This window comes from Marmota monax, unplaced genomic scaffold (assembly GCF_021218885.2).
Source record: "Marmota monax isolate L192 unplaced genomic scaffold, Marmota_monax_Labrador192_F-V1.1 WCK01_AAM20220418_F8-fsc00023, whole genome shotgun sequence".
In the NCBI taxonomy this organism is placed as follows: domain Eukaryota; kingdom Metazoa; phylum Chordata; class Mammalia; order Rodentia; family Sciuridae; genus Marmota; species Marmota monax.
In genome coordinates, this window is record NW_026692907.1 from 9809876 (window position 1) to 10386591 (window position 576716).

Below are 576716 nucleotides of genomic sequence, written 5' to 3' on the forward strand. Positions count from 1 at the left end.
GAAGACCTGATAGGTTGGCAGAAATGGAGAACCCTGTGCAATAACTAGGCTTGAGTACAGCCATGTGAGTCAGGGACCAATTGGCAGGGATCAATCCATTGGTCCAGTGTTGGTCAGTTTCACATGAGAGCACAGAACACTGTGCTCAGAGTGGCTGCGGAAGAGCGTTAATATGTTACACAGCTTAGGCCAGGTTTGATCTGTTCTAAGTTAATATCTGACACCAATCAGCTCAAGGTATTTGAAAAATGAGATGCCTGCAAATAATTTCCACATTTGAAAAAGAAAATGAAAAGTACATACACATCTATATAACTATTTTAAACAAATGCCTCTTCTGTGATTGAAGCAGACACTGGTTCAGCTATGATCACATGCCCTGATTTCTCACATTTGGGCAGGGAGGGGCCTTGCAGGTCCTGGTAGCTTCCTGACTTTCTTTAGAATAAAGCCACTTTTCCTGCTTCTCTGTGGGGAGCCAAACCCATTGCCAGCCTTGAGTCCTCATTCCCACTCTCCCAGACCTTGTTCCATCAATTTTCCTGAGTGTCCCCTCCTAAAATCTCAACCACCCTCTTAGCTCATGAGAATGGTTGTCTTTTACATCTACATGTAAACTCTTCCTTTCCTTTGTATTTTCCCACTAATTATCATCTCCTTTTTCTCTTCTTCATATACGAACTTCTTTAACAGTATGCTATTTTTGATGTTTCCATTATCATTAACCAATCAACTCATTACAGTTTATCTCCTTTTTCCATCAAGAAACAGAAACTCCCTAACAAGAAAAGAAAGCATTTAATTTTCAATGTACTGAATAGCACCCATTCTCCCCTCCTTGAAGATTCTAGAAAGTCAGACTTTTGTTGCAAAGTTTCTATATGCAAATTAGGTTCTGATAACTAAGGCATTCGCATATTTTTTTACATAACATCTTTATTTTGTTTATTTATTTTATGTGGTGCTGAGGATCAAACCCAGTGCCTTACATGTGCAAGGCAAGCGCTCTGCCACTGAGCCACAACCCCAGCTCATTTCACACAAATTTTGGAAGACAAATGGAATAGAGGCTTTGTTCTCTAGCTCTCTTGCTAACAGGCAAGCTCACAAACACATGAGCATCAGAAAGCGCTGTGGGGCAATGATGACCAAACTCAGTGCCTAGTTAACACCTTTATGAATGTCAAGAAAATTTCACTGGTGATAGAAAAAATGACTTTCTAACCCCAACCACCTTATCTCTATTTTATTTTATTTATTTATTTATTTATTTATTTATTTATTTATTTATTTGGCACTGGGACTTGAACCACTGAGCTACATCCCCAGCCCTCCTTATTTTTATTTTTTTATTTTGAGACAAGATCTCAATAAGTTGTCAAGAGCCTCACTAAATTGTTGAGACTGGCCTTGAATTTATGATCCTCTTGTCTTAGTCTCCTGAATCACTGGGATTACAGGTGTGTGCTACCATGCCTGGCTCAACCACCTTATCTCTACATATCATCTATTATGATGAGTATCAAACTTAATAGTTCCAGTCATGATCTCCTGAATCATATTGCCCTAACATTCACAATCATTTTTTTAAAACATCTCATTTCTTGTGTAAGATCCTTTCATGATTAATATATTGTGTTAGTCATGATTAATATATTGTGTTTTCATTTGTATGACCAAGATACTTGACACGAATGACTTCAGGGAGGACAGTTTTATTTTGGCTCACAGTTTCAGAGGTTTCTGTACATGATTGACTGACCTCATTGCTGTGGGCCTGAGTTAAGGCAGAACATCGCGGTGGAAAGATATGGCAAGAGAAAGTTCCATATCTCATGACAACCAGAAGGCACAGAGAGAAGCAGGAAAGAATGAGCCAGAGACAAGATACAGTCCCCAAAGGAACATCCCTAAGGACTTACTCCCCTTACTAGGTCCCACCTCCTATTGTTTCTATCACCTCCAAGTAATCCAATCAAACTATAAATCCTTCAATGGATTAATACCCTGATAAGATCAGAGCCCTCATGATCCAATCACCCCCCAAAACCTCATCTCTGCTGAATTTGGCAACATTGGGGACCAAGCCTTCAGGAAACGAGCCTTTGGGAGACATTTATAACAAAAATATAGGCTTTTTTCTTTCTCCTATTCTGAGCCCTAATACAGGTTGTGAGACTGCAAGAACAGATTCTCAACACTAGAAATTTTAGGAATAGATACCTGATTCAGTGTATTTAAAGGCAAGAATGATTCAGTTCCCACTGAAAAACAGAAAACTGGCAGTCCAAGGTACAGTTGCAAATAGACTTACTTAAATTATCACTTATTTGGTAGGCTTCAATGAAGTGCCTAGTGAAGGCAAGACTTTTGGTTTCTACTGATTTTGGCCAAATCAGTAGAAACATGGTAAATGAGGACTAAGGGGCAGGCAGCTGAACATTTCTGAAGTTCTGGTGAGCTTAAGGAAAGAAATGTAAGCTTTTTAAATGTCCTTAAATGCCAAGCTCTAGGTCAAATTAGTGGATTGAAGAGTGTTTTAGTCAGCTTTATCTCTGCTGTGACTAAAAGATCTGACAAGAACAATTTTAGAGGAGGACAAGCTTATTTGAGGGTTCACAGTTTCAGAGGTCTCAGTGCATAGACAGCTGGCTCCGTTCCTCGGGGCTCGAGGTATGGCAGGACATCACTGCAGAAGGTCATGGTGGAGGAAAGTGGCTCACGTGATGCTCAAGAAGCAGAAAGAGACTCCACTTGCCAGATGCAAAATAAAGCCCAAAAGGCATTCCCTAAATGACCCACCTCCTCTGGCCACACTGTACCCATCTTCAGCTACCACTCAGATAATCCCATCAACGGGGGTGTTGGTTCATTGATTGAATTAAGGCTCTCATGACCCAATCATTTCACCTCTAAGCCCTCTTGCATTCTCTCACACATGAGCTTTTGGAGGATACTTCATATCCAAACCATATCAAAGAGTTCCTTTAACTTCCATCAAACATTCTCTAATCTTTTAAAGCAAATGGAATAAAAGTAGGATGACAAGGCAGATCACAGTTTTGAATTACAAATTAATTTGAATTTTCTGCCTAACTTGGTCTTCCATATTTAAGTTAGATTTTTGGTTAGGAAACAGTGGATGCCTAAAAACTGAGATGAGAACAATTTAAATAAATTTAGATAAATACAAATCCCTGGAACTCCCAGTATTCATAAACCTCCCTGACCAATAAAAACAGTCTTTCCTCTCCAAACAATAAAGCTAGTTATGGCTTGTGTGGGGACCTTGCAATGACCATCCTTCCAGAGGATGCCAAGCATCCTCACGTTCCACCAGAGTAATTTTCATTGTAACTTATAAAAAGTCACACTCCATCATGTATCAAGGTTAATAGTAAAGACAGTTTACTATTCAAATATTTGCAATGTTTTGGTTATTTATATTAATAGAAGCCTGGAAAAAATGTGTGATAATGGATTCATGCATGGGAAAGGTAAACCAAAAAGAAGAAATTATCAATATAGATGTATTGGCTAGACATTTTGAATTCAATAATCTAATTAAAGAGCATGCATCTGTTTATTCAATTGATCAACTGAAATCTGGTCTCAAAAGAAGCCTACCATTCTAAATGAGATAGAAATGTCAAAAAAAATCTTGAACATAGTGGAGAAGGGGAAACAATCTGAAGACATATGTAATGAAGAATGTGGAAATGCTCATTCACTGTCAAACTGCACTTGACAGGAGGACCCAAAAAATACACCCTTCACTGAGAAACAGAGAAATACATGTGTAGTTCAAGCACCAGTCCCACTTAAACACGAGTGGTTCTCTCATGTGGGAGATACTGTTATCATAATAGGCTCCCTGAGTTCAGTAGTGATGTCAGGATTCTGGAGTGGCACTGTCCCAAATATGAATTGTAAACTTCTTCCTTGTCTCCTTAAAGAAACCAAAGCTATATGCCAGGGTAACTGTGCATTGGAATCTGAGGAATATCTGCCGCAGTCTGGCTGGGCACAAATCATGAGCCACTGAAGCAGGAACAAACTTTATTTCTGAACTCCACCAGCACACTCCACACACACTCCCCGGGAACTCTCCCGAACGCCACGCGGTCCCTCCTAGAACCACCAACCGGAAATCCCGCCTCCGGCACTTCCCCAACCAATGGGAACTCTCTGGGAATCCCCGGGAGAACTCCAAAGTAGCAGGCCGAGGCAGACAGCAGGGGTCTAATATACACAGCTTAACATAACGATTATCATCTCAATGGCTTGCTGGCGTCACCTCTCAACCACTCCTTTCTGGCAAAAATGCCATGCGTCATTCGGACTCAGCTATGGCTCTCAGCAAATATCCACACATTGGGGATATAACAAGATCTTGATTCTTGGCTAGCACTAATTCTTAGGGATGAAAGGGCAACTGTGATCAACTATTAAGAGTAATGACTTGGATACTATATATTGTTGGCACCAGTTGCTGTTACCATTTGTTTTACCCTATTCTGTGAGGTGCTGGGAACATACAGGGACACTGCAAGTTCACAGGGTAGAGGCCCTGCTGCTGAGCTAAACTCAACCAAAGACAGTGCACCTTGCACACAAATAAATAACACTCAATCTTCAGCTATACTTTGATAAAAAGAATAGAAGAAACAAAAACTCAAGCTCATGACCAGGTTCCGAGTAGAAACAAACACGGGTAGGCCCCCAGGTTCCACCTACAGACAAACACTGGTACCACACACACACACATCTCAATCTAGATTACTCTAGGACACTAGTAAGTGAAGAGAGTGTCCTAAGGTGCACTCATAAGAGCAAAAGAGAAATCCCTCCCAAGAGATGCATAAAACCTAACACAGGAATGCAAGAAATATAAAATAATAAGATAACAAAACACCTCCTAATATTCATAATTCACCAGCAAATGACCCCAAAGATATTGAAGTAGATGAAATATCAGATAAATAATTCAAAAGAATAAATATGAAAATTATCATTGAACTCCAAGAGAACACAGAAAAACAATTTAATTAATTAAGGAAGACAGTACAGGATATGAATGAAAAAAATTAATAAGGAGATTGAAAAAAGAATAAAATAAAAATTTTGGAAATAAAAGACATTAAAAAAGAATCAATTGTAAGTCTCTCCACTAGAGTAGACCATGCTGAAGACATAATCTCAAACTTGGAAGACAAAGTGGCCAGCCTTGAAAATTAAGAAATTAAGACAGCATTAAAGAAAAGAAAATAAGTAACAATGACAAGAATACACAAAAGCTATGGGACAACATGAGACCAAATTTAAGAATCACTGGAATTGAGGAGGGTTGTAAGATGTAGGCTAATGGAGTTGATAACCCCTTCAGGAGAAATAATAACAGAAAATTTTCCAAACCTTGAAAATAAGATGGACATTCAGATACAGGAGACATTCAGAACCCCAAATAGACAGATTAAAAAAAAATTCCATAACACATCATAATTGAAGTGCCTAACATACAGAACAAGGACGGAATTTTAAAAGCCTCAAGAGAAAAACATCAGGTAACATTTAGAGGAAAGCCTATCAGAATCACTTCTGTTTTCTCAGAACAAACTCTAAAAGCCAGAAGGGTTTAAAATTGTGTGTTCCAAATTCTGAAAGAAGATAACTGTCAACCAAGGTTTATCCAGCAAATTTATCCTTCAAAATCAAAGACAAAATAAAAGCCAAGATTAGCAGAAACTAAAATAATTCATGACTACTAAACAGGCACTATAGAACTTACTTGGAGTAACACTTCACAGAGAAGAAATCAAAAACAAACCCTAGCACTCACAAATAAATAAATCTCACTTGAAGAGTAGCTAATCAAAGGAGAAACATTAAACATTAGAAATAAATAAACAAAAGTGGCAAGAACTAATAAATATCTTTCTATAATAACATTGATTATAAATGGTTTCAATTCTCCAATTAAAAGACATAGGCTGTCAGCATGGATTAAAAAACAATATCCAACTATTTGTTTTTTGCAGGAGATGCACCTTACAGACAAAGACAGCACAGGCTGAAAGTGAAAGAACGGATATTGATATACCATGTGAATGGAGCCTCAGGGGGGAAAAAAACAGTAGTAGCTATTCTCATATTTGACAAAACAGACTTCAAAACAAAATTAATCATAAGGGGCAAAGAAAGTCACTTCCCACCAGTAAAGGAAACAATCCAACACAAAGATATAATAATAATAAATATTTATGTCCCAAAAGTGGGTGCAATTAATTACATAAAAGAGACACTACTCAGGGGGCAGGTGTTGTGGCTCAATGGTAGAGCACTTGCCTAGCAAACCCATAGGCACTGGGTTTGAGTCTCAGTACCACATATAAATAAATAAAATAAATGTCCATCAACAAAAATAAAAATATTTTAAAAAGAGACACTACTCAAACTGAAACCTCAGATAGACCCCAGTACAATAACACTGAGTGATTTCAACAAATTTCAACACATCTCTCACTATTACATAGGCCATCCACACATAAATTCAGTAAAGCTCTTTAAGCCTGAAAAATGTTATAAATTAAATGAACTTAACAGTTATAGAATATTTAATCTAACAAGAGCCGAATACACTCTCTTCTCAGCAGCTCATGGAATCTTCTCCAGAATGGACCATATTTTAGGCCACAATAAAATGCATGGCAAATATAAAACAAGAGAGAGAAAGATATAATTTCTTGCATCTTATCATAATGAAATGAAATTATAAATCAACATGACAAAGCCCTACAGAAATTTTATAAACATGGCGATCAAACAATACATTTTTGAATGATGAATAGATAATAAAAGAAATAAAGGGAGAAATTTTAAAATTCTTAAACTCAAATGAGAATCATGGTACAATAAACCAGAACATCTGGGACAATATGAATGCAGTTCTAAGAGAAAAGTTTACAGATATGAGTGCCTACGTAAGAAAATCAGAAAGATCCAAAATAAACAACCAAATGATGCACATCAAGGCTTTAGAAAAAGAAGAACAAATCAATTCCCAAACCAACTGAAGGAAGTAAATAATTAAGATCAGAGCCAAAATCAATGAAACTGAGAATAAAAACAATACCAAGGATTGATGAAACCAAGAGTTAGTTCTTTGAAAAGATAAACCACATTGATAAGCCCTTAGCCAAACTAACCAAAAGAAAAAGGGATAAAACCCAAATTTAAAAAAATTAGAGATGTAAAAGGAGAAATTACCACAGACATCAAGAAATCCACTGCATCATTAGGGACAATTTTGCAAACTGATACTCCAATAAATTGGAAAACCAAGAAGAAATGAATGCATTTCTAGATAAATAGTGTCTGCCAAAACTGAATCAAGAAGATGTAGAAAACCTAAACAGACCAATAACTTGTAATGAAATAAAAGCAGGAATAAAAAGCCCTCCAACAAAGAAAAGCCCAGGACCAGATAAATTCACAGCTGAATTCTACCAAATCTTTAAAGAAGAACTACTACCAATATTCCTCCAATTATTCCATGAAATAGAAAGGGATGGAACACTTCCAAATTCATTCTATGAAGCCAGTATCACACTCATATCAGAACTAGATAAGGCCATATCAAGGAAAGAAAACTTCAGATCAATATCCCTGAACTTGGATGCAAAAATACTTCATAAAATATTATCAAATCATGTTCAACAACATATTCAGAAGATTTTACACCAAAGCTGGGTTGGTTTTATTCCAGAGATGCAAGGATGGTTTAATATACATAATAAATAAATGTAAATCATCATAAATAGAATTAAGGACAAAAATCACTTAGTCATCTCAATAGATGCAGAGAAGGCTTTGATAAAATTCAGTACCCATTCACAATAGAAACATCAAAGAAATTAAGGATAGGAAGAACCCCTCAATATCATAAAGGTTATATCTGAAAAACCCAAAGCCAAGCTCATAGTAAATGGGGAAAACTGAAAGCATTTCTTTTAAAATCTGGGACAAGACAAGGATTCCACTCTCACCATTCCTATTTAATACAGTGCTAGAAATTCTAGCCCAAGCGACTAGGCAAGAGAAGGAAATAAAAGGGATAAATTAGGACAGAAAGAAGTAAAATTACCACTATTTGCAGATGATATGATCCTATACCTAGAAGATTTAAAAAAATACTCCACAAAAGATTGATAGAGCTAATAAACAAATTTGGTAAAGAGACATGTTATAAAATCAACTTACAAAAATCAATACCTTTCCTACATACCAACAATGGATTTGCTGGGAAAGAAATCAAGAAAGTAATCACATTCTCATAGCCTCGAACAAATAAAAATCTAGGAATAAGTCTAACTAAGGAAGTGAAAGACCTTCTAGGAATAAGTCTAACTAAGGAAGTGAAAGACCTCTACAATGAAAACTGCAGAACACTGAAGAAAAATTGAAGACCTCAAGAAGATTGAATGACCCCCCATATTCATGAATAGGCAGAATTAATATTGTTAAAATATTACCAAAAACAATATATAGATTTAGTGCAATCTTCATCAAAGTACCAATAACATTCTTCACTAAACTAGAAAAAAAAACAGTACTGAAAATTCAGTTGGAAGAAAAAATGACCAGAACCACCAAAGCAATTCTAAGCCAAAAAACCAGAGCTGGAAGCATCACAATACCAGACTTCAAGTTATAATTCAGAGCTGTAATTAACAAAAGCTTCATAGTACTGGCATAAAAATAGACATCTGATCCTTGACAAAGGTCCCAAAAACATACATTGGAGAAACAATAATCTTTTAAACAAATGGTGCTGGGAAAACTGGTTATTCATATGTAGAAAAACTAGTCCCTTATCTCTTACCCTCCACAAAAAATCAACTCAATGGGCTGGGGTTGTGGCTCAGTGGTACAGCACTTGCCTAGCATGTATGAGGCACTGGGTTTGATTCTCAGCACCGCATATAAATAAATGAATAAAATAAAAGTCCATCAACATCTTAAAAAATATTTTTTAAAAATCAACTCAAAATGGATCAAAAACCTAGGAATTAAATGACCAGAAACTATGCAACTTCAAAAAGAAAACTTAGGGTTAACATTCCAACATATAAGCACAGGCAACAACTTTCTCAATAGGACTCCTAAAGCTCAGGAAATAATATCAAGAGTTAATAAATGGAATGGCATCAAATTAAAAATCTTCTGCACAGCAAAGGAAACAATTAGAAATATGAAGAGAGAATCTACAGAATGGGAGAAAATTTTTACTACCTACTCTTCTGAGAGATGTTTAATATCTAGAATATATAAAAAATTCTAAAAACTTAACATCAAAAAATCAAATACCCAATTAATAAATGGGCAAATTAATTAAACAGACACTTCCCCCCAAAAAATACAAATGGCCAACAAATACATAAAAATTTTTCAACATCACTAGCAATTAGGGAAATGCAAATCAAAACTACACTGAGATTTCATCTTACACCAAGCAGAATTGCAGTTATCAAGAATAACAAATACTGGAGAGGATGTGGAGAAAAAGGAACACTTTTACACTGTTGATGGGATTGTTAATTAGTACAACCACTATGGAAATCAGTATGGAGTTTCCTCAAAAGACTAGGCATGGACGAGTGTTCTCTCTGATATGCGGATGCTAACACAGCATAAGTACAGGGAGGGAATAATAGAAGTTTATTGGATTGGACAAAGAGGAGTGAAAGGAAGGAGGGAGATGGGAATAGGAAAGACAGTAGAATGAATTAGTCATAACTTTCCTATGTTCATATACGAATACACAACTAGTATAAGTCCACATCATGCATAACCACAAGAATGGGAATTTATATTCCGTGTATGTATGACATGTCACAATACACTCTATTATCATGTATATCTAAAAAGAACAAATTTTTTAAAGAAAGAATGGTGCCATTGAAAGGAAGCCTTGAAAATAATTCTTTTTAATATTTAATAAATAGGCATTGATTTATTTAATAAACAAGAGTTCAATTTAAAAAAAAAAAAAAGACAAGGCCATATGACCCAGCTATACCACTCCTTGGTATTTATTCTGAAGAATTAAATTCACAATACTACAGTGATACAGCCATACCCATGTTTATAGAAGCACAACTCACAATAGCCAAACTATGGAACCAGCCTAGATGTTCATCAATGAATGAATAGATACAGAAAATGTGGTATATATACACAATGGAGTTTTATTCAGCCATAAAAAACAATGAAATTATGTCACTTGAAGGAAAATGGATAGAACTACATATGTTAAGCAAAATAAATCAAACTCAGAAGATCAAGGGATGTTTGTTTTCTCTCATAGGTGGAAGCTAGAGAGGGAAAAGGAAAATAAAGATGAGGGCACATCTCATGGAAATCCAAGGAAGACCAGTAGAGCAGAAGGGACCAAGATTAGGAGGTGGGGAATGAAGGAGAAAAGTGCTGAAGAGCGATATTGGCCAAACTATATTGTTATATTGCATGCTTGTATGAGTATATAATAATAAATCTCATCATTGTGTAAAACAATAATGCACAAATTTTTAAAATGTGGGGGAAAAAAAGTAAGGACTGGGAAGGTCATGTGATACATACAATTTGGGCCAGAATCCATCCTGCAGTAAGTCAAGATAATTCATGAGCTCCATTCTGTGGTTATCTTCCCATTTCAGAACATAAAGTTGGACTACAAGGTAGCAGAATCTATACATTGATTCCCTTATCATGAAGAGAAAGAATGAGTTTGCTGAACAAAACATTGAATCAAAAATAGTATCACACAGGATTGGACAGGGCAAATTGCAGGGGAAAAGAGGGGATAGGAATGGGAAAGACAGTAGAATGAATCAGACATAACTTTCCAATGTTCGTATATGAATACACAACCAGTGTAACTTCACATCATGTACAGCCACAAAAATGGGAAGTTATACTCCATGTATGTATGATATGTCCAAATACATTCTACTTTCATGTATAATTTTTAAAAATTAAAATTTAAAAAAAAACCAGTATCACATCCCTGGTTGAGTACATATTAATACCGTGATCAAAGATCTAGATTTGCTGAAACTTCCCACAAGTCCTACTGAAAGATTGATATAAGACCAGTGATTCAGGAGACTAAGGAAGGGGGGATCACAAGTTTGAGGCTAGAATCAGCAACTTAGTGAGGCTCTCTAAGAAATTTAGCAAGAACCTGTCTCAAAATAAAAATAAAAATAAAAAGATCATGGGATGTGGCTAAGTGGTAAAGCATCCCTGGGTCCAATCCCCAGTGCCAAAAAAAAAAATTGATGTAAAACCAAATATAATCAATATTTACAACAAAACTAAGTGCTAATATATCCCCACAATCCCCAAGTACAAATGGGTGAGGGAAAAATGCCAATAATAACAAGGTCTACATGTTATTAGCATCTACCTTGGGGAAATCAGAGAAAGCAATAATGAATGATGGGCTGAAAACTCCCCCCAAAAGCAAAAGATCCTGACTGAAAGTACAACTGGTCAATTTGGGAATAGAGGCAGAAACTCTACCAGTGGTTGAGTGCTTAGGGGCCAAGAGTGAGACCTGTAAGTCCAAGCCTTCTGAGATCTTGAAACAGACCCAACAGAGCTCCCTTTCAGAACCAAACCCCACAGAAGAAACTGCTGGGAGTGGAAGAGGACAGGAGCAGGATAAGAGCAACAGAGATAAATGAAAAGGAAGGTCCAGATCACAGTGGAGAGGGAAACAGGGCCAGGAAATCTCAGAAAGCAAGCCATCATATTTGTTAACACTGGGGCTGGGGGTAAGGGTGAACAGGAAAGGAAACTCTGTAAAGTTGGAAATCTATCTGGAACAAGTGTCATTTTAAAAGTTCAATAAAACTAAATTTATATTAAAATGAGTAGCCAACAAAAAAAGTATCAAGATCAAATCCCAAACCAGACATGGTGGCACATGCCAATAATCCCAGCTACTTGAGTGGCTGAGGCTGGAGGATCACCAGTTCAAGCCCACTTTGGGCAACATAGCAAGACTCTGCCTCAAAAAGAAAAAAAAAATTAAAGCCCATACCAGGTTATTATTAGGAGGAAGAAGAGGAAAATGAGAAGGAGGAGATGAGACAAAGAATATCCTTCCAGACATTGAAAGCATATCTGAAACATATGCTCAAGATCACATCAGCACTGCAACATACTATTTCAAAATTAGCTGAAAGGTACTAAGAAAATAATATGACATTAATAAAACAACAGAATGCAGAATCAGAAAAACTCAGAAATGACATGACAGAACTCAAGGAAAAAATTACCAATGAAAGAAAAAAATTTTAAATGAAGATTATAGTAGGAGAAACAGAAAAACAAATACAACAAGTAATTGCCTTCAAAATTGAGGGTTTAAAAGAGGAAAAAAATTACATTAAAAAATAAGGAAACATGAGGGTTGGGGTTGTGGCTCAGTGGCAGAGCTCTTGCCTCACATATGTGAGGCACTGGATTCCATCACCAGCACCCAAAATAAATAAACAACAACAACAAAAAGACATTGTGTTCATGCATAACTAAAAATATATATTTAAAAAAATAAGGAAATATGAAAAGAAATAAAGAGAAAGTGACAAATATTGAAGATGGGCAAATGCAATCCAAGCTACAGATAATAGGAGTCCCTGAAGAGCCCCCAAGGAACAGGCCAAGTATAAAATATTTCTTGAAATAAAAAATAACAGTCTTTGAAACTAAATGTCAAAAGAGCACACTCTGTGCCTGAAGAAAGATCTATGATCATCATGACATCTAATAAGTTATTGTTTCTTTTATAATAAATGTTCTCTGTTCTAATTATTGCTGTGGTTTCTGCCTCCTGTGTGGACACTGACTGATACAGATTGTATAAGCAGTGATCTTAGGAAACAGATCCTTAAAGATTGAATATAGAGATTGATGGGATCATGTCCATGGACAGGAACAAAGTGGTGAACTCTGCCCCAAAAAAGGTGGGGGAATCCTAGGTAATCCATGGCATGCAGCAGTATCCGTAATTAATAAAATTATAATTTGCAGTTGATTGTGAGAAAGTGTTTACCAAAGCATTTAGACATATTCTAGTAAAAAACTGAGTTTTAAAGAAAAAGAAAAAATCTTCCAGGCCTTCAGACAAATAGTACATATGATTATAAGGGTAAATTTATAATGTCACAAAATTTATGTCATATTATTAAGAATAATATGACATAAACAATATGACATAAATAAAACAACAGAATTAGGGGGTATTCTAGTTCAATCACATCCTTAAGAATTCAGAACTTCAGGGGCTGGGGTTGTGGCTCAGCAATAGAGCGCTCACCTAGTGCATGTAAGGCCCTGGGTTCGATCCTCAGCACCACATAAAAATAAATAAATAAAGATATTGTGTCCAACTACAACTAAAAAATAAATATTAAAAAAAAGAGGGGCTAGGGTTGTGGCTCAGTTGGTAGAGCACTTGCCTTGCATGTGTGAGGCACTGGATTCAATTCTCAGCACCACATATAAGTAAACAAATAAAGGTCAATCAACAACTAAAAAAATTTTTTTAAAAAATAATGCAGAACTTCAATATGTAAAAAAGATGATAAGATGTATTATAGAAGAAGTTAAGAGAAAAAAAAATGTAGCCTGAATATAAATTAGAAATATCGGTATGAACTAGAAACTATGACCAACCCTGTAAAAATGAGCATCCCTAAGGCCCAGATTGTGGTTTCAAAATATCATTTCCCATTAAAGGAAACCAGGGATTTCTGAAGAAATGACTGATTCCAAGTCTGTGATACGATATGTACAAGATGTGCCTGAAACATATTGACATACCAGATAGCAAGGAAGCTATCAAAGATCATTGGGGATATGTCCAAGAGATTCAGGAGCCAACTTGGAAAGGCTACTATTTGCCAAAGATGGGAGTAGTAATTTTATCACAGCCCCATTTAGTTTACCACTATCGCCTCTGCTAAAGATGTATGAGTTTTGAAAAATGATTGAATTCTCTGAAATTTAGTTACACAGCAGCACTTTAATTTCAACTCCAATAAAAACTTCAACAGATTGAAACTCACCAAATATGTTAAAGTCCATGAGTTTATAATATTACAATTAAAAACAATTAATTGGCCACCTTCTAAGGATAAAAAAGGAACCAAATTCATTTTCTTCAGAACTGGCTAAATTAAAGGAAAGAAGCATTCACCTTGCCTTTTCTAAGTGAACTGTCTAACAAAACTGTAGAAAAGGAGAAGTGTTTCCTTATAAAATTATTCTAGCTAATATGAAAATAAAAATGTGAGTGTATTATGATTTTGAAGTCCCCAGTAAATGAATGTGTGTAAGCCTTGAACTAGATGCTAAAATTGTGAAAAGCGCAAAAGTTAGATAGATTACAGGCCTTCTGATGAAAGAGCACATCACCTACAGTATTGTCAAAGTATTGAACTGAATCTGAGTCCAATCACACCTCTGAAAACAGCTGCCAATGCAAAGGAAATCAGAGGACAGAGAAACACATTGAATTGTTTCTTGAGTATATGATAAAATTCCAGAGGTTGGGGATGTAGCTCAGTGGTAGAAGCCATGGGTTCACTCTCTAGCACACACACAAAACAAACACAGACATATAAATTTCGAACTTTGCATAATTAGACTATAACATTAAAGACATGCACTTGGGGGATAACAGCTCAAAATGTAAAGAAATGATCATGACGGTAAAGTTAGGATAGTTGTTTTTGAAAGGAGAGGGGTATTACTGGATTGATGCACCCATAGTGCTTCTTCAGATGGTTTGTAAATTTGTCCTTGACCCATGAGTTGCTCACAGGGATGTTCACTTTAATATTATTCACTAAGCTATTAAAAAATAAGATTTGAAAGATGCCAGAGTAGTAATTTTATCACAGCTCCATTTAGTTCACCACTATGGCCTCTGCTAAAGATGTATGAGTTTTGAAAAATAACTGAATTCTCTGAAACTTAGTTATACAGCAGCACTTTAATTGCAATTACATTTTAAAATATGATCTCTTTACTAGAGCAAATCAGCTCAGAGGCTAGCACTTAGAATGCAGGTATCAGTCTAATGAATGCTTTGTTCTCTATCCCAACAAGCAGAAAATACCAGAAGAGTTTGCTTTCATCTGGCAAGAAATGAAAGTTCACCTGTGCTGTCTTATCTCAGGACTACAGCAACTCTAGTTGTCTATCAAAATTTAGTCAACAGGACATCAACTGGCTCACCATCCCATGGAACATCATGGTAATTCCGTACATTGATGATATTGTATTGTTAAGACATTGTAAATAAGCAGCAGCTTGAGAAAACATTTGTGCATGAAAGGGTGTAAGATAAACCTCCCCAAAATCCAAAGCTCTGCCACCTCAGTACAGAAATCCATAGAGGACCTCTTAAGATTTTGGAGGCAACTCATACCACATCTGGATAAGCTGCTGGACCCACTTAACAAGTTACAGCTAAGGTTGTCAGCTTCACGAGGTCCCAGAACAAATGACAGTTCTCTAGTTGGTCCAGAATGGGGAGCATGTAATACAATTCAGCATTCAACTTGTGTATGGTGGTAAGGATACTGGATAGATAGCACCAATAGAAGAATCAGAATATAAGCCATAGGGTTTGGAGCAAAACCAAAGAAAAATTATGACCAATTATATCAGAATTTCAGCCACTCTTCCACAAATACATAGTGTTTCACTGTTTAAGACACATCTCCTAGCTAGCAAAGGCTGAATGGCCATGGGACACACAAAAAAAATGGACCATGTTGCCTGAGCTGCCCATTATTGATGCATATTATCTAATCCATCAAGCCATAAAACCAACTGTGCATAGTGACTCTCCAAAATCAAGTGAAAGTGTTGAATGGGAGAGTGAGTGCACGAAGGCAGACTGGAGAGTGTATCTACTCTTCAAGTACTGCCACCTAGTCTTGCAACTCACTCTAATAGCCTTGTGGGAAGCCGCCTATGAAAAGTAACCCAAGAAAGTGAAAAAATCTGCAGGAACATGAAGCAACAAAAAGTGGACTGCAGGAGTATTATGTCCATTGTGACCCAAAAGGACAAAAGGGAAAGATAATTCTTGCAGTAGACAGAACCTGAAGAATCTGCCTGGAAGGAAACAAAAAGTGGGAAAGACCTATTGCAATTTGTGGGTAGTGCTGAGTAATTTAGCTAGATAGCCAAAGATGTGGGAAGAACAAGATTGGAGGGTTGGTAAAAAGGATGACTTGAATTCTAGATCTCACAGAATGGCCTCAGAGTGCAAGAATATTTGTATTCTGTGTGAGTGTTCATCAAAGGTGCCCACAAGGTCTTGGTGACATTAGAAAAAGAACTGATCTGTATCAGTGAACAAAGATGGCTATCACTTAAGGATTCGATAAAATAGAAAGATTTCTTCCCTGTTGTGTTGGAATCTGGTTAACAACCATGCTGAAAGCTCACTCTTCCAAGAGCAGACACCCAAGTTCAGCCTCCAACAGGATACCATGTTCTGGGGAAAGCAGCCAGTCACCTGGTGGCAGATTAATTGGACCATTTCCATAGCAAAGGGACAACTGGTCCTTAGTACTGTAGAAATTTGTTCTAGGCATGGATTTGCCTTCCCTGCCAGCAGGAGGACTCATCACCATCCATTTGTGTAATTTTGTTGAGCAACGCATGTCCGGACTTGTCCATAAGAATAGTGTAAATATATATGTATAAGTTCACTTGTTGCAAAATATGTTATTACTCAGTGTTTTAAGTTGTCAATGTGGACTGTGTCTTAAGTAAATTTATATAGGAATTAGCTTTTGAAAAGATGAAATGTGCACTATGAAAATAACACAATAACAACCAACAAAGGAAATTCAATATAACCTGTGTCATAAAGAGAACATTAGGGGGCTGGGGATGTGGCTCAGCGGTAGAGCACTCGTCTTGCAAGTGCAAGACCCTGGGTTCCATCCTCAAAGCCACATTAAAAAAATAAAATAAATGAATGAAATAAAGGTATTGAAAAAAAAAGAGAATATTAGTATATCAATATTTCCCCTTATGCCCAATAATATGTGAAATATACAGGTCTAATTTCATTGACTAAAAAAAAAAATAGAAGATTCAGATATATAGAGGAAAGATCAGAGGTAGGAAAATTGAGCACAACTAAAATAACAATAATAATAATAACCCAAAGCTACCTGAAGTCAGTCTATGTCTACCAGATGCTACCATCATCCCTGTAATTCCTCACTGTTGTGCTTCTTCTTATCATTATAATCAAAATTCCCCAGAGTAGAGGCAGTGTCTTGGCTGCTCACCATTGTATCTCCAGGACCTAGGACTCTCCCTGGGACACAGAAGATATATACATATGTTTGTTAAAGGTTTATTCAATGTCTATACATTTTAATATTTATTAGAATCCTTTAAAAAATAACTTGGTATTGGTAGGTGCTTATCAAACACTTATAAGTAAAATAAAATTATGACCAACTACCTCAGGAATCAACTAAGGATAGCCTGTGGACCAAATCTGACCTTTCACTGCTTTTATAGATTTACATTTTTAAATCTTTGAAAAACATTTTAAAAGAAAACTTCTTAACATGTGAAAATTATATGAAACTTAAATTTCAATGTCCATGAATTTTTATTGAAACATAGTCACACTTATTTGCTTATCTGTTACCTAGAGTGCTTTTTTGTATTTCAACAGCAGAGTTGAGTCATGACAGAGATCATACAGCCTGCAAAGCTGAAAATATCTACTCTCTGGAGCTTTATAGAGAAAGTTTGCTAACCTATGAGTCTGATCTCCTAAAGCATAGAACACAATTTTTAAGAAGATAGTTGAGCCAGGAATAGTGGCGCACACCTATAATCTCAGCAGCTGGGGAGGCTGAGGCAGGAGGCTTGCAAGTTCAAAGCCAGCCTCAGCAACATAGCGAGGCACTAAGCAACTCAGTGAGACCCTGTCTCTAAATAAAATATGAAATAGGACTGGGGATGTGGCTCAGTGGTCGAGTGCCCCTGAGGTCAATCCCCAGTACCCCCCTCTCCAAAATAAAGAAGATAGTTGATAGAGTCTGCTCTCTTCTCCAGAGCACAGCTACTTCCATTTCTTCTAAGTTCATGGCTTTGGGGGTGTGGTTTACTCCAAAACTTGTCAGCACCCTCAGGCTCCAAGTCTGCCGCAGTTGGGACAAGATACACAGTAGCCAAGATAGTTAAATACACACAAAAGTACATATGGAGAGCAATAGAGAACATCAGAAGAAGCAAGGGAACACCACGTTTCGGCACACTAAATCCATAGGGAAATTTTCCTTCAGCGTCAATCCAAAATTATGTAATGTGGCCTTTTCCGGTGCTTGGTACTATTTTTCTGACAATACAATGTTATTGTGGTCACTGAGACAATTGTCTTATAACTGCTATTTACTATGGTAGGATTCAACCTGTATTTAGAGAGGCTATTTTAAAATAATACACTGAAAAAAAATAATATACTAAGGTTCATGAAGGAAACATCAACTCTTTCCAAAGAAAGAAATTAAAAAGTTTCTTTTCTTGAATAATTATTTTATTAAATTAGAAAAAATGGGCATATTTTTGCTACTTCACTTCATCAACCTCTTTATTTTTTTTTAATTTTTAGTTGTAGATGGCACAATACCCTTATTTTATCTATTTTATTTTTAGTTACTGGGGATTGAACCCAGGGGCACTCACCCACTGAGCCACATCCCCAGCCCTATTTCATATTTTATTTAGAGACAGGGTCTCACTGAGTTGCTTAGTGCCTTGCTATGTTGCTGAGGCTGGCTTTGAACTCAAAATCCTCCTGCCTCAGCCTCCCAAGCTAATGGGATTACAGGCCTGGCCACTACACCTGGCTTATTTATTTACTTTTATATGGCATCAAGGATCAAACCTAGTGCCTCACACATGCTCAGCAAGCACCCTACCCTAAGCTACAATCCCAACCCCATCAATATCTTTAAATGGATCATCCTGCTTATCTACTGTTCATATGGAGTGACAACATGCTAGTAGCTGGCTTCCCTTGATTTTTCTGTACTCTTCAGAAATTCTTTATCATTTAATTTATTATAGGCAAGCAGACCCGGTCTGTATTAAATTGACAAGGACTATTTCCTTAATTACTGTGTATACATAATAGCATTTATTCTGGCAGTTCCAATGCTATTCAGTCAGCCAGATTCACTACAATAAAAAAAAAAGAAAGAAAGAAAGAAAAAAAAGCTAATTTACATGAGAGATTAGCCTAAGCATCTACAGTCACATTCTATTTTTCGAAGTTTACATCCCTCAGGGAGAACTTCTTGATGAAAGTTCTATTTAAAATTACAGTGGGATTATGATATTTCTACCTGAGAGAGAAAAACAAGAAAGGCAAGTGGGTCATTTTAGAAATCATAACTTTTAAGCTAATTGCAATCTTGCAAGTAAACCTTCTGGTGCTTCAGAGAGCAAGGAGAATGTCTCCACATTCTCCTTGGCAGCACTGTGACTTCAAGCTGCTAAACCCGTTGCACATTCCTTGTCTTCTGTGTGGGTCTGCATACCTTCATCAAGGATCTTGCTCATTCCTGGGTTTTGTGCTGTGGTGCTCATGATTGATGAATTATTGTTAGAGACAAAGTAATTCTCTTGCTTTTTACCAAAACAAGTTCTTATGGAGTGCAAAAAAAAATTTAAGAGAGAAATGCAGATTTAGCATTATGTATTTTTGTTAACAGGTTAGACAGGACAAAGGGTGGATGAAATGAGAGGAAACCTAGGAAAGCAACTACAAGTAGACAACTTGAATTAAGGGTCGACATGTACAAATTTTCCTGGCCCCAAAGCTGACTTCTGAGGATAATGCCAACGTCACTGATTATTTTTCAGAAATTAAAATGGCAAATACCCAATTGTTTTGCCCTTTACTGGACTCCAGAGAAAGAAATACTTCTATCCCAACCCAAAATGTCACTTCCAAAAAAATTACATACATATGCCCATAATGACCAAAAAGTATGAAAACCTTGTTTTGTTATCCCTTCTGAATTGTTAAGGCAGTTTCTTGTCCTCTTTCCTTGTTTGTCCAACAATCCTCCTCTATAGATCCTTAAAATATCTTCTGTGAGGGGCTGGGGTTGTGGCTCAACGGTACAGCGCTTGCCTAGTGTGTGTGAGGGACTGGTTTGAGATCCTCAGCACCACATATAAATAAATAAATAAATAAATAAATGTATTGTGTCCAACTACAACTAAAAAAAATCTTTTTAAAAAATCTCTTCTACGATATAAACCAGAGATTCTCACTGAGTCCATTTCAAAACCTGACAAGATGTAAAACTTACAGGTACTTCTCTGAAATAAAATGTACATTCATTTGATTCAAGTGTGTGTAAGTGTCTCAGGACTTAACTTACAAATCTCAAAAATACTGTAGTACAACTTTGGCACTAAGAAGTAGGAGAAAGGATACATGAAAAGAAAAAAATTTTTTGATGGAACTAGTGGGGAAAAAAATCTATGCAATTATTTTTTAATTCTGAGTAGTGGGTACAAAAATGTTGGTCATTTCTGGTTTTCCTGTATTTGGAAAGCTTCATATGTTTGGAAAGGTTTTTCTCAGAAACAAAAAAAAAAAGCTAAAGAAGTTATCAGGTGCACAAATTCTAAATGAAGAAATGAGAAGGAAGGGGAGAAACTGCACTGCATTTTTTCTTTTTCAGGGGCAGTAAGTTGAAGAAAACTCTAACTGCAGTTGCATTGAAGGGACAATGATCGAGGGGGTCCATGGGAGTAATATTCCTGTTCCACTGAAGGAGGTGAGCCAAGATACTTATAAGCTCTAGAGAACCTTTAACACAGGAAGCTATTTATCATAACAAGCTTGGTTGATACTGTTCCCATACTGAACCAATTAGGTTCGCCTATTTCGTCATACTTCATAACTTGGGATGATAGGTTTCCAAGTATGGTACAGTGTAGTAATTGAATTTTGATCAAACACACATGGCCCATAACCCAGTATGTGAAATTTTCAGAACAGTTCACAGCTTTTAAATATCCAGTCAACATGTTGCCAAAAGTACAGGATGTACTTGATGCAAGGGGGAGAGGAGGGGAGGGCTGAATCTTGGTAGAGCTGTAAAACAAATATTTTTGTTCTTGTTCTCTTCTTATTTTTCAAATAGCAGTGGAGAAAGGCCGCAGGATATCATATCATAAGTCAAGTCTTCTTTGCTTGCTCCATGTGGATAAACATCTTTGAGTCTCGTTTCAAATTAGACCCCCACTTTTTTTCTTTCTTTCTTTTTTTTTTTTTTCATGACACTATTTTCATGTCATGGGCCTATTACACATGACTTGCTAGCATGTCTCATCTAGCAGTATCCAAAAAGTATTTCTTGAAGCCTGTTGCATGTTAGGCATAACAGGTAAACTCTTTTGAGCAAGAGACATGATCCTGCTTTCAGGTGATCTACTGTGGATAGAGAGAAAGACACAAAATAAATCAAAACAATAATTTTATGATTGCAACCTGTGGTAAGCACATGAAGGAAAACTAAAGCATCAAAAGTGACAGTAATGGTGATCTGATTTATCCAGAAGGATGGAATGCAGAAGAGAAGCTTATGATGCATTTCTAAGAAAGTGCTGTTTCAAGAGTGAACGCTGAGAGAAAGGGTATTTCTGGGAGAAGCAATAGGTTTGAAGTGGGCAAGAGTTTGGCAAGTTCAAAGACCTGAAGGATATATATTCAGAGAGAGAGAAGCTAAAATGATGGGGGTGGAAAGCAGACCACACAAGACCATGCAAGGGATTATGCAAAGCATAGTCATTGAAGGGTGGTAAGCCAGGGAGTGACCTGATGGGAGGCAAGACTAGAAGCAGAAAGACTAGAAGGCTTTGGCATTTGTCCAAGTAGGAAGTGATAATGGCTTGGAACACAGCAGGGATGGAGAGCAGTGGACAAATCTCAGAATATCTTGAGGAATTGACATGACTTGGTAACAACTAGATATGGAAAGAGGAGAGGGAGGTTCCAAGGACATTTCCAGTTTCTAGCTTGAGTAACTTAATGAATCAAGTCTAATGAGTAACAACTTGTCAGTCTAACTCTTAAGAGGACACTAAAGTGGTATAAGTGTCACATGGCTCTCACAAGCTCCCATGTCTGGAGTGGTACTCTACTCTCACTGGATTCTGTATGAAGCAATGCATAATCAGGTACCAGGGATACAGAAATTTTCCACCTAAATGTTCATCAAACTTTTTCTTTTTAACTATAAGCCAGAAGAATGTCTCTGAAAAAAAAAAAAAAAACATTTGAACATAAACTTTAAAAGTTTCTTCCCAGCTCTATAGACTTGGTAATAGATATCTGACAGTTAAACTAGGAGAACCTAAAAGAAACAAATTTCCCCTTCGAAACAAACAAACAAACAAACAAAAAATGTCTCTTTATCATTCAACAGATTTTACTGAATGCGAGGGGTATAAAGTAATTAAGACATGTTCCTTGTCTGGGCAAAGAGAATATTCTATAAGAAAAGAAAATTATTTAAAAAAAAAGATATGCATGGTGCAGTATGGTACAGACTTACATTTAAGATGACAGGATTATTAATTCTACAGAGCGGCTGGGGCACAGACATGGCTATGGAAAACTTCAGAGAGTTCGAAGTTGAGACAAGGCTCAAAAGAAAACTAAGTGTGCCAAGTGGAGAAGAGTACAGCAAGAAATTTCAAGAGAGGAAAAACAATACCAGCAAAGGCAAGGAGGTCCTGAAGAGTGCTGAGTATTCAGGGCCAAAGCCCTGAGACACAGTAGTAAGGACGGTGATTCCAGATTAGAAATCAGATTTTTACTCCAGATTTTATTCTGAAATCTGAAAAGCACTGCCAGCCCAGTATATACTATGGCTTGAGCCACATGGAGAACTCTAATTTGAGTGGTCTCAACCCCCACACAAATGGTGGCTCTCTTCCTGCACCCCAGCCTGAATATTGACTATCTTCTTGTGGACTTGGGTTTATGGCAGGTCCTCTCATCCAAGAATCATAAGCAGGCCCAAGGCAACAGGACCCAGTTTTCTAGGGTACCTAGAAAGTGTGACAGTAGCCCCAAGGTAACACTCATGTGGGCTGGGAAACCAAGACAACAGAATGGCTGTGACATCCAATCTCAGTCTGCAAATTGGCACAGATGCCCTTGTGCAACCAGCAGGCATGGTAAGTGACTGCCACCAAAAACGAACAAAAAAGTGTGTCTGTGTGTCTCTCTGTGTTTGTGTCTGTGTGTGTGCATGTTTTAAATTTTAATAGCTACTCAGACAGTCCTTGGAGAGAGGGAATTGGCAGGTTCAGATCCAAGGCTACTCCCCCACCTGACTCCAGGCACTGCAAACACAGCTGTGTAAGAAGGAGACCCTCAAAGCATCCAAAGAAAGAAACGATGCAGTAGGGGCGTCCGGGTGGGGCTAGGAGAGCCTTTCCCACAAACCCACTTGGGATAGGGCCTGTCTAGCAACTGCATAACTAAGAAAGGGGGACGCAGGTTCTTTATACGACTTAATATTAAGAAAAATCATTCAAGACCCAACTCGAGAGTTACTTTAAAAAAACTTTTTTTTTTTTTTTTTTAAGGTGAGAGAGCACACAATTCAAACCAAAGTAAATGCGTTTCTGGCAAAGTCCACGTTCAGGTTTTTCTCTTAGTATCAAGATGAAAGGTAAAGAGGATTTATGCACTGTCATAGAACTTGTAGTTCCTCTCACAAAACACAGAACTTCCTGGTAAAGTGCCTAGAAACTTCTTTATCTGTATTTCCCCAGGCTGAAAAGTGCATACTTTTTTTAAGTTGGATTCTTTTTTTAAAAGTCGGCGGAGGCAAGATTTCAACCACCACAGATCCAAATGTTAGCAATTCTGGAGCGGTCAGGGGTTTGCCGCTCCCAAGAGCAAGGGCGCAATTAGAAGAGGGGAAGAAGTCGTTTAAGAAGATGAAAACCAAAGCAAGGAGGTATTTTTGGTATCATTTTAATCACAAAATAGCACGAATGCGGTCTGTGCCTGCGTGCTACCCAAACGTCGATTTGAATACCACTGAACGCTAGTTTGAAAATTTCCATTTTTGTAATTTGCTTTCCTTTGTTAAGCCAAGACTTGAGAGAAACCTGGCAGCCATCTCCAAGTCTGGCACGATTTCACCTCAGACGCACTCGGCTGGTTTGGAGGCTGGGGAGACCGCACAAGAGAGCCGGAAGAGCGCGGCGCAGGGAGCGGGCGGCCGTGGGGGCGCGGGGCGCAGGGCGCAGCCCGCCTCCCCGCCAGGGCGTTTGGCGCCACCTACAGGATGCCAGGGGTGGAGACTCAGACGCCGCTTCCCCAGGAACGTGGGTGGGTGAGCTGAGTGACAATCGCCCTGAGAGTTTCCCAGGGAATAGGCCTGGAGGGGAGAGCGGTAAGGATGCAGAGCGCGGATTTCATCACCAGATCAAGGGAGTCCTAGCGTATTCACTACAGAAATTCACGTCTGGAAGAGAAAAGATATCATGCTGCCTCCAGCGACCCAGAAATTGATCTGTTTAAATGAAAAACTGCCTTTGAGAGCCAAGAGTACCTTGTCCCAGGACAAGCCCAGAGCATAGTGTGTGACTCAGCTAATAACCGTTGAGTGAATGAACGAATGAATGAATGAAAAAAGGAATAAACTTAGCCTACGGAATAATAACAATAATAACAGACCTAATGTGTTTTTTAAAAAAAGAAAAAAGAAACATCCCTTTCCCTACACTTGTTCCCTGCACCCAGGTATACTTATGTGTTGTCAGGCATTTTGTTAATGGCTAGTAATTGCTACAAAAATCCTGTACCACGTAGGCTGATCCACTGTTCCGTCTCCAACGTATGTAGCCATTAATTGATAATGGCCAATTTCACCCCACGCCCTCATTTTGCAGATGAGTAAAAAGAGGCTTCAGGAGGTTAAAGACTTTTTCCCAGCTCAGTTTTCCTGACCTCTTTGGTATTTATTTTGTAAGGCAAGAGAATTATTTTGCCTTATTGTAGCTTGGCCTGCACGGATATGCTTAGCTGATGAGCTCTCTCAGCTGATGGCTTCTCCTCCTCTACCTGATGTCCAGTGGAGCTTCTGTCACAGCTTCTGCTCTGGGTCAAGTCGACTGCTCATGCAGCTTGACTCCAAACACCAAGTGCTGCCTGGAGCTGATACCAACAGCCTAAAGGACAGAATCCTTGAGCTTATGTATTAGTAAGCTACGAATAGGCAGGTGTGTAGTTTTAGCAAAACAGGAATCATGTATCTGGTATCTATTACATCTACTTTACCCAAAGTGCTTAATCAGCAGTTATTGAACTTCCCAATCATGGTATCTGCCAATTGAGAAAGAATTTTTGCTGTAGGCTGTTAACCCTCAGTTTCCAAATAAAAAATGAGCACCTGTCTGGTAAATGAGACTCCATTTGCATTATGTCATATGAATATGATCCAATGAAAACTGAGGATCAGAAGATACAAGTTCTAACTACAACCCATGTATAAACCAGAAATAACATTGTCATGATATATGAAAGGATGGAAATAAATCAACATTATTAATCATGCTAGTAATCATAGTTTCAAACTAATATTAAGTGCTTACTCTATTCCAGGCTCTCTGTTAACCACTTTATATGTATTACCTAATTTACCCAAGTATGTTATCATTATTATCCCCATTTTATAGAATGAGAGAACTTAAGTTCAGAGAGCTTAAGATACTATGGTGACATTTTACAGTGGTTAAGCCACTATTGGAACGCCTGACTCCAGGCTCCTAAACATTATCTAACATGGTAAATCACTGATTCTGTTGCTGGTAGCATTCAAATTTCAATCTCTAGTCCTGAGTTTCCAAAGAAACTTTATATTTCTGTTTCCAATGTCTGAAAGAATATCATTAACTATGTATCCCACAATTCTCCCAAACTTGAAAGGGCCTAAGCCAAACTCTTTTCTTCCTTTCATGAGCATTTATTGAGAGCCATTCATGTTCACACCCCCATAGTTTAGCCTAGGGCAGTGGCTCTCAACTGGGGGTGGGTTCACCCTTCAGGGGACATTTGGCAATGTCTGAAGACATTTTTAGAGGTTGCAGCAGAGGTTGGTGCTGCTACTGGCATCTGGTAACCAGAGGTAAGAATCGCTGCCAAACATCCTCTGATGTACAAGGTAGCCCACTGCAAAAGAAAGGATTCTCTATCCCCAAATGTCAACATCTCTGAGTTAAGCAGCTCTGGTTTAGAAATGTGCAAATGAATCGGATAGATATCATCATCAATCTCCTGCTATAGGAGATACGTATATTTTATATATATATATATATATATATTGTACCAGGGATTGAACTCAAGGGCACTTGGCCACTGAGCCACATCCCCAGCCCTTTTTTGTATTTATATAAACTTTAAGCATAGGTTTTACACAGATACCTGTGTGATGACAAAGGATGAGGGCCTCAAGGTGTAGCAAGAGTTATGGGGTTTATTACAGGTTGGGAGAGATTTGGTGGAGGAGGTAGCACTTGAGCCAGGCATCAAAGAAGAGATAAGATCTGGATTCCAGATAAAGGGACAGGCAGTCCCTGGAATGTGGGCATGTGTGAGGAATGCTAGCTGATTTTAACTGGAGCAGAGGAGGTGTGAAGAACAGTGGTGAAGAAAAGGGGGTAATAATTTGTTGGGGCCAGATCAAAGGGCCTGAAGACAAGAAGGTCTTTGGACTTCATTTGTGAGTAATAAGAAGCCATCTGACATTCTTACATAGGGGAGTAATATGATCAAAACGCTTGGGGGAGAATGAAAAATGGATAGCTGTGAATAAGAAGCTAAGGACAGGAAGACAGGTTACGACACCGCAGCCATATATTTTGCTCTTAAAACACTTAACTATTTTTGTTATTATGAGTAGCAAACAATAGTAGAGTAATGATTGTGATTCAGGGTCCAAGCTAAACACAATATATGCAATCCTACTTAATATTCCCCAGTATTCTAAGAACTCCCCCATTTTGTAGATAAGAGAACAGAGTCCCAGAGTAGACAAGAAGTGGCAGAGTAAACACTGAAGTCAACTCTGGCTACCTTGTGTGCTGGGTACATAGGATTCTCGACCTCTTGACCAAACCAAACTGTTCTCATTTCTAAGGTGGGCAATCAAAGCACACAGCCCAGGTCCCCAGTGTGAATGGGACAGTCTAGGACAAACAGTCTTAGGAAATCTGCCTCTCCTTGGCAGGTTAGAGCTGACTACAGGCAGGGAGTGTTTTGCCAGGCTAATTTTGGTGGCACAGGGAGCACAGGTATACATATACCTATTTCTAATTCACACACCCAAGCTCCCCTAAATCTCTTTAAGTTGGTTCCTCCCAGAAGAATAAAAAACCGAAACGAGACACAGTCCAGAACATCTGAATCAGAGCTTGGGGTTCTTGTGTCAGGCCTCTCCTACCTGTTGAGGTATCAGGCAGAAAATATGAAGTGGGGACTAGAAAGGCTCGGACTCCGAAGTTCCTTGTTTACCTGGCTCCTGGGTAGATTGCCAACCAGATTCAGGTGTGTGCCCTATTTTGTTTTAGGGACTTTGGGACAGTCAAGAAGGACACAGGAAGTGTCAATCATATCTGTAGATAGAGTAAGTGGCAGCAGTGGAATTGCGAAGCTGACAGGTTTGGCCATGCACCAGCAACAGTGGCAGGTTTTCAGTGGACCTGCGGATAGTGTCGTTGGTGAGGCAGGGCACCAGCTTTTACCGTGAAAGAAGACTCATTGCAGGGAGCTAGAGAAGGAAAGCCCAAATGGTGGCTACCACCCAGTAGCCAGGGACCAATAGATGAAGTTCACATGAGAACATCATTGAGTATTTTTAGAACTGTCCATGAGGAATCGAGATGGTGGACATTCTCCCAGAGCAGGCAGGGTGGAGCAGAGACACTGTTTGATGAGATCTCCACTGTTGCATCCGACACTTTGCAATGTAGAATGATCTTTCAACTATTTCAGAAAGTTTGTGATTTATAATTTAAAAGTCAAAGGTTGTAGGATTGCAAGATTCCAAAGCTGCTTCCTAAAAAATCCCACAGCTTTAAAGAAACATAGAATTCTTGCCATAACCTCTAAATTTTGACATTGCAATAACTGGACTATTTTAAAAATCTGGTTGTGATCTTCCTCTCTAGACTTGAGCTCCTGAAGGTTAAGGGTTGACTCTGCAGCACTGAGCTCAGGTGCTAAGAAATGTCAGCTGAGTTTTAACACAGCACAATGTTCATCCAGACCATCAAGAGAATTCATTAAGTGCATTAATATAGCTCCTTCACTTAATTACAAAGTTAAAACACTAACCTTATGCATCAATATGCCTGTTTTCACAAAGCCTTTGCCCACAGTCTGTAAGTTGTCCTAATAGTGAGACCAAATGCCAAAAAGCAAGTGGTTTTTTGTTCCCTTGAGAAAATCTGGAAGAGGCAATTATACTAAAACACGCTACTCAAAAAGATCTGTTTCACTGTTTTTACTTGTGTATGTAGCATAATTAGACCTCTTCAAACCAAACAGTGTCCTGAGCAAAGAATGGAAATCAGAAATTCAAAGTTCTCGTTCCTGTGGTCTCTCCATTCTGTTGCCCTGCATGGGATATTCCTTCTGGAAAATGAGGCTGAAGACTAAAAGCATCAAGACGTTAGGACCTTCAGACAACTGGAAATATTCCTAATCACTCCATACACACCCCACCCTCCAAAATATCCTCTCTGATGGGTAATAGTTAACATTGAAGCATCAAGTTGGCTTCTAGCCTTTATTGAGTACCTATCATGCATTCAGAGAAGAGTGAAGTTATAAAGTCAAATTAGACCCTGGCCCCAAAGTTTGGCTTATGAACTAGTTGGGGAGACTATAGCAAATGTAGAACAATGGAAGACAATATTCACTTCTCATCTACTGGCTTAGTGCCTACTTTGAGCCAGGCCCTGTGCTATAGACAATAGGACTACCAAAGCTAAATTGGTTCCATTTTGTTCAGTTCAACATTTATTATTCATTTGGCATGTGTTTATTAAATGTGTTTGTATGAGACCACTGCTTTTCAAATGTTAATGTATATGTAAATCACCTGGAGATCCTGATTCAGTCAGTCCAGGATAGGTCCTGTGATTCTGCATTTCTAGCATGATCATAGGGACACTGCTTCTGCTGGTCCACAAACCACACTTTGAGTAGTAAGGGACTATACAATATCCTAGTACTTGGGTGCACAGACATAAATAAGCAAGCCCTATAGCCTTTGCTCTCTTAAATCTTATATTCTAACAATGTACATAACTATGAAGCAAGGAATTATAATAACGTGCAATGTTAGGAGAAGTTCAAATTCACTTCGAGAGCATTGTGTGAGGGAACCTAACTTAATCTGGGTGTCAAAAAGGCTTTCCAGGCTGGGGTTGAGGCTCAGTGGCAGAGTGCTTGCCTTGAATGTGTGAAGCACTGGCTTTGCTTCTCAGCACCACATATAAATAGAAAAATAAAGGTCCATCAACAATTAAAAATAAGTAAATAAAAAATTTTTAAAAAGTTTTTCCTAAGGAAGTGATGTTTACATTAATAGGAATTTGCAAATAATAAATAAAGAATGTTTCAGACAGAGAAACAACATGTTGCAAAGTTTGGAAGTGAAGAAAAAAGTTTAATTTACAAATATTTACTGAGTTTTTCCATTGCCAGGCTCTGTATTGGATATAAGACTGTGACCTGAAGACTACACTGAGGGAACAGATATGAGAGAGGATAAGTTGAAAATACTGTGGTAAGAGTTCTAACACAGAGTGTCAGAGGAATTGTAGAGGACTACCTAACCCAGCCTCTAAAGAAAAAGGGTATTTGAGCTGGGAGTGAAGTGGGCACTAACTTGAGTGTTACCAACTCCAATTACCCTAGGAGTTCAGAACACAAAGAGCTCTAAAAAGGTGAGAATGTGAGCTGAGCTTGAAGAAAGGGTAGAATCTGTGGGATTCATCCATCCAGAGAAGGGAAAACTACCAGGGACATTGCTAGGAGTGAAAGGTGAAGAAAACAGGAAACGAACACAAAATAGAGTTTCTTAACCCAGGTCCATAGGGTCCATGGGGTGTCTATGATGCTCTAGAGATTATATACAAAGTCCTAAGAGTATAAATAAGGGCTGTTTTTCTGGGGCAAGGATGAGAACCTTCATCATATGGCCAAGGGAATCCAGTGACCCTAAATAGTTTAAGACACCGGGGGAAGGACAGGAAGCCTATTCTCCATGGCCAACAAATTACTTAGCGATGACAAATAATGATGCCAATGGAATCCCAGCACAGTAAACCCTGGGTCCAAGTGAGTTGGAATGGTTTCTGCCTTTAAGTGGCATTTTAGCATTTCCTTGCTGCTGTCTATCAATCCAGACCTGTCCCTCCTGTCAGGGTATCCTTAGCTGCTGATCGAGAGACCTCCTTCCAGAAGCAATTTATATGCACCAAAATCTTTTCTCCTAATGAATCTCTAGTGAGGACAATGCCTCTTGTTAGAATGTCAATTGTTTACGTTTCTCTGTTCTTTTCTTGGAGCTTCCGTTGAGCAGCAGTTGCAGCAGCCACCTGAGCATCAAATGGGCAATTAATTTGAACAGATTTAATAAATGTACGGTAGAAGGAAGCTGTGTGTTTATGGACCACAGTGCTTTCATGGTCATGCATAATGGACCAGGCACTTTTGCGCCCACCTGCTTATGCTACCACAGTGAACACAAAATTTACATACCTGGAAGAAAACAATATTTTCTGAAACATTAATAATAATGCAGAAACTTTGTTATGGGTAAAACATCTCCATGGCTTTGCACCATTCTGTTCTTGGTTAAAAACATCTTCAGTGTTTCCCCTTATCATCTTCTAAAATACAGTGGTGGTAATTGAAATGGCTCTTCTTAATCAAGTATCAGGATTTTGTGAAATAGCATAATATCCCTGTTTGAGGGCATAGGGAATGTTTAAACTTCTTAGAATTAGACAACTTTAGGATAGAAACCTTAGCAACCAGGCTGTACTAACAGAAATATCATATTCAGAAGAAGGGGGGCAATAGCCCCTATCATAAGACCCTCAGCATAAGCAGTTCGTATATTTTCAATTAATCTTGATAGAGATGATTGATAATCATGACAATGAAATTATTGCCATTATATGTGTAAGCATGAGTGTGTGTGTGTGTGTGTGTGTGTGTGTGTGTGTGTGTATCAGTCTTGTTGAACGGATAGAGTACACACACTATGAAAGCAGTGACCACATTAACTAGGCATACCTACTTCCCAGACTGAGCACAGAATAGGGCATAGATAGGTCTTTCTCACATCTTTTGTTAAATAAAATAAGTAATTTTGTAATAATTTTCAAAATGCCTCAAAAACCAATTTACCCATCATGTTATTGGAAGTGTGGGAGGAAGGAGCACTCTGAAGTAATTAATTGTGAGGTCACTTTAGAGGATATGGGCAACAATTATCAAAATATGAAATGTGTGAACTCCTTGACCCATAGTTACACATCTAGGCATCTATACAATCTGTTCTACAAATACACTAATACACATATATAAAGATATATTAACATATCTACTTATCTTTATATAGATACACACAGACATATATACATACACACAAACATACATATATATTCACACAAAGATTTATGAAGATATACACACATATATAACACACACACACAAAGTTTTGTTTTATTATAGTTCTGATTGTGTTAGCAAAACAGAATGGAAAGAAACTAAATGTCCACCAATAGGGGAATGGTTAAAATACTGTTTGACCATACAATGCAATACCATATAGCCATTAATATATTCAAATGGATGTGTTAGGTTAACTTTAAACTTTTTTTTTAATCTACAAACCCCCAAGCTCCCTATTTCTCTACTGGCACAGGCAAGAAGAACAATGAAAAATTAGCCTTAATTATTCAGGCAAAGAAACCCTGATGATTATGAGGACAAGGTAAAAAGCAGAACCTTTCTTGGATTATCTCAGCCAATTGCCTGAAATTTTCCTGCTTACTTTTCCTGTTTAAACCTGGCTTTTCAGATAAATGTGAGGTGATCTGTTTTTTAGTGATTGAGAACCTCACTGAACTTGGTGGGGAAAGAAATACAAAGAAAGGAAGAAAATGAAAGGGGGATGTGAAGGAGTGAAAGAAGATGGGCAGAACTTGAGAAGCCTTCATAAAGTCATATAACACACCCCATACCCTCTGGGGACAAAGGGACAAAGCTGATAGCACAGAACAGATGTTCTCCTTCCCAAACCATGAAAGCACAACACCACACCCAGAACAACTCCTCCTGCACAGAGTGGCTGATACCTCTGCCAGAATATACAACAAAGGATTTTTTGTTCTGTTTCTTTAGATGTTTGTAATAAAGGACAAGTTGCTATTTCCAGGTACTGTCAAGTGTGGGTTGTCCCAGTTTTGAGTTTCTCTTGATTCTTATTTCTCTAAATTAGCATTATTAAGGTATAGTTTGCATACAATAAAATTCACCCATTTTAACTGTAGATGTGCATGCGTTTTGACAACCACCACCATACTCAAGATCCAGAACATGCTCTTCATCCTAGACATTCCCCTGTGCCAGTCAATTCATATCCTCAGCCCCTGGCAATCACTGGCTCTGCTTTCTGTCACTATAGATCAGACTTTTCTTTTCTAACACTTTATATAACTAGAATCAAACAGTATGTCCTCTTTTGTGAGTGGTTTCTTTCACTTAGCATAATTGTCAAGACGCACCCATGTTTCTATGGGCATTGATGACATGTTCCTTTTCATTGCTGAATATTTCATCCATGGTTAAACTGTGACCACAGTTTACCCATTCACCAATTGCTGGACAATTGGTTGCTTCTAATCTTTGCCTATTATAAATAAAGCTACTACAAGAATTAGTTTGGGGACTGGGATTGTGGCTCAATGGTACAGTGCTTGCCTGGTATGTTTGAGGCCCTAGGTTTGACTCTTAGCATCACATATAAATAAATTAAATAAAGGTCCATCAACAACTTAAAAAAATCCTTTAAAAAATAATTAGTTTGACTTCATATTTAAAGAGAGATTCACATCTGTCCATCTGGTTGGGGCATCGATATGGGAGATAAAATTAATATTTTTAAGCAGCTACTAAGTGTATATCAGTATTCACAGATTATCTCTTAAATCTTCACAAGAACCCTCAACTGTAAAATAGATTATTATTAGTCTTAATTTATCAATAAGGAAATAGAGGCACCAAGCTAATATGTAGCAAAACCAGGAATTTGAACATAGGCTCCTGTTTGACATTCTGTAACCCTGTTTTTAATTGCTGCCTTTCTGGTGGAAGGCTTGGTAAAGAGAGTCAAAGGCAGGATTTTGATTAGAGGTATTGTGTTGACATAGCGCAGGGAAGGTGGAAAGGGAAGAGGGCAGTGACTGGGGAAAGACAGAAAAAAGAAAGGAAATCAGAAAACAAGGTAAAAGAAAGGGAAGAGGGGAGCAGTCTTCCTACCCATAAAGAAAGCATGCAAAGCAATGAAGGATTCTAAAATCCAGCAAGGAGCTAGACTCCTTGGAAATGCCTAAGGCCTGAAATTCTGCTCACAATTGAAACTTTCTGCAGCCAAGGCACTCCTTCTCCTTATCAGGGGCTAGCTCCTGACCAAGAAGCCTACAGAATGCACCTTCCCAACTGGCTGGCCTTCCTTGCTGTTTTTCATGGAGAACGATGCTCCTTACATTTGAGTTTAAAAATCAAGAAAAAAGGCCTGCTTAGAATTAGAGCAATTGAAAGAAATAAGATGACTCATGTCAACAGTCTGAAAACTACAGAAAGGTCGACTCTTTAGCTCAAACATTAATTGAATGCCTAGAAAGAGAAAAAAAGGAGCAAAAATGAAACAAGAAAATGAAGAAAATCTATTGCCCTCGATATGTGTCAACAGTGAGTTGTGCGTTTTACCTGTAACACTTGAATTGATTTTTATAACTCTGTGAGGCAAGTACTGTTTTTACCCCTATTTTACATATGAGGAAATAGTGTCTCAATGAGGCTGAATAACTTGCCCAGGGTCACACTGAGTAGAGCAGAGTCAGGCTTCCAACTCACTAAACACTCTATCCCCTTCCTGGGGACTATGAACCAGTGACCTGGTAGGGTAAGAAAAGCATCTAAAACATGGCCCCAGCCTTTGGAGAATTCAGGGGTAAACAGTGGACAATAATTTTACTTTGGCAAAGTGACCTAATATTTCTGATTAAAAAAGGAATTAATAATCCTTTAATGCCCTCCTTAAAATATTCATTTATTTTTTTACATACATTCTGGTTAAACATGTGCCAGGCAGAGTGCTCAAAGTCCCTTGTGGAGTTTACATTCTAGAAAGAAGAAAAGGCAATAATGAAGTAAAAAAAAATGATATATAAATAAGTGGAGGGGGAGAAGGGGAGGGAGAAAGAAAGAAAGGAAGTTTTCTCCTGCTGCCTAGCAAATTCACCAACTCAGCCTTTTATAACAAGGAAGGAAGGAGGGAGGGAGGGGGAGATATTTTGGGCCAGTAAGAAATGCTGAGAGGGCTGGGGTTGTGGCTCACTGGTGGAGCGCTTGCCTAGCATGCACAAGGCACTGAGTTCAATTCTTTGCATCACATGTAAATAAATAAAAAGTCCACCAACAACTAAAAGAATTTTTTTAATTAAAAAAAATGTTGAGAAAAAGCATGTGGCATGTGGACTAACAGGGTAAAGGGTGATTTTAGGTGTAGAGGTATTGTTACTTTATAAAAGTTAGGCAAGAATGTTCTCTGTACAGAGATGGCACTGCATCAAGACCTGAATAATGAAAAGTAGCCAGCCACATGCAGGTCCAGAGACAATGAGTTCCAGGTGAAAAGCAAGTACAAAGACTGAGGTAGGTGGGACTGTGTTATACTTGAGGGGCACAAGGAAGCCTGCATGGTCAGAACATGATGAACTGGGTGGGGAGTGCTAGGAGCTAGAATCAGAGGTAAGCAAGGCCAGACCACAAAGGAATCAGGATTTGGGATTTTACTGTAATTACAATGAGAAACCATGGGAAGATTTTGAGAAAGGAAGTGGTATGACCTTGTTTCCATTTTTTACAGACCACTCTGGCTGGTGTGTAGAGAGCAGATTTAGGGAGGACCAGCAGGGAATCAGGGAGAGCAGTAAGGAGGTCATTACAGCGTAAGAAAAGGACTGGGTAAGAGATGATAGTACCTTGCTGAATGGCGGTGACTATGAAGTGGAAACTAGTTATTAGAGTCAAAATTTATTTTTGGAGGTATGACCAGTAGGACTTGATGATAAATTGAAGACTCAAGGGAACTTTCAGGATTTGGGTTTGAACAACTCTTTGAATGGTGTGATCCTTAGCAAAGAATAGGAGGAGCACATGTGTGGTTAATTTTAGAATGGAAGAACATTCACAGACCTCAAAGATTCTCCAGAAGCATACTAATGCTAAAAAAGAAGCCACCAGGAATCCTACACCTGCAAGGAACTGAATTCTAAACTCTCCTGAATGATCTTAAAAGTAGAATCTTCCTTCCCCAATCAAGTCCCCAAATAGAATGCAGCCCTAGCTAACACCTAGAAGTCTGAGCAGGGGAATTAGCTAATCTACTTGTGTCCCCCAGACATGAAACCATGAGTTAATAAATGTGTGTTTAAAGCCACAAAGTTAGTGATAATTTGTTAGGGAACAGTAGAAAACTAACACTGGTAGGGAGTAAATTATTAAGTAACAGAAAGTCCTGGAGTACTACTGATACAAATCTAAAGGACAGGGACCACTTCAGTCCTAGCTGGTTCTAATCACACTCCTCATCCCTGATGGACCACGAGCAGAATCTCCTTTATGGAAAGCTTATTTGATGATTTTGTGATCCCATTAATCTTTGTCATTCTCTCTTGCTAGCCCACCACCATTCCCAAATGCTGAGTTAATCTATTCTTTGCTTAATCACCACATTTGGTTTTGCTGAACTTGCGGAAATTTATTAAGAAAAGCTGCATATATAAGGCTGTCATCTCTTCTACTAGAGGGATAAGAAACAGACCCTTCAAAATGAGACTACAATTCCCACCTGCTCCTCGAAATCTTTCCACAGGACCTCAGGATGGGAATGTTGATGATGCTCACATAGATAATTCTCCCAGCAGATGTCTGCATATTCCACAGCTTCTCTGCCATGGCCTCTTGAGTGAACGCCTCCAAGGAAGAATGGTGGAGAGAGATATACCTGATTCTAAATTATGACTCAGTTTCCCACTACCTGTGGATTATAGGAAAATTCCTTCATGTTCTGGAGCCTCAGTTTCCTCATCTGTAAATTGGGGATAGTAAGTAACAGCTTTATTTGTTTGAATTGACCTTATATGAAGCATAGACCCTTGCTTCTCCCTCTGTCTCCCTCTAGTGATGAAAAACTTTAGCCCAGTCCATTATCTCCCTTCTCTGATTTCTTTAATTTCTTATTCTCTTTAACAACCATTTTTGACTCCTAGTTATATGCTATGTTTCATTGTTCTTCACTTACTTTGTATGCATAGGTCATGACCTCCCAAAGAGGCTGAGGATAATCCACCACATTTTATATTTCTTGGGGTCCCACAAAGGATTTAGGTCAATCTAGGGCATGCAGAAAATATACAATAAAACTGTAAAACCTGCCAAATTAAATTAATGATCCATCATCATCAGAGTAACTTAAAACTGTCCATACTCTATGAACTGTCATTTAATTGGAATTTCTCGTAAAAGGGCCCCCTTTCTATAATATCCATTTTAGAGTTAAAAAAAAAATACTGAGTGCAGAGTCCTTTGCTTTTAAAAAGAAATCTTTTATGCACCTCACGTTTGCATTTGAAACATGATTTCACAAACCAAAACAAAAAAAAAGTGGGGGGGATTGAATAATCATAAATTGTACAATTCAGGTGTTGTTCCCTAACCCTAAGACACAGAATGCTGAGCCCTAGATTTGCCCCTTTCCTTTCTTGCTTGCCTACCCATTCGTGTATTGAAGGGTTAAGATTTTAAAAGATTGGTTTTAAAAAGAAATGAATCCCAAATCTACATATGAACTGTAAGGTTCTCACTTCAAGTGAATACAGGTTAGAATATGTTTTACCATAAAAGCAGTAAGGCTGGGGTAAAGTGCCATGAGGAATCTATTGAAAGAAATGGGATCAGATAGATGTGGTGCACTCCTCTTAAGTGCATATCACTTAACTGCATAATCAGCTTGTGCTCCCAAGAATTATGCAGTCTCTGTCTGGCCCCCATTAGATTGAATGTGTTGCTACTCCGGTTAATTGCATATCAGCAAATTGCATAATTCAACTGTATGCACCCTGAACTGAGTTCCAAATGCCCATCCAGTACAATGTAATCAAAGTAGGGAAGTGAAGAGCTGGAATACTTATGAGATTCTGCCCATTTGTCACATTTAGTTTGAATTGTCTGTGCTGTAAGAAGGTAGCCCATTGGTCATAGGCCTGAGAGCTTTGGATTCCTGTATACCCACCCCCACCCCTGAAACAATAGCACCTCAGGTAGTCCCCACTCCAGAATTAATTAAAATGGACCCAAAAGAAATCAGGATGTCAGCATGTGAAAACCTGATTAAAAAGTGAAAACTCATCTTAACTATGGTGTTTTCTTTCCTAGAACTGTTATTAGTTGAAAAGCAGGGCAGAAAAAGCACAGACTAGTCTGGGTTTGGCCACTAACTTGCTGGGCAAGACTATTCCTCTCCCTAAGTTCACTTTGCCTACCTTGCTAAGCTGTTATGAGGGTTCAATGCAACACTGTTTGGCAACCTGCACGTTAACAGAACTCTCTGACTAGATGCAGCAATGTGAGGATGATGTGCTCTGTATTAAGGAATACACAGAGACACTTCAGTGAGTATCCTGGTGGCAGAATGGTAAATAGAAATGAAAAGAAGGAAATGTCACTGACTCTGTGGCAAATCCATCACAGGTTGGATACTGTCCTTGCTTTGGTTCATTTTTTTTTCAGTATTTATTTTTTATTTTTAGGTGGACACAATATCTTTATTTTATTTTTATGTGGTGCTGAGGATCGAACTCAGTGCCTCACACATGCCAGGTGAGCGCGCTACTACTTGAGCCATATCCCCAGCCCCGCTTTGGTTCATTTCTTATTTTGTCACGACTCAGTGCTTTTTCTCATGTACAGATGCACACATGCCATGCAATGAGATGCTCACTACATTGCTTGTTTGGCAGAAATGGCAGCATATCCACATCACCCAGCAACAAGTTTAGGGACTGTTCTGAAGGCAGAAAGTACCCTTCACACAATACTCAAAGCTATCCAAATATCCACAAGAGGGGTGTGACATGCAGGTGCACGCACCTTGGAATTGAGGAAATGCTCAGGTGCTGATTTGTATCCTTGGAGTGCAGTGGAAAGATTTCAGAGGTCTCCTTTTGCTCTTTGCAGATTTCTTTCCACAGATGTTTTATCCTCAACTTGTATCTTTAAGACCATGAGTGATATCTTTCAGACACCTTTTCTGCCTATAAAATATGCCCCCTGAATCACTTGAAGGAGTCTCTAAGTCACTAGTTTCCCAACTATAGAGTGGTTGACTGCTCATTTATTGGGCTGTGGAGTGGGTAAGATTCGATTTCTAGTTCATGTTTCCTAATCATTACATAATCCTGGAAATGTTGCTTAATCTCATAAAGTATTGCTTTCCTTTACCTTTAAAGCCAATAAAAGTACCTAGCTTCTGGGGCTTTGGCAAGGGTTAAACACAGCACTTGTGCAATGCCTGAGACACAACAATCACAGGTGTTACAATGTACTAGCACAGAGTTCACGTGCTTACCCAAGTTACACTCATACAAATCATACATCAACATTTTTATGAAGTAAGATTTGTTTCAACAAAAATTTGGGGTTCCAGGCAATATAATCTGTACATTGTTTGGCTCCCTTAAGTGCTTTTGCTTTGGAATGAGGACATCAGTGTATAAAATAAATGTGGACACAAATCACTTGAGAAAATTGGCAGAGAAAGAAGTGACTCAGTATTTCTACTCCACCCAATGTTATCAGATGAAGCCACATTAAACTGTTTGAGAAGGCAATAATAGTGTGCCTGGAGGAGCTTGTATTTGAAGGCACTTCAACATTAGCTGAGTTGAATTTAGAGTCCATTGAGTTGAATTAATGGAGAAATGCAATTGACCAGTTGTTCCAAATGGAAGAGCCAACTATTTATCTATAGATGTACCTAAAACTGAGCAAATATTTTAATCTGATGTTCAAAGTCTTTCAAAATTGAGCTCTTATATTTAGCACTATATAGCTCTACCATCTAATTCAGTGCCTGGCAGTACTATGTGCTTAATAAATAATGGTTGACTAAGTTAATAATGACTCCCATCTTTGTTTTCAACCTTATCTTCCAGCATAAGCCCTTCATTACACCAGGCTGATTTACTCAGGTTTTCTTAAACATCTAGCTTCCTCACCCCTATCTCCAAGACTTTTTTTGCTCACTGAGACTTGCTAACATGCTGCGTTCACTACTATTTCGCAAATTTATCAAGCTTTTTAAGGTGTGATGATTTTGAACTGTATCAAGTTGGCCAAGCAGGAACCACACTTCCCCAAATCTCTTCCTGTATAATTACAGGTTCGGGTTGACCACAAGCGAAATGTGTGAGTGTTCTGGAAGAATAAAGTCTTGATTAGATGTGTTGATTGACAGAAATAAGAACAAACTCTTGCTTGCTCTTTCCTGTTCCTGAGACCAGCTTTTATTCCCAACTCTTGGTACTGATGACCGTCAGCTTCCCCAGCCCATCACCATATGTCAAGCAAACAACCTTCTAGAGGCTTCTTCATCAGTTCCTCTTAAAGGGTCCACTCTAACAGCTAGGTATATGTGGCTTTCTGGACTTCCCTAGCAAGCTCCTACTCACCCACCAGTGCTGGAGTTTCAGGGTGGATGCTTGCCAGGGATTTTATTTCTTATACTCCAGCTCCCCTTTCTGGGCCTTCCATCCCCAGATCTCCTTACAATTAGGTGATGTCTAGTTGCTTTAATGAATCCCTTCTTACATGACTCACAGTGGTTCTGCTTTCTTATCCAACTTTAATACAGTTCATGTGACAACTGTTCTTTGATGCTTCTCTGTCTATCCAGAGCGATTTCTCTATATTTCTTTGGCACAATGTATTTGTGGTACTCCTCCAGTATTGGTCACATAGTGGCTTATTTTGCATTTCTATGAATATATATATGCCTTCATGGTGCTAAGTAAATGGTTGGTATTAGGGAAGAGCTTAATGAGCAAATGAAAGTTTACATGGCCTATGTGTCGCCATTGTCCCCTCGGAGTTATAGCAGACATTATTTATTGATCCCACCATTCATTCCCATCACGCTTCAGCTCAGCCTCGCAATCCTTTTTGACACAGTGCTATAGACAGGCAATTGGAGCTAGCACAAAAGAGGAAACCTGCTTTCCATATTGAAGCCCTCTGAGCATAATGACTTAAATTCTTCCACAAATTAAATAAGCATAAAATGTCCCACAACGTGCACATACTAAAGCTCAGTAGATGTTACTTCCCTTCTCTACCTCCTTCCTTGCTGCATCTGTTTCACACAGTAGGTACCCAGGAAATTTTGTTGAATGAGAGAATATCAATGTACCCTTCACAAAATGAACTATGTGATCTCTACAAACTAAAGTGACTCACAAAGGTCCCACCCTTGAAAATAATGAATAAACAAAAGGGCAGCTGACCTGCTCTTCTTGCATTTTAAGAAGTCCATTCCAGCTATTAATGGTCCTTTCTAAGCTGAAGAAAGCATAGTGTAAACAAAAAGCAAAGTATATACAAAGCCCAGGACTCTACCAAAAGAAAAAAAAGTGCCCCCTTGCCAAGTACTTGGGAAGAGGGAAAACCCTTATAGCTTCTGTCCACCACATGACGTTAGCCCACATCTTGGCAGTCATACAAGAAGAAAACTTCGGAGACTATGCTCTTATAACTATGTCAAAATGGATTCTATATCGCGTACAACTAAAAAGAACCAATAAAAAATTCATCCCCCCACCCTCACCCCCCCCCAAAAAAAGAGAGAAAGAAAACAAGTATGAGGGGAAAGGATAAGTTTAAAGGAGTCAGGTAGAGTTATTAAATCGGAAACATGGGATCAAAAGAAGGGATTTTTGTTTCTTTCTGAGAATGGAACAGGAATAAAGATGGGATTAATTGGACTCTTAAAAATATTATCTTTGACTTCTTCTCCTTTCCTGAGCATTGCCTTGCTAACCAAAGCCCATACCGCTTAAGAATTCTAGAAGGTGATTCCCATTCCTGTGCTCATTCTTTCATTTCCTACTCCTATGAATAGAGAATAATGGTACCTATGATTATCCTGGAAATTGATAATTGAAAGTATACATGTCAGAAAAAGATAAAGACAAAAATAAATCTGTGAGTCAATTCTAAGGGGTAGAAGTGAACTTACTCTATTGGGCAGATGATGCCAAAAGTAAATTATTCTTCCTAATCCTTTAATACACACATACAACTATCATGCTAACCAGAAAATAAAAGACAATATTGTCCTTCCACTTTCTCTTTTTTACTTGAAATCTGTGTGTCTTGTTTCTGTTGGCTTCTCATTGGAAGAGAAATTTTGAGAATATCTCGACTTCGACAAGAATTCATACACCCAAGTCTAGAATACACAGGACAAAACAAGTACAACACTGTACCTTCTGTTTCCCACCAAAAAAAAAAAAAAAAAAAAAAAAAAAGCACTAAGCTCAAGTAATTTAAATATGAGATATTCCCATTTCCCCTCCACATTTTGGGAACTGCTAGCATAAGATACCTCCACTGACAACACAGCCCAATCAATAAAAGGGCTAAGGAACTGAACAGACACTTCACAGAAGAAGAAAGACAACTGATCAAGAAATATATGAAAAAGTGCTCAACATCTCTAGCAATTAGAGAATTTCAAATCAAAACTACTCTAAGATTTCATCTCACCCCTGTCAGAATGGCAATCATCAAGAATACAGGCAACAATAAATGTTGGTAAGGATGTCGGGGAAAAGGTACACTCATACATTGCTGGTGAGACTACAACTTGATGAAACCACTATGGAAGGCAGTATGGAGATGCCTCAGAAAACTGGGAATGGAATCACCATTTGACCTAGCTATCCCACTCCTTGGTTTATACCCAAAGGACTTAAAATCAGCATATTGCAGTGACGCAGCCACATCAGTGTTTATAGCAGCTCAATTCACAATAACTACACTATGAAACCAACCTAGGTGTCCCTCAACAGATGAATGGAAAAAGAAAATGTGGTATATATACTCAATGGAATATTACTCAGCTTTACAGAAGAGTGGAATTATGGCATTTGCCAGTAAATAAATGGTTGAAGTTGGAGAATATCGTGCTAAGTGAAATAAGCCAATCCCATAAAACCAAAGGCCAGATATTTTCTCTAATATGAGGATGCTAATTCACAATAAGATGTGGAGAGGGGGGGAAGGCACTAGGGAAGAATAGCGTTACCTTAGATTAGGTAGAGGGAAGTGATGGGAGGGAAGTAGAGGGGATGTGGGGATAGGAAAGATAGAATGAAACAGACATTATTACTATATGTATATATGTGACTACATGGCCAATATGATTCTGAAACATGTACACTCAGAAAAATGAAATTATATCCCATCTATGTATGATATACTGTCATGTTTAACTAACTAAAATAAATTTTTTAAAAAAATTAAAAAGCTTCTCCATAAGTCTGAAAGCAACATGAGGGCCAGATATTATTTTTGTGTGTGTTTAGAGCCCCAGTGTCTAAAGCAGACCCAACACAGAGTGACAAAGAATGCTTGTTGAGATGAATGGATAAAGAAAATGTGGCACATATACACAATGGAATATTACTGAGCCATAAAGAAGAATAAAATTATGGCATTTGCCCGTAAATAGATGGAACTGGAGATTATCATGCTAAGCAAAATAAGCCAATCCCCAAAAACCAAAGGCCGAATGTTTTCTCTGATATAAGGATGCTGACTCTCAGTGGGGGAAGGGGGTGTTCACAGGACTGGACATGAAGGAGTGAGGGGAAGGGAGAGTGAGGGGAAGGGAGGGTGATGGGAATGGGAAAGATAGTAGAATGATATAAATACACGACCAGTGTAACTCCACATCATGTACAACCACAAAACTGGGAAGTTATACTCCATGTATATATGATATGTCAAGATACATTTTACTGTCATTTATAACTAAAAAGAAAAACTAAAAAAGTAAAAAAAAAAAAAAAAGAATGCTTGTTGATTGAACAAATGACTCTTACCATAAAAGTATTGTAAACAGGGGGCTGGGTTTGTGGCTCAGTGGTAGAGCACTCTACCAGAAAGTGTGAGGCACTGTGTTCAATCCTCAGTACCACATAAAAATAAATAAATAAATATAAAGGTATTGTATCCAACCACACTATATATATTTAAAGTACTGTAAACAGAATACCTGCACCCCCACCAAATATGTCCACACCTAATTTCTAGGACCTTTGAATATATTATGTTATAATCCACGTGTGGTGATGCACATTTGTGATCCTGGCAAATTGGGAGTCTGAAGATCCTGTTTTGAAATAGAAAATGAAAACGGCTGGAGAAGTGGCTTAGTGGAAAGTACCTCTGGGTTCAATCCCCAGTACCAAAAAAAATTGTGTGTGTGTGTGTGTGTGTGTGTGTGAGAGAGAGAGAGAGAGAGAGAGAGAGAGAGAGAGAGAGATGTTACAGTGAGAGAGACTTTGCAAATGTGATTAAGTTAAGACTCCTGAGATGGGAGATTATTCTGGATTATCTGGGTGGGCTCAAGATAATAAGGTTTTATAAGTGAAAGAGGAGGCAGGAAGGTCAGCATCATCAAAGGAAACAGAATAACAGAAGCAAGAGGTGGGGGTGATGCAGGGATATAACCCAAGGAATATGGGCAACACTTTCAAAGCTGAAAAAGGCAGGGGCACAGGTTCTCCCCCATGGTCTCCAGAAGGACACAGCCCAGACACTTTTATTTTAGCCTGTAAAACTCAGTCTAGACTTTGACCCCAAGATCTATAAGATAATAAATTTGTAGTGTTTTAAGTAAGGGAACTTTGCAGTAATTTGTTACAACAGCAACAGGAAATTAATACAATTAACCCTAACATTAGTCAAGCCATATATCATGCCACTGTTAATACGTAATAATCAGAACATTAGCTAGCATTTATTGAGCACTTAGGAAAGTGCAGCACAAGATGCTTTACAGATGCATCTCATTAATTCAAATTCTCAGAACTGTACCATCAGGTAGGTAACATTATTATTACTCTCGATTTATAGCTGAGGAAACCAAGGTCTAAGAAAGTTCAGTTACTTGATCAAGATCACACAGTTAGCCAGTGGCAGAAGGATTTCAACTCAGGCAGACTGACTCCGTGTCACACTTTGTCCCACTACACTCTCTGTCAGCTAGTGCTGGGAAATGTGGAAAATGAGAGACAACTGAAAGACAATCCTGGCCTTCAAGGAACAAAGAGCACGGGAAAGACGCCTCTAGCATTAATGCCATTTCAGAGCGTACATCACAGATGGTAAATGATGTCTGACCTTCCTCTAATGAAGAAAAGAGGAGAAGGCAGGAATACTTGGAATACTGGGTCCCTCTGCAGCTGGACCTTGAAGGGTTCTTGTGCTATGGAGTCCCAGGCCTAGTGGAGCCCCCTTTCTAGGCTGTGGAAAGGAAGGGGCAAAGGAACAGTTGGTGTGAATGAGCATAAAAACAGGGAAAGAAAATAATCAACAGGGGCTGCAAAGGGAAAAGTCAGAGAAAGAAAAACAGGAAAATAAAACACCTAATTATTTTGATGGGAATGGTAATATTTATTGAATACCCATTCCACCACAAAAGGCACATTCACATTTGTTGCTTTATTTAATCTTCACAAAAATGCCACCAAATAAGGATTATTAGTCTAATTTTTACAAAAGAGGATATTAAACATCCAAAGATTAAATAATTGCTAAAAGGCACATATTCAGTAATTTTGATTCTAAAATTCATGTTCTTTCCTTTGTTTCTTTTTGCCCTACAGGAACCTCAGCCCTTCTCTGAGAAGGAGCACAGTTCTGCCCAATTAAGAAGGTCAGGTGGAGCTGTCTGAACAATGTGGAAGGAACTAGAATGGAAGGTGACACAGTAAAGGCTAGTTTCATTACAGCTGTGTTCAACAAGCATTTATTGACAAGCCCTGCACTGAGCATAGAGAAATCACAATGAATAGACACATGTTGTCCCCTCTCCTCTTGAGGTGCCAGCTGTTTAATGAGAAAAGCAAATGAGTAAAAAGACTTTTGCACAGTGACTTCAGATTGGTGTTTACCTTTAGGGGGAAAAAAAGTAAAAAAATAGATAAAGGTTTTGGAGGGGTGGAGCTTCAGTTATGTTTACAAACTCTTATTTCTTAAGAGGCATAAGAACAGCCTGAAACATAAAGAACTCAAAACACTTAACACCAAAAAATAAAAAATAAAATTAAAAAACCAAATGCCCCAATCAATAAATTGGCTAAGGAACTGAACAGACACTTCACAGAAGATGAAATACAATCAATCAACAAATATATGAAAAAATGTTCAACATCTCTAGCAATTCGAGAATTGCAAATCAAAACTACTCTAAGATTTCATCTCACTCCAGTCAGAATGGCAATTATCAAGAATAAAAACAACAATAAATGTTGGCAAGGATGTAGTAGAAAAGGTACACTCATACATTGCTGGTGAGACTACAAATTGGTGCAACCACTCTGGAAAGCAGTATGGAGATTCCTCAGAAAACTGGGAATGGAATCACAATTATCCAGTTATCCCACTCCTAGGTTTATACCCCAAAGACTTAAAATCAGCATACTACAGTGACATAGCCACATCAATGTTTATAGCAGCTCAATTCACAATAGCTAAACTGTGGAACCAAACTAGATGCCCTTCAACAGATGAATGGATAAAGAAATTGTGATATATATACACAATGGAATATTACTCAGCCTTAATGAAGAATGAAATTATGGCATTTTCTGGTAAATAGATGGAACTGGAGAATACCATGCTAAGTGAAATAAGCCAACCACAAAGAACCAGAGGCCGAATGTTTTCTCTGATGTGTGGATGCTAATTCACAATGGTGGAGGATGTAGAGGTATTTTGTATGAGAGGAGTGAAGGGAGGGGAATGAATATGGAGGTAGGAATGACAGTATAATAAATTGGACATTATTACCCTCTGTGCATATATGATTACATGAACAGTGTAACGCTACATCATATACAACCAGAAGAATGAGCAGTTATACTCCATTTATGTATGATGTGTCAAAATGCATTCTATTGTCATGTATAACTAATTAGAACAAACAAAAAATAAAATTAAAAAAAGAAAAGCCTGAAGCAAATATGTCAAATAACTGACAGGTATTTTATCTCAATGCTGAGTACACAGGTGTCTTTTACACTCCTCTCCTTCATTTTAATTTGTTTGTAATTGCTGTTGTCTGGATGAATGTTCTCCCAAAGGTTCATGTGTTAAAGGCTTCCTTGTTGGACTGTGGTACATTAGGAAGTAGTGGGACTTTTAAGAGGTGAGGCCTAGTGAGAAGGAGTTAGGTCACTGGAGGTGTTCCTTTGAAGGGGACACTGGGGCCATGCCTTTTTTCTCTTTTGCTTCTGCATTGCTGTGAGGTGAGCAACCTTCTCTGTCACATGCTCCCACCATGAAGTACTGACTCACCACAGGCCCAAAAGCAACAGGCCAACTAACCACAGACTGAAAACATGAGCCAAAATAAACCTTTCCTCATTTTAAGCTGCTTATCACAGGTATTTGTCACAGTGATGGAAAGCTGATTAACACAGCAATATGTCTCAATAAGGCTGCAATCACCAAATTGAAGAAGTGTTGTTATGGCTTTTGAAAGAGATTATCACAATAATATATAAGTGGGACCATACTGCAGGGAAGACAGGGTGTTAAAGAAGGACAAGGAAGAGCCACTAACTCAATTTAAATCAAATCTGGAAAAAGTCAAGAAAGAGATTCTCCCCTGCAGACTTCAGAGGATGCAGCCCTCCTGACACTTTCTTTCAGCCCTTGTGAAACATAATTTGAACTTTTTTTTTTTGTACCTTTTTTTGGAGATTTAACTTTTTTGTGTACATTTTTTGGAGACTGAACCCAGGGGCACTTATCTACTGAGCCATATCCCCAGCCCTTTTTATTTGTTTTATTTTGAGACTGAGTCTTGCTAAATTGCTTAGGAACTTTCTAAGTTGCTGAGGCTGGCCTCAAACTTGCAATCCTCCTGCCTCAGCCTCACAAATCACTGAGATCATAGGTGTATAACACCACACTTGACTTCAATTTGAACTTTTGGCTTCTGATCATATCTTCAAAAACCTGTAGGAGACACCTAAAGGGGGTTGAGCAGAGTGCTTCAGAGCAAGGAGGAGCAGGAAGCAAAGGTCTCAGACTCGAAAAGATCAGGACATACTCTAATAACACAAAAAGCCAGTTTACCAAGTAATGACAGTGAGGAGAGGACAGGGTAGCTGGGACTCAATCAGGAAAAACCTTTTAAGCCTGAAAAGGGGAAATGGATCTTTATCTTAAATAAAATTGGTAGTTTACGGAGGGTTTTAAGTAGAAATTAGAGATGATCATCTGGTAGGAATAGAAAGGATAAACCAGAGGAAGGTGGGACTCTTGCCAAGTAGACAGGTAGGTGTTTATAGCAGGATCACAGATGAGAGGTATTCGGGGGCCTGAATGAAGGAATGACTTCAGAGAATTTATGAAGTGGAACTTAAAAGTTTGGAAATTAATTGAATATATGAAAGAACTTGCATCAAGTGGGATTTCTTTCTTGGTGGACATGCTGCTGTTTCCCTGAAATAAGGAATGAAGGAAAAACAAGTTTAAAAAATAAGATTTGAGCCTGGCTCTACAGCACACACCTGTTATGACTTTGCAGGCTGAGGCAGTAGGATGGCAAGTTCAAGGCTAGCCTCAGCAAGTTAGTAAGATCCTTAGCAAGTTAGCAAGACATCTCAAAATAAAAAATAAAAAGGGCTGGGGATGTAATAAAGTAGTAGCAAATAAATAAATAAAAATTAAGATGAATTGTCCACAAATGGTACTAGAACAACTAGATATCCATGTTTAAAAAAAAAAACACAAAAAACCCTAGATGCAGACTTTACAACCTTCACAAAAATTAACTCAAGTGAATCACAGACCTGAGTGTAAAACACAAACCTTTAAAACTCTCAGAAGATAATATAGGAGAAAATCTACAGGATCTTGGGTTTGGCAATGACTTTTTAGATACTAATCCAAAGGCATGATTCATGAAAAAAAAATTATAACGATGCTCATTTTATAATTAAAATTTCCTGCTCTGCAAAGGACACTGTGAAGAGAATGAAAAGGCAAACCCCATTCTGGGAGAAAATATTTGCAGGAGGCATATCTGATAAAGAAGTTATCCAAAATACCCAAAGAACTCTTCAAACTCATCAAACGTTGTACATGGTGGTATATGCCTATAATCCCAGCTACTCAGAAGACTGAGGCAGGAGGACTGCAGGTTCAAGGTCAACTTCAGCATTTGGGGAGATCCATCTCAAAGGGATTTTAAAAAAAGAGAAAAAGCTCAAGAAAAGAAAACAAAAAATAAAATTGATCCTTTATCTAGTAATCTTATTAAGAAGAGGAGGAGAAGGAGGAAGAGGAGGAGGAGGAGGAGGAGGAGGAGGGGGAGGGGGAGGGAGAGGAGAAAAAAACCCTGATACTAAAATAGACCCAGTGGTGCATACCTGTAACCCTGGCTATTCAAAGAGGCTGATGTAGGTAGATTGTAAATTCAAGGCCAGCCCAGGCAATGTATGAGACCCTGTTTTAAAGTTTTAAAAAAGGGGTAGGGATATAGCTCAAGTGGTAGAACTCGTGACAAGCATTCATTGACCTTGGGGTCAATCCCCAGTACCACAAGCAAAATAAAACAAACAAACAAATAAACGATGATGAGATATTTTGAGCTGGGGATGTAGCTCAATGGTAGAGTATTGTCTAGCACATGCAAGTCCTGAGTTTAATAGCTAGCACCGCAGGGGGAAAAAGGAAGGGCAGCAGAAATGGGCCAAAGACCATAACAAATACCTTACCAAAAAAGATATATAGACGGCAAATAAGCAATGAAAATGATCTACACATCATATGTCATCGAGGAAATGCTAATTAAAACAACAGTGAAATACCACTAACACCTTCTAGAATGGCCAAAATCCGGAATAACAGCAAATACTGGCAAGGATGTGGAGCAACAAGAAATCTCATTCATTGCTAGTGGGAATGCAAAATGATGCAGCCACTTTGGAACACAGTTTGGCAGTTTCTTACAAAACTAAACATATTCTTACCATATGATCCAGCAATCGTACTCCTTGGTATTTACCCAAAGGAGTTGAAAACTTATGTCCACATAAGAACCTGCACATGGATGTTTATAGTATCTTGGCTCCTAATTACCAAAACTTGAAGCAATCAAGATGTCCTTCTGTAGATAAATGGATAAATAAATTGTGGTACATCCAGAATAATGGAATATTATTTGGCATGAAAAAGAAATGATCAAGCCATGAAAAGACATGGAGGAAACTTAAATGCATATAACTAAGTGAAAGGAGCCAATCTGAAAAGGCTAAAGTTGTATGATTCCAACTATGTGACATCCTGGAAAAGGCAAAATTATGGAGACAGTAAAAATATCAGCAGTTGTCAGGTTGGAAGCATAGAGGGGAGGGATGACTAAGTAGAACACAGGAGATTTTCCATACACAGAAACTACTCTTAAGATACTATACCAGTAGATACATGTTGTTATACATTTGTCCAACCCCATAGAATGTACATCACTGAGAGTGAACTCTATGTAAACAATAGACTTGGGGTAATTATGATGTCATTTAGGTTCATCAATTGTAATAAATGCATCCATGTGGTGGGAGATGTTGATAATAGGGGAAGCTATACATGAAATCTCAGTACTTACTGCTCAATTTTGTTGTGAATCAAAAACCACCTTTTAAAAAAGCTTATTATTTTTTTAAAAAGAACAATTTTTAAAATGTTGCATATCAGTCCTGAGATATATAAGTAGAAATGTTTTAGTAGGTTGTTTTGTATTAGTATTTCATATTTAATTTATAGATGGGGAAATTGAGGCAAAGAGACATGAAGCACCTGGCCTAAGGTCACACAGCACATTAAGTGGCAGAGAGTTGAATTTGAACCCAGGAAATGTGACTCCCTTGCCCAGAGAGGGAGACACATGTGAAATAAGGTTTTAAGCCTTATATTTGTTTCCTGTTGCTGCAAAGCCAAATTACCAAAAATTTAGTGTCTTAAAATAATACAGATTGATTATCTCTGGTTCTGGAGGCACAGAAGTTCAAAATGAGTCTCAATGAGCAAAAATGGAAGTGGGAGCAGGGCTGTATCACAGAAGCTCAGAAAAGAATCTATTTCCATACTTTCCAGGCTCCTTCTAGAGGCTGTCTGCATTCCTTGGCTCATGGCCCCCTTCCATCATCAAATCAGTAATCACATCACTCTGACCTCTGTTTCCACAGTCACATCTCCTTCTCTGACCAAGATAAATCATAATCAAGCTTCTGAAAACTAAATATTAAAAAAAAAAATCTTAAAAAGCCGTCAGAGGGATATTTGCCTAGCATGCCTAACATCTCAGCACTAGGGAAAAAAAGGGGGTGGAGGGATGGGACCTTTTGCCTATAGAGTTCTGAACACGCATTTATATGAGGATGAAAGTTTATCTCAAACCAAGATGGAAAGAAATAGCAAAATACTCTTCAAGTGGTGATAGAAAAGATCTTCCCATTCGTGTGGTGACACTAACCTTCAGAAAAGCAAGGGAAATAAAAATGAAGATATTCTCAGATGAAGGAAAACATAGGATCTGCTGCCAGGAAACTCACCCTTAAAGAATGACTAAAGTCAAATTTCAAGCAGAAAAGCAAAGCAAACAAAAAGAATAACAAAATAAGACTGGGAACTTTAGGAGTTAAAGAATAACTCTCTGTATGTAGAGGAAATACTTCAGACAAGCATATTTTCGAAGTGGGGAGGATCAAGAGATCTAAAGAGAGCTGAAGAGAAGCAAGCTTTCAACCTTTACTCAAAGTAGTAGCACGATAAGCATTTATGCTGGAATGTTTAGAGTAACTACAAAATAAAAAATTATGCAGGGTGAAATGTTCAAAAACATTATAAATTAAAGAAAATTAGTATAATGAAAAATGTTTAAGTAATACCCAGAAGACAAAAAGAAGAATGGGAAACAGAGGAGGGAAAAAACAAATAATAAAATGGCAGATTTAAGCCCTAATGTATCAGATGCTAAAGGTGTAGCTCAGCAATACAGCACTTGCCTGACATACATAAGATCTGGTTCCATCCCCAGAACCACTAATGAAAATAAAATAATTCCCCTATACAGATAATTAATTTTAATGCCAATAGTCTTAAGTAAACCAGTTAAAAGACAGAGATTAGCAGAATATAGGGGAAATGCAACAATATTCTGTCTGTTAAAAAATACTCGCTTTGAATATAACTACTTGTTTCCTACTGCCCTGGTAACAATTTACCATAAATTCACCTGGTTAAAACCATCCATATCTTATCTTACTGTTCTAAACTAAAATGAAGGTATCAACAGAGCTGTGTCCCTCTGGAGACTCTAGGGGAAAATTCGTTTCCTTCCTTTTCCAGCTTCTAGAGACCATCTACAATCCTTGGCACATGACTCCTTCCTCCATCTTTAAAGCCACAGTACAGTGCCATTAACTCTCTCTCCTCTCTGACCTCTGCTTCAGTCCTCTTTCTCTGACACTCATGCCAATCTTTTCCTTATAAGTCTCTAGTGATAGTATTGGGCACACCTGAATAATCCAGGATACTCTCCCTTGTCAAGATACTCAACTTAATCACATCTTCGAAACCCCTATTGCCATGTAAGCTAACGTTATTTCCAGGTTCTAAGGATTAGTGTGGCAGCATCATTGGGGAACAATTATTCTGCTTAATACAATACTGTAGGCAGAAAGGTAGACAGATCAAGGATTCTTTCCCAAAAGTCTCAATAACTAAACTGCAGTCTGATGTTATCAGACATTCATGGAGCTAAATCCTCTCTAAAGCCTGGTGTTCCATGGAGATATAAATAATGGACATTTCCAGGTACCACTGACTCCTAGAATGAAGCTGCTAATGTCTTGTCTGCTTTATAATGGCCCAGGGCTTGGTTGGGACTGGACCTACCAATGGCAGATTTGATTACAGGCAGCAGAAGTAGTCAGGGATACTTCTAAATATGGGGGAAATCTGGAAGAGATATTTATCAAATATTCTTACACTGTTTGGAAAAGCCCAGTATAGGGAAGAGGGCCATACTAATTTTAATTTAAGCAACAACAAAATAACAATAAAAGTAAAACTGTGTGTGTGTGAACTCATGCGTGTGAGAAAGAGAGAGAGAATTTATACAACCCAGAGCATGAAATAACTCATAACTCACTTTAAGAAACCAAAACCTAATCTTTCCACAAGGTGCTAATCTGGAAATCAGATAGGCAAAGCCACTCACTCCAACATTTCTGAGGGAATTCTTGGCATTGTTTATATAGAACAAAGTGATACTTTTTTATGATTAGTGGTGGAAATTATGAAAAGAGCACAGGATTAGGCATCAATAACTTCTATGTAATGAGGAAAAAGGCTAACTTAGACATTTATTCCAGCTCAATAATTTTGCAGGTCCAATCTTTGAGTTAAAGTAGTATTATATTTGGAAGGACCCACAAAAATTTTATAAACCAAACTACCTTGATAAATGTTAATTTTTTTTAATTGAGAGGCCATTAGGCAGACATAGCTCCAGCACTTTACATTCCTACATAAGCAAACTGAAACCCTATGTAAACAGTAAAATGAAACTAGAAACTTTACCAATCAGAATTTGTCAACTAACCTTGAACTAGGTTCTTTCCACTCTAACCAATCAAATGTATTTTTTTTTTTTTTTGCTTTTTTCTTTTTTCCCAGTATTGGGATTAGCCCACTGGTGTTCTATCACTGAGCTATATCCTCCTCAGCCCTTTTTATTTTTTGAGACAGGATGTCACTAAGTTGCCCAGGTTGGCCTTGAACTTGAGATCCTCCTGCCTCAGCCTCCCAAGTCACTGGGATTACACAGATACACCAATACACCTGGCCCAAATGTTTGTTTGCTTGTTTGTTTGTAAATGTTGTATTTTTGCACTCAGCCTGCTGCCTACCACGCTGCTACAGTAGAACTCTCCCAACTTCTGTTGGTTCTGAAAGCTGCTCAATTCATGAACCCTTAAACACTCAAATAAGGTCTGTTAAATTTACTTTAAAGTTTTCTTTTAATACAGGGATACTCTCTAAACTGATGTGACAAATGGACCTTCAGTCTGTGCTTAAGGCCTCTAGGTGGCGGAGCAAGAATCTATTCTATTTTATGAACAATCTCGAGGTAAGAGAGACATCCTATGCTGAGCTGAAATTGTTCTCCAATTTCTACCACTTGGTCTGGTTTTCCTCTTTAAGCCACACTAATAGCTACAATCCATCTTCTTTTAAAAATAGAAGCCATGGGGCTGAGGTTGTGGCTCAGCAGTAGAGCACTCGCCTAGCATGTGCAAGGCCCTGGGTTTGACCTTCGAACCACATAAAAATAGATAAATAAAATAAAGATATTGTGTCCAATTATAACTAAAAAAAAAATTTAAAAAAATAGAAGCCAGTTGGGCATGATGACACATGCCTGTAATCCCAGCAACTCAAGAAGCTGAGGAAAGAAGATTCCAAGATCAAGGTCATCTTGGGAAAATTAGCAAGACACTATCTCAAAATACAAAGGGCTGGGGAGGATATACTTCTTCAATGGTAAAGCATCCCTGGGTTTGATTCCCAGTACCAGGGGAGAAAAGAAAATAAAAAATTGGAATACAGCTAATTTAAAAAGACACAAATACAAGTGTTGGTGAGGATGTAGAACAACTAGAATTCTAACATTTTGGGCTGAGGATATAGATCTTGAATTCCAACCCTAGCACCCTAAACACAAACAAAAGGAATTCTCACATTTGGCTGATGGGACCATCAAGTATTATAACCACTTCGTAAAACTGTTAAATATTGTCTACTAAAGCTAAACATGTGCCTACAGTATGATCAAAAAATTCCACTTCTGCATATATACTATATATATATATATATATGCAAAAAAAAGTTTGTTATGTCTAACAAAACACATATACAAAGAGGTCCATAGGAGCCCCCAAATAGACACAAATTAAGTGTCTGACAATAGTAGAATGGGTAAATATGTTTGGCATATTCATACAGTGGAATACTACAACATAATAATGATGCACCAAAGAAGCCAAACACAAAATGGAGCAAACCACCTGATTCCATTCATATGGAATTCATATTGGCAAAACCAATCTATGGTGATAGAATCACTGAAGAGTAATTATCTATGGGGGATGTGTACTGCAGGAAAAGAGTACAGGGAATCTTCTGGAGTGCCCCAATTGTCCTTAACTTAAACTAGGTGATGATAAAATTGGTGTATTGTCATACAAAAAGTCATCAAGCTTTACCTGGGCATGGTGGCACACACCTGAAATCCTAGCAACTTGGGAGGCCGAGGCAGGAGATCAGAAGTCCAAGGCCAGCCCTAGCAACTTAGTGAGAACCTCAGCAACTTTGCAAGACCCTGTTTCAAAATAAAAAATTAAAATAAAATAAAGAAAGATTTGGGGATATATGGCTCAATGGTAAAGCATCCCTAGGTTCAATTCTTAGTAAAAAAAAAAAAAAAAGCAAAAACAAAAACCACGAAAGTTTGTCAAGCCTTCTACTTAAGATTTGGGCATTTTAGATATACTTCAATATAATTTTTTAGCCATTAAGGCTTTGTAATTTCTCTTTCCTTTTTGATAAAAACTCCAGTAGGGAAGTTATAAAAAATGGAGATAAATGCCAGTTGTCCATCCAGAGAGGACTTAATGGAAAGGTAACAGTGTAATATCTAGGAGAATGGACTTAAGAATGTCTGACCTGATTTCAAGTTTTGAACAAATCACTTGTTAGCTGCAAAACCTTAGATATTTGATATCTCAAACCCTAAATTTCATTATGTATAAAACAGGGAAACACAAAATGGAATAATGACCTCATAGGAGTGTTCAAACTACTATATAAGAAATGTAAAACTCTTAATTATTTATCATTTATTAAATACACACTATGTGCTACACACACTGTAAAGTATATTACCTTACCTAACCCTACAAAAACTGTATGAGCAAGATATTAAAATGTCTACTTTAAGAATAAAGAAACTAAGTATTAAAGGGCTTTCTTATTATAACTGGCAGGTGATTTTGATCTTAAAATCCCTGAATATAAGCATTACCCTCTACAGACATTGATATACTTGGATGAAGAGATGGGTTGTTACTGAAAAATAAAATCAGTAACTAGCCTAAGTCCTGCAGAGGAGCACCATATTTAACTAAAGCTTTCTGTTAACACCTGAAGGACTAGCAATTCATCTGTAGCATAAATATCCTTGATCACTGTAAGGAAACAAAATGTCTCACAAAGTGATTGTGTGAATTTAATGAGATAAATTAAAACCTTTCTTTCAGGTCACAAAAGAATGTGACAAGTAACAGGTGGTCCAGTAACTCCGTCCATACTGTTTCTAATAATCTACTTGGTCTTTTTTTCATACAAGGTAAAAATTCAATTTTTATACAATTCTTAGCCTATACCAGGCACTGTCCTAAGCACTGGGACCATTAAGGATTTGAATGGATCACCAAAGGTTCATTTCCTCACCCACTCCCTCTAAATAAGAATTAGGGTTGGATTCATGTTTGGATGCCAAATTCCTAAACTAAATTATCCAAAGCAGGTTGTTTAATCTCAAATCAATTTATATTCCTATTAACCCATTTCAGTGTTCCCATCCAATAAAAAAATGTTTTTGAACAAGTATATTCAAGGAACTGTTCTAAGCAAAGATAATTCAAAGTCCCTACCCTCATCAAGCTAAAAATTCTAGTAAAGGAGACAAAGAGAAAATAAACACACATTTCAGGGAGCAAGAAGCACTGTGGAGAGAAATAAAGCAGTAGGGATTCAGAAAGTGGAGGACTGGGGCAGTATATTACAAAGAATAATCAGGAATAATACTTAGGCAGTAACCTGAATGACTGAGGAAACAAATTGCCAAAACCCTGGGAAAGACTACTCTAGGCAAAGGAAAGAGCAAGTATAAAAATCTTGAGGGAGGAACCAATTTGGCATGTTTGGAGCATGACAGGAAGCCACTGGAGAATTGGCAGAAAAATGACAATGTTCTCAGTTTTATCACTTTAGCTGGTGTGTGGAGAATATAGGAGGGCAATAACAGAAGAGTTGCATTGTAGATTAGTAAGTAGTTAAGAATTAACAATTCATTTCTTTTTAAGCCACTTTAAAGAATATCTTCATAGAAATAAATTTGTGTCATGTCTCAGACTATTTACTCCAACCATTTGCCTCAATCACAGATCAGAAAGGTGTGCCGTTCTTTCTAAGGTTTCTATGTTGCAGTAATAAATGAAGTTCATAATCCATTTATATACTTAGTCAAATCTTGGGTTTTTCTGAAAATAAAAGGTAGGAACTTGAGCCTTCTTAATCATACCCTCTTAAACATAAAATACACTTTTTTTTTAAATTTTTTATTGTTGGCTGTTCAAAACATTACATAGTTCTTGATATATCATATTTCACAATTTGATTCAAGTGGGTTATGAGCTCCCATTTTTACCCCATATACAGATTGCAGAATCACTAAAATACACTTTTTAAAGGGTTCTGGTAAAATGTTCTTTCCTTGGTGAATGCAGTTCAAATAGCTCTAGCCTTAATCACTTTTCAAGTTTTAATCTCCACATGCTTGGCATATTCTGATAACACTGACAGGTTAAAAGCAACACTGTGTTGTATGCATAGTGATTGCTTGCAATTAGCCATAATTTAAGCTGAAAGTAGACTGATCAGCTGCCTCACAGCAACATTTCTAAATTTATTAGATAAATATCTCTGGAGAACTTCAGATTAAAAAGCAGCAACAAGCTCTGCAAAATTTCAGCTTTCCTTTACCTAAACAGAGTATTAAAAGAGTGAAGGTGCTGATAAAACAAATTCTTGAGAAAAAGAGACATTTGGGGCCCTTATTACACCAAGTAGCTGCAGATAAGGACAACGGATGATGGAGATAAGAAAAGAGAGATAAGGAAAACAATGTTCCAAGAAGGCTCTTTACCTTCCTTCTGTAAAAGGTACTTTGCAGCCTACTGATATTCAAAGCATAACCACACTACAGCAGATGTATGGAATCTCTTGCACATTCTGAATGGACCTCACCAGCATCTGATGTTATCATTCCATCCCTTTAAACTGTGCTCAACAAATGACAACTATTATGTATGACATTTAATCTCTCAATGTTACCTGACTGATGTCATTAACCCTACCTATATGAAAACAAGAATTCAGAACGATGATGTGCTCAGTCACGAAACAAATTAGTGAAAGAGACAAGATGCAAACTCAGGTCTGTTTGATATCAAGGCTTGGGCTATTCCCATTCTGCTTAGATGCCAAATTTTTATCTCATCTACAGGATCAAGGCAAAAATCAGGGCGAGGAGGAAATGAGAGACTAGCCTAAGACTGTTTAGTATTCTTTGTTCTAGTTTATTCATTATTATTTATTGTATCAAATAAATGCATGTAAATGAGGAGTCTTAACATTAGAAAATTAAAGATAAACTAAAAAGAACAATCTGCAATCCCATCACCTGCAGATAGCTCTAGCTTTGATCTACCTTGGCAAGACTAAGCAGAGCCTAACAATATGGTCCTGCCCACTTCTAATCCTCTTGTCATACAAACATAATCCCCAAAGCTAATTTGGCCAGTTTTGGTCCAGAAAGTGTTGCAAATGTCAGGTGAAGCAACAGAAAAATCTTTGGGTTTTTGGCAAAAATTACTGCTCTTAGTTTCATTTGGATAGTCATAAAATATTTTAGCATACGATATGATAAAGTTGAGAAATTTGAATAAGATTTTTAAAAAACAGCAAAATTATCTGTTAAGCAAAAAGGCTCAGTTTAGGCATATAATTCCATTTTTACCAAAAATATTAAACAATGTATTTTTTAGAATCTTGGGCTGCAGGTACTTAAGGACTTAAGTTCAATTTGGGGCGAGGGGGACGTAACTGAAACTATTCTTCATATTTAATTGGTAATTTCCCCCATTTTCCAAATTTACCCAACCTCCCTTTCCCTCTCTGCTGAAGGGAATAATGAATAAGCTTCTTATTCCTCAAAATTCTCCTACTCCCTTGACTCAAAGCTTTCTGGAGGACAATTTGATAAGTCAACATTGCCAAACAGATTCGCTCCTGGCCTCCAATATTCATAACACCATTTCTTCAGCCCTGTTCTGGTCTCAAAGTCTTGATTTTTTCCTGCGGTCCCTAGAATGTAAGGAACAGCAATCAGCACTAATAAGTAGTGGCATCATTACAGAGCAAGGGATTGACTCAGGAACTTGAGTTTGGGCTATTTAACTTCATTCCTTTTCTGTTACCCTAGTTAACTGAGAATGTACATATGTATTTAAAAAAAAAAAAAACCTACTATATGATTACTCTTTGACTATGAATGACAAATCTAGAGGGGAAAAAAATCAGAAAAGTTGATTGCTTGCTGGAATAACAAATTCCAAACAATAAGGGATTGCATAAATAAGTTGGCATAGAGATGGAAAACACTGTAGTCATTAAAAAGAATTTTGCAAAGAGTTATTTATTGAAATAGAAAAATCTTTACAATGTGAAGAAACAGGCTACAAAATAGTACACATAATATATAATTTTTATGAAGAAAATATACTTAATATGCATGAAAAATTGCCTTTAGGACATACATAAAAATACTTTTATCTGTGAACTGTGGAAGATGCTTTATTTTCTTTGCACTTTTTGGTGTTTTCCCAACATTCTGAATCAAGCTTGTATCAATTTTGTAAAGAGGAAAAAAACGCACAAGAGATGCTGATTTAAGGAGAGAAGGGAAAAGGAAAGCAGCCAGAACCCTAGGGAAAACCTACATGTTTGAAAGAGAAGAGGAGCCAACATCTTAGACTTGTTCTTTTTCAAAACCAATTTTGTTCCTTGCCAGCTTCTTGCTCTTAGATCTATTTTAGCTTCTTAGATACCTATCAATATTATACTAATTAACTTAGCCTTATGTATCTAGGTTAAAGTAAGTGAAAACGACATAAAACTGTTTTGTAAAATAAAACATACCCCGAATTAGTATTTCTTATAGTTTTAGTGGCCCCATGAACAAAACCTGGCTATACGCAAAAAGACTTTTTGATATCTGTATTGGAAATGTAATCCTCAAATCCCTATAATGATAGTATTTAAATGAGGGGCCTCTGGGGTTCAAGTAGGGTTACATGAGATCATGAGGGTGGGGTTCCAATGACAGGATTATCAATAAATGGGATGGATTCAAACTACAAAGCTTCTTCTTAGCAAAAGAAAACAATCATGTGAAGAGAGAGCCTACAGACTGGGAGAAAATCTTTACATATATATCTCAGATAAAGCATTAATCTCCAGGATATATGAAGAACTCAAAAAACTTAACACCAAAAATAATAATAATAACCCAATCAATAAATGGGCTAATAAACTGAACAGATACTTCACAGAAGAATACAATCAATCAACAAAAATATGAAAAAATGTTCAACATCTCTAGCAATTAGAGAAATGCAAATCAAAACTACTCTTTAAGATTTCATCTTACTGCAGTCATAATGGCAATTATCAAGAATCCAAGCAACAATAATGTTGGTGAGGGGGAAAAGGTACACTCATACATTGCTGGTGGGAATGCAAATTGATGCAAACATTATGGAAAGCAGTATGGAGATTCCTCAGAAAACTTGGAATGGAACCACCATTTGACTCAGCTATCCCACACCTCATTTTATACCCAAAGGACTTAAAATCAACATATAACAGTGACATGACCACATCAATGTTTATAGTAGCTCAATTCAAAACAGCTAAACTATGGAACCAATCTAGGTGCCCTTCAACAGATTAATGGATAAAGAAATTGTGATATGTATATATATACACTCATATATATGGAATATTGCTCAACTTTACAAAAGAATGAAATTATGGAACTGGAGAATACCATGCTAAGCAAAATAAGCCAATCCCCAAAAACCCAAGGCTGAATGTTTTCTGATATGTGGATACCAATTCACCATGGGGGGGTGGGGAATTGAGATACTGGCATGCGCCACTGTGCCCATCCTGAGCTCACATTCTTATTCTCCTTGCCATATCATGCAGCAAGAAGGCCCTCCTCACCAGCTAGGCATGGTAGCACACACCTGTAATCCCAGCAACTCAGGAGGATGAGGCAGGAGATGTGGGCAACAAGCTATTGAATTTCCTACTGTTAAACTATTAAAAAAAAAAAAAAAATCTACCTCTGTTCTTTATAAATTACCCAGTTTCAAGTAACTCTGTTACAGAAGCAGAAAATAGGATTAAGACATACAGCATAGATAAGAAATCTACCTGGGTAAAGAGGTACTTCTGGAAATTCTATCAGTCCTTTCAGGTTGAAGTAGTACCTTTTATAAATTACTGCTACTGGGTATTAAATGTTCCTGTAAGACTGAAAGAATCAACTCCATTCATCCTAGACAGTTTGGGAGCAGCCTATTTAATGACTGAGCTAATCCATCTCACAATTCTCAAAAAAGCAGGGTTATCAAAAAAATATCTGATAGAAAGGCCTTAACATAGAATTCAGATTCAGTTGCGCTAATGAAACAGTACAGTGCTCATGAAAGGGGAAAAAAAAATGAAAAACTTATATGGAATTTAAATGCACTACCAGGCCCAGTGGTGCATGTCTGTAACACCCAAACACATAAGGCTGAGGCAGGAGGATTGCAAGACCAAGGCCAGCCTCAACAACTCAGTGAGACTCTGACTCAAAATTTTTTAAAAGGGCTGGGGATGAAGTACAGTTGTAAAGTACCCCTGGGGGATGACGGGGGAGCACTCCAGTAATGTATACACACACACACTCACACACACGCATTCATGGGGACTTATATGTTTATTATATCATTACCTATATCAAGCATCAGAGAATTAGACAAATTGGAAGTGATCTTGTCATGTAAACTTAGGAAACTCTGGTGAAAGTCTAAAGGTATGTTTTGTTGTTGTTTTTGTTTTCTGGGGGTACCAGGGATTGAATTCAGGGGCACTCGACCACTGGGCCACATCCCTAGCCCTATTTTGTATTTAATTTACAGATATGGTCTCACTGAGTTGCTTAGCAAGCAACTCACAGTTGGTGAGGCTGGCTTTGAACTCACAATCCTCCTGTCTCGGCCATACAATGTATTTTGAAGGAACTTTTTTTCTAGATTTTATCAACAACTCATCTGGAGTACAGCTTATATGAATAGACACTTTGAGAAGGATATGCTAAGTTACCAACTTTAACAACAATGGAGAATCAGAAATTTCTTATTTAACTGAACATATGTGACTAAAGAGATGAGGCTTTTAAAATCTGGGCTTTTATGCTCCTGAAGGAAACTTCAAAGAATTATGTGCAATCTAAAATAACCAGGGAGGACTAGAACATGGGCTTAACTCTGAGCAAAAACATTGTCACTGTGAAAAGTGGATCACAAGAGATCACAAACTCCCAAAGCTAGGGATTTTTGTGTCTAGTTCACTGCCTTTTAAAAAAGGGCTGAGGATGAAGCACAGTTGTGAAGTGCCCCTTTACAAAATAAAATACAAATAGGGAGTTTTGTGTCTAGTTCATCCCCACTTAGAATAGTGCTTTCCACCTTGCAGACATTTAGTATTTAATGAATGAATCAAAGAAGTGCTCCTGGTGCATGGTAGAAGTCAACTGAAATTCACTTCATATAACAATATTTAATAATCTCACGCCAACTGGAGAAGCTATTACTGAATGGCTAATATGTTACAAAGCTAATTATACCATACTGTACACTTTTTAAGGGAAATTATGGTTTTAACTTTAAAGAAGCTGGACCTAGTAATTTTGAAATTGATATTATCTGCTACTAAGGAAAGAGTGGAGTAGTATTATGGGCACACGGCATTCCATGCATTTTCTTCTTCTTAAAGCCCTCTGCACACAGAAAGAGAACATACAGGTGCTGCTTCCTTCAGACCCTGGCACATCACTTGAGGCTCCTATGCTAGCATCTGCCTAGCAGTGCTCACAGATGGAAGCCATTAGTCACCTGTTTAGTGTTCCCACCTTGTCCATCCACCTTCAAATGTAACTGCAGTGAGCTGAAGGAGTCAGCATCTAGTCTTCCACAGCTAGTGCATCACTCCTCAAGCAAAAAAGGGAAAAGTTTACACTTCAGAGGATGGAAGTATCCATGCTGCTTCAAGGTTTCACAGACTTCTTAATGATCATTAGTTCCAACAATACCAAGACAAAGACAGCTAAAAGCTGCAGAATCACAGGTGGGCTGTCACATAGGAGACTACAGGCTTGAGCACTATAAATGATATTTGTTCACACCAGATTAATTGCTTAGAAGGATCAAAATGCAGTTGACAGCTACATATTGATTTTCTTAAAAATAAAGCACAAAAAAATGTGAATAAATTATACTTTTATTTTTCACAAGCAAAAAAAGATAAATGGCAACTTGCCTTTGTAAAAGACATTAAAGAATATCAGAGTAATAAGCTACCCATCTCATAGAGACAGTAGCCTCAGAAAGCCTATTATACAGCTTTTAAAGAAAGTCTTATTAAATAAATCTAAGAATAATATACTTTTAACTAAATGAACAAATCAAAAATGACCACACACACATACCACACATACCACACAAACAAAATCATATAGAACCCACAAAGTGGTAATGTTTAGAAGGAAAAAGGAAAAACTGGAAGTTCTTTATTAAATTCAAGGAGGCTCAAATCCTAAAACAGAAAAAAAAAAGAAATATATTAAAACACAATATTTTAAAGAGTATATTATAGTTTGTTTCTTTCTCTTTCGTGGTCTCCAGTCTCAGATATACATTTTAATGCTTAATTTACTCAAGATATTTTTTTCTTACTCTTGAAGCAATTTTATATACCATAAAGAGATCACAAGACTGACAATGTAGGTATCTGCCTTCTTAATGGGCTCTTCAAGTTTTATATTTCAAATCTGATTCTCGAATCCTAATTAAATGTTTATATAATAGGCTTCTGAAAATGGAATTAGATTTTAAATTGCATTTGCTTAATTTTTACACATTATAGTTTATAAACACCATCTTCATACTTTTGAAAGAGACACAATTTATGGTATGAATAAGGCACATGAAAATACATAACCCTTCCCATAAAGTATGAAGATGCCCAATACAAAATGATATGGTTGGTGGGGAGTAGGTAGAGTGGGAGGTAAAAAACCACCATGTTACAGCATATTACAGAAGGCCTAGAGTCTAGATTCTGTTCTTCACTAGCTATGTCTCAACTTCCTTAGGTTTTCTTTCTGATAAGAAAAAGCAGATGCATCTCTCAGAATTGGAAAACCTTTTCTGGGCAGTTGAGTAAATGTCTCAAATTTTGCAAAGCCCATCACTATTCAATCAGATGGCAATAAAAAAACATTCCATAATCTCACTACAAGAAAAAAATCTACCTAACATTCAAAATTATACTTCATATCTGATTTATACATTATGACATAAAAAACAAATGTCTGTTTCCTTCCTGGCCTCCAGAGCATTCTCTGAGATAAGAGACCACTGAGAACTATAGTGCTATGATGATGGATAAGACTCTAACCTGCTTTTCTTTTGGTTTACCTGTCTCTCTAAAAGCACCTATTAGAGAGTCAACTATTACATAACAAATTCCCTGTACCCTATATATTATATAAAACTTCTTCATTATAGAGAATGATTCTACCAGGAAATTTTTCCTGACATTCTACCAAAATCTTGCTGAAAAAAATCTTGCATTGTTGGAAAACTATTTATTAGAATAAACTGATGCAAGGCAACTGAAAAAAAACTTTGTAGTAGCAGAGTCCTAAAGAACAAAAAAAGAGTTGAATCCCTAGGACTCACAGTATCTCTCACTTATAAAGGTCTAATAGCTACTTAAACCTTAAGTTAATTAATAATTCTCATGGGCCAGTTCAAACATTGAGTTAGAATAAGTGCTTTCAGGTAGTTGAGGGTTTGGATTATATCAACTTTCAAGTTTAGGGAAGAAAAAGAAAAAAAAATAGGTTAAAGATCATATTGAGGGCTGGGGTTGTGGCTCAGTGGTAGAGTGTTTGCCTAGTACATGTGAGGTACTGAGTTTTCAGCACCGCATATAAATAAATGAAAAAAATAAAGGTTCAGCAACATCTAAAAAAATTTTTTTAAAAAAGATCATATTGACCCTCAGATGGACAGCAGAAAACATCTGCCACATTGAACTAGCCACAGCACATATTTTCATCATAACATCATATAATGAGTATTTCCTTGGTTTAATTTTATTTCCTTATGAATTTTTCCCTTTTTTTTTATATTTATTTTTCAGTTTTCGGCGGACACAACATCTTTCTTTGTATGTGGTGCTGAGGATCGAACCCGGGCCGCACGCATGCCAGGCGAGCACGCTACCGCTTGAGCCACATCCCCAGCCTGAATTTTTCCCTTTTGCCACATTCACTACAAAGAATTTGAACTAGAAAATGTAAGAGCAATGAACATATATAAAAATACTTTTCAAAGGATCAGAGACATTCAGACATATGTAGTTTTCTAAGAAGCAAAATTAGAGGTTTACAACACTAGATCATCTCTTGAAATTTCCTATGGGTCTATAATTCTCACAAATTTATATTAATAATATACTATAATGAAGATTAGATATGCATATCACTTACTGTTTCTCTTTAAATATTTATGGATATAACTGTGTTTTTCTAAATGTTTCATTAGTAATACTAAGTCTTGTAAGTCTGGTTCCATAATAATCTATAATGTAACTACTTCCATCTGAAGGTCCAACAATCTAGAAGAGATAAATTTTCAAAAATTAGCTCATTTTGAAAAATACATTTCATAATGCTTTGAATTTACTCAGTAATTAATAAAATTGTTTCAATTGCCATAAAATTTCAACTCTAAGCAAAATAAAAAAGTTAACTGAGTGGCTCATGTAACTCACAGATTCAAAAGAAGAGCTACAAAGTCTTCAAGAACCAAGGCGTTAAGGACTGAATTCTGTGTCCCACAAAGCCCCTGGGTTTGGCCTCCCTGCCTGTTTCCTTTGCTCCGCTTGTCTTCATTCTGCAGGCAGGCATTCTCAACTGATAGTTACAAGCTAGAGATTCACATACTCCCACATTAGCAGCTCCTCAAAAAAAGTAAAATATTCTTCCCCAGTGTTTATATACCAAATCCAGAGAAAGACTTTCATTTATCTGCCTGTTTTTTATTATCTATTACTAGACAAATTACTATATCCAAGGAAATAGAATTAATAAGATTATTGTTAATCAGATTCCCTGTAGGAGATGATGCAATGTGATTCAAAGTCCTGCCAGAACCACCTGGAATGGAAAAGGAAGAGAGAGAAAAAAAAACAACACATGTTCACTACAATCATCTTGTCCATTTAACCATATTTGTGATAATTCAATTAACATAATGTCTGTAAATTATCCGTTAAGGTAGCAATCTTCAAAGCGAGCCTTAAGGGTAGATAAGGAGCTACCATGGTGTATATAGACCCAGTGAGTTCTACTGGTATCCATTTTGAGATACTTGATTACGAACAGATCTGCCTGACATTATGCTATAGTGGAATATTTAGCTAGTTTTCTTTCCCACTTCTCCTCTCTCTATGATCCTCTTTCCAGCTTGGTCAGAGTAAAGCATCCTGCCATCAGAGCTCACCTGAGTCTCACGATAGCACACTGCTCTGATGTGCAAAACCTCTAAAGGGCCAAATCAAGGGGTAATTCAAAATACCAGACTTAGGAAAATTTCCTCTAATTAGAGATCCAAACATATGTTCTGCTACATTTTGTTCCAAAATTGCATTCCCAATAACATTTAGCTCTTTCTTCTTAAAAATAATCTGTTGAATTTGTAACACGTTAATGCTGTTTTCAACCATAACAATTATAATAACTCAATCCAGATAGCTCAGAAAAACTTTTAATTTAATTTTAATAAATAAGATGATTAACAGAAAGTTTTTAAGCATAAAAATACATAAGTTAAATTTTGTGCAAGAAGGAAAATAGAAATCAAATTCAAAGAGAAAAAAAGCAATGTGAAATTATAATGATTTGTGAAGGGTTCATTCATGTCTTTTTTAAGAGGATGATATTTTAAATCCTATGGCATTTATAGTCTGTTGGATACATTTAAAAATTGATGTAACAGTTTTATTTAAATATGTCAATATTTGAAATGACATTCTTTGCAACTATTTAAATTTATGATAAACTTAAATGTCAATTTAAAAATACGTAGAGGGCACAGACTTAAAAAAATTTCTTCTAGGGGTTATTCAACTAGAGTTTAAAGAAAACAACTATAAAGCACTCCCCAGCAGGGCACGGAGGCTGAGGCAGGAGGATCCTGAGTTCAAAGCCAGCCTCAGCAACTTAGCAAGACCCTGTCTCAAAATAAAACATAAAAAGGGCTGGGAATGTGGCTCAGTGGTTAAGCACTCCTGGTTTCAACCCACGGTAACAAAAAAAAAAAAAAAAGAAGAAGAAGTGTATGTATTGGGGGAGGACTTTTTTGTCTCTGAAAGTGACAACATAAGGAAATGATGCTAACCAAAAAATATGATGATAGCAAAGAAGATAGGAAAGAGGGAGGGAAGAAGATGAAATAGAAGGGGGAAAACTGAATGGAATCCATACTATATCATTTTGCTCTGAATTAAGAAATCTCAGAATTGTCTAACCTCCAGATTGTTGTATGATACAATAAACTCTAATGTTACTTGTACAGTCAACAATCCTAATAATGCACTTGTCTTCAATGTCTCCTACAGATAACTGCCAGATACCCAAAGCACAACACTAGTGGTATTTATGCTAAAACAGTTTAAAAAACTGCTCAACCAAATTAAGTCAGTGTGTAAAGCATTGGTCCAAAAGAAAAATTTTGACAAAGCTTACAGCTAACTAGCTTTAGGATCAAATAATTTAATCCTCTCTGGTTCTCAGTTTTTCTTATCCATATACAGGAAAACTTGAAGAACAGATCAAGCTGATCTGTACAGCACTTTTTAAGTTCTAATGTCTTCCAAGACTACAACATTTAAGTACAAACATCTCAGTTTAGGCATCTAAAAGCTATCATTAATATGCTTTTCTATGAACCAGCCCATTTAAGAAGAAATCACCAGGCGCAGTGGTGTTCACCAGTAATCCCAGAGACTGAGGCAGCAAAAGATAGCAAGTTCAAGGCCAGCCTCAGCAATTTGGCAAGATCCTGTCTCAAAATAAATAAATAAATAAATAAATAAATAAGGTCTGGGGATGTAGCTAAGTGGTAGAACACCCCTGGGTTCAATCCCCAGCACTAAAAGGGGGAAAAATATGATTCTTCTCCCCTTACTTAATTATAAAGAAAACTATCTGCTGTAAAGGTTCCAACTATTCAAATCCATATTCCCTTACCAAAATTTAAAAAAATACTTAATAAATGTTTCAATTATAAAACCTCTTATTATGAAGTTGGTATTACATTGCTAATTATAAAACTACAAATCTTTAAAAATATTCCATACTGGGAAATTTTTTACTTAGTAAATATAACCTATTAGTACATTGATAAGAGAATATGAAAACTAAAATTATTAATTTAGATTTTAATTATACCCCCAGCCCCAGTTTCCTGTGGCTGGGGGTATAATTCGGTAGTACAGTGCTTAGCATAATCAAGGTCCTGAGTTCAATCTCCATCACCAAACAACCCAGCCTGAAGCCAAAGTTCCATAGTATGCAGTATTTCCAATCAATATTCCTCTCTTCCAGCAGAGACAGACTTTTGAAATCTATAGGGTGAATAAATACCACCTCCATGCTTCATTGCAGTTAATGAGCCAAGAAGTTGCTATAGAGGTTTTCGTCTTAATAAAAGGGGGAAAGAAGAGGGCCACTACACTATGAGGGGCAATTTTCCAAAATATGTATCAATGTCTCTCCATAAGAAGCCCTATTACCACAAGTAAGCAACTGCACGTCCCTCTGCACGTTTCCTTAAAAATTACCACAATGTTGTGAACTAACACAGTGGACATGAACAGTTCTGGAGGTCAGAAGATCTAAATCAACATAACTGTTATGTCCTACAGAGACTCTAGGGAAGAATCTTTTAGGATTCTAAGCTTCCACTGATAACTGGCATTCTTTGGAATACCTTTGTTTGTAGCCAATTATCAGTTTAATCACATTTGAAATTGGACTTAGGGTCTACCAAAGTAATCCAAGATTATCTCTTTATCTCAAGATCCTTAACTTTTTCTTTCTCTTTCTTTCTTTCTTTGGAAGTTGGGGGTGATACTGGAGCTTTCCCCAGGGCCTTGCACATGCTAGGCAAGCAATCTACGACTAAGTCTGTGATCCTTAAATTAATCACATCAGCAAATACCTTTTTTTCCTAAATAAAAGAACATTTGCAGGTTCCAAGGTTTGATATGAACATGTTTTAGCTTATCACATCCTCCTTCTATGAGATGTTGTGGTAGTTTAGAGAGATTAAGTAAAACTACCTCTTTTGTGTTATTTCTGATTTTCAACAAGAAATTTTACTGGCATAGTAAATGTTAAAAAAAAAAAACCCTCATTGTTTATATAAAAGGATAGGCTTTTCTATAGGTGCAAAGTCTATAGCAAGAAAAGTAAATTTAAAAAAATTTAAAGAACATATTAAAATCGAGACTATTATGAAGTGGTCACCAAATTTCCTATTTTTCTGTTCTTTATCCTTTTTTTTTTTTTGTGTGTGTGTATACGTGGTGCTAGAGATTAAACCCAGGGCCTTGTGCATGCAAGGCAAGCACTCTACCAACTGAGCTATATCCCCAGCCCTATTCTTTATCCTTGATGCCCAATGTCATTCTCAATAACTTCCTCCGAACTACTCATAGGCAGCTACACAAACAATGGGAATTTCATTAATTTGGCATTTGACTTGGATATACTCTTATGCTTAAAAATGTGATGTCCTTTGAAAAGTACACTTAACTTATCTGAATAGTTTAAAACTATGCTCTGATTTTAAGACATTTCCATGTAACTGTCAGGTACATCTAGGTAAGTACTGCTATGATTATTCTAATGTTACAGAGAATGTGTCCATTCTCCTATTGGTGAACCCATCCAGATTGATTCCAACTTCTTGCTACTACAAAGAATGCTACAATAAACATCATTATACATGTCCAAATGTGAACAGGAAGAAACTTTTTTGGATAAATACTAAGAAGTATCTCTTGATTTACTTATTAATTATGTGGTTATCCTTTGCTATGAATTGCCTAATTATTTATTATGTTCATTTAACTATGAGGCTCCCTATCATTTTATTGATTTGCAGAAATTACTTGAATATTATGGACAAGAAAATGGACAGCAATTCTTCTTGCTAGTATGTTTTTACTTAATCTGTGAACTTAACTTGGTCTAAGGACTGGAGATAAAGCTCAATGGTACAGTGCACAAAAGGCCCTGGGTTCAATCCCCAGTCCCACAGGAAAAAGAAAAAAAAAAAAAAAAACTTAACCTGGCCTATTGCCTTTAAAAACAGAATTGCTTAATTCAAATTTGATTTTGAGTAGTCAAATTAATTGATTCCTGCCCCCCCTTCATGTTTTATGTTTTGGGGATCTTGTTTCAGACTCAACCCATTCAAGACCATAAACTCTCTTCACTTAGTTTAATATAAAATTTAACTACAAAGCTCAGTGTCTATACCAAACCCAAATCTGCTGGCATTTTGATCTTAGGCTTCCTGGGCTCTAGATTTCTAAGCAATGAATTTCTGTTGCTTATAAATTTACCTATCTAAAGGTATTTTGTCATAGCAGTCCAATGCTCTAAGACGGTCCTAAAGGAAAGCATTCACTTTTTTTTAAAAGTACCATTTTTAGCTTTTCATATTGCTAGTACTTGGCACAAAACCCACACTTTTTCACAGATAGATTGTATTCATTTAAATCAGCAAAAAAAAAAAAAAAAATTTCAGGGCATATATGTTTAGCATACTACTAAAGAAATTTTCCTCAAGAAATTAATGTGTGAAAAGTCAAACCTGGTGTTTAAAAGCTCAGAAGAGTAATAATACAAAGCAGTATATAAGCCAGTGCTAAATGAGTGGCATATAGTAAGTGCCAAAACAATAAGATACATTTTTCAAATCTGATAAATTTATTTACAAAATTCATAAATGTCTCGGAAAGTATGTGAATTACTACTCCTTATCCAGTTGAGCCCTTTAAAAAAATACAATGAGTAACATTAATAGGAATAAAAATGAAAATAATTTCTTCCACGATACACAAAATTTTTAAAAACTGAAATAAACAAAAAAACAACATACTTTCTTCTAACTACTTTCTACATCCCAACACATATTTTCATTTTCCCCCTTATGCATATTTATCTTCCTGATTTGTGGTTATCTTCCCTCTACTTAACAAAACTTTGATAGAGTAGACATCAGTGATCATATAATTTAAAATGTTAGACTATGTGAGTGAAAAAGGAGGTTTAAGCATAAATAAAATATTCCATTTTTTATAATAAAAAAGCTTATACCATCTAATCTATTCTTTATGGTGCATATATATATATATATATATATATATATATATATATATGCATCACTTAATAATGACATGTTCCCAGAAAAGCATAAGCAGGCCATTGTATCATTTTGCAAACTTCAGAGTGTAGTTACACAAATCTAGGTATATACCAGTCACCTGACCTAGCCTATTGATGCAGTAAACATAAGATGAGGCAGATGCTAAAATAATACAGCATGCTATTTCACAGTAAACTTTTTTAAATAAGTGGACGTATACTCTAAAATAATGATAATACTATAATAAACACTTAAATGACGAGTAATGAAGTCATTTATTATCACACATTATATATTGCATATAACTGTGCTATATTTTTATATAACTGCCACTAAAAACAGGTTCGTTTCCATGAGCATCAGCAAACATGTCAATAATACATCACACTACAATGTCAGGGACAATTATGATGTCACTAGGTGATAGGAATTTTTCAGCTCTACTACAATCTTATGGGACCTCCATGATATATGTGGTTTATTTCAGTTGGCCAAAATGTCTTTATACAGGACATAATTATATGCAAAAATCCATAGATACAACAGAATGACTGTTTTTAAATCTACAAACCTACCTTAAGAATAACTACATATAATTTATATATAATTACTTACAGCTGAAAAATTGTACACTCTAGGTATCACTGATTTACATTTTTGTTGACTGCATTCTATTTACTATTTCATCTTGTTCATGATTTATATTGTTTCCTTATAATACAAATATAAAAATATAAAAACTTCCAAATTTTATTAACAGATAAAGGCTATGTGAGCTAGACATGCTGGTACAGGCCTACAATCCTAGAGACTCAGGAGGCTGAGGCAGAAGGATTGAAAGTTTGAGGCCAGCCTCAGCAACCTAGCAAGATGCTATTTCAAATGAAAACTAAAAAAGGCTGGGGATGTGACCCAGCCATTAAGCACTCCTGGGTTTAATCCTTGGTACCAAGAAGAAGAAGAAAAAAAAAGTATTTTCAGTGAACATAGCGACATATAAACCTTCTTTACTGTAGCAATATTTTATTTTCTTATTTTATTGGTACTAGGGATTGAACTCAGGGGCACTTTACCACTGAGTCATATCCCTAGCCCTTTTTATTTTTTTTTATTCAAGACAGGGTCTCATTAAGTTGCTGAAGGCCTTAATAAGTTGCTGAGGCTGGCCTCAAACTTGGAATCCTCCTGCTTCAGCCTCCCAAGTCACTGGGATTACATGTGTGTAACACTGCAACCAGCTGTGCATTATACTTTATGTTGTTTTGGTTCTAACATGAAATAACTGTATTCCTATATTTTTGTAATAAAGATTGTGAAACAATGTTTTTATAGGTCCAAATCCACGTATATATTTCTGAGATCATAGTCCAATAGAAAAACACTCCTATTCACTGGGAAATAATATTTAATGGCAAAAGAAAAAGAAGTTAAAAAAAAAACAGGCATGGAGAAAGAAGAATAAACGAAAGGTCTATTAAGAAATTTAAAAATATAATCAGGACATAAATATTATAGTTGATGATATTTAAAGTAAAAATTATTTGATTTGCTGAAAAAAACTCTAATAAAACTGATGTAGTCATCATTGCTTTGAGTATATTAAATGACAGATAAATAGGCTACACATCTTACTTGGTTATGTTTGAAAATTGATTTTATTACCCCAATCTGAAACAGTTTAAAGTGGCCAAATGTATTAAAACATTTTATTCAGAGAAATTAACTGCAGAAATTCAAACACTAATTCTATTTCAATAATTTCTTAGCTCAGCATGGTGGCCCATGCATGTAATCCCAGTGACTCAGGAGGCTGAAGCAGGAGGATCTCAAGTTCAAGGCCAGCCTCAGCACGTGAGACCCTGCCTCAAAATGAAAAATAAAGGGCTAGGGATGTAGTGGTAGAGCACCAGTGGGTTCAATCCTCAGCAAACCCTTCCACCATCTGCCAAAAAAGGAAGCTCAATGTTGTAGAGTCCTAGACCCAGAAGTTCTTTAAAAAAATAGCCTACCTATTGTGAAAAGTTCAGGTATATATATGTAAATCAGAAAACAGTAGCTGATCAAATCAGCTGTAGAATTTGATATAACTAAAGCTGCAAAGCAAAGATAATATCACCAAAGAAAGAACCTAGCCTGGTTGGGATACAATTCACTTTGAATTCTGGATATCTTAACTTGAAGAATCCCAATAATTTATTTTTGCTTTATTAACAAATAAACATTAGTACCATCAGTTGGTAGAGTGCTTGCCTCGCATGCACAATGCCCTGGGTTCAGTCCCCAGAACCACCAAAAAAAAAAAAAAAAAAAGAATACCAATAATCATTCAATTCCTCGGATCCTCATTTAAAACGAGAAACCCATTTCTAAGCATATGTGTACAAGTACTTTAGCCTCTTCATGCCTGCTTGCCTGTCCCACAGTTAAAGAAGGCAGGATATTTGGTTAGGCATATGTTTATGAGCAAAGGCAGGAAAATTCCAACTTTAAAACCAAATATTTTCCTTGTTTAATTCTGGTATCTTATTGGTCCATATGCTGCCTCCTCCTCACAGTATGGTACCAAAATCTCTTAGATCTTGACTTTCTTTTAGCATGTAATGGTAACATCAAGCAGACAGAATTGAAGAATAGAAATACTGGAAGAGAAAGCAGAGCAAAACAGATGATGAACTAAATGTATACTGATACCCCTGCTAAAGACATTAGGTATTCCATAAATGCTTGTTGAAGATAAATTCATCTTTTTCCCTTAATTTAAGAATTCTTGAGTTAATTATAACTCCTTTTTTGTGTATGTGTACGAAGGACTGGACCCAGGACTTTGTATGCTGAGCTATATCCCATGAAGCTGACAGATCCAGTCATCTTGTCAATTAACATAACAGGACATTGATGAGACTCTGATATATATATATATATATATATATATATATATACACACACACACACACATACACACACACAAACATTATGAAAGCAGAAATAAAATTGTCTTTTGCACTAGACAAGTGTTCTATACTAATATTCTGCTCATTGTGTGTTATAAAAGCTGCAACTAACTGGCCTATGCCTCGCCCTACCCCCCCAAAAGGATTGTATGAGTGCTCCATAAAATGTCTAGGAGGGGGACCTGGGGTTGTGGCTCAGCAGTAGAGCGCTCACCTAGTATGAGTGAGGCCCTGGGTTCGATCCCCAGCACCACATAAAAATAAATAAATATATTGTGCTCAACTACAACTAAAAAATAAATAAATAAATATTTTTAAAATGTCTAGGAGCGGGGCTAGCTTCAAGAAGACCAAGTCCATGCAAACAAATGATATATTTCAAACTCTACTGATATTCATCTCTGTTTCTCTGTATTGGCCTCACTTTCTCCTGCTTCAATTAGGGAGGGAAGCAGGCAGTTTGTGAGATGCTATTCTTTAAGCACTTAAAAGATATTTTTTATGCCCAAATGTCCAGAAATGGTGGCACCTGCTTGTAATCCCAGCTACTCTGGAAGTTGAGGCAGGAGAATTGTAAGCTTGAGGCCAGCCTCAACAACTCAGTGAGACCCTATTTCAAAATAAAAAAGAAAAAGGGTTGGAAATGTTGCTCAGAGTATCCCTGGGCTCCATCCCCATTACTGAAAATGAAAATAAAAAGTAAGTTTGAGAAATAACCACAATACCCTCCCTCTAAAAGACTCAATTTGTATTATAAACATTCTGAAAAGTTATTCAATAAAGAAAACTATTTAACAGTTGAACTCACATCTACAAATCACATTTGAATATGGAATCCTTTTTTAAGAATATCTTATATCTTTAGAACCACAGTTTGGAAAACAATAAGTTGAAAAATGATGACAATCCAGTATTTGATGAAAAACTGAAACAAACATTCTATCTGCTTACTTTTAAATTTAAAATATACCAGAAGACCACCAAATTCAATTTTGTATATAAAAAAGCTTACATTCCAGATTAAAATGAACTTACCTGCATCGAAATAAGAATGAAATCAATTAGGCTCCCAATTCCACAAAATCCTACAGTGCAAAATTTTAACAAACCTACAAAAGAAGATAGTCATTTACAATCTAAAAAGTCTTACAAATATTAGTGAACTTTTCCATTTTTCTAATAAGCCCTTGACTATAAGCTCTTTGTAGTATTATAATAAAATCAATATTTTTAAAAAATCACATCTAAAAATATTTAATGGATTCTCATATACAGAAAAGTCACAAAATAATTTATTTTTGCTTTATTAACAAATAAACATTAGTAAGAAAAACTCAATGTAATCTTGCAAAACTTCTCAAGGGAAAATACCTAAGGAAATAAATTTTTAAATCTTTTAGTCCTAAAATCCTCACTGACTTACTTAGACTTAACACATCAGTGATCCAAATTTTGCTATACATTTAGAATAGAAAGTTCAAATATATAGCGATTGGGGACTTATCTCAATGGCAGAGTACTTGCAAAGCATGCACAAGACCATAGGTTCTATCCTCAATACAAAAAAAAAAAAAAAAAAGTGAGGAAAGAAAGTTCAAATATATAAATTGTCATATATCTCTCTCATAAACACACACACACACACAAACACACACAAAAATCAGAAAGCAACACTAATCATTTAAAATTGCACAATTTTATTAGTACCCAATTACCTCTAATTTATCCTATACTTTTTTCCCTAAGCATTTTCTGTTTACTAGTACTAGTCAAAATCAATAGTCCCACACTAAGTACTTTATATATACCATTGGTCCTTGGTCCTAATCCAAGAATTAGGATACTAAAATAGGTGATAAAAGAGCATTGACTAACTGTAGGATATATATGGGGATATAACCCCAAAACATGATGGTTACTAGGAGATAAGTGATCCTTCTTCAGTATTTGAATTTCTTACAAGGCATCACAGTTGAGATTTTAAAATGGCATGAAAAAACAACTCTTTGTGAAAAGGAAGTTGCAAATATCAACTAAAAATAGGTAACAGCTAAAACTAAGTGTAAAAAAAGATCAACCCTCGCATACAACCTGGAAACACACACACACAAAAAAAGATTGAAATGCATAGGTACATGAGTTGATTTTCCCATCTTCTTAGTATAAGACACACTGTAGCATAATGTTATAAGTACTGGCTAACAAGTTACAAATAATTTAACAACTATTAAAAATATTATAGAAGCTGGGCTCAGTGGCGCACACCTGTAATTCCAGCAGCTGGGAAGGCTGAGGCAGGAAAATCACAAGTTCAAAGCCAGCCTCAGCAAAAAGTAAGGCACTAAGCAACTCAGTGAGACCCTGTCTTTAAATACAATACAAAATAGGGCTGGGAATGAGGCTTGGTGTCAAGTGCCCCTGAGTTCAAACCCCCATACCAATAAATAAACAAACAAATAAATAAATAAATATTATAGAAAATTTCACTTTGTTTTCTTCAAAACATTTATTATATACACAACATTTTGAGTTATCTTTTTATTTTGAGATATGGGCTTGCCAGATTGCCAGACTGGCCTCTATATTGCGATCTTCCTGCCTTAGCTTTCCAAGCCAGACTATAGGTATGTGCTGCTGCTATATCAGGCTACAAGTATACTTAGTTTATATCTAACTATGCTTTTAGTTATACATAAATATAGTTTTATTTATAACTTAAGTTATGTATTTTAAAAACACAAATTTGGACATATCCCTTATTACTCCATTCATTTTATTTATTTATTTTAAGGCAGGTTCTCACTAAATTGCCTTGGCTGGCCCTGAATCTGCAATCCTCCTGCCTCAGCCTCCTGAGCTGCTGGGATTAAAGGTGGGTGCAGCACACATATACTGTATCCAGCAGTATATGTTGCTCCATTAATATGTACAGTTGTTATTTTTTAATGTACCAGAGAAGAAATAAATTTTTAAAAAATGTTATTTTGAAACATTCGAAAAGTAATTACTACATTATCTATTTAAGGATTATAAAGTTAATTTTTTATAACATTAAATAAATAAAAATTTAAAATTAAAATAAAAATGGAAATTTAGTAATAAGATTTATTTAGGTATAAAGTAAAAAGATAAGATAGCTGGGGATACAGCTCAGTAGTATAGCATTTGCTTAATGATATAAGGCCCTGGGTTCAATCCCCAGAACTTCCAGAAATTAACTTGATATTCACAAAAAAATCTGTGATAATTTTTTGCTTTAGAAGTTGGGTCTTGCAAATACTATTCTGTCTGCAACAGTTTTGTTTTTCTTTTATTATTATTATTTCTTTTTTTTTTTCTTCTTTTTTTTTAATGTTTACAGTACTAGGGATGACACCCAAGGGCACTTTACCACTGAGCTACATTTCCAGTCTTTCAGGCTTGAAAAAAGGTCTTGTTAAATTGCCAAGACTGGCCTCCAAATCACAATCCTGCTTCAGCTTCCTGAGTAGCTGGGATTAGAGGCTTGAGTCATCATGCCTGGCTCGCTCGCTCTCTCTGTGACTGTTTTAAAAATGCAGATTATTTCACATTGAGGTTGGAGACTATCAAATCACAAGTGTTTTACAATGATTTGATAACTAGGTATTCTTATCCTTTTTGTGTATACATCTATAAAAGAGAGCTTTCAAATCTTAGAATAAAAGTTTAACCCATAAATCATTTTATTTGTCCTAGTTATCAGTGGTTATTACATACCAGTTCAAACTTGTAGTTTCAAAATTAACCCATTAAGTCCCAAGTTTTTAATTCTGTAAATATTTCTGTAAAACTGACACAGGAGGGGCTGAGGTTGTAGCTCAGTGGTAGAGCATTTGCCTTGTGAGGCACTGGGTTCAATCCTCAGCACAAGAAAGAAAGGAAAGAAAGAAAGAAAAAATTGTGTCCATCTACAACTAAAAAATATATACTTTTTTTTTTTTTAAAAACTGAAGCAGGAATAATAGCCAAAGATGTTTAAGATTTGAGTTTTAAAACACACCTTGTTATTTTCATAATAAAAAAATACTTACATTTTAAATTCAATATCTCTATGAAGAGTCTTTTCTTTTATTGCTTCCAAAACACCTATTAAGAATCCATAATCTTTTAATGTTGCAGATGGGCAAAATATGCCAGTTACTGCATATTTTTTAAAAACCACAGATGTTAACATAGAGTTAAAAACACAAATAATACTATTAGAAAAATAAGGCTTCATGGTGAAAAAAGGCTTCCAGCTAAAGCAAATACTGAGGAATAAATCAATTAAAGGAAATAAAGCTCTACATAAAGTCACAGAAAAGAACCAAACTACAGCCCTAAATATTTTTTTTTAATTTTCTTAAATAAATTTTTATATCTTGCAAGAAAGTTCATCTTCCACAAGTTCTTCATTTAATTCTGATACATCACACTTAAAACTAAATTACTTAGGAAATTTCACACTATCATGATTTACAGTATTTATTCTAATAAAATTCTAGTCATTCATTAATGGACATTATTATGAATAATGATATAAAAAACACGGGAATGCAAATATCTTATCAAGTCACTGATTTCATTTCCTTTGAACACAAACCCAGAAATGGGATTGCTGGATCATATGGTGGTCCTATTTTTAATTTTGGAAGGTTTTTTCATATTGTCTTAAATAATGGGTATATCAATTTACATTCCCCAACACTATACAAGGATTCCCTTTTCTCCACATCCTTACTAACATTTGTTATCATTTCTTTTTAATAGATGATCTAAGAAGTGTAAGAATAATGATTAGTGATGCTCAACACCTTATCATATACCTATGGGACATCTGTTTGTCTTCTTTGGCAAGATATCAATTCAAGTCGGTGGCCCATTTTTAAATCAGGTTATTTGTTTTTCTGCTATTGAGTTGTAGAAGTTCTTTATATGGTCCCTTCTCAGACATATGGTTTATAAATATTTCAGAATACATATACAGTGGACTCAACCTTTCAAAAGGAGGAAATCTTTCCATCTGTAATTATGAAGATGAACTTGGAGGACTTTATGCTAAGTGACACAAGATAGCCACATAAAAACAAATATTTGATGAGAATACTTAATGTAGTATCTAAAATAGATGAACTTAGAGAAACAGGGCAGAATGATGGTTGACAAGGTTGTGGAGTGGGAATAGAGAGATGCTGGCCAGGAAGAATCAACTTTCAACTACAAGATGTACTGCCCACGTCCCGCAGGTGATAGAGTCAGGGTCACTCAGCATGAATTGGGCTGGCAACAAAAAGACTACACAAACACAGAAATATCTTTTGTGGGGATCAGGGACAGCTCTGAGATCTCAGTTCCCACGTTGGAGGGCAAGAGGAACAAGGGAGGCAAGAGAGAAAGAAAGTACCCCAAACCCCTGTATTTATTAGAGGAAAGACACTGATAGAATATTCCACCAAATAAGTCAAGGGATTGTGTTACAACAAAAGGGGGTGTAGCCCAGTCCCATGGGTGATGCCCAATCCTAGCGCTGCACTTCCTTGCCAAGCGAAGGTAAGATCTACTTGCTTTGCACTGCATGAAATGCCAGTTCAATATCCCCATTACTCAAGGCTGAGGAGGCGTGCTCAGCTCCAACTCAGGTGCCCCCCCACAAAGATGGATGAACTTCTAAGTATCTATAATACTATATGCTAAATACAGTTAATAAAAATGTAATATATACCTAAAATTTGCTATGGGAGATTAAATTTTTTGATACAAAGAAAGTATATATATTTACGCATTACCATGTGACATTTCTTTATCTATATACATCATGTAAGGGGAAAGATTTTGTATACTCAGTACACAAACTGAAAAAAGAGCAGGGTAGGGTAGGGGGAGGCTGGAGTTGTAGCTCAGTGGTAGAGAACTTGCCTAGCACACTTGAGGCCCTGGGTTCAATCCCCAGCACCACAAAAAAGAACTACATAAGGCATACTTATACAAATATATTGTTGGGGCTGGGAGTATACCTCAGTTGAACATCACTTGTCTAGCATGTACAAGGCCCTGAGTTTGATCCCTAGCACTGCTAAAACAAATCCTTGCCAGTGCAGTGGCACATGCCTGTAACACCATCAATTCAAGAGGTTGAGGCAGGATGATTACAATTTCGAGGCCAGATTAAGCAGCTTAGCAAGTGTCTGTTCCAAATAAATAATAAAAAGGTCAAGGGATACAGCTCAGTGGTAAAGAACCCCTGGTTTCAATTCCCCGTAGCACAAAAAGTTTTTTTAAAAAAGAAAACAAATCCTTATTGTCACCTTAAATATACACAATTTTTAATTGTTAATCATACCTCAAGGGCTGGGATTGTGGCTCAGCAGTAGAGCGCTCACTTGCCTAGTATGGGCGAGGCCCTGGGTTCAATCCTCAGCACCACATAAAAATAAATAAATAAAGTTGTGTCCAACTAAAAAATAAATGCTTTTTAAAAGTCACACCTCAAAAATAATCTAAAATAAAATTTCAATGACCATAAACAGTATTAAGGAAGTATTTTTAAAAGCTTTATATAAATAAAGTCAATGCTTTTTATAACCATGAAGAAAGACTAAACAAGACAATTTGAAGGGCTTGGGATATAGCTCAGGGTAGAGTATGTGCATAATATGTGCAAGGTCCTAGGTTTGATCCCCAGGATTGCAAAAACAAAATAGCCAACACTGTATTACCCAGTTAAGAATGTTTTCTATCCTGGTATAGAAGGCATACCTGGAGTCCTAGCACTCAATAGGCTGAGGAGGGAGAATCACTTAAGGCTAAGAGTTTGAGATCAGACTGGGGAACACAGAGAGACCACAACTCAAATAGGAGGGGAGAGGGGGAGAATGTTTTTAATGACAACAATCATTTTAACTCAAATTAGTGTAGCTTAGTGGTAGAGTGCTTGTTTAGCATGTATGAGGTTCTGGTTTCAATCCCCAGGACCACACACAAAAAGAAAACACTAAAATTCCTTCACCTTAGATTTGTAATAAAAATTAAAATTTCAGCCAGGTGTAGAGGTACAGGTCTGCAATCTGAATTAGTTGGGAAGCTGAGGCAGGAGGATTGAAAGTTGGAGACCAGCTCATCACCTCAGCAAAACCCTGACTCAACATAAAAGGATAAAAAGGGCTGGGGTGTAGCTGAGTGGTAGAATGCTTGCCTTGCATGAGCTCAATTCAAGCATTAAAAATAAAATAAAATTTAAAACATTTAAAATTTTTATATTAACACTAATTTTTACATATTAGATTTGATCAGCTGATACAACATACCAAGACCCTTAGTATTAAGATACCTCTTAAATCCAGGTTAATTCAGTAACACGTGCCTGTAATCCCAGCTACTTGGGAGGAAGACTTAGGGGATTCTGTCCACTAAAGGTGGTCTCAAACTCTTAGGCTTAAGTGATTCTCCCTCCTCAGCCTACTGAGTGCTAGGACTACAGGTATGCCTTCTATACCAGATGAGGGATGTAGTTCAGTAATAGAGCATTCCTGGGTTCAATCAGCTAGTACTGCAAAGAAAAAAAGAAGCTTAAATGCAAGTAAGATAGGGATACACACACACACACACACAATATATATGTGTGTGTGTGTGAATTTGAATGCTTAAAGAGATAAGAAGATTTTCAGTTAAAGATAATAAATTTGACATACTCACTTACTCTTCTCATTCCAAGATCCTACTAAGAATGGAAAGATTAAAAAACAAAACAAAACACAAAGCCAATGGAAAATAGGACAATAGCAACAAGCTATGAAGCAGATGAGAGATTGTTTCCTTTCTCAAGTTAGCACTCAAAATATTTGGTGAATTAAACAACATCCAAATGTTATTGATATAGTTATGTTATTCAGAGTTTTAAAAAACATTCACACTGAAGTTTAAAGTTAATGTAAAAAAGTAAATCTGTGTTAGGTGTGGGTTACACACGCCTGTAATCCCAGTGACTGGGAAAGGTGAGGCAGGAGGATTGCATAAGGTCAGCCTCAGCAACTTAGCGAGATTCTGCCTCAAAAAAAAAAAAAAGGACTGGGGACTTAGCTCAGTGGTAAAGCGCCTCTGGGTTCAATCCTCAGTACCAAAAATAAATAAATAAATAAATTTGCAAATTTATGAAACATCAGCCTCAAAATCAAAGGTTCTCTTTGGCTTATATTGATAATAGACTAGAAGTGACAATTGCCACAGAAAAACAGCTCCTGCTAAAAAAACTAGTAACCACTAACCAGAGCCACTATATGTATACAGAGTTTTATTTTGCAAGAAAAAAAAAATATTCACTGCACTGTCTAAAACATTAACTTACACTGTATGTCCAACAGCCCATCTGACATAACAAAAAGCTAAAACAAGTCACTCGTTAAGCCAAATATTTTAAATATATTTATTATTTCGTATCATCATTTCAGAGTAGGATGGGGGTATAGCTCCATGGTAAGAGTACCTGGTTAGCACACACAAGGCCCTGGGTTTGATTCCCAGCACATGAAAGGAAAAAGAAATAGAAAAGTATAACCTCATCACAGAATAAACTGTTCTAAAGAATACTGTTTCTTTTTCCCTCACAACCTTTCATGAACATTTTAAAAGTTAGAAATCCTTCCAAAAACTATATATGGTCTAGTCTTCTTAAAGAGGACAGAGGAAAATGCAAGAACTATTAGAAGTCAGTAGCAGTAGTGCACAGCTATAATCTCAGCTACTAGTGAGGCCTAAGGCCACAGGATCATGGATTCAAGCCCAGCTTGGCTAACAAAGCAAGACCCCATCTCAAAACAGAAAATACTTGGACACGCTGCAACTACCAGATCATATCATTTTCTCTTTATGAACTTAGTTTCTCCATCCCTCTCATCTAAAAATAGTTAGACTAAATGATTTTATTTGGCAAATCAGAGGCTTTCCTGTATACTATATGGTTTCAGCTGTGTTACTAAAAGGTATTGTTGCTCTAAGGAATGGACAAAGTATAATTACACTATCATTCAAGCCAAGACTATTCCATCAACCTTTTTTTTTAGCTTGTTCTGCTATATAAGCCTTTCCCCAATCAAGCCATACCTCACAATTCCTCCAATATTAATCTTTTTGAAAGGTAACTATGACCATGACACTTTTATGTAAAAACCTTTATTACTTTTGATGTCTAAAAGGTAAAGTCCAAGTTCCAAAGGAAGACACTCAAAGCCTTTTTATGATCTGACTACAGGCTACCTCTACAGTCAATTTCATATTCTGTGAGCATTTTTCCTACATCCCAGGCTAAATTATCCCCCTTTTTCTCAAGGCACATTCATATACTTCAATACCCTGTGACTTTGCAAATGCCATTCTCTACAATGCCTAAATCTCTTTAATCTCTTCATCCTTAAAACCTAGATCAAATGTCATCTCCTCTAACAGATTTTTATTTATGCCCATGGCCTCCTGAACCAATCCCTTTTCTGTGCTCTCACAGCACCTTGCTTTGGCTCTATCACAATCTAACATCATAAACTGACCTACCAACATATTAATTTTATTTCACATTTATTTTCTTTAACCAATATACTCTGGGATCTTTATCATTATTTATATAATATGTACATAATTACTTTCTTAAATGTTGAAGAAATGGGTAACTGAATAAATTATTGTACACAGTACTTTAAGTTCTGACTTTTCTTTATGAACATAAAACACTAAGTTTTAGATATAGCTATATGAAACATACCTCTGTTGTTGGGTAGCAACACGGAAGGAATAAGGTGAGTTTTGCAAGCTGGAAAGCAGAGCATTCAAAAATTTTTGTGCCCACAAGATTAATACCTGGAATCCCAGCTATCTGAGAGATTGAGGCACAAGAATAGAAAGTTTAAAGCCAAGCCAGATGTGGTGGCACCCACCTATTATCCTAGAAACTCAAGATACTAACAAGAGGATCACAAGTTGGAGGCCAGCCCCAGCAACTAATAAGACTGCCTCAAAACTTGAAAAAAAAAAAAAAAGTGGGTAGGGGAGTTGGGGATGTAGCTCAGTAGTAGAGCAGTCCTGGGTTCAATCTCAAGTATTGCAGGGGAAAAAAAAAAAAAAGAAACCTACAAAAAAAAAAAAAAAAAAACTTTATTTGCTCAATGATGGGCTAATACAGAAGTAGCATACTACAGTAAATAAAGCATGATCATTAGAACAAGAGAATTTGGTTTCAAATTAAGGTCACCAGTTGAATGTCCTTGGTAAATCTCTTAATCTCATGACAATTTCCCTACCTATAAAGATGATAATAAAAGTCACCAACTAAGGTAAGGTCTCAAATTCAGTAATCCCTTAACTCTCTGGTGAGTTTCCCTACCTGTTAAAGAGGATTTAAAGAGGAGGATAAACTCAGAGCTATAAGGTTTAAGTAAGGGTAAAACATGAAAGAATTGTTTACTAAAAGCTGTGGTCAAAGGTAAACAATTTTCTTTTTGGAAGGGGTGGTAGTAGAGACTGAACCCAGGGGTGTTCTACTTGTTCTACCACAAAGCTACATCATTAGCCTTTTCTATTTTTTTATTTTGAGACAGGGCCTCATTTACTTGCCAACACTGGCCTCAAACTTGCAATCCCTCTGCCTTAGCTTCTTCAATCACTGGGATTTACAGGTGTGATTTATACTACCATGTCCAGATACAAACTGTTTTCATAAGCATTAGTAATTATGGAAAATGTGAATACCGCAGGCAGAAGGAAGGTATGGAGAAGGATGCTAACAGGTAATAAATCAGCCTCCCTCTAGGCACAGTAGCACACATGATGAGCTACTGGGAAGGCTGAGGCAGAAGGACTACAACTTGCCAGTCTAGGCAACTTAGCAAAACCCATCTCAAATTTTTTTTTAACTTTTTTTGAGAGTGGAAATAGACACAATATCCTTATTTTATTTTTATTTATTTATTTTTTATGTGATGCTGAGGATAGAACCCAGAACCTCCTCATATGTGCTAGGCAAGTGCTCTACCACTGAGCTACAAGCCCAGCCACCGTCTCAAAATTTTTTTAAAAGGGCTGGGACATAACTCAGTGGTAGGTACTTGCTTAGCATGTGCAAGACCCAGGTTCATTCCCTAGTACAAAGAATTAAAAAAAAATCTGGTTCCCTCCAGCTCATGCTGATCATCAAAATTCCAAAATCAACTTATTCTGAAAAAAGTAGTTTCTATTCCCAGGGTAACAGTGAAAAAATTTCAAGCAAAAAAAATGTGTGTCCAGCACTGGCACTCAGAGTTCCAAGTATTACTGTCGTTAAGTAAATCCCTACACTAACTGGAGTACGTGTTTTCCTAAGGTAAATACACAGGAAAAGTCAGCATTTCTTACTTAAACTGAATTGTAGAGATAGCTCTATACTCACAGGAGAATGTTAACTATTCAACTCCAATTACATGGAACTTGTAATATTAACAGTATGCAGAGATTTAATCTAAGAATATACTTACCAATTTAAAAAAAAAATACTCTTGACTAGAATACAAAATCATGAGAATTTGTTTTTTCTTTTAATGAAACATACTTACCCAAGGCAGGGTATCCAAGGTAAAATCGATCTGCTCCCAACCATCCAAGAAAAAGAGATAATGCAACTGCCACTTTGTATGAATAGCCATTTCTGTACAGAATTAAAACTTGAGCGTCATATTCATGTTTCCAACATGTGAAAATTTTTAAAAACCAAGCTGTAAATTACTAATTATTTTTAAATGGCTCATTCATTCATTCCATTAATGCTTTTTGAGGTGCCTTTGGTATGCTAAGCACTACTTTAAGCTACTAAGATACATTAATGAATAAAAGCAACAAAGATCCCTGTTTCTGAGGAGCTTCCATTTTAGTTGCAGAAAGCAAAAAGCAAATATATTTTAAAAGAAATCATATAGTTCATTAGAAAGTCATAAATATTATGGAAAAAAAAAGTAGTAGTAATAGTAGTAGAACAGCATGGTTAGGGAATCCAGAATGCCAGAGGCCACTTAAATGGGGTAAATAGGGTCATAAGGTAAGCCTCACTGAGAAGGTAATGTCTTTGCAAGACCTGAGGGAAGTAAATGAATTAAGCCATGCTAGGCCTCTGAGAGAAGAGTGACTGAAGCGAAAGAAACAGCTGGTACAAAGACAGCACACCTTGTAGGTTTGAGGCCAGTACAATAGGAGCAGAATGAGAAAAGCACACACTATTACAAGATGAGGTCAGAGCGATAATGGGGAGTAAAGGAAACCCATCATGCCCTGTACACCACTTACAAATACTCTTTGAGTTTTACTCTGGTGGAAATTAGGAAGCTACTACAGGATTTTAAGTAAAGGTGTAACATGATCTGATTTAAATTTTTATTAAAATAATCACTCTGGCTGCTATGTTGAAAACAGACTGGATGAGAATATTCATCAACTAATACCATGGTAATGTCATATATCAAACCACTCCAAAGCTCAGTGGCTTGTAACAAGCTTTTATTCTCATAGATTAAAGAGAGGTTCAAGAGACGTAGGGTAGCTAAACTGAGATTTTCTGCTTCAGGCTGCAGTTTGGTTGAGCTTGGATCCAAAGAGTAGATTCAGTTGAAATCAGTTTCACTTAACAAGGACCCAACCTGATCCTGTAGCAGCTACTTCAGGCAACTTCTTCTCATGACATATCAAAGAACAAAAGGAAAGCTAATGCCCACAAGCACATAAACTTTTGTTTGTTTCACACCTACTAACATTATATAGACCAAATTAAGTAACATGGCAAATTCAAAAGAGTTTGAAAGATATTTTAATAATTCAAGTGAGAATTAATAATGGTTGGATCCAAAGTAATAGCAAAAGCAGCAGTGAAAAGTAATCAGATTCTGAATATATTCTGAAATACCACCAATTAGATTTCCTGATGTATTAAATTAGGGTATGAAAAAAGAAATAATTAAGAATAGCACTGACGATTTTATCCTAAACAACTCAGATAAAGCTAGCATTAATGAGTTGGGAAGGCTGAGGATGGATAAATATTGGAAAGAAAATTAGAATCTCAGTTTCAGATGTGAGTTTGAGGTATGTATCAGACATTCAAGTGGAGTTGCCCAAAAGACAACTGGATTTAGAAATTTGGAGTTATGGAATGACGTCTAAGCTAGAGATAAAAATTAAAAAGTTACAAACATATAAGAAGCATTTAGAGCCATAAGATTGCTGAATATAGACAGACAAAAGAAGAGATCTGAAAACTGAGCCTGAGGGACTCCAAGAAGAAGGAACCAGAAAAGAGACTAAGGAGGTGAAGAAAAAATAGAACTGAATGAGAATGGTATCCTGGAAGTCAAGTAAAAAATGTGGCTAGTATACCATGTGAGATAATAACTGAGAATTTACTACTTAAACTTAACTAAAAGGAAATTATCAGTGATCTCACAAGAGCAATTTTGGTGATATGATGAAGGCAAAAGACTGAAAAGAAGGAGACTGAGAAAAAGTGGAAAGAGAAAAACTGAAGTATTAAGACGACTCTTCTAAGGAATTTTACTGCAAAGGGGAATAAAGAGAGAGGTATCCAGAACCAAAGTCAAATCTGATCAAGTCAGAACCTTATAAATAATCCTGTGGGGTTTTGTTTTTTTCTTTTTGCACTGCACTCACAATTACAACATTTTCTTGGAAAGTTGGGAGGAGATGGTAAATGGCCCAAAGATCCTCCTGCTCATGTGTTTAATACTACAATAATATCCAATTTTATGCACAGGGCAGTGGTGCCCCATCCACATTGTAATGAGGTACCATACTAGAAGTAGAAAAATAAGTTAGGATGCTTTCCAAAAACTCAGGTAGTAGCAGCAGCACAAAGAAGTAAACAAAACTGTTAAATACTGGGCCAGGAATGTAGTTCAATGGGAGAATGCTTGCCTAGCAAGCACAAGTCCCTGGTATGTCCCCAGTATGACAAAAAAGAAAAAGGAAAAGGAAAAGAAACCTCCCTCCCGCCACACACACACACACACACACACACACACACACACACACACAGGTAAATATTAAGAAAGCAGAAGTAACAGACTAAATATGAGGAATAAGGGGGAAAGAAATGAAAAGAGCTGGGCCCCTGAATGGCTTCATGCAAAATGAAAACCGTCGACCTGTTCATACCCTCTTCCTCAGACTTCTAAGCCAACCTAAATTGGATCATGGTATGAATGAGAAATAACTTTTATTGTACTAAACTACTGAAATGTTAAAGACATTTATTACAGCAGTTAGCCTGTTTCAACTAATATAAGTGGCCACTATAAACAGGTGAATTGCTTGCTAATCAATCAGACATGGTTACCAGTTTTCATTTTCTGGGGAATACTATAATATGGTTGTATCTGCAATACTAAGATGGAATTTTAATCAAGTATTCATGTAATATATAATTTGAAAAATAATATGCTAACAGGAGCAAAAAATATGTAAACCAGAAGAGGGACTCCCAGTAAATAGGAATTTGTCAGTAAGTCTATTCATAGCTGAATAGCAGCTGCCCTTTGGCTATGCATGTATTAAATATCCTGAAAAAGAAAAATGATACATCAGGCCATCTTAGTTTTATAACTCTTACCACTAACTTCCATCGTTCAGATTCAATACTCATCAAGCAAATTTTATTTTAGATTTGTAGATTTTACTATGGGAGGGGAATAAATTGGTAGTAGACTTGGAGTATCTGGTTTTCCTGATGGTGATATGCCTTATCATAACAGACATCAATGTCTTGTGAACATTATTAGTGCAGCTCAGCTGCATTGAGCCTACTCTACTCTGAAGACACTGAAGGAAAAATCAGCACTCATTTCAAAACTACATAACACATCTTACAGTGTTACTATTACATGTAATGAATTTGTAAGGTTCAAATTGAGTAGGTAGCTATACTCAACAGATGATTTTCTTAGTTGTATTTTAACCTAGATATCTTGGACTAACACTTAATACACTGTTATTTGTAGTGTTTTAGGCAGAAATATTTATCTGTAGTTTAAACACTGACTACACCATACTTAAGTACATTGAAAGTAATTCCTTTAAACGATTTTAACTTTGCTAATGAGAAATTCTGAAACCCAAGAAGATTAAGTGATCGGCTTAGGATTACACAGCAGGACAGAATCAAAACCTCACTAACTCAATGAACTAGGGTCAAAAGAGAAAAGAAAAAAGGATTCTAAGCTCAAAGGATTCTGAAAGAAGTTGTAGAAAGAGCAAAACAGTGGTTACTTCTTGATACAATTATAAACAGGTGCCATCAAATAAAATGCAACCATATACAGTTATAAGGTAAAAATAAATTCTGATTTTAGTACAAAGCAAGAATAAAAGAATAGGATGTAAGTTTTACTGTAATCAATATAAAACTCAAGCATAAAAGTCCTTTAAACAGAGAACATTAAATCCATTTGTCTTATTATTCCAAAATGAAAACTTTGAATTGTTTCATTATTATTCAATATCCATATCCAATTCAAAGAATTAGTCAAGTTCAAACTGCTCTTAATGTGAAAATGAGTAATAACCATTTGTGTTTTTCTGATATAATAGGCATACAATACCTATCTGTATTCTAGAAATCTCCCAAATTTTGAAAACAGTATTTTTTATAATTCATTTCATAGTTCATTTGATAAACTTATTGCCCCTACTCAACAAGGCATGAGACCATTTATTGTCTTATTCCACACAGTGAATTTAGCTCTTTCTTCATTGGTGAATTACATTTATAAAAACATATGTATACTTAAAAAAAACAGAGACTCTGAGACAAGCAAAAACATAAACATTACATCTGCAGGATTTCCCCATAAATTAACTCTTCATTCTATGATATCAATATATTACATAGGCAAATAATCTAAAATTTTAGGTATCAGTAATGGTACTTACACATTTCGGCAAGATATAGGCTTGTGAAAACCAACTTCATTTCCAGTAAAATGTGTTTCATTGCCACTGAAATCCTTACAAGTTATATTGGGTGCTGGAAAACATGAAACTAAAGGCAGAAAAAAAAAATCAAAAAAATATTACTTCTTTTTATGCAGTAAAGGTATGTAATATTTCCCCCTAATATTGGCAAAGCACACAAGAAAATTCAACAAACTACCTTCCTATGTAACGTCTGACAGAAGAGTTTAATTTAGATAGGAAAAGCTACTAAAAAAAGAAAGAAAGAAAGAAAGAAAAAAAATATATATATGTATATATAAAATAAATAAAATGATAGAGTGGTCTCAACACAAATATGAAAACTGCCACTGTGTTATACAAGGTCCATCCAAGTCCAATCTCTTGCCTCTGACAAAGATGACAAAGGAAGAATTGCACAGTATTATTTGTTTTACTTCATCTCTAGGATAAAGAATATTTCTTAAAGTTTTGTTGGTAATTCATTTTAACATAATCTGGGTTTGAATATTCAGTTTATTTTAACTATTATAGGCATTGGCTGCCATAAATTAAAACTCTTTATTCTATGTATTGTACTATTTCAGCATTTAGCAATTTAATCTATATACATAACCTACATGACATGAGAATTAACACAGTGTCTGCCAGGCACAACTTGACACTATCAATTGTTCAAGTTGCCATATTTTGAAAATTTTAGTTTTTAAAGTTATTTAATCATTCCTATTGGCTACTTTACATTGATATGAGAAAAAAAAATGAAAGAAAAATGGCTAACAATCCAGGCTTAGAACCTCAGAAAAGGTGGTAAGAAGTATAAGAATGAAGAGAAAACCAAATTGCTACAATGATTCTACAGCAGTTTTTGTCAGAAGTATGAGCTACTTATTTCAAGGGATGAAAACTCTACACACTGGGCATATTAACTGTTGAGCATTCAGATTTTTCTAATGTACAGTTAATGTTTTTGTGGGCAGACTCATTAAGATCATGCAGCTGCTATAATCCTAGTTACTTGGGAGGTTGAGGTAGGAGGACTACAAGTTGGAAGGCAGCCTGGACTTAGTGATACCCCATCTAAAACTAAAAAGGACTGGGGATGTAGCTCATTGGTAGAGCTTTTACCTAGCATGCATGAGAACCTGGATTCAATCCCTAGTACTGGGGAAAAAACTTGCAAACAGCCTATTCTTCATCAAAAATTTTCCCTACAGACTGGGCATAGTGGCGCATACCTGTAATCCCAGAAGCTTGGGAGGCTGAGACAGAAGAAGCATGAGTTCAAAGCCAGCCTCAGCAATGGGGAAGTTCTAAGCAACTCAGTGAGACTTTGTCTCTAAATAAAATACAACATAGGGCTGGGGAGGGCTGGGGTTGTGGCTCAAGTGGTAGATGCTTGCCTAGCATGTGTGAGGCACTGGGTTTGATCCTCACCACCATATAAAAATAAAATAAAGATATTGTATCCACCTGAAACTAAAACATAAATATTTTTTTTAAAAAATGGGATGTTCACTCAATCATTGAGTGCCCCTGAGTTCAATGTCCAGATTAAAAAAAAAAAAAAAATCCCCTACATTCACCATCTATTGATGATTCTAATCCCAACTGTTCTTTATTATGATAATAGCAAAATAGTGGCTTTTCCAACTTAAGCATTCCTCAAGGAGAACTGTGTTTCAATGCTGGAAATATGGAGATGTTTTGGCTCTTGTCACCTTTATCTCTAGCTTTTGTTTTGACATGAATTTTAGATTGGCACATTTCTTTATAGCTGGTCATTATACAGTATAACTTGTTATAGAAATCACATCCAGTAGCTGGGTGTAGTGGTGCAAATCTTTAATTCCAGCGGCTTGGAAGGCTGAGACAGGAGGATCACACGTTCAAAGCCAGCCTCAGCAATTCAGCAAGGCCCTATCAACTTAGTGAGACCCCATTTCAAAATAAAACATAAAAAGGGCTGGTAATATGGCTGGTATTTAAGCGTTTCTGGGTTCAATCCTCAGTACCCCCCCCCCCAAAAAAAAAGAAAGAAAGAAATCATATCCAGTCTGACTTTTTTAAAGATACTGTTGGACTGGGGTGCACAATATGTTGAAAATTCACTCACATGTTAAAATGCCAATGAAATCCAGCTGCAAAATAAACCCTGCATTGCAACTAAATTACAACACTGAGTTATTAAACTCCAGAAGACCAATGGAAAATCACAATGTAAATGCTGTGACAGATCAGTGCCCAGCACCACTTCTATTCCTACAATAGCTGTGGGCACTACGGCACCTCAGAGCAGAAGTCAGAGGATGCAAAGGCAGCACTGCTTGGCCTAAAGTCTGAGGACCAGAAACATGCCTTTATCCAAGCCATGATGCAGGAAAGGGACTCTCACATTCTACCACAGGGAAACAGGCTTCCAGGGTGATTTGACATCCTCTCTGATCAGGATTTAGATCAGATTTACCATGGCTACCCCACTACCTTTTATGTTTGAAAAAGGACAATTAGGGAAAAGAAAAGAAAAACAAAACAAAACTCTTGTGGATTGGCACAGACTCAAGCATCAGACTGGGTTGGAAGAACCTACCCCAGCTCTTGGTTCAACACCTTTGTACCATGCATAAATTACACATTAATATGAAGAAGCCTCATGATTCACATTTGTCTCAAAACTTTTGTTTTCTTTTTAAAATCATGGTAATGATTTAAAGTTCTTTATTAATGGGGTGGGGAGATTACTGGGGATTGACCTAGGGGTAGTTTACCACTGAACCCCACCCCCAGCCCTTTTTATTTTGAGACAGGGTCTGACTGAGTTGCTGAGGTTGGCCTCTAATTTGCAATCCTCCTGCCTCAGCCTCCTGAGTCACTGGGATTACATGTGTGCACCTTCCACTGCACATGGCTAAAGTCCTTTATTAATCTTTAAAGTCATTTATTTTTAAATCTAGAACATTTTATATGTTTCCAGATTTAGTTAGGCAAACAGACTTTTACACGTTTTATTCTCTTCAAATTTTATTTGAAAAGCATTTCTTTTATTTTCCTGCACCTCTCCCCTTTCATCCTATAAGCACTTCCTGATACCATGACTAATTCCATAATACCTTGAATTTTTTCTAGCAACTTGATTTGCATATGGTTATAACTTTACTTATCAATAATCCTTAAGAGAATTCAAACTTATTTAATCCAAAATAGACACCTAACTGGAGAGCAGAGCTCTTTTCAGGCAGAAACTATTCTTTATAGTTGTATATTTTCCTTTAAAATCTCTATACAAAAAATCCCAAATGCTAGAAGAAACTTTTCTGAGAGTGTCTGCCAGTTACATATTTGTCACAATAGTATGCATAGATTTCCAACATCTTTCATATGAATGATTATAAATAACTATATTTGAGAGCTTTCTCTTCTTTATGCATGTTAACTCTATACTACATTCTAAAACCGATAACATTAAAGACTTCTAACTGTAAACAGGCAAATCACAGCATACTTACAGGCTAACCAAAGAGGGATAAATTACAATATTCTTTTAAATTGATGTATACATAATAAGCAATATCTACTATGAAAATCATATATTTATATGTATACATACATCTATTATCCTATGACTGTTTATATAATAAAATCTCACTATTTCAGCATAGTAGCAAAAAGTCAATAATAAAGGTTTAACACAACTTACCTTATATTTTTTTTGGTACTGGATTGAACCCAGGGTACTTAATCTACGTCCTGGAACTTTTTATTTTTTGAGACAGGTTCTCGCTAAGTTGCTTAGTGCCTCGCTAAGTTGCTGAAGCTGGTCTCAAACTTGTAATTCTCCTGCCTCAGCCTCCCAAGTTGCTGAGATTACAGGCAAGCTCCACAGCTACCACTTACTTTCAAGTATCTCTTCTAACTAGAATTGGGCTAATAATGTGACAAAATATAAAGACATAAAAATCTTTAGAAGGAAAGACTTAACAGGGAGTAAACTATTATATTTTATCAGGCATTGTACATAATTTAGAATAGAAGCTACCCAAAATCATTAGACTGAAAGTCTAATAATTTTTTTTGACCCATTATCAAAACACCCCTCTGAGAAAATATTAATGCATACTGTTAGGATATATCTAAGTACATGCAGAAACATATATAATGTAGGTGACATAGTTTGTCACTATATTTTACAAAACCAACAGTCTCATTTCACTTTTTTTGAGTAATTAAAAACTCTAACCAAAGAAGTATCTTTGCACACATCTCTTAAGAAATAAAAGGCTATAATTGCTTAAGGAAATACATGTTTACCCTGATTTAAATATTACACAATGTATACATATATTAAAACATAACATGATACCCCATAAATATATACAAATTTTATGTTTTTATATATCAATTAAAAATAAACTTAAATAAGAAGAAAATGAGGGAGCTATATAAACTGATGCAAAAATTTTAAATATATAATGAAAATACAAAACTTACAATTTATATAATTAAGGAAATAAGATTCTTTTTTAATTTAAATATTGGGGCTGGGAGTATAGCTTAGTGGTAGAACACATGCTTAGCATATGTGAGGTCCTGTGTTCAATCTCCAGCATCAAAATAAATAATTAATCAATTAATTAAATCTTGACAACACCTAGCCAGTTCTTCAAATTTAAATTCTTCTGAAAACTGAATAAAATGTATAGCTTAAGAAAAAAATATATTTATTAATTAAATTTAGTGGTCACATACGGTCTATGAAATAGTGTTTTAAAAATTATTTTTAAAGACATAATTCTTGAAGTCTTACCATGAGCTGTGTAGTTTGTACAGTTAACTGGTTCTTGCGTAGCATCATTTATTTTGGGATCTTTACAAATATATGTTAAAAAAAAAAAAGTTAAGGAAATAAGAACTATCTAACATAACACCACATGTAAAAAAGAAGCTGCTGGTTTATCCAAGTCAACAAGCACAGATATAAACATTCTTCTAGTATAATACCTAAATAATACCTGAATGTTAACTTATTATAAGCAAAGTATATAAATTAAATGTATGTATTTAAAGCTCTAGAGAGGGCTGGGGTTGTGGCTCAGTGGCAGAGTACCTGCCTAGCATGTGTGAGGCACTGGGTTCGATTCTCAGCACCACATATAAATAAATAAATAAAAATTCATCCACAATTAACAAAAAAAAAAGCTCTAGCAGAGAATTTCATCATTAAAGAACATCAATCAGGATATAAACACAAAGCAAAAATTAAAATAAACATTTTACTAAGTTATTATTAAGTAGGCTTCAGGTTAACAAATCAGTTTCCAAAGATTTGTACTGAACTAATTTGCAGAGCCCTAGAATTACCATACACTGAATTTCATTTAACACAAACCTGTGAGGTAGATGCTATTAGCCCCACATCACAGAAGCAAAAACTGAAGTTCAAAGTTTGAATGGCTAATGCAGCCATATAAATGATAGGTGATAAATCAGGTTTCCTTATTTAAATTCCATCAGATTGCAGAAAGATGGGTGTATTCTATATGGACACTCTAGCAGGATTTTAAGTTTTTGAAAAGAGCATAAGAACCAAAAATGTCCAAAAGAGAAACTGGAAGTTTTATCTCCTAAATGTTTTATTACTGACACTATAATAGGGGTAAGTGTGGTATTCACAAAATGTCTCTAGAGTCCATTTAAGATTTTTGAATCTCTATTGGAAACTTCATACTAGGAATAAAAGTGATTATCCAGTTGTCATCACCTCACAGTTCTACAGGCTCATTCTTTCCAGGGTTCAACTTTGATACTGCCCAATTATTTTAGAATCACTCCCATATTTCTTCCAAGAATAAAATTCAACTTATTAGGTCCATGATTCTCAAAGTCAAAACATAATGATATTCAACAAATTAGAGCTATTCTGTGAAAACCTTTAATAGTAATAGTGTCGCTCCTCAAAGCACACAAAATCACTAGAATTTTCTTCATATCAAGAGTTCCTCTTACAGAATCTTTCTTACACAGGTTGAGGATCCCTTGCTTGAAGTGTCACGTCGGTGCTCAAAAAATTTTGGATTTTGGAGCACTTAGTAATTTTGGTTTTTTGGTTTAGAGATAGTCAACCTATATTTCTAGCTTCCATTATTAGTTTTCCTGTTCCAAAGTAGCTATTTTAAGCACAACTCATCCCTTACCCCTGATTTGGCCTGTTTCCTCGCCTGTAAATAAATAGCTAACACATACATTGCCTACTATACCAGGCACTGTTCACACCTGTACTAATTAAATATCACAACAGCCCCTTAAATTGGCACACTTGTCATTCACATTTTTACATGAGAAAATGTAATGTTCAAATAATTTGCCCAAGGATACAAAGTGGAGCAGGAATTCATCTGGCAGTTTAGCATCTCAGGATAACACGAAGTATTATATGTAAAATTAATTGTACACTTTGATTGGAGGAAGCACTAGTAATTACTTGTCTCCCTCGACGTTGGCAAACTTTTCCAGGGTAGAGTCTGTCAATATTTATATTTCTAAGTGCCTAGAACAGGGCCTGGTATACCTTAGGATCTATGTTTAATAAGCACACCGGTTACAAAAAGAAATGGATGAGGTTAAGAAGCACCAACCATTAGTTAAATCCTACGGAAAGCACACGGGCTGGCCTCTGCCCCTCCGATCCCCAAATCCCCCCTCGTCCCCCGGCGTCCTTAGAGGTCACGGGTCGTTGTTCCTTCAGTAGACCTAGCCAGTACTGAGAACCGCGACCCGGAATCTACCTCGCCATAGAGGATATTGCCCCACTTTGAGGTCCTCGCACTTAAGCGTCTCGTCGCCCCCGGCGGCAGCGGTAGCGACAGCCCCCCAAGGTCCCGTGGTGGCTGCCACGAGCCACAAGACTGCAAGAAGGTGGGCGGCCACGGCCTCCGGAGAAACAGGACCGGAGGGCCAGGCGGCCGCCATGTTGGGGACCGGCTCTTCCCCCACACTTCCGGTTCCGCCCGCGACGGGCGGCAGAGGGCGGAGTCAGGGCTAGAGGCTCTTAAAGGGACCGCGCAGAGGTTGGAGAATCCCTTGTCACCTTCTCTTATTCTAGGACTCCGCAGGATCACCCGAGAGAGTGTTTTTTAAAGTGAAGCCCAGAGTTCTTCTTTCGGACAGAGTCCGTCTTCTCCCGCTCCGACCCGAACCCTGGGATGAAGGGAGAGGTTCACGAGGGCGGGGGCGGAGGCGGGGGTGGGAGTTGGGGGGGTCTTAGGCAAGCTCCTCCTTCGAATTCATCCTGCTCTGGCACTTCAGTGCCCCCAAACTGCGAGTTTGCGTCTTCAGGAGTCCTAATAAGATTTAGATTTACCAATAAAGAGCTAAGCTCGAAGACGCTGAAAGCTCGTTTACCTTAGTTACTTAATTACTGAGTTGGACGGGGGGGGGGGGGGGGGGCGTTGAAGTTTGCAGGATTTCAGAGTCTATGCTCTTACTTATAAGTTATCATGGGCTGCCTGTAACCTTAGAGAAAGATTTGTGGAAGCCTGCCAAGGACTCTGTGTCACAAGAGAGTTATTACAGGTTTGTTTCTGTTTTCTTTCTTTTTTTTTTTGTGGGGGGAGGGGGTACCCGGGATTGAACTCAGGGGCACTTCACCACTGAGCTACATCCCCAGCCCTTTTTTTTTTTTTTTAATTTAGAGATGGGGCCTCCCTGAGTTGTTTAGTGCCTGGATAAATTGCTGAGGCTGGCTTTGAACTTGCGATTCTTCTGTCTCAGCCTCCCAAGCCACTGGGATTACGGGCTTGTGCCACCCCAACAGCTAGGCTTTTTTAATAATGGGAAATAAAGGGAAATTTTAAGAGGGTAGAGACCCATAACAAAAGGAGAACAAGACATTTAAGACTAAATCAAGTAGAAAGTGGAATGGTTTTTCCCTTCATCTCTTCTAAGTTTCTTTTTCTAAAATTCTGTATTGGGGAAATTTCATAATAAAAAATTTATTTTAGTGAAAATTTAATCCTTCTTGTCTAAACATCTAAGAATATTTGCTTTTGAGTGGTGCTTCTTCATCCACATCAGCAAGTTTGGAAGAAAAACTGTGCACTGGTTCTCCAACTTTAGCCTCAGAAGATGAACCCTGCCTACAGTTTCTGATCCAAAAGTTCTAGGGCGGGGTTTTGCATTGCTAAGGAGTTCCCAAGGGATGCTGATATAGCTGTCCCAGGGACTAAACTTTGAAAACACTGGTAGAATGTATTTATGAGAAGTATCGTTTTGGATTATGGGCTGGAAGACATGAAACAATATCAAGTAATAGTATTGTAAACACATTTTTCTCAGTAAACAAGTTTGTTAGCTTTAATGGCCTGCTTTTAATTTAAAACATTCATGCATAATTAACTTATGAATAATTAACCTATGCTTTTTTAAGCCCAGTGCAGTGGAGCAAGCCTGTAATCCCAGCAACTATGGAGGCTGAAACAAGACGATTGCAAGCTTGAAGCCAGCCCCAAATTTAAGGAGCCCCTAAGCAACCTAGCAAGACCCTGTCTCAAAATAAAAAATATAAAGGGCTGTGGATGTGGCTCAGGGTAAAGCATCAGTATGTTCAATCCCATGTTTAAAAAAAAATCAGGTTTAAATGATAAGAAATTTGAAATTTACTATTCTAGTTCAGTTTTAAGCTTCCTATTTAAGTGAACTTTTTCTCTTTCCTTCACTTTTTCTCTCTTTCCTTCACTTTTTCTTTCCCCTTTCTTTCTATTTCTACCCAAAAAATAAAATGTTTACTAATCATTTCCTATATACTAAATCAAGTAGAAAGTGGCTAAGCTAGCCCCTAGCAACTCTAAAAAGCACTTATGTGTAGTAGGAAAATGATAACCAAAATACTGTTTGAGGGCTGGGATTGGGGCTCAGTGGTAGAGCACTTGTCTAGGATATGTAAGGCACTGGGTTCACTTCTCAGCGTTACATATAAATAAGTAAAATATAGGTCCATTGACAACTAAAAAAATGTTTCAACCTCAGCAAAAAAGTAAGGTGCTAAACAACTCAGTGAGATCCTGTCTCTAAATAAAATACAAAATTATGCTAAGTGTCTCTAAATTCAATCCCTGATACCAAAAATTTTAAATACTGTTTGTAAATGTTACAGTAGAAACACCTGAATGGGCACAGTGGCACATGCCTATAATCCCTGTAATCCCGGGTAGTCAAAAGTTTTAGGCAGGAGGATCACCAGTTCAAACCCAGTTAGGACAAAAGAGCAAGACCCCATGTCAAAATAAAATGAAAAGGAATAGGGATATAGCTCAGTGGGATAATGCTTGTCAACATGCAGGAGGCCTTGGGTTTAATCCTTAGTACTATAAGGAGACAAACAGATGAGGATGATAGGAACAGGAGGGATTATCACCCAGAGTACTAATGGGCTTGCCCCCTACTTCAGATTGAGAAGCTTGATATGAAATCCTGGTCCTGTGAGTATGAGGACCCAAAAGGACAAAGAGAACATGTAAGACAAATTTTAAAGGCAAATGTCCTCCCTTAAGTTAAATAGTTATCAGAAAGTTAGTATCCTTTATTCTGAGTGAGACCCAGTTCTCTCTACCCTGAAAGTTTATTAAGTGATGGTAGACTCAGCACAGACAGAGCAGGATTTATTATAGAAGTCATTTAAGGGCTTCACAGTCTCCCAGAGTAACAAGTCACCCAGTAAGAGTAGATAGTCCAGAGGCTTGCACCCTTTTCATGACCACCCATGAAGAAGGAGAGAAGTTATGACTATGCTGGTAAGGTTAAGTCCAGGGGTTATGGAAGGAGAGGTGGGAACTGCTGGCCTCTAGAAGGTACAGAATGGGGAGATGTCCCCTAGCCAAAGGGGACATCTGTTCTTTATTCTGGGATTCTGCAAAGTTCCTCCCTAATGCTAAAGAACAGGAGAGACAGGGGATCTGGAAAGTCAGGCTAGACCAGGTCCTGGACCCTTTAGGCACCCTTAAGAGGTATGCATTCTGCCTTAGACAATACATTGCCCCAGGATGCAGGGATCACCTCCACAATAAGGGGATGCACTAAGGGAGTTTGATGGACCAAGGAAGTAGGGAGATGCCCTGCTTCCTGGGGTATTTTTAATTCTCTACAGTTGGGCACAAGGAAGGAAAATGGAGAGATCCCATAATACAAGTCTTCTTTACCTTAAGATCCTTTGCCTGAGGAATGTGACATAGCCTATCCATATAGGCCAGGCAAGGCTGCCTGTGAATTTCCTCTTGGAAAAGAAAGCAGGTGGGGGTCAGCACAGTGGGTCCATTGTATAGAATTACTCTCTTAACCTTGTATTCCCACCATCCTCATCTGTCTGCCCCAACAGTACCACATGTATACAAAATAAATAAAAATAAAAAACACCTCCTAATTATGGTAACATAGAGGGTTTTTTTGTTGTTGTTTTGAGACAGAGTCTCACTTGTTTCCCAGGCTGGCCTTGAACTCCTGAGCTCATGCAATCCTCTTGCCTCAACCTCCCTGTAGCTGGGACTACAGGCATAGTGCAAGTGCCTGCTCTATCACCAAGCTACACCCTCAGCCTTAGGACATGGGGCTTGATTAAGATATTAAAAAACAAACAACAACAACAACAAAAAAAACAGTATTTGAAAGCTGAGGTTGTAGCTCAGTGGTAGAGTGCTTGTTTAGCATGCTTGAGGTCCTGGGTCTGAACCCCCAGCACCAAGGAAAATCCAGAAAAACTTCAAATACCATATTTTGTCATTAGAATTATTCCAATTTTAGTATATGCTGCCAAAGGTATATAAGTGATGCCAAAGGAAGCACAGTCATTCACCTCAGAATAATTAAAAGTCCAGACCAAACTGAATTATCAGAGATGTATCTTTTTTTTTTTTTTTTTAATACTGGCTATTGAATCCAAGGGTGCTTAACCACTGAGCTACACCCTAGTCCTTTTATTTTTTTATTTTGAGACAGGATCTCGGTAAGTTGCTTTGGATCTCCTATATTGCTGAGGCTGGTCTCAAACTTGTGATCCTCCCACCCCAGACTCCCTAGTCCCTGAGATTACAGGTGTGCATCATAGAACTCAGACAGAGATGTATCTTCACACAATTAATGACCACCTGAAAATGTACAGCCTAGAAAACTAATCATGAACTGTAAGTTAAAAAAAAAAAAAAAAAGCCAGGCACAGTGGCGCATGCCTGTAATCCCAGCAGCTCAGGAGGCCAAGGCAGGAAGATTGCAAGTTTAAAGCCAGCCTCAGCAAAAGCAAGGCACTAAGCAACTCAGTGAGACCTTGTCTCTAAATAAAATACAAAATAGGGCTGGGGATGATGGCTCAGTGGTTGAGTGCCCCTGAGTTCAATCCCCAGTACCTCCCCCTAAAACACACACACACACAAAAGCCCCCAGTAATGTGTGTATTATACAGCTCAATACCATCCCACAACCTCATCCTGAGATAAAAGTTAGGGAAGGAATAGTGGTTGAGGATTAAATCAAACTCAAGAATAAAGATCAGAATAGGTTACCATATATCATAAGTCATGTAATATCTATTACAGCAACTTTGCATTTTGATTACTATTTTGACTCTTTTGGCATAGTCTGGTTTGATTTTTAAAATACAGCCTAAAGAAGATCAAGAGTTTAAAGAAAGCAAGTATATGCTTTCAGTTTATTGAAATTATGATAAAATTAGATGTTTCCCTACTGACTGCAAGAATATTGCTGATCTTTGTATTTGTGTCAATTTTTTCATAGATTTTGAACAATTAACTTTGAAAATGCTTATGCTTTGCTGATTAATCCCATTACAAAATCTATTTTTATGGTCTTAGTGATTATTTTCTTCTACAAGATATAAATTAAATACAATGAGAAGATTTCCTGTGAAAATAAAGAAATGCAAAATTTTTGACTCTTGAACTGATGCTGTATTAAAAAATTATTTCATATTGCCCCTTAATCCGTTGTCTCATGACTCAGTAAAATATACTTACTCTGTTTCTTTACAAGCAGTTTCAGATCCCATAATTACTAACATTGTTTAAATTTAGTAAGAACTTAATGGTAAATTTTATTTTCACACAAAGCACTACAGAAAGTCTATAGAATTCTGTAAAAAGTGAAGACTGAATAAAGCAACTCACAATGGAAACTGTACAGAAACATGAGGAAAGAGGATTACCAGTGAAGGCAGAAGCAAGGCTTCCTCTGGACTCAGAGGCTCTGCTGGTTGGACTTTTCATTTCATGCACAACTAATTACACTAGCAGATGGTTCTGCCCATAGCAAAGCTTTCTGAGGAAACTGATCTAACTCCTGTTGCCATGGGTAAGACAGAAATAAAAGATTGTCACTCTGAAACTTCCTTTTTATTTGACTACCATGGGCATCCCACCCCAGGCCCTGTGACAAATTCATAACACCAGGCCTCTGCCAGATCTTCATTACACACCTCTACACAACATTTAGAATTCTATAACCATACTGTTGGCCCCCAACTATTTCTGATCATGTACTCTTTGGTGCACTGATATAACTGCCAGCATGCTCTCTGACTAAATTAACTTTGAATCACCACTTAATAAGGTCCACTCTTATATGCCAAATATATTTTATCTTGAATGTCAAATAGAAGATCTAAAATGGATTTTATCAGAATTCTGCCTGTCATAAAAAAATAAATAAATAAATTGAATTTTCTCAAATTTATGACCAATACCTCTTTTTTTTTTTTTTTTTTTGTACCAAGGGCACTTAACCACTGAGCCACATCCCCAGCCGCACATCTATCGATCAATCGATCTATCTATCTATCCACATATACAAAATATGTATACATATATAATTTTTTTTTTCGTTTAGAGACAAGGTCTTGCTAAGTTTCTGAGGCTGGCCTTCAACTTGTGATCTTCCTGCCTCAGCCTCCCAAGCTTCTGAGATTATAGACATGCACCACCACACCCAGCTCCTCAATCCATTTTTTGTACATTGCTTCAAACAAATCTCTCATGTAACATAAGAAGTCTATATAATATTCAAAATCCTATTCAAAACAATTTCAGCACTAGAAAGAGAGATGTTATAAAATAGTGGGAAAGAGAGGAGTGAGGGAAATTAATAAATTAATAAACATTAAACAAAATTTCAGAGCTGGGCATGGTGGTGCATGTCTGAAATCTCAACAATTTGGAAGCCTGAAGCAAAAGGACCGCAAGTCTGAGGCCAGCCTGTGCAACTTAGCAAGACCCTGTCTCAAAATAAAAAACAAGAAGGGATGGGGATGTGGTCAGTGGCAGAGCACCCCCGGGTTCAAATTTCAGTATAAAAAAAAGAGAGAGAGAAAAGAAAACACAAAAAAATTTCAGTAGTTCTTTGATTTCTTAGAAGTGAAAGGAAATTCTTATAACCTAAAGTTCTCTGTGTTAGTCTCAGGTCCTCCATCACCTGCTGTGACGTCAGTTTATTTACTGCTACTCGAGGCTTTCCCCTTGCCTTCACCAGTTTCTGCCATGGCACTCCCATCTATGTGCTGCTTCATTTATTGAATATGTTCTATGTGCCAGGTATATGCAATATACATATACATTCATTTAGCCCTCAAAACCACCATATGGAGCTAACACTGTTACCAGTTTCACTAATGATAATTAGAAGGGCTGACTTGAAGAGAGCACATGTGTAATTTTTAAGAGCATGAGCTCTAAAGTCAGATATCCAGGATTCAAGCTTATATCTGACTTTAGAGCTCATGCTCTTAAAAATTAAATCCATCTTCATCATTCTATGAATAAGACACTCTTGAGGATTCCCAGAAGTAAACATCTTCTGACACAGCGTAAGCTCCTTTAAAAATATATTGAGTAAATTAAAAAAAAAAACCTTTAATTCCAAGTAAAAATCAAAGGAAACCTTCCATTAAATGAACAACACAAAAATATGGAGAGAATTAGGTTAAATTTGATGGAGATGGACACTTGCTGGGGTGGTCAGAGAGGGAATTTCCCTTACGACTCAAGCCTAAGCCCTGAAGGAAGGGTATCGAGGCAGGGGAACGAGGATGAGTAATCAATGGGAAAGCCACGGAGTGGTGATTCCATTGGTATAGAGTAGAACATTTGGCCAGGGTACAATAAAGGAGAGGTGAAATACAAGATTAGGTTGAAGAATGAGTAAGGAGAGGAGAGTTTGGAGGGACTTGAATATTGAGAAAGATAATTTGAACTTGATTTTATGGTCAATTCAAATATGCATTTTTTTTTTTTTGAGAAAGGAGGAATAATGTTCCTAACATCAAAATTTAAAGTGGAAAGACACCCATGAGCTGGAATGTAGATCAGTGGTAGAGAACCTTCCTAGACTGTGCCAGATGTTGGGTTCAATCTCCCAGCACCTCAAGAAAAGAAACAAAAAACAACCCAACATTTGTTAAGATGATGCTTAGAAATAATTGGTCCCCATCTTTCTTTATGACACCCCCTGATTTGGGAAGTATTGTCTTCTTCATTTATCTAAGTAAATCCTGCTTTAGTCAGCTTTTTCATCTCTGTTCAAACTACTCAATGAGAACAACATAAAGGAGGAAAAGTTTATTTGGGGATCATGGTTTCAGAGATCACAGTCTGTAGATGGTCAACTCCATTGCTCTGGGCCCAAGGTAAGGCAGCACATCATGAGGGAAGGGCCCAGCAGAGGAAAGCTGCTCAGCACATGGCGGACTCAGGAAGCAGTGTGAGGAAGGGGTTTTATGGAAGATGTACCCTTCCAGGGCACACCACCAGTGGCCCATCCACTCCAGCCATGCCCTACCTATTTACAGTTACCACCCAGCCATTCCAATCAGGGTGCATTGATTAGGTTACATTTCTCACAATCCAGTAATTTCAACTCTGAATGTTCCTGTATGAACACAGGAGCTTTGGGGAGAACACATCTTATTCAAACCATAACATTATACCCCTGGCCCCCAAAAGCTCATGTTTGTCTCATAATGCAAAATTCATTTAGCCCATCTACAGGAGACCCATAATCTTAACAGTTTCAGCATTACCCAAAAGTCCAAGTTCAAATTTTCCTCTGAGAATCAAAGCAAACTCTTGATGTTGAGCCCCTGTACAAATCAAAAGCAAATTACATATATCCAATATACAATGGCACAGAGTAAACATTCCCATTTTAAAAGAGAGGAATAGGGCATAGAAAGAAGGAATGGAGTCAAAGCAAAACTGAAAAACGGCAGGGCAAACAGGTTCAATAATTCTGTGTACAGCATCTAGGACATATGGTGGTAAGATGACACCTCCAAAGGGCTTGGGAATCCCTGCCCTTTGCAGTTTGCAATGAACATGGGCTCTTTTTTAGCCTGGTTCTCCCTACAGCCAGCAGCTTTTCTCAACACGATCCACATTACTGGTACCCCTTAATTCCTAGGGTCTCCATTCCAGCTTTGAATTCACCTGTACAATGTCATACATTGCCCTCTTGGGAGCAAACAACAGGGATACGAACCCTGCTCCAATTTGCCTGGCCTCCCAGGCCTTCCTTTAAAATCTCAGTAAAAACTTTCATAATCTCTTAACTTTAGCATCCTGAATTTCTGTAGAACCAGTACCATGTGAACGATGCCAAGATCCGCTGCCAGTTCATGTAATACTTGGGCCCCCTAGGATCATAGTTGCAGTGTTGACCAAATGCCTGCATGGCTGGATAAGATGAAGCAACTTCTTAGCCCACCCCCCTGTTGAAGTGGGGCACCCCAGGATCTCTTCTCAAAGGAATTTTTCCCTTCTACATCCTTGAGTTTGCAATGGGTATGATCTTGCAAATTCCTGAGATGCCCTCCACACAACTTTCCCATTGTTTTTGTGCAAAGTACTTGTATCTCTTTCGGAGCTGTAATCTCTTCAACAACCACACCTTTTTTCACCCCAGCTTTACATGCATTTTTCTGGTCAAGCTGTAAGTTTTTAAAATCTTTAACTCTGTTTTCTGCCCCAAATTCTCACAGTAGACCTGGCAAAGCTGCCAGCAATATCCATGCCACTGACTGAATGAAGTGCTACCTTGAAAATTTCTCTACCAGACAAATTAGTCCATAACTTTTAAAATTCAACTTCATAAAAGTCTGAGGATATAGGACATTCTTTGTTAGAACATGACACCAAAAGCTTCTATTTTGATTCCCAACAGATTCTTCATTTCCTTCTGAAACTTCAAGAGCACAGTTCACATCACTATTGATATTCTCATCTTCTGACTTTCCACCAGAATCACACATTAAGCGCTGCTTAAAATATTCTAAAGCTTTCCAGCTTACATTTCTAAACTTTTCAAAATCCCTCCTGAAAAGCAGCTCCAAAGTCTTCTGAATCCAATGGTCAGGTTAATCACAGCAACATCAGTTTCACATCTCAGTACCAATTTCTGTTTTATTTAGCTTTTTCATCACTGTGACAAAAATACTCAACAAGAGGAAAAGTTTAATTGCTCATGAGTTCAGAGGTCTCAGCCCATTGATGACCAACTCCATTGATCTGGGTCCATCCTCCATGATGAGGCAGTACATCATGAGGGAAGGGTCTAGTGTAGAAAAATTGCTCTGTGTATACCATGATCAGGAAGTGGGGGAAGGGGTGGTGGTGGTGGGAAGAGGCCATAAGGAAAGTGCACCCTGCAAGTGCATGCCCCAGTTACCTACCTACTCCAGTCTTGTCCCTCCTGTCTATACTTGGCACACAGTCATTCAAACTAGGATGTACTGACTAGCTCTCGCATTATCCAGATTTAATGCAATTCCAATCAAAATTCCAATGATGTCCTCATAGAAATAGAAAAAAGCAGTCATAAAATTCATCTGGAAAAATAAGAGACCCAGAATAGCCAAAGCAATCCTTAGGAAGAAGAGTGTAGCAGGTGGCATCACTATACCAGACCTTACACTATACTACAGAGCAATAGAAACAAAAACAGCATGGTATTGGCACCAAAATAGACATGTAGACCAATGGTACAGAATAGAGTACACAGAGACAAACCCATACAAATACAGTTTTCTCATATTAGACAAAGATGCCAAAAACATATATTGGAGAAAGGATAGTCTTTTCAACAAATGGTGCTGGAAAAACTGGAAATCCATATGCAATGAAATGAAATTAAGCCCCTATGTCTCACCATGCACAAAACTCAAAGTGGATCAAGGACATGGGGATTAAACCAGAGATCCTGCACCTAATAGAAGAAAAAGTAGGCCCAAATTTTCATCATGTTGGATTAGGCCCTGATTTCCTTAATAAGACTCCTGTACTGCAAGAAATAAAATCAAGAATCAATATATGGGATGGATTCAAACTAAAAAGTTTTTTCTCAGCAAAAGAAACAATCAGTGTGGTGAAAATAGAGCCTACAGAATGGGAGCAAATTTTTAACACAGGTACATCAGATAGAGCAATTATCTCAGGGATATATAAAGAACTCAAAAATCTTAACACCAAAAAACAAATAACCCAATTAATAAATGGGCCAAGGAACTGAACAGACACTTCTCAGAAGATGATATACAATCAATCAACAAATACATGAAAAAATGTTCAATATATCTAGCAATTAGAGAAATGTAAATGTATTTTAGTACCTGTTATTCACCCTCCTTCTGTCCCTTCCTCCCCACTGTCTTCTGTCCTATGAAGTCAACTTTCATAGCTTCAATATGAATGAGACATAGCATTTGTCTTTATGTGTCTGGCTTATTTCTTTTAACATAAGGTCTTCCAGTTTCATCTATGTTACTGCAAATGACAGGATTTCATTCCTCTTAAAGGCTGAATAATATTTCTTTTTTTTTTAAAGAGAGAGAGAGAGAGGAGAGAGAAAATTTTTAATATTTATTTTTTAGCTTTCGGCAGACACAACATCTTGTTTGTATGTGGTGCTGAGGATCGAACCCGGGCCGCACGCATGCCAGGCGAGTGCGCTACCACTTGAGCCACATCCCCAGTCCCTGAATAATATTTCATCATGCGTATATACACCACATTTTCTTTATCCATTCATCTCCTGGTAGACATCTTAGCTGATTCCATAGCTTCATTATCCTCAAAAGTGCTGCAATAAACACATGAGTGCCAGGGTTCCTTTGTTTTATTTTTGTGTGCTGTGAATTTGAACCCAAGGGTGGTCTGTTACTGAGTTACATCCCCAGTCCTTTTCCTTTTTTGAGAGAGGGTCTTGTTACATTGCTTAAGCTGGTCTCAAACTTGAGATCCTCCTGTCTCAACCTCCTGAGTGGCTGGGATTCCAAGCATGAACCACCACACCTAGTGCAGCTCCCTTTTGGTGAGTTGGTTTCATTTCCTTTGGATATACATCCAGTAGATAGCTAGATCATATGGAAGTTCTCTATTTATAGTTTTTGAGGAAACTCTGTACTGTTTTCCATAATCCTAAACTAATTTATATTCTCAGCAACAGTGTATAGGAGTTCCATTTTCTCCACATCTCCTCCAGCATTTGACATTTTTTGTCTTTTTGATTATAATCATTCTAACTAGCGTTGAATGATTGAATGATGATATCTCCTGGTGGTGTGTGTGTGTGTGTGTGTGTGTGTGTGTATGCATGACAGAAATTTAGCTGGGCCTAGTGATACATGCCTATAAAACTCAGAGACCCCAGGGGCTGAGGCAGGAGGATCAGAAATTCAAGGCCAACATTGATAACTTTGAGGGAGACTCTCAACAATTTAATGAAACCCTGTCTCAAAAAAAAAAAAAAAAAAAAAAAGAACTATAGATATAGCTCAGTGGTCAAGAAGATACAACTTACACCTCCTGGGTCCAACACCCAGTGTGAGTTTCGTAAGCCAGCCATTGATATGGGAGGGAAAGTAAAGAGTGGTGGAGTGATAATTTATAGAGAGGAAAGCAGACATATTCATCAAAGAGAACCCATAGGTCATAGAACATAGAACTGGGGATAATAGAGAACTTCATCAGGGCAGCTGTAATACTGTCCTGGAAAGAAGGAACTAAACCATAACACTCTGCTCCAGAGATATTCAAAGTCAAATTGGTGAGAAAGTAGATTTTATTCAAAGCCATTTTGGGAGAATATGGGGAAAAATTGATTGTTTCAAAAGTTCCATCTCCAAAAGCTCTGGGTGGAAGAGGACTTTTAGAAGGAGTAAGGGATGTGTTGGACAAGAGATGAAATTTTATAGGTTTCAAAGAGGTTTTCACTTGGGTTTTAACTCCTGACTTACCATGTCAAAGGGAACAAAATTTCTGCATCTATACTTTTCAGTTTCAGAGAGGAAGGTTTTCTAATCTTCACTCTTGGTCTAGGGTTGTTGCTCAGTGGTAAAGTGCTCACCTAGCATGAACAAGGCTCTGGTTTTGATACTCAGCAACACATAAAAATAAATAAATGAATGAATAAATAAATTAAATAAAGGTATGTGTCCAACTATAACTAACAATTAAAAAAAAAATCTTCACTCTGTACAGTCCATGTGGACCTCTCTGAAGTAATCGATTTAATCCTTCCTGAATGTCCATATTTTCCATCTTTCTAATAAACTCCTCACTGTTCCTATGTGTGATTAACTTGAAACTCTTCCTGTGAGAATGCAAGAACTAGTGGCTGAGAATCCCCTCTTGGCAACTTTGGCTCCACGGGTGGGGCCACTCTGCAGCACCCAATACCAATATGAACAAATTTATTTCCTTGAAGTTCCAGATGTTGTCACTGGGATTTTTTATTTACACATCTTGCCTTTTATTGCTCTTTACACTTTAGAGAAGCAGTTCTTTTAAAAAATTTTTTATTTGTTATGATTATTATACATGACAGTAGAATGCACTTTGACACATCATACATAAATGGAATATAACTTCTCATTCTTCTGGTTGTACATGATGCAGAATCACACAATTCATGTAGTCATATATGTACAAAGGGTAATAATATCCAATTCATTCTACTATTCTTACTATCCCCAAGTTCCCTCCCCTCCCTTCACTTTCCTCTGGCTAATCCAAAGTACCTCTAGTTTTTCCCAGCCATCCCCCTTATTGTGAATTAGCATCCACATATCAGAAGAAAACATTCAGGCTTTGGTTTTTTGAGTTTGTCTTATTTCACGTAGCTTGATATTCTCTACCTCCATCCATTTACCTGCAAATGCCATCATTTCATTCTTCTTTAAGGCTGAGTGATATTCCATGTATATACCACATTTTCTTTATCCATTCATCTGTTGAAGGGCATCTAGGTTGTTCCATGGTTTAGCTATTGTCAATACAGCTGCTATAAATATTGATGTGGTTGCATCACTGTAGTATGCTGATTTTAAGTCCTTTGGTTATAAACTGAGGAGTGGAATAACTGGGTCAAATGGTGGTTCCATTCCAAATTTTCTGAGGAAATTCCATATTCCTTTCCAGAGTGGTTACACCAATTGCAAATTGGTCCCACCAGCAATGTATGAGTATACCTTTTTCCCCACATCCTTGCCAACACTTATTATTGTTTATATTCCTGATAATTGTCATTCTGACTAAAGTGAGATGAAATCTTAGAGATGATGAACATTTTTTCATATGTTTGTTGATCAGTTGTATATCTTTTTCTGTGAAGTGTTTGTTTAATTCCTTAGCCCATATATTGATCAGGTTATTTGTTCTTTCGATGTTGAGTTTTTTGAGTTCTTTATATATCCTGGAGGTTAATGCTCTATCTCAAGTGTATGTGGTAAAGATTTTCTCCCATTCTATAGGCTCTCTCTTCATGTAATTGATTGTTTCCTTTCCTGAGAAGAAGCTTTTTTTGTTGTTGTTGTTGTTTGAATCCATCCCATTTATTGATTCTTGATTTTAATTCTTGCGCTTTAGGAGTCTTGTTAAGGAAGTCAGTCCCTAAGCTGACATGGTGAAGACTTGGGCCTATTTTTCTTCTATTAGGCACAGGGTCTGCATTCTAGTGCCTAAGTCATTGATTCACTTTGAGTTGAGTTTTGTGCAGGGTGAGAGATAGTGGTTTAATTTCATTTGGTTTACATATGAATTTCCGGTGTTCCCAGTGCCATTTGTTGAAGAGGCTATCTTTTCTTTAATGAATGTTTTTGGTGCCTTTGTCTAGTATGAGATATTTAGTTCTATAGTTTCTTCATTTAGTTTTTGTTTGGAAGATCTATCCAGTAGTGAGAGAGGTGTGTTAAAGTCACCCAGTATTATTGTGTTGTGGTCTGTTGATTCTTCAAATTGCGGAGAGTTTGTTTGACGTATATAGATGCTCCATCGTTTGGGGCATAAATATTTATTATTATATGTCCTGTTGATATATAGTTCCCTTAAGCAGTATGAAATGTCCTTCTTTGTCCTTTCTGACTAACTTTGACTTGAAGTCCACTTTATCTAATATGAGAATGGAAACCTCTGTATGTTTACACAGTCCATGTGAGTTTTATGCATTTTTTTCCCATCCTTTCAGTTTCAGTCTGTGGATGTCTTTGCCTATGAGGTGAGTCTCTTGAAGACAACATATTGTTGGGTCTTGTTTTTTAATCCAATCTGCCAGTCTATGTCAGTTTTTTTAATCTTTATCACATGCACCAACACATTTTGTATAACTTTTTTTATTTAGTTTTTCTGTGGTGCTAAGGATTGAACCCTGTTCCTCACATGTGTGAGGCAAGTGCCCTACCACTGTGCTACAACCACAGCCCCAGTCTATGTCTTTTGATTGTTAGGTCATTAACTTTCCAGCGTTATTGTTGAGATATGATTTGTATTCCTGTTCATTTTGGTTTATCTCTGGTTTTTAATTTGACTTAGTTTCCTCTTTGATTGCCTTTTCCTTTAGTGTAGTTCCTCCCTTTGCTGGTTTTCATTTTCTTTTTCTCCTCATGGAATATTTTTCTGAGAATGTTCTGTAGTGCAGGCTTTCTAGTTGTGAATTCCTTTAACTTTGTTTATCATGGAAGGCTTTTATTTCATTTTCAAATATGAAGCTTAAGTTTTCTGGATATAGGATTCTTCTTTGGCATCCACTTTCTTTCAGAGCTTGGTATAGGTTTTTCCAGGACCTTCTAGCTTTGAGGGTCTGGGTTGAGAAATAAGCTGAGATCCAAATTGGTTTCCCCCTATATGTAATCTGATACTTTTGTGACCTTTAAAATTCTATCCTTGTTCTGTATGTTAGGCATTTTTATTATAATGTGCCTTCAAGTGGATCTGTTGTAATTTTGTATATTTGGGGTCCTGTAAGCCTTGTGTTTGGATTTTCAACTTAATTCTTCAGGTTTAAGAAATTTTAGGATACTATTTCATTGAAAAGATTGTGCATTCCTTTGATTTGTATCTCCACATCTTCCTCTATCCTGATAAATCTTAAATTTGCTCTTTTCATGTTATTCTGTAGTTCTTGGAAGTTCTATTCATTGTTTATTTGTATAAAATTCTTGTTTTCAGGGGGGTACCAGGGCTTGAACTCAGGGGCACTTTGCCACTAAGACACATCCCCAACCCTATTTTGTATTTTATTTGGAGACAGAGTCTCACTAAGTTTCTTAGTGTCTTGCTTTTGCTGAGGCTGGCTTTGAACTTGAGATTGTCCTGTTTCAGCTTCTCCAGCTGCTGGGATTACAGGCGTGAGCCATCGTACCCAGCTTTGTTTATTGTTTTTTTATATCTTTCTGTGGTCAACTTTATTTTTTTTTATTTATTTTTTATTGGTTATTCAAAACATTACAAAACTCTTGACATATCATATTTCATACATTCGATTCAAGTGGGTTATGAACTCCCATTTTTATGTGGTCAACTTTATTTTCAAGATTATGTATTTTGTCTTCAATGCCTGAAGTTCTGTCTTGCAAGTGGTCTGCACTGTTGGTGATACGTCCCATTGAATTTTTAATTTGGTTTATTGATTCCTTTATTTCAAGGATTTCTGCTTGATTTCTTTTCATAATCCCCGTCTTAATGGAAATGATCTTTTACCTCCTGAAATTTATCTCTGATTTGACTCCTTACATCATCCTTTAAGTTGTGAATCAGTTTAACTTATGTACATTCTGAACACTTGCTCTGACATTTCTTGTACTGCGTTGTCAATGGATTCTATTATAGAGCATCTTGTTTTGTTTGGGGTGCTTTGTTCCCTAGTTTTTTCATGTTATTCTTGTGTTTTCCCATCTAGCAGTGTAGATCTAAGGCAGTACAGTTTCTACCCTGTAGAAATATATAATGTTCCTGAAGGTTTTCAATTCCTTGCCTTTATGGGGGAGATCCATATTAACAGCACCCAATGCAAACAATATACAGCTTTAAACCAAATAGCTCCCTGGGGCTGTAGCTCAGTGGCAGAGTGCTTGCTTTGCACATGTGAGGCACTGGGTTTGATCCTCAGCTCCACATAAAAATAAGTAAACAAAATAAAGATATTGTGTCCACATAAAACTAAAAAAAAAAAAAAGAAGATGTCAGGCTGTCAGGCATTTCTCTCCCAGGTGGTCCTGAAGGCTGAGTGCTTGGACCTGTGCACCTGTCGTGGAGAGTGGTTCTCTATTGGGTGGATCAGGACCAGGCTTTGAGAGGTACAGGCCTGCCATGTAGCTGTGAGCACTGGAGTGGGCTGGTGGCTAGGGAAGGACTGGCAGATTGGGAATTGGGGATGGTCCTGTCGAGTGCTGGACTGATGAAGGAACTGGTGAGACCAGGATATCAGTGGATACTCAACTGGGGAGGGATTTGGGGTCCAGGCTTGTACCAGGGCCCAGCAAGTGCCAGCCCAAGTGGGCTCTGGGGAACCAGTGCGTGCCAGACTGGCTGGCTTGGTGAACTGACAGCAAGATAACCTCACACTCTCTTCCAACCTTCCCACCTACTATAGCCACACTCAACTATCCCTGAGCACTTCAGGACTCAAGGAGCTGGGGAGAGTCTGCCTCCCTCCTGCCTCTGCTCCAAGTTGGTGGCCAACAGCACATCAGCAAGAAGACTTCAGGTTGCCACCAAACCCACAGGCACCTCAACAATGTACCTCCAGGCCCTGGCTGGTGTTCCTAAATGGTGGCTTCCTTGTCCTGAGATGGTGGCGGCTGTGGCAAACCTGCAGGCACCTTGATATTGGGCTTCCAGGTCCTGGCTGGTGTCCCAAGATCAAGGCTGCCAAGTCTTAAGATGGTGATGGCAGTGGCAGTGTTCAAAGATGGAGGTGGCTGTGTTCAGAGATGAGTCAGTGGTGGCAGGCCGTGCGGAGGTGGAGGGCCTTGTGGTGGCCCATCATTGGGATTTTGATTTGCATTTCCCTGATGATTATGAATACTGAGCATTTAAAAAATATATTTTTTGGCTGTTAGTGTATGCTTTTGTGAGAAATGTCTTTCAAATCCTTTGTGCATCTTTATTTTGCTTTGTTTTTCTGTTGAGTTTTTGAGTTCCTTGAATATTCTGTATTTTTTTCCCAATACTAGGGATCTAACCCAAGGGGGTGCTTTACTACTAAACAACATTTCTAACCCTTTTAAAATTTAAGTTTTTTTTTTAATGGATCTATAACTTTTTTTTTTTTTTAAATTTTGAAACAGGGTTCCACTAAGTTGCTGAAGCTGGCTGGAATTTTGATCCTACTGCCTCAGTTTCCTAAGTAGCTGGGATTGCAAATTTGTTCCAACATGCCCAGCTATATTCTGACTATAATTATTTGGTGGATGAATAATTTATGAGTACTTTCTCCCATACTGAAGTTTGTATCTACATCCTATTAATTATTTAATTTGCTATGCAAAAGTTTCTTAGTTTGACATGATCCCATTTGTCTATTTTTGGTTTTATTGCCTGTGCTTTTGGGGTTTTATCCAAAGAAACTATTGCCTGTGCCAATATTCTGAAATGTTTCTCCTATGCTTTCTTCTAGTAGTTTTAGGTCCTTTATTTAGTTCTTTGATCCATTTTAAGTCAATTTTTGTCTATGGTGAGAGATAGGGATCTAGTTTCATTCTTTTGCATATGAATATACAGTTTTCATAGTACCATGCATTGAAGAGACAGTATATTTTTCCAATTCATTTTTGGCATCTTTATTGAAGACCTTTTGACTATAAGTATGTAGATTTATTCCTGGGTTTTCTCTGTGTTCCATTGGTTCATGTCTTGATTTTTATGCCTGTACCATGATGTTTTGGTTACTTTGGTTTTGTAGTATGTTTTGAAATCAGGTATTGTGATACCTCTGGCTTTCTTCTTCTTTTTTTTTTTTATGAGTGCACTGTTATACATAATAGTTGGGTTTGTGTTGACAAAATCATACATGCATGGAATTTTTTTTTAAAGAGAGAGAGAGGGAGAATTTCAATATTTATTTTTTAGTTTTCGGTGGGTACAACATCTTTGTTTGTATGTGGTGCTGAGGATCGAACCCGGGCCGCACGCATGCCAGGCGAGCGTGCTACCACTTGAGCCACATCCCCAGCCCCATGCATGGAATTTGATTTATTCTATTTCAGTTCCTCAACCTCTACCCCCTACCCTTCCCTCCTCTGCTCCCTCTATTCTTCTGTCTCTTCTTTACTGGTCCTCCTTTTACTCATTCATTTATTTATTTTTGATTGGTGCTTTATAGATATACATAAAGGTGGAATTCACACAGGCACATAGTATCATTTTATCAAATTCATTTCCCATTTTGTCCCCTTTCCCATCCTTCCTCCCTCTCTCTTGATCTCCTTCTTTTATTCCACTGATCTTCCCTATACCTTTATGATATTAGACCTCTCCCCCTTTTTCCCTAATTTTGTTCTAGCTTTTGCATATGAGAGAAAACTTTTTTGAGCTTTGATTCTCTGAGTCTAGCTTATTTCACTTAGCATCATGTTCTCTACTTCCATCCATTTACCTGGAAATTCCATGATTTCATTCTTCTTTATGCTGAGTAAAACTTTATTGTGTATATATACTTCATTTTTTTTATCAATTCATCTATTGACATGCATTTGGACTGGTTCATAATTTGGCTATGGTGACATGCCCTGCTATAAACATTGATATGGCTATTATCACTGTAGTATGCTGATTTTAGTTCTTTTGGGCAAATACTGGGGAATGGGATAGGTGCATCATATGTGTCTTAGTTTTTTGAGGAGTCTTCAGACTGCTTTCCAGAGTAGGTATACTGATTTGCACTTTCACCAACAGTGGATGTGCAATATCACCCATATCCTTGTCACCATTTATTACTATTTATATTATTGATAATTGCCATTCTGACTGGAGATAAAATGTTAGTGTAGTTTTAATTTGCATTTCCCTGTTGGGTCCTGGACCGATGAGGGATATGGTGAGACCAGGGTATCAGTAGATGCTAGAAATATTGAACATTTTTTTATATATTTTTTGGTCATTTTGAGAAATGTCTGTCTAGTTTTTCTTTCCATTTATTGATTGAATTGTGTGTGGCTTTGTGTGTGTAAGTTTTATGAGTTCTTTATGTATTCTGGATTTTAATCTCCTGTCTGAGGAGTAGGTGGCAACGATATTCTCCCATTCTGTAAATTCTCTCTTCATTCTCTTAATCATTTCCTTTGCAGTACAGAATCTTCTTCATTTGATAGCATCCCACTTATTGATTCTTGGTTTTATTTCTTGAGCAATAGGGGTCTTGTAAGGAAGTCTGCCTATACCGATATGTTGGTATTGAGTCTATGTTTTCTTCTGACAGATGCAAAGTTTCTGGTTTAAGTTGCTGAACCACTTGATTTGACTTTTGTGCAGGGTGAGAGATAGGGATCTAGTTTCATTCTTCCACATATGGATACACAGTTTTGCCAGCTATCTTTTTTTCAACATCATTATCAGATGACCATAAGTATGTATGATGGTCTGTGTGTCTTCTATTCCATTGGTCTTCATGTCTATTTTGATGCCAATACTATGCTTTTTTTTTTTTTAATTATAGCTCTATAGCATAATTTGAGGACAGGTATCATGATGCCTCCTGCATTGGTCTTCTTGCTCAGAATTGCCTTGGCAATTCTGCCTCCATCTTTAATTTTCTTTTTTGCTTTAGATTGCTTTGGGTACTCTTTTTTTTTGTTTCATATTAATATGAGGATTTTTTCCTATTTCTGTAAAGATTACCATTGACATTTTGATAAAAATTTCATTTAACTTATATACTACCTTTAGGTAGTGTGGACATTTTAACAACATTACTTCTTCAAATTCATGTACATGGGTTGTCTTTCCTTTTGCATATTAGTGTTGTGTTCTTTTCAATTTCTTTCATCAGTATTTTTTTTTCAGAGATAATTCACTTCGATGCTTAGAATTATCCCTAGGTGTTTTAAAGTATTTTTAACTACTGTGAGTGGGATTCATTTCTTAATTTTTTCTTGCTGAGTTTATTATTTGGTATAAAATACTACTGATTATTATTATTGGTGGCATGACTCAGATGCAAACTGAGGTTGCTAGTGGTAAAACACATAGTACTAGCCACTATATGATGATAGTTGCTACAGATTTCTGTATTCAGCAACTTTACTAGTTTATTAGGACTAAAAGTTGTTTTTGTGTGAAGTCTTCATGTTTTCCTATATATAAAGTCAAATATCTGCAAACAGGGATGATTTGACATCTCCTTTCCTTGTTGGCTGCCCTTTATTTCTTTCTCTTGCCTTATTGCTCTGGCTAAGGCTTCCAATAATATATGGAATAAGATTAATGATGTAGGGCATAGGCCTTCTATGAAGCTGAGGCATCCACAGAGGCCCCCCCTATAACCCAATTTTTGAAATCATGCCCCCCAAATTTGAGACATTTTGCTCAGAGTTGCAGGCTTGAAGGGCTTATTGAAAGACTAGGAAAGGGAAAAGGGATCATTCTTTAAGTAGAGAGTGGGTACTCTCAGAGAAAAGAAGGACAGCATGTCCCTCTACCTCCAGTTCTATTGGGGGGCCCCAGGGAAGTTTTCAAAGAGTCCTGCTCAGGTCTACCTCTTGACTTTTAACTGACAGCAAGATAACATCAGACTTTTAAGCTACCACTGTGCATGAGAGCTTTAGATTACTTTGGCCCAATCTGACTGGTTTTAACTGGAACCTGTTTTTACAGATTTTATGGTGAGGGGGAAAAGTCTGGGAGATAGGTCTGTGTAAGGGTCACAAGGAAGTACCCTCCAACCCCCTTAAGAGTAATTTGTGCTTTTATTAGCATGTGGGCCTGTAGGCCTCCAGTAGATAACAGGTTGTTTGCTGAGGAATGTAACATATCCTGTTGATTCAAGCTAGGCAAGGCTGCAGGTAATTTGCTTTTTTTTTTTTTTTTAAGGAAAGTATATGGAGGTCAGCACAGTGGGTCCTTTTTTTGTGATGAGGGGGGTTGAACCCAAGGACTTATGCATGCAAGGCAAGCACTCTACCAACTGAGCTATATCCCCAGCTCACAGTGGATCCCTTTTATAGACATTCCTTTAGCCTCATGTTCCTACTGCTAGGGCTTTGTATTCCCTATAATTGAAAGTGAACATCCTTATCTTGTTCCAGATCTTGGAAGAAAACGGTCTATCTTCCTACCAGACCTAGAGAGACTCTGTCTCAAAAACAAAGAAAAACAAAAACCCACAAAGGCAAAACAAAACAAGGGAAATGTTAAAATGTATTGTAAAATCAATACAGTATTTAGAGTCGAAAGACTTTGGCTGGTACTAAATTTGAGGTACTAAATCTACCAGGTGCCTAGTGTTTTTCAATAAATGCGATAATATTTAAGTTAGCATCTTGCATATATAGCTAGCCAATACAGCTCGATTAGTTTTTGTAAAATTAAATAAAAAAAATAAAACTCCTACAATTTATTCTTCTCTGCCTGAAGAAGGCTACGGATTGACACTTAAGAAATTTTATGTTGTGTCATCAGATATAGAAAACACAAGGTGGGATAAGAAAATGGGGGAAAGAAAAGGACCAAAGGACAAAGTGCAAAGTGGATTTGACTCCGTGGTTTCATCAATATCCACCTTCGATTTCCTTGGTTTGGGGTCTCGCTCTCAGCCCACCCCTCTAACCCCACCTGTCCGGCATCTTCCTACCCGGTCAGCGCCAGGTGCCCTCACCACGAGGAGTTTCATCTGACCTCTTGGTCCCCACATTCCACCCCTCGGGCTCTTTAACATCTTTTGCCAGTGGAACCACACCTGGACAAAACAGTGAAGCCAGCTGGCCTCCCCAGTCCCAGACTCTCTCGCCCGCCGCCCCGCCCCGGTCGGGGAGGGTCCGATTAGGGGAGGGACTGCAGGTGAGGCGCCCTCACCCTGGGCCTCTCACTTCCGCCCAGGTGAGAGAGAGCGGCCGCCGAGCCCTCCACGGGCTCCCACCCGCGCCTCCGCAGGACCAGGTAAAGCGTGGGGTCCCAGCACTGTGGGCGCGCTCTGCACCCCGGGGATCCCGGTTCCCCGAGGCCGGCGGGGACAGCGCTTCGCCCGCTTCCCGAACCTGCCTTCCCGGCTCCCAGCGCGCCTGCCCGGAGGTGGGAGGGCCCGAGGCTGCAGACACCGCGGGGCGCTCGGAGGGGTCGCGGCGGGTGCGGGTACCCGCTGGGGTCCCGCTGTCCTCTTGCGTTGGTCCGGCGTGACCCCACCGCGGACCCCGCCCCGCCGCGCAGGCTCGCGGCAGGGCCGGGGCAAGGGAGCCGCCCAGTCTCCGCAGGCCTCCCCGGCCTCAATTCCGGCCGGCTGCGCTCCGGGACGCAGGGGTTGGATTGTGCACCCAGATCGGTGCCTTCCGCTGCGCCCACAGAGCTGGGCGGAGTCTTTTCCTCCACGAGTGACTGTGGAGGGGGTGCACAAGTAGTGCCCCGGCTCGGGAGCCCGAGAAGAAGCGGGGCCCAGCTGCGGGCCGACTGGGCGACTTGGCTCCGGCCAGGTCTCGGCCAGGATCTGCCAGCCCCACTGCGCAGATCCGCAGGACCGGGCGGAAAGGGCTCTGGCCTTTGGGAAAATTACAGGATTCCTGCTTCAAGTCAAGCTCAGGAAAACATTCCCAACAGAGCCTTCCCACCCTTCAAAGCACCAGCCCTCGGGGTACACGCGGCGGGCCAAATTAATCTCCCCCTGGTGTGTTCAATTGGCACTTTAATCTCTCCCTAGAAGGCCCTTATCACTTCGGATTCGAATTTCTAGTTCACTGGTTTGTCTCTGTGATTGAGGTGCGCTTTACACGGCTTGATTTCTCTAGGTTGCTTCTCACCTGCGTTTGGGGTCTGCTCATTGGTAGATGCGCAACCCCTCAGTCTTTTCCTGAATGAAGAAGCCTTCTGGAGGCCTAGAAGGGAAATCTCAGTTCCACTGGGAGTGGTAGACCACATTGAAGGCGGACGAACCCCCTATTGGCTGCCGGTTCTTTTGCATGCGTCTGGTTTAAAGGAAAGCTTTAATAGAGGAGGGAGTTAAAAACAAATGTGGTTATTTTGCAGAATCAGAAAATGTCAAGTGAGGTGGTGACCTGTAGTTAAAATGAGATTTATGTTTCCAGTACCCTAATGGCCTTTATAAGGATCATAAAAAATTTAAAGTAATTAGAAAGTTAATAAATATGGACACGAAAGGTAATTAATGGGTAGAATTTATAAAATGAGTTCCAAAGAGATTTATCCTGTCTAGATGCTTTTAGCGGTCACAGAAAATGGGGCTTATCACCAGAAAAATAGTTTTGTTTAAAATTGAGAAGCAGTTGTATTGAGCTCTTGTCTGTGTTTAACAATGCCTTAATGAGGCATTGTTATGTATTTAAAATCACGTTATGTATTTATCATTAGTCTTTTTATGATGATTGTACTAGGAATTAAACCCTGTGCCTCGTGGATGCCGAGCAAGTGGTCTACCACTGAACTGCAACCCCAGACCCTTAATATTTTTGTAACTATGAAGTTAGCATATTCATCGTAGGAAAATTGTAGAGAATTGTCAGAAGAGCAACTACAGGCACCCAGAAGCCCACTCACTATTGAAAGAAAATCACTAATAACATTTTTCCATTTGTATTTTGAAGTTAGAAATATCTGTGTATTGTCTTGTAGTCAATTCACTTTTAAATACACTTGAGACTTTGAGAGAGTGGCTCAGAATTTCCTAGTCCTTAAAATTGTGTTTAAGCATTTAGTAATTATTTTTTTTACATAAAGGAGTTCAGTTTGTTTACTTAATATTTGCTCACTTTGATAGTAGAGGAAGTTTTTTTAAGAAAATAGGATTATTCTGCTCTGATATTGAGATTGTAAGACTAGGGCTACGTCTTTCTGTCTTTTCTTCTTCTATTTTACTTAGAGATTTTTGTTTAGATTTAGATGACTTTTTAAAAGCTCCCATTTTAGGTTCTGTGAAAATGGAGAGAAATTTAGTGCCTCTCAGTTCCCTTTCTTTTATTTTCATCTATTTTTGTGGTGCTAGGGATCAAACCCAGTGCATGGGCATGCTAGGTATATCTACCACTGAGCTATAACCCCAACCAATATCATTTCTTTTAGTAGGTGGGATGTATCAATGCTGAAGAGATAGAGCCCACGTTTTGTTGTTGTTGTTGTTGTTTATACAGCTGTGAAACCTGAATAGTTTGAAGACATGGCATTAGGTCTACTTACCATATGAGTTTTGGTAAGTTGTTTGATTCTGGTCCTCCATTTTCCCATTTGTAGTTGATCTTCTGAGATTTGGGGTAGTTAGAAAGAAAATGTTGTGCCTTGTAAATTGGTAAGCTATTATTCTCCCACTTTTTGCTCCTCCATTCTGAGGTTTAATTCTGATAGAATTATGGAGATGCAATCTTTTTATGCATAAAGCTCAATTCTGTTCTCCCAGTTGCTTTGACCATATGACCTGACAAACAAAAGTCTTTTCTGAAAACACTGTGCAGGGATTTTTGTGAAAAGGTCTAGGTTAATACTCCTGTCAACACAGTAAACCACTCGCACATGTGACTACTGGGCTCTTGAAATGGGACTATTTGGTTTTAGAGTGTAAATGTAAAATACACACTAGATTTTGAAGAGATTTAGTATAGAAACAATTTAAAATACCTTCACAAATTTTTATATTATTTAATATTGAAATGATTATCTGTACTGGGTTAAATGAAGTGTATTTGAAGTTAAATTTTACCTGTTTCTTTTTACCTTTTTCATGAGTCTACTAGAAAACTTAAATGTGTGTGTCACATTACATTTTTGTTGAGTAACACTGGGTGAGAATTCAGTATGTTTTTGTCCTTAAAAATCTTTAAGATGGTTTAGTTTACTGAAGCACTTACCCTCTTACCCTTTGTTAATTTAACAAAGCTCATAGATTACATATAAACTGATTTTTTAACTCTAACTTATAGGATGTCTCTGTATAATCTCCTCTCTTGTATTCATTGCAACGGTGAAAAATTTTATTGTTCAGTCTTCTCAGAAATGACTGTTATTAATTACACAGCAAAACCTCAGCTACAATTTATTAGCTTCCTCGAGGCCCCCAAAATATCTTATATCATTTTGATTGAAAAGAGCTGTTCATTTGTTGAATGTGTACCAGTTGAATATTCTGCTGTATCTCATTTAGCCCTTTTTACTACAAATGTATTAATTTCTATTAACTTTTTAAAAACTAAATAATTTTTATTGATTCTGTGTTATGAGAGGAAGTTGAAATAAGTGGATATTGAGCGTCAGGTTGACAACCCTCCCCCCCATGTTAATTCCCTTCAGTTGCAAATTTTTTACTATTTATTTTTGAAATGGTATCTTCTGTGTTGCCCAGGATGACCTCAAACTCCTGGGCTTAGTTGATCCTCCTGCCTCAACCACTTTTGAGTGCTGGGGTTATAGATGTGAATGATCATGCCTGGTTGTACTTTTTTTTTTTTTTTTTTAATTTAACAAAGCTCATAGATTACAGAACCTCCATAGTTCAAGAATTAGTTATCAAAATAGATATTTAGTTCTTTCTTTCTTTTTTTTTTTCTTTTTGTGCCAGGGATTGAACTCTGGGGCACTTAACCACTGAGCTACATTCCTAGCCCATTTTTAATATATATATTTTATTTAGAGAGAGGGTCTCACTGAGTTGCTTAGGGCCTAAGTTGCTGAGACTCAGCCTCCCAAGCCACTGGTTTTTACACCGGCTGGATAGTTAGTGCTAATCCTGTTTTTGTGTTAGTGACCAACAGGAAACAATCTAAAAATGCTTTTTAATAGATTGGGTGTGTATTCCTATGGTGGAATGTTATTTAGTTGTTACAGTGACTAAGGAAGAACTGCATTTATCATCATGAATACATTTTAAAGATAGGAAATTGCCAAAGAATAAATACATAGCAAGCCATTTATAAAGTTTTAAAAACCTGACAATATTATTGCAAATAGAGATAATATTTTAAGAATTTCAGATTTAAAACCTGTGAATATTAAGTGCATGTATTTGGGAAACTCTCTTTAAGGTTAAAAGAAGTTAGTAAGTTTTCTGTGAATAAGCACTCTTTAATGTAGGTCTTGCCCTTATAAGTCTTGCCATTCACTTTGATGCTTCTTGTCTGGTTTTGTAGATACTTTTGGTCCATAGCCTTTCAGGGATAGGTCAGTTTTTATTTCCCTTAATGCACACGGCTTTGATGATAGGAACTGCGGAGGACTTCTGGCCTATGCTACTATAGAGTAATTTTCTGAAACTTCTTATGAAGATCCAAGACAGAGTGTGGTAGGAGAAGGAGGTGAGATAAGTGAATGGTGAGGGACAATGTTGTTGACAAATGTTCCTGCTATTTATAATTCGAACAGTCTCTCCCCGCCCCTTTTGGTACTAGGGGTGCTTTACCATTGAGCGTATCTCCAGCCTTTTTTTTTTTGTAGTTGTAGATGGGGTCTTGCTGAGTTGCTTAGGGCCTCATTTAGTTGCTGAGGCTGGTTGTGAATCCATGATCTTCCTGCCTCAGCCACTAGAGCTGCTGGAGTTACAAGGCATTCGCCACTACTTCTCATGCTGCCTCTTCTCACCTTTAATGTAGCTGTTTGTTGAAAAAGGTCATTAACACTGGATACTGAACCCTGCCCCCCAACTTAACACCCCCCATTGTCCTCTATGTTTCCTCTATTTTAACTTTTTTTCATAGCATTTCCCTCTTTTTTTTTTAATTGTAAGGAGTTTTCTGTATTTACAAATGGAAATGATAATACATTGTTAAGAATGTAAATGGGATAATTTTATACAGAGTGACATTGTATTGTATTGTACATAGTAGGTATTAAAAAATTAATGCAGGAGAATGATTTTGGGGGGAAGGCAGGAGAAAAACGGAGGGTGAAGGCCGGTGGGTAGGACATCCACAACCTAGAGTGGCCTATTCCATAGTTTGCTAGGATTATTTTGAATAGTACAAACATTCCAAAAACTGTATGACCAGAATTTCTGGAGAAAAGTTAGGGCACACATCTGTAGTATGCTTGAAATGGAACAGAATTTTTGGAAACAAATCATTAATCACTGACCATTAGTGAAGAGTCTGAATGCCCAAGGTCCTTTTGTGGGGAACTGGCTGCATCATTAGAGAACCATAAGTGTTGAAATTTGCCCAGGTTTTTTTTATTGTTGCTTGTGGGAGAAAACTGTCACCAAGAGGAATGTGGAAGTATACCATAGAGCAATTTAACTTTATTCAGAATTGGCCAAGTTACAGGGAGTGTATGGGTTGAATAGATTCATAAAATTAGTATCTGGCTAACTGAATATTCTGAAGAACTGACTCAATTTTTAGTTCTGAGTTTGAATTAACATGATGTCTTTCAATTTTGATTCCAACATTTCCTGAATGTTCAGTGTCAAATGAACTTCAGCATTGCATATGGCTTAAGCATTTAGCCCCAAATGTCAGTTTCATTCTGGAATTTATATCTGTTTCCAAAATTCTAGGGATATAGTGTTTTGACAATGTTAAAAAAAAACAAAAAAAATTATTTTTGTATCTAAAGGGTTTAGAAAGACCTTGATCATTTGGTAGGAAGCCAAGGCGAGAACACCTGAATCTGTGTGTGTATGGCAGCAGATTGTATTTATTTGGAGTCTTGGTGGGGAAACACATTGCTGTTTGGCTAGGAGTTCTTTTTCCATTTAATCAGTACCTCATAAATGCTGAACTTTGAGGACAGGGAATGACAATTAGACGAATCCTGAGCTTCACTTTCCAAGGGAAGTGATAGAAACTTAAAGCTGTTCATGGACTTCAATTTTTGAGTGACTTCTGAAATCATGAATTTATACTTAATGGCTCATCGATTCTTTGAACTGCCTAATTCATTGAGCTCTGGGAAATTTCCATTTAGGAGTCATGTGTAGTCTAATTGTGATGTGTCCAATTCACACATACAGTTAGAGACTAATTACCTGTATTTTCCCCAAGAAAGTAGCCAGGATCTTTTTCTCCTAAAATTTCAAGATAGCAAATCAGATGTCTTGTTAAATCAGTGGGGAGTTACATTCTTGTGAGTAACTGGGGGTCAGAAAAGTGTTTCTTGGGGTCCTTAATTTGCCTAAATTTTTTTTTTAAATTTTTTAATATTTATTCTTTAGTTTTTGGCAGATACAACATCTTTATTTGTATGTGGTGCTGAGGATCGAACCCGGGCCACACGCATGCCAGGCGAGCGCGCTACCGCTTGAGCCACATCCCCAGCCCTTGCCTAAATTCTTGATCTAAGGAGATTAATAAATCTTTCCAAAGAGTTTTCAAGCAGAAATTTAAATTAAATTTCTATCTCTGTCAGCTTCCCCCCGCCCCCCAATTATTTCATTTAATTGGTATTGGCTAAAAACATGGATTTTTCAAAAGCCACAATATTATAAGAATTTCCTTCAATCAAATCCTTCGGTGAATCAGGTATGAAAAATTCATGGCCTGAACTCTCTTGATCAATGATGGAGTGGAAACTGCTGAGCATGATAAACTTCTCATTCTTTTAAGGCTGTTATGACTATGGGGACAGTGGTACGCTGTGGCATTTTAATGTCTAACTCCTGCCAATTGTAGGTAACTGATGACTGCTGGACTCTCCTTTATAATGTTTAAACAAACTTTAAATTCCCTTCCATAAGCCCTGCTAGTTTCTTATTAAAAACATTAAATTTGGCCAAAGATTTTCTATGATAATACCACAAGGGAGAAACAGGATCCATTTAACCCAAGTGCTACCTTCTGGGTGTTTAGCTGTGAAGATTACTTGCATTTCTTTCATATATTCTTAGAGCTTTAGTCCTCTCCTCTAGTTGTTACCTAAAACCATGGAATTATAGTAGTTTTCCAGGCGTGTGTGTGTGTGTGTGTATGTATATATGTGTGTGTGTATATATATAAAATAATATACACCCCCCCCCCCCCTTTCTGGAGATGAAACCAGCACTTTGTGCATGCTAGACAAGCACTTTGTCACTGAGCTATATACACTTTTAGCCCAGCATGTTTTCAATGTTCTGGAAATGTGTGTTTAAAAAAGTTAGAAGACTACACTGATCAATACTATTATCAGAATTACTTTTTAAAAATAGAAATCTGAACTGAATACTTCCTTACTTAAAAGCCTTTAATTACTTCCTGTTGCCTCCAGGATAAAGACCAGTCGGCTTAGCATTATTTAGAAGGACTCTTTCAAAGCTGTCCATCTAAATCAGTGCTTCTCAAACTATCAGTGGTGAAAGGTCATGATCTCTTCTTCTCAATCTTTCAAAGACTGATTTTTAAGAAGAAATCATTTTAAAAATGAAATATAAAAATATACACAAAATACAATGCCATTTTTAAAAAATTACTAAATATAATAGACATCTTTTACTGTGCCATTTTGCAGGAAGGTTTCTAAATGCTTATTTACAATTTTGGTACTTATTTGTGGGCCAAGCATCAATTTGCAGTTTGTATTTGCAACGCTGGTCTTAATTACTTTTTCCGGGCTTTCTGCTACATCTAGAGACTTTACACTGGGTTATTTTATAGCCATATATGTGAATGTCTGTATATACATACATCACTGAAATTTGTAAAGTAATATATTTTGGTATAGTTGTTATCACCTGCTGACCAAACATGACCCGTTATCACTTGACTGGCTTTTTAAAGAAATCTGATGGATTAGTTGGGGGGGATTTGTCTCCTTCCAACCAATTATTCTTTTATTTTTGATTTTGGATCACCCAGAGACATCTTTTTTGCGGGGTGGGATTAACAAACAAGTTCTGAGCCATCTGTACAGAAATATTTTTTCCTAAGAAGCCTTTTCTGTCTTGGGACTCTAATTCTATACTTCTTTAGTTACACAAATAGAAAATATTTGAGTAACCCATTTCCCAGCCAGCCATGCCCCATAAATCCATAAATTCTCAGATTATTTACAAAAAGCAGATATAGCCTGACATTTTAAAATAAGGGACTTTGTTATCTATCAGCAACCTTAAGTGTTGTTGGGAGGTCTGTTTTGAGGGGAATCCCTCAAGTTGAAAGAGTGGGCCAAAGGCAGGCTGTAAATGTTTCCTCTTCACTCCCTTTTGGTATACTTAGATCTACTCTATTATTGTAATGACTGAGAGTTTAAATTTTTCAAAAGTTTTGCTGTTAACAATGCAGGGGCTGGGGTTGTAGCTCAGTGGTAGAGTGCTCGCCTCTCATGTGGGGGGCACTGGGTTTGATCCTCAGCAACACACACACACACACACACACACACACACAAATAAAGGTAGTGTGTCCATCTACAACTAAAAAAATATTAAAAACAAAAGCAAACAAACAAAAAAAATCCTTAAACCAAAAAAACCCAGTGCAGTAGCTGGTGCCACATGCCTGTCATCACAGCAACTCTGGAGGCTAAGGCAGGAGAACACCAAGTTCAAGGCCTGCCTGGGCAATTTAGACCCTGTCTCAAAAAAGGACTGGGAATGTAGCTCAGGGATAAAGCTCCCGGGTTCCATCCATAGTTTAAAAAAAAAAGTAAACATGCTTGCCATACAGAGTGTCTGTTTGCAATTATTTCTTTAGGAGAGACACTCAGAAGTAGAAATTCTGGGTAAAAGAAATGAAAATTAAATATATGTTAATACATTTATTGACATTGCTAAATCTTTCTCCTAAAAGATTATGCTTATTTATACTCCAATCTCTTTTTCCATGATATCTGGAGCATAGGGTATTGTTGATCTTTAATAAATTAATAAATGTCAAGTTTATGGCATCTTAACTGTTTTATGTTTTAGCTTTCTTTCTTTGCCTTAGAGAGGTTGATATGTTAATTACCACCAAGCTGCTCTTGTCAGTGTTTTGGGGCTGTATACTGTTATAGAAAAAGATAGTGCCATCCTGGCTGCCTCTGTTATTCAGTCACCTATCAATGGGTAGTAGTAAGGGTTGCCGGAGTGAGTCAGAGAGCACATCAGAAGTAACTTGAGATGCCCTGTTCAGCATTTCTTTTGGGGGTTCCCATTGAATCCACTGAGCATTTGGATGGACTGCTTGGACCTTTTTATCAATGCTGATGACATCCCTTATGTTTTTTTTTTTAATATTTTTTTAGTTGTAGATGGACACAATACTTTTTATTTATTTTGTTTGTTTATTTTTATGTTGTGCCAGGGATCAAACCCAGTGCTTCATGCCTGCTAGGCAAGCACTCTACCACTGAGCCACAACCCTGGCCCCCCTTATGGTTTTTAGTATGATTTCTTGCTTAACGAGCTTGATTTAGAAGATAAGATCTCATTCAACCATTGTATCTAGGTTGATATAAGAAAATTTTGATTGTATAATACTCATATTTCTTTGGTTCATTTCAGCAGTGTATCACTAATAAAAAGGATTAGCGACAAAATGTCATTTTGGTTATAGCAAAGGGAATTGTTAGCCTTTTGAGCCTTGATTACATTACATTTTAGGCTAATTTGAGCAAATGACTGGAATTAAAAATCATCATCCATAAAGTGCTGTTTTGGGTGGCTTCCTTCTGGAAATTCTGATGACTAGTAAGAGTCTAGGATACTACTTGAGATTTTTCTTTTTTTAATCTCTAAAATTTTACACTTTATTATTATTGTACTGGATTTATTTATTGTTGTTTTTATTATTATGTATTAGGGATTGAACCTAGTGGTGCTTAATCACTAAGCCACATCCCTCATCCTTTTTATTTTTTATTTTGAGACAGGGTCTTACTAAGTTGCTCAGGGCTTCACTAACTTGCGGAGCTGGCCTCAAACTTGTGATCCTCCCACCTCAGCCTCCCAAGTCACTGGGATTACAGGTGTGTACCATCATACCCAGCTGATACTGGGAATTGAACCCAAGACCTTGCACATGCTACTTTTTTTTTGGTATTGGGAATTGAACCCAAGGGCACTCAATCACCAAGCCACATCCCCAGCCCTATTTTGTATTTTGTGTAGAGACAGGGTCTCACTGAGTTGCTTAGCGTTTCGCTGTTGCTGAGGCTGGCTTTGAATTTGAAATCTTCCTGCCTCAGCCTCCTGAGCCTCTGGGTTTACAAGCATGTGCCACTGTGCCTGGCAAGTGGTCTACTATTGAGCTACATCCCCAGCAGGTTTTTTTTTTTTTTTAATTTTAAATTTTTAAAATTTTGGGACAACATGTTGCCAAATTACTTAGGATGGCTTTGAACTTGTGATCATACTGACTTAGCCTCCTGTGTAGCTGGATTGCAGATGTGTGCCACTGTGCCTTATTTCAAATGTTCTTTTCCAGCTCAGCTTCCTTTAAAAAAAAAAAGTAAAATTTACATACAATAATGTATACCCTTTAATGAATTTTTATAAATATATACATCTGTATAAAAAGTATCCCAATCAAACCATAGAGCATTTCCTTTATACCTAAAACCTCCCTTGAATCCCATCCCAATGTAGGGGAGGAAAAATATCTTTCCTTCTACTCTTCTATATTCTCAGGTGGGGCCGCTGTAATAATGAATTAGAAATAAAACAGGTGTGGTGCACAGCTATAGTCCCAGCTACTTGGGAGTCTGAGGCAGATCCCTTAAGCCCAGGATCAACCTGGGCAACAGAGACCTCGTCCCCCGACCCCAGTACCTCTTTTCAGCAGCACATATATTGCAGTTAGAACAATACAGAGTGGATTGGCATGGCCCCTGTGCAAAGATGACACAAATTTGTGAAGTGTTCCATATAAAAAAACAATAAAAAAATCACATTTGTTTAATATAAGTTTTATGTGAAACAGGAGTCTTCATAAGGAAATGAAACCCAAAGAAGCAGTTAAACCTCAACATTTTAATACTAGTTTTGATGAAGAGTAGAGTTGTAGAAAAATATATAATAAGTTTGAATCCCAAAAATAGTATGCTGGGGACTTAGGATTATAGCTGTGTGGCCGGCACATGCTTGGCATGCACAAGGGCCTGGGTCCTATTCCCAGCCCTGTAGCGGGAGGGAAGAAAACTGACGAAAACCAGACAATCTGTAATGACTCCCTTCATGAGAAGCTGGATAACTCACAGACTAACCATAACTATAGATTTGTTTACTGGAGCAGTGTGGAAGAGTGTTGACTAGTAATGGGGTTCAGAACATGCTACCCCTACATACCATGCTTTGGTGTGTTGATGATCATCAGCTGAAGCAATGTGAGAAATAACAGATGCAGGAAAGACTTCCTCGGAAGCAGGTCAAAAGCTCCTCACCTGAAAGGTGGTGTCCTTCCTCTGCCCAGAGGACAAAAGCATCTTTATCTCCAAAGATGGGCACATCGAGAAGGCTCAATACACAGGCCTAAGTCTTCCCTAGTTTCCTCTGAGCTCAGACCCCTGTTGCCCTATCACATTTTTCTGTAATTCTCTTTATCAAAACTAGTATTAAAATGCTCAGGTTTAACTGCTTCTTTGGGTTTTTGTTTCCTTATGAAGACTCCTGTTTTCTATTTTTCCTTTTTGTTTCTGAATTATTTATATACTCTTATTTATTTATCCATTTGTTATTAGAAATTTGGGTATTCTAGTTTTGGGCCTTTATAAATAAAATTGCTATGAACTTTGATGTACAAGTCTTTTTGTGGACATATATTTTATTTGGGTAGATATTTATGAATGGGAGTGCCAGTGTATTTTTAACTTTATAAGAAATTATTTTTCTGTACATTTAAAGAAAAAAACTACCAAATAATTTTCCAAAGTGATTATGCCATTTTACATCCCTTAATTAGCAAAATATGATAATTTTAGTTGCTTTGCAGTTTTGTCAACACTTGGTATTGTCTCTTTTTTTGGTTTTTAAAATTAAGCCATTTGAGTGGACAGGTAGTGGTACCTCACTATGGTTTTAATTTAAATTTCACAGGGACTTTTGATGAATGTTTTTAAAGTTTTCTTTATTTTTTCTGCAGGACTATAGACATATTTACTAATGGAATTCATCTTTGTATTTAATTTTTTTTTTTTTAGGTTTCTTTAAAGGTGATTGAAACAATTAATCCAAAATGCCTGAAAATCCTGCCACAGGTATACTAGATATATAGTTTTGTTATGAAATTAATGACTGATTCATAAATGGAATATGAGATTGTATTTAACCTCTCTTCTGGCTATTCTTCTTCAACCAAGATAAACTGCAGGTCCTGCAGGTCCTTGATCGCCTGAAAATGAAATTGCAGGATAAGGGTGACACTTCACAGAACGAGAAACTGAGTATGTTTTATGAGACACTAAGGAGTCCTCTCTTCAACCAGATACTCACACTGCAGCAGTCCATCAAGCAACTGAAGGGGCAAGTAAGTTAGCATGGAAGAGCTCTGTGTTGATGTGTAAAACAAGTGAGAAAAGACAGGAGGAGACGATCAAGGACAAGCTGTCTGTGACAATCTTGTCTCAGCAAAGACCAGACATGGGCCTGCAGCCTGTGGGTAGCATTAGCATAGTTAGTTTTAAAATGTTGATAATCAAGCGGGTGTGGTGGCTCATGGCCTGTAATCCCAGCATCCCTGGAGGCTGAGGCAGGAAAATCGCAAGTTCAAAGCCAGTCTCAGCAACTTAGCAAGACCCATCTCAAAAATATAAAAGGGTTGGGAATATGCTTAGTTATCAAGTGCCCCTGGGTTTAATCCTCAGTACCAATCAATCAATAAATAAGATAAAAACTAAAAACAGTGTTGATAATTAATTTTATGTTGAGCTTTGGAATATGGGTTTTCTAAACATCTAAAGGTTAGAATTAGAGAATTCTGAACATTTTCTTCAAAATTATAAAATGGTGGTTAACTTAATTTTTTTTCTTTTTTGGAGTTGGTGATTGAACCCAGGACCTTGCAAATGCTAAGCTTGTGCTCTACCACTGAGCTATATATCCCAAGCTTCTTGACATTTCTTCTTTTTTTTTTCTATTTAGTCATGGGGATGAACCCAGGGGCAATTTACCAATGAGCTATATCCCCAGTCCTTTGAATTTTTTATTTTAAGGCAGAGTCTCATCGAGTTGCTAAGGCTGGCCTTGAACTTGGCACCTTCTTGCCTCAGCTTCTTGAGTAGCTGGGATTATAGGGGTGCACCACTGCTCTGGGCTTGACATTTGTTTTTAAAGTTAACTTTATTCCATTATGTTGAGCTGTATCAGCCAGTGATATTTTAAAAATCCTGTTTTTTTGTCTTTATAGGATTCTTTTCTATTAATGTTTAAGTGGCTCTGTACTCACTCGCTATTAATCTTGTGTCAGTTTCTTAACCCCTGAGTGCCTCATTTTTCATGTTCATGAAAATGAGATAATGATATTTCATAGAACTATTGTCAGGATTAAATGAGGTTATAACATGCTAGAGTCTCAATACAATACTTAGCCCTTAGTAAGTATTCAGGAAGTACTGTTGTTATTGATGTATACTATCTATGGATTTTTTTTTTTGTGGCTTTGCATGTGGAAATGTACAGATAAATGCCATAGGGCTTAGTGTCTTGCGCTTATATGACAGGTTGCATCTGTGTGTGTGAAGGGTAATGAGACGTTAGTGTACATTCTATGAACTTGGGGTAGTCACAGAAGGCAGGAAACAAGAACAGATTTTAAGGTATTTGACATTTTTGTGTAATATTAAATTTAGAAATTTTAGCCTTATGGGCACACAGATTCGTTTTTATGCACCTTATTTCTTTCATACATGTTTTTTAACATACAATTTATACCCATAATGAGCAAAAGAGAATATGTAATAAATAGAAATGATTTCTTTTTTGAAGGTTTCTGTTGATGGTTCTCTTGTTTTTCTCTCCACCAGCTCAGCCATATACCCTCGGATTGTTCAGCCAACTTTGATTTTTCTAGAAAAGGTTTGTTAGTGTTCACGGATAGTTCTATTACAAGTGGGAATGCCCACAGGCCCTGTAATAATTTAACTGCATCTGGGTTGTTTCCATGGACCGAAAAGTTGGGAAATGAAGACTTTAACTCAATCATTCAACAGATGGCTCAGGTAAAGTTATACCTTGTCATGGGAATATTTAGCTTTATCTTTCCTGCTTCAGGTTTAAAAAGAAACCCATTCTTTGTCTTAACATGTGTTATGTATTTGCTTTTGTTTTTATGTTGAAAGGAGGAATTGGCACCCTTTTCTAACCTGTGTTTTGGAATTTTATTATCTTAAAATCACACAAGAAAATGTCCATGTGTGAGGTGAGGAGAACTTTTAGGAAAAGACTTCAATTGAACACATCTCTATTCTTATAAGGAAAGAGACTTATTTATTTGTTGATACTGGGGATTAAACCCAGGGGTGCTTTTACTACTGAGCTCCATCCCCAGCCCTTTTTACTTTTATATTGAGACAGTGTCTTGCAAAGTGGCCCATGTTGGCCTTGAGCTTGTGATCCTCCTGTCTCTGCCTTCTGAGTCTCTGGTATTATAGGCATGTGCCACCGTATCCAGCAGGAAGAAGATTCTTACTGGTTTTGATCACAAGATGAAACATTGAAACAGTTTTAAATTTTATATCAAAACAGAATTAGTGGGAGTTGGAACAAATACAATTTAGAAAATTGGGGGAAAAAATTGACAGTTGTAGCTTCTGCTACCTTAAAAATTAAATAATAGTCGAACTTTTGAATATGTTTTGTGTTTGTTCAGCAGTCTTTAAAAATGAAACTTTTGTTTGAAAATTAAAAAGAATCTGTTTAAGATGTGATATTTAACTAGTGTTCTGGACTACTTTTTTTGCTTAATAGTTCTGGTCCCTTCATGTGATGATCTTGTTAGTTGATTACATTTATAAAGTTCACATAAAAGCAATTATTAACTAAAGTAATCAAATTCCTACATGTCACAGGTAGAACCAATTTGAATGGTGGCCTTTCCACAGTCTTTTGAATTGATTGAATAAATGGAATAGTAATTCATCACTATAGAATTAAAAACAGAACCCTAAAGAGTTGCTGGTTCTGTGTAGGCTTAATACTAGTGTATTTTTGATATATCCAATATACTTTTCCTCATTAAAAATTGAATTTTGCATCAAGAGAATTTAGGGAAATTCAATATAAAAAAGTAATTTAGAATTTACTGTGGGAAAGAGCATTTTTCTTAGGCATTCTCATCCAGCTTGGGATTCATCGAGAAATGTGAATGAAGTGTGAAAATACCTCTTCAATTCCCTAAGGTTACAGTGCTGCACACTCTCTTTTGTGTTCTACTGAAAATAATCAAGTTAGAGAGTTCCTGGAATAATGTATTAGTGAAATGCTGAGTTATTTTGAGTTTATTTGGTTTTGTAGAAATGTCTTAGAGAAGCTATTTTTCTGCTAAGCAATTTCAGTTCTGTGGAAAGGGTGCATTGATTAAATGTAGATTCATTGACATTTATATTTTTCTTTTATCCCCCTTCATTAGGGCCGGGAAATTGAATATATAGATATAGAACGGCCTTCAACTGGAGGCCTTGGATTCAGCGTGGTGGCCCTTAAAAGTCAAAATCAGGGAGAAGTTGATATCTTTGTGAAGGAAGTACACCCAGGGAGTGTAGCAGACAGGTAAGGATGGTGTTCATTTTATACTCTGCTAGTTTTTTTCTGATGATTCTGAAAGCATTATTATACAAGAGTATAAGAAACTAGTGCTAAAAGCAGTAACAATAGCAGCTAACAATTCCTTTAGCACTTCCTATTCGTTCATCAGGCCTTTTATAGATGTTCTTTCATTCACTTGTGGCTACAGTCCAGCAGTGTAGGTGTTACTACTCCATTTTATAGATGAGACAGCTGAGGTTCAGAGAGGGTCAGTGGTTTTCCTGTAGTCACAGAGCTATTAATGCTGGGACCATGATGTGATTCTTACAGTAACTGCAAAGCAGCTAGTGCTCTTTCCACTATATCACTCTCTCACCCAATTGGTGATCACTAGGATGGTAATTTTTTTCTTTTTTTGTATTGGGGATTGAACTGAGGGGTGCTTAAGCACCCCAGCCCTTTTAAATGTTTTTATTTAGAGCCAGGGTCTCACTTAAGTTGCTTAGGGCCTTGCTAAGTTGCTGAGACCGGCTTTGAACTTGTGATCCTCCTGCCTTGGCCTCCTGAGCTGCTGGGATTATGGGTGTGCATCATTCAATGGATGGGAATCATTCTCATTCTGCATATTACATTGTTTATTAAATTGATAGTTATAACACATTATTGATTATTATGCTTATTGTTAAGAGGCCCCTTAATCTATGTTATCCTTTATGGATTGCACTTCTTTAGGTTTTTAAGAGTGATATGCTGGCCTTATATTTTATCTCTATTTGATTTCCAGTCTTTGGTTTATTATTCATTTAATAAATAATATTCACACGTGCCTGTTAAATAAAAGCAATGTCACAGTGTATGATTATAAAAATTCTCAGCCAATAATATAATTTTGAACTCACATTCTCTGTATATGGTGATTACTTCTAGTTTCCCCAATTAAAATTGGATATAATGGATTTCATGATTTTCCATCTTTATTCTGCCATCTAATGTTGCATTTCAAATGTTTTGTGGGTCCATAGCTGTGGTCAGATATATTTTAGAAACTCTATCCTATCTGTTCTTCAATACTGGGTGTACATAGTTAGGGTGATCTTATGATTTATTGTTCAAGTTAGGATGGTTTTGGGTTGAAGTGGTATGTTGTTAATAATGAAACAGATAGTAGGTATAAACTTGAACTCTTCTTAGGCAATACAGAATATATCTAGACTTATAATTGCTTAACATTAAGCTCATTTAATATTGATTAGCCAACTTTTTTTTTTAATTCCAGTTTTTTTCCTTTTAAATATTAGGATATAATTAACATAAACTTAATTTTAAAGTGTAGAAGGTCATGGGTGTTGTTATATTCACAATGTTCTGCAGCCATTCCCACTCTTTAATTCCGGTACATTTCAACCACCCAAAAAGGACTTTTTAATATACCTAGTTCCTTCCTCCCTCCATCCCCTGGCAAGCACCAATCTACTTTTTCTTTTATTATCTTTATTTTTTATTTGTTTTTTATGTGGTGCTGAGGATCGAACGTGCTAGGCAAACGCTCTACTAGTGAGCTATAGCCACAGCCCCACCAATCTACTTTCTTTAAACAACATGTATTAAGTTCTTTGTAACACCTTGGAAAGTACTGATCTAATGTATTTATTGTCCTTCCTGACTGTGTTATTATATACTTGGTGTTTAGATGCATGAATGCTCTTGATGAAACGTTGAGCAGCATTCCATGGCATGGGGGTTGAGTCTTCACTACAAATTAACCTTCCAGTACCATAATCTTCAGGCATGTCTGTCAGTGATCCATACAGTTGTCCTGTTTTTCAGCATCGGCATCTCTATTCCTTTATAAGATAATTGTAAGAAGCTGTCTTAGTCTGTTTTGTGCAGTGATAACAGAATACCTAGGACTACACAAATTTATAAATAACACATTTATTGGCTCATAGTTCTGGTGGCTGAGAAGTGCATTGTCAAGGTGTTCACATCTGGTGAAGGTCTTTTTGCTGTATAATTATGTGGTGGAAGCCAGAGGGAGGAGAGGAGACAGAAGGAAGGGACAAACTGGCTTGTGCTTTTGTAAAGAATCAGTCCCACCATGAGGGTGAATCCTTAATGGCCTGATTGCCTCTTAAAGGTCCCACCTGTTAATCCTATTACCATGGTAGCTGAATTTCAACATAAGTTTTAGAGGGGACAGACATTCAAACAGCAGCAAGCTTGTCAAATACCTTATTGACATGTTACTATCCAATATCCCTATCATATTTCCCTGATCTACCACATAGGAAATTGAATACATGTAGCCTTTGATCCTGAGTGCTCAGAAATAGAACCAGTATCTATGAGGCAAGGTTATTTATGGTAGATAATCTTTCATTAGAAAAGGATAACTTAGCCAATGCACACTTTGGCACATGCCTCTCATCTTAGCAACTTGGGAGACTAAGGTAGGAGATTTGTAAGTTCAAGTCCAGTCTGGGCAACTTGGGGAAATCCTGACTCAAAATGAAAAATAAAAAGAACTGGAGATGTGTCGCGACCCCTTGCCCGCAAGGAAGACGCAACTCAGGAATCTTCTTTCAGCAGTTTATTCAGGCCCTTGATATTTCTTCTTCTCTCTCTCTGATGCCCCTCCCAGCCTTAATAAAGCATCCCAAGCCCCAATGCAAAGCTGCCGCGTGGAGCTTTCTCACAGGGTGGTGAAAAATCATGTGCCAACTTTCCCAGATAAGAAATTGTTTGTCACAGACCACAGCGGAGCCAGCGCCATCTTGTAATGGCGACCATAATCTGCAGAAACGGCAGAAGCGGCTCACCACAGTTCCCCCTTTTCTATTTTATTAAAACAATACAGGCGAGAGTAGAGGTCCTATCCCACTGTGCAGAAGTGGCTGCATAGTATGGCTCAGTCCCAAGGAGGGCCCTTCCCCAGATCTGAGGCCATATCAGCCGACGCCTTTTTTCGTGGGGCGGGGCGTGAACGCGTCTAACCCGCATGCAATAGGACATGCTCTCCTTGAGGTCCTCTTCAAGGATCACTCAAGTGCAGTGCCTTGCCTCGCATCCTGTATCGTGACGATGGTGGACGAAGGGGGATAGCTGAGGCTGAACTGTGGCTGTTTATAACGACAAACAAGTTGACAGCACCCTGAAAGAAAGGCACGAACTTCAAGGCGATAGAAAAGTACTAGTGTGGAAACCCATCTGCGTGCAATGGCAGTAAGACCGGCAGAGTGCAAGGGCTTTCCAACACTAAGAGAATAACAAGGAAAGTCATGTCGATCCCAGTGCAATGTTATAATAACTTGGGGTGTAACGACCATGACAAAGGTTTACTGCTTAAGATGCGCAAGCCAGACTTGAGGCGAGTTGCCATTTTCTAAAGCTGCAAGAGCTTGTATGATCATAGCCTTTTCTTGTGCATGGCAAGTTTTAAGGCGACAGAGAAGCCACAAACAAAGTACAACACCGAAGCAACACATTGCACCAAAAATGCCTACTCCCACCCACTCTTTGAAGAAGGAAAAAGCAGAAGATATCCAATCGGTGAATTGACCCAAAGTCACTCGTTCGACACGGGTACTATTCAAAACAGCAATCTGAGTTAGTTGAGACTGGATCAAGTTTTCTGCTTCCATGGACCAGGTTCCGGATGGATACTCCCCGATGATGTGGGAGGCATTTCTGGAATCATAAAATCTGACAGAGGTTATACATAAATGTGCACGTTGATCAACACAACCCAAATGTACTAGGTCAGACAATTCCTCAACTTGAGCTTGAAGCAGATCTATCCTTTGATTAGCAGCCAGAATCCCAGATAAAATGTGTTGATTAATTCTACTTTGAGATTCAAGTATGGTGGATGTTTGTTGAATAACCTGATTAATAGTGGCAGCAGTTTGTACCTGGCTGGCCATGGCTACTCCAGCTATAACTGCTGCAGCAGCAGATACCGCCACAGCTGTCACTATGGCTGCCGTAATTTCAAAATCTCTACGGGCTCTAATCAGTTCAACAATAGGAAATGACTCTGGATCCGCAGTAACCGGGATCGGGACAAAAGTTGGAATTTTTATAATCACTGCCATAGGCCAGGATCCATTCCAACACTCAGACAAATAACAGGTAATATTAGAGCAATTAAGCATCCCCTGTAATGTAACATTAGCCAAAAGAAACAGGAACGGAGATTGGAGACGGACTGCTGCGGAGGGTAATGTAGCATTAGATAATTGTGAATTATTTGCAGAAATTTTAAGCCTCCTACCTCGCTCCGAGTCTTGGGTACTTCCAGAAACATTAAACAGCCAACTTTGGACTCCTAATATTTCCCTGGGGAAACACAAGCGCGGACTAGACTAGCCCAATCTGAGGGAGTCATGCAAAATCTAGTAAGTCCCTCCACCTGAGTGAGAGTGAAAGCGGCATCTATGCCATAAGTGCGGACAGATTCTGCCAAGGTTTTAATTATCTTAAAGTCTAAAGGCTCATGATATCTTCCCCTGTTATTGTCCTGAAATACAGGGTATGCAAGTCCCATATCTGTATTAACTGTCCTCCAAACTTGTGCATGAAAAGATCTCCCGGAACCTTGGCTCCCCCCCACATACGGAGGTGGGGCAATCGGCACCATATCTTCTTCTAGATATTCTACCTCCTCCTCCTCAGAGTTTTGTTGACCAATGTTAACTCCCTTCCCCTTCTTACAGTAGGCCTGTGTGCCCTGTGTCTCCTTTTTCTTCTTTTTCATTTTTATCTTATGTAGTTGTTGTAACAATATATCAAGGTCCTCAGAACTCTCTGAGTCGCTTGTGTTCTCAGGCGTTTTTAATTCGGTCAAGTCTGGGTAGAGCCTTCTCCTATTTTTATCTTCAGGCTCTTTTGCCTTCTCACTACTGTTACTTTTAATACTCTCTGCCACTTCACTACATGATCCTTCAGATTTTTCCTCATGCAATTGCTCAAGAATAGCTTGACCCTCTCTCACAGCTTCCTGGCATTTACCATCTGTAAGGCAACCACGGACCATTTTCCAAAGGGGTATCACCCCACCCTCTAATATGCCCTGCTCAGAAGCAAAGTCAAGATCTTTGCCTAATTTATCCCAACTAGGCACAGTAAGGCTGCCCGAAAATGCAAACCACGGTGCAGCGATATCTATCTTCTGTAAAAATCTCTGTATAGTACTATGTTTCACTTCCAGTCCCTTGGAACGTAACAGGCCATCTAGGGCCAGGAGAAGCGGACTTGAAGATGCGGCACCCATGACGCAACAACAAAGAAAGCACAAAAAAAGAAAGCGAAAGTAGGAGCGAAAGTACACAGTGCAGCTGCAATAAAATGTAAGGCTCTCTCTTTCATTACAGAGGAGCTGTCCCGCTTTGGTCGCGGATCCCACTTACTAGGGACTAACCCCGCTTTGATCGCGGATCCCACTTACCTGGGACTAACCGGTGCACCACCCCTGACTGCTGAAAGTTCTGGTTCCCGGGTTTCGGCACCACTTGTCGCGACCCCTTGCCCGCAAGGAAGACGCAACTCAGGAATCTTCTTTCAGCAGTTTATTCAGGCCCTTGATATTTCTTCTTCTCTCTCTCTGATGCCCCTCCCAGCCTTAATAAAGCATCCCAAGCCCCAATGCAAAGCTGCCGCGTGGAGCTTTCTCACAGGGTGGTGAAAAATCATGTGCCAACTTTCCCAGATAAGAAATTGTTTGTCACAGACCACAGCGGAGCCAGCGCCATCTTGTAATGGCGACCATAATCTGCAGAAACGGCAGAAGCGGCTCACCACAGAGATGTAGCTCAATATTAAAGTAACTCTGAGTTTAATACTGGCTTTCAGTATTGTTTTTTTTTTTTTTTTAAAGGTACTTATAGTTTCATTAGGCAAAGAAGTCTTGTAGTATTAGTCTGAATGTTATAGTTTCATTAGGCAAAGAAGTCTTGTAGTATTAGTCTGAATGTTGGTTTTCTATCTAGCTGTGTGACCTTGGTCAAGTTACTTATTTTGCTAAAAATTTTAGTAGTTGTGTTTTTTTTTGGGGGGGGGAGGGGGAGGAGGGGTAACTGCAGATTGAACCCAAGGGTGTTTAACCACTGAGTCATATCCCCAGGCCTTTTTATTATTTTATCTTGAGACAGTCTTGCTAAGTTGCTGGGGCTAGCCTCAGACTTGAGATCCTCCTGCCTCTGCCTCTTAAGGCTTTTGGATCACAGGCGTGTGACACTATGCCCAGCTTAAAATTTTGTTTCTTTGATGTGTAAAATGGCAATGTTATGTTAAGATACAGATGAAATAATATTAATAAAGCTAATTGAGTAGTGCTCAATACATAGTAAGGGCTTCTGTATTCACATATTCCTTATTCATGGATCTAATCAACCATGATTGAAAATCATGTTTGTACTGAATGGGTACAGACTTTTTTTTTGTCATTTTCCCGTAAACAATACAATATAACAATTTTTTTTAATTTTTTTTTTTTAAAGAGAGAGGAGAGAGAGAGAGAGAGAATTTTTTTTTAATATTTATTTTTTAGTTATTGGCGGACATAACATCTTTGTATGTGGTGCTGAGGATCGAACCCGGGCCGCACGCATGCCAGGCGAGCGTGCTACCGCTTGAGCCACATCCCCAGCCCCACAACATAACAATTTTTTAATATACCATTTATATTGTATTAGGTATTATAAACAATTTAGTGATGACTTAAAGTATATGGGAGAGTATGCATAGGTTATTTGCAAATACTGTGTCATTTTATATAAGAGACTTAAGGATCATGGGCTTTTTGGTATGAAGTAGTCCTAGAACCCATCACCCCCATGGATTTTAAGGGATGAATAATAGTATTTGTTCCTCTTATGGCAACATACAAAGTAGCATGATTTACTTCATACAGTTTTTTTCTTTCCTCATATTGGGATTGAATGCAGGGGTGTTGTACTGCTGTACTACATCCCCAGTCCTTTTTAAAAATTTTATTTTGAGACAGTGTCTCACCAGGTTCCTGAGACTGGCCTTGAAGTTGCAGTCCTTCTGCCTTGACCTCCTGAGCACCACTGCCTGGCTTAATAAGTCTTTAAGACACTATATACATCTTCCTATTTTCCTCCCAGTAATAGGGTACTGATTCACTGTGGGATGCCTGATGATTTATATATATCATTATTTCCGTAACTCCCAACATACTAAATAGCATATAAGTTGCTTAGTATCTATTTGTTTAACGAATGATAAGTAAGTGAACTATCATTTATTTGTGTTATTGGGATTTTGAATAATCAAAGAACAAAGTTTGTGTGCCTGTATGTTTGAACTTTTGCTTTCACTACATTAATAGAGGAAAAAAAAAACAAAACAAATAGTAATGCAGTAGGCTAATAACCTGAGAAAATACTGTAGATGGTGATTTTAGTATTCTTTGCCAAAATACATTAAAAATATATAAAACAAATTGAATAACAAATGATATGGCTAGTGTGGACCACAGATGAGAGGGAAGATATGAAAATGTGTAATGTATAGGAATACAGAAAACATTTACAAAGAACTTCTCAAATTTTTACCAACTCATCTTGCTGACTAGAAGATAATGAGGAAAGAACTGGTGTTTAATGCTTTAAAATGAAAGCCTAGCAGCATGGTGGTGCATACCTCTAATCCCAGCGACTTGAGAGGTTGAGGCAGGAGGATTGTAAGTTTGAGGCCAGCCTTAGCAACTTATTGAGACCCTGTCTCAAAACAAAACAAAACCAAAAACAAAACAAAAAAGAAGGCTGAGGATGTGGCTCTGTGGTTATGTACCCCAGGTTCAATCCAAATAAATAAATAAATAAAATTTTCTAAATAAATATAGAAAATTTTCCAGTGGAAACAAATTTTCGCCATATTTTTGTTCAGTGGATAAAGAAAAATCCCAGACATATATTTATTTTTTTCCATGATAAATTAAAGTAACTTATAAAAATGGTTTATCAAATTTAAGAAAAACAAATATTTTAAGTATGTTATTTTGCTGCTGCTTTAGTAACTACTTTTTGTTTTACACTCCATAGTACTTTCCCCGCAAGCTGTTTTTTTCTTTTTTGTTGCTCAGTTTTGAACCCAAGGCCTTGCGTGTGCTGGATATGCTCTCTGTCATTGAGTCACACTTCCAGACCTCCCCTAAGCTTTATTTTCTTTTTCTTTTTTCTTTTGGTACCAGGGATTGAATTCAGGGGCACTCAACTACTGAGCCACATCCCCAGCCCTATTTTGTATTTTATTTAGATATAGGGTCTCACTGAGTTGCTTAGCGTCTTGCTGTTGCTAAGGCTAGCTTTGAACTTGTGATCCTCCTGCCTCAGCCTCCCGAGCCACTGGGATTATAGGTGTGCACCACTGCACCTGGCTCATCTAAGCTTTCTTGAAGAAACAAAATGGAAGCTTTTCTGTGAGGGAGCAGTTTGTATTTTTAATAGACATTGTTCCATATGGCACTGTTACACACACCTGCTGGAAAAAGTTGGGAATTAGAAGTAGTAATAAGAGGTGGCAGTGAGACATGAGCAAAATAGAGAGGTGCCGGGAAGCTTTCCCTGCACAGGGGAGGTATATCTTCATCCGCCTATTCATTATTTAACTTTTTAAAATTTTTGCTCAGGATGGTCTTGAACTTGTGGGCTCTTGTGATCCTTTTCCTTCAGCCTGCAGAGTATCCTCAACTGTAGGTGCCATCATGCCTGGCTTTTAACAGATATTGAATTTTGATTGTATGCTATGTTTTGGGTATAAAATGTTAAACAAAAGAGACATTATTCCAACCTGCTTGTAGTCAATTATTATGTCTCAGTACTTTTTAGTAATAGGTCTGTGATTACAAATTGAATGTTTCCAAAAAGAGGAAGTTGATGATTTGAGTGGATAAGAACCTAGACCAATGGCAAGGAGTAAGGTGGCTTCTCAGAGGCAATGGGAGACTTGGAGAGACAGCAGGGTCTGAAGAGAACAGAATGTATTGGGGAATGGAATAGCTCATTACCCTCATGAAGAGATGGAAATGGAACACAGGTCCTATGCTTGGAGTGTGACTGCTATTTATTTGGAGGAGAATAATACAAGATGATGCAGAAGGGGCAGAGGGAGAGGTAGGTGCCAGCCATACAGGACCTTCTAGATATGCTAAAGGGTCTTCATGATCTTGATCAGTACTTCCTTTCTTCTGAGGACTTTCCACACAGATACTTGCCTAACCTGCTGGCTGTCAAAGTCATGGAAATCCACTATTTCTGAATGTTGTGATGGAGACACAAGAACTTGTTTCCTCTTGAATGGAAAGTGTGAATTCAATATGTGTGTGTATATAAAAATTAGTATGAGGGAGCTAAATTGCATATATGTTTATATGGTATAATTATGTATAATTATATAAACTACAAATTAGTGTGGGGAATTTAATTGTATATATAGTATAATTATATACTAAAATATAAGTTTAAATAATTGCATGGAGGAATTAAGTAGAATGTGTCAAAAAAAATCCAAATTTTCCTCTGTAGCTTATTTATCCTGGATTGAGTTTATATTCCCTGAGCAGATTTTATCTTGGAAAGAATGGATTTTAACTCGGAGAGAAAGGAAGTGTCCTTGAAGTCTATTGGGTAGGGGAAAAGGTAGATTAAAATAGATTGATTTTTAGAAAATAGAAAATCCAGGGGTGAATTAAGGACTTATGAAAAATGAGTTAGATCAGGGCTAAAAAGATTTAAATGTATCTCACTCATTTAGGATTAATTAAGAGAGTCCCTGGATGAACATGCTGTGAATAGAAATTTAGTTGAAGAAGTTAGAGAAAGGGGGATATGGAGATGGAAGAATGGAAATGATTCCTGTATATTGTCCTGTAGTATTTACATTTAAGAAGAAATGTTTCTTTAATACCGGGGAGATGCTTCACAAGCAGCATTCTCAAAAAATATTCTAAAATTTTGAAAATCTGTTATGCATATAATAAAAAACTATAAAGTATGGAAATATAGTAAGTAAAAATAAAAGTCTCAAGATACTTGAAACTTTCTTTTGAAATGTGCTGAGATTGAACCCAGGGCCTTGTGCATACTAAATATGTGCTGTACAACAGCTTATACCCTAATGCTGAAATATTTGAATTTTGAGCATCCTGATACAACTGAGAAATATGCTTTCTTTTCTTTTTTCCCAATATTGGGGATCAAACCCAGTATTCTCACATACATTGTGAGAATACTGGGTTTGATCTACTGCACTATACCCCTCAGTCCATAATGTTTTCTTTTTTGTAAAGACAAGGTCATAGAATATATACACTTTTACATCTTGTTCTCACCTTATTATGTCATTCCTAATAATACTGAAAAGATTTTTAAACAACATTTTTAATGCTACATGATTTATTGTGAGAGACTATTTTAATATCAAAAATTGGAATATTAACTGGGCATAGGGGTACCTACCCGTAATTCCAGGTACTTGGGAGGGCTGAGACAGGATTGAAAGTTCAAGTCCAACCTTGGCAACTTGATTCTATCTCAAAATTTAACAAAAGGACTAGGGATGTAGCTCAGTTGTAGAGTGCCAGTGTGTTCAATCCCCACTACTGTCCAAAAATAAATAAATAAATAAATTGAGATATTGAACTTGCTCTTTCCAAGGAAGACTCCAAAACATGAGTACCTGTCTCCAGGAAACTTAAAATCCAATAGGGAAGGACTTAGCTAACTCTGTAGGCAGCATGCTTAACCTACCTGAGTATTTAGTGAGTGAACGAGTGGTTCAGAACATTGTGGACTCAACTGAATGGTGACAGGTGGAATTGAATTTGGCTGAGTAGAGTAGAAAGGTATTAGATGTGGAGGGAACAGTTTATACCAGAGCAGGAAATGCCACACACATTTGAGAGAGAAGTCATAAGTCAGAGTAGTTGAAGAAATAGTTTGTGTGGACAGAATCCAAGTAGGAAGAGTACTTAGGGGCAGAACATTGAGGCCTTCAAGACCAGCCAAGTTTACCCTCTGTCCTAGAGGTCAGTATTCTTGATATTCTGGTCCATGACAAGGTTTTCCTGACCTGTTATGAAATGAGAGAAAAAAGGAGGCGGGGGCAATATAATGGGCTCTTCATAATTCAAAATTGTATTTGTGAAAAGGATTATTCTATTCTGAAATAAATCCCTTCCTGTATTTTAAGAGGTAAAAATGTTCCTTTATGAAACAGTCATGACAGGAGTTTGTTTTCATTTCTTTGCTGCTTTCTTTATTGGTTAGCAATAGCTGAATATTACACATTTTTGAACTGGAAAAGATATCAGCATGCAGAGAGCCTAGAAATGTAAATCTGATGGAATCTTGCGAATTAGATTTTAGATGTTAGGTGAGGATTCCAACTGGAGAGTAGGAATGGAAAGGAGGAGCTGGGTGGATCCAAAAGAGACAAAGAAGGACAAGGAAGTGTTAGGGTACTGTTGCTCGGCCAGCAGGAATAGTATTTCAGTGGTGCTTGGAAGATAATAGTCAAATGCAGTAAACCAGGACAGTAAATTGTAGACTATCCTTGGAATGCATGTTACCATAGCAGGTGATGACTATGCTTCAGAGTCAGACTCTTCAGATAAGGTGTTAAGGTAGTCTGAGCTTTAAGTTTTTGTACATAAAACTTAACTACTTTAAAGGTGATTGTGAGGATTACACGAGATAATAATGCACGTAAAGCGCTTAACACAGTACCTGACTCCTAAGGGCTCAGTCAATTTTAATTATAGTAGTGCTTTTTTTTTTCTTTAGAGATTGTTATTTTATTTATTTATTTATTTTTTTAGTTGTCCTTTTAACCTTTGTTAGCAGTTGGGAGATTGGTTTGGGAGAAAAGGGATTAGATATAGGTTTGGAAGTAATCGCCATGGGTTTTCAAGGAGTATTTGGCCTCTACTGACAAGTAAGTGATAAAGAAGTAAAGAAAATGGAGATGGGGTGAACCTGCTAGCGAGGAGGCTCTTGGTGAAGTTCAGAAAATGGTTATCCTAGTATAGTATGGATAGAAATCAGATTGGAAAGCTTCCAACAGTACAGGGTTCATGCAGTATTCACACTTGCTAACCCTTGGCAGTAGGGCCTTCTAAAGTGTTTTGGTTTATTTTTCTAACCAACTGACTTTTAAAATGTGTGTGTGTAAGTGTGTATATAGGGATGCACTAGCTAATTAGTACATTAGTTATTAAGTGTTATGAAAAGGCACTCTGAGCTCTGTTATGTATCTACATAATTATTCAGGTAAATGTATTGAGTGAAATAGTACCATAAGCAATAAATTGCTGAACTTAAATAACAGATATTTAAAAGTCAAGTTATTAGATCACTTTAAACATAACCTTCTTTTCTTATATGATTAAGGGATCAAAGATTAAAGGAAAATGACCAGATTTTGGCCATTAATTACACACCACTGGATCACAATATTTCTCACCAGCAAGCAATTGCATTATTACAACAAACGGGTGGATCTTTGCATCTGGTTGTAGCCAGGGAACCAGTCCACACAAAAAGCAGGACTTCTACCAGCTCAGCTGATACAACTCTGCCTGAAACAGTGAGTTGCAAACTTGGGAAAATAATTTTGAATTATGCTATTGGTGATAAGAAGTATATATTCAGGTGTCATTTACTTGTCATGGGTCAAGAGGGATGATCATATCTCCAAGTGCATCATATTTAAACAAGATGTTTCATGAAGGGCTATTTATTTAGTCTTTTCAATGTCCTGTGGGACTTTTAATTTAAGATTATTATTTAATATAGGGGTCAAATTGAGTGTTAGGTGTAGTTTATTTGGTGGTGGTGTCTTATGTTCCTTTATAGAAAGTTAACTTTATAGAAAGTTAACATTTCAAAAACATTACTTTTATGAATTATAATGGGAGTTTATGGGTAGGTTATTGATGCTACAAAATTATAGTAGGTTTTTTTTTTTTCATGTAAGGATATATACTTCACAGTTTGGAAGAAGAAAAGTATGTCTGTTTTAGGAATTCTTAAAGCTGCTTTGTAACATTTACCAGATTTTGGCCAGCGTCTTCAGAATGCCTGCTAATAAATCTTATTTTCTTATAACACTAAGTGCTAGCTGATTTATATAATTTTCATTCCTCGGGACAAAAGAAAAAAAACTGTCTGGTACATTACAAGGTCACAACACAAATTAAAGTATAGGCATTTTTCCTGTTACACTCTGTAATATTTATACAGCACAATTTACATAATAACTACAATGGACAAAGTGGGACATTGTCTAGCATATAAAGAATAAGGGTGTTGGAGTCATGCATTGGTGAGTTCAAGTCCATTTCTTCCTCTCCTAGTTGTGTGACACCAGCAGGTCCTTGACTTCTCCACACCTCAGTCTCTCTGTTACTTAAAACTAGTAATAGTTGTAAAGATTGAAAGAGGTGTGTGAAGAGCCAAGCGTAGGTCTGGTGCCAGTTAACACTCTGTGAGCAGTAGCTGCTGTCATTGATTCAGGCTTCTTTTTTGGGGGGTGGAGGAGCACCAGGGATTGAACAGGGGTGCTTAACCACTGAACCACACCCCCAGCCCTTTTTGTATTTTATTTAGAGACAGGGTCTCACTGAGTTGCTTAGGGCCTCACTAAATTGCTAAGGCTGGCTTTGAACTCATGATCCTCCTGCCTCAGCCTCCAGAGCCGCTGGGATTACAGGTGGGTGCCACTGTGCCTAGCAAGGTTTCTTCTACTTTTTTTTTTTTTTTTTTAATTCTTTTAGTTGGTGATGGACCTTTATTTTATCCATTTATTTATAGGTGGTGCTGAGAATTGAACCCGGTGCCTCACACATGTGAGGCAAGCACTCTACCACTGAACCACAACCCTAGCCCCCAGCCAGGGTTCTGATTTTAACAAACATGCTTCCTAGTTACTAGGCATTGTTCCAGACATGAGCTTATTAAATATTCCCTATATTCCTGTTTATTTTAACATTGCATAGTAGTTTTCCAATTTTATGTAATAGAAGAACTAAATAATGATTATGCCCTCATGATCTTGAGAGGGAGACATTGTTCTGCTGTTGGATTATATGAATTTAATGCACATTTCTCATGGAAACCTGCTAGTCAGAGGAAAAGTGCTTATTTCTTCTTGTCTGATTTGTATGATTCTATTAACAATATCTTCAGTTGGGTCTGCCTTTCTTTTCCCTCATTAATGCCTCCTAAATTTGTCTCTTTACCTCATCATGTTCTTACCATTTCATTCTTTACATTGCTGCCAGATTAATTTTCACAAGCCACTGCCTTCTCCTTGTCATTCCATTTTCTAAAACCTTGAATTCCCATTTGTCTTCCCAGTTAACTCAATCTATTGACTGTATCTTTGACCCATTCTACTACCTGGTCCAAATTTGTTCTTGTCTTCCTTCTTTGTAGTGCAGTTTATGTTTTTTTTTTTTAATATTTATTTTTCAGTTGTAGGTGGACACAATACCTTTATTTTATGTGGTGCTGAGGATCGAACACAGTGCCTTACACATGCTAGAACGCTCTACCACTGAGCCACACCCCAGCCATTTCTTATGACTCTTCTCTCCCCCAAACCTCTGAAGTCTTCCTAACATTTTGTGACTTCCAATTCAAGTTAAGGGTTTTTTTTTTTCTTCCCTGATGCTCTTTGTGCCTGCTAGGTGAACACACTACTACCAATACACTTCTATGGAGCCAAATCCCCAGCCCTGTGACTTTCAATTGAAGCAATCACATATTTATTGGTTCCTATACAAGCCAGGCCTTCTGCTAGATTTGGTCATAGACTGGGGAATGTTTCTTGTCCTCTTAGAGCTACAATGTTTTGTCTAATATTCTGCCTTGCATTTTAATTGTGTTTTAGCTTTTTCTCTCCTGGGTATAAGATCCTTATCAGGGCCTATAAAGTTTAGCCTCTGGATTGCTGCCTTAATTAAGTGTATGAATATTCATTTTCTTGTAAATCTATCATTTTAGTAGTGACTGTATTGGAAAGTGAAGATCTGTGTGTTGTACCAGTATTGTGGTTCTTACTTGCCTTTAATTCATAGGTTTGTTGGGGCCATATTGAGGATGTTGAACTCATTAACGATGGCTCTGGATTAGGATTTGGAATAGTTGGAGGAAAGTCATGTGGCGTAGTTGTGAGGACCATAGTTCCTGGAGGATTAGCTGATCGAGTAAGTTGATTTCCTTTTATCATTTTGGTTTTATAAAATTTAAATTGTATGACTTGAGTTGTAATTTTATCACATGAGTTACTAGGACATATGACTCAATAAGTAGAGTTTAACTACAGCTTAAAAATGGCTTATTCCATAAATACTAACGTGTATTCTGCTTTATTTTACATGGACAACATTTTTTTGGTGGGTGGGGGGAACAATCTTCTTAAATTTATCAAAGGATAATATTTCTTGTTGAAAATAGTTGTTAGTACATTTTGAACATCTGTATTATTCTCCTCCAGAGTATAATTCAAGGGCATAATGATAAAATCAGAAGGTCTGATGATTATAATAAACATTTCTCCTAATATTGTACATGTAAGATGTCACTTGAATTAAAATTTTCTGCTATTATAAATCAAATCTCTGTCCTTCATTATTTAGCAGTGGTTAAACTGAAAGTGGACCATTTAAAAATTTAGCCACTGTTTTTACTTAATTTTAGAGGAAAGAAAATGTTAAATATCACATTTTAAGGGTTTTTTTTTTTTTTTTTTGGCTTGTTTTTTTGCTACTCCTAAGCTACACACTCAGCCCTTTTAAGTTTTTATTTGGGACAAGGTCTCACTAAGTTGCTGAGGTGGGCCTCCAACTTGCAATCTTCCTGTCTCAGCCTCCCAAGGTGCTGGCTTTATAGGCATGGGTTACCACACTTAGCCTTATCAGTTTTTAGAAATTTGATTGTAAATCCACTGTATAAAGAGCTCATATTATGTAGAACATCCATGATAAATCTTAAATAACTGTAATTATTTCCATAATCCAAATAATACATAAAATTTCACTGATAATTGTCCAGGTAGATATAAACTTATCTCTTCTAATAGACATATAAGTGAAAATAAACTTGACAGGGCTCTGGGTATAGCTTGGTGGTAAATTGCTTGCCTAGTATGCAGGAGGCTCTTGGTTTCAACAGCTGCAACACCACATAAAATGAAAAAACAACAAAACTCAGAAACTTTTTTTTTTTTTTAATTCTTTTTGTATTTCTTTTTTTTTTTTTTTTTTTTTTTTTAAGTTGTCAATAGACCTTTATTTATATGCAGTGCTGAGATTTGAACCCAGGACCCCCAAGTGCTCTATCACTGAGCCACAACCTCAGCCCCTAAAACTCAGAAACTTGCTGTGCAAATGCAGCTTTGAGATAAGTTCCTTAGCCCCTTGTTTCTGATCAAAATTACTTTTACTATATACAAACTGTGGAATTGTTGATGTTTCCATTGTCCTTCCAGCACCTGAGAGTGTTTATTTAAAGCAGTAGTTCTGATTGGTTGGCCTCTGGGGGTCTTTGAGACTTGCAGGGGGTCTATGAAATCAAAACTATTTGTATAGTAATACTAAGATGTTATTATCTTACTGTGTTATTATAAAATATTATTATCCCCTTTTATACCATTGACATTTGTACTGATGATTCAGAAATAGTGTTTGACAAGAATTGCTGATGTTGTAGTGCAAAACAAGGCGGTGGCCTCAATCTTTACTGACTGTCACTGCATTCTTTCTGGCCATGCTCTTGCAACAAGAAAGTAAAAAATTCCAGGTCCATGTATGGTTCTTTATGATGCAGTAGAAACAATAAAATTTAGTAAAAAAATTTGACCTTTTGGTACATGTCTATTTACGATTGAAGGACAAAATGGGAGGTATGCATACACTCCTGTGTACCAAAGCATGGTCATCTTGAGAAAAAGCATTTGTGAAGTAAAGAAGCCATTTTTTAAAAACATCCAAATGGGATTTATTTTGAAATTTTTATAAAAGGATAATATATATAATAAAAATTTCTATAAAGATGATAAAAATGGGCACATAGTAGACTCTCTACAAATAAGTAACAGTATCATTATGCATAGCAACGTTCACTTTGTAATAATCAAATGATATTTTTCTTTTTAAGAAGCCATTTTTCATATGTAACAGCATTTTTTATTTTTGAACTAATAATTGACAGAAAAATTGTGGTTATTCAGACTTAGGTATTTGATGGATATTTCCTTGACAATTAATGAAGTGAACCTATTTTAGGAGAAACTCTTGGCGGTGTTGGCAGTGACAAATTTTTTTTTGTACTGGGGATTGAACTCGAGGGCACTAAGCCACACCCCTAGCCATTTTAAAAATATTTTTATTTAGAAACAGGTTCTTGCTGAGTTGCTTATCGCATTACTAAGTTGCTGAGGCTGGCTTTGAAGTCATGATCCTCCTGCCTCAGCCTCCTAAGTTGCTGGGATTACAGGCATGTGCCACCGTACTGACGGCAATGACAAAATTTCAGCTTTCGAGAAAAATTAAAGTTTTGAAAAATTTTGTTCATGAGCTTAAACTTGCCAGTATTTAAAGAGTTTTTTTGAGTATGTTATTCATGATAGTCACTAATGTGATTTTTTTATATGTATAATGAAATATGTCAGTATTTTGGAAGATCTGTATACTCTATGAATCAATATTTTTTGAAGATCAATATGTGATATGACAAAGTAATTTATGTGTAAAAGATCAAAGGGTTTAATGAAACAGTGTCTAAAAGTTTTTTGATGTGGCTTTAGATTCCACATTACAGCTGATCTTAAGAAATCACAACTTGTCAGGTTTGGGTGTGTTATCAAAGAAGAATTGGCTGAAAGGACTATTAAAATACAACTCCCTTTTCCAAGTGTATATCTGATTGAGGCCAGATTCTCTTCATATATTTCAACCCAAAAATCTCACAACATATTGAATACTGAATGAGATAAGAGAATCTAGTTGTCTTCTTTTAAGAGTTTTGCACAAATGTGAAAAGTAACACTCTTCTCACTATTATTTTTTGTTTGGGAAAATAAAACTCTTTTTAAAATTAAAAATATATACACTAATTATTTTAATACATGTTACTATATTATTATATATTTAAAAAAATTCTTGGAGCTAATTTCTAATTCAGTAGATATTGACAGATAATTCATAAATGAAAACACTGAAATTTTCAGTGTTATATTTTAGAGCTTTACTAATGTAAAACTGACATACAATAAATTGCACCTATATAAAGCCTGCAATTTAATAACTTTTGACATAGGTATATACTTGTGAATTCATTTTTGTCAGAGTTTTTCAGAGAAATAGAACCAATAGGATATATGTATGTAGTAAGAGATTATTTTAAGGATTAGCTCATAGCATTGTAAGACTTGAAATTTATAGGGCAGGCCAGCAGGCTAGAAACTCAGGAATTAATGTAGTTCTGAGTTTGAAATCTCTAAGGTAAACTGGCAAGATATTTAGGAGACCAGGGCAGGATGCTGTCCAGCTGTGAGATGTTACCAGGCATGAGACAGTTTCGTTTCTTCTTTAGGAAACCTCAGTTTTTGTTCTTAAAGTTGTAAACTGATTGGATGAGGTTCATTCATATTATCAGTGGTTATTACCCTGAAATCATCTGAGCTATCAGAGACTCAGACCCCAGGGTTTTATTGGTTGTTGATCACATAGCACACACTAGGCACAAACAAGTCACATCTAGTTTGTAGATGAGACTCACATTTACAAAATACCTTTGTAGCAATATCTAGGCTAGCATTTTGCCAAGCAGCTCTATGCTGCACTCTAACCAAGTGACATGTAAAATTTTAACTGTCATGCTGTCCATCACCACTAAGATAATGAACACATCTGTCACTCCAATAGTTTCTTGTGCCATTTCATAATCCTCATCTTTGTGGCCTCAACAATTTTAAACAATGTAAAAGGATCTGATAACAAAATATTCATTTTATGGGTCTTTAAAACACATCTGTGGCACAAAACATAATATTCTTACAGGGGTGTGTGTGTATGTATGTATATATGTGCTGGGAATTGAACCCAGGCTTCTTGCATGTTAACCATGTACTCTACCACTGAGCTACAACTCAGCCCTGAGGGTTTTTTTTGAAAGGTTTTTTTTGTAACTAGCAAAGGGATGAAACATTTTGGAGTATTTCGATTCCCACCCACCCCACCAGAAATTTTAATAGGCTTGTTTGCTGGAGTAGTGTTTTTCAAAGTGCAAAGTAGAGTAGTTATTTTGAAAAACAAAGGGTCAAATAAATTTAATAAAATCAAATATTTTTTTAATATAAGAATTTTCTGGCTTTTAAATATACTAATGTGCATTATGAATTTCACAAGGACAATGTGATGTGCAGAGTTTCCCAGATTAATTCTATTGACACAGTATTGGGAAAAGCCCAAGTCTGATTTTTGCCCTTTACTGGAAGGGATCGTCACTATTTCAGATCATCAAGGAGGGGGTAGGGTTATGCCCATCACAGAGTTGTAATGGAGAAGCAAATGCTTATGGCAGATGTTGTCATCTGCCTAATATACATTATTCTAATGTAGTCCTCAGAGCAGTCTTTTTTTTTTTTTTTTTTTTTTTTTAATATTTATTTATTTATTTTTTAGTTTTTGGCAGACACAACATCTTTGTTTGTATGTGGTGCTGAGGATCGAACCCGGGCCGCACGCATGCCAGACGAGCACGCTACCGCTTGAGCCACATCTCCAGCCCCTCAGAGCAGTCTTATGAGTTTTATTTCCAAGTTATTGACATGGGGGAACTGTTAAGAAATTGCCCAAGGTTGCATGGCTGGGAAGTGACAAAGTCAAGATAGAGCCCATATCTGTTCAACTATGCTTTGCTGTTTAAGTCTATTTATCAAAAGTTGATCCTAATGCTTTCCTTTTCTTGATGAACACTGTGCAGTCTTGGTCAAATCTATCAACAGAGAATAGCCAGCTCTAAGAAGACCAGAACTTTTGACTTTTTCTAGAGGGAATAAGGTGAGGTATACACATGAGGACAGTTTTGTGTTTGCTTCTTTATTTCATCTCAGCTGATGGCAGGTAAAATTCCTTCAACCTTATGGCTATAACCCATTTATTTCATGCCTGGCCTCAATTTTTTTTTTTTTTTTTTTTTCTGTTCAGTGTTAGGCTTCTTATAACTCATGAACTCATTTTGGCTGTAGTCCTTTAATACACCAGTCTGTGGCACAAGATGTGGTTTATACACTTTCTGTTAGCTTCCTCTGGGCAGATTCTTCTCAACTGATCTACATCTTGAGTAAGCATCTCTGAAAGGAAAGAGCATAGCATCATAGCATGGGAGCATTAGATTCAGATAAAGGCTTGAGTCGTGGGTTCACCACTAGCTCTCGTCAAATTACTTCTTAGTGTAATTTCATGATTCTGAAATAGTCTCCCAGACTACCTCCTGGGATTTGCTAGGAGGACACATAGGACTCAACATACAATTGGATTCTTGGCTGTGATCTGTTATAATGACAGAATACAAAGCCAAAACAATAGCAGAAAAGGGGCATGAGCCGGGCATGGTGGCGCATGTTTGTAATCCCAGTGTCTTAGGAATCTGAGACAAGAAGATCGTGAGTTCAAAGCCAGCCTCAGCAATGATGAGGTGCTAAGCAACTCAGACCCTGTCCCTAAATAAAATACAAATAGGGGTGGGGATGTAGCTCAGTGTTTGAGTGCCCTTGAGTTCAATCCCTGGTATGGGGGCGTGGTGGTACATGAAGTGAAGTATCAGAAATGTCTGGGTGGAAGCCATCGAAGACTCAGAGCGCAGGGTTTATTAGGTGCTGGTCACATAGGCACACACTGTCCAGGACATACCAAAGTCCCAGACTTGTAGACAAAAGCTGGTATTCAGGAGAAAGCATGTTGAACAAATCATTCAAGCACAGTGAGCCATTCTTAACAATGTAGTGGGAATGTCCATAGAATCTGAGCTCCCAGATGTCAGGCAGTGCCATCCTTATAAGATAGCCTTTCCAAGGTTAGCAGTTTTAGGCCTGTGGTGATTTCCCTAGTAGGGGAATATGGCTGTCTTAGGTGAAGGCATGATCAAGGTTACTTGTGATCATAGAGTGATCCTTTTAAAGGCGTTAACTAATACTGCTTTTTCAAAGAATGTTGTTGTGTTATGAAATTAGTAAAGAAGTTCAGTATTTCTTCTTTAAAGAGGTTTAATAAAATAGCTCTTTGAGTTGAGAAGGTGTGACAACATTGAGATCACTGCAGCTTAAAGAATCATCAGAAATGGGTGCATTTGGTGACTTGATATGAACAAGGCACTAGGCTAGACATTTTACATGTACTGTTGAATTTAATGCCCACACTCTTATGAGAAAGGAATTTATTCATATATTGCTTAAGGTTTAGATTAGGATAAGTAACTGACCTTTGACTATACAGCTTGGCCAAAGTAGCTAGCTTTTGAATTTGGGTGTGTCTGACTCCAAAGCTCTTCTTGTCTTTCCCTGTGTATTACCCCGAATGTTAGGAAGTTAGGTAGAAAATAGGCTTCATTGTTGTTTTTTGGTACCAGGGATTGAACTTGGGGTGCCTAACCTCTGAGCCACATCCCACCCCCCCCTTTTAATGTTATGTTTAGAGATAGGGTCCTGCCGTATTGCTCAGTGCCTCACTAAGTTGCCGAAGCTGGCTTTGAACTCACAATCCTTCTGCCTCAGCCTCGTGAGCTGCTGAAATTACAGGCATATGCCACCGTGCCTGGCATGCAGTTTAAAGTTGATGTATACGAAGCTTTTTGAAAGCATTTGTTGAGATCTAGTTAGTTATAATGACTGGTCAGTTAATATAATTAGGGCCAATTTTGGGTAGGAAAATACATGATATTGTGCAAGGGGAACTGAAAGGCCTTTCTATTACTAATCCTCAGATACTTTCAGATACTGGAGAGTATTTGAGTATCCATAGTGCTTGAGAGACATGTCTTAGAGCACTCTATCCCATTATGACAAAAGTATAAAAATTTTTCAGAAACTAGTTTTCAATTTTGTTTTGAAATTGATAACAGGTGGTGTAAAACTTCTTTGTTTTGTAGAAACCTCTTTCACATGGTCTGGAGGAATTCTGGGGAAGTAAGATCCATTGGTCATCCCATTGTGTTCAGAAGGTGACTGTGATAACATAGCCTATTTAAAAGTTGTCATAAATCATTGACATCTTGGCATGAGACATTTGTAGTATGAATCATAGCAATTATCCAGTAACCTTTACTATTAAGAAGGAATGGAACCAAGGAAGGGTTGGACAGGGGTGTGGACTATGGAGGACTTTAGTCAAGAGTAAGCAAGGTTTAGCCACTAAACTGGTGGTTTTCCCCAAGCAGTTTTGTTTTGAGTGATTCTGTAGACAGATATTTTCCTTATCTTTAAAAACCAGTTGATGCGTGCTCTGGGGATTTGAGTAGGATAGGATATGAAGACTTGGGTTTAGTACTTTAATCTGTTGATAGAAAGAGTGTGTATTTTATAAAGTCACTGTTTTCTGTTAATGACATGTTGCCTTTTGACCCATAATAGAACCGGCCTGTAAGCAAAGATAATAATGATTTCATTTTCTGAGTTATGGAAATATTTGGTCCCTTTTTAAGTTTTTGGAGTAATAAATTTGATCTCTTGACTGTTTTTGTAGCTCAGCTCTGAATTTCTATAGTCTTTCAAATAATTTTTATTTTTAACTTGAATTTTTTTGATACCAGGGATGGAACCCAGAGGTGTGAAACAGTAAGCCACATCTCTAGCTCATTTTCTTTTTTAAATTTTGAGGTCTCCCTGAGTTGCTTACAGCCTCGCAAAGTTGCTGAGGTTGGCTTTGAACTTGAGATTCTCCTGCCTCAGCCTCTTGAGCTGCTGGAATTACAGGCATGAGCTGCTGTGCCTGTTTTAAATAATTTTTAATTGAAATTATCTACAGCAATGTATCAGAGAACTTAACATAGAATTTTTTTTTTTTTTTTTTTTTTAGCAAAAAGACGTTAACTTGGACTGAAGAATTTTTTCTTTTTAGGTTATAAGTGATATTATTAGTATTTTTACTATGATTGTGTGATATCCTGTTGCATCAAACGTTTTAATTTTTTGCCTTTCACATTATCTTTGGCAATATGCATCATTTTTCCTTTTAGAAGAATCTTTGGATTAAAATAAACTTATAATTGAATATTTGATTAGCATCCTATGCTTGAATGTTGGCATAGCTGTTTATTAGCTTTAATTAATTCATGATTTCTGTTAAAGAACAAGATATAATTTATTATGCATCTTGGTTCCCTCACTCAGTCTACAGGTTATGGAAGGAGAATGTTGATCAGAATATATCAATAAAGTGCAGTGCTTGGGGCTGCTGGACTTAGACAAGGTAGCTGTCATTTTGGTGTCTTTCCTATCAATCTAATGACTATTTTTGCACTTATGAATTCCTCCAGAACACCTGTTTTTCTGTAAGAAGAAAATGTTTGACTTTTAGTGACAGATGCAAATGATCTACATCATTTTAAAGTAAGAGATGAGGTAAAATAGGAAAAAAGAGTGCCTATGAAGTGACTAAATATATACTTTTTTTGTGAAATGCCCCTCTTTTACCAAGTCAAGTATGAAAACATTTATTAGCTATTCTTTACTCTTTTAGTCAGCTCATAATTCTGTTCAAGAGTAGTTTGATTCACAGGACACTGACTCTCTTGAGCAGTTGTTTATTTTACTTCAACTTTCTTGAATGAGTGAGAACAGAATATCAAATTATCATTATTAAAGTATGATTTTTTATTAGGGAAAATGGAATAAGGCAATTCTTAATTCCTTTTTCTCTAATAATTTCTCCTTGCATCTGTTTCCTTTCTCAGATCTTTCCAAATGTGTCTGAATTCAACTGTATATGTGCAAACTTGCTTATCGTCACTTGCAGTTACTTCTAGCACCTTCTGCAGTATTTATACTAAAGCCCAGAGTTTTGTACTCATTATTTTGATCTGAAGACCTCCTTCATTCAGGATCCTGCAAAATTGGAGAAAAGGAAGGATGGTGAATGGACTTCAGTTTAAGGCTTTTAAAAACTTCTTCCTTCAGAATTTCATCTGTAGCTTATAGAAGGTGCCACCTGGAAGCAGGATTATGAAGCTTAAAAATCAAATTAACCCAACAGTCATGCTCTATTCTAAGCTGTCTTGCTCTCCCAGTTGCAAAATAACTTTTTCATCTTCATTCCATTTGAACTTTTTGGCAGTTACAATTTCTTGAGAAACAGTAAATATTCTGTCTAATAATAGCCTTCATGTGTGAGAGATCACCTTGCTACAATAACGTTACTCTGGAGATATCAAAATACAGGGCAAATATAAGTAAATGAGGAGAAACATCAGTGGTCTATTGGATTGAATTTTGGTTCTTCCACTTAGCTGCTTCATGAGCTTGGTCAAGTCAGTCACCCTTTTTGAATCTCAATTTCTGATTGTTCTCTGAAGGAGATAATATGAGAAAGTGATTTTTAACCTGCATAATTTTTTTTGAAAACAACTATGTTGACATTTTGTTACCTTTCATATACTGTAAAAATGGTAATTCAAGAGAAATCAAAATTTCAGATGAAACAAATTGGTAAAACTGCAGATGAATCGGCTATTTCACAAACTCCACAAACAAATTATAAATATTTTGAACTGACATACATTTTCATAAGCTGTATCAAATTTTTCTATGACATACATACACATAAAAGAATAAATACAATGTCTGTGCATATTAATGTCATAATCACAATAATAACCACCAATGTACTTATCATCCAGCTTAAGAAAGAGAGCACGTTGTTGAGCCTGGTGGCTCACACCTCTAATCCTAGTGATTCAGGAGCCTGAAGCAGGTGGATTGCAAGTTTGAGGCTAGCCTCAACAATTTAGTAAGGCCCTAAGCAACTTAGCAAGGCCCTGTCTCAAAAATATAAAGAGTCTGAGGGATGTAACTCAGTGGTTAAATGCCCCTGGGTTCAATCCCCACTACCAACCAACAAACAAACAAACAAAAAACAAAACAAAAACAGAAAAAACCTGGAAAAGTCTGTGATCAGGACTCTAAATGTCTCCTATGTGCTTTGACTCCCAAATTCAAATGTGCAGTTTGGATTTCTCCCCTGAACTGCAGCCCTGTAAATCCAGCTGTATAATTTATAATTCCACCTGGATGTCTGATGGGCATTCAGGCTGCGTAACTCTGGCTTGGAACTCCAGACTCGTTCCCATTCATCTGTTCCTCTGTAGTTTTATCTCATTTCACAGCAATTCTATCTTTTCTAGTTACTCAGGCTTACATCTTGGGGTTCTGATTCCTTTTTCTCTTTTCATACCCCATGTAGAAACTATCAGCAGATCTGGTTGACAGTTCATTAAAAATAAATCTAGAATCTGCCATTTCAACACTTCAACTACTAACCAAGTCCAAGATGTGACCTCTTCCTAGAGTTTTGCTAAAGCTTCCCAACTGGTATCTTTGCTTTGATTGTTTCTCCTATAATCTATTTTAAGCACAGAATCTTGGTGGATCTTGTAAAAAGTCAATCAGATAATGTCATTCCTCCATTTAAAACACTCCGATGACTACCGGTCCCAGTCACACTGAGAATATGCCCATCATGAGAGAAATACCTGCTGTTAAGTAGTTCATCTCTTCATCTACTCTCCTCTTTCCTCATTCTCTTCTGCTCACACTGGCAACTTCCTGTTGCAGATGTGGGCTGAGCTAGTTGTTCTTTCCTGTTCCTTAGCTTTGTGTTAGAGGCTTCTGTTCTGACCCTCCTCCCTTGAGGTCAAGGCTTTCTGATCTCTTCCTTGAATACATTGTCATTAACACCCTGGCTCTAGTTTTGCCAAGTCAGCCATTCATTAAAAATACTGTGTTTTGCTCAACATTTTAGATCTTCTTTTTGTCAGAATTGAAAGTCTGGTGAATTGTTATCAATTAGTGAATTAGATTGATTTCTCTGAATAATTTTGTTTTTCTTATATTAAAGGATGGAAGACTTCAGACAGGGGACCACATCTTGAAGATTGGTGGCACGAATGTGCAGGGAATGACAAGTGAGCAAGTTGCCCAAGTGCTGAGGAACTGTGGGAATTCAGTCAGGATGCTTGTGGCTAGAGACCCATTTGGCGAAATTTCAGAAACGCCTCCTACTCCTGTGGCTTTGCCGGTTGCCCTGCCTGCTGCTGTTGCCAACACTAGCCCTTCCTCTGTGAGTGCTCTAATACTTCTTAAATCAGGCATGAGGTATGAGACAATGAAAGATAAGAAATCCTTTCTACTCACAGTGCCACATGGGCACGAGTAGCAGCATCTCATTGTTCAGAGTGAAGCAGAGGAGACCCCAATTTGGAGACAACCATATATACCTGATTTTCTTTTTTGCTGTTTTTAGGATTAAGTCGTTTAGTTTCCTTGAGCCTCAGCTACTGATTTGTAAATTGGAAAATTTTAAATTTTCCAAATTTCGATTTTATTAGATTGGTGGGTAGACATCTAGATGATGGAAGGGAAGCTATAAATACTGATCATTGTATGTATGAGAAGTATCACTAATAGAAACACACTGGCCACAGGGAATTAGATACTAATAATAATGTTTATTATATTTGTTAACAAGTAGTTTTTATAGTTATAAAATAATAATGATAGTTATTAGTCAATGTCTAGGTGCTTCATGATGAAATCTTCACAGTACTTCTACAAGTTAGGTCTTATCCATTAATAGATGAGAAAACTAAAGAACTTATTGAAGGCATTATAGAGAGTAAATCTACAAAAGCTGGAATTATTTGAATATAGATCCTTTTATTTCATTCCAAGGTTTTCCTTACTCTATCTCACAGACTCTGAATGAATAAGGCAAAAGCAAAGAAATAACTTTAAAAAGGAGGTGCGAGGAGGAGGAGGAGAGAAAAGAGAAGTGACTCTGAGGGTGGAAGGCCACTGTGAGATGTCACTCAGGGTCTTCTGGGAAGTTGTTTGTCTTTTTCTACTTGGAACCATAGGAATGAAACTTTTAAAATCTATAATATTAGAGCTTTAATTTAAAAAAAAAATTTCTCCAAATTGTGGTTATAACCATGACTTTTCTCTCCATTACTCTAGCTACCTAGTCTTTTTCTTTAGTGAAGGACCAGTGAAGTTGTGTGATAAATGAGAATTCGAGCCAATCAATTATTTACTCCCCCTCCTTTTCTGGTGGTGGGACTTGAACCCAGGACCTCACATGTGTTAGGCAGGCAGTCTACCACTAAATTATATCTCCAGCCCTCAGTACTTGACTTTCTAATATTCCTATTTTGAATTGAAAGCAAAGTGTTATATGTTTAGATACCTTCTTTACAGAAATGTTTTTATTAATGAGAAGTATTAAAAGCAAATTTGCTGGTGACACATGCCTGTAATCCCAGTCGCACAGGAAGCTGAGGCAGGCGAATCAAAAGTTCAAAGCCAGCCTCAGCAACTTAGTGAGGCCTTAATCAAGTTGGTGAGACACTGTCTCAGAATTTAAAAAATAAAGTAAAAAGTCCTGGATATGTGGCTTAGTGGTTAAGTGCCCCTGGGTTCAATTCCTGCTTCCCCTACCTCCCCACAAAAATGTTTAGGGTCAGTATTTTCAATATTACTGAGGTTTTTCTAAGTGAATGTTAGTTTTCTAGTGTATAACAGATTACTACACATTTAGCAGCTTAAAACATTACCCTTCGTTTGTTCACATTTCTGTAGGTCAGAATTCAGGGTGGGCTTGGCTAGGCTGTCTGCTTATATTCTTTTCTTACAAGGCCAAGATCAAGGTGTTGACCTGGCTGGGCTCTTTCCTGGACATCCTTGGAACAATCCACTTTTAAGTGCATTCAGATTATTGGCAGAATACAGCTCCGTGCAGCTGGGGGACTGAGGTCTCCTTTTCTTAGGTAGCTATCAGCCAGAACATCTTTCAGCTCCTTAAGCTTCCCACCCCCAGTTCCTTCTTATATGACCCCTTCCATCTTCAAACCACGAGTTGAGTTCTTATGTTTCAAATCTTTTTTTTAATATATTTATTTTTTAGTTTTCAGTGGACACAACATTTTATTTTATTTTTACGTGGTGCTGAGGATCTAACCCAGCGCCCCACGCATGCCAGGTGAGCACCCTACCGCTTGAGCCATATCCCCAGACCTCAAATCTTTTTCTCTTTCTGCTACCAGTGGAAGAAAGCACTTCTTTTAAAGGGCTTTTGTGATTAGATTAGGCCCACTTGGTAATCTCCCTTTTGCCATGTAATGTAACATAAACATGGGGGTAACTCCAGGGACTGAATGTCACAGGAACCATCTTACAAAGCAGCTTGTCACAGAAAAAACTTGGCAAATCTTGCACAAATTGAGTGTGTCCACACAGTCATATACTAAACATATATAATTTATTTCCTCTTAGGACAATTCTTCTCTTTTTGAAACTTACAATGTTGAACTCATTAAAAAAGATGGACAGAGTCTTGGTATTAGAATTGTTGGCTATGTTGGAACATCACATACAGGTAAATGAATCATTTCTATTTTATATTTGGAAATAATTGTGAAGGAAGTAAAGGTTTCCAGACACTAAAATTAAGTGCCTGCACGTCTTAATTTAAACCTTGAACAATAAAACCATGAATCTGTAATAGCAGGCAGTTACTTTTCAGTGATCAGAGAATCACATTTTTATCTTAGTAGTTTAATAACTGGTTTGATAGTCATTAACAAAGAATTTAATTGTCCAATTCAGTATATAGCAGGTGAAGTGAACCTCCTTGTGTTCTAAAATAGATATATTTTAAATATTATAATATTTAACAATATCTTAAGGTATTATGTCTGATAAATACTGCATATATTGCATATTGTGAAAAATATTACTTATGTTTAATTGCTAAAGAAACACAAAAGAAGTATTTCGTTAGAATTATTTTCCTTTTACGTAAAGGAAATACATTTATGCATTGTGAGGATAAATACATGGCTCAAGTATCTCTGAATAATGACGTTCTCTTAACTTTGATCTATAAAGTTAACTTTGGTAATTTTAACTAAGAGTTTTTCTTTTATTACAAGAGAATTATTAAAGTAAGAAAAAAGTAAATATTTCGAAAATATCGATGGGTTACATGAGAATTTAGTTCAAATTTTTTTTGTTTTTCTGAAAAAATAGCAAGATTAGAGTGGTAATTTCTTTTAAAAAAAATTGTTATTTTGCATACTTACAGCAGGTGAGAAAGATTAAGTGTGCTAATATATTCAAAGTCCTGAATGAAATTCATGTCAGACCACCTTGTGCTATTTCAGCCTAATGAAATGCCTTTTTTTCAAACCTTTAGATTTTTCTAACTGCCACCTTTTTAGATTCAGAATTTAAATAAGTTCCAAAAGAGCTAAGTCTGGGTTTTATAATAATGTTGCAAGAATACCGTATTGAATAGTTGTCAATATGATAAGCCTGGTTAAGAAATCATAGTTTAGTTTCTAAACTTATGGCTTAGATTGTAAATAAAAGTGAGTGACTGATAGAAATTGAGGAAATTTGATGTTTATGTTATTGAATAAGGAAAATAATCATTTTACTACTTTACCATCAAAAGAAGTTTTTGAAATTGTATGTTTTGGGGAAGGTGGGCAGGTGAATCAAAAGAACTAGACCATTTAAAATTCATCATGCTTTTCATGCAGGTAATCTTAAAAAATAAGTTTTACTGTGTTCTATTTATTGGACTTTTTAGGCAACCCTTGTTTAGTTCTATAGGGTAGTCCTGAAGTCCCAGCCACTTCAGAGGTGAAAGCAGTGAGATCACTTGACCAGGAGTTTGAGAACAACCTAGACAAGGTAGTGAGACTCTGTCTCAAATAAAAAAATAAAATAAAACTTTAAATGTTTGAGGATAACTGAAATGTATGTTTTAGTAGAGATATGAGCAAATTGTCATGGTATAGCAGATGAAAGATTCAGTTTGATGAAGGGAAATGGAGAATTCAAAAAGAAAGAGGTATTTGAGCTAGGAGTTAAAAAGGAAGATTTTGACGAAAGGGATGAGGTTGACAGGATGGAAAAATTAAATGAGAGAAAATATAAAATTATGACAGAACTTAGTTTTTGATGGAATGTCAGAATCTGGTGTGTGTAGACATTTTTTTTTAAAGGGATATAGTAGAGATGACATCAAAAAATAAGTTTATCAGGAGGTCCTTGAATGTAATTCTGTGAAATTCATATATTAGTAGGCAGTGGGAATCTGTTAGAGTCTGTAAACAAGTCTGAATGGCGCCTGGCATTTTGCCAGAGGGAGTGGTTTGTGAAGTAATGCCAGCGAGCCATTAAGTGTGGAGATTCCTTATTGGTTGACTGCTGTATCGAGTTTATTTAATTAAGATAAGCTGTTTGGAATGTATAAATACCTCTGTTGTCCTACAATAAATGGCTCCCACTCCTGCTGTATCAATGTACACAAGTTGTTCGTCACCCCCTGGTTATTTTGCTGCAGCCGGACTGCGGCAGGAATCCACAGATGTGTATTTTTCTTCAATAAGCAATGTTTTGAGTTCATCTGAAAATTAATAAATAAATACAAAATTAGTCCAAGCCATGTTTTTTTTTTTTCCTAGTTTCGCTTCTTTTTATCTAGCCTTTGTTTTATTTTATGGTATAAGGATTATTTCATGTTCTGAGCTCATTCTGGTTTGGTTTCGTAAAGAGCATGAGTACTTTTCTTCTGTGTTTGGATAGCTTACATGAGCAATGAACCAACTAAGCATAGGCAGGAAGACCTGTTAGGAGACCATTGTCACAGTGTTGGTGAAAAATGACAATGCCTCATGCCAAGTCAGCAGTGAGAATGGAGATGGACCAAGACTTACCCTGGGCTCTCCTGAATTCCAGCTTAGACTCAAGCGCATTTCATTAACCATTACTGATTATTTTTCCAGAAGAGTAGTCATCAGTCAAATCATTTTGAATTCGGGTCACTTGTGATGGTGACAGTTTGAAATAATCCATCAATTTCTCTGCTTGTGTTCAAAATAGTATTTATCAAACCTCCAGTCAGCCTCTTCAGCTAATTAACCTCTTGATGTGAATTTTGCAATCAAGGCCTAATTAGAGCTTTCTTCTTTTTCCATATGGCTGTGTACCTTCAGGGGAAGCTTCAGGGATTTATGTGAAAAGTATAATACCTGGCAGTGCTGCATACTACAATGGCCAAATCCAAGAGAATGACAAAATAGTTGCTGTAAGTAACTGACCTCTTATTTAGATTCGAATCAAGTTGAAAAAAATGTTGATCTTTATATCTTTGAGAGAATGACTTAATCTAGTTTCCTAAGGTTTTGAAAAAATGAAGTTTACTAGTACAGTGAAGTCTTATTAACTTGACCTCTTATGGCCTTAAATTTAACTTTTTTTCTCGCAGCCAGTAAAAACACAATTCACTAACCATATTGATAGGGGAGAATCACACAAATGTTTGGATGTATGCTTGTGAGTAGTCAGAATATTTGAAAGATGTTTTAGCATTATCCTAGGAAATGCTTTTCAAGTATTTCTGTGTTTTTAAAAATTACTCATTTTATATACAATTAATAGGCCACTAGCCAGCTCTTTTCATCTTTTTGTGAAACTAGTTTTGCTACTAACAGTAATTTTGAGTACACCCAAAATTAAAATTTTTATATATTTGAGAATATAACCTTTTACTAAAATTTCTTTCTCCATTTAATAGGAAATAAATTGCCAATATATATTTTTTGTATTTGTACACATACACACACTGGCACACACACACAGTGATTTACATGGAAACAAATGCTGGAAGGTATGATTTGAATTTTTGTCTTCAGTCCATCTAAGGAAGCACCTTTTCTGGCTCTTGGCTTTTACATTAATGGGCTTTGGAAGTGTCTTGGTGATTTCCAGAGTCTGGAGGCCGGCAGTAGCAGATGCTTTGAGAAAATACGAGGATAAATAAGTAAAGGTTTGGCCAAGGTGCAGAACATTGAAAGAGAAGGCCTCATGGTCCTGATGAACTTCAGAATTGTGGAGTTGGGCTTGACTTTGATGAAGAATACCATTTTTGCATATACATTTTCAGAATATTAGAAGACCTAATGGAGGGACATCAGTGTGTTTCTTTGGGAAATATTACAGTGATAACGTAGAAAGATGAAGTATTAGATAATGTCTTTGATTTTGATAATAATGACTTTTATTAACACATCTTGAGCTATGTGTAACAACTGACCATCCTTTATGGAATTTTGAATTTTGAATAATGTCAGAGAATAAAACCCTCTACCTCTCAGGCTATTAGTTAAAATGTGTGATTTAGGAGTACAAATTTGAATTTGCTTTTTAGTGTGTGTAAAAGTTTGTCAGCCTGTTTTACTTCTTTATTCAAAAGTACTTTTAAGGTTTAGTATAAATTAGGATAACATTAATTGCTTTGTATTATTCAACTTTGCCAGGATTAAAAATAGCAGCTAATTTGAAACCTCTGTTTAATTAGTCCATTAATGTTTTAGGTTGATGGTGTAAATATTCAGGGTTTTGCAAATCATGACGTTGTTGAAGTGTTACGAAATGCAGGGCAGTTGGTACACCTAACCCTAGTTCGCAGGAAAGCGCCATCATCTTCTTCTCTCCTGGAACGGCCTACAGACAGAGGTAAATAATGTTGGCATCCCTCATTCCTCATGGAGTCTAGGTTTGAAGAATAGCAAAGTTATGGAAATTTTTCTGTGAGTTCGAGTAGGAAAAATTGTCCACTTTGAGTAATGCAGTGATGGAGAAATGAATCAGCTTGTTTGTACCTTGAAGAAGTGGTTTATGTGCTTATTATAATGTGTCAATCCAAATATTAGGACACAAATCTTGATATGCGCTAAGCTCTTTGAGCTTCTTTAAAATAGAGATGGGAATCCAAAGAGCTTCTAAATTTCATTTACTGTTTGTATTTGAAAAATAAAGCTTTGACACTCTTTATCAAAATTAAACAGGGAGCCACTCAACTTGTCTAATACTTTGACATTTTACAAACTTCAGGTTTTTTTATTATTTTTATTTTTCCTTTTTTCTCCTCCTCCTCCTGCTTTTCCTCCCTCCCTCTCTTCCTTCCTTCCTTCCTTCCTTTCCTTTTTCCTTTCCTCTTTTTTCCCTTCCTCCCCACCCCCATTACTGGGAATTGAACCCAAGGGGACTTTAACCACTGAGTCACATCTCCAGCCCTTTTTATTTTTTATTTTGAGTCCAGGTTTTGCTGAATTACTCAGGCTGCCCTAGAATTCCTGATCCTCCTGACAGCCTCTGAGTCCCTGGGGTTATAAGCATGTGTTACTGTGCCTGGTCACCACTGTTTTCCTCTAAATTGCTATGCTTCATATACCTTCAATATGCATTCCTGTACCTATTTGTTTACTCCTAGAGGCATACATACTACTTTGTATTGTAAAATTTGGTGGTGTATAACACTTTTCCCCAGCTATACTAGCAGCTCTGATTGGCATTTTTTAAGAAAAATTGTGGTAACAAACACTTAACATTAAATTCACCCTCCGAACAAATTTTTAAGTATACAGGACAGTATTGTTAACTCTATTGCACATTGTGTGCAGGAGATCTTCAGAACTTTTCTGTCACATAATCAAAACTGCATACCCATTAAATAAATCCCTGTTTCTCCCTCTTCAGTCCTTGGCAACCACCATTCTGTTTTCCATTTCTATAACTTTGCTTAGCTACCTCACATAAGCAAGAAGAATCCTGTGGCATTTGTTCTTCTACCATGGGCTCATTTCACCATTTCACTTTGTGTAATGTCATCAAGTTTCACCATTGCTATATACAGCATGTGACAGAATTTCTTTCTTTTTTTTTTTTTTTTCCAAATTTTTTTGTAGTTGTAGATGGACAGAATGCCTTTATTTTATTTGTGGTGCTGAGCATCAAATCCAATGCCTCACACATGCTAGGCGAGCACTCTGCCACTGAGCTACAGCCCCAGCCCAATTACATTTTTAAGACTGAATAATGTTCCACCGTTTGTACTACATTTTTAAATGTATGTATTCTTTTTTTAAATAGTCATTTAAATTTTTTTTTCTAATTTGTTATATATGACAGCAGAATGCATTACAATTCATATAACACATATAGAGCACAATTTTTCATACCTATGTATTTATTTTTAATGTACACTTATGTGATTTATACCTGGTGGTTACTGTGAATAATGTTGCAATGAATGGTTGGCATTTTTTTTTTTTGTACCAGGAATTGAACCCAGGGGCACTCAACAACTGAGTCACATCCCCAACCCTTTTTTGTATTTAATTGAGAGACAGGGTCTCCCTGAGTTGCTTAGGGCCTTGCTAAATTGCTAGGCAGGCTTTGAACTCCTTCCCGGCCTCCAGAGCCACTGGGATTATGGGCGTGTGCCACCGTACCCGGCTGGCATTTCTTATTCTAGTAGTTGGCTGTGCATTTGTGGATATGAATGGATTCATTATCTAAAAAATAAAATATAGTGCTTAAAGTTTCATGTTAAGATCATAGAAACTTTTTTTTAAGCGGAGAGAGAGAGAGAGAGAAAGAGATTTTTAATATTTTTCAGTTTTCAGTGGACACATCATTATTTTTATGTGGTGCTGAGGATCGAACCCAGCGCCTTGACGCATGCCAGGCAAGCGTGCTACCGCTTGAGCCACATCCCCAGCCCCTCATAGGAACTTTTAACTGGCTATATTTTTTAACTTTTTATTGTTAAAAAAATTTTAAACAAACAGAAAAAGAATAATATAATGAGTTTCAAAGAACACACTATTTAGATCCTTGGTTACTGTTTTGTCGTATTTCTTTATCTAGTTACCTTTTTTACGCTGAACCATATCAGTGTGAGTTGTAGACATGATGACACTTTATAAACTTTAGTCTATCTTATAAAAATAAGGACATTTTCTTATATATTTTTATCACACCAAAGGAAATTAATAGTAATTCCTAATATCAAATACTCAAAATGTGCTTGAAGTTCCAAATTTCCCAAAACTGTCTTTAACACTTTCATTTTCTACTCCTTCCCAACTCCAGTTTCCCAAAAAACTGCCACAAACCAAGGCCCAGTCGTGCATTGTATTCATTGCATTTGTCATTTTTTTTTTTGGGGGGGGGGTCATTAATCTAGAAGAATTCACCTCCACCCCCATAGCCTAACCTTTTATTAAAATTAAAAAAAAATAGTGCATTAGTTATGCATAATAGTGGGGTTTGTTTTGACATATTTAGAAATGCATATAATAGTTTTCTCCATTTCAGTCTCCAGTACTATTTCCTTCCCTCCCCTCTTCTCTGGCATAGACCTGTTGAAGGGATTAGTCCACATGTCACTAGAAAGCCACATTCTGAATTTTTTTCCTTGTGGTGTTATTTAATTTGTTCTACCTATGTTTCCTTTGAGTTAGGAGTTACATAGTTAAGGAACTACGACTCCAGTTAGAATGGCAAGCCATCAAGATTACAAACAATAATAAGGGCTGGAAAGGATGTGGGAGGGAAAAAACACTCTTTTTTAACTCTTGGTGGGATTTATAAATTACTATAACCACTATGGAAAATCATCATGGTGGCTTCTCAAAAGATTAAGCATGGAACCACACATGACCTAGCTATACCACTCCTTGGTATTTATCCTGAAGAATTGTAGAGATACATGCATACCCAAGCTAATATCGCAATTCACAATAGCCAAAGCATGAACTAGTCCATCAGTGGGTGAATGGATGAAGAAAATGTGATATCTAAACACATGGAATTTTATTAGCCACAAAGAAGAATAAATTTATATCATTTGAAGGAAAATGGAACTTGAGACTGTTATGTTAAATGAAATAAGCTAAGCTCAGAAAGTCAAGGGTTGTATTTTCTCTCATGGAAGTTAGAGAAAATGAAAAAAAAATGGAGTGGGGGTGATTCTCATGAAAATAGAAGGGAGACCACCAGTAGAGGAGAGGAGAGAGACCAGGGGAAGGAAAAGGGGAGATACTAGGGACTATATTGACCAAATTATATTTTATATTGTTTTATTTATAAATATGTAATAATAAATCTGTTACGTATAATTTTATTATACCAGTAAAATACTTGGAAGAAAAAAAGAGCTAGCTTTGTGCAGTAGCAATATCATAGCCAATGAGATTTACCCTCAGCAAGATTATTGCAAATTGAAATCAAAACTACTCTGAGATTGCCTCTCACTCCAGTTATAATGGCAAGCCATCAAGATTACAAACAATAGTAAGTGCTAGAGAAGATGTGGGAGAAAAAAACCACTTTTTTACTCTTGGTGGGATTTGTAAATTAGTACAACCACTATGGAAAAAAAATATATTTTTCCCAATATCCCACCATGACAATTTGAAATATAGTCAGCATTGGCAATTTTTGACAGCTCTATGGAACAAATGAAGAAGAAGTTAGGTCAGAATGATATTCAGGCTAAACATTTTAATAAGAATACTTTATAAATAATGTACAGTTCTTTTCAAAATAAACTATTATGAAACTTGTTCAACTTTTCTTATATTTGAGAGACATAGTGACTTTCTGATGACTTTGGATTGCTCCTAGTACTTTACTTAGCTGAGTGAAGAGAGAGGAATGGTCTGCACCCAGGGGAATTCCCTCCCAGTCCCTTGCAGTTAATAAATCTGTTATACATATGGTGGTTACATGCTAGAACCTAGTGGAGCCCAGAGTAATTGGTTTAGCTTATTATGCATATCTTTTTTCCTACCCACCACAACAGCAAGAGCATCAAGCCTTGACATTTCTCCTGTTCTAAAGCTGTATTGAAGATCATCTGCCCTTGCTTTGTCATGGACTTCACCTTTCTTTTCTTTTACATTGCTTCATTCCTTTTTCTTTTAATACTATCAACAAGTTTACTTTTGGAATCTCTTGATTATTACACATGGCATTTTAGGTTAAAGAAATTAAAGGTATAAGTTACCTGAGATGGCCTTAATGAAGTTTTGAAAAGGGAGAATAGGAGTGACCTATGTTTACTTAAATACGCATCTCAGCTACTGGCGATTCAAGTCTCTGTTCTTGTTTTAGGAACTGTTGTAGAACCACCCAAATCACCAGCTCTCTTTATAACTGGAGCAGTGGAAACAGAAACTAATTTGGATGCAGAAGATGAGGAAATTGAAGAAAGAATGGATAATCAAAAAAAGGACAGTATACAAGCCTTAGAAAAATTGGGTAGGCCCAAAGCATTTATTTCAGAGCACTTTGACTTTTTTCATTTGTTAACCACTTCCTCTCTTTATAGTTCATCTGAGTAATCATAGACATTTTGAAGATTTAAAATGGGGTATTCATAATATCAAAATCTTAATGTTTGCGGCAGTAGGGGACCAAGCATGTTCTTGTTTAATCTGTTAATTCCATTAATTTTGAGTGCGTATTTGTTAGTATGTAATGACTGTTTTTTATCTTGTTCTTAGCATTTTTAATTATTGCGTACTTTAGCTTGTATATTAGCATTGATGAATATTCCTAGATTATAGCTATCTATACATGTAGCAGTGTTTCCCTTTCACCATAAAAATTAATAATGTGTAAATGTATATATATTTTAATATTTTTTTAGTTGTCAGTGGAACTGTATTTTATTTATTTATATGCAGTGCTGAGAATCGAACCCAGTGCCTCACATGTGCTAGGCAAGTCCTCTACCATTGAGCCACAATCCAAGTCAATAATGTATATATTTTTATATTGCATCAAAGTTCCAGGATGCTATATATTTACTTGTTGATTTTCCTTTTAATTGCTCTGCACTTCTTCCTTTGGCTTTGTACTTTGATACGTCAGCTATGACAATCGACAATATTCTGCATAGATATGGAGTCACAGCTTCATCCAGTTTCCCACACACAGATGCTCAGGAAAAGCCTTGTCAACTGAGTGAAGCACCTTGGAACACTTATCACTATCCATTTTCCAGAGACATTTTAGCTTTGTCTTGCCTCATGAAAGAATGGCCTCAAGGAGGGAGTTAGCCCCTAATTTAAGTTAAAAAAAAAAGTTCCTGATTTGAAAACCTACCTTTCTTATTTTTGACCTAGGTAAATAGTAGTTAATCCTTGCTATTTTAATTCAGTTGAGCTCAGATTATTTTTAGTGAGATGTCAGGTGAAAGTAAAATACATTCTGAAGTTAGAAATAAATAAACAAATAAACAAACAGATTTACATATTTGGTATTGGGCCTGAACCCAGGGATGCTTTACCATTAAGTTATACTCATAGTTCATTTTATATTCTATTTTAAGACAGGGTCTCATTAAATTGCTGAGGCTGGCCTTGAACTTGTGATCATTCTACCTCAGCCTCCTGAGTCTCTTGAATTTCCAGCTTAGGCCATCACACTGGCTAGATGTATTTTATATGTGCTTTTTTTTTTTTTTTTTGGTTTGGTACTAGGGATTGAACTCAGGGTGTGGGTGCTTAACCACTGAACCACATCACCAACCCTATTTAGTTTTTAGTTTTTTTTTTTTTTTTTTTTTTTTGAGACAGTCTTGCTAAGTTGCTTAAGGCCTCTCTAAGTTGCTGAGGCTGGCTTTGAATTTGCGATTTTCCTACTTTGACCTTTTAAGTTGCTAGAATTACAGGTGTGAACCACTGTTCTAGGCTATTCATGCTTTTTGGATCAACTTCACTACATTTTTTTCTTCATGCATATGAACAATTTTAACTCGGTAGTAAAACTCAGATCTTCTATTATAAAGTTAATTTTCTTTTTTGCTTTTGGAATAATTGTTTAAGATAGTCATGTTAATCATTTGTTTGATCATTTTGTGTAGCCTAGAATTTATTCAGCTCCTGAAAGTAAATTAATCTCTTTCCTCTGACATGTAGTCCTTCATGCTGTGCCTTATAAAGCATAACTGTGTTTTTATTATATAATTGAAAGGTGGAAAGTCAAAAAAATTATTGGTAAAATATCAACATTATTTTATATATGTGTATGAACTGTCATCTAACTATCATGTTTTTAGGCTTAGAATTCAGACAGTACATTGCAGATTTTTATTCAGATTCATTTACACATAAGAAATTAATGCCTGGAACGTAACTTATCAGGCAAGATGCTAGAACTCTCTTAAAAATTTCTAAAGAACTCCTAGAATTTCTTAAGGAAATGTTAACAGGCACACACAGACACAAATGTGCAAAGCCCAAGTGAATTTGATATCTTGTTTTTAATAGGATCTTTGGTTATTGCCTAAATGTAATCTAGCATATCAGTCAGTTAATTTAGTTATTTCATGGATGTTCTTTTGTATGTCTGTTAATTCAAGTTCTCTAGTGTTCATTAGTCTTAGACCCTGGTTTCTGAGGTTAGCCTGTTTTACTTAATGATTTGTGTTATGTGATCAAGCATCACATGCACCTGAGATGAGCTGTCTGTGCTGAAGACTGAAAGAGCTGATGCTGCATATGACGTCTGATTTTAGGCAGATGGTCATGTCAGTTGTGATAAGTGTTCTGTAACTGGTCCAAGCTTATGACCAAATTGAGAGTTTAACTTAAAGAAAGAAGGTGGAAGTTTTTTCGTTATTTGTTATTAATGTGAATATAAGTTAAAATTGTAGTTTTTGCACATGGGCTTTTTTTCTGGTCGATGTTATTCAGACTACAAACTGCTCTGAGCATCTGGCTAAGACCACATGGAGGACAGGCAAGACACTTAAAATCTGTCTTAGCACTTTCAAATGATCTTACCGAGGCAAGAAAGGCAATATTACATCAAGCAAATCATAAAGATACACAGATCCTAATAACAGGGACAGAAGACTGGTGTCAGACCAAAGGTTGTGTTCTTTAAAACTCATACAGCTTGGAGTCAGACCAGACAGGCCTGTGTATCCATCTGCAGAGGTGGGCGCCTGCTCGTATTGTGTTGGTACACTGGATTGTAAAGATGTCTCAATGAGCTTTTATTTTTCCAGTGGGTAGGAGGAATGGCACTATTTTGGAACGATAAACCTTTAAATTAAATCCTTGTATGCCATAAACAAATAAAACAAAGCCGGATGCATTTTACTGTTAAACTATAGAATGTTTACATATAAACTCTGTATAATTCAAATTTCACTTATAACTCATCATTTCCTCTTTCCTTCAAGATATTCCTTAACAACAAAAGCCCCGTCACAATTTTGTCATAGCTGGTCTTTACATTAACATTAGTCTTATAAGTTACCTCTGATTTACTTTTCCTAGTGGACCTAAGTTAATGCATTTTCCTTTTTATTCATTTCCCCTTTACTTACTGAAACTGTGCTTTTGTTGAAGAATTTAGTAGTTAAGTGTGTTTGGCTCACAGTAGCTTTAACGTTCTTTTTTTTTTTTTTTTTTAATGTCCAGAAAGAGTCCCAAACACTCCAGAAAATGAGCTGAAATCCAGATGGGAAAACCTACTGGGCCCTGATTATGAAGTAATGGTATGTTAAAATCCTCTAATAAAAAACATTCAACGTCTCATTTCATGTCAAGCTCCTAACACTACAATTGAAAAAAATGGGAGAGCCAAATAATAACTAGCCTGCCTTAATTTTTTTTTTTATCCTGCCTTGTACTCTATTGGATCAATTGATTTTTTTTTCCCCTTTCCTTCTTTTTTAATTTTATCATTTTAAGCTATATAAAATAGTTAAGGACTGTACATAAGCTTCAGTTACGATTAGTAGACACTTAGTTCATGTTGAAATCATTTAAGTTGACAATAGGCAGAAAAATATTAGGAGAGAGAGGGCTCGCCTTTAAATACCTGGATCAGCTGCTTAAAATTGTTGGCATTTTTATGATTGCTTTTATGATCTGTTTGTTTTATTGTACACCGAAAGGGACTGTGGATATTAGTCCTATGTTTCACAAAGAATCTTACAGTTTTATGAGAAAAATGAAAGAATAATTATCAAATGTATTTAGAAGAACAGGAAGTAATTTAGGTGAGGTATAAGTTTATAGTGCCAGTGGTCCATTAGGCTTCCTTTCACCTGTTATTAGGTTCATCCAGTAAGGGATTGGTTACATTTCCCCATATGAATCCAGATGAAAGCAGAAAGTGGTGTTAGAAAAGCCCAGGCAAGGTTTACAAATGCGGTAGTAATCAAATATTATTTTAAATTTCTATTGTCATTCACATTTTCTTACATATGTTTATCATTAATACTTCCTGGAGACTCTTTTTCTCTTGGTTTTGAATATCCAGTTGCTATTGTCAGGAAATTTCCAGTGTCATTAAGATGAGTCCAAATGGTTCACACTTAAACTGCCTTTGCTAATTTTGTGCTTGTTTGTCAGTTCTCATAACTGTTGCTTCTCTACTCCACAGACTGAGAATCCTGTCATTAGCCTACCACCTAGCAAATGGCCTTTTACCCCCTATCCTTAGTAGTTTGTTATTCAAAAGAATGTGGTTTACCAGGATTCACCAATGGCCAATATTGTGATAGGCTTTTGTTTGTTAAAATTTTATCCTCCTCATAACTACCTTCCAGATTTTATTGATTCTATGGTGAAGTCATAACCGAGGGATTAAAAAGAGGAGACGGAAATTAAAGTTGGAACTTTAAAGTGACAGCTTATTCACTTGTTGGCTTCTTGTTCTGAGAAATGAGGGGCAAAAAGGGGAAGCCAGGCAAGATGGATGAATGAATGCACATAGTCTACTATTTCTTATTTTCTTCAAGGGTCTACTTATCTGAAATGTACTTTTAGAAGCTTTAGTTGGATCATTGTTTAACTTATCCCCTCCCTCCAGATGCAGCATATTTTATTAACAACTTACAGATGCAAATCATCTATGAAGTACTTCTGCTTGCAAGGAATTTGCTTCTTTGGATGTCCACCACTGAAACTCAGAACAATAGTTTTAGGCCAGGATTTAAAGCTTTAAGTATTCCCCACATTTCCCACAAGGGACCAGATCTTTCTGTTTGTGCCTTTGCCAGCTATTTCTCCTGGGGAAGTGACCTGAGCTTGTTATAAAAAGTCAGACTCTCTATTTTACCAAATTTGCCTGACTTTACTGACCTTGCAAATTTTAAGAACCAACTTTGAAAGTAAAAATAGCCATGCTCTTACTTTTGTCAAAAGAGTATAATTTTTATGGATTCAATATAATGAAGGATTATATTAACATTTTAGGGATCGAGGATTTTTAAAAATGGTAGAGTCAGCTCTCTGTATCTGTTGATTACATGTTTGTAGATTCCACATTCTTTTCAACCAATTGTGGATCAAAAATATTGAAAACAATTTGCATCTGTACTTTGTTTTCTTGTCATTTCCTAAACACATAAGAACCATTTATACAACAGTTACATTATATTATGTATTACGATTAATCTAGAGATGACTTAAAGGGTGTATGTGAGTATATTCCTAAGATTATATGCAAATACTATACCATTTTATGTAAGGGACTTTGGATTTTGGTATTCTTGGAAGTCCTGGAACTAATCCCCAGCAGATAAGTGAGAGACAATTATATATATTTGCCTCTACCCTTCCTTTAACTTTTGGGTAATTTAGGAAAAAAGATTAATATTGAACAAAAATATAACAATTTTATATTAAGTTCTATACATATGTGATTTCGGAAATACAGGACAGAGGTTTTCAGATGGAGTGGTCAACATATTATAGGTTTTGCAGATGTTTTCAGAAAACCTATGAAGAAATAAATTTGTGCTTTGACAAATATGGAAATATTTTTCTTTGAAATTTAGGTTGCTACTTTGGACACACAGATTGCTGATGATGCTGAGTTACAGAAGTATTCAAAGGTAAGCACTATATTTTTGAATGTTACCAGTCTCTTATAGTCGTGAAGAACCTTCTCTAAATTCTTGCTGAAGAAACTGTGTGACCTGCAGTTTCCAAAACTTAGTCATAGATGTTTTCTGGAATTGTCATGGGTTCTCATTGCTATGAAAGGTGATGGTTGGATATGCCTGGGAGAGTGAGATCCCTCAGCCACTTTTAGAAGCCATACACCCAGGTGTGACTCTCTGGCCCACCTGAGAGGTAGTACAAGTAACAGAGAATGTCAGCTTTTCAAGTATCATAAGAAGTCGTTTGAATAATGTTTCATGAAAATCAAGTCCAGGAACATAGACTTTAAAAAAGCCTCAGGTCCAGATGTTCATCTTCTGAGTACAGGCAGTGGTTGTTCTTGAACTCAAAAACATTTTTTGTTATCTTTATTTTTAATGGCAAAATGTGGGAAGGTAACTTTGACAGATTTTTTTTTGACTTTTTTTTTTTTTAGTATTCTCTCACTTTATATAAATCAATTTTATAGTTTCAGATGTAGATAGTCAAGAGCCAGGGCAATTAAACCTGGAGAAAACTTCCTGGTGGCTTTCTCAGCAAATGATATGCAAGGCAAGATTTTCCTGCCAGAATAGTTTCAAAAAACATTTTGTAATTCCACATGAGAGATAAAAGGTGAGCCCACCTTAAACTCTGCAGTCAGATGCAGTACTCAGCATGGATTTTTCAGGGCCCCATCTGGGTTTTCAAAGAAGTGGAGTATCTCTTTAGATAGTTCTACTGTTTCTGCCTTTGTATATTTGTGATGAATATTTTTCTTTCATAATTTTGTTACATGTGCTCTTATCTCTTTGGTTTGTATTTTCAAGGCTGACACTGGAGATTATTTCTTTCCTTCTAAGTTTTCCTATGTTTTGAGCCACTTGTTATGACTGTTTTGACCAACTGACCAAACTTTCCTTAGATGCACAATGTAAAAGCAACATGGCTCACGTTGTAATTAGTTTTAAATTATTTGCCAAGTCATCTTTATATTAGATCAGTCATTGATTAAATAATTCCATCTAAAGATTTTCAGGGAGATTTAATTCAAAATAACAGGAAGAAATTGAATACCTCTTCAAACTGCAATTGCTCTTAATTACTATAATATGGTTGAACATTTACTTGAGTCTTGAAACCAAACTGCCTGAGTTCAAATCCTAGTCACCCAGAGTTTGATAGCTAGGTGATTTTGGAAAATTATTTAAATTCTGTATCTCAGTTGTGCATGTAAAATAGGACTATCAATAGGTTATTAATGTTATTAGTTGCTTTATGATTTGCATAAGAATGCATCTAGAATATTTGTAAGCACATAGTAGGCTGTTATTTATTTTTATGACTCTGGGGATCAAACCCAGGGCCATGTGCACACTGCAATGTTTTACCACTTTCCCCTTGTTTGTTTTATTTTTATTCTTGTCTTTACCATAGAAATCAATTGATGTTTAGCCCTAAAATTAGTTTTTAATTTATACTAAATTCAGATATTAGAAAGTTTCTATATAACTGTCTTCTGGTTTACTGGGTTTCCTGTGCCTATTCTACTTGTAAACACCCATCTACAGAATGCTTAATTTTAGTTATTTTTCTATTTTGGATTTTCCATTTTAGAGTAAAATTTTGAAGTGAAATTCTCAATGTGAAAACAACAGCAACTATATTTGCCATCTTCTAGTTCTTGAACATATTAATCATAGATTCTAAGGACTTTAATTCAAATATCCAGGTGAATTTTTGATCTGTTTTCTACTGTTTGGTGTTTTCTCTTGTTATTGGTTTTTGGTTGTCTTTCTCATCATGCCATAATTTGAATGTCCAACATTATGAATGACAACTACAGAGGGGTTCAGGGCTTCTGCTGATGTTAGAGTGAGACATCTCTGGACAGAGAAAGCTATCTGTAGATAAATGGGGGGTTATTTATGCTGGTGGGCCACCCTCTCAGTGAGGAGGCAGGGGCAGTTCTGGGAGGGTTCAGACTCTTTCTGTTTTCCCTCATTTTTAGGATATTGCCTTCCAGGAATTCCAGGTCAGTGCAGGGAGTGTTACTGGTCCCCTCAACCCAGTAGGACCACCTTTCCAATCCCATCTCTTCAGCACTGTGGGGCTGCTGGAAACTTTATATTGCTTTTCAGAGGTTTCCAGATTTGCTTTTCAACCTCCTGTGCCATATGGCTGTAGACTTTTGGGAGTTGTCCTTGGCCAGAAAACGTGTCCTGGATTAGGCTCAGTTCATCATACGGTACAGGTTTTGTTATCTGTTCTTTTATGCATGTTCAAAGCCATGGTGACCAATATCATCATATTTCATGATATGTGAGAAAGGACAATAAGCACACTGACTTGGTGTTCACTTCTCAAGAACGTGATTCTCTCTCTGTTCCGGCAGGAGGTATTCTTCTGTCTTGTCTTCCCTCATTGCCTGCTGCTAGCCTTACTCACTGTGTCTTCTTTCCTGAGCAGCCTCTATGCAGTATACAGATTTGTATTCAGTAGTGCTGGTGTATAGGGTGGGGAGGAGATGAACAGAGCTTCAGAACCCCCTTGTGAAGTGTTCCAGTACATTCAGCTGTTCATTCATTCATTCATTCACCCACTCATCAAATAGTCTACTCTGTGTCAAGTCTTCTTCTGCGCATTTGGGATTCCAGAAGAGAACAAAGCAAGGGGGGTGGTAGGGGGGAATCTCTGCTTTGTGGAATTTATTTCATTGGGGGAGACCGAAAATAAATAAGTTGCTTAGTGTTGGTGACATGTGTCGTAGAGACAGGGAATTCAGGAGTGGGGTAAGTTTGCAAGGCCTCATTAAGATGACATTTGAGGAAACACTAGGTGAAATCTTGCCTAATTTTTCTTTTAAATAGTATGAATAATAATACCTGTGTTGCAGAAGATTAAATATAAATACATGTAATAATCCAAAGTACACATATGAAGACACAAATTGGTGTGAATATACTTAGTATACAACCAGAGATATGAAAAATTGTGCTCTATATGTGTAATAAGAATTGTAATGCATTCTGCTGTCATGTATAAATTTAAAAAGTTAATTAAAAAATCAAAAATAAATAAACACATGTGATATGTGCCTTAGTTAATATAGGGCAGAGATAGCACATCAGAAATGGCCAATAAATGGAGATTTTGTTTCCTAGAGTTATATCTCTAGTCCTTTTTAGACTTTTCAAAGCCCCTTTTTTTTCTTTGATTCTTTCTTTATAAATATTTATTTACTTGTAGTTGAACACACAGTATCTTTATTTCTTTTTATGTGGTGCTGAGGATTGAACCCAGTGCCTCACACATGCAAGGCAAACACTTTACCACTGAGCTATAGCCTCAGCTCCCGCCCCCGCTTCTTTTAATGTGCTATTTTAAAACATCTAATTATTGAATTGAAATTTTGTTTTGGCAAAAGCTTCTCCCCCACACACGGGAAGAGAATCACCCATATTTTATTTTCTTCCTTTCATATTTCATTATTACTTGTATATATGTTTGTAGCCAGTATACTCTTCCTTTGTTTAACAGGCATATGAGAGAGAAGGGGTATATAATGTTTTCATACATTTTCCTACATTAATTTCTCAACTGAAAATGTCCGTAGAATAATTCTTCATTTTGGTAAGTCATACATATACACACACACACACACACACACACACACACATTTAATTTGGTGGCGCTAGGGCTTGAACTCAGGGCCTTCCGCATGCTAGGCAGTTTGTCTACCACTAAGCTACATCCTCAGCCCTATAATTTTTCAAATCCCCTTGTAATTGGAAGTTTAGGTCATAAGTCAGTAACTTCTTATTTTCTCCCTAAGTGTAGCCAATCACAACCATTTCACAGAAGAGAATGCTAAAAGTTGCACAGGTTGAATGACTAGCCCCAAATTATACAACTGTATAGCAGCAGAGAGTGGACTATTAGTGTTTTCATTTACTTCTGAAATAGTTACTGAGCTCCTACTATTTGCCAAACATTGTGCTGAGGAGTGAAACATAGTAAGACCTTGCTTGGATTCTGGGTTTGGGTAGAGACACAGTAATAGACAATTGAAAGATAACTGCATAATAAACTTATTAATGCCTTGAGATGTTCTACAAATGAATTAACAGGGTGAACAGAACATAACTGGAGAAGACCACTTTATTATTATTATTATTTTGTTTTTCAAAAATTTATTCTAATTTTAATTCAATTTTCTCCATGGAACAAATATTGTAAGACATGATGAACAGTGGGGATGAGGAACATTGAAAATAGGTCTTATAATTCTCTGTAATTTTTGTTTTACTTTTTGCATGTATGATGTTTATTCATTTTTATTACTGAATAGTATTTTTATATTTAATTTTTAATTGACATTTGTGCTTATTTATAGTGCACAGTATTAAAACTTGATAAGTGTACATAATATGTAATGATCAAATCAGAATACTCAGTATTTCCATCTCAAATATTATCATTTCTATGAATTGGGACCATTTAAACTCTTCTCTGTTTATTTGAAATGTGTAATAAACTGTAGGTATCCTATTGTGTAATAGTACATTGGACCTACTTCTATCCCTCTAACTGTACCCATTATCCACCCTGTCACTGTCCTCTCCCCTTCCATGCCTCTAGTGACCTCTATCCTACCTTCTCCCATGTAGTTATCTTTTTTAGGGGAGGATACTTTGGAGAGGGAGTCAGGGAAAGCTGCTTGGAAAATAAGAAAACCTTGTCTATGAAGGCAAGCCCATCACACATGAAGATGCTCCTTGAATCTTTAAGAGTGGAGGCTGCAGGGTGGCAATGATCTAAAGATAACCACCTTCAGCAGCACCAGCTACAGCCATGAAACATGAACCTCCTCACAGGGGAGTGGCAGCATAGGCTTGAAAGGTCAGAATGTGAAAAGCTGGGGACAGGTGAGCATCAGGTGCAGCCGCCCTGTTGTGGGGAAGGGCTGGCATGTGGGAGGAATGAAAGTTGTTAGCTTCAGAGTGTTTGGGCCTGACTCAGGACACTCTGTGGTTAAATGAGGCTGGTGGGGAAGACCAGGTGCCACAGGGCCCTGAGAGCCATGGTGATCTGTACCAGGTAACAGCAGTGGATGTTTTGATGTGGTGTCATGGCATGATCTTATGCCAAGGATCTGCCTCTGCCACTCCTTTGTGAGGAGGTTCATGTTTCATGGTGCTGCTGAGGGTCTGGTTGTCTTTAGATCATTGCCACCCTGCAGCCTCCACTCTTAAAGATTCAAGAAGCATCTTCATGTGTGATGGGCTTGCCTTCATAGATAAGGTTTTCTTGTGGGTGGAGTTGTGGGAAAAAAGGAAGCAAAAGCCATTTGCAGTGGCTTGAGCATTAGCTGTTCGGTTTCTAGGAAGCTGTTAATCATGACACAAGAACAGTTTTCCCGCATCTGGGGAGACTTGCACTTTTAGGGATGCTTTCTTGGCAAGTGTTTACTATTAAGATAATCACAGTGCTATGAGAGAAGAGCATTAAGCTCATTCTGTGACCTTTCTGCTGGCCATCAATTGTAATACAAATGAGCATTAGTAATATGCACAGTATGGGAAGCAGAAATAGCAGGCAGGTCTGTCCTCTGGTTTTGACAGAACAAATTGACAGATTTCACTTCATTTCTCCCCTGAATTATGTTCCCTGAGCCAGAGAACTTTAAAATGTGATTTTCCCTTTCCTTCTGTAATGAGAAAATGAAATTTTAAGGTTGTGGGATGTGCAGGACTCTCCAGGGGCTGCAGTAGTGTTGCCATTACACCATCACCAGGGCTTGGTCTTTGCTCTAAATATATGTTCTTCATTTTTCACGATGATTCTGTTGGTCTGCAGCATTTCCTCCTTCGTATTTTTCATATGAGAAAATTAAGCATCAAGCAGGTAAAATAACTTGCCCCAAATCAGATGCAACTTGTAAGTGGAAGAATTGGATAAGAAATCAAGGATTATACAACTTCTAGACCTGCACTCTTTTTCCCTCCCCACTCTTGTTAATTTTTAATCGATAATGTGTGGACAAGAAAAAAATTCATAAGATACAGGTGCAGAAAATTAGGTTTCTCTCCCATCCCAGTTGCTGCTTTCTCTTCCCTAGAGGCAACCACTGTGAACCAGTTCTCAAGCACTTAATTTTATACTCTGCTGCTCTCTTTTAAGTAGAGAACAACACACAGAGTCAAAAGTGGCAGTAGCAGCAGTTGCCCACTTGGGCAAGGTCTCTATCAGGAGCATCAAAGGCGCTTTTTCAAAGTGCACATTCATTTTGCTCTTGTGGTTTTGGGTAAGACCCCCTAAGGGAATTTCTGTCTCTTCCTTGTCCCATTGCATTGAGAGTACTGTGCCTGTATTGCTAAAATGCATAATGCACTTTCACGGACATAGACACTACTTCTTTAAGACAGATGAAGGAGGCATATTGGGAGGATGGCATTTGAACTATACTCAAGAAGGGATTTGGAGAAACAAGTGCAGTGATATTCCAGGTGGAAGAAATACTATGAGCAGAGGTGGGAGAGTGTCAAGTACAGTATTAGACCAGGTGTCAAAAACTCCCATATCATGTGGGCCAAGAAGATAACATAAACAATATCTAAAATGATAACTGCCAACTGACCTGTGACCTTGGGTTTAGAATTCTGAGAGAACTCTCATTATCCTGTACCACAGAGTACATACTACATATTTTTTGAACATTCAGAATTAACATTTTAGAAGGAGTGAGGAAAAACAAATACTGTATAAATGAAGCTCTAATGGCTTAGTTGATTGTCTTGAATAACCTCTGAGTGAGCACAATTAGCTTTGTGGCCATTATGCTTGTGGCTCATCATTACTTTAAACATTTAGCTTCATTCTTGGGAAGTTGCTTTTTGTTTATGGTAAATTTAGTAACCACCTAGTCTTTAAACATTAGTTACTCCCTAATCATTAAACACAATGGCTATTTAATATTTTCACTCTGGGAGTATATGTGTGGCAAGAACCCGCCATGGGGTGTGTTCTTATTTTGAGTTCAACTTTTTTGGAAGTCCTCCCCCATCCAACTGACACATCTTTGGAGCATTTCTTTCCAGAAGTTTTTCCTCCCCCTGAAGCCATAGCACTTATATTCCCACATGAGCATTTTGATATCTTATTTTAGGATCCTAAAAGCAGAGCTTTTAGAGAAATGCATGGGATGCATTTGTTTCATGACAGGTCTTTCTACTCCTGGGTTGAAGACCTCTAGCTTTCTTGATCTCGGTTGACCTTCCTCATCTTAACAGTGACAGTAAATCACACAATGGTCACACTTTTTGGATGCATTTCCTTCTATCCTTTACCTGTCATATCAGGATCATGAAAATCCTGCTGCTCATTAGCTTTGTCAGTTTCCATAGGACCCCTCATGAAGTGCATCGAATAAACATCAAGAAGCATGACATGGGTGTGTGTGAAGGTATCAATCATCTGTTGCACCCACTCCTGTCATTTCAGCACTTTCCCCTCTCAAAGAACTCAGAATACCAAAGGGGTGGACAACTGAAAGAGATGAAATGGTTGATTTGTTTAGTTGCTAAGTGCAGCTGGGACAGGTAATTAAACAGTCCCGCTCCCGCGGAGAAGCCTGCAGCAATGTAACATGATGTCTCAGAAAGCCAGCTGCACTCAAATTTAGATTCAGAACTAATATTAGGTAGGCCTCCTTCAGATTGACAGATCTCATAAACATCATTTCTGGTTTATTTGTTCAGCATGGTTGAAGATGAAGCTTTTGTGTTTTGTTTGTGGTTTAAGTTTTCTAGGGAGCATGTGGTGTTCACAGATATCTGCAGGAGTAGCCTAGAAGGGCACAGCCCCATATCCAGAGGGTAAGGGATGCCAGAAGTGAGCCTCTGCCAGTCCTCAGTGCCCTAGCTCGTTCCTGACTTCATGTGTTCCATTGGAGGTGGGGATGGGGTTAGCCATATGACTAGATGAGGATGGGTTGGAGGGGTGGGTTGGGTGGGGAAGCCTGGAAGGGGAGACTGGAACCACTTTCCTTCTTATCTTTTTTAATTTCGATGTAGCATATTGTTCTGTAGTAGCCAAGGTGTCTCTATAACTACAGCATGTCTTTGTCGTAATTTGGGCACTTATTTCCATGGAGAGATTGTCACCACCATCTGCTCATTTATTCACATAAAAAATTTAGTAATTATCTTTTTCACTCACCTCCTATAAGCAGTCTCCCAGAAGGCTTTTTGTAGGGCAGACTCATTTTATCCTTTTGAGTCTCACCTCAAATGTCTCTTTCTTTTTAGAGCCTATACTGGCCACCTTTCCAGACTGACCTTCAGTGTTGTGTCCTTATGCCATGACCCTCAGTGGTTATGTCAATGAGGTGCTGGTAAATGTCTAGCTCTCAAGAAAAGAAGGGCAGCCCCAGTTGTAGCACTTACCAATATCTGTGGTGTGAGTGCCCTGACATGGCCAATTTCCAGCTATCAGGTGACATCATTTATTGCTGAGTTGGGAAGCCATGCACAGTAGCACTTCATTGTTAGGCTCTTCTGCAGAAGCAGGACTATTTAATTACCTGCATTTAGCAACTACACAAATCAACTATTTCTAATGTGTTTTTCAGTTGTGCACGGCTTCGGTATCTCTGATGTCTTAGAGAATATGTCTACCATATGGATATAAATCACTTTGAGAAAATAGTGGGAAAACATAGAAATAATGAATTGATGGATTTTGAGTTCTTATTTTATTTATTTTAGTATTAATTATAATTTTATACAACTTAATTTTAAATAATGGCCAGGTTTAATAACCTGGCTCACAACTTTGCTAGAAATTGAATGATCTGCTTTCACATGCCAGTGTGAGCCAGCTCCAGCACCCCACTGGAGGGGATCTCTGGGTGGACACTGACAACTCTCTGCCCTGCAGTGTTTGGCTTATAAACAAAGGAAGGAAGACAGTTGGCAGAGATGGGTGGATTTCTCTGAGAGTTCTTACTTCCATTAAATATACTATCAAAGAAAATGGCATGAGTGTCTCCTATCTTGATATATGTGACTTGGGTCAGTGACTGGACAAGAGAATGAGGTGGCAGCAGTGAGAAATAATGAAATCACAGAGAGGGAATAGCAGTGGAAATAACTTTAACCTTCCACTTAGGGTAGTAGAACATCTTATTGCCAGAGTTGGTTTTACATCCCAGAGTGCTTGGTGGTCAAGGGCACTTCATTTTCAGAAAATTAGCCCAGGGCCAGAAGTCCCTCATGCCTATTTTAAGTCACTCAGGTCGTAGTCAGCTAGACCACTTGCCACTTCACATTTGTCTGCATGTCTGTTGTGGGATGTAAATGAGTCCTCAGATGGTGTCTGAACCAAGCCGGTGGAACACTGGGGACTCAGAGCAGATGACTGAGGGGAGGTGACAACTCAGGGGTGAGGAATCTGATTGTAGGGAGAATGAGGGAAGAAGCCACACTGGAGATGGGTAGATAGAGGTAGCCCTGCTAGTTTAGATAAATAGGTGATTGATCTAGAAAATATATTAGTAGTATTTACCATTTTTTAGTATATATAGCCACAATGAGAAATCATGAGCTCCATCTTTCAAATTTTGGGGATATGGTGAATGTCTTGTCCTTTGCAACCAACAAAGATGAGAGCAACAAAGGTAGTCAGCTCTTTTCTCTGACATTGGCTAGAGTTTCTAGATCCTTCACTCATATCGTAGTCCACACAAATCCTTATAAATCAACAGAATCAATCCTAGAATGGTTAATGTCGTCCCCAAATCAGAAATGGTATCACTTAAATTAGCAAGATGGAAAAGGACATCTTTTACAGATTAGGTCAAATAACCTTCAGTGTGCCCATATTCAGTGCCTGAAACTGTTCTAGGCCCCAGGCTATAGGGATTAAAGGTACAGACTTGACATTCAAGTGTGAAGGGGAGAAACAAAGAAAATAGAATTCTAAGCAGTACTTGTGAGTCATGATAGAAATGTGCACAGAATGGTCTCGAACTCCTGATGGAGGCAGGTTAACTAAGAGCTTCCTGAAAATGACATTGCTTTTATATTGAAGTGTGAATGGAAGTTATTTATGAAACAGGGGAGTTAGAGATATTCTGGGGCTGGTGAGCCCTGTAAAAAAAGAGAAACACAGTGTACATACTAGGAACTGTAGAAATCGTGGGGGTACCTGGAGCTTAAAATTGAAGACAGAACTTTGTAAGTCTGTCTCTTCATTTCCAGGGAATCTGTAAGGAAAATAGGAGTAAAGACAAGAACTTCAAGAACAAGAACTTCATAATTTTACTTGAGGCTGCTTTTCCCATTATTGTCTTCTTTTGGGAGTTTGGTGATCTGATTCAGGTGGTGGTGTTTTCATCTCAACATTGGTACTTGTTGGAGGATTGACACTCATCTGTGTCCTCTCATGTGTAATATGTCACTCTGTGTCTTGCTATAGCTGCTGCCTATCCATACTCTGAGGCTTGGTGTGGAAGTGGATTCCTTTGATGGGCACCATTACATTTCTTCAATTGTTCCCGGTGGTCCTGTTGATATGCTGAACCTTCTACAGCTAGAGGATGAGCTTCTTGAGGTAAAGTTTATGGGGGAAGAAAGATACCAAGCACAAAATTTTAAAATTCTAGGCAAATGTGTCCACTGAGTTGCAGTGTCACCAATGCCAATGTAATGTGAACCTCTTAGATTGGAAAACAGAGTAAATTGGATGACAAAAGGAAACCAGTTTCACTCCATCAGTTCATTTTTGCCATATGCTAAGGCTCCTCAGAGGTCCTTTTTAAAAAAAAATAATTTTTAAAAATTCTTTTTAGTTATACATGATAGTAGAATGTATTTTGATATTATACATTATATATGGAGTACAGCTTCCCATTCTTGTGGTTATACATGATGTAGAGTTACACTGGTCATGTATTTATAAATGAATGCAGGAAAGTTATGTCCATTTTATTCTACTGTCTCTCCCATCCCCCTTTGCTTCCCCCCATTTCCCTCTGTTCCAATCTGGTGAACCTCCACTTATCTCTCCCCTCCACCTATTTTTGAGTCAGCATCCACATATCAGAACATTCGTCCCTTTTTTGGGGGGATTGGTTTATTTCACTTAGCCTGATAGCCTTCAGTTCCATCCATTTACTGGTAAATGCCATAATTTCATTCTTCTTTATGGGAGTGTAGTCCATTGTGTATATGTACTACATTTTCTTTATCCATTCACTGAGATATCCTTTTTAATGTGTATCAAAATGATGTACTAAGAAAGGAGTTTGACAGCATAATTTGTCTTTTTCTAAGCAAAATGTTAAGAATCCAATCCCTGACCCTAGGTGTTTGCAACACGTAGTCACATTTATACATTGATAATTTCTAATAAGGATTAGAGCTGAACAACTTCAGGCACATGTACAGTTGACTTACATGTAGATGCTTTTGGGATAGTCTGCTTAAAACTCCCTATCCACAGGGTGGCCTCCAGTGGGCTTGCTCAGGCTCCCGAGCCTCTCCTCAAAGAAGTTCTATAGTAGCTTTGAAATGATTTTCTCTAGAGATTTAAATAATTGGAAAATTCAGTGTTAACAAACAAAATAATCACGAAACCCCATCTTTTACAGATAAGAAAACAAGATGCTAACTCCCCAACTTTATACACAAAATTAGTGGTAGAATGTTAACTTTAGCTCGTGTTTCCTAACCCCTATTTCATTGTTGTTGTTTTTTTTTTCAAATACAACATACTATCTCCTGAGCTTCTGAAAGAGATATAGGAACAGCCAAGCAAGAAGACTACAGAGAAGAGGGTTATTTCAAGAGTTAGGATTTACAACAGCCAGGCACTGTGGTACACTCCTATAATCCTAGCAGCTTAGGAAGCTGAGGCAGGAGGATGGCGAGTTCAAAGACCAGCTTCAGCAACTTAGTGAAACCCTGTCTCAAAACAAAACATAAAAAGGGGTTGGGATATGGCTCAGTGGTTAAGCGCCGCAGGTTCAATCCCTTGTTTAAAACAAAAAACAAAAAAAACCAAAATCAACCTAATAGCCTTAGCCAAGATCAGACTCTCATGGACCCTGACTTCTATTTAAAATTTATGTTTGCTCAAAGCGAATGACAAAGATGGTACATAGTTTTCATGTTGGGTGCAATTACAGTTTGTTTGTAGTGTACACCCACCTAAGGGAGTATATTGAGAATTCTTGGTTGAATTTCAAGGTCAAAGGGAAGAGTGCTTTGACTGGTTATCAACTTCTGACATAGTGTTGGAGGACAGGGTGTTGGAGTCCTTTTTTTTAAGATGTGGAAAGTTGCTTATTTTTTGAATTTAAATTTTTTATTGATACAAAACATTAAAATTTTACACGTGGGGTGGGCATGGTGGTACACATCTGTAATCTCAGTGGTTTGGGAGGCTGAATCAGGAGGATCTCATGTTCAAAGCCAGCCTCAGCAATTTGCAAGACCTTGTCTCAAAAAAAAAAAAAAAAAAAAAAAAAGTTAATGGGGCAACAAGTGATGTTTTGTTAGATGTATACATTGTATAATGTTTGTCAGGTTCAACATATTTATCTCCTCAAGAGTTAGTTATCTTAGAGGTGTTGACAAGTGATCTTGGGCTACTTATTATAGATTCATGCCCTCAATTTTACTAGATGATTTAGCTTTCTTTCTGATGCTGGGATTGGGTCTTCCTCTGCTAGTTGGCAGGATATGGGCAGTGAGGATTCCACAATCTGTGGATTGAAGGCTATTGCTATTATATGTAGTTGTTGGGTGGTGAGAAATGAGATATGTTTGGGAGGTGTGAGGCATGAGTTAAACCAACTTAGTTCATTTTATTATTTTAGGTAATAAAGTTTATGTAACAGAAAATTTACTATTTTAACTTTTTAAGTGTAAAATTTAGTGGCACAAAGTATTAATCACTACTAGTAAGTGATTTGTGCTAAAGAAACGTTGGCTGGATTGGGATTGAGCAGGTATAGGTGATCCCAGCCATCAACTGAAGGTTCCATGCTTCAGCTGAGATTAGAATGCATGGGCCTTCCACCCCAAAATAAAATGTTGTGTTTTGAATTCTGAAATGCAGATTTCCCATGAAGGAACTTAGGGTAGGGAAGGAAACCCAGGTTTGAAAGTCAGAAGAGCTCCTTTGGGTTCTGAATTTGCCACAACTTGCCCTGTGTCTCTTGGCATGTAAGTTAACTTTTTTAAAAAATCTATTTTTTAGCTGTTGATGGACCTTTATTTAATTTATTATTTATATGCAGTAGTGATAATAGGACCCAGTGCCTCCCACATGCTAGGCAAGTGCTGTACCCCTGAGCCACGACCCCAGCCCATCACTTAACATTTTGAGGAGTCCATTTCTTCATTAAATGCCATTTCACTATGTGTTTGTGATGATCTAACAAAATGCCATCCGTGTACGCTACACAGCCTAACCTTACTGAGAAGAGCTGGCCTCAGTATCCCCATGACGAAGTCATGTTAACAAGCTTGGGGGCTGAGATGAGGATTCAAGGTGGTAGTATAGGGTGACAGCACTTGGGCAAAATTCTGTGTTCTGGAAGTGTGTATACACATGTGCATTTTCTGATGAAAAGAGTTGGATAATTGAGACTTTACAGCTTTTAAGAAGGTCTCAAGTTGAGGGACCTTGAGAAATATTGTGAATTTTAAAATAATAATTGGCTGCTTCTGAGTAACTGAATATAGACATAGAAGGCCTCTGTAAAATTAGCCAAATAAAGTCCTTGACACGTGTGTGTGTGTGTGTGTGTGTGTGTGTGTAATGTACTCCTTAGAGCTTAAAACCAGAAACACAAATATGCTTTGGGGTTAGAACACTGTGCCAAGTCTCAGCCCAGAGCAGCCGTTTACAATAGCCATAAATCCCCTTAGATAGGAGTTGGTAATGGGAAATGTGACCAATCCCTTTAGTAAGAGAAAGTAGTGAGGAGGACTACCAGGCACTGCTGTAATAATTGGAGACAATTCAAATTAATAAATAATGAGCTAAATAAATATTTAAAGGTACTCCAAGATAAAAACCCGAGAAGTGACTTTCTAATTTGTTGAAGTGAAACACAAAATAATACTTGTGTATGGGTAGAATTCCTGCTTTGATCATATCTACTTGCTATTTTTAATATGGGTTGCTACCCATTTAAGTGACTTTCGGTCTTTTTGTGCTTATATCATCAATTGGTACTATGGATATGGTGTGACCAGTGATGGGTACCTTTTAGCCCTTTCTTGCATAAAGGTTGACTTACAGTTCTTCCAAGGAAAAACCTTTTGTCTGCTGACAAACCTGCTGTCCCCTGGACCCCTTCATTGTCGTAAAAACTGGGGAGGTGATATTTATTTTTCCAGTAGAGACAGCTCCCTAAAGTGCATGTGGGTCCCTCTACCGTGTGGTGCTTTCTTTGTAAATAATTAAGTGGCAGGGAAATGTCTGGCCTGATGGCTAAGTGCTGGGTAGGTTACAGGCTTGAGAGTGGTTCCCAGGGATGATGTCTCTAGACTCCTCCCGCTGCTGATGAGATGCTTCCAGCAACCCAATGTACTTAAATTCTCTGGTGCAATGACAGGTCTGTGGAAAGGCTGTTCCCAGTAAAGTTGGCCCAGTCAGTTATCTGAACATTAGCACTATACCTGTCAGAAATTAATGCCAGCTAGAAATTTCATTAAAACTAATAATGTTGCTAAACCCTCCCAGGAAGGTAGGAGTCAGATATGAAAAGATTATTGTGCCTGAATTTTGTCCATGCCTCAGCTTTTGGGGAGGAACAGACAGGTTAGCTTTTAGTGACCAGTAGTCAGAAGTGAGAGAACTCTTTAAAGTCATAAATGTAATCTTTCTAAAATCATCTTTGGTGCAAAGTATTATTAAATGATATGGAATGTGGATAATTTTTCACGAGGAAGATTAATCATTAGTAGGGAATAGTTCTCTTTTTTAAACATGAAACACTTGAATGAAATAACTTGAAATTGACACTTCCTACATAACTTGATGGCTGCATCAGCAAAACTTTACAAGAATGGAACTGGAGCAAGTTATGCATATTCCTTTTCTATAGAAGCGATTTTTCTAGGATGGTATTAAGAGTGAAAGGATGTTGAACCGATGTTAAATTTTGATAGCCATGCATCTAAGATTTTATCACCTACACATTGTAAGGTGAGCAGTTTTTAACAGTCTTAAGTTTAGGGTTAACATCTATAGTGATATTATTATTCCTGTGAAAGGAAATGGTCTTGATAAGGCTGTAAGTGATATTTAGTGCATTTTAGGAGAGGTAGGTAGAAGTAGATGAGAGAACACAATACTGGCGCACCCGTAGGAGAAGCTGTGGAGCTGTGAAGAATCAGATCACTCATCTAGTAACTGTTGTACTCTGCACACGTTTTACAGTTCATTCATTCAAGTTCAGTAAAGATTCAGTCTTAATTTTGATAAATAGGATTTCTAACATTTTTAGGGACTATTGAGATAATATGACTAGGTCCTTTGGGATATCATTTATGCTGTCTTTAAACATTCAAATTCTGGTAGATTGATAACAAGAGATTTTTTGTCTCTTCATTTGGGGCCTCTTCAATGATCACTTACCCCTTGTCCTTCTAGGTCAATGGTGTGCAGCTTTATGGAAAATCTCGCCGAGAAGCAGTTTCCTTTCTTAAAGAAGTGCCACCCCCTTTTACCTTGGTTTGCTGTCGGCGGCTATTTGACGATGAAGCCTCTGTAGATGAACCAATGACTACTGAAACCCCTCTTCCTGAGATGGAGGTACTGAATGCATATATTATACTTCCCATAGGCATGCACATTCAGTAAGGATACCCCAAAGAAGGTACTACAGGGTTAAGAGAGGAGGACCAACCCTGCTCTACTCCTTTATATTTGACTGAGGCAAACAGTGCATCACTTTTCAGGTTATTATTTTCACTTACCATCCTAAAACTCTTTTCCTCAAAGTGTTGGTGACATTGATGTGCATGCATTTTGATTTTAGTAATTGACTGCACTCATTGCTTTTGGCTCCTGGTTCAACTCAATTCATCTTAATAAGGTTAAGATTTTGGTGGATGTTGAATATCTAATGATCTTTTCTTTCTCAGAGCCTTAAAAATAAGAAGATGTGTGATCAGTTTTGAAGTGAGTCTAAAAGTTGCCATAAAAACTTTTAGAAGACCAGAGAATGAAATAACTTTATCTGCTGTTGGAACTCTTTCTAAGAGCATTGTAATTTCAAAAAGAGTTTTGAGCACATATTTTGCCATCATGAGCCCTTGGTAATTGCATGTTTGTGCCACTTCTCATGTTTCCAGACGCTTAGGTTATAATTCCATTCATACCAGTTTAGATGCACGGGCTTCCTTTCTACCTGCCTTTGGTCAGGATTTCAAATTACATGAACTCTAATCCTGCCTTTAGCACTTAATATTCATGAATCTTGGGAAAATAACCTTGTTTTCTCTTCATATTCTTCTGAAAAATGGTGCCCTGATTAGAACTTACACATCTCATGCATTTATGTAAGAAGCAATAAATGTGCAAAATAAATAATATGTGCAAAGACCTTCCTGTGATGGCTTGAGTGTGGAAAGTACGCCACAAAAGTTAGTGATCACTTTTTTTGACTGCTGCAGTCCACCAATCTTTGTTTTCTGATTTTCTAAAGTACATTGGAATCTAGTACTAACTTACAGTCACAGATCCGTCAGTATATATCCATCTTGTTTTTCCAAGAAGACTGTCAGTTCCTCGTGGTCAGAGGCCAACTCTTAAAATTATTATTATTTTTTATTATCTCATAATGCTTTTATTCTGTACTGGGCAAATAAAAAGGAAATTTTTTGATAATTGATTGACAATCTTTTTTTTTTTAATGTTTATCTTTTGCAAAAAGAAAAAAAAAATCAAGTATGGAACTCAAATGCCAAACTTTTGTGACTTGCTCTCCTTAATGAAATGAAATATGGGTGGTGGCTTCCCTTTGAGGGCTGATAAAAATGCCTTTAATCTAATCCTATAGGGTGTGTAAATCACCAACCCAGCTTGCTGACTCTGTGCTCCCATCTGTCATGCTTTACCACAATGGGTGAACAACAGCTTGAATTATGCCAAATGTCAACCTGGCTGCCCATTAGTTGATTGCTTTCCATTTTGTAAATATAAGAATTATGCAAAATTGATTATATCAAAGTGATATATTTCCAGTTGTTGCATGATATCTTATGTACCTGGGATGCCTTGAAATTTCTACAAACTTGTGTTAATTGTATGTGGTTTCCTAAAGTCCTGACTTTCTTTTCCCATCTATCTCTTTTTTCACTTATACTGATACCATCTTATTTTATTAAACTATCTGGTTAGGTGGCTCAGCCAAAATTCAAACACTCATTAATCAGTGAGGGTATTAAGTTCCCAGTAAGACATCAATCATATTGTATTAGCCATTGGAACTGTGCATTTTATTGGAAGATATGAGTGTTTTCTTTTTAACTATATCACTTCATCATATCAGGATGAAATATGCAGAGGTTATTGATCTAGAACGTTTCTACTTATTTCAGGTTATATAATCTAAGAACAAGGAAATTGTTCCTACGTTCAGATTCCATCTTCCATGGACTGGGTGTTGATCTTCCATGTCCTACAAGCAACTTGCATCTGGACCAGTCCTAATTTTGGGGGGTTGGAAACTGGGGATTAATTCAGGGGTTCTTTACCACTGAGTCACATCTTCAGTCCTTTTTATTTTTTGAGACAGGGTCTTACTAAGTTGATGAGGTTGGCCTTGAACTTGTAATTCTCCTGCCCTTCTGCCTCAACCTCCTTAGTCACTGGTATTATAGGCATAGGCTGCCAGGCCCTGCATAAGAATGTTTTTGTACTAACTGTGGTGCCTTCCTCTTTAAATTATAGACTCTGCCTCCCTTCCTTTGATTCAATTAAATGAGTTTTCTTATATGGGTCACTCAAAATTATATTAGTAGAAATGATACATTTTCATTTTATATTCTGAGAACAAACCCAAAATTTCAAGAAATCTGCTTTTAAAACTTGTTATTTAGTATATAACTTTACCAAGAAGGAGTTTTAAGAGAAACACACTCAAAAGTAGATGATTAATTAATGCATTGGACAGATATTTATCCAGTGCAGGCAGGCAGTAGGAGTCAAGTGGCAGTCTGCAGGAGCCCTTGCAGAGCCTCCATTCTAGTCCAGGAGCCAGGCTTTTTGTTAGTTGTGAGGGCCATAAAGCAAAAGGAGGTATTTCTTGAGTGTTACGCAAAAGGTCAGAGTTATGTTGGGGAAGATAAACTGGATGACAACAATATAATGCTATAAATAAAAACACAAGGGTTATGAAGTAGGCATTGTCCCCCTGCATAGTGGACTCATTGATCTTTTTGTTTAGCTTCCTGGAATTCCACATAGCTGTGGCTATTCTTCCTGCAAGGACAGGAAGTCTGGAATAAAAGACTTTGGGTTGTCAAGTCAAGAAAAGTATGGTAGGCACTTGGGCTGGCCTTTCCTCTAAGATCAGATTTTCATTATTTCAACTCAGTGATTGTGATAGCTTTCAGTCACTGTGTCAAAATACCTAAGCAGAAGAGGTTAAAGGAAGAAAACTTTATTTTGGTTCACAGTTTCAGAGGTTTCAATTCAAGGTCTGCCAGCTCCATTGTTTTGAGCCTGTGGTGAGGCAGAACATCATGGAAGAAGGGCATTGGAGAAAAGCTGTTCAGTTTATGATGGCCAGGAAGCAGAGAGATAGCAAGCAAGGGGCCAGGGGCAAGATACACCCCTGAAGGGCATGCCCCCAGTGGCCTACTGCCTCTAACTTGGCCCTACCTCTTACATTCTCCACCACCTCTAATAATGCCATTAAATTATGGAGCTAGTGGTGGATTAATTCACTGATGAGGTCAGAGCCCTTGGAATTCAGTCACTTCCCCTAAGCCCCACGTCTGACCATTGCTGCATTGGGGACCAAGCCTTCAACATCTGAACCTTTGGGACATTGCAGATCTAAATGATAATGTTGATTTTTACATATTTTTAGAATCACACAATGCTTAAGGACTTGGATTTCTTTTTTCTAACTTTTCTAGTGAAATCCCCCTGTGAATTGTAAAACTGTGACATTTATTAGCTAGCGAAGTTTTTATTGAAAGGACTCAACAGGAGTGATTTCTCTGTGTCCTGCGCTGGCTTCTCTCTGTGTTGACATTGTTTTCTGTCTTTCATTATAATTATGAATCTAGATATTGCTTTTTAAATATCTTGTATGTTTCTAGTTTATGTGATGTTTTTGTTTTTACTTAAATTGCATATTTTTCCTTTTATGCTTCTAATGGGATGACAGAACTCATTGAAGTATAAGAGGTTAGTGTTAATACTTTCAATGAAAAATATATTTTACATTAAAAAAAACATTGTATGGACAATCTGCATTTTTAAATGCTTGAATTTTTAAGACCATCTGTCTCATCCTAAATTGTGTGTGCCTGGTGCATGCCCTTTTTTAAAAGAACAAGAAGGAAAACTCATGTCAAAGAGAATTCCCAATTTGAAAATAAGCTGTGAGATTCCTAATATTTTCATTCTTTTCAGGAAAGAAAGGACTGTTTGGAAGCAATTATCTTCTTTGGTTTTTCAGGTTGAAAACAGGATAGATGTCAGTCCTGAAGATGAGGATGATGGGGAATTAGCTTTGTGGGCTCCTGAAGTCAAGATTGTTGAGCTAGTGAAAGACCATAAAGGCTTGGGGTTCAGCATTCTGGATTACCAGGTAAAAGAGCCTGTATAGAGGTTGATTTGATTTGCTGGTGGTTGTTTCTGTTTCTGTTTTGGTTTGGTTTATATTATGTGAAGTAGCAATTGTTTAAGGTACCTATTTTGACTTAAGCAAAACTGAATCCCAAAGAAGGGATATGATACTTCCAATCATTACCTTTAAAATCAGTTGCTCTCATAGTGCTCACCTATTAATCTCAATGAATAAGTAGAAATATTCTTGGCGAGATTACATGTTTTTATTAATATATATATAACACCTATGCATTTACATACTTACAATCACTCTGGTTCCAACTAAAGTTACTGCCTCCCTTTTGGAAGGGAGGTGAAAGATCATGTTATACAGTTTACCAGTTACTGCTGTGTTTTTAGACTTCTGATTGGGAGAATTAAAACTGTTAGCAAAAAGCCTTTTACCTCTTTAGATGCATATTTTAATACTTTAGTGCTTCCTAAAACAGTGTGGTTTGATAAAGCAAAATGTCCTCTGTTGAGATACATAGAATGCCAGTGTTGTAAAAATCAATTTTTTTTAAATACAATAAGGCAATTGGGAACAAATTAAAAGAAAAATACTTTGAGCATTATGTCAGAACATTAAATTCTTTTTTTGTAAGTGTGATTTAAAGGTGCTGAAATAGATTATATGTATTTCATTTTTGCTAGCATATTTCTGTGCCAGATAACCCTCTATGTTGTTAGAATTACTTTTTGGAGTATTATTGGAGTATTATTGAATTGTGAGTTGGTGATTCCAAATGAATATTTTGGAAAATATTTTTATCAAGAAATATCAATATGGTAGAATTCTGGAAGTTTACATATTGGTTAATACTAGGGCACATAAAGCAAGTAGCAGGGGCTGTCTCTTTTCTCCCCTTCCCATTGTAGCCCTATTATCTACCATCTAGTAAGTGGTTTATAAATATTTGTTCAATAATAAAGTTTAGATTAGCCAAAATTAATTGAATTTGGATGCACAAATTGAATGGGCATTTGTTAACCATTCTGATAACTAGGATTTAACTTAGAAAGCATCTTTCAGATATGGTCTCAGATGTTCAGCTACTTTTCCATTATCATAGGATTCTATGTATTTGCATTCTTTTATACAGTAAGTATTTACATCCTAATGGTTGCTTTTACTTTCTCATGGACATTTTCTGCAAGTTTTATAGTTTGAATATCATAGATATTAAAAGAAATGTTTCAAAATTTAAAAAATAAAACTTCAATGAAGGATGAAAAAACAAAAATCCCTTGATAGTGCTTATTACTTTAATCCCTAGTTGACAGGAATATCCCTTTATCAGCTCTGTGCTTTATACTTTAAAAAAAAAGTGGAATTTTTTTTTCTTCACTGCATCTGTATAGGTATGCATTCTAACTTCTATTGCTTTATTTATAAAGTTTTAGGTTTGTTTTTTCTCCTCAGATTCCTCATAATCATTGGCACACATACATTTATTTATATCTACACAAATTATATGAAATAATTTCCATGCAAAATAGTATTAAATATTCTGCTTGCCTTTGTGTTTCTTGGAAAACTGATAGAAAAAAATACATAATCTCTTAAATCTCTCTCTGTGTGTGTGTGTGTGTGTGTGTGTGTGTGTGTGTGTTGCTGAGGACTAGAACCGGGTTTCTTGGATACTAGCTGAGTATTCTACCACTGAGCTGAGCTACAACGCCTTATCCCCTGAATGTTATTTTGATTTAAGTGAAAGGGTTCACCTTATTTATTTCTGAAGCTAAACCTTGGAAGAAAGAACAGTCAGTTTTAAATTTTAAATTGAATGTTTTTCTTAAGTTTAATCTTAAGTATACTCACAGATGGGCTTAGCACCTTTTCACCATTTGTCAGTGGTACGTAAAATTGTTATCCGTTATGACATTCAGATGACAGGTAAACACAATTTAAAATTTGGTTTTGTGCAAGTTAATTAATCGATTATGCCATCTCTTGTTGTAATTAGGTAATAAATTCCAAAGTTCAAGAATATTTTTTGCAAGGCCAGACAGAGGTTTGGCAGAAGCCATGAAAGGCCGCGTTCCCTGCTATTACTGTATTCAATGTGTCCTGAATGAATTTATTAGGTTGCAGATTCCTGCTTAGCATATTTAGCGTAAGAAGTAAGGTAGGAAAATTTTAGTCACAAGGAGAAAGTATTAGCGTGGTAGAGCATCCAGGTTGTTCATTCTCAGCAGTGAAGAGATTGTACTTTTATCTTGGAATATTAATTTCAGTTAACCACTTTCCTTACTATGGGTTTTTCTCAAGAATAACAACTTACTGAAGAGCCTGGCAAAATTATGTACATCTGTTCCATTGATGCTTATGTAGTTTCTTATCTATAAAATGGGGATTATAACGTCTAGCTAGAAGAATTGTGTAGATTAAGTGAATTAATGTGTGAGAAGTAGAAAATGTTATATTATTGTGGAAATGTATTATTTACCATCATCTGATTTAGAAAATGAACACAAAGTTTTAAACACTATCCTCAAAGATTATGCCATAAAACAATGTTTGAACTTTATCCGTTTTTAACTACCTAGTTATTTTAAGAAAAAAGGCTTTGTTTAGTGGAGTCTAAATTTAATTGTAAAATTGCATTCTAAAATGCAGCCAACTCTTGATGAGCCATATGTGAATTACCCAGTTGTGGATTATTGGGCAGAAGCATGCTTTTTACATAAATGAGAAGAACTTTAGGAAAATATGAGTGAGCAAGATAAAGGATCTTGAATCTGTCCATGGAATGATGGGGTGGCTGACTGCACAGGTCAGTGATTCAGAATATTGATAGAAGTTGCATAGCTGATCAAAGAAAAAAAGCATGCCTTTGTTTTAGTAGCTTTTTCCATTGCTGGAACCGAAAGACCTGACAAGAACAATTAGAAGACAAAAATTTATTTTGGTGCTCTTTGTTTCAGAGGTTTTAGGCAATAGTGGCTGACTCCATTTCTTGGGGCCTGAGGTGAGGCAGAACATCTTGGTGGAAGAGTGTGGTGAAGGAAAGAGGCTCAGGACATAACACTAGGAAGTAGATAAAGAGTTCTCTTCACACCAAGGATAAAATATAAACTCCAAAGGCAGGATCCAAAGACCCACCTCCTCCATTTACACCCTACTTGCCTCCAGTTACCACCTCATTAATTCCTATCAGATGATTAATTCACTGGTTAATTTAAGGCTCTCATAACCCAGTCATTTCACCTCTAACCTTTTTTTGCATTGTCTCACTCATGAACTTTTGGGGGACAATTCACATTCCAAACCATAGCAGTTTTTCTACCTGAAATGAAGAAGCTGAGTTCTACAAGTCAGTGCTATGGCCAAAGAGCAATGTGGAAATTCTTCTCCATGAAAGGCATTTTAAATTAGATTGGGGCAAAGGGAAAAGAGAAAATAACAGGGATGACAATAAATATGCACATTGTAAATTTTTCCTTAGATTTTAGTGTAGTAGCCTTTGTGGCTTTGATTTGAATAGAGGTAGAGTATTCATTAGTCTCAAATATACCTAGGCATTACCCTGTGTAGTAATTCATTAAAATCCTGCCTGGTATGTGTACCATACTGGAAAATTCACTGGTTCCTGTGTAACTAACTTCATGCCTTATAGGATTAGGTCATGGAAAACAATGAAGCATGTAATCTGTCAAGAGCATTAATATTATGGCGTGACTACTCTGTTTTTGCACAACTTAACTCATCAGAACTTGGTTTTAAGTTTTTATAGCTTAATTCTCACCAGGTTTTAGATGAGATTTCTACATCATACCTTAGTTATATTTTGGTTTTCAGTTTCCTAGTGTGATATTATGTGTGATGTTTTTATTCCTCAGAATATTGTCTTCATGAAATATTAATATATTAATACTAACATTAATATAAATATAATAATAATAGGTAACATTTATTGAGTGTTATGTGCTAGTAAACCCTAATAGGCCCTGTTCTAATTGCCTTATATTTATTAGCTCCTGCATTCCTCATAAGAACAATATGAAGTAGGTAGAATTATGACCCTAATTTTAGAAGTGAGGAAACAGGCACAGAGAGGTCAAGTTACTAGTCCAAGATCACACTACTAGTATATGGTAAAATGGAATTTGAATTCAAGCAGTCAGGCCCCAGATCTTTTTTTTTTTTTTTTTTAGAGAGAGAGAGAATTTTTTTAATATTCATTGTTTAGTTTTCAGTGGACACAACATCTTTACTTTTTATGTGGTGCTGAGGATCGAACCCAGCGCCCTGCGCATGCCAGGTGAGAGTGCTGCTGCTTGAGCCACATCCCCAGCCCAAGCCCCAGATCTTACTCCTTTTAATCATAATGCCCTGTTATTTCTTTCTTTGTGAATCGTATTTTCATATGCCTTTTATTATAGGGCATCACTATAGTCAACTTACTACAGCAGATCTTCCTGTTTTTCCAGCTTTTAAAAAATTTCATATTTTAAAGACTAAGCTACTAAATCGTATTCTCATTTTTAGTGTTTATATGAAAGTTTAGTAAGTATTAAAAATTAATTAATGTAATGTGCTCATATGCATTGTGTAAGAGGTAGTATTTATTGTTTCAGAAAAAAATTGCAAATTTAAGACTCCTAAATTAGTGCAAGTAATTTGTTGTGGGTTAATGTTCAATAATGAAGCAATTATTAGGTAGTCTGAGAGTGTAATTTTTAATTTCTACCAAAAAGCTTGAAAAAAATGTGAAGCTATATGGATTTTACCTTCAGTTGACCTTATAAATTAAACATGGCAAGTGGATATTTTCTAGTGTTTTGATTTATGCTGAACTTTGAATAACCCCTTATGATTATAATTCACTGGAAATGTTTGACATTAGCCAATTTTTGAACATTAGCCATGATATTGCCATCCTTGGTACTTTTGAATTTCAGTGATTTAGAAGGTAAAATTTATTAACTAATAATTCTCCTCCCTCCTACATCCTGTTCTTCTTATCTCTCCTCTCCTGACTGACTCAGTTTTTACCTAAGCAGATATTTTTGAAAGACTTTGGGTTTGTCTCAGACATTGGAAGAGATAAAAATATAAAGCATCATACATAGTACAGCAATTTAGAGGTGATTCATATTTAAATACTGTTAGTAATGCTTTAAAGATTTGTTTGAAAGTCCAAAGACAAATGATGACTCGTTAAGAATAACAGTGAAAATCTCCCTTTCTATAAAAATTAAGTTATCAATTTTTCTTAACAGAAGAAGTGGGTTATAAAACCAAAATAGTATGAAGGTAAAATATTGGAGTATTGCTAAGTCTTTTTTTTTTTTTTTTAAACCAGGCTTGAACCCACTGAGCCACATCCCCAGCCCTTTTTATTTTCATTTTGAAACAGGGTCTCACTAAGTTGTTTAGGGCCTCACTAAGTTTCTGAGGTTAGCTTTGATCCTCCTGCCTTGGCCTCCTGAGCCTGTAGGATTACAGGCTTGTGCCATCAGGCCCGGTTCCCTAGAAATTTCTTTACAAAAGATTTTTGAAAGTTGCATGCAGGGATCATGTAAATTCCACAAATGTGTCTTAAAGTTGGCTTTATTTGTGTAACACACTGACTTTCTGAGCACACTAAATGTTCTGTCCAACATGGGTATGACTAAATTAAAATATGTATTCATGTGGGAAGGAAAATGTAAAATATGAAAACATTCATGTTATTGTGATGTGATTAATGAATCTTTACTTTTTCAATAAAGTAATTTCCCTTTTCTCTTTTCTAAACATTTAAAAAATAAATTCAAATTTACAGAAAAAAAAACAGGTAATACATGCACAAAGATTCAAAGGTACATAGAGATTCTGTGACAAATAAATCTTCCTTTGACTATAAACCTTCACTTCTGTTCCAGGTAAAAATGACTGTTTTTTACGTCTGTCCTTGCACAAATATTTTATATGTATATGGTTATAGAAGTAATAGTTTTGTTATTGCTTTGTAATGGTTTTTATTTTTTGACACAAATGGATCCTTTGCTTTTTTTCTCAGTTATATCTTCTTTCATTTTGGTGTTTATGGAGCTACCTAATTACTTTAAATGACTGCATAGTATTTTAGTGTTGATATACAATAATTTATTTAACCAGTCTTGATATACAATAATTTATTTAACCAGTCTTCTATGCCCAATTGGTGTTTTGTTTTGTTGTGGTACTGGAGGTTGAACCTGAACACTTTAATCACTGAGCTACATCCCCAGTCCTCTTTCATATTTGTTTGAGACAGGGTTTCACCCTGAGTTGCTAAAGCTGGCCTGGGACTTGTGATTCTTCTGGCTTGGCCTCCAGATTTGCTGGGATTACAGGCCTGTGGCACCTTGTCTATCTTAGTTTGTATTTTAAAAGAGGCTGAGGTAGATATCTTTGTCATTCTCTTTTGTTAAAAAAGTGACAGTGTCTTATGGTAAAGTCCCAAAAGTAGAATTACTCATCAAAGGAACATATATCTTTTAAATTTTGGTACAAATTATTTGAACATAACTATGAGACATATATCTTCAGATCACTTAAAATTGATACTTCTTATGTAGAATCATTTCTTTCTTTAACTAACTCTCTTGGAAAATAGTATGAGCAGGTATGTAAGTCATGAATTTGCTAATGGTTTTCTATAATATGGACAGATTAAGTGATAGCAATATATAGCTATCAATTTTGTTTCAGCTTTATATATAGTGGTAATTAATTTATTTGCCTTTGTAGCTAGGAAGCTATAAAGTATTTATATTCACACCATGATATTAGTGCCTCAAAGTCTATTCCTGTTTCCTCCAACTTTAACTTTGTTTATCAGAAATTTGAGTTTTAAAATGTTGTGGGGGAATTAGGACTTTTAATTTTTGCCAAGAGACTTGAGGTTTTGAAGGAGTCTTGGTGTTGGCTGGTAGCATTCGGTAGCTTGTGGAAGCCCAATCTTTATGATCATCTTAGATGATTAGCATACAGAATCCAGGGTATGGAATTAGAGATACTGACATAATTTTAACATACAGCAGAACACAAAATAGTGCCATTGAAAAGTCTGATAAGAAGTGATACTTTCTTCAGAATCTAAATATAGAGGATAGTCATGTGCTGCAAGTCAGACAGTTTCACTTCAGTGCTCAAGTGGTCTTGTAATGTGGTCACTGGCGTCTGGTTTGTGGGTTTTGTTTGTTTTTGTCCCACCCACCCCTAGATTTCTTTGGCTTCATTTCACTCTTGTGAGAGATTGGTATAAGCAAAATGCGGTCAATCTGCTACCAATGGCAGCATTCATATTCTTACATATATATTATATAGCATGGTGTTGAAAAATCACACAGCTGAGTTTAAAGGTCACTTTTTGCTTAACAGAACTTAGGGGAACTGATAAAGGCTACTTTTTACCCATCCCTGATTCCTGTCCACATTTATTTTTATTAACATCAAAGTACTGTAAGCTCCAGTGCCAACTGGGCTGAAGATTTCTTTTCACACAGGATTTGCTTCCTTTCCCTCTATGGGAAAGTTCTGTATCCTTTAAATCATTTTAAGCTGCTTCATTTGAAAAATAATTCTTCGTAGTGTGTTCATGGAGTGGATTGATTGTGGCTACTGGGGAAATTCTCTCATGGCTTAAATATTGCTTTTCAAGCCTGCGAAGTGGGTGAATGAAGGGAGTCCACTCCTGGTGTGTGGAGTTTGTAGTGTGCTCAGGATGACGACTGACTTCCAAAACCCTCAGTGCAGCAAGACTAAAGGCATCAGGAGACCAGAAGCCACTTAATAAGAGATCAAAGAGGCTGTGTGTATATCAGCTTGAAATCCAGATAGTACAGATCAAAAGCTTGCCTTAGTGAGGCAGCTGCAGGGGGATGAAATTAGCAGGAGGCCTCAAAGATCTTAAGTCAGGCCTGATGTTGAACTTTGCGGGAATTTCATGGCTCTGGAATACAAATTTGGGAAAAAATCTCATTGTGTGTAATGGGAGTGAAAGAGAATAACGGGCAAGCAGCAAAATGCCTGTCAGCTGGATGGTGCGTGCTCATAGGGTAGCTTTCCATTTAACAAATGTGCCTCCACAATCGTTTCTGCTTCACCCTAGAAGGCACTGCTGAGGAGAGAAGCCTGAACGTGATATATTGGCTGTATTACCTTTAGTGAGTATTTCAGAAGTGGACAACTATAAATATTAGTGTTGATGAAATGACCGCGGAGAGCCAAAACATGGGCATAAAAATGCTCAGATTTACTGTAATACCTGGTAATCACAACTCTCCTATGAAGTGCTCAAGATATTCCAGGAAGTTAGTGGATATGTCTTGCAATGCATCTGTGTCTCCCATGTAATAAAACAAAAACAAAAACAGAACAGCTATTAAAAAAAAAAGAGTGGATCTAAAGGAGAAACTTGGTCTCCAGAGGTGTCTCATCGCCATCCTTCTCCTGCCTCCAAACATGGCTTTATTTTGGAAGTTCCCACTTGATTTTTATGTCAGTGTTGAGGCCCACAGTAGATGAAAGCCAGCCTTTCCTAGACTGTGGCTGAATGATTGAAGCAAATCAACAAGCAGGTACTGGGAATCTCTTTTTTCCAAGGCAGGATGGTCAGTACTGATCTTTTTGCTTGTGTATGTCATTTGGATCCAGGTGGTGATCTAGGAAGGCTAAGCTTTCCAAGTGAGACCAGGAAGTGCTGCTACCTCCTCCTAGTACCAGCGGTTCACTCTGTTAATGATTCATGAGAGGGGATTGGCTGTTTGATTCCTACATGCCATTTCTAGGGCTCAAGTTCACCTTTCAGCCCTAATCAGGTACTACACTTAGCACTATACCATGGTGAACATGTAGTATATTAAGAGCACTGGCTTCCCAGTCAGGAACGACCCAGAGGCCCTGGTTTGCGCTCTGGCTATCACATACTCCTAGGACTTTGGACAAGCTTATAAGTCTTTTCTTATTCTCAGTGTACTAAAACAATAATCTCCAAAATAAAACAATATTTTCTTTATGAAGTTATAAGAACTAAATAAAGGAGCACTTATAAATACCCATATTTTTCTCTGAGCAAAATGACAACACTTTGGTAAATGTTACCATTTACTAAAAAACAATGGTGATGATGGTGGTGGTGATGATGAAGATTTTAAAATATAAACTTAGCACAGAACTGCTTTGCCTGTCATTCATTCTTAGTTTTCAAAGAAATCGTTGTTTTCATAATGCAAGCTGGTATGGAGGATATATAGATGGAAAAAGCATGCTCCCTTTAAATATCTTATGTACAAATGTTTATTGAGCATCTCCAATGCATCGGGGAGCAAGCAGTGAAAAAATTCTGTCTTCATGGAGTTGGAATTCAGTTAGGAGAAGGAGGTAGACAAATAGCCACATGTCACACTGTAATAAAGGAAACAGTCTTAGGTGCCATTCTGTAGGATACACTATGGTTTTAGCAATGATGGAAGTAAAATCTGATTCTGAGGATTATTTCTTAGCAGCCAAAGTGGCTTCAGAAGGCATTGAGGCTGGCTGTGTAGATATTCCAGGCACAGAGAATGACTGGAATTGATGTTAGTCCTGATTTCATGTCTTTGTTTTCTTTGGTATCTGTGAAGTGCTTAAGTCTTTCAAATTTTATTCTGTTTAATGAAAAATCCTCTGAGAAACTTTATGTCCTAATTTTTTACTTGGAAAACATGACCATATGATGATAATGGCAACAATTATGTACTGCTTTCTCTGTCCAGCGATGTTTACAGCACTTTATATATATTAGCTAATTTAACCTTTTCTACAGCCCCAGGAGGTAGGCCCTGCAATTATCCTCGTGTGATGGACGAGGAAACACACTGAGAAGTCAAGGAATTTGCTCAGGGCCACCTGAGTAGGAAGTGGTGGAGCTGAGCTCCTGAGTCTGTGGTATGGAATCATGAAAGTATGGTCCTCAGGCCAGAAACCACATCGATTCTTCCTAATGATGACTAAACTGAAAAATGGTAGAGATTTCCATTTTATTTTTCTGCAGAGACAAAACAGTTCTGAAAGCTTTGTTTCACATTATCCTTGAAGTTTATGATACCTTTCCTTTACTCCTCCCACCTGGGGCAAAGCTCTGCAGAGATTTGATGATTTTTGCTGCCAGAGTATAAACTGTGTGTGCTTTGAGTTTCCCTGTAGGACTCCTTGGCCTTTTTCCTATATAGTTTCAAAGTTAGCAAAGTATTCTATGCATTGTGTGCCATATATCACAGAGTATCGGTTGACCTTTCAATGATTAAAAAAAAAAAAAAAACCACACTATAGAATCTTTCTAAGAATGAAGGGCATCCTATGTCCTTGATGTGGCAGCTGTGGTTGTCAGCCTCCCAGCCTGAAGATGGCTCCTGTCCTTCACTTCTGCTAAAGGAGAATGAGGACTGAGGGTGCCTTGCTGTTGTGAGCCACTTTTTTAGTACAATCTGGAAGTTAGAGGTCACAAATCTGGAGAATATAGGTTCAGCTCTGTATTAACATATATTATGTATGTTATAATATATGTTATATATATTATATCATAAATTAACATTTAAGTGTGACATCACAAATGATAGTACTGTTGGTCTCAGTCATGCATGTTCAGTTGAATTTAGCATGCAATAAATGAGATGGAAACTGATAACTCCTCAAACCCATATATCCTGCTAACTTTTTTTTTTTTCTCCCTGCGTTCTGTTCCTCCTGCCTCAGCCTCCTGAGTTGGTGTGCACCATCCTGCCTGGCTTACTAGCTTCTTTTCTATCCTTCACAGTGATAATAATAGCAGTGTTTATGAATTGATTACTGTGGACTTACTAGAAACTTTGCATGCTTTATCTAATTTAATACCTTTAACAACTCTAAAATCTATGCTATTATTTCCATTTACAGATGAGAAAGTCAAGTCTCATCTAATCAACAACTTGACCAATATCACTCAATGAGTATTTGTTTAGGTGAAGTTGAGTGATTTGTGTAGAAAATTAAAATAAATTCCAAAATTAATATTTGAAAAATTTTAAGTTTCACATGTCTATAATTTCCCTGAATCTTAATAACTTTCTTTTTTCTACATTTTGTTGGTGCATTATAGTTGGGATGGGATTTTTTTGTTATGTATTCATACATGAACACAAATAGCCATATAATTTGGCCAGTACCGTGCCCCAGCACTCTCCCCCTCCCCTGTTTCATAACAAATTTCAATCGATTTTTTTCCCTCTGAATATGCACAGCTATTTTTAATATATCAGTTCATTTTCTACATTTAAAAATATTGTGGTTAAATGTATATAACTTAAAACCTACCATTTTAATCACTTTTAAATACAGATCAGTAATGTTAAGTATATTCACATTTCAACTAATGTCATTTTGATTATACTACTGTTAACTGTCTGCTTGGTGGTACCTCAGGCATTTCAGCCAGATGATAGGGCTTTCAAATGAAAGGTACTTCTGACTTGTTTTGTTTCATTTTGTTTTCCATAGAACCAAGCAAAAGTCCTGTACCAGGAGTAACTGATACAGACAAACTATTACAGTATAGTGTAAAATTTTCAAGAAATGAAACACTCAAAGAACATATCTAATGACCAAGGAAAATATCTAATGGGAGTATAGAAGGGGATAAGAGAAATAACCCCTTCAAGAAGTAATTTCTTTGGTACATCTGCTGAAACCAATTTAATTATTATGTTGAAAATAGATTTTTGAAGTCCCAAGTTATACAGAATAAAATGAGGTACAGCTTATGTGATTTTTGTTTCCTCCTTAGGATATATTTTGATCTGCAAGTTTCTCTGCCCACTTGTCTTCCATTGTACTTTAATTGCCTTATATGCTGTGCTTACTGTGCTGCTCAGGGACCATTTAGTTCTATGTATGATGCGTGAAAAAAATCTATCCTTAATGTCTAATAGTGTTTAGGAAGCAATAATACACAAGAAGCCAGAAACCATATCTGTTTAATCTGTCTTGAGTGGACTGAATGTATTTTGTGGGCACACACTTTGAACATGATGGTGTTGTGGTAATTGGTATGATTAGTTTAATACTTTGCTATATTGTAGAATAGTTAAGAGTACAGTTGGAGTCTAGATTAAGATAGCTTGCCCATTATTTAGTACAATCATTTAGTTATTACCTTACTTCACTATAAATACAGAAGAAGCTTTTTGAAATAATTAATTACATCCCACTCTCTTAAATCAGAACTATTCTAGTAATTTTCATTTCAACTAATGGTCCCTGACATGTTTTTTGTTGCTATCTTAAAATAGCAAGCAGGGAAAAATGTTTTTTACGTTTTGTCTAATAGAAAAGGAGGGTACATGTTATCATAGATATTTTGTTGTTTGCTTGTTTTGTTTTGATGGACAATACCCAGGAAGTTAGTCTTATAGTTATGGTCTTTTTATGAATTCCTAAACATTGGCATTAACTAAAATTATACCATATTTGTTACCATAGTGTTAATGTATTGTCAATGCAGTGTTTTGAATTAACATCTTTATCTACTTTTTTCTTCTTCTTTTCTTTGAGCCAGGACTTCTCTATGTTGCTCAGGCTGGCTTTGAACTCTTGGGCCCAAATGATCCTCCTCCAAATGATCCTTCAGCCTCTTTTTATTTTTATTTTTTATTTTTGGTGGTAATGGGGATTGAACCCAGGGCCTTGTGCATGTAAGGCAAGCACTCTACCAACTGAGCTACATCCCCAGCCCCTCTACTTCAGCCTCTTGAGTAGGTAGAAATATGTGTATACAACACAGTACCTGCCCAGTATCCCTAGTTTTATTTTGTTTTTCCAGTAGTTTTGTGACTGTTTGGTAGAAATTAAGGACAAAATTGACTCAAGATACACTGTTAAATTTAGTTAATAGGATCATAGAGCTGGGGGAAGGATCATAACTCTTGTATCCACCTTCCTCATTTTATACTTGGAGCAACAGACTTAGAGAAATGAAGACACTTCTGAAACTGTATACAGCCTGTTGGGGACAATCCTGCAGCTTAAAACTTGTTCCCCACCACCTTCCTTCTTTTTTCTTTTGTGGTGCTAGGGATTAAACCCAGGACCTTGTGTATGCTAGGCAAATGCTCTACCACTGAGCCACATTCCCCAGTCCTTAGAACTTGTCTCTTGAATTCAGTCCACCTTCATCCTGTAACTCATAGGTTGAATATCTGTGTTCTTTGTCTTTTTCTCTCATTTTTCTCCTTTTTAAAAATCTCTTAGTTCCTGTTTTCTGACTGGTGTTGCTCACAGTGGAAATTTTAATTCATGTCAGCTGTGCACCAGAGCCTTTCCAGAAGACTCTTACTTCTTAAGATGTACGTATTTCTGTGTGAAAAAACGTTGCCTTCGCTGCTGCTCTTACTCCATTCCTTCTTTTGCCTCCCTCCAGAATGAGAGTTAGCTCCTTCCTTTTAATCTGTAATCTCCATTTTAGCAACTTCCATGAGATATTATTTTGAAAATTTATTTAGCTATTAATTGTCTTATATCATAGCTTAATACTACTTAGCTCAGGTGATCACGGCCACACTTGCCTCCTAAAGAAACTCATACCTGATTGCTGGCTGTTTCATAGATTCTTCTCAGTTGACTATTGCTTATTTGGAATACTCTTTCAATCTAATATTACATAGCCAAATATTCATTGTCCAGAAACTATGTAGATCCTTTAGAATTATGTCTGAAACATAACTTCCTCACAAACACATACTTGTGACAGGAAGCTTAAAGCCTACTTCTGCAATAGTGTGTACCCATCCTGACTTCCCTGGTTGGGAGGAGGTTTCTTTTGTAGAGCTAGCTGATGTTTCAGAGCTAGCTGATGTTTTTCTGGTCCTTCCCTGGAATTGTTTCATTCTTGGTGAGGGACTCTGAAATACACCTGCAGAGCAGGTGTTTGGTACAATGAGCTGCTCTACAGCACAGTATAGAATTTTGATGACATACCAGTAAGGCCTTGGGAATGAACCATATTACCCCTCTTGAGTTTATATTTTAATATACTCAGTTGACAGTGTCAAAATTATCAAAAATAAACAAATTTGTAGCCAAATTTTTGTCTGAAATAATCTAAGGTCCAGCTCTTGGCTATCTTGCTATATGGTCTCTGAATCCCTGTCCTTTACTTAATATCTTAAGTTTGGGTGTTAAATGCAGAGTAGATTTAAAATTTAAAAAAACCCTGAAAATTATTCTTTATTTTGATTGTGATTAAATCATTGTTACACCTTGATTTTTTAAAAAAATTTTCTTCATTGGGACAGTACTGCAAAGCATAGAGATGTTAAATGTTAGAACAGGCCTCTGTGTGTATGTCACATTTCTCTTATTTTAGAAAATCTATCTTAATTATACTTTTGCCAGTTTGTTAAAAATGGAGAAAGTGTAACTACTTTTCTTGTTCGTTCCTGTGTGCCCTCTTTATATGGAGTCCCCTACTTCATGCTTTTCCAGGGAGTATGTCTGAGCTGCTTTCTTATATTTGTAGCTAGGTTGCGGAGAACTTCGCAACTACAGCCCTCCACATCTTCCAGGCGCTATTTGTCTTGACAGCCCACATTTCAGTGGAACCTCTCCCCACCCCAGGTGACGCCCCTGCACTCTGCTTTAGTTTATGTGAGATCTGGTCCCTTTGATCTCTGGGAGTGTACACAAATATTCACATAATACATTTTATAGACACTTCAGAAACTTCGACTCCCATCCGTTTGGGCATAATGATTGTCACATGTTTGCCTTCACCCGGGAAAAGGTGTTCTTATGCTCCCCAAATGAGTAGCTTCTCAAGAAAGTAAACAAATTAAACTTAAGGAAGTGCGTGACTTACCTGGATGTGTAGCATGTTGTGCATTCTTCGCTTTCCTCTGCTACGTAATGAAATATAAACCTCTATTGGCCAAGTGTGATATTTGAAGGACTCAGTTTTACACACTTGGAAAGGATGATAAATGTTCTTTCCTAACATGTTTGTCTTCTTTCAGTCTTCATTTAGCAGAAACTAACTTTCAGGTAGAGAAGCTGCATTGCTTAGTGGCTAAAAGCATAAAGACTGGGATTTAATCAGCTGGTTTGAATTCTGGATCTTCCATTTACTACCATGTGCTTTGGTTAAATCATTTAATTTCTCTCTTTCTTTGTTTCCTTGAGTAGCAGTGGTTGAAGGAGAGCATTCCTAGCAGAAGCAATGGCTTGCACCATGTCAGAGCGGAAACCAAAGCGTGTCACAGTTCCCAAGTTTCAGTACTACTGTATTGTTGGGACAGGGTGTGGGGTGCATGGGAGCAGGCAGTGGTACACGAGGGGAGAGTGAGCAGAGATGGGACAGAAATGTAGATCTGAAGGAACTCTTTCCATAAAGGATAAAGAAGTTAGGACATAGTGGGTGTCACTAAACTATTTTAAGTATTTTAATTTCTACCTTAAGGAGAAGTTCTGCTCACTTGTTTTAAAAAAGAGGATTCCATTATCTCTAAGGAAAGTGGACTGATGGTCAGATTAATGATGGTAGACCAATCAGCAAACCATAACATTTGCCCAGGCAAGGAATAACGAGAAGCTGAACCAAGGTAGCGATGCTGGAAATGGAGAGTAAAGGTCAGATAGAAAAGGGAGAAGATCCAATGGATCCGGCTCTGCGAGCATCTCAGCGGAAAAGGAGGGAAAGTGAGTGCTTGGGTACGCTGATGCCACTTGGAAATGATGGAGATGAGGAGTCTGTCAATTCCCTGAATACTGAAGCACCCTATGTTTATAATAAATATCAAACGTTAGCATCCCTTCGAGACACCGAGAAAAAGCCCTGTTGTGCAGGTTTCTTGAGGTAGGTGTGGTGGTTTCATTCACATGTGAGACAAAGCAGTAAGGTGGTCCTCAAATTTCCTTGTGGAGTGGAAAGGTGTCGAATGCAGGTCTGTTCTCTTCTCCTGTCCCCTGGTGCTATATTCTGATGAAACTTTGTTATTCTTAACTGGGTAAAGGAGTTTCGTAACATTTTTAAGAGCTATCAGGAGCAACTTTCATAAATGGTTGAGTCGAAGCAAACATATGGGACACTGTTAAGAGCATGTGTAATAATATAAAGCTTTTGAATAAAGAGAAAAACCTCCTCTGGAAGAGAATAGCTTGCATACTATGATTGGTCTTTAGTGCCCTCTATTGGCTATTTAGTCTAAAGCAACATCTTGATTCTTGAACACAAGTGTTTCTTGCCAAAAAAGAAAAATTAGAGATTTAAAAATTAGGACAAAATATGCTGAAATCTGATGGTGGCTTTAAAATATGTTTGAAGGGCCTTGGGATTGGGTAGGGGTCTTGAGAAATGTCTTTATGACACTTTCTTTGCTATAGCGTGCCTGTGACAGCCTGGACTGTATTTTCAGGAAATGGACGTTTCTGAAGAGCAGCAGCCTGAGTCAGGCTGGTGTTCCAGCACTTTTCACGCAGCAAAGCCTCAAGAATAGCATCCGCCCTGTAGGCAGTGACAGCTGCTGTTTTTCCAGAGGGTGGCTGCTACATGTGATGGCCATGAAAGGAGATGACTGTTCCTCATTAAAGGATTCTATTCAGCTCTGTGGTTACATGGTCAGAAAAGTCACCCCAGAAAATGCAGCAGTGATTGCACAAAGTGGAGCATCTTCAGAGGTGGTAGTTCCTCTTTTTTTGTTTTTCACTCCCTTCCCTCCCAGGGACAAAGAAGCTGTCTTTGGGTTCAGTGGGAGTGGGGGTAGTTTAGACCCAGTGTTTAGACTGACTAGCCGTCTAACCTGAATAAACTTTAGTAAGTCCACCTGGCTCTGGTTTAGGGTTTGAAGAAGACTGCTGTGTGTAAATGGGTGATCGCCTGCCCTTGCTACATTAAATGAAGTCGATTACTCTTTCTAGAGTACTCTTTCCAGCATGTCCTGGTGAATCTTCCTAATTATACAATTCTAATCTTTCTAATTATTTCAGCCTGTAGTATTTTGAAAATGTATTCATTCACCTATTCAGGTTAAAAATAGTCCTTTTTGATTCAGCACTATATGTAACTACAGAGATTGCTTGAAGCCAATTTAGGGAAAATCATTTATTTACTTTTGGTCTATGTTACTGTTGCAATTTTCTCTAAGAAAGTTTACTCATTATATGAAGTATTGCTAGCTGCTTTCTGTGTTTCATGAGAGGAATAAGCTATTATGTAGTTTCCCTTCCCCCCCAATAAAAAAGCCTTTCATCAAAAACTGACATCCTAAATGAAGGACATAATTGTACAGCTTATTTATTAGTGTGTCAAACTTAAAATGTAATGGTTTCATATTTCAGAATGAAAAGTGTGTTGTGATTCATGGTTGCTGGTGACAAAATAGACAGCTCTTTTTATATTACTGTACTGATTGCTTGCTGATATGCCACCACGCTCTTTTTTCCTTCTGTTCTCTTCCTGTGCAATAGCTCCCTCTGCTTGAAAATATTGGTGTAATTATAGTTTAACACTGTATACTTTATTAGTGCATTCCCTTGACTATTTTTTTACTTTTAATTCTGTTCATAAATTGTGGCACTAAATATTAGAGCGTGTAGAAAATTACCAAGGGTCTCTTAGCTGGGGGTGGAAAGGCAAGGTTAGTTGAGAAAAGCAAAATAAACTGAAGACATTATTTTTTTCCCCAAGGAGTTAGCTCTGTAGTCTTTGTTGATTTAAATATGGTAGATTTGTTTAAAATTCAGTGCAGTGCATTAGAAATGAACCTTATATGTCTAAAACATAGAGGTATAGAAAACTAGATCAGAAAAGTTCAAAAAAGTCACCAGCCCCTTCAAAAAGAGCCGGGAATGTGACAGATCTTCACTTTGTTAATTCCAAAATCTTATAATTCTACATAAAACCTGGCAGTTTTCCTCTAGTCACTCAGGAAGTATGTAACAAAAGCTGGCAGAAGTAGAGTCTCTTCCCTATATGGGACAATACGTGCATGCAGAGACAATAGAGACAGACCAAAGCAAACCAGAGCAAATGTTTTGTATCTATTTGTTGGATAAAGTAAACATTAAAGGAGTTACTGAATTGTTTTTTTTAAATTAACCAAATGTATTGATAACATCAGTGGTTTTTTTCAGTGCTTAATGAAAAGAAATATGGGATTCTCTCACTGGATGAAAAAGATCCATACATTGGTTTTGTTCATGAGTTCATTTCTGTGTATTAGAAAAGTTCTGATGCAGGGCCAGATAACCATGTCATAACTTTGCATGTTATTTTTCAGTATACTTCGTGTTTGTATGTTGCTGGGGATTTAATGCAGGGCTTTTTGTTCATGCTAGGCAAGTACTCTATAATTGACCTACAACCCTAACCCTAAATAAATAAATATTTTTATTTTTGTTTTATATATATATATGTGTGTGTGTGTGTGTGTGTATTTTTTTTTTTTTTTTGGTACTGGGGAATAATCCAGGGATACTTACCACTGAGCCACATCCCTGCCCTATTTTGTATTTTATTTAGAGACAGGGTCTCACTGACTTGCTTAGCACCTCATTTTTGCTGAGGCTGGCTTTGGACTCATGATCTTCCTGCCCAAGCCTTCCGAGCCACTGGGATTGCAGGCATTCACCACCATGCCTGACATAAATATATATATATATATATATATATATATATATATATATATATATATATATATATATATTAATACAGTGAAGTATGCTATTGTTTCCATGCCTTTTCTGAATTTAAGTGGTTTCATGAGAGGATGCTCTACTGATAACTATTTAAGAATGGAGTGCCATTTCCCATAATGCTTCTCTTAGAGCCTACTTATGGCCTAAGAGGAGTCATAGTTGGAAGTCATAGATGGGTTTGTCTTTGATCCACAGTGTGACAGTGCTTGAGAATATCAGATAGTCTTGCCCAACTCTTTGCTGACCTCTCATGGTCCAACAAAATGTCAGTCACCAAAAGTTTTAAAAAGACTTTGATATGTGACTGAGCATGCAGAAATTAAATTGAAACTGTTTAGGTATATCTTTACTTTGATATAAGCTAATATTTTTATGGATGTATAGAGAGATTTAAAAAAATGTTACCAGAATAAATATATGGAATAAATATATGAGATTCACTAAACATACACTGTCTTAAGTCCTGTTTTAGTCAGCTCTTTCACTGCTATGACCAAAAGATTTGACAAGAACAATTTTAGAGGAGGAAAGTTTATTTTGGGGCTCATGGTTTCAGAGGTCTTAGTCGAAAGACAGGCAGCTCCATTCCTCAGGGCCTGAGATGAGGCAGAATATCATGGCGAAAAGGTGTGGCAGAGAAAAGCAGTTGGGAACATGGCACTAGGAAGCAGAGAGACTCCACTCATCAGATACAAAGACATGCCTCCAATGACCCACCTCCTCCAGTCATACTCCACCTGCCTATAGTTACCACTCAGTTAACTCCTGTTAGGGGGTTAATTCACTGATTGGGTTAAGACTGTCATAACCCAGTTATTTCGCCTCTAAGCTTTCTTGCATTGTCTCACACATGAACTTTTGAGGGACATCTTACATCTAAACCATAGCAAACCTGCATATTTGTTTACAGGGAATCGGCTCATTGTTCTTTGCTTGACTCACAGGACCCTTTAGATCCCACAAGATCAGTGATTGTGATCCGCTCCCTGGTAGCAGATGGTGTAGCAGAAAGAAGTGGAGAACTTTTACCTGGAGACCGCCTGGTCTCAGTCAATGAATACTCTTTGGACAATACCACACTTGCTGAAGCTGTGGAGGTACTGAAGGCCGTGCCTCCAGGCACTGTACACCTTGGTATCTGTAAGCCTTTGGTGGTAAGTGTCGAATTTTGTTAATATAAGAAGAAATGATAATGTAATAGTTCTGGACTTTGGAGATAAATATGTCTGGCCTCTAAGTGTTGAAATTTGTTAACATAGGAAATAGTATTGTAACAGTTAAGAACATGGACTTTGGGGGCAAATACACCTGACCTTTAATTCCTGTTCCACTGCTTAATGCATCTTTGATCATAGTCAAGTTTTTTAATGTCCTTGACTTATCGCATCAGAAAAAATAATGTCTATCTCATACGGTTTGAGGGTTTAAAGAATATTATATTCAGTATGTGCTTACTGAGCACATTACTATATATCTGCTAGCTGTTAGCATTTCTAGTCTTACTAGTACCACTTTTACTATTTTCATCTTCATGTTTTGCACACAGAATCTAAGTTTCTATCATATTCCTTAATGCAAATTAAAGTAAGTATGTTTACATATTAACTTTCATTAGGGAATTATGTTAAGATAGTACAATAAGTTGAAGTCAGTCAACCACATCATTTAACATTATGACAATGAGACATTAATGCTTTTCCAGCTGTCATCAGAGTACCCGATGACTCCTAGCACCCAGAACTTCTATATGATCAAACCGTCTTATTGCTTAATGTACTATGTCAGGTCAGTCTTCCTGACAGAAGGGTACCTCAGTTATGGTGCTGTTAAGTTCCCCTGTACAATAATAATAATAATAATAATAATAATAATAATAATAATAATAATAATAATAATTTCAGTCGATGTTAAAATATTAAAGAGTGCTTACTAATGACAATATTTTAAGTCTACTACATGTAGAAGCCACATGTAGTAGTAGCTGAAGCAACTGTAAAGGTCACCCTTTTGTACTCACATTACAAATGAGTCAGTGGAGGCACAAGAGAGTCGAGTAGCTGACCCAAGGTCATATGCTAGCAGGAAGCAGAGCTGGTATATGAACTTGGCCAGGCTGCTTCAGACCCTGTGTTCCTGGCTGCAGGAACATAGGAACATGTGCTGCTGTTTGATTGTATTGTTCCTTTTTTTAATTTGTAGGTAGCATGTCTGAAACAGCTTGGTTGTGATAGGTTGTTGGACTGGATTTTAGGAAACATGAACTCTGTTTCTAGCTTTGCTCAGAGTTATAATGCCCAGTGGGTTTCAAACTCAAAAATATGTAATTTTACATAAAAATTACCTGGGAGATGTTTAAAATGCAATTTTCTGAGTCTTGCCCTCAAGAGATTCTGATTGAGAAATTTTGATGTACTATTCACAAGTCTCCCTCTTCAGTGGGTCACCTCTGTAATTTGATCAACACGTATACTACTTTTTTTCTAGTAACCTAAGTTTTTCATTTCTTAGAAGAATGAACAAGTCTAGAGAACTTCTAAGGTCTTTCTGAACTCTAAATTCTTTAATCTATGAAATATTTCAATATATTGCCCAAATAACATAAGTACTCTGCTAGCTAGCTAGTTATATTTATATATAGATAAAGGTTGATGCATTACACCTATTTTTTCTCCAAGAAACCTCAGTGTATTACTTTTTAAAATTTTTGCTGCTGAGGACTGAATCCAAGGCCTTACTCCTGCTAAGTACATGTTCTACCACTGAGCTACTCCCATAGCCCCAGTAAGTTTTTTTTATTTTTCATGTAGTACACATAAAAAGGCCTGTATATTACACTTAACAGAAACTTTAAATGTTTCAAAATATAATCTAACACATAGCTAAATCAGGTTCTTGACTTTTTGTGTATTTGGTGTATTAACCCATAAGTAATACACCATGAAGTGCTTGGTTTGATTTTTTGGACAAATTAAGGAAGGGAAAACCAAGAATATTTTCATGGGACCTCATCTCCTTGTTATTTTAGGTGGTAGAAGGAACTTTTTCTAGATTACCTAGGTGATTATTTGTTAGAATTTTGTCACCGCATGGGAAAAATCCCAAGATAGTTAGTCCTATAGGACTTAAGCAGCCCAGCCTATACCATTAAGCAGTTTTAGGAATTCTGAAGCAGTGTCAATAATGGGACTTAGTACCAAAAGAGTGTGGATTCTTGGGTGATTTCTGGCAGTCAGAGCTGCAGAAACCTCAGACTCCAGGGCCTTGCTCTAAGAGTGTTTTGGAACATAATAATTGTGGAGTGGAACTTTGCTTAGGACTCCCTTAGTGGATCCAAGGCTGCCAGCAGACTTAGGAGTGGGAGGCCAATAAAGGGATGGAGAGAAAGGTCAATTTCAAGACTTTTTTCTTTTTTAAACTATTAAGTAATTCCTTCTTTAGCATCTGGGTTCTTTTAGCAAAACTACTCAGGAGCTGTAGATTCTAGAAACCAGAAACGGATCTCCTCTGAGGTCTATGTCCCTGTCCCTTTCTTATTGTACATGGTGGCTGCGTAGCTAATGTTAACTGAGGATTTACTCAATCCATAGAAGAAACAGAGAATGAGAATGTAAATAAGAAGATCCTAAGTCAGGTTGTGGCCAAGAGAATGTGTACATATAATAGTTATGAGAACAAAATTATTTTTATTAAGGTATATATGTAATACTTAGACCTGTATAGTTTCAGTTATACATTTTCATCTTAACCATAAATGTGATTTGTCTCCTCTTTTCTGCAAACTTACCTTGAATATACCAGATCCAAAAAAACAAAAGGAAAAAAAATGAATAAGCTGACTTTAAAAATTGCATCATTCTCAGAATGAAGAGGACAGAACAGGCAATGGAACTCTGAGATAGATAGCTGTGGGCTTTGCTCAGTTCTCTGTGGTTTGCAAGGCCCTGTGTTCTTGGGCCAATCATTTTGTCTCACTAGCCCCCATCTTGCTCATCTGTAAGTTGGAGACTGCATGGTGACTGGGAGCACAAAGCTCAGTGACAGGCAGCTTGAGTTTGCTTTCTGGATATGTAACTGACCAGCTGTGGGATATGGGGCAAATGGCTGTACTTCCTTCTCCACATCAGTAAAATAGAGTTAGTATGAGCTCCCACTTTTTAGAGCATGTATTAATACATTAATTAGTGTGTTAAGTATGTTTAAAGTACTTAAACATATACCTGGTGGATAGCTATATATATAAATCACCAAGTAATTTTTCTTTAAGGGATACTTAAAGTTGAGAAGCCCTGACCTAAGTATATCTTTCCTTTTTTTATTTTTTAAATTAATTTTTTATTTGTAGTTTGACACAATACCTTTATTTTATTTATTTATTTTTATGTGGTGCTGAGGATCGAACCCAGGGCCTTACACATGCTGGGCAAGCGCTCTGCCACTGAGCCACAACCCCAGCCCATCTTTCTTTTTAATTATGAAAGTAAATTTGTTCTAATGATACAATTTGCATAAATTTTGTTGTGTCCTTGTACAATATGAGAATTAATCTGAAGAAAGTTTGAAGCTAAACTCATGAAAGTGGTTTATATTTTCAGGAAGATGAGAAAGAAGAAAGTTGTTACATTTTACATTCAAACAGTAATGAAGACAAGACTGAACCTCCAGGAACAATTCTTGATATGAATTCATCTTTAATACTTGAAGCACCCAAGGTATGTAGTGAATTTCCCATCTGAATGATTTGCTGTGCTAAGGTTTTTCTAAAGAAGACAAAGCTTGTCCCACTCCCTTGGTTAAGTAGATACAAATTAAAGAATCCCCATTCACTTGTTACTATTATTATTTTTAAAGTGAAATCTTTTCCTTCCTGTATTACTTTGATTCTTTAAAATGATACAAGGAATATGTACGGCATTTCCAAAGAATGAACATTTTATTTTGTATCACTAATATAATCCTCAAATTTGGGGAGGAGAACATATTGTTGAAAATAGACGTGTATTTTAAATGCTGTAGAAAATGGAACTATACAAAAAAATTTCATTTTGAATACTTTCTTTAGTCAAACCCCACTTTAGGCTATAATTGTAGAAAGTGATTTTGGAAGTTTTCCTCTTGATTTTTAAAATAAATTGTGTTTTATTCTTTGCAATTAAAGTATGGCTTGCTTTGCTTGATAACTCATGTCTGGTGACATTCTTGGCAACTGTGTTGACAGTGTCTCACACTGATGGGTGTTCCTGTAATGTCCATTACATTTTATTTTAAAAGACTAGACTTTTCTGGTTAAAATTTCCTATCTATGTGATATGTTCAAATATACCCTCTAATTAAAGTTTATTTTTTCACATAACCAGGTTGCATTATTTGATATTAAATTTATATTAATTTAAAAGCTTCACCGCGATGATGTTGAGCTGTGTGAAGAAAGCAGTGGGAAAGAGTAGAATTATCCCAGGCATTTATATCCCGTAATACTTAGGATAGGAATTATCATTGATGTCTTAGAAGGAATTGGGCCTCACTGGACTCTGCACTGACAGGTTCCCCAGGGTTAAGTCAGGGGCTCTGCAAATCCCAGTTCCATATATACATTAGGCATTAGCCAGAAACTCAATAAAATTTCTGCACATGTAGAACTATTTACTTTCAGTGGTATGTACTGGCTTCTAATTAGTGAAATTATAAGTTAATTGAAAAGCATATTGTATTCATTTCTTTTTCTTATGCATTTGCAGCATAGATGAAAAATATATTTATATGATACAAATGAATCATACTTAAAAGTAGTGGAAATATACTGCCCATTTATTTTATAATTTTTTTGTTTGTTTTATGTAGTTACACATGACAGTACAATGATCTTGACATATCATACATTTGAATCAGATGGGATATAATTTCTCATTTTTCTGAGTTGCAGAATCACACTGGTCATGCATTCACATACATATACATAGTAATAATAATGTCTATTTCATTCTACTATCCTTCCTATTTTTTGAACATTGAATAGCTGTGATTTCTTTTAAGTTACTTAAGCTTGATGATCCTGATTTTTTAGTCTTTGCTTTCTTAAGTATTAGTTTTTGTATTTATGTACTACTTTTTATATTGAGTACATGGATCAAATGTTTAGTGTGGCAGTTGACAAAGTTCCCAGTTCCAGTGGAGAATTTTCAGGTGGTTAATGTATAATGAACCTTTTAGAGTAGTCATTCACCTTGCCAAGGGCAGATTTCTACCTCTTATTTTACTGTTTTTCCTTTTTCTGGGTTGCGGGTTGTTTGGAAGTGAGCTTCTGTTTCTTCTTTTTGATGGAGAAATATAGCTCCTGATCATGTCCGCCATGCAGTGCTTATGAGGTGGTGCACTGCAGCTATGGCACCATTTTAATGTTCCAGTTAAGGTACATGCTGAGCTCTAAGACGGGTGCAGTTTAACATTTTTTGCAACTTTTCCTTACAGGGATTTAGAGATGAACCCTATTTTAAAGAAGAACTTGTGGACGAGCCATTTCTAGATTTGGGAAATTCTTACCAATCTCAACAAAAAGAAGTAGACAGCAGCCAAGAAGCCTGGGAAATGCACGAATTTCTGACTCCTCAGTTGCAGGAAATGGGTGGAGAAAGAGAAATGCTTGTTGATGAAGAATATGAACTATATCAAAATCAATTTCAGTCTATGGAGTTATATACCTCTTCTAATGTTCAAGAGGCCACTCCTGTGCCCTCCAGGCAGGAACTCCACTTTGGTACACAGTGGTTACATGATAGCCACTCAGCTGGTGAACCACCGGAGGCTCAGAATGCAGGACCCATGATGAGCATGTACTCCCAGGGGACACAGCAGTACAGCTACAGCCCTGACCACACGGTGAGGCATTGTGACTTTGCTTCCACATCCTCCCCTCTGCACCCCCCGCCTATCCCTAACTCTCATAGCTGTTAAAAAAAAAAAAAGCAAAACATCAGCGGATCTTTTTATGATGGATGATTGCTCTAAGATGTACCACATTGTGTGTGGCCATGAGCATAAGTGTCTCTTGGGAATCTGTAAGCTTCACTTGCTTTGGTGTCACAGTGGGTTTCTTTCTGCTTTGCTTTTTAGTGATGTTTTTCTCTTGGTTTCTTGTTTCAAAGAAGAATTCTTTTAACATTTGTGATTTTCTTTTAAATTCCAATTATGGGAGAAAGTGGCTGTGTGTTTCTTACATGGTATATTTGTCAGGGAAAATCAAGGCAAAATTAATGAAAAACACATTGTATCTTTTTTTAAGGGGGATTGAATGTCTTTATTAAATAAATGAGTAAACAGCAGCACAAATCAGCAGCAGTAATTTTGGAAGGAGTGGGAACAAGGTGTAGGGGCAGAATGTCATTATTTATTTCATGGTCTTAAGGTAGCTTTAGAATTGTGCCTGAGGCCCACTGATTAGTGGTATCCTGTATTGCAAATGAGGAGGAGGCAAGACTAAATACTCAGGACCAAACCTTATGCCTTTCAGAAGGCTAAATCAGAACCTTACAAATTATTTTATTAGCAAGGTTTTTTCTTAAGATTTGAAATCTGATTTTCCTAAGCTAGAATTATCATCCCACAATTAGAGGCAAAGTTGTAAGTGAATAAGCTGAAGAACATCCTTTTGGACTATGGAGGCTGAAAAAAGGATCACAAGTTCAAGTCCAGCATGGACAACTTAGACCCTATCTCAAAATTAAAAAAATAAAATAAAATGGGCCAGGATATAGTTCAGTTGTAGAACACCCCTGAGTTGAATCCTCAATACTGTAGAAAACAAAGAACACTTTTTGGAAGGAAAAAGTTTCAACTATTTTGAAATGATTTAGTGCTTTCCCATATTTGCATTTTTTATAATGTATTATTTCCTCTTGTTTTATACCTTTGCCCCCAATTTCTCTGGGAAAAATAATGTATTATAAGAAGGAACAGAATTAAAAAAGAAGATAATCACCTTAGCATTTTGTAAACCATTCTGTTGTGGCAAATCATCTTAAAAATTAGAAGGTTTTCATTAACTCTGGGAAAAATACTTAATTTACTGGTAACCATAGAAAACTACAAAGGTTTGAGCAATCTTTTTCTTTTGTGTGGTGCTAGGAATCAAACCCAAGTTCTCACATGTGCCAAGCAAGTGCTTTACCCTCTGATTTGAGCAATCTTTGAAGCTGATTAAAACTGGAATCAAAACTGTCTTCCATTTTGTACTCCTTTATTACTCCCTGATGCCTCCACAAAGCCTGTTTTCTGGGGTTAATAATCCAGGGGGTGGGTATGGGATTTCTATGATCCAGTACTTGATTGCTTGAACCCTTTACTTTAGTTTAAGGGCTTTTGAAAGAAATGGAGTAGATAGATAAATAAATAAATAAAAATCAACTGGCAGATTCATCAGCACCACCACACAATAGAGGCTAGAGAATATGATTAATTTGGGAAAGGAATGAGAAGGAAGGGGTTTGAAAGAGAAGACAATAAGGGCAAGGTGGTGGGAGAGATAAGTCTTGGCCTTAGAGCAAATTCAATTCCAAGAAGTGGATGCTGGCAACGGGAGCTCTCCAGAAGTTGAAGGTTCTATACTCTAGGAGGGTACCACCTCCTGGGTTTTTCTCTTGCTCTGCTCCTATTGCTTGCCCAGTCATTTTGCCATTGCTGCTGTCCTTGATCTTGTAGGTGCATATATCTGACAGCCCCAGGCCTTCCAGCTCCAACAGATCCAGTTCTAATATAGGCATCCTCCAGAAAAGAAAGGAGCTGTACTGGCTACTCACAAGATCCCTCATTCTTTTCTGTTATCAATGAATTACTAGAATGTTCCAAAGACAGAGGGAGGGCCTCAGGGGCTCCTGGGTCAAGATGTCCACAACTCCTGTATACCTGGAAGGAGCAGCAGCCTTTCGGGGCTGCTGAGGCCCCTCTCATATTTCTCTAAATTGCAGTGCCTCAGCGGTCCTTGGGGAACCTATGTGCTCAGCTTGGAGCCGGCCAGGTTTCATCTACATTTTCTGTATCTTGGCCATTCAGTGTTCTCTGTGTTCTATGTGACTCAAAAGCAGTGTACACTAGAAAATCATCTTTGCGTTTGAGATACTGTCTATGTATAACCTGTCAGGAGAGTATTACATTTTAATAGGTTTTCCCTTGCTATTAAGTCACCAGTGAACTTTATTTTTTATAAAATTATATTTAACCAGACTCAAGTTGAAATCTTTTATTAGGGACTTTTATTAATGTTTTATGTTTATTTCCCACCCTGAATTAATTTTTAGGAAAATGAAAAGAAAGTTACTGAACAGGGATGCATTTAGAAAACCAGCTTAGCAGTGCACTCAGATGCAGTGGGCTGTGCTGCCTGCAGAGGCTGGCATCTTTCCCAAGGCCATGTGCAGACGGGCCTTTCTTTTCTCTCCCACAGGGCCAATGGAGGTGGTTTCTTCCCCTCTTGCCCTCTTTTCTCCTCCTGCTAATCTTTTGGGTCTGTCTTCTGGGCAAGATTGTTTGCTAGCTGCATCTATGGGACTCCTGAAGTAGAGGGCCCTGGGCACTCTACCAGGGAACAGATGTTTTTGGAATTTGTGTTGGTCCTGGAGAGGGAAGAGGTGATGCACAATGGACCAGTGTGTGCCGTTGACCCTGCTTGCCGCCTTTCGTCTTCGCCAGCTCCTCTCCTACATCCTAAGTGCTCAGCCCCAGATGAATTATGCAGTTATATTAGCAAGTTAGAATTAGAGATCACTGAAAATTCATAAATATCTACTTGTTATGGCTGTTTTTTCCTCTGTAAAAGAAAATTTTCTTTTCATTTAAATAAAAGGCAACTTGAAATATCAGTGCTTTTTAACATATAAACTTTTAAGGTTATAGATGAAATAGTTGAATATATATTCATAATATTTACTTAATAAGTTTAGTTAAACATTTGTATTTTAAAACATGTTAATTTGTTTTCTTATTCTCACACTTAATATTATTTTATTCAAATTCTTTCAATACATATTCAATGTCATACATTTACTACAATCACGTTTTTGATAATTTAACACAGTTTTACAAATATATCATCTTTCTTTCTAGGTATTTGAGACACAGCATTTTTGAATACATACTGTCACTCAAAATTTTATCCTTATCTAAAGTACTCATTTGCATAACATTACTATTTTATAAAAAATCCTTATCAGGTAATATAAATGCTTTTCCCAATGTAACCACTTACTGCATTGTTTGTGTTCTTTAAAACCTTATTCAACAGTTAGCACTTGCAATTTGAAGGTCTTGCATCCTAATTACTAAATCTGTGTTAAACTTCGTTTGCCCCCTTTACCAGTTCAGCCATATTTGCTTGTTAGAGCTGTTTTCTTCTACAAAAAGGAAATTTTCTATTTCCCCAAATAAGAGGCAATCTGAAACATGAGTCCCACTTAATATATAAACTTTTATAGATAAAATGTGTAGTGATAATTTTTTTATGTTTAAATGTATAGCCATATTTTTTATGTTTAAACATTCATATTTTTAAATCTGTAAAATGTTCATTTCTTGGCCTATTTTTAATTAATGATATTATTTAAGGTTATAGAACATTGATTATTTCAGCCCTAATGTGTCCTGAGCAGTTTTATTTTCTTTAAATAATTCTGGATTCTTGCTTGGGGTACTGATTCTTTTCCTCCCTTCCATAGTGATGACAGTTTATATCCACATTATCAGGGTGGGCTTGGGTTTTCATTTGTCCACCTTTCATTATTGATGAACCCTGTAATGATAATTTAATCTAATTTATCATTGGGTACAGGTTGAACATCCAAAATGCTTGACACTAGAAGTGTTTTGGATTTCAGAATATTTGGATATAGATATGGATATGTTGGGGATGAAACACAAGTCCAAATCAAATCCATTTATATTTTGGGTACTGGGGATTGAACCCAGGAATGCTTGTTTACCACTGAGCTACCTCCCCACTTCTTTTTATTTATTTAAAAAATTTTAATACAGAGTCTTGCTAAGTTGCCGAGGGCCAAAAGGTAATTTTGCCTATTATTTTTAGTATGCCTGCATTTTGATTGAGACTGTCATATGAGGTCAGATGTGGGTTTTTCCACTTGTTGTACCATATTCATGCTTAAAATTTTTCAAATTTTGGAGCATTTCGGATTTCAGGTTCTCAGATTAGGGATACAACACCTGTTACATTATGTAATTTTGCAAGCCCTGAGAGATTTTTAGAAATACATTCAAGTGTCTGATAAAATATGTGATTTTTAGTATCTACTTAGAGGGTGCCCTCCAAAAGAGTAGATTAAATATTATCATTTCTATGTTGGTTGTAATGTCCATTTTAGACTATAGATATTAGCAGTATTTGTACCTAACTGCTTTGGAGTTCCTCTTTCTCCATCACTCTCATACTTCAACTTAGTTGAAGGGTAAATCATGAAGTTTATAGATCTGGTTTTTTTTGTTTTGTTTTTAATCATTGGTAAGATACACAGAACACAATTGAATGTTTTAATCATTTTTAGGTATAACATTCAGTGGCCTTAAATATACTTAGATTATTCTTAGCCACCACTTCCCCTATCTCTAGAACTTTTTAATCTTCCCACTCTGAAGCACTTTACCTACTGAACAATAACTGGTATTTATCCCCTCTCTCATCCCATCACACCAACCACCATTCTGTTTTCTGCTTAAGAATTTGACTGCTTCATACAAGTGGAATGATATAATATTTATCATTATGCATCTGACTTTTTCATTTAGCACAATATCTTCAAGGTTCATCCATGTCATGCAGGTGTCAGAACTTCTTTCTTGGGGCTGAATCATGTTCCCTTTATGTATACGTCAAGGAGAAAAAAAATTTTCCTCTATGCTAGTGATTAAGACTTACGAGCATTAACAAGAGAAAAAGAAAGAGTTTCTATGGGGGTAACAAAGGGGTTTGCTTAGGAAGGGCAAATGTGGTGTTAGAACAAAAAAGAAATAAGGAGGTTAGTGAGCATGTTGATTTCTGCGGGTGTGAGTCCTGGGGTAGGCCCAGTCCAAGGGAGTTGATGACAGCCTTCTATTCCAGAAGTTACTACTTTAAATCCTGTTAGGGAAACTGTAAGAAGCCTTGTTTTGCTTTTTTCCTGCATCTGCCAAATTACAAATGTCTTTAGCTTAAAATAATCTTTTTTAAAAAATATTTTTAGTTGTAGATGGACACAATACCTTTATTTTATTTATTTAGTTTTTTTATGTGGTGCTGGGGACTGAACCCAGTGCCTCACATGTGCTAGGTAAGTGCTCTACCATTGAGCCACAACCTCAAGCCCAGCTTAAAATAATCTTTATATCCAAGAAGTTCCCCACGTATATACCACGTTTTGTTCTTTCTTTGATCTGTTGATGGATGTTGGGTTGTTTCCATCTTTGTTCCTTGTGAATAATGCTGCTTTGGACATTGGGGAATAAATATCTGTTCAAGTTCCTGCTGCTCTTCTGGGTTGTCAAACCAAATGATCAGAGTGCCTCTCCAAAGAACAGTGTTATTTATTTGGGAATGACAGAGCATTGCAATGGGAATACATTTGTCCTAGTAAACTGTTAGTGAGTGCAAGGAGTTTGAGGCAAGGGGAAGCTATTAAAAAGGGAGAAATTGCTTGGCACACACCTGTAATCCCAGCAGCTTGGGAGGCTGAAGCAGGAGGATCACAAGTTCAAAGCCAGCCTCGGCAACAGGGAGGCACTAAGCAACTCGGTGAAACCCTGTCTCTAAATAAAATACAAAATACGACTGGGGATGTGGCTCAGTGGTCAAGTTTCCCCTTAGCTCGATCCCTAATACTTCCCCCTGCCCCTCTACCCCCCGAAAAGGGGGGACAAATTGACACAATCTACTTGAATGCAAAGTTCACTGACTGGTCTTGGAGACCCAAGGCAGGAGTTGGTCAGCTCAGTAGTGGAGATGCCCATTGATAGAGGCAAACATTCTGTTAACAGCATGTTATCTAAATTGTTGCGGTCTTAAAGAATGTTCAAGATAAACTCTGTAACTGAAATTCGTGTCTCCTTGTAAGGTATGTAAAGCATGGGGTGCACTTAGAATGAAGGGGAAATATCTTTGGGGTTTTTAGAAAGTCTTTGAAAAAGCCCTTCTCTCAGACTGGGAAGAGCCCTCCTCCTTCTTAACTTCTCAGCTCCACATTGTCTGAGTCTGACAAGAATGCTTTGGTCTTGGTGTTGGACGTTCACCAGTATACAGGAGGGGTGGAATTGTGCAATCGAATGATGATCCCATATTTGTTTTGAAGAAACACCATTCTGTCTTTCATATTCCCACCAGCAGTGCAGTTTTCTGATTTCCCACATCTTGGCCAATACTTGTCTGCTAGGTGTGTGTGTGTGTGTGTGTGTGTGTGAAATACCATCTCATTGTGGTTTGGGTTTGTATTTCTCTAACTATTAATGATGTTGAAAATCTTTCATGTATTTAGAGGCCATTTTTATTTAATCTTTGGAAAAATATTTATTATAGTCCTTTGCCAATTTTAAAATATCTGGTTCTCATTTTCTGTGTATCTGAGTAATAACTCATAATGTAATTTTCATCTAAAAATATCTTTTTAGCCTCAGGATTATTTACTTGAGAGAATAATTGTTATTTTTGTCGTGATTTAGAAGGAAAATACTGAATTTGTTTACTTAAAGATTGAACCTTTCAAATGTACCATATTGAAACCTAGGTTTGGGTATCAATCATTTATTTATCAGTTACATTGCTATTAATTTTATTTTATTTATTTCTTTTGTACTAGGGATTGAACTCGGGGATGTTTTACCCCTGAGCTACACATCTAGTTCTTTTCATTTTTAATTTTGAGACAGGATCTCACCAAGTTGGCTGAGGCTGGCCTTGAATTTGAGGTCCTCCTTTCTCAGCCTCCTAAGTTCCTGGGCATGCACCATAACTATGCCTGGACTGCCATTAATTTTTCAAAAAAAAAAAAAAAAAAGCCGGTTTTGATACAAGCCCCGATTCTTTACTTAGGCCTGCAGGTGCCCAGTGGGTAGCTGAAAGCAGGATGAAGCTTGGCATATCTGCCTCCATCTTGAATCTGTTTCCTTCTTTACTTTAAAATTTGGATCAGGTCCCTGTTCAGCTCTGCACATAGGCTTGTTAATCATTTAATGGGTATTCACCTAAACAGCAGGCTACAGGGTTTATTAGCTCTAACTTTACCTAACCTATCTCATTCCCTTTCAAGGTCGAGGCAGGATTTGCTGCATCCTGTTTTACACCCCTGGAGTGGCACATGGAAGACTTCATTCCTTGTCCTACCCCTTCCAGAAAATCACCCCATCATCCTATGATGATATGCAGCCCCCCCCCAAACAGGAGTGATCAAATCATTGGAACCAAATTGCCCCTCCCCCATGCAGGGTCCTAGGTCCCAAAGATCAGCATCCCAAGCAACAAGTGGAAGCTTCAGGGCTTCTCTGGAGCCACGTCCCAGAACCAAAACCAAAACCTCGATCCACCAGACCACCATTTGACCAAGACTGCTTGACCCTTGTCCCCTGCCCCAATTCTTCTCTGTTTAAACCTGAAGCTCCTGTCAGCACCTCAAGACAGGGCCAAGATGTTGGCTCTTTCTTTGCCTTCCCAGCATGGCCATGTTGACTGAAGTTTTTTACTGCTTTTCACCATTACTTTTTCTGTTTGTTTTTTTGGGGGCAAGTGGGTCCCCCAGAGTCAGGCCTTTGGCCTAGGTCTCTGCTAATAGCTTATTCTTATTTATTTTATTCAAGACAACTAAGTAGTTAATCTCCTTTCTTACCCCTACATAATATTTGGGTTGAATTCTATGTTCTTTAGGCTCCTTTGGGTATCTGAAGTGATTATGTCCATATTTATATTCAAAATTTATTTGAAAAAAGCCTGTAGTATTTAGTATACCATTTCACAAGAAAACCTTCTCTTACCATTGAAGAGAAAGAAGGTTCAGTGAAGTCTGGTTATGATTTTATAAAAAAAAAATTTAGAAAGGACCATTGTAAAAAATGTAATTCATATTTTTGTTTTGCATAAGCAAGATTTCTAACAATGAAGAAGTATTATTTGGCCAGAAGTAGTGGTGCATGCCCTATAATCCTAGTGGTTCAGGAGGCTAAGGCAGGAGGATCATAAGTTCAAAGTCAGCCTCAGCAACTTAGTAAAGCCTTAAATTCCTTAGCAAGACCCTGTCTCTAAAGATCCAAAAAAGGACTGGGGATGTGGCTCAGTGGTTAAGCGCCCCTGGGTTCAATTCCTCCTAATCCCCCCCACCCAAAAAATAAATAAATGAATAAATAATAGTGTTATTCATCTTAAGTGAATTAAGATAGATCTCTATGGTGACCATAGAGTTTAAATTCATGCTTACAAATTTTTAAAAATATATAATAAAGTATGTATGAAAATTTTATGTTCTATATCTTAGTCTGTGTGTACTGCTATAACAAAATACCATTAATTACCTGTGTAACTTACAAATAACAGAAATTTGTTTTTTCACACACTTCTGGAGACTGTAAAGTACAACATCAAGGGGCTGGAAGATTCTGTATTTGGGAGGGCCTGATTTCTGGTTCATAAATGCCATTTTCTAACTGCTTCATAACATGATGGAAGGGGCGAGGGCCCTCCCTCTGAAGTCTCTTTTATGAGGGCACTGATCTCCTTCATGAAACTTCCACCTTCATGACCTAGTCACCTCACCAAAGGCCCCGCCTTGTGACACCTTTACCTTGAGGCTACAGGGGCAGAAAACCTCCATTATCATCCTAGCAGGGTCATAGAATTAAATCAACATAGGCTAGGTTAACAGAAGGAATGAAAGCAAATTTATTTCACAAATTTCATGTGGCACAGGAGCCCTCATAAAGAAATGAAGACTCAAAGAAGCAGTTAGAATCTATTATTTGTGTCCTGGATTGGTAAAGGGTAATAAACTGTGAAAATGTGACCAGATCATGGGAGGAGGCTTAAAACATAAGTTCTTCTAATGAGGTCTGTAAGGGATTCTGTCTCAGTGTCTCATCTTTGAAGATACAGATGTTGACTTTCCTTCTAGTTTAGGGAGAATGGCATCTTTCACACTGAAATATCTGTTTTTGTCTTCTGTGGCCACGAAACAGCATGAAGGACACAGTGATCTTCTGTGTTTCAACTCCTTTTGATTTAAATAGTCAATGTATGAGAAGAGCATATTTTAATCCCTTCCTAAGTTAGGACTTCAATGTATGAGTTTTAGGGGGTCACAAACAGTTTTAGCTTTCTGGCAGATTGTAACTTCAGAGAACCAAGAAAGCGTTCGTATATAAAAGGAAAGTGCTGTGAGTTAGGTTTATATCCAGGTTTTAGGTTTTGGTAACTAGATGTTCACTAGGCAGATAAGAATGCTAGGGGAGGCAGAGCACAGGCTTAGAAATATGAAAATTTGCAATTGTCTTTTGGCATCAACAGTGAAGCTATTTAAGTTGTGGGCATCTGAGCAGCATGATCAGGAGATTGTGTGCTTCCATAGGATTGATCGTGCTTGTGATGGTAGATGGATTTTTTATTCCTCCATCTTGGTATATGTTTATTTAAACCTACTTATTAATGTTTCCAAAACAAAATTTTTGTTGGAAATCTAGTGTTTGGAAAAAATAAGTTTTACTAGCCTTACAGACACTGAGTAACCAGGATTTGTCACTGCTTAGCACAGCATACAGTATCCTACGAGCAAAACTGTTTTTAGGTCCAGTTCTCCACTTTTATTATCTGGTTTGAATAGCATTATGATGTTCCGGATTTATTCATAAAGTACTAATGCATTTCTACTTTTCTTCCTCTCAAGATGAAAGAACATTTTGGCATTGATTCCCTCCCATCCATATCCTCAACTGATGGAGATTGTCAACATAGCAGATTTGATGACATGGAAAATCTTAGTTCATTAGCAAAAAGCAGTCTGGATTTAGGTATGTGAGTTTCGCTTCTTATAAGCACAAATTATATTATTTGCAATCTTTATTTTGTATACAAAATGGATTTCACAGTCATACTTTGATTCATTATGATGTTTTAAACTTAAATCTGTTTATTAATCTGCTTCAGAATATGCAAAAGAATAACCATGACTCAGATTTCCACTTAGAATTTTCAGATTCAGTTTTCTGAGAGGGCTACATTTTCTGAACCTCATTTTTCTTTTTATTAGAAGTATGGATTAAAACTAAAACTAGTTCCTTACACTGAAATAAGTTTCTAATATATGTTAAAATCTCTAATGCTATTAAGTGGTATTGTTAGATCACTGAATGGGGTGGTTAAATATTAATAAAGAGAGGCATATTTTAAACATTTATGATACATTTTATAGCCATATATTACAGTCAATTTTAGTACATTAATAACTTAGTTTCCATTAAAGATTTCTAAAAGTATTGTGTCTCTCCTTGCCTCTCTTTAATATCAGCTCTCAGCTACTTTTGAAAACTTGATTTTAAAACATAATTGTTCTTCATTCAACACTGAAATATTGAATGTCATTATAATATTAACATCCCTAGGTGAGCTGTATAGTTCCTCCATGCACTGGGATTTACAGAACTACTGTTCAGGATTTATGCTGTCTTTTACCTGTTACAGCTCTATGTGAGGAAGATTCTTCCTTACGGGCATTTCTCCTATTAAGAGATGGTTGGGGGGGGGGGGGAGAGCTGTAGAATGTGATGTAACTGTTTTATATGAGATCAGAATTCTGTTATGTAATATCTGCAGAGTGGAGTTCTCATGAGCTGGTAACACCTGTCAGTTCCCTGTGGGTCAAGACAGTGCATGGGTGGTTACTCTTGAATGTCTGTGACTAGATGTGTCTATCCAATTTTTCAAGATCATATATACTTGGGTGAAAAAAGTGCCTTTTGTTTTTTGGCTCTGAAACACTCCAGACATACTACATTGTAAATTCACATTTCTATGATTCTCTGACTACTGAATCCTTGGACATGAGACATAAAATAACATAAATGAATAGGCTATCTGTTTGACTTCCATTGGGTCTTTGTGGCAGTCTTGTCACTGTTTAGGACCAGATCTTCTTGTGTGGGGGTGAGCGGCTCCCCTGTGCACTGCAGCATGAGTAGCTACTTCCCTGGCCTCCACCACGGAGGGCAGTGACAGTCCCTCTCCCAGTCTTGATCAAAATCAGAATGTCTCCAGACATTGCCAGATGTCTCCTGGAGGGAAAACTGCCTCTGTGGTTGTAACCATTGCTTTATATCCTCAGGACTGAGAGGAGGAGACTGGATATATGGGTGGGTGTCTGGGGAGTGATGCAAGGGGTAGTTGGGAAGAAGATAGGGGATGATCCAGTTAATTGGATAATCCAGTCCCATTGATCTGAGTCCTGCTTTGCATATCTTCTGAGTGAGTCCCGAGTTCCTTCATATGCCTTCTGCTGCCTGTGTTAGTCTCTTATGAAGATGTAACAATCTACTACAAACCTGATGGCTTTAAACAGTAGGCCTACTTTCTCACTGTACTGGAGGCTAGAAGTCCTGCTTCAAGGTGCCATCAACACCTGTGAGGGCTCTGGAGAAGAACCTGTTCTTGGCCTCTCTCAGATGCTGGTGGCTTCTGTGTTCTTTGGCTCACAGCTGCATCAGTGCAGTTGCTGCCCCTGTCTTCATGTAGCTTTTTTAGCCTCATCTGGCTCTTCTCTTCTGTCTCATAAGGACATCAGTCATTGGATTTGGGGCCCACTTGTGTAATCGAGATGATCTCACCTCAAGATCTAACATTCATCTGCTAATACCCTGTTTGCAAATCAGGTCACCTTTTTAGGTCTGGGACATATCGTTTGGGTGGGAGGCACCATTCAACCACTACATTGCCTTAATCTGTTACTTTTCAAGACCCTAGGTATTCATTCTTCGAGATTATAACTTTGGGAATGATGCTAAATTCATACATCTTAGACCTGAAAACACTTACTTTTAGGAAAAACTTTGAGAGCCTCCACAATGTTGTATGTTAGGCAGGAATATTTAGATTAGTGCTAACCATGGTGGGTTGAGGGATTATCGGTACAGAGTTGTTAAAAATTTCATCGGCATGTGTATTGAGTTAATTCTATTCTAATTCTCATTTTTCTCTTGAGATCTCTGTCCAGCAAATATGACTCTACTTCAGTCCCAGGCCCCTCTGTACTAAGCTGTTAACTTGCCATGTCACCAGGCAAGCCCCTGGCCTCTCCACACCTTTCCATTTCCTCAGTTGTGAACTGAAGGATTTGGTCTAAGTGTTCTCTGAGGCTCCTTTCAAATCCATAGCTTGTTATCTACTCTCTGAGTAACAGACAATCTTAGATTTATCTATAGGACAATCTAAAAACCATTTTTGAGAACCTGTGTTCTAAGGGCTATTCTTGACCCTGAGATTAATCCAAAATGATGTATAACTATGGACTGGTTATGTAGCTCAGTGGCAAAATGCATGTTGGGTTTAAGCCTTAGCACCACTAAAACAACAATAAAAAAAACCCAAACCAATATTGTGTTATCTTTAAGGTTCTTATACTCTTCATGAGCTATGAAACTACACCTACAAAATCACATGGCTAATAATATAAGGCATACAAGCTAAATTCCAAAGAGTAATACACTTGGTGTAGCAGGATTTCAAACAGAAAGTAATTCCATTTTCCTGTCTCCTACTGCCCTGTCCTGGAATGTACCTACAGTGGCCTTGGATGAATTTCCACCATTGGCCCCAAGAGCCAGTGCATGTACTCATCTGCAGGCCTGTCTTGTGCTGTATACTAAGCTTCTGAAGGACAGGATGTATCTGATTCTGTTACCATAGTATGCACTCAAGAAACGTTTGTTCAATGAGAAAGTGATATACTGCTCTTGGAGTTATTCCGCAGCATGCCAACCCTCTAATTTTTTTTCTTTCATTTGCTCAGTTAGACAGTCACCCAAACCCCCCTCTACTTGTTTTCTTCTTGCCTTTTTTTGGTACCATTCTGACCAAGTAATAAACCTTTTGAAAATTACCCCCTTTCTCTCCTGTAAGCATTAACTTCCATTTATCCAGAAGTTTTTTTTTTTTTTAAAGCTTCCCTGTTTTTCTAACCTCTGTGCCCCTGTTTTGGCCATTACCTAACAACTGGAGAGGCCCTCCAGGACGTGATTTGTTTTATGGGCTCCTGGGTCCTGTGGTGCACTTGGAGAACAGCTCTGTAAAGTGTGTGTCAAGCACTGTGAGAGGTGAGAAATGTGTGCCTGAGCACCCACAAGGGTACATCGAGGAGGCAGTAGAGCAAAGGGCACGGGCAGCCTTTGCATGCAGTGGGTAATGAAAAGTTTAAACAAACTGCAGAACCTGTGCAGCCTAACTGTGTAATTTAATTTAACAGACTGCTTTTACCAACAAAGCTGCATGGGAAATAGCTCTGCAAATAGAACCAGATCCCTGGTCTTAGGCCTGGTCTCTGGTTTTAGGCCATCCTGCCTGAGTCTTGCCCCCACCTCCAGGCCCTCTTCAGTGTTTGTGCTTTCTCAAAATAAAATGAAGTATAGAAGCTACATTAGACCTTTTATCTTTATCACATTTTCTAGCTTAAGTTCTGTAAGAAAGTTTTAAAAATTCACAAGAAGCATCAAATCAAATAATAGATGTCTATAATCTTAATAAGGATTACAATTTACTTATCATTTCGATCAAAGCTATGCTATTTACTATTATCCAAGGGTTATGGTTTGAACCTGGAATATCCCAGAAAAGCTCATGTGTTGAAGACTTGGTCCCCAGGCTGTGAAAGAGGCAGCTCAGAGGTGGAGCTCTTAGGAAGTAATTGGATCATGAGAACTCTGACCTCACTGATGGATTAATCTACTGATGGATTCATTGCTGAATGGACTATTGGTAGGAGATGTGACCAAGTTAAAAGGCATGGGTCCTTGGGGGTGTGCCTTTGGACTGTCCCCAGACTCATTCTGTCTCTGTTTCCTAGACACCATGAGGTGAGCAAATTCACCTGCCAGGATTCTCTGCCTCATGAGAGGCCCACAGCACTGGACCCTGTCAACCATGGATTCAAACCATGAGCCCAAATAAATCTTTCCTCCTTTAGTTGATTTTCTCAGGTATTTTGTCGCAGTGACAAAAAGCATATCAATCAATATCATAAGCATAACATATCAATCCTGTAAAATAGTATTTCATCATCTTCCTTATATTTGAGCTTTCATTCAACACTTTAATCACATAATTGGTGATGTTTTAAAATTTCTTCAGAGAACAAAAATTTCAAAGAAATATTTTGCAGGAAAAACTGTTTTTACCTATGCATCCTGTGAAGCTGTGCCGTAAACCCCAGGGTAAGACTCCTGAGGGTCCTCCCCAGGCACCAAGGCTGCCTGCTGCTGGGCCCTCCTGGGTTCTCCATTGCTCGTCTTGTACTTCACTCTATGCTGAGTTGTGCACACTCACCTCTTCAACAGCACTGCTTTTCTATCTGTAATTATTGTATTTTCTAGAAGAAAATGGAGAACAACAAATAATTCCTTAGGTTTCTGTAAGATTTGCCAATACCTTACAAAGCACTTTGTATGTAGATTTTAGTCTCTCTCTGCATTGTTTGACTAAACAGAGCTATTTTAGGCTCCCTATTAATGTTGTTTGAATAAATACCATTCCCAGATCACAAAAGGTGTTTAATCAGAAGTCTCAAACCACTTTTCAAAGTTATAAAAAATACACATGTTCTTTAAATGGGCAGAGTGATGCAAATAACTGTTATCCGTGCTAATAATAACATAAGCTGTGAACTTTTTTGATTTGCTTTCTACTTAGGAAAACAATATATTCATCTTTTTTTTTAACTTAAAAACTCAGTTTTCATTTATTAAACCAGTGTCATATTTACTTATATACAAAGGTGCTTTCTGGGTGGTTTCTGTATAGGAATCCTGAAGGTAGAATTGTGAACAAAGTCAAGTCTGTTCCTGGAGCTTACGCTCTGGTGCGGGCAGAACATAACACATCTGTGTGTGCCATGGTATGGGTGGTGAGGGAAATCAAGCAATGTAAGTGGATACAGAGTGGAGAGGGGTGCTATTTTATATGGGGTATGTGGTGCAGAGTGACATTTGATGGGGAAGTGAATAAATAAGTGAGGCCTCTGTGAAGATATTTGGGTAAGACGAGAAAACAATAAGACTGTGCAGATTAGCACAAAGTAGATACAAAAATTATCTGCAAAGGCATTCGTGATTTGGTTTATATCCCTCCAATTTTTTCTAGTCCACATGAAAAAATTTTGGTGTACCTCTTCTTTGGCTCCTCTCAGCTTCCTCCCTCCAAATCCCTCCCAGATCTGTGTGTGTTTGTTTGTTTTTTAAATACAATAAAACCATTAAATTGCAGCCTGATTCCCTATTCATGGAAAATTGTTGTGTGGAATCCCATGTATGTTTTGTACCTTGTGCATTATGTTATGTTCATATAGTTGCATGTGAGGATGTGTGTAGACAATCTATGCAGACTTACATATACACTTGTGCTTCACAGTATGCTGACCTTAACCTGCTACATCAGCACATGTTCTGTTCTGTTGTGGTGAGACAAAAGAAACTCCCTCTAGTTTATTATAGCAAATGTAAAGAGAAAAGCATGACTTATAACTTTTTTTTAATTAATATGGAAATTCTACAATATAATGCCTAGACCTAGGGAAGAATGTAAGAACTAAGCTCCAAAGCTGTTCCCCTCAGCAGCACATCCCAAGCTTATTATGCCAACCATCCTAAGAAGAAAACAAAATTAATAAGAATTTTACAAAAATGTTTTGTGGTAAATGTTTAAATAAATTGTGGTCACCTACATACCATACAATTTTAATCACCAGGTAAAAATTGGCAAAAATTCCCAAACCTGAGTTTCTTCCTATAAGACAGTTGATGATGTCTTTTCTTCCTTTTAGTTCAATGTGAGAACTAAGTAAGATAACTTTTAAAAATGTAATGTTTAAAAATATAAATGTTTTAATTTGGTTATTAGTTATTCCATGGACTAATTTTTTTTTAAGTGTCAGAGTACCTATAATTGGGACAGCCTTCATTGATAAAGGGAAAATTTACAGTAAGATTAGGAAACTATCATAGGAAATTATTTTGATAAAACTAATACATATATATCATATATGTATATATCATATACGTATATTTGTGTATACATAAAATATATGTATATGTAATATATTTATGTATACATGTTTTTGAGTGAAACCACATTTAAATTGTAACCTTTTTCTACTCTGCAGTCCTTTCACTTTTCACCTTAGTCCTTACTACCACCTGACTTTGCATCTTTGTTTAATATTTCCTAGCTGAAATCGTGCCTACCCATAGTGGCTGCCCTAACTTACTGAATGCCCAAAGGATAAGTGACTATGTCTTATATTTCCTATTGTCTGGATTTGCTCTTCAGATTTGATGATTCCAAATGATGTCCAAGGTCCTAGTATGCTTACTGATCTTCCTGCTGTGGCTCCCAGAAGGGAACAAGAAGATTTACCTTTATACCAACTGCCCAGGACCCGAGTTGTTTCAAAGGCCTCTGTCTACCCAGGAATGCTGTCTTCTAGATATGCTACCGATGCATGGTACAGTATCATTTCGCCTTGTTTTTATGTTACAAAATAGGGTTTCTCCTGATTTTCATTTTTGGATGTTTTTGTTTGTGAGTGTGTGATTTCTAGAAAATGCATGATTTTGGTGCAACACTTGGAAAATAAAATAAAAATTATGACTAAGTCTATTATATTAGATAATCACTATGAGATTTCACATAGTAACCAAAATTGGGCCATGCATATAATTTTATATTTTTGTGCACACAATGGATTTTAAAGAATATTTTCTTATAGAACGAAGATTAATTCAGAGTTCATGTTAATAGCACAGGCAAATACATTGAGGACAAATTGAGAGGGTGGACTTAAAGAATCTCTAGGAGGTGGCAACTTGGTAAGCATAGAACAGTTTCAGTAGAGTTTACAGGGAGTAAGTGAGTAACTGCTTCCTCCTACTCATACACTTTATGAGTAGGAGGAAGTAGTGAGTATGGCTTTTGTTTCTAGAGTAAGAAACTGGATGGACAGTGGGACATTAATTCTGTGATCAAGATCATAGGAGCTCATGGTTGGAAGGGAAAATGATGAGTTCCCTGTGGGACATGTCACATGTAGAAATATCCATAGGAGCACAAAGTGAAATGAAGACCATTAGACACATTAGTCTGGGGACTATTATTGACAACTGTCCTGATGCATATAATTGGCAGCAAGGTCAAATATATGTGAAACTCCAGCATTTGAATGGTCATCGAGGGGAAGCTCAGACAGTAAGAACATAGGGCCCAGATCAAAGTCCAACAAAACAGTAGGATTTAAGACATTGGAGGAAGAAAAGAGTAAGGGAGAGTGAATAAAAGGTAGAAGAAATTGGTGAACTTTTGGTGGAATTTGAAACCAAGAGCACTTTAACAAAAGGATCACCACAAAATATGGTCACAATGTACAGACAGGTCAAGGTAGATAGAGCAGTTTTCAGTGTCACATGGATGCCCTTGGTAAGCATAGAACAGTTTCAGTAGAGTTTACATCAGTGAGTAATGGGTTGAGAATGGAACAGAATATTAGAAATTGGAAATTGTAAGAGTAGACTATTTTAAGAATCCTTGTCATGAGAAAATACTGATAGAATGCATGTTACCTAGGTAACTCTAGGGCAAGTGGTAGGTTTTACATATCTATAACTACATACATATGTAAGTACATGTTCATTAAGTATTACTAATTCATATATAAATGAATAGATAAATGAAACTTGAGAGCATTTTATTTGTGTCTAGCAAATGAATATCTAGATGCTAGAAAGGGGTGATTAAACAGTCTTTGAAGATGGTGCTAGGAGGGGATGATATTGCATACCTATAGAAATTCATCTGTTAGAATTTGATGAAAGGAAGCTTACCTTCTCCACTGAGAAAGGGGCCAGGTTTGAAAGGAAGGTACAAATATGGGTACTTAAAATAACTTGGGACAGGAATCTAAAATTCTTTTCCAATGAGTATTTTTTTTTCGGTCATTTGAGAGGCTATTTACTAAGAATGGTAGGGTGCTACTAAAGTGGGTGGTAAAAGGAGAGATATGGGGCTGGGGATATAGCTCAGTTGGGAGAGTGCTTGTCTTCCATTCACATGTCCCTGGGTTCAATCCCCAGCATCATAGGGGGGGTGGGAGGAAGAGAGAGAGAGTTATGGTGATGGAGACAAGCTTTTGAAACAAGGATAGAAGTTAGAAAAATATTGACCCTCTTTTCTGGCTCCCAGGGAGTGGGAGAATGAGCATCAGCCACTTGAGTGTAGAATCTCTGACAAGAACCACAACTGTTGAAGAGGGCTACAAATTACATGCAGCAAGATGGCAGGGGATAGGAGGTTTGTTTACATACTGAAGAGACGCCATGCTGTGATGGACCAGTGGGGCAGGCCTTGGGATGCCATATGGCAAGGGAGAGCATCTGAGGACAAGCCTCAGGAGTTGTTTTGGTATTGGCATAGGAGGAGGCATCTTAGACTTCAGTGATGTGTATTTCACTGTTCTGCAACTCGTGACCTTTGCCCAGAGTTTTAGATAGAAGATTCATAACAAGTTTTTTTTTAATTTTTTTTTTTTTTTTTTTTTTAAGTTTTCAGCAGATACAACATCTTTGTATGTGGTGCTGAGGATTGAACCCGGGCTGCACGCATGCCAGGCAAGCGCGCTACCGCTTGAGCCACATCCCCAGCCCACAAGTTGTTTTCTATGCATAACTCATCTCTGAAGGGAATGAAGGATGTAGAAAGGCCCAGCTACTTAGAGGGATCTGTTGGCTTTTTCACTCAGTAGAAACAGGCCAGAGTCACAGGAAAAGTACTGTCAGGTCCAGTGTCCTAAAGTGAAAAGTCCTGACAGTCCTCAGAGGAATACATGGTGACAAATAATGGATTTCATTCCTTAAGAGACATGCCTGAAGAAAAGTTAGGAGCATAGTTTATAAATTTCTGTGTAGCCCAATTACTCTTCAAATGTCATACACTTGATTCTTCGGTTTCTCTTGTACTTAGTGTAAATAGTTGAATCTCAAAGAACTCAAGAAATGAAACTACTTCTCTAAACTGTAGAAATTGGAAAATATCTAAACACATGTCCAAGCCCACCCACCTTCCTTGCACAGAGAAAAAATTGAGGCTGTCAATTCTCCCAGCCTCAGGAAGGAAGCTGTGCTTTTCTCCTGTCCCATTGCTTTTTCTCCTCGAATGAATACTTTGACAAACAGATTTCATATGCAGGCACAAGCATTTAAGGACTCCAGACTGACCTTTGTCTTAGGAAATCAGTCTTGCATTTGAAAGTGTTTTTTTTTTTTGGCTTGCTGTCAGAGATGTAGGATATATTTAAATCTCAGCAGGTTCTAGAAGAGTTCCCATAAATCATACTCCCCCTTCTTAATATTGCAAGGTATGCCTCATGGAGTTAGGTTCACAGGTGAATATTTATTGCCACTCAGAATTGGAGGATGGTCTTTAAGATAATCAGGGTATTATGTAGCACTGAATGGCATTTTAGAGTTTCTTCTTTGCCTTAATATTTTGTAGGACTCTGCAGAGGGGTGTGTGTGTGTGTGTACACCTATGCTTGTGTGTTTGCTAAAAGTAAGGATTCAGTGACTGATATTTAGTGTGTACTGTGCTTTTGATCAAGCCAACTTGTTACCTTTAGAGGCAGAACTAGGATTAAGAGTCCCAAAGTACCTCGAAGCTTAGTGACTTCTACAATGGGCACCGTGGGAGGGAATCTAGATGAACTTGCTCCAAGTACCCTTTTCCTTAGGCTATTTGAGAACATGTCTTCAGAACTTCTAGGTTTCAGTTTCTCTTCCTCATCTCTGCCATCACCTGCTGCCTAAAGGCATATGGGTGCCCATAGTGCGGGGACAAGGGTGTTTCTCAGACTAATAGGTCTACAGTATGAATACATCATAGATACCGTTCAAATCTTTCTTCTGTTATTTGCGTGACTCAGAGATTTTCCTGTGTGCCTGTATTTCCTTACCTGTAAAGTAAGCCATTCTATAGGTTAAATAAGAATATAAATACATGACTTACATTATTTACTTGCTAACTGTATGTCAGTAAAGCTGGGAAAAAATGTATATAACAGGTTAATGCAATGCCTTGCCCATAGTAAATTTTCAATAAAAGGCTGGCGGTAATAGTGGTGGCAATAACAATGATTGGTTCATGGGCCTTGATGTGTTCTCTGGGTAGTGTCGATTGCTGCTGAATTTATTAAAAGGAGATTGAAGATTTCGTTTCTAAATTGAAGATCAAACCATAGTAAAGGAAAGTGTCAAAGACACGGGAAGGATAATGAACTTAAGATGAAAAACTTGTATTTAAAATTGAAAATTATTGGGCTGGGGATTAGCTCGGTTGGTAGAGTGCTTGCCTTGCATGCACACAGCCCTGGGTTCAATCCCCAGCACCAAAAAGAAAGAAAGAAAAAAAAAAAAAGGAAAAAGAAAGACATTATGCTGTGGATATAACAGGATGAAAATGAACAGAAATGGTTTCAGGCATTTAAGACTTTATTATGCATAGAAGGTGGAGTAGGAGGCAGGATGTCATAGTTGGGGAAAGAATTAAATAAATTAATGTTATATTTTACGTCACCAATACAGTACCTGGCATTTAGTGCCTTTTAAATGAGTGGTGGCTATCTAATAGGTTTATCTTTGAATTCAACTTCCCAAAATTATGTGTAAATCCAGAACATTGGTAAGAAATCTAAGGATAAATAAGTATATTTGAGAGAGGGCTACCCTTAAATGTCAAAGTTGGAAGGAAAAGGGAAAGTGAAGCACGGGAGTATAGCACAGTGGTAGAGTGAGTGCTTAGCATCCATGAGGCCCTGGGTTTAATTCTCAGTACTCCCAAAAAAGGGGGTTACCAGGCAGTTTATAGCCTCATGTATGTGATACTTGCAGTTCTTTCTTGCTGATTTTTTTTTTTTTTGGTACCATTGTTGAACCTATAAGCACTTAACCACTGAGCCCCTTCCCCAATATTTTTTATATTTTATTTTGAGACAGGGTCTTGCTAAGATGCTTACGGTTAAGATGCTGAGTTGCTGGGACAGGCTATGAACTTGTAAACCTCCTGTCTCAGCCTCCTGAGCTGCTGGGATTTGGGCACGATCTTCTGTGTCATGTGACACTTTGTAGTTCTTAAAATGCTACTGCAGGCCAAGATGAGAGTGAAAATTTAAGATGAAGATTTATATAGAGGGGCTGGAGATGTGGCTCAAGCGGTAGCGCGCTCGCCTGGCATGCGTGTGGCCTGGGTTTGATCCTCAGCACCACATACAAACAAAGATGTTGTGTCCACCGAATACTAAAAATAAATATTAAAAACATTTTTTAAAAAAAGATTTATATAGAAATAATACACTAATGCCATTGAAAATAAAAATTAGATGTCTGATTACAAATCCAGGTTCTACAGAACATTGGAAGAGAAGTAAGGTTGACCCGAGGAAGCAGTTTGCCATGTATGACTTTAGCTTTGTTTCTTAATACTCAAGCACAGTTTTGCATATTAATAAAAATATACATATTTTAGGATATAGTTTGAGAGAGCTGTATAATCATGTTACCCACACCCCAGTGAAGCCACAGAACATTTCCATCACCCTGAAAGTTCCCTCCTCTTCCTTTGTCCTACACCAAACACTAATCTGATTTCAAACACTGTAATTTAGTTTTTCCTGTTCTAGAACAAATGTAAATTGGTCATACAGTAGATATTTTTTTGTGTCTGACTTCTTTCACATAGTATGTCAGTGTCATTCTAAATATGAGTGTAAGGGAATACCTAATTCCTTATGTACTGGTCTCAGGTAATAATTTGCTTTGCAACTTGAAAAGCATAGTGCAGCATCAGTATAAATAAACCTATAAGTTTGGAAAACACCAGCACTCGTTCTCCCAGCTTCCAAACATTCATATTCCCTGTGATATATCACAGAAAGCTGCCGTATAGATTCTAGATTTAAAGAGAAAAAATCTTTAGATTGCTTAGTCACAACCAGAGCTCTATCTGCGTCTGCCGTTTTGGAATGCTGAGTTTTTTTGACCCTCATAAGGCTTAGTATGTAGACTATGAAGTACTTAGCTATCTGGAATCTTGTATGATGATGAAAATTTTATTTGCAAAGAGATTGTATATCATGATCAAGTCTTGCCATTAATGTCTGCTTGCTCACTAAGTGAGTATTCCATCTTTTCTCCCCAATCTGTAAAGAATAATAACCTTGGGCATTTGTTATATATGGAATGAAAGCCTAGAATGAAAGGCTAATTGGATGTCTAACTCCTTTGGAGGAAAAAGTCTATAAAAATTCTGGTTGAATGTGAGAGGCAAAAGTTTAGTTTTTTTTTTTTAAAGACTTTATTTTCTAGAGCAGTTTTAGATTCACAACAAAATTGAGAGGCAAGTGCAGAGATTTCCCTTATACCCCTGACCTACACGTGTGTCACTTTTCCCATTATCAGTATTGCCTGCTAGGGCAGTACATTTATTGTGACTGATGAACTTATTATCACCCAGAGTACATAGGGTTCACTCTTGCTGTTTTATGTTATATGAGTTTGAAAAGTTCCATTATTTTAAGATGTGAGATTTTTAACTGATAGGACTATTTATCATCTTTAATTACAATGCAGTTTATAAAAATTGAGGTTAGAAATCTCTTGTTAATGTTTCAAATGTTTGTGTAGATTTGCATTTTAATGGGTACAGTGTAAGTATTTTATTTTCTCAGTTAAATGTTAATTCAGGTTGAAAGGTAGTTGAGTTCACTAATGTTAACTGACTCCTTTAGTGTGTATACTTGCTCATCTGTTATGACTGCACTTGTAGAACAAATTGTACTGTATGGATAAATTTTCACAAGTTTCATCCCTCCTTAGGTATGAAATAATCTGAATAAAATATGTATAGACACACTCCCTGAAGAAGGGCAGTAAACTGTGGAAAAAAATTAGTGAGTCTCTTTGAGCAGAATAATCCTTTTGTTACATACTTTATCAAAACTCAATTTTTCATGTTTGAGACAGAGTGGTTCCTGTACTCCCTTATGTTGTGTGTGAGAGCTAGCTGTTCAGAAACTTTTTGGTTTTTACTATTTAAATTAGAAAAACAAATAACCTGTAATATTTATTAAAGCTTAGTTTCCCTTCTATTTTAGATTTTTTAATTAATGAAATTAATTTTTATGATAGTATAAATGTGCCATAGTAAAAATGTTTACTTTATTTTCCTTTCCCCGTGTAAAAGAAAAGTGGAAAATGGAGAAGATGTTTAAGATTGTTTTAGTTTTCATTTTCACTTCAATTAACATTTATTTAAAGGAGACTTCAATTCTAGAATATAGCAGGACATGAAGATATTCTTTACAGTAATGTCCATATTCCAAAAAACAGGACATAATCTAAGTGTATTATATATTGAAATGACATATACATTAAATTATATCAATACCATGAACTAAGATGGTACTAAATTTAAAAAAAAATGATGTATTTATGGTAAGGTGGAAATATTTTATATGAATTCAAGTGAAAAAATTATAATGAGAATGAATATTGGTTGAGAGTTGGTTAAATGTTAATCGTATCTCATTTATTCTTTGTTACTGTTAGAGAAGATCATCAAAATATGAAAGTTTATGCCAGGATTAAGACTGTCCAATGAATATATACACGTACACGTGTAAAGAACAATCGTGATAGGACAAGTTACAATTCACATACATTTGTGGAATTGTGAGTGTGTTGTTTAGGAATTGCAGACAGCTGCTCATAAAGAGAAACCCACATAGTGTGGCTTGAGCAAACAGGGCCTTCATTGTTTTTTTTTTCCCATGTAAAAAGGGCCACAGAAGGTGTTCTTAGGTGATATTGTGCTATTGCCGTCAGGGTCTTCAACTCTTTTTTTTCCCCCCTCTTCCTCGTTGCTCCACATGAAATCAGTCCTCTTTGTTTCAGGATCTGAAGATGGTCACTTCCCCATTAGGACCTCTACATTCTACACAAGAGGAAGGGGAGGCACAGAGCAGAAGGCTCTTGCCGGCCAATCCTCTCTCTAGTGAGCTTTTCCTGGAAACCTCGTCCAGAGACTTCCATTTTTCACATGCTTACCAGGGAATGGTACACTGTTCCCTTAGCTGAAGGAATTCAGAAATTGTATTCTTTTCCCAAGGTGGGCATGGTGTTACCTGAAATAAAGGAGAAGTTATGTTGGTAAGGAAAAAGGGAGAAAAAGATACTAGATAAGTAACTTGCAAATGTCTTTCAAGGTGTTTCCCCATCCTAATATTATGATCCTTTAATTCATGAAAATTAGACTGGCTAAGGTAAGAAATAACCAGGAGTATCTGAGGCATAATGATCCCACAACTGATGTTTGAATGATCTGTATCATTCAGCTTCTTTCCACGTGGGCTTATGGCTATTATTTCCTAAAAAGTCTGTGTAGCAGCAGGTAGATAGTGTGTTGCCATTTTTTAATAGGACTTGAAAGTTCAGAGAAAATTGGAGCATTGACAGTATGTGCTGAAACCAAGATTTGGATACTTGTCCAAAGCTTATGAGATTATGTGGTATTCCTGAACATTTTCTGAGCCTCAGTTCCTCATGTGTAAAACAACATAATCCATCCAGCTGTGCTTCCTTCAGGGTTTTTTTTATGAAAATAAAATAGAAGAGGTAGTGCCTATATTTTTTTGTGTAGGCTAACACTATTTATGGCATCTGGCATTATTTTATAGTGTAAAGTCACACATCCATTTCATGAAACAGGTTAGACTTGACTTAGGACTCCCAACTCTTCTTCAGATAATATTTATAGCCTATTAGATCGCATTTCTGTTATAACCAATTACTCTGTAATTCAGCATTTTTTGTTACCCAGTTCAGCGGTTCAGTATTGACCTTACTTGACAGATGAAAATATGAGAGTGGTAGCTGGGAGTATGTGCGTATCAAATAGATAAATTTAACTATGTGATTTTTAATTACGAAATTTCTCTGTAAACTACACAATATTCATGGAATACAAAAATGGGAATTATTTAAGGTTAAAATGATTTACAAAGGGATGTGATTATGAAAGAGGTATATTTACCTGTTTATGTCCATTTATATTGATTGGACTATCCACTTGGCTTTTCATCATAAAGGTATATAGGGTAATAATGTCTGTCTCATTCTTCTATCCTTCCCATCCCCACCATCCCACCCCTCTCCTCAATTAAAAGTTCTTCCAACTGAGCTATATCCCCAGCCCTCAAAGTTCTTTCATTCTTCCCTACCTCCCCACAAACCTCCCATGGATCAACATCTGTTTATAAGAGAAAACATTCAGCCTTTGGTTTTTTGGGATTGGCTTTTTTCACTTAGCATGATATTCTCTAGTTCCATCCATTTACCTGCAAATAACATAATTTCATTCTTCTTTAAAACTGAGTAATATTCCATGTGTATATGTACCACATTTTCTTTATCCATTCATCTGTTGAAGGGCATCTAGGTTGGTTCCATAGTTCAGCTATTGTGAATGGAGCTGCTCTAAACTCTGATGTGGCTGTGTCACTGTAGTATGCTGATTTTAAGTCCTTTGGGTATAAATCGAGGAGTGAGGTAGCTGGGTCAAATGGTGGTTCTTTTCCAAGTTTTCTGAGGAATCACCATACCACTTTTCATAATGGCTGCACCAATTTGCAGTCCTACCAGCAATGTATGAGAATACCTTTCCCCCTACATTCTTGCCAACACTTATTATTGCTTGTATTCTTAATAATTGCCATTCTGACTGGAATGAGATGAAATCTTAGTATGCTTTTTAGTTGTAGATGGACACATACTTTTATTTTATCCATTCATTTTTATGTGGTGCTGAGGATCAAACCCCAGTGCCTCACACATGTGAGATAAGCACTCCACCACTGAGCCACAACCACAGTCCCTCTTAGAGTAGTTTTGATTTGCATTTCTCTAGTTGTTAGAGATGATGAACATTTTTTCATATATTTGTTGATCGATTGTATTTCTTTTGTGAAGTGTCTATTCAGTTCCTTAGCCCATTTATTGATTGGGTTTTTTTTTTTTTTAAATTTTAGATGGACACAATATCTTTATTTGACATTTATGTGGTGCTGAGGTCCGAATCCAGTGCCTTGTGTGTGCTAGGCGAGCACTCTACCACTAAGCCACAACCCCTGCCCTGATTGGGTTATTTTTTAAATATTTATTTTTTAGTTGTAGTTGGTTGGAAACAATACCCTTAGTTTATTTATTTATTTTTATGTGGTGCTGAGGATCGAACCCAGGTCCTCATATGTGCTAGGTGAGCACTCTGCCGCTGACCCATACCCCAGCCCCAGGTTATTTATTTTTTTGATGGTAAGTTTTTTGAGTTCTTTATATATTCTGGAGATTAGTGCTCTATCTTAAATATGTGTTTTGAAGTATGAAATGCATACTGAAAAAATGTATAAATAATAAATATTTTAGTTAAGTGAACATATCTGTATCACCAGCTTCCAGATTAAGAAATAGGACTTTACCAGCACCCTAGTAGCCCTCTATATGCCGCTTTTCCATTAATAACCCATAGCCCTTGCAAAGTAATACTAAGTTTTAAGAAACATTTTACCTATTGATAAACAAATGTGAGATTGTACAAATTGAACAGTTTTTTTTTAAAGAAAAATCACATGTAGAGTGTCACCAATAATCATTCTATGGTTTTCTTATATGTGAGGATTTGTTGTGTTGAATGTTAAAACAATATATGTTTCTTTTGTATATTTATTGATGGAAATATTCTGAAAGCATAAAAATGACTGAGCATTGTGGTACATGCCTGTAATCCTGCCTACATGGGGGGGCTGAGGCAGGAGGATTACAAGTTTGAGGTCAGCCTGGGCAACTTAGCAAGACCCTATCTCAAAAAAACTGGAGGTGGTGGTAGAGAACTTCCCTACCATGTGTGAGGGCTTGTATTCAATCCCCCGTAGCACACACAAACATACAGCTTAAAATTAAGAACCATTTAGCAGTAATTATGGTTTGGATGTGAGGTATCCCCCAAAAGTTCATGTGTAAGACAATGCAAGGAGGTTCAGAGGAGATATGTTTGGGTTGTGAGAGTCTTAACCCAATCAGTGAATTAATCCCTGATAGGGATTAACTGAATGGTAACTGAAGGTGGATAGTATATGGCTGGAGGAGGTAGACATTGGGAGCGTGGCTTTGGGGTATATATTTTGTATCTCGTGAGTGGAGTCTGTCTCTGCCTTCTGATCATCATGTGAGCTGCTTCCCTCTGCCACACTTCTCTGGCATGATGTTCTCCCTCACCTAGAGCCCTAAGGAATGGAGCCAGCCTCCTATGGACAGAGACCTCTGAAATTGAGCCCGCAGATGAGCTTTTCCTGCTCTACAATTGATTTGGTCTGGTGTTTTAGTCACAGCAGTGAAAAAGCAGACTAAAACAGTATAGATTGTGCAATTTCAAAACTTTCCACAAACCTTTCAGAATAAGAGTACGTCTTAAAAGTTGTGTTTTTTTTTTTTCCTTTCTCCCCCTCAGTGAGTTACCTGAGAGAGAAGAAGGTGAAGGAGAAGAAACACCAAACTTCAGCCACTGGGGTCCACCAAGAATGTACGTGGGTGATATAATTGGCGTTCTGTATAGAAGCACATTCTCTGCATGCTCCTCTGTCTTAATAGAGCATTATTTAGTCACACTCTAATGATTGCACAATTGTGGTAATTTACATGTAAGATGGCCTAAATTTTAGTTTCATTTTGTTTTATCTAGTAATTTTAGCCAGAATAAAAGACCAATATTAGGAAAATCTTTGATATTTTTTCAGAGGAAATAGTTTAATATCCATTTATGGTAGAAACTAATGGACTAAATGTACTTTATTCTGCCTCTTTCAGTGGGTTGGGTGGCACTGTTTCAGATATGGTGACACTGCCCTCATGTAAACAGCAGCGACCATGGCTGTAGGTTTCTCTTCCTTCCTCCCCTGGTGGGGAGTTCAATTCTGTGCCTTGTTTGAACTAACAATGTGTAAACTGATCTTCCCTTGATTATGGTTATTGTTTTAAGTACTCACCAGGGCCACGTTTTAAGAAGGTAAAAGTCTTCCTTTAGCTGCTTTCTCCATTCTTTATGCATTATTAATTCTTCCAGCACCACCCAGCCCGTCTGTTCTTTTCTTGCAATTGAATTCTGAGTTTTGTCTTAAAAACTCTTAGGAACTGTTTTTTGAGTTCCGTTTTTATATGAGTTAATTACTGGTCATATCTCTATGGTTTAAGCAAAATCCATAATATTTACAAAGGCAAATTTTATTCCATATGTTCTTTTTAAAATGACATGGTGGTGGAAAGAAAAGAAAACTTTCTGGCCTTAGGAGCAGATAACATCTGTGTTATGTTTGAAGAACCACAAGGTTAACCTTCTGATTTGGAGTAGCACTTTGTGCTGTGAACCTCTCAGTGATAAGTTTATTTTATTCTAGAAGTCTGAGCTTTTTACTAAAATGGCATATGCGACTTTCTTGATGTTTTAACCCATCTCATTTTCTCAGTCCATTCTCTGCTAATGTAATGGATATAAAGGAGATGGACTAATCACAGAAAACGTATTGTAATAGGAGATGGAAGTTTTGAGGCCTAGCTAAACCTCCTCTAAACCTCAAGAGCTGTTTTTATGTTTTAGAGATCTATCTATTTTAGAACATAAACTTTCACTTGTCATAAATTGATAGCATCGTGTAATTTTGGAACTAGGTACAATTCCTATAACATTTGTAAAAATATATTTGGAAAATTTATTTTTATAAAACAAGTCACAAGAATATGGAATACATTGAATGTTTACAGTGCAAAAAATTAACTTGTTCATGAGTGGATTTTATTTTTCTCTTTTTTTGTAGTGTTGAGATTTTTAGAGAACCCAATGTGTCTCTTGGTATCAGTATTGTTGGTGGACAAACGGTTATAAAACGCCTGAAGAATGGAGAGGAAATTAAAGGTATATTCATCAAACAAGTGCTAGAAGATAGTCCAGCAGGAAAAACAAATGCACTTAAAACTGGAGATAAAATCCTTGAGGTAAATGATGCTAAAATATTGTTTTTGTTTGAAACATATTTGAGACAGTAAAAGAATCTTAGCTAGAAGACCTTTCCTCACGTGTCGGTGCATGTATATATAATTGGTCTGTTCTATTTATATGCCTTAGTTCAGATGTTGTATTACAATTTGTGAGTTTCTCAAGTGTAGAGAAGAACAAATAATATGATAAAACAAAAACCCTCAGCTGATTGAAAATGACAGTTTAAAAAGGGGCTCTATATAGAATTGGGCAGATGGTGAGCATTATGCTTCTCCCAAGTCTTTAATGAGCTCTAAAGTTTATAATTGTGTTTCAGTGGAATATGTGTGCTTGCCTGGAGAAAGGAGTCCACCCTTCAAAGTTGAAGCCTCCATCAAGGGAAGGGGGGATCCATGGTCTACGTGTGGTGGGCTTTGGAGGGGCCAAATTTTAAAGGCACATCAAAGCAAAAAGATGTCATAGGATTGGAATGTGATTTTCCTTGTGCTAGATTTATTAGATGATATTATAGTTGGTATCTCTCATCCAAGAATCTGCTTGTCCTTGATTTATGGTTTCTGGTAGAATGCAAAGGGCCCTGGGGGTCATGGGTCAAAATCCAATAAATTATTAGTCCCACCTTATTCTTAGTTTCCAAATAAATTGGAATTGAGAATTCAAACCTACTGACATCATCATGAAGATTAAATCAAAGAACTACATCAACTTGCTCTGTGTGGACAAATCGGGGGTTATGGAGATTGAGTGTTACTTATCTGAAATGCTTGAGACCAGAAGTATTTTGGAGTTTGGATTTTTTCAGGTTTTGGAGTAGTTGCATATACATGCTGCACTATCTTGGGGATGGGACTCTAACCTAAACACAAAAATCATTTGTTTCATTTATACCTTACACACAAAACCTGAAGGTAATTTTATGTAATATTTTTAGTGCACTTGTAATTGTAACCTGCTGCATGAGCTTAGTTAGGTATGGAGTTTTCTAATTGCGGTAACCCATCAGTGCTTTATAGAGTTTCAGATTTTGAATTTTTTGAACGAGGAGTGTTTGAGTTGTATTTGTGCTTGTGAAATACATTTCTTAAACACAATAATAATGTGGTAGTGAAGAAAATGACCAAAACTTGCACCCCTTACAGCGTTAACATTGATAGTGTTAACTATGTTTGCTTAATATAGTGTTCTTGGAGGTACGTAGACTGTGTTAACAAGTTAGGTTTCCCCACTTTCTATAATAAGGAACCCTTTAGAGTTACCCAAATTTATTGAACACGGGCTCTTTTACTAAAAGTGTTCTATGTTGTTAGGGTACTTCTATTTTAACACAATTTGAAAAATATTCAACTACTCAATTGTGATAATCGGCAGTTGGTTTAAAATATTCCTGTCAGTTTAATGGTGAGATAGCAAAAGTCCAGAAAGAGATTCCCCACAATCGCCACACCCCCAGAATTGTGTACTGTGCTAATGACAAGAGTGAGAACTTAAAGTTCTAACATACACAATAACTTATTTCACAATTGCCATACAAAGGGAATTAATTATGTACCATGCTCTACCAATTTTGGATCATTATATTTAACCAGGGCCGTTGTTAATAATGTATTTGTCATATTAATTTTCCTGAAGTTGAAGTGTTATTTTTCTAAAAAAGGCAAAGCATTTTGTGGGCCAATCTTATTTTTTTTCCTGGCTGTGGTGTAATCAATAGACTCTGGCTGTTCTCAACTTACACGAACTTTGAATTAATTTACCAACGATGTCTAATGCCTTTTCGGTCAGACTAACTCACTGTGTTTCAGGTGTCTGGAGTAGATTTGCAGAACGCCTCGCACAATGAAGCAGTTGAGGCCATTAAGAACTCTGGGAACCCTGTGGTGTTCGTGGTTCAGAGCTTGTCACCTACTCCGAGAGTAAGTTTTAGTTTCTGTTTCCAAAAGGTTAATAATATTCTTTCTTTCTCTAATCAAGCTTTACCTTCAAATATTTTATAAGTGTTTTCTTTGTTACTTAGCTACATTATTTTTGAGAAAAAGGTATTTGCTTTATACAAATTTAGTCATTAATTTCAATTTTCATTTTTCATCCCAATTTTGATCTCTTGGTCAAATTTGAGTTTTTACAGTGTGCATTGAGCTTAGTCACAGGCTTTGGTGGCAAACAGACCTGTTTTTAGTTTCTCAATTCCTTATTTACCAGCTTTGCTAACTTGAAGGCAAGTTATTTCACTTTTCTAAGTCTGTTACTCTGTTTATGAAATGCTTTGAACATAGAGAAGGTCAGGTGTAAACACATTCTAAAGATACCACCAAATGTTCTATATATTTATTAAAGCATATAAAAATGCAGACATGTTGACAATGATGCATGTTCTACTATTGGAAATTTGAATTAAAAAATGACAGTACTGCTGGACACAGTGGCACATGTGACTCGGGAGGCTGAGATATGAGGATCACAAGTTCAAGGCCAGTCTGGGCAACTTAGTTTGACCTTGTCTCAAAAAAATAAAATAAAATAAAATAAAATAAAAAAGGACAGAGATGTAGTTTGGTGGTAGAACATGGGTGAGGCCCCTGGGTTCAATCGCCAGTACCACTACCCCGCCCACCCCCCCCCCCAAAAAAAAAAGAAAGACAGAATTTGATTCTAAAAATTTTCTTCTGTAATTAGTTATCTGGTATGGAATTGAAATTCTGACATGAAAGTGTCAATGGCAGGTTGTATCATATTATATTGCAATGTGCTGCAGATGTGTTATCCTTAAATCCTATAACTGAAGAACAGTTGTTCAAAATTTGGCACTTCTGAACAGTAGAAAATTTTGCATATTTAACAAAAATTATTTGCTTTTCAATATAGTCTCATGCTTTTGAATGTTTTGAACTGGCAGGTACATGGTTGGTTGCCCCAGCAGGCGGCTTTGATGGGGTAGGTCAGCATTCTTGTAACCTGTTGGTATGAAGTGGCCTCGGCCTTCTCCCATTCTCCCATCAGCAGCTCGGTGCTGCGCCACAGTACACAGCCTTCCATTCTTAGTGCTGTTCTTACACCATCCAAACTGAGAGGGTGAACTGAATAAAGTCCTCTCATTTTCATAAAATCTGAAATTTAATTAGGTTTTTTGGAATTCAGTTTTTAACTCTTATACTATTGAGAATGTAGTTGAGGCCATCACTTTTATTTCTGGAAACTGAATTCAATAGGAAAATTGGCCAGATTATTCTTTGCCAAATGTCATTTCCCAAGAAATAAATTCTGAGTAAAAATGAGTCAATCAAATTGTACATTTATGTGGCCAACTGTGTGAATACCCTACTGAAAAATATTCAAAGCATTTAAACAGGTTATAGAGTCAGCCAAAAAGGCCATGTTTTCAATCCAGCCTTTGCTAGTGAGCTGAAGTGGAAATTTCTTGCTTGGAGGACATGAACAGTGCTATTTCTTTCAACTGTTAAAAAAAAGAAAGAAAAGAAAAAGAAAACCTCTTAATCATCATGCTACACTCACATCACTTCTCCCCTCCGTGTGCTGTAACAGGCTGCCACACTGTGCACTCCGATCGTCAAGCATTGAACCGTAGTCTGTGGTCCCAGCCAAGGGAGTACATCCTATGGATGGTGTTAAAACTATGTCTATGACTTGTTCTATTTTTAACTCGGTTTTAGCACAAAAGGATTCCTGTTGAATGAGGCAAGGAAACAAACCAAGTTTAATACTTCGCAAAATGATTCTTTTGGCTTAATTATTGGTGCAAGTCATATAGACCATCCAGGAATAAAAAATATAGGCAATGCCTTAGTTTTTTTTTTTTTTTTTTGTTTGTTTGTTTGTTTTGTTGTTGTTTAATTTTTGGGATTGGTTCTCACAATGTTGTTGCCCAGGCTGTCCCTGATCTCCTGGGCCCAAGTGATGCTTGTGCCTCAGCCTTCTGAGTAGTTGGGTCTGCAGGCATATTCCACTGTGCCTGGCTACCTTAATCATTTTGACCCGTTTGCATTAAATTTTGAACAATTCCCTCAAAACCTAAAAAGTCATTTCCTAATGTTATGCCCATCAAAGGCCCAATATCTAAAAGTGCCATAGTAACATAAAAATTCTCACGATACTATGAATTGAGTGGTGATCATCTTATGTGTACCTTTTAAACCTCTCTGTAAATTCTCAACTGTATTTTCAGCATGTTGGAAAAATTTCTGTATGTGTTTAGAATTTACTTGGCAAATGCTTATTTGAGAGCAGAACCCATGACTTATATTGTGCTCCTCTATACGAAGTTTATATGCCAAGACATTATTTTTTTACTTAATAACATAACTGCATCACATTTTTTTTTTATTTCCAAAATAAATTTTTTGAATTGGGTTTAATTTCAGCTCATTAAGTTTATCATCATTTTCTTCTTATAGTCCAGTTGTACTTCCTTAATACCATAATGGCACCTGTTTTTTTGGCACATGCATGTTTTGCATTATCAATCTCATACAAATATATGTTTTTTTACTTTTACAAGAAATATGCTGTCTTCTATTTTCTCAAAAGTTGTAGTCTTTTTGTGAGCATTTTGTCAATTTAAATTTAATAATAAGCATACAGAAATATTTCTCCTCTATTCAAAAAACAAAAGTAGACTAGCATTGTTGTATTTTAAGATTTTTTTCAGGATAAGAAATGAATTTCTATAGACCTGCCAGTCTCTGATTTAGGTTGTTGTATACATTGAATAGAGAAATAAATACTAAGCACTATTATAGTGTCTGTTCAGATAGGAAACACTGACTTATATGCTAACAAGTCATTACTATTATATTCTTCTTAAATATTCCTGAGACTTTCTCATTCATTCTGAATTGATTTATTTCTTTAGCATAGTAAAAGTGAAGAAAATTTAATCTTAAATTGCATTTAGAGGGCTGTGGCTCATGGTAGTGTTTGCCTGGCACATGTGAAGCACTAGGTTCTATCCTCAGCACCATATAAAAATAAATAATAATAAAAAAGGTATTGTGTCTATCTACAAACAAATATATATATATATATATATATATATATTTAATATATATTAAATATATATAAAAAATTGCAATTAGAGAGAAGTAGATTATTTTGTTTTAAATTTTGTCTAGATAGGCATTTAGGCAGTTCTTAATTTTCCAAGAAAGCAGAGTGATTTTTTTTTTTTTTAATTTTCATGTCTGTCATCAGGGTGACTATTGCTATTAACCATTTGAAGAGCTTTAAAAGAATAACCAAAAATATTATATTTTTCTAAGATTTTTTCTTAGTTTTACAAAAAGAAATGAGTCAAAAAGTAGTCTATGTTGTTGGCATCATTAAGAATTAAAATCTTTTTATAAAATTGAACTTCATTTATTTGTAAACATTTAATGAATGCAACTATATATTAGGTTCTTTTAGAACACCTAGGTCAGCATTCAGATTTTACTTTGGAAAATGAAATGAAGTCTTCTTTATTATCTTCTGGATCCATGCACACAAACCTTTTAATTTTTATTCCTGATATCTATCTATCTACATTTTACAGTATTTTGAGGTCATTTATCTTGACAAACTTCCAAACTTTTATTGTTTGCTTAGAATTGTACTTCTCATATCTTTACTTTTAGATGAAGTCATGAAGTTAATTAAGTATTTGTTGTTTTAAGAAGTAGAGTAAGAAGGACTGGGGTTGTGGCTCTGTGATAGTGCATTTGCTTACCTTGCATAAGACCCTGGGTTATATCCTCAGCACCACAAAACAACAGCAACAGCTGGTAAATGGATGGAACTGGAGACTATAATTCTAAGTGAAATAAGCCAGACTCAGAAAGTGAAGGGACAAATATTTTCTCTGATATGTGGAAGGTAGTCTAAAATTAAGGGGGAAAAGGAAAGAGAAGATAAAGAAGATGGAGTTAGGAAATTCCATCAAAATAAAAGAAAGATCAGGGGAGAAGAAGGAGATCTGAGGGAGAGGGAGAAAAGACAGAACAAGGTACAAATAGTGGAATGAATCTGATTAACTTTCCAATGTACATATATGAATATACCACAGTGAATCTCATCATTATGTATATGCACAAGACACTAATTTTTTAAAAAAATAATACATGGATCAGTAGAGTAGAGGAAAGGGATCAGGCAAGGAGGAGGGGAGAGTAAGGCTAAGTACTAGAGACTAATTAAAGCAAATTATATTTCATGCATTTATAATTGTCAAAATGAATCCTAATGTTATAGAATCAATAAAATTGAAAAACAGTAACAGCACAGTAAGAACTGTAATGTGCTGGCATTTGAACTTATTCTTTTTCCTCCCTCCTTTTTTTTTTTTTTCTGTGATCATAGGTCATTCCTAACATACATAATAAGGGCAACAAAATCGCCAAAAACCAGAACCAAGACACTCCAGAAAAAAAGGAAAAGGTAACTTGAACCTTTCAAGCTTCTAAAAATATTTATGGTTTCTTCTTGCATTTTTGAGCTGTAACTAATAAAAATGTTTGTTTTTTGATAAGTGTCAGTGTAGACGCATTGTGTAAGTATTTGTTCCCTGTGCACATAGCTGGTTCTCACCAGGACGAAGGCCAGAAACCTGGGAAACATAGGTAGAAAAATAGTATAAAAGACCAGTCAGCCATCCATGTCTGTATCTCTCTTTCCCATTCAGCTGGACCAGTGTTTGGTCCATTCCTAGAACATGCTGCTCACACTTGGGAGTTTCTGTGACTTGGTTCTCTCAGCCTGGAAGCTTATTCTCACATTAATTTTCCTAAAGAATCCTTTTTATACTTCAAGGAACAGACCAAAGGTCATCTCTGTTATGAAACACTTGACTCTCAATCAGAGTTAATCACCCATTCCTGTTTTCCCACCTGTAGTCAAATAGAATTTGTTAACCTAAAAATTATTTTAGGATATGGTATCAGGTAGGGTAAATTTTCACTTTTTCCCATAAAGATAACTAGTTGTCCCACTGTTTAAAATAGGACCTCCATTACCCACTGATTTACATTGCAACTCTGTCAATACTTGGGTTACAAGGGGAGTCTCTTTTTGAGTTTCATCTTTGTTTCATTTGGTCACTCACTTTTCTATCCCTGCACATATGCTGTCCTACCTAAATTATAAATATAATAAATATTCAATAAAAGATGTACCGTTTAACATTTATATTAACATTAAGAATTTTCTTCATGAATGATATTGACATTGAATTTTATCAGACATATTATCTGCATTCTCTGAAATAATTATGTGTATAAGTTTTTTCTTCTTGAATCCTGTAATGTGGTAAATTCCATTTATAAATTTTAGATTGTTGAACTACCCTTGAATTCATGAATTAAATTTAATTTGATCAAGATTTTTTTTTTTTTTTACCATTGCTAGTATTAATACTTTCAAGATTTTTGCATCTATGGTCATGAATGAAATTGGCCTGGAAATTTTCATTTATATGGCTTTGGTTATGCTAAACTACTAAAAGGAATAGTTGAAATATTTTCCTCTTTCACTTTTCTGAGAATTTGTATAACATCTTAATTACCAGTTCCTTTATTGTTTGGTCAAACAAAACTATGAAGCCATTGTGGGCCTGTGTCTTCTATATGAGAAAAATTTAAAGTAGTAATTCAGTTATTGAATAGTTATTGAACCATTCCAGATTTTCTATTTTTTTCACAGTCAGCTTTGGTCATTAACTTTTTCCTAGGAATTTTTATATCCCCCACATTTTGAAATATTTTTTGGCATAAAGTTATTCATATATTATCATAAGTTTCATCATCTTTGCTCCAGCTATAATTCTTTTTTGCTCTGAATATAATGATTTGCCTTATCTTTTTTTCAGTCTCAGATGTAATATTTCATGTAGTTTTTCTTTTTTAAGAAGTACTTTTGAACTGTGTTGATCTTCTCTGTTTTGTCAATTTTCCGCTTAATCACTTTTGCTCTCATTTTTATATTGCCCTTTTTGTTTGGGCTCCATCCATTTACTCAACCCCCACCAAATTGCAGAGTTTGATTAATTTTTACCCTTTCTCTTTTCTAAAATACTAATTTAAGACCATAAATTTTTTCTAAGTCCCACATTTTCTACATTTTGAGATTTTAAGAATTTCTGTTGTTCAGTACTGTTTTTTGTAATAGTATTTACTTTTTTAATAGTTTATTTATTTATATGTGGTCTGAGAATCAAACCCAGTGCCTTACACATGCTAGGCAAGCACTCTGCCACTGAGCTACAACCCCAGCCCCAGTACTAAATCTTTTTTAGGCTTCCAGCATGATTTCTCTTTACTTAGGTTTATTTACAAATGTATTTTACCTGTCTATGTGAATATTTTAAAGGACTTTTTATTTCTAACATTTCAGTTATAATCAGAGATTGTTGTTTATGAAATATTAGTCCTTTGACATTGGTTGAGACCTTTTTGTGGCCCAGTACGTAGTTGGTTATTGTAAATGTCCTTCTGTTTTTGATTAAAGAAGAATGGCTATGTTATTTAGATTCAGATTTTTATCAAAAGTTGTTGGGTCAAACTGAGTTATTCAGATATATACTTAACTGGTTTTTGTTGTTGGTAGCATAACTTAATGCTCATTCATCTTGATGTTAAAATTAGTCTATTTTTATGTAGCTTTTAAAAATTTTATTTACACATTTTCAAATAAGTTTATTAGGTCCCTATAAGTTTAAAATTGTTATACATTCCTAGGGAATAGATGTGTATATTAATATGTAGATATGGTATATAGTGATGTCCCAGCAGCTATTTCATCTAATATTAGTAAAAGCATGATGGCTTTCTTTTTTGTGTCTACCTGATATTTTGGCTTGGAATTTTTTGAGCTGCACACATAAAATGAATTCAAGTCTCCCAACCTCGGTGTATCTGGACTTGAATGAAACTGATAAGGAACATCTTTCTTCTCCTTTTCTCTTCCACCTTAAGCAAGGCCAAAGCCAGTAAATATCCCTACAGTCTTGTGTGATCAGATGTTTTGGTTTGTTAGATCTGTTTTTATCTTTATCCATGGTAGATTTTTTTAAAGCCATAATTAAATTGTACACATAGGAGAACTTTATAGATGTGTACATGGGTACAATGAAGATGCTAACTTTGATGAGGACTTGGGGAAAGGGTTCTTGAAAAGAATGACAGCTGACTCTTGTCTTGAGTTTAGATTGTAATCACAAAGATTATATTCGGGTTGGCAGTAGCACATATTGCGTGATCTAGATTCTGTGGTTTTCCACAAATAATATGTAGATTCTAGAAGACTGTTGTTATTGTTTGTGGAAGTGTTCAGTACAGATTGCAGGTAATCATTGGCAGAATATTTCCTCAACCTTTTAGAAGTTACAGGCTTTATTTTCAGTGATAGGGTTGGGGAAGATGATATTTTTATTTATTTATTTATTTATTTTTAAATTTTTAATTTTATAATTTTTTTTAATTGGTTGTTCAAAACATTACAAAGTTCTTGACATATCATATTTCATACATTTGTTTTTTTTATTGGTTGTTCAAAACATTATAAAGCTCTTGACATATCATATTTCATACATTAGATTCAAGTTGGTTATGAACTCCCAATTTTACCCCAAATACAGATTGCAGAATCACATCGGTTACACATCCACATTTTTACATAATGCCCTATTAGTAATTGTTGTATTCTGCTACCTTTCCTATCCTGTACTATCTCCCCTCCCCTCCCCTCCCATCTTCTCTCTCTACCCCATCTACTGTAATTCATTTCTCTCCTTGTTTATTTTCCCATTCCCCTCACAACCTCTTATATGTAATGTTGTATAACCATGCGGGTCTCCCTCCATTACCATGCAATTTCCCTTTTCTCTCCCTTTCCCGCCCACCTCATGTATCTGTTTAATGTTAATCTTTTCTTCCTGCGGAAGATGATATTTTTAGTCCAACTTCCCATCTTTCTTGACCTCAAAGGGACATTTGGAACTCAATAAATTCTTAGCTCTCATTAGATAAAAATGAGTAGATATATATAATTGTGTTTCTCTGATGGTCTAGAAAATATAATCTATAATAACAAAACAGATCAGTGGTTCCTAGGAATGGGGTGCCAGATGAAGGTCTGGAAAGGACTTAAAAAGAGACATAAGTAAACTTTTGGGGGTGACATTTATGTTCATTATTTTGATTGTACTGAGGTTTAAAATTGTGCACTTTAAAATGTGTACAGTTTTTTATATGTCAGTCATGCCTCGGTATAGTGCAGTGAAGCTGTTGAAGATAAACAAAAATCATCCGCCCTCCTAGAGCTTACGTTCCAGCAAGGCAAGACAAACAAGATAGAATTCAGTGACTGCTACTTGACAGGCCCATGTATGAGAGGGTTTGGGTTTGGAATGTGAGCTGTATGAGGGCAAGGACATCATGGTCTCATTCAATTGCCTGGCATCTAATAGGCATGAAGTACAAGTTTACTGAATGAATACAGAATCCTAAATACAGAAATCTCTGGTCTTAGGTCACCAGGGATAGATGCATATCCTCCAGGCAGGTGTCACCTTCCTGTACTGCACTAAACCTCCTCATTTAAGATTTATGGTTGTTTTTAGCCTGGAAAAGTTACAAAATCACTTTTTAGAAATTTTATCCATTATTGTGTGGTAAGAAGAGTTTCTCAGAATATTTAGTCTACCGTATTCCTGGAATCTTAGTGATTAATAATGTTGACTTGAAGGTCTGACTATTCATCAAATATTTGTTGGAAACCTCAGCCAGTTACTGTGTAGCAGTCCAGAGATATACCTAAAATGAAACTGACATGGTGTCTGTGGGCACCACAGAGTTAAGTAAAGAGGCTACTAATTTAATTACTTCTGGCAGGTAATTTAGTTAATTCAGGAAGCTCCCACATAAGATCCCAGGAAGAAAAAGGTTAAATGTTTGATATCAACTTTGGCCAGCTCCATTAAGCCAAATACATAGCAAGGCTGTCTGTGTTTAGTGAGAATCTAGTAGGAGTCCAAAACTACTAGCAGTCAGTCTTCAGCTAAGTTCCTCATTACAAAGAAAAACAACTGACCACTAAGCTGAGGCTGTATGAAATCGTATCCCAATCTACATCTCCATTACAGAATGGCGTTTAGCGACTGCAGAATGCTCTTTGCTATTTTCCTTTTCTCTGAAATCACATCTCATGTGTCAAGCCACTTATTGCATTCTGGAATGATGAAGCACCTGCATTCCAAGAGGCACACGGATGAGGGCAAAGTGCAGAAAAAATGAACAGAAATAAAATTAGTAATTAATAGAAGTATTCCCAGGGCACCGTGGGAGCACACCCTTTCCAAAGTCAGTATGCTCAAGTAGTGACTGATCCATCTCTTCAAAAGTTATCACCATCAGAAGAAATTCTTTTATGCATTATTCTCTCCTTAAGATGAAAGCAATATATGTTCTCTAGAATTATGGACAAACAAAAGAAGGCAATAAAAAAAATCACCCAGAACTCATTCCTAATAGCTGTAGGTTAGAAATAGAAATTTTAGCTTGAGGTCATTTCCATTAATTTTTTTTTTTTAAATAAGAGAGTTACTAAAAAACTAAAAAAGAATCAATTAGCAGGTCTCAAATTCCTTGTCTTTCATTTATGCCTCATTTCAGTATTTTCTGACCTGTTTTGCATTATGTAGAGCCTGAAAGAAGAGGCAATCAAGATTATAGATCTTGGCTATATTCCCAGCTACTCCAGAGGCTGAGGCACAAATTTGAAGCCAGCCTCAGCAACTTAGTGAGACCCTGTCACAAAGTAAATAAAAAGGACTGGGGATGTGACTCAGTGGTAAAGCACCCTTAGGTTCAATCTTGCTACCAAAAAAAAAGTAAAATTACTAAAGGTTTATAACAACTCTTTTATATTTTCTTCCCAATTTTTTTAAAGTTTTATTTTGTGTATTCTGTGAATGGATTTCACAGCTGGGAGATTTGTTAATGGAGAAGCAATCCTTGACAATTAGTCAACTTCATTTTTTTCCCCCCAAATATCATCAAATGAAAATGTTGTCTCTGGCAGAGACCCTAAAAATGAAGATTTTTAAACTTATAAAAATGTTAGACTTATAAAAGAGATACATTGTAAATTGCTGCTCAATTTATAATTGGGTCATGTCCCAATAAGCCCATAATAAATTGAAAATATTGGAAGTTGAAAGTGCATTTAACACACCTAAGCAAACATGATAGCTCAGCCACACTACGTACTGTATAGTTGCTGCTTCTTGTGGTCCCATGGTTGAGAGCTGTGCTCACTGCTGCTTCTGCTGCCTGGCTTCTGAAGAGAGTGCTGTACCATGTCACTTACCCCATGAAAACATCAAAATTCAAAGTACTGTTTCTCCTGTTGGTGTATTGCCTTTGTACCACTGTAAAGTCAAACCATCATATTTTGGGGACCAGCTGTACTGAAAATGAGAACATTTTCTTTTATGTATTATAACTCAGTAAGATTGATGTTAGAACATTCATCTAGTCCCAGTAAAGATCTAGATTTCAGGTCTAAGGGGGACCTTGTGAACAAAATTATTTCTTGTGAACCTCCTGATGGTACCTAGAATATTAATATATATATATATATTTATATATAATATATATATATAATATATATGCTCTGATTATTCTTAACAACAACAAATAATACAGTGTTCAGTCAGTGATATTTCACATTGTGCTAGGCCTTCAAATTGGCTGGTTGTATTAGCTTTGTGTCACTGTGATCAAAATACCCGACAAGGATATCTAAGAGAGGGAAAAGTTTCTTTGGGTTCACAGTTTCAAATGTTCAGTACATGGTTGTCTGACTCCATCACTCAGAATCCAAGATGAGGTAGAACATAATGTTGAAAGGACACAGAGGAAGAAAGCTGCTTAGCTCATGGCAGCCAAGAAGCAGAAGATTGAGGGGCCAGGGACAAAACATAAACCCCCAAGGCACGCTCCCAATGACCCGTTTTCTTCCAGCCATGCCCCACCTGCCAACAGTTACCCCCTAGCTCAGTACTCCTTTCAAATTAGTAATCCATCAATAGATTAATCCACTAATTAGTTGACAGTTCACACTCTAATCATTTCACCTCTGAACACTGCTTCATTGCCTAACATGAGCTTTTGGTGGTGGTGGTAGGGAGTCATCTCATATCCAATTCATAACACTGAAAATATTCAGGTTGATATGTAAATATTTGTGAATTCAGATATATATTCAAACATATACATGTGAGTACGGACCTAGCACATGGTCATGCGGGTGTCATGTAGCATTGTTTTTATAGTCCTGTATATAAGATTGTTTTATAATCTGCACTGAGATCAAGGAGATCAGGAAGAAGTATAGCTGTTTCTAAATTCTCAAATCACTTTGACCATGTGAATCTGGATTCTTACATAAAAATGCTTGTTGGTTTCTGTGAAGATAGGATTTTTTTAAGGCTGGCACATCTAAAGTCATAGTTTATTATTTTCTAGAAACTCTGGGAATATGAGATTCCATAATGTTTATTGCTCTCTATAAGCCAATCAGATTTTGTTTTGTTTTAAGAGATGTACATGTACTCTATTAATATACTGAAGATAGGAAAATATTATATATTGAACATGAGAAGCAAGGACATTTCTTACCTACAGGCACTCAGACAGCTTTCAATGTCTGTCCTACAATGCAGACCCAGAAATGCAAAAACACAGCTGGGCGTGGTGGCGCATGCCTGCAATCTCAGAAACTTGGGAGGCAGAGGCAGGAGAACTGCAGGTTTAAGGTCAGACCCAGCATCTTAGAGATGCCCTATACAACATTGTGAGTCCCTGTCTCAAAAAATAAGAAGGGCTAAGGATATTGCTCAGTGGTTACGCTCCCCTGGGTTTAATCCCCAGCATCCTCCCCAATAAAAAAAATGCAAAAACCCACCTTCTATCTGTCAAAGCACTGTTGTTTCCAGTAGACACAAGACATTTTTTTTTAGTTCAAAACCACAAACAGGCAAAGAAAAGAGAATAACAAGCATGTTCTCTGTTACTTCTTAGCTCATGGAGAGTAGATTCTTACAGAAACAATCTCCTCCTTCCAACAAATACCACTAAGTGGGCAGACCATAAAACCAAATCCATTTATTGCTGCTACTAATGGGAAATAAGTTATAGCCCAAATACAAAGAACCAGCTTTTATCTACTATCAGAAATTAAAACATAGAATTGAAAATTTTTTTAGTAAAAAAGAAAAAATTCTTTTATTACTTTGAATTTACTATGGGAGCCTAGAAATCATGTAAGTGGATTTAAACAGCTCATGAATTGCATATATGAGGCATCATAGTTTAAATTGGTTCTGGAAGGTGAGTCTATTTGAACATCTCAGTGGGACTTCCAAAATTGTCAAAGTATAATTTAACAACAAAAAAAAAAAAGTGCAGGTATCAGGTATTTATTTAACTCAATCAATGAGGGAAAGAGATCGTAAGCCTGGTGCAGAGAAAATTGAAGAGTGAAATACTTACAACTACTGAAAGAACAAATGTTTCAGACTCCCATTTAGGTATAAAGTTGGTTAATGTTGTATATGGCGAGAAAACTGCAATCTTCGGAGTTATCTTTTCTATAGGACTAAAATCATTTGTATCTCTATCAGATAAAATTAATATGCAGTACTAAGAATCATTTGCATTTCTAAAAGTTTATCGGGGAGCCTGGGCAGCATCAATGACAAGCAGTTATTTAGTCATTCAGAAATTACTTAAGGGAGGCCTACTCTGTGCCTCGGAAGATGCCACTGAGTCTGTCTTGTTCTCTACCCTCGTGGGGATGGTCATCACCTGGCCAAGCTGGGTAGACCTTGCTCTAGCCTTCATTACTGCAGGGAGAGCTGGGTGCTGTCCACATCCTTCTCCCATATGCTGTAGAAGGATGCCCCAGGTATTTGGCAACCCACATATAGACTGTAGGCAGATCTGGATATGCTTATTCTATATTCTTTTCAAGAGTGTTGGTAGAAGCCAATCAAATAATGTATAATTTTTCCTTAAATATATTTTAAATCTATTAATAAAAATTCATACTCCTTAACATTATTTTCAAATCCAGCTATCCTTGTTCTAGATGTTGTCTTTGACGAAGAATAACCTTATTCTGAGAAAAAGGTTTCTTGAAAAGAATTCATTTGCCCTTACTCTCCATTTCACTCACATGCATTTTTGCACTCAAAAAAATTAAAGACACAACGATCACCCTTCTGGATTCTCTTGTTGTTTAATAAGCATTTTGTACTTGGCATCTTTTCTTCCTCTATTGCTCTTGTATTTTATTCATTTCTGAATTTTCTACAAATGTGGATAATGGCTGCTTTGGTTAGACATTGTTTTAAATAAAAATGGGTTTGTGTTTTCTTTCATGAGTCTCAAATAGTGTTTTCTATTTTAGAGGAATTTATCGTATGCCTGCTCTCTGTAATCGAGCAGGCATTGTCCACTTACTGAAGTATATCCTGCCATTAGTGCTTTTGTCCTATAAAGGATAATTGAATGTACTTTATTGAGGTCCTGTAGCAAAGCAAATTTTAATCCAGTTATTTTGGTATTGGTGGAGGACTCGGGTATGTCGGCTCCTATTCTTCTGAACAGCTTGGATCTCTATAAAGTTTGGCATGTTTTATTTTTCTCCACGTTTAAGAAAATGTCTCCGTCCTGTGAAGGTAATCTGATCATAGAGTTTTATTCTACTTCAATTATCTATATAAGTCAAATGGTGATGTGCTCTATCATTGGAATATAAACTGAAAGCATACGTATACAGAAATACTTATGCATCACAGAGATTTCTTTTTTAAAATATTAAAATGTGTCTTGGCCATCTACATACAGATGAATACCTTTTAATTTGGGAAACCTTGATGTTTCATTATTTTTTTAAAGAATGAAATCTGTAGATTCTATAATGAAAAAAAAATCAAATAATTATAGAATTAACACATTGGACAGTTTTTATTTTAGGTTTATTTTAGAAATGTTTTTCATTTGAATTATTTTGTTTATAACAAAGAAGATTCAGCTCCCCACAATGTAAAGAAAATGTACATACTTGCCTTTTCACTGGGAAAGAATGCTTTCTTTTAGGTGGGTCAACAGCCTTCATAGGTGTGCTTTTGAATTTCTGTTCTGCCTTCCTATGTTTACATCCCAAGAGGCACCTTTATAAAATAACATAAGCATAAGAGAATAAATTATTTGTTTTTGAATCCTTGAATTATAACTGAAGTTGGCTACAGTCAAATATTTCCAGACTCTCTTTTTATGGTTTTTGTCAGCAAAGAAAAGGATTGTACAAAAGCAATTAACCCTTCTCTCAAATTTTGCATTTTCAGAGGCAAGGAACAGCTCCACCTCCTATGAAACTGCCTCCTCCTTACAAAGCACTGTCTGTAGACAGTGATGAAAATGAAGAAGAAAATGCATTTACTGACAGTGAGTTCCTTTTTGTTTAATAAATGCAGGATTTATTAAATTATGCTTTAATGACTTCTGTACATTTTTCAGTAAAGGGCAGGGGGAAGCTTCAAAAATGTGCATGAATATATGCCAAAAAAGAAAATTTATATTTGAAAGTTTTGTGGCTAATTTCCTAGGCTTTTCTCTTTGACATTGACAGAGAGAATATTGAAGGAAGCATTGTTATACACTATTTTACCTGTGTTCCCTTCCAGTTTTGCTATTTGGTTGTGAATACAAAACTGTTAAAAAGTCCTTTTAACTCAAGTTTGATCAGTAATCTGAGTTGGGCATTGATGCCAGCTCTTGATTATTTACCTTACTCAAAGTAATGTTGATATTGCTAACACAAAATTATTGGTGGCCCACCAAGTCTTATTTAATCCTTTATAACTCATAATTTTTTATACTAATTGCATCAAATATACATTCATACATTATTTAACTGAGACTTTATTTGAAAGAATTTGCATTTCTTTTATGAATGTATAGTATCTGGAGTTAGACCTGATTGCTAATGTATACAGAACTTCTTTGGGAAGTGAAGAAAATGTTTTAAAATTAGACAGTGATGATAGTTGTACAATTTGTGGATATATTAAAAACCACTGACTTGATTGTTTTAAATGGGTGAATTTTATGGTTTGTGAAACACCATAAAATACATGAAAACATTTTTCTAAAATATATGAAAGATTTTTATATAGAAATTAAAAATTAAAAATTCTGGCTGCAGCAGTTAAGATTGCCCTGTTTTATAAAAAGGATATAATAATGGTTCCTAGTTCATAGGGTTGTGAGGAGGATTGAAATAAAGCAATACAGTCTTTAGCTTGCCACTTAATATTCAAAGAATACTATATTACATCTTTTATTGTTGTTAGTAATAATTATTAAGTTAACTTTATATTTTTCCAAATATAATAGTAAATATATAAATAAATAGAAATAAAATATGAAAAATAATGAAACTGCTAGGCTCAGTGTTACGCGCCTGTAATTCCAGTAGCTTGGAGGCTAAGGCAGGAATCTGGCAAGTTCAAAGCCAGCCTCAGCAGTTTAACAAGGCTCTCAGCAACTTAGCAAAACCCTTCTCAAAATAAAAAATAAAAAGGGCTGGGGATGTGGCTCAGTGACTATGTATCCCTAGGTTCAATCCCTGACACAAAAGTAAATAAATAAATAAATAGATAAATAGATAAATCTATAACTGAGTTAACTTTATAAAAATTTGATCTTTCAGTTTTATAGAACCCGTTTTCATGCATTATTTTCTTCATTTATTCACATCTTAATTGAATACCATTTGTCTTTTAGTGACAGTATTAAGTGAGTCTGCTGTTAAATGGGTAAAACACAGCTAGCTCCCTTTATGTAGTAGAAGCACCAGCCATAAAGGGAGGGCACAAAGGCATGAGGATAAAGTTAGATGTGGACTCTGGTGATGTGATTCTCAACCTGTTTGAAGAGTATATCTGAGCTTGTCCTGACGTTCTCCCTTGTTCTGATAGAGAGGAGAGGTCAGCTGCACAGAGCGGCAATAGATTGTTGACTCTCCATAATTCCTGACTGCTAGAAGTCAGTAACACCTAATTACTGGGAAACCTGACATAAGTGTGCAACTAAGACTGTTCTGATATTGGTTCTACCACTCAGTAGCTGTGTGTTCTTGGACAAGTCATTTAACTTCTTCAAGGCACACACTGGTTATCAATGAGGGAATAAGGGTCTGTCATAGAATAACCTGTCTCATAGGATTGTTGCGAACAGTGAGAAAGCTCAACATAAGAACTGGGTTACCTGGTAAGTGCTCTGGGTAACCAGGTGTGGCCTTTACATATATTATTAACACAGCTGACATTTTGTGAGGACTCTAATTAAACATATAAGAAAACAAATTCAGAAAAACTAAGAAATGGGTCACATACAGCTAACAAATAATGAGAATTGGGGTTCAAACCCAGGCACTGTGACTCCAGAGCCAATATTATCGTCTACATTTGCTGTTGCTTAAAACACATTACTATAGCAGAGATAGGTACAAAGTGATGTGGGGTTCTTCTGTGAATGGCACTCTTGGGCCGGGAGAAAAGTTGAGCATCCTCTCCCCCTCCTTACTATGGCACGCTCAGGTATGTGTCACATGCACAGGCACAAATGCATGGCATCCTGAGGCTCAGAAAAGATAGTTCTACACTAAATGCATAAAAAGACTCCTGATGCCTTCTGACTTTAAACTTGTGACATCTCACATATTCTCCAACAAACCTATTTGGGTTGTATAGGTGACTCTTCTCTTCATTTATTTTGGTCTCTGATGTTTTCCTTCTCAATGTACATTCCCTTCCTGTTTAAATCCATTTGATTTCACTGTTAACCTCTAAAAAAGTTTGAACTGTATTGAGTATTTCTTGGATGGTTCATATTTATAATACAGGCAAGCCTAATGTCTCTGGCCACTGTATATTTCCTTTGGGATGATCTCGTGGGTTTTTCTTAGTTTCTTAACTCTTGCTACATTAATACTCTGCTCTTATATCCAAAACTGAAAGTAGATCAGGTCACTGTTTTATCAGATTTTTACTGTCCAGTCTAAACATTTCTTTTTATAGTGGTGAAATATGATTATCTAACTTTCCTGAGGTCCTTAACTCTGAAATGAACATGTTGACTTCAAGGGTTGGGCCCATGAGCCTAACCTTTCTTAGCAAGATCACCAACATGAAGCACACCTCACTTTAAAGGTATTAAAAGGTCATTAATTAAAAAATTCATCCAGTCAAGAAGTGTTTGTCAAGTGGATGTCACAAGGGGGCAAACACTGTTCTAGGGGTTTGGAATGTGGCAGGGAACATGGTCATTCTTTCATTAGCTGATATTCCAGTAGGGGAGGAAGATTATAAATAAGATAGTTTAAATAGTGATAAACATTATGAATAAAATAACTAGATTTAAATAAATAAAATTTAAAATAAAATACAAAAAAGTAAATGCCTCGAATGAGGCAATGTTAAGTAGAATGGTTAAGAAAGGCCAAGATAAGATCTAACTGACAAAGGTCTGGCTCTTACAGTCATCATATAGATCAAGTTTTGTTTTTTTTTTTTCCTTTTGGACTCTGACTCATGGTAACTTAAAATTTTACGTGTGAAAAAAACAACTGTGTGAGTTAGATTTCCATCACGTGACAGAATATTTGAGAACATCTGCTTAAAGGAAAATATTTTATTTTGGCTTCAGTTTCAGTCCTCAGTTACTTGTTTGGGGCCTTTGATGACCCAGTACTTCATGGCCAAGGAGATGCTCACCTCTTGGGGGCAGAGAGAGAAGGAGAAGGGGCAGGTCGTCATCCCAATATCCCTTCAGTGGCATGGCCTTCATGACTTTAACTTCCTTCCACTAGGCCCTGGCTCCTAACGGTTCTACCGGTTCCAATAGGACCTTTGGAGGACACAAAACCCCAATTATAACAACTAATGCAGATGCATATATGCAGGAATATGTGTATACATTGAAACAAAAGTTTCATAAACTATTGCTTTTTTTATAATATGATGAATTATTCATTTTTTAAAATGCTGGTAGCAATTCAGTTTATTTCATAACTAACAGATAATTGCAAACTATATTATGAAAAACACTAATCTAGATCATTGGTTTTGAGTCTTCTGAGTGCATCGGAAACACCTATAAAGCTTGTTAAAATAGTAATCGATAAGGCCTACCCCCAATTTCTGATTCCTTAGATCTGTGAGGACCCAATAATTTGCATTCCTAATTTGTTTCCGGTTGGTGCCATTGCTTCTGCTACCCAAGAATCACACTCTGAAAACAATCAGGATGCTAAAGTCATGCTGATGAGTTTATTGAGGATTACTGTGTAGACAGCAAGGATACCTGAACCCAGCACCTACCCTGCAAGTCAGTAGAGGAGCATTCTAGCATAAGAACACTTCTAGATTATGAGATTACATAGTTTGTGAGAAGGAAGTGTTTCAGGAAAGCTTCCATCACTTAATCTTGAGGATCAACCGTGGAGTGTTACTGAGAAATTTAGAAGACTGGAGACATAAATGTAATCATTGGATTTAGCACTAAGGAATTTATAAGGAAGGAGGGAAAGGTAATACTTGATAAAGTAACCCTAGTAATTACCTTTTAAATTGTTGTGGAAATTAAATGTTCCAGCCACCATACAAAGTGTGGTATGCAGTAGGTGTTTATATTTTAGATCTTTTATTTTGTCTTGTTTAACATGTTTCATGACACAATAATTTCTATATCATAAGAAGTCTTACAATTGTTAGTTGAGCCAAAATTTCATGAATTTGAACTAAGAATTGTGGAACAATTGGGCTGAGTATATAGCTCAGTGGTAGAGCACTGCACCTAGCAGGCACAATGTCTTATGTTCAGTTCCCAGCACTGAATTTGGGGGAGAACAATTATGAAACAATTAAGAATTAAGCATGTACCATGTCAATGCTTAGCAATTGACAAAATTACCATTATCAAAGGTTGCAGGATTTGCCAAAGGTATGTATTGATGTTGCAGAATCTTTTTGCTAACTTCATGGGAATAGCCTTAAATCCAAAGTTAAAAATGATTGTCTTGGCAAGGATTCAGGATCACCAAGGACATGAAGAGATCCTTCACCCTATCTGGTCTCCTACCCAGATTTTCAGTTGGCTCTTGGAAACATTTAAAGTGTTTTTTCCACTAGCCCTTTACATCCTTTCAACAGGATAAGAAATTGTTTTCCCCAAGGCTGGCCTTTTACTTTCTATTCTCAGTTTTAGGTAAAGTCATTACTGAGGTTCTCATCTCGCACCCCAGAATGAATCTTAATAAACTCCATCACTATTTATTCCCTGTCTCTCTCACATTTCTACTTTCCTTTACATGTCTATTGCCAAAATTTTAGTAACTATATGATAACAGTCAAAATTTTCTGAGTATGTACCATATGCCATACATTCTAAGTCTTCAAATACATTCTCAATACTTAGAAGACTCTTTAAAGGAGATATTAAACCTTCTGCCAGTTTCAGCTCAATGACTCCTCTAGAAAGCTTTGCCTGACTCCTTAATCCAGTACAAATTCCTTTATTTTTATTTATACCACTTAAGAAAATGTTGCTTTTCATGTGATATTAGCTTTATTTCTGTCTTCCCCACTAAACCCTCTAAGTTCCATGAGGCTACTGACCCTCTCTCTGTTTTGGCCTGACACATTACAAAAGTTCAGATTTGGGGACAAATGGGCGGCAGGGGTATGTGGCTTGCATGGTCAACAGTGGGGATGAAAGTGTGAATGAGGTTAGGTGGTGGTGCTTCAGAGAGACCTTTTCTGCTGTCCTGCGCCATCCTTCAGAGTTTTGTGTGAAGAACACTTTGGCTTTTTCTTTCTCAGTAGGCAGTCCTCCAATTTATCTAAACATTTCAATCCTTTGGGAACGAAGTCTAGAGAAGTCTATCTCCATAAAGACCAACTTTGATCTCAGAGGTTAAGTTAATGCTTTTACACCAGCCACGTGTTTTTGACTTCTGGGCATTCATTCTTTCAACTACATTTTCAAACCACAGGGAGCAGCAGGTTTTGGAATGACTTTTGGTAAGATATAAGAGGGAGATCAAAAGAGCAATGAGAATGACATGGTAGGCTTGTTTCTCGACTCAGATGAGGCCCTAGAAATTCTGAATGCAGTTGGTCTATTTGTTGTCCCTGGGCTTTTAAGTGGAGAGCACAGGTATGAATGGAACCCTATACCAAAAGAATCCTGAAGCCCCTTCTTTCTACCTTAATTCCTGAATGGAAGGCTCTCCTAAGTGTTTTGCTTTTCTACCTTAATTTTTTTTTTTTCTGAAAAAACCTGGCTTAATTGGTGACTGAACTACATCTTTATGGGCTTTGTCACAGACTCTCCTTCTCCATTATGTTATAAAGGAATATTTATATTAAGGGTATATTTGAGTTATGAAACAATGATAAAATTAGCCTGCGATCTGGCCCATGCAAATAAAAGTTAAATTGCCAATACCTTGCATAATCTTGATTTACTTTAATTCTTATTGTTTTGTTTCAATTATTTTAAAAGATAAAATACTAGCTAAGGCCTTCTGAAATATGGTTTATTCCCAAATCTGTAACTTGGAGTCACAATATCTGTAAGGGAAGATGACTTTTTAAAGAAAACTTTATTGAGATATAGTTTATATGCTATACAATTTACCCACTTAAAGTATATAGTTCAGTAGCTCTTAGTATATTCACAGAGTTGTTCAGCCATCACCACTATTAATTTTAGAACATTCAGCACATTTTTATCATAATCTTCTCTATAGGCCTACGTATTAGCAGTCACTTCACATCATTGTATTTATTTAAAATTCTTTATATGCATATATAAAATATATATCTAAATTTAAAAAATAGTCTTTTTAGATAATTCTCACGTGTTCCCATGGAATGGAGTGAATTGGGAAACCTGTGTTAAACCTCCCCCTAAAAACAAAACAAAAAAGAATTATATTTAGGTATGGAATAAGAGAAGGATAGTTGCTAGCCCAATTGTCTTTAGGAATTCTGCAATTAGAAAGGTAAAACTCAAGCTGGGGGCATAGTTCAGTGGTAGAGGCCCTGGATTCCATCCCCAGCACCAGAAAAAAGAAATGTAAAATTTGTAGAAGTGGGCCATAACATCTTGAGTCACTTATTAATAGGCACTGTCATGAAAGCAAAAAGCCACTCTCCAGAAAAATGTGTGCTGATACAAAAACATCATCACCCATATGTACACACACGCACAATTTTGAGCATCATTTTGACTGTTTGGTGGAAATCTTTAACCCCATTTAAGACTTCCTAGACCACAGGTTAACAACCCCTATAGTTTCTTTTTTTAAAACAAAACTGTGGAACTTAATAAAAGAATAGTTGAGGAAAAGATGAACGTACTATTTTCACAACGGGAAAACTAAGACTGTAGATTTTAATGTCAGTTTATAAGTTTAATGTAATTTGAATTAAAATCTTTATTGTATTTTTTTTTTAAATATGATAACTTGATTAACAATTTACTTGGAAATTAAATGCTACACAATTTTGGAAAACAAAAATAATGAACAGGGAACTTAGCTTCTCCTAGTATCTGAATTTGTTCTAAACTGATGGCTTTCAAAATCAATCTAGAGCTTGTAAGTGTGAATGGTAGTGTTTTCTCAGCCCCGACACTGTTGCCAGCTTGGTTTATTTTTTGTGGTGGGAATGGCTGTCCTTTGCATTGTAGAATGTTAAGCAACATCCCTGGTCTCTGCCCACTAGATTCCTGTTCTGGTTCTGACAGGTCAAAACATCTACTTATTATCATCTTCCCTGGTTTAAACGGAAATGGAGATTCTACTTTCACTATTGTTTGGAGTATTAAGGGATAATCCCGTACAATGAAGGATTATCCTGTTCAGGAGCCAGTAGCACACCTGATTACAAACATCCAAACTGTGGTAATTAAATCATTACATTGTTTACGTTAAAAGTAGTTGACAAATAGACCCAAGTATTTATATAGAATTAAGAAAATAGAAAATGCTTTTTTGAGGGCTGGGATGTAGCTCAGTGGCAAAGTGTCTATCTTGCATTCACAAAGCTCTGGGTTGACCCCTAGCTCCAAAAAAGATGAAAAAAGAAACCCATCAATTAATAATAATAATAATAATAATAATAATAATAATTTAAAATGATTTTTTGAAATAGTGAAAATAGATTATTAATAAGTGATGAAATATGTAATCATTTGGAGAGAAAATGTAGAGATGTCATTTGTCATCAAAATTACAAATTAATTCCAAAAGAATTACTCTATCTAAAAACTGAAACCATAAACATACTATTTTAAAAATCTATAAAATATTTTTTAAAATATGGGGTGGGGTTGTGGCTCAGTGGCAGAGCACTTGCCTAGGCACTGGGTTTGATTCTCAGCACTGCATATAAATAAATTAAATAAAGGACCATTGAGAGCTTAAAAAAAAAAAAGATTTAAAAAAATACCTGTAATCTCAGCGGCTCAAAAGCCTGAGACAGGAGGATCACAGCCAGCTTCAGCCATTGCGAGACACTAGGCAACTTGGTAAGACCCTGTCTCTAAATAAAATACAAAATAGGACTGGGGATGTGGCTCAGTGGTTGAGTGCCCTGAGTTTAAAATATGTGTGTGTGTATGGATATATATACATGTGTGTGTATGGATATATATACACACGTGTGTGTGTGTATGGAGAGAGAGAGGGGGAGAGAAAGAGATAGATATGGGTGGAAAACAGCCCAGGCAGGGACTGCAATCAGGCTTGATGAAATTTTGGTAGGTCTCACAACTCTGAAAGTTCACTCAAAACAATTTCACACCTTAAAAAGCTATTCAAAGTATTTCACAGTTAAAGAATCATTGGTAAGGGATTTTTAAAACTTACGAGAAGTCTACATTAAGAGAAGGGGAGTTGTCAAGTGGTAAATTACCTTAGGAAAGGAGTTATGGTGTATAGACTAACATCTTCCTCATTTATGTTGGGATTTGAAAGCCTTCAAGCTCAGTTTGTCACCTTTTATAGTTGAAAATGAGGCCAAGAGTCTAGAACTACAAAATTAGGTATTGATGAGGCCTGGCCTAAAAGCCAGGTGACTGGGTGTGCAGGGGCACATGTAGGTTCTTCTTGTCTTCCTCTGTGTGCCAGGCCAGTTTTTAGCATGAAGTAAACTCATGAGAAATAAAGATTTATTGAGCAACTAGTAGTAGCTTTTTCTTGACAATTTTTGTCTATTTTTTTTTTTTAAATCCATGTGTCTCTGTGGTTGATCTCTGCCTTGCCAATAGATGTCACTACAATCAACGGCAATTTACCAAGCATTTAAAGAATGTTAAGAATGTGCACTTTAAATTGACAATCAGCATTAATGACTTCTAGCAGCATTTACCTGTTCATTTTTATGAAATAAGTTATGTGCTCTTTATTATTATTATTTTTGGACAGTGCAAAACAGAGGGGAAATTATAAGAAATAAAGGTTAAGATATAATTTTTTAGTTTTATGTATCTCATTTCCTGCACAGTTAATCATCTTTTTATGGACTCTTCATATTTATAAGTAAGTTAAATAAATAGAATTTTTATGCTAGCCCTATAATTCGAGATTCCTGGTGAAGTTGGGCTATCTTTAACATTTTTTTCATTCTGAAAACTTTCTAAGCTACAAACCTTGATATCATTTGAATGCATTTATTGTAAATAAATAAAATGTTCAGTTCCTTTGAGTAGCATTTAAATTATGTTCTGGTGTTCTTGACTTTTTAAATATTACTCCTCATACAGTAATCACCTCATACAGTGATCACAGATATTTTTATTCTACATTTTACAGAGAAAGGTTAGAAGATCCTGCAGTAATTGACAGGTAATTCTGAAGTAATTGCTGTTGGTGATAAGCTTATTCAGGTGTGCTGAAGTAGGGCTGGGTATGGGATGCAAGGTAGCATTTTGAAATTTAAGATTATTTTTGTAATGATTTCCCCAAAGTTATACTTTTTTTTTTTTTTTCATATTCTTACCTCCCAAAAGCTAAATTGAAGACTTGACTGCCTAAATGGAATCTTTACTGCGCATTTAAAATGTTACTGAGACATAAATGCATCTCGCTCCGGGGAGATGGCATGCACCAGTTTCTTTGTTACAGACAGAATTCAATGCTGGGAGCTGTAAGGAAGAGAGGAGTTGATGACTGTTCCCCCTCACTTCGGACAGGCTGAAATCAACTGCTGGCTCCTTTTAATTTGCATTAGAAAGATGCCACTAATGTAATGCACTGTTTCTCAGCAGGAAACTAGGTCATTAAAATGATATTAATTGAAGCTGGTCACAAAATAAATGGTCGCGTTTATATTGCCTCCTGTTCTGGAATGGAGCTATCATCCTGATGTGAGCAGGGTAACAGTGTCACAGTCGGCAGCGGGAAGCATCCAGGGTCAGATGTTGGAAACCAGGAATTTTGCTTCTCCCAGCAGACTTTTCCAGGCAGCTTTCACCTGCTGACAGATGTGGCTTTAGCTTGAGGGCTAGCTGGAAATTAGCTTAATTGATTGCTTCTCGGGATGGAAAGACTGACAGGTTGCCCTTAAAGAGAATAATATCTGAGGGGGAAAAAAATAGGCCCAAGGTCGTCAGAAGAGAGAGGACAGAGTCCGTGGTGAGGATCTGAGCTGCTTCCAGCACTGAATGTTTGTCAGGAATGCAGATACCCTGAAGGGAGCACAGGTTCAGCAATGGTCCAGGGGGGTTTCCCAGGTAAGATTCTGTTGTCTGCATGATCTGTGGGGCTTTCTGAATGCAACCCTGGGCTGTTTTCCTGCTGGTGCAGAGTGTTGTTTAAACAACAGTAAGCTAAGGCATTTATCTTAAGTAAGAAAGGGAGGGTACATATGCATGTGCACGGTGAATGTATGTTAGAAGCAAACCTCTGGTGAATGTATGTTAGAAGCAAACCTCTCATGTTTCCTTTCATATGTATCGTGGCTTGTATCATCCTTTTGATGTTTTTGAAAAGTGGAGCAGTTTGTCACACTGTCAAGAATATACTGATAGTTTCGTTGCCAGAATTCTTAACACTCTGTTCATGCAGTATCCTCTCCTTTCAGAATTGTAATTGAGAAGTAGTTCTCCTGGACATTTATTATCATCATTCTTGCTGTTTGTGACTTCATCATTAAAAAAAAATGATTTGCATTGGAACAAAGTTATTCTGATTAATTTAAAAAACTGACTATTCAGCATTCTGTTGTAAATGAAAGCAGAATATTATTAAGAAGTCATAACAGTAAGCACAAATTTTTACAAATTTTCTAAATTGTAAAATAACACCCTAACTATTATTTGCTGATTGTGGTTAAAGTTCCATTAATCTAAGCCTACAAATTAAAATTCATTAAGAATGGGGACTCTGCATTGGGAAATTTTACCATTGACTTCCTTTTTAACATATGTTCTTGAAATTATTTCTAGATTGACAATGTAATTTTATGTAATAGGGCACACTCTTTAGTGTATGCTTCTGCTATGAAAAATTATTAGAACCAGAGCTGCTTTTTATCACAGTAAGATATAGAATATTTATACATAATAGAGGTCTTCTTGTTTAAGTATTTTTGCCCAGGGGAGTCAATTGTAAGCTCGGTGAGTTAGACATCACATTATAGCCTTTCTTTTTATTTTCAGCAGTGCACATGCAAATTAGGTTATTTCTACTGCAACAGCAGGATATATGCTGCATTCCGGATTTAAGGTAGTAAACCTTATTTCTGGCTATACTGTCAAAAAAAAAAAAAAAATCAAGCAAGAACTTTTTTGTTTGCCTAACATATAATTTCTGAAGATCTTAAGTTGAGGGTCCTAAGCAGTACCTAGCTAGTATCCAGTGCTATGATTTTGGTTTAGAGAAAAGATTATAGCTCTTAAGTGGAATGCGTCACAGATTCCCTGTAGTGACAACTGTCCGTATTGTGTCTGCTGCTGTTCTATAGTTGGAGTTGCTTGAAGTTGTCATCTTTTCAGTACTACTTCTCAAACTCACATTGACAAAGCAACCATGGAAATGATCCTGAGTATTCACGGATCTTACCTGATCCTCAGACCCCTGGAGCAATGAGTTCATTTTCCTTTTATTTTTGGCAGTTTCTTGATTTTTTTTTTTTTAGATCTGTTTTCTACAGATTATAAGTACATGTGTGCTCGAGTTTTCTCAGGATAACTTGCCATCCATGACCACTTCCATGATCTCTACCTCACCATTTTGAAGTTGCCATTGTCCCTGTTTTAGAAACCATAGTAGAACCCTCAGGAACCCCCACAGCAATTTCCCAGAAATTATATTAATTATGTGTGGTCTTTAGGAATTACTGTGTCCTCTGCATTTTGTCAAAATCATATATGAACTCAGTTTTGAAACCATTATTAGCCAGGCACAGTGGTGTGCCCCTGTAATCCCAGCGGCTCAGGAGGCTGAGACAGGATGATTGTGAGTTCCAAGCCCACCACAGCTATGGCTAGACACCAAGCAACTCAGCCTTGTCTCTAAATAAAATACAAAATAGGGCTGGGAATGTGGCTCAGTGGTCAGGTTCCCCTAAGTTCAATCCCTGGTACCCCCCAAAAACAACAACAAAAACCTATTATTAACCCTATATACATGTCCCACAGTTGACACACTTTATGTATTGTATAGATCACTTTTTCAGTGTTTCTGCTCAGGATTAAAGTTTATAATTTCATATAATTATCTTCACTTGTTAAAAGCTTCTGTTTTTAATTCCAACTAGTTCATACATGATAATATTTTTATGTCTTAATCTAATATTATGTTTACTGCTTCTGCATTCAGTTAATTTTAAAAGCATCTTTCTATTTTGTATCTTTTTGACACATCTTGCAAATATTAGTTAACATGTAGTAGACTCAAGGATGAGGTCTTATCTGCAGAGGATTTACTTTTTTTTTTTTTTTTTTTTTTGTACTTGCATGGAAACATGCTATTTGAATGGGCTTATATTGCTTTTGATTTTAGAAGTTTTATGCTACTTTAGAATATTTCAATTTTATCTTTATGAGTTTAGGTTAAGTAGTCATCATTTTAATTGATATAATTCAGAACAAAGAGCATTATAATTTGAATTAATCAGATAATGTAACAAAAGTTAAGTAGCATTGAAAGTTACTTCCTTGTAGAGACATTTGGTATAAAGTAAGAAATACCACTCCTAGGTTTCTAGTATGTTTTCTTATTTAGATAATTATGTAGTTTAAAAAATATTCTCTCATTTCTCTTTATATTTATGATATGCCTAGATTCTGAGATAATTGCAGAGGGTGAAGAATTCATGTTGTGTATTTTGAATGTATCTCCCAAGTCAGTCAATAGTGTTATTCCCATTGTGTAGCTACTAAGTCTTCTAAGGTAAGCTTCCAGTGGTTTACCCAGAGGTTGGTGAAAATTTGACATAGCTTCAGTTCCAATGGTGATATATCATCAAGGAGTTCCTAAAAAATTTCATCTTGAAGATCCCTAAGCCTAAGGAGGAGAAATACACCATCTAACTGGTTTTTGCCCTCAAGAAGTTTATAGTCTTTTCTAGAATGAGGAAACATGTAGGCGCAGGAACAAATGCACCTGTGGGCCTTTTGGAGGAGGCTAAGTGAGCAGAGTTGATAGGGTTGGTGTCAAAATGGTAACTCTGCCCATGACGTCCACAGAGAGCCCAGCGCTACAAGCAAGGGCTGGAGGGAGAGGAAAGAAACTCAACCAAGAGGGGATGCGGTGAGATGGAGTTTCAAAACTTTTTAAGTTTAATAATGTATTTTCTGAAATACAAATCAGAGTGGTGGCTAGGTTAAGGAGACAACATTTTAGGCCAATGAAATAAAATTTATAGTTTCATTTCTTTACTTTTTTGAATATTTATCTTTCAGGCACTATGCTAAATGCTTTAACACATTATTTTCTTCAATGAATATAATTTTATAAGGTTTTTTTTTCTGTCTTAATTTTTTAGGTAAAATCTAGATAACTTTTACCAAGTTTTAACTTTGCATGTTTTCAAGGATCTGCTCATATAATCTAATTCCATTTGCAAAGCCAGATTGATTATTATTCTCTTTTTATCTTTTATTTTTTATCTCCACTCTTTGGACAGATAGATATATAATTAAGAAACCTTGCCCCTAAAAAAGCATGTTGAAGTTCAAAATTCTAAAAAATGTTTATTGTATTTTTTGGCAAAGCACATTTTAATACTGAAAATTTCCATTTAAAAGGGGGGGGGGGAAGTCAGAAGCTAAATGAGGCTAAATTGAGGAAAAATACAGTCATGTAGGTGTGCCACAGGGCTTACCGGCTTACGGAGACACTTCACCAGGGCAGCACTCAGCACAGTGTGAACTCGGCTTCTTGGCATAAACAAATTTCTTTTCCATCTTTGAAAAATTTCTACATTCAGAGAAGAAATAGCAAGTCTCTTGATGCTTACCAGATGGGGATAGGTGAGTTTCGAAGGTATAAGAGACAGGTGAAATTTTGCAAAATTGTATTTTAAGTCACTCAGTGTTTTTAGGCTTGTCCTAGGTGAGATGGAAATGTATTCAAATTTTGTGAAATGTTTTGAATCACATTTGGGTTTTGGCTCAGCATTGCCTGTACCTACTTCAAGGTAGTCAATATCTGCTGTCTTAAATCTTTAAAAAGACAATGCAGACACAAGAGCATGGTGGGGGTGAGAAGGCAGCACGAGGCAAAAGATCATGAGGTGTACACGGTTTAAAAGAGAGAGACGTTTATATCTAATGGGTGGCTTGCTAGCTGCCCAGCCCAGTGTTCTGGTGAGTATAACCCATGCTTCCTGGAAATGTTTTGCTTGTATCTGCAGGGATAAAACATGCCTCCACAGCGATGGTCTAAAAACAAAATTATGTTTGTTATGGCTGCTTATCTATGCTGGTGAAGCCTCTGAAAACATCTCTCTTTTGTGTAAAATTAAATATTTTGGTTCTTTATCTGGGAGACATTGGGTTTGATTTATTGCTAAGTCACTTTCATAATAATTTGCAAGTTGTTTAGTTGCCCATTTTGGTTGCTCTTTAAGAAGAACCAGTATGGCAGATAGATAACCTGGGTTTTCACAGATCACAGAACCTACAAAATCAAACTTTCCCATCTTTATTCCCCGGGAAACTGTGACTTCCACCTTGTCTGTGCTGTTCTTTCCTTTTGTGTTTAATAATCACTTCCCCTTGTGAATATGGCTATTAATGTCCTTACAGTGCTGTGTTGAGATTAGGAGTATAAGTTTTGGTGTCTTCTATATAGCAAGAGTTTTAGGTCATTTTAGATGTTTGTTTGTTTTGTTTTGGGTACTGTGATTGAACTTGGGGCCTTGCACACGCTAGGCAAGTGCTCTACCCAAAATTATATCCCCAGCTTCCAATAAATATTTTGAATTGATAAGAAAAAGCCATTCTTGCATGTAACCTAATGTATATTCATGAAGGCATCGCCAAATCTATTCAGTTTATAAATGGGCATTCTCTTGGAACTGTGGCTCAATAAGAACAATGAAATCATTCTAGCATCTACATGTATTGCTAAGAAGGTTGTTTTGGGGAAAGAGAGTTAAAAAAGGGTAATGGGGAAAGTAGATAAGATCAAAGTATTATATATACATGAAAATATCATACAGAAACCCATTGTTTAATATGTGCTAATAATTATAATTTTAAAAAATGAATTGGAAAAAAATTATCTTTTTATGGGCCACAGAGTACAAATATAGTATATAAGAAAAGGACATCTCTCCCAGTGGACCAGTTGTTTTCCTTGGAAAAAAGATTTCCCCCCCATAATCATAAAGGATTATGCATTTGGGGAAAGTGAGTAGTAGAATGAGAAGCAGATGAGGTTATTTTCCTGCTCTCAACCTCTAATATGATTTATGTATTGCAACATGCTTGGCAAGAAACAGGAGAGTTTCTTAACCAGTTAGGAAAGAGTGAATATTTGGTGCAGGGTATGGCCCACAATGTGTTTTTGTTTTTTCTTTTTTGATACCAGGGATTGAACCTAGGAGCACTTAACCACTGAGCCACTGTTTGTTCCTCAGACTTTTTTTGAGACGGGGTCTTGTTAAGCTGCTTAGGGCCTCACTAAGTTTCTGAGGATGGCTTTGAACCTATGATTCTCCTGCCTCAGCCTCCCAAGCCACTGGGATTATAGGTGTATGTCACCATGCCTGGTGTGTTTTTGTATAATTATATGTTATTATAATTATATTGTAACACTGCCACAGCCATTCTTTCAGGCTACAAAACAAAAACGTTAAATAGTTGTGACAGAGACTATATAACCTACAAAGCCCAAACTACTGTCTTCTTATTATGAAATTCTCTGAATGGTGATTTCCTTTTCTTTAAACCACCTATTTAATAAAGTTTTCCTGGTGATTAAATGACATAAAATATATAAAGTTTTTAATATATTGCTTTTTACCTTCTGAAAAGATGAGTTTGATAACATGTGCATGCACACACTTACATGGATATATCAATTGAGAAATTTGTTTTCCTTTGTGCAAGATGGGAAATTGTTACCTTTATTATGGTATGTTCTTAACTGTGAAATAATTTGTTTACATGGTTATTGTGACAATTGGTGACATACTCATTATTTCTAATTCTGTATTTGGATGCCATACATTTTGTCAACCTAGTTAATTATTTAGGTTTCTCTATGTCAGCTGTACCAGCCCTAAGTTAATTTGTAGTTAAAACATGGCACTCCTCTGGCAAGCAATAGTACCGAATACTAAGTTATCAGACCAGAATATTTTAATGTAAAATACATGTCATTATGTCCTTCCCTACATGCTTATTTAATATTTAGGAAACACCCAAGACCTAAAGTCTCTCTGGTTAAAGTCCCTATGATTTTAGAGCCAGAAAGATTCACCTTGAACACTTTTTCAAGATTTAAGCAGTGCCTTCTGGTTCACTTGCCAGATTATTCTGCCCTTGGGAATACCCATTGGGAATAAGGCCCAGAGTGTCACCAAGTAGAGGGAGGGTGGGGTGAGGCCCAGAGCTCAACGCTTGGGGTTAGTTTGTGACCAAGTGGCCAAGCCACTGACCTTCTCTACAGAGCTGTGCTTTCTTACTCTCTGAAACAAGTATTAGATTAATTCATTAAGATTCCTTCTAGACCAGTGATTTTTAGAGGTAGGGAATGTTTTCTTTGGTTAGGGCAGACAAAACTTTGAAGATAACTATTTTCAGTTAATAAGCACCAAGGGCCTAAATTGGGATTTATAGCCTGGAGGCCATCAGTTCAGGAACATTTCTAGTATCTGGACTTCTGTGTACACTTAGAATACATGGGTTTTCTTGGGGGAGGGGACATTCTTGTCTTTATTATATTATCCATGAAACCCATATCTCAAGGCAGGTAAAATGCCACTGTTCTATAAAATCAGTGAGGGAAGGATAAATAGACGACACTTCAAACCAGCATAGGCCAGCTAGACCGCTACATTGCAATGTGGCATTTTTGAAAGGAATGAATGGGGCCAGGAATTACATAGCAGATAATAAGTACATACAATATTTTATCTCCTCAAATTAGTCAAAACTGCAATAAAACTTAAAAAAAAACTAAATAAATGAATTTTCAAACTTTAGAAAAGCGACAATTTCCACTTCTCTAAAGAACTTGGCCACTGCTTACAAAATGGATTTGTCACATGGGTTTCGACATAGTCCTTTGTACTATGTTGCTTGACAATAATTGGTTAAGGTTGGATGAAAGACTAAATAATGTGTATTTATTGTAGTTGTTTGTTCAATAGCTATATTAGTTGGATTTTTGTTCTAATGAAAGTCTAATCATCCTTGACTATGTAAGTTCATATCATCCATAACTTAGTGGTTCAGGGATTGTGATCTGGAGTCATTTAATTTTAGTCCCAGATCATCTCTTCATTCAGTTTCTCTGAACCTCCTTCCTGAACTGAGAAGCTGAGGAAAGCATCTCCCTCACTGAAGTATGGTCGGGACAATGTGTCTTGTCCATATAGTGGGGACCAAGTGTCTCATTTATATATAATGCAGGACCTCCTGCCCCTGTGACCATCCTTTCCCTGTACCTTCCTTTGCACAGATCTGAACTCAGCACAACATTTTTAACCTTTTCATAAAGTACGATTTTTATAGAGAAGCTTTTGAATTCCTCTTAATCTTTTAGAAATTTCTGAAAATCTTGATGCCAATTAGAAAGAGTTCATTTTAGTGAGCTCTTTTTTTTTTTAAGCATTCTTAGTTTCATATAAGGAGGGGAACATTGATTTCTGATATTTTAATTTTAGCATGTTGCATCTTCATCAAAAGAGTTAAAAACTGATACCATGTAACAGTACCTAAACACTGAGATGAGAAAGAAAGGGCTGCCTGTTTTAAAGATGGAGAGACAGAGACTGTCCAAGGTTATGGGTAAGCTGTCAAACGAGTCTGAAGTCTCTTGAGTCATCTCTTTACTACATTAATTCTATGAACTATCCAGATCTGTTTCTTTGTATGAACTAGAGAAAGCCCATCCCCTCAGAAAGACACTGAATAAGGACACAGGTAAGGTAAAAGGTATTTGCTCAAAGGAAAAAGGACCCAGTATATCCTTTGGATGTAGTACCTCACAAACCAGAGGTCCATGAGTGGCACATGGAATAGATACTAATCACCACTCGCTGTGCAGTGCACTTGCTGCAAAACGAAACATGGTTGACTATATTTATTACTAGACCTTCTGAATCTTGGTCCTCTGATGTCTTCTCCATTCCTAGCTGTTTTAGTCAGTTTTTTTTTTTTTGCTGCTGTGGCTAGAAGGTCTGATTGGAACAATTTTAGGAGGAAAAGTTTATTTGAGGGCTCACAGTTTCAGAGGTCTTAGTTCACAGAAGGCTGGCTCCATTCCTCAGGACTCCAGGTGAGGAAGGATATCATGGTGGAACATTGTGGCAGAGGGAAGCAGCTCACATGATGATCAGAAAACAGATGAGTGTGAGTCTTGTGAATGCATTTTGAATGCCCTTTCTAGAGTTGATTTTCAAGTTACTTGTATAAAGCTTTTCATGGTTGACAAAGCAAACATAAGGCAAAGTAACCTAGAGGTGTGGATTAATCAGAGTTTGTGGGGTGAGGTGGCAGTGTTCTGAATGAAGTAAGACTTGTTCTTATGGTTAGTAGCAGACTAACCTGTGATCTGAAAGGAGACTTAACTTCCTGACAAGTTGCAACAGATACATGAAGATACATTCAGTTCATGAGTGAAGAAACCTGGAAATAAGTTATTTTAGAGATCAAGCTTGTATTTTTATGTCTGGGAGTGGTCACTGCACGGTACCCAGACCTGGGCTCTTGTCTGACTCTTGCTGTCCTGAGCATGGCCTGCTTTCCCTACCTCACCTCAGTGCCTGGAGCACACTAACTCCCCTCCCAGCCTGCCTTCCATCCACCAGGGAGGGAACCAGAAAAGGGCAAGGGCAACCTTCCTTCGTTTTAGGATGCTCCTGGAAAGTTGCACATAACTCTTTAGTTTATATGCCATTGTCAAGAGTTTGATTCTATAATTAGCTACAAAGTCTATAACTAGGCTGAAAAATGTCATTTTCTTTGTTGCAGACACATGCCTACTTTAATTTATATAGTTCTATTACTCCAGAAAAAAAGCTAGAGTGGATATCAGAGAACAAATTAGCAAACTTTCCACTGGTGGTTTTTTAATATTCCGGGAAAGATAGAAAGAGGGCCATAAGTTAATGTAAGTAGAATGTTTCTTAGAAAGCAGGGTGTGCAGGCTTTCATTAACAGGCACTTATTTAGAGCTGTCATAGAGCCAGTGTAGTGTAAATGTAGAACCAGGAATAAAAGTGAGAGCAGAAGTGATTGACAGGGAGAATGGAGAAGGCTTAGCACCCAGCCCCAAGGAATATCTCTGGAACCTCCAGCACAGCTAAGCCAGTGTGGGAGGGGTGATGCGTTGACCTTCCTAAGATGGAGGGCTTCATTTTCCCAAGGGGGACCAGAGACCTTGGGCCTGGTGCTCATCAGAGTGAGCCTACCACCCTCGCCCTTCTGCCCTATCACCTTATCATTTAGTAACTTCTTTTCTTTTTGATGCTGGCCCTAATCATTACTTCATATTCACTTTATAGGTTTGAAATTTTGCAAATAAAAGTTGGGAGAAACCTGTGATGTGTAAGCTGCGCTTTTTAAATTTATGGAATGAGACCAAAATATACTTTTTCATATAGTACTTCAAGCATTTTATTTTTGAAGTATAGAATAAAAAAGTAGCATGCATTATCCCTTTTAAAACTTCATTTACTTGTTTGCTTGTAGTTAACTATTTAAAGCAGGAAAGAGTGAAAATTTTGGCCTACATAATCTTTTGATTCTCTTGGTGCTATTTTTAAAGGTTTATGATTTAATTGAGTATTATTTGTTCTAATGTAATGATTTCTAGAAGGTAGTGCATATCTTATTATTGTTTATTATGGCTCACACTTAGGCATGTTAAAAAGCAATATAGTATCTTATGTGTTCTTGGCTATTCTTAAAATAACTACTAGTTAACTGAAAACATGGTAGGTTGGCAGATTAAAGCAGAAGAGATTTCTTTGACATATGGAAAAGGTATTAAAATTCAGCCAAAATTGTAATTTGAAAAGAAAGGAAGGCATCTTGTTCTCTTAGAGGTAAAAGTCAATAATTTATAAGTATCATGTACTCTACTACCTGATTTTTTGTATGTGCTTGGAGTAGTATAAAATTGCCATAGAATATTAGAAGTTAATTTATTAAAAAAACCCCAAAAAACCCAAACACTCATGTTTCCATGTTTGAATAGGACTTTATATCTGTGCCTGAAATATTAAAATATTCTTTGCTTTTTATTATTCCAACTACTATAAAATCTTAACTTTTTTGGAAATTAACAATGTAGTAGTTTTAGTTAAATTTTATATATAATGATCAAGCTAAGAAAACATTTGGATACCTTTGTAGGTAAGTCATTTATCCTGTTTTGCTGACAGTTTCAGGGGCTTCCTGTTACGCTAAGTGTCTTCGTGGTCTGGCCTCAGGATCTCTGTCAGACCCTCCAGAGCCTTCCATGCCTTCTTTGTTCCATGCACAGTGGCAGGTCCTCCAACACGCCTCCTTCCTCTTGGCCTCACAGTCCTGGTATACAATTTTCTGCTGCCTAATACTGTTCATCTTCCATCTGTCTTAACTCAAACCCTGCTTCCTTTGTGTCCAGTGCAGACACTTGATTCTTGTCCTGTACACTCTCCATGATGCTCTCTCTTTATACCTTTAACCTGAGTTCCTTGTCTGATTACTGCATCCTGTCTCTTTCACTAAGTAGTAGGCATGGAGGCCAGGTCTCCATTGCCCATCAGCACCTAGCACCATGCCTGCTACATGATGAGTGGCACTGAAAACTTCTTTTGAGTGAATGAATGTGTGAGCCTTTTTATTTTATTTTATTTTTTTTGAGACCTGTGGCTTCCTACTGGAGAGCTAAGCAAAGCTCACTTTCACCTTACTGCTCCTGGTCAAGAAAAGTACATGATTTTTACTCGCCTTTTGTCTTTGGAATTAAAAATCCCATGTAGTATAGTCAAAAGAGCCTTTGTGAGTCGGGCCAGAAGAACTGGATTCCAGTTTCTGCACACCCACTTTATATCTGTACTCTGCCAGTCAAGCCTTTTGAGTTTCTGGGCTTCAGTTCATTCATATTTATTAAACGTGGCAAATGCCTGCCTCGCTTGTTGGAGTGAGGAGTAAATAAGGAAGGGACATGGAAGAGGACAGTGCCTAATACAAAACTTGTTCTTAAGAGAGATTATGTGTAGTAAAATACAGTAACGATTATCTTTACTTCTGCATCCATCTTGCAACTGTTTTCAATATCTGGAAGCCAACAGTTGCATAATCATTTAGTTGTTTTGGCTTTTTGTTTTTAGTACTGGGGATCGAACCCAGGGTGCCTCATACATGCTAGACAAGGACTCTACCACTAAGCTACATCCCCAGCCCTACATAATTATTTAGTGAACAAAATGGTTCTCAAAGTTTAGTCCCTTCTCCCCCATAGGCAAGTCTAGCAGAGGAACCTTTTTTATTTCTATTCTTTGATCCTGTGGAGGGAGATGGGGATCAGGAAGTGATCAGTTCAGTTGGCCAGGGTCAGAATAACCTAGTGACAGGAAGAGAAGGCAAGAAGTAGAGAGGGCATAGTAGCCTATGGGTTGTAATTATCACGCTGAAAGCTCCCAGATGTGGGGAGTTCAGGGATTCTGCAAAGTCAAGAGGAAAGAGTAGGAAGTATTAGAACCAGGTGTTTGTTAAACTTCAGGTGCATTTCCGCATATATTTGTCCAACAAACCAAACACATAGTCACTTTGATTATTTTTATCCTATACATGATGTGAACGAGGAACTATCACCCCAGGCAGCCCAGGGTTTCCTAGCTGCAAAAGGCAGAAGGATTTGAACCCACATTAGCACTCCAGAGCCCACTGTTAGTCATTAGGTTTTACTGCTTGATCTAATTGAGGAGGCCATGCTTTGGCTGATGTGTATACCAGGAGCACGGCAGGAGAGTTTAAGAAGGTGAGATAGGATGATCCAGGCTTCCCAGAAGCATCCACCTGGAAATTCATCCTGAAAATTGCTGTATAGGCTAGTAGACTTTGGGTGTCCTTTGTACTGGGTTGCTTAGACTTTAATCTGCTGTTCCTCCATGTCCTTGTTTTTGAATGGTAGTTTGCTAGGTCCATGGAATTCTGTCAAAATTTAAGCAAAAAGCATTAAAAATATTCAGTTTCTCATCCTTAACTTCTTGAGGCTACAAAACACATATTAATTGGTTAATTAATTGGCTCACTGTGGCAAACACCCTTACTGGCCTTAGGGATACAAAGTGAATAGAGCCCAGTTCTGGTTCTTTGTGAGCCCTGTCCTCCTGGGAAGGTTAAGTCAGGGAGGAGGAGCAGTGAGAGAGGAAGGCTCAGAGCACCCTGTGAATAAGAGGACTCCTGGTCCTTCAGAGGGATGGTTCAAGGTTTCTGTGGGCCATTGAGATGCGGAGCAGCACATCACACACCATCACTAAGGCATGGAGAATAGAAGCTTTGACACGATAGTTTGGCCACAGTGCATTGTGTAGGGGAGTGGCAGAAACTAGAGCTACAGAAGAAATATTTACTGAACATTTTTATACATCTGTATGGAGCTAGGATAAGTCTATTGAAAATATGTTTATTTTAATTTGTCTATGCTAAATTAATGATCTTTCTTTTATTCCTAAAATCATAATTTTAAAAAACTTGCTTTTGATAGTTATAATGTAGTTTTACCAATTTAACCTTATATCGTCTCTAAGAAGTACAATTGTGTGTGTGTGTGTGTGTGCGCGCGCACGCACACATGTGCTCAGGCTCATGTGTGCTTATCAGGATTGAAACCAGGGCCTCACATATGCTGGGCAAGCACTCTACCACTGAGCTCTACCCAAGCCCCTTAAATTGTCCTCTTAAAAGAGATGAACTTTTTATTCACAGAAAGAAAGATACCTTTAACAAATATTCACACCTGCTCTTCATAGGATTGACTTGACAGGCATTAGAAAAAAGATAAGAAGAGTAGAGTTTTGTATTACCTCTCTCTAAAAAAAAGAATGTTATTTATAATTTGTAAAAAGAGAAATTTATTGATGTTAAAATATTGATTCTGACCTTTCCTGCCTAATGTTCTTGGGCAGTTCACTTGATCCATCCCAGCCTCAGTGTTGCTTATTTCTAGACGAGACTGTTGAGGTATTAAGTGAGATAATTTATTTGAAGGTAACTGTCACTCAAAAGGCAGTATCTGCTACCATTGTAGGTGTGAGTTCAGAATGGCCCCTCAGAGACTTGGGCTTAGTTAGCCTCAAATGCATGTTTCCTTGCCTGCGTGCCTCCTGTGCTGGTCCTCTTATCTATTTTGCTTGCTTTTTCCTGTCAGGCCCATCCCCTCTCATTTATCTTCCCTGTTATCTTGTGAGAAAAGCAGATATTCACTGAAGTGTAAGATCCTGTCCAGGTTCCAGCTGTCAGCTGCTTTCAGAGCCTTGGTCAATTTAAAGACAAGGTACAAATGAAAGCCGGCTGCCCCGATGCCTGAAAAATTTCTTTTCCTTGTTATCATCTCAACTGTGCCTAAAAAGAGCCAAAAAGATACGAAAGCCCAGGGGGTAAAGTTCTGAACGATGCAGAAGCACCACCCCACAGAGGAAACGAGTATGCACTCCTCTGTGGGAACATGCGAATGATGTCACTGTCAGGTCATTTTGACAGTCTTTGGCATCTTCTTTATTTCTTTATTAAAAGCATCCTCACTGTCAGCCTTTCAGAATCCTTTTTGCCTTCTCTTGTTAGGTTCTTCACGTGGGTACATGCTTCCTCTCATCCAGCAGCTTTTTCAAAGAACACAAACAGGACCTCTCTTGACTCAGTTGTCCTGTTGGAAAATGCAGATGTGGGTCACAGCATAACTTGAAGTGAATTTTCAGGGGTTAACTTTTTTTTTAAATAGAGGCTGTCTTGTTTTATTTACTTTATTGTGGTAAAAAATTATAAAATTTGGCATTAAAATGGTTAAAACCATTTTTAAGTGTATAGTAGTGGTGAATCTGTTGTTGCCTGTACTTTTGGTGTCATATTCATATTTATATCTGTTTGATATAAAACAGATCTCCAGAACTTTTTCTTCTTCACCAACTGAAATTCTGTACCCATCATTAACTCCTTGTCTTTTCCAAGTTTTGTAACAACTCTTTTTCCCCATCCCTTTCTTGCCTATTGGCCTCTGGTAACCACCATTGTATTTTCTATTTCTATGACCTTGGCTACTTAAGATACCTCATTTAGGGGGAATGATATAGTATTTGGCTTTCTGTGACTGGTTTATTTCAGCATAACATCCTCAAGGTTCATTTATAGTGTAATATGTGACAGGATTTTCTTATTTTTAAAGGCTGCACAGTATTCCATTATCTGTCTATACCATGTTGTATTTGTCCATTCATCCATTGGTGGGCACTTGGGTTGTGTCCATCTCTTGACTGCTGTGAATATGGACCCTGATTTGGATATATATTCAATATGAGATTGCTAGATCATATGGTAGTTTGGTTTTTAATTTTTTTTGAGGAAGTGCTGTACTGTTTCCCACAGCAGTTGCCTCATTTTGCAATCCAGCCAACCATGCACAAGGATTCTCACCAATGCTTATATACTTTTTTTTTTTTTTAAATAGCCATCCTAATGGGTATGAAATGATAATTCATTGTGGTTTTGGTATGTATTTCTCTAATCATAGTAACACTGAGCACCCTTTCATGCGCTTTTTTTTGTTGTTGTTTGTTTGGTTGGTTGGTTTTTGGTACCAGGGATCTATCCCAGAGGCGCTTAACCACTGAGCCACATACCAGCCCTTTTTACGTTTCATTTTGAGAAAGGGTCCCACTAAGTTGCTTAGGACCTAAGATGCTGAGGCTGACTTTGATGGTATTCTTTTGTTTTGGGGGTGGAGGGGGCAGGTACTGGGGATTGAACTCAGGGGCACTCGACTACTGAGCCACATACCCAGCCCTTGAGGCTGGCTTTGAATTTTCCATCCTCCTACCTCAGCCTCCCAAGCTGCTAGGATTACAGGTGTTTGCTACCACACCTGGCTCTATACCCTCTATAACAATGTACATTATTCATTTTGATCTGTGCCAGTTTGTTAGTTGAAAGTGATATCCTATTGATATTTTAATTTGTATTTTTTAATTAATATTAAGGTCAAACATTTTCCTGTTTCTAAACATTACCATCATTAACTAGAGACTGTACCACCTGTACCACCCCTTACTTTCAGGTTTTTCAAGGGCATCTAAAGCTGATTTTAAACTAGTGATTCTCCAACTTCATTATGCATCAGCATCATTTAAAAAAAATTTTTTTAGTGTAGTTGGACACAATACCTTTATTTTTATGTGGTGCTGAGGATTGAACCCAGCGCCCTGCACGTGCTAGGCGAGCGCTCTACCGCTGAGCCACAACCCTAGCCCCCCTTTCATGTGTTTGCGAGACATTTATATATATCATGTTGGAGCAATGTCTATTCAGGTCCTTTGCACGTTTTGAGTATTTGATTTTTTGTTGTTGAATAGCAAAATTACTCTGTTGATTATATTCTTTGATAAATGAAAGTGTTCTATTCTGATAGTATCAGTCCCATTTGTCTATTTTTGCTTTTATTGCCTGTACTTTTGGTGTCATATTAAAAAAAAAAAAACATTGCCAAATCCAATGTCACCAAGCCTTCCCCCAGTGTTTTCTTCTTGAAATGTCATAAAAATGTATAATACACTGTTTACTTATTTGACTCTATTTTAGAATAGTTTTAGGGTAGTAGCAAACTTGAGCAAAAAAAAAAAAAAATACATAGAATTCCCATTGTCCTTTTCCTACGTTTTTCTCCCCCATTATCAACATCCTGTGTCAGAGTATGTTCATTCCAGTCAGTGAACCTGCATTGATATATGATTATTACCCAGAGTCTGTGTCATTTATGTTAGAACCACTGTTTTGACAAATATGTAATGACCTGTAAAAACCATTATAGTATCATGCAGAATACTTTCACCACTCTAAAAATCATGAATGTTCTGCCTATTTTTCTCTCCCATGCTCCCTGTGAAGGGGCTTTTTTTTTTTTTTTTTTTGGTGGGTGGTAGTACTGGCAATCATTCCAGGGTCTTGGAAACACTAGGCAAGCTCTCCCCATTCCTTTTGAAACAGGCTTTCACTGAGTTGCCCAAATTTGTGATCCTCCTGCCTTAGCCTCTACAGTAGCTAGGATTACAGGCATGTGCCACCATCCCTGGCTATTTTTTTTTCTTTTTTTTTTTTTTATTGGTTGTTCAAAACATTACAAAGCTCATGACATATCATCTTTCATACATTTGATTCAAGTGGGTTATGAACTCCCATTTTTGCCCCAAATACAAGTTGCAGAATCACATCGGTTACACATCCACAGTTTACATAATACCATATTAATGATTGTTGTATTCTGCTGCCTTTCCTATCCCCTACTATCCCCCCTCCCCTTCCCTCTCATCTTCCCTCTCTACCCCATCTGCTGTTGTTTAATTCTCTCCCTTGTTTTTTTTTTCCCTTTCCCCTCACAAACTCTTATATGTAATTTTGTGTAACAATGAGGGTCTCCTTCCATTTCCATGCATTTTCCCTTCTCTCTCCCTTTCTCTCCCCCCACTCGTCTCTGTTTAATGTTAATCTTTTCCTCATGCTCTTCTTCCCTGTTCTTTTCTTAGTTGCTCTCTTTATATCAAAGAAGACATTTGGCATTTGTTTTTTAAGGATTGGCTAGCTTCACTTAGCATAATCTGCTCTAATGCCATCCATTTCCCTGCAAAATCCATGATTTTGTCGTTTTTTAGTGATGCGTAATTGGGTATAAATGACACATTTGTTTTATCCATTCATCTATTGAAGGGCATCTAGGTTGATTCCAGAGTCTAGCTATTGTGAATTGTGCTGCTATGATCATTGATGTGGCAGTATCCCTATAGTATGCTCTTTTAAGGTCCTCAGGGAATAGACTGAGAAGGGCGATAGCTGGGTCAAATGATGGTTCCATTCCCAGCTTTCCCAGGAATCTCCATACTGCTTTCCATATTGGCCGCACCAATTTGCAGTCCCACCAGCAATGTACAAGTGTACCCTTTTCCCCACATCCTCGCCAGTACTTATTGTTGTTTGACTTCATAATGGCTGCCAATCTAACTGGAGTGAGATGGTATCTTAGGGTGGTTTTGATTTGCATTTCTCTGACTGCTAGAGATGGTGAGCATTTTTTCATGACTTATTGATTGATTGTATATCCTCCTCTGAGAAGTGTCTGTTCAGGTCCTTGGCCCATTTGTTGACAGGGTTATTTGTTATCTTATTGTTTAATTTTTTGAGTTCTTTGTATATTCTGGATATTAGGGCTCTATCTGAAGTGTGAGGAGTAAAAATTTGTTCCCAGAATGTAGGTTCCCTATTTACCTCTCTTATTGTATCTTTTGCTGAGAAAAAACTTTTTAGTTTAAGTAAGTCCCATTTGTTTATTCTTGTATTTAACTCTTGGGCTATGGGCGTCCTATTAAGGAATTTGGAGCCTGATACCACAATATGTAGATCGGAGCCAACTTTTTCTTCTATCAGGCGCAGAGTCTCTGATTTGATATCAAGCTCTTTGATCCATTTTGAATTAACTTTTGTGCATGGCGAGAGAAAGGGATTCAGCTTCATTTTGTTGCATATGGATTTCCAGTTTTCCCAGCACCATTTGTTGAAGATGCTATCCTTTCTCCATTGCATGCTTTTAGCGCCTTTATCAAATATAAGAAGTTGTAATTTTGTGGATTGGTCTCTGTGTCCTCTGTTCTGTACCATTGGTCCACCTGCCTGTTTTGGTACTGGTACAGGGCTTTTCTTGGTTGGTAGTCTCTTGATGGCTTCTTCTATTTCTTCCTTTGTTATTGGTCTGTTTAAATTGTGTGTGTCTTCCTGACTCAATCTGGGCAGATCATATGACTTAAGAAATTTATTGATATCTTCACTGTCTTCTATTTTATTAGAATATAGGGTTTCAAAATACTTTCTAATTATCTTCTGTATTTCCGTAGTGTCTGTAGTGATATTGCCTTTTTCATCCCGTATGTTAGTAATTTGAGTTTTCTCTCTTCTTCTCTTCGTTAGCATGGCTAAGGGTCTGTCGATCTTTTTTTTTTTTTTTAAATTTTTTATTGTTGGCTGTTCAAAACATTACATAGTTCTTGATATATCATATGTTGTCGATTTTATTTATTTTTTCAAAGAACCAACTTTTAGTTTTATCAATTTTTTCAGTGTTTTTTTTTGTTTCAATTTCGTTGATTTCCGCACTGATTTTAATTATTTCTTGTCTTCTGCTATATTTGCTGTTGTCTTTGCTCTTCCTTTTCTAGGGTTTTGAGATGTAGTGTGAGTTCATTTATTTGTTGGTTTTTTCTTTTTTTGAGGAATGAACTCCAGGAAATGAATTTCCCTCTTAAAACTGCTTTCATTGTGTCCCATAGATTCCGGTATGTTGTGTCTGGATTGTCGTTTATCTCTAAGAATTTTTTGATTTCCTCCTTTATGTCTTCTGTAACCTATTGATCATTCAGTAACATATTGTTTATTTTCCATGTGATGCAGGATTTTTCCTTCCTTCTTTTATCATTGATTTCCAGTTTCATTCCATTATGATCAGATATGGTGCATGGTATTATCTCCACACCTTTATATTTACTAAGAGTTGCCCTATGGCATAATATATGATCTATCTTTGAGTAAGATCCATGTGCTGCTGAGAAGAACGTGTATCCACTTGATGATGGTTGATATATTCTATATATGTCGGTTAAGTCTAGGTTATTGATTGTGTCATTGAGTTCTAGAGTTTCTTTATTCAGCTTTTGTCTGGAGGATCTGTCTAATGGTGAGAGCGGTGTGTTGAAGTCACCCATTATTATTGTGTTGTGGTCTATTTGACTCTTGAACTTGAGGAGAGTTTGTTTTATGAACGTTGCCGCACCATTGTTTGGTGCATACAAATTGATAATTGTTATGTCTTGTTGGTGGATGGTTCCTTTTAACAGGATATAGTGTCCTTCTTTATCCCTTTTGATTAACTTAGGTTTGAAGTTGATTTTATTCGATATGAGTATGGCCACTCCTGCTTGCTTCCGAGAGCCATGTGAGTGGTATGATTTTTTTCCCAACCTTTCACCTTCAGCCTGTGTATGTCTTTTCCTATCATATGAGTCTCCTGAAGGCAGCATATTGTTGGATTTGTTTTTTTGATCCAGGTTACTAGCTTGTGTCTCTTGATTGGTGAGTTTAGTCCATTAACATTTAAGGTTACAATTGAAATATGATTTGTCATGTTTATTTATTTATTTATTTTAGTTTGGCTAGTTTTTACTTTTTGGTTATTTTCCTCCCCCTTTACTGAGTTACCTCCCGCTGTTAGTTTTGGGCACTATTTTTCCATTCCTCTTCGTGTAGAGTTTTGCCCAAAATGCTTTGCAGTGCTGGTTTTCTGGCTGCGAATTCTTTTAGCTTTTGTTTATCATGAAAGATTTTAATTTCATTGTCAAATCTGAAGCTTAATTTTGCTGGATACAGTATTCTTGGTTGGAATCTATTATTTTTCAGCGTTTGAAATACATTGTTCCAGGATCTTCTCACTTTCAAAGTCTGTGATGAAAAATCAGCTGTTAACCTAATTGTTTTACCCCTGAATGTAATCTGCCTCTTTTCTCTCGTAGCTTTTAATATTCTCTCCTTGTTCTGTATGTTGGCTATCTTCGTGATTATATGTCTTGGAGTTGGTCTATTACGGTTTTGGATGTTTGGGGTCCTGTAGGCTTCCAGGATTTGGCAATCCATTCCATCTTTCATCTCTGGGACGTTTTCTAGGATTATTTAATTTAATAAGTTGTCCATTCCTTTGGTTTGAACCTCTGTGCCTTCTTCTATCCCAATGACTCTCAAATTTGGTTTTTTGATGAGGTCCCATATCTCTTGGATAGATTGCTCGTGAGATTTAAGCATCTTTTCTGTGTTGACTATATTCTTTTTAAGTTGATAAACTTTTTCTTTATTATCTGATGTTCTGACTTCTACTTGATCTAGTCTATTTGTAATATTCTCATTAGCGTTTTTAATCTGGTTTATGGTTTCTTGCATTTCTAAAATTACTGTTTGGTTTTTTTTTAAGATCTCTATCTCCTTGTAAAGTTCATTCTTTGCAGTTTGAATTTGTTTGTTTAGTTCGTTTTCAAAATATACTTTCAATGCCTGGACTTGCTGTCTCATGTCTTCTCTAATATTCCGTTCCATCTGAGTTAGGTATGCCTTGATTTCCTTCCCTGTCCATGTTTCTGATGCTTCTAGGTCCTCCTGTAGATTTAAGTTGTCCTGCATTATCTGTAATCCTTTTTTCCCTTGTTTTTTTCATATTGTTCACGTTACTTTCCAGCTCTGTTTGACTGCTTTGTAACTGCTTTCTCCTATACATTTGTTTTGGCTTTGTATATCTCTGTTGTCTCTCCTTTGTGGTGGGAGATTATGCCTAGAGATGTTGGGCTTTATTGTACTTTAGAGCTGGTTCATTCAATTTATATAGGACTTCCGGATTTTGTATGCATATTGTGATTTGTTGTTTGTTTTTAGGACTTTAGGTTAGGTGCTATGAAGGTATAAGGGTTAGTATGTCTTGGCTACTTTAGAAGGTTGCTCTACTGAAGGGGGATACTAACCGTCGATTGTATCAGGGTGTTGGTAGTAGCTAGGTATTTAGGAGCACTATAGACGGCCTCGAAACATTCACCTATTTGCATTTAGACAGTTACACGAAATGGAGGACGTAATGCTTGGGATGAAAGTTGGGGGGAAGGGGAAGGAAGGTGTTCTTGAAAAGAAAGGAGGAGAGGGAGATAGATAGCATAGAGGAGAATGGACAGAACAATAAAACTTGGAAGGGGAAAGAAAAAGGGGAAAAGGGAGAGAAAAAATAAAATTAGGTCTTAGCGATCCATTTTCTTCTCTTCCTGTAGGCAAAGCTGTGCCCTCCGGGCTGAGTTTTGCCCTCAAAGTGTCGACAGTCTCTCAATCCTGTTGGTCCAGAGCCATTTCACTTCTACGGCCCCTCCTCCCCTTCCTCCTGCCAGCCAGCCAGGTCCTGCTCACCGGAGGCGATTCCCCAGGGATCTGGTTACACTTTCAGCCCCACCGCGTGCCCTATTTCCCGAAGGACTGAGCACTCTCTCTGTCATTCATCTAAGCCCCAATGCTGTGGAGCTCTGGTCTAGGAGTCAATAGTTTAATTTTTCTGGACCCCTTTGGTGGGCACACCCTCGGAAGCTGGCGGCTAAGACCTTTGGTGTCGCCTCTGGTGGTCATGGGAGTTGGGGGTCAAGGATCCCCTCTGCTTCCCTCAGCCCCTACAATCACAAACACTCTGCTGGCGGTAGGAGGAGTTGGGGGTCTGGAGTGTCCTCTTTTTCCCTCCGCCCCTACCATCACTCCCTCTCAGTTGGCGGTTGGGGGAGTTGGGTGTGGGGAGTCTTCTCTGCTTCCCTCCGCCCCTACAGTCACGCCCACATCACTGGCATTAGGGGGAGTTGGGGGTCGGGAGTCCTTTGGCCCTTACGGTGGTGCCCACGGAGAGATTTTTGAAGTTTCCCGGTTGTTTGTATCTGACGTGGGTGGGAGTCACACACCTGCTAAAGTAGATTCCGCTGGGAAGGAATCTCATTGGCCGAACTTTGGTGACTTCCCCTCTCTTTTATGGCGGGCCCCTGGCTCCTTGCTGGAGTGTCCGAAGGGAGGGGTGGAACTGGCTTGTCTCTGGTCTGACTCAATCTTTGGTTTTAGTTCCCAGTTCGCTATTTCATAAAGGCTTGGTTAGATTCCCTTCACGTAGCCTCCTGAGCTGGGCGGGCGGGGCCGTTCGCAGAGCAGTGTGGGGGGGGGCGGGGCCGTTCGCCCTGTGGGCGGTGGGGGGGGTGGCGTTTGCCATGCGGGCAGGGGCCGTCAGCAGAGCCGGGAGGGCGGGGGCCGTCTGTCGGGTCGGGCGGGGACCCTTCGTGCCGTGCCGGGCCGCCAGGGGCCGCTTGCAGAGCCGGGCAGGCAGAGGCCATGGGACTGGACCTCTGCGCCGCATGGTCAAGATTCACTCGTCTGGGACAAACTGTCACCTCTAATAAACTTACTAATTCCCGGCAGGTCTCCTTTCAGCGGAATTTTGCTAGAAGGTCCTCAGTAGGTAGAATTTAGGTGTATTAATGGGTCTTTCTGATCCCGTTAGTGTGGAGATACTGAAAGTGCTGCTTCCTTGCCGGCCGCCATGTTGGATCCCCTTCTTTTTTTCTTTTTATGTGTTTACTTTTGGTGGTTCGAGGACTTGAACCCATGGCCTCTAAGCAGTTAATTTTTAATCAAGAAAATTTGTACTGTGCAGATAATATCACTATCAAATCACTTGATACCCAAATTGCAGAACTGTAAGTTACCTCTAAGGTTTTTGGTCACCTGGTTTAATAGTTATTGAAGTAGAAATTTAATCATGATTATGTTCCCTTTCTTACAATCAATCTTTGTGAACAAAAGCTTCAAAACCACAAAACTTTAAGAAATTGCCAGCTTCTTTGCATCCTTTTTGAGCCTGACAGGTAAGAATCTTTTACATGTGTTCTTTGCTTTTATTTTTTATAAATTTTGTGAGATAATTAAAAAGTTGGATTCAAGTGAGTGATTTGCCCAGGATTTCTTGTCTAGAAAGTAGAGTCTAGAATCTTAATCCCAGATCTGCTATCTTTCTAGTGCACCATGTTGCCTCTTCTTTTGGCCAAAGAAATATGTGAAAATGGAAATAGTCTTTGCTATGGTGAATGAGATCTTGCTAGTGACTGGTTTCTTGCCTAAGCTTTGTCTGTTTGTCTATTTATTTCTGCAGTACTACAATTGAACCCAGGGCCTAGTACATGCTAAGCAAGCATATTACCACTGAGCTACACCCCTAGCCCTCTGTTCATCATTGAATCTGACATGATGTGGGGGTGAAATTGTTCAACAGAAGTACTTGTTGCTGTTTAAAATTATTTGAACATGTGAATTACGTTTAGGTCTTCTAACAAATGATGTTTTGTTTTTGTTTTTTTTGCCATAAAACTGTTTTCAAAGGTCTCATAGGATATTTTTTTGCCATTGTTTAAAAATTAAATATTGAAATAATACTGTGTGCTGTGCAATGGTGGGCTTATTACTTAAACCCTCATAGCCCATTTCCTCGTGTGTAAGATAAAGACAATAATAGCAATAATTTTAACACATGCTGTGTAATTGAAGCTGATTTACATGGTACTTTGGGGAACAAAGTATCAGAGATAAAGAAGGAGAGTTGTGGCCTGTGAGGGAACAACCTTCAGGGCTATACACCTGTGGGTGCTGGGCTTTAAGCAAAACACTTCACCTTCTTTAATTCTATGTGCTCAAGCTCCATAGGCTGGAAAAATGATTGTTTTAGATTTTAAAGATGGGAATGTGAAGTTAAATAATTTTCAGGTCAACAGGTACAATAATATGGAACCAATGAAATTTGGGAACCATTCTTTTTTGACATTCACCGGCCTTTTGGTGAAGATCTTTGACTCTAAAGCTTCTGTACCTTTTTTCCATTTGACTCTGGTTCAATATATCTAAAACATAGTATTTCTAATAATAAGGAAACATCCAAATTACCCAGAAAAGACATCCTTGTCAGGTTAATCTCAGAGTCTTTTTTAAATAATTTCATTATTAGGGAAAATAAAAATATTAATTGAAAAAACAAGTTTTTACTCAGTGTGATTTTATTGTTGTAGTTTTGCAGTACTGGGGATCAAACCCAGGGCCTCACATAGGATGGGCCAGTGTTCTACCTGCCCATCCCCAATTAGAAATTTTGATTCAACCTGGAAAACCTGTTTCTTGATAGTGAAGAAAACCTGTTTTTTGATAGTGAAGAATTTTGAAGTTTGTGTTTGTTTAGCTTATTTATATATTTTGTTGTACCTGCTTGGAGCCAGGAACTCTTCCTACATTAGCAAACGTAGTTTGTTCTCTCATGAAGCTAAAAGATAGTGAGGAACATGAGCAATAAACAACTAAACACAGCTCAACAAATTGTTGCCCAATCTCTACTGGAGTTCTTCCTTTTTCTCTGAACCTTATTCTCATGGTTATTAGAAGTATTACCTATGTTCAGAGCCCTGGGCAATCAGCCTGAGAGCTTTCCAAACTGGTATATGGTTGGCTCTCATAATACCTGTCACTATGGGTTCAGGTCACCGTTCAGTTACAATCCCTTTTCTACATTTTCTATAATCCCTTTTCTATATTCTTCTGTAGTTTCCTTTAACTATTTGAAATCATTTTTTCCCTTTTACAAAATATAATTAAACACCTAAAGCTGTCAGTGCCACTGCTGATTACTATGATGTGGTGCCAGTTTGAAGCTTTGGTTGAACATTTTTGCATGGCTGGGTAGTGATCAGTGAGCAAAACCTGCCCACTCCTTCATTTCTACCATGCTGCAACCACAGTCAGCTTGCCGCTCCATACTGGAGTCATGATTAAAGGACCACACTCTGTGTTCTCCTGCTACTTAAAATGTACAACAAAAATTACTGTCTTCTCCTGCTACTTAAAATTCCATTTGGCTTTTTTGAACGCTGTTTCAAAAATAAAATATTTTTACTGGTTTTTCTCAAGACTTGTTAAAAATTCTGAGATAATAACCAGACCTTTTTCACTCCTTGTTTTCAGGCATCTCTAAGGGTCATAAAGGCATTCTGAGCTGCCATAGGGACTTGCCTTCAGTTTTTTGACAAGTCTTTGTTCCTATTTTGGTTTTTATTTGTTTGTTTGTTTGTTTGTTTGTGGTGCTGGGTACAAACCCAGACCTTCAAGCATGCTAGGGAAAATTTTCTACCCCTGATCTACACCCTTATCCTGACAGTATTCTTTAGTATGCTTATGAAGTACACAGAGGTCTGTTTTAGAAAAGGTATTTTAGTCAGCTTTTTCGGTGCTGCAACTGAAGGGCCTAACTGGCACAATTGTGGAGGAGAAAGGTTTATTTAAGGGCTCACAGTTTCAGATGTCGTAGTCAATAGAAAACCGGCTTCATTCCCTGGGGCTCAAGGGAGGCAGAACATCATGGCAGAACATCCAACCTGGAAATTGCAAAATGAATGAGGCAAAGTTCGGACTTCGTTTTGTTCCCCTAGCAGGTGCAAATACAACATGCATGTTTATCTTTCTTTTGCTGAAGGTGATAGCATGTGGATCTGAACCCCAATTATGAACTTAAAGTTGAGGCTCACCTTCCCTGGCCTGTTTTCATCACTGTAAGAAAGGATGGTTGTATCTCATAGGATTGTCGAGGAATTTTGTTTTGTTTTCTTTAGTTAAGAAAAATTTCTAACATTTGCAAACATGAAAAGTCAATGAATTCACACATATTATTATTCCTCCAGGTTAAATAATTGCCAAGATTTTACTATGTTTGTTTCATCCATGTCTTATTTTTCTTTTTTTTCTCTTCCCAGACATTTTGTCATTCTATCCACACATATGCATCACTTAAAAACACAACTATAATACCATTAATATGCTCAGCACAATAATACTTTTTTTCCTAATATATAATTCATAACAAAATTTCTTTATTACCTCAAAATACAATAGATATGTTCAAATCTGAACTCAGACCAGGTTTTTATATTACATTATTTTCTAGCTATTTTTTAAAAATAAAGTCATTGAAATATATATGAGCAGAACTGTGTACTATATTTGCTTAATTTTCACAAAGAACATTTAACCACCATCCAGGTCATTAAATGGAATACTGTTAGCACCTAAAAGTCACTTTGTGTCTCATCTGATTCGTTATTTCTTCCCTGTTTCCCAAAAGTCATCACTGTCTGGACTTCTAAAACTATAGTTTAGTTTTGCCTGGTTTTGAGCTCCACAAAAATCATGTGACAGTGCACACTCTTCTGTATTGGTTTCTTTAGGTCAATAGTGTATTTCTAACATTTACCCATGTCGTTAACTCTGGAAGTAGTTTGTTTTCATTGTTATATGATACCCATTGTATGAATATGCAATAGTTTGTTTCTCCTTTCTACTCTAAATGGATATCTTGAAGATTATATTTTATAATTAGGATTATTACTAAGAGGTCAAAATAATGTCTAACAGAGGAAGTTCACTTTATTACCATTAAGATTGTGCCTCGTGTTAAAGATTGCTCATTGGTTTGAATGTTGGTTCATTTAATGAGAAAAGTTTAAATTTGTTATTGATTTTCTTTTTCATTTTTATATCTAATATGGATTGAAATTTCTATTTTTAATTATTTTTTATTTGGTTTATTTAGTTATACATGACAGTAGAATGCATTTTTGCGCTTTGATATATCATGCATACATGGGATATAATTTCTCTGGATTGAATTTTTATGAGAAAAAGGAAGGAAATGATTTAACATCTTTGTGATTGTCTGAGATTCTCATATGATAATTTTTGTTTAATTCCAACCCTGATTCTCATGTAAGGTAGTGGGTTCCAGAGCCAAACTTTCTGGGGTAAGCCCAGCTTCCCCACTCATCCCCACCACTGTACTGCTTGTGTTACTATGTGCCATACCAGACCTCTCTGTGCTGTGGTTTCCTCATCTTTAAAATTGGGGATAATAATACTACCTACTAGTTTTCATGAAGATTAAGTGAGTTAAGCTATGAAAGCATTTAGGAAAATGTCTAGCAGGTAAGAATTATATAAATGTTAGACATTATTATACTTTATTTTAGTTCCATGATTTTATTTTATTTTATTTTTTTTAAAGAATTTTTTAATATTTATTTTAGTTTTCGGCGGACACAACATCTTTGTTTGTATGTGGTGCTGAGGATCGAACCCGGGCCGCACACATGCCAGGCGAGTGCGCTACCGCTTGAGCCACATCCCCAGCCCCATGATTTTATTTTAATTGTTAATCTCTCTGTCAGTTCATGATATTATCAAGTTTGTATACTGACAAAAATAACTACTAGAGGGAAAAGTTTGCTGTGTTGTAATATCAAATGTAGCTTCATTATTTTTTCTATTTGATCTGAATATTCACTTAAGATTTGTTCCTTCCTATTTGAGTTCATATGTTCTTTCCTCTGATTTGCTATGGTTTTGCTTCACATATTTTTACTTCTCAAATTTGCATGTACTGTCAGAGAATTAAAAGTTGGTTAATGCAGAAGAAAAATTAGTTTGAGATGTTTGTCATACCTGATTTTTTATGTGGCATTATCGTACCCACTGTATAGGAAAAATCATTCAAAATATTTTGTCTGTACCAAATTTTTCTTGTTATTTGGAAATAGACTGAGTAACTAAATGCTTCTGAAATTGTACTGAGTCATTATTCCAGTGTGTTAAGCATTTGCTATTAAAATACTGGGCAATGACTTGAATTAAGCTTCTTTCTTGGGAGAAAGGCTCTGTTACTTAGCAACACATGATATACTATGATGAGAGGAAACACTCTGAGACCTACTGGAGAAATCTTATTGGCTTTCTCCAAAAAGGGAAAGGCACTGATGCTTTGATTGAGAATTATGAGCAACTTGGGATTCCTTTCTTCAGATAACATTGTCATGAGACTAGAAAATCCATGTTTAAAACAAGCATATCTTCAAAGGATTCAAAAGAGAAGAATGGTCAAAAGTGTCTCTATTTATTCTAGTCCACTGTTCATTCAGGGATACCTGATGTAGAAAGAAGTAGGTTGCTTATCTCCTTCTCTCAGATTTTCAAGTTTTTTTTTTTTTAAGAAATGGGAGGCTGATGGGGTTATTTGAAATATTAACTACTGCCATTTGACTTGCACACTGTAGAAGTGTAGGGGAAATTAAATGTCTTTGCTTTCCATCTTAGGTTCATGTCTGAGGCCCTATAATAGAAGACAGGTTAAAAAGAGAAAAACACAATTTAATACATGTTTGATGTGACATGGGAGTCTTCATAAGGAAATAAAGTCCCAAAGGAAGAAGTAAACTTGTGTATTGTTTATGATAGGTTAGATGTAGAAATGCCCAAGTGTGACGGACAGAAGGGTCATGATCTAATGATAATAACCAAGGGGTCATTTGGCAGGCCTGTTTGTTCGGATCCTTTTCTGTGTCTCTAGAAAGAAAGATGTTCCTCCCACTATGTGAGAATCTTATAACATGCTATAGGGGAAGATCAGAAAAATCTTTTCTAGGTTTTAAGGCCTGTTTCAGGGAAGAAGAGAAGGAGGTAGGAGTGACCTCCTGCTTCTGCTGTTTCTCAGTTGCTAAGGTGCCATCTTTGGGTATAGAATGTTGTGAAGTCCATGGAAAGTCAACAGAAGTCAGTGTAAAGAATGGCTATTAGAAATGTTTCCCAGGAAAACAAAAACAGCTGTGGTAAAACTCTGAATCATTATAACACTTTTAATATTTTGTTGCTAAAAGCTAGTATTTATATATTTATAGATGGACATGTGTGGTATTTGCATGTGTTTTTGTGTATGGAAAACAAAATATAGGTCCTTTGGATTTTTTTGTTTGTTTCTTAATTCTAGGGGAAAATCCTATTGGGTTTAAGTAAAAGAATACTCTTTACCCCTTGTGTAGGTCAACTTTTGTCATGTGACCAAAATACCCAACAGGAATAATTTAAAGGAGGAAAAGTTTAATTTGGGGCTCACAAGTTTCAGAGATGTCATCCATAGTGGGCTGATTCCATTGCTCTGGGCCTGAATTGAGCAAGAGCATCATGGTGGAAGGCATGCAGAGGAAAGCTACTCAGTTCATCGCTGTTGTGACCCAGAGCACAAGGAGCTGGGGATAAGATATATAATTCCCAATGGCATGCCCCCAGTGACCTGTTTCCTCCAGCCACACCCCACCTGCCTACAGTTACTACCCGGTATGGTAGTCCTTTCAAACTAGTAATTCATCAAATGAATAATCCACTGATTAGGTTCCAGCTCTCATCATCAAATCATTTCATCTCCTTATGTTCCTTCATTGTCTGTCTCATGAGTTGGCAGGGGCGGGGAGGCACCTCATATCCAAACCAGAACACCCCACCTCTTTAAAATAGTCTTAATTAATTTTAAGAAAACAATTCTTCATACATTTTCTTCCCTCCCCATCCCATTGGTTGCCATGGAAACGATGGTCTGCAGCCCCTAGAGCAAAGGCCCTGCAGTGTGGCACTCCCTATGGCCGAGCCCCACCCTGATGCTGCAGAGCAGTCTGTGCTGACTCAGCGGAGCATAGGCACAGTGCTGCTGCTTTTCTCTCTTCAGTTTTGAATCAAAAAATAAACTGATGGGTGTTCTCTTAATTTTTCAAAAATGAGGATCAGAGTCTGTTTTTCACACACATACTAACTTTATTTTTCTTTTCCCCTTTGAAATTCTAGTTAGCCTTTTATTATACCTACCAAAGAGAAGCAACTGTGCTGAAAATAACAGGAAACTCTTTAGATTTGGGAAGCTGGGAAGGAGGAGAGAGAATGACAGGTTCTAAAATACTCTGCTGTACAGGCAAAACTAACCTCTTGTTAATCCTGAGTCATGATTATGGAGACTGAGAGAACCTCCAGATTAGATTGGTCTTGTGGAAGGCACATTTATAGGCTGTCTTAAATTTAAACTTTATAGTTGACTGTCATGGTCTCTGTAGAAAAAAAATTAGTTCATTGAATGAGAATTATTCTATAGTTACAAAGATGGTGACCCACAAGAATCACCTGAACACTTTGTCACAAAGAGACTCACTGGCTCAGAATCTCAGCTATCTGGAACAGCCATGATTTCTATCTTACAAGCTCCAGGGGTGATAAATTGTGTGTGTGTTGTAGTGTCACAGGGTTCATGACTGAGACCCCTATAACTGAAGACATAAGAGAAAAGTGTAACAAATTTACTTAAGCAACATTTTATGTGACACAAGAGCCTACAGAAATGAAGACTCAGAGGTTGAAGGTGTAGTTCAGTGGTAAAGCATGTGCTTATTTAGCACACCTGAAGCCCTGGGTTCAACCCCTAGGACCAAAAAAATTTAAAAAAAGAAAAAAACAAATGAATGCCTAAAAACTCAAGAAAAACTGTATTTTTATGGACTGTAATGCAGAAATATGGTAGACCAAAGCATATGATCTGATGGTACTTCACTGAGAGAAACTTGGCACAGGCTGTTGGTTCAGATTTTTAAGGGCTTCCTGTTCACTTGTTCCCTGATGGTATAGGACAAGACACCTGCCACAGGAAGGTATTCAGGGAGGAGGTGAGGGAAACAGAGTTTCCTTCATTTTATGGCCTGCTTTAGTGAAGGAATAAGAGGAATTCTAGTTTCTGTGACCCACAACCCACATCTGGAGAGAGTGGATAATAGAAAGTCAGAAGAGACCTTCCTGCTTCTGAGATTTCAGTCTCCTTCAGCATAATTATCAGTAGGTCAAAGGGCCATATTTGGAGTCTTCTGAGCCTTCAGCGTAGCCATTCTTGCAATAAATCTAGGCCTGACAAATAATCAATGGGAATTAGACCCTGTACCATGGCTTCAGCTCCCTGAAGAGAACCTCTTAGCATTCAAGATTTACTGGTCTAAGAGAAAGCTGTGGGGTGCTGAGCAGGTCACAGCCCTGGAATTCAGCACACTTGACTTGACCTTAGCTGGATTGCCTCAACTTCCTGAGCATCAGTTGCCTCCACTTTGTAGATGAGATATTTGCAGAGGTGTGAGAAGATTTGACAACATAATGAGCTGAGACTATCTTGCTGTGTAAGGAGGTATTATGGTACAATAAGGGCCATTAAACATAGCTTCTTAAACTGAAGAAAAAAATTGAAATCTTTTTTTTTTTCCCTTTAAAATGTTATTGGAGCCAGTTATGGTGGCACACATCTATAATCCTAGTGGCTTGGGAGGCTGAGGCAGGAAGTTCACAAGTTCAAAGCCAGCCTCAACAAAAGCAACTCGGTGAGAACCCTGCCTCTAAATAAAATACAGAATAGGGCTGGGGATATGGCTTATTGGTGTAGTGCCCCTAAGTTCAATCCCAGGTACCAAAAAAATAGATGTTATTGGATTATGTGTATTGTATCAAAATGCATTCTATTGTCATCTATAACTAATTAGAACAAATAAAAAATCCTTTAAAAAAATGTTATTGTAGGGGCTGGGCATGGTGGTACATGCCTGTAATCCCAGCAGCTCAGGAGGCTGAGGAAGGAGGATAACAAGTTCAAAGCTAGCCTCAGCAATTTAGCAAGGCCCTAAGAAACTTAGTGAGACCCTATTTCAAAATAAAAAATAAAAAGGGCTGGGGATATGGTTCAGTGGTTAAGCCCCTCTGGCTTCAATCCCTGGTTACCCTCCTAACCCCCCTCCAAAAAAAAGTGTTATTGGAGGCGATGAGGGTGTAATTCAGATAGGCCCAGTAGGCCTGAGGTCTTTAGGATCCATCCCCAGCACTACACACACACACACACACACACACACACACACACACACACAAAAATGTGACATGATTTGATGGAAAAAGAATTGAGCTACATACTAGGAGACTTAATTTCTGGCTATCAATTGCCTGTATAACCTTATAAGAGATCTTCATTCTTCAGTCATTTCTTTATCTATAAAGTAGAATTCATAAGTAGGTGTGGAGCTGTAAGAGATTGTAACATTACATGATGTCTTAGTTCGTTTTGCCTGAATTAAAAGTCTCTGATTTCATGAGATCAGGAAAATATAGCAATCAATTTGAGGAGTGGAACTTATTTTAAACCTCTTCCAGCTATGAGTCTAAATAAAATAATAGGATAGCACAAATTCTGAGGCCTAAAAACATTAATAATACAAATTCAACTGAAGCATGTGTTACAGAGCATGTGGTATTTGTACTGTCTTGTTGTTCTTTGTGCTTTATGTTTCACTGAAAAATGAGAAATTGTAAGCCTTATTTGCATTTTGAGTTTCTTCAGTTCAAGAGTCTATTTTAGTGTATTTATTTGTTTATTTTCAGAGGTTGCTGGGGATTGAAAACCTAGGGCCTTGCACATACTAAGTATTTCTTTTACCTCTGAGCTGTATGCTCCAGCCCCTAATAGAGTAGATTTTTAAAGAAAATGTACACATAGTAATTTGTTTTCTAATAGCACAAATGGGCTCTATTAACTGTGAAGTCTAGAGAAGAAATTTCTCTACCTTTAATTGAAGGAATGCATTGTCTTTGGGGAAAATGTATGTATTTTGTGATTCTAGGTCTCAAATAGGTTTTCTGTATCAATGGAGGGAGTTGGAACAGCATGACATAGCAATGAATGGGCATCATTTATTTATGCTTTCAACAGTTTAAGACTGAACTTGATGTGTGCCAGGCACTGTTGTAGATGCACAGACAGCTGTGAGGTAGACCCTCATGGAGTTTATATTCAAGGAGAGAAAAGTAGAAGGAAGTAAAAAATCTAGAAAGATACTTTCAGATAATACTGTGAAAACAAATGCAAAGAACTGGGTTTTCATCATTATTGTATCAATGACTATGTAGGGACTTTTGGCAAGTGATTCAACATGAGCCTTATGTCCCACATCTGGAATGCAGATTGGATTGATCTTATCTGGTAAGATGGTTTTTAAAGGAAAGAAAATTAATTGAAAGATATTGGCATATTTTCTGCAACTTAGCAAGTCCTCCATATATTGTTAGTAAAATTTCATAACTATGCAAATATGCTCATCTTTAATATTCCAGGGTTTGCTTTTTTTTTTTTCTGAGCTTCTATTCATTTAGCTTACCTCATTTCCTACAAAAGATGAGGGGAAAAAACCAATAAAATGAAGTTAAGGAAAGCCAAACAACTCATTTGTTAGCATTTAGGAAAATGACACTGGAACAAGCCAGATGCAGAATTGTGGAAATGTTAATGAGGCTTTGGCGTTGTGCAGCACAATATATAGCTGACCAACAGATTGCAATTTGGCCACAGTATCTAATATTCAGGCAGTTTGCAGACATCAGTTGGTTTTCCTGATGATTCACTGAAATGGATGGGTGTCTTCAACTACTGGCATTTTTCTCGTTGCTCTCATCTCTACGAATTAGAGTTAGTCCTATGTACACTTGTCCCTGCTGATAGATTTTGAGGTCCTAGAAAACAAATTTAGTTATTAGGCTGTTTCACAAGCCTGCCATGAATTTGAATTCAGCACATAATCGTTCATTGAATAAATAGGATCGTAATAGTGTCATTAAAAACATTGACCAGAAAAATAAAGCTGGTGGTTTCAAAGTGAGGATAAATCTCTAACTCTATCCCTTGAAGAGATATAAATAAAGGTACCAAGTTTTTGAGGGTATTTTAATGACAGGCTTCCCCCCACCCCGGTTATGGTAAAATACACATTTTAAAATTTTCATTTTAACTGTATCTTTCAGTGCTGTTGAGTTCATTCACATGGTGCAACCACCCCTGCCATCCAGCCGCAGAACTTTTTCATCTTCCCTAACTGAGCTACTGAAAGAGTTTTGATTCCACACTTGACTATCACATGGTTTTAAAGCTGCCTCTCTGGCTTACTTTTCTTGGGACAGCACTCAATCCGGTGGTGTTTCTTTGCACTTTTTGCAGAAGTGTGGGGGACTCCTCAGCGTGCCTCACATAGAGAAGAGAACCTATGGGAGAATGGAGCTCACCCCTTCCTCCTGCTTCCCAAGGGGCTGTGTGGCTTTTTTCAAATCAATATGGGGGAAGCTTTACTCACTTTCATAAGTCTCAATTTTCCACAAGATAGACAAATTTAAGAAGAAGAGGGGGCTTTGTCATCGACTTAGGATGTTTAAAACCTCGACATAACTGAAGCATAGACACTAAATCATCACTCCCAGCCACCGTGCACATCTTTCTGCCTCCTCTAAGTCTTAATAATCCAGTTTTCATGTTTGCCAGTCTGACATGTCTCATTTTAATATCTCATTTACTTACTGTCTCACTTAATATTTTGATATCTCATTTTAATCTGCACTTCTGAACTTACTAATAAATCTGAGCATTTCTTCACATATCTATGAAACTTTTGAGTATGAATGCTTTGGCCAGATTTCTGTTGAGTTTGCATCTTTTTAAGCTTTATCTGTAGAACTTCCCTGCATATTAATTTTGTTGGTTTAAATTACGGAAAGTATCTTGCTGTGTTTTATTTCCTATCTGTAAATTTAAATGCAAAAAGTACCTTTCTATACTGTTTTGTGAAAAGTTTCATTTTGAATCTTAAATAGGAGTAGGTAATCCAATGGTTTTCTGCATTTGTTGGTATAATCTTTGAACTTTCTCCTTTAGTTTACTAATATGGTAATTTTTCTTGAAAAAGTGTCCTGATTTTTTAACTCTTTGCATTCCTGGGATACCATTCTTCACATTATGTTCCAAAGTTAGATAACAAAAAAATTGATAATTGCTATTATGATTAATAGATTCTCTTTGCTGTTTTCTTCTTTTTTCTTTGTAATTCCTCTGTTGTTCTTTTTCCAACTTCTTGGGTATAATGCTGAACTTATCATTTCTTACATTTTTCTTGTTTTGTGATGAATAATTCAAAATTGTGAATAGCCTTCTGAGTTGTGTATTGTCTCTCTCAAAGGTTTGATATCTAGAATTAAATTTTTTTTTAAATTGTGAGTACTGTATTTCTCAATTTCCTTCTTATATCTTGGACTTTTTACTAATATTAATTTATTTCTAAACATATCTTTTTTATTACTAACTTGTAGTGTTTGGGTTTTATTGTCCCATATTCCAAGAACAGAAATCTGTCTGATACTATTTCTTTGAGAATTACTGAAATTTCTTTTATGGCCAAATAACACAGTCCATTTCTATAATTGTTCTTTGTGTGATTTCCCAAAATGCATTTTGTGTGTCTAAATTGTAGAATTCTTTTATCTGTTATCTTGAGCTTATTGTCTTATTAAAGTCTTCAGTATCTTTCTTAGAAAAAATGTTCTACTTTATTATTTTCCAAAAGAGGTGTGTTAAAATGCTTGTCTCGTGGTCTTTTCTTAGCTTTGATATTATTCCTTAACCAATTTGCCCTTTAAGTTCAATAAACAAAGCAGCCAAGTGTAAGTGCTCTGGGGAAATGGTCTTTAATCAAACCTCTTCTCAAGGCCCCATCTCTACCCCAAAGCACCTGTGCACAACCCCTAAACTGCAGTATTATTACTGGAAACAATCTATCGATTAACCTTTTGACCTTTCAATCTTATTTCTTATCACCCACCACTAACCCAAAGAGATTCCAATTTGTAGCCCACCAGTGCTGCCTCATTCCCTCCTCACTTCACCTGCTCGTGTGCTTTTTCTCTTGTCATCTCACCCACCAGGAGTCTTCTCGTGATCAAATTCTGACTCTTCCAAGAAATCTTTTTAAGCCATATTAGTCTTTGAATTCTAAAAGCAATTATCACTACCACAATTGATGTAGTATTTATTCACTAACTTCATTCACTAATAAATTAATTTTTCTCGGTGCCCAGGAATTGTGGTAGTCAGACCTTTTATTTAAGTACTTGAAGTTGTTTAATATCTGTTGTGTTATTGGCGCTGTGCAAAGATCTTGAGGATAATGTAGATCTTTGTTTGCTAAAGTTCCCACCTAGCATCTTTTTCTTGGTAGCTGAAAAACAAAAATGTGTTAGGGTAATTTACCTCACTGTGAATACAACTTAATGTTTTTCCTATGTAGAGGACAGTTTTATGACATTACAAGTCCTTTGTTTTACTGTATTTTACTACATGTTTCTTATTAACAAGCTGTCCTTGGAAGTTAAGATTCTCTTCTAAAGCAGAGAGATATAATCTCTATCTTAAATAAGCAGCCTCTTATGCTAGTTCTTGTAATATAAATCTATGCATAGAATTGTTTTTACAGATTTAAGTTTATCTACTTATAAAACCATGTTTGTTAAGGTTGATAAAGTGATACAATGGAGGAGGCTGTCTTCCTTTCTCCTCTACCTTAAGACTAATTATTTGATTTAAGCTTTTAATTAGCAAGGTCCCCTCCTAAAGAGGGTCACCATAATATAAGTGAAGCATTAGACTGAACATGGAAAGTTCCAGGAAGGTTGGAATCTAGCAATTTGTTATGCAGCAGATGAGACCGTGGCTGCAAACCTCAGTATTCACGTAGTCTCTAGGCTCGGGGACACACCCAGCCTGAGTAGAATGGGCCGCAAAACCTGCCTTAAGCAGGTCCTGTAGTGTGGCTTGTTGCACTGAACCAGCACAAGTGAGATGTAGCAGGCCAAATCCTAAAATGTAGGTTAGACCATAAAGGAGAGAGAGGTAGCAGGGTAAGACACGAGATGAGAAAAAGGAACACTTGCCAACCGTGGACAGTTAAGTCCTTCAGCGTATACTTTATTTAATTTTCCCCAACATCCAGGAAACGAGTATTATCATGCCCATTTTCGAGACAAAGAAGTAAAGATAAAACATTGTATAGATTTATGGATATGAGTAAATGTGAGATTTGTGGATTGCATTTAGATCCAACAGCAAAACCAACATCCCTAATTCCCTTGCTTTTGATCACCTAACCCAATGTTATTTTGTACCCTTTATATAAAGAATATATTTATTTTTATTGTTTTGTCATGATATATAATAGTGGGATTCATTATGCCAAGAATATATTTTAGAGTAAATATGTTTTCAGTGTATTTAGAATAAATTGTTGACTTTCTTTCCTGCTGGACCATGAATGCATGAAGTAGAAGCCATGACTGAGGAAGCATTGTGTCTTTAAGACCCAACATTTTAATTGCTTGCTCAGGAAATAGCCTTTGTTTCCCCCTTTTGGAGGCAATGAGGCTAGAATCCGCAGTGTATTGACCATCTTAAATAAGAAATCCATCCATGGAAAGTCTAGGCCAGTATGAACCAGAACAACATGAGGTTTTTACTGTTGAGCTGAACTTCTTAGGCCATGCTGACTGTATTAGACAAAATACCAGAGGGAATCAACTTATAAGGAGGAAATTTTTATTTTGGTTCAAAGCTTCAGAGGTTTCAGTCCATGGTCACTTGGCCCCTTGCTTTAAGGCCTGTAGCAGCACAGTATATTATGATAGGAACACATAGTGGGGGTTTTGCTCACCTAATGGTGACCAGGAAATGAAAGAGAGAGAGGCAGAGACTTGGGTCCCAATTTCCCCTTCCAGGGGCTGCCCCCGATGACCTAACTTCCACAAACAAGGGCCCGCCTCTCAAAACATTCCACCACCTATAGGTAGTGCTACTAGTCGGGAACTGAGCCTTTAACCCATGGGCCTCTGGGGGTCATTTCAGATCCAAACTAAGCACTACCCTTAATTACTTCATTCTAAAAGAGTGACCCTTGGAGAGGAGAACGCCAGGGAAATGCTGGTGTCTCCATAATACAGAGTCAACTGCTCTATTTAATTTTTTAACTTACTCTTTTTTCCCCCCCTCACAGAAAAAATCAGGCAAAGGTATGCAGACCTACCTGGAGAACTGCACATTATTGAACTTGAAAAGGATAAGAATGGGCTGGGACTCAGCCTTGCCGGCAATAAAGACAGGACACGGATGAGCATATTTGTGGTAGGAATTAACCCAGAGGGACCCGCTGCAATGGATGGACGAATGCGAATTGGAGACGAACTGTTAGAGGTGAGAGGCGTATGTGTTGAATTCTCTTTTGGTTACGTGGAGAGGTTCGGAAAATGAAGTGAAGGGGAAGAATGTTGACAAATTATATTTTCTTCAAATATTTAAAATAATTTTCCAAAACAAGAATAGAAAATACTGTTTCGAATAGTATTTGCTGCTTGAGGAGGGACTAATCTCAGAAACTATTTTAAGACCCCTTAAGTAAAAATTTCATGGAAACATTAAAAGCATAGGGCTCGGGCTAGGAGGATAGCTCAAGGGTAAAATCTTCCTTAGCATGTGCAAGACCCAGTTATCTTTGGGGTTGGAATAAACCATAAACATAACTGTTTGTTACTTAGGGGGAAGTTTTTAGAGCCAACAGAAGCCTATGAATTTGTCAGAAGTAGTTAATGCCTGTCAGATTGGTGATGTGGGTTAAAACCGTGAAGGTTCATTATGTAGGAATAGAATAGAACTCAAAGAAGCTAAGGAGAAGACTAATCTTCTGATATTACTCTTTAGATGATTTCATCAATAACCTGAAAAGATTATTCTTATTTTCTTAAATTTAAAGTCAGGTCTTCTGAGTTTCTCTTAGTTTGATATTCATTTGCTTGCAGGGTCACTCATTCTTTTGGCTACCAGTTTTTGATTGTCAGGACCAGACATAAAAAAGAAATGAATAGGGTTGGAGATGTAGCTCAGCCTACTATGGGTTAAGTCCTCGGGTCATTCCCCAGCGCTGCCAAATAGAAAAAGACAAATACATCAAGTCCCTTCATTCAGATAGTTGAAGAGGTCTTTGCACTCCAGAATTTAAAATATAATAATAATAAAAGTTAACAGCCAATATATACTTACTACCAGACACAGGAATCTCTTTCACCACTGAAGTCACAAAGTATTAAATAATTGTGCTGGGATTCAATATCTGGCAGTTAGACTTTTTAGCTCTTTTTTAGCCACTCTGCTTTAAGGACTCTTAGAAAAAATGCCCCCGTATTTGGACATTTAGGAGAGACTAGTCACAGGGTCACTGAGTTTCAGACTGCTTACTTGAAATGAAGGATTTCCTCCCCAGATTCCAACTCAGAATTTACAGTACAACTCAGAGTAGAATTTACAGTAAATCCATAATTTGTCTAATCATATCTGGAGGGAAAGCTGGTCAGATGCAACTGTGAGACAATCGGCCTCACCTGTCAAATGTCAGCAGCTTCTCCCCACTTAAAATCTGTTTCTACAAAGACATCACTTGTGGGATGGCTTTGCTGTTCCTGTTCTTTTGTAACATAGCATCATGAAGGAGACCCACACTGGTAGACACACTAACTAGAAGAATTATTTAATAAATAAGTCAAAGGTGACTTGTTCATTAGTGAATATAATTAGTATAATTATAGTTAATACAATTCATTGCTTCAAGTATTTCCTTTGGCAACTGTTTAGAGAATTTCTTAGAGATGAGGCTAAACTGATAATAATGATAAAAGTGAGAGCTAATTTACTGAGTTATTGTTAGCACTGTACCTATACATCCTACACATTTGTATTCAATGTTCTTTAGAGCCCTATATGGTCAGTACTATTACTATTCCCATTTTATGGGTAGGTAATATGCCTAATATTATAGAACCAAGTGTCTTAAGTTTGAATAATAACCCAGAATTAACAGACGCCAAGACTCATACTATAACCATTGACATGTACTGTGTTCCCTATGGTGTTCTGTTGACAAACATGTCATGTTTTAGTCTGTTTTCTGTTGCAAATAACACAATACCACAGACTGAGTTATAAAGAAATGAGATTTATTTGGACTCATGGTTCTGGTCCAAGGTTGAAGGGCCACATCTAGTGATAGCCTTGCTGGCAGAGTCCTGAGATGGCACAGCATTCTAGAAATGAAGCCAAGCTAGCTTTCATGGCAGACTCACTTTTTTTTTTCTTTTTGGTACTGGAGATTAAACTCGGGGGCACTCAATCACTGAGCCACATCCCAACCCTATTTTATATTTTATTTAGAGACAGGGTCTCGCTGATTTGCTTAGAACCTCACTTCTGCTGAGATTGGCTTTGAACTCACGATCCCCCTGCCTCAGCCTCCCAAGCTACTGGGATTACAGGCGTGCGCCACCAGCCCCAGCCAGACACACTGTTAAGATAACCTATTCACCTACCAGTAGCATGAATGGATTAACCAGTGCATGAGGGCAGAGCCCTAATCACCCTTAAAGGTCTTATCTAATCCTATCTCCTAATATTGAGATTAAGTATCAGCATGAGTTTTGGATAGGACGAACCACAGTCAAACCATTGTGCTCCATTTGTTTAGATCCAGGAAATTCCCAATGCATGATGTTCTAGTCTTTAGGGAATCATGTCTATTAAGCCTCTCTACTTGTTATTCATATCTAGACACAGACTTCCTGGCATGGTACATGGAAACACTCCAAAGGTGATAATTTGGAACATGAAGATTCTAGCTTATTAAGACTCAAGATGGAATTTCCTGTAGAATCTAGACTAACAGGAGCACTGATGTTTTATCTCTCCATCTGGCATTTGATTAGATGATAACAAACAATAGCTGCAGAGTAATGAGTATCTCATAGGCCAAGTGTAAAGATCAACACGATACAAGGGGATGAGCACTAGACCTGAAAAACCCAGTTCTTTGGGTGGTAATTGTGTTTTAGAAGAGGTTTAGCACAATGCTTCTCTTACACTGTCACCACAACACCAACAGATGCCAGATGTGTTGAAAGCAGAAAAACACAAGCAGTTCCCCAGTGAACACAAATGCACATCCTAGAATTAATTTCAGTTCTGACACTGTCTACCTGGAGACAGTGGAAATTCCACAGGTCACACTCCCATAAGACTGGGTCCTGCCACTGCAAATGTTGTTCACAAGTCCCAGGTTATGCCCTATATTCCTCATTCACCAGCCATAAATTAGGGGCTCCCATGCTCTCCTTTTCTTTGATTTGATTAATTTGCCAGAACATCTCACAGAATCAGAGATACACTTAATGCTTACCCATTTATTATAAATGATATTACAAAGGACACGAATGAATAGCCCCATAGAAAAGATGCATAGAACAGAGTATGGCAAGTGGGGCAGAGCTTCCATGCTCTTTCTGGGCACAGTATCCTCCAGGTACCTCCCTGTGTTCAACAACCCAAAAGCTTTCCAAACCCTGTAGTCCAGGGATTTTGTTTTTGTTTCTGTTTTTGAGAAAATATCTTACTATGTTGTCCAGGCTGGTCTCAAACTTTGGGCTCAAGTGATCCTGCCTCTTTAGCCTCCCAAGTGCGAGGACTGTAGGCACACACCACCAGGCCTGTCTTAGTTCAAGAATGTTTGAATTGGGGAGAAGCGGCTGCAGCGCCGAGAGGAGGCAGAAGGCAGATAACGAGAAGCCGCTGGGTGGGCACCATGGCCGGGATCACCGCCGTCGAGGTGGTGAAGCGTAAGATCCAGGTTCTGCAGCAGCAAATGGATGATGCCGAGGAGAGGGCTGAGCGCCTCCAGCGGGAAGTTGAGGGAGAAAGGCGGGCCCGGGAACGGGCTGAGGCTGAGGTAGCCTCCTTGAACCGAAGGATCCAAATGGTAGAAGAGGAGCTGGATCGTGCTCAGGAGCGCCTTGCTACTGCCTTGCAAAAGCTGGAGGAAGCAGAAAAAGCTGCTGATGAGAGTGAGGTATGAAGGTTATTGAAAACCGGGCCCTAAAAGATGAAGAAAAGATGGAACTCCAGGAAATCCAACTCAAAGAAGCTAAGCACATTGCAGAAGAAGCAGATAGGAAGTATGAAGAGGTGGCTCGTAAGTTAGTGATTATTGAAGGAGACTTGGAACGCACAGAGGAACGAGCTGAGCTGGCAGAGTCCCGTTGCCGAGATGGATGAGCAGATCAGACTGATGGACCAGAACCTGAAGTGTCTGAATGCTGCTGAAGAAAAGTACTCTCAAAAAGAAGACAAATATGAGGAAGAAATAAAGATTCTCACTGATAAACTCAAGGAGGCAGAGACCCGCGGCTGAGTTTGCCGAGAGATCGGTAGCCAAAATGGAAAAGACAATTGATGATTTGGAAGATAAGCTGAAATGCACCAAAGAGGAGCACCTCTGTACACAAAGGATGCTGGACCAGACTCTGCTTGACCTGAATGGGATGTAGAGCTCCCCAGTCCCGCCCTGCTGCTGCTCCTCCCTCTGACCCTGACTCCGCCTGAGGCCAGCCAGCCCAAAGCTGACCTTGAAACTGAGGGCTGATCTTTAACTGGAAGGCTGCTTTCTTCTTTCAACACCCCCTCGACCCCCTACCCCCTTGTCTTTTTCACCAAACTGTGTCTGCTTCTTCCCAGAGATTCCAGCTGGGCTAGAGGCTGAGCACCTTTGGGAACAGCATTTAAGGGAATGTGAGCACAACGCAAAGTGTCTTTAAAAGCATGTTGTGATGTACACATTTTTTAGTTACTTTTTTTGTTGTTACAGTAACCATTTATAAAACATTCCAAATAATTTCATAGCTCTAAAGCAGCAATCTAATTCCCTTCTCACTTTTGGAAGGTAATTTTCCAGCCTAGTCCCTATTGCCCTCTCCATAGAGGAGGAAAAGAGGAATGGGCCTGCTTTACTGAGAGCCAAACAGAGCCCAGGGAAAGACTCTACTATGGCAAACCTCATTGCTCTGTGCAAAGTACCAGCCAAACCAGAAAGGTGATTCCAAGAGGAGTTCGCCAAAAAAACAAAAACCTTGCTATTCAGGTTTTGTTTTATTTTTAGCTTTAAGGTATCTTTAGATACTGTATTCTTATTTTTTACTTTTTTTCATCAGAAATGACCAATTTAACATGGTGAGACCTCTGAGACTTTTTGTTTTTCTGGTGCTGGGGATTGAACCCAGGGCCTCGTGCTTGTTTGGCAAATGCTCTACCACTGAGCCATATTCTTAGCCTTGAGACCAAATTTTTCTCCCATCTCTACCCACTTCCCAAGTGTTCACAGAATGGATCATGGGCCCCTTAATCTTGCGTGACCACTTAATTGCTCTCCTGCTTGCTTGAAAGAAAAAAAAAGAAAGAAAGAAAGAAAGAAAATTATGTTTGGGCCACTGATTTAGCCATATGAACTCATCTCATTACCCTTTTCTGGGTCTGAAGCTGCTGTATCTAAAAGTGCCATCTCATTGTGCTTTGTATCAGTCAGTGCTGGAGAATCTTGATTACCTTATGTACACAACTTTTTAAATTTTATATTATTTTGAAACTGCATCTTTAGGGTGGGGTACCTGGCCACCTCGTCTGGCTGTGAGAGTCCTGCAGTCTGGGCTGGCAGTGTGCTGATCTTTCAAAGTTTCTTTCCCAGCCCAATCCCCACTTTTTTAGGTGAGGTTTCGTGAGGTCTGTTAGGTGTACATCCTGCAGCTTATTGGCTTAAAATGTATTCTCTTTTGTTGTGGTCTCTTTGGGGCCAGTTGGGAGAAAGACAAACAATAGTGCAACTGTTTTGATACTGAATATTGACAAGTGGCTTTTTGAAATAAAGAACCATTCCCTCCAAAAAAAAAAAAAGAATGTTTGAATTGGTTTTTACCACATAGGCATGATCCATCATTAACTGTATCTCTAGCTTTCTACCCATCAGAAAGGCTGAAAGTTTAAAGCTTTTAATCGTGGCTTGGTCTTTCTGATGACCAGCCTCCCTCTATCTAGGAACCCACCAAGCATTGCCTGGGGCTGGGGGTGTAGCTCTTTGGTAGAATACTTGCCTAACACTCAAGACCCCGTGTTCAATCCCCTGAACCAAAAACCAAGAAAAATGTGCCGCCTTATAACAAAACATGTTCCTCTCACCCAGGAAATCCCAAGGAATTAGATAGCTGCTCGGTGTCAGGGACAGGGTCTGAGACTAAACATTAGAACAATAGATGGACGTAGTACCCTTATTGCTTAGGTAATTGCAAGGATGTTAGCTCTGTTTTAAGAATTGAGGATAGAGACCAAGTTTATCTTTTTAATGATATCACAATGATGCAGCATGGCAAATAGTTAACTATTAATTCAATCACATTTTCTTCCTTGTGGACAGAAACTTCAGGTATCTTTCTACCAGGTTGGGGGCTGAAGGAGCTCTCCTAAATAATAAACAAAGAAGCAAACAAACAAATAAATAAATATTAGCCTATCTTTTTGGATCCTTCCTATTCCTTCCTTTAATGCTCTGAATTTGGTCCTTTCATTGCCAACTCAGCAATTTTATCTTCATTCAGAGAGGAAAAAGCAAGAAGATTAAATATGGCAATTAACTTAATTCCCCTTCACCATCCCCCCCAAAGATTCTCTAGTTTCTAAAAGGTGACAACAAATAAAAATATCTTAGAACACAGATTTTAGCATTCTGTGTCATCATCTCTAAGCCTCAGCCACCTGCTTTTTCAAATTCATTCAGAAAATATCTTATTGTGCACCTGCCATGTAGCAGGCACTGTGTTAACAGGGTTGATTGATTCTGTGGTGCTGATACTGGTTCTCACAGAGCTCACAACCCAGTGATTGGATAGCATCAACCTCAGGAGCTGTTGTGGGGAAGAATGAGAGAAAATATATCACAATCTCGGGCACACCATAATACCTGAATTCATTTTAGCTAACAGTATTCATAAAATATTTTTGTGTGAATTTGTGTACATCAGTTTTAGTTTGTTATACTAATACTTTCATCTTTGAAAGTATGTCCTAGAAGAAAGTTATCTTCTTATTCTTTAATAGCTTCATGCACTATTCTGAAGATTGAAAAAATAAATATACCAGATTCTTAAGCAGTTATAACCCATCTTTTTTGACCTTAGGTCAAGGATGACAGGGGAATAAATGTGGAAAAACAGTTCCTTGGTTTCTTGTCATTTCTCTTTGATAAGTAAGAAACTGGTTTATAGTACAATATCAAATCCAGTGTGCTTGTTAGCTGAGAATAGGAAATTGATTTAATGATGAGAGCCAGGAAAGTTAAAAGCCAGTGTTACTGTAGCTGTTTGGTTTTTTTTTTTTTTTTATATTGCAGTATAGTAGATTGTTGAAGAACTGCATTCTGTAGGAAGCATTTGCAAATGGGCTTTTAGATCATACTTACTGGATTTCCTGACCCACCCCAAATGCATTTATTTTTGTGGTCTCTCCCTCAAATTCAAGTTTTCAAGTAAAATTCTACCATCCACTTGTATTATTTCTCATTGTTACTTTTTTGACATTTTTATATTATTGCTTTGTTCACTGCCTGCTTTTACTTTATAGTTGATCCTATTTGCTTAAGACCCTAAATGAGGTTAAGATGTAGAAGGGGAAAAATGTTCAGACACTCCGTGGCTTCTTTTAAGTCAGACACTGCCTCTCTGCCAGTCCCTGCGTGTGACTGATTCTTGTCAGGACACTTGCCAGCAGTTTTGTCACAGTGGGATTGCATTGTTACAATGGAAGAGCATCACTAAGTTTGGTCGATCAATGGCCCAGTATATGTATAAAAGAAATTTTACATTAAGCCTTCAGAAGACGCTGTGATTAAATCTCAGCTTCTTTACCCTTTACTTCCATGCTAGTGTGGGGTTAGTGAATTAATTTCAAAAGGCATTAGCATATAATTACTGTGTAGACGGGAATGAGACCTACCCTAGAGTATTGGCTTTCCCTGAGCAATTAGTCCCCTAAAAGACACAGGCCTGGGCATGGAGCTGTCACGTGAATATCGGATTTATTTATAGTCTGCCCTGCAGTGCAAGTGTGGGAAGAGAGAGCTGATAGTGCTGTGCAGGGAATTGGAGTGATTTGTCAGGTTACAGCAGCAGCCCGGAGGAACAGAGTGGGTGGCACGAGAAGTATGCAGTTGATGAGGCTGGCGTGTGGAGCTGGGCCCCTCTGGCTCCTGAGACCTCAAGACAAGAGGAAGCGCAAGGATTGCTCCCTTTGTAACTGTGCCTGCAGTAGAGCCTAAACTGAATCTCATCATTCTGTATGTGTATAATATGGTATTAAGAACCTTGGAAGGGCTGAGGTTGTGGCTCAGTGGTAGAGCGCTTGCCTCGCTTGTGTAAGGCACTGGGTTCAATTCTTAGCACCTCATAAAAATAAATAAATGAAGATATTGTGTCCATCTAAAAAAAAGAACCTTGGAAAAGCATGGATGCTTGCTATGCTTACCAGGGGATAAAGACAGAACCACAGGTAAATTCAGATCGTAATTGTCTCATGATATTAATTTGATAAGAGAAAAAGCTAAAATCATAAAAGTTAAAGGACTGACCCAGGTATTTGCCACTGCTTCAAGGCGGAACTCCTACCTTAGTGCCAACAGCTTGTCCTTCATTCTCTGATGCCAGTGAGTTAATTCTGAAATATCTTGAAAGACTTAGATGTGATTTGGAAGTACGGTACAGTAGTAAATAAGTCACTAGATTTTGTGCATCCATGGATACAGTTACTTGGAATTTACAATCAAAAGCTTATCATTTAGATTGACTCTTTTAGGGCAGGGGATGTAGCTCAGAGATAGAGCACTTGTCTAACATGCATATGGCCATAGGGTTCCATTCCCAGCAAGCGGGTGAATTAGGTTTGCTTGTTTAAATTATTAGTATACCTGGATGTAAGTTTATAAAGTATGATTTTTTTTTTTTGCATGTGTTTGTGTGTGTGCAGTACCAGGGATTGAACCTATGGTGTTCTACAACTGAACCACATTTCTTAGTCCCTTTTATTTTTTGATACAGGTGTCTTGTAAGTTGCACAGGCTATCCTTGAACTTGTGATCCTCCTGCCTCAGCCTCCTAAGTCACTGGGATAACTGGCTCATCTTAAAATTTAATGCCACTTTAATTTTATTAAAAGAATAGTGCAGCTGGTGAAATTATACCTATCTCTTAAGAACCAAAGAGAAAAATGATCATTTTTTTAACTTGCCCTTGTACAGTACAGGAAATTCTGTGAACTTAATGATTAAAGCACTTTCCCCTTCATTTCCATGCTGGAGTTGGGCAGGACTTTGTTTTCAGGCTACAGAAGCTGTTATGTAAAACCTAATTCATATTGGGCAGCCTCCTTCTCTTCTGTTTCCTGGTGTGAAGTTTTTTAGCTCTATTTTTGCTTTTTTTGTTTCTGGCCCTGGCTTGTTAGGGCAAGACCTAGTTAAACTTCATGTGTTTATGTCACTGAAATACTTAAGCCAAAAATCTGTATTCTTACTGTTCTTTTGAAGGAATGACAATCATTTAATTTTTATTTCTGCTGTCTTTGTTATTGCTCTCACAAAAGCTTTATTTGGGGGCTGGGGATGTGGCTCAGTGGTAGAGCACTTGCTAGCATGTGTGAGTCCTGAGTTCAAGACCCTATATTAAAAAAAAAAAAAAAAAAAAAAAAAACTTTATGTGGGATCTCTCCAGTGAGCCAAGTTATTTTTAAATCCCAGAAAGAAAGTGACATGAAAACAGAAAGTAAAAATGAAGGTTATTGAAGAAAATGAGATCACAGGGGGAAACGGAAAGGTAGGGGTGAGGTGAGCTGGGAAGAAATGTGCCATTGGAAGGACTGGTTTTAGCAATGTGTCTCTGAAGAACTGGTGCCTGCAGTTCTTCCTCACCTCTTGCATGGTGGCTTAGGACGGTTCTCCAGGCAACTATCCCCATTCTGTCCAGCATCTTTCCTTCTGTCTCCCAGTCCTTCTCATTGCTATTGTAGTGACTGTATGGAAATGTAGGCTGGAAAACTATGCATTATTTCAAAGAGTGTTCTTAATATCAGCTGCAACATGTAATTTATTTCTGTATTTTGCTTTATTTGCACAAAAGAAATTTCCACCTCACTAACAGTGCTGTGGTCCACCCTTGTCCAAATGAGATATATTCCAAGACCCCCAATGCCTGAAACTGTAGATAGTGTTGAACCTCATATAGACTGTTTTTCCCTGTATGTTGCATACATATGGTAATTTGGAACACTGAGAGATTAACAACAACAATAATAAAATAGAACAATTATAACAATATACTATAATATTCTATTATCCTATATTTTCTTTAGAAAAATTCTTCATATCTTCTGTTGTGTGTGTCTTATGCTTTGGGGTCACTATTAAGTAAGATAAGGTTGCTTGAACACAAGAACAGTTGATCTGGCAACTGAGACAGCTACCAGTTGAACAACAGGCAGGAGGATAGACACACTGCATTTGATTCCCCTCCTGGGAGAGATGGAGTGAGATGGTGTGATACTACTCATCATGCTACTCAGAATGGTGCACAATTTAAAACTTACGAACTGTTTATTTCTGGAATTTTTCAACACATGTTTTCAAACTGCACTTGGCCACAGGCAACTTGAAACCCATGAATATGAAACTGTGGCTATGAGGAGCTGCTGTATATGAGAGTCTGTTTTCCCCACCAGATCTAGCAAACCCTGGATAACATTAGACCCCACCCAACCTTATAGGCGCTGTTTTTTTTTTTTTTAATTGAAGAAAGTTATTCATACATATGCCATACATAATCACTTGAGAAAGTATGAAAATAGTATTATTCTCTGGTCAGGCAGTTTTTAGTGTTGGTACTTGTATTGAGGTTTTCTCTGCTAACAGTTACAACACATGAAATGAGAATTGCTGTGTGCTAGTGAACATGGGAAGTCCACATGAGTGTCCTTGGCTGTTCCAGGAGGCAGGTCAGGTGTGCCCCTGATCAGTTATTCTGATCTGAAGATTTGGGTATTTAAGGCGTTAAGATAATTGCCTAGGTTGTTCATGGAGTTTTTCATCAGTATATCTGAAACCATTAAATATAATGATAATGATCATAAAGCACTGTTTCTGAAAACACCAAATGAATAATGCCTGGAAGGAGAATTTTGTGATATTGCTATTGTGGTTGAAGATGTGAAATTCAGAGCACACAGATGTGTTCTCACTGCTTGCAGTGCCTCCTTTAAAAAGCTCAAGATGTTTGAAGTACATAACTCTTCAGTAATACAAATTTTCTTTGCTCTGATAAATTTGAAGAGGTCCTGAGCTACATGCACACAGCAGAGATTTCTGTGAAAAAGGAAGATGTTAATGATGTTATTGGATCAGATTCTTGCTATCCAATTTTTGGCTAAGCCCTGTTCTAAGAAGCAAGTTGTGTCTAGTCCCAATGAAAATAATGGCCAAAGAGTATTACCTCAAAATAAACCTCCCCATTGGAGCTACTGCTGACACCCATTATCTCCAATTATGCTATGGAAGAAATTGGGGATTAGGATGACAGTTTTTCCAATGATACAGTAGAAGGCACCCCCTCCCCGCCCCAGGTCAGAAGGACAGGTCATCTACAACTATGCTTAGGGTTCAGGAAGTGGTTTTGAAAGAGCTGGGAAGTGAGGAAGTTCAAAAAGTAAATTGTTGCCCGGCATGGTGGTGCACGCCTGTAATCACTATGGCTCAGGAAGCTGACCCAGGAAGGAGGATCTGGAGTTCAAAGCCAGCCTCAGCAATGGCTAGGTGCTAAGCAACTTGGTAAGACCCTGTCTCTAAATAAAATACAAAAAAAAAAAAAAAAAAAAACCCAAAAACATAAGGCTGGGGATGTGACTCAGTTATAGAGTGCTCCTGAGTTCAATCCCTGGTACCCACCCTCACACACACACACACAAAAAGTAAATTTTGCTACAGCCAGAAAGAGTCTGTGGAGACTCCAGAGTCCAAAGACTTGGGGTACCAGACCCTTCAAGCCTTAACATTCAGTGATGGGATGAGTTCTTTGAATGATGAACAGACACCAGGTGAACAAGAGCCCATAGTGACATGGAGCTTGAGTATTTGCTTCACAATCACCATCAGGAGCACTTTGCCTGTCAAGCATGTGGGAAGTCATTTTCTGATGAAGGCAGTTTGAGGAAGCATGAGAAACTACCCAACGGACAGGCCATTTGTTTGTAATGTATACACACAGGCTCACCCGAAAGAGGTAAATATGAGCCCTACAGTTGCAAGGTGTGTAGAAAACCATTTATTTGTGCCCAGACTTCAAGAAGCACAAAAGTTCACAGTAACAGAAAACCATTCACATGCAACATGTACAACAAAGCCGTCAAACACAGGTCCCTCTTAAGGACCATGAAAGGGCATACAGAGGGGAACAGCCCTTTGTGTGTGTCTCCTGTGCCAAGGCATTTGCCCGGCATCTGCTCTGAAGAGACATGAGAACAATATGCACAGTGAAAAGAAGCAGGTCACCCCCGGGGGCCATCCAGTGCCAGACAGGATAGTCACAGGCAGCCACTGTGGCAGCAGAAGCAGAGCAGCAATTGGAAACAGCTGTATCTAGAGGTGGCAGGACAGGAACACTACACCTGGGAGGCCGGGACCGAGACCGCATTGATCATAATCAGCCAACGCCAGTTATTATGTTTTCCTGGAAACAAACGGAGCAGTGTATTCTCTGGCCTTATGGGGGTGGTGGTTTATGTGTTTTTAAAACTTTAGGAAGTTACCATCCTAAGTTCTGACTCATTTCACTGTCCTGTCTGGTGTCTGCTGGTGTTGCCGGCAGGCTCTCCTCCCCTTCTTTTTTGTGATTTTAATTTGAGAACCATGAGCAGTTTGGAAGCCAGAGACTTCTGATCCATTTTTAATTCCTCTGTACTCTTGCTGGGGAGTGCACTGCACTGGGTAATCATCGAGTACTTGATTTCTTTATCATCACAGTTATGTGTGACTTGTGGTCAAAACAGCAGTCTTCTTATGCTTTTCTTAGTACATTATAGTCCTATATAACAGTTGGGTTCATGTTGACGTAATCATACATGCACAGAGTTTAATTTACTCCATTTCAGTCCCTGGCGTCCCTTTCTTCTCTCTGCTCCTCCTTCCCCCTCTGCCCCTTCCTCGACTGGTCTCCTTTCCACTCATGCATTTATTTTTAATTGTTGCTTTATAGATACATGGAAAGTTGGAATTCACTGTGGTATATTTATATAACACACGTAATGTCATTTTGTCATTCATTTTGCATTTCCTCCCCTTTCCCATTCCTCCTCCCTCCCTCTCAGTCTCCTACTCCATTAACCTTCCCTTTGTGATATCTGCCCTACCACACCCTTGTTTCCCCTTTGCTCTAGCTTCCACGTGGGAGAAAACATTGGACCCTTGACTTTCTGAGTCTGGCTTATTTCACTTAGCATGTTGTTCTTCAGTTCCATCCATTTACTAGCAAATGCCATAATTTAGTTCTTCTGCATGGCTGAGGAAAACTCCATTGTGTATGTATAACCACGTTTTCTTAATCTATTCATCTGTTGACGGGTACCTGGGCTGGTTTCGTAACTTGGCTATTGTGAATTGTGCTGCTGTAAACATCAATATGGCTGCATCACTGTAGTATGCTGATTTTAGCTCTTCTAGATAAATATCAAGGAGTGGGATAGCTGGGTCATGTTCCATTCCTAGCAAAACAGAAGTTTGGTTTTTATTTTAACAGTTTTAATACCAATAAATGTATCTCATGAATGTAGAAAATGCTGGTGGGTGCTTGACCAAGGACATTGGGCAAAAATGAAACCAAGTTCTGAAAATGAAGAATGATGTTAGATTTGTATTTGGTTTGTTAATTTTTTTATGGCTCTGTTTTTCACTGTGTTGTGATAGTTGCTTTGTTGAGGTGCCTTTTCATCCATTCTCTTTACCCTTTATCTATCCCAAAGTCTGCAATCACATGTACCAAGGCTGAGGGAACCCACCAGGATACTGGTGGTCCTGATACTGGGTTTATAAGTCCCTCTTTGGGGGACATTAGTCACTTTGCACCAATAGAGATTTGTAAAGTAGACCTGTGGTAGGAGGAATAAAACCACTCCCAAAGACAAGATTTTTACACGTGCACTAATGCTAAGATTTGCTAGATCAAAATCATTCTTAATTGGTTTTGAAGTTGGATTGTATTTAGCATCCTTCCTTACTCCCTCCTTTCTTTTCTTCCTTCTGTCTTTAAGGATTGAACCCAGGGACTCACCCATGCTAAGCACTTGCTCTACCATTGAACTACATACCATAACCCCAAGGCAATAGGAAATTAACAGTAGGCAACTACATTATTTGTTCAAGTGAACCAACCTATAGTAATTCAGGCAAGTTCTACGGAAACACTAAAAATCAAAGCAATATATAAACCTATTTCTCCATTCACTTTTTTAAAGTTAATATTTTTCTACTTATGGCAGGGGTCTAGGATTCAAAAGAGTATCTTGCTATTTTCCCAATGCACCAAATACATCTTTAGAAAGAAATGAGTTACATATTACTATTAATCTGCCATTAGAAAATATTTCAATTTAGAGCCAAGCATGATGGTACATGCCTGTAATCCCAGTGGCTCAGGAGGCTGAGGCAAAAAGATCACAAATTCAAAGCCAGCCTCAGCAACTTAGCAAGGCCCTAAGCAACTTAGTGAGACCCTGTCTCAAAGTGAAAAATTAAAAAGGGCTAGGGATGTAACTCAGTGGTAAAGTGACCTGGGTTCAACCCCTAGTACAAAAAAAAAAAAAAAAAGGAAGAAGAAGAGAAAATAGAAAATATTTCAATTGTGTTTGAGTGTTTGAGAAAAAAGAAATCTCTCATGCTTAAGCCTTTTAAATGAATATGATCCTTTGGGAACGTTGTCCTGAACAAGCAATAGATTAAATCAAAGTTGTGGCAAATCTCATTTTAGCACTGCATCTGTTATATTTAGTCCTTAAAGCCTGCTATTTTGTCCAAAGTACTAAGAACTTGCTCCTTGATGTATATTAATTTTTTCTTTTTTGAGGAAAAAAAATGTGATAAATTCTCCAAAATTCTTTGCTCATTATTGTGGAACTGTGTTTTCCTGTGAATGTTGGTCACCTTCCCTGTTCCACCCCTAGCCTTGGTAACCCTTTCCTCCTCTCAGAACTGAAGCAGTGGTTTGGAAAGAGAGTGTCTTCATCATGGGACTCCTAGCCCAGCTTTTGGGGAAGAAAAAATATTCTGAAAGTCTGCAAAGTCTTTATTTATACATTAGTCTACTTCTCTGTGCCTGCCCAAAAAGCTGCACTGAGGTACCTGTGTTTCCTGGAAAGAGACAAGTTTCACACCTGCATTCGTCTCACCTGCTTATCCCCAACCTAGTGCCACTCACCTCCTTCCACGCCTGCTAACCTGCTGTCCTGCTGCCTGCTCTGAGAAGAGATGGCTGCTGCTTGCTTTATGCCCACATCCACCATATGGCAATGCAATTATTTGTTTCCAGGATTTGTGTCATTTGTTAGAGTACCAGGTGCTTGAGGGCTGGGACCATAACTGACTCAATAACGTCATTCTTACAAAGTAGCTTTTAGAAAATCTGTTATCTGTTCTGTATATGGCAGCTATCATGATGACAGCAACAGAAATTCCTGTATTTTTATCAAGTGTGCAGTGACTGTTGAATAAGGGAGCAAATACAAGGTACACAACATGACTATTACACTTTTTTGGAATATTTCTTGATCTGGGGTTTCTATTTTGTGAGCCTTATAAGTTGGAATTAATATTTCATAGGATTATAAATGAGTTACTTAGCCTATGGCTTCTTTTTTTCACCCCAGATAAATACCCTCAAGGATTGTTTTCTATTATTAACAAGCTAGGCTTCTAGACTCAAAGAGAACTGGCTATAAATTCTGGATGTATATGTGTTATATTGGTCAAATTCCTTGAACTTACTAAGCCCCAATTTCTCCATGTATAAAGATGTAATAAAGCACTCCTCTGCTGATTAGTGAGATAAATGAAGTAGTATATTTAAGGTGTACATGTACATGTGCAGGTGAGTAGTGTGTGTGCCTTGTATATTGCTTATTAAATGGTGTAATTATAAGAAATTAGTATTGAACAGTGGAAATCCCACTGTCAGAGATACTGGCTTTGACATAGTAGAGGCAGTCACAAGCTTCCTTTACATCCACACAGGAACTTTTATGACAATCATGTGACTAATAAGTAGGTCACATGATATTCATTACTTTTTTTCACCCAAAAGTGTTGTTTTTGCAACCCATCCAGAGATATAGCACATCCCTCACCTCCTTTTAATGGAATACAACAAGCCTTTTGTTGAAGAAGTGTAAGTTTTTTCCCCTATTAAAAGTATATCCATGATAGACATTTTGATGTCTGAATTTTTAGTATTTTAGGATAAATCTTTAGAAGTGGAATTAATTAGATTAAAAGTTAATGTGTGAGATTATTCATCATCTTAAGCACTTAGGAATTGTTTGGGTTTTCCTGCATGTGTGTTTTATTTAATAAAAGAGACAAAGACAAAATTAAACTGTATATTTTAATGTCTTAAATTGTGAAATTCAGGATATATGAAAGTAAGGAAAAGGACTCAATATCATTATCAGCAATTTAAGTAATGTGAATTTCAACTCAGCTTCTAATAATTATCACTTTTCATAGTAAAGCCTTTTGCTTTTTAAAAAAAGCATCAGCAGGGTTATTATTGAGTGTAATAAATTATGACATGATGTTCAAACCTCAGGCAGATCTGTTACTTGAACTAAATTTTAATTTTTGTATAATTAATATTTTCAACCCTAGCTTAATTAACTTTTACTTCCAACTTGATATGTCTTTTGAATAGATTTAATTGAGCTGCTTTGCAGCATAATTTATATTCATGTTCAGTTGCACTATGGAAAATTAAGAGTATTTTAAAACTGTCTCTTCATAATATTTTTTGAATAATTAATTTTATTGAAACAAATCTCATTAAAGACCTTTAAAGTGAAAATTTATGTAGTATTAGAAAAGAATTTTCAGCATTTATTTTGCTGGATTAACCCTCATTTTACTTCCAACACAAACTTTGAAATATTTCAGTTAAGTCTCCCATATTTGATATATCGGGGACTTACCTTATAACAGGCCTTTGCTCTTTTTCCCTCCACAATAGCAGAAACCAAGCCACAAGGGCAAAAATTAAATGCAATGAAGACCTGTTTTATACAAGTTTTGCAAATACAGGTGTATCTCATTTGGGGTTGTGGACCTCATTACCCAAAGCTGTTATAATTTACTCACTGAATTGAAAATTTAGAACCTGGAAAAAAGTGAACTAACTTACCCATCAGATGAAAGGTTATCACCTTTCTGGGACCAGAGATCATGGAGCTGAGACAGAAGTTACTATCTATCTGGAAGTCTCAGAAGACCCTCTTTGACAGTAATCAGAAGAGAAAGTCCAAAACAGAAAAGAAAATCAGCATCTAGGTGAAAAGCACAGAAAGCCCCTTTGAACAGGGAGCCTTTTTATCTTTCTTCTTTCTCCTTAAGGATGCTAAGGGATAATTTCTGAATATCTGAGAGATAAGTTATGTCACTTAGATGTATTAATTTTCAGAATTAGAAGGGGCCTCAAGAGCTGTATCAGTGGAGACTTTTCAATTGCAAGGAACAGAAATTAGTTCAAATGACTGTATAAGTCAACTTGGGCTTCCGTAACAAATGTCAGGCACTGGACAGCTTAAACAACAGACATTTATTTCTTACTGTTTTGGAAGCTAGAAGCCCAAGAACAAGGTGCTGGTCAGTTTGTTTCCTGGTAAAGCCCCTTCCTGGTTTGCAAACGGGCTCCTTGCTGTATTCTTGTGTCTCCTCTTATAAGGATCCTATTCCAATTCATTAGAGTTCCAACTTGATTAGAGGATAGTATTAAAGATAAGGACACGTCTCAACAATGCTTTTATTCTTCCCTTATATCATTGACTCACCTTTAAAAGGAGAATACTTTGGGAAAGGCACTTATCTTCTCTATTTCTCTGTTTACTTGAAATAAGTAGAACTTAATGATGTTTGCCCATTGTCTAGGTTATCTGAATGGTCACTCAGATTATGAAGGGACAGGGGCAGTATTTGCCCCCAAATGAAATATTTTAATTGTTTTCCTTTGATTTGGGTCAGAAAAAGCCATAAGGATGCTCAATCTGTATATATTTATGTAGTGGGAAAAAATATCAAGAGGTTTAATAATTGTTCAGGGTGTAGTCTGTTCGTCAGAAGAGAAAAACACAGCCTGCAAGACTCCATACTACATTTGGGCCTTTAGAAAGCCTCCCAGTCAGCCACTGGACATTTCCTCTACTGGTGTTGACCTCTTCATCTCAGAAGCCCAGGGCCTAAAATGGGAGCTGCCTGGCACCTTCTGTTACTGATCAAAGTTTATAGGCGTGTTATGAAGATGGCCTCAAAAAATCATCTGATTTTTTTTTTTTTTTTTTGTCTTTTGAAGTGTGCCTTACAGCCATGTGACTTTGGTGTGCCCTAGGATTACAATCTTTTAAGCTCATCACTAAATTACCTTGGCAAATTGTTCAGCTTTTCTGTTTCAATTTCATAATTTAGTTAAAATAAATAATACCCTGGCTGGTCTGAGATTTAAAATGAGATACTACACATTGAAGAGTCTGGCAGTGTTGTGCCCCAGTAAGCCCTCAGTAAGGGGTAGTCATTGATTATCTTTAACCTGAAAGACTATGGGGGAGGTGTAGAGACTTTGTTTTTTGCCTATGCTGTGCTTAGAAGATCACAGACATCTGTTGTTTAAATAGTGCCCTCAGAAAACAGCAGTTTCTTAGTAATCAGAGGCAGTCTAAAGTTAATTGTGCACAAAATGAATCATTCTTTCTAATTGCTTACTGAATTTTCTCTGGAGTACTTCATTTAGGAAGGAGGAAATATAAAAACTGCTTATGTAGTTGGAAGCCATCTACCTTTAATTTCAATACAAAAACAAAAAGGAAAGCTGCCTCTCCTAAAACTCAGAGTTGCTCATGTGTCATTTTTAAGGGCAGAATGAGGCTTTGTCTTGGATGTTCTTTACCCAGAGATTTAATCCATAAGGGCACGTTTCTCTCTGTCTTGAGTTGCTTGCTCTGTTCCCAGTTTCCCACTGCACAGCAGCTTCCCAGAGCCTCTGAGCACTGGCAGGGAGCAGTCCCATTCACAGTAGCTGGCACTGGAAGAAACAGCAGCAGTGAAGGCCTTCCTCCTGCCAGAGCCTCTGAGCATTTGCAAACAGCATCATGAAAGGCAGAACTGTGCGTTCACTCTTAAGTAAATTAAAATTAACAAACTGCTTTCTTCACTTGGGATATTATTTTTCCCTCTTAAGATTATAGTACCATATAGTCTATTCTGTCAGAATGGAGGTTCATGGCTAAAAAGTAGGAATGGCTGTGAACCTGAAACAGTGTGAGATATATATAAAATGCTCAAGCTTTTTGTTGATCAAAACCAATTTTTTTAAACTTCAATCATTTTGAAGGCTGGATCCCATGTCAAAGGAAGCATACTGGCAGTTGATTAAGCGCCACTTTCACGCAAGGCTCTGCAGTTCGTCATATCCTCACTGAGCACCACTGTGTACAAGCTGTGCACGCCAATCTAGGAAATACCAAGAGGTACATGCCAGTTTCTGCCCTCAGGAGCTTAGCTCAACTCAATAAATGTTGTGTACCTGCACTGATGCTTTTCCATGTTCTGCCAGCATTTAAGCACAATAAGAAATTTTCTTAAGCCTAGTGTCATGGAGTTCAAAGGCAGGCTTAAACAGGTTTGGTTTATAAAAGGCTCACTGGATGCAGAGGCCAGGCACAAGGGAGAAAACATTCGCAAACAGTTATCTGAGTGCAGGCTTTGAATCAGGTTTGTTCCACATGTCATCTCATTTACAAATATGATTTAACGACTCTTGTTTGTAGTTCTTTGTAAGTTAATGACGTTGGAAAATATGACTAGCAAAAAACATGATCAGACTAGACATACTATCCTGGAACCTGGTTTTGCTGCTTAATACATTTTGGACGTTTCCTATGTCATTAAGTATGCTTTTTCACATTACTTTTAATGACTACATTATTTCTCCAGCCATTTCCCTTAGTTAAATAACTAAATTAGGTAAGAAGATATATATAAATTGGGTGTGTAGCACAATGGTAGAGTACATGCTTAGCATGTGCAAGGCCCAGGGCTCAATCTCCAGCATCCCTTATAAAAAGATATAGATTGATATCTATCTGCATATATGTGTGTGTGTGTGTGTGTATAATGCATATACATATAATTTATATAAAATTAGGTTTTACATATAACATGCTATTTTGGGACCTGGTTTGCACACCACACACATGCACACACACAAACTAATTATATAAAAATTACACCATGAAAACAGAAAATATTTGTAGAGAATATATAATCTGGAGAGTGGACACATTTCTAAATGCATGATATTATAACTAAAAACAGATGAATGGTTTTGAACACAAAAAGAATTATTGGGTATTAAGAGCACTATAAATAAAATGCAAAAGCATTGCCCCTTCTAATTCTCAGAACAGTTCTGTGAAGTAGGTACTTAAATTCCTTTTAGAGGGGAGGAAACTGAGTCCCAGAGAAATGACGTTGTGAAAAAACAGATTCCTGTGAGATCGAGAGCTTGGTGAAGCAGGAGGCCTGATAGATAGCAGGTAGAATGAAGAGGTAACTCAAGCTGGTCACCACAACAGCCCTGGGTGTGAAGCCTGGCTCAGCCTCTTTTGGCAAGGTGATGGACAAGCTTCTTTCAAGACAGTTACAAACATTATACTTTCATTCCAGCTTTTGAAGCACTCACTTATATCTGCTCTCTCATTTTAACTGTTGTGACAAAAAAAGATACTTTTGTGTCTTCAAAGGTTTGTCAGGTGTATTTTCAAATGCAAAATTTCAGAGACATCAAGGGCAGACAAAGTAGGTTCTGATTACTAAAGTCTTTGATACCTTTTTATTATCCCTTGTAGAGTATATTGTACTATGTTTTAAAAAGTAGAAATTATCAAGGTCACAGTTAATAAGGTTACTATAATAGTATACTATTATTAATTGCTCATTAGAGAGAGATAAAGCCAAAATGTAAGAGCAATTATTAATTCAATGAAATAAAATAAGAGAATGATTATAGCTATCCTCACAGGCTATCAGTGGGAACATCTAGAATGGAAAACTTTATATCTCATGTTTTTAGATCATATGTAGGTGACAGCAATCAAGTTTAAAAATTCCTCATCTTAGACATGAACAGATGGCTCATTGATTGTCTACTGTAAAATATTTGTATGCATTTGATCTACAATTTGACTTAAAACGGGAATACATATTTATCTCCTCGGGGGTAGCAAAATTTATGCTGTGTAATAACCTTGACACATTTACAGAATCACGTTTAATGGGTCCTCCAGAGCTCTGGTGAATACTACAGTTTAGTCTGTTTTCTGCATTTTTTAGGAATCTGGAAAAGCTGTAGGAAATGAAATATCTATCATAAAGTTTTTACATTGAGCTCAACTACTGTTTAGTGAAACAATCAAGAACTTATGTTCTTTTTAACTGTAGTCAAAATTGAACTTATGAGATTCTTATGGCTGCTTAGAATTAGTGTTTGTACTAAAAAGAATAAAGATTTTTAGCCTTATTCAGACCTACATATAATCCTTGAAAACTAATAGTCTTGCGATGGGAGTGTGGCTTAGTGGTAAAGCACTTACAAAGCATGCATAAGGCCCTGGGTTTAATCCCCAGCACTGAAGGAAATAAAAAAAAAAAAAAGGAAAACTTTATTACTTAGTTTCAAATACATACATATAGACTTGTAAATGTATATAAACATATTTTACATAAAATATACAGATGGTGTTTGTACAAGTACATTTTTTTTCCTCTCAAACAGATAAATAATCAGATCCTCTATGGAAGAAGTCACCAAAATGCATCTGCCATTATTAAGACTGCCCCATCCAAGGTCAAGCTTGTTTTCATCAGGTAAGATATAGATAGGTCTGGTTTTCTAAAATCTATAGTCTCTTCTAAAGATGTTTTTATTGGTGTAATATTATTTTAGTTTTGGTTTGTGTAAGAAAATCTCTGTCTTTTCTAAAAATATCTTTTCCTTTCTGTCACATTATGAAAAGTACAGTTGTTTTTAACTATGGGATTTTTCTTGTTTGATTGTTTTGTTTTATTTTGTTTTACCTGATAGAATTGGGAATTGAGGTCAGTATTTATGTTTCCATTATTAAAAATTCTTACCTTGCTGGATTTGGTTACTGTGTATATAAATATAATTTCTCCTGGCACCATCTGTGGACTCACTAACGTCTTCATCAGAGAATCAGCAGGAAACAACCCAGGAAAGTTTGGGGAGCTTATTAAGAGTGCTGGTGAGAGATCCAGAGTGAGGAGATGTCAACTCTGCCATTGAGAATGGTGTGTGTTTGGGGGTCCACATTTACCCAACCTGACTTGCTACCTGACTGAGCCCTTGTGGTGTAAATGAATCAGAGTAGCCATTATTGCCACATCAGCAGTAGAATGAGGTTCTTTACTTCTCTGTTATTTGGATGAAATGATAAGTAAATCTGAATTGTTTTTAAGTGATGTAACTAGCCCTATTCATTAATGTCACCCTCTAGGCCTTGGTTATCATCTGTAAAGTGGGGATAGCAAAGCCCTACCTCTTTCACTGGGATATTTCAAAAAGTTTAAATGTCAACATAATGTTGAACATATAGTAATGTTAGCTGCTATTTTATAATTTGTCTTGTTCTTCCCTTTCTCATTAGTTGCCAATCACAGGAAACACTGGGATTAGAGGGTACTTTCGTTCCCAGTATTGAAATATTCCTTCCCATGTAGATATTCAGCCTCACCTGGACTTGCTACTTTTCTTCTGAAGCAGTCCTGCTCTGGAGCCCTTGTCTCCTACCTGGTGGTCCTTTCTGACTTCCTAATTTTCTACCTTACTAATAAGGGAGGAAACGTTGCCAAGCGTGGTGGCGCATGCCTATAATCCCAACAGCTTGGGAGGCTGAGGCAGGAAGATTAAGAGTTAAAAGCCAGCCTCAGCATCTTAGTGAGGCCTTAAGAAACTCAGCAAGACCCTGTTTCTAAATAATTTTTTTTTAAAGTGGGGTGGGGGCCAGGGAAGTGGCTCAGTGGTTAAGTGCCCTTGGGTTTAAATCCCTGTTTTTAAAAAAAAAAAAAAAAGCAGGAGAGCTTTCTTCCTTCTCATGTGCCCTTGTATGTTCAGGCTACCCCTTCAGACTTGCTCACCTTGATGTGCTCTATTGGCACCTTCTCCATTTTTGGTTCCCTTGTTCCTCTTGTCAGGGGTTGAATGAGAATTAGATGATAAAACTTAAACAATTTTGAAGAAAATTCAGCCATGCTAGATGTCGTCTGCAAGAGAGGTCCACACAAGTAATGGGTCTAGGTGTGAGGACGTCATCTAAAGCTGTGTGAGGACTGCGTGAGAAGGTGTGTGAGGCACTGCTGTGGTCTGGATGTGGTTTGAGTGTGTCCCTCAGGGATCGTGGTTGGAAGCTTGGACCCCAGTGTGGATATGTTAAAAGGAAGGGGGACCTGGAAAAGGTGAGGCCTAGTGGAAATTGATAGGTCACTGGGGACCCCACCCTCAGGAGGAATTAAGGTGGTTCTCAAGGGACTCTGGTAGTTCTCTTGAGAGCAAATCATAGAATAAGCCTGGGCTGGGGGTATAGCTCAGTGGTACATTACGTGCCAGGCATACACAAGGTCTGGTTTCAACCCAGAGCACTGCAAAAGGAAAAAGGAAAAATGAAAAAAATGAAGGAAGAAGACGCATCCTGCCTCCCCATGTGATTTCTGCCTCTCTTACACTCTCCCACTGTGATACAATCTGTCACGAGGCTTTTGTCAGAGCTGCCAGTATAATGCTGTTTGGACTTTCAGCCTCTAAAACTGAAAACTAAACAAGCCTCTTTTCTTTATGAGTTTCTCATTCTTAGATATTTTATAGTAGTAATGGAAAATGGACTAAGATACGTTTCTAACAATGTCACTCTATAGGGTTTAGTATTGAGTGGTGGCTGCTGCTGCAAGTGTTGCTGTTGACATTGCTGCAACCTCTTCAGCATCTGTGAGGTCTTTATTCCCAGTTCTGGGCTATCCTATTTTAATAGAGAGAAAAAAAAATTGAATCAGATCCAGAGGAAATAATGTAATAAAATGCAGCATTTAGGAAAGAGTACCCTTTTCCTTCAATGAAGAAAGCTTAAATGATTTGAAATTATATAGAATACAGAAGAGAAAGCTGAGTAGAATTTTAATAAACACAATAAAGCCCCATTGATTTAGTGTCAGATTTCAATTTCAATTGTTCAGAACAGAGCAGAATCAGTCAAGAAAATAATTTGCTGAGTAAATTGATGGTGCTGCTAAATGCTTATTTATTGAAGTGATTTTCAGTGATTTAGAAATATCCATGTACATTCAAAATACTTAATTATGAAATATATTAGTCCATTCTGGCTGCAATGACAAATGCCATAAACTGTGTCTTATAAACAGCAGAAATTTATTTCTCAAAGTTAGGAATGCTGGGAAGTATGAGATCAAGGTGCTGGCAGACCTGGTTTCTGTTGAGGGCCCCGCTTCCTGTCTTATTGAAGGTGTCTGCTGTTGGGTCTTCTTCATGTGGCAGGCGGGGTTCCCTGAGGCCCCTTTTACAAGGGAACTAATCCCTTTCCTGAGGGCTGCACCTCTTTCCTCATATTTTCATGTTGGGGATTAGGTGTCAACATATGAACTTGGAGGAAAACACAAGCATTCAGACCATAGAACGCACATTTCTTACAAAGTCATTCAATTATAATGCCTAACAAATAATGAGCATTCAGAAAACTATTGAAAAAAATTTCCTTTTTAGCTCCAACAAAACAATTGTAGATTGTCTATTTCCAAAAGCAACAATCATAGTTCAGTTACTGTTATTATAATTTTCCAATTTAAATATATACATTTATTTACTTATTTATTGAACTCAGTATTCAACAAAATTCTTGAGGACTCAGTCCCTTTTCCTATTATTGTACCAAATTCACTTAAGTTTGGAAGATCTTTATGTATTCTTTTATAGAAAGAAAAAAGACATAGGAGTGTTTCTGAGTAATCAATTGTCATATTCACTTTGTGACCATGAGTTTAAATTGAACCAGGAGAGATGTACACACAATTGATAGCTTTTTGTTGAGTAGATGTATATCTGATAATTTGTGTGCCAAAATTTAATTAATGCTTAAGTTGCCGTAAAGGAGGAACTGTTCTTCTGACATTCTTTCTTCCTTAAAGAGATAGCTTTCTTTCCTAAAGCCTGGCTGAATTAAAAGACTTTGTGATTGAGAAAAGAAACCCTGGATTCATCCTGTCTGGACTTGAATCCCAGCTCTATAGAACCCCAGCTAAGGGAGCGTGGTCAATTTCCTGACTCCGTAGTATGGGTCTGGTATAGCCATCTCATAAACTCTCTAATGTATTAGTTCATATAAATTACTAGTCCACATGGACTCAACAATGTTTGCCATTATGGTGATGATTATGATTATGGCAAAAAAAAAAAAAGGTGAAAGGAGAAAGAGGATGGAAGAGAAACCAGAAAAAAAGGAAGAAGGATAAGAAAAAAAAAAAAGAATCATTGTCTCTTATATACTTTTCCCCTCTGTTTACTTTTGTAACTCCATAGTGTTGAATATTTTTTAAGTGAATCACATTCATAAAGAAAAACCTAATTAACACAAAGGAATCCCCATATCTGTTATAAAATATAATCAATTATAAAATATAATAGATTTTACCTGGGTGAGTAATATCAAATAGTGTCAGAATTTGAGGCACTTAATGCAAAGAATAAAATATTTTATTGCTCCTCAAGTCTGCATATGACTAATGGGGAGTAATAATAGTAGATTTGCATCCTCTTTATATGTAGTGACCTTTATGGATACTCTGGGGACACATGGTAGATTTCTGTCCTATTTATACATTGGGACCTGTATGTAACCAATAGGGTTAAAATGGTAAATTTGCATCCTGTTATACTTGGTGGCCTGCATATTCAGATTGTTTGTCTAGCTCATTATGTACCTAGATACGTACCTTTTCACCTCTGCCTTATATGTTACCACTTTCCAACTATTGTTATAAAAACCCCAATTTTGCCTATTTTGAAACCAAATCCAGAAATAAGTAAAAATTGATTTTTTAACAAGTTTCAGGAGCTAGACACTTGAATCATCTCAGCACCACAAATGGGATTATAATTATGAACTCTGTGTCACTTGTACTGTGTTACAAGGTTACTTTGAAAACTAGTCTCTAAAGCTGTTAGTGTTTCTACTGGCAAAATTTCCTTCCTTAGTTGAAATTATTATTCAGTGTGCCTTTCCATTATATAGAAAATCTTGCCTTTTATATCGTGGCAGCTCTTTTTCAAATTTTTTGACAACTGAAATAAAAACAGACACTGGCCACAGGTTTTGAAGTGAGATTAGCAGTAATCTCAAAAAGCTGTTAAACTCTGCTGTGGACAACACTTTAATTAACTAAAGGCCGTCTATAGTGATGTACACTTGTGTGATCATGTCCTTGTCATATTCTCTTAACACATGTATTTATTCATACACTAATTGATTTGTCATTTGCAAGGGATCTATGGGGTCATTAGTGAAAATTAACAAGTTATATATACATAGCTTACATCGTCATTTTTCCTCTTTCTTTTTACATCATTAGATTTCCACAGTCCTGTAGATTGTATCCTAAACATGTCAATTCTCATATACTAAAGTATTTAACTTTGCATCATCCAGATGTGCATCACAGTCTGTGTTCTTACAGTGTACCACACATTCAATTCTATGGGTTTTCCTGTTTGGCATTATCCCCTCTACATGAGCAAACCAATTTAAGTACAGAAGGAGACCTCTATCAGTACGATGAAGAAGGAATTGCTGCATTTGGCAGTGCAGGGATCCAAGGAGATTAATGATCTTGCCTGCAGCTCTTGTCATACCTTCCCCCACTATCGAAAATTAAATGTCATGTATAACAACTCACTCTCCATTACTTAATTACATGTGGAAAATGTGTACTGTGTAAAAACTCCTGGGGCTAAAGGAGGCCAAATGAAACTGAAACCCTCGGAAAGATTTAGTGCTGGCTGTCAAGCCCTCCTGAGTAAAAGTGAACTCACCAGGGGGTCCACCTTACTGTATCGATTGAACATATGTCTTGTTTGTAATTAAAAACACAGTGTGGCCCATTGTCCTCTGGCCATATCCCTGAAAAAGGATATTGAGTTGAAATTAATGTGACTGTCAGAGTCATCACTAGGATGATGACCCTCTGAAGATGGAACTTGAATGCTGGATTTTAAAACCTGTATTATACTCTTGATTCATGAAATCTAGCTTTGATAAATAGGGAAAAAAGACTGTTTGCACAGCTCGAGTTTTACTTTCATGAAGAAAGTCGTTCATTTATTCAGCAGGTATCCCACGAGTGCCTGCTTGTGCTGATTGTGTGAAGTCAGTGAGGCGGAGAACATAGTCTCTGCTAAAAATGGAGACTGAAGGGCTGGGGTTGTGGCTCAGCCGCAGAGCGCTTGTCTAGCCATGCGAGGCACTGGGTTCGATCCTCAGCACCACATAAAAATAAATAAATAAATGTCCAACTACAACTAAAAATATATATATATTTTTTAAAAAATGGAGACAGAGAATAGGCCACAATCTAGTGCTTTATCCAGTGAGATAGGTCCTGCTGTGCTGTAGGAATGCACAGAAGACGCAGCTAACCTTGTCTTTGGGGCCTATGGGAAGAAGTCACAGAGACAGATGCTTAACACATTAAGTCCCAAATGTTTGATTCTGTGAACATGTCAGTGAAATTAACACAGGAGGCTTAAAATAGGGTGGAAATCATAATCTTACATATCCTTTATATATCTTTTCATATGATATGCCTACCATATATATAATTCAAACACTGTAATCGTTCACCTGTTTCTTTTCTCAAAAGAACAGAACTCTAAATGCATAATATTCACTTCAAAAGTTACTATAAGTGATGTATTTATTCAATTTAAGTTTTTATTCATGTCCCACGTTTGTGGTGATAGAACTCAACAGGTTAACTAAGACCTGAAGGATAAAAGCAAAGTCACAGCACGTATAGAAACCCAAAGTTTCCAGAACTAGGTGTTATGTCCAGTGCATCTGAACATGTACTTGTAGGAGAAAAGCAGTCCTTTCTTAGGAGAGAACCATTAAATGGTCCAGCTGTGTAAGTTCATTATTTGGAATCCGGGAAGGAGACATCTTCTTGACTTTCGTGCACCATTAAAGAATGCAGTGCCATTTTCAAATGCACAATAAAATAACACACGTGGTATGTTTGACCAGAAGTGTTGAGGAGGTGGCCTGTCATTAGCCCTGAACCCGTCCAGGAGTTGCAAGGAGGAAGGAAGCAGAGACACTCTGGCGGCTTCAAGGATCTTCTGTCTCTGGTTAGTGACACCATGTGGGAGACCCGCAGAGTCTCTCGGAGTACTCTGAAATGCCCATTCTCACCTCAGTTCTTGCAGTACTTGTTTCCTGTATAGCACTATCCATGTTAAATAATAACAAACTATCAACTCTTGTAACTAGAAGTTATAGGCTTGTCATCAAGGATAAGGTAGAGTTAGAATGTTTTGTATTTCCATATTTTGTCAGACATTGAAAGGTATACATCCAAGTGAGAAGCACTGTTCCCTTTGAAATACTATAACCTGGGGAACTTGTACATTTAATACAGTTATGATTCCACTGGGTCATACATTTCTGGAATCATCTTAAGCCTATGGCATATTCTTTCTAATATCCATAATAGCTAGATTCTTTTTTTCTTTTGAGGGTGATTTAAGCCAATCTGGAATGACCAAATATTTTATAGGGCCATTTATGAGTTAGGTGAATTCAGTGAATTAGATAAAGTACTAAAACCAAAAAGAAGTCCGTCTTTCTTTCTCTCTCTCTCTCTCTCTCTTCCTCTCTCTCTCTCTCTCTTCCTCTCTCTCTCTCTCTCTCTCTCTCTCTCTCTCCCTCCCTCTCCCTCTCCCTCCCTCCCTCCCTCCCTCTCTCTTTAATGTTCTCTTATACAGTGCTGGTGATTGAACCTAGGACCTTATACCTCTAGGCAATCGCTCTATCCCTTATCTTTCTTAGATAACTCATAAAGTATCTTTGAAAATCAGTTTTATTATTTCATAAAGAGAATTTTTATTTGCTATGCCCATTCCTTAACAGTACCAGCATATAGCTTATAGGAATTATGACTATTTGTTTCATCCCTTTTGGCACTCAGAAACACCTGTGGTCATCAGGGATGATATGGGCATTTTTTTTCTTGTTTGCTGGTTGATGTTTATGCCTATGAGGATGGAGTTACAGTTAAGTGGCAGAGCACTTGCCTAGCATGTGCAAGGCCCTGGGATCAGTTCCCAGCACCACACACTCTCTCTCTGTCCATCCACATAGACATACACACACATGCATACATATGCAAATATACATACATATCTCTGACATATGTTCTTTGTCCTGGAAATTGCCTGTTTCCTTTAGTGTACCTTCCACATGCAGACACGTGTATACACACATGTTCACAGCATAAGCACACATGTGCGTGCACATACACATGGTGGGACAGTAAAAATAACAAATCCAGATGCCTATCTCCCAGTGGAAGCTGAAAGAGCCCGCTCCTTCTTTCACTGCTGAGTTTCGGCCAGTAAGTGTTCATGTGACCTCAGCCTGGACAATGGGAGACCTTAGGCTTAGAATTGGAAGCTAATAATGTGAATGATATGTATATGAATGGTGTTTATTCCCATTGACCACAGTGTCCTGATCAAATGTTCCTGCAATGACGTTACTTTGCTTCCTGCTTCCTTGTTCTCTGGAGGTCTCTTAGTTCAAAACTATTCCCAGCCTGGTCCTATAGCCCTTCTTTATTTTGAGATCCCAGTATTGGGATCTTACATTGGCCCAAATTCATTTCTCTTGCTTGCTGACAAAGAATCCTATTAAATAGGAAGGACTGTAAAAGTAGAGCTTTCTGAACAGGACATGAGTAACCAGAGTGAGAAATTTAGTTTCCTCTGTGCATTTTCTTGTCACAGGCAGGCATTTAGTCTCCATTCTCAGAAGTTTTTGTCTTTGAAACACCTTTAGCAGAGCATAGGACCTCTGAACAAGTCTCCACAGCATGCTTCCTATTGCCAAACCGTTTATTGGCTCTGGAAACAGGATCACCATGGTTATGGCAGAGGAATCAAAACTTATCCTGAGCCAATCTCTGTGGGGAGGGTCACCTTCCCAGCACATGGGTTGGATATCTGAACATTTGGGCTTTTTCAGCCAGGCATAAGAGGGGAATGACTAAGGGCATCTACTATACTATCTTTTAGAAAGAATGGCTCTGAGAAGCTTATTTGGCTAACTCCTCCACCCCACCCAGTCTTAGACTCCCTACCTCAACCTTCCTGCCAGTTTGTACTGTCAAACATTTTTTAAGCCACCTTTTCCTCTGTGCAACTGTAACAATTAATTTAGAACTTGCCTGGGGGCACCTTTTAAAATGTGGGTCTGGATGCTGAGTTACTCTCAGCAGCTCTTGTTAGTGATTGACATTGGCATGCCAAGAAAATAGAATTCATAATTCCACTGTCATTGAACTTTGTCTCTGCTCAGCACATCCAGCTTTTTGATTGCTTCTTCCATTTGTGAGTTGGAAACTACTCATTCTGTTCATATAGTTAGGGATAGCTCCTGGCATCTTTTCAGAAAGGAATTTAGTTCCCATTGAGCTGTAATGATTTGCTTTGTCTTATATGTTACTTTCAGGTCATTTGTATGAGGTTTTTCTGGCTGAATGTTAATTCAATGTCATGTTCCAGTTGTAAAGTTGTTTTTGCTTTTTTTTTTTTTGTTTTCCCAAGTGTCTTGAATCACTCAAGTTAGTAGTCAGAAAATAATATTTGTGCCTGTTGGGTTCCTCTGTCCTTGTTTATTCAACATTTTTGTAGTGTGTGCATCTAGATTTAGATTGTAGTTGGAATTGTTTTAGAAGAGGTTGGAGGGGAAAAAAAAGTCACCTAAACCAACCTAGTTAGCATTTCATGATAAATGCAGGCCCCAAACTTCTGCTTTTAGCACAGAATAAAATCCTCTAGGTTTGGTGAGAGTGCATTTTGAAGAGGTAGGACCAGAACAGTCCTAAAGAAAATAGTGATTTTAAATAGTAATCTCAATAAGTCCAACATTATTCCCATCACCATTTACTTTCTTTTTCTTTTTGTTAATTTTTTGTAGTTGTATATGGACACGATACCTTTATTTTTATTTATTTATTTATGTTTTATGTGTTGCTGAGGACCGAACCCAGTGCCTCACAAATACTAGTTGAGTGCTCTACCACTGAGCCACAACCCCAACCCCTACTTTGTTTCTTTATCAGTTCATTTTTAAAAATTGTGGTGAAATACGTATAACACAAAATTTATCATCTTGGCCATTTAAAGTTTATAGTTGAGAGGAATTAAATGCATTCACATTGTTCAACCTTCAGTACCGTCCATCTGCAGAACATTTTCATCTTCTAAAACTGTAATTCTTTTTTTTTTTAAAACTGTAATTCTTTATCCATGACAAAACCTCCCATTCCTCTCTTCACCCTTGGCAATCACTGTTCCACTGTCTGTCTCTGAATGTGTCTACTAGGTACCTCCACACAGCAGAATCCTGCCATATGTGTTCTTTGCCTAACCAGCTTATTTCACTTAGTGTGTTAACAAGATTCATTCATGTTGTAGCATCTATCAGAATTTCCCTCCTTTTTAAGTCTGAATAATATTCCATTGTATGTATATTCCATCTTGTGTATGTGCCACTTTTTTTTTTTTTTAAATCCTTTCATCCATTAATGAATACTTGAGTTGATTTCACCTTTTGGCTGTTGGAAATGATGCTGCTGTGAACATTCATTTGTAATATTTCCTTTGAAATGCTGCTTTGAATTCCTCTGGCTATAGACCCACAAGTAAAATTGCTAGGTTGTATGAGTATTTATTTTTTAATATTCTGAGAAGCCTCCATCCTGTTTTTCCTGGGAGCTGCACCATTTTTATTTTTCCCACCAACAGTGTACAAGGTTCCCGTTTCCTCACATCCTTGCCAGTACTTGTTTTCTGCCTTTTTCACCATTCTAATGAGTGAACAGGGGTTTCTCATCATGATATGGATTTGCATTTCACTGATGATTAGAGATATTGAACATCTTTTCGTGTGCTTATTGGTTGTTTGTATATTTTCTTTGGAGAAATGTCTATTCATATCCTTTCCCTGTTTGTTTAATCAGGTTGCTAATTTTGTTATGATTGTTATTGAGTTGTAGAAGTATTTCTGTATTCTGAAACATGATTTGCAAATATTTTCTCTTATTCCATAGGTTGCCTTTTCACTCTCTTGGTTGTGTTTGATGAAGAATGTTTCAAATTTTGATGTAATCCCATTTGTCTATTTTTGCTTTTGTTGCCTGTGCTTTTAGTGTCATTTAAAATAAATCATTATTAAGATCCAATGTCACAGGCTTTTTTCTCCATGTGTTTCTTCTAAGAATTTTCTATTTTATTTCTTATTTTTAGGTCTTTGATCCCTCTTTTTTTGTGTACCAGGAATTGAACCCAGGAGCATTTAACCTTTGAGCCATATCCTCAGCCTTTTATATGTGTGTGTGTATGTGTGTGTGTGTGTGTTTTATCTAGAGACAGGGTCTCACTGAGTTGCTGAGGCTGACTTTGAACTCACTATCCTCCTACCTCAGCCTCCTGAACTGCTGGGATTACAGGCATGTGCCACTGCACCTAGCATTTTGATCCATTTTTAACTAATTTTTATATATAGTATAAAGGAAGGAACTACCTTATTCTTTTTGCATGTGATTATCCAGTTTTTCCAGCACTAATTGTTGAAAAAATCTTCATTTCCCTTGTTGAATGTCTTGCTATTCTCCTTGAGAATCATTTAATCATATAAATGTTAATTTCTGGACTGTCTGTTCTATGGCATCCATATATCTTTATGCCAGTACCACATGGCTCTGATTACTGTAGCTTTGTATTAAGTTTTGAAGCCAGGAAGCGTGAGACCTCCTCCAAATTAGTTCTTTTTCAAAATTGTTTTGGCTGTTTAGCTCTACGAATTTTTGGATGGGATACACTTTCCCTTTTAAAAGTAGAAATACCCATTGGAGAAATCTCAGACCTTGTAAATGAAAAGTATGGCATTCTACAAACACACAAACACGCTTCATTTACATTGGTAGCATCTTTTATTTTTCCTCATTCAGAAATTGCTCACTGAGCTTCCCAGAAACATAAATTTGTTGTGTTTATAGCCCATTAATTCTTCTTTTGACCACAATTTGTCCTGTTCCTCTAGAGTTTATCTTAGAGCATCTTTTGTATTTCTCTTTGGGAATTAGTCAAGGGTTGTTGAAGTAATGCTTTAAAGACATGTTAATAAACCCCTTGTTACAGTTTGAATTGTGTTTATAATTTTAATGGATAAAAAATATACAATTGAATCAACAAATCTCTGTATATGACATGTATGTGCCTCTAAAAATGTAAAGTATCCTTAAAGAACAGGATGCAGTTGCTGAGAAACCATGTAATTAGTTTAGAAATTCAGCAGGGAGTGGCTGCTATTAGAGAAGTAGGTGCAGCAAGAACCTGCTGATGCTACCCAGGTAGAGTGATGTGGGCAGGAACTGAGTCCAAACTTCCTGAACAAATGCAAATATTTACTGAGGACCTACTGTATGGTAGATGCTATGCAAAGCCACAAGTTATGAAGTTCTCCAAGAATTGTAAGACGTGCAAATAAGTAATTACAAAACAAGCACCAATAAAGGGAGCTCTTGGACATGGGTTCTTCAGGTTCCATCTTCAGGCTTGTTTCTAGGGGATAGTTTTCACAGTTGAGAAGGGAATGATTTCAATTGATTTAGATGCAGAAAAAAAAAAAACAGAACAAGGAAACCAGTAGGGGCACTCTTTTTATGATCCAGGCAATTCAAAAGGTACAAGAATTAGGCTGGGGACAAGGAACTAGGAGAAAGAATAAAGGCTTTAGAATGAAACCATTAGTCTTGGTGCCTTTAGTTAACTGAAGACGTGGAGCCTGGAAGTTTAAACATCTAAGGCTCAATATCATGAAACCATAAAACATAAAATTTTAACTGTTATTGCACTTTACCCTTTGCATTATCTCACAACAACTCAGCTAGTAGATATTATCCCAATTTCATAGGTTAAGAAACCAAGATTGTTAAAGCTGTTCTGTATCTTATCTATAAGTTATCAGTGATATAATCTGTATTTTTTCTCAATCTCTCTGTACCTTTGCCTAGATTTCTTTCCAGGATAGCCTAGTTGTTTTCCTTTACTACATATAATCACAGATCTATTTTTCAGTTGTAGCATAATTTATACTCAGCACAACAGATTTTAAATGTTTAGTTTGTTGAGTTTTGATAATTGCATAACCTGTGTAATCTTCACCCCAAACAAACATACAGAGTATTTAGTCATACCCAAAGTCTGTGGGTGCCACCGTCTAATCACTCCCTCCTTCCCCCAGAATAAAGAGCTTCCTGATTTCTGTCACTCTGGGTTACTTGTGACAGTTTTTGAACTTAATACAAATAGAATCAAATAGTATTTATTTTTTCACGTCTTATTTCTTTCAATCAACATAGTGGTTTTGAGATTTATCCATGTTGTATTTAGCAAAAGTTTTTTCCTAAAATTACTCCTTAAAGTAATTTTGTATTTTACTGTAATATACAAAATGTGTAGATCTGTTCTTCTGTGGATCCTGTGTAGATCCATTCTCATGTATAGGTCCGTGGGCATTTTGGGTTGTTTCTAATTTTTAGCTATTATGAATAAGGTATAAAGATAGCTTTTTAAAAATTATTGTAAACTTTTGTATCTTGACTCAGAACAGACTCAGTCCGTGAGGAATAGACTCAGTTACGCTTCAGTAACAAACAGTCCTAATTCTCAGTGACTTAAAACAAAAAATATTTATTTCTTTCCTATGTTACATACACACTGAGATTTGGCAAGAGGTCCCCTCTGCTGTGTTCCTCACTAACTGCCAATACCATCAGTGGCAGGAAATGTGTTTTAATCGTTTTTGTATCCACAGTACAAATATCTGTTAAATAAATGTATGCATTCAAAATAAAATGAGAACTATATTGTTGAGTTTCAAGCAATTAAAATAAGCTGTAGCCAGTCTAACTCAAAAGGAGTGTGTCATAAGAATACAAGGATGTCGCACAGACTCTTATGAAAGGAGTCATACAACTAAGACTGAAGGGAAGGCACCCAGGCATCCCCAGAGCTGCTAGCAGAAGGGAGTTCTGAACCACTTAGCCTTGAGTTTTGCCTTTGGTAGTGTCTCCACACCACAGTCCTGAGCTCTGTGTGTCTCCTCTAGAGTTAAGAGTCCTGGAGAGAGAGAATTTGGCCTCAAACTAAAACAGGTGTCTGCCCCCTCCATCCACTCAGATTGAGGCAGTGTTATTTGAGTTAGCTGGTGTAGACATGATGACCCATCCAGGGACTGACTGTGAGCTGAGCAGATACTCCAAAGAATGGCCTTCACATGTGGTACTTCTGAGAGCTGATCAACCATTGGCAGCACATTGTTATTAACTTATTGAAGCAGCATGGAAAGCACAGGGCGTAGTTTGATGGCTCTGCTCTCCTTTCCCTGCCTTGTTCAGGCCCCTCTGACTCAACGGACATGTGCAGTATGCCTGCTCTCTGGCTCAGTACCCTGCTACAAGCTGGGATTCAAAGAACTAAGATCCCACCCTTGTTCTTGGAGAGGGAGAAAGAATAGCATGACAAGTATAGAGAGCAAGTCACACAGCAGTCACACACTCCTGTGGTCTCAGTTACGCTTCTGAAAATATCTGTGTTTGTCTTGACTCTCAAGATAGACCATTGTCATGTAACTTTACTACATTATATTGTTATAATTATTATATTAGTTTTAGTCTCCCACTGTGCTTAGTTTATAAAATTAAACTTTATCTTAGCTATGTGTATATAGAGAAAACTAGAATAAATGTCAAGTTTAATACTATCTGTGGTTTCCAGCATCCCCTGGGGGTCTTGGAATGTTTTCCCCAAGGACTGGGAGGACTTCGTACACACACAGAGTTCTGTACCCTGGAAAATAGTTCTCTTATCCGAGGTCCAACTCCATTATCTCTCCATCATCTATGAAAGATAATTATAAGAACACTACCAAACAATTGTGATCGAGAATTGCCATTCTGTATGGGGCACCACTGTCTAAGAAACTTATTAACTTTATGGAAAGAAAGATTATTTATGAAGCAAACAGATTTCATTCCTTATATGATTCTTAGGGGGTCAAAGATTCCCTACAAGTCATTCAGGCTAACTGCTCAGTTACAGTATAAGTGCCTTCTGTCCTTTGGCTTCCCTCTTCTTTATTTTCTCTTGAAATTGCTAGTAAGTCAGCTTTCTACAGCTTGATGCTGAGGTGTGTGAAAATTCACTATGAAGCAGAGTATAAGGAATTATGAACTATAACTTCTTTTTTTTTTTTTTAATTTTTTATTGTGGGTTGTTCAAAACATTACAAATTTCTTGACATATCATATTCCACACTTTGATTCTAGTGGGTTATGAACTCCCACCTTCACCCCATACACAGATTGCAGATTCACATCAGTTACACATCCATTGATTTACAAATTGCCATACTAGTGTCTGTTGTGCTCCGCTGCCTTTCCCATCATCCACCCTCACCCCTCCCCACCTCTCCCCTCCCCTCCCCTCCTCTCTCTCTACCCCCTCCACTGTATAACCCTGAGGGTCTCCTTCCATTACCGTGCAATTTACCTTCTCTCTCCCTTTCCCTCCCACCTCTCATCCCTGTTAAATGTTAATCTTCTTCTCCTGTTCTTCGTCCCTACTCTGTTCTTAGTTACTTTCCTTATATCAAAGAAGACATTTGGCATTTGTTTTTTAGGGATTGGCTAGCTTCACTTAGCATAATCTGCTCTAATGCCATCCATTTCCCTGTAAATTCTATGATTTTGTCATTTTTTAATGCAGAGTAATACTCCATTGTGTATAAATGCCACATTTTTTTTATCCATTCGTCTATTGAAGGGCATCTAGGTTGGTTCCACAGTCTTGCTATTGTGAACTGTGCTGCTATGAACATCGATGTAGCAGTGTCCCTGTAGCATGCTCTTTTTAGGTCTTTAGGGAATAGACCAAGAAGGGGAATAGCTGGGTCAAATGGTGGCTCCATTCCCAGCTTTCCAAGAAATCTCCATACTGCTTTCCAAATTGGCTGCACCAATCTGCAGTCCCACCAGCAATGTACAAGTGTACCCTTTTCCCCACATCCTCGCCAGCACTTGTTGTTGTTTGACTTCCTAATGGCTGCCAATCTTACTGGAGTGAGATGGTATCTTAGGGTGGTTTTGATTTGCATTTCTCTGACAGCTAGAGATGTTGAGCATTTTTTCATGTACTTGTTGATTGACTGTATGTCCTCCTCTGTGAAGTGTCTGTTCAGGTCCTTGGCCCATTTGTTGATTGGGTTGTTTGTTCTCTTATTGTCTAATTTTTTGAGTTCTTTGTATACTCTGGATATTAGGGCTCTATCTGAAGTGTGAGGAGTAAAGATTTGTTCCCAGGATGTAGGCTCCCTATTTACCTCTCTTATTGTTTCTTTTGCTGAGAAAAAACTTCTTAGTTTGAGTAAGTCCCATTTGTTGATTCTAGTTATTAACTTTTGTGCTATGGGTGTCCTATTGAGGAATTTGGAGCCCGACCCCACCGACTGTAGATCGTAGCCAACTTTTTCTTCTATCAGACGGCGCGTCTCTGATTTGATATCAAGTTCCTTGATCCATTTTGAATTCACTTTTGTGCATGGCGAGAGAAAGGGATTCAGTTTCATTTTGTTGCATATGGATTTCCAGTTTTCCCAGCACCATTTGTTGAAGATGCTATCCTTCCTCCATTGCATGCTTTTAGCCCCTTTATCAAATATAAGATAGTTGTAGTTTTGTGGATTGGTTTCTGTGTCCTCTATTCTGTACCATTGGTCCACACGCCTGTTTTGGTACCAGTACCATGCTGTTTTTGTTACTATTGCTCTGTAGTATAGTTTGAAGTCTGGTATCGCTATACCGCCTGATTCACACTTCTTGCTTAGCATTGTTTTTGCTATTCTGGGTCTTTTATTTTTCCATATGAATTTCATGATTGCTTTCTCTATTTCTACAAGAAATGCCATTGGGATTTTGATTGGCATTGCATTAAACCTATAGAGAACTTTTGGTAATATCGCCATTTTGATGATGTTGGTTCTGCCTATCCATGAACAGGGTATATTTTTCCATCTTCTAAGATCATCTTCTATTTCTCTCTTTAGGGTTCTGTAGTTTTCATTGTATAAGTCTTTCACCTCTTTTGTTAGGTTGATTCCCAAGTATTTTATTTTTTTTGAAGATATTTTGAATGGAGTGGTTGTCCTCATTTCCATTTCAGAGGATTTGTCGCTGATATACAGGAATGCCTTTGATTTATGCGTGTTGATTTTAAATCCTGCCACTTTGCTGAATTCATTTATTAGCTCTAATAGTTTCTTTGTAGAGCCTTTTGGGTCTGCTAGATATAGAATCATATCATCTGCAAATAGTGATAATTTAATTTCTTCTTTTCCTATTTTTATGCCTTTAATTTCTTTCGTCTGTCTAATTGCTCTGGCCAGTGTTTCGAGAACTATGTTGAAGAGAAGTGGAGAGAGAGGGCATCCCTGTCTTGTTCCAGATTTTAGAGGGAATGCCTTCAGTTTTTCTCCATTCAGAATAATGCTAGCCTGAGGCTTAGCATAGATTGCTTTTACAATATTGAGGTATGTTCCTGTTATCCCTAGTTTTTCTAGAGTTTTGAACATAAAGGGATGCTGTACTTTGTCAAATGCTTTTTCCGCATCTATCGAGATGATCATATGGTTCTTATTTTTAAGTCTATTGATGTGGTGAATAACATTTATTGATTTCCGTATATTGAACCAGCCTTGCATCCCAGGGATGAATCCTACTTGATCATGGTGTACAATTTTTTTTATATGTTTTTGTATCCGATTCGCCAGAATTTTATTGAGGATTTTTGCATCTAGGTTCATTAGAGATATTGGTCTGTAGTTTTCTTTCTTTGAAGTGTCTTTGTCTGGTTTAGGTATCAGGGTGATGTTGGCCTCATAGAATGAATTTGGAAGTTCTCCCTCCTTTTCTATTTCCTGAAGTAGCTTGAAAAGTATTGGTATTAGTTCTTCTTTAAAGGTTTTGTAAAATTCTGCTGTATACCCATCGGGACCTGGGCTTTTCTTAGTTGGTAGTCTTTTGATGGTTTCTTCTATCTCCTCAATTGATATTGGTCTGTTTAGGTTTTCTATATCCTCCTGACTCAATCTGGGCAGATCGTATGACTTAAGAAATTTATCTATGCCTTCACTATCTTCTAATTTATTGGAGTATAAGGATTCAAAATAGTTTTTGATTATCTTCTGTATTTCTGAAGTGTCTGTTGTGATATTGCCTTTTTCATCCCGTATGTTAGTAATTTGAGTTCTCTCTCTTCTTCTCTTCGCTAGCATGGGTAAGGGTCTGTCGATTTTGTTTATTTTTTCAAAGAACCAACTTTTAGTTTTGTCAATTTTTTCAATTGTTTCTTTTGTTTCGATTTCATTAATTTCAGCTCTGATTTTAATTATTTCTTGCCTTCTACTTCTTTTGCTGTTGTTTTGCTCTTCTTTTTCAAGGATTTTGAGATGAAGTATGAGATCATTTATTTGTTGGTTTTTTCTTTTTTTAAGGAATGAACTCCAAGCAATGAATTTTCCTCTTAGAACTGCTTTCAATGTGTCCCATAGATTCCGATATGTTGTGTCTGTGTTTTCATTTATCTCTAAGAATTTTTTAATTTCCTCCTTGATGTCTTCTATAACCCATTGATCATTCAGTAACCTATTGTTCATTCTCCAATTGATGTATGCTTTTTCCTTCCTTCTTTTATCGTTGATTTTCAGTTTCATTCCATTATGATCAGATAAGATGCATGGTAATATCTCTACTCCTTTATATTGTCTAAGAGTTGCCCTGTGACATAATATATGATCTATTTTTGAGAAGGATCCATGTGCTGCTGAGAAAAAAGTGTAACTGCTTGATGTTGGGTGGTATACTCTATATATGTCAATTAGGTCTAGGTTATTAATAGTGTTATTGAGTTCTATAGTTTCCTTATTCAACTTTTGTTTGGAAGATCTGTCCAGTGGCGAGAGAGGTGTGTTGAAGTCTCCCATGATTATGGTGTGGTGGTCTATTAGACTCTTGAACTTGAGAAGAGTTTGTTTGACGAACATAGCTGCACCATTGTTTGGGGCATAAATATTTATGATTGTTATGTCTTGTTGGTGTATGGTTCCCTTAAGCAGTATGTAGTGTCCCTCTTTATCTCTTTTGATTAACTTTGGCTTGAAATCTATTTTATTTGATATGAGTATGGACACGCCTGCTTGTTTCCGAGGTCCATATGAGTGATATGATTTTTCCCAACCTTTCACCTTCAGCCTATGTATGTCTTTTCCTATCAAATGCGTCTCCTGTAGGCAGCATATTGTTGGGTCTTGTTTTGTGATCCATTCTACTAGCCTGTGTCTCTTAATTGGTGAGTTTAAGCCATTAACATTTAGGGTTATTATTGAGATATGGGTTGTTCTTCCAGCCATATTTGTTTATTTCTGTTACTAAACATTGTTTGTTTTCCTCTTTGATTGTTTCCCCCCCCCCTTACTGTCCTACCTCCCACTGTTGGTTTTCATTGTTATTTTCCATTTCCTCTTCCTGTAATACTTTGGCTAGGATGTTTTGAAGAGATGGTTTTCTAGCTGCGAATTCTTTCAACTTTTGTTTATCGTGGAAGGTTTTAATTTCATTCTCCATCCTGAAGCTTAATTTCGCTGGATACACAATTCTTGGTTGGAACCCATTATCTTTCAGTGTTTGAAATATGTTATTCCAGGATCTTCTAGCTTTCAGAGTCTGTGTTGAAAGATCAGCTGTTATCCTGATTGGCTTGCCCCTAAATGTAATCTGCTTCCTTTCTCTTGTAGCTTTTAAAATTCTCTCCTTATTCTGTATGTTGGGCATCTTCATTATAATGTGTCTAGGTGTGGATCTCTTATGATTTTGCACATTCGGCGTCCTGTAGGCTTCTAGGATTTGGGATTCTGTCTCATTCTTCAAGTCTGGGAAGTTTTCTTGTATTATTTCATGGAATAGACTGCTCATTCCTTTGGTTTGGAGCTCTGTACCTTCCTGTATCCCAATGACTCTTAAGTTTGGTCTCTTAATGTTATCCCATATTTCTTGGATGTTCTGCTCATGGTTTCTTAACAGTCTTGCTGAGCTGTCTATGTTCTTTTCCAGTTGAAATACTTTGTCTTCATTGTCTGATGTTCTATCTTCTAAGTGTTCTACTCTGTTGGTAGTATTCTCCATTGAGTTTTTAAGTTGGTTTATTGCTTCCTGCATTTCTAGGATTTCTGATTGCTTGTTTTTTATAACCTCTATCTCCCTGTATAGTTGATCCTTTGCTTCCTGGATTTGTTTGCGTAATTCGTTGTCGAAGTGATCTTTCATTGTCTGATTTTGCTGTTTAATGTCTTCCTTGATACTCCAGATCATCTGAAGCATGTATATCCTGAATTCTTTATCTGACATTCCATCTGCTGCAGCTGTTACCTCTTCTAAAGTTGCGTTGACCTGCATTGCTTGTGGTCCTTTCTTTCCTTGTCTTTTCATACTGCTTGCGTATCTTTCCTGCAGGTGCGGGCGGCGGCTCTGCTCTCTCCTTATTCCAATTGGGGTGTCGTGGCTACCACGCCGGCAGGTCACTGGGCCTGTTCTGGGAGCTGGTGGCGGCTCTGTTCTGCCCCTACTCCAATTGGGGTGACGTGTCTGTCGTACCAGCAGGCCACTGGGCCTGTCCTGCTGGTCGGTCGCAGATCTGCCCACCTTTTGGGCACGAGTGGAGGCTCTGCTTTGCCCCTACTCCAATTGGGGTGTTGTGACTACCCCGCCTGCAGGATGCTGGGTCTGTTCCTGGCAAGGGAGGCGACTCTGCTCTGTCACTACTCCAATTAGGGTGGTGTTTGTACCCCGCCGGCAGGCTCCTGGGCCTGATCCGCCGGTCTGTTGTAGGTCTGCCTACCTTGAAGGCGCGGGCGGCGGATCTGCCCTGCCCCTCCTACCACGCCTGCGGACCCCTGGGCCTGATCTGCAGGTTGATCACTGGTCTGCTCACCCTGCGGGCACGGGTGACGGTTCCGCTCCACCCCCACTCCAATTGGGGTCACGTGACCACCACACCGGCAGGGCCTGATCCGGGCGTGGGATAAGGATCTGCTCTGCCCCTACTCGAGTTGGGGTGACGTGTGTACCACACTGGCAGGCCACTGGGCCTGACCCGCCAGGCTGTCACAGGTCTGTTTACCTTGCAAGCGCGAAGGGCGGCTCTGCCCTGCCCCTCCTACCACGCCCATGTACTACTGGGTCGTGGGTCTGCCCACCTGGCGGGTGTGGGTGTCGGCTCCGCTCCGCCCCCTCTCCAATTGGGGTCACGCGGTCACCACGCTGGCGAGCCGCTGGGCCTGCTCCGGGGGCTGGCGGCGGCCCGGCTCCTTCCCTCCGGCTCGAGGACAAATTGAGGAGACTCGGGTGACTGAGCCTCACCCCCCTTACCAGAAGACCAACTGCTTATGTCACCGCTGGTATTGATGAAGATCTCTCCTCCACCGCTTTCTGCTGACATCAGATCTCTGCCATGTTGGTATCCTATGCGAATGGCAGCATTTCGTCCCCCTTGCCAGGCAACCCAAGCAATGGGTGAGTCCTGACCTGCCCTCAGCAGGACCCGGACCGAGACACAGTTTCCGCGGGCTCCTAGCCCCGGTCCAGGGAAGTTCCGGGAGCCGGAACTCGGCCGCTCCGTGCTCGGTGTAAGCTCCTATAAGTGTAGGCTCCAAGAAGCAGCCCCCGCGGGCTCAGTTCCGGGAGCCGGAATTCGGCCGCTTAGTGTTTGGTGTATGCTCTGATAGTAGCAGGGTTCAAGAAGCAGCCTCCGCGGGCTCCGCAGCCCTGAGCCAGGGCGGTTCCGGGACGGTTCCGGGAGCCGGAACTCGGCCGCTCTGTGCTCGGTGTAAGCTCCTATAAGTGTAAGCTCCAAGAAGCAGTCCCCGCGGGCTCAGTTCCGGGAGCTGGAATTCGGCTTCTTGGTGTTTCGTGTTTGCTCTGATATTAGCAGGGTCCAAGAAGCAGCCTCCGCAGGCTCCGCAGCCCGGAGCCAGGGCGGTTCCGGGACGGTTCCGGGAGCCGGGACTCGGCCGCCCCGCGCTCCGTGTTCACTCCGATAAGATCAGATTTTAAGAAGCCCCCAGGCGCTGAACCCTAGCAATCTGTCTGCAAGCCGCAGGCGAATTGCAGCCTGAAATTACCTGTTCTATGGCTGAATGAGCTGCGGTCAGTCAAAAACAGGTGTGGTGACGTCAGTTTACCAACATGGTGGCTGCTGGCCTCCTCTGTGGTCTGACCGGTGTGGAGAACCGAGATGGACCGCTTCCTTCCCCGTCTCGAACCCAGAATTCAGCCCTGAGTGCGGTGCTTGCGCGTCTGGCAGAAACTGCAGCGCTGTAACCCTGCGTCTCTATCCCAGCGCGCCTTGCAGACTCTAGCCGCGGGGCGATTTGCTGAATAAGTAGTATTACCCTCCGTGCGACAAACCTCTCGCGTTTGAGTCCCCGTAGCCGATCCTCATGCGATGGAAATCCTTCCTCCAGGTTCCGGCGCACCCCACTATTGCTGGAAATTCCTAACAAGATATCCTTTAGCCGTCCTGACTTGTCATACTCCCACACAGTGAAGCAGCACACGGGGGTAATGCACTCCCCTCGCCGCCATCTTCCCTCCTCCCTGAACTATAACTTCTTATAGCAGCTTTCCTGTCTCCGTTGGGACTAAGTGTAGGTTTCCTATTACTTGAGATTTTTAAAAATTTAAACTGACTTTAAAAGGCACTGAAGTCATACTAATTTGGGGAAAATCATTAAATTATGAAGGGATAACTTGGCTGATTTGAGCTAACTTGGTCTCATTAATCAGGATTTCTTAATAAGAATTTATGTGTAGTCATTTTCACTGCTGGTAACCTTTGAAAGAGATATAAAAGCATCTACTTAATTTCTGCCAAATGCATTCTGCTGTGTGAGTTCCAAATCTGGAGCAGATATGGCCCATTGGTATTAGGCTCTGAGCTGAGCTCTATTGTGTTATTCTATGGAAGAAACTGGGAGGAGTATTACCACCGGGAAAATGGGATTACTCACCCCAGGGTAACTGACTACTTTTTCTATGTATGAGCAAACTGCTGAGGAATGGATTATAACCCCTGAAAACCAGTAGCCATCTTTTACATAATAGTGCATACTCAAGGCATCTGTAATGCTGTCAGGAAAGAATAGATACATTTTTCATCCTCTCTGGCACTTCATAGTTTTAGTTTTTCTTCTGATTGCTTTGGTTTGGCTCACTAACTAGATAATCCATGAATCCAAGAAGTGATACCTAGACTTCATTTCTTTATATGCTCCCTCATTTCACAAGGAATTTACACCAGAATTCTTGTAATTGAACCTTCCTACATCAGCACTCTGGAAACGGAAGCTATGAGAAGCAATTTTCCCAAAGCTCAACTCTAATGAGTGAATTTCTCTCATAAAATAACACAATACACTTGATCCTAAGTGCAATGGGAGGATGTTAAGCAAGGGATAGAAATATAATCAGATTTGTATGTTAGGACCACAACAGCTCTGCTGGGTGAGGGATGGATTGGGGAGGATTGCTGAAAGGACGGAATGTGGAGATGAGTAGAAAGCTCTCCATTAATTCAGATGAGAAATGATAATGACTTACAATAGGGTAGGATGGAAAGATGCAAGATAACATTTTAAAGACAGAATAAACATTACTAGTTGATGGCTTGAAGGTACAGTTGAGGAATGAGAGGTATTAATGCTTAATTCCTGGTTGAATGACAGGTACAGATATTGTTGATGGGTACTCAGGTGAGGAGACTTGGCCTTGGAACCATCTGGGAACTTAGAGGAATAAAAAGCTCTATGTTATTTAAGATGCTCGTAAGACATCTAGTGGAAAAAACATAAAGGAGGAGTTGAATATATAGCTCTTCAGCTCAGAAATTGATGTGGGCTAAATATGTGAATGTGGAGGATGTCAGTATATAAATAGTCTCTGATTTTGAGGGAATGATTCACCTATTTGTGGTTTATTGAACTGACACTAAAGGAAAAGGATGGGTTTGAGGTATAAATTGAATAAATACTGGCATTTCATATATGGCAATATGATTAAAGCACCAAAACAGGAATGACATGGACCAATGGACTTGTTACCCCGTCAGGGAGAAATCAGAAGTAAAATGGGGTTGGTCACTGCTCCTGAGTCAGGCCATGGCTTCCCTTACGTACATTGGTTATATGAGCAGAGATCTATATGAACTCTTAGACCTTTACATATCAACAAGACTCCTTTTTGTAAGCTTTATTGATTTATATTATGAAAGATAAATCAAAGCCCAGCACAGTGGTGTATACCTTTAACCCCAGCAACTCAAGAGTCTAAGGCAGGAGGATCACAAGTTTGAGGCCAATTTCAACAACTTATTGAGACCCTGTCTCAAAATTTAAAAGAAAAGAAAAAAGCGGGGGTTGTAGCTCAGTGGTAGAGTGCCCGTGAGTTCAATCCCCCATACAGAAAAAAGAAAAAGAAGAAATGATAAAGCTTGCATAATTTGAGATAATTATGTTGGTCCTACATCATGAATGGTGAAGGACAGCCATCTCCCACATAACCACTTACTTCTGCATTTGCTAGTAATATGGTAGAAATAGGCCCAAATAATCAGAACTGCTGCTCTAGGAGTTGTGTGACTGTTGCCCTGGTGACAAGGTTGCAGTTCCCACTTCCTCTGCTCCATTAGGATAATGAGGAGAATTCACAAGGCATTGTCTACAGGAAGCTCCACACTCCCATCCATCACTCTTCACAGTCCACTATGCAGGGCCTGTTGTAGACATCCACCATCCTTCTTTTGGCAGAAGGAAGTTAGAAACTGAGAGAGGAGGCTGGGAACTTTTCCAGCTCAAAGAACAAAATGTTCTAGACGTTAATGGGGCCTAGAGATCATATACACCCATTTGAAAAATTTCTATTCCACCTCGCTAAGCAAGTTGACGCCTTTCCAAAATTATCTTTCACAGCACCTGACTTTCCAAGCAAGATTTGGCGAACTCCTAGCATCATCATTCTTTGTCACTAATAATTGTATCTGAGAATCCCTTGAGTGATACATCTCTTTCTGTGTCTAATTGCTCCATGTGCTTGGAAGCTATATATTTAAATATGTATTTAATTCTGTGCGATGCATGTGCATTTTCAATTGAGAAGTAAGGAAGCACTTGTAATTTGAGCCAGGAACTCAGGATTTACTCTGTACTGATTCTGCCTATTTTAACATTTTGCAGAAATGAAGACGCAGTCAATCAGATGGCTGTTCCTCCCTTCCCATTACCATCAAGCTCCCCATCTTCTATTGAGGTAAGGCTGCTCCTGATGAGCTCTGATTGCATTATGTGGTTTTGCCATGAGCATTTTCCCAAACTTGACATTTGGGATTTTCAGCATTTAGTATTACAAACACATCATACGTGTATTAACTAGCAAATTTCCCTAATATAAAAAACATTTGAGGTATTATTAAAAAGTAATGTAATGGCCAGGTGCAATGGCACATGCCTGTAATCCCAGCGGCTCTGGAGGCTGAGACAGGAGGATCATGAGTTCAAAGCCACTCTCAGTAAAAAACGAGACACTAAGCAACTCAGTGAGACCCTATCTCTAAATAAAATACAAAATAGGGCTTGGGATGTGGTTCAGTGGTCAAGTACAATCCCCAGAACTCTCCCCTCCCCCCAATAGGAAAAAAAAGTAATGTATCAAAATATAGTCTACTGTCATGTGTAACTAATTAGAACAAAAAAGTAATATAAACTATGTTAAACAAGCATATCAGAACTTAACCATATGAATATTATCATCTTCAAAGTTGCTTAAGATTTCCTCAAGTTCTATAATTTTATTCTGATTAGATACTTCAGAATTTATTAGAAGATCATTTTATGGCTGAACTGTACCCTTTCTTTATGGTTTCAAAGCACTTCAACACCTGCAATAACAAATGTCTTCAAACAGTTACTTCATCTATTAATGGAGAAATTATTAGAACAAGATTGTTATAATATTGGCATGCTTCTAGAGTTGGAGAGAAAGAGATAACTATTGTTATAAAGGTTGAGTATCTCTTATCTGATATGCTTGGGACCAGAAGTGTTTCAGATTTTGAATATTTGTATATTCATAATGAAATGGCTTAAGAATGGGACCCAAATCTAAACACAAAATTCATTTGCAAGGGGCTGGGATTGTGGCTTGGTGGTAGCATGCTTGCCTAGCATGCGTGAGGCACTGGGTTTGATTCTCAGCACCACATACAAGTAAATAAAATAAAGGTCCATCAACCACTAAAAAATATTTTTTAAAAAAAAATTCATTTATGTTTCAAATATATCTTGTACACATAGCCTAAATATAATTTTAGGCAGTATTTTTAGCATGCCAGTGTTTTGATTATGACCCTTCACATGAGATCAGATGTGAAATTGTCCACTTATAGCCTTATGTACATGCTCAAGCAAACAAACACAAAAAGATTTAGGAGCATTGTAGATTTGGGGATATTTGAATTAGGGATACTCAACCTGTATAATCAATTCGTCTCTTGAGATGAGAGAATATTCATTCCTTTCACATTTTTTTAAATTTTTTACTTATTAAATTACTTTTTTTCATTCCAAGAAGAAACACATACTTATTTGTAATTATAGATGTGAAATTATTAGGGAAAAAAGTTAATTTTCCTTTCACTACCAATTAATGGTTACTATTAAGTATCTTTCCATACTTTTTTCGTTGGTTCTACAACAAAAATATGTAACTATATATAAGTAATGTTCTTTTTAATAAAAATTTAATAATACAATAACACATTCTTCTCATTCATTCAATAAGTATCTCATAAGTTCATACTATGGTATTAGGCACCATTTTGATATTAGAGATATTTGTGTGAATAAAATAAGGCTCCCTGCCATGGATCAGCTTACATTCTAATGAGGAAAGAAATATAAATTAACTAACAAATAAATACACCAAAAAATGCTGAGAGCCATAGCTGAGTAGGAATGAAGCATGGCATTTTTGGTTGAAGGGTGATGCCAGCAAGCCATTGAGATGATAATGGTTATGTTAAGATGTGTATTCAATTGGATATTAGACCCTGCCTGGGCCTGCTACTGCTACTTTGGAGCTCTGCAGGGATTCCAGGAGAGTTCCCATTGGTTGGGGAAGTGCGGTAGGAGGGATTTCGGGAGGAGGGATTTCCAGTTGGTGTGGTGTGTCCCGGGAGAAGGCGTTTGTGGGAGTTTTGGAAATAAAGTTTGTTCCTGCTTGAGTGGCTCGCTCGTGATTCTGTGCCCAGCCAGACTGCGGCAAAAAAATTACCAGATAGTGGTCAGTGCCTGGCAGAAAACTAAAATAGAGAACATGGCCCAGTAACCACTTTCATTGATCATAGAGAAGGCCTCTTGGATAGGTGAAATTCAAATAAGATTGGAATGATAAGGAGCCAGGCTAGCGTGATTGTGTCCTGCATGTCTCCTCTGCAGCAGTCATTTATCTCTGCCTTCTCTTCCTACTAAGTGCGTGCCACCACCCCATGGAAGATTTAATGCAAATAGATGTGAACCCTCCTGAACTGCTCTTTGGTTGTGAATTAAAGGCTGATAAGTATTTTAGGGTGGATGGTGAAAAAAGCACCTGTTATCATTAAGAACAGTTTAGAACCAAGCACAAAGTCATGTGCTTGTAATCCAAGCAACCAGGGAGGCTCAGACAGGAGCATAGCACGTTTGAGGCCAAGCTGGGCAACTTAGTGAGTTAGTGAGATCCTGTCTTAAAATAAAAAAGAAAAAGGGTTGGGGCTGTAGCTCAGAGGTAGAGCACCCCTGGGTTCCATCCCCAGTACCACCACCAAAAAAAAAAAAAAAGAAAAGTGTCTGCTTAGGAGCTGTTGTACAAAGGATAAACTGCACATTTTTTTAAAAAGAGGCAATGAATTATGAAGTCAGTCCAATTTAAAAAATACTGGCATCTGTGACAATGTCTGTACAATCAACAGTTTCACTTGGGGACTTTGAAATTACACCACCTGTAGTCTTAAGGGTGAAATGTGATTTAGGGACTGATCGTTACTAGACAGCACTTAGTAGTTATGGAGGAAGATGCAGAGTTTGAAGATGAAGAGGAGGAGAATGGAAAACTCTTGAGTCTCTGGAAAGCCAGCTGCCCCTGGAAGTGGTAGTACAGTTCCACAGAGGAAAGTACAACGTTCTGACATAGAGTAGGAGGAGGAGGGCAGTGATGAAGGTGAAGACCACAAGATGATGGTTTTGGTGATGAGGAAACTGAAGAAAAAGCTCCAGTGAAGAAATCTATACAAGATACTCCAGCCAAAATTGCACAAAAAACAAACCAGAATGAAGCCATCGATACTAAAATGAAGGTCAAGAATCCAAAATGCAGGAAAAATTCCCCAACACACCCAAAGGATGTAGTGCAGTAGAAGACATTAAAGTAAAAATGCAACCAAATGGAGGAAAAGGTAGTTTTCCTTCCAAAGTGGAAGCCAAGTTTAATGATTTTGTGAAGAATTGCTTCCAGACAACTGCCCAGGAGGCTATTTGAGCTCTCCAACCGTGGAGGAAGTCTCTTTAAGAAAATGAACATTTCTTCAAAACGTTCTGTCTTGTTCCATATCTGTAACAGTTGATATCTGACTTTTTTTTTTTAATGCAAAGTGAAAACTTCCTCCACCGTGTTTGATAAATTATGTCCACGTTCCATTGCCAAGAACATGTTGTTCAAAATCCCTGTTTAGTTTTAAAAGATGCAACTCCACCATTTGCTGGGCTCAAGTACGTAGGGAATGTTATGATAGGACATAGTAACAGTGGTGGTCGGCCACGGGAATTGTGGGGAGACAAAAATATACCTGTGAAGTCAACTCAGCATTGAAAAAGAAGGAGCCAGACACAGAAAAGCTAGGAGGAAGAGTGTGCCCTGGAGAGGGGACCGAAATAGCTCTCAAGTGAGAATGAGCCTGAGGGAGAAGGAGGAAGGAGGCGGAGAGGCCTCAAGTCTGAGCAAGAAGCTGGTGTTGTATTTTGTGTGCTGTGGAAGCCAGCGAAAGGTTTTAAACAGGAGAGTGAAGTGACCTGATACATAATTTTTAGAGATCCATCTGGTCGTTTGAGGGATGGAAAATAATTTTTTTCTTTGGCCCCCATGGTTTCTAGTTAGAACAGACTCCTATAACAAAAGACAGATTACCAAGACAAAAACAGAATTTTATGAGTATATTATTTCACATATAATATATGAGAACCCAGGAATGAGTAGTTGTCAAAGAGATGCTTTTGAATTCCAGTTTTTGTAGCATCTTCACCAAAAAAAGAGTAATTTTTGTTTGTATTGAATCCAGAGTTGATATATTCTGAGCAACATCCCCAATCCCATTTATTTATTTGTTTGTTTAATTTCTTGAGACAGGGTCTCAGTCAATTGCTGAGGCTGGCCTCAAATGTCCTGCCTTGGCCTTCCAAGTTACCAAGAAAAAATTAGTGAATTTTCAGAGAAATGACAAGACAATGGCAAAAGACTTTGACTCTAGGGTTGGTAACTTAGAAGAAGGCAAATATCTAGTAAATAAAGGCTAATTAGTAAGTCTTGTTGCTGCAAGATTCCTCTGGTGCCATCTCCAGACCAGTAAGGATCCAAAGTTGTCTTCAGTGGCTAACTTTTGTTCTCCCTGGTGATTGCGGGGGATGACATTTTGCTGTTTATCTTTGTAAATCTAAGTCCTGCTTTTAGGCCCATATAGGAAAGGCAAGGCGTTCTCCTACATCTGCTTTTTAATTGCCTTCAGCTCAACGGCCCTTCTTATTTTCTGTGGGCATATGGGGGTATATATTACAGTCTCCTACAACTTCTAGGTAAGGAATGGACAGTAGGAAGGTAAACATAATATGCTGGAAGGCAGAAGCCCAGGTGAGACCTGAATATGGCTTGGATGAGGTACAGGTTATTAGAAGCAAAGAAAAGTGAGCAGAATCCAGCTGTTTCAGAGTTTTGAGTCAGACCTGATGGGTTAAAAGTGAGAGCTGAGGGGAAATATAGAATCACAGATTCCATTTTCTGGGTGGATTATGGTGCCATTTACTATAGTCTGTAGAAAAATTGCTTTTTCTCAATAAGGAGATAGAAATTAAGACGTTTATTTTAGGAGATTAAATTTGATATGTCGTACACATCATTCTGAATAGAGTCGATGCATTAAAAAATATATTACTCTGTTTGCCCAAGTGTATTTTCACTTTAAAAATGTTTCAATATGCTCTATCAGAGTTTTTTTCCTGGCTTATAGATATTCAGATGGTCTCCAAAATCTTGGCATTAAAAGAGCACCAAAATGTATGTGCATGTGTATGAGAGAGGGGCATTAAGTGCTTTTATTTTTATAGCACATATATCTCTAATGTACCATTTCTGTAAATTTGTAAAGGGTATACAAATTCAAAATTTTAATCTATATTGACCACCAAGAGCCATTTTGCCACAGTTTTGCCAGCACTGAAGTTTTTTTTATTTCAATGAAGACCCAGGAGAGATAGGCAGGTAGCATGGCAGTGGGTAGCACCCACATTTCCCTTCTCTAAAGGAACATTGCAATAGTTTCAGCCTCATGAGGTTATTAAGATTAAAATATACAGTAGTCCCCTTATCTGCAAATACATTCCGAGACCCCCAATGGATGCCTAAAGCCACAAATGTTGCTAAACTTTATATACAGGCATTATGATAGTGTGAGTTCACTCCGATAACTCAGATAGCTGCTGTGCGATTCACAGGCTGGTAGTGTGCACAGCTCAGGTATGCTGCACAAAAAGATGGCTCACATCCAAGGCAGAATGACAGCACAAGAGTTCATCATGCTACTCAAAACAGTGTGCAATTTAAAACTAATGTGTTTAGACCACCATTGACTGTGGATAACCAAAGCCACAGAAAGCAAAACCACAGATAAGGAGGGACTACTGCATGTGTTTATATAGATCTTGTGTCTGGTACATGATTGCTGCTCAATAAATATTAAACTAGGCTTGGTGGAACAGCTACTGCGATGGGGCTGAGGCAGGTCCAGGCATTCAGGGCCAGCCTGGGCAACATAAGGAGACCCATCTTGAAAATAGAAGTGACTGCTTGTTAATTCTTCTCTCATATTTACAGAAAGTCACATCAATCTTTTGAGGGCGGGAAGTATTTTAGAAAAATTGTTGACCATGTATGTTTCCACTAAAATATCCTGTAGAAAGTGAATTTGTCTTTTACTATAAATATTGTTTTCTGCATGCAAAATGAGAGTACTTTTATACTTTTAGAAAGCCAAGAGAAGTTGGCTGTATTTAAATTATGGAGTTTCTGAGATATCTAGTCTTTTGAGCAGAGAAATGTATACTGTTGGTGTCAGTGTTTAGTTTCAAGAGGACCATTTCTGGGGTTTCTGTTTAGTTCTGTTGGTTTTCTCTGTCAGGAATGACTTTGGATACCAGCTGCATGTCTTCTTAGGCTGTTCCCAGCCAGCTGGTTTCTTCGGCCTTCCTGCTCACAGGCCAGCACTTAAAGAGAATGGTTCAGCATGTGCTATGTCGATGCTTCCCATACCTAGTTTCATGTCTCACTTGTATGCAGACTGGGAGACATGACGATTTTCATTCCACAGAAGAGACTGGGGCTAAATGAGGTAAAAAACCTTCCCGTGTGTCCACGTGCAGGTACACAGTACAGCATCAGTTCCTTGTCTGTACCTGGGCGTGTTACCACCAAGCTTTTAGAGACTTGTTATAAAGACCCAAGGGGAGGCTGAGGCAGGAGGACCACCTGTTCCAGGCTAGTCTCAGCAACTTAGCAAGACCCTGTCTCAAAATAAAAAGTAGTAGTAGAACACCCCTGGGTTAGATCTCCAATACCACAAAAAATTTAAAATGTAAAATAATGAATAAAGGGAGCACTGCATATAAAGCCTTTGGTATAGTTTATGACACAAAAGAATTACTAAGTGTAAACTATTTTATTTATCAAAATATTGAAGTATACTTAACTTTCATTATGTTGTATAACATTAGCTATTGTTTTCACTTTTAAATGTACTAACCACAGAAATGGTTCTAATCATTCTGTCACCTATAAAAAATTTTACTTATACCTTAACCTAGCAGCATCAGTGATCATCCAGAAAAATAACTTGTTCTCATTCAAAATAACATCATTGTAATCTGAAAAATTAAAACTGATTTTATCTTTAAATAAAGCATGCTGGTAATATATGAAAAGTATAAATAATGCCAATCTTAAGCATTAGGAACCTTATAATAACTGAATCAAGCCAAGTGGGTTGGTGTACCCCTGTAATTCCAGCTACTCAGGGGGCTGAGGCATGAGGATTATAAGTTCAAGGCCAGCCTCAGCAATTTATCCAGACCCTACGCAACTTAGCAAGACCCTGTCTCAAAATTAAAAAAGGGGGGGGGGGGCTGGGGATGTGACTCCATGGTAAAGAACCCCTGGGTTCAACCCCCAGTACTGAAAAACAAAAATAAAAAAATCAAGAGTTAATAAATGGGATGGTGTCAAATTAAAAAGCTTCTGCACAGCAGAAAAACAATTAGGAATGTGAAGAGAGAACCTACAGAATGGGAGAAAATCTTTACTCACTATTCTTCTGACAAAGGATTAATATCTAGAATATATAAAGAACTCAAAAAACTTTACACCAAAAACTCAAATAACACAATTAAATCAATGGGCAAATAAATTAAACAGACACTTATCAAAAGAAGACATACAAATGGCCAACAAATACATGACAATTTTCAACATCATTAGCAATCAGGGAAATGCAAATCAAATTGAGATTTCATCTCATACTAATCAGAATGGCAGTCATCAAGAATCCAAATAATAAATGCTGGAGAAGATGTGGAGAAAAAGGAACACATTTACAATGTTGGTGGGATTGCAAATTAGTACAGCAACTATGGAAATCGGCATGGAGGCTCCTCAAAAGATAGGCATGGCGGGGCTGGGGTTATGGCTCAGTGGCAGAGCACTTGTCTAGCATGTGTGAGGCACTGAGTTTGATCCTCAGCACCACATATAAATAAATAAAAATAAGGGACCATCAAAAACTAGAAAATATTTTTTAATTGTTTAAAAAAATGGAACCGTCCTATGATCCAGCTATACCACTCCTCATTATTTTTCCTGAAGAATTAAAGTCATCATACTACAATGATACATGCATACCGATGTACGTAGCAGCCCAATTCACAGTAGCCAAACTATGGAACTAACCTAGGTGTCCATCAACAGATGAATGGATAAAGAAAATGTGATATATATATATATATATATATATATATATATATATATATATATATATATATATAAAATGGAGTTTTATTCAACCACAAAGAAAAATGAAATTATGTCATTTGCAGGAAAATGGATGGAACTAAAGACCATTATGTTAAGCAAAATTAATCAAACTCAGGGGGTTAAGGGTAAGGATCATAAGTTTTCTCTCATATGTGGAAGCTAGAGAGGAAAAAGGAAAGGTAGGAGGGGCAGGGGTCTCATGAAATTCAAAGGGAGATCAGTAGAGGAAAGGAACCAAAAAGTAAGAGATGGGGGAGAAGGGAAAAAGTGCTGGGGAGTAATAGTGGCCACATTATATTGTTATGTGTTATGTGCTGTGTGAATATATAACAACAAGTCTCACCATTATGTACAACTATAATGCATCAATTAAAAAATGTGGAAAAATTAAAAGGACTGGGGGTATAGTAGGGTCAGTTCTCAGTACTGCCAAGAAAAAAGTAAAATAGCTGAATCTTACTGTAGGGTGCCATCCTTTACATTTCATTTTCAAAAATTATTAACCATAGTTGGGCATTTATATAAGTATAATAAATCCTTTTCTCTAAAAGGTTATGCTCTGTTTCTATTGCACCACTACAATTTGAATTACATTCTCAAGAGGACTCTTGAGTTCCCCTCCGGAGTTTTGGCTCCAGTAGAGGCCACCAAATATCAAAGCCACCCCTCCTGGGGTGTGTGTCTGAAGTGTATAGATGTGATCTGGTCCCCCCACACACAGCCTCCTCCCTTCCACTCTGCCTGTGTGGCCCTTCTCACTCTGCCCCATGCCCCTCAACTGTTTCTAGTAAGTGTTTAAGCATAACTCACATCTGGCATAAGACTGAAAGCACCCATTTTAATCATAACCAAACAATAAAATGTTGCCATATCATTATTAAGTTGTACCTAATAATAATAATTCACCATGATTGAATAGCACTTTTATTGTGTACTAATCATACCTCATATTTACCCTATTATATAGCAAATGTTTATTGAATTTTTAGTATGAGTCAGGCAGTGTTCTAGACACCAAGGGTTTAGCAGAGAACAAAATTGCTTCATGCGGTTGTGTGCTGGTAGAGTGAAAAAGAAAGCTATCAATTGCCAGTGTGTTCTCATTCTGGCTCTGCCACTTAGTTATTGGGCATATGACCTTGGGAAGGGCAGTTAACCTTCCAAAGTTTGTATTTCTATGAAGCCGGGTAATAGCCTCCCCGATGGGTGTCCAATGAGACTTATGAGGATCAGTACTAAATATAGGTAAAAGTGTTTGATAATCCACACATTAAATGTATTTATAAGGGATTATTAGCATTTCTACTGTGCTACTGTTGGTAATTTTTAATACCATCAGAAGTCAGGTCCAAGTCCTAATCTTTATCCCATCATTTACTAGCAGAGTGAGCTTTAGCCAGTTAAGCTCTGTATCAGTTTCTTCACATTTAAAGTGGGTTCGGTAAAAATAATTAATTCTGTGGATTTGTTGGAAGAATTAGATAATGTTTATAAATCCCTAACACTTTTTTCCTGACACACAGTAAGAATTTATTTTGATTGTGATTATATTTTTAACAACCTTCTAGCAGAATTGCCAGGCTCCAGAACCTGGATTTAGATACAACATTTAGATACAAACAGAATCTCTTTCCTTTTTAAATTAGTCAATTTTTAAAATTGATATATAGAAATTATAAGTATTTACCAGGTACAACATAATGTTTTGAAATATGTATGCATTCTGGGATGGCTAAATCAAAGCTTTGACATGCATTACCTCACACACTGATCTTTTGTGTATGTGTGTGTAAGGAGAACACTTAAAATCTATTATAGGAAAAAAGTCTCAGAGATTGTTTTCAAGAATACAATATAATGCTTTTTCCTCTTTTTTTTGGTAGTTCTAGGGGTAGAACCCCATGCCTTACACATGCTTCACAAGTACTCATCCTGTGAGATACAGCCCCAGCCCACAGTATATCCCATACCATTGTTACTATAACTATAGTTATCGTGCTGTACAGTTAGTCTCTTGAACTATTCCTCATGTCTAACTGAAATATTGCATCATTTGACCAACATCACCTCATTGCCCACCCCCAGCCCTTAGTAACCACCATTCTGCTGTCTCTTCTGTGAATTCAACTTTTTTATATGCCACATATAAGTGAGTTCACTTGATTTTGACTTTCTGTGACTGACATGTTCATTCATGTTATAAATAAAGGATTTCCTTCTTTATAAGGCTGAATAGTATCCCATTATGTATATGTACAACACATTTTCTTTATCCATTCATTCATTGATAGACACGTATTTTGATTCCATTCTTGGCTATTGTGAATAATGCTCAATGAACCTGGGAGGATAGATAGGTCTTCAACATATTGATTTCAATTCCTTTGAAGGTATACCAAGTGGTATAGTTGATGGATCTTGTGATAGTTCTGTTTTATTCTTTGAGGATCCTCCATACTATTTTCCATCATAATTGTACTAAATTTCAATACTGCCAAAAATGTGCATGCGTTCCCTTTTCTCTTCATTCTTACCAACACATATATTTCATCTTTTTGATGATAGCCGTACGAACAGGTATGAGGTAATATCTCCTGGTGGCTTTAATTTGCATTTCCCTGATGATTAGTGACATTAAGCAGTTTTTTCATAGTCACTGGTGAAAAATGTCCATCCAGGTCCTTGCCTGTTTTGTAATCATATTATTCATTTCCTTGCTATAGAGTTGTTTGGCTTCCTTATATATTTTGAATATTAACCCTTAACTGTTGTAGTTTGCAAATATTTTCTCACATTCTCTAGATTGTCAGGATCTCTTTCTTACTTATCCTCGTGCTCAAAACTCTTTAATACCTCCTTCTTGCCTATAAGAGCAAACCGTTACTTCAAGGTTAAAGTTATACTTACCTCCACAATTTGCCAACTTTATTTTCCTACTAATGTATAATAAAGCACTAGCTACTCCACATGCATCTCTATATCTCCCCACCCCACCCCTTCCACACACACACCTTGGTCTCTGCAGCTCTTATGTCTTTGCTCCTTTTGTTTCTTCCCCTTGGGTCGCCTTCCCACTTCCTCTTTATTAATTCACATCCTGATTCTTTGAAGGATTGTCTTTTGGAAGATTATCCTTCACATTTTCTATGACTCAACTTGATAAAAAATAATGTGCAGAAAGTAATGACCTTGGTGTCTAGAATATAAGAGGTGCTCAAGTGTGTTATCCTATTATGGTGACTGGCTTTATTCCACACCATTCCCTTGAGTAATCTTCACACCCTTTGTGGTTGTGTGATACTCATGACTTATTTAGCAAGATAAAAATTATCCCTTGTCCATGGTATGATGTCACATGGGCCTCATGGAAAAAGTGAAACCCGTTTCCAAATGGATTTCTCAGCTAGGGCTCTGCTCCTAATATTTACTTCATTATTGCAGTATTTTAAGGATATGTACTAGAAGCAACACACTAAATTGTATTTTTCTATAGGTCTGGGCTTCTTGTCTTCATCACCGCAGAATCACCAATGCCTAGCACATAGTACTGGTTACATAAATATTTGTTGAATGGGTGAATGACAGGAACAGTATTGCTGCTTTTCTATACCTTTACTGTGCAGGCTTTTCTGTATCTTGATGCTTTATTTCATTATTGAATGATTACTTCTTATTGATTCAGTTCATTTTGGTACTGTTTACCAAATGTCTACTTTGTGTAGAACATAAATTAATCACACAGTCTCCACTCTCAAAGAACTTTAGAGTCTTATAGGGAGAATAAGACACACATGTACAGTACTAAAATGCAGAATGCCCTAAGAGGTAAAATAAAGCTTTAGGAGCAGCTCAGAGAAGACGAATATTCTTTCCTGATGGGGGAATCAGCTATTTATGGTGGATAGATTGGACATTGAAATATGTGTGTGCTTAGGTGGAGTCCCACAAACAGAATCACCGAAGCAAAAGAAAAAGCGTGGAATACGGAGAACATGAGGGGTGTGAAGGGTATAATAATAATAGAAGATGAAATTCAAAAAGATAATCTAAGTGAAACAGAGAGACTTGATTTTAAATGCCAGAGGTTTGAATTTCACAGATTAGGTGCTTGGAGCTCTGGGAGGCATTTTGAACCCTGAAATGGTCTCCTTAAGTTCCACTTCAGGCAGGTGAGTGGAACAATGACTGGTAATGATATCCTGAGGGAGAAACTATGTTGAGAAGCCACTGCTATGGTCTCCTAAGAGATGCTAAGGGCTCAAGTAGAACTGGAGTTTAGTAAGGTGTTTATACTCCATTCCTCGACCAGAAGATATTCTTTTAGAATATCTTCATATAAGCAAGAACCTTCATTTTCCCTTTTGCTCAGAACTTGTGCTGTTTTGAATCCTAAGTGAGATAGAGCTGGCCTCGTGAAGAATGAGGAGGTGGATTACACAGGGAATGCTGTCAGCATGAGTTTCATTTTATTTTTAATTGTGCACTGCCTTTTTGAAATTTTGAGTAGCCTAATAAATATGCTCATGATCGGGAGTAGAAGGAAGAATTTCAGTTTGTTACATCTTTTAAACATGGTTTTGTAGAAAGAAATATTTGTGGATTTAGGCTGGCAATGAGAGTAATAAATCATGTTATAGTGTTTTTGAAAATAGAATTGGACTTAGGAAATATGGGGATGAAAAATTTAAACCAAAATAAGATTTATTTTTAAAGTAAAGAACTTTGTAAAAAACTTTTAATTGTATCAAGAGGTATGGTTGCATTTTTTAAAAATATACTTAGTAACATCTCAAATCAAAGGGAAAAACAGTTGTATATACTGATACTGTTTTGTCGTGTTAAATGAGGGAACAGGGTAGCAACAAACACTGAACACCTGTCTAATCAGAAATGCTTTTCCAATCCATAATACCATCTTTAATGAATTTAACTTGTATTGAGGGTTGACTCTAAAACATCATTCCTGCTAAGGTTCTCATTTCCCAGTTGTAGGAAACTGTTGGTGAATAGTAGGCATGAAGAATATAAAGTAGCATAAAATAAAATAATAACCATCATTGCTTTATTTGGGAGATTTTTGAAGGAGAGTAGAACATTCTGAAGGTTTTGGCAACACTGGCCTCAATGGGGACTGGCCCTGTGGCCTACCAGTCTGGCTTTGGGTGAAGGCCCTTAAAAGTCCAACCACGAGCCCTGCCTCTTGCATGGGTTCACCTGTGGAAGGCAATTCCCCATGCAGTCTGCTGACTGTAGTCTTCCTGGGGAAGGTCGTTCTCCTTGAGCAGGCTTGGCTGAGCCAGCAGCTTTAGACAGGTGGCTTTGACGATCAGCAAGCAGGAGGAGGATGCCAGCCATCCGGATTAGCTGAGTCATCTTGGGTGTCAGTGGCCACCATCCATCAGCCAGATGGTCCTCAGGCCCCTGGGATCCATCGTGCCTTAGGATTCATGATGCTGACCTATTTCTTCTTCCTGTCTCTGACTGCTTGCCGTTTTCTGAGCTCCTGGTGAGTGGGGTGTGTTGATGGCATCTCACCCCGTGAACCATTCTGATAACAGAGCAGAATTCACAGTGCAGTCACTCCAGCACAAACACGCTTACCGACTTTAGCCCCCCAAAAGTAATGCTTCAATGCTGTCCTCTCTCAACTCCACCTTCCTATTTGCTGAGTCTCCTCTCCTTCTGGATTTGGACTTCACAACTTCCTCAGTGGAATCACATCAAGCTGAAATCAGAAGAGAACATTTAACTGTAAAGTAGGAAAGAGCATGGACGTGGAAGTGAGACAGACCTAGGAGGAATGTCAGAATGGCCTAGACAAAGGAAACCGATAAGGCACAGCTGTTAGATTCAGAGGGCTTTGATTCTCATCAGAGAGATGAGAATTAATATACTAGTTAGGATGTAAAAGAGATGATGACAAGTGACACAAGAGGACCAGGTAAGATATTAGGTGACCTTAAAGAAAAGAGAATTTTTCCTAGCTGAGGGGAAGAAATGGGTTTAATGGAATAAGTAGCATTTGAGACCTGGCTGGTATGGCAGACTGCTTCATTTGAGCCTCTAGTTCCAAAATGTAGCTTTGGATGTAGGTGTAGTGGGTGTTGTTTTTGTTTCTATTTACGTCTTAAAGGATGCCTTGACCTTTTGGAATTTATGTTGCTTTGCCCATGTGTTCCTAAGTCTTCCAAGGTGAAACATCAACTAAATAGCTATTTGTTTTCCACTTTAGTATTCTTTTTATGAAGTTCAAGAAAATCTCATCTTCTATACTCACATTGCTGATAAATGTAAAAGTAAAGATTCCTCTAGTTTAAGGAACACTTTCCTCTCCCCAAGGAAGAGAAAAGAGAGATTAGATGAACAGCATCAGTTGATGACCATCCTATTGAAAATCTGCTCTCATCTCCGACCAGAGGCAGAGGCCATTTTGCAGGGCTTCTAGAAGAGCTGCCTGTGGGTCTGTTTTGCATCTTTCTAATGTGCTGTGTTTGGATACCACAGCCTCCTCAGGGGCCACACAGTCCACAGAACCAGACACACTAAGACATTTGGACATTAAATGTTTTCCATAGATTAAGTCCTGAGTTTTTGAAATGGTAGTCCATTTGTTCAGAAAATTTTTTTTTTGTCTTAACCTACTGTCATTTTCATGCTGAAAATCTAAACATTTTTAAGATTTCTTAACTTGGGCAAGCTTTACTGAAAATTTACACAAAATTTACTGAGAGAAGAATGTTGTAGCTAATGAAATTTTCTAGTTAACAAATACTAAAATGCTTTAAAAAAATCCACAGTCTCATGGTCTAATGACAATCATTTTATTTTTATTTTGGTGTGTGTGTGCCCCAATAATGGAAAAGGACTTCACACATAGTAGGCAAGCACTCTTCAACTAAGCTACATCTCTGGTCTGACAATGACTGTTTAAAAGACTGGATCTTGTCTTCTGTAAGATTAGTTGTTAACAATACTGATGGAGGAACAAGGGAGCTTATTTAGGTCTAGCACAGGTGACAAGAGCCTTGCCCTTAGTGGCAGTATTTTTGAGCTTTGAATCCTAGGTCTATCTCTTGCTAGCTAGAGTCCTTTAGTATCATTGTCCTGATCCATGGTTGGGGATCACAGCGGTGTAATTCTGTATAGGGTTGTTAGGAAGGCTACATGAGACATGGATAAAGAAGCTGCCTCAATAAAAAGCCAGAAACAGAAGTTAACTATAGCTGGTGCTGTGCCCACTGATGTTTCATGTCAGCTCCGTAACCTGATAGGGTAGGAGTTTTTTTGGTGTGGGGTGTGGGGGCAGAGTTGTGTGGTATCAGAGATCCAACCCAGGGCCTCATGCATGCTAGGCAAGCAATCTACCATGAACTACATCCCCAACCCTTTTTAAATTTTTTATTATGAGACAAGGCCTTGCTGAGTTGCCCAGGCTACCCTTGGACTTGAGAACCTTCTGCCTCAGCTTCCTGTGTAGCTGGGATTATAGATGTGTGCCATCTGCCCAGCAAAGTCAGTATTTTTAATCTGACATTTTTATGGGCGCCTTTTGTGTGTGTGTGTGTTAGGAATTGAACCTAAAGGTGTTTTACCACTGAGTCACATCCCTAGCGCTTTTCATTTTTTTAAATTTTGGAACAGGATCTTACTAAGTTGCCTAGGGTCTTGCTAAATTACTGAGCCTGGTCTCTAACTTGCAGTCCTCCTGCTTCATTCAGCCTCCCAAGTCACTGGGATTACAGGCTTATCTGTACTTAAATACAAGTACAGCCATGTGTCATTTAACAACAGAAATGCATTGTTGGATAATTTTATCATTGTGCAAAAGTCTTGGAATATAAACCTAAACCTAGATGGCATAATTTACTACATACCTGGGCTATATGGTGTGTGTATGTATCTAGTATAGACTTTTAGTCCTAAGGCCGTGATGAGCAAAATAACATGAAATTAAATCTATCATAAGATGATGTAGTCATAATCAGGAGACACAGTAAACATGAGATGTATAAAGAAAATTGCTAGCATAACAGCATATTGTTTAACAGTAAACTTTTTTATAATGTCAGAAATTACAGTATAATTAACACAAATGATAGACATAGCAATAGAAAGCGTAGTACAGTAAATATGTAAGTCAATAACAGTTGTTTACTACCATTATCAAATATCACATGCTGTGCATATACTTTCCTGCAGCTGGCAGTGCAGCAGGTTTGCCCACACCAGCATCGTCATAGACATTAACGCCCTGTGCTGCATCATGACAGCTGTGACATCAGGAGGCAACAGGAATTTTTCAGCTCCATTATTGTTATATGAGACCACATCGTATACGTGGCCTGTCATTGACTGAAACAATGTCATGCAGCCCACGACTATACTCAGATTTAGAAAGCTCCTCGCCCCAAGTCATATAATTCCAAGTGGCAGAGTTGAGATGTGTACCACAATGTGACCAATTCCAAAGTCCATACTACTTTTTTTTTTTCCCCCTTAGATGACCTTTTCTTTTAGGTATTTCTCAAAGCCCTCTTTTTATTCTTTTTCCTTTATTTTTACACATGCTAATTTATTTTTATACATGGTAATTCTTCTCTAATCAAATAGTACAGAAATAACTAACATAAAAATTCCCCATTCTGGGAGATCCTTAGAGTAGAGGAAAGAAATCAGGGGAAGGGAGAAGCAGAAGGAAAGGGGAAATACTGGGGGATGATATTGGCCAAATTATATTGTTATATTGTGTGCATGTGTAAACACGTAACACCGATTCCCACCATTATGTACAACGATAATGCACCGATTAAAAAATGAAAAATTCCCCATTCCTTAATCCCGTTCCCTATAAGTGATTTTAAAAATGTGTTCTCTATGCTTATAGATAATTTCATTGTCATTTCATACTTTCTATGAAAATTTTGTCATAATTTACATTCTCTCAATGCTGTAAAAGTTCCCATTTCCCTGCAATATTATCAAGGCTGAATGTTCTTTTTCTGTTATGTTGTCCATTCTGTATCTGAAAGAATAATGTATCTTTGCTTTAATTTGCATTTATTAAATTACAAATGAGATTGAATGTCCCAAAACCCAAACTACTTTCTCTATAAACTATCGCACCGGAATTTGTAGTAGTCCCAGGATGGTGCAGTAGTTAATTAACTATAACAATTAGTATGTCATAATTCAATTGAATATGCCTAATGTGTTTTAGAATTTTAATGGGGCTTATTATTACTTGATGTTTTATTTATGTTAAATACATATTTTTAGAATTTTGCAGGAAAAAAATCATCAAGGAAATAAGCAATGTATTTATTGGTCTAACCAGTGCTTGCTAAGCACAGTGCTAAGTATTTGATTCAGAAAAATAAACAAGATAGTGCTGGTTGTGTAGCTCAGAGGTAGAGTGCTTCCCTAACATGTGTGAGACCATGAATTCAATCCCCAGCACTGCAAAAATAAAATAAGCAAAATAAACACATTTTCAAGAGTTTTAGTCTTTTATATAAAATAAACAACTGCCTCACCAAAAAAGCTTTGGTTGGAGGTAACAGAATAGCTAACTCAAACTGGCTAAAACAATGAGGAAATTTATTAGTTATCATTCTAGAAGGTGGCTAAGGATAGGGCTGGCCTCTAAGTTTGCCTGACCCCATAGCCCTTAGAGGACCAGTTCCTTCCATCTCTGTCTTTACTCTGTCACCCACTATTTCAGCTTCTTCCTAAGGCTGGTTCCTCCATCCTCATGTGATGGCTGCCTGTGGCAATTTGGGCTCCCTGTTTTCTTTCTGAGAGATATGTGGGCATCTTACAGCTCTATTAAGATTAAGGAAGAACTTTTCCACAAGTTTCCACAAACAAACCTCTCTCTTTTTGTCTCATTGGCCTGGGAGGTGGGGGGGAGGCGGGACCCATGCCTGAGGTACCCATTCCTTACAAAATTGTTGGGAAAAGGAATGAGATTGACTTTAGGCAATCAGAACTCTGCCTGGAACAGAAAGGAGGGCCCAGCTTTTCCTAAGGCATATTTGTACGCAGTAGGATAGATACCTACCAAAAAGCAAATAAATAAAAGTAAGCAACCAAACACCAAATGGCCTTCTGCTAGAAATACAACAGGAATGACTTCTGCAGAAGCCAAATGATAATAAACGCAGCAATTGAGTGCACAGTTGGGGGCAGTGTGAAAGTACTCACACCACGATGTGAGTGAAGAATGACTTCCCTTTTTTTCTGAATGTCCCACAGGATCAGAGTGGCACAGAACCTGTTAGTAGTGAGGAAGATGGCAACCTGGAAGTTGGTGTTAAACAATTGCCTGGAAGTGATAGCTCCAACCTGGTGAGAATCCTGGGTGTCTTTCGTTCGATGTTCTTTTGGGGGATTGTATTATTTGAATTTTGTACCACCTCGGAAAGGACCATCTGTTGTGTTTGCTTTCCTTGGAATTTTAATCTCTGAGACAGAAGAAGCTTTCCACATAGCAGATCACCCTTTCACACCATCTACTGCCATCTTCACACTTGAGTTGTGCTGTCTGGCGCTGGAGAAGCAATTGCCCCCTTTAAATCTAGATTAGTGTTGTTTTTTACAGGGCTAGGGCTGTGCTGAGTTAATCCTGGAGACACAGGAAGAGACATTAAATGTTTTCCATTGATTCACGGTAAAAGATACCTATTCACCAGAGGCTGCTCAAGCCTTCCAGGAGAGTTTAGAGAACTCTCCCTCCTTACATACCTTAATGCTTGATATTATATTTGACAGTTGTTGAATGCTTGCTGTGTACCTGGAACTGTTTTGCAGCCAAGAACTTCTAGGGTTGGACTATAAGTTCTAGAAAGAAATATTGAGGCTTTTTTCTTTGTGATTTAAAATTCAAATATCAATTATTTTTAGGCCTTTATAGGATATAAAACTTAGTGAAACATAGCCAACATGCAAAATTCCTTTTTACTTTTATTACATAAAAGTAATTGGAATTCTTATCTAATAAATATGATGTAGATATATAATAAATCACTAGATAAGTGGTGTGTTTCAATGAATATGTAATATTTTCTGAAGAAATAAGGATTTCTAGTCATTAAACAAAAACTAATGAAATGTGTATCAGGAATTATAAGTTTGCCTTTCTAAAATCATTTTGTGTGTCATTATTTACCCTTAAAGTTTTAACTCATCAAAATGATAATTCAAAAATAAATTTTAGAAAATTTAGGATGTTATTGGTTCTGTTTCTGTAACAGAATCTCAGTGGAATTTTTTTGCAAGGCTAATATGGATTTAATTTCATTGTTGACTAAATTTTAGATTTTTGTTAGATACCTTTTAAATGAATGGTATTCATTCTTCACTAATGTTTTTTATTGTTCATACAAGCTGAAGTGGTTTTTATAAGATTTAGTGATATTTAGGTAGCCACTTTCTCTGCTTTTTTTTTCTTTTATATTTATTTGACCATTATGACTTTTAATTCATGGCATCTTTACCAGTAAACTGAAAAGGTCTATTAGCAGAACAAGTTGGGAGACAATAAGAATTTGTGATAAGCATTTGAATGAAACTAAACACTACAAATAGTGCATGTTATTTACAAATCAAAGAGAACATTTATTCTCAACTCCAAAATGTGTATGCAGTTCTAGGCCATAAGAGTTGATAATATAGATTCAGTTATTTACGTATGAAGCAAAATAGGAAAAAATATTGAGAAAGGATTATGTTTACAGAGGCCTTCTTATGTGTCATATTTCTTAAATGTTTTTTTGGTGATACTGGGGATTGAACCCTGGTGCATTCCACTAAATCACATCCCCAACCCTTTTTATTTATATACATTTATTTGAGACTGGGTCTGGTGATATTGTTCAGGCTGACCTTGAACTTGTGATCTTCTTGCCTCAGCCTCCCAGATAGTTGGGATTAGGTGTGTGTCACTGCTGCTGGCTTTAAATGTATTAGTATCTTTTTAATGCATACTTCAGTAATATTTAAGAAATAAAATAAAATGATACAATTCCAATGCTGTACATGTTGACAATGACAAAAATAAAACCATATTGGTAGTATTGGCATGTAAAAAAAAAAAAAAAAAAATCAAATATCAAGAGGTGTCACATGCCCAAAATCCCAGCAACTCAAGAGGCTGAAGCAGGAGAATTGCAGGTTCACAGCCAACCTCAGCAACTTAATGAGATCTTGTCTCAAAATTAAAAATAAAAATAAAAAGGTGTGGGGGTGTGGCTCAATGGTAAAGTACCCCTGGGTTCAAGTTCAATTCCCCCCCCCCCAAAAAAAAACCCTCAAAGAATTCATCACTTAGAAGTCACTCTGATTTTAAGACAGCTTGAAGTTTTATTTTGCTTCAGGGAATTTGAGAAATCACCCATTTGTCTTCTTTCACCATTTAGAAAATATATTTTGAAGCTGGGCATGGTAGCATGTGCCACAGTCCCAGCTACACAGGAGCTGAGGCAATAGGGTCATTTAAGACTAGCCTGCGAGATAAACAAAAGAAAGAAAAATAGAAAGATCGATAGGTTGATTACTGACTTAAATTCCATATCCTAGAACTGATTCTTTCAGGTCAAAAGGAAAAGACACATCAGCAAGAGTAGAAATTGTAACGGGCCACACCTGAACAAAGCTACCTGGGACCTAAGACCCCCCAGCATTGAGAATAGGACCATTGTTCATGGAAAAGGCATCCACAGGCTAAACCGTTCCTTTTCCCACATAGACCACACATTGGCTCCAAAGAGGGATGTGTGACATCAACAAATTTCACACTGAAAGCCCTTCACTTAAAAATATTGCAGCCTGTTCTTTTGGGTACCATATCTCCAGATAAGTTAAGCAAAAGTCTTTTAAAGCAGCATGGAAAAGTCTTTTAAAGCAGTATGATTCTGTAAGTAGGGGTCCCCCTGTTTCATCTCATAGGAAATGTAGAAGGTGGAGCACTCCCTTGCTTCCTGGAAGACTCTGGTAGTCCCAGTGACATTCCCAGGTAGCCTGAAGACCAAAGCCTCCTCCATCAACTCCCTTCCCAAGCAGGCAACAACAGTGATGAGCTCAAGTGTCACATAGTCGAAGAGCCCGAAGGACTGAGGCTCAGCTCTAGGTATTGTTTCATATTGCTTTTCACGAAGGGTAACAGGCTCCCCCAAAGCCATTTGCTATTTCTCTTTATCCCCATTGTTTCTTTCTCTTTTCCTTCCTTAAGTTTTGGAAGCCTCAAATTTCTTTGTCACTATTTCTAAAGGAATTGTGCACAGTCTAGTTGAGAAGAAGAAAGATAGCTTGACTTTGACAGCTTTTATAGTGTAAACATAAATGTCTAGCATAAAGCATTAGTTAAGATTATGGCATGGGGCAAGTTACTTGACCTCACTAAGCCTCAGTTTCCCCCTCTGACAAATGGCAGTTATCAGGATGTTGGGAGGAAACAAATGGACTGACTCTTCAGAATAAATCCACAGAAAAATATAAGGCAGAGTGTCAGAACTTAGTTTATTCATTCCACAAATATTTTCCAAATGTCACTACACTCCAAAGATTGGGAAAATGTAAAAAAAAAAAAAAAAAAAAAAAAAAAATGCCTCCCTCATAAACTCATTCCAGGGTGATGAGTAGAAGAGAGATGGGTAACACATAAATTGGCAAAATATTAGATTTAATCATGAAATTGCCCGTTTATGGGGAAAATAATTTTATATAGTTCAACCTAATATACACGTTTCTTATAATACGATATTGATAACTGTTAATCATCTGCTACGATATTCTTAAAGGGGAAGTAACTTGTTTGTGAATAACTAGTTGTTATTTGACTACTTCTCTTATAATATTGCTATACCATCCTAAGATTGTTACTGAATATTCCTTGTCCAAGGGCAACATCTAATCTGTACAGGCCTTGACTATTCTCATCCTTAGTTGGAAACGAGTAAGCTTTAACTCCTCAAAGTTTCTCCCTTGTTTTCTTTTTTTTTTTTTTAATTTTTTATTGTTGGTTGTTCAAAACATTACATAGTTCTTGATATATCATATTTCACACTTTGATTCAAGTGGGTTATGAACTCCCATTTTTACCCCATATACAGATTGCAGAATCACATCAGTTACACATCCATTGATTTACATATTGCCATACTAGTGTCTGTTGTATTCTGCTGCCTTTCCTATCCTCTACTATCCCCCCTCCCTCCCCTCCCCTCCCCTCTTCTTTCTCTACCCCCTCTACTGTCATTCATTTCTCCCCCTTGTATTATTTTTCCCTTTCCCCTCACTTCCTCTTGTATGTAATTTTGTATAACCCTGAGGGTCTCCTTCCATTTCCATGCAATTTCCCTTCTCTCTCCCTTTCCCTCCCACCTCTCATCCCTGTTTAATGTTAATCTTCTTCTCATGCTCTTCGTCCCTATTCTGTTCTTAGTTACTCTCCTTATATCAAAGAAGACATTTGGCATTTGTTTTTTAGGGATTGGCTAGCTTCACTTAGCATAATCTGCTCTAATGCCATCCATTTCCCTGCAAATTCTATGATTTTGTCATTTTTTAATGCAGAGTAATACTCCATTGTGTATAAATGCCACATTTTTTTTATCCATTCGTCTATTGAAGGGCATCTAGGTTGGTTCCACAGTCTTGCTATTGTGAATTGTGCTGCTATGAACATCGATGTAGCAGTGTCCCTGTAGCATGCTCTTTTTAGGTCTTTAGGGAATAGACCGAGAAGGGGAATAGCTGGGTCAAATGGTGGTTCCATTCCCAGCTTTCCAAGAAATCTCCATACTGCTTTCCAAATTGGCTGCACCAATCTGCAGTCCCACCAGCAATGTACAAGTGTACCCTTTTCCCCACATCCTCGCCAGCACTTGTTGTTGTTTGACTTCATAATGGCTGCCAATCTTACTGGAGTGAGATGGTATCTTAGGGTGGTTTTGGTTTGCATTTCTCTGACTGCTAGAGATGTTGAGCATTTTTTCATGTACTTGTTGATTGATTGTATGTCCTCCTCTGAGAAGTGTCTGTTCAGGTCCTTGGCCCATTTGTTGATTGGGTTGTTTGTTCTCTTATTGTCTAATTTTTTGAGTTCTTTGCATACTCTGGATATTAGGGCTCTATCTGAAGTGTGAGGAGTAAAGATTTGTTCCCAGGATGTAGGCTCCCTATTTACCTCTCTTATTGTTTCTTTTGCTGAGAAAAAACTTTTTAGTTTGAGTAGTCCCATTTGTTGATTCTAGTTATTAACTTTTGTGCTATGGGTGTCCTACTGAGGAATTTGGAGCCCGACCCCACAGTATGTAGATCGTAGCCAACTTTTTCTTCTGTCAGACGGCGTGTCTCTGATTTGATATCAAGCTCCTTGATCCATTTTGAATTCACTTTTGTGCATGGCGAGAGAAAGGGATTCAGTTTCATTTTGTTGCATATGGATTTCCAGTTTTCCCAGCACCATTTGTTGAAGATGCTATCCTTCCTCCATTGCGTGCTTTTAGCCCCTTTATCAAATATAAGATAGTTGTAGTTTTGTGGATTGGTTTCTGTGTCCTCTATTCTGTACCATTGGTCCACCCGCCTGTTTTGGTACCAGTACCATGCTATTTTTGTTACTGTTGCTCTGTAGTATAGTTTGAAGTCTGGTATCGCTATACCGCCTGATTCACACTTCCTGCTTAGCATTGTTTTTGCTATTCTGGGTCTTTTATTTTTCCATATGAATTTCATGATTGCTTTCTCTATTTCTACAAGAAATGCCATTGGAATTTTGATTGGCATTGCATTAAACCTATAGAGAACTTTTGGTAATATCACCATTTTGATGATGTTAGTTCTGCCTATCCATGAACAGGGTATATTTTTCCATCTTCTAAGATCTTCTTCTATTTCTCTCTTTAGGGTTCTGTAGTTTTCATTGTATAAGTCTTTCACCTCTTTTGTTAGGTTGATTCCCAAGTATTTTGGGTTTTTTTTGAGGATATTGTGAATGGAGTAGTTGTCCTCATTTCCATTTCAGAGGATTTGTCGCTGATATACAGGAATGCCTTTGATTTATGTGTGTTGATTTTATATCCTGCCACTTTGCTGAATTCATTTATCAGCTCTAATAGTTTCTTTGTAGACCCTTTTGGGTCTGCTAGGTATAGAATCATGTCATCTGCAAATAGTGATAATTTAAGTTCTTCTTTTCCTATTTTGATGCCTTTAATTTCTTTCGTCTGTCTAATTGCTCTGGCCAGTGTTTCGAGAACTATGTTGAACAGAAGTGGTGAGAGAGGGCATCCCTGTCTTGTTCCAGATTTTAGAGGGAATGCCTTCAGTTTTTCTCCATTGAGAATGATGCTAGCCTGAGGCTTAGCATAGATTGCTTTTACAATATTGAGGTATGTTCCTGTTATCCCTAGTTTTTCTAGAGTTTTGAACATAAAGGAATGCTGTACTTTGTCGAATGCTTGTTCCGCATCTATCGAGATGATCATATGGTTCTTATTTTTAAGTCTATTGATGTGGTGAATAACATTTATTGATTTCTGTATATTGAACCAGCCTTGCATCCCAGGGATCTCCCTTGTTTTCTGAGAGACAAATGTCTCCTCGGGCACAGTGCAGGATGCCCCAGTTGTCTCTAAGAGTAGAACTTAGGCCTTGATCTTATTCTTTACATCATCAGTCAGAATAATAAAATTTGTATCTGAAAAACTATACCAGGCTGAAATGCATGGAGTAGGGGATATGTTATGGGAATTTAAAGGAGGAAGGAAAACCATCTCATTCAGGAATTAGGGACAGTTTCTTAGAATAAGGGTCTTTAAGGTGAACCTTTGAAGATTAGGCAGTGGAATGCTGAGGCTGGCATGAAGTCGAGAAGGGTTACCAGATAAATCAAATAGTCTGGGTGGGCTGGGGTGCAGCTCTGTGGTAGTAGAGCACATGCTTAGCATGCTCGAGGCCCTGAATTTGATCCCTACCATCAAACCAGAAAACCAATCTGGATTATGGAATAGCTGGTAAGGAGTAGGCTTTTGTAGAACAGCAACGGACAATAGCTTTGAACAGTGGAATCACAGAATTGAAGAGACTATATGCTGCGAATTATAGAATAATTCATTTAATTTATCAGATTAAAAGATTATTCATCTCTTTATGCTCAGTGCTTGTTAAATGTGTGAGGATAGCTGGGATGATTATGTGTGTACACAAGCTGCTACCTGAGAGAAACTGCACTCCAGAGAGCTATCCCCCACCTCTGCAGGGCTACTCACTGTTTTCAGAGCTAAGAGGATTCCCTGGGCCTATGCATTCTCCAGTGCTATTCCACCATTCAGTGGAGTCTGGCCCTGGTCCATCTCAGTGATTCCTTAGCACACAGCCAAGGCGTTTGTCATATCTGCAGAAGGTATTCCATCTCTCTACGATATTCTTAAGGGGGATGTAGCTTCTTTGTGAATCACGCGATGGTTGTGAAGCATGGATTCCAATTGTGAGAAACGGGAGGCAGGCAGGGAAGCATCTGGAATCCATTTCAGAATTCTAGGTGAGAGCCTGTTAAGATTATTTTTTAAGCCTTTGGAAAGAACATTTAAAAAAAAAAAAGGTTTACACAGAACTTTGCAATTTATGAAACAAAATTTCATCTATCTCATTAGCTTGATTTTTAAATATCTCAATTTTTTCTAAAATGGTATTAAGTGGGTTCATGATCTATTCAATATTATTCCCAAAATAACTGCATATAAAAGTAGGGCAGAAATTATTTATCCAAAATTTATAGATGAGACCTTATCTGCTCAGTGAAGTATAGTAAAACTAGGAACTGGGGAAGCCAGGGCTCACTCTGAAGGGCCCTATGCTCTTTGAAGCTTGCTGGCATAGAAGCTAATGGATCTCTAAAATAATTATTTTAATCTATGGTTAAACTCAGTGGTTTTCAAATGTATAGGATATGCGTATTCATATGATTCTTTTTTAGTAGTACAAACACTAGAGCCAGACTTCTTGAATTCATACCCTGGTTCCACTATTCCTAGGTAAATGACTCAACCTCTCTATGCCTCCACTTATTTTTTATAAAATGAGGGAAAGAAACAGGGATGTTGTAAGAGTTAAAGGAGTTCATGTTAAGTATACTTAGAACATGCCAGAGTACAATGTAATCACTGTTTAAGAGTGAGTTGTTGTTAACGATGATTTTGTAATTCTGATTAAAGGAATAAGGTTTAGCCATAAAAGGATTAGCTATTCTGAGTGAAGAATTAAGGTATAATATGAAAATTGAAGTAAACTTTTTAACCCCCAACATGTACTTTTAATGTATTAGTTAGGGTTCTCCAGAAAGACAAAACCAACAGGATATATAGATACATGAGAGGAGACTTATTAGGGGAACAGATCATAGGGACCAAGCCCCACAGCAGGCTGTGGGCAAGGGGGAGAGCTAGGGAAACCAGTTTCGTGTCTCAGTCCAAGTTCAGAGGCTGGAGAACCTAGAGTTCTGATGTCCAAGGACAGAATATGGTGTCCCGACTCCAGAGGAGACAGACTTTGCCTTTCCTCTGCCGTTTTGTTCTCTCCAGGGCCTCAACCAGTTGGATGGTGCCACACTGAGCGCAGATGTTACTTACTCCCTTGATTCAAAGGCCAATCTTTTCTTGACACATGGTCACAGACATACCCAGAAACAATGCTGTACCAGCTCTCTGGGTTTCCCTTCATGCAGCCACATTGATAACTAAAATTAACAGTTCCTGCTAATAATAGTAGACAACATCAGTTGAATGCTTGTGTGCCAGGTTGTTCTGATCTTTTCATACATTCACATAACAGCCCTATGAAGTTATCAGTAGTATTATCACCGTGTAAGAGATGAAGAAACCGAGGCACTGAAACATTAAATTAGTTCCTAAAATCACTCTCGCTGTGGACCAGGGGCTGAGCTCTAAACCACTTGGCAGTGCCACTTGTCAGCCAGACACACAAGAATAGCAACACAGTTACACTGGCACTCAACTTAGTGATTTTCATTTCCCTTTGTCTTCATCTTGATCTCTTAATGTAGGAGACTGGCATATAAACTGGTAAAGAGTCTGAAGTTTGCCTATCAGACCTTTTACACTGAGAATTAAAGCTATGTATAGATCTCAAACAGGTGTTTCATAAAATAAAGGAAACTGTTTCAAGAAGCAAACCTGTGCCAGATGTTCTCCTAACAGCTATCCCCACTGCACACGTTATTAGCCCTACTTGACTATAAGAACTGACTCTTGAACATAACACGTCCGTTGTGGAGATCCCACAGCTGCTGGGTGGCATGGTTAGGACTAACCCCAGTTCTCTTTGCCTCTCCAGCCCATCTGCTCTCCCATACGTAGTTCATGTAGGCAGCCTTTCGTAAAATAGAAGAAACACCATTGTGTGATCCATTTGTTTAAACAATACATACTAACCAGGTAACTCTTGTGTGTCAGACATGGTGTGTGTGCTGGGGACTCAGCAATGAGCAGCCCTGTCAGAGCTTCTGACAGGGCTTGAAGTGGAGGAGGACTGGAGCTCAACATCAGCCTGATGTCATTAGAAACTTAGTAGTTACTTCAGAATGCAGGAGAGGGAAGGGAAGGAAGAGACAGTACTGCTTTCTTACCTCTGCCTTTGTATCACTGACCCTGTGTGAGTCCATAATTTTCTGCTTTGATGTAAAGCCAATTTGCCTCTTCTTTTATTCTTGGCCATTCTTCTCCATGCTGTGATAATTACTAATAGTCAGTAAAGTAATTGAAAAGCAACCAGTTTACAACAAAATAATAAAAACAAAAATAACCCAAGTGAAAAGTGGGTAAAGGTCTGAATAAGCATTTCTCCGAAGATATGCAAGCGGCCAATGAACAGATGAAAAAATGCTCAACAGCTTCACCATTAGAGAAATGCCCATTGGAACTACAATAAGATACCACTTACACCCAGTAGGATGGCTGTAATCAAAAAGACAGATAATAAAAGTTGCTGACAGGATGTGGAGAAATTGGAGCTCTCATACATTGCTGATAGGAATGGAAAGTGGTATCTGTGGTTGGGAAAACTGTGGTTCTTCAGAATATTAAACATAGTTGCCATATGACCCACTTTCACTTCTAGCTATATACTCAAGAGAAATGAAACATACAAAACTTATACATGAATTTCATAGCCGTATTTTTCATGGCAGCTCCTCAAATAGAAGGAACTCAAATATCCATTATCTGAATAGATAAAATGTGGCATATGCATACAATGTAATATTTAACAATGAAAAAGAAAAAGGTATATGATGCTACAGCCACATAATTGTATAACTATTTATATGCAGTGTCTAGAAGAGGCTTATCTATAGGAACAGAGAGTGGATTAGTTGCTGTGTATGACAGGGGACAGTGGAATAGAGTATGGGGTTTCTTTTCAAGGTTATGAAAATATTCTAAACTTAGATTGTGATGATGTTTGCACAACCTTGTGAATATACTGTAGCTAGTCATATTGGATTGCATATTATAGAGCGGTGAATTATATAATGTTAATTATGTCTTGATAAAGATTTTTAAAAAAAGCTACAACCAGAAGGAAGAGGAAAGAGGGGAATTAAAAAAGTAATCCACAAACTGAATCAGAAATGCTGAAACAACCTTAAAAAAAGTCTCCACCTTCCGGAATATTTTGCAAGTGTTCAATAATCTGTATCTTACTAGAAAAGGTTCAGTGTCTTTGTCCACCAGAATTAAAGGCTATAAGTTCTTTCATTCTGCTGTTATTATACCTGTGTTAGATCCTGGGAAGATGCTACTGAAGGTAAACAAACATAGTCTCTTATGTTGCTTACAGTCTTCACAGAGAGAGATGTTACTCAGATGGTGTCACAAATAGATTGACACTTCAACTTTCATCAAAGCTGAGAACTAGAGATACTTACTGCAGAGGATGTATGATAGGATTTGATCTTGTCATGGGAGATTCACCCAAGGATAATTGACTTGAGATTTGAAGGAGAGGTTGACAATACAGTCATTCCTTAGTACCTTCAGGGAATTGGTTCGAGGACCCCTTTGAAATACCAAAATCCTTGGATGCTCAAGTCCCTTATATTATAATGGCATACTGTTTGCATATAGCCTGTGTGCATCATCTCATTCTCTCTAAATCATCTGTGGATAATAATACCTAATATAATGTAAGTGCTATGTAAATAGTTGTAATATTGTTTAGGTAATAACAACAAGGAAAAAATCTGTACATATTTAATATGGATATAATTTTATTTTTAATATTTTCATCCATGGTTGGTTGGATCCTTGGAGGCAGAACCTATACACAACAAGGACCCACTGTAATTGAGAATGTGGCCAAAAAGAATCAAAGGAAATTTCTAGGTGCTCTTAGAGGGGTCAGCAGGTGCCAGGTCACATCAAGGAGGAGGCCTCTAGGCTGACAGCAAGGGGAAGCCATATAGGACTGTAGGAGGTGGGGCTTCAGTGAGGTGATCAAACTGCACAGGCCAGAGTGGAAGCCAACAGACTGGATGGGAGTTTATGGCAGAAATGGCAGTCAGACGGTGATGGCAGCAGTATGTATTCTCAGATTTTGTTTTTGCAAAGACCACATACAATAAATATGCTTTCCTCTCCAGCAAGGAAGTGTTTGTGTTTACCAGTTAAGTACCATAAAAGTTGCCTGTAAAAGGATTTGCTTTTCTTGCTTCCAGTGTACAAACCCACTTCTGCATGTGTTTGGTAAACCTGCCTGTGACTGCAGGTTTAGAGCTATTTAAATGGTAATAGTTTCACTCTCTGAGTCTTCAGAATAAGCAGTATCCCAGGGCTTGGCTGGCAGCTCACTATTACCCTGCTAGAAATGGCTCCAACAGATGTGCCCTGCATTCTTTCACCATTTTGTATAACTGCTCAGTAGTAGTACAGTCTGTGGGTCAAGGACAGTTGTCATTACACACCTGGTTCGTATATAGCAGCCTCAATAACATTTCAATTTTCTACAATTTTTCAAAACTGTTTGAATTTTCAAACTGTCGATGGTGTCTGTCTTTACTGTTATCTTTTCATTGCAAAATATAATTCTGACCCTTTGTGTAGGACTAGAAGAATGAACATATTCATGTCAACTCAAGGTAGCATCCAATCTGCAGTTTCTGTGGATATTTTAGAATTACAGGGTAGCAAGATGCTTGGGGAAGCATGAAGTGTTTCTGGAATTAACTTAAGTGGGCTGTGACATGGAAACTCACACCACAGCTGACAGCACATTTCACCATGTCAGCGTCCCCACCAGCTAGAATACCAACATCATAAGAACATTCTTGACCTTCTCTCTACCTGATATACTTGATCCACATACAGTTTTCAAATATACTAATGAAAGATCAGGGTTGAACGTTATAAGTAATACTTGGATCTCTAAATGAACTGGCAGTACTTGCCTTCCCAGGTGAAAAAGGCATCAGAAACAACTGATGTCTCTCAGCTCTTTGAGACTTGGATCTGCATCTGCCACTCCTAAGCTCCTACCTGGGAAAGTGGCCTGTGCTGTCTGTCTACATTTTTTTATCCCAAAGTGGAAAAGGATGATGCCCACCTTTATGTTGTGAAGAGCGAGAATGATTTTTATACGTGAAACTCTTAGCACAACACTTTGCATGCAGCAAGACTCCATAAATGACAACTAGCATTATACCAAATGTTGACTATAGAAAATCTAGGTGTGCCAGGGCTCTTGTTATTCAGTACACACCTCTAGGGAGAGGCTGTGATGGGACAAGCTCTACAAATATAAAGATAAATAAGGTACTTTCATGTATAGGAATACACTGTATCCCGTCTAATGCAGAGGTAGTAAACCAGTTGTGAGGACTCAGAATCAGCCCACAGACATGTTTCCCTAAGCCTATGCAATATTCTTAAGATGTTTGAGCTAAGTTTATAGAGAGGAGCTTCTACATAAAAATCCTGGTTTCCATTTTCTACTAAAAATGGACCAGCCTTCTAAGCTGCCCCTTCAATTATGTACCACCAGTTTATTTCAGTCCCACTTTTCTGCTATGCTTTTACTGCCCACCCCCAGCCTGCCTTCCCTAACCCCATCTCTGGTAGGTAACCAAGTCTGCATCCCTGGACTGGTACTCAAGACCACCCTGGGTACTCAGGAGCTGGATGGTGGAGGGCCTTGTGGGCCAGGAGAAAGGTCTTTATACCCAGGGGAACCTTTCAGTGGAATTTGATAGGATTTTAATGAGATTGGCTTTCTGAAGGGCTTCTGAGTGCTCTGTGAAGAATCATTTAGAAGATATTAAATCTGAAGTCAAGGAGAAAGTTAAAAGGCTATTAGAACAATCAAAAGGAAAGTTGATAGTGACCCAAACCAGGGATCTAGTAGTGAGGGCAGAGAAATATGGACAGTATTTTCAATATATACAGGTGTTAGAATTAATAGGAGTTAACAATCATGTGAGTGTCAAAGTTAAAATGGGAGAAGTCAAGAATGATTCTCAGGTACATCAAGGGCAGCTAACTGGCAGGTTAGTTGATACTATTTACTAAGAAAAGAAACAGGAGGAAGAGGATATTTGTGGGGACAGATGATAAATTCACTCTTGACTGTTGTAGATGTCTCTGTAATACAGGGAACAATAACTGAATGCCTTCTTAGTAGGTACCTGTCACTCATCATTCTTTATCTCTTCTGTTTCTGAAAAATACTTTACATATTATCTCATTTATCCTGACAGAAATAATACAGTCCACCATTTCTTAAGCACAGGAACTGAACAGAGTTTTATCTCCGTCTCCCGTGAGTGAAAGCTTTCTTATTATCCACCTGCATTTTGCAGATGAGAGACCTAAGCATGCTAGAAGTGAATTTACTTGCCCAAAGGCTAAGAGCCTATAAATGCCATGATAAAGGACTCAAAGCCTTCAGTGTTGGACTCACTGACTTTCAAAGAATGAAAGGCAGCATAGCCACAATGCTTTACAAAGAGATAGTTGCTATTAACCCATACAGAAGCTGAAGTCCACTGGGGGTCATGGTGCATGCCTATAGTCCCAGTGACGGGAGACTGAGGCAGGAGCATCACAAGTTTGAGGCCAGCCTTAGTGAGACCCTGTCTCAAAATTTAAAAAAAAATAGAAGGTCTGGGGGTTGTAGCTTAAAGAAGTCAATTTTTCAGAGAGTACATAACCTAACGTAGGAAAACCAGGATATGAACCACTCTCAGACTCCAACAACTAACCTTTTCTTCTGTCCAAATAACTAAAGTTATTAGACCCATGTGTGGCTGTGAGAAGAATGAAAAGTAATAACCATTCTTTTTTTTTAATATTTATTTCTTAGTTTTCGGTGGACACAACATCTTTGTTTGTATGTGGTGCTGAGGATCGAACCCGGGCCGCACGCATGCCAGGCGAGCGCGCTACCGCTTGAGCCACATCCCCAGCCCAGTAACCATTCTCCATAAAGCCTTATCTATTCAATTTGAAGGACTTGTTTTTAATTTGTGTCCTACCTAAATTTTTAGTGTTAAAATGACTCTTCCTACATGGCATTTTTCTAATAATGTATGATGATAGCTTGCACAATTATAGTTAATGTGTTGAATCCTTTGACATCGCTGATATTTAACCATTTTGACTTGCAAAGTGGCAACTTATGAATTATGCTGGAATAATATTAGTTTGCTCCAACTTAATATTTCTTTGGTCTTAGTTACTTGCTCCCCCATAAAGGAAGAGGTAATTCTGCATCTCCAAAGTTTACCCCAAAGGTTTCTGACCTGTGAAATTGCAGTCAGAGAATAATCTACTTTGCTTCATGTTGTGTCCATAGAATTAAGAGTACTTGGAAATGATTCAATGAAAGCAGGCATGAGAGAAGTCAGCAAGAGCAGGCTGTGATTTTAAACCTGGAGGGGTAAGAGGTTGATATTGTCACAATTGAAAAAAAAAAAAGGTAAAACCAGATTTGTGGGAGACCATAACGAGTTCAGTTTGGAATTTTAATTTTTAAGGGAATAATATGGCATGTGATTTTTGATATAGGCTTAATTTATCAATTTTGATTCCCATGTTTAATTTAAAATATTCCTTTTTTGAAAATGCTGGCATTCAAGTTTAAAATGTGTTTCTAATGCTTGTAGCTCCTTGTTAGGTTTTACTTCAAGGCTGGAATTCCCAAATGTAATATCCTGTTCATTCACTGAACTGTATATTTAAAATCCATTTTGACCCCCAATTTGCAGTCCATCAAGAACTGCTGGATTTCTGCTTTGGCTATTGGGAGCAGATGTCACTGGGAATCTTATTTTCTGTTTCAACCCACTGTGAAAATGGAATCTATAGCAAGGGTCTGAGAGTTAGTTCCCTGTGAGGGCAGGAAAATGTGCCTGAGTCAGCAGGAGCCTCTCTTTTGTGACAGTATGCAAATTGGCAATGGCAGAGTTCAAGTGCATTCAAATATGTGACATTTTTCACAGCTCATCATTCTTTATCTCTTCTGTTTCTGAAAAACACTTGAGATTTGCGTGTAGGATAATTTCTGTTTTCCTGGTCATAAAATATTCGGTAGATTCACAGTCAAATTTACTTCCTTCATGAAAATCACAAGAGAAAAGCTTTGGCAGGGGTGTAGCCCAGTGGCAGAGCACAATTTGCACGTGAGGCCCTGAGTCCAATCCCCAGCACTGAATAAAAAAAGGAAAGAAAAGCTTTTGTTTTGTTTTTTTTTCTTCCATTCTGTTCCCTTCTTTGTGACAAATGAAGATAATTTGGAGATGTGAGGACGACAAGGAAAGTAACCTCATGAACTCAAAGACAGTAGAAATACAGGTGCCCATCTGTAACAGAGTCACACCTATTACATCTGCTCACCTTTACTCCCACCCCCTTTAACTGGGGCTGTGGAGACTTGTTATTCAACTTGAAATTTAGCTTGCCTGGATGGAATTACTTGCTATCAGATTTTTTTTCTAAATTGGGAAAGTAATCTTATAATCGTAATTCTTAGCACTAAGACTCCAAAGAAGTGAAATGATGTGACACTCAGTGCAGAGCTCATCGTTTCTCACGCCTAGCTGAGGGCCCATCTTCTGAGTCCCAGACCCCATGGAAGCCAGCACTGCTCAGGCACGATCTTATGGCACTCTGTTTTCTGGAGAAGTGAGTTTGTATGGAGGGCCCGTTATGTCCTGGGCATGGTGCTAGCTAGCCACAGTGCCTGTGGAGTGGACAAGACCCGGGTGCTGCCTTCAGAACTACTGAGAATAAAGTAGCCGACTCTCTTGGCATGTACTGTGCACTGCAGTGGGCGCCATTCTAATTCATATGTTATAGGAGATTGATCTGCTCCTATCCCTATAGTGTAGATAAGGAAACTGAGGGGCAGAGATATTCAACTATTGAATGTTGCAGATAGGATTTTCATCCAACTTTAAATAAGTTTTACATACACATACACATATATATTTCGGGGTTGGGTGTGGTACTGAGGATGGGACTTTAAACCACTGAGCTATGTCCCTGCTTTTTTGTTTTTTTATTTTGAAATGGGATTTTGCTAAATTTATGAGGCTGGTCTATAACTTGAAATCCTCCTGCCTCAGCCTCCTAAGGCACTGGGATTACCACCCCACCCAGCTGCTAAATAAGTAATTCTTACCTGGACACAACGGCCTACACCTGTAGTCCTAGGTACCGGGAGACTGGGACAGGAGGGTTACTTGATCCCAGGAATTCCAGGCTAGCCTGGGCAACATAGCAAGACCCCATCCCAAAATAAATAAGTAAATAAATATGTAAGTAAGTAATTCTTGTTGTTAACAAGTATTTTTGAAAGGCAAAGAAAGGTGTTGTGCTAAGGCAATTTCACCTAATCTAGGTGGTTGGATGAGTCAGAATTAGGCTGAGACTGATCCAGGTAAAGGTTATCTTTTTCTAGTCTATTCAAGGGCTACAAAGTGGAAGCCCAAAACTCAACAGCAGACATTTGTGTTTGTTGTTTGTCTAATGGGCATGTTTAAAACTTGTTGAATATGAATTGTTTGGTCTGAGCACTCCCTCACTAGTGTGCTGCTTATACTCATTTCACCTCATTCATTGCCATTTGAATGCATCTGAGTTTGTTGTCCCAAGTCCCTTCTGGGAGAGATGGTCTTCACCCCAATTTAATCAGGAATCTCTTGGCTACAAATGACAGAACTTCAACTTGACCTTATTTAAGCAAAAGGGGAAATTACACATATAGAGCACCATTTTTCATATCTCTGGTTGTATACAAAGTATATTCACACAAATTCGTGTCTTCATACATGTACTTTGGATACTAATGTCCATCACATTCCACCATCATTTCTAACCCAATGCTTCCTCCCTTCCCCTCCCACCCCTCTGCCCTATCTAGAGTTCGTCTATTCCTCCCATGCTCCCTCTCCCTACCCCACTCTGATGGTTTTGGTTTTCTTCCCCCATCCCAAGTTCAAAACAGGCAGGCATGACTTGTTCTGACCCAGCATTGAACCTAATAATGGAATCGCTGACTAAGAGCCTCCTGTGTTGTTGGAGGTCAGCAGTGCTTTCCCTTCCCCTTGCCATTTGCTCTTGGTTGGGAGCAAGTTGTGTCTGGGTTAACTTCTGGCTTAGCAAATAATTAGCTTCTCTGTGCCTCAGTTGCCTCTACTCTAAAAAGAAATTATAATAGTACGTTATCGTGTACATCAGTAAGTGTGTAATGAGCCTAGCTCAGAAGCAGGGACAGAGTCAGTGCTCAGTAGAAACCAGCTGTCGTTATTATCATCCTCAGTACTACCAGCCCCTTCCCTGGGTTCAGAGGGCTGAAGGTAGTCAGCCTGAGAAATGAGATTGGCCCAGGCATTGTGATAAATAGAAAGATAGTCCATTTTCAGAATATAACATTTAGCCTTAGTTGTATTCAATGTTAGCCATTTTAATTGTAGCCCTTTGTCCACCCCAGTTTTAAAATGAGCTAATCATGTTGATGGTACCCCCCAAGCTCCTCTAGTCGGGGCGAAGGGCTGTGCTACATTAGGGATGTAGCCCGCTTGCTAACCAGGTCCCTGTAGCACACCCTTCTGGCAGGAGTAAATGCCTTGCCCACCCGCTTTCAAGTACAATCAGACCTAGGTTTGATTTCCTGCAGCACCTGAGCACCTTGGTTATTTCTAACACCTTTTCAGAAGTTCAGTTCCTCACTTACTCCTTCTACATTTTTTTAGGAGACTCTTACTTTTGCTCCCTCTGTTTGATTCACACAAGAAGGAAAAATATCAGTGGTTTCTATTTATAGGGCAATTTGGAGTTTTTACTCTAAAAAAAGCACCTGTTAGCCCTGTCAACCTTTCCATGTTTTTTTTTCCCTCTGTTCTTAACCATGATCCTTTATAAAATAGAGGACAGAGAGTTACATTCACTGTTAATCCTTTCTTTTCCTGTCTGGCTCAGAGTCTACCTGAGGGAGCAAAGATGTTCATATTGTGCATGGGAGATGTACATAAAAGGAAACAGTACAATATTGCATAAATAATGATAAATGATCATGAAGGGCTACCTCCCAAGGGCTCAGGGAAGAATTATGGGATGTGATGTTCATTTTATGTCATTTTTTGTCTTATGATCTATTCAGGAACAAAGTTTAAGGGAGGGAGACATGGATTCTAAGATTTTTGCCCCATAAGAAGGAAATTAAAAGAATTTAGATGAGTGAGAAGAGTCCAGCCCTATAAAATAAGTCAGCTAAGGTAGTCACAACCATCGAGGGGACCTAGGTTTCAGTCTCAGGATTGTGTGCTGGGGTTAAATTTCTCAGGCTGTAAACCAATAGAGAACCAGTGAGGCAGGATGCCTTGTTACCTAATCTCATAAGGAGCAGCTGGGCATAACCCAATTGTTATCTATGTGTTGTTACAAATCTGGCGGGAGCCTATTGAGGAATGGGTGTGTGAATAAGCCCAGAAAAGGAAGTCACGGTAGGGAATGTCAGATAGTTATTCCAACGTTCCCCAAAGGAGAAAGTGTCCTGTCCAAGTCATTGGTTTGTTCTGACCAGTTCACCCTGCATTCAGGAACATAGCTCAATTCCATTTACTATCATAACGAGTATCGTCATCAAATGCTGATATTTGCCAGATGTTGTGCCAAGTGCTTTCATACATTGCTTCATTTAATCTTCTTAGTAGCCCTAAAGTCTGACTACTGTTTTTTTTTTTTCCCAATTTTGTAAATGAGGAAATTGAGGCTTAAAGAGGTCAAGTAATCTGCTCAGGTGTGCAGAGTCAAGGAATTTCTTTTTATTTCCAGATCAGTTTCCCTTCCCACATTCTGAGTGCTAGACCCCAGCCAGTGGTCTCTCAGATTTTCCAAGCATCAGAGCAGACTAATGCTTTCTCTTGTCCAAATCAGTGTCTCTCAATGTTTCCTGCCTTGCCCCCACCCAATTGCAAAAGTTCATGCCTTAAACTAAATAATCAGATGATACTTTCCCCTATAAATTTGCCTATAATAAAAGGGTAAGATGTGGTAGGAGGCAGACTTTAACATTCTGGCCAATTTATAAAGTATCATTTCAGTTAATAAGCTGTCCTTTGGCTATGCATTGGATTCTGACGTGTCTTGGTAATTTTCTTCTCTGTTAAATGGTAACTAACTGCCAAAGTTGGAAAATGCTACTGAGCCCTACTATGTCACTAATTGATCTCATCTTTCATGATTCAGGAAGACCTGTCCCAGATGATTGGTCAAGGTGTGGTGGCAGACCATCAGAAGACACTGGAGTACCCAACTGATGATGTATGTAACTTGTACTTAGGTTTTGCTCTACTGGTGTGATGTGCAATATAAACTATATTCTAGAAGAAGTGGAGGTGATTACCATAAGATCAAATCCTTTATCACTTAATAAATAAAAAAATATAAAATTTCCATTATTCACTATTTGTATGTTTCAGAAACTGTAGGTAACTAGAGCTCAAAAGGAGTGTATGATATTTCAAACACTGCCAAAGAAAATCCCTTTGAAAATTCTCTGAGATTCTATGCTAAAAGCCTAAATTAAAAAAAAAAAAAAAAAAAGATGTAGCTAGGCTCAGGAGTTACATAGCTCCATGGTTATATACTTGCCTAGCATGTATAAGGCCCTGGGTTTGATCCCTAGCACCTCAAAAAACCAACCAATCAATAAATGTAAAAAGAACCTTGCAAAATAATCAAATTAAGTTCAATGGAAACTCATAAGCAATTTTTTTTCATTTAAAACCAGATTTTTGTGTTATGTAATGTGTTTACAAATCCTGTTAATGTGTTAGCATTTTATATATTATTGTTCATCTCAAGTCATGTATAAAGCATCTCTAAAATTTCATAACCATTGAATTTTTAAGCTGAGGTAAATCCTAACATTATCTGGCTTTTCTTCTCCCTTCTTAAAAATGTGCACTGAGATGTCTAAAGCATTTTCCTCTGGGAAAATAATAAGCCTTTTCTGTGGCTGCAGAAGAGAAATTATCAGAGATCAGTGGGGCAGCATCTGCAGTGAGGCCAGGTTAGCTCATTATAGAGATCTTCCCAACTGTTCAAGCTGCTCCACATGGCATGAGCTTCTTCATGGAAATGGAATTTTCCATCCCTGAAGATCATCAGTGAGAAGCTCCTGATAGCTTATTAGCATGTTAAAAGAGGACCAAAAAAAGAAAAAAGAAAGAAAGCATTAGTAGGGTTGGGTTATAGCATGTATGTAGCCCTGGATTCCATCTCCACCCAGCTCAGGTCAGGAAGATCTGTCCCTTCAGAAAAAAATAAAAATTAATAGTTATTCTTAATTGGGTTCCTAGGTTATTCCTGGCATAGTAATAGATTTATTTATTTATCCCTAACCTTCATGATAACCTTGCAAAATACAGATGCATCACTCTCAATTTACAGATGAGGAGGTTAAGTGACTTGTCTATGGTCATAAAGTTAGTGGAGTGGTAGCAAATTTAGCAATTCATGTCTTCTTTTAAGTAGTGATTTTTTTTTTCTTATAATGGGGACCTGAAAAAGTGGAACACTTTTCTTCAAAAAATCCTAATAAGTGTAATTTTGATACAACCACAGAGGTTTTACAACTCCCAGAATTCTGTCTGTGAACCTCTCAGAAGCTCTGAGTTAATTCATGATTCTTCATCGACAGTGGCACACACCTATAATCCCAGCTACTCAGGAGGCTGAAGCAGGAGGATCACACATTCCAGGCCAGCCTTGGAAACTTAGCAAGACCCTGTCCCAAAATCAAAAATAAAAAGAGCTGGTGATATAGCTCAGTGTTAAGAGTGCCCCTGGGTTCAATCTGTAGTGCCAAAAAGGAAAACAACAACAACAAAAACCCATCATTTTTAACTTTAAACAATAAAGTCTCAATTTTTAAAAAGAAAGAAAGGAAGAGGGAGGAACACTTTCCCTGGACTTCGTACCCTTTGCTATTTATTTGGTCTGGAATGGAGGGAAGTTTTTTTTTTTTAACTTCCTAAGTATTCCTGTTGTGAGACAGGGTTGAGAATCACTGGTTTAATTGGGTTGGATGACGTGCAAAATCCACTCCAACTTTATAATCTGTTATAGTGATATACGACAGCAAATCCATTCTCTTCTTCTCCATACTTAGTAGTTTGATTTTGTGCTAATGGATGAGCCACAGGAGACCAACTTTACCTGTCACCACACCTACCAGCAATTGTTCTGCCTCTGCATCTATGGTTAGATGTTCCATTTGATCTCCATAGACTGTGTCCTTATTTTTATTGTTTTTTGGTTTGGTTTTTTGCAGTGCAGGGGATTAAACCCAGGGCCTTACACAAGCTACACAAGTGCTCTACCACTGAGCTACATTCTTAGCCCCTATTTTCTTATTTTTAAGTTGAATTCAATTCTACCTGTATGTATTTTTTAAAATATTTTTTAGTTGTAGATGGATATAATACCTTTATTTTATTTATATATTTTATGTGGTACTGAATATCAAACCCAGTGCCTCACACGTGCCAGACAGGCACTCTACCACCGAGCCACAACCCCAACCCTTATTTGTCATTTATTAAGCACCAGAGGCTACATGGAACTGGGTTACAGAGAAGAGCTACAACCATTCCCTGCTTTTATAAAAGTCCTGATCTAGTAACTGTTTACTCTGTACTTTCCTGTTATAAAATTCATATGGTTTTTTTTTTTAGAAAACAACAACAAAACTTGTAGCTTGCCTTTGGGTTTGTTGGGAATGCATGTTCTTTCTTGAGACAATGCAAAGTGAAAGCTGGATGTAAAGTACTATAAGAGTTAAAATACAGACTCAATTGCTGCAAGAAGCTTCTATTTCACAAGGCAATCTGGGTGTAATCAATTTCAGCATGCTGTTGTGTCTCCACAGTGTCATGGAACCTCTTATCTGATAACCATTCTTACTGGATTACCTCCGTCCAATCATGACATCTATTTTCTGGTCTAAGATGGCTGCTGTATTTATTACTGGTACAGCTGCATTTCAGCCAGGCTGGAGGGAAAGGCAGGATCTTTCTCTTTAAGAGAACGACCTGGAAACTACACGCCCACTGACCAGGACTTCTGGGCACACCTGCCTTCAAGAAGGCTGGTAGATGTGATCCTCTATGCAGCTGGCTATCTCAGTTATTTCAGTGCTCAGTTTTCTGGTACTAACCCCTTTGTTGTCTTTTTTCCACTTTTCTCTCTTTAAATTCACTGCTCAGTATATAACTGAGTCTTTAAAATATATGTACAGTCACTAATAAATGATCATGATAGAAAAACTGCAAGGAAAAAACTAAACCCCCATAGAATTATGGCCTAGCAGCTCTTTGGTAAATGCTTTAAACTTGTAGTGTTCTTCACCTACTGACTTTCAGTCTACCTCTTACTCAAATTAGCTATGTGATTTGAGGGTTGTCACTTGACATTTGTGTCTTGATTTATAAAAACAAAATATTATTGACTAACTCTCAGGGCTGTTCATTGATCGATGGGTTCACAGATATACAAGTGTTTTGAAAACTAGAAGCATGATGCCCTGTGCTGAGAAACAGCCCTTCCATGGCAGAATCTTGAAATGTTATGGTTCTGGAGCAGTTCTTGGTCCTATTTCTAGACTCCAGGATCAGCCTGGTGCCTCACTACATCCACCAGAATCCTCCAGCTGGGGATGGGTTCCCTGACTAACAACAAATCCAGAAGGCAGGTCAGGTCACTGCCTCTTTCTTAACTGCCTGTTAAGCAAGCATGGAGTCCTTTTGTCTTCTCTCAGTGTTTTAATATTCATTGGGGGTATCATCAGCAAAATCCAGAATTACAAGTTAATTTTCCAAAGCTCACACAGAAGTCCCCATAGGTCACTCAATTGCATGTTAACTTGCAACCCTGAGTTTCCCATGTCTTTAGTTTTGATCTTCTGTACCTGTTCATTCATTCATTCACTCATTCATTCATTTATCAAACATTTATTGAGTACCTGCTATTTTCCAGGCACTGGGTATCAAAGGTAAATAAGGGACAGTTCCTTTAGATGAATTAAATGTAATTGATGTACCTGGCATTTAGTAGGCATTCACTGGATATTTCTTTCCCCTTCCTTCCCCTGGTGTTGTTATTATTAACCCACCTAATGTATCTTTGACTATTGTTTGTGTATCCTGCAGAGAAAGACAGTGTTGTGTGCTCAGAAAATCTGCAGCATAGATTGTTTTTCACTGAGCTCAGACAGACATGTGGACTTGATATTGTTTTTCTCCAGCCCAGCTTCATATACAGATCACAATGATGAAGCACCTTCAGCTTTCTTCCTTCCTTTCTTCCTTCACTAAAGAATCTTACCTATAAAGTTAAACAGGGAAGCATGGGGCAAAAATCAACCTAATTACTCTTGCCACCTTCCCCATCCTTAAGTCTCAAAAGACAGTATTGGAATGTACTTTTATTTCGGTATCATGTTACCACTCCTGTCAGTCTTTGATGTTCATCTAATTTTCCTTCCTTTCGTAGGCTGCCAGCCAGATGAAAGAGCAAAAATATTCAACAAAAGCCTCCTTCAGTTCACAAGAGATACCGTTAGCGCCAACTCCATCATATCATTCATCGGATACCGACTTCACCAGCTGTGGTATGATTCTTTCCCCTGAGCTGCATTGACTTATGAAATATTAGAGAAGGAAGGGATCATGGTGTCCTAAAAAGAGAACTGGACCAGAGACAGGGAGTTCTGCACCCCTACTCCATTCCTCAGCTTTGGAACTTGGATAGATCACTGTACTTCCTAAACCATTTCTCCATCTGTGCCGTTGGTGTTGCCTACTACTGGTGGAATATAAAAGAACTGGAACAGACAAGTCCCGTAGTAAATGCTGTTTGTTTTTCTGTTTGTTGGTTTGTTTTGGCTTTGGTAGTGGTGATCACCCAGAGCCTTGTGCATGCAAGGCACATACTGTACCACTGAGTCATCCCCAGCCCAGTAATTGCTATTTGAGTCTGGCCTGATAGATTAATCTCTAGTCACTGCAAAATATTATATTTAGGTCATGATTAATATCTTAAAAAATCATATTGAACCCAAATTTTAGCACTACATGTTGATGTAAGCCATTTGAAGATTTATTTTCAGTGCTTAAAGAAATTGATGTGTACTTTCTTTCTTTAACTTCCTGGCTTGAATTATGCTGACTGAGGGTTGAACACAGAACTTTGAAATGAACAACAGATATTTCCACTTTGGTTTTATGCAATATTAATCAGTGAAAAATGGATGCTTTGAAACACTACTCTCACCATTGGCAAAACATAACCCTGTGTTAATTCAGCAGGCCTGATACCTTTTGGTATTATTTGTCTTTAATGTCTATGTGTATGCAGTGCTGGAAATTGAACCAAAGGCCCTTGCATATGCTAGAAAGCATTCTATCACTAAAGTACATAATCAATCCTTTTCTTAAAAAAAAAAAAAAAAAGTTGTTTTGAGATAGGACTTTGCTAAGTTGCCCAGTGCTGCCTCAAACTTGCCATTCTCCTGCCTTAGCCTCCTACGTAGTTGGGATTACAGGTGTGCATCAGCATGTCCAGCTTGTCTTTAGTATATTTTTTTCATAAATATTAACTTTTTTATAAAAAGTTTATCCAGTAGGTTTTATTTTAAAGCACTGTGTTTATAGTAAAATAATTAATGAACATGATCAAGAAACTATGGCCTGTGAGTCAAATGTAGCCTACTACCTCTTCCTGTTTAGTTTATGAACTTAAAATGGTTTTTACTTTTTTAAAATAGACATAATACCTTTATTTATTTTACATATTATTTTTTAGTTGTTGATGGACTTTTATTTTATTTATTTATATGTGGTGCTGAGAATCAAAACCAGTGCCTCACGCATGCTAGGCAAGTGCTCTACCACTGAGCTACAACCCCAGCCAGGTTTTCACATTTTTATTTTTTATTTTTCACATTTTTCAAGGTTGGGAAAAAAGCCTATTTTATGAAAATATGAAATTCATATTTCCATGTTCACTAATAGTTTTATTGAGACTCTCATGTATTTACACAAATGAGTAAACAGCATGCTGCTTTCACACTATAAAGATGGAATTAAGTAGTTGCATCTGAGACTGTATGGCCAGCAATCTGCAAAATATGTATACCTGGACTTTGACCAAGAAAAATTGCTGACTCGATGTGTAGACAGTTGAATTTTGGTAATATATATCAGTATCTATACCAAATAAGAGAAATTTATGACTTTACATTTTAATTTATGGGAATTTTATTCATTTCTCACCCACTTTCCAAACATTTATTGAAGAATTGATATGATCCCGATTTGGACCGAATTCTATTAAGAGAAATAAATTCAAAGACTGACTCAGGATTCGCTAGGATAAGGAAGGAGCAGAGGAGGGAAAGAAATGCCATCTCCTGTATCTTTACTGTATTCTCTCCTCATTCGGGAGAGTAAGCTGGTCATTTACAAAAGCAATATAAACTTTTAAAAGCATCCGTGAAATTGTGCCAGTATTGTCCATCATTTTTATTGTAAATTAACAGGAGTGGCAATGTGAACTATATATGCTGCTCAAAGATCTAGAAACAGATTAGGTTTACAATTTAATATTCTTCTAATAGGGCACTTTTATTGTTACTGAGGTTGTATCACTAAATTTCTTTTAACTGGGAGACCATTAGATGAATAAATTCCATGTGAACAGTACAGCCAATGTGAAGAACCAAGTAGTTAATATTTTAGCCTCACAGGCCAGATGTTCTCTGTTACAGCTACTCAACTGCCCTTGTAGTGTCACAGCAGTCATAGACTATACATATGTGGGCTAGTAGGCTGTATCCAATACAGGTTTATTTATGGAAACCAAAACTTGGGTTTCATATACCTTTTACATGAATGGAAATATTATTTTTTTTAATTTTTTTTTTTTTTTTTTTTTGCATTTTGAAAATGTAAAAACCAGTTTTGGCCAAAGGGCTGTAGTATGCAGTCCCCTGCTTATTATATAATCTAATGAAGCATTGTGGATTTCATCTTGGTTTCTGTGCACTAACTACAGCTCACCAGCAGATGGGGCCCTCTTTTCTCAGCCTTTTAAATTATATCACAATGTAGGAATCAGTCCTCAAGATGATCAGTCTTAGTTATTAACAGAAAAGTTGGCATTGTCTAGAAATTTCTATTTACTAAGAGTCTCTTGAAACTAATGTTTTGAATGTTTTGACTTTTTCTGTGTGCGTGTGTGTGTGTGTGAGAGAGAGAGAGAGAGAGAGAATGAATGAATGAATATGTGTATGTACTGGGGATTTAACCCAGGGATGCTCTACTACTGAGCTACATCTTTGTTCTTTTTATTTTTTATTTGAGTCAGTGTCTGGTTAAGTTGTCCAGGCTAGCCTTGAACCCACGATCCTCCTGTCTCAGTCTGAGGCACTAGGATTACAGGTTTGTGCCACCATGTCTGGAAGAATGTTTTGTTTGTTTGTTTGTTTAATAGACTAGGTTTATTTGTCTGGTAAATGCACATATATAGAAGTGGATCAAGGGGTGTTATTAAACCTCTTTTTTTGCATATATTTTTTTTTAGTTTTTAGAAAAATCCATTCTTAAACAATGATTTTTTTTTCTTTATTTCTTTTTGTTTTGTTTTTGGTATTGTGTATTTAACCTGGGGATGCTTAACTATTGAGCTACATGCCCAGCCCTTTTTTTTTTCATTTTGAGATAGGGCCTCACTAAGTTGCTTAAGCCTTGCTAATTTGCTGAGGCTGGCTTCAAACTTGGCAATTTCCCTGCCTCAACCTCCTGAATTTCTGGGATTACAAGTGTGCATACTATACCTGGCACTAACACAATGATTTTTTTTAAAGTGAAACTTATAGATCAGCAGTAACTCCTTAAAAGACTCTCACTAGGGGCTGGAGTTGTGGCTCAGCAGTAGAGTTCTCACCTAGCATATTTGAGGTCCTGGGTTCAATCCTTAGCACCACATAAAAGTAAATTAATAAAAAATAGGTATTGTGTCCAACTACAACAAAAAATTAAAGTATTTTTAAAAATTCTCACTAATGGATCCAGCAAGTATTCTTGAATGTTTTTTATAATAGTTTTTTTAAAAAATATTTTTACTAGTATATTTACAGGGTGAGTATCCCTTGCCTAAAATGCTTAGGACTAGAAGTATTTCAGATTCTGGATTTTAGAATATTTGCATATACTTAATGAGATAGCTTGGGATGAGACCCAAGTCTAAACACAAAATTCATTTACATTTCATATCTACCTTATATATGCATTTTAACTGGACTATTACCCATCCTATGAAGAGAGGAATGGAATTTTCTTTTTTCTTTTAATTTATTGGCAGGACTGGGGGTCAACCCATGACCCCATGACCCCATGCATGCGAGATGGAACTTTCCACTTGTGCCAGCATCCTGTCAATGCTCAGAAATTTTTGGATTTCAGATTTTTGGATTAATGATACTCAACCTGTAATATATTTGAAGATAAATTTTAAGTAATTGTTGGATTCATACTTTATTGATTAAATATTTTATATATTATAATCCATATATTGTGTCTAACTGAAAGTATTTAAGCACTTTTAGTGTTTTATAACTCAGGATCTCCTGGCATACTAAACTTTTTTACTCATTATAACATATGACTTTATGTACCCAATGGCTTAATTATGTTAAATTTTCCCCTGATGGTTCTCATGATGTGTTTTGAGGTTTAAACAACTTTAAGCAGATCTAAGATCCATCTGGGGTCTCTGGTTTGCTTCAAGGGGGCTGGGGATGTAACTCAGTGGTGAAGCGCTGGCCTGGCATTCGTGAGGCCCTGGTGCAAGCCCAGCACCACCAAAAAAAAAAAGTCATAGGAATGTCACATTTCATCCCTGAGTGAATGACCAAGGTTTTTCCTTCATGATTCTTGGCAGGAGAAGAGTGAAATGATAAACACATGCAAACTCTGTGCTCTGCCAGTAATGAAGCATGTAGGCCAGACTGCCTCTCATTATTCTGTCTTTCTTTCCCCCCGCCAGGTAGCTTCCAGGCTCCTCTGTCAGTGGATCCTGCAACGTGTCCCATTGTCCCTGGCCAGGAAATGATTATAGAAATATCCAAGGGACGCTCAGGCCTTGGTCTCAGCATTGTGGGAGGAAGAGATACACCCTTGGTAAGTTTCTATGTAAAATATATCGATTATCCCAGAATTAACTGTTGGGGCTCTTTATGGCCCTGGAACACATCTATGGAAGACTCAGCCTTTTAATATTATGGGAAATATCATGTGCTTCCATAAAATTGCCAGTTTTCAAGTGTTTCTTTTCTTTTTTTTCTCCTTTCTTTTTTTTTTTTTTTCAGTTGTAGATGGACACAATACTTTTATTTATTTTTATGTGCTGCTGAGGATTAAACCCAAGGCCTCACACATGCTAGACAAGTGCTCCACACTGAGCCACAACTCCAGCCCCTCAAGTTTTTCTGAACATGTAATTTTCACCAGGAGTTTCTCCATCTAGGACTTTGAGGGTTTTTGTAAAGACCAATTAGACCTATAGGAGCACAGCATTTAGAAGTACTAAAACAGTATTTAGAGCAGTGCTTGGCACATGGTAAGTGTTCAGTAAATAGGAACTATTATTATCATCCTCCATTACCATTGTTACTTAATGGAATGATAGATAAAAAGTAAACAAGCCAGGTACAGTGGCACATGCTTTAATCCCAGGAACTCAGGAGACTGAGGCAGGAGGATTGTAAGTTCAAGGCCAGACTCAGCAACTTAGCAAAACGCTAAGTAACTGAGTGACACAATGTAGTGGTAAAGCACTTTGGGGTTCAAAAAAAAACAATATAAATATCAGAGGCTACAGGTGTAGAGCATTGTAGAGCATTTTCCTAGCATGCACAGGGTCCTAGATTTCATCCCCAGTACCAATTAAAAAAAAAAATAATAATATATATATAAATTATTCGAGCCAAAAAAATTAGAGTTCGAATAAACTGATAATTTTTTTTTGAAAAACTAGTCTAGATTCTTAGCTTTTCCTAGGATGATTTTTTAATTGTTCAGTACCTTTTATATGTCACTATTCAATAATGCATTGAAATATAAAACTTTCTGTGTGTGCTTTTTTTTTTTGCTCAATATGTGATTAATCAGTGCATACATATTAGAATCAGGTAATACATGCATGTTGAATCAAGTTAGATAGGCATAAAAGGCTGTAAAATGAAAAACAAATCTCCCTCCCACTCTTCAGCTCTATTCAGCCTGCTCTTTACCACCCACCCAACCACCCCAAAATAGGGAATCGCTTTTATCATGAATGTGTATTTAAGTGAATGTTTATTTTTAATGTTTATTCCTAAGTTTTAGGTGGACACAATATCTTTACTTTACATTTATGTGGTGCTGAGGATCGAACCCAGTGCCTCGTGCATGCTAGGCGAGTGCTCTACCACTGAGCCACAACTCCAACCCCTTAAATGAATATTTTGATATTTCCTTTGCCCATTTATCTAGTAAGGCATGAAGTATATGGGCCAGGTTTACAGGTAAAACAAATACATGATCCATGAACTATTTTTTTTCCATTTGGGGCAGGAGCATAATGTTTCTGTGTTGTACCTTTGGGGAGTGGGGAGATTCTTTTGTTCTTCTGTAATAAATACTAATCACCTAAAGCAACAGAAGAGTCCAAGAACTACAGGTATTGCAGAAACCCACTTTTACTGTCTCTTCCCTGTTCACTGGCCTGATCTAGAGAATCCTGGCATGTGGCCACATACCAGTCATTTAGTCATCTATGCACATAGGGTAATAATGTCAGGTTCATCCTACTATCCTTCTTTCCCCCATACTCCCTTCCCTCCCCTCTACCTAATCTAAGGTAACTTGATTCTTCCCTAGCTCCACCGCCCCCCCTGATTATGAATTAGCATCCATATATCAGAGAAAACAGTCGGTCATTGTTTTTAGGGGATTGGCTTATTTCACTTAGTGTGATAGTCCCAAGTTCCATCCATTTACCTGAAAAGGTCATAATTTCATTCTTTTAAGGCTGAGTAATTTTCCATTGTGTATATACATACCACATTTTCTTTATTCATTCATCTGTTGAAGGACACTTAGGTTGATTCCATAGTTTAATAATTATGAGTTAAGCAGCTATAAACATTGATGTGACTGCATCACTATAGTAGGCTGATTTTCAATCCTTTAGGTATGAACCAAGGAGTGCGATAGCTAGGAACAAATAGTGTTTCCATCCCAAGTTTTCTGAGGAATCTTCATACTGTTTTCCAGAATGGTTGCACCAATTTGCAGTCCTACCAGTACATCCTGGCCAACACTTATTGTTACTTGTTTTCTTGATAATTACCATTCTGACTGGAGTGAGATGAAATCTCAGTGTAGTTTTAATTTGCATTTATCTAATTGCTAGCAATGTTGAACATTTTTTCATATATTTGTTGACTGATTGTATTTCTTCTTTTGTGAATGTCTGTTCAGTTCTTTAGCCCATTTATTGATTGGATTATTTGTTTTTGTGGTGGTATTTTTTGAGTTCTTTATATATTTTCTCCAATTCTGTAAGCTCTCTGTTCATGTTCTTGATTGTTTCCTTTGTTGTGAAGAAGACTTTTAGTTTGATACCATCCCATTTATTGAATCTTCATTTTACTTCTTTACTTTAGTATTCTTCTTAAGGAATTTGGTTCCTAAGCAGACATGATGGAGAGTTGGGCCTACTTTTTTTTTCTAGTAAGAACAGGGTCTCTGGTCTGATGCTTAGGTCTGTGGTCCACTTTGAGTTGAATTTTGTGCAGGATATCAGATAGGCATCTGATTTCATTTTGTTACATATGGATTTCCAGTTTTTCTAGTACCATTTGTTAAATAGGCTACTTTTCTCCATTGTGTGTTTATGGTGCCTTTGTCTAATATGAGATAACTGTATTTATGTAGGTCTGTCTCTGTGTCTTCTATTCTGTACCATTGGTCTTCATGTCAGTTTTGGTGCCAATGCCATGCCATTTTTATTACTATAGCTCTGTAATATAACTTAAGGTCTGATATTGTGATGCCTCTGCTTTACTTTTTTCACTGAAGATTACTTTGGCTATTCTGGGTCTCTTATTTTTCCAAATGAATTTCATGACTTGTTTTCTATTTCTATAAAGAATATCATCAGAACCTTAATAGGAATTGCATTAAATCTGCATAGTGCTTGTTAGTGTGGCCATTTTTGACAGTATTCTGCCTATACAAGATCTTTCCATCTTCTATGGTCTTCTTCAATTTTTTTCTTTAGAGGTCTGTAGTTTTCACTGTAGAGGTCTTTCACCTCTTTTGTTATATTGTTTCCAAATATTCTCTTTTTTTAAGGCTATTGTGAATGGAATAGTTTTCCTACTTTCTCTTTCAGTTGATTCATTACTAGTGTATAGGAATGCAATTGATTTATGGGTAGTTTACCTCTTTTTACTTTGCTAAGTTCATTTATGAGTTCTAAAAGTTTTCTAGTGGAGTTTTTTTTTTGGGGGGGGTCTTCTAAATATAGAATCATGTCATTGGCAAATAGGGATAGTTTGAGTTCTTCCTTTCCTATTTGTATCCCTTTAATTTCTTTCTTCTAATTGCTCTGACTAGAATTTCAAGGACTATGTTAACTAAAAGTGGTGAAAGAGGTCAACCCTGTCTTGTTCCATTTTTTAGAGGGAAGGCCTTCAATTTTTCCTCATTTAGAATGATGTAGCTCAGGTATGGTTCTACTATCCATAGTTGTTCTAGTGTTTGAATGTGAAGGGGTTCTATATTTTGTCAAGTGCTTTTTCTGCATCTATTGAGATAATCATGTGATTCTTGTTTTTAAGTTTATTGATATGATGAATTACATTTATTGATTTCCATGTTGAACCAACCTTGCATTCCTGGGAGGAACCCCCCCCTTGATCATGGTACACTAGCTTTTTAATGTATTTTTGTAGGTGTTTTGCCAGTATTTTATTAAGAATTTTTACATCTATGTTCATCAGGGATATTGGTCTGAAATTTTCTTTCCTTGATGTGTCTTTGTCTCTGATTTAATTTTTGTAAATATGTCTTCTTATATTGTTTAATGTAGGCACAACTAGATTTGCCATAGGAATCAGAGTTCATTCAGCATGGCTGGCCTGGCTGAATGAGTTGTGGCTTTTGTTTCTGTCTTTGTTGTTGGTACAGTTTTGCTCTTGTGGATTACTCAGATTTGTGGACAAGATGTGCCCATGCTGTTCTTGGGTCTGTAATATCTAATCTGCTTGGACTCCAGGTATCAACCTGTGGACATTCGCTGAGCCATGTCACCTCCTGTAACTTGGGTGTGAAGCCTTTTGTTGAATGCTTCTCTTATCACCATGAGGCAGCCAAAAATAAAATTCTTTAAAGCATCATGAGGTTCATAATATATAGTTCTGCCTTTTGAGACCATAAATCCCATTGTCCTTGGAAGGATAAGCACCACTTAAAAATGAGGGATGGGACATAGTTTTTATTTCCTAACCTCATGTACCTCGTCAAAACCTATAAGTTAGACTCACAAGAAGATAGATTGGCCTGTCATTTTAAAGAGAGAAAAGCAGGGGGATAGAAGGTACTTTAACAAATAAATCCACTGTTCCCACAATGAAGATCTTTGTTTTTTTCTTTTTCTATTCCCCCTTAAATTTCAGTATGGAACATGCAACCTAATTGACTCTCTGGGTCACATTTTTCAGTCAGGTCTTGGGTTTGCATCCATCCAGCAAGAAGTTCACAAACAAAAATGAAAGCTTTTGAAAGGGACTTGTACAAAGTGTTGAGGCCCAGCATGAAAAGTGCTCTGCACATGAGCTTATGTGATACATGCTCTCTGCAGCTCTGTAGCAGGGAAAAGTACATTCTGAATTTCACCCCACCCTCCCGGTTAGGGTTTCCATGTCCTCTTTGTTGTGTGGCCAGCAGATATCTGGGGCATCTTTAGAGGAATTAAGTCTCTGGGACCTAGTCTTGATACCACATCAGTCGTCTCTTCTATAAATAGTTTCTCTCGGGCCAAGACAGATGGCTCCTGAGATCACAGGGGAGATCGCACTCACTGTCCCATTGTGTCTGCAGCTGGGTGTCCAGGCCAGCCTTTTAAGTACCAAGATAATGATGAGGGTGAGCATTTCAGGGTCGTTTACAAGCACACCTGGACCCAGTCCTCAGTGACAGCCTTCCGCCTCAGATGCTTTCATCTAAGATGCCACTCCCAGGTCTGCCTCTGGGGAGCATGGCTCTTCTGCGATAGTGCAATAGGTTGCATATGTTTGTTCAAAGTCTGTCCTTTGCTTAGTGCTGAGGATGCAAAATTGAGTGAGATAACTGTTCTCAAAGAGTGCACACATTCATTCCTGTTTAATTCTACTGCCTTTAATGTTTATGCTCTCTCTCTCTCTTTTGCCCCCCTCCCTTATGTGATGCTGAAGATTGAACCCAGGGGCACTTTACCACTGAGCTACATTCCTAGCCCTTTTCATTTCAGGGTCTTGCTAAGGTGCTGAGGTTGGCCTCGAACTTGTGATCTTCCTGTCTCAGCCCTGAGTAACTGGTATTACAGGTGTGCAACACTGTGCCCCATTGTTTATGATCTAATATTGGAAATCAACCAGTGAAAAATCATAATAGGGACTATTAAAGTCTCTGGAAAGCATTAAAAAAAGTAGTAAGAACTTTCCAGATTTAATCAATATAGGCTGTTATGTTTTATGTAAACTCAAAAGCCAGAATAAGGCATGCTATAGAGCAGAGGTAATATATTAATTCATATTTTTTGTTTCCTTCCATCCATCATCTGTGCAGCAGTCCATCCTTTCATTCTGTCTTTCCTCACCCTTACCATTTCACTCTCCCCTTGGCCTTGTTTGGGTATTAATTTACATGAAATCCTACATCTCAGAGGACTCAATCTGCCAATGAAAGACCAAGAGCTCTTATCTCTTCTGACATTTGTGCCATATTCTTAAGCCTCTCCCCAGTCCCCCCTGTGTCACCTTCTCAGAAAGATTTCCTGATGAGGATTTATTACCAGTGTCCTCAGAAGAATTAAGATATAGCCCCCTTGATTCATTGAGGCTATTATGTTACGGACCTTGGGAATTCTAGAGAAGAAAAAGAAAAATGTAGGAAGTAAATCTTTTATCTTGGAATACCCACAGACTTGAACTGTTCTTAGGATTGAACAAAGGAAGTGGAGAAAGAATGAAGATAATATCTCAAGGACCCTCTCCCTATGTATTTTCCTCTTTCTGCTGAGCATTGCCAGACGTCGTAGGCTTTGGGCAGTGTATTCTGTGAAATGCAGAGGGCAGCACTGCAGAGCATTGGTTCAATTTTTTGGCATCAGAAATATCAGATCGTTAACTGCGTGGCTCTGGACAGGCAATGTCTTTTTCAATTTAAATCTGCTGTGTTTACCACTTAAGATTGTTATGTGGATTGATTAAGATAATGAATATAATGGACTTTGCATAGTATGCATCATAGTAAGCCCAGCTGTTGCTGATCACCAGTGAGCATTGCATTAAAGCAGATCCTCGCTCTCCTCATCTGAGCTTCTCAGTGTGTTATCTGCACACTGCAACTTGACTATTCCTAGACAGTTAGGTATTTGTTTTTCCGCATCATGCTCTTTTTTTGAGAGATAGAGGTACTAGGGAGTGAACCCAGGGTGTTCTTACAATGAGCTACATCTCCAGTCCTTTTATATTTTATTCTGAGAAGGTTGCTGTGGCTGGCTTTGAACTTGCGATCCTCCTGCCTCAGCCTCCTGACCAGCTGGGATAGTGCACCACTGTGTCCGGCAGCATCAAACTTTTTGACATCTGATTTGAGTTCTGTTCTGGACATGTAATTGACATGTATGTGTCCTCTCGGGTAATCCTCAATCCACCCTAGAGGACAAGTAGTAGTGTTTTCCCCACTTACAAACGAGGAAACAGATGCAGGATAAATTGGACTCCAGAGACGTCTACCAGCTGTTGGCCTGTTGGGGTTCAGACAGTCCACTTGATGTGAAAGCCACCCTACTTGTCCCTTTTCCCAGGGGTACCACCATGTGTCGCCTGTCCTCTGTGACAGGGAAAGACCCATCCTGCCCACCAAGCCTGTGTATCTGCAGTACCCCGAGCAATGCCTTGCACACTTAGAAACACAGCTGCTCTGGCCTCATTGCGCCTCTGAATTCCAGTCTGCTGGCCACCTTGTCCTCCAGCCAGTCCTGCTCCCACATGCTGCCAGGCTTTAGCCTGCTTGAGCTCAGTCAGGGGTCCTCCAGTCACTGTTGCTGGAGTGTCCTGTCCATTTCTAAAAAAAAACAGAATTGAAGCCACGTCCTTTGAAGAAGAATTGACTAGATTGAAAAAGGGAAGACCAGAAAGTGAAAGTTTATAAATCCCTATTTTCTATACTTGTGTTACCTTGAAATCTCTTTGCAAGAGGAAAAATGAGACAAGGGCCTTGTCTTCATGTTTTTGTACTATTCCGTGGTGAATGAAGTCCATGGATTCCCAGGTTCAATTGTAAAACTTAGATATTCTCAAGTTTAAAAAGGCCTAGGAATGTCAAATTTAGAATCTGATCATTTCTCTCGAAGTTTCGGGTCTGCATTGTTTTCACCACTGGATTTAATGCCAGTTTGTTCATTTTGGTGCTGGGAATTGAACCCAAGGTTTCATGCATGCTGAGCTTGTGCTCCACCACTAAGCTGCACCCCTGCCCTGGGGCCCGTTTAATTTGTTCTTATTACACGGAAGTTCTACAGAGCAATACCAATGTATTTCATCCTTGTGAAACAAAAGTTCTGGGGACAGATACATTAGTAAGTCCCCTCGAGGTAGAAGGACTCTCCCATTTGGATGTCACATGACAGAGTTCATCTGTCTAGAAATTGAGGTGAAGAATGCCTGTCCTTCCACTGCAACCATCTGTCATGTTCTGAAGTGACCTCACTTAACCCCTCATCACATTGCATGCTATCGTGTCCTTATTACTGCTTTTGACAATTTAAAAGTGGACTGCGGCAATTTAAACCACTACATATTTTTAAAGTAAGCAGAGTGGAAAGCTATTATACATTTGATTAAGTGTTTTATTTTGCTATTCCCCTTCATGTGAACTTTGTACAGTCTACTTCATGAGGAGTGTGGTTTGCTTTGGCATGTAATCCCCAAAGCCAAGCTCCTTTTATCGTTATTGCTTAAGTCATATATTTTTATAGAAAACATCTTATTACCTTAGTTTTACTTTCAAATCAAAGCAGAGTTTGCAAAGTCTATGAATCACACTGAAAGAATGTTAACGAATAGTACCTCTGAATTTCCAGATTTGGACATTTCTGGTCCTAAAGAATATGACTGTAAGCAAAAATAGTATGCAAGCTGAGTAAAATTTAAATAAATAAGGACCAGATGGAACTATAGGGACTTATAAAATACAATGCAAATATTATCCCATTTCCTTAAATAAATCTATATTTCAGTATGAAAAATTATATTCATATTGATGAATATCAACTTTTTGTTAAATCACACTTGGCCAGAGAACTCCACCTTAAGTAAATATGAAAGGGTTTCATTTTTTGAGCTTGGGAAAGTTATTCACAATCTTGAAGTGCAAAACATTTTATGTATTTACAGCAATTCTTATATTAGCTCTTTAATTGCTATGGTTTTCATTTTAAATTTTAGTTACCTGTAAATGTATGCAAGAGTTTGCAATCCCTGAGTTTACATTTTAGAATTGCTTACATAGTCAATTGCATTAAAACACATGCACCTGCACACATGTGTATGTTATTTCTTCCAGGGTAACTGAGTATTTAATTCTTTTATGTCAAAAGAGCTACTCTACCTATTGCTGGCTTACTGCTTTCTTGTTATCTATAGCTTCTTGCCTAAGAATGTTACATTATTCCAAACTAATAGGGAACATTTTGATCCATTTTCTTCCTCTTCTGTAGTGCATATTAGAATACAGACTCTGTTTGTTCCTTTTATGTCAGTTTTGTATAGGTTAACTGAAGCCTATGTTCCAAGGTTCTCAAAATCTGTGTAAGTGAACTCAAATTATTAGCAGAAAAGAGTATCCTGACTTTTTTTTTTTTTAATCAGGGTTTGAACCCGGGGCACTTAACCGCTGACCTATATCCCCAGCCCTAAATACACACACACACACACACACATACACACACGTTGTTATATATATTATATAATATTATATATTACAATATATAATATATTATATATATGCTATATATAATATATTTTATATATTTTTAATACATATTTCCCATCTCATGAATCAATAAGATGCTATCAAATACTCTGCATTCACAAATATATATATTATAATATAAAAATATTATATATTATAATATAAAACTTTATATAATATATATATATATATATATATATGTATTAGTTGTAGATGGACCCAATACCTTTATTTTATTTGTTCATATGTGGTGCTAAGGATTGAACCCAGGGCCTCACACATGCAAGGCAAGCACTCTACTACTGAGCCACAACCCCAGTCCCCCCAGCCCTTTTTATTTTTGAGACAGGGTCTTGCTAAGTTGCTTAGGATCTCACTTAATTACTGAGGCTGGCCTCAAACTTGCCATCCTCCTGCCTTAGCCTCCAAGTCGCTAGGATTATAGGCATGCATTGAGTATCCTGATTATTAACACTTTCATGTGTGATCTAGATAAGTTCCTTTCCCTCTTTCTGGCTTCCTTTGTATAATTTCTCAGGTTTTTGTGACTAGAAACAATATCTGTTCAACCTATGAGGTTAGCAAGTAAAAATGACAACAATTTGACAAATACCACATTTCTTCTGAAGTAATAGTCTTTTATTGTGATCATGGAAAGCAGTACATTAAATAAACACTTGACCGTGAGATTCGTCTTGTTATCTTAGAGTAAGGAAAGCATGGCGCTTTCTCAGGTCCTGTGTGCTTTTAAAATTAAGTAGCCTCTTAATCTTTCACATCTCGTGAATCAATAAGATGCTGTCAAATACTCTGTATCCACAAAGGGAAAAACCCTTGTTTTATGAGTAGGGAAGATCAGCAACTTGCTACTCCTCTTGAATCATTTCTGAACTTTACCTTTGTACCCAGCTTTCTTTTCCTTCCTTATTTGCAGTGCTGGAGATCAAACCCAGGGCCTCGAACATTCTAGGCAATGTTCTACCACTGAGCTGTACCACTGAGCTCTGCCTCCGGCTCCTGAATCTTACTTTTGTAATTGGTTCAAAGAATGGAGAGCCATTGGGAGGCTGAGGCAATAGGCTCACAAGTACAAGGCCAGCCTTGGCAACTTAGCAAAACCCTGTCTCAACATAAAAATTAGAAAAGATCTGGGAATGTAGCTCAGTGGCAAAGTTCCTGGGTTGGATCCCCAGTACCACCCACAAAAAATTTTTTTTCATTAAATTCATGTAGGTATCATTGTAACAACACAAACACAACATGTTTTTAAATTTCCCATCCCTGCCCTATGGTGGCAAGTACAATGAAGAACTGCCTTTGTCAAGGGTACCTGTCATCTCTATCACAGATAGTATGTGTCTCCTTTCTACCTTAACCAGCTTTCACCTGAGGCTTCCCAGTTTCTTGTAGTGAAGGATCGCCAGGAAAAAGCAGTGGTGGGCAGGACAGGCAGTTCTCAGTATTTGTTCTATCAAGTCCAGGCAAACACTCAGTTATGGAAGACCGAACCACGGCTTCTAGGGAAGCACAGAGAGATGTTCCTCCAAGCCTCTGATCACAGCATTTTCAACAGTCAATCAATACACAACCTTGTTTTTTGTGTACTTCTATTTAAAGATATCTTATTTACTGTGTGCTGCTGACTCATTTATGTTGAGCCAGCAACACTAACTGGTGCCTGGACAAAGCCTAGCCCACACACAGGCTTTCTCTTTAAGGAACATCACAGCCTCTCTCACTTAGGAGCACTAAATGGCATTTCAGCCCTATGCCTGGGGAGCTTTTTTTCTTTTTTACTTTTTAATTTTTTTTTCTAGTACTAGGGATTAAGCCCAGGGCCTCACACATGCCAGGCTAGTGTTCACCACTCAACTATACCCCCAGCCTTTTCTCTTCTTTTGAGACAGGGTCTCGCTAAATTGCCTAGGCTGTCTTCAAACTTTCCATCTTCTTCCTCAACCCACCAGGACTGCAGGTGTGCACCAGCATGCCTCACAGGAGGGACTGCTTTAAACAGCCAAATCACAACTAAAACCCACAAAAATGCAAGAAAAAGCACTAAGTAGACCACAAAATGGGTACTTGTTTATAAGATAAGAACTAGGGGATCAAGGAATTAGAAAACTCAATATTTTCAACACTGCATGTGTCTGTAAATGACAGTGAAAGTACTAAGCACTGATTTAGGGGTTACAAATGCATTTTAGCAAATAGGAAAATTAATAAATATGGACTTGATGAACAATAAAGATTATACTTGATAAAAAAGAAATCAAAATGTCTGGGAGCAGGATTCCTATAGACTAACTTAGAGCTGGTTGGCATTCAAAGGATCCTTTGAGCTTAGTTCTGACTTGAGAAAGGATAAGCTAAAATATTCCTATAACACAGTCTTTCTTAAAAAGGAGAAATCAGTTATATTTTGGAATATTCATGATAACAGTAAAATTAGAAATGAAAATATGGACCAAAATTGTTGTTATTCCTTAAAATCATCAATTTTGACCACTCAAGTATATATATATATATATATTCTCCTCCCTTTATTTGCTAGATATGCCCCTTAAAACCTAGATATCTTCATCATCTTGGGGGCCCTTGTTAGCAATTGTTCGGCACTTACTATGGTTCACACTTTACACGTGACATTTCAAATGTATAAAACCTTATTTTATACCCAAACTCTGAAATGTAGGATTTATTAGTTCTTTTTACAGAGGCAGAAATACTAGCTCAGAGATTTTTAATAACTCAATGAGAGCATTGATCATAATGTTCTAATGAACTAGACACAATGCCAGCTACTCGTGAGGCTGACTCAGGAGGATTGCAAGTTGGAGGTCAGCCTCAGCAACATAGCAAGACCCTGGTCTCAAAATGAAAAAGGGCTGGGGATATAGATGAGTGCTTGCTCAGCATGTGTGAGGCCTTAGGTTCAATCACTGCACCACAAACAAAAAAATAAATAAAGTTGTGATAAGTAGCAGATTTCAAATCTGAATGCAGGTTTCCCTGGCCAAACCAGGGCTCATCCCATCTGGCATTGTGGCTTTTCACTATTTACAGAGTGGAAAATTCCCCCTGGCAACTTGACAGAGGCTGTGAAAGGTTAAAATTGACCTTAATTTTTATGCAATTTCTTCCAACATTCCGTGAGTCTGACCTGGTCCATTGACTTGCACTGACCAATAGTGTGAAACGGCATTGAGTGACTTCTAATCCTTGGCTCCATTAGGCCTGTGGCTGTAGCCCTGGCCCTCCTAAAGCTCCACCATTCTGTGAACAGGCTTAGACTGCACCCTTTGAGGGTGGGATGCCTCATGGAGGGACCACATGGAGGGACCACACGGAGGGAGAGAGGCCAGCCTCAGCAACTTAGCAAGACCACTTTGCACACTGCTTAGCCTCGTACAGGCCTAGAATTTTAGAGCTGGAATGATGTTCAATGTCATATAGGTCTGCTCAGCACTTCGCTGATAATTTTAGGTGTCATGAACAACGTGAGCCAGTTGGTTACCTCCAGAACTGTCAGAAAATTTAACTCCTCTGACCCCCATTTCTCCACACACTACTGTATGAATTATATCCTAATTGAAACTTGAGTTTTGGGGTCTTGTTTTTCTCCTGCGGTGCTGGGATTGCACCCAAGGCCTTGTGCATGTACTAAGCATTCTACTTCTGAGCTACGTAGCTACATCTTCAGCCCTTTCCTTAAAAAAAAAAAGATACAGGACCACACTAAGTTGCCCAGACTGCCCTCAAATTTGCAATCCTCCCACTTCTACCTCCCAAGTAGCTGGGATTATAGGGATATACCATCATGCCCAGAGAAAGTACTTTTAGTACTTAAAGAATTTAGTAACAAGGTTGAGGGTGTAGCTTAATGATATAGTACTTGCCTAGCATGCCTGAGTTTTATATCCACCATTAAAAAAAAAAAAAATCCCTAAAAATTTAGTCACAAAGGATTTGGGATGGATAAGAATCATGTTACGAGAATCATGTTCTTTTCATTTATATAAATACAGTTTACTCTTACAACATTGCTCAAAATGAGGTATACCTTAAATGTTAGCCCAACATTTTTTTAAACTCTGTAACTGCAGTAGACATCACAAATCGGATACTTAATCCATAACCATGTGCTTTTCAATATAGATTTGAGCATCGCTTTGATCTGGGTTTCACTCTCCTTTCTGTGTTATTGCCCCTTATTGGTGTGGCCTTCCAGCTGAAAAGGCATCCAAAGTTTAGAGGGCACATCTGTCTCATCTCTCTGACCTTCCAGTGACAGCTACAGAGAACTCCATTAATAGGTGCTTGAAAGTAGCATCCCTTCACTAAAGCACAAATCTGAACTGTGGTTTCTTTCCAGAAGAAAAGAAAAATGCCCATTTTACCATACAACATCTTTAATATTCTTTTGGTCTTTGAAGGTCTTTTTTATTAGGAGGGGTTTTTCCCTAAAAGCAAGGTAATAAGACAGAACATTTTTTTGGGATCATCGATAAGTAGGTTTTCCATCTTAAACGTGAAATTTAATGCGAAACTTTTCTGTAGTTAAAAAAATAATGTCCCTTGGGATTTTTTTTTTTTTTAATGAGAGTGTGGATTGGGGCTTTTATGAGTGTGGCAAAGATTGGGCTTAATCCCAGAGCGATCCAAATTAAGTCAACGTGCCTAGAAGCAGTAAAATTAAGCCATGTGTACATAGTCTTCTGTAATTATCTACCATATAATTCTTGGTCAAAGTTTTCTCTTACATTGCTTGATAAAGCAATCTACTGAATATCTAAAATTGTGAAAAGCATAAACTCATTCTAAAATAGTTCAGTGACTAAAGGGTCTTTATGGATATCTTCAACCCACAGTTGAATTTTTAGTTAATTTTTCTAACACATGGGTTCTTTAAGTGTTATGGGCCTTTTGCCGAATGATTGGTGTGGTGATGAGTTACTTTATCTACTTGTTGGCAGCTTGAACAATAAAGAAAATGTTGATTGATGGGCTGAAATGCCTGATGACTCTGCCTCTGTCTAAGCATATACTACTACATGCTAAGAAATTCTTTTCCTGCAGTTCAGAGTTTAAATCCCCTTGGAAGAGTTTGGGATTTCTGTGGGGCTCAATGATAATTAAGTCTCTTGTACTTGGCTCCTTTAAATTGCTCTATGAGTGAAAGTAAATTCTCTGGGAGTTCAGAAGGATTTAACATCCATTTGTGATGAGCATTTTGGTTGTATATCACTAATCCTTTACCATCAGAAGATTGCTTGGGTTGGGACAAATGATGGCATACAAACCCCTCCTACCTCCCCCTTTATTTTTTATTTTTATTTTTTTGGGGGGACAGATACCCGGGATTGAACTCAGGGGCTCTCGACCCTTGAGCCCCATCCCCAGCCCTATTTTGTATTTTTTTTAGAGACAGAGTCTCACTGAGTTGCTTAGTACCTCACTTTTACGGAGGCTGGCTTTGAACTCTAGATCCTCCTGAGCCGCTGGGATTACAGGCAAGCACCACCACACCCAGCATCCTTTCTTCCCCTTTCTGAGTCATTTTGATCCCTATTTCTGTCTCCAACCCATTCTTCATAATCACTTAGTGAAAATTTATTTAGTGCCTATGCTTGGCTTAGCACCAGGATATAGGGATGAGTCAGAAGCAGCCCTGGTCCTGAAGGGTTTCCTTGAGGTGGGTGGTATAAGAGGACACAGATCCATAAACAGGCCATTGTACTGTTAGGGATAAGTTCAATACTGGGCAAGGCATTGGTGACCCACAAAAAGGATGGATCAATTTGGCCAAGGCAGGGAGTCAGAGAAGATTTCATAGAAGAGGTAGCACTTGGTTGACTCAGATAGAATTCCATGAAACAGAGGAGGCAGCAGATAAAAGAGGACATGACCTTCAAGCACTTGGGGCCCTCAGACTTTCCAAATATAGAGGGTGTAGAATATCTCTATCAAAGTGTCTGAGCAGCTTGATGGTGTGTTTCTAGACCAGAAGGTTAAGTGGGGGAGGAGCAGGACTGAAGAGAAGCTTTTCCATGCATGAGTTTTAGTTTACTTCCCTGTGCCTGCATTATCTTCATTTTAAAATAAATAAATACTTACTCTTTTAGGAGTAGAAACATTAAGACACTAATCTCTTAAACAATGTGATGAATTTGTTAGCCAGCCACTGCTTCCTGGGTATCTATTTTTAAGTCGTCTCTAACTGTGAAATAAAGGAGTGTTCCTCAGTTAAAGGGGTTTCAGAAATACGTTTGTAAGCAGAAGACTCTTCCCACATCTCTGAAATCTGACCTGACCCTAAGAGACTCTAACTCCAAGATCAAGTTCTTCTCTGACTGGAGTTATTAAGTCAAAAAACAAGTTAAGGTGTCCAGGGGAGGCTGTCCATCTTGTGTCAATCAGTGGGCAAACAGGTTGTCTTACTTAAAGTCCTGTCATCCCAATGACTATTACAACTACCAGGCGGAAGTTAGGTCTGGGCCCTGCCTCTCTTGGTTTTCTAGAAACAAACCTCAGGTCTGTGCCACTAAGAAACAGAAATTAATCTACTTTCTTGGGCTGAATAGCTCTTTATTTTGAACATAAGTTTGTCACTTATATCTATGCTAAAGTTGGTTTATATCTTCTCCTATAGGGAACAAAAAAAACCACACCATCTGATGAATGATATAAGTGCATAGAAACAGAACTCAAAGATGAAGAGACTGTTTTGAGGTGGGGAGGGGGCCTACCAGTCGTGCCCATGCACTGCAGGCCATGGCTCATGTGCCAGCGTAGCTTGGGAGACCCATCGATCTTCACCACCTCATTAGGCCAAGGGCTTCGATTTCCACTTCCGTGCATTGTTCCTTTGCTTGCTTTATAAAATGATCAACTCATGGCCTCAAGGTCTTTGCTGTAGAGTTGAGGTGACACTATTTCAACAGAATTGATGCCATATGGAAAATCTCAAGTTAGCTTTTGTACAAGTACACAATAAACTATTCAAACCAGATGTGACACTTGCTGTCCTGGTGAGAGCCCAGGTTTTGGTGTGAAACCATTGTGAGTTGGAATGTAACTTCTTCCTGCTCAGAAGCTACAAAGACTTGTTGAAGTCTGGATCTTTATGAGCCTCTATTTGCTCACCTGAGAATGGGACTAATCATGCTGAACTTGCTTGGTTGTTACGAGTTGTAAGTGTATAGCATCCTTGGCACATATACATTAAATAAATAAGTACTAATAAAATTAGTACCATGTACTGGCATTGTACACAAACCCTTATCTATAGACACTATTTTTAAAACCATTAAAAACAAAAACAAAAACGGTATCCCAGAGAGGTTACCAGTCTTCCCAAGGCCCGTGGCCAGGAGTAGCAGGGCAGGATTTGGACAGAGGAAGTCTGACGCCGGGGAGTTGGCTCATCATCACTATCTCTAGGGCCTCTGCCCAGAACAAGCCAGCAGCCACCCATGGGGTGATTCACAGTTAAAGACAGATTCTGGAATAAAGAATTTTAGAGACCTTGGGACTGGTAGACGGACAGTTACTGCAGTATTTTGGGTAGAGCAATGTTATATGCATGGAGCAGAGATAGGAAGCATGCACGGGGAAAACCCAGAGCCACAGTTTTGCTCAGAGAGCTTAGGAGCATTCCAGTTTAGGAGGATGGGCTGGGGATTTAGCTCAGTTGGTAGAGTGCTTGCCTCGCATGCACAAGACCCTGAGTTCGATCCCCAGCACCAGGAAAAAAAAGGGGAGGGGGGAATTTAGGAGGATATCCAGTGGAGATAAGTATGTGCATGATCAACTCCACATTTTTTATTTAAATTAATGTCAGTCTTTCATTAATGACCCATTAGTTCATCTGATCAGATTTTTTTCAGAGCCAGAGAGAAGTAAAATTTTAATATTGCTTTATTAAATTGATGCCTAAAATATCTCAACTTAGTATCCTTTTTTCTAAGCTGACCTACCCTGTTAAGTACATAAGTTTTAAAAAATAATCAAATCCATGTTTCTTTTCAACTCATCAGCTTACATTTCTAATTAGCTCTTGGTCCCCCCCACCCCTCACCTCTGCCATCCCCGCTCAACGCAACTATCCACAGTGTGATGGCTTCATAGAACACTTTTGGCACACAAGGGCACAGAGTAAGAAAGGAAGCCTTTTCAATCAACAGGTCACAGTGTCTCGTGTTTTATTGTATTTTTACTGATTCAGACAAATTATAGCAGTAGTCAAGCAAAAGGAAAGAAATGAATGGGGAGTTTTTCATGGAGCAAGATTTATGGACTGAAAAGGGATCCTTAGCAATGAACTCAGCATGTATTTGAGACTATTAACAGTGTCTTTCCTTTATGTATGGTAGTTCATGAGCACCAGAAAGTATGGAAGGGTTTTAGATTTGGGCCACTTTTATGGAATAAAAACTCCATGGGATCTCTTTCTTCCTTTTGACTATGAATGAACAGAAATTTCCCATTTGACTTTTATAATGTTACAATATCAAAGGGTTTTATACTGAAAAGCAAGCTCTGAAAAACCCACTTGTGGTCTGTGTTCATTGTGTGATTCTTCCAGCCCAGGAAAGATGGGGCATTTGGGCACAAACCTTGCAGGCCTGCCTTGCAACACAGGTGCTCCTAGGAGCCTTCTTTAACTTCTTCCTGCCCTGCCTCAAACTAGACCCCGGGTGGGATCTTGGTAGAGTTGGGATCATCTCAAACCACTGACCCAGCAAGATCCTGAGTCTCCATGGAGAAGGTGCAAAGAAACAAACTCTTGGTAGTTAAATGCTCCCTAGATCTGCAAAATTCATGACAGAATTAAAACAAAGAATAATCTAAAACAATCTGTTGCTGGTACAAAATCTGAAAGATATATTACCTGGATCAGGGTAACTTTCCTGGCTCTTGAGAGCTGACTACCTCTCTAATTGTTATAATGCAAAATGTCTTCTAAATTGTGTAGTGATAAATGAAAGTATTGTAAAGATATTTGGAATCCAGATGAGTTATTTGGTTATAAACTTTTTATTTTATTTTGTTGCTTCTCTACTCCAGAATGTGTATAAGAACCATTTGTGTATGTGTTTATTTTTAAGAATATAGTTTAGTGTGTTTTTGTTTTTTCTGTCTTGTTTGTTATATTTTTGCAAGAAATATTTTAATTTTTTTTCTTCATTTCATGTGAGCTTAAATGCAAACACTCCATACTTCTCAGCTAATGTAAAATCCAGCCTCAGCCATTTGGCAGGCTCATTAGCTCTCAGGGTTGTTAACAAAGCACCCTAACATTGGTCAGTCCTTTGGGGTCATTACTGTCAGTCCACCCTGGTAACCAACCAACAAGCCCTTACTAACCCAAACCTATAAGATCTCTGTACATCCAGAAGTCCTATTGCTTGCAGGCCTGTGCTTGGGACACTGTATGCCTGGAGTCTGCCATAAAGGCTTCAACCTTGACTATTGCCTGTGTGCTGCAGGCAGGGAATGGGAAACCCTTGGCAGGGCAGGTCCCAGATCATTATTGTGGGACCCATAGATCTCTGTTTCCATCTCCACACAAAAACTCTTTCCCTCTTCCAGAGCCCTCGAGACACCCAGCATAATCCATTCAACATATTCCTTTTGGTGCCTTTGACTCTCTCAAACCCAGAAAGAGTCCAGGACTTCAGTTGCTTCAGTTTTCAGCACCACAAGATCCCACAGGCAGAGAATTTCAAACCTTGACTACTTGTTAAACAGGAGGGAGAAGAGGGAAAGATAATGTGAACAACTCAATATTTTTAGAATCGTCTCACCTGAATACATAACTCTTCGTTGTGTATATATGTAAATTGTCTGCAGAGGTCCTTAGGAAACTTCCAGTGGTGGTGGCCTCTGGAGAGTGGGACTGGGAGGTCAGGGTGAGAGGCACCCTGTGATGATATTTGTATCCAGATTCATGTCATTTTGATGGTGTTTAAAAAATATAAGGTTATTAATTTGAAGAGTTGCACATTATTTTTAATTCATAACCACGAAATATGTTCTTTAACCAAAGCTTCTACTGTAGATAATTTTGTCCTAATGTTGTGGATAAAGTTCAGAGGAGTGAATTTGCCCAGGATCACATAGTGGCAGGATTCAAACTCACAGCTGTGTTACACTTCAGTCCATGAATGCTCTTTCTTCTCCTCTAGGCTTTATCTTCCAGCAAAGGAGGACATTGGTTCATTCCACTAAGGTCTTTTCTTTCTTTGCCAAGTCACAAGACCCTGGCAAACCCCCTTCATCAGGCCACACATTTATGCCAAATCCTTGAATACCAATAAATACCTGAAACTATGTTTCAAAATACACCATAAAATGTAAATAAGAATGACACATAGTTCACCCCAAGTTCCTACATAGCAGCAGTGTTCAAAGTTAACAGTGAAACACAGCAGGAAGTTTAACATGAAATACCAGGCAAAGTCAGTGCTTAAGAACTAAAATAATTGAAAGAAAGCTTAATTATTCGTCCAAATATATGATAACTATGTATCTTATTTATCCTTATGTCAAATATATAGAATGTGGCATTATGAACAAATCATGAGTTGCTGCCTGTGGTTTGGTTGCTTACTTAAGGAAGCATTTATGCTTATTGAAAATTAATTAGAAGGTGAAAGTGGGGCACAGTCCCAGTGACTCGGGAGGCTGAGGCTGGAGGATCACAAGTTTGAGGTCAGCCTGAACAATTTAGCAAGACCCTGTCTTAAAATAAAAAGAAAGAAAATTAATAAGAGTTTGCTTTTTGCAGGATGCTATAGTCATACATGAAGTCTATGAAGAAGGAGCAGCAGCCAGAGATGGAAGACTTTGGGCTGGTGACCAGATATTAGAGGTATATAATTTTGAGTTTCATTTTATACCAGTAAATATGGTTCCTTGCTGGGTGGGGTGGCACACACCTGTAATTCCAGCAGCTTAAGAGGCTGAAGCAGGAAGATCACAATTTCTAAACCAGCCTCAGCACTTAGGAGGTCCTACGCAACTCAGCAAGACCCTGGCTCAAAATAAAATACAAAAAATGATCGAGGATGTGGCTCAGTGATTAGGCACCCTGGATTCAATCCTGATACCAAAAAAACAAAACGAAACAAAAACAAAACAAAACAACACAAAACAACCAATATAGTTCCTTTCCTGACTTTGATCTACAAAGTCAGTTTATCCATATTCTACTAAACTCTACCCTTTCTGATTTCTCACTCATTTAACAAAATATTTATCATGTTCTTTTTTTTTTTAATGTACATTGAACAACTCAGGTTTAGAATCATGACAGATTACCAACCTAATTAAAAGGGAAGTACATCTTATTGTTCTATCATTTTAATATCGATGGGCCTAGATAATATGGCAAACAGATTCTTTTGCTTCTCCAATGTACCTTAACTAAATTCCCTCCTGAAAACACATATAGACACACGTACACATAAGCATATATGCTTGAAATGTTGAAGACTTTAATTGCAGCTTAAATATTATTTTCTTAATAAACCTTTATGCCTAACAGAAGCCCAGGCCTTGCCATCAGCATTTTCAAGTTGATGAAAAAGTAGAATCCTTATTAAAAATTGAAATTCTAGGGCTGGGGATGTATGTAGCAGCAGAACACTTGCCTAGCATATGCCAGGCTGTTGGTTTCATCCCCAGCACCACCAAAAAAAAAAAAAAAGAAGTGCTGAACTTGACTCTTTCAAATTGCCTTTCGTTTAGCAAAGTTGTTAAAGCCTTAAAACTGCCAGCATAGGCAGTGTCTGCACTGGGGATTGAATAGGAAGCCAATGCCAGGCGTTCTGGTAGGTGGAACTAAAGAGCTTTTCCAATGATGTGAAACCTTAAGGTATCATTTATTTCTTTCATTGGATGGATTTAATGAAATAGTTAGCATTTTATGGTGGGCATGTGCATTTTTGCTTTGCAACTTTAATATAGCACATTACAAATGACATCATAGAGTTTTATTTTCCCCCTTGGTGGTTCATTCCTGCCTCCCAAGATGAAAACAGAGATATAATTAAGGGCAGAAAATGTAGACAAGAAGGGGTTAAAGGAAAGGCCAACCTAACTACAAATTAAACTGAAGCCAAGTTATTGGGTTTCTCTGCAGACTTTGTTGTGCTTCAGAGTTGGATCAAGACATAGCTCCAGTACATTCATTAAGGCACAAGTGTGTGGGGTTACAAAAATAAGCAAGGCCTCTTTGGGAATTGGCCTGACAACTTTAGCATAAAATACAGTTTTGTTTTGTTTCGTTTTTTGGTTTTGGTACTGGGGATCGAACCCAGGGGCACTTTACCACTGAGCCACATCCCCAGTCCTTTTCACTTTTGTTTCTTTGTTTGTTTTAGTACTAGGGACTGAACCCAGGGGCACTTAACCACTGAGCCACATCCCCAGCCCTTTCTTGTATTTTATTTAGAGACAGGGTCTCACTGAGTTTCTTAGGGCCTCACTAAGTTGCTGAGGCTGACTTTGAACTCGTGACCCTCTTGCCTCAGGCTCCCAAATTGCTGGGATTACAGGCATGTGCCATCACACCCAGCTACAACACAATATTTTTGTGAACAGAGGTTGTGGGGTTTTGGGAGTTTTATTTTTTCCTCCCTAGATTTTCTGATCATTTGGTATTTTTATAATTGGCTTTTGAGAATGAGGAGGTTAACTGTTTAAAAATAAGCAGATGTAAATATGCCTTTATATTTATATGGATTGTAAGTTCATCAATGTCCTATAATGTTCACTTGAAACAAAGTCTGATATGCTCATTTTCTTTGAGTATGGCAATAGCTGCACAGCATAAATACACGTCAAAATTCATCAAGCTTGGGCTGGGGATGTGGCTCAAGCGGTAGCACGCTCGCCTAGCACTCGCCTGGCATGCATGCAGCCCGGGTTCGATCCTCAGCACCACATACAAACAAAGATGTTGTGTCTGCCGAAAACTAAAAAAAAAAAAGAAAATAAAAGATTAAAAAAAAAAAAAAAATTCATCAAGCTAGCCGTAGTGGCACATGCCTGTAATCCCAGCAATTTGGGAGACTAAGATGGGAGGATCACAAGTCCAGAGCCAACCTCAACAATTTGGTGAGACCTTGTCTCAAAATGAAAGTTAAAAGGACCGAGACTAGAGCTCAGTGTTAGAGTACTGGCAAGTTTGCAGTCCAGGGTTCAGTACTGCAAAAAATAAAACTATTAACTGTACACATTACAGCCATGTGCAAGGATACCCACATAGAATCCCAGCACTCAGGAGGCTGAAGTGGAAAGATCAATTAGTCCAGGAGATTGAGACCAACATGGACAATATAGCAACATCCTGTATCTCCCTCCCTTCCTGTCCCTGCCCCCCAACACACACACACACACACACACACACACACAAACACAATTGACCATTAAGTACCTGTAATCCCAGCTATTCACAAAGTTGATACAGGTTTATCCCAAATTTAAGACCAGACTGGGTGTTTTAGCAAGACCCTATCTCAAAACAAACAAACAAACAACAACAAAAAGTTGGGAATTAATAATTAGAACAAATTTTTAAAAAAATAAAGTTGGGGATGTAGCTCTGAGATAGAATGTTCCTGGTTTCAGTTCTCAGAACCAAAAATAAATTGTATTTTAAATATGTATAGAGTTTTCAGCAATTATACCTCAACAGAAAAAAAAAATATTAACCATCTCTATTTGTATTGGATAGACCTTCGGCTAGAGGTGCTCTCTTCCATAGAGTATATTCACATACAGGTGAACATTCAGTAATGATTAACATGCAGCCGTGTGCGGTGGCGCCTATAATCCCAGCTACTCAGGAGGCTGAGGCAGAAGGATCACAAATTCAACGCTAGTATAGTTCAGTGATAGAATGCTCCTGGGTTCAATTTCCAGTACCAGGAAAAAAAAAAAAAAACAGCATGAAGAAGGCAAATTTGTTTTAGATGGAAGAAGAATTTGAAGGTGAATTTACCATTTCTGGCATTTCACAGAATTATATTGTCTGATCTGGATGGATTCTATACTTCTCATTAATGATGGGGAGTGTAGGATCTAATTCATCATAGTATATCGTAGGTATAGTTGGGAAATTGAGTTTGCATGTTCCTTTCCAAGCAGCCTTAGCCCCCACACTTGGATGGGTTCCAGTTGGCCATATGCACACATGCAGAATACACAGTCGGCTACTGGCCAGCTTGGGTGGGACATTTTAAGACCAGGAAATAAGTTCCCCTCATCAAGCACTGATGTGAGGACCTTCCCGTGGCCTTCTGCTCATGGGATTCCATTTTGCAGGCTGGTCTTATGGTTTTAGTACTATCCTCAGGTTAAAGTTAGGACAAGGCAGATTTCGCCTCCAAGGATATTGTCAAATAATGTTTTAGCATGGTGAGATTAATGAATCTATGAGGTTGCACTGTCTTCTTTCTGAATCTCCTTTTGGGTCCATCTTTCCTCTTATCCCACCCCTACTACCATTATCTCTTCTATGCTGGTGTAAGTGGGAAAAGAAAGAGAGTTGATGCCTAATTTTCCCTGTGGAATAAAATAATGGGGAACTACATTCCTGCTTTGGCTATCTTTTTCTTATCAAGTAGTGGTTCACCTACTTTTCCCATCCTGCTCAGGACGTGATGCCCTCTTCTTGATATCTGGGACTTTTGAGTATCCTTCTCAAATAGGGAGCTGCCTATTACCACCGTTCCTCTTCTGTGATCAGTGTTCTAAACAGTGCAGTGCTTGTGTGAGGCACTCAGGGGCGTTCATCACGCCACAGCACTCTGGCTGCACTGCGGCATTTCTGTTGTGATTATTACATTTAGTGGCCTCCTGATAAGCAGAGGAGCAAATGAAAACTGTGAACTGAGATCCCTTTGATCTGAGCAGACACCTTATGCAGAAATTTAGTAATTGCTTTTGTAATACTAAAGAGTAATGGTAATGCTTTTAATTAAAAGTATATTTGTTAGAGCCTTTCAAAAGGAATTTAGAGGCTTAGAAAGTTCACCTTCCATCCGTGAGGATCCCCTCCTCCCCCTCTTTTTTTAATTAACAGGAGTGATCTTGTGTGCCATCTATTGGAATACAGGAAAATAACCAGCTCAGAGCACATTTTCTAATGACATTGTTTCCCCTTTGTTCCCTGTGTGTATCTTGCAGACAATGAGAATGCATTCATTGGTCTAAAACAAAATGGAATTATCATGCGGAGAACAGCTCTTGGCTGAGCTTTCTTCAATACCTTGCAAACATCAACTTCTAACTTACATTAAACATGACTATGTGCCAAACCCTGTGCCAAATGCTTCATAGGACTTTTTTTTTTTTTTTAAACCAGGGATTGAGGGCTGGGGTTGTAGCTCAGTGGTAGAGTGCTTACCTTGCATGCATGACCCTATCTCAAAACAAACAAAAAAACAACAACCAAAAGTTCCATCTTCAGCACCACATAAAAGTAAATAAATGAAATAAAGATATATTTTACTTAGAGACAGGGTCTCACTGAGTTGCTTAAGGCTAAATTGCTGAGATCTAGCTTTGAGCTGTCGATCCTCCTGCCTCAGCCTCCTGAGCTGCTGGGATTACATGCATGTGCCACCGTGCCCAGCCATTATAGGGCTTATGTAATTTAGTCATCACAACACTAAATAGGTATTACTATTGTCTCCAAATCCATCTGCCGCAGTCTGGCTGGGCACAAATGCCGTCTGGCTGGGCACAAATGCCGCAGTCTGGCTGGGCACACAATCACGAGCCACCACACAGCTTGTAGATTCAAACAGCAACTCTTTATTCCCGAACTCACACCAGCCATCTACAATCACGTTCTGGGGAAATCCACGTTCTCTTCCCAAATCCACCTTCTCTCCCAAATTCACCTCCACTGGGCTTCTATCTCCAAAATATACTGTCTGAATCCCGTGAGAACTCAAGGGGAACTCAGGCAGCAGGATACGCCCTATTCCCAGCAGGAATAATCTTAAACCTTAAACCTGGAACCTAAACTGGGAACGCCCTAAACAAGATTATCTTAAAACCGGGAACACCCTAATCTGCCTTGGTCCTTGAGCAAGGTTAAGTACATTCAATGTCACTGCAACATGGGGTATGCTGGCAAGGAAATTGTCATACTTACTTGGCTAATGGCTCCCAGCATCTCCCCCCTTCTGATTAATTAAACAACAAGCAATGTGGCTTAAGGACCGTGCCTGGTAGGTTGTCCAATTCAACATATGGTTCTTACCCGTCATCGGAAAACTGACCTTTAGGCGTCAGCCTCCTGTCTTAGGTTGATACCACTGCAATTGAATCATACCCGTCACTGACTACCGGTCCAGCATACAGCCATACTTGTGGATAGGTCTATGCACCAGTGGGGGGGTGAGGTTCTTTGCCTCACCTCTGTTGGCCCCCAAATTTGGCCTTGGTGCCAGTGGGGGAGTGAGGTTAATGTGGCATATGGACCGTGCCTGGTAGGTTGTCCAATTCAACATATGGTTCTTACCCGTCATCGGAAAACTGACCTTTAGGCGTCAGCCTCCTGTCTTAGGTTGATACCACTGCAATTGGATCATACCCGTCACTGACTACCGGTCCAGCATAAGCCATTGGCCCCCAAATTTTAGACCATCACTAGCAGAAGGGAGGAGGATACAGAAATGCCACGACACCAAGCCAATTGATGGCTCCTTGGGAAAAATTGCATCACTGGTGACACCATCAGCAAAGATATGCCAGCATTACCACAATTCGCTGCACCAAACGATAGTTACATAGTCCAGGCAAGTTCTGCAAGCAGTTCAAAGCGGAGGAATCTATCAATATGTCCATTTCCTCCCAAAATCCGTTTCCTCCCAAAGTAAGTTAACTCCTTGATTGAGCATTACTTGTTGAGTTCTTCACCGGCACTGGGATGGAGATAGGAATTCTGGCAATGATGCTAAAGAGACATTATCCTGAAAAGAATTATTAAATATAATGAAAAGGAAAGGTGAAAGTAAACAAACAGATCTGTTAACCTACTTTAAAAACAATCCTTAACAGCTTTTTACCTAATTTAAATTAGTAAACAAACAGATCTGTTAACCACCTTTAAAAACAATCCTTAACAGCTGTTTACATAATTTAAATTAAACCATTTAAATCACGTGAATAAAAAAAATAATAATAATTCGGATCCATTTTTTCATGAGCGCTCCTCATATAAGAAATATGGACATACGCACATACAGACATACAACACAAAACACAAGAGTGTACACAAACGTACAACACATAAGAAAATAGTAAAGGCCTTGTAGCTTTACCTAGGTGAAATCTCCATTGCAATGTTTAAAAACTCCACAGTCAAAAAATAAAACTGATCAGAAAAACACTAACCTAGGTTTGTATGAGCTCAAAAAATAAAAATAGAACCTTATGATGTGGAAAAATGCAATAATAAAATAGCTATTGAAAAAAGCATCCTGGTTAATCACTGTCGCAGATGTAAGAATGGCCAAGCTGGAGTTCTGGATATCAGCTGTTATGGATTTGAGTCAAATCATCTTCTTTTCGATCTGTAGAAACTGTTTTAGTTAATCTCTCTGGAATCCAAATGGGCTGCTGTTCTCCCTGTGGAAAAACACAAACAGACCCCCGACTCCAGACAATCACTGGGTCAGGACCTTTCCATTGTCCTGTTAGAATATCTTTCCAAAGTACTTTAGGCTTATGTACATTTTTTGGATACATATGCCTTTCCGCAGCACTAAGTCCTGATGAATCCAAATTTAAAAAGTTTAGAGTAAAAAGCGTTATTTTAAGTTTATCTTTGGGGGATATATACCCCTTTCAAATTCCCTCTTTTTGCTTTAATAAGTATATGTCTGTATCTAATAGTTGTCTAGCTTTTTGCATTTTTCTATCTGAAATACCTTACTTGACATTTTCAACCATTTTTTATCTTATTTCTATCTTCCAGTTTTTTTTTCCCCCTAAGGTTTGTATTTTTACCCTTAGTTGCTTATTTTCCTCCTAGTTTTTTTTTTTCTTCCTATTTTGTGGGTTTAAAATTCTTGTCTTCCTACATTTTTTATCTTTCTACATCTTCTTTATCTTTATTCTTTTTAACTTTCTATACTTCTGTCTTTAAAGTTTTTCACTTTAAATTTTTAATCTTCTTTATCTAAATATCTTTTATCCTATTATCTTCCCATTTTTTTTTAAGTAATGCCTTTAAGATTAACTAGGCTTCGAATGATGCAATAAAGCAATCTTTTTTCCGCCATGAAGGTATCTCAACCACCTTCAATTTAACCTTTTAAAGCCTTTTAATTATCATCTATACTGTACTTTTAAATGTACTTTTTCACCACCTACAACTTCACTCTTTGAAACGAGGCTTAGATTCTGTTTAAATCACTTCAATGTTAGTTTACATGGCTGCCCTTCAACCAAAGGCTTTTTTTTTTTTAACTCCATTGAGAAGCTTTGTCTCAATCTGCCATGTACAAATATCTTTTTCTTCTTTCTTCCTTTCTCAAGCTTTTAAAGTAAGTCTAGTTTCCTCAAAATCTTTTTAAGTGGCATTTTACAACTTTTTACTTTACCACACAGAGATTATCTCATCTAAAAACATTTTTTTCCTTTAACCTTATATATTAAAATATATTTCCACATCTTGAATCTTTTTCTATCTCTTTTTAACCGTTAACCCTTTATATAAATTCGCATTTTGAAACAACTCTTATAAAATTTCTGATTTAGACAAATTACTCCACTTTAATAAGATGAAAGACTTTCATGTTTTTTATGATACTATAATACTATAATTGAAACCCAACTGAAAATTTTTCTACTCTTTGTATATAAATTACACGATAGAATCTTAACTCTTAGTAACCTTGTTTTAGCAAAGACACAGACACAAAGCAATATTAAACCTTTTTCCATTTACCAATTTATGAAAACACACATAATATTTAAATATATTACCTTATGGAAATTAATAAGTAAAGAGTACTTGATTTCATATTTAGTGGTTGATATTTTAACACTTTAGCTTTGTAAATTAATCAGATGTCTGTAAAAACAAAGATCTTAGACAAATGTAGTAAACAGAACTAGCCATCTCTTTCTTGAAGAAAAATCCTTCTACAGGATACCATGATGGTCCCATTGATATACTTAATAACTCATCTTTAAAAAGCCATGGGCTACATTTTTGTATTGTATCAACATATGTCCTAACTGTTCTTGGTCTTACTGGGGTGCCTCTTTCCTCTAACAATTTTTCTTCCTCGGAGGCGAACAACTTCAAACCTTGAGTCAACCATTTCCCCCAGTTTGCCTGAGAAAGTTCTAGGAACAGGCAACTTGAAATAAAAACAAAATAAATCAAAACGATAACACATTGTTTTTTGAAATGTTCACCCATTCTTTCTCTCTTCCTCAAGGGTGAGAAATTTCACTTACCTCTAAGCTTCAGAAGTCCCCCGTACGGGCCACCAAATGCCGCAGTCTGGCTGGGCACAAATGCCGTCTGGCTGGGCACAAATGCCGCAGTCTGGCTGGGCACACAATCACGAGCCACCACACAGCTTGTAGATTCAAACAGCAACTCTTTATTCCCGAACTCACACCAGCCATCTACAATCACGTTCTGGGGAAATCCACGTTCTCTTCCCAAATCCACCTTCTCTCCCAAATTCACCTCCACTGGGCTTCTATCTCCAAAATATACTGTCTGAATCCCGTGAGAACTCAAGGGGAACTCAGGCAGCAGGATACGCCCTATTCCCAGCAGGAATAATCTTAAACCTTAAACCTGGAACCTAAACTGGGAACGCCCTAAACAAGATTATCTTAAAACCGGGAACACCCTAATCTGCCTTGGTCCTTGAGCAAGGTTAAGTACATTCAATGTCACTGCAACATGGGGTATGCTGGCAAGGAAATTGTCATACTTACTTGGCTAATGGCTCCCAGCATCCATCTATATTCAATACCCAGGTCCTTAGCCACTGTTATTCTGGTTGTATTTAGTCTAAGTGAGTAGAGAGGCCACTGAGATACACCAGAGAAGAAAAGTCAGCTTGAAAATTGTGCTTTTTAAGCCAGGAACAGTGTCACGTGCCCATAAACCCACCTACTCAGAAGGCTGAGGCAAGAGAATTGCAAGTTCAGCAACTTAGCAAGGCCCTGCATCAAAATAAAAAGGGCTAAGGTTGTAGCTCGTTGGTAGCGCACTTGCCAACCTGACAGGAGGCCTGTGCTCCTTCCTCAGTACTGTGAAAACAAAGAAAGTCAGCTTTAAAACAATTTCTTGGCTCATAGAATCAGCTTTAAACAACAGCCCAATATCACCTTCTTTAGGAACAATCTATTCTCTTTTCTCCCTTCAGGGTTTTTTTGATGCTGGGTCTTTGATACTGTTGGAGATACCAGTCCCTCATTTCTTCCAGGACTATTCTAAAGTAGTTGTGATGACAGCAATTAAGAGTGGGGCGGGGCGGGGGGGCGGGTATCTGGGGATGGGGTTGGGATTGTGGCTCAGTGGTAGAGCACTCACTTAGCTTGCATGAGGCACTGGGTTCGATTCTCAGCACCGCATAAAGATAAATAAATAAAGATATTGTGTCCATCTACAACTAAAACATTTTTTAAAAAATAGTAACGATGTCAGTCAGGAGTGAACTGAGTCTAAAACTGCTGACTGACACTGTTTATTTCCCTTTAACCGAATTCAAATGATTCAGTCCTCTCCCCCTCTCCCCAGTCAAGTTCACAGCTATGTGAATTGCGTGATCATGTGCACTCACCCACCACCGTCTATGCTTCTGTGAGGTGGGGTTGTGTAAGACTCCCCTTCTTCATATTTCAAGCAGCTCGTGCTGCTAGTGGTCACACCTGTGTGTTTTGGGAAAGACTGGAAATTCCTAGAGGTTTTTCACTGGTTGGATCGGGGAGCTTCCGCAGGCAGAGGGGGCTCTGTGTCAGCAGCCACCACAGGATGCCCATTGTTGCAGGTTAATGGGGTTGACCTGAGGACCTCCAGCCATGAGGAAGCCATCACAGCCCTGAGGCAGACCCCGCAGAAGGTGCGACTGGTGGTGTACCGCGATGAGGCACACTACAGGGACGAGGAGAACTTGGAGATCTTCCCTGTGGATCTGCAGAAGAAGGCCGGCCGAGGACTGGGCCTGAGCATTGTTGGGAAACGGTAAGGACTACTGTGCAGGTCAGCACTGACCTTTCCCTTCACACCTCTAGAACTAATGCCTATGGACACTGAAGGATAAAGTCTGACGTAAAGTAATTATGGGATTTCTAAACTAAGATGCTTGTAGCCAGGCACGATGGCCCATGCCTGTAATCCCAGTAACTCAGGAGGCTGAGGCAGGAGGATCACAAGTTCTAGGCCGGATTGAACAATGTAACAAGACCTTGTATCAAAATAAAAAATGAAAAAGGAGTGGGGATATAGCTCAATAGTAGAGCTTACCTGGTTCAATCCCCAATACCAAAAAATCAAAATAAAACTAAAATAATTACGAATATGTAAACTTCATTGGTCATACCTCCAAACATCTTACCAAAAAAGAAAACTTACCATATCAAGATAGAACTCCAAATCCAAACAACCCAATCTATTTTATTTCCTTCTAGAGTAAAAACAGCTAGCAAGGTCTTTTCTACTTGGAATACCTAGGGAGGAGGCTTGTAGAGAGTAGTTAATACAACTATATCCAGAAAACAGCTCATGTTAAGAGGTTGATTCATACAATATTAGATTAAGAAAATTGATCTGGCATGGAGCATCATGATAATTTCATACTGTGTTAAACTAGTTGGTAGACATAGTTGAGTGGCAAGCATGATAGTAGTTTTCTTTTCAGAAAGATGTCCCCAGATGTGATGGCTTACACGTATAACCCTAGCTACTTGTGAGGCTGTGGGAAAAAAATCCCAAATTAGAGGCCAACGTCAGCAAATTGACCATGTCTCAAAATAAAAAGGGTTAGGGATATAGTTGGATGATAGAGAGCAATCCCTAATGCCATTAGAAAAGATAGGAAGGCAGGGAGGGAGGAAGGGAAAAGAAAGGAAAGATGTCCCCAAAATAATAGTTTGCACCAAAAATACAGATGGATCCTGGTGGCTAGGTTGCTCCAAGTCTGTACTGCTTAACAATGTGATAGGAATTAGAGTAATTGTTCCAGGATGACATTAGGAAGTTTCTCTTACACTGAATTGGAAAGGAAAGTAATATCACAAAACTGTCATCCTAGCTTCCATGGTTTACTGGTTTGGGTAACTAGCCTGCAAAAATTCTAGGTGATATGCCTGTATGGCCTTAGATTGCCTTGAACATCGTCATGGGAAGAATTTAAGTCCATGTTATAGATGTCATGGCATGTGCCCTCAAAGACCTCTGGTGACTCTCATGCCTTTATGCAGCAGTCCAGTACGCAGCAGTATTAGCTGTCCCCACACCCTTTTTTTTTTTTTTTTTTTTTGGTACTGGGATTGAACCCAGGGGCACTTAAGCACTGAGCCACATCCCCAGCCCTTTTTATGTTGTATTTTTATTTTGTTTTGGAAACAGTGTCTTGCTAAGTCGCCCAGGCTGGCTTTTGACCTCATGAGCCTCCTTTCTCATTCTCCTGAGTTGCTGGAGTTACAGATGTACACCACCACACCCAGCCATTCCCCATTTTTGAGTACTGTGCTGTCATGATACCATGACATTTTTACTTCAGCACAATAAAACCATCACTCTGAAAATGCATTTCAAAACAAAAATGCTTAATCTCTTACATTACTAAACAAAAAGCAATGCACATGTGGGTGCAGAGCAACTGACAGAGAAATATTGAAGTTTGCTTTCTTGTCCTGAGACATACACATACCAGGGGAGTTTCCATTTAGAGTAATGACTTTGCTTTATTATCATGTGGTAGATTGATGAAATAATCATCTTCATACAGCATCATCATTTCACCTTGAATTTGTAAGAAGATTTATATTTCTTAGTACAAAAACTTGAATTGTAAAGAATCAGATGTATCTCTCTCAAAATTCAGTTCCCTTTCACTAACAATTTCATGCCTTGGAGTTTATCTTAATATCCTTGCAGGTATTTATTGCGCATTGTTTGCAGTAGCTAAAGAGTGGAAATAACCCATTTGTCCATTATGGAACGCCTACAGAATAGTATGTAGCCACAGAACAATGAGGAAGCTCCAAGTGTAATAAAGATCAGTTGAAGCAGGGGTTGTAGCTCAGTGGTAAAGCAGATGCTTAACAGGTATGAGGTCCTGGGTTTAATCTTTAAAACACACACACACACACACACACACACACACACACAATTGCCAAGCTGTATTATTAAGTGAAAGAAAAAAAAGAAATCTGTGTATGGTCACTCATATATACTTATGTACTCTGCATGGGCATTTTGCTTATGTGTAAACAAAATATTCCTTTTACCTACCCAAGAAACAGGTAATGTGGGTTGCCTCTGAGAAAGGAACTTGGTAACAGAAGTGAGAGGAAAACTAAAGGTGTATACTTTTTAACCTGTCGAATTTTGAGATATAAATTTGTGTATTCATCAAATACATGTTATTAGGTCTTTAAAAATAAAGGCAAGAAAAAAGTGAGAAGACTAGAACTAGATCAAATAGAATATATCAAATGTTAGCTTATCTTCTCTAGAGAAATAACCTGTTGGTTTTAAGAGTACTTATCTCCATCTTTTAAAGTAAATTTCCATTTCACTCCACTAAAATTTTCACCTTGCAAAAAAGTATGTCCTTGGACCAATAAAAATTAATATGCAGGAGGCAGAATAAATGAGCATAAACTAAAGAGTGGCATGCTGCAGTTTATTATTTGGGAAGTAAGTGGAAGCATTGGCTTTGATCGTTTGATAGGGCCCTTCTGCCAAATTTTAGGATTTAGTGCATCTATATAGAAAGTTAACCAACTCAGTTTTTAACTAAGAAGTATGAGGTTTGCCTGTAACCCCACCACTTAATGGTATTAACAGAAATGGAAGCGGAGTGTTTATTTCTGACATCGTGAAAGGTGGAGCTGCAGACCTGGATGGGAGGTTGATTCAGGGAGATCAGATCCTATCTGTGAATGGAGAGGACATGAGAAATGCCTCTCAGGAGACGGTGGCCACCGTACTCAAGGTGAGTCCCTGGGCTGCCATGCCTGATTTTTCTGTCCTCTTCACCTCATTTTTCTGAATGATTTCTCTGTCCATGAGTACTTTCATCAGAAGGGAGAAAGAAAAGAGGTGAATTAGAATCTGGTCCTTTCTGTGCATGTGGGAAGCCATGATGTGAATGCCACTGTGTCTAGAGCTGTCACTCTGCTAGGCTTTTGGGTGATGGTGTCTCGGTTGTGCCTTTTGCCTTCGCAACTCTTTCATGACTCTGGCTGCAGAGATGAGTAGAGGTTCTGCTCTAGTGTTTGAGAACCTGAATGCTACTGCTTTTCATTTCTGTTCCGTTCTTCCCAAGTGTGCACAGGGGCTTGTGCAGCTCGAGATTGGAAGACTCCGAGCCGGTTCCTGGGCCTCCTCGAGGAAGACATCGCCAAACAGTCAGGTGGTCCATGGCTTCGCAGCACACTGCCTCCCTCTCCTGCTCCCGCTGGGGGAAAGTTCCTTATTTCATAAACAATTGTTAGAATAATGTCTAATATTCAGCTTGTTCACAACGCCAAGTGCAGTGTGTTTTCATGTGTTTGAAATAAAAATGAAAGGTGGGATGGAAATTCATTAATCCCTAGATTTTTCTGTCCTTAATTGCCTGCAAATGTTTCTTAGAACCCTTCCTCTCCCTCTATTAGTCTATATTGCCTAGGCACACAGCTGTGTTTACTTAAAAAAAAAAAAAAGGCAACATCTGGTAGCAATTTGACCCTCATTAGCACAACATTGTTCTATTCATTCAATTAAATATTGCTATAAAGTTAACTTGTGAATAGCCCCTCACACATGCTGAGGGCAATTAATGGCATAGTCCTAGGAGAATGAAGTGTGAGGGTTTCTCCCGTGGGAGGGAGGCCTTAGTGGGTGATATTTTGTGGGTTAGCAAACATCTTATGTTTATGTACAAGGCTGATGTAAGTGCCACTTTCTTTAAACAAAGTATATTTCACTGTATTTTTTTCTGTATACAATCAAGATTGCAGACTGCATGTTTAGTCCCATTGATACAAAGTGCAGCCATACAAACTTGCATGTGTGCCCTTGGTCTCCTTGTGTACAGGCCTTTGTTTTGAAGTTAAAAACATGGCTTTTAGTCCCTCCCTGGTCACCTTTGACACAGAGCCTCTCCCAGACCTTTGTTCAGAAGATGTTCTGATTTTGTTAGCACAACAGGTGCTTCCCCAAGGATATTAGCTAAATTTATTGCTGTCCCAAAATGGACATGGAAAAATATTGTTCAGATGGGCTCACAGACAGGCTGGCCTGTCATTTCTGGCATACATAATGGGCAGCAAATATAGGAAGAAAGACATGGTGCTGCTGTGGAATCCCATGGGTGACTAGTTGGTGATGGTTCTGACCATACCTGTATAGACAGTGGGCACTGAGGGTGCAAGTAGTTGTCTCAGGCCTCTCCCTGAATGGAAGACTCATGTTTGTTGAATGATTTCATTAAAGCCTCATTGTACACAGGAGACTAAAACGCAGAATGAACCACTCTGGAAATGAGATTTTTCTTCTTGCCAGATTATGAGAGAGAGCTATTGAGGAGGTTCCACTGGGTATCACTTCTAAAGGAGTTTGAGGGGAAAAAGATTGCAACCTAGACAGAGTAGTATGCAAAGGCCCACTGAGGTAAGGGGAGGTTGTGTGTTTTAAGAGAAATTTGGAATGACAGCTGGGATGGTAGGAAGAGCTAGATTTCTGACTTTCTTGAGGAAAATATGTGAGCATCATCATAATTGATATATAAGTTATCAGATTTGAAAACCTGGGACAAAGTGTCAAATACATTTTTTTTCTTTCTTTCTTTTTTTTTGTTTTTTTTTGCAAGGGAGGGGGGCAGTAGTCCTGGGGATTGAACTCAAGGTCTTGCGTTTGCTAGACAAGCACTCTACCACTGAGCTACATCCCAGCCCTCAAATGCTTCTCCCTAACTTTCTTGCACAGAATTTTTAGTTTAGGGGATAGAAATTTAATTCAGTGTTTTTAAAAGTGTATTTTGTCATCACCTTGTCCTTATAATTATGGGTGAAATATATGAGAATCCACCCTGTTTGTAGGATTGTAGTTGACTGTGAAAAGGAAATGTTTTCCATTATCATGAGTCAAAGCCCATGACCCTGATGGAGAAAAAGAGAATTCCATTCCCAAACGTGTTCAGTTCCAGACCTATTGAAAGCAGTCAGGACCTTCCAGGGGCACAGCTTTCCTTCTGAGCAATTATAAGGTAGAGAGAAAGATGCCACCTGTTGGGGATTAAGGAGAATGGTAACTCCATAACTCGTGATTTGATCCATAGAAAGTGGGCTTCTCAGGAGAGAGCTTGTAGCCTTGGGGCCACTGACACTCTTTAAAAATGGGTTTTTCTGCCAAGCAGGAGGAAGTATCTCAACTCTAAAGAGGAAAGTATGTATTAAGAAAAATCTTGTTGAGATAATCAGAGAAATCCTTTCCTCATGTAACTGAGGGAACACAGCCAGACAAGTCCAAATTAATAAAGGCCTTGGCAAATACATTATTCTGAGATTGTTTTGGGGCAGAAGTTACAATGTGTTGTACTTCCTTAATGTATCCATCCTCAAGTGTGCTAATATCTACAACTTACATTGAAATGAATTTTTAAAAACAAAGGAGTCATCTGGGTGAAGTGGCACATGCCTGTAATTCCAGCGGCTAGGGAGGATGAGACAGGAGGATAACGCATTCAAAGCCAGCCTCAGCAACAACGAGGCGCTAAGCAACTCAGTGAGACCCTGTCTCTAAATAAAATACAAAATAGGGCCGGGTTTGTGGCTCAGTGGATGAGTGCCCTTGAGTTCAATCTCTGGTACAAACAAACAAAAAATAGATGAGTCAATTGATGAATAGATGATGTGAAATAAAGAAAATATAGCTGGTGCAATAGCCTGGATGCCTGGACAACTTAGCAAGACCTTGTCTCAAAAGTAAAAAATGAAAAGGGCTAGAGATGTTAGCTCAGAGGTAGACTGTCCTTGGGTTCAATCCCAGTACCACCACCACCAAAAAAAAGGGGGGGGGGGGGCTTGGGGAGAGAAAATATAGCAATTTTTCAATTATGGAATCTAGGTAATATGGTTATGGATATCTGTAACTCTTCCAATCTTTTGATGTATTTGAAATTTTTCATACTTAAGAAATGTTAAGATATTAAACATCTTGTACCATAGAGTTAAAGAAATGAATCAGATTATAATGTATCAATTGATAATAGTTATTTTAGGCTTATCTTAAAATGTCAATGCAGTTAGACATGGTTTTCGATAATTTGGTACGGAAAATATTCATTATTAATGAAATAGTTTATGTTAGAGAGGGTCTTCACTATGTTTTGAATTTTTATTAAGAGTCATTAGCCATAAATGACTATGCATTGTAGACCTCAAATATTTATTTAAATGACTAAAAGTTCAGGTAACATAGTTACAGCAGATTAGATTAAATTACTGTTGACTCTAGGAAATTTTTTGAGAAAAAAGTAACATATACCTAAAATAAACCTTTTTCCCTTTGTATTTGCTGCTTTCTCCTACAATCAAGGGCTCCATGTGGTCAAATGTTTGTTAATTGAGATTTTTATCATAGTTGTTTTAGCAAAATACATAAGACAGTTTGGGTAATCTGAGAATACATGCTGATTGTAGCCACAAATGACACATTAGCTGGCCATTATAAACACTATGTGGCAACCAAGGAAAATGTTCTTGATTTTATGTGGAATAAGGGGAGCTCAAATGATTGCAGTTTTTCTCACCTGATTGAAATCACATATAAAAGTACATATAATAGAGGAAACAGTGGAGGAAAGGTTCAGATGGGACTGGGCTTTAGTGGTGAAAGACTGGGTATGAATATTTTAGTTGTCTGTCTTGGCCTCTTCAGAATTCTGTTTCATGGCTCTGATGACTTCAGCAACAGGCTCACTAATGATAAGCATGAATTGTCAGGGTCAAATCAGCGTCTGCCCTCAGAGACCACTGGTTCTCCTTTTTAGGGGGATCTGCACGGCACACACATCAGCTGTCGGCCTTCCTTGGCCCCTGTCATTGCTGGCCTACAGAACCTGGTTGGCACCAAAAGAACTCCAGATCCTTCCCAGAGAAGTTCAGGTATCATGTGGACACACCACCAGCCGAAACTTCCTGTTACCCAGTTTTTAAAAAAATATTAGGGTTTTAAAAAAATCTTGTCTTTAAATGTAGAATCTGAGTTTGGCCACATAAGCCACCTTTTCAGAAAGGTCTATCCTAGCCAGAGGAGAGCCCTGAAGATTCCTGTTTGGAGTGTGCCCGTAAGAGTACACAGATCACATGAACAACAGAAGCAGAACTAAAGTGCATCAGAAAGCACAGCTATTGGGCTGGAGGTGTAGCTGAATAGTGGGGCACTTACCTAGCATGCACAAGACACTGGGTTCAATCCTTAGTACTGAAATAATGAGGAAAGTGTGTGCAGCTCTTTACAAAGTGAATAATAAATTACAGGTCACTAGGGGGAGGTCAGAAGTACACATGGCCACCTGGACACAGTGGCACATGCCCCAAGCCCTGCAACTTGGAAGGCTAAAGCAGGAGGGTCACAAGTTCAAAGCCAGCCTCAACAACTTAGTGAGACTCTGTGTCAATAAGTAAAAAGGGCAGGGGATGTGGCCCAATGGTATCATGCCCCAGGGTTCAATCCCCAGTACTTGGGGAGGGGCAAAGGAGGGTGCATACTCCACTAGGGACAGAGCAGACACAAGGGTCTTGGTGAGTCTTTCCTTGGGTGGAGGGCTAGCTTTGATTAGGAAAGAAAAGTATACAACAAATCACTCTTGGGGCTCACCTCCCAGCCCTGATCACCCTGCTTCAGGCAGTGCTGCTGCAGTCCAAATGATGATGGCCGCATCTATCTCAAACTGAGAGCACTTCCTTAAAATAAAGGACAGAGCCCTGAGGGCTTGCTGCCAGGCTGAAGTGGAGAGCAGGGAAAGCCTGCAGGCTCCAGCATCCTCTCTTGAAAGGACTAGAAAATGGTGCCATTTTTTGTGGGAGAGTATTATATATCCTAAATGTATTGTCTCTGAATTTTACAAAGTTAATGGTCTTGCTTCTTTATTTATATAGGCACAGATATGGGACCAAGGACTGTTGAGATAATCAGAGTAAGTCATTTATTTCACTGTTTTTAATAATCTCAAGATTAATTCCTCTATGTGAACCTCTTGGATCAAAAGCCATGCTTAGGAGTTGGGGGCGTGGCTCAGTGTTAGAACACTTTCCTAGCAAGCACGAGGTCCTGGATTCAATCCCTAGCATCACCAAAAGAAATGCCATGCTTGTTAATTAGGGTTTTTATGTGTTGCTAAATTGCCCTTTTGAGAAGATTGCATAAGATGCGTCTCAGTTTATAAACTTGTTACACTAGAAAGTAATTAAAAAATTTTGACTGTGTTGTAATCATAATAGTCAACCACAGTAAGGTGATGTCCAGCGTGACTGTTCTCTGGACTCTCTCATATCTCTGTTGAGGAGTGCTATATTTATTCATTTGTCTGTATTTGTTCATGGGGGCTGTTATAACAGAATATCACAGACTGAGTGTCTTCAACAACAGAAATCTATTTTCTCATGGTTCCAGAGGCTGAAAGTCCAAGGTCAAGGTACCAGCAGCTTTGGTTTTTCCCTAGCCTTCTCAGTGACCTCTCTGTCTCATCATCCACCCCCATTTCTCTTCTATGTCCTAACCTCTTCTTTCAGAAAGAAACCATGGAGTCAGCATCCTCATAAAGACAAGGGCCCACCCAACCCCCTCATTTTAAAGACCTCTCCATATACACTCACATTTGGGGGCACTGGTACTTGGGCCTTCAAAATATGAGTCTTAAGGGGAATACAATTTAGTCCATAACATTAACTTTATGATCAACCTCAACTCTCTCATCTATAGAATGGGGTTGATAATACTGACTTCCCTTTAATGCCCATATAGTTGTGTGGACTAAGTGAGGAAATGCGCATGGTATAGTATACCGTGAATGCCCACAAAGTGGCATGTGTTATTATGGTCACTGTTGGACTAAGTCAGTCTTATTTGCTCCCAGTATCTTTTCACCAGAGCAGCGACTCAGATGATCCTATGATGGGGAAGTTAAATGTACCAAAAAGCACATAATTATGGATCAGTTAAGGACACATTACAATGGAGTTAAACCCAAATTATTTTATAAATTTCTCATCATTCCAAGATTTTAAAAACATTTTATATTTCAGTCTTTTGTTTTTACAGGCTTCTCTAATAAGTCCTGCTTACACCACCCCTATTCTCCCACACAGTGTCCAAGCACACATCATAATAAAATGTGTCTTACCATTTGGTACACAAGACTTGACTATGGGCACAATCAGGAAGTACATGTAACACACAGATGCTGTGACAACAGGATGTAAGCTACCTGTGATGAGAGGGCAGCATTGCCATCATCCTGAATTACAGGTGTGACATGGCAGCACTGATATTAATAACAAAGTATAGGGGGCTGGGGTTGTGGCTCAGTGGCAGTACCCTTGCCTAGCATGTGTGAGGCACTGGGTTCAATTCTTAGCACCACATATAAATAAACAAAATAAATATTTTTAAAAGTAAATACTATTTTTTAAAATTTATAATACATATGATGTAAGGTTTGGTTTGGTGAATTTTTGTTTGTTTTTTTGTGCTGAGGATTGAACCCAGGGCCTCATGCACACTAGGCAAGCACTCTGCCATTGAGCCACTCCCCCAGCCCTTTTTATATTTTATTTTGAGACAGCATCTCACCAAATTGAAGAGGTTAGACTAGAACTTGCAGTTCTCCTATCTCAATCTCCCAAGTCACTGGGTTATAGGTGTGTGCCTCTGTACCCAGCTTAATCTGTGTATATATTTAAATGATTAATTTAAACTACAGAAGCCTTGCAGTCATCCAGTCCCTTTTATCACACCACCACTGACATTTAGACCAAATTTATCATATGTTCACATCTTTATAAATTGTTTTGTTTGTATTTTTGTTTTATAGTGCTAGGGATCAAACCCAAGACGTCATGCATGCTAACTATATCTAAATAAACAGAGTTATAGATTTTGCTTTCAGCTGTCCTTTATATTCTAAAGGACATCAAAAGAAAATTGGTCACATTTTTCTGGGTTTTTGCAGATTGACTAATTTAGTATTTTACCCTGAACCTTATGAGTATTACATTGTATGGACGCTAAAGAAAGCTGATGTTTTAGCTATCATAATCTAAGTTCCACCTGGGGATGTGGCTCAGTGGTAGAGCATTTGCCTAACATGTGCAAGGCCTTGAATTCAGTCCCCAGCATGGCAAAACAAAACCCCACAATAATACAGAATGCAAGTTCCATCTCACCTTTTGTAGGTGGTGGTTCAACTCCCAGTTCTGTTCTAGAAACCATGCTATGCCTATCTGTGACCATCCCACATATATGTAGCTTAGAATTGAGCCTGAGAATTTTGTGGGTTTATTTGCAGAATTGGGAATCCCAGCTTTCCAGCTTTTTCCATGCTGGTTTTCCTGCCATATTCTCCAGCCACCTGGAGATCCTTTTCCTTGTTCCTCTAGCCAGAAAAATGAGTTTCTAGAGAACTTCAGCCTTTCACCCCACCTTTTGCACTCCTTGACGGGGAACCACATTCTGGGCAGAGCTTCCAGGAGAATGTTCTCATTCCCCCAAGTTCTCATTCACCACCACAGTTTAATTGGTTTCTTTACATTTCAGAGGCTGCAGGTAGTTTTTCTTTATACTTTTGATAAAGACTTCATTGTAATGAGTAGAAGAGAAATGTGTATGCCACCGTGCCGTAACAGGGACTTGTCATTTGTTCTTCTAGTGATTTGGAAAATATTAATCCTGTGGTACAAATAAGTCTAGAAGCCAAGTCTCTTCCCCAGAGTCCATCTTAGGGAGCACTTTCTGTAACATTTTGCTTCCCTCTCCAAACTGTTGTCACAACAGTGGGTGTCCCCTAAGATCCTTTGTTTTAATGCAACTGCACAGCTCTTCTGGAGCCAAGTGTGTTTGTTCACACCCAGAAGAGCATATGTGTGGCAGTTTAATCATAAACACCATATGAGAGCACACTTGCCAAGGCTGCCTCAGAATTGGCCACTGTACTGAGCAGGTTTTTGTTTGTTTTTAAATTTACTCCCACTGTTGCCTTTTCTTGAGCCTTTTCTGTAGGCCAGAACCGCACTGCACTTAACCCTCAGCCATCGCTGCAGTCTTCTTCCCATTTTGTACGGAGAGGTGGGACTCCTAAGAGAGTGACTTCTCCAAGACCCTGCAGCTAAGCGCTAGAATTGAAATCTCGGTACCTCTGACTCCAAAGGCCCCGTGCTTAACTCACATGTTCTCCTGGCCTCCTGTGTCAAGGAGGGGTTTTGTTCAACAGCATTTGGGGGACAATCAGGTTATGGCTTTTTATTGAACATTCAAGTGTTCTGTTTTCTTTCTTTTTTAGGAGCTCAGCGATGCCCTTGGAATCAGTATTGCAGGAGGAAAAGGGAGTCCCTTAGGAGATATCCCTATATTTATTGCCATGATTCAGGCCAGCGGAGTGGCTGCACGTACACAGAAGCTTAAAGTAAGCAAGAGGGCTGGGGATGTGGCTCAAGCGGTAGCGCGCTCACCTACCTTGCGTGTGGCCCGGGTTCGATCCTCAGCACCACATACAAACAAAGATGTTGTGTCCGCCAAAAACTAAAAAATAAATATTAAAAAGATTCTCTCTCTCTTAAAATAAATAAATAAATAAATAAATAAATAATTCCCACTAGTCCAATGGGGAAAAGTAGTCACTCATTGTTTAAAAAATAAATAAATAAATAAAAAATAAAAAATAAAGTAAGCAAGAGGGGGAGTGGATTAAGGGCTGACGGCATGGCACATGATGGCGTGGGGGGAGGAAGGTGCAGCCATGGGGACCTCGTTGAAACTTGGAATCCAAAAGCCATCAGAGATCCGTGCTGAGGGCAAAATGCATTAGAGAAACTTTATACCTGAGATCATTAGGTCCCTGGGCATATAAAAATGTTATTGTTTGTATCAAAGCTTCTCCATAAAAGAAGAAATTGCAGCCCCTTTGCAAACCTCCCCAAACCCATTTTAGCACTCCATTCTACTCAAAATTGGTTTTCAGCTCAGAGAGACTTGACCTTAGAATCTTCCCCCAACCAAAAGAATCAACATTTTTATGATTTTTTTTTTCCTTTTCCACCTTAATCTTAAGTAGAAAAATAAAGCAGAAAATATTTGGCTCCCTCATTAGAGCTTTATTGAACAGTTAATTTGTGCACCCCACTATTACCGGCAAGTGGATGTATGAAACACCACAATTCCCAAAACACAAAAGTGACCTACTGTGCCTTTCAGCAATCAAATCTGATCCCCTTCTTGTTTCTCCAATTCGTCTATATTTGGGGAAAGCCATAAAAATTCCTCGTGCTTCTCTAACAGGCACACACACAGTCGAAACACAGAGTCATCACAATAGCCACAAATGGGAAATATGACTTACAAAGAATTTTCAGCATTCTTCTCAAATTTAATTTTTTTTAATGATAGTGATTTTCCACCACTTTTATATTTCCAGGTTGGAGATCGGATTGTCAGCATTAATGGGCAACCTCTGGATGGGCTGTCTCATGCCGATGTGGTTAATCTGCTGAAGAACGCCTACGGGCGCATTATCCTGCAGGTACTGTGATCAATGGGACGTGCAGCTGCGCGAGGCAGATAAGTGGCTGGCAGAAAAGATTGAGCGTCACTGGCAGTAGGCATCACCGCCCAGCGGGGTGCCTGCTGATGTGAATTATGAAGGTTGAAAGCAAGAAAGTATTATTTTTTATTCAGAAATTCTGTAATGCCACCCGTACAGGCAGTGAGCATGATTATATGAAAGCATAACAAGGGGAGAGAAATTACTCTTTGCTTCACATGATAAATCAACAAGGCTTTTAATTTCCAGCGTTCTTTTGTAAATCCAAGTTTGCAAGAAATAGGAAATGATTTCCTTTTTTATATCCAAAGACTGTACTAGACTGTCCAAATGCTGTTTCTTCCTGTCCTTCTAAAGGAGAAGAAGAATACAATACTGCTTTTCCAGTAGCGTACATGATTGCCAACATGGTTAAGCTCTTGGTGCATGGTGGTCATCAATTAAGGCGGACAGTTATTGATCAGCTGTGGTCCCCACGAGTATTGTCCAGAGGCACAGAGAAATGTACCAGGAAGTCAAAGCAAAGTGTACCATTAATTACCTCCACTTATGTTTCAGCTGTCTAGAGGCAGCATACTGTCAGCAAGTTTCATTAGTGAGCATCCCCAAATATATAGGATTGTAATCACCACTATTCTGCAGAGGTAGTGTAAAATGGTTTATAGGTATAAAAGATCAAAACCCACCACCAGCCATTCAGATAAGTCTAGCCTTAAAATAAGAAGCTTGGATTGAAAACCCATTCCATTTGGGAGAACCAATTTGTGGTGCTTAAGTTTGACGTCTGAGTGATACAGGCCCCAAGTGCTAAGGCAGATGTTAAAAACCGCAAATGGCTTCAGCATGTATGAGGGAAATCACGAAAATACTGTCACTGGTTTCAAGGGAGTTTATGTGATAGACCCAATATTAGTTCAAGGGAATTTATGTGGTAGGCCCAGTCTATTATTTGGGTCTCCAAGTTTCTGTTGAATGCAAAGCAAAACACTGTGTGGACAGGCCTGGTTCTGTTTCTCCTCAACTCCTTGTTGCTGTTCTCACTTTCTGTGGGAACTTAGGTGTGTAGCTGCCTCATAGTCCTCCCTACACCCCTAGAGAACCATTTGCTGGTTTGCTGTACTCCCTTGTCCTTCGAGTTCTACTGACCTCTAGAGGCACGCATCACAAGTGCAGTGCCTGAGCTTCAGAGCTGTCAGTCACAGGGAATGTAAGAGAACATCACCTCCTATGGGAACCACGACAAGGAAAGTCTCTTAGCAAAATCTGGCATTGTGGGTATTTTCACATGCTGCTATAATTTGTTCGGCTCTACCTTGTTCACAAAGAATTAAGAAAACACAATTTGAGTCTGGAGTGTAGTTGAGTGGTAAAGCACATGCTAGGCCCTGGGGGTCTAATCCCAGTTCCCCCACACACATACCCCCCAAAAGATATAGTTTAAAAGTAAAATATTAGCTAAATTTTAAAAGTACCTGAAATGAAAATGAGCTCATGCTAGACATTTTGGCTTACGCCTGTAATCCCAGCTACTCAGGAGGCTGAGACCCAGATAGAATCACAAGTTCAAGGCCAGCCTGGGCAATTTAGTGAGACTCTGTCCCAAAATAAAAACTTAAAAATAAAGGACTTGCATCCAGGCACAGTGGTGCATGTCTGTAATCTCAGAGGCTCATGAGTCTGAGGCAGAAGGATTGCAAGTTCAAAGCCAGCCTCAGCAATTAGCAAAGCTCTAAGCAACTTAGCAAGAACCTGTCTCAAAATTAAAAAATAAAAAGGTCTGGGGATGTTGTTCAGTGGTTAAGCACCCCTGGGTTCAATCCTTGGTTCCAAAAATATAAATTAAAATTAAAAATAAAGGGCTTGGGATATAACTCAGTAATAGAATGCCTGTGGGATTGATTCCCAATACCACACATGCGTGCACACAAATGCACATGCGCATATGCGCACGCACACATACACACACACTTTCCCATGTAGATTTAACACTTCATTTCAACCAAATTGCCACTATTAACATACTTTTGAAAGAGTTCCTTCTTTTTTGTATTTCTGTATTTTAAGAAGATGATGAAGTGTGATTTCAGAATGTTCTCTTGTTAATCTTGTGAGTTGTTTTTATTTTGTAACATGTGCTATTTAAAAAATTATGGAATCCTTTGAGATTTTGACAGTTGTAATCTTCACACTTACGGGTACAGAGCATATGTGCTCCCAAAGGCTTTAGACACAAACCCAGGAAACTCGTGTCCCGCATCCAGCGCCTTCCAATTGCTCCGTGTGTTTGTTTTAATTAAAACTGTGCATGGAGTAATTCCAACAATACAGTTATCACAGCTGACTTGTCATTGGGCAGTTACTTTTATCCTTAGGTGGGCCAGTAAACTGGCAGAGCAGCAGGAAAGGTCAGATAATTGTGTCTTACAAAGCAGTCAGCAAATGCTGGTGGCAACAGGGAAGACTAAGGACTGGGTCAAAAGGCTGCAGGGTGGAAGAGATGAGTGGGAGAGATAGCCGTCATGTCTGAAAGCTTCTCCCCAGAGTTTAAATTGCTAATGCTAAGCCAGGCATGGTTGCATATTCCTGTTATCCTAGAGATTTGGGAGGCTAAGGCAGGAATATTGCAAGATGGAGGCCAGCCTAAGCAGTTTAGCAAGACTGTCTCAAAAAAATAAAAAGTATTATGGATGTAGCTTAGTGGTAAGGATCCCCAGGGTTCAATCCTCAGCATGTAAATGAATGAATCAGTCAATCAATAAACAGTAGATAATTCTGCCCTTGAAGTCTGATGATTTCTTCTTGCCAATTATATATTGATCAATAACATTGATTTGGCCTTTTTAAATGTTCCCAATTTTATTTGCTTCTGTAGTTTGATAATTTGTCTCATTCAATTATTTTGTCTATGAAATTACTGTAAAAACTTTGGATAGACTCAAATAAGCCATACTCTGCTAGAAAATTGTTTTTGTTTCTGTTTTTACATCTTTCTTTAGGACATGGGAAATAAAAGAACATATAAGGAATTTTTTTGTTTTTGTTTTCATGGCATCAGGGATTGAATCCAGGGTGCTCCACCACTGAGATACACCCCAGCCCCTTTTGGTTTTTGAGACAGGGCCTCATTAAGTTGCCCAGGCTGGCCTCCAACTTGTGATCCTCCTATCTGAGCCTCCCAATTGTCTAGGATTACAGAGGTGCACCACCAGACCCAGTGGCATCTGACTTTTTTCTTTTTTTAATCAGCAATATTTTACTTAGAAAATTCCTTTAGGATATACTTCAACAAATAAGCAAAACAGGAATGAAGGAAGCCAGTAGCTACAGTGCTGGAGTGCATTAAAATTTCTGGATGACAGCTATGTGGTAGGCAAAGAGAAAACATAGGCAACAGGAACAGGAGGAAAGGGGGGCTTCAGGAAGGGTTACAAAGGAAAAAGAGGGATAGATTGTCTAATATATGTAACGGGATTGGAAATCCAAGAACAGTTGGAAAGTGTAAGCCTAATGATAAATATATAAAAATAAAGCATGAGGGCTGGGGTTGTGGCTCAGCGGTAGAGTGCTCGCCTAGTACGTGCAGGGCCCTGGGTTCGATCCTCAGTACTACATATAAATAAATAAAATAGAGTTATTGTTTCCAACTACAACTAAAAAAATAAATAAATATTTAAAAAATAAAATAAAATAAAGTATGAGCTAACCATTAACCTTGGGGAAAATAAGTTTATACCAAAAAAGGAAACATATTTATAGTATAGTAGTTGGTGCAGTGTGAATCACATTTACATAAACATTTATAAGTCATCGTGTCACTGAATTCCTAGGCTGGAGGATACTAACCCTGGGGGTCCCACAGGTCAGACTCAGCCACCACCCCTGTCACAGACAGGTGCTGGGGAACACAGGAAAGGAGCTTATTCTCAATGTGGCCACACTCTGACAAAGACCCAGGATCGAGCTCAAGGATACTTAACCACTGAGCCATATCCCCAGCCCTTTTTATATTTTACTTAGAGACAGGGTCTCACTAAGTTTCTCAGGGTCTTGCTAAATTGCTGAGGCTGGCTTTGAACTCATAATCCTACAGCCTCAGCCTCCCAAGCTGCTAGGATTACAGGTATGGCCCATGCTTTTAGCAAAAGCAGCCTCAGAGTCCTTATTACAATAATAAAACCAATGGAAGTAAATATTTTGATGCATGAGATAATAAAAAGATAGGAATTTGTGATGTTTTAGTGGAAGGAAAATACAAGTTAGGAAACAGGTAAAACTTTAAAATATATAAATTATAGGTGGAGGATGTAGCTCAGCAGCAGACTGCTTGCTTAATGTGTGCAAGACCCTGGTTTCGATCCCTAGTACCACACACACAGACACATAAAGATACATAACTATAGATAGTGATATATGTTAAGTAGAATCCCATTCATATAGTTCTACATGTTGTGGAGTTACACTGGTCGTGTATTCATATATAAACATAGGAAAGTTATATCTGATCCATTCTATTGTCTTTCCTATTCCCATCTCTCTCGCTTCCCTTCATTCCCCTTTGTCTAATTCAATGCCCACCCCCATTGTGTGTTAACATCCACATACCAGAGAGAACATTTGGCCTTTGATTTGGGGGAGATTGGCTTATTTTACTTAGCATGATAGTCTCCACATCCATCCATTTACTAGAAGAAGTCATAAATTCATTCTTTCTTATGGCTGAGTAATATTCCATTGTGTATACATACCACATTTTCTTTATCCATTCATCTGTTGAAGTGCATATAAGTTGGTTCCCTAGCTAAGCTATTATGAATTGAGCTGCTATAAACATTGATGTGGCTGCATCACTATAGTATGCTGATTTAAAGTCCTTTGGGTATAAACCAAGGAGTGGGATAACTGGGTCAAATGGTGGTTCCATTCCAAGTTTTCTAAGGAATCTCCATACTGCTTTCTAAAGTGGTTGCACCAATTTGCAGCAGCAATGTATGAGTGTAACTTTTTCTCCACATCTTCACGAGCACACTAAATTTTCATCTGGTGGAGTAAGGAGTCATCATGAAGGTGATACATTTTCAAAATAGCCATGTAAGCATATTGTTTATTTTATTCCTCCAGGATTAAAAAGAGAAAATTTCTGTGTCTCTAGAGAGTAAAAGTGTCTAATTTTTTTATCATGTAGTATCATTTTTGTTTTAATTTTCTATCATGTGCACACAAAAATAGAAAAGAATCAAGAGTACAAGTCCTTTTGACAGCAGCTAAAATGAGTTACCTATAGAAGTGCTTCTCAAATCTGTAGCTCCAAAAAACATCTGGAGGGCTTCTTAACCAGGATTTGCTGGGTCCCCCCAGAGATTCAGATGCTGAAGAACAGGTGTAGATGCAGGAAGTTTTATTTCTTCTCTAATAGCTCCCAGGTGTTGCTGATGCTGCTAGTTATGGACCACCCCTGAGATCAGCTGGACTAGAGCATTATGTAGGGATGAAGAGAAGTTTCTGCATTATTCTCTATGTATAAAACATCCACCTCTCAGGGCACAGTAGCACATGCTTGTAATCCCAGCAAAAGGAGGCAGAGGCAAGAAGGACTGGAATTTTGAAGCCAGCCTCAGCAACTTAACTTAGGGAGATTCTGTCTCAAAAAATAAAAGGAGCTCGATATGTAGCTCAGTGGTAGAGCATCCCTGGGTTCAGTCCCCAATATCTCAAAAAAAATTTTTTTAATAATAATAACATCAGCTTGAAGTCCAAGGATGCTAAAATTTCTTTTAAATTTCTGGAGTTGGAGTGGTTTTCCACTTGACATTTGGGGTGCATGCCATTAGGTGGCAGTGTGTCTAGCAATCAGTTGGCCCTTCCATTTTCCTCCAAGCTTTTTACACTTCAAATCATTCAATTTTTAAGAAACATAAAAGTCGATGTCACTGAAATTCATGTCACTAGATTCTAAATAAAAACTTTAGGCAGCTGTGCTTCTTACTTCATTAAGTCACACCAAAGGCCAGGCCTAGGGTTTTCCCTAGTTCTAGAGTATCCCCCTCTGAAGATGCCAGCTTTCCTGTCTGTTTACAGCTCGTCTGCACCTCCCAGTCTAGGATCCACACTGGGTGTGAATGCTGAGTTTTATGCTTTATTCCAAAAGATTCAGGCCTTGACAAATCTAAGGGCCAGCCTTTTTTCTTTATAGGTTTAGAAGCCCAGAAAAGCTCTGTACACAGAGCCCAAGTTTTGTACATTGCAACATCTCACTCATCTACAAATTATTTCGACTTCTCCATTCTCAAACCTGTTTGCAAGGAGAGGTTCTCATCCTAGGGTCCATGCAACAAAGATATGTGCTTCATCACTCAGAGAGAAAGTCTACTGAACGCACAGTGTTCCCTTACAGAACAAAGTCTAATTGAGCTTAGTTTTGCTTTTAACCTAAGTTATTAAATGTCATCATAGCCAAGGCACCAAAGAGTGTATCAGATTAAATACATTCTTGAGGGAAATGGGTTGAGAGGCAGGCACAGTTGAAGAACTGTTTGGAGGGTAAGCCTCTTACAGGGGTTCATTTGGAGGAAGAAGCTCCCTGGGGTGTGAGTGTGGTGGTGGTGGTGGTAGGGGAAACCAGCCTGGGGGTGGGGGGAAATATGCTTACTGGTTCTCCCACTGATGCAAATACCTTCCACCATTCTTAGGCCCGGGGACAAGGTTTCATGTCACACATCTGCTGTTTCTTGGGTAGAGGGATTGCCCCCTCTTTTTCCTTTGTGTTGGTGGCCCCTGCAGGCACCGCCTCAGGAGGGCAGGTCACAGCTTCCCTCCCCCTTCCTGTTGGTAGTCTACCCTTTTTTGGGTGAATGAAGATCTGCTCCTTTCAAAACCCAATCTGATATGCCAATCAACTCTTTTTTTTAATTCAGTCTGACTTTATCTTTTTATTTATTTGTTTGTTTATTTTAATTAGGTATATAAAATAGCAGAATGTGTTTTGATTCATTGTACACAATTGCAGCACAACTTTTCATTTCTCTGGTTGTACACGATGTGGAATCACACCTATGTGCAGTCATACATGTACCTAGGGTAATGATGTCCATCTCATTCCACCATCTTTCCTGCCCCCAATACTCCCTCCCTCCCCTTTGCCCAATCAAAGTTCCTTCATTTTCCCATGCCCCTTGCCCCCATTAGGATCATATCCACTTATCAGGAAGAACATTTGGCCTTTGGTTTTTTGGGATTGGCTTACTTCGCTTAGCATGATACTCTCCAACTCCACCCATTTACCTGCAAACGCCATAATTTTATTCTCTTTTAATGCTTAGTAATAGTGTGTGTGTGTGTGTGTGTGTGTACACCATAGTTTCTTTATCCTTTCATCTATTAAAGGGCATCTAAGTTATATCCACAGTTTAGCTATTGTGAATTGAGCTGCTATGAACATTGATATGATTGCCAATTGATGTAGAGAGTCAAAGCCAGGCACGGTGGTGCACGCCTGTAATCCCAGCAGCTTGGGAGGCTGAGACATGGAGGACTGTGAGTTCAAAGCCAGCCTCAGCAAAAGCAAGGCACTGAGCAACTCAGTGAGACGGTGTCTCTAAATAAAATATAAAATAGGGCTGGGATGTGGCTCAGTATCTGAGTGCCCTGAGTTCAACCCCTGGTAACCCACCACCACCACCAAAAAAAAAAAAGATCTAGAGAGTTGGTGCAGGCATCTTAGGGATGTGAAGAGCGTGACAGATTTGTGTTGTCCTGGTCTTCCTACAAAATACCAAGTGTCCTTCATGTTTCCCATTCAGCCACTTGGATTCCACTCCTACTAAATCGGCAGTGCTTGTACAGCTCCCAATCCTGAGGGCAGAGAGGTCTCCAGGATTTAATGTTATCAGTGGGTATTTATTTCCTAGCTAAGAGGTGAGGAATAAAACTGCAATTTGAGGCGGGAAGTGAGTTTTTCCATATATTTGTGTTAAGAGATGTTTTTCTGCCATGGATGTACATGCATACCTGTAGTCCCATCTACGGGGGGGCTGAGGCAGGTCATCACAAGTTCTAGGCCAACCTGGGTGACTTAGGGAAACCTGTCTCAAAGTAAAAAAGGCCTGGGGCTGAGCACCAGGGATGTAGCTTAGTGGTGGAGCACACCTGAATTCAATCTGCAGTACCACAAAAAAAAAAAAAAAAAAAAAAATACAAAACCCAGAATTCACAGTCTCTCCATGTTAACTCCATCAGTCCTACTCTGCTCTGGAATTTCCGAAAGTTAAATTGCAGAATACTTATTCCTGGTCAAGGTTTTATATTGAGTCATTTACTCACAAGTACTTACTGAGCAATCTTTATTCACTAGGCACATTAACCTTATGCAAATAAGCAATCCTTGTGTTCATGGGTCCTGTGATTCGGTGGGAGAGACAGATAATAGTCAAACAGATGTGTATCAACACCATCTGTGTATTTACAGAAATACACTAAAAATATTATGGAGAAATTAAACAGGGGTGGTCAACTGGGTGTGGTAACACACGCCTGTCATCCCAGTGACTTAAGAGGCTGAGAAGGAAGATTGCAAGTTCCAGGCCAGCTTCAGCAACTTAGCAAGATCCTGTCTCAAAAAAATAAAAAGGGCTGGGGATGTAGTTCATTGGTAAAGTGCCCCTTTGGTTCAATCCCCAGTAACAAGGGTTGTCAAAGAGGGTTGTATGGGGAGGGGGTGGGGGGAAGTGATGTTTTAACTACTTCCAGGCTGACTGGTTATGGGGTAGGTTGGATTCTAGGAGAGAACTGCAAAGGCAGAGAGGAGAGGAAAGAGATAGAAGGGATTAGAGGGGCAGGCTAGGGAGGGACTTTCATGTGCTTGGAATTTATTGCAAGTAAAAGGGGAAACCACTGAAAGGTTTTAAGCAGAGGGCTGCCATTATCCATTTTATATTTGAAAAGACGGCTGAGTACTGTGGAAAGAGATTAGAAGAGGCCGAGTCGGGATTCCAGATATAAGGCACTTGATGGTAGATCAAATTAGGATGGTTGCCTGTAGATAAGAAATAAACATTGAAATGTATTTTGTGTGTGTGTGTGTGTGGTGCTGGGGATTGAACCCATGTCCTTGTGCATGCAAGGCAAGCACTCTACCGACTGAGCTATATCCTCTGCCCCTTATTTTTGTTTTTACTCGTAGTGGGGATTGAACCCAGGGCTGCTCTACCACTCATCTACATCCCCAGTCCTTTTCTATTTTTTTTTTTTCTATTTTGAAACAGGGTCTCACTAAGTTGCTGAGGGTCTTACTGAATTGCTGAGACTGGCTTCAAACTTGTGATCCTTCTGCCTCAGCCTCCTGAGTCACTGGGATTACAGGTGTATGTCATTGCACCCGGCTTGGAGAAGGGTTTTAGAGGTAGAATCTGGAGGATTTGGTGGTGAATTACTATGGCAGATGTGAAGGGAAAGTACCAAACAAGAGACTGGTAAGCGAGAAATGAAAGAAACCAGGCAGAGATACACCCAAGAGTTTATTAGTTCATCTCTCTAGGAGAGAGAGGCAAAACAGGCTTGAGTTCTGGGACTCTTACAGGGAAGGCTCAGGAATCAGAGCTGGCGGGTCCTAATTTGGGCAGTTAAGGGTTGGGTTGGTATGAGAGAGTGGTGAGCCCTTCTCAGAAAGGCCTTTGGGCGGAAAGCGAAACTTTTTTCCTTAAAATGGCAGCTGTCACTTAAGATGGCCATTCAGATGCTAAACAAGGACTTTATAAGATGAGCACTGAAGGTGCCAGGTGGATGGATATTCAGAGTGAGCACCAATGTGACTAGAGCCTGGCTTCCTTTCCAATTGAACATGCACCAGCCACAGCCAAGTTTTTATGCCTAGTAAATTTCTAATGGAGTAGCTGAATGAAAAAAAGCTAGCAGAAAAGTAAAATGAAGGGGATGGGCTGATTGATCAAGAGTTTGGATTTTGGCTGGGCACCATGGCACAGGCCTGTAATCCTAGCCACTCAGGAGGCTGAGGCAGAAGGATCACAAGTTTGAAGCCAGCCTGGGCAACTTAGCCAGACCTTGGAGGAGCTGGGGCTGTGGCTCAGCGGTAGAGTGCTCACCTAGCATGTGTGAGGCTCTGGGTTCTATCCTCAGCACCACATATAAAATAAAGGTATTGTGTCCAACTACAACTAAAAAATAAATATTAAAAAAATAAAAAATGGAAAAGACTGAGGATGTAGCCCAGTGGTAGAACACCCCTGGGTTTAAGCCCAGTACTGCTAAAGAATTTTTAAAAATTTGGATTTTATGGTGTTAATTAATTTTTGGTGGGGGAGAGGTAGGATGGAGTGGGTACCTAGGATTGAACTCAGGGGCACTCAACCACTGAGCCACATCCCCAGCCCTGTTTTGTATTTTATTTAGAGACAGGGTCTCTCTGAGTTGTTTAGCACCTCGATTCTTGCTGAGACTGGCTTTGAACTCATGATGCTCCTGTCTCAGCCTCCCAGCTGCTGGGATTATAGGTGTGTGCCACCATACCTGGCTTATGGTGTTAATTTTGTTATCCTTTTGAGATAGTAAAATACAGATCTCAAATTGTCAATTGGGTGTAGCAGACTAAGAGGGTGTTTTCAGTATACTGCTGGCATTTAAAGCCATGGGAATGCATGTGCTGTCCCTTGACCCTGAGTGTGCAGATGGGAGGTGGGCCCACAATTGAGCCAGGAAGTGAATAGAGAATAACAAAGAGATGGAAAAGCAAACCTCAGCGGCAGGAGGAAAGCCAGAGGGAAGGGGTCATGGACATCTGGGCCAAGTAAAGGGGCTAGAAGCTGGAATAGAGCAGGTTTATGAAGACAGTGTACAATAAGAATAGGTAGAGTGTCAGAGATCATGGGCCAAGATGACACTGCCAGTAAACCTGCTGTGGAAGACGGCAGAAAATGCTGATGGTGAGGTGAGACTTGTGATCAGGGAGGATCTGACATTTCCTCCTCAAGCCTGTTGTCCTACCTCTGAGTTCCTGCTGTCATTCTTCATATGTGGTGTTTCTGGAGGATCCTCTAACTTGTGTAGCAGTTTCCCCCAAGGTAGGATGCTCCACCCAACATGTGTTGAGCCAGCTGAGGCAGACCTCTTACCTTTTTTTATTATTTTTATTTTTTTAGTTGTAGATGGACCCAATACCTTTATTTTGTTTGTTTTTATGTGGTGCTGAGCCCCCCATGCCTTTTTTGTGCTCTTCTACTCAACAAATGCAGCTGTAACGATTAGGCAGCTCTGCCCTCTGTTGACCGATTCTGAAATTGCTACCAAATCCAGCTCATACGTCAGCAAAGGTCCCCTCAGTACTCACAATGAGCCCTGCAGTCAGCCCTCCATGTCCTTGGGTTCAACCACCCTCAGATTGAAAATGTATTTACGCCTAGGACAGTTGCTTCTGCACTGCACATGTGCAGACTGTTTTTTGTCCTTATGCCCTTAACAATGTAGTATAACTATTTACACAGCATTAGGATTATAAGTAATCTTATAAAGTATTACAAATAATTATAAGGAATCTTAAAAAGGGATGGAGAGAATAGAGGACACAGAAACCAATCCACAAAACTACAACTATCTTATATTTGATAAAGGGGCTAAAAGCATGCAATGGAGGAAGGATAGCATCTTCAACAAATGGTGCTGGGAAAACTGGAAATCCATATGCAACAAAATGAAACTGAATCCCTTTCTCTCGCCATGCACAAAAGTGAATTCAAAATGGATCAAGGAGCTTGATATCAAATCAGAGACACGCCGTCTGATAGAAGAAAAAGTTGGCTACGATCTACATACTGTGGGGTCGGGCTCCAAATTCCTCAGTAGGACACCCATAGCACAAAAGTTAATAACTAGAATGAACAAATGGGACTTACTCAAACTAAAAAGTTTTTTCTCAGCAAAAGAAACAATAAGAGAGGTAAATAGGGAGCCTACACCCTGGGAACAAATCTTTACTCCTCACACTTCAGATAGAGCCCTAATATCCAGAGTATACAAAGAACTCAAAAAATTAGACAATAAGAGAACAAACAACCCAATCAACAAATGGGCCAAGGACCTGAACAGACACTTCTCAGAGGAGGACATACAGTCAATCAACAAGTACATGAAAAAATGCTCAACATCTCTAGCTGTCAGAGAAATGCAAATCAAAACCACCCTAAGATACCATCTCACTCCAGTAAGATTGGCAGCCATTATGAAGTCAAACAACAACAAGTGCTGGTGAGGATGTGGGGAAAAGGGTACACTTGTACATTGCTGGTGGGACTGCAGATTGGTGCAGGCAATTTGGAAAGCAGTATGGAGATTTCTTGGAAAGCTGGGAATGGAGCCACCATTTGACCCAGCTATTCCCCTTCTCGGTCTATTCCCTAAAGACCTAAAAAGAGCATGCTACAGGGACACTGCTACATCGATGTTCATAGCAGCACAGTTCACAATAGCAAGACTGTGGAACCAACCTAGATGCCCTTCAATAGATGAATGGATAAAAAAAAATGTGGCATTTATACACAATGGAGTATTACTCTGCATTAAAAAATGACAAAATCATAGAATTTGCAGGGAAATGGATGGCATTAGAGCAGATTATGCTAAGTGAAGCTAGCCAATCCCTAAAAAACAAATGCCAAATGTCTTCTTTGATATAAGGAGAGTAACTAAGATCAGAGTAGGGACGAAGAGCAGGAGAAGAAGATTAACATTTAACAGGGATGAGAGGTGGGAGGGAAAGGGAGAGAGAAGGGAAATTGCATGGTAATGGAAGGAGACCCTCAGGGTTATACAGTGGAGGGGGTAGAGAGAGAGGAGGGGAGGGGAGGGGAGAGGTGGGGAGGGGGGAGGGTGGAGGATGGGAAAGGCAGCGGAGCACAACAGACACTAGTATGGCAATATGTAAATCAATGGATGTGTAACCGATGTGATTCTGCAATCTGTGTATGGGGTGAAGGTGGGAGTTCATAACCCACTTGAATCAAAGTGTGGAATATGATATGTCAAGAAATTTGTAATGTTTTGAACAACCCACAATAAAAAATTAAAAAAAAAAAAAAGGGCTGGAGATGTGGCCCTGGTCACTAGAAGCATATACAGGAAGATGTTTGTAAGTTATATGCATACATTATACTATTTTTTTTTCACTTGAGCATATGCAGATTTTGCTATCCTGGCAGGTCCTAGACGTAATCTACAGATGGCAAGGTACCTAGAAGCAGGACCACTGGTCAGAAACATGTAACCAAGGAGCTCCTGAGAATGAAGGTGTGGCCCTAGTTGAGGTAGAAGACAACTCCAGGAGAAGGAGGCAAGGCGGACTTTTACGATTCCCATTTAATAGATGAGGAAGCCCAGCATCATTAAGTGGCAGAAACTCAGTGCTGAAACTCCATCCTGAGCCCCAGTACAGGCTCTCGGAGCTTTATTTCTTCTCAATGCCTTAGAATGTTATTTGCAGAATACAAACACAATGTAAATAATCTAAATGTCATTATCCTATTATATCTTTGGTTAGGACCATCTAAAATGCAAATCTCAGGAAGTCAAAGACATCCATTCTGTCACTCACCAGCTATTTATCGAACACCTCCTTATGCCAGGCACCGTTCTAGTGATATGAAGACAGCAGTGAACAAAGCAGACAACTGTCCCCGCCCTCACATTCTCATATGCATTGATAGATAATAAATAAGATGAATGAAGTAAAACCTACACCATTTATCGGGTAGCAGTGGTGGTAAGAAGTAAACCAGAAGCAGGGAAAAGGAGACATGAAAAGCTGGACCAGGATGTTGGTGTGGAAATTTTAGAGTGCTCAGAGAAGGTGACTTTGAAGACCTGAGGGAGCAGCCAGGTACAGTGGTACACACCTGTAATCCCAGTGGCTTGGAAGGCAGGAGGATCACAAATTCAACACTGGCCTCAACAAAGTAGTGAGGCCCAAAGCAACTTAGTGAGATCCTTTCTCAAAATAAAAAGTGAAAGGGACTGGGGATGCGGCTCACTGATAGAGCAGCCCTGTGTTTGATCCCTGGTACCCAGAGGGAAGTGAAGGAGCTGGACATGCAGATGCCCCATGCAGAGCATTTCAGGGGTAGGGCAGGGTAGCTCGTGCCAAGGCAGGAAGGGATCTGGCCTGTGAGAAGCAGCAAGCAGGCCAGCTACTGGGGCAGAGTGAATGCAGAGGAGATCATTAGGAGAAAGGGTAGAGGTGTCACAGCAGATCACCTGCAGATGAGCTTGTCAGTCATAGTAAGGACTTCAGCTTGTGATCCAAGAGATTCTGGTTTCCTTTAGATGGTTTTAAGCAGAGGAGTGAAATAATTTGCTGTGTTTTAACAGGCTGCAGTGGACTGGGGCCAAGGCAGAGAGATAACCTGCTCTATTTTGTCTGGAGTTTTACAACTCCAGACAAAAGATATTTTTGAGGGCTGTAGTTGTGGCTCTGGGGTAGAGCACTTTCCTAGCATGTGTGAGGCACTGGGTTCGATCCTCAGCACCACATAAAAAATAAACAAATAAAATAAAGTTAAAAAAAAAAAGGGTTTTTGACCAGGTGCCTTGGTGAACACCTATAATCCCATCAATTTAGGAGTCTGAGGCAGGAAAATCAGAAGTTTGAAGCCAGCCTCAGCAACTTACCAAGGCTCTAAGCAACTTTGTGAGACCTATCTCAAAAAGAACTGGGGATGTAACACAGTGGTAAAGTGACCCTGGGTTCTATCCCCAGTACCAAAAAAAGTGGGGGGATGCTTTTGCAGATTAGGCCTATAGAGTCTTCTGAGGGTTGAATGTGGGTTGTGAACACCAAGGTGCTCATGAAACTGGAATCAAGCGGCAGGCACTTGAGAGGAGGAAGGCTGCAGGCCCTAACAGCCCAAGAATCAGGCTTGGGCTACCTGAGAGACACCCACTAGAGATGTCAGGTTGGTGCTTGGCTATATGGGTTTGGAAGTAGGTAAAAGGAGGATCCAGGGATTATCATCACTTAGGTGGTACTTAAATTCGTGAAACGAGTCATATGTCTGAAGGAACATATTAAGATGGGAAAGATAAGACTAAATGCTTGAGGACCGAGCCTTGTGACACTTGGATAGTTCAAGGTTGGAAAGATATGAAGGAATGGCTAGAAAGGTGGACAGGAAATTAGGAAGGTGTGAGTCCTGAGAATTATTAAGAGAGGGTGATGTGATCTCTTCGAATTGGTGTGAGTATACTATATATACCACCAGAGATATGAAAAATTGAGCTCTATATATGTAATAAGAGTTGTAATGCATTCCACTGTTATATATAAATGAGAGAGAGAGAGATCCCTTGTGAATATCTAGGTGCTACCTATAAGTTGGATGAGATGAGGACTGAGGACTGCCCACGGGGTGCAGCCTGGTCTCCCTAATTCTCCTCTGCCTATGATGACATATCTTGTTCTAACTTCCCCTCCAGGTTGTAGCAGATACCAATATAAGTGCCATTGCCACTCGGCTTGAAAACATGTCTACAGGCCACCACTGTGGCTCACCCACTGCTGACCACCCTTCAGAAGACACAGAGTGAGTATTCTAGATGCAGAGGGCTTCTTCTGTGTGTGGGCCAAGCTCCTGAGGATTCTCCCCGATGCCAAAATATGCCCTCAAAAGGAGAGGAGAGGAAGTGCACGGTCCTTTTTCCAGCTCCTAGAGAAGGCATTAGGGTTCCCTTGCTTCCCACAAAGCTCTGTTTTACCATATAAGCTCTTAAAAGAGCATCGTTGCAGGGCCTGCACACACTGCTCTGGCCACTTCGACATGGTCCCCTGTGTCTCCCTCCCTAAGAAACCACAGACCTACATTCCCAGTGTACCAGCTTTCTTGTGCAAGGAACCATGTTCCCTCAACTTTCTAAGCTAAAATTTTATTCTGAGATTAAATCTTGTCATATTTGCTGCCATATTTCATTAAGATTCATCATTGCAGTTATAATTGTTTATTAAAGAGGTGTTTAAAGAAATGGGTTTGCAGACAGTATTTCTCCAGGCCTTATTTGTAAAGATCTGATTAGGTGGTCTACAGAAAAATCAGAAACCTGCTTTAACAACTTCCCCAGGGTGATTCTGAAGCAGTGCAAGAAGATGCATGCTTTGAGAAATCCACCTAATGTTATTCCTTAGTACTACCAGTGCCTGGTCACTAGGAGGTGCTCAATAAATGTTTGTTGACTGATCTCAGTAGTTCATTTGAAGCATCTCATGATCACAGCCATTTGCAACTTTTAAGGGGGTAGTTACATCAACTTAAATAATCTTTGAGGTTTTTTTTTTTTTGGAAAGACTGTTAAATTAAGTTCATTCTACTTTCTTCTAACATATGCCATTGCCTGACATGGTGACATGTGCCGGTAATCCTAGTCACTTGGGAAGCTGAGGCAGGATAATACTAAATTTAAGGCCAGCCTCAGCAATTTAACAAGACCCTCAGCAACTTAGCAAGATCCTCTCTCAAAATTAAAAAAATGAAAAGGTCTGGGTATGTAGCTCAATGGTAAAGCTCTCTGGATTCAAGCCCCAGTACCAATTTTTTGAAAAAAGCAATATATGCCATTAAAGTGTGACAAGAAAAATGCATTTTCAAGGTACAACAGCCCTTTAAAAGAAAATCAGGATGGTTATAGAAGAATAGTGTGTCTTAATATCCTTTGATGTGGCTATGGAAATAGAGGTACCCTTGTACTCTTGATTCCTGGAAAGTCAGAAACCACTAGCACAAAAGAATTTAAAAATCATTCCTAATCCCCCACTGCTAACATTTGGAGATTTTTTTTAAAAAGGAAAACTCATTGATTGGAAATATTAGGATACGGGGAGATAAATGGAGACAGACTCCATGTGATGTTACCAGTTAAAGAATAGAGCCTGGCTCCTCCCCTCCCCCTGCAAACACAATCCTCATTGTAAATGGGCACAATTATGAAGGCTTTAATGATTTGGTGCCCCCAGGGCGTCAAACACTGGCTTTGGGCACCTAGGTTCCCATTCCAATATCCTTGGAAATGGGGACTGTGTTTGAAAGAGGAAACATGAATCAATTATGTGTCTAGCCAGTGGGCCATTACTGAGAGTGCTCACAAGGCCACAAAGTGGAGACAGGTGGAGCTTTATTCATGACGTCATTACTGTTCAGCCAAGGGGATACTTCATCCTTATTTCAACAGACATTTACTGAGCGCCTAAGGCCAGGCACTTTACAAAAGCTAGGTCCCAAGGATTCCAACATGGATGTAGGTAAAGATATTGCCCTACTCCTTAAGGAGCTGCCAGAGAATTAGAAAAATAGGCCATAAATCCACAGTTATGAAAGAGGGGGTCAGTGTAGGAGACCTGAATGCAGTGAGGGAGGGCCCTGTGACCATGGATATGGGTATAACTCAATTAGGGAGTTAACTCAGGGAAGCTAATACCTAGGCTGAGTTTTGAAAGAACTGGAATAAGCAGAGCGACATTCAAAACAGTTAACAGTTTATATGGCAATTACTGCGGATGCCTGCTTCAGACCATGACTACATCAATAACTGGCAGCAGAAGGAACTAGCTGAAAGTCAGCCCCAAAACAAGCCACGCAGAACTGAGGAGGGAGAGAGGGAAGAATATTCTAAATCAGACAGAACCGAATATTCTAAGGTCACTTATATTCCATTTTACAAGTTTCTCCAAATACATGAATGGCTGAGTTTACATCAGTTGACTCTGCCTCTCAGACATTCATGCTGCCACAAAACAAATGATGCTTCCCCTATCAATTGTGAACCTCCAAGCCAGGTGTAGTGGTACATACCTGTAATCTCAGCTACTCAGGAGGCTGAGGCAAGAGGATCAAAGTTTAAGGCTCGCCTCAGCACTTAGTGAGACACTGTCTCAAAATAAAAAAGTGGAAAGCGCCAGGGATGTAGCTCAGTGATGCATTCCTGGGTTCAGTCTCTAATACAAAAAAAAAAAGTGAACCATCCACCATCAATAAGATCATAGCGGGGCGGGGGCTTATGGCAGAGTGCTTGCCTCAATAGCACATGTGAGGCACTGGGTTTGATCCTCAGCACCACATAAAAATAAACAAATAAAATAAAGGTATGTTGTCCATCTACAACAACAAAAATTAAGAAAAAAAAATCATAGGGCCTGAGATACCAGAATTCTTCAGGTTCTTACTCTTTGAACAATAGCATTTGGGAATAAGAAATTAGTATCACCTGAGTTTAGATTAAATTATTGGAGCCTACAAAGATAATTTAATTGTTAGCTGTGTTGTTTCTGAGAGAAAAGGCTTCCACACTGGTCGAAGCTTTGAAAACCTAAATTGTGCATTTGAAACAGATTCTTTATCCGTTTTGATTCATTTGGGTTTCTCTCTTCTGTCCTGGACATTAGTTCTCATCTACATGGTCATGATCCTGAGTTTGTGACAAGCAAAATATAGCATATTGGTGTACTCAGGTGACTGAGATGAAGAGTTGACACCAGGTAGAGGAGAAAGAGGGCCACATAAGGCACACACCTGTCATCCCAGCAACTCAGGAGGCCGAGGCAGGAGGACTGCAAGTTTGAGACCAGCCTCAGCAACTTAGAGAGACCCTTAGCAAGTTAATGAGACCTTGTCTTAAAATTAAATAAAAAGCAATGGGAATGTAGTTTTGTGGTAAAGTACTCCTGGGTTCAATCATCAGTACAAAAACAAACAAGACGGATACGTAATTGCAATATGGCACAATGAGGACCATCCTGGAAATTTGAACCAAAAGCAAAGGGAGCAGATGGAACTCATCCCCTTGAGGCAGTAGGAGGGCCTTCCATTGGAGGTATGTTTTGAGATGAAAGTTCCTACCCTAGGCGGAAGTAGTGGGACAGGTGTGCCCAGGGCACGCAGGCAGGAGCTAACAGGCTGCCATTACCTGTTATAGACATGAGGCCACCTGAGGACAGCAGTCTCCCACCTCGCTGATGAGACACTCTCCCTCTCTGTGGCATGCACATTCAAGATAGTTCCCTTCAGCTCTAAACAGTGCATTTAAGAGTTTAAAACCAAGCATGGGGGGAGGGGTGCTTGTGCTTGGACAATTTCAGCATCATGACTTTGTTTCTAATTAGAAAACAGTGGATTTTATGCAAGAGAAACCCTAAGCCATCAAGAATATTGTTATCCGGGCGTGGTGGCACATGCCTGTAATCCCAGCAGCTTGAGAGGAGGATCCTGAGTTCAAAGCCAGCCTCAGCAATTGGCACGGCATTAAGCAACTCAATGAGACCCTGTCTCTAAATAAAATACAAAATAGGGCTGGGGATGTGGCTCAGTGGCCTAATGCCCCTAAATTAATCCCTTGAATCAAAAAAAAAAAAAAAAAGAATATTATTGATGAGTTGGCATGTCATGGGAAATTTAAAAATTAGTTTCCAGATTGTTAATATTATGATATGGTAAACTTACCTTCATAGCTTCACAGTATGAAAGTCTCTCTCAAATCTGTGCTCGTCCATTAAAATGAAATTCCCTCTCCGTACCTATTCTCGAATTAAACAGCATGCATTGTGCTTTCAGAACACCTCCACCTAAGATTATTACTTTGGAGAAAGGCTCTGAAGGATTGGGGTTTAGTATTGTAGGGGGTTATGGAAGTCCCCATGGAGACCTGCCAATTTATGTCAAGACTATATTTGCAAAGGTATTTTTTTCCTTTTTACTGTACTTTTTTTTTTTAAATCAAAACTAGGTGAGAATTTTTTTAAAGTGCTTTGTGTTGCTTTACTTTGGGTTACCCGTGATGTGTGCATGTCTGCCTAGTTCCTGTGAGTTTTATAAGAAATCTCTACACCAGTGAGAGAAAAGATATTTTACAGTAATAGAGTCAAGAGAATTTTCTTCGGATTCTCTCACAGGATTTGCTCACAGACTTTAAGGAGTGTCTTCTTTCAGCAACAGTTTAGGGAGTGGCACCACATTCTTTAGAAGCTGGCCCTGGAGTATTGGTCTAGGGGTCTAGATTAGAAAAAAGATTTTGCATTGTCTTTAAAGAAAAGATACCATGGCCAGCTCAGTACTAGAAAGACCCCAAGTTCCATCCCCAGTGCTGGAGAAAGAAAGAGAGAGAGAGAAGAAGAAAGAGAAATGTGTCAGCCACCAAAGGTCTGAGGCAGAAAGCTCTCTACAAGCCTCAGATGAGTTTAAAAATATAAATCGCTGCGCATCACAGAAAACCTCAGGATGCTTTAGATCTGCGTGGTTTCTTTGGTCCACAACTTTGCCAAAGAGGTAACATGTTAGACTAATTCTGGGGAATACCATGTTTTTCAGGCATTAAACTACTTCCAAAAATCCTAGTTAATTAGTAAGAGGCTGAGATGTCCACTACTACTGCTGCTTCTAGAAGGCTCTTAGAGTCACTATTTTTAACTTAGAGTTTTTACACTGGAATCTGTTAAGTTTGAAGATCTCTGAAAAGTGTTTGGTGTTGATATTGCAGCCTTTGTCTCGTGGGTTTTATCACAATCATTTGTTTATGAATTGATCCAGTTGTCTGACTGTTTTATTTTCAGTGGTAGAGCTTCCCTGGGTTCAGTCCCCATAACACACACACACACACACACACACACACAAATAAAGGTGTTCAAAAGCAGAAATCTTTATCTTAAGGTCGATCTGGTCTCTTTCTAGAAAGTTATATTATGCATTAAATATAAACTTGTTTTATATGTGCAGAGCATCACCTTTTAATTAGGCCTGCCTGAGGCCTAATATAAACCCTTAAGTCATTTAGCATTTGCTTCTGGACCACACTGGGCAGCTGCAGATATCCCCATCTGTTTCATCCTGCTGGGGTACCTGTTAAGAAGGCATATTATTATTATTATTCCCAAACACACACTGTTGAACTGCAGGTGGGTGAAAGTGGAGAGAGAAGGCAGCTCAGAAACATTGTGGATAACAGTGACACCCCACCTGCTGACACCTACAGTAGTTAAATCACACACTGACCATCCTTCCCCTAAGACATGCTTAACACTGCAGGAGGCATGACCATTCTTCTTATGTGGTCATTGTGATACTTTGCTTTTGAAAGAGTCAGCTATAAAGGTAGTGGGATGGCTACAGAGTGAGCTTGGTCCCCCATGATTTGGCAAGTCCTGCCACCCACCTTGTCCTCCATGGAGGCCCTCCAGGGTGTTCCTCATCACCGGCTCACTGTGGCCACATCAGCCATGGTCCAGAGACAGGGCTAGTTAGTCCAAAGTGAGTGCATCAGACTGTTCCCACTGTACCTATCTGCATGTTCACAGAGGCCAGTGGGACAGGAAGCCAGATCACCAGCATACACAGCTGATCATGAAATAGCTGTGTGTTGCTGGTGTGCTTTTAAAAGCAACCGCCATCGATAGGACAAGACTAGTGGGTTTAATGAATGGATTGAAACTCACACAGGATGACCTTTTCACAGGCAGTGGCACATCTGTAATCCCAGCAACTCAGGAGGCTGAGGCAGGAGGAGCACAAGTTCCAGGTCAGCATGGGTAACTCAGCAAGGCCCTGTCTCAAAATAAAAAATAAAAAGGACTGGGGATGTAGGTCAGTGGTGGAGCGCCCTGGGTACCCTCCCGCCTCCCCCCAAAAAATGAGGCCTAGGGATGTAACTCAGTGGTGGAGCACTTGCCTAGCATGCAAGAGGGCCTGGGTTTGATCTCTTGTGCTGAAAAAATTTTTTTTTCTTTCCTTTTTTTGTTACACTAAACCAATATGTCTGAATTTTAAAGTTTTCTATAGAGAATTAAACCAAAAACTAGCAAAAGAAAAATTTTTTCCCAGTGCACCCAGGCTGACATTGGGTTTATGATCATCCTGCCTCGGCTTCTTAAATAGCTAGAATTATGGGTTCATCTGGCTCCCCCAAAGTAATTTTGAATTGTCTAGTAATTCTGATTTTATTCCCTGAAGTCACGTATGGGATCCTGTCTTTACTTTAATGCCACTGACACTTTACTTTCTTAAAGAATTTGAATGAATCTGCAAATTATTTAATTTTGGTATTCCTCTACCCTAGTGTAGACCTGGTTTGAATATTCTTTATTGTACAATTCATACAAGAATTTTCTACCCTTTTTGTTGTTTAGAAGTTCTAGAAAATTGCCTGAGCACCACTGGCCCTCCATGCTGCCGTGGAGCACAAGAGCCTCCTGGCTCAGTTTCTGATGGACTCTGGCCAGGGTCTGTGCCCGTGGCCCTTGTTTCCCCAGCACTTTGGCCTCCAGTAGAGGACTTTTGGCCCTGATTTTCAAGGAACTTTAACAGTTATCCCAACAGATAGAGAAAGCCCCCTATAAATTATTTTCTAGGTCGTTTATTCCCTTACTCTAATGTAGAACATTTCTAGTAATATCACAGCATTTTTAGATACTCAGTTTTAGAATGAAAAAAAAAAAAAATCCACGTTTCACTTGCTTTGTTCTTTGTTCCATTTTGAAGAGCCAGGCATGACTGATATGTAATAAAAGTAGTCATTTGAAAACCTATTTAGATGATCAAATATGAAGTTGAAGCTTTTGAATAGATTACAAAGTTTTACAGATGCCACACTTTTATATCTATAACAGCTTTATTGAGGTATAATTCACATACCATGCAATTCACCCATTTAAAGGCTACACTTGCTTTTGACAGATGACAGTTCTGATGGCTTAATAACGCAATGGGAACCTTACATGAAGATGGTATTGGCAATAAGACTAACACCAGACTCAATTTTATCTGCCTTCTCTTGTATATTACGTTTCCATGAATATGACATGATATGACATCCAATCACATTTAATGCTAAGTATTGAAATAAGGTTCTACCTCTATTAAAGGGAATGTGTCAGTACATTTCTATTGGTATGTTATTTAGATGATTCATAGCTACAGTTTCTATACACCCACTATTATTCAAACAATATATCCTACATTTCTCTTTTTCTGGTGGTACTGGGGATTGAACCCAGGGCCTTGTGCATGCTAGGCAAGCACTCTACCAACTGAGCTATATTCCTAGCCCCCATTTTTCTTAATTTAAAATATTTCCTAGAAAAAAAAAAAAACTTTAGTTTTTTAAGTTCCTCCTTCACACAGACACAAGTTAGAGGTTTTAATATTAATGTAATATTAAACCATTTCACCCTGGATTAAACTGGAATGTTTCTTGTTTGTAGGGAGCAGCTGCAGATGACGGCCGATTAAAGCGAGGTGATCAGATTTTAGCTGTTAATGGTGAGACCCTGGAAGGTGTCACTCATGAGCAAGCTGTCGCCATTCTAAAACACCAGAGAGGGACTGTAACCTTAACTGTGCTGTCGTGAGCCACAGGCCCTGATCACAAGACAGATGCTGTTATTTAGAATATCCATAGGAAGACGAAGTTCAGGGTGAAGATAAAAGGCCACCTCAAGTAAAATTTACGATGTTCTTACCATCTCGTTCTCTCTGCTCAGGAGACAGGCTGAGGTTCCAAGTGATTTTTCCCAAACCAACAGTCATCTGCCTGATTTTTCCCAGCTTCTGTCACCTCTGGTGAAGTTAATTTCTAAAGTCTGAATGAACAAGTCTTTTCTGTTTTGCCTGTAACATCAATGTTTGCCAATTAGAAGTAACTGGTTTTGATTATATTTGCTGAAATTGGAGTTAACAGCCTCCTGTTCCTTACCCCTTCTCTCCCCCCACCCTGTTCAGACAGATGCCTAATAGCAGCTCAGATCTCATGTGATGAACAGAAGCAAATGCTAAGCCACTTGTCATCTCACTCATGATTTACTTGTGCTAATTGTCTCTTCAAGTAAGCCAGCAAACATTAGCAGTGAAATTAATTCCCCCATGACGAAAGACCCATATTCTCCAAAGGGAAATTACTGTACTCTCTTCTGGATGACTTATAGTCAACTAAGTCTCAAATTCATTTCTCTGGATGAAACTTTACATGTTAGTCATTGGTGATTTTGATGAGTCAATTTGCAGACTGTAATCTCCTAAAGATTCTGAAAGGCTTTCTAATTGCTTTCTGAGCTACAAAAGTGCACACCACTGAGCAATTGCTCCTTCTTGACAAGAACAATTAACCTCCATGTTCTGAGTTCTAACAATGCTAACAGGTTCTAGTCTGTGAAGTTCATCTGGAGTTAATGGTGTCTCAGGCAGCATCATCCACACCCCTCAGTCTTCATATGAGGAAGTAGAAGCCCCAGAGGTCACCAAGCTTTGCCTCAAGTCAGATGAGCTCTGGGTGGCCTTGGCCTTGTGCAAAGTACAATGACTAGTTGGATTATCCTCCCTTTACCTCCATACCAGCCCACACAACAGCACAGACTGTAGGAACTAGGTGGAACTACATGCTTCATCATTAATAACTGAGCAAACAAAGTGAGCCTAGGAACCAGCAGGAGAAAACGCCTGGCTGATGTTTCCTGGCCCCGAGGGTGCCTCTCTTTTGCTGAAGTTTGATATGCAAAGAAAGCAACTACAGCAGAAAATATAATCCCTATAATGTTGATTATGGGCCTTCTTGTTGACATATTAGCAGGAAAAGGGCGAAGATGCTTCTTAATGAATGTTCTAGGGTCTTCTATAAAAACTTACCATGAGGATAAATATCAGAGTCAATAATAGAAGTAGTTCAGCACTATTTAACTATAAGACAATGCTGCAGATTGTTCACAGTAATTACCAAAATTTAATGGGCTTTAATTTAAAATCTTATTAATAAATATAGATTTTGCTGGGTGCCATGGTGCATACCTGTAATCCCAGCCACTTGGGGGGCTGAGGCAGGAGGATGGCAAGTTTGAGGCCAGCCTCACCAACTTAGTGAGCCCCTATCTCAAAATTAAAAAAATAAAAGGACTGGGATGTATCTCAGTGGTAGAGCACCCTGGGTTCAATTCCCAGTACCACAAAAATAAGTAAGTATAGATTTTATTTGAAAATTGTCTTTGAGTAGGTATAATCACAAAGTGCATTAACTCTTGTTGGAATACTTTGTGGCTATTCCAAAGTATAGAGTGCCTAAATTTTCTTTTGAAAATGTATTTCATGACTGGTATTGAGTTTTTCAAGATGATACACAGCTTTTCGAATTTCTCATATATCCAGGATCTCACTTTCCAATGCATGAGAAGCCACCAGCCTCAGAATGTTCTGTTTTAACTATGTCTGTAAGAACACCTCAGGCAGCCAAAGTGAAGTGAAGCCCAATGACACTTGAAAATGCACCTTAGATAGATACATATGCACATGATTCTTTTTAAATGTAATTCTGCTTAATTTTGATGGAATAGCCATTAAATATACATTTTTAAATAATCCGTGGTTGTTGTGTTTCTTTACACATTATCCTTTGGGGTCACACTATTGAAAGCCTCTTAAAAGAACTGTGATACTTGTTGCTGTTGTAACTTGGCGGAACTAGTCCTTCTCATACTTGGTTATGCCTCTGTTTGCATCACTAATAAATAATTGCCTTCCCAAAAAAGTTTTATTTGTATTGTTCTGTTTTGGTTTGGTTTTGTTTCAGAACCTGCTGACAAGGTGAGAGGATAGGAAGATGGAAGTTTATAAAAGTATTGGTCTTAGAGCCACATATGTTGTTCCAGCCTCATCATTTGGGTCATTTAACTATAGTGATGATATCACTGATTGGAGTTAGAAAATAAAACTGCTAAATGCATGTGTGAGATGTTTCTAAAGATTCTAAATAAATGTAGTTGACTAAGGAGCAGAATCTTTTTATAAATGAAAAAGTTTGTGCATCTGATTTTGTGTTTTCTTCAGTTTTTGGTTCCCTAAAAGAAAGAAAAAAAAAAAAAAAGAACTTAAATTTCCACAGGGTTTTTCAGTGTCCTGTTAAAATCTGGAATCCACTAATAGTGTCCCATGTATTTCCTGCTTTAGAATAGGTGCTTTACGAAGGAGCCCGTGCAGGAGTTCAGAGGTCAGGTCTTGGCCTCACACTGCCTGAGTTTGAATCCCCACTCACTAGGTATATGACCATGTCCGTGTCATTTCATCACTTTGTGCTTCAGTTTCTTCAATTAGAAGCAGGTGGGGGCAAGCACTGTAATGATTAAAATCCAAGTGGAACCTTAGTGCTGTGCCTGGCTCATAGTAAATGTCATATAAGTATTAGCAAAAGCGTATCATTAATGAAGGTGACCTGAAAATAGTCACTTAGCTGGCAATTGGTGGTTTTAATCAGTGATTACCCTTCCTTCCTTCCTTCCTTCCTTCCTTCCTTCCTTCCTTCCTTCCTTCCTTCCTCTCTTTCTTCTTTTTTTTTTTTTTCCACAGTACTAAGGGCTGAACCCAGGGCCTTTCTCATGCTAGACAAACACTCTACCACTGAGCTATATCCCCAGCCCTGGTATTGACCATTTAAAATTATGTATGTTTTGTTAGTGAGAATGTGAAGAAAGGGGAACTCTTATACATTTTTGGAGGGAATGTAAATTAATACAACCATTATGAAAAAACAGGATGGCATCACCTCAAAAAACTAAAAATAGAACTACCATGTAATCCAGCTACTGAGTATATTTCCAAAGGAAATGAAATTAGTCTATTAAAAAGATGGCTTCACCAGGCATGGTGGCATACACATGGCCTGTAATCCCAGCGATTTAGAAGGCTGAGACAGGAGGATCGCAAGTTGAAAGCTAACCTCAGGGGCTGTGGATATAGCTCAATTGATAGAGTGCTTTCCTCGTATGCACAAAGTCCTGGATTCAATCCCCAGTGCCACCAAAAAAAAAAAAGAAAAGCCAGACTCAGCAATAGTGAGGCACTAAGCAACTCAGTGAGACCCTGTCTCTGAATAAAATTCAAAACAAGGCTGGAGGTATGGCTCAGTGGTCAAGTGCCCCTGAGTTCAATCCCCGGTACCCCCCCCCAAAAAAAAATAGTACTGCATTTTTATTGCAGTACTATTCACAGTGACCAGCATATGGATGCCCATCAATGGATGAATGAAAAAATATGCACAGTGGAATATTATTCAGCAATAAAAAATGAAATTCTATCATTTGCAACAACATGTAGATGAGAGTGGAGGATATTTTAAACAAACCAGGCATAGGAATAAAAATACTATATTATATCTTGGATTTTTAATTTCTGTATGTATGTATGTATGTATGTATGTATTTGCAGTACCAGGACTGAACCCATGAGTGCTCTACCAATGAACCTCATCTCGAGCCCTTTTTACTTTTGAGGTAGTCTTGCTAAGTTGTCCAGGCTGGCCTCAAACTTTCTACCCTTCTTCCTCTGCCTCCTGAATTGCTGGGATTACAGGTGTCACCTCCACACCCAGTTAATTTGGATCTTAAATGTCTCCCAAAGGCCATGTGTTAAAGGCTTGGTCACCAGGCTGTGGCACTATTGGGAGGTGGTGGAACCTTTAAATGGGTTATATTGGAGGAAAGTTAGGTTATCGAGAACGTGTCCTTGAACCCCTTGGGATATTGGAACTCCATCCCCTTTTCACTTCCCAACTGCCATGTGGTTAACAGACCTCTGTCATGTGTGCTTGCTGTGATGTACTGTGCCACCACAGGCCCAAAGCAAAAACACCAAGTGACCATGGACTGAAAGCTCTGAAGCCATGAGCCTCAGTCCCCCACAAAAAAAATCCTTCCTTGTTTTAAGTTGTTTATCTCAGGTAATTTGTTGCAGTGACAGAAAACTAAACTCCACATGGTTCTACTCACTTGTGAAAGCTAAAATAGTCAACCTCATCAAAGAAAAGAGTAAAAAGACCAGAAAAGGGAGCGGGGCAGGGATAGGGAAGTCAAATAATTGGTACCAGAATGCAGTGAGGATGAGTTGGTTCTGGTGTTCTGTAGCACAGTAGCATAACTAGAGTTTACAACATATCCTGTGATATATTAGAGCCAGGCACAGTGGAGCATGCTGTAATCCCAGCTACTCAGGAGGCTGAGGCAGGAGGATCACAAGTTAGAGGCCAACATGGGCTGTGGGGGACCAACCTTGCATGTGACTGGGTCACACTCCCCGGCTGGGTGCTGAGGCGCTCAGTCTCAGAAATGTGGCAGAGCTTCCCCCACCCTTGTTGGGTTCGAGGGTCGGTGTCTTGTGCATGGGTGTGTCTTGCTACAGCCCCATGGGTGAAGCTACGCTCACCTGTTCCTTTGTAATATAACCCCTTGCCCTGTTTAGGATAGAATCTTCCATGGAAGTGCCTTGTGTATGTCCCCTTCTCTTACTGAGTGTGGCCTTACTGGGTGTGGCCTACCCAGGTGTCAGTCAACCTGCTGACAGTGGACATCAAGAAGATAGACTCAGCCCCCTGAAACCTGACCCCTTGCTTCATTTGAATAGCTTCTCAATAAAAGGGTCAGCGTGTGCTCTTGCTCTCTCTCTTCCTGTGGACCCTTAAGGTCAGAGGAGCTGTCACAGCGACCCCAAAGAAAAAGGTATTTGTGTCTCTTGTGTGGTTATTTCATGCAGCCCAGTCAGCCCAGTTCAACTCGAGTGACCCCTGAGCCTTTTAGTCGCGTGAGCAGAAACCCGGCAATAAGCAATTTAGCAAGACCCTGTAAAGACAGGGTAGGATAGGGTATAGAAGAGACGTAGCTCAGTGGTAGAGCACTTACTTAGCATGAGCAAACCCTGAGTAGAATCCCCAGTGCCACAAGAAAAAAAAAAAAAACTGAACCAGGACTTCCACCCTCAGCCATGCCATCAACTCCATAGGCCTACTCCCAAGGAACAAGGCAAGCCTTTAACCCAGGTGGAATCCCAACAGCACTTCTTCCTTTCTTCATTCCCTGTCACTGTCAAAGAAGTCAGCCTCTTGAGTCCCATGATCAGCTTTGAAAACAGGTGAGATCAGATTCATCTTTATCTGGATTCCAAATGTACTTTTCAAATACTGTATGTTCCATCTGTTGGCATGGGGTGGAGGGTTGTTAGTTTTGGGTTTTTCTTTTTCTTTTGAGGGTGTGGTACTGGGGACTGAGCTCTCTGAACACACACTTGACCACTGAGCCACATCCCCAATCCTATTTTGTTTTTTTATTTAGAGGGTCTCACTGAGTTGCTTAGTACCTCACTTTTGCTGAGGCTGGCAGTGAATTTGCGATCCTCCTGCCTCAGCCTCCCGAGCCGCTGGGATTACAGATATGCATCACCACACCTGGCAGTATTGTTAGTTTTTTGTCTGGGGTATTTCTGTTTGTTTTGCAATGTTGGGGATCAAAGCCAGGGTCTTGAGCAATACTGCGCAAGCAACTCTACCGCTGAACTACACCCTCTGTACCCTGGGGTCATTTCTTTTATATCTTCCATTTCTTTCCTCATCATTTTCACATTTTCTTTTATGCTAGCAAACTTAGAGTAAAAAAACCTGATAATAAATATCTAATAGGAGTTTGGAGTCTTTGGTGCAACTATTCAAATTTGCTACTGTAGCACCATAGGAAGAAGGTTAGACAATACGTAGATGAATGAGCTTGGCTGTTTTCCATAAAACTACAAAACAGTGAGCCAAATTTGGTCTGTAGGCCATACCTGGCCTCTGTTTTATGTACTTGATCATACATGGTACATGCCTGTAATCCCAACCACTAGTGAGAATGAGGCAGGAGGATCGCCATGTTCAAGGCTGGCCTCAGCAACTTAGCAAGACCCTGTCTCAAAGAGTAAAAAGGACTAAAGCACCCCTGTGTTCAAACCCCAGTACCAAAAAAAAAAAAAAAAAAATCGGTCTGCTTCTGTTGTTTGATTTCTGTTGGTTTTATTTTCTGATTATGGATTGACCTTACTTTTACTTTTCTTCTTTGCATGCCTGGTATTTTCCTGCTGAGTGCCAAGCATCGCAAAATGTATATTGTAGGCTGCTATAATTATATTCCTTTAAATAGCATCAGACTATTCTTACATGCAGTTAAGTTACTTGCAATCAGTTTGGTCCTTTCAAGTTTTTGCTTTAAAGCTTTCTTATGTTGGCTCTAGTGTAGCCTTTAATTTAGGGTAAAGTTTGGGCTAGGATGTTATCTCAGTGGTAAAGCACTTCCTAGCAGGTGCCAGGTCCTGGGTTCAATCCCTAGCACTGAAAAAATAAAATATAAAAATTAATGATTTAGGGCTAGTTTTGCTCCACTATTAAGGCACTATCCTGAGACTTCTCCCCAATCCAGGCATATTATGAGGTCTTTCCAGGAGGACTAGGCTGGTAGCTATCCAGGACTTGCTTCCTGGTGGTTCTTTCCTGGCCTTGAGGAATTTCCTCTCATACATGTGCAGATAAGTATCCAACAAAGAGCAGATCTCCACAGCTCCTCTCTGTGGGTAGGTTCCTCCGGTCTAGTACTCTTGCCTTACAAAATCAAGCCACTGTCAAGATTCATGATATTTATGTGAGATAGCAGGAATTACAATGATAATACACATGCTATAGTAAAGCATGAGCATTTTCAAAGATGTTGAGGCATGAGGAAGTTTTTAGAGGTCAAAGGGGAGAAATTTGCAACAACTACTAGATACAAATTTCATTATTGGTCATGGAGACCTGAGCTGGAATTGGCGTCAGCTCATTGATGGAGGTTACTGGGCAAGTGTTCTATCAAGAGCATCTTATCTGAATGTTAAACTTTGTTACAGAAATCTGTGTATACGCACAAGGGGTGTGAAGCACGGAGTGTGTATAGAACAGAAAGGAATTTTATGTGGATCTTCAGAAAGTCTTTATCTCAGAAAGGCAAGCTAGAATTGTCCCGCTTCATAATTTCCCAACTCTAGTTTTGTTTGAGACTCCCAAGAAAAATTTCATCTTGGTAGCTGGGTGCAGTAGCACATGCCTATAATCCCAGCACCTAGGGAGTCTGAGACAGGAGAATCATGAGTTCGAAGCCAGCCTCAGCAACAGCAAGGTGCTAAGCAGCTAAGTGAGACCCTGTCTCTAAATAAACTACAAAATAGGGCTGGGGATGTGCCTCACTTCAATCCATGTCACCTCCCCTGCCCCCCCCCCCAAAAAAAAAGATGAATGCAGGGCTTTTTTACTATCCAACTGCAGTTTTCTTTTGGGTTGCTAGCCTACATACCCCATGTTTTCTGTAATCATGCTAATGTGAATGGAAGTTTGAGTGATTAAATATATGAAAAGTCCATTCACTGCAAAGAATCATTTTGCAAGGCAGTTACATTGGGTCTAGAGAACAAAATTATTCAAGAAATTCTCCAACTGGTGGTGACAGCACATGCCTGTAATTCCAGTGGCTCTGGAGGTAGGAGGATCCTGAGTTTAAAACCAGCCTCAGCAACTAAGCAACTTACAGAGACCCTGTCAAAATAAAATATAAAAAAAGGCTGGGGATGTGACTCAGTGCATAAGCAACTTGGGTTCAATCTCTGGTAAGAAGGAGGAGGAGGAGGAAAGAAGAAGAAGAAGAAGAAGAAATTTTCCACATATTCAGGTGTTTAGGTTCAAGGAGAAGGAGGAGGAATTCTCCACATATTTAGGTGTTTAGTTTCATTTTAGAATCCATGAGCCTTAAGCTGCTCTTTCTTGAAAACACCGACCTTCAAAAGACACTGCCAAATGGTTTCTTTTTGCCCTAATTACCTGCAATGCCCTTCCTGCTGTGGGTTGCTGGATTCCAATAAGAAAGTCATCCTCAGTCCCTGCCTAGAGTAAGTCAGAACCCTTAGTTGCATCAGCAAAGGTGTGGAAAGATTGGAGGTTCTGGAGAGTGGACATGGGATACTCCTGTGAGGCCAGCGAGAGGATAAAATCTCTTCCAGGTCCCCCTGGATCGCCACGTGTGGAAGCTGCTGTGGCCAGAAGACCCAGAGAAAAGAGCGCATCACTCAGCGGGATCCAGCCGCCATCACTGGGATGCAGGGAGACACTGGGACATGGGAGAGTGGTTCTCCAAACATCTCCTTTTCTTATACCATTGTCTTTTAAACTTTCTAAATAACTGAAACTTTTTGCACCATATTTCTCCACCAATTTTATAGCTTATTTATACTTAGATATTAAAGTCAACCAGAATAGTAAGACTATGTGTAGGGGGAGGAGAGCGAATTTGATACAGGGTTTTACTAAGTGGACTAAGTTGCTTAGTTCCTCACTAAGTTGCTGAGGCTGCAATTGAACTTGCGATCCTCATGTCTCTGCCTCCCAAATCACTGGTATTACAGATGTGGGCCACTGCAACTGGCCAAACTACTCTTTGTTGTTCTATTGAGGCCTTAAACTGGTTGGAGAAGGACCATCTACATTATGGAAGGCAATAGAAGTCCATTGATTTAAAGGAAAATCTCATCCAAAAACACCCTCCAAGTTGACACATCAAATTAACTCTCCCACAACATCATGGAACCTTGAGCAGATTCCCTGAGGAATGGCCTTGCCTTAGGTAACCATGGAAGAATTGTGTATTCTTATATTCAACCCCCATTCAATCCCTGCCCCTCTAGTATCCACAGCTGTTGGGCAGCCCTGATCACTGCTTCTACCTCCCCAGAAGCCCAGAGCAGATAGCTGGAGACCTGGCCTTGGCCATCCCTCCACCCAGGGATCCTATATACCCTTAGATACTAATCCGGTGGCTTGTCAGGCACTTGGGGCAATGTCTAAACACAGCATAGTTGAGGGGCCCTCCATGATTTCACTTCCATGGAAGTCTCCAGCAGTAGGTTAACTCTTGACTCACAAAACACAACCCAGGACAAGCTGAGCTCTCTCACCATAGGCCTTTGTGAGCACTATGCCTGAGCACTGACGGCAGTTCTCCAGACATAGCATGGACCACCATCATCAGTGTCATTGGGAGACAAGTACATGTATGTTCTACTTTGGAACAACTGGGTCAGAACCTCTAGAATGGGAACTGGAAAGGAGGGGAGAGGGAGGGCAGCACACTCATGCAATAAAAGTACACGGAGAGGAGAAAGGAATAGCCCCGGATCCCCGGCTGTAAAGAGAGGCTTCTCGACCGCCCCTGCCGCCAAGCCGACCCCCCCAACCAGGTCGTTAACAGACAAGTGTCAACAGGTGTTCTGATGATCACCTAAGTTTGAGTACATTAGGCCCTCGTTGCCCTTTCTACTTTCAGTCTGTGGCCATTCACAATTGCCAAGTTCTTTTTGAGAAATGCCAGTGGACATCAGTTATAGAAGCAGATAGGAACACAGGTAAACCCTAGTCATGGCCTTCCTAGTGGAGGTATGTCACTCTGGAGAGCAAGCATCACATTGAGTCTGCAACTATATCAACATTTATTAGCAGCAGGAACAACATACAGCCCCCACCTATCCAGAAAGCCCAGCAAGCTACCCACACTGTTTGTTTAAGGCAGATGGTTTTTGATATTTTTTTCCCCAGTACTGGGTATTGAACCCAGGAGCTCATGTATGCTAAGCAAGATCTCTACCACTGAGCTAAACCCCCAGGCTTTTTTTTTTTTTTTTGAGATAGGGTGTCACTAAGTTGTTTAGGTTGACCTTGAACTTGTGATCCTCTTGCTTCAGCTTCCAAGTAGCTGGAGCCTATGCCACCACACCTGGCAGGACAGTGATTCATAGCTTCTGCTATGCATTAAAATCACCTGGGGGTGTTTTAAATTCCCATGCCAGGCTACAACCCAGACTACTCAAATGGGATCTAGAGAGAGGAAGAGATACAGAATTTTTGTTTTGTTTTCTTTAAGCTCCTCAGAGGATTCTCAAGTGCAGCCAGAATTGGAAATTACTGTTTTAGAACCTCCATCAAACGCTTGGCTTAAAGGCTTCAGTCCCAGGCAATTGCAACAGTATTTTCTATCCAATCAGGTGTGAGGAGGGGGGCCTTTGGGAGAAGACATGCAGAACTGAGGGTGCCAGTTCAAGCACCTTCACAGGGTAGAGTCGAGTCCAGGGGCCACAAATCCCCACAAACTTCTTCAAGGACCTCCAGCTGGGGTGTCATCACCAACTGCAGCTATAGACGCTTCATATGGCCGCGCGGGGGCGCAAGAGAGGCGCTGCGATTCTGGGTCTCTGGAATCTAACCCTCCAGCGGTAGAAAAAAAAAAAAAAGTGCTTTTAGCCGAGTCCTCAAAAGGAGGGAAGAGGTAGGAGGGCAGCACACACGTGTAGTAAAAGAACTCAGAGAAGAGAAAGGAATGGCCCCGGAGCCCCGGCTGTAAAGAGACGCTTCTCCACCGCCTCTGCCGCCAAGCCTCCCCCTCCCCTAGCCAGGTCGTTAACAGACAGTACAGGAAGGTGGACATTGAAAGGAAAGTGATCACAACACTCAAGTGACCAAGAGATCTTTATTGCAGCAGTGCAAAAGAGGAGAAAAAGAGAGAGAGAAGCGAGAGAAGAAAGGGAGAGCGAAAGCAAGAGAGGGAGACAGAGACAGACGAGAGAGAGAGAGAGAGAGAGAGAGAGAGAGAGAGAGAGAGAGAGAGAGAGAGAGAGAGAGAGGCCCAGCAGGAGGGAGTTTTTATAGCTCAAATCTCTGGGTCTGCAAGCTGCATTGTTGGCACAAGGGGGATTAAGTGTTCAGCCTTGAGCGGGGGCTTGAGCATTTGGACTTGAAGCAAATAGGTGATAAAGTACTAGACAGAGGAGGGTTGAGTGGCCAGGTCACCCTGCAATTGACTTTGTTTGGCATGCCCTGCAGACAACTTAGTTCAGCCTGTCCTGCACCTAACAGACATGATCCTCATACTTGTGGGACTTTGTTCCTGCCTCTGACCGGGATCCATTGCTTTCCAGTCTGCATTTTTTCCATTAGCCATTTGGGTCTGTTTGGCCCTTGACACTGAGCAGTAAGGTATAAACGTGAGGCTTCAGGGCTTGGGCATGGATTTCAGTCCTCAGGTGTCCCCATCCCCACGCTTCTCCTGTCCCCTTCCAAGACCTGAAAGAACTTTTTATTTTATTGTATATTTAAAGCACTAAGTGCAGTTGTAGGTGCACTGAGGAGGAGGAGGAGGAGAGGAGGAGGAGGAGGAGGGAGAGAAGGATGAGGAGGGGGAGAGGAGGAGAGGGAGAAAGAGAAGACTGGGGATGTAGCTCATTGGTAAAGTGCCCCAGGATACGATCCCCAATACTAACAATTGAACAGTAATTAAAACTGATCTTTAAAATCCAGAGACTCCTGTGGGGCACTGTGGGGCATGGCTGTAATCCCTGAGACTCTGCAGGTTGAGAAAGGAGAATCAGGAGTTCAAAGCCAGTCTCAGCAACAGCCAGGCGCCAAGCAGCTCTGTGAGACCCTGTCTCTAAAACACAAAATAGGGCTGGGGACTTGGCTCAGTGGCCGAGTGCCCCTGAGTTCAATACCCAGTACCACCACCACCCACCCCACCCCACCTCACCAAAAAAAAAAAAAAAAAAATATATATATATAGACTTAATTCCCAGTTTGGTGGTCCATGCCTGTAATCTCACAGTTTGGGAGCCTGAGGAGGTAGGATCACAACTTCTAGGCCAGCCTCAGCAACTTAGTGAGGCCATGAGGAACTTGGCAAAAGACCCTGTCTCAGAATAAAAAGGCCTGGGTATGTGGCTCAGGAGTAAAGTGTCCCTGGGTTCAATCCCTGGTTTTTTTAGTGCTCCCCCCTTAAAAACACTAAAAACACATAGGAGGTACAGCACAATTTTTTCATGCCTTAAGTAATTTATTCAAGGTTGACTATGTGTCAACTTCAAGAGATACAAAACTGAGTAAGACCCATTTCCTGGGCTCAGCTTGCTGAGTCATCTGGGGAGACAGATGGGAAACAGAGATTGCAGGAGAGGAAGACAATGCTATTAGAGAGGAGGCTGGAATACAAAGAAGCAGGACTAGGGAGCATGACTAAGGAGCAAGGGTCAGGAAAGCCACCTGCAGAGGCTGCAGAGCAGTAGGAGTTAACCAGGTAGCCAGAGAAGTGATGGGGGTGTGCTTCCACATGGTGTCCCTGGAAAACAGCAGCATTTGAGAAGAGAAGGTTCCTCAAACCACCCAAAGTCATATGTGCCTCCAGCATGAGATGTGAGAAGTGGGTCCTCACGAGGAGCCTGCAGTTCACCCCTGCAGCATGACGGGGTCACTGAGGTGTCTTCATGTGGGGAGTTTCAGTCAGATTTGCCCCTTAAAGCAATAAAGGTTTGGCCTCCATAGCATTGTTTTGTGGTTGTTGTTTTGGGATGGTTATTTGTTTATTGATTTTGGTGCTGGGAATGAAACCCAGGGTCTTGGGCACGATAGGCAAGCCTTCTACCACTCTACCTCTGATCTACACCCTCAGCCCTTGTGGTATCATTTTTTTCTCAGAGTGTGTTCCATAAACAGTTCCCATTAGGATCCTGGATAGGGGCAGGTGCACATTTAGACATCAGAATCTCACCTAGCGTGATGGCACACTCCTGTAATTCCAGCAACTCAGGAAGCAAAGGCAGGAGGATTGCAGGTTCAGGCCAGCAATTTATAGGGACCTTGTCTCGAAATAAATAAATTAAAAGGGAGGTGCAGCTCAGTGGTAGAGTTCCCTGGGTTTTATCTAGTACCAACACGTATAATCTGCATTTTAACCTACTTCCTCAGGTGATTCTTCATTGACAGTGCGCGCACACGTGCACGCGCGCATACACACACACACACACACACACACACACACCAAATTACAAAGAACCTCAGATTTAGCAACTGGAAAAGCAGAGGGAACCCTGCATCTAATAATTGAAGAACCAGAAGTCTACAGAAAATGTCACATCATCATGACCAGAAGATGGCGCAGATTTTCCATTTACCTGATTTCATGTGTGGCTATAAAGATGGAAATCTTGTTCAAAAGACATTGCTTGATCTCCCTGCCTAAATCCAGAAGAGGGCCCCCCAGAAATTGTGATGACAGAGAAAAAAACGGAGAGACTGTGCGTGTTTGAGTCGGGTGTGCTGGGGATTCAACTCAGGACTACCTGAGCACAAAACACATATCCTGCCCCTGAGCTGCACCCAGGCCCAGAAAAACTCTTTCATAAAAGGTGGGAACAGCCATTCATCTCCACAGAAGCCTCTTCTTTAGAGAAAGATTACCTCATAAGGACCTGTCCTCTAGGCTGGAATAGTACCAAGCCCCAAAGGAAATCTCTAATCTTGTTCTACTTGGGCTGCAGAGTCTGGGTGAGAAGAGGTGGGTCTCTGTAGAATTTCTGGCCTCCAACCCTGGAAAAAGAAGAGGCTTCTAGACCCAGGGCAAGTGCAGATGGCTCCACAGGGTCCCTAGTGATCCCTCCCCACCAGTTTTTCCTAGTTCCTATTTGAGTCCTGGCATCCATAGGGCTGGAAGCAGAGCCACCACCTTGGCACCAATGCTGAGGAAGAGGTAAGTAGTTGTGGGTATGCAGCAGCCATATCTGTGCAAAACGCCTTGTTCCTCTACACTCAGCACCCTCTTTTTTTTTGTGGAGCTAGGGATCAAACCCATGGCCTTGTTCATGTGAGGCAAGCACTGACCAGCTGAGCTATATCCCCAGCCCTTTTTGTTTTGTTGGTTTGTTTGTTGGTACTAGGGATTGAACCCAGGGGCACTTAGCCAATGAGCTACATCTCTAGCCCTTTTCTTTATATTTTATTTTGAGACAGGACCTGGCTAAATTGCTAAATTTCTGAGGCTGACCTTGAACTCACAGTCCTCCCACTTCAGGCTCCTGAACTGCTGGGATTACAGGTGTGGACCACTGCACCTGGCTCAGAGCCCTCTGATGAATTCCAAAAACTCTTATCCAGATTTCCCTGCAAACTGGGCCAACAGCCTCCTCTGCCATTCCGTGTTGCTGTTCCAGTTGCTCACCTTTATCTTTCCTTTGCTTTCTTCCTTTAAGTACTGGGGATTGAGCCCAGAGTGTTCTACCACTGAACTACATCTTCAGCCTTTCTTATTTTTTATTTTGAGACAGTCTAGTCTCACTAAGTTGCCAAGGGTTTTCAGAGGTTGCCCACACTGGCCTTGAACTTGTGATCTTTCTGCCTCTGCCTCCTCAGTTGCTAGGATTACAGGTATATGACACCAAACTCAGTTTCAAAAATGTTCTTTATCATAACTTTTAGTTTCAAAGGATATAATTTTCTAGTGTTTTTTATGTCATTAACACACTTTAAATGTATTTTTTTTAGTCAAAGACAGATTTAGTCCAGTGGATTTCTGGGAAATTTTCATCATATAACCCACCCAGTGGACGGTCATATCAGAAAAACCCTACTTTCTGTGGGTGAAAGACCCTCCGACTCCCTGCTCAAGGAAAAGCACACGAGACACTGGCTGCAAAAGCAAGAGGTGATTTATTGCTACACAGGCACCTGTGGGTGCTCAGCGAAACCTCAGCCGGAGCTTCGGTGAACTGGCACACCGGGCTTTGGGGTACAGATCTTTTATAGGGTACAGTGGTCAGTTTCCCTCCTAGCACAGTAACAGGTATCTCATTGGCTCTTTTGAATCCAGCATATAGGTCACTTAAAGGGTAAACTTGTTTTTCACTATTGGTTCCTGGAAAAACCACATAAAGGAAAAACCACATAAAAACCATTTGTTATTCATTGTATGGTTTTTCATTGTATGATCCCGTTTGCCCAACCGTGCCGGCTCCTTTCCCAACCATCCTGTCCTTTCTTAATCGGTTACACTCAACTGATTTTCTGAAAAATACATCTGACGTCTGTGCAGGTGCGGAAGCAAGCCCTGGTGATTTGTTACTGGGCCTAAAGTTATAGGGCTGGGGTCTCTCATGGGGAAAGGCTGGGCTTCATATTTCAGTGAAATAATAATGTATGTACATCCTGGGCACATCTATCTCACTTCTGATTCTAAGTCCAGTGGAAATGTGAGAGTCCAGAAATTGCCACCCAAAATTAGGAAGGACTCTTAAACTGAAGGCAATTAAGAAAAAGCAGGGAGCTGTGGTTGTGGCTCAGTGGTAGAGCACTCGCCTAGCATGTTCAAGGCCCTGGGTTCCATCCTCAGCACCACATAAAAATAAATAAATAAAATAAAGGTATTGTGTCCAACTACAACTAAAAAATAAATATTAAAAGAAAAAAGCAGAAGTGGGAGGCTCCTCACTTATCTGCTTAGAAACAGAACATAGATTTACAAAGACAAATATATCTACCCCACTTGGCTGCCCCCACCTGTTTGCACCAGGCAGAGCAAAGGTTAACTTGCTGTGCACAACTTAGGACTCTTGCCCTCCTGGAGACAGTACCCAGGACTATGTTAATAAGCTTTACTCACTAGCTGTTATCTACCAGTCATCCGCTGTCACCTGCCTCTCTAGACTGAAAGTTTTTTTGTTGTTGCCTTCTCATGGCTAAAATGTACTGTTCTTGGGCTGGAGTTGTGGCTCAGTGGTAGAATGCCTAGCATGAGCAAGGCCCTGGGTTCCATCCTCAGCTCCACATATAAATAAAGGTATTGTGTGCAACTACAACTAAAAAATAAATAAGCATTTTTAAAAAATAAGTAAAATGTACTTTTCTTTGTGGAACATACTATGTAAGCTAGAACTGACCACCATATCTGGTTTATGGCTCAGTTCTCCAACTCCCAGTTTGCTTCATGCTATAAATCTCTTGAGGGCTTTTAATCCTAAATCTTGGCTAAAATCTTCAGGTTTAACCTGTTGGCCTCAAAAATCCTGAGCAGTGGTTTACCTATGTGTGTATTTATTACTACAGTAATCAGTTATGTGCTTTCCTTAAAATTAAGTGAGAGGCACCTCTCCATGCAACTTCAGTTATAAAATCACAGGCAACTCTGCTAAAAACAACAGCAAAAGAAATGCCAAGAATCATGCCAGCACAAACACACATTTCCATGTGTGAAGCAAATCAAATGCCATTTCTTTATGCCAAATATTCGGTTGTGGGCTGGGGATGTAACTCAGCAATAGAGCACTTACTTGTCTAGCCTATGTGAGGCCCAGGATTAAATTTCCAGTCCTGCAAAAATTTTAAATTAAATTTTAAAAGGGTTAGGGGTATGGCTCAGAGGCATAGCATTTGTCAACCATGCCATGAGGTCTTGGATTCAATGCTCAGCACTACAAAAAAAGAAAACAGAAAAAAGAAAAAAAAAAAAAAAGATAAATATTTGGAGTTTGTATGTCTACAGACAATGGAGGTTGGTTTATCTGCTTGGTTGGGTGCTAGGGTTGTAACCAGGCACATCTTCATCCATGCTAGATGAGGTTTTTACCACTGGGCACCAGTCCTAGGGGGTAGTTTTGTTTTAGAGACAGAATCTAAATAAGTTGCATAAGTTTTGTTTTGTTTAGAGACAAGATCTGAATAAGTTGCTTAAGGCCTAGCTAAGTTGCTGAGACTGACTTTGAAGTCACGATCTTCCTACCTCAGCCTCCCCAGTTGCTGAGATCACAGGTAGCTTCCATCATCTCACCTGAGAATCTTATTTTTATTTATTTATTTATTTATTTATTTATTTATTTATTTATTTTGCCGGGGCCAGGGGACTACCGGAATTGAACTCATGGGCACTCGACCACTAAGCCACATCCCCAGCCCTATTTTGTATTTTATTTAGAGACAGGGTCTCACTGAGTTGCTTAGCACTTTTCCTGAGGCTACCTTTGACCTTTGGTTCCTCCTGCCTCAGCCTCCCCAGCCTCTGGAATTACAGGCATGCCACCAAGACCAGTCCAGTCTTATGTTTTTGATATTTTAATTTTGACCTGAATAATTGTGATGCTTTCCTGTTGAGATGCAACACAAAACTGTAAATGGAATTGCTCTGATTAAGTTTCCTGAATATTGTAAATGTTCTCAAATGTAGATAATTTTAAAATATTGTCTTACCATTAAAAAGTAACAACTTGGGTTGGCATTGTGTTTCAAATGTAGAGTGCTTGCCTAGCATGGGTGGGGCACTGGGATCCATTCTCAGCACCACATATAAATAAATAAAATAAAGGCCCATTAACAACAAAAAATAAAAAATAAAAAAAAGTAACAACTTTTCATCTTCGAAGCCTCCATAAAGATTCTCATGAATGTCCCAGCTGATGGTCTTTTCTTTTTTTTTTTTAGTGGTACTGGGGATGAAATTCAAGGTGCTTTGCCACTGAGTTCCATACCCAGGGGTGCTTAATCACTGAGCCACATCCCCAGTCCTTTTTATTTTGAGATAGGGTCTCATTTAATGGCATGGAGCCTTGGTAAATTGCTGAGACTGGCCTTGAACTTGCAATCCTCCTGTCTCGGCTTCCCAAGCCTTATTGGGATGATAGGTGTGCACCTCCATGCCCTGCTCAGGCTGATCCCTTTAAGATTATCAATGAGCCAGTGTGTAAATCACACCTGTAATCCCAGTGTAACAGTGGTCCATTGATGGTTTGGATACAGCCTTGCTGCTCTGCCACTGTGACTGTTTTTTTTTTTTTTAAGTATTTATTTATTTATTATTTATTTATTTATTTATTTAGTTAACGGCAGACAACATCTTTGTATGTGGTGCTGAGGATCGAACTCGGGCCGCACGCATGCCAGACGAGCGCGCTACCCCTTGAGCCACATCCCCAACCCATGGTTTTTATTTATTGATTTATTTTTAAATGGACATACATGTTTTCTCTTCCTGCTCCTCCCTAATCTCATCCCCCTCCCTATTCTCAGAAAAACAGGATTCCTGGACAGTTAGTTTTCTGTCCCTGAGCACACACCCAGCACAGAAACAAAGTAATCCAGACTTTGGGGATGGTCCCAGAAGATCTCAGAAATTACTGTCTCCCAAATTATACTGGATTACAATTGGAGACAGAAGAGTTGGAATGTAGGGGCTGGGGATGTGGCTCAAGTGGTAGCGCGCTTGCCTGGCATGTGTGTGGCCCAGGTTCGATCCTCAGCACCATATACAAACAAAGATGTTGTGTCCGCCGATAACTAAAAAATGAATATTAAAAAATTCTCTCTCTCTTTCTCTCTCTCTCCCCCCCACCTCCCTCTCTCTTTAAAAAAAAAAAAGAAGACTTGGAATGTAGACTTTGAATCACCTCTTTTCTTTTTTTAATCTTTTTTTCAGTTGTAGATGGACACTGTGTCATCAGGCAAGGCAGGCATTGACCAAAGTTGGCAGATTTAAAAAGGCCGCTGAACGTGGCTTTATTCAAGATATCACTCCCAGGCGGAACTCATCAGACCCACAGAGTGGACAGGAGAAGGGTCTGAGGAGAAACATCCTGGGAGCTTGACAGGACTGGACTTTTATGGGGCTTACAGCAGGAAGGGAAGGGCTTGGGACAGGAAAAGGTGTTTTTACTGTCCCTTGAACCAATGGAGTTGGTTGGGGGAGCTGGCTGAGCTCCAGGATTGGCCAGGGGTCCTACTAATTGACAGGAGTTTCCCTGATCACCTGATTGTTTCTTTCCTGAGCCTGCTGCTTTGTTTTAAGTCATGGCCACCGACCTGAGGGACACAACATCATTATTTTATTCATTTATTCTTATGCAGTGCTGAGGATGGAACCAGTGCTTCGTGCATGCTAGGTGAGCATTCCACCACTGAGCCTCAGCCCCAGCGCCTGAATCACCTCTTTAAAAGCCCCCTGCTCCCCTTGATGGGCAGAATCCTCTTTTGCTACCAAAGCAACAAAACTTCTTTTTCCTTTTTCTCAAAAGTGTATCCTCTTCGGGGATTTGGGCAAAACTTTCAGTCACATCAGTATCTCAGAAGGCTGAGAGAGCCCCAAGTTTGAGGTCAGCCTGGGTAATTTGGGAAGACCCTGTCTCAAAAGAAAAAGTAAAAATAAAAAAGACTGAGGATATAGCTCAGTAGTAAAGTACCCTTGGGTTCAACCCCTAGTACAAAACAAACAAACAAACAAACAAAAAAATCAATGATGCTAAGATGAAAAGCAAACACCAGTTGTTTTTTTTTTTCCTTAGTTGTAGTTGGACACAATACATTTATTTTATTTATTTATTTTTATGTGTCGCTGAGGACCGAACCCAGGGCCTTGCATGTGATAGGCAAGCACTCTCCCTTTGAGCCACAACCGCTGCCCTGTTTTTAATTATTTTTAAATTTTATTTATTTAGTTATTCCCATTTTATTGCTTGGGTGAATTCAGGGCCTTGCACATGCTAAGCATGTGCTCTAGCAGTGAGCTGCACCTCCAGGTTCCAACATCAGGTTCTTTTTGGGCTTGATCAGAGGTTGTTGCCTAGTTTCTGTGATGATGAGGTATAGCATCAAGGAATTTGAAATCACTGATGACCACAGAGCTGGGAAAATTGTGAATTCACAAGCAGGTTAAACAGTTGGGGAGTCCTCAGCTCCATTGATGTGCAACTCAAAGATCTAGAAAACCAGAATAATGTGTTCCCATCCTGTCAGGTTGGCTTCACTGTACTGATAATTTCAGGGGAAACATGAAGAAGCAAAAGGAAAACATAAGATGGGGAAACCCTGGACTCTTTCTAGGGATGCATTATATACCAAACCAAAACATTTCCTCTGTTTTTTTTTTTTTTTTTTTTGATACTGGGATTGGACCTAGGGGCACTCAACCACTGAGCTTCATCTGCAGAACTTTTTAAAATTTTATTTAGAGATAGGGTCTCGCTAATTTGTTTAGGGCCTCGCTATTGCTGAGGCTGGCTTTGAATTCTTGGTGCTCCTGTGTCTGCCTTCTTAGCCACTGGGATTACAGGCATGTGGGAGACCAGGCCCAGCTGGCCTAGAACTCTTGATCCTCCTGAGCCATTGGAATTACAGGCCTCTGTCACAGTGGCTGGCAAAACAAAGGTTTCAATGGACAAACTATTAAAAAAAAACAAAACTGTTACCAAAAGCTCAGTCCTTGTCCCCATTGATGCCAATCAAATAACAAAGACACAGTTTGAGAAAAAGGAAAAAGAAGGTTGATTGTTTTACTAGCAAAGGAGAAACACAGGGGGCTGCTGTCCCAAAGGCTGTGCTTCTGCCCATCAGCAGGAACAGGAGGCTTTTACAGAGGGGATTCAGAGAAAATGAAATTAGGGAGGAGAGATCAGGAAGGAGGTGAGGGGTTAGGAAAGAGAAGATGAGAGAATTTCAATGAAAAGAAGATCAGGGGTGAGAACATCAGGAAGAAGTTTAGGGAAAAGAAGATGAGGGAGGAGAAGATCAGGGAGATGAAGACTGGGGAAAAGAAAAACAAATGAAGTTTCAAAGCCACAAGGGATATAGTCAAAGCACCAAGTGAACCTCTGTTACAAAACTATTCACACCTTTTCCTTCTGGAGGGGTCAGTGTGTCCCACAGACAGCACACTGCAATTTGAAGACCTCTACTCTAAGGAGCCATCACCCCAATTGCAGCCTACCCCCCAGCCAGCTGGCTGTATTCGAGGTGCACCATAAACAGGCTGATCCTCTATTAAACCAGAGAGGTTGCCTCAATGTTTATAGAGGGACTGAGGGGAAGCCAGACCGGTTGGGGGTTATTTCAGTGATCAGAGGGAAGATGGGCTTGGACATGGTTGGTGCATAGGAGCTGGATGGAAGTGGATTTAGAAAATGGATGCACTCTGGGATTAAAGAAAACAGAAATCTTGAGTGGGCTGAGCATTAGGCACAGGGAGGTGCTTTTTTAAATTATTGTTTTTATTTTATTGGTACCGGAGATTGACCCAAGGGGCACTTTACCACTGAGCTCCATCCTGTGGCCCTTTTATTTATTTATTTATTTATTTTGAGACAGGGTCTCACTAAATCCCTAGGCTGGCCTAAAACACATCATCTTCCTGTCTTGGCCTCCAGAGTCGCTGGGACTACAGGTGTGCGGCCACGGGAACAGGTGCCTTTGCCAAGACACCTGTCTGGAGTCAGGATAGGTGAGGTGGAGATGCTCAGTGGCAGGCTTAGGGAGAGACTCTAGGGAGGGGCCTTGGCTGGCATGGGATTTGGGGGAGGGCTGGGAATGCAGATCGATAGGGGGTTGGACCTAAAAATTTGAAAATCCTCAGGAGGGGAGGAGCCAAGGAAGAGGTGAGCAATAAAACAGCCTTGGCCGAGACAGTCTCCCACCTTTGTTCCCTGCTCACCACTGTGCTGGCGATCTCCTCCCAGGTAAGCCTGGCCCAGGAGCAGGCCCCGCAGCAGTTGGGCCCTCTTGCTTCTTGCCCTGCTTCATTCCCTATGGGTTGTGGGGTGCTAGGAAACAGCTTTTGTTAAATCTCCTCCATTTCCAAAGTGGGGATAGTAAACTAGCAGGGCCTTGAGAAGAAAGTGAAGCATGTGAAGAGGTCTATACAGTTCCTATCTATAAAAAGTTGGTGCGGTGGGGGGTGAGAACTTAATAGTGTCTTTTTCAGGAGCAGTGTAATAGCTAGAGCTGGTTTTCCACCTTCTCCATTGCCCATGGGGGAACTTGAACTTTTCTTTTTTTGCACTGGGGGTTGAACCTTTGGGCACCCGACTATTCCCAACCCAATTTTATATTTTGGGACAGGGTTTCCCTGAGCTGCTTAGCACCTCGCTATTGCTGAGGCTGGCTTTGAACTCTCTATCCTCCTGCCCCAGCCTTCTGTGCCTCTGGGATTACAGGCATGCACCAAGGGTTTGGGGACTGGACAGTGGCGGGCAGGTCTGCAGGGTGGGGGAGTCCGCGGTGGGGGAAGGGTATCTTAGAGTGAATCAGGTGAAGTGACCCTTTACAATCTCAGGAGTTCTAGATTAGATCTTTAGTGCTGAGCATGGTGGTATACACTTGTAATCCCTGGGATTTGGAAGGCTGATGCAAGGGAATCAAAAGTTGAAGCCAGCCTCAAGCATTTAGTGAGATCCTGTCTCAAAAAATGAAAGGGTGGTGTGCGGTGGTGCATGCCTGTAATCCCAGCATCCGGGGAGGCTGAGAGAGGAGGCTCAGCAAACTTGAGGCACTAAGCAACTCAGTGAGACCCTGTCTATAAATTAAATACAAAGTAGTGCTGGGGATGTGTGGCTCAGTGTTCAAGTGCCCCTGAGTTTAATCCCTTGGTTTCCTCACCCTAAAAAAAGGCAGGCGGTGGGAGCTGAGGATGTGTGTCAATAATGGAGAACTCCAAGCTCCTTGCCAAAATAATATATAAAAGGAGTTTAGCTTGGGACTGGGATTGTGGCTAAGAGGGAGAGCATGAGGCACTGGGCTTTGATCATCAGTACCACATAAATATATTCTGTCCACTTATAAAAACTCAGTCTAGATACCAAATTTATAACTATTAAATGTAAATTCCAGATCAATTAACAAAAATAAACATGATCAGTGATCATTTTCCCACCCAAGATCCTAGCTACTCTGAATTCTACCCACAGGCACTCTGGGTGGAGAGTCCCTAGGAAAGCAAGGTAAAACAGGCTGAAGCAAAATTGCTTGTCAGGTCCCAATGATAGCCTTTAAAAGAGGTTAGCATTATAGACCTAAGTGACTGAAAAACTAAGCTTTATTTTATTTATTTTTTTAATATTTATTTTTTAGTTATCAGCAGACACAACATCTCCGTTTGTATGTGGTGCTGAGGATTGAACCCGGGCCACACGCATGCCAGGCAAGCGCACTACCGCTTGAGCCACATCCCCAGCCCCTAAGCTTTATTTTTAAGCTCATTTTCTTAGTACTATGCAATAAGAGGCAGTATGCTTAGGAAGAACACAGTCCATTTAGCAATTCACAGGCCTGGGGCCTTAGGGCTGGGTGGGTTGGTGAATTCTCCCTAGTCTTTTTTTTAGATGTTGATGAACCTTTATTTTCTTGTATGCAGTGCTCAGAATAAAACCCAGTGCCCAAGGTCACACACCTGCTAGGCAAGATCTCTACCAGTGAGCCACAAGCCCCGCCCCTCCTGCTAGTTTTAGGAATGGGAAAAGGAAATGTTGACAATTTGCATTTCCTTGGCTTGTGGCCTCCCTCTTTTCATGTGTTTATCAGCTATTTGTTTGTCATTAAGGTAAAAGCCTTCAAAATAGGCCCCTCCTTTTTTTTTTTTTCCTGACAATTTAATGAAATTCCTTTAGGCTCTGGCCTCAGTAGTCACTCAGTTTGGTGGGCTATTACTTATGGGGTGCAGGTTAAGAGAATAAAGTAGAGTGCCAACTTCAGTTCTAGTTAATGAGTCTCCTTCCTTGGGTCAGGGGCCTTTGACATTTTTAAATGACTTCATATGTTTCTTATGATTTTCTCCTTTCTTGCTAGTTGGGGTTTTGTTCTGATTCTGAGGCCAGGTGCTTGAAAACCTTTTAGTCTCTACAGATCTCTTCTCCTTGCTGTGCACTCTTCCAAGTTTGGACATTTTGGTGCCTTTGTTCCAAGTCAGCAGTGGGTATGTGGGTAATTTCCAGTTTTTCTCTCATGGTACTTGTGGCTTTTGCAGGACACATTACCCTGAAAAGTGTGTGTTGGGTGACAGGGCCTCTGTGAGGTTAATTACCCTAAGATCTAACAATGCCTGGGGTCCTTTGAAATGCAGCAAGGGCGGGCTTTTGCCCCAGTACTGGCTGCAGGGGCTTTCAAATACAGGGATGTGGGTTTTTCTGTGTTATTTAGGGGAGTGAGTTTAGGGGATTGAACCCAGGGTCTTGGGCATGCTAGGCAAGTACTCTACCACTGAACCCTGGCTCCAGGAAACTTATTTTTTGGTACCAGAGATTGAACCCAAATCCAGAGGTGCTTTTAACCACTGAACCACATCCCTACCCCTTTGTATTTTTTACTCTGAGACAGCCTGGGTAAATTCTGAGGCTGGCTTTGAGTTCCTGAATCCCCAGAATGACAGCCAGGTGCCCTGCACCCAGCTCTAGGAAACTTTTGATTTGCATTCCCTGAATAATAAAATTGAGCATCATTTCATATTTATGCTCTGTGGCTTTTGTGTATATGTTTACAAAGAACATGACTGCAGTATATATTTTTTCTGCCACTTTTTTTTTTTTTAAGCTTGGGATTGAACCCAGGTGCCTTTTACCACCAATCTACATCCCCAGCCATTTTTTTTTCTTTTGAGAACAGGTCTCACTGAGTTGCTGAGGGTCTCACTGAGTTACTGAGGCTGGCCTTGAACCTTTAGCCCTCCTGCCTCAGCTTTAGCTGGGATTACAGACATGCCCCTCTGGCATAGTCATCTGTTTGTGTATAAATCTGTGTATATATACACACAGATTTCATATTATTTATCTTAAATTTGGAGGGGAGCAGAAGTGTTTCAGTTTTTTTTTTTTTTTTTCAGATTTTGGAATAAATCATGTGTGTCTATGTGTGTATAAAATGAGATACGAAATGTAATGATGTGAAGGTTTTCACTGGCTTCTGGTTGGTGCTCAATAACCTCTGCATTTTGGAGCATCTCAGATTTAGGATTTTGATTATGGAATGCTCAAACTACATATATACAAAATAATGTGCAAGTTTTAGTTATATAATTGGTGTGTCATAGATATTATATAGAATTACATGATGTGTACAAACTGTCATTGGATTAAGTTTTGTCTTATCAGAGGTCATTGTTTTCTAGTCACAACACCCTCAGTATTCAAAACCTTGTTTCTGGGTTTGAGTACTGGGGATTGAAGCTAGGAGTGCTTAATCACTAAATTACTGAGGCTGGCCTTCAACTTGGGAGCCTGCTATACCCTGGTGACTCTGGGGTAGTAGGTGCATGCCACTAGGCCCTACAAGACATTCTTTTGTTGTTGTAGATGGACACAATGCTTTTTATTTTTATGTGGTGCTGAGGATGAACCCAGTGCCTCACAAGTGCTAGGTAAGCACTCTGTCATTGAGCTACATATTCCTAAACAATTATATTCTCCAGCTAGTGAAATTAATATTCCTTGATATCAGTTAATACTCTGTCCATCCAAAATCTCTGCTGCTTTATAATTTTTCTATTCTGAAGAATAAACAAATATTACAATGCATTTGGAACATTCTGCTAAGTCCACAAGTGTATGGCTGTCACCAGACACATGTAAAAACTGTTGTTCTTTTTCAACAGATTTTTTGATAAGTTTTTTAAGCCTGGGAGTTTATCAAAATGAAGACAATTTTTAAAAAGTAAGGGACACACACAAAAAATTGGTCTATTCCAATTAGTATCCAAATAAGGCACACACGTTGCATATAATGAGTTCTGTTATTGTGAGCTAGAGAAGGCCTCTCTCTTGCCTGGGTGTGAGTTTTCAAGTCCTGTACAAGGCTCTGTGTTGTGGGTTGTTGTGGCTGCTTCCTCATTTGTGCACCACTCCTGGTGCTGGGTTGTCCTTAGTTTACTTCATTAAGAAGGTGATTTGTTTTGCAACCAGTTTGTCTGTTTTAGGTTGTCCGACAATTCCACATTCCCTTTGTCCCCCAGCTCCTAGCAATCACTTGTGTGTCTATGAATTTGACTACTATGGGAGCCTAGCTCAAATGGACTATTTCTTAGTTTGGGCCTACTTTACTTAGCTTCTATTCAGATTTCTCTATGTTGTATTCTTTGTCTGAATTTCCTTTAAGGCTGGGTGATGTTCCACAGCATGTATATGCTGATCCTTATCCACCTATTCACCCATGGTTAGGTATGTAGGTTATTTACCTCTGGCTGCTGTAAATAATGATGTTATGCTATGGACTAGGAGCCAGGAACAGTGGAGCCTACTTGTAATATCAGCAACTCAGGAGGCTCAGGCAGTAGGATTCCAAATTTGAGGCCAGCCTTACCAACTTAGGTTGTAAGAAATCTAATGAAACCCTTGTATCCACCTCCCATCCATTGCCCTGCAAAAAAATAAAATGAAATGAAAATTTAAAAGGGCTTGGGATGTAGCTCAGTGGTAGAGCACTCCTGGGTTCAATCTTCCCCCCCCCCTGCAAAAAAAGATTATGGTCCAACAAACATGACTGTATAAATACCCATATGAGGCCCTGGTTTTCTTTGGGGCATATACACAGAAGTAGAATTGATGGCTCTTATGTAACTATATTTACTGGGACATGTTGATTATACACAGTAGTGCGATGCATCATTCCATATTTGTATATGCACAGAACATTGTGATTAATCTCATCCCCCAGTACCTTCCCTGTTCTCCCTTCCCCATGCTCTTGCTCGTTCTACTGATTTCCCTTCTTCTATTACTAATCAGTTTATGATAATTATATAGGAAAGTGGGGTTTATTGTGACATATATGCACATGGCCATGGCATAATTTGGTCAGTTTTGCTCCCTGGTACTTACCCATGCCTCCCTCCTCTCCTCCTGATTCCCTTCCTCTATTGATGGTCTGCCTTCTATTTTAGTGAGATCTTTTAATTCTTCTTTCTTTCTCTCTCGCTTCCACCTGAGGGAAAACATACAGGCATGTGCACCATGCCCAATTTCCCTGGCCTTTTTGTTTTATTTTGAGGCAGGGTCTTGCTAAATTTCCCAGACTGGCCTCAGACTTGAGATCCTCTTGCCTCAGCCTCCCACATAGCTGGGATTATAGGGGTGTGTCATGGCACCCAACTATTTGTTTTGAGATGGCAGGTCTCTGTTGCCCAGGTTTGTCTGGAGCCTGTGGGCTCAAATATTCATCCCACCTCAGCCTCCCTAGCAGCTGGGGTCACAGGCACAAAGGGCTACATACCTAGTTAATTCCTACCACTTTTGATAATTAACTCTGTTCTCCATTCCATAAACCACTGAATCCCTGCAAGGCAGTGGATTGAACCAGGGCAGTGTGCATGCTAGGCAAGCACTCTACCAACTGAGCTATTTCCCCAGCCCAATGATGTGATTTTAAAGCAGTTTGGGGATTGTAAGCAGTGGTGAACTGGACTGATAAGACTTGAGTACCCCACCAGGCCACAGAGAGGAAGAGGATGGGATACATGTCTACTGTCAATGGAGCCAGCTGTTGTACTGTGCTTTTCCTCCCTTGTGTCTGTTAGCTCCTGATTGAGGAATGGAGTGACTTCTTGCTCAGGTCAGGCATTTGTACGATATGGTGTATACAATGGTTAAAACCAAAAAGGTGGGCTGGAGGTATAGCTCAGTGGTGGAGTGGTTGCCTAGCATATGTGAGGCACTGGGTTTGATTCTGAGCACCATATATAAATAAATAAAGTTCTATCCACAACTCACACACTCTCTCTCTCTCTCTCTCTCTCTCTCTCTCTCTCTCTATATATATATATATATATATATATATATATATACACAAACACACACACACACACACACACACATATACACAACCTAACTGAGGCTCCTTAAGCAAAGATATGTCCTGCAGGAGGTAGGAAGAGGGGTGTGGTTTACTTCTGCATTGATATATTAATATTTGTACTCTGAAAAAAATAATATTCTTCATTGATGCTGGGGGTGAACCCAGGGGCATTGAACCACTAAGCCATATCCCTATCCTTTTTTCTTTTTGACATTTATTTTTTAGTGGTAGGTGGACACAATACCTTTATTTTAACGAGGTGTTGAGGATGGAACTCAGTGCCTGAGGCATGCTAATCTAGTGCTCTACCTCTGAGCCACAGCCCCAACCCCCTATCCCTTTATAATGGCTATGATGTTATAAGCCTCTAGCCTCAGCTTCCTAAGTAGCTGAGATTTGAGGTTGACACCACCACATACAGTTTGTCAGTTGATTTTTGAGGAATGGTCCTAATGTTATCAATCTCTGTAATTAAAAAGACTTCTCTTCCTTGGTTTTGTGCAAGATTCCACTCAGGTTGGTATGGGACATTGTTAAAAATGTTTGTTTTAGTTAATTTGTTTGATTCTCGTTATGCAGAATGTAAACTGAAAAAATAATACTATGGGAAATCAACTAGTTCCATTATTTTTAGTTATCAGCTGTCAGGCTCATCTGTTTTTCCTCCTATGCTGGGGAATGAACCCAGGGCCTTGCATATGCTACATGTGTATGGTGCCACTGAGCTACATCCCCCACACTTTCTATATATGTATTTTTTTGGGACAGGATCTTGTGAAATTGCTCAGGCTGACCTTAAACTTGTGATCTTCAAGTTCCTGAGGAGCCTCAAGTTCCCCAGCTTTCTGAGTAACTGAAATTATAGTATATGCTACCACACCCAAAGTGTAAATGGGTTTTAATGATCATACACAAATTGTGAATACTGATTTTCCTCATTTTATTGTTCATATGCCCATCTCATTAGTCGTACTCTTCTAATTTTTATGGAGTACTCATACTTCATCTAATTCATATTACTGAGTTTCTCAGTGAAATTCATTGGTAAATAATTTTTCATTTTTTTATATTTCAGGTGAGAGTTTTTTGAGGATTCTAGATTCCTGGAGACTAGCCAGTGTGCAAGAACCAAAATTACTCTTCAAAAGGGAAAACAATACGATCTGGACAACATAGACATAATGTCGCCTGTACAGTCAAAAATGTCTAGACTTGCAAAGGAACAGGAAAAATCCACCTGTGTCAAAAGAAATCAGCTAAGAGGAACTGATGAGGAGCTACCTCGGATGTTAGATTTCAAGTACAAAGATCATTTATCAACAACTATTGTGGAGAAATTTAAGGTCTTGTTGCAAATGCAGAACGTGATGTTTTTTGAGATGAGGGAAACCCTGAGAAAAGAACTAAAGGAAATGCTGGCAAAAAGTAAGGTATCTGAAACAAAAGATACAGAGCACGATGGTAGCAGGGAAGAGTGGCAGGAAGCGAAAGATTTAGCTTCACAAAAAACAGAGTTTGTGGAACAAGAAGAAAAAAATTCTAAATTCACTGAGTGTACTGAAAACTTAACTTTTAGAAAGGGGGAAATATATGAGCCAAGTTGTAAATGGGACAAAGCCAAGACGTCCACTAGCAATCAAGGGAAGGAATTTTCCCAGAATGAGCCCCAAAGTTACCAAGCCATTGGAGGGATGGCAGAAGCCTCAGAAATGAACGACACATGTAGAAATGGCAGTCACCACATACGACTGCCCGACAAAGAGAAGCCAAAGCATAGGGAGGGTAGAGCAGTAAAAGCAATGGAAGAAGAAAACCACCAGAGCCTCAGTAACAAAGAGAAGACCATCAAAGCATCAAGAGAAGAAGAAACTCTGATGGATGAAGGAGACGTGCTCACCCTGGCTGCAGACCCTCTGGCATTAGCCACCTTGGAAGTCAGTAAGCAGTGGGGCGACATCTTCAACATTTTGAGAGAAAATGGCTTTGGACCTGAGTTTCAGTGTGAGGTCCAACTAGCATTTAAATGTGATGGTGAGATGAAGACGTTTTCAGACCTGCAAAGTTTACGACAATTTACCAGCCAAAACCCTGTCATAGGAGAATTACTGAACCCTGTTCTCCGACAGAAGGAAAAACCAAAACAAGGAGGAGGATGTGGGATCCCCAAAAAAGGGGTAAGCATATTAATATGTCAAGTTATGTGCAAAGCAGAAGTAGTAGTTGGTGCAGTTATTCTGGAGAAAATCAGTGTTGTGGGTTTTTTTGTTTTGTTTTTGTGGTGCTGGGCAGTGAACCCAGGGCCTTGCACAGACGAGGTAAGCACTCTACCAACTGAGCTATATTCCACAGCACGGAAAATCAGTTTTTATGAGACAGTTCCATTAAAGAAAGCATGACATTAAAAATAATGACTTAGTCATTTTCTTTACAAATTTTATTTACATTTACTTATTTGTAGTGCTGAGAATTGAGCCCAGGAGTATTTTACCACCGAGTTACATCCACAATTTTTTTTTTTTTTTTTTTTAGAGAGAGAGAGGGATTTTTTTTTAATAATTTTTTTTTTTTTTTTTTTTACTTTTCAGTGGACACAACATCTTTATTTTTTTTTTAATTTTTATGTGGTGCTGGGGATCTAACTCAGCGCCTCACGCATGCCAGGTGAGCACAGCACTGCTTGAGCCACATCCCCAGCCCCCAACATTTTTTTTTTGTTTTTTTAAGTTTTTAATTTTTTTTTTTTAATGTGGTGTGAGGCTCAAACCCAGTGCCTCACACTTGCTAGACAAGCACTCCACAACTGAGCCACATCCCCAGCCCTTTTATTTTTTAATATTTGTATTTTTTTAGTTTTAGGTGGAAATATTATTTTGTTTTTATGTGATGCTGAGGATTGTACCCAGTGCCCCATGCATGCTAGGTGAGTGCTCTTCCACTGAGCCCCAGCCCGAGCCCTCCCAGCCCTTTTTGTATTTTCTTTAGAGGCAGATTCTCCATGAGTTGCTTAGGCCTCAGCTTTTGCTGATGCTGGCTTTGAACTCACATCCTCCTGTGTCAGTCTCCTGAGTTGCTATGACTATGGTTACAAGATCTTATTACAATAACAGACAAGTGATGAAAATAAATTGTCAATTAGTGTCCTTTATGTACAAATCATCAAGGGATAGGGATGTAGAAGGTCGAAGGTATACATAAAGACATCATGAAAATTTGTTGCCAGTACTACTAAAGAATTTATGAATGTTGGACTAATCATAGAGACACTTGCCTTGCTTGGGAACTAGGCCTTCACAAACATGTAATTACTACAAGGCCCTGGGTTTGATCCTCAGCACCAAAAAAAAAAAAAAAAAAAGAAGAAGAAGAAGAAGAAGAAGAAATATTGAAGCAGTTCTCCCAGTACTTGCTCTTTTTCAAAGTGGTAGTCATGGTAAATTTAGAGAGTGAAGTGAAAATTTTAATTCTGTAAGAGACATACATTTTACAAAACTTTTCTTTTGACTTTCAGGGTAAAGCTCTAGTAAATTCAAAACATGAACCTGGAGGAACAGCAAATGATGGCTTGCATTCCTTATTCATCAAAGAGGTAAAAGTCACTACACCAGAAGTGAAGAACTTAGAGACTCGAGAGGAAGAGTTTTCTGAGAGGAAGGGTAAAGGAATCCCTACCTTTGAGGTGACAGGAGAAGACTCAGAGAGTGAAGAGGACAACACCTCTTATGTGAGGGCAGAAGAGGAAGAAGGGGCCTGTGCCATGGATGAGGAGGAATGGTGGGAGGAGGAGGAGGAGTGGTGGGAGGAGGAGGAGGAGTTGTGGGAGGAGGAGGAGGAGGGCGAAGATGACTCAATATTATGTGAGAAAGGGGACTCAACCTGTTGCCTTGTTTCTGCAACAAGTGTGATGGGAAAGATGGGAGCTGATGGAGAGATTATGGTGTTCTGTAAGGTACTAAATTCTGAGAATGAGGAGAAAGAGGAAGTAGGAGGGTTTTTTATGGGCAAGACTCTTCAAACACAAACATCCAAAGAGGCAGATCTAATCCAGGAAACAGAAACAAACTATAGAACAACTGTGATCGGTGTCCTCAGAGAGATGGGAGAAGAGATTGGAAAAATGAAAAAATGCCTTCCAGATATCTTGGAAACTGAGAATACAATAGATGATCTGAGGAGTAGAATAGACATCCTTGAAGAAAGACTTTGCAATCTAGATGATGAGATGAAAAAATTGTCTAAGAATACCATACAGATGGCCAAGCAGATAATTAATAAAGAAACTCTAAGGGAGAGGGAGGATCGATTCAGAAGTGCCAACATCCGTTTGATTGGAATCCCAGAAAAAGAGAGTGAAGAGAATGAAGCAGAGGACATAGTACAGGAAATAATTGAAGAAAATTTTCCAGAGCTTTGGGATTCTAGTTTGGGGATAGTGAGGGCACACCGGATCCCCAGCATGATTGACAAAAACAGACTCACTCCTAGGCACATCTTAGTGAAGTTTTTGAATTGTAGTGATAAAGAGAAAATCCTAAAGGCTTCTAGAGAGAAAAAAGAAATCACCTACAGAGGCACAAGAATCCGACTGACAGCCGACTTATCACTGGGTACCCTGGATGCAAGAAGTCAATGGAGCAATATCATAAAAGTGCTTCAGGAGAAAGGCTTTCACCCTAGAATCCTGTATCCAGCCAAATTGGCATTTGATTTCCAGGGTCAAACAAAGGTATTTTTTGATATGGAAGAATTTTGGAAGTTTATTTCTTGTGTACCAACTTTGAAAGAATTATTGGAGAAAACAACGTAGGTGGCTGCAACTTACACTCTCCTCACCCCAACAGATACAGAAAATCGATGAATACAACATGTCCAGAAGAGTGGGAGCTAACTGTTTATTTGGGGTTGAGGGGAAAGGAGTGGTATTACCCAGATGTTACAAAGGTTAAAGGGCATACTTTAAAAATTTAATGGTAGTCATTGTATTTTGCCTAGGGTGAAGATTCTGTATTACTGAGCGGGGGAGGAAGGAATCTGTCCATGGAACAGATGGGGAAAGTAATAGAAATGTATAGGAGAAAGGTGGCAGGGTGTATTAGAAAGAAAAATTGCAAATGCTGAATGTATGGGGAAGAATATTTCATAATTTTATCATTCTGTAGTGAATCTGCTTTTTCCATTTGAATATACTCAATTTGCTATTAAAAGTTTTACCTTTTCCAATGTACTTTGTCCTTACTGTATGTAGTTGAATAGTTTTTGAATTTTACTGCTTAACTCCATACCGATCAACTCTCTTCCCTGTGTTTTCAATAGTTGTGCTTTTGTTGTTTGCATTACTAGTGTTTGAAGCCAGGATCTTGCCCATGCGAGAAAATCTCTCTACCATTGAAGTTGCAGCCCCACTCCTGATGCAGATCTTAGAAAATGAGAAACCACAGAGGGTTAAGGCATTTGGTCCTGGTAAACAGTTGGGAAGATGGGCCCCTTAGTCAGAGTTGCCCCATTACCTTTCCACTTTGCCTTGACAGCTTTACAGAATTCCCACACACTTTTAAAAAACTTCTTATGGGAAGTTTTAAAAAACAAATGTCCTGCATACTACTCAGCCTGCTTCATAGTAACATCTTCAATATCGAGTGTGACATTGTTAACTAGATGATTAGGTTTCTTTGGCCACTATAAGAAATTAATAAAATTGGAAATAGAAATTGACTCTCAGGTTTGAGGGCCAGAAGTGCAGCATCACTATCATGTGACTGAAATCACTATTATAGGCTTCAGGGAGAATGTGTTCTTACTCTTCCAGCTTTAGGTGACTGCTGGCATCCCTTGGCTTTTGGTCAGATGCCAAGTTACTGCTGTTTGCCCTTGTCACCCCAAGGTTATTCTTCCCAGAGGCAGCAACTCTGTCCCTCTCATAAGGATACTTGCAATTGCATTTAAAGCCTATGCAGATGATTCAGTATTTGGTCAAGTTTGCAAAGTCTCTTTTGCCACATAAGTAGTAAGTTCAGGGTCTCAAAATGTGGGCTGGATTCCTCCCCCTCCAAAACTATGGATTGAACTATGGGATTCTCTGACTGAGCTACACCTCCAGCTCTTTTTTATTTTATTTAAGTTGCTGAAACTGGCCTCAGTTTGTGAGCCTCCTGCCTCAGTCTGCCCGCTGGGTGTTTTGAAGAAGAGTATGGCTTGGGACCTACAGGCTGTGGGAGATGATAAAATGCTGACAAAGCCACCCTTCACACATCTCTAGTCATCCTCTGAAAGCTGAAGGGGTGGGTGGTTATACATAAAATAGTATCCCTCCTCCCAACTCTTAAGTCCCTTGGAATCTCAAGGAGACATTGAAAGTTGGTGTGATTCAGTTAATTGAGATGAGGTCATACTAGATTAATTGTCCTTAAGCCAATCACTGGTGTCCTTGAAAGATACACAAGAGTATGTCAAGGTGGGGTTGCTTGGAGTGATAGTTCCACAAGCCAAGGGACACCCTGTATGCCCAGCAACCAGCAAAAGCTAAAGGGCAAGGAAGGATTCTTGTGTTACTCTGTGACCATGATCTACTAGCAAGTACCCTGACCTCCCTCCAGACTGAACATTCAGGCAACTGGGTATCCCAATCTCTCTGTGAAGGTGTGGGGTGAAGTGTGTGGAGACTCATACTTACTGTTACCTTCAGAGCTTAGCAAACTATGGGTTTTATTACAATGCCCTTCTTTAAAAAAAAAAATGTATACACAGTGGCTGGGGGAGTAACAGTGGTAGAACACCTGCTTAGCCGGCACACATGCAAACGGCTCCACCCTGGGACATAAGGTAGAGGACAAACTTTCCTTTTCTCATCTATAATTTATTTGGGGGGTGAGTTACTGGGAATTAAACCTAGGGATGCTTTACTACTGAGCAACACCCAACACTTTTTACTTCTTTATTTTGAGACATTCTCATTAAGATGCTTAGGTCTTGCTAAGTCACTGAGGCCGGACTGTGATCCTCCTGTCTCAGCCTTCCAAGCTGCTGGGATTACAGGTGTGCACCCCTGAGCCCAGCCACACATAATTTTTGCTTACTGGCCTTGTAGACTAAAAAGCATGACCTTAAATGCCATTGCATATTATTTGTAAACCAATCTGCTACTATTGTACCTGTGGGCTGTTTCTTCATTGGAGACAGCCTGGGAGGACCCAGGAAGTGAGAAGGTGGTGTCAGCTGAGCCTTCCCTTCATGGTAAACACTGGGTGCCTTTTATACACACATCATTTCACCCTCACTGAAGTCTCCTGTGCCATTATCTGCCATGTTATAGGTGAGGAAATAAAAAATCATGCAAATTACTCGCCCAAATTTACAGAAGTAGATAGCAATATGAATTATCTAAAATTCTAAATGGTCCATCCTTTCCACACTTATGCTATTTGCATTTCTGTACAATTCCTCTAAGTACTTATTATTTTATTTATTTTTGTGGTGCTGGAGATGGAATATAAGATTCTACATGCAAGGTAAGCGCTATATCACTAAGCTAGCCCATCCCCAGCCTTTTTTTTTTTTTTTTTTACGATAGGGTCTCATTAAATTGCCTAGAGCTTTGCTAAATTACTGAGGCTGGCCTCAAACTTGCAATTCTCCTGCCTCAGCCTCCTGAGTTGTTGGGATTACAGGCATGCACCATAATGTCCAGAGACACAGAGTTTTCATTTTGCCAAATTGAAACTCTACCTGTTAAACACAAATTTCCTCCGACTCCCCAGAAATGTTAACTTCCTGTTTTTATTATTCAGACTATTCTAGATACCCCATGGGAGTGGAATCATAGAATATTAGTTCTTTTGTGGCTGACATTTCACTTCCATAATATCCCTGAGGCTTATCTGTGTTGTAGCCGGTGTCAGAATCTCCTTGAAAAAGGCTGTGGAATATTCCATTGTACAGATGTACCACATCTACATTCATCATCCATAGATGGGCATTTCTGTTTCTTTCATGTCTTGGCTATGGTGAATAATGCTGCCATCATTATCAGTGTGTCAAAATCCCTTTGAGGTCCTGCTCTCTATATATACCTAGAAGTAGAGTTGTTGGGTCATATGATAATTCAGATTTTAGTTTTACTTTTGTTTGTTTATTTTATTTTTTGAGGAATTTCCTTATCATTTTCCATAGTAGCTGTATTTTTTTTACATTTGCAACTGCCTCTGTGTTTTTATTTTGACACAGGGTCTTGATAAGTTTCTGAAGGACTTGCTAAGTTGCCCAGGCTGGCCTCCAACTTGAGAGCCTCCTGTCTCAGCCTCCAGAGTCACTGGAACTACAGGCATGCACCACTATGCCTGGCTTAAAGAAGATTTTGATACATAATTTTTTCCTTCTCCTTTGTGAAGGTTCACATGTTGTTGCTGGAGCCCCCTGAGGCTCTAGCTTCTGGCTCAGACTGCAACCAGGCCTGGCCACCTGACCTGCCCATGTCATTTGCAACCAGCACCACTGCTGCACCTGTGCACACACCTTGACTTCATGTGCGCCCCACAAGTGGGGCCAGAAGGACTGGGGTATCTGGCCCGTGCCTTTCTGTGCCTGGAGACAGCTGCTTCGACCTCCTTTTTTATCCTGTCCCAAGGAGGCTAACTTAGTGAACTGTCAACAGTCACTTCCATCAAAAGCAAGCAAGTTTCATATGAAAGTATGTTCTGGTTGGAAAGCCCACTGCTCTACCAAATAAAAAGACCTGAATACCTGCCTCCAAGTAATCTGCATGCATCTTCTTTGGATAGTGCATTGTAAGAGGGGAATCTCACTGCTGATTACATTTTCTCCCCACAACCTTTTCTTCCTCCCTCCCTCCCTCCCTCCCTTCCTTCCTCCTCCTCCTCCTCCTCCTCCACCTCCTCCTCCTCCTCCTCCTCCTCCTCCTCCTTCTTCTTCTTCTTCTTCTCTCTCTCTCTCTCTCTCTCTCTCTCTCTCTGCTGGGGATTAGATCCAGGCTTCATATGCAGGATATGTACCACTGAGCAACACCCCAGACCTGCTGATTGAATTACTAACTCCTGATGGGATCCTCTAGTGTTTACCAAGCTTGTTGCAAATTTACACTCCTTGGACTTGAAACTCTTATAAAACAACTGTAAAACAGACAGACTCAACACTGAACCACAAAGGAAGCTATGAGGGAATGAAATCAAAAGCATTAATATAATAATATCCATGATGGAGTTTAGTAGCTGCTCACAGTGTGATTATTCTGAACCACTGCAGAACTGGCACTTTTGAATTTTGCATACCTTTTTGAAATCAGAGTTTGGTTGGGATTTCTCTCTTGAAACCAATAGAAACATTCCTTTCCCCAGTGTCAACAGAAGCTGCTGGTATTGGCAGTGGGGAGACAATGACCTAGATGGTGCTGACAGCAAGCTTCTTTCTCCACTACTCCAAGTTGAAACACAAATCAATTGTTCCTGAGAACATGTGGACCCAATCTATTGAAACATTTTGGGCTTTGCTAGCAAACTGTTGAGAAATTAACATGCAATTACCTGAGGCAAAACTCCTAAGTCCCCCAACAGATGTGCTAGGTCCCTTAAGATGAAGAGGATTGGGATATGCCTCAACAAATCCTCTTCTTTATTCCTACACTCTATCCCCAGGCCAAGAGCTCATAAGGGGAGGCCTCTGGGTTGAACTCAGTGGTACATGCCTGTAGTCCCGCATGAGACACATCCCCAGCCGGAGAATTCTAAAATTTTCTTTCATAATCTTTATGCTTTATATCTTTTTCTAATCTAATTTTACTAATACACGTGCTTATAGAAGATCATCCATGCGTAGGGTTTCAAATTTATTATAGTAATACGTAACACTCTGAAGTCTATTTATATTTCCTCTACATATGGAGAAAGTTTCCATTTATTATTTCTAATTTTGTGTTTTTGCTCTCTCCTTTTTCTTTTTCCGCCCTTTCTTTCTTAGACTAGTTACCAATCTTCACCTTGTTCAGTGATGCAGATTTTATATTTACAAATTAAATTTTCATATTTTCTTAATCATTAACTTCTGACCTATAACACTACTGTCTTCTTTTTTCTATTCTTGGGGGGATTTATTTATTTTGTGGTACTAGGGATTGATTGAACCCAGAAGCACTTAACCCCTGAAGCATTTCCCCAGTCCTTTTAAAAAAAAATTTTGAGACAGGGTGTTGCTAAATTGCTTAGGGTCTCAGTTGCTGAGACTGGCCTCCACTGGCGATTCTCCTGCCGAAGCCTCGGGAATTACTGAGATTACAGGAATTCACCACCAAACATGGCTCATAATGTATTGTGGGTTTTTTTTTGTTTGTTTCATTCTGTTTTGGTACTAGGGATAGAACTTCGGGGAACTTCACCACCGAGCCATATCTCTAGCCCTTTTTAATATTTTATTTAGAGACAGAGTCCCTTAGGGCCTCCCTAAATTGTTGAGGCTGACTTTGAACTCATGATCCTTGTTCCTCAGACTCCTGAGCCACTGGGATAACAGATGTACACAACTTCGCCCAGCTGGTTTTTTTTTTTTTTAACTTCTTCAAATAGGTGATTTTTTTTGGGGGGGGAAGGGGGGAAATTGTTGTTTGGGTTTTATTTTTATACTTTTTGATTTTTTTCTAGTGGCAGTTAATGACTTTCTCTGGGCTCAACTGCGCCATCTGTTGACCTTCTGGGACAGCATGCCCACTGGAGAAGTCCTTTTGAAACTTGACTACTTTACAAGGTATTTTGGAACCTATGTTCAAAAGACTAGAGAATCCTGGGCAAGATGGGAACATGCAGATACTGGGCATGGAGACCTCAAAGAGGCAGAAGACACCATATGGGAAATTCTTAGAGGAGGGGAAAAGGAGTCTAGCAGGAGGGAGTGACCCACTTGGGAGTGGTGGGTGTTAGGAAGTGGGGAAGCTGGGCCAGACCACACTGGAGTGTGAATCCAAGGCTGGAGTTCAGAGAACTTCTGTAGGCAGCGGGGAGCTTTTGATTCGCCTATTGAGGGCAGGATGCCATGAGCTGAGAGGGGTTCAGCAGATGCAGTAGACATCTGGGTGGTGGGCACTCCTGCCAGATCAGTTCTCAAAGTCAGGGTATGCTGGAACTCAGGAGCACGTTGGAAGAGTCCTAGGTACAGATGTCCTTGGGATGAAAGTATTTGGAGAGGCTCTGGGTCCCTAAGGGAAAGGAGGGAAGAGAAGAAAAGAGAATGAAAACTTTTCAATGGGTAGGAGGAGAGAGGATCTGAGATGGAGCTCTGGGGGAGGAGAGCCAGGGAGAGCAGCACTAAGCTCAGGAAGTCACTGCATTAGCACTGCACATGGTGGAGGAGGGACAAAACAGAGGAAGAGAGAATGGGAGACACTGTTCCTGGTAGAGGGCTCCCTCATTATGGCACCAAACCTGTTAAGGAGCAAAATGGAAGCACTGATGGGAAGTAGATTCTAGAAAAAGGGGGTTCTTACTGTTGTTGGGAGGTCAGAATTTTCCTTGTCTGGCTGGGTAGCCCACACTTGGTGAAAATATTGACTGATGCTTTCTCTTTTTTTTTTTTTGTGGTGCTGGGGCTTGAACCCAGGGCCTTGCACATGCTAAGCAAGCACTGTACCAACTGAGCTGTGGCCCCATCTCCTGGTGCTTTCTTTTAAATAATTAATTTTGTCAAAGAGAAGTCAACTAGATGAAAAAATCAAAACCAAGGAGTATTTCCTTCATGTTAGAGATTTGATTCAAATTTCCTATAAATAGAGGTCTCTCTAAAGGTATTGGGAATATTTGATTTATAAAGATTGTGGATATGTTGAACTTTTCCATGCAACTTAGGTCTAACAAATGCCCGTGGGCTCTCAATGAATGTTAGTCACCCCACCTTCCACTCCAAGTACTTTCTAGGTAAATCAGGCTCAGTGTTCCACCCTAGGGAGGTAGGTTATTCCTGATTAGGAAGGAGATCAAGTCTTCTCCTGGGGGCCAGACATGTTTGCTTCTCTTTCAGTTCCAGGCCGTGTGCTTGCCAGCCTGGGTTGACCTTTCCAGACATATCAGCATTTACCTCTGCTACACCTGCTCTCTTCTTTGTGTCTTTTTTTTTTTTTTTGGTATCAGGGATTGAACCCATGGGCACTTGTCCACTGAGCCATACTTTATTATATTTTATTGAGAGACAGGGTCTCATCGAGTTGCTTAGGGCCTCACTAAGTTGCTGAGGCTGGTTTTGAACTTGTGATCCTCCTGCCTCAGCTTCTAGGATTCCAGGTGTGCTCCAGGGTGCCTGGCTCACTTTGTCTGTCTGCAACTTGGTAATCACTTTGGAAGCTACAGGACAGTCCTCTTGCTTCCAGACTGCACATAGACCAGGAGGCATGTGGAAAAGGTCACTGTGTCATCAAATGTGACTTGTCCTTCAACGAACAGTCATCCAAACCATGGTTGATTCTAGTAGATAAAAGTCTGTCCAGGTCTTGAACAACTCTCCTAGCCCTTGATGGAACATGAATTCAAAGGCATCACCGGGTTGTGTGGCATGAGGGATGAGCTTATGGTTTTCAGGATTATTTTTACTGTGTTGATAAGTGTCTGAACGGTGTTCAGGTTGAGAACCCTGAATAGACATGGTACTTGGCTATTCTGATGCTTACCTGAAATGCCTAGAACTAAAAATATTTGGGATTCTTTCAGATTTTGGAATAATAACATACAAATGATGTCTTTGGGATGGGAACCAAGTCTAAATATGAAATTTTAATTTGTGTGTATGTGTTGCAGTGGGGGGCGAGGGGGTCCTGGAGATTGAACCCAGGGATGCTTTAACACTGAGCTCCATTCCCAGCTATTTTTATTCTGAGATATGCTCTCATTAAATTGCCAAGTTTGGCCTTGAACTTGTGATCCTCGTTCCTCAAACTTCTGAGTACCTGGGATTACAGAAGTGTGCCATGATGCCTGGCAAAATTCATTAATGTTCCATAAACACCTTATACCCATAGATCAAAGGGGATATTACACAATATTTTAAATGATTTCATGCATGAATCCAAGTTTCTTTTTTTTTTTTATTTTTAATATTTATTTTTCAGTTTTTGGTGGACACAACATCTTTGTTTGTATGTGGTGCTGAGGATCGAACCTGGGCCGCATGCATGCCAGGCAAGCACGCTACCGCTTGAGCCACATCCCCAGCCCGAATCCAAGTTTCATGTTATGGAATTTTCTACTTGTAGCATCATGTCAGAACTCAAAATGTTTCTGACTTTGGAGCAATTAGGGCTTTAGATTTTTAGATTCAGGATGCTCAGTTTGTGTTATTTCAGGAAACTTTTCCCATGGAAGATAAAAATTGCAAATAACTATAATTTATTTTAGGAATTTTCCAAAAAAATGTAAGCAAATTTCAATTTGTTTGATTCTTCAACAGATTGCATCTAAAAAACAGTTTACTTCTTTGTACTCTTGTTATCTCTCACCTCAAAAATGCTCCCCTTGCTGTGTTCACCAGTTCTAAACTATTATGTCATATTTTTTTCTTATTGTCTTCTTCACTGTACCTGGACATTGAACTGGGGACTTTGGGCACGCCCACAAGCACTGTATGACTGAAAGACACCTCCAGACCTTTTAAAATTTTATTTAGAGACAGGGTCTCTTTAAGTTTCCCAGCCTGGCCCTCTGTGATCCTCCTGCCTCAGCTTCCCAAGTAGTTGGGGTCATCAGCATGCTCCATGTCTCACTATTAGACTTTCTTAATCCTAATCATGCCCAATCCTCATGAGATCAGGTGCCGAAGGCTTTTGTATATCACAACTTTCCCTCATGGAGAAGCTACTAGCTATCTCATTGAGACAAAAATGAACTCAACTGTGTCTTATCAATATACTTTTCTGGTAGCACTTTTGAGAGGCCATCATTCAACAGTTTCATCTGACACCTCAGCCTCTCTCCAGGTTCTGGAACCCATTCTAACTCAGACAGATGGGGTCTAGGTTAGAGGAACTCTGGTCACAGGGGAAGGTTTTATTCTTATGTTCAATATAAGTGTAGGAAATCTAGCCTGGACCTACAGGTTAATGAGGTTTATTCCTATCTGCTCTGTATGAGGTCAAGAGCTAGAGTAATGGGAGTTAAGGGCTGAAAAAAACATGAAATCTCCATGCTGCTCTCCCTCCAGAGTTTGGTGATGGAGATACATCTAAGTCCATAAAATATGATTCATCACACCTGAGGAAACTATGTAGAGTACAGCTTCTCAAATTGCATTAAGAACAAATGTAGCCAGTTACCATGGCACATACCTGTAGTCCCAGAGAATGGGAGGCTGAGGCAAGAGGATCACAAATTCAAAGTCAATCATCAATTTCAGAAATTTAGCAAGCCCTGAGCAACTTAGGGAGACCCTGTCTCAAAATAAAAAGGGCTGGGGATGTGGGGCTGGGGCTAGAGCTCAGTTGGTAGAGTGCTTACTTTGCATGCACAGGCCCTGGGTTCAATCCTCAGCACTGCAAAAAAAAAAAAAAAAAAAAAGTGAGGGGGATATGATTAAGTGCCCCTGGGTTTAATTCCTGGCACAATAATAAATAAATAAATAAATAAATAAATAAGACTAATGCTGTCAGGCAAAATGGCACAAACCTTAATCCCAGCAACTTGGGAGTCTGAAGCAGGATGATTGTAAGTTTGAGACCAGTCTGGGCAATTTAGCAAGAACTCATCTCAAAATTTAACATAACATGGGCTGGGAAGTTAGTTCATTCGTGAAGCACCCCCGGGTTCAATCTCTACTACCACATATGCAAAGAAAAAAAAATGCTTCTCCTCAAAATATGTGGCCAATCAATACTTTCATAAATACCATTTTATGAGCTCTCTTGGACAGCCATGTCAAATTATCACACACCTTTGGGCTTAAAGCCACACAATTTACTCTCATAGTTCTAGGTCTTTGTCTACACTAGCTCCTGGCTCCAGGTTTCCCATGCAATGTGGCTGCTTTGTTTCAATTCTGCCTCTATCCTCAGATGGCCTCCAAGTATCTCTCCTTTGAAAGTCTTTTATATGAATTTGTCATTGGACTTAAGCTTCATCTGGATAATCTAGGGTCATTCATTTTGAGATCCTTTATTACATCTGCAAAGACCCTTTTTCAAATGAGATCACATTCACAGTGAATTTGAAATAAGATGTGAACACATCTTTTTAAAGGCTACCATTCAACCCACTGTCCCAATAACAACGAGTTAATCGGAAAATAAAATGAAAATCAGACACCAGAGAAGCCCACAGATTGTAGGCCTTTGGAACTGAGCCCTTAACCTGTGGGATCTGACTCGACTCCAGGTAGATGGTGCACCATTGGTATCTCCTAGAGAATAGTTTGGTGGGCGGGGGAATGACTTCTGCACACCAGAGTGCTCTATGTTGACTGTGCAGGTTTTGAATAGGCTCTTGGGAGAGAAAATACTAGAGGAGGAGTTGGTTTCAGGGGGTCCCCTGTGTTGAGCTCTTGATGTTGGTTTGGGACATGCTGCATTTGACCTTCCAGTGGGCTAGTCAGAGGGAAGTGAGGCTGAACAGGGGTGGTGTGGTAAATTCATGGCCTTTCATCCAGGTGTGAATGTCAATCTCTGTCAATCCTGGTTCCAGCATGTATTGGATGTGTGGCTTTGAGCCTTATATGGTTATGGGGAGAATTAATACAGGGGGAATGGCATTGGGTGGGGTTTTTCTTATACCTTGGAATTGGCGAGAGCCCTCAATCTGAGAACCTAGCTCAAAACTGGCCCATGCTTTGGAGAGCCAACTGACACTTTTCTGGACTTCCTATGAAGGCAGGTGCCATCCCCATGGACCTCCCTCCCTTCTCCCTGGCCTATCTTCAGGAGCCTGTAGGCATTCAAGGAGACTGGAGTGATTTTGGGGGGTGGGTGGGTAGTGGGGATTGAACCAGGGTGCTATACCACTGAGCTACATCCTCAGTCCTTTTTACATTCTTTATTTTGAGATAAGATCTTGTGAGACTGACCTTGAATCACTCTCCTCCTGCCTCAGCCTCCTGCATCACTGAGATCAAAGTATACACCACTGCCCTGGCCAGGGCTGAAGGGATTCTGATGGTGTGGGTCTCACAGGGTATGTGGTGCTGCCCAGTCACCCCTCTACCCAACAAGATAGTGGACTTCCCTGGAGCAGAGGCCTAGGACCTGTTTTCAGCCTTCCCCAAGCATGGAAGTGGGATGGAGGCCAAATGTAGAGACAGAGAGGATGTCAGGGACCCCCCCAGAACACCAGCTGGGCTCCCTGGGTCTCCAGGTCCATTTATCTCCAGGATGGGGGTGGTGGTAAAAAAATTGATCTAAACTACTGTATTGGGAATTTCTTCCTTAGAAGCGATTGAGGAAATGTGGGTTCAAACATTTGTGCTCTGGATAGAGGCCCCTTTCTTTCTAGAAACACTGAGCATACGGGGCTTTCAACATCTCAACAGTTCTAGTCTTCAACACTCTCCCTCTTTGTCCTCTCTGTCCAGTGGCCACCCAGCAGGACCTGCAGGTCAGTAACTGACTTAATGTTGGGTCCCTGAAGCAGCTTTGTTCTTTCAGCAGTGTTTGCCCCCTGCTGTCAGGTGCTCCTTCCCCAGCCTGAGGCACTGAGAAGGGAGCAAGAAGTGCTCTGGTGCATGACTGTGGGGTGTAGTCTCCAAGCCTGATCAGCTGGCTTGAAATCCCAGACCTGCTCTTTACTAGGCAGGTGGCCTCAGATGAGTTACTCAACCTCTCTGTGCTTGAGTTTCTTCATATATAAAACAGAAATAACATCAGTACTTACCTTATAAGGTTATTGTGAGAAGTACATGGCTGTGTATGAAGTCATTAGAATCAATGCCTGGGCAGTTCTAAGTACAGTTGCCCTTGTTTCTAAGAATCCCTGAGGAAACCAAAATCTGTGGATGCTCAAGGCCTAATATAAAATGGCAGGGTTGGCACCTCACTGTTTATAGCAGCTTAATTCACAAGAGTTAACAGTGGAAACAGCCTAGATGCCCTTCAGTAGATGAATGGAAAATGAAACTGTGGCATATATACACAATGAATTATTGCTTGGCTTTAAATAAGACTGAAATTATGGCATTTACAGGTAAATGGATGGAAATAGACAATATCATGCAAAGTGAAGTAAGCCAATCCCCCAAAACCAAAGGCCAAATGTTTTTTTCTAAGTGGATGTTGATCCATAATGGGCAGGGGGCAAGGGAAGAAGGGAGGAACTCTGGATTGATCAGAGGGGAAGGAAGGGAGGGAGGGAAGGGGAGGGGAGGGTGAGTGGGGGGGGAGATGGTAGAACGATATGGACATTATTACCCCTATGTATGGGTATGAATGCACAAATTATTTAACTCTACATCATGTACAACCAGAGAAATGAAAAGTTGTGTTTTTGTAAAAAAAAAAAAAAAAGAATAAATAAATAAAAATTAGTTTTTAAAAATGTCAGAGCTGGGTGATGGGGATGTGGCTCAAGCAGTAGCGCGCTCGCCTGGCATGCGTGCGGCCCGGGTTCGATCCTCAGCACCACATACAAACAACGATGTTGTGTCCGCCGAAAACTAAAAAAAAAAAAAAAAATATTAAAATTCTCTCTCTCTCTTTAAAAAAAAAAATGTCAGGGCTGGGATGTGGCTCAGTAGTGGTATAGCATTTGTCTCACATGTTTGAAGCCCTAGGATAAACCCCCAACACCAGAAAAGAAAGACAAATGAACAAACAAAAAGGTAGAGTATTTGCAAATAACCTCTCCCCCACCCCCCACTCTCCTGGACACTTTCTTAATTTATTTATTTTGAAGTGCTAGGGATTGAACTTCCCATATTATCTCTCTCTCTCTCTCTCTCTCTCTCTCTCTCTCTTTCTTTCACCAGAGATTGAACCCAGGGGTTCTTAACCACTGGGAAACAAGATTTGCTTAGTTGCTTAAGTGGCTTAGTACCTCGCTGAGTTGCTGAGGCTGACTTTGAACTCATGATCCTCTTGCCTCAGCTTCCTGGGCCTCTGGGATTATAGGCATACACCACCACACCAGGCTCTCGTATATTTTAAATTGTCTCTACATTACTAATACCTAATGCAATGTAAGTGCTATGTAAGTAGCTGTTTTACTATATTGTGGAGGGATTCATGAGAAGAAAAATAGCCTGTATGTGTTTAGTACACATGAAAAAATACATCTTTCAATTCACAGTTGGTTGAATCCACAGATGTGAAGCCCTCAGATGTGAAGGGCTGGCAGACCCGGGGAGGTCAAGCTGCTAAGCGCATGGCCAGGTCTAGGGGAAGGGAAAGCTCTCTGCAGAGCTCTAGCTAATTAAATGCTTGCAAGAACAGAGGAGTGTGGGAGGCCAACCTTACGGGTGACTGAGTTACACTCCCCAGCTGGGTGCTGAGGCGCTCAGTCACAGAAATGGGTGTGTCTTACTACAGCCCCATGGGTGAAGCTATGCTCACCTGTTCCTTTGTAATATAACTCCTTGCCCTGTTTAGGATAGAATCTTCCATGGAAGTGCCTTGTGTGTGTCCCCTCCTCTTACTGTGCCCTTCGGTGTGGCCTATCCAGATGTCAGTCAACCTGCTGACAGTGGACATCATGAAGATAGACTCAGCCCCCTGAAACCTGACCCCTTGCCTAGTTTAAATAGCTTTTCCTCAATAAAAGGGGTCAGCGTGTGCTCTCGCTCTCTTTCTCTTTCTGTGGACCCTTAAGGTCAGAGGAGCTGTCACAGCAACCCCAAAGAAAAAGGTAGGAGGAACTGTCATCCCAGTTTTTAGATCAAGAGCCTGAATGGCCAAGTGGCCCAACTGGGATCCAAACCCTGAGACATCTGAGTAGACACCAGGCCTTTGTTGGTTTCCGCAGGCTGCATACCCAGAGGAGGCATGGGAAAGACACTCACCTAGGGCAGTTACTGAAGGCAAGGGAGGTATGCATTGCAGCCTTCATGGAGCAAGGGTTGCCCTGGTCACATCAGGAAGTAGTTTCTCACCACTGCTCTGCCCTGAGCATCTGCTCCAGTCTTTCCATCTGAAGAGTTCCTTGTGACCCTCAGCCCACATGGCTGACCTTGGCACCAGTAGCTTCTGAGATCCACGTGTTACAACCTGGACACCAGAAGGGGGCTGAAGCCCTCTTCTAAATCCCAGATCCTAAGTTCCTGGTTGGCACAGGTAGTGTGTGGTACCTGTCGTTTGGGGTCCAGAGGCCAAGTTAGTTCTCTTGCAGGAACATGGCAGCTTACTGGTACAGTCCTGGGATGAGGGATGGGTCTAGGAAGGGAGGTTTCCAGGCCAGGGGAACTTGGTAGGTAGTCCAGGAGGCAGCTACTCCATAAGCTTATTCTTTGCTCTTGATCTGATGCCCACTCCTAGTTCCTCCTTGCTCCTACCTTCAATTTGTCTTGACCTCTACTCATGCAAATTCAGCTTCTGTGCTCATGTCTCTTGCACTCTGTGGTTGCACTCTCTGACAATTATCCACAGCTATTGCCTGAAACTCTACATGTTTTTATATTCGAAATGATCAGATAATTCAATGGCTTTGCATTGATTTCTACACCAGGTCATTTCAAATTCACTGATTGGTTTAAGAACTAGCTGCCTTAGGGATCCCAGTTTCTATTTAGACATCTGCCAAGTGACCCCTTTCTGCAGGTCTTTGGGCTCAGTGCTTCCACTGTGGGCATGAACAGGGGCTGGTACCAGGAGGAGACATCCACCATACCTAGCTTTGCATGATGCTCCTTCCAAAAGGCTTTCCTAAGCTTTTCAATGATGAAGTCCACTTATGGTATAGCATTAGACCCTTGAGATTGCCACAGGGTGCTGAGGACATTTGTCCAACTCAACAGAATTCCAAATGTACAGTGTTTTAAACAAGTTAGAATATTTTTCCTTGTTCAAATATCAAATATCAAATAGGGAATGAGTAGTCCAGAGCAGATTGGATGGAGACGAGGCTGCTTCTGACTTGCTGTTCCATCATCCCTCAGGTGTGGGCCTCATCTTCATGGATCAAGCTCTCTGGTTACCACATTCCAGCCAGTGGGAGGGGGAAAATGCATCCCCTTCACTTTCAATGCAGGAGTCAGTGTTTGTACCCTTTGCCTTGCTAATAGCTCACTAGCCAGTACTTAGTTGCTTGGCCACACCAGACTGCAAGGGGGGCTGGGAAATGGAGTCTGACCCTGGGTGGTTAGGTGCCCAGCTAAAATTTGGGAATTGTATTACTAAGGAGGAAGAGAACATAGATATGGGGACAATGGTACCACCATTCTCCTGTCACCCATGTCTGATGCCTCTCCACCATTCAGTATGTCACCCCATCTTGTAATGCCCCAGTTCCTGATTCCTTTCCTGCAGGGCTCTGTCGTCACCCCACCCAAATTGCTCTATACCCAGTGTCTCATAAGAACCTTCTAACTGATCCCTTTGCTTCCAGTCTCCCCCTGTGATCATCAGGAGAAGCAAATCTGATAAAATGGCCCCACTATTCAGAAATTTTTCATTGGCTCCCATTGCCCAAAGCAATTTGCTTTTTTTTTTTCCCCCTGTACTGGGCTTGAGCTCAAGGCTACTGAACCTCCAAGCTACACTACCTATAGTTTCTGATGATTGGTCTCCAAACTTAGGGGTTCACTTATTCAATTGTTGATTAATTTGCTGAAAAGCAGTAGGTTCTCTGAAAAGTGCAAAGATTCACCTGCGACCTAGAGACATGCTGCTTCCGTGGGACAACAATGAGGATGATGGGAGAGCTGGATGTTGGGCTCAGGAGTTCAAGGGAGGTGGGTTCCACCAGCTGTGTGATCTTGGGTACCTTACCCTATGCACTTTACCGTTTGGGACCTCAGTTTCCTCTAGCAAAATGGCGGCAGCTCTATCAACCTCAGAAGGTCATCGTGGGGTTTAAATGATTTTGGCACAGGTTAGTTATCATCATCATCATCTCATCATCATCATCATCATCATCATCATCATCGTTGTTGTTGTCAATGTCCTCACCTTACCGAGACCTTTGTTTAAGAAGCCTGGGTCTAGCAGGGCTACTTTGCATGCTGGCTTGGTGGAATGGGCCAGTTTGCAGAATGGATCAATATCAGAGAGGTATTTCCAGTTTTACAACTAGAAGTGACTCTGTAAAGTTTGCTCCTTCATCCAGTTGTCTATAGCCATGGGTTTCCCAACCCAGGCTCCAAGCACTGTATTGCCTTATTAAATCTACAACAGTCTTGTGAGGTTGATTTTTTCTTGCTACCACCGTATGGTTCCTTGGATTCTGCTGGCCATCAAGGCACTTTTCAGGACCAGAAGTTAAACACTAACCTACTTGTTAACTGCCCATAAGTCTCATCTTATCATTCAGGCTGCTGTCACAGGCCGGGTGGGCCAGAAGCAGGTGCACCAGGTCGGTGTTGCCATGGTGACAGGCCAGCATGAGAGCCCACAATCCATCATGGTCCTGCAGGTTGACCTCTGCCTGGCAGCTCAGTAGTGCTTGTACCATGTCCTCCTGGTCGTAGCTGACCCCCAGCATCAAGGCGGTCTGGCCTCCCTGCACACGGGGCAACGGGGATATGGTGAGGCTGCAGCTGGTACCAGGGTGCTTGGCAGGGACTCCTCAAGAAAATGACCATTCCTTCCATCGTGGCTTTCCTTCTCTGTCTGGTAGAATTCTCCTTCCCCAGGGTGCTATTCAGGTACTCCATCTGCTCTAAAGGCTTTCCAACCAGCCACACCACACAGGTGGGATTCATCACACTGGGCATCACAGCTTGTCAATCTCTCCTGTTCTCAAGGACTGTACAGTTGTTGGCAGGGACTGTCATCTTTGTCTCTGTCTCCACAGTACCTAGCACCCAGCACTGATACATGTGGAGCCATGGGGGAGATGAAGGTTGAGTGCTTCAGCGGCCTGCCTTCCTATCACTGCCCTGGCCCAGCCTTCCCCAGGAAGCCTTGGTCTGCTTCACACCTCTGGCCTTTTTAGATTAATGATACCCAGAAGCCTTTGTTTCAGTAAGCTCTCGTGTCCCTGTGGCTATTTCTAATCTGTAGCTGTTGACATCCCTGTGATCACGGGTGGACACAGCAAGAGAATCAGAAAGCGAGTCCCATCTCTAGCTCTGCCAGCCACCAACATGGGACCCTGGCTGCCTCGCTGCCTTCCCTGAATCCTACCTTTGTTTACAAATGAATGGCCTTTCTGTGTGTATCTCACAGGACTTTTGTGGGAATCACATAAGATAAAGATGTAAATATAGTAATGTGTGATGGTACTTTTTCTGATAAAAATGAACAATATCTTATTTCCCATAGATTTTCTTGTATACACTATTTAAATTTTTTTATTTGTTCTTTTTAGTTTCTCATGACAGTAGAGTGTATTTTGACATCTTATACATATAAGGAGTATAACTTCCCATTCTTGTGGTTGTACATGATGTGGAGTTACACTGGTTGTGTATTCATATGTGAATGTTAGAAAAGTTTTGTCTGATTCATTCTACTCTTTCCCATTCCCATTTCCCTTGTATACACTATTTATATGTTGATATTTTCTTATAGTTCTCTTACAGGAATTTATTATATATATATATATATATGTATTATTATATATATATGTATTATTTTATATATATGTATATATATATTATATATATATATGTATTTTAATATTTTATTTTTTTAGATATTCGTGGACACAATATTTTATTTCTATGGGGTGCTGAGGATTGAACTCGTGCCTCATGCATGCTAGGTGAGTGCTCTACCACTGAACCACAACCCCAGCCTGAATTGATTATATTTTGCCCCTGTGGTTCTCCTGAGTTCCAGGCAGGTCAGTGCTTTCTCTCCGATGGGATTCTGGGCTTTGTAAGATGGCAAGAATCAGGCAAAGGCTGTGTTTTCTTTCCTTTCAGATTCCTTGTGGCTCTGAACACCATGTCTAAAAAGTGCTGAGGACGTATTTGCTGCTGTGCTGGCTGATTACAACTCCAATCTGCAGTCCCTGTGGATTGTGCTACCTGTTCAGCACCCTGGGGCTTTGAAAAAGGAAAGGGAGCTTGGAATCAGAAAAATCCAGGGTCTACCAGTTAGAACCCACATGAAGGCGTGCAAAATATCCTCCATATCTCTCCCTGATCAGGGAAGACAGGAATGACCAGCATTCTTGTTCTGGTGGACTTGTAGTGAGCCCTGGGCATGTGTTACCTGTCAGGGCCTTCATGCAGGTTGGAGATGGTGTATGGCAATTGCCCAGTTCATGGTGTGCATTACTAGATGTCCTGGTCCCCCACTTCTTTGGAACCCAGACACATCTTTCCAGAAAAGGCTTTATGCATTTTTGGTGTGTTTTACTCAGCCCCAAGGTAATGGTTGTTCACTGGATGAACCCAACTGTGAGTTTCCATCCAGACCCCTCTCCTCAACTGTTAGTTAATTCAAATGGCATTTGCAGCTTGCCCTCCTATCTGCCCCTCTGCTTGACTCAGGGTCCCTTCTTCCCTCACCGTCTCTCTGGTCCAGCTCAATACACTCAACACACAATTCAGTGGTCATTTACAGAGTCCTACTGGTCGCTGGGCTCTGCACTGACCATGGAGATACAAATACAAAAAAGTAGCTTATTCCTAGGAGACCCTCCACTCCATTCCATTTTACATGGCCTCTCCACCTGTCCTCATATGTAGAGGCCCCAGGGTAGCCGCAGGGGACAGCTGCAGCTATGAATTCCCATCCCTTGTTGGGGGAGCCGGAGCAACTCCCTTTTTCTCCTAGAGCACAGGTGTTTCCTCTGGAAAAAGAATAGGTTGACCTTGATCACTGCTGAACATCGGTCTTGCAAGAGGCCAAGTTAGAGAAAAATTCAAGTTTATGGGAAGAATATTATTTAAAATGAGAATAGCTATAGGGAGTCTTCTGGAATAGGAGTTGTAGGTGAGTGAAAATACTTTGTAAACCAGAAAGTGATCTACAAATATCTGTGTGTGGCTATCAGGAGGATAGCTATTGATGGATGAAGTGTCCAAAGTGGCTTTGCCATCAGTTTAGGTCACTGTCTGCAGTTGCATTGGGGGAGTGTGGAACAGTGGAGCTGAGAATATTGTTGGGAGTCAGTTTTCCGTGTGATTTCTTTCCTTTCTGCATATCTAGACTCAGATATTATCTGTTTATTTTCTCTCTCTCTTTTTCTTTTCCTTTTTTCTGGTACTAGGGATTGAACCCATGAACCCAGGAGCTTTCTGCCACTGACCTGCATCTCCATTCCTTTTCCTTATTTTACTTTAAGCCTCTCACTAAGTTATCCAGGCTGGCCTCAGATTGTCATCCTTCTGCCTCACTCAGTCTCCTGAGTTGCTGGGATGACAGGCATGTGCACCCAGTTTAAATGATGTTTTTAAGGGTGTTCATATAGCAATTGGCCCTGGAAGATAGAGGTGGTATCCTCTTCTAAGACAGGGTCAGACTTACTTACTGCCCATTATAAGAGATAAAAGGCTAAGACAGGAGGATCTCAGATTTGAGGTCAGCCTCCTCAACTTTACAAGACCTTGTCTCAAAATAAAAAAGAAGAAAGGACTGGGGAGGGGCTACAGTTATTGTGGAGCACTTGCCTTGCATGTATGAGGCACTGGGTTTGATCCTCAGCATCACATAAATAAAGTAAATACAGATTATGTCCATCTACAACTTAAAAAAAGAAACAACAACAACAAAAAGAAAACAAAAATGGGCTGGGATGTGGCTTAGTGGTTAAGCACCCCTGGGTTCAATCCCTGGTACAAAAAGAAAAAAGGATAAAATCTCAGATACTTCACACTTCTTGACAGTTATGCCATCATCTATGTGCACTCCAAATGGACAGGAAAGGGGCTGGGGTTGTGGCTCAGCAGTAGAGCGCTCACCTAGCCCCTGTGAGACCCAGGGTTTGATCCTTAGCACCACATAAAAATAAATAAATAAAACAAAGGTATTGTGTCCAACTACAACTAAAAAGTAAATATCCTTTTTTTTAAAAAAGGGAGACAGGGGAGTTGAATGTACCCTATTCATTCCTGTGTGGTCAAAAGGGCAAGTGACCTTTGAAGGGCTCCCCAATGTTCTATGCAGAACCTTGTCCAATTCAAAGTCCTGCTAGGTAAGACCACTCCCATGCTCTGTGTTCTCAAGAAGAGGATTCCAGGCCCCAAGGTTCTGATTGCCTTGAATACCTTTGCTGTTCACAAGATCTCTCTTGGTGTGAATCTCAAACAACTTCTACCTAATCACTCTATGAAAAGTTCAGAACACTGATTTTGGGTCACTTTACACATTTATCAGAGTTGCTTGGTGCTGCAGTCTGGCTGGGCACAATTCAGGAGCCACTTGTCAAAAGAAACGAACTTTATTTTTAGAACCACACACGCCAAACAAAACAGCTCCTCAGGAAAAACCTTCAGAGCCCAACTGCCACCAATGGCTTCCCACAAGCCTCTCAACCTCCCCCACTCCTCCTGCTCTTGAGGCCGATTGGCTGGGTCGCATGGGCGGAGCCAAAAAAGTCCCCCAATGAGCAGCTCCGTAGTCTGAAAGGGCGGGGAAACAGCCCAATGAGCATCACCGCAGAGGAGCCAATCAGCTAGATGTTGCTGGGGCCGCTGTGAGCCAATCATCAGCTGGCAGTCTGAAAATTTGCTGGGGCACCTTCGGCTGTGGCTCTCAACAGCTTGGGGTAACAGGCTGCTTGAGAAGAGCATAGGGTTCCTGACATTGGAGGTCATGGGCTCAGAGAGCATTATAATGAAGCTGGAGGCTGGATGCCCTGGCATACGCCTGTAATCCCAGCAGCTCAGGAGGCTGAGACAGGAGGATGCGAGTTCAAAGCCAGTTTCAGCAATTTAGCTAAGCCCTAAGCAACTGGGTGATACCCTGTCTCTAAATAAAATACAAAAAAGGGCTGGGGATGTGGCTCAGGGCTTAAGCAATTTGGATTCAATCTCTGGTAAAGAAGGAGGAGGAGGAGGAGGAGGAGGAGGAAAGGAGAAGAAGAAGTAACTCTCCACATAGTTAGCTGTTCAAGGAGAGGAGGAAAAATTCTCCACATATTTAGATGTTTAGGTTCAAGGAGAAGGAGGAGGGATTCTCCACATGTTTAGGTGTTTAGTTTCATTTTAGAATCCATGAGCCTTAAGCTGCTCTTTCTTGACAACATCAACCTCCCAGAGACACTGGCAAATGTTTTTGCTTTGGTCACCTTAAAGCTGAAAAACCTAGCCAGATTCGGTTTCTTTTCGCCCTAATCACCTGCAATGCCCTTCCTGCTGCAGGTTGCTGGATTCCAATAAGAAAGTAATCCTCAGCCCTGCCTGGAGTAAGTCAGAACCCTTAGTTGCACCAGCAAATGTGTCAATATTGGAGGTTCTGGAGAGTTGACATAAGATACTGTTGTGTGTGAGAGGATTACTTCCAGGTCCCCTGGATTGCTGCTTGTGGAAGCTCCTGTGGCCAGAAGATCCAGAGAAAAGAGCGCATCCCTCAGCGGGATCCAGCTGCGACCACTGGGACCCAGAAACACCCTGCGATGCAGAAGTGCAGTTCCCCAAACATCTCCTTTTCTTATACTATTGTTTTTCAAACTTTCTAAACAACTGAAACTTTTTGCACCATATTTCTCCATCGATTTTATAGCTTTTTTATATTTAACTACTAAAGCCAACCAGAATAGTGAGACTATGTTTAGGGGGAGAAGGGCAAATTTGATTCAGGGTTTTACTAAGTGGAGTTGCTCAGGTCCTCACTAAGTTGCTGAGGCTGCACTTGAACTTGCAATCCTCATGCCTCTGCCTCCCAAATCACTAGGATTACAGATGTGGCCCACTGCAACTGGCCAAACTACTCTTTTTGTACTATTCAGGGCTTCAACTGGTTGGAGAAGCACCATCCACATTATGGAAGGCAATAGAAGTCCACTGCTTTAAAGGAAAATCTCATCCAAAAACACCCTCCAAGTTGACACATCAAACTAACTTATCCCACAACATCATGGAACCTTGAGCAGACCCCCTGAGGAATGGCCTTGCCTTAGGTAACCATGGAAGAATTGTGTATTCTTATATTCCACCCCCATTCAATCCCTGCCCCTCTAGTATCCACAGCTGTTGGGCAGCTCTGATGGCTGCTTCTACCTCCCCAGAAGCCCAGAGCAGATAGCTAGAGACCTGGCCTTGGCCATCCCTCCACCCAGGGATCCTATATACCCTTAGATACTAATCAGGTGCCTTGTCAGGCACTTGGGGCAATGTCCAAACACAGCATAGTTGTGGGGCCCTCCATGATTTCACTTCCATGGAAGTCTCCAGCGGTAGGTTAACTCTTGACTCACAAAATACATCCCAGGACAAGCTGAGTTCACCATAGGCCTTTGTGAGCACTATCCCTGAGCATTGATAGCAGTTCTCCAGGCATAGCATGGACCACCATCATAGTGTCATTGGGAGACAAGTATACGTATGTTCTACTTTGGAACAACTGGGTCAGAACCTCTAGAATGGGACCCAGAAATCTGTGTTCTGATGATAACTCAAGTTTGAGTAAATTAGGCCCCCATTGCCCTTTCAGTCTGTGGCCATTCACAATTGCCAGGTTCTTTTTGAGAAGTGCCAGTGGACATGAATTATAGAAGCAGGTAGGAACACAGGTAAACCCTAGTCATGGCCTTCCTAGATAGGTATGTCACACTGGAGAGCAAGCTTCACATTGAGTCTGCCAACTATATCAACATGTATTAGCAGCAGGAACAACATATAGCCCCCACCTATCCAGAAAGCCCAACAAGCTAGCCACTCTGTTTAAGGCAGATGGATTTCGTGTTTTTCCCCCCCAGTACTGGGCATTGAACCCAGGGGCTCATGTATGCTAAACAAGATCTCTACCAGTGAGTTATACCCCCAGTCATTTTTTTTTTTGAGATAGCATCTCACTAAGTTGTCTAGGTTGACCTTGAACTTGTGATCCTCTTGCTTCAGCTTACAAGTAGCTGGAGCCTGTGCCACCACACTGGCAGGACAGCAATTCATAGCCTTAGCTATGCATTAAAATCACCTGGGGATATTTTAAATTTCCATGCCAGGCTACAACCCAGACTACTCAAATGGGAACTAGAGAGAGGAAGAGATTGAGAATTTGTGTTTTTGTTTTCTTTGAAGCTCCTCAGAGGATTCTCAGGTGCAGCCAGAGTTGTAAATCACTGTTTTAGAGCCTCCCACAAACGCTTGGCTTAAAGGCTTTTCCCACGCAGGCAATTGCAACAGTATTTTCTATCCAATCAGATATGAGGAGGTGGGCCTTTGGGAGAAGAAATGCAGAACTGAGGGTGTCAGATCTTGAAGGTCTTTGGTTCCTTTGTGCCAGTTCAAGCATCTTCACAGGGTAGAGGAGAGGCCAGACAGGGGCCACAAATCTCCACAAACTTCTCCCAGACCTCCAGCTGCAGCCAGAGACGCTTCATTCGGCCGCGCGGGGGCGCTGCGATTCTGGGTCTCTGGAGTCTAACCCTCCAGCTGGAGAACAAAAAGTGCTTTTAGCTGAGTCCTCAATGGGAACTGGAAAGGAGGGGAGAGGGAGGGCAGCACACCCCTGCAATAAAAGTTCACGGAGAGGAGAAAGGAATGCCTCGGAGCCCCGCGCCCGGCCACCAAGCCTCACGATGTTGGCGACCCACGACCCCCAGGCAGGTCGTTAACAGACCATACAGAAAGGTGGACATGATCTTCATATGTGTGGGGTTCCATTGCCTTCCAGTCTCCATTTTTCCTTTAGCCATTTGGATCCGTTTGTTGGGCCCTTGACACTGAGCAGTAGGATACAAACTTGAGACTTCAGGTCTTGGGCATGGGTTTCAGAACTCGGGTGTCCCCATTCCCCCCCTTCTCCTGTCCTCTTCCAAGATCTGAAAGAACTTTTTATTTTATGGTGAATTTATAGCACTAAGTGCAATTGTAGGTGCACTGAGGAGGAGGAGGGAGAGGTAGAGAAGGATGAGGAGAGGGAGAGGAGGAGAGGGAGAAAGAGAAGAGACTGGGGATGTAGCTCATTGGTAATGTGCCCCAGGGTTGGACCCCCCCCCCCCAATACTAACAATCGAACAGTAATTAAAAGTGATCTTTAAAATCAAGAGACTCCTGTGGGGTGCCGTGGGGCATGGCTCTAATCCCTGAGACTTGGGAGGTTGAGGCAGGAGAATCACAAGTTCAAAGCCAGTCTCAGCAAGAGCCAAGCATGAAGCAGCTCTGTGAAATCCTGTCTCTAAAACAGAAAATAGGGCTGGGGCTTGGCTCTGTGGCCCAGTGCCCCTGAGTTTAATCCCCAGTACCACCATCCTCCTCCCCCCTCCCCCCCAAAAAAAAAAAAAAACAAAACAAATAGAGACTCAATTCCGGGTTTGGTGGTCCATGCCTGTAACCTTCACATTTTGGGAGGCTGAGGAGGTAGGATCACAACTTCCAGGCCAGCCTCAGCAACTTACTGAGGCCATGAGCAACTTGGCAAAAGACCCTGTCTCAGAATAAAAAGGCCTGGGGAGGTGGCTCAGTGGTAAAGTTTCCCTGGATTCAATCCTCAGTGCTCCCCCCTAAAAAAACTAAAAACACATAGGAGGTACAACACAATTTTTTCCTGCCTTAAGTTATTTATTACAGGTTGGCTATGTGTCAATTTCAAGGGATACAAAACTGAATAAGACCCATTTCCTGGGCTTAGCTTGCTGAGTCATCTGGGGAGACAGATGGGAAACAGGGATTGCAGGAGAGGAAGACAATGCTACTAGAGAGGATCCTGGAATACAAAGAAGCAGGACAATGGAGCAATACAACTGGAGCAATGGTCAGGGGAGCCACCTGCAGAGGCTGCAGAGCAGTAGGAGTTAGCCAGGTGGCCAGAGAAGTGATGGAGGTGTGCTTCCACATGGTGTCCCTGGAAAACAGCAGCATTTGAGAAGAGAAGGTTCCTCAAACCACCCAAAGTCATATGTGCCTCCAGCATGAGATGTGAGAAGTGGGTCCTCATGAGGAGCCTGCAATTCACCCCTGGCATGACGGGGTCACTGAGGTGTCTTCATGTGGGGAGTTTTAGTCAGATTTGCCCTTTAAAGCAATGAAGGTTTGGCCTTAGCATTGTTTTGTGGTTGTTGTTTTGGGATGGTTATTGATTGATAGATTTTGTTGCTAGGAATTAAACCCAGGGTCTTGGGCATGATAGGCAAGCCTACTACTACTCTACCACTGATCTACACCCTCAGCCCTAATGGTATCTTTTTTTTTTCTTCTCAGAGTGTGTTCCATATACAGTTCCTTTTAGCATCCTGGATAGGAGCAGGTGCACATTTAGACATCAGAATCTTGCCTAGCGTGAAGGCCCACACCTGTAATTCCAGCAACTCAGGAAGCTGAGGCAGGAGGATTGCAGGTTCAGGCCAGGCTCAGCAATGTACAGGGACCTTTTTTCAAAATAAATAAATTAAAGGGGGTTGCAGCTCAGTGGTAGAGTTCCTCTGGGTTTAATCTTCAGTACCAAAAAGTAGAATCTGCATTTTAACCTACTTCCTCAGGTGATTCTTCTTTGACAGTGCGCGCACGCACACACACACACACACACACAGACATAGACACACACATACACACACACACCAAATTACAAAGAACCTCAGATTTAGCAACTAGAAAAGCAGAGGAAACCCTGCATCTAATAATTGAAGAACCAGAAGTCTACAGAAAATGTCACATCATCATGACCAGAAGATGGCACAGGTTTTCCATTTACCTGATTTTACGTATGGCTATAAAGATGGAAATCTTGTTCAAAAGACATTGCCTGATCTCCCTGCCTAAATCCAGAAGAGGGAACCCCAGAAATTGTGATGACAGAGAACTGGAAAGACTGTGGGTGTCTGGGTGGGATGTGCTGGGGATTCAACTCAGGGCTACCTGAGTGCTAAACACATATCCTGCCCCTGAGCTGCACCCCAGCCCCAGAAAGACTTTTTCATAACAGGTGGGAATAGCCATTCATCTCCACAGAAGGCTCTTGTTTAGAGAAAGATTATCTCATAAGGACCCGTCCTCTAGGCTGGAATAGTACCAAGTCCCAAAGGAAATCTCTAATCTTGTTCTACTTGGGCTGCAGAGTCAGGGTGAGAAGAGGTGGGTCTCTGTAGAATTTCTGGCCTCCAGCCCTGGAAAAAGAAGAGGCTTCTAGACCCAGGGCAAGTGCAGATGGCTCCACAGGGTCCCTAGTGATCCCTCCCCACCAGTTTTTCCTAGTTCCTATTTGAGTCCTGGCATCCATAGGGTTGGAAGCAGAACCACCACCTTGGCATGAATGCTGAGGAAGAGGTAAGTAGTTGTGGGTGTGCAGCAGCCATATCTGTGCAAAATGCCATGTTCCTCTAGACTCAGCACCCTCTTTGTGTGTGTGTGTGTGTGTATGTGTGTGTGATTGGTGTTCAGGGTCAAAACCATGGCCTTGTTCATGTGAGGCAAGTACTGACCTGCTGAGCTATATCCCCAGCCTTTTTTGGTTTGTTTATTTATTTGGTTTGTGTATTTATTTGTTTGGTACTGGGGATTGAAGCCAGGAGCATTTAACCAATGAGCTACATCCCCAGCCCTTTTCTTTATATTTTATTTTGAGACAGGGTTTCATGAAATTGCAAAATTGCTTAGGCTGGCATTGAACTCACAGTCCTCCTAATGCAGGATTCTGAACTGCTGGGATTACAGGTGTGGACCTAGGCACCTGGCTCAGAGCCCTCTTATGAATTCCAAAAACTCTTATCCAGATATCCCTCCCTACTACTTCTAGGTATATATAGAGAGCAGGACCTCAAAGGGATTTTCACACACTCATAATGATGGCAGCATTATTCACCATAGCCAAGACATGAAAGAAACAGAAATGCCCATCTATAGATGATGAATGTAGATGTGGTACATCTGTACAATGGAATATTCCACAGCCTTTTTCAAGGAGATTCTGACACCTGCTACAACACAGATAAGCCTCAGGGATATTATGGAAGTGAAATGTCAGCCACAAAAGAACTAATATTCTATGATTCCACTCCCATGGGGTATCTAGAATAGTCTGAATAATAAAAACAGGAAGTTAACATTTCTGGGGAGTCGGAGGAAATTTGTGTTTAACAGGTAGAGTTTCAATCTGGCAAAATGAAAACTCTGTGTCTCTGGACATTATGGTGCATGCCTGTAATCCCAACAACTCAGGAGGCTGAGGCAGGAGAATTGCAAGTTTGAGGCCAGCCTCAGTAATTTAGCAAAGCTCTAGGCAATTTAATGAGACCCTATCGTAAAAAAAAAAAAGGCTGGGGATGGGCTAGCTTAGTGATATAGCACTTACCTTGCATGTAGAATCTTATATTCCACCTCCAGCACCACAAAAATAAATAAAATAATAAGTACTTAGAGGAATTGTACAGAAATGCAAATAGCATAAGTGTGGAAAGGATGGACCATTTAGAATTTTAGATAATTCATATTGCTATCTACTTCTGTAAATTTGGGCGAGTAATTTGCATGATTTTTTATTTCCTCACCTATAACATGGCAGATAATGGCACAGGAGACTTCAGTGAGGGTGAAATGATGTGTGTATAAAAAGCACCCAGTGTTTACCATGAAGGGAAGGCTCAGCTGACACCACCTTCTCACTTCCTGGGTCCTCCCAGGCTGTCTCCAATGAAGAAACAGCCCACAGGTACAATAGTAGCAGATTGGTTTACAAATAATATGCAATGGCATTTAAGGTCATGCTTTTTAGTCTACAAGGCCAGTAAGCAAAAATTATGTGTGGCTGGGCTCAGGGGTGCACACCTGTAATCCCAGCAGCTTGGAAGGCTGAGACAGGAGGATCACAGTCCGGCCTCAGTGACTTAGCAAGACCTAAGCATCTTAATGAGAATGTCTCAAAATAAAGAAGTAAAAAGTGTTGGGTGTTGCTCAGTAGTAAAGCATCCCTAGGTTCAATTCCCAGTAACTCACCCCCCAAATAAATTATAGATGAGAAAAGGAAAGTTTGTCCTCTACCTTATGTCCCAGGGTGGAGCCGTTTGCATGTGTGCCGGCTAAGCAGGTGTTCTACCACTGTTACTCCCCCAGCCACTGTGTATACATTTTTTTTTTTAAAGAAGGGCATTGTAATAAAACCCATAGTTTGCTAAGCTCTGAAGGTAACAGTAAGTATGAGTCTCCACACACTTCACCCCACACCTTCACAGAGAGATTGGGATACCCAGTTGCCTGAATGTTCAGTCTGGAGGGAGGTCAGGGTACTTGCTAGTAGATCATGGTCACAGAGTAACACAAGAATCCTTCCTTGCCCTTTAGCTTTTGCTGGTTGCTGGGCATACAGGGTGTCCCTTGGCTTGTGGAACTATCACTCCAAGCAACCCCACCTTGACATACTCTTGTGTATCTTTCAAGGACACCAGTGATTGGCTTAAGGACAATTAATCTAGTACGACCTCATCTCAATTAACTGAATCACACCAACTTTCAATGTCTCCTTGAGATTCCAAGGGACTTAAGAGTTGGGAGGAGGGATACTATTTTATGTATAACCACCCACCCCTTCAGCTTTCAGAGGATGACTAGAGATGTGTGAAGGGTGGCTTTGTCAGCATTCTATCATCTCCCACAGCCTGTAGGTCCCAAGCCATACTCTTCTTCAAAACACCCAGCGGGCAGACTGAGGCAGGAGGCTCACAAACTGAGGCCAGTTTCAGCAACTTAAATAAAATAAAAAAGAGCTGGAGGTGTAGCTCAGTCAGAGAATCCCATAGTTCAATCCATAGTTTTGGAGGGGGAGGAATCCAGCCCACATTTTGAGACCCTGAACTTACTACTTATGTGGCAAAAGAGACTTTGCAAACTTGACCAAATACTGAATCATCTGCATAGGCTTTAAATGCAATTGCAAGTATCCTTATGAGAGGGACAGAGTTGCTGCCTCTGGGAAGAATAACCTTGGGGTGACAAGGGCAAACAGCAGTAACTTGGCATCTGACCAAAAGCCAAGGGATGCCAGCAGTCACCTAAAGCTGGAAGAGTAAGAACACATTCTCCCTGAAGCCTATAATAGTGATTTCAGTCACATGATAGTGATGCTGCACTTCTGGCCCTCAAACCTGAGAGTCAATTTCTATTTCCAATTTTATTAATTTCTTATAGTGGCCATAGAAACCTAATCATCTAGTTAACAATGTCACACTCGATATTGAGGATGTTACTATGAAGCAGGCTGAGTAGTATGCAGGACATTTGTTTTTTAAAACTTCCCATAAGAAGTTTTTTAAAAGTGTGTGGGAATTCTGTAAAGTTGTCAAAGCAAAGTGGAAAGGTAATGGGGCAACTCTGACTAAGGGGCCCATCTTCCCAACTGTTTACCAGGACCAAATGCCTTAACCCTCTGTGGTTTCTCATTTTCTAAGATCTGCATCAGGAGTGGGGCTGCAACTTCAATGGTAGAGAGATTTTCTCGCATGGGCAAGATCCTGGCTTCAAACACTAGTAATGCAAACAACAAAAGCACAACTATTGAAAACACAGGGAAGAGAGTTGATCGGTATGGAGTTAAGCAGTAAAATTCAAAAACTATTCAACTACATACAGTAAGGACAAAGTACATTGGAAAAGGTAAAACTTTTAATAGCAAATTGAGTATATTCAAATGGAAAAAGCAGATTCACTACAGAATGATAAAATTATGAAATATTCTTCCCCATACATTCAGCATTTGCAATTTTTCTTTCTAATACACCCTGCCACCTTTCTCCTATACATTTCTATTACTTTCCCCATCTGTTCCATGGACAGATTCCTTCCTCCCCCGCTCAGTAATACAGAATCTTCACCCTAGGCAAAATACAATGACTACCATTAAATTTTTAAAGTATGCCCTTTAACCTTTGTAACATCTGGGTAATACCACTCCTTTCCCCTCAACCCCAAATAAACAGTTAGCTCCCACTCTTCTGGACATGTTGTATTCGTCGATTTTCTGTATCTGTTGGGGTGAGGAGAGTGTAAGTTGCAGCCACCTACGTTGTTTTCTCCAATAATTCTTTCAAAGTTGGTACACAAGAAATAAACTTCCAAAATTCTTCCATATCAAAAAATACCTTTGTTTGACCCTGGAAATCAAATGCCAATTTGGCTGGATACAGGATTCTAGGGTGAAAGCCTTTCTCCTGAAGCACTTTTATGATATTGCTCCATTGACTTCTTGCATCCAGGGTACCCAGTGATAAGTCGGCTGTCAGTCGGATTCTTGTGCCTCTGTAGGTGATTTCTTTTTTCTCTCTAGAAGCCTTTAGGATTTTCTCTTTATCACTACAATTCAAAAACTTCACTAAGATGTGCCTAGGAGTGAGTCTGTTTTTGTCAATCATGCTGGGGATCCGGTGTGCCCTCACTATCCCCAAACTAGAATCCCAAAGCTCTGGAAAATTTTCTTCAATTATTTCCTGTACTATGTCCTCTGCTTCATTCTCTTCACTCTCTTTTTCTGGGATTCCAATCAAACGGATGTTGGCACTTCTGAATCGATCCTCCCTCTCCCTTAGAGTTTCTTTATTAATTATCTGCTTGGCCATCTGTATGGTATTCTTAGACAATTTTTTCATCTCATCATCTAGATTGCAAAGTCTTTCTTCAAGGATGTCTATTCTACTCCTCAGATCATCTATTGTATTCTCAGTTTCCAAGATATCTGGAAGGCATTTTTTCATTTTTCCAATCTCTTCTCCCATCTCTCTGAGGACACCGATCACAGTTGTTCTATAGTTTGTTTCTGTTTCCTGGATTAGATCTGCCTCTTTGGATGTTTGTGTTTGAAGAGTCTTGCCCATAAAAAACCCTCCTACTTCCTCTTTCTCCTCATTCTCAGAATTCAGTACCTTACAGAACACCATAATCTCTTCATCAGCTCCCATCTTTCCCATCACACTTGTTGCAGAAACAAGGCAACAGGTTGAGTCCCCTTTCTCACATAATATTGGGTCATCTTCGCCCTCCTCCTCCTCCTCCCACAACTCCTCCTCCTCCTCCCACCACTCCTCCTCCTCCTCCCACCATTCCTCCTCATCCATGGCACAGGCCCCTTCTTCCTCTTCTGCCCTCACATAAGAGGTGTTGTCCTCTTCACTCTCTGAGTCTTCTCCAGTCACCTCAAAGGTAGGGATTCCTTTACCCTTCCTCTCAGAAAACTCTTCCTCTCGAGTCTCTAAGTTCTTCACTTCTGGTGTAGTGACTTTTACCTCTTTGATGAATAAGGAATGCAAGCCATCATTTGCTGTTCCTCCAGGTTCATGTTTTGAATTTACTAGAGCTTTACCCTGAAAGTCAAAAGAAAAGTTTTGTAAAATGTATGTCTCTTACAGAATTAAAATTTTCACTTCACTCTCTAAATTTACCATGACTACCACTTTGAAAAAGAGCAAGTACTGGGAGAACTGCTTCAATATTTCTTCTTCTTCTTCTTTTTTTTTTTTTTTTGGTGCTGAGGATCAAACCCAGGGCCTTGTAGTAATTACATGTTTGTGAAGGCCTAGTTCCCAAGCAAGGCAAGTGTCTCTATGATTAGTCCAACATTCGTAAATTCTTTAGTAGTACTGGCAACAAATTTTCATGATGTCTTTATGTATACCTTCGACCTTCTACATCCCTATCCCTTGATGATTTGTACATAAAGGACACTAATTGACAATTTATTTTCATCACTTGTCTGTTATTGTAATAAGATCTTGTAACCATAGTCATAGCAACTCAGGAGACTGACACAGGAGGATGTGAGTTCAAAGCCAGCATCAGCAAAAGCTGAGGCCTAAGCAACTCATGGAGAATCTGCCTCTAAAGAAAATACAAAAAGGGCTGGGAGGGCTCGGGCTGGGGCTCAGTGGAAGAGCACTCACCTAGCATGCATGGGGCACTGGGTACAATCCTCAGCATCACATAAAAACAAAATAATATTTCCACCTAAAACTAAAAAAATACAAATATTAAAAAATAAAAGGGCTGGGGATGTGGCTCAGTTGTGGAGTGCTTGTCTAGCAAGTGTGAGGCACTGGGTTTGAGCCTCACACCACATAAAAAAAAAAAATTAAAAACTTAAAAAAACAAAAAAAAAATGGTGGGGGCTGGGGATGTGGCTCAAGCAGTACTGTGCTCACCTGGCATGCGTGAGGCGCTGAGTTAGATCCCCAGCACCACATAAAAATTTTAAAAAAAATAAAGATGTTGTGTCCACTGAAAACTAAAAAAAAAAAAAAAAAATTATTAAAAAAAAATCCCTCTCTCTCTCTAAAAAAAAAAAAAAAAAAAATTGTGGGATGTAACTCGGTGGTAAAATACTCCTGGGCTCAATTCTCAGCACTACAAATAAGTAAATGTAAATAAAATTTGTAAAGAAAATGACTAAGTCATTATTTTTAATGTCATGCTTTCTTTAGTGGAACTGTCTCATAAAAACTGATTTTCCGTGCTGTGGAATATAGCTCAGTTGGTAGAGTGCTTACCTCGTCTGTGCAAGGCTGGGGATGTAACTCCGCAGTAGAGCCCTTACTTGTTTAGCATATGTGAGGCCCAGGGTTAAATTTCCAGTCCTGCAAAAATTTTAAATTAAAAACAGAAAAAAAAAAAAAAAGATAAATAATTGGAGTTTGTATGTTGACAGACAATTGACGTTGTTGTTTTGTCTGCTTGTTTGGGTGCTAGTGATGGAACCAGGGGCGTCTTCACCTATGCACATTAGGTTTTTACCACTGAGCACCAGTACTAGGGGATAGTTTGTTTTGTTTTAGAGACAGGATCTGAATAAGTTGCTTAAGGCCTAGCTAAGTTGCTGAGGTTGGCTTTGAACTCACGATCTTCCTGCCTCAGCCTCCCCAGTTGCTGAGACCACAGGCAGCCTCTGCCACCTCACCTGAGAGTCTTATGGGCATTTTTGTGGGAGGCCAGTGATACTGGGGATTGAACTCAGGGGCACTCAACCACTATGCCACATTCCTAGCCCTATTTTGTATTTTATTTAGACACAGGGTCTCACTGAGTTGCTTAGGGCCTCACTTTTGCTGAGGCTGCCTTTTAACTTGGGATCCTACTGCCTCAGCCCCCCAGCTACTAGGATTACAGGTGTGCAGCCCCAAGACCAGTCCAGTCTTATACTTTTGATATTTTAATTTTGACCTGAATAATTTTCGTTCTTTCCTATTGAGATAAAAAACAAAACTGTAAATGCAATTGCTCTGATTAAGTTTCATGAATATTGGAAATGCTCTCAAATGCAATTAATATTAAAATATTGTCTTACCATTAAAAAGTAACAAGTTAGGGCTGGCGTTGTGGCTCAGTTGTAGAGTACTTTCCTAGCATGTGTGGGGCACTGGGATCAATTATCAGCACCACATATAAATAAATTAAATAAAGGTCCATTAACAATTAAAAATTTTTTGTAAAAAAAGTAACAACTCTTCATCTTCCAAGCCTCCATAATGGTTCTCATGAATGTCCCAGCTGATGGTCTTTTCTTTTCTTTCTTTCTTTCTTTTTTTTTTTTTTGGTGGTACTGGGGATGGAATTCAAGGTGCTTTACCAATGAGTTCCATACCCAGGGATGCTTAAGCACTGAGCCACATCCCCAGTCCTTTTGAAATAGGGTCTCATTAAATGGCTTGGAGCATTGCTAAATTGCTGAGACTGGCCTTGAACTTGCAATCATCCTGCTTCAGCTTCCTAAACCTTATTGGAATGATAGGTGTGCACCTCCATGCCCTGCTCAGGCTGATGGTTTTAAGAGTATCAGTGAGCCAGTGTGTAACTCACACCTGTAATCCCAGTGTAACAGTGGTCCATTGATGATTTGGGTACAGCCTTGCTGCTCTGCCACTGTGACTGATTTTTATTGATTGATTTATTTTTAAATGGACATACATGTTTTCTTTCTCTTCCTGCTCCTCCCTAATCTCATCATCCTCCCTAGTCTCAGGGGAAACAGGATTCCTGGACAGTTTTCTGTTCCTGAGCACACACCCACCACAGAAACAAAGTAATCCAGACTTTGAGGATGGCACCAGAAGATCTCAGAAATTACTGTCTCCCAAATTTTAGTGGATTACAATTCGAGACAGAAGACTTGGAATGTAGACTTTGAATCACTTCTTTTCTTTTTTTAATCTTTTGTTCAATTGTAGGTGGACACTGTGTCATCAGGCAAGGTGGGCAGTGACCAAAGTTGGCAGATTTAAAAAGGCCTCTGAATGAGGCTTTATTCAAGATATCACTCCCAGGCGGAACTCATCAGACCCAAAGAGTGGCAGGAGAAGGGTTTGAGGAGAAACCGTGTGAGAGCTTGACCAGACTGGACTTTTATGGGGTTTACAGCAGGAAGGGAAGGGCTTGGGACAGGAAAATAATGTTTTTACTGTCTCTTGAACCACTGGAGTTGGTTGGGGGAGCTGGCTGAGCTCCAGGATTGGCCAGGGGGTCCCGTTGATTGACAGGAGTTTCCCTGGTCCCCTGATTGTTTCTTTCCTGAGCCTGCTGCTTTGTTCTAAGTCACTGCCACCAACATGACAGACACAACATCTTTATTTTATTTATTTATTCTTATGCGGTGCTGAGGATGGACCCAGTGCCTCAGGCATGCTAGGTGAGCACTCTACCACTGAGCCCCAGCCCCAGAGCCTGGATCACCTCTTTAAAAGCCCCCTGCTCCCCTTGATGGGCAGAATCCTCTGGGACAGAAGTCCCCTGGGCTTGTCTTTTGCTACCAAAGCAACAAAACTTCTTTTTCCTTTTTCTCAAAAGGGTATCCTCTTTGGGGACATGGGACAAACGTTCGGTCACATCAGGATCTCAGAAGGCTGAAGCAAGAGAGCCCCAAGTTTGAGGTCAGCCTGCATAATTTGGGAAGATCCTGTCCAAAAAGAATAAGCAAAAATAAAAAAGACTGAGGATATAGCTCAGTAGTAAAGTACCTTTGGGTTCAACCCATAGTACAAATTAAAAAAAAAAAAAATCAATGATTCTAAAATGAAAAGCAAACAACAGGTTTTTTTTTTCTTTCTTAGTTTAGTTGGACACAATACATTTATTTTATTTATTTGTTTTTATGTGTTGCTGAGGATCCAACCCAGGACCTTGCATGTGACTGGCAAGCACTTTCCCACTGAGCCCCAACCCCCACCCTGTTTTTAATTATTTTTCAATTTTATTTAATTAATTTACTTAGTTAGTTATTCCCATTTTGGTGCTTGGGTCAATTCAGGGCCTTGCACATAGTAAACATATGCTCTAGCAGTTAGCTACACCTCCATGTCCCAACATCAGGTTCTTTTGGGGCTTGATCAGAGGTTGCTGCCTAGTTTCTGTGATGATGAGTTATAGCATCAAGGAATTTGAAATCACTGATGATCACAGAGCTGGGAAAATTATGAATTCACAAGCAGGTTAAACAGTTGGGGAGTCCTCAGCTCCAGACTTGATGTGCAACTCAAAGATCTAGAAAAACAGAAAAATGTGTCCCATCCGGTCAGGTTGACTTCACTGTACTGATAATTTCAGGGGAAACATGAAGAAGCAAAAGGAAAACATAAGATGGGGAAACCCTGGACTCTTTCTAGGGATGCATTATATACCAAAACAAAACATTTCCTCTGGTTTTTTGTTTTGTTTTTGGTACTGGGAATTGGACCTAGGGCACTCAACCACTGAGCCCCATCTCCAGACCTTTTTTGTATTTTATTTAGAAATAGGGTCTTGCTAAATAGTTTAGGGCCTCGCTATTGCTGAGGCTAGGGCTTGGAACTCTTGGTCCTCCTGTGTCAGCCTTCTTAGCCTCCAGGATTACAGGCATGTGGGAGACCAGGCCCAGCTGGCCTAGAACTCTTGATCCTCCTGAGCCATTGGAATTACAGGCCTCTGTCATAGTGGCTGGCAAAACAAAGGTTTCAAAGGGCAAACTGTTCAAAACAACAGTTGCCAAAAGCTCAGTCCTTGTACCCGTGGATGCCAATCCAATAACAAAGACACAAATTGAGAAAAAGGAAAAAGAAGGTTGATTGCATTATTAGCAAAGGAGAAACACAGGGGACTGCTGTCCCAAAGGCTGTGCTTCTGCCCATCAGCAGGAACAGGAGGCTTTTACGGAGGGGATTCAGAGAAAAGGTGATTAGGGAGGAGAGATGAGGAAGTAGGTGGGGGGTTAGGGAAGAGAAGATAAGAGAATTTCAAGGAAAAGAAGATCAGGGGCAAGAAAATAAGGAAGAAGTTTAGGGAAAAGAGATCAGGGAGGAGAAGATCAGGGAGATGAAGACTGGGGAAAAGAAAAAAAAAGTTTCAAAGCCACAAGGGATATAGTCAAAGCACCAAGTGAACCCCTGTTACAAAACTATTCAGGTCCTTTCTTCTGGAGGGGTCAGTGTGCCCCACAGATAGCACACTGCAATTTGAAGACCTCTGAAAAAAGGAAGCATCACCCCAAAGGCAGCCTACCCCCCAGCCAGCTGGCTGTATGGTAGGTGCACCATAAACAGGCTGATTAAACCTGAGAGCTGCCTTAATCTTTGTAGAGGGGCTGAGGGGAAGCCAGACCAGTTGGGGGTTGGGGGTTATTTCAGTGATCAGAGGGAAGATGGGCTTGCACAGAGTTGGTGCAAAGGAGAGGGATGGAAGTGGATTTAGGAATGGATGAACTGTGGGGTTAAAGAAGACAGAAATCCTGAGGGGGTGAGCATTAGGCACTGAGAGGTGTTTTTTAAATTATTTTTATTTTATTGGTACCAAAGATTGACCCAAGGGGCGCTTTACCACTGAGCTCCATCCCCTGGCCTATTTATTTATTTATTGACAGGGTCTCACTAAATCCCTAGGCTGGCCTAAAACTCATCATCTTCCTGCCTTGGCCTCCAGAGTTGCTGGGACTACATGTGTGCGGCCACGGGAACAGGTGCCTTTGCCAAGACACATGTCTGCAGGTAGGATAGGTGGGGTGGAGATCTCAGTGGCAGGCTTAGTGAGAGACTCTAGGGAGGGGCCTTGGGTGGGATGGGATTCAGGGGAGGGAATGCAGATTCAGAGGGGGTTGGGCCTAAAATCTGAAAATCCTCAGGAGGGGAGGAGCCAAGGAAGAGGTGAGCAGTGAAATAGCCTTGGCTGAGACAGTCTCCCACCTTTGTTCACTGCGCAGTGCTGCTGTAGTGATCTCCTCCCAGGTAAGCCTGGCCCAGGAGCAAGCCCCACAGCAGTCTGGCCCTCTCCCCTCTCACCCTGCTTTGTTCCCTATGGGTTGTGGGGTGCTAGGAAACAGCATTTTAAAAATCTTTATCTTCAAAGTGGGGGTAGTAACCTAGCAGGACCGTGAGAAGAAAATGAAGCATGTGAAGAGGTTCATACAGGTCCTACCTGTAAAAAGTTGGCGCGGTGGGGGTTGAGAACTTAATAGTGTCTTTTTCAGGAGCAGTGTAATAGCCAGAGCTGTGGAGCAGGCACCTGGTTTACCATCTTCTCCATTGCCCACAGGGGAACTTGAACTTTTTTTTTTTTCTTTTTTTTTGCACTGGGGATTGAACCGGGGGCACCCGACTATCCCCAACCCAATTTTATATTTTGAGACAAGGTTTCCCTGAGCTGCTTAGCCCTCACTATTGCTGAGGCTGGCTTTGAACTCTCCATCCTCCTGCCTCAGCCTTCTGTGCCTCTGGGATTACAGGCATGCTCCACCACTCCAGGCTCCTATCTTTTTAAGGAAACAGAACTAGACAAGTCACTGCTCTTTTCCCTGTTGATAAGATGGTGATTTCCTGCATAGTCAACCTTGAATCTTGACTTCAATATCATGCACTTGACCTCTAGGTAGAGACTGCTGACAGTAGACTACATCGTGCTCTGAAACTGGTCTGTTCCTGGCAGAGGCACACAAGTGGGTGAGTTTCTGAGGCTTGGCCAAGTGTTTGGGGACTGGACAGTGGTGGGCAGGTCTGCAGGGTGGGGGAGGCGGCTGTGGAGAAGGGTATCTTAGAGTGAATCAGGTGAAGTGACCTTTTACAATCTCAGGAGTTCTAGATTAGAACTTCAGTGCCCAGCTCAGCGGCACACACTGTAATCCCTGTGATTTGGAAGGCTGATGCAACGGAATCAAAAGTTTGAGGCCAGCCTCAGACATTTAGTGAGATACTGTCTCAAAAAATGAAAAGGGGTGGGGCACAGTGGAGCACACCAGTAATCCCAGCATCTGGGGAGGCTGAGAGAGGAGGCTCATGAGTTCAAAGCCAGCCTCAGCAAAGGTGAAGCACTAAGCAACTTGGTGAGACCCTGTCTCTAAAACACAAAATAGTGCTGGGAATATGGCTCAGTGGTTGAGTGCCCCTGAGTTCAATCCCTTGGGTCCCCATCACCCCTTAAAAAAAGGCTGGCGGTGGGAGCTGAGGATGTGCTCAGTAAAGGAGACCTCCCCCAGGGGTCAATGCCAAGCTGTTTGCCAAAATAATATGTGAAAGGAGTTTTCCTTGGGTCTGGTATTGTGACTCCAAGGGAGAGCAGGAGGCACTGGGCTTCCATCCTCAGCATCACATAAAGATATTCTGACCATCTATAAAAACTCAGTCAAGATACCAAATTTACAACTATTAAATATAAATTCCAGTTGAATTAAGGAAAGTAAACGTGATCAGTGATCATTTTCCCACCGAAGATCCTAGCTACTCTGAATTCTACCCACAGGCACTCTGGGTGGAGAGTCCCTAAAAAGCATGGTAAAACAGGCTGAAGCAAAATTTCTGGTCCGGTCCGGATGATAGCCTTTAAAAGGGGTTAGCTTTACAGACAAGTGACTGAAAAATTGAGCTTTGTTTTTAAGCTCATTTTCTTAGTACTATGCAATAGGAGGCAGTATGCTTAGGAAGAACTGAGACAGTTAGCAATTCACAGGCCTGGGGCCTTAGGGCTGGGTGGGTAGGTGAATTCTCCCTAATCTTTTTTTAGATGTTGATGGACCTTTATTTTCATATATGCAGTGCTAAGAATGGAACCCAAGGCCCAAAGCCACATACAAGTACTCTAGCACAGAGCCACAAGTCCAGCCTGTCCCCCTAGTTTTAAGGAAGGTAAAAGTAAATGTTGTTGATTTTCATTTCCTTGGCTTGGGGCCTCCCTCTTTTCATGTGTTTATTGCTATTTGCATTGTCATTAAGGTAAAAGACTTCAAAATAGGGCTTTTTTCCCCTTACAATTTAATGAACTTCATTTGGTATAGGCTCTGGCCTCAGTAGGCACTCAGTTTGGTGGGCTATTACTTATGGGGTGCAGGGTTAGAGAATAAGGTAGGGTGCCAACTTCAGTTCCAGTTAATGAGTCTCCTTCCTTGCGTCAGGGAGCTTTGACATTTTTTGATGACTTCATATTTTTCTTATGATTTTCTTCTTTCTTGCTACTTGGGTTTTTGTTCTGATTCTGAGGCCAGGTCCTTGAGAAACTTTTAGTCTCTACAGATCTCTTCTCCTTGCTGTGTACTCTTCCATAGTTTGGACATTTTGGTGCCTTTGTTCCAAGTCAGCAGTGGGTATGTGGGTAATTTCCAGTTTTTGTTTTGTTTTGTTTTCTGGTGATACCTGTGGCTTTTGCAGGACACATGACCCTAAAAAGGGAGTGTTGGGTGACAGGGCCTCTGCCAGGTTATTGACCCCAAGATCTAACAATGCCTGGGGTCCCTTTAAATGCAGCAAGGGTGAGCTTTTGCCCCAGTAAGGGCTGTAGGGGCTTTCAAATACAGGGATGTGGGGTTTTGTGTGTTATTGGGGGGAGTGAGTTTAGAGGATTGAACTCAGGGCCTTAGGCACCCTAGAGGCTTGGTACCAAAAAATAAGTTTTTTGGATGAAAACCTGGCTCCAGGAAACTTATTTTTTGGTACCAGAAATTGAACCCAAACCCAGAGGTGCTTAACCACTGAACCACATCCCTACCACTTTGTATTTTGTCTGCCACTTTTTTTTAATCTGAGAATTGAACCCAGGTGCCTTTTAGCACCAAACTACATCCCCAGCCCTTTTTTTTTTTTTTTTTTGAAAACAGGTCTCACTGAGTTGCTGAGGCTGAGCTAATGAGGCCGGCCTTGAACCTTCAGTCCTCCTGCCTCAGCTTCAACTGGGATTACAGGCATGCCCCACTGCCATAGTCATTAGTTTGTATATAAATATATACACAGATTTCATATTATTTATCTTAAATTTGTAGGGGAGCAGAATGTCAGAATTTTTTCAGATTTTGGAATAAAACGTGTGTGTCTATGTATGTATAAAATGAGATGACAAAATTTAATAATGTGAAGGTTTTTACTGGTTTAAAGTTGATGCTCAATGAACTCCGCATTTTTTTAAATTTTTTATTGTTGGTTGTTCAAAACATTACATAGTTCTTGATATATCATATTTCACACTTTGATTCAAGTGGGTTATGAGCTCCCATTTTTACCCCATATACAGATTGCAGAATCACATCAGTTACACATCCATTGATTTACATATTGCCTTACTAGTGTCTGTTGTGTTCTGCTGCCTTTCCTATCCTCTACTATCCCCCCTCCCCTCCCCTCCCCTCTTCTCTCTCTGCCCCCTCTATTGACATTCATTTGTCCCCCTTGTATTATTTTTCCCTTTCCCCTCACTTCCTCTTGTATGTACTTTTGTATAACTCTGAGGGTCTCCTTCCATTTCCATGCAATTTCCCTTCTCTCTCCCTTTCCCTCCCACCTCTCATCCCTGTTTAATGTTAATCTTCTCATGCTCTTCGACCCTACTCTGTTCTTAGTTACTCTCCTTATATCAAAGAAGACATTTGGCATTTGTTTTTTAGGGATTGGCTAGCTTCACTTAGCATAAGTGAAGCTAAGTGAACTCTGCATTTTGGAGCATCTCAGATTTAGGATTTTGTTTATGGAGTGCTCAAACTACATGTATAGAAAATAATGCACAAGTTTTATGTATGCATTTGGTGTATCATAGATATTATAGAAAGATATTCTATAGAATTACATGATGTATACAAACAGTCATTGGAGCAACCATTTTCTTATCAGAGGGCATTGTTTTCTAGTCACAACAACCTCAGTATTCAAAACCTTGTTTGTGTTTTTTTTTAAGTGATGGGGATTGAACCCAGGAGTGCTTAATCACTAAATTACTGAGACCTGCCTGGAACTTGGAACCTGCTGACTCTGGAGTAGTAGGTGCATGTCACTGGGCCCTACAAGACATTCTTTTGTTGTTGTTCTTGTAGATGGACACAATGCTTTTTATTTTATGTGTTGCTGAGGATTGAACCCAGTGCCTCACATGTGCAGGGCAAGCGCTCTGCCATTGAGCTAAATATTCCTAAACAATTATATTCTCTAGCTAGTGAAATTAATATTCCTTGATATCAGTTAATACTCTGTCCATCCAAAATCTCTGCTGCTTTATAATTAATCTATTCTGAAGAATAAACAAATATTATGATGCATCTGGAACATTCTGATAAGTCCAGAAGTGTATGGCTGTCACAAGCCACACCTAAAAACTGTTGTTCTTTTTCAACTGATTTTTTTAAATAAGTTTTTTTATAAAACCTGAAACTTTATCAAAATGAAGACAACATTTAAAAAGTGAGCCACACATAAAAATAAAAAAAATTGATCTATTCCATTTAGTGTCCACAAAAGCCACACATGTTGCATATAGTGAGTTCTGTTAGTCTAAGCTAGAGAAGGCCCCTCTCTGGCCTGTGTGTTGAGGATTCAAGTCCTGTACAAGGCTCTGCATTGTGGGTTGTTGTGACTGCTTCTATTTGTGTACCACTCCTGGTGCTGGGTTGTCCTTAGTTTATTTCATTAAGAAGGTGATTTTTTTTCAACTAGTTTGTCTTTTTTAGGTTTGTCCAGCAACTCTCACATTCCCTTTGTCCCCCAGCCCCTAGCAATCACTTGATGTCTATGAACTTGACTACCATGAGAGCCTAGCCCAAATGGACTATTTCTTGGTTCTGGTCTGCGTAACTTAGCTTGTATTCAAGGTTTCTCTATGTTGTATTGTGTGTCAGAATTTCCTTTAAGGCAGGGTGATGTTCCACTGCATGTATATGCCATGCCTTACTTACATTATCAATCTCTGTAATCAAAGAGACTTCTCTTCCTTGGTTTTGTGTAGGATTCCAACCAGGTTACCTTAGACTTTCATAAATTGCTATTGTAAATTGTTTAAAAATGTTTGTTTTATCAGCTGTCAGGCTCATCTGTTTTCTTCCTGTGCTGGGGAATGAACCTAGGGCCTTACGTATGCTACACATGTACTGTGCCACTGAGCTACATCCCCTACACTTTTTATGTTTTTATTTTTGAGACAGGATCTTGCAAAACTGCTCAGGCTGACCTTAAACTTATGATCTTCAAGTTCCTGAGGATCCTCAAGTTACCCAGCTTCCTGAGTAACTGAATTTATAGTACATCTACCACACACAGCATGTCAATGGGTTTTAATGATCATGCACAAATTGTGATTACTGACTTTTCTCATTCTAGTGTTCTTATGCCGATCTCATTAGTTGTCCTCTACTAATTTTTATGGAGTACACATACTTCATCAAGTTCATACTACTGAGTTTCTTAGTGAAATTCATTGGTAAATAATGTTTTCATTTCTTTATATTTCAGATGAGAGTTTTTTGAGGATTCTAGATTCCTGGAGCCTAGCCAGTGTGCAAGAACCAAAATTACTCTTCAAAAGGGAAAACAATACGATCTGGACAATATAGACACCCTGTCAACTGTACAGTCAAAAATGTCTAGACTTGCAAAGGAACAGGAAAAAACCACCTGTGTCAAAAGAAATCAGCTAAGAGGTACTGATGAGGAGCTACCTCGGATGTTAGATTTCAAGTACAAAGATCATTTATCAACAACTATTGTGGAGAAATTTAAGGTCTTGTTGCAAATGCAGAACGTGATGTTTTTTGAGATGAGGGAAACCCTGAGAAAAGAACTAAAGGAAATGCTGGCAAAAAGTAAGATATCTGAAACAAAAGATACAGAGCATGATGGTAGCAGGGAAGAGTGGCAGGAAGCGAAAGATTTAGCTTCACAAAAAACAGAGTTTGTGGAACAAGAAGAAAAAAATTATAAATTCGCTGAGTGTACTGAAAACTTAACTTTTAGAAAGGGGGAAATATATGGGCCGAGTTGTAAATGGGACAAAGCCAAGATGTCCACTAGCAGTCAAGGGAAGGAATTATCCCAGAATGAGTCCCAAAGTTACCAAGCCATTGGAAGGATGGCAGAAGCCTCAGATATGAACGACGACACATGTAGAAATGGCAGTCACCACATACGACTGCCTGACAAAGAGAAGCCAAAGCATAGGGAGGGTGGAGCAGTAAAAGCAATGGAAGAAGAAAACCACCAGAGCCTCAGGAACAAAGAGAAGACCGTCAAAGCATCAAAAGAAGAAACTCAGATGGATGAAGGAGCCGTGCTCACCCTGGCTGCAGACCCTCTGGCATCAGCCACCTTGGAAGTCAGTAAGCAGTGGGGCGACATCTTCAACATTTTAAGAGAAAATGGCTTTGGCCCTGAGTTTCAGTGTGAGGTCCAATTCGCATTTAAATGTGATGGTGAGATGAAGACGTTTTCAGACCTGCAACGTTTACGACAATTTACCAGCCAAAAACCTGTCATAGGGGAATTACTGAACTCTGTGCTCCGACAGAAGGAAAAACCAAATCTAGGAGGAGGATATGGGGTAAGCATATTAATGTATAAAGTTATGTGTAAAGTGTAAGTAGGGTCTCGATGAGTTGCTTAGCCCTCAGCTTTTGCTGAGGCTGGCATTGAACTCACATCCTCTTGCCTCAGTCCCCCGAGCTACTAGGATTGTAGGCATGTGCCACTGTGCTTGGTTACAATGCAATAAACAGACAAGTAAGTAGTTATTTAAAATATGTTCAGGGATAGGGATATAGAAGGACCAAGGTAGGCATAACGACATCATGAAAATTTGTTGCCAATACTACTACAGCAGGTATGAATTTTGGAATAATCATAGACAAACTTGCCTTGCTTGGGGATTAGGCCTTCACAAACATGTCATTTCTACAAGGCCCTGGGTTTGATCCTCAGCACCACAAAAAAGGAAGAAAGGTTGAAGCAGTTCTCCCAGTACTTGCTCATTGTCAAAGTGGTAGTCATAGTAAATTTAGAGAGTGAAGTGAAAATTTTAATTCTGTAAGAGCCATACAATTTACAAAACTTTTCTTTTGACTTTCAGGGTAACTCTGTAGTAAATTCAAAACAGGAAGCTGGAGGAACAGCAAGTGATGGCTTGCATTCCTTATTCATCAAAGAGGTGAAAGTCTCTAGGCCAGAAGTGAAGAGCTTAGAGACTCTGGAGGAAGAGTTATTGGAGGGGAAGGATAAAGGAATCCCTACCTTTGAGGTGACAGAAGACTCAGAGACCCACAAGGATGACATCTTTTGCATGAGGGCAGAAGAGGAAGAAGGGGCCTGTGACATCGAAGAGGAGGGAGAAGAGGCCTTGCAGGTGAATTTTGATACCTCTGAGGAAGAAGAGTGGTGGGAGGATGAGTGGTGGGAGGATGAGGAGGAGAGCATATATTTCCCAATATTATGTGAGAAACGCCACGTTCCTGAGACAACTGTAATGGTAATGGAGGGAGATTATGAAAAGATTATTACTTTCAATTGGGAATATGATTCCGACTGAGGAGAAGGATGGTTTTTTACATGGAAGACTGTTCCAACACACACATCCAAAGTCGCAGACCTAATCCAGGAACCAAAGAAACTATAGAACAACTATGATCAGAATCTTCAGAGAGATAGAGGAAGAGATTGGAAAAATAAAAAAAAAATGCCTTCCAGATATCTTGGAAACTAAGAATTCAATAGATGATCTGAGGAGTAGAATAGACATCCTTGAAGAAAGACTTTGCAATCTAGATGATGAAATGGAAGAATTCTCTAAGGATACCATACAGATGGCCAAGCAGATAATAAAGAAATGCTAAGGCAGAGGGAGGACAGATTCAGAAGTGCCAACATCTGTTTGATAGGAATCCCAGAAAAAGAGTGAAGAGAATGAAACAGAGGACATACTGCAGGAAATAATTGAAGAAAATTTTCCAGAGCTTTGCAATTCTAGTCTTGGGATAGTGAGTGCTCACCGAATCCCCAGCGTGATTGACAAAAACAGACTCACTCCTAGGCACAGCTTGGTGAAGTTTTTGAATTGTAGTGATAGAGAAAATCCTAAAGGCTTCTAGAGAGAAAAAAATAAATCACCTACAGAGGCACATGAATCCGACTGACAGCCGACTTATCACTGGGCACCCTGGATACAAGAAGTCAATGGAGCAACATCATAAAAGTGCTTCAGGAGAAAGGCTTTCACCCTAGAATGCTGTAACCAGCCAAATTGGCATTTGATTTCCAGGGTAAAACAAAGATATTTTTTTGATATGGAAGAATTTAGGAAGTTTATTTCTTGTGTACCAACTTTGAAAGAATTATTGGAGAAAACAACGTAGGTGGCTGCGACTTACACTCTCCTCACCCCAACAGATACAGAAAATCGACGAATACAACATGTCCAGAAGAGTGGGAGCTAACTGTTTATTTGGGGTTGAGGGGAAAGGAGTGGTAATACCCAGATGTTAGGAAGGTTAAAGGGCATATTTTAAAAATTTAATGATGGTCATTGTAGTTTGCCTAGAGTGAAGATTCTGTATTATTGAGTGGGGAGGAAGGAACCTGTCCATGGAACAGATGGGGAAAGTAATAGAAATGTATAGGAGAAAGGTAGCAGGGTGTATTAGAAAGAAAAATTGCAAATGCTGAATGTATGGGGAAGGATATTTCATAAGTTAACATTCTGTAGTGAATCTGCTTTTCCATTTGAATATACTCAATTTGCTATTAAAAGTTTTACCTTTTCCAACATACTTTGTCCTTACAGTATGTAGTTGAAGAGTTTTTGAATTTCACTGCCTAACTCCGTACAAATGAACTCTCTTCCCTGTTTTTTCAATAGTTGTGCTTTTGTTGTTTGTAGTACTGGTAGTTGAAGCCAGGATCTTGCCCATGCGAGAAAAGCCCTCTACCATTGAGTTGCACCCCACTCCTGATGCAGATCTTAGAAAATGAAAAACGACAGAGGGTTAAGGCATTTGGTCCAGGTAGACCCTTAGTCAGAGTTGCCCCATTATCTTTCCACTCTTGACAGCTTTACAGCTTGACAGCCTTGACAGCTTTACAGAATTCCCACCCACTTTTAAAAGACTTCTTACAGGAAGTTGCAAAAAATAATGTCCTGCATACTACTCAGCCTGCTTCTCATAGTAACATCTTCAGTAACGAGTGTGACATTGTTAACTAGATGTTTAGGTTTCTATGGCCCTAAAGAAATTAATAAAATTGAAAATAGAAATTGAATTTCAGGTTTCAGGGCTGGAAGTGTAGCGTCACTATTATTTGAATGAAGTCACTATTGTAGCCTTCAAGGAGAATGTGTTCTTACTCTTCCAGCTTCAGGTGGCTGCTGGCATCCCTTGGCTTTGGGTCACGTGTCAAGTTACTGCTGTTTGCCCTTGTCACCCCAAGGCTATTCTTTCCCAGTGACAGTAACTCTATCCCTCTCATAAGGATACTTGCAACTGCATTTAGGACCTATGCAGATGACCAGGATCATCTTCTCATGTCCAAAAGACAATTTGGTCAAATTTGCAAAATCCAATGGTGTGCCCAGGTTCTCAAAATGGGGGCCTGAATGCTCCCCCTCCAATACTATGGATTTAATTATGGGATTCTCTGCACTGAGCTACACCTCCAACCCTTTTTATTTTAAGACAAGGTCTTCTAACTTGCTGAAACTGTCTTCAGTTTGTGAGTCTCCTGTCTCAATCTCCCTGCTGGATGGTTTGAAGAAGAGAATGGCTTGGGTCCCTACAGGCTGTGGGAGGTGATGAAAGGCTGACAAAGCCACCCTTCACTCATCTCTAGGCATCCTCTGAAAGCTGAAGGGGTAGGAGGTTGTAGATTAAATAGTATCCCTCCTCCCACCCCAAGTCCCTTGGAATCTCAATGTGACATTGAAAATTAGTGTGATTAAGTTAATTGATATGAGGTCATACTAGATTAATTGCCCTTAAGTCAAGGGTGTCCAGAAGAGTATGTCAAGGTGGGGTAGCTTGGAGTGATAGCTCCACAAGCTAGGGACACCCTGTATGCCCAGCAACCAGCAATCTAAAGGGCGAGGAAGGATTCTTGTGTTACTCTGTGGGCATGATCTATAAGCAAGTACCCTGATCTCCCTCCAGGCTGAACATTCAGGCAACTGGGTATCCCAACCTCTCTGTGAAGTTGTGGGGTGAAGTGTGTGGAGACTCATACTTACTGTTACCTTCAGAGCGTATCAAATTAGGGGTTTAATTACAATGCCCTCCTTTAAAAAAAAAAAGGTATACACAGTGGCTGGGGGAGTAACAGTGGTAGAACATCCACTTAGCCTGCACATATGAAAATGGCTCCACCCTGGGACATAAGATAAAAGCCAAACTTTCCATTTCTCATCCCTAATTTATTTGGGGGGTTGAGTTACTGGGAATTGAACCTAGGGGTGCTTTACCACTGAGCAACACCCAGCACTTTTTACTTTTATTTTGAGACATTCTCAATAAGATGCTTAGGGTCTTGCTAAGTCACTGAGGCCTGCCTGTGATCCTCCTGCCTCAGCCTTCCAAGCTGCTGGGATTACAAGTGTGCACCCCTGAACCCAGCCACACATAATTTTTGTTTACTGGCCTTGTACACTAAAAAGCATGATTTTAAATGCCATTGCATATTATTTGTAAGCCAATCTGCTACTATTGTACCCGTGGGCTGTTTCTTCATTGGAGACAGCCTGGGAGGACCCAGGAAGTGAGAAGGTAGTGTCAGCTGAACCTTCCCTTCACGGTAAACACTGGGGTGCTTTTTATACACACATCATTTCACCCTCACTAATGTCTTCTGTGCCATTATCTGCCATGTTATAGGTGAGGAAATAAAAAATCATGCAAATTACTCGCCCAAATTTACAGAAGTAGATAGTAATATTATCTAAAATTCCAAATGGTCCATCCTTTCTACACTTACGCTATTTGTATTTTTGTGTAATTCCTCCAAGTACTGATGATTTTATTTATTTTTGTGGGGCTGGAGATGGAGTATAAGATTCTGCATGAAAGGTCAGTGCTATACCACTGAGCTAGCACAGACGCTGCCTTTTTTTTTTTTTTAAGATAGAGTCTCTTTAATTGCCTAGAGCTTTGCTACATTACTGAAGCTGGCCTCAAACTTGCCTCAGCCTCCTGAGTTGGTGGGATTACAGGCATGCACCATGATGTCCGGAGCCACAGAATTTTTATTTTGCCTAATTGAAACTCTGCCTGTTAAACACAACTATGCCCCACTCTCCAGTAATGCCAACTACCTGTTTTTATTATTCAGACTATTCTAGATACCCCATGTGAGTGGAATCATAGAATATTAGTTTTCTTGCGACTGACATTTCACTTCCATAATATCCCTGAGGCTCATCTGTGATGTAGCAGGTGTCAGCATCTCCTTGAAAAAGGCTGTGGAATGTTCCTTTGTACAGATGTGCCACATCTTCATTCATCCATCCATAGATGGGCTTTTCTGTTTCTTTCATGTCTTGGCTATGGTGAATAATGCTGCAATCATTATGAGTGTGTAAAAATACCCTTGAAGTCCTGCTCTGGATATATATCTAGAAGTAGAGATGTTGGGTCATAAGATAATTCAGTTTTTAATTTTAGTTTTTGAGAAATTTCCTTATCATTTTCCATAGTAGTTGTATTTTTTTACATTTGCAACTGCATCTGGGTTTTTATTTTTACACAGGGTCTTGCTAAGTTGCTCAGGCTGGCCTCCAACTTGAGATCCTCCTGTCTCAGCCTCCAGAGTCACTGGAATTACAGGCATGCACCACTATGTCTGGCTTAAAGATTTTGATACATAATTTTTTCCTTCTCCTTTGTGGAGGTTCACATGCTACTGCTGGAGCCCCCTGAGGCTCTAGCTTCTGGCTCAGACTGCAAACCGGCCTGGCCACCTGGCCTGCCCATGTCATTTGCAACCAGCACCACTACTGCACCTGTGCACACACACCTTGACTTCTCGTGTGCCTCAAAAGTTGGGGCCAGCAGGACTGGGGTATCTGGCCCATGCATTCCTGAGCCTGGAGACTGCTGCTTTGACCTCTTCTTTTTCATCCTGTCCCAAGGAGGCTAAGTTAGTGGGCCTCCAACAGTCACCTCCATCAAAAGCAAGCAAATTTCATATGAAAGCAGGTTGTGGTTGGAAAGCCCACTGCTCTACCAAATAAAAAGACCTGAATACCTGCCTCCAAGTAATCTGTGTGCATCTTTTTGGAATAGTGCATTGTAAGAGGGGAATCTCAGTGCTGATCACAATTTCTCTCCACAACATTTTTCCTTCCTTCCTCCCTCCCTCCCTTCTTCTTCTTCTTCTTCTTCTTCTTCTTCTTCTTCTTCTTCTTCTTCTTCTTCTTCTTCTTCTTCTTCTTCTTCTTCTTCTTCTTCTTCTTCTTCTTCTCTCTCTCTCTCTCTCTCTCTCTCTCTCTCTCTCTCTCTCTCTCTCAGTGCTGGGGTTTAGATCTGGGCCTCATACATGCAGGCAGATATTCTACCACTGATCTACACCCCTCAGACCTGCTGATTGAATTACTAGCTGCTGATGGGATCCTCCAGTGTTTACCAAGCGTGTTGCAAATTTACACTCCTTGGACTTTAAACTCTTATAAAACAACCATAAAACAGAGAGACTCAACACTGAACCACAAAAGAAGCTATGAGGGAATGAAATCAAAAGCATTATTATAATATTATCCATGATGGAGTTTAGTAGCTGCTCACAGTGGGATTATTCCTAACCACTGCAGAATAGGCACACTTTCTCTCTTTCCTTTAACCTGTTTCTCACTAGTGCCAAGATGTCCTTTATTATCACAGAATGTTTTGCATAGTAACAAGTTTCTTCTAGAGCCATACAAGGTCCTCCTTGTTTTAGAAAGAGAAGATCGAGACCCTATCTGTTTTCAGAGAGTCTAGTGAAACCTCTAGTTTGGAGATTGACCTTTTTAGTTTTCCTAAATCTATATCTATTTGAAAGCTGAGAGTTAAATTTTTTTTAGAAAAAAGAATGGAAAGTTATACTCCTTATATGTGTAATATGTCAAAATATGCTCTACTGTCATGAGAAACTAAAAAGAACACATAAAAAATTTTTAAATAGTATGTACAAGGATATCTATGGGAAATAAGACATTGTTCATTTTTAATCAGAAAAATTACCACCACACGTTACTCTAATTACATCCTTTATCTTATGTGATTCCCACAAAAGTCCTGTGAGATACACACAGAAAGGCCATTCATTTGTAAACAAAGGTAGGATTCAGGGAAGGCAGTGAGGCAGCCAGGATCCCATGTTGGTGGCTGGCAGAGATGGAGATGGGACTCTCATTCTGATTCTCTTGCTGTGTCCACCCATGATCACAGGGATGTCAACAGCTACATATTAGAAATAGCCACAGGGACATGAGATCTTCTTGAAACAAAGGCTTCTGGGTATCATTAATCTAAAAAGGCCAGAGACGTGGAGCAGACCAAGGCTTCCTGGGAAAGGTTGGACCAGGGTGGTGATAGGAAGGCAGGCCTCTGAAGCACTCAACCTTCATCTCCCCCATGGCTCCACATGTATCAGTGCTGGGTGCTAGGTGCTGTGGAGACAGAGACAAAGATGACAGTCCCTGCCAACAACTGTACAGTCCTTGAGAACAGAAGAGATTCATAAGCTGTGATGTCCAGTGTGATGAATCCCACCTGGGTGGTGGTGGCTGGTTGGAAAGCCTTTAGAGCGGATGGAGTACATGACTAGCACCCTGGGGAAGTAGAATTCTGCCAGACAGAGAAGGAAAGCCACATTGGAAGGAATGGTCATTTTCTTGAGGAGTCCCTGCTGAGAACCCCAGCACCTGCAGCAGTCTCACCATATCCCCATTGTCCCGTGTGCAGGGAGGACAGACTGCCCTGATGCTGGGGGTCACCCACGACCAGGAGGACATGGTCCAAGTGCTACTGAGCTTCCAGGCAGAGGTCAACCTGCAGGACCATGATGGATTGTGGGCTCTCATGCTGGCCTGTCACCTTGGCAATGCCGACTTGGTGTGCCTGCTCCTGGCCCACCCGGCCTGTGACAGCAGCCTGACTGATAAGGTGAGACTTGTGGACAGTTAACAAGTAGGTTAGTGTTTAACTTCTGGTCCTGGAAAGTGCCTTGATGGTCAGCAGAATCCAAGGAATCACTGTGACAGTAAAAGCAAAAGTGACTCCATTTTGTTTTGTGACTCCATTCTGTAAAACAACCATGCCAAGTATAAGGGTCATGACTGGGACAAGATGTTCTTTTCCTTTTGCTATAGAAACTTTAAGAACACAGAACTACCTAATGGGGCATTGTTTCTGTAACTAGGGTAACGGGCCTCTGTTTCTCTAACTGGGGTGATTGGGCTAACTGTGATTGGTTAGGCTTCCCATTTGACTGTACTCTCCCACTTCTGTAACCTGAATTGCTTGTATTGGCTAGACCCCTGAACATCCCTTTTGTGGTTTTTTGGCTTATACAGAGTGCCTTGCAATTGTTTGGGGCTGATCAGGGGAACAACTTTACATTCTGGTCAGTCGTCACCGGTGTGCTTCAATAAAGTCTTGGTTCGATTATACGTGAATGGTCTGGAATTCAGTTTACGAACCCCGGGACAAAGCTTTAACTATAACACCATATGGTGGTAGCAAGGAAAAATCAACCTCACAAGGCTGTTGTAGATTTAATGAGGCAATACAGTGGTTGGAGCCAGATGGCTGGGAAGAAACCCACAGCTCTGTGCAACTGGATGAAGGAGCAAACTTTACAGAATCATCTCTCATAGTTAAACTGGAAGTACCTCTATGATATTGATCCACTCTGCAAACTGACCCATTCCACTGAGCCGGCCTGCGAGTAGCCCCTTTAGACCCAGGTTTCTTAAATAAAGGTCTCAGTATGGTGAGCACATTGACGACGATGACAACGACGACAATTAAAACAAACCTGTTGCCAAAATCATTAAACTCCAAGATGACCTTCTGAGGTTGATATATAGCTGCCGCCAATTTGCTAGAGGAAACTGAGGCCCCAAAAGGTAAGGTGCATGGGGTAAAGTACCCAAGATCACACAGCTGGTGGAACCCACCTCCCTTGAACTCCTGAGCCCAACATCCAGCTCTTCCATCATCCTGGTTTTTGTCCCATGGAAACGACATGTCTCTAGATCGCAGGTGAATCTTCTGCACCTTTCAGAGAGCCTACTGTACGTCAGCAAATGAAAAAAAACAATTGAATAAGTGAACCCCAATGTTTGGAGACCAATCATCTGAAACTATAGGAGGTGTAGCGTGGAGGTACAGTAGCCATGAGCTTAAGCCCAGTATGGGGGGGGGAAGCAAATTGCTTTGGGCAGTGAGAGCCAATGAAAAATTTCTGAATAGTGGGGCCATTTTATCAGATTTGCTTCTTCCAATGGTGACAGGGGGAGACTAGAAGCAAAGTGATAAGTTGGAAGTTTCTTATGAGACACTGGGTATAGAGCAATTTGGGTGGGGATGAAGACAGAGCCCTGCAGGAAAGGAATCAGGAACTGGGGCATGCCAAGATGGGGTGACATACCCATGGAGAGGCATCAGAAATGGGTGATAGGAGAATGGTGGTACCATTGTCCACCATATCTATGTTCTCTTCCTCCTTAGTAAAACAACTCCAAAATTTTAACTGGGCACATAACCACCCAGGGGACAGACTCCATTTCCCAGCCCCCCCCTTGAGTTTGGTGTGGCGAAGCAACTAAGTTCTGGCTAATGAACTATTAACAAGGCAATGGGTGCAAATTATGGCTCCTGCATTGAAAGTGAAGGGGATGCATTTTCCCCCTCTGATTGGCTGGAATGTGGTAACCAGAGAGCTAGATCCATGAAGATGAGGCCCATACTTGAAGGATGATGGAAAAGTGAGTCACAAGCAGCCTCATCCCCATCTAATCTGCTCTAAACTACTTATTCCCTATTTGATATTTGAGCAAGGAATAATACTCTAACTTGTTTAAGACACTGTACATTTGGATCTCTGTTGAGTTGAACAAATGTCCTTAGCATCCTTGGCAATCTCAAGGGTCTAATGCTATACCATTAGTGGACTTTAGCATAGAAAAGCTTAGGAAAGCCTTTTGGAAGGAGCATCATGGGAAAGTTAGGTATGATGGAATGTCTCCTCCTGGTACCAACCCCTGTTCATACCACAGTGGAAGAACTCAATCCAAAGACCTGTAGAACAGGGTCACCTGGCAGATGCTTGAATACAAACTGGGACCCCTAAGGCAGCCAGTCCTTAAACCAATCAGTGAGTTTGAAATGACGTGGTGTGGAAATCTGTGCAAAGCCATTGAATTATCTGAGCATTTTGAATACAAAAACATGTGGAGTTTCAGACAACAGCGGTGGATTATTGTCAGAGAGTGCAACCTCAGAGTGCAAGAGACATGAGGACAGAAGCTGAATTTGCATGAGTAGAGGTCAAGACAAATTGAAGGTAGGAGCAAGATGGAACTAGGAGTGGGCATCAGATCAAGAGCAAAGAATAAGCTTATGGAGGAGCTGCCTCCTGGACTACCTACCAAGTTCCCCTGGCCTGGAAACCTCCCTTCCTAGACCCATCCCTCATCCCAGGACTGCACCAGTAAGCTGCCATGTTCCTGCAAGAGAACTAACTTGGCCTCTGGCCCCATGAAAACAGGTACCAGACACTACCTGTGCCAATCAAAAACTTAGGAGCTGGGATTTAGAAGAGGGTTTCAACCCCCTTCTGGTGTCCAGGTTGTATGTGGATCTCAGAAGCTACTGGTGCCAGGGTCAGCCATGTGGGCTGAGGGCCACAAGGAACTCTTCAGATGAAAAGATTGGAGCAGATGCTCAGAGCAAAGCAGTGGTGAGAGACTACTTCCTGATGTGACCAGGTCAACCCTTGCTCCATGAAGGCTCCAATGCATACCTCCCTTGCCTTCAGTAACTGCCCTGGGTGAGTGTCTTTCCCATGCCTCCTCTGGGTATGCAGCCTGTGGAAGCCAACCAAGGCCTGGTGTCTACTCAGACGTCTCAGGGTTTGGATCCCAGTTGGGCTACTTGGCCATTCAGGCTCTTGATCTAAAAACTGGGATGGCAGTTCCTCCTCTGTTCTTGCAAGCATTTAATTAGTTGGAGCACTCAGCACAGTGCTTGGCTCAGGGCAGAGCTCCGCAGAGAGCTTTCCCTTCCCCTAGACCTGGCCATGTGCTTAGCAGCTTGACTTCCCCGGGTCCGCCAGCCCTCCACATCTGAGGGCTTCACATCTGTGGATTCAACCAACTGTGAATTGACAAATGTTTTAAAAAACGTATTTCATGTGTACTAAACACATAGGTTTTTTTTCTTTTCCTGAGTTCCTCCACAATACAGTAAAACAACTACTTACATAGCATTTACATTGCATTAGGTATAAGTAATATAGAGACAAGTTAAAATATATGAAAGCCTGGTGCTGTGGCACATGTCTGAATTCCCAGAGGCCCAGGAGGCAAGAGGATCATGAGTTCAAGTCAGCCTAAGCAACTCAGCGAGGCACTAAGCAACTCAAGCAACTAACAAGATCGTGTATGATCTTGGTTGATCAGTGGTTAAGAGCCCCTGGGTTCAATCTTTGGTGCCAAACAATAAATAAATAAATAAAATGTATATGAGAGGTTCAATCTCCAGCATTTCAAAATAAATAAATTAAGAAAGTGTCCAGGAGTGTGTGTGGGGGGTTATATGCAAATACTATGCCTTTGTTCATTTGTCTTTCTTTTCTGGTGTTGGGAGTTGATCCCAGGGCTTCAAACATGTAAGACAAATGGTGTACCACTACTGAGGCACATCCCAGCCCTGACATTTTTTTTAAAAACAAATTTTTATTTATTTATTCATTTTTTTTTACACAAACGTAACTTTTTATTTCTCTGGTTGTATATGATGTAGAGTTATACAATTTGTGCATTCATATCCATACAAAGGGGTAATAATGTCCATATCATTATACCATCCCCCTCCACTCACCTTCCCCTTCCCCCTCCCTCCCTCCCCTCTGCTCAATCCATAGCTCCTCCTTTCTTCCCTTGCCCCCTGCCCATTGTGAATCAGCATCCACTTAGAGAAAACATTTGGCCTTTGGTTCTCTGGGATTGGCTTATTTCACTCTGCATGATATTCTCTAATTCCATCCATTTACCTGTAAATGCCATAATTTTATTCTTTAAAGCCATGCAATATTCCATTGTGTATATATACCACAGTTTCTTTATCCGTTCATCGACTGAAGGGCATCTAGGCTGTTTCCACAGTTTAGCTATTGTGAATTAAGCTGCTATAAACAGTGAGATGCCAACCCTGCCATTTTATATTAGGCACTTGAGCATCCACAGATTTTGGTTTCCTCAGGGATTCTTAGAACAAAGACCCCCCAACACCAAGGACAACTGTACTTAGAACTGCCCAGGCATTGATTCTAATGATTTCATACACAGCCATGTACTTCTCACAATAACCTTATAAGGTAAGTACTGATGTTATTTCTGTTTTCTATATGAAGAAACTCAAGCACAGAGAGGTTGAGTAACTCATCCTAGGCCACCTGCCTAGTAAAGAGCAGGTCTGGGATTCCAAGCCAGCTGATCAGGCTTGGAGACTACACCCCACAGTCATGCACCAGAGCACTTCTTGCTCCCTTCTCAGTGCCCCAGGCTGGGGAAGGAGCGCCTGACAGCAGGGGGCAAACACTGCTGAAAGAACAAAGCTGCTTCAGGGATCCAACATTGAGTAAGTCACTGACCTGCAGGTCCTGCTGGGTGGCCACTGGACAGAGAGGACAAACAAACAGACAGAGTGTTTGAGACTGGAACTGTTGAGATTTTGGAATGCCCATGTGCTGAAGGTTTCTAGAAAGAAAAGGGCCTCTGTCCAGAGCACAAATGTGTGAACCCCACATTTCCTCAATTGCCCCTAAGGAAGAAATTCCCTATACTGTAGTTTAGATCAGTTTCTTTTCTTTTTTGTCTTTTAATTTTTTTTATATTGAAAATCTTTATTTTATTCATTTATTTATATGTGCTGCTGAGTATGAACCCAGTACTGTACACATGCTAGGCAAGTGCTCTACCACTGAGCTACAGCTCTAGCCCTGAGATCAGTTTCTTTACCACCAACCCCCATCCTGGAGAGAAATGGGTCTGGAGCCCCAGGGAGCCCAGCTGGTGTTCCAGGGGGTCCCTGACATCCTCTCTGTCTCTACCTTTGGCCTCCATCCCACTTCCATGCTTGGGGAAAGCTGAAAATAGGTCCTGGGCTTCTGCTCCAGGGAAGTCCACTGTCTTGTTGGGTAGAGGGGTGATTGGGCAGCACCACATACCCTGTGAGACCCACACCATCAGAATCCCTTCAGCCCTGGCCAGGGCAGTGGTGTGTACTTTGATCTCAGTGATGCAGGAGGCTGAGGCAGGAGGATAGCGATTCAAGGTCAGTCTCACAAGATCCTATCTGAAAATAAAGAATGTAAAAAAGGACTGAGGATGTAGCTCAGTGGTGTAGCACCTGGTTCAATCCCCATTACCCACCCCCCCTCAAAATCACTCCAGTCTCCTTGAATGCCTCCAGGCTCCTGAAGGTAGGCCAGGGAGAAGGGAGGGAGGTCCATGGGGATGGCACCCACCTTCATAGGAAGTCCAGAAAAGTGTCAGTTGGCTCTCCAAAGCATGGGCCAGTTTTGTGCTAGGTCCTCAGTTTGAGGGCTCTCACCAATTCCAAGGTATATGAAATCCCTGACCCAATGCCATTCCCCCTGTATTAATTCTCCCCATAACCCTATAAGGCTCAAAGCTACATGGCCTATATGTGTTGGAACAAGGATTGACAGAGATTGACATTCACACCTGGATGAAAGGCCATGAATCTACCACAAAACCCCTGTTCAGACTCACTTCCATATGGACACTTCCCTCTGACTAGCCCACGGGAAAGTCATAGGCAGCATGTCCCAAACCAACATGAAGAGCTCAACACAGGGGACCCTTGAAACCAACTCCTCCTCCAGTATTTCCTCTCCCAAGAGCCTATTCAAAACCTGCACTGTCAACATAGAACACTCTGATGTGTAGAAATCATTCCCCCGCCCACCAAGCAATTCTCCAGGAGCTACCAATGGTGCACCATCTACCTAGAGTTGAGTCAGATCCCACAGGTTAAGGGCTCAGTGCCAAAGGCCTACAATCTGTGGGCTTCTCTGGTGTCTGATTTCCATTTTATTTCCCTATTAATTCAATTTTACTGGGACAGTGGGTTGAATGGTGGCCTTTAAAAAGTTGTGTCCACATCTTATTTCACATTCACCGTGAATGTGATCTCATTTGAAAAAGGGTCTTTGCAGATGTAATTAAGGATCTCAGAATGAATGATCCTAGATTATCCAGATGAAGTTAAGTCCAATGACAAATTCATATAAAAGACTTTCAGAGGAGAGACACTTGGAGGCCATCTGAGGATAAAAGCAGAATTGGAATGAAGCACCCACAATGCAGGGAAAACCTGTAGCCAGAAGCTGGTGGAGACAAAGACCTAGAACTATGAGAGTAAATTGTGTGGCTTTAAGCCACACAGTGTGTGATAATTTGACATGGCTGTCCAAGAAAACTCTTAAAATGGTATTGATGAAAGTGTTGGTCAGCCACAGATTTTGAGGGGAAAAATGTTTTTTTTCTTTACATATGTGGTAGAAGAGATTGAACCCAGGCATGCTTCATGAATGAACTAAGTTCCCAGTCCATTTTATTTTTAATTTTGATATGGGTTCTTGCTAAGTTGCCCAGACTGACCTGAAATGTGCATTTCTCCTGCCTCAGACTCCCAGGTTGCTAGGATTACAGGTTCGTGCCATTATGCACGGCAGCATTTCTTTCTTTCTTTCTTTCTTTCTTTCTTTCTTTCTTTCTTTGCCAGGAATTGAACCCATGAGGACTTAATCATATCCCCAGCCCTCTTTTTTATTTTTTTTTTTGGTGGTGGTGCTGGGGATTGAACCCGGGGCCTTGTGCACACAACTCTACCAACTGAGTTATATCCCCAGCCCCACATCCCCAGCCCTTTTTATTTTTTTGTTTTGAGACAGGGTCTCCCTAAGTTGCTCAGGGGCTTGCTAAATTGCTGATATTGATGATTGAGTTTGAATTTGAGATCCTCCTGCCTCAGCCTCCCATGTGTTGGGACTACAGGCATGTGCCACAGTACCTGGCTAGCATTTGTTCTTAATACAATATAAGAAGCTGTTCTCACACCCTCCTGCTGGACTGTGTGGCTCATTTTCCCCTCCTCTAGGGATTTCCCATATGGTGTCTTCTGCCTCTTTGATGTCTCCATGCTCAGTATCTGCATATTCCCATCTTGCTCAGGATTCTCTAGTCTTTTGAACATAGGTTCCAAAATACCTTGAAAAGTAGTCAAGTTTTAAAAGGTCATCTCCAGTGGGCATGCTGTCCCAGAAGGTCAACAGATGGCGCAGTTGAGCTCATAGCTGCTACCCCAGAGAAAGTCATGAACTGCACTAGAAAAAAGCAACAGTTGAAAAACAAAAACCCAAAACAATTTTCCCCCTCCCCCCCAAAAAATGAAAAAAATCCAACTCACCTATTTGAAGAAGTAATAAATAAATAAACAAACAAATAAATAAATAAATAAATAACCCAGCCTGGTGAGGTGGTGCACATCTGTAATACCAGAGGCTCAGGACTCTGAGGACCAGAATCATGAGTTCAAGGTCATCCTCAGCGTTTTAGGAAGGCCCTCAGCAACTCTGTCTCTAAATAAAATATGAAAAAGGACTGGAGATGTGGCTCAGTGGTCAAGCGCTTCTGAGTTCTATCCCCAGTACCAAACAAACAAACAAACAAACAAAAAACACAATAAATTATGAACCACACTTGGTGGTGAATGCCTATAATCCCAGCATCTTCAGAGGCTTAGGCAAGAGGATCACCACTGGAGGCCAGTCTCAACAACTGAGTGAGACCCTAAGCAATTTAGCAACAGCCTGTCTCAATTTTTTTTTTTTTTAAGGGCTGGAGATATGCTTCAGGGGTTAAGTGCCTCTGGTTCCATCAATCCCTGGTACCACAAAATAAATAAATAAATAAATCCCCCCAAGAGTAGAAGAAAGAATTCAATAGTGTTATAGCTCAGAAGTTAATGATTAAGAAACTGAAAATTTAATTAGTAAATATAAAATCTGCATCACTGAACAAGATGGGGATTGGTAACTAGCTTAAGAAAGAAAGGGGGAAGAAGAAAAAGGAGAGAGCAAAAACACAAAATTAGAAATAATAAAGGGAAAATTTCTCCATATGTCGAGGAAATATAAATAGACTTGTGTTGGAATAAGTTTCAGCTAGCAGCTACTAGCAGCTTGGAAGTACCTGAAATATCTACCTTCCTTCAGGCCTGACAGGAGCGCCTGCAGGATGGGGTGAAACCACATCTTCATTGTTTGGCAGCATTGCCAAACTGCCCAGCCAAGAAACTGAGAGTCAGGGGCTTCAGGGCATGAAACCCCTGACTAGCAAGGGCTAAAGACCCTTCCAGATTGCTTTCTGCCAGGACAGCAATATTTAGAGTTTCCTCACAGTGCGGTTACATTAGGCAGAAGATGATTGGCTTATGGATATTGTCTTGCTTATGTATGATTGACAGGCATGCTCCACTCAAACCCTATAACCATTGTGTGCATTCCAAAAATAAAGTGAGCTACTGGACTACGACCTAAGGCAGCTCTCCAGCCAGTTCTCTCACCAGCTCCCAGAGTCTGTGTGTGGTGATTCCTCATCTCTGCCTGCCTTGACAAGGTAGCTGAGTGACCATCGATCATGAAGGGACTAGGAACACATTCAGTTGTTGTTGTTTTTCACTTCTGTTATTTTCTAGTGGCAGTTAGTGACTTTCTTTGGGGTAGCAGCTATGGGCTCAACTGCACCATCTGTTGACCTTCTGGGACAGCATGCCCACTGGAGATGACCTTTTGAAACTTGACTACTTTTCAAGGTATTTTGGAACCTGTGTTCAAAAGACTAGAGAATCCTGAGCAAGATGGGAACATGCAGATCCTGGGCTTGGAGACATCAAGGAGGCAGAAGGCACCATAGGGGAAATTCTTAGAGGAGGGGAAAAGGAGCCTCACAGTCTAGCAGGAGGGAGTGACCCACTTGGGATTGGTGGGTGTTAGGAAGTGGGGAAGCTGGGCCAGACCACAGTGGAGAGTGAATCCAAGGCTGGAGCTCAGAGAACTTCTGTAGGCAGCGGGGAGATTTTGATGGGTCTATTGAGGGCAGGATGCCATGAGCTGAGAGGGGTTCAGCAGATGCAGTGGACAGCTGGGCGGTGGGCACTCCTGCCAGGTCAGTTCTCAAAGTCAGGGTATGCTGGAACTCAGGAGCACTTTGGAAGAGTCCTAGGTACAGATGTCCTTGGGATGAAAGTATTTGGAGAGGCTCTGGGTCCCTAAGGGAAAGGAGGGAAGAGAAGAAAAGAGAATGAAAACTTTTCAATGGGTAGGAGGAGAGAGGATCTGAGATGGAGCCCTGGGGAGGAGAGCCAGGGAGAGCAGCATGGCAGAAGCCCAGGAGAGAGCAGCACTAAGCTCAGGAAGTCACTGCATTAGCACTGCACATGGTGGAGGAGGGACAAAACAGAGGAAGAGAGAATGGGAGAGACTGTTCCCAGTAGAGAGCTCCCTCATTCCTGACACCAAACCTGCAAAGGAGTGTTAAGGAGCAAAATGGAAGCACTCATGGAAAGTAGAAAGAAGGGGTCCTTACAGTTGTTGGGAAGTCAGACTTTTCCTTGTCTGGCTGGATAGCACATTCTTTTTGAAGATATTCACTGGTGTTTTTTTGTTTGTTTTTTTTTGGTGGTCGTGCTGGGGCTTGAACCCAGGGCCTTGCACATGGTAAGCAAGCACTGTACCAACTGAGCTGTAGCCCCAGGCCCTGGTGCTTTCTTTTAAAAAATTTTGTCAAAGAAAAGTCCACTAGATGAAGAAACCTAAACTATGGAGTATTTCCTTCATATTAGAGACTTGCTTCAAGTTTCCTATAAATAGAGGTCTCTCTAAATATTGGGAATATTTGATTTACAAAGATTGTGGATATGTCGAACTTTTCCATGCAAATGATGTCTAACAAATGCCCGTGGGCTCTCAATGAATGTTAGTCACCCCACTTTCCACTCCAAGTACTTTCTAGGTAAATCAGGCTCAGTGTTCCATCCTAGGAGGTAGGTTATTCCTGATTAGAAAGGAGATCAAGTCTGCTCCTGGGGCCACACGTGTCTGCTTCCAGGTCCAGGCTGTGTGCTTCCAGCCTGGCTTGACCTTTCCAGGCACATCAGCATTTACCTCTCCTAAGCCTGCTCTATTCTTTGTCTCTCTCTCTCTCTCTCTCTCTCTCTCTCTTTTTGTATCAGGGATTGAACCCACAGGTACTTGTTCACTGAGCCATATTTCCATTCCTTTTTAATATTTTATTGAAGGACAGGGTCTCACCGAGTTGCTTAGGGCCTCACTATGTTGCTGAGGCTGGTTTTGAACTTGTGATCCTCCTGCCTCAGCTTCCAGGATTCTAGGCATACTCCAGGGTGCCTGGCTCATTTTGTCTGTCTGCAACTGGGTAATCACTTTGGGAGCTACAGGACAGTCCTCTTGCTTCCAGACTGCGCATGGATCAGGAGGCATGTGAAAAAGGTCACTGAGTCATCAAATGTGACTTGTCCTCCAACAAACACTCATACAAACCATAGTGGATTCTAGTAGATAAAAATCTGTTCAGATCTTGAACAACTCTCCTAGTCCATGATGGAACATGAATTCAAAGGGCATCACCATGTTGTGTGGTGTGAGGGATCAGTTTCTGGTTTTCAGGATTATTTTTACTGTCTTGATAAGTGACTGAAAGGTGTCCAGATTGAGTACCCTGAATAGACATGCTTGGCTATTCTGATGCTTATCTGAAATGCTTAGAATTAAAAATATTTGGGATTATTTTCAGATTTTGGAATAATAACATACACCTGATGTGTTTGGGATGGGAATCAAGCCTAAACATGAAATTTTAATTTATATATATGAGTGTGTGTGTGTGTGTGTGGGGGGGGGATGGTCCTGGAGATTGAACACAGGGATGCTTTAACTCTGAGCTCCATTCCCAGCTATTATTATTTTGAGATATGGTCTCATTAAATTGCCAAGTTTGGCCTTGAACTTGTGATCCTCCTTTCTCAAACTTCTGAGTACGTGGGATTACAGAAGTGTGCCATGATGCCTGGCAAAATTCATTAATGTTTTATAAACACCTTATACCCATACATCCAAGGGAATTTTACCCAATATTTTTAATGATTTTATGCATGAATCCAAGTTTCATGGTAGGGAATTTACTATTTGTAGCATCATGTCAGAACTCAAAATGTTTCTGACTTTGGAACAATTAGGGCTTTTAGATTCAGGATGCTCAATTTGTGTTATTTCAGGAAATCTTTCCCATGGAAGATAAAAATTGCAAATAACTATAATTTATTTTAGGAATTTTCCAAAAAAATGTAAGCAAATGTCAATTTGTTTGATTCTTCAACAGAATGCATCTAACAACAGTTTACTTCTCTACACTCTTTGAATCTCTCACCTCAAAAACATTCCCCTTGCTGTATTCACCAGTTCTGAACTATTATATCATAATTTTTTCTTTTTGTCTTCTTCACTGTACCTGGACATTGAACTTGGGACTTTAGGCATGCCCACAAGCACTGTATGACTGAATGATACCTCATACCTTTTAATATTTTATTTAGAGACAGGGACTCTTTAAGTTGCCCAGCCTGGCCTCAACCTGTGATCCTCCTGCCTCAGCTTCCCAAGTAGTCGGGGTCACTGGCACGCTCCATGTCTCACTATTAGACTTTCTTAATCCTAATCATGCCCAATCCTCATGAGATTAGTTGCCAAAGCCTTTTGTATATCACAACTTTCCCTCATGGAGAAGCTACTAGCTATCTCATTGAGACAAAAATGAATTGCCCTGTGTCTTATCAATATACTGTTCTGGTGGCACTTTGAGAAGCCATCATTCAACAGTTTCATCTGTCACCTCAGCCTCTCTCCAGGTTCTGGAACCCATTCTAACTAAGAAAGATGGGGTCTAGGTTAGAGGAACTCTGGTCACAGGGGAAGGTTTTAGTCTTATGTTCGATATAAGTGATCCTAAGAAATCCAGTCTGGACCTACAGGTTAATGTCTGCTCTGTATGAGGTCAAGAGCTAGGTAATGGGAGTTAAGAGGGGAAAAAACATGAAATCTCCATGCCTGCTCTCCCTCCAGAGTTTAGTGAAGGAGACACATCTAGGCACGTAAAATATGATTCACCACACCCAAGGAAATTATGTGGAGAACAGCTTCTCAAATTGCATTAAGAACAAATGCTAGATGGGTACCTTGGCACATGCCTGTAGTCCCAGCACATGGGAGACTGAGGCAAGAGGATCACAAATTCAAAGTCAGTCATCAATCTTAGCAATTTAGCAAGACCCTGAGCAACTTAGTGAGACCCTGTCTCAAAATAAAAAATAAAAAGGGCTGGGGATTTGGGGCTGAGGTTATAGCTGAGTTGGCAGAGTGCTTACCTTGCATGCACAAGGGCTTGGGTTCAATCCCAGCATGGCAAAAAAAAAAAAAAAAAAAAAAAAAAAGAAAAAAAGAAAAGAAAAGAAAGAAAGTAAAAGGGCTGGGTGGTCCTAGCAACCTGGAAGTCTGAGGCAGGAGAATTGCACATTTCAGGCCATCTGGGCAACTTAGCAAGAACCCATCTCAAAATAAAAAATAAAATGGGCTGGGAATGTACTTCATTTGTGAAGCACTCAGAAGAGACATCCACCATACCTAGCTTTGCCATGATGCTCCTTCCAAAAGGCTTTCCTAAGTTTTCAATGCTGAAGTCCACTAATGGTATAGAATTAGACCCTTGAGATTGCCATAGTGTGCTGAGGACATTTTTCCAACTCAACAGAGATCCAAATGTACGGTGTCTTAAACAAGTTAGAGTATTATTCCTTGCTCAAATATCAAATAGGGAATGAGTAGTCCAGAGCAGATTGGATGAGGACGAGGCTGCTTCTGACCCACTGTTCCATCATCCCTCAGGTATGGGCCTCATCTTCATGGATCAAGCTCTCTGGTTACCACATTCCAGCCAGTGGGAGGGGGAAAATGCATCCCCTTCACTTTAAATGCAGGAGTCAAAGTTTACCTCCATTGCCTTGTTAATAGCTCACACGTGATTTGGCTGGGCAAGAGGCACTTAGGCACAGCTGTGTCAGAGTTTTCCCCACCCTTCTGGAGGTCCAAGGGCTTGTCCCTGTGAAGGCGTGTCTGGCCACTACCCCAAAGACCCAATCTTCCCCTCCCAGGAGTGTTCTCTCTCTCTTTTGCTAGCCTCTTCAGTAAACCTCACTACAACAATAGGGGCTCAAGGCTTGATCGAGGAGGACCCATGTGGAGCTGGTTCAAAGGTAATTAGAGTGTTGTCTCTTTAATTCAAAACTCCCTAGTGGTTTCTCATGTCTGGAACCTTCATTCATGAAGCCAGCAATTTAGCAACACCCTGACTCAAAATTTTTTTAAAAAGGACTGGGGATTTTCTTTAGGGCTTAAGTGCCTCTGGGTTCAATCAATCCCCCATAGTAAAAATTAAATAAAGAAATAAATCTCCCCAAGAGTATATGAAAGAAGGCAATAGTGTTATAGGTCAGAAGTTAATGATTAAGAAAATATGAAAATTTAATTTGTAAATATAAAATGTGCATCACTGAAGAAGATAAGGATTGGTAATAGCCTAAGAAAGAAGGGGGAGAAAAAGAAAAAGGAGAGAGCAAAAACACAAGATTAGAAATAATAAAGGGAAAATTTCTTCATATGTAGAGGAAATATAAATAGGCTTGAGACGGTTATGTATTACTTTAATAAATTTGAAAGCCCACACAAGCATGATATTCTGTAAACACATGTATTAATAAAATTAGATTAGAAAAAATATAAAGCCTCAAGAATATGAAAGAAAATGTTAAAATTCTCCTCAAAAAACCTAGTCTGATATCATTTCACATGCAACTCTTTAAATAGTCAAAGAATAGATATTTTGCTGCATTTTAAACTATTCAAAACAATACAGCAATAAAGGAACTATCTTAATGCATTTTACAAAATCAACATGCCACTCATCTGGGAACCTAATAAACAGAATTACAGACCAATTTTACTTGTAATTAGATATGAAAACATTTTAAAGTAAAAAAAAAAATGCTGGGTGTGGGGGCACTCACATCTGCTCTGCACACACACAGAGTCCTTCCCACCTCAGGCTCCCCTGGGCTTTCTTCAGTGTGTCATATCATCCTCTTCTATCT

The 576716-nt window shown here is 38.8% G+C and overlaps 5 protein-coding genes, 3 non-coding genes and 3 pseudogenes across 20 annotated transcripts in view; 6 read left to right on the plus strand and 5 right to left on the minus strand.

The window, feature by feature from the left end:
- Window positions 1-59340: 59340 nt before the first annotated feature.
- Window positions 59341-97609, minus strand: Tm2d1 (TM2 domain containing 1). Of its 7 annotated transcripts, none has more exons than XM_058581523.1 (7): window positions 97217-97609; window positions 95239-95298; window positions 90414-90522; window positions 86039-86130; window positions 75504-75577; window positions 65565-65692; window positions 59341-63601 (listed from the first exon to the last, which is right to left on the minus strand). In XM_058581523.1, exons 1-6 carry the CDS (start codon window positions 97398-97400, stop codon window positions 65582-65584), a joined length of 630 nt encoding a protein of 209 aa, XP_058437506.1. In that variant the 5' UTR covers window positions 97401-97609; the 3' UTR covers window positions 59341-63601; window positions 65565-65581. The 7 variants fall into 7 exon arrangements, with proteins under 7 accessions (XP_058437506.1, XP_058437511.1, XP_058437507.1 ...); XM_058581528.1 differs by lacking the exon at window positions 65565-65692 and adding an exon at window positions 78521-78575 and having other exon boundaries at window positions 97217-97608; XM_058581524.1 differs by having other exon boundaries at window positions 95239-95308; window positions 97230-97600.
- Window positions 97610-119740: 22131 nt separating this feature from the next.
- Patj (PATJ crumbs cell polarity complex component) lies at window positions 119741-480054 on the plus strand. 7 transcript variants are annotated; one of them, XM_058581530.1, is made up of 46 exons: window positions 119761-119842; window positions 129653-129748; window positions 131918-131974; window positions 132077-132243; window positions 133739-133933; window positions 135343-135482; window positions 147872-148067; window positions 150562-150690; window positions 161596-161817; window positions 164028-164130; window positions 166760-166851; window positions 168140-168281; window positions 172728-172874; window positions 176051-176127; window positions 178420-178476; window positions 188984-189118; window positions 194177-194338; window positions 198222-198353; window positions 217994-218203; window positions 221642-221758; window positions 223515-223922; window positions 233939-234062; window positions 240580-240754; window positions 251851-251922; window positions 253211-253388; window positions 255195-255305; window positions 259741-259818; window positions 269789-269888; window positions 317759-317955; window positions 339732-339823; window positions 364657-364729; window positions 383057-383149; window positions 402562-402636; window positions 406870-406987; window positions 411424-411557; window positions 431455-431538; window positions 441710-441903; window positions 444736-444883; window positions 445217-445303; window positions 448925-449039; window positions 450036-450073; window positions 453434-453556; window positions 454565-454669; window positions 470159-470265; window positions 474277-474400; window positions 477915-480054. In XM_058581530.1, the coding sequence occupies exons 3-46, from the start codon at window positions 131953-131955 to the stop codon at window positions 478059-478061; spliced, it is 5745 nt and encodes a 1914-aa protein (XP_058437513.1). In that variant the 5' UTR covers window positions 119761-119842; window positions 129653-129748; window positions 131918-131952; the 3' UTR covers window positions 478062-480054. The 7 variants fall into 7 exon arrangements, with proteins under 7 accessions (XP_046306879.1, XP_046306881.1, XP_058437517.1 ...); XM_046450923.2 differs by lacking the exon at window positions 129653-129748 and having other exon boundaries at window positions 119741-119842; XM_058581531.1 differs by lacking the exons at window positions 119761-119842; window positions 129653-129748 and adding an exon at window positions 119953-119974.
- Window positions 130547-130652, plus strand: LOC124097055 (U6 spliceosomal RNA). Its single transcript, XR_006853096.1, has one exon. It is a non-coding gene; the product is annotated as a U6 spliceosomal RNA (small nuclear RNA).
- On the minus strand, window positions 211018-211090 carry Trnav-uac (transfer RNA valine (anticodon UAC)). Its single transcript has one exon. It is a non-coding gene; the product is annotated as a tRNA-Val (tRNA).
- LOC124096891 (protein AF1q-like) lies at window positions 225578-225850 on the minus strand. The gene has a single exon (XM_046450928.1). The coding sequence runs from the start codon at window positions 225848-225850 to the stop codon at window positions 225578-225580; it is 273 nt and encodes a 90-aa protein (XP_046306884.1).
- LOC124096890 (tropomyosin alpha-3 chain-like) lies at window positions 321368-322204 on the plus strand (annotated as a pseudogene).
- On the plus strand, window positions 328732-330978 carry LOC124096974 (zinc finger and BTB domain-containing protein 14-like; annotated as a pseudogene).
- LOC131424423 (nucleophosmin-like) lies at window positions 367188-371753 on the plus strand (annotated as a pseudogene).
- Window positions 477683-477754, minus strand: Trnaa-agc (transfer RNA alanine (anticodon AGC)). Its single transcript has one exon. It is a non-coding gene; the product is annotated as a tRNA-Ala (tRNA).
- Window positions 480055-506993: 26939 nt separating the features above from the next.
- L1td1 (LINE1 type transposase domain containing 1) lies at window positions 506994-511068 on the plus strand. Its single transcript, XM_058581439.1, has 3 exons — window positions 506994-508080; window positions 509415-509698; window positions 509804-511068. Exons 1-3 carry the CDS (start codon window positions 507088-507090, stop codon window positions 510708-510710), a joined length of 2184 nt encoding a protein of 727 aa, XP_058437422.1. The 5' UTR covers window positions 506994-507087; the 3' UTR covers window positions 510711-511068.
- A 16221-nt stretch (window positions 511069-527289) lies between these two features.
- The window catches only part of LOC124096872 (KN motif and ankyrin repeat domain-containing protein 4-like), a 293293-nt gene continuing 243866 nt past the window's right edge, over window positions 527290-576716 (minus strand). Inside the window, 1 exon segment of the mRNA XM_058581440.1 lies at window positions 527290-527511. Within this exon segment, the coding sequence (XP_058437423.1) occupies window positions 527290-527511 (222 nt within the window).

Coding starts and splice junctions, on each gene's coding strand:
- Tm2d1 (XM_058581523.1), bottom strand. CDS start 97,400: ATGGCGGCCGCCTGGCCCTCCGGTCCTGTTTCTCCGGAGGCCGTGGCC. Junction 90,523..95,238: donor TACAAACTACACAGCTCATG/GTAAGACTTCAA, acceptor TTCTGCCTTTAG/TTTCATGTTTTCCAGCACCC. Junction 86,131..90,413: donor CCTATATCTTGCCGAAATGT/GTAAGTACCATT, acceptor AATTCTGTACAG/AAATGGCTATTCATACAAAG.
- Patj (XM_046450923.2), top strand. CDS start 131,953: ATGCCTGAAAATCCTGCCACAG. Junction 161,818..164,027: donor CCAACACTAGCCCTTCCTCT/GTGAGTGCTCTA, acceptor ATTTCCTCTTAG/GACAATTCTTCTCTTTTTGA. Junction 176,128..178,419: donor GCCCTGATTATGAAGTAATG/GTATGTTAAAAT, acceptor TTTGAAATTTAG/GTTGCTACTTTGGACACACA.
- LOC124096891 (XM_046450928.1), bottom strand. CDS start 225,850: ATGAGGGATCTTGTGAGTAGCCAGTACAGCTCCTTTCTTTTCTGGAGG.
- L1td1 (XM_058581439.1), top strand. CDS start 507,088: ATGTCGCCTGTACAGTCAAAAATGTCTAGACTTGCAAAGGAACAGGAA. Junction 508,081..509,414: donor GTGGGATCCCCAAAAAAGGG/GTAAGCATATTA, acceptor TTTGACTTTCAG/GGTAAAGCTCTAGTAAATTC. Junction 509,699..509,803: donor TGGGAGGAGGAGGAGGAGTG/GTGGGAGGAGGA, acceptor TTCTGCAACAAG/TGTGATGGGAAAGATGGGAG.